This window comes from Schistocerca gregaria, chromosome X (genome assembly GCF_023897955.1).
Source record: "Schistocerca gregaria isolate iqSchGreg1 chromosome X, iqSchGreg1.2, whole genome shotgun sequence".
NCBI lineage: Eukaryota > Metazoa > Arthropoda > Insecta > Orthoptera > Acrididae > Schistocerca > Schistocerca gregaria.
The window spans coordinates 621052658-621506580 of NC_064931.1; the positions used below are offsets into that span (position 1 = coordinate 621052658).

The 453923-nt window shown below is 39.8% G+C and overlaps 1 protein-coding gene across 4 annotated transcripts; it reads right to left on the reverse strand.

The window, feature by feature from the left end:
• Positions 1-161830: 161830 nt before the first annotated feature.
• LOC126299079 (endoribonuclease Dcr-1-like) lies at positions 161831-424311 on the reverse strand. Of its 4 annotated transcripts, none has more exons than XR_007552718.1 (27): positions 424101-424258; positions 400607-400678; positions 373060-373175; positions 366971-367133; positions 361189-361314; positions 356693-356862; positions 352377-352612; positions 329209-329335; positions 284111-285173; positions 269648-269778; positions 269220-269451; positions 253872-254023; positions 234460-234601; positions 234102-234341; positions 229637-229816; positions 218197-218410; positions 214456-214631; positions 211573-211751; positions 205175-205428; positions 203546-204960; positions 197162-197755; positions 196619-196850; positions 171954-172174; positions 171699-171864; positions 168568-168643; positions 168200-168484; positions 161831-163357 (listed from the first exon to the last, which is right to left on the reverse strand). XR_007552718.1 is itself a non-coding variant. In XM_049990749.1 (27 exons), the coding sequence occupies exons 2-26, from the start codon at positions 400664-400666 to the stop codon at positions 168316-168318; spliced, it is 6834 nt and encodes a 2277-aa protein (XP_049846706.1). In that variant the 5' UTR covers positions 400667-400678; positions 424101-424311; the 3' UTR covers positions 161831-163357; position 168315. The 4 variants fall into 4 exon arrangements, 3 of the variants coding, with proteins under 3 accessions (XP_049846706.1, XP_049846707.1, XP_049846708.1); XM_049990749.1 differs by having other exon boundaries at positions 168315-168484; positions 424101-424311; XM_049990750.1 differs by lacking the exon at positions 424101-424258 and adding an exon at positions 423705-423725 and having other exon boundaries at positions 168315-168484.
• Between the last annotated feature and the right edge of the window lie 29612 nt (positions 424312-453923).

Below are 453923 nucleotides of genomic sequence, written 5' to 3' on the forward strand. Positions count from 1 at the left end.
GTTGTCTCCAGATACACAGTCTACAGACGACTGAACAGTCATGGTTTATTCGCCCGGAGACCTGCGAGGTGCATTCGACTGTGCCCTGGTCACAGGATAGCCCGTAAATCCTGGTGTCAAGAACACAGTACATGGTCATTGGAACAGTGGTCCTAGATTATGTTTACGGGCGAGTCCAGGTATAGTCTGAACAGTGATTCTCGTCTGGTTTTCATCTGGCGTGAACCAGGAACCAGATACCAACCCCTTAATGTCCTTGACAGGGACCTGTATGGAGGTCGTGGCTGGATGGTGTGGGGTGGGATTATGATTGGTGCACAGACTCTCCTGCATGTATTTGACAGGGGGACTGTTACAGGTCAGGTGTCTCGGGACGTCATTTTGTAAAAAGCAAGTCCGCCTTTTCAGGGTTGCAGTGGGTCCCACCTTCCTCCTGACGGATAATAACGCACTGCTTCACCGAGCTGTCATCGTGGATGAGTACCTTGAAACAGAAGACATCAGGCGAATGGAGTGGCCTGCCTGTTCTCCAGATCTAAACCCCATCGAGCACGTCTTGGATGCTCTCGGTCGACGTATCGCTGCACGTCTTCAAACCCCTACGACACTTCAAGAGCTCCGACAGGCACTGGTGCAAGAATGGGAAGCTATACCCCAGCAGCTGCTAGACCACCTGATTCAGGATATGCCAACCCGTTGTGTGGCCTGTGTACGTATCCATGGTATTGATGTCGGGGTACATGCACAGGAAAAAAGTGGCGTTTTGTAGCACATGTGTTTCGGGACGGTTTTCTCAACTTGTCACCAATACTGTGGACTTACAGATCTGTGTCGTGAGTGTTCCCTATGTGCCTATGCTATTAGCGCCAGTTTTGTATAGTGCCACGTTGTGTGGCACCACATCTGCAATTATCCTTAATTTATTAGCATGCGTGTACGTTTCTTGCTACACCACGTGGTCGTGTTCGGAAACGTCGTCAACCAGCCGAACTGCTGTTCGAAATATGCACCGTGCCACGGACGTAGGCCAGAGGGTGTAGTGTTATGATGCCAGTCTCCAAAAATATTTTAAATTCAATAAGGGAGGTAAAAACCCATTAATAACAGACTTATGACAATTTCTCTTAAATGCTCAAATAAAGCATACACTTTAAGTAATGCCCATATGCCAGTCAATAGGGATTACTGTAATAAAATGAAGAAGTTAATGAATGTTGTGAAATGATAAAGCGTCATCTCGAAAATTTCCTCAAACCATGTTACTTCGTAGGCTTTACCGGCTTATTAAGTCTTGGAAGTCTCTTCGGGTTTGCTGCCGGATCCCAAAATCAACTCGATTCGATATTTCGGCGATCCAGCTGTTGGGCATATTCAGGAAATGCTGCTTCTGCTGACGGGTCCCGCTGAGAACACATCGGCAAAAGCAGCATTTCCCGAAGATGGCGAACAGTTGGATCGCCGAAATATCGAATGGAGTTGATTTTGTGATCCAGCAGCAAACCCAAAGAGACTTTCAATTCCCTCAAACCATGTTAAAATTTTAATGGGGCGATTTTAATGCTCGATTAGATAAAGAGAAAAAAATACAAGGAAACGGTGGGTGGATTTACTGCGCATAAATGAGCAAACCACAATGGCCAAAGGCTTGTTGAAAACCGCAAAAATTTTAACCTTAAAATCAGGTCAACACATTGTAAACAGAACCCCTCTAAACAAAAAACTTGTCGGTCAACCAATACATTTATTGGGGAATTTCAAATCGATCATTAATCTATTTCATATCTTAACTACATAGAAATTTTAAATGTCCAAGTTAGGAGAGGGGCTAATATTGATTATGACCAATATTTAACGTGAACAAAAGTAACATTTCAACCTCAAAAACTATTCAAAACATAGAATGTTATCCCAAAATTTGATATTGCTAAAATAGCCATAACTCTAACAGGCGAACTTTACAAAAAAACAATCCAAAAATTGGCAAAGCCTAAAAAAAAGTTCATCAAAAGAGCACAAAATTTAATTCCGCTTCGAGAGAAACAAAAACACCCTTGGTGAACGCGGATTGTGAAACAGCAGTTAATTCTTCTGTTGAGGCATTCAAAAATTAGATTAGCGACAAATCTGAAAATACTTACAACACCTTTCTAACTGTAAGAAAAGAAACATCTAAACTGATCCAGCAGAGTGAAAGAAACTCCGGAAATGCCTAACTTTTAGAAATCTAAAAATACTTCCAAAATAACAATACAAGAAACTTTCATAAAATATTCAAAACAAAACCAGACGGTTACCAACCTAAAAGTCTTTGCTTCAAAAATCAAAATGACAGTTTTGCTCTTAACAACAGGGAAAATTGTAAGATAGTTGCTAATTATGTAGAAAAACTATTAAACTGTTCAAGACCAGTGAATAAATTCCAACTAAGCAAACTAATAACACCAACCCTATCTCTAAAGAACGTGACGAAATCGAAATAACTAAGCAAATTAAGAGATTTAAAAACAATAAAGCATCCGTAAAGACGGTATAATTGCAGAACTATTAAAATCAGCTGTCCCTAACACTACAAAAGGGATCATTAGGCCAACAGGACATACCTGGCAAACTAAGAAAATACCTGAGGACTGGAAAACTGCCCTAATTCATCCATTTCGTAAAAAAGATGATAGAACCGATGTTAACAGCTACCGAGTAATCCCTCTTCTACCGTTCACATACAAAATTCTATCGCAATGTTTTCTTGAACGACCCCAAGGATAGTTAGACTTTAGACAAAACAGATCCTGTCCGGAACAAATTCTTAATTGGAAACAAATTCTTAGGCACCAAAGAATTTCTAGTAGCAATATTGTTTGTACATTTGTGGATTTTATAAAGGTCTGCGACTTAGTTGATTGTGAATCTCTTTTCATAATTTTAAAGGAACAAGGGCTGGATAATAAAACTCTAACACTGATTTTGGAAATGCTAACCGACACCAGATATAAAGTTAAATTCATGGGAGAAATTTCTGAACCATTTGATATAAAGACTGGTGTTAGACAGGGAGATGCACTCTCCCCATTACTGATTAACTATGTTTCGGAAAAGGTAATTACAGAATGGCAAGAGAAAAGGCGAGTCAAAATATAGATCAATCAATCAAATTAAGTAGAAGTAATTTAGAGTAGATTGCCTCCCATTTGCAAATGATCTGGCTATTTGAACTACGGATATTACCAAGCTCAAAACACTTTGAAATTCTTAAGGAATTGCGGAAAAAATAGGACTACAAATATCAAAATGGTTCTGAGCACTATGGGACTTAATATCTATGGCCATCAGTCCCCTAGAACTTAGAACTACTTAAACCTAACTAACCTAAGGACATCACACCACACCTAGTCATCACGAGGCAGAGAAAATCCCTGACCCCGCCGGGAATGGAACTCGGGAACCCGGGTGCCGAAAGCGAGAATGCTACCACACGACCACGAGCTGCAGACTACAAATATCATTCGAAAGAACTGAATATATGAATGTAACAAACAAGCACCAAAGTTTTTGAACACGAAACATGGAAAAATAAAAAGGCTTCCTTCATTTAAATACTTGGGGAAAATCATACAAGAAAACGGTCTTAAAAAACAGAAAACGAAGTTCGCTTTCAAGAAATTGCAACTGCATTCAGATTAATACAAAATATTTATAGTAAAAATCACTTTCTAACTTCAGTTAACTTACGAATTACAGCACTATAATCAAACCTGAATGTCATTACGGAGGAGAAACTTTAATTTTAAATAGAAAGAGGGATACTGAAGAAATTCAAAAGAAATGAAGAAAAATTATAGCGAAATATTAGGCCCCAAAATTACTGATGGAGAAACTTATAGGTTGAGAAGTAATAAGGAAATAGAAGAATACACAGACATACATGGTGACATGAGAAAACGAAAACTTAAATTTTATGGGCACATTAAAAGAATGGCACCCAACTAGGTTGTCAAAATGAGTAATAGAATCCTACGAAAACAGAAGTAAGGCCAAAACTGAGCCAGTTAAATGGATCGCTGCGATTAATGAATATCTTAAAGTAGCCGGTATAACTCAGGCAGACGGTACAGATAGAAAAATATTCAGACAAAAGATATTTGATTGGAAAGTTGGTCAGAGGGAAATTAGAAAACGGAATGGAACACCGTGGTCTGATGAAAATAAGAGACGTCATTCTAAAAGGATAAAACAAATGTGTACACAAAGGAAGGCCAACCATCAAAAGCGACATTGACTGATTTTATTCCTTTATTTGGCAGTGCTGCTCTCAAGCAACATCAAATTTACGTTGGCCTTATGGAACAACAAACACTCCCTAGTGCCTTTTACTGGCATTGTTGCCTCCAGGCAACGTTCCTTTACACACTGCGAATGCCAGTTGTTGTAATAGTTCAAGGTTTTCCAAACGAGATGGCAGTTTGTGCAGTGGTGTTACAGAGATTTCCTCACGTGAGCAACAGGGGTGTCTTATTTTGTCTCTGAAAGAGTGGATTTCAATAAATTGGCAGTAATTTTAGCAGATTTTCTTCAAGAAATACCGAGAGGTGAGTTTACAGCAGAAATATTTCAATCTAGTATTGTTTTGATTTGCGTAAATAGTATAAAACTTTTATGTTGTCTGTGAGCAACATTGCCCATAGTTGTGACATGTGCCGTTAGTATATTATGCTTACGGCGGATATTCAAAACAATAAAACCGTGACACTTGTAAGCGCATTTTGTGGTGTCCAACCACTCTCAACAGTAAAATGATGGGACAGCAATGAAAAAAGAAGAATTGATGTGCCCTGTCCCAGTGGATTGATCTTGCTGGTATGCTGATAGAGTGGTACATGTGATTGATTGGATTTGTGCTAAATCTGAGTGTTGTAAATGCCTGGCTGGTATTTCGAAGAGAAGCTCTGGACAAGAAGACATCACTGAAGTCATTCATGGCAGATATAGCCAATGGTTTGATGTTTTCAGTAAAAAGGAAAGTAGGGAGGCCCTCAATAGACATAACACCACCACAAAAGAAGAGGAGGAAGCCAACAGCTCAGACTTTTACACAAGATGTCTGATTTGATAATATGGAGCACTGGCCTGTATACAGTCCAAAAGGTCGTTGTCGTTACTGTCCATCTGCATTTTCTACAGTCATGTGTTCAAAATGCAATCTAGTATTGTGCTTTGTTCCAAAGAGGAATTGTTTCCAAAAATTCGATTGCAAGATGAACTAGAAGGGAAAATGAAACAGTTCTATTACACAGCAGGAATGCATAAATGTGTTTATAAATTAAATTATTCACGTACAAGAAACCTTTTGCTTGAGGTTATTGGCAAACACTTTTTTCTATAATGTGTATACATGTGGTCTACTGCTGGCAATGTTGCTTGCAAGCAACATTCAATAATTTTCATAATTTGTGTCAAAAATTTCTAAAACTGACTGAATTGTATTTCTTTAAGCATAATAAATAAATATAAGCACTGAATAATTTTTTGTTTTTATTTTCACCATTTGCCAAATAAAGGGTTATCGCGCGTGGTCCTATTGGGCCGATACGTGAATATTAATAATTCATAAGTCTGTTTTAACAATAGTTTCTATTATTTTTGAAAAAGAAGACAGTGGCGCAATAGGTCTGTAATGCTCTGTGTATTCTGTATTACCTTTTTGTGGATTAGAAGAATCTTTGTAGGTTTTAGCTAATTAGGGACGCAACCGAATCTGAAGGACTCATTCATAATGTCTACATCTACATCTACATCCATACTCCGCAAGCCACCTGACGGTGTGTGGCGGAGGGTACCCTGAGTACCTCTATCGGTTCTCCCTTCTATTCCAGTCTCGTATTGTACGTGGAAAGAAGGATTGTCGGTATGCTTGTGTGTGGGCTCTAATCTCTCTGATTTTATCCTCATGGTCTCTTCGCGAGATATACGTAAGGGGGAGCAATATACTGCTTCACTCTTCGGTGAAAGTATGTTCTCGAAACTTTAACAAAAGCCCGTACCGAGCTACTGAGCGTCTCTCCTGCAGAGTCTTCCACTGGAGTTTATCTATCATCTCCGTAACGCTTTCGCGATTACTAAATGATCCTGTAACGAAGCGCGCTGCTCTCCGTTGGATCTTCTCTATCTCTTCTATCAACCCTATCTGGTACGGATCCCACACTGCTGAGCAGTATTCAAGCAGTGGGCGAACAAGCGTACTGTAACCTACTTCCTTTGTTTTCGGATTGCATTTCCTTAGGATTCTTCCAATGAATCTCAGTCTGGCATCTGCTTTACCGACAATCAACTTTATATGATCATTCCATTTTAAATCACTCCTAACGCGTACTCCCAGATAATTTATGGAATTAACTGCTTCCAGTTGCTGACCAGCTATTTTGTAGTTAAATGATAATGAATCTATCTTTCTATGTAATCGCAGCACATTACACTTGTCTACATTAAGATTCCATTGCCATTCCCTGCACCATGCGTCAATTCGCTGCAGATCCTCATGCATTTCAGTACAATTTTCCATTGTTGCAACCTCTCGATACACCACAGCATCATCTGCAAAAAGCCTCAGTGAACTTCCGATGTCATCCACCAGGTCATTTATGTATATTGTGAATAGCAACGGTCCTATGACGCTCCCCTGCGGCACACCTGAAATCACTCTTACTTCGGAAGACTTCTCTCCATTGAGAATGACATGCTGCGTTCTGTTATCTAGGAACTCCTCAATCCAATCACACAATTGATCTGATAGTCCTTATGCTCTTACTTTGTTCATTAAACGACTGTGGGGAACTGTGTCAAACGCCTTACGGAAGTCAAGAAACACGGCATCTAACTGTGAACCCGTGTCTAAGGCCCCCTGAGTCTCGTGGACGAAGGAATGTCCCTTAGGAGTGCTTTTTTTCAGTCCTTCGGCGGATTCATTGGAATCTCGTCTAAACCTGTGGACATGTTACTCTTGAATATTCCCACTATCCCACTAATATACTCCTCAGTGGCGGATAGGAGCAGCATGTGCAAGGTACAATGTTCTTTGTAGCTGTATGGTGTATTTTGAAAACCTATAGTTGCGGTTTGGGTGGTATAACATAACTTTTCACAAAGTTTGCAAGGTCCTTAAGCCGTCGTCAAACGGACATGTTTCTTATCGGTAATCACGCCAGATGTGGTATCCGTAGTGGTTGCTGCACGCTCGGAACGACCTGTGACATCTCACGGAACATGCTCCTCACCGTGATTTGGGACATCAGCCCTCTCCAACGGGAACTGAGAGCTGCATCTGGTGCACGCAATATACAGTTTGCTTACGAAAATGAACGAGCATGACAATAGCTGCGTTGACTGTTAGCGATCGTTGACAAAGGTCTCGGTGGCGACCTGAAAAGCAAGCATACAGCATGGAATTCACGAAAAACGAACTTGAACGGACAGGCTCTGTTCGCACTTGTGGATGATCTGAATATGGCGATCCTCGGCCAACATGCACCAACAAGGATACCGCACCTCACAATACAAGCACCGTATGTGCTATACATCGCCGTAATCAAGAATATTAAGCCTAATCTACAACTACATTGAACGATCTCTCCCCAGACCATACACCGGTCCTCAGCCTTAATGAACGGCTGAATATCCAGCCACCATCACCTAGCACAAGATTCTTGGATTGGCTGCAGTGCCAGACATATCTGAGAAACAACACTCGTCCCACACAAGATACGGCTACCATAGGGGCAGAGGACATAGCCATCGATACCCTAACGAAGAAGATCCAAAGGGCCAAACAACAGGCCTCCATATGTAAGTTTTTACCTGACACCAACTACGACGAGTTTCCGGGACTGTTTATGAAGACTCATCAAGGCCAGATGTCCACATCACCGACCCTCGATGAAGACGTCCCCTCCATCGGGAAGAAGAAGATATTCTGGAATATTCCATTCCACAACCACCCTCAACTGACAACTCAAGCATAAATTAGAAGAATCAGTGAAAATACGCCAGGTAAGGACCAAGTCAGTAACGTGAACTTCAAACAGCTGCCAAGGAAAGCGATTATACTCTTTACGAGGACTGTCAACAGCTTCCTGCTGTTAGGGTATTTATATCTACATCTACATCTACATGGATACTCAGCAAATCATTTTTAAGTGCCTGGCAGAGGGTTCAACGAACCACCTTCACAATTCTCTATTATTCCAATCTCGTATAGCGCACGGATAGAATGAACACCTAAATCTTTCCTTACGAGCTCTGATTTCCCTTATTTTATCTTGGTGTTCGTTCCTCCCTATGTAAGTCGGTGTCAACAAAATATTTTCGCATTCGGAGGAGAAAATTGGTGATTGTAATTTCGTGAGAAGATTCCGTCGCAACGAAAAACGCCTTTCTTTTAATGACGTCCATCCCAAATCCTGTATCATTTCTGTGACACTCTCTCACATATTTCGCGATAATACAAAACGTGCTGCCTTTTTTTGAACTTTTTCGATGTATCCGTCAGTCCTATCTGATAAGGATCCCACACCGCGCAACAGTATTCTAAAAGTGGACGGACAAGCGTCGTGTAGGCAGTCTCCTTAGTAGGTCCTGCCAATAAAACGCAGTCTTTGGTTAGCATTCCCCACAACATTTTCTATGTGTTCCTTCCAATTTAAGTTGTTCGTAATTGTAATACCTAGGTATTTAGTTGAATTTACGGCATTTAGATTAGACTGATTTATCGTGTAACCAAAGTTTAAAGGAGTTCCTTTTAGCACTGAAGTGGATGACCTCACACTTTACGTTATTTAAGGTCAACTGCCACTTTTAGCACCATTCCGATATTTCTTCTGAATCGTTTTGTTATTTGTTTTGATCTTCTGATGACTTTATTAGTCGATAAACGACAGCGTCATGCGCAAACAACCGAAGACGGCTGCTCAGATCTTCTCCCAAACCGTTAATATAGATAAGGAACAGCAAAGGGCCTATAACATTACCTTGGGGAACGCTGGAAATCACTTCTGGTTTACTCGATGACTTTCCGCCTGTTACTACGAACTGTGACCTCCTTGACAGGAAATCACAAATCCAGTCACATAACTGAGACGATATTCCATAAGCACGCAATTTCACTACGAGCTGCTTGTGTGGTACAGTGTCAAAAGCTTTCCGGAAATCCAGAAATACAGAATAGATCTGAAATACCTTGTCAATAGTACTCAGCACTTCATGTGAGTAAAGAGCTAGTTGTGTTTCACAAGAACGATGTTTTCTAAACCCATGTTGATTGTGTGTTAATAGACCATTTTCTTCGAGATAATACATTATGTTCGAACACAATATGTTCTAAAATCCTGCTGCATATCGACGTTAACGATATGGGCCTGTAATTTAGTGGATTACTCCTACTACCTTTCTTGAATATTGGTGTGAGCTGTGAAAGTTTCCAGTCTTTGGGTACGGATCTTTCGTCGAGCGGACGGTTGTACATAATTGTTATGTATGGAGCTAATGCATCAGCATACACCGAAAGGAACCTAATTGATATACAGTCTAGACCAGAAGACTTACTTTTAATAAGTGATTTAAGTTGCGTCACAACTCTGAGGATATTTACCTCTACGTTACTCATGTTGGCAGCTGTTCTCGATTCGAATTCTGGAATAATTCTTTCGTCTTCTTTTATGAAGGCATTTCGGAAGGCTGTGTTTAGTAACTCTGCTTTGGCAGCACTGTCTTCGATAGTATCTCTATTGCTATCGTGCAGAGATGGCACTGATTGTTTATTGTCGCTAACATACTTCACATACGACCAGAATCTCTTCGGATTTTCTGCCAAGTTTCGAGACAAATTTTCGCTGTGGAACTGTTATAGGCATCTCGCATTGAAGTCCGCGCTAAATTTCGAGCTTCTGTAAAAGACCCCTACTGCATGGAAAGTGGCCAGAATTGTTCCACTCTCTAACCCAGGAGAGAACCTATAACAGCCTGGAAACTACAGACCGATCAGTTTACTTCCAACGTTGGGAAATATACTGGAAACAGTGCTACTTCGACGACTACAGGATGTCCTCATCACTCATGATGTGTTACGTCCTGAGCGGTACGGGTTTCAAGAGAAACTTTCAGCAGAACTGCAACTACTGTGAACCACGGAAACTATTCAAGAAAACTTTAATAAGAAGAATCACACCATTAGCATCTTTGTTGACCTAGAAAAAGCTTACGACAAAGTCTGGAGACAGAACCTAATCGTTAAACATCATCGCAATACCTTGCTACCAGACTGCTATGCCAAGCTAATCAACAATTTCATATAAGAAAAAAGACTCTACGTGCGTATGGACGTCCAACAATCAGCAACGCGAACAGCTACTCCAGAAATCCCCCAAGGACTAGTCATCTCCTCCATACTGTTCAATATATGAAGGGCTTATTTCAATAGTGGTACAAGCCCATTACCCCACTTTTCTGTCTATAATGCTTCTGACATTAAAGGTCGAAACAAACAGAAAGAAAAGTTCGTCTCTAGCAAGAAGCCATATGCTTGAATATTTCTGGTATCTCAACTGCAGATTTTTCAGCACTCATTTAACTTTAGAACTCTGTATCTCTGAAGGAACAAAAGTGGACTTGTACCACTATTGAAATAAGCCCTTCATATATGTCAACAAGATCTCCATTGTCTCACATGTGTCTGTCAGTCTTTATGCAGACGGCACTGCTTTTCTGACCCCCTGCAAGAAGATGGATCGACTTGTAACAAGGATGCAGGAACAGTTAGATATCTTGGAACAGTGGCTCAATGATAAAAAAATTAGGATTAGCAAAGCCAAGACATCTGCTATTGTCTTTACGTAGAGGAAGTCAGTAATCAACGATCGGATATCGGAAATCCAATTCCATGAGCGCAACCTGTGAAATACCTGGATGTCCTGCTCGACAAGAAACCATTATACACATCACGCGTCTACGAGAAGAAAACAGCAAGCATGAGGACGATGAACGCTATGACTCCATTCTTTACAAGTAAAGACCTGAACCAACGGACGAAACTCCAGTTGCACCATGCCACGGGGGAACCGTCAATACTGCACGGATCTGCCTCCTGGTGCATAACGTGCAACAGCAATTACAAACACCTTCAGGTACTCCAGAACTGTTGCGTACAATGGACCACCCGAGCACCTTGGTGGGTGCGTAATCGAGATCTCCACGTCGTACTCAGAGAGAGACGTCTAACAAAACATTAAGGACACGGCCGCAAAGATTTTCACGAAATTAGACGCTCTTGGAGGCGTTATACGGCAACTTGGAACAATAGGTACAGTCAACCAGTCGCTGGCATAAGCAGAAGATCCCGAAATCCATAGTGTTTGACCCTCCTTAAACTTTTATCTTCTCCACGAGAAATGAACATTGACTGTCTAACGTTGCAGACCTTGTGAAGATACGACCCTAAGGATGGCAGATTAAAGGACCCGTTATGTGTGCCCCACCCCTGGCAAAAAATAACAATAAAATTAAGAGAAAATTTTGATCTTACCTCTCCCAACAGAAGTATAAATCAGCAAATTGGATCAGACTTCAGACACAAACAACACACTATAAAAAAAAAAAAACAGCGATCATCAAAGGAGGGCATCAGCCAGTGATGCAAGGATTCAGCCAGTGATGCAAATAGCAGTCTTGCACTTCCATCTTCCCCGGCACATTCACAAAATAGACCAAACTCTCTTATTTATAATGAATAGCTTAGAGTATTTCAGGTCATACTTTTAATAAATTAATAAGAAAGTCTCATAGAAAACATAAAGTAAAAAAAAGAAAAAAATCATTCACAGCACCCAGACGTAAACGTGCAACCTTTCCCTACAGAGTTCACAACTCTGCCAACTGCGCTACAATGCTACCCCATCAGTAGTGTCTAAGTTATTTGTTATACATTATGCCTAAAGGCTCCAAATATTTACGTCATTATTTGATATTTAAATATAAGAAATTGTTCAAAAACGACGCTCTTCTGATAAATCGTTAATGCTCCCTGCACTGTAAAGGTATATGTTCAAAACAAAAAAGCTATAACACGAAAAGCGTCAAATACGAGAATCGTTTAACTATCAATATGTAGTTTCTTGTCAATTTGTTATAAGAAAAACAATGCGTAAACGAGAAATCCTCATCGTGCCGGTGCTTTGAAACAGCCTATATTCAGAGCATGTAAGTTATAACATAACAACCGCCAAATGCTCTATATGAAATCGTTGCCGGACGGTGTGACCGAGCGGTTCTAGGCGCTTCAGACTGGAACCGCGCGACCGCTACGGTCGCAGGTTCGAATCCTGCCTCGGGCATGGATGTGTGTGATGTCCTTAGGTTAGTTAGGTTTAAGTAGTTCTATGTTCTAGGGGACTGATGACCTCAGATGTGCTCAGAGCCATTTGAACCATCTTAATCCAATGAGGCGTCTCCTAAAGTCTGCTCGTGAAGTAAACCGATGTTGCATCTCGCTGGTTACGTTCCTCTCCACGAGGCAAAAATCAGACTACGCAGATTCTTCCTTTCACGCCTCGCAATGCAGTGCGACGTAACTAAAGTCGGCCAGCTCTTCTAAAGATTTTTATATAAATCATCTCTCTACATCTACAAGGATACTCTGCAAAATCACATTTAAGTGCCTGGCATCGAAATTTTGCTTTAGCAAACTAAGAGAATTTTACTTAGCTTAAGGCGATAACGTTACCATCGTTGCCAGGAAATCGTATATCAGTACGCATGTTGTAAGGAATGTTACGTCTCTATAGACAGAGCTGAGGGAGCCGGAGGCAGAGATGGCTCTCCACGCCTGAGTGTGCCGCGCTCACCGGCCGGAACGGATCTGCCTGCTGGCGAGCCGTTCGAGCGGAACCACAGAACCGTGCGCTGCTCCCGCTGCTATTACGTCCTATGTTTTCTGAAAGTCTGTTACTTTAAACAGGCCTTAACGAGTTCAGAATCACTCCCGGAGACAGCGGAACAAACACGGAAGTGGTGGCAGGCTACATATGCTAGTAAGAGTTACTCAAGGGTTCTCACCATCTTTGTAAAGGTCAAACGTAAGTGATAAACAGAATTCATCCTAAGAGAGTCAGGTCTCTACTGACATACCGGTTTCCACCAGACTGCTCATAAAACCCTAATGGAGAACTTTATAATGAATTTCTTCATTCAGCCAAGTTAGTTTCTATCATGGATCTACATCTACATCTATATCTATACTCCGAAAGCCACCTGACGGTATATGGCGGAGGGTACCTTGAGTACCTCTACCGGTTCTCCCTTCTATTCCAGTCTTGTATTGTTCGTGGAAAGGAGGATTGTCGGTATGCTTCTGTGTGGGCTCTAATCTCTCTGATTTTATCCTCATGGTCTCTTCGCGAGATATAGCAGGAGGGAGCAATATACTGCTTGACTCTTCGGTGAAGGTATGTTCTCGAAACTTTAACAAAAGCCCGTACCGAGATACTGAGCGTCTCTTCTTCAGAGTCTTCCACTGGAGTTTATCTATCATCTCCGTAACACTTTCGCGATTACTAAATGATCCTGTAACGAAGCGCGCTGCTCTCCGTTGGATCTTCTCTATCTCTTCTATCAACCCTATCTGGTACGGATCCCACACTGCTGAGCAGTTTTCAAGCAGTGGGTGAATAAGCGTACTGTAATCTACTTCCTTTCTGGATGGAAGGAGAAAGATTTAAACAGAATTTCTTTACGACGGTGAAAGATGATATCCGCGGTAAAAGCTAAGCATATGTTTTTTCCACAATCAATGTAATCTAGAGCGAGAAAGAAGTGCTGTAAAATGCATTTCCGAGATATAAGGAAGGTTATAACGGATTGGTTAGAGGTGGAGTACGTACTTGGTTGGAATTGAACGGGATAAGAAAGTGATTATGGTCTGTTAAATGAATGAAACTGGTAGTAGCTTGAGGTGATTTTAAGAGAAGCGCGAACGTAAACCAAAATTGGAATGACTGAACGAGGATTTGAATCCGGCTCTTCTCCATACGAGTGACTTACCTTTACCGCTTTTCTCAGTAATAAGTGTCTGTATAGTGACGTAGGCAATGACACTATCTGCTATGCGATGCCTTTCATATAATCGGGATCAAAGAGCATCTCTTCTCCCTATTTGTTTCTCGGTTTGGAATGGTTTCTCATCTTGGGTTTCTACAGTCAGCCTTGCATTCACGCCAACGAGTTTGGAAAACACTTCAAAGGTCATATGTAGATTATTCTAACATTGTTAAGCCTTAGTAGAGTCGAAATGACTCGCTGCAGGTTATTCTTGATCTAGGAAAATTGTGATTTATATTACTGAGGTGTTGACTTGACATGTATCAATTAGATAACATCATAATTAACAACAAAGATCAGTTTTGTTAAACTTGTTTTGTCTTTAAGATCTTAAAATATTGCCCTTTCCACCTTTTCTGTGGTCTTCTTCCATTATATTTTCCTATGGGTTTGGTTCAAATGGTTCAAATGGCTCTGAGCACTATGGGACTTAACATCTGTGGTCATCAGTCCCCTAGAACTTAGAACTACTTAAACCTAACTAACCTAAGGACATCACACACATCCATGCCCGAGGCAGGATTCGAACCTGCGACCGTAGCGGTCACGCGGTTCCAGATTGAAGCGCCTAGAACCGCACGGCCACACCGGCCGGCTTTTCCTATGGCTTTATAACTATAGATTACTTCTGGATATCTGTTATCGGCCGTTCATTCGACATGATTTAGCGATTTTACTTCAGGTACTTCTATTTCTTTCGTTATAATATTCACTCGTAGTTTGAGTCTTATTTCTTCATTTCGGATGCGATCGTCTCTTGTTTATACTGAATTCGAGCGTAGGAACCTAAATCCTGCTGCCTGGGTTCTTCCTTTTTGTTTCATTGCCAGGTTCCAAACTCTGTTCTGTAATTGTCTAAAGGTAAGCTGTAACCATGGTATTAAAAACATTAACCTGTTCCCTAGGTTCTGTCATGTATCAAGATTGTTCTCTTCGCAACCATTTCCCTACGAATGCTTGTGCATCAGATTTCTATAAAGATATATTGATATTTTATGTTTTTGTTATTAGCTGACGCAGGATTTAAAACTGTCTTTTTTAATTTCGTGATACTTAAAAACAAACAAGTTAGCATATCACACCGTTGAGCAAAATCTGAAAGTGAATTAGTAATACGCTATTTATAACTGATAAGAAAAGTGCAATTATTTTTAAACATATCAGAGTCCGCAGGGGTACCGATATCGATTCTAACCAGTTTCAGTTACAAAGAATTAGTATTAAAACACAATGGTTAATGTAACTGTCGTATAGCATTGTTGGCTGAGATGGGATCATCCGCATGTTGGAAAGGGTATTCTCCCTATGTGCACATCGACCTCTTTCCTAGTAGAGATGTAAGAGTTGTATCGTATGTGTATTTGTACAGTTTAGGTGTGTGGAGGATGTATGTATAGTGCAGTGTTATGTTTGTAGGATGATGATGATGAGCGAAAGGAAAAGGTGAAACCCGTTACCAGCACATAGCTCCCTCCTCTCGAATAGTACCAAGGGGCTGCTGAACGTAACGCCGCTATCCGATGGACGGATCGCTATCAACAGTGTCACCATGCATCCCCTTCATGAGACACTGTGGAGATGTTTGGAATTTAATCCAGGTCATTGGCGCAAAGACGAGTGATCGGGAACTTTACGTCACCAATTACTGGGATCGAAAATTTCATCCATCACCAGAATTCGAATCGGCTTATCTCCAGCTCGAGCGCCACGGCAAAGGAGACCCAATGATGAAATAACAATCAAGGAAAATTAAGAAGGAACGTCACAGAAAAATCCATCCGTTAAAAGAGTACTCACTAAACAAGTATATCAATATATTTTAAATTCGTATGAGAGTCAGTTTAAAGAATCACAAGACATCAACCAAGAGTGGGAACACATGAAGATATTTCGTGTGTGGAGGAAAGGAAAACAAACTATAGATTCTGTAATGAAGAAATAGTTAACTTCTACAAAAATGTGAAAAAGACTTATAGGAAATTACTGGAAACGCGAAACGAATACAACAAAGTAGAATATAACATACTGTCAAGAAAAGCTAAAGTTAAAAACAGACAAAAATCAAGGAAGTCGGTATAGATTTACAACTAGATTAGAAGACAACTTACATGGGAGACAAGAGTTTGCATATGAAAATAATTAAACATCTGAATAATACAAAGAAACATTGCGGGAAAATGTTCATTACGAACAAAGAGGAATGATTAGGTTACTATCTAAAACAATAGACAAAAGACGTGAAAGTCAGTACGTTAGATCCGTTAGAAGAAAGTGAACATGCAATAATGGAATGATTATTGGGTTTGATACAGATATGAGAGCTACTGTGAACAGAGAAACAGATGAACGTAAATATTAAAGAAAATACTAGGAACAATCTAGGAAGGAACGCAGAGGAAAATCATGCATAGCCCTTAGCCAAATAATCGAAATACCGTTATTTATAATTTACGCTAAAATAAAATTAGTTGATAAGTTCTACGGATCATTCTGGAAAAAAGAATGGAAGCGTTTGCAGAAACTAAGAAACAGGCAGTGCCAAAAAGATGGATTTTAAGAAGTAAATACATGCAGTCGTACAATAAGAGTGTTACAGTTTTTAGTTTGAAAATAGATGACGTTTTACGGCAACGGATACAAACAATTAGTACTTACGCTGTCAACATATCTCGTGATAAGTACGTAATGTTTTATTCACTAGTGATAGCAGTCGTAAAAAAGAGCTGCCCATGAATTACACTATATTGGAAAATAACATAATCTTAGTATCATAGCTAGCAAGACTGCCACTTAATTAACTGTAAGATATTAATTGTAAAATATTCAATGGTAATAAGCCAATAGAAAGAGTTATATCGTTAAGTTTCTTGGGATGATACCTAATTTTTAAAGACGAAATGTAAATTGGGAATAAAACACGAAGATTATCTAGACATTACCCGAAAATTAAAAAATAAGAAGAGAAACTATGATACAATTCTATAAAACCATGTCTATCTCTGCTTTCATTTATGGCAGTGAAGTATGGGGTCAAACAAAAGGAAAACAAAGATTCTAGCCTGGAGAAATGAGGTTTTTAAGAAATATAGGTTACACAAGAAGGAACAGGAAACGAAATTCAGAAATAAGACTGGAGACGCAAGTACAAAGTATTTCCAAGACTATAGAACGAAATGTGCAAATAATAGTGATAGGGTGGACCATGATCGTACCCCAGAAGTGATACAAAAGGGCCAACCATGCTGCGAAGGACGGCCAACGATTGAACACACCACAAGCAAGTTCCATAGAAGTGAAGGTTCGGAAGATACTTCATCATCTAATGCGCGAAGAAATAAGAAGATAAGGAAGAGGAAAGTAGTTTTTATAGAAAGACCAACAACAATGCCTTTATCGCCACTAAATGAGTGTTCTAAGAAACAAGGAAGCACCTGGCATGGCATCGAGAATTCAGATTTATTCACGTTCGAGAAATTTTGAAAAACTGAAATACTTTGAAAGAATGAGGGTCGTAAAAGTCAATTAGGAAGACTGACAGTTCTGCAAAACGAGCCGATACGTGCGCCGTATCGCACGCATTGTGTGATGGTACAGCGAACACTGCCAGCGTGATGAAACGCAGCAAGGCTGTGACTTCCCCGGTAGACTACCTAAAGAGATCAACACGTCGCCGTTTGTCACGCACGTATGAGTTCCACACGCATTAATGGAATGCAGTCCTCTGCCAAACAGTACAGTACCACCTGCCGAACAGGATCTACCTTTTTGTCTTCTCCCATTTCACCTTCCATTAACACCACTTCAGCAACAGATTTGCTGGCGCTTTGGTTGCATGCAGCTGGCATGTCGACCTGAGGAATGTAAAGAGTAATTTTCATATCTAACCTTGGTTTCATGCGGACACGAGTGGCTCCAGAGTACTACTCGGTGAATGACCTCGGGAGCTTCGTGAGCTTGTTCATGGATTATAGTAAAAAAATACAAAATGTTAAGATCCATATCCATGTAATAATCAGTACTCCAGTTTACAAAAATAACATAATGTAGCTATAAGTAAACATATTTGGTATGCAAACAATTTATGGTTCCATGAAATGAGAGGTTAAAAAATGAAAAGAACGGAAATCACTACGGCATTCAATTCGATTTACTAGCATACTAACTTTCATGTCCATGCAAAAATCATGACTGCAATTTTAATACATAACATACTGTAACTGTATTAAAACACATGTATTAGGCAGTTGCAAAATAGTAAAATGAATGTAATAACCAAGCTAATTTTATTTATATTTAATTCAAATACAATAGTTTCCCAAACGATTAGCCTTAAAATGGAAGTTTCAAATAATCTAATTGGCTAAGTGGTTTGCACCTACATTTCATAGTAATAATGCTACTTACAATGTCTTTGTAGTTTAGATGTTTTAAAATGTCGTTTTCAAAACTGAGCGAACCAAAATTTCTCTCTAAATCGCTTTCGGTGGTAGCTTGTCCTTGATGTGACGTCACGAATTAGCAAGCTATCTGTATTGGCGGTGGTGTGTTACTATGGGACCAAACTGATGAGGTAATTGGTCGCTATGCCTACACACTACTTAATCTAACTGAAACTAAAGCCCAGCGAACCGTGGCAACGCGCCCAGGACCGCACGGCTATCCCGCGTGCCAGCCAGAAAGCGATCTTCCAAACGCTATATGTCTCAAGACAACTTTTGCCTTTCCCGTAATATTTATTTAACGAATAAAGCTATCTGAAAATGGTCTTCTCCAACTTCAATACATAAGAAGAAATAAAAACTTTTTCTGGGTCCTGGTTTGTAAAAAATAAGCTGTAGAAGAAATCAGGTTTCCACGAAATCGAATAAACTTATAATTTACAAAATCCCGTTAACCAATCTTTTAAAATTATTATCGGTTTTGGCAACTGAAGTGTCACGTGTTTAACCGGACGTAACAGAGAATATGATGTGAGTGAGTGCGAGGTTTGAGAACTGAACTGTGGTTTATTACATACTTGCTATGCACTGAAACATTCAGTAGAATAAGTCAATAACAGTAACTATACCTATGTCTTTTACGAATATAAGAAAACCCTCAACGCACAGCATTAAAATAAGGACTTCTTATCATTTTAAATTTTTGTGAAACGTGTCCCTTTTTGGTGCAGTCTGGACAGCATGCCCTTTCACGACGCATATTTTTAACTACATCGAGTGGAAATAAATCTGTTTATGAATGAGAGACTAGCAACTAAATAAACTATTTATGTTACATGCCTGTAGTATATCGTGTTGTTTAATTCCTTTATATAAAAGCTCATTCATACTTGAAATCATTTCCATTATCGTGTTATATCACCTGCCTCTAACGCTGATTTGGTGTAGACAAGTAAAACATGTTCGTACAGAGATGATACACAGGAAGGTAGCCCACTTGCAATGCGGACTAGCTGTGGGGTCCGCAGCTCGTGGTCGTGCAGTAGCGTTCTCGCTTCCGGGGTTCGATTCCCGGCGGGGTCAGGGATTTACTCTGCCTCGTGATGGCTGGGTGTTGTGTGATGTCCATAGGTTAGTTAGGATTAAGTAGTTCTAAGTTCTTGGGGACTGATGACCATAGATGTTAAGTCCCACAGTGCTCAGAGCCGTTTGAACCATTTGAACTAGACGTGGGCCTACGCTTTATTGACTTGCTTAATTTGTGAAGCTTTTCTCTGGTATAAATCATCCATTCTTTCTGAAATTGTAATCATTTGTTTGTCTGTACATACACATCACATTTGCTGGTTTCCGTTCCATTTAGATAATTCCTTGATGGTGCGGAACTTCTTTTTTACTTTTGTGGCTTAAAGTATATATCCACAACAGGTCAGTTGTCGGTGTATGCGCTGTATATCTTGTCTGGAAGTAAACTGGTTCTATTCAGTCACAGTACTTGCTGCTGACCCATTAATGGTTCAAATGGCTCTGAGCACTATGGGACTTAACTTGTGAGGACATCAGTCCCCTAGAACTTAGAATCACTTAAACCTAACTAACCTAAGGACATCACACACATCCATGCCCGAGGCAGGATTCGAACCTGCGACCGTAGCGGTCTTGCGGTTCCAGACTGTAGCGTCTATAACCGCTCGGCCACTCCCGTCGGCCACATTCGATATTTAATGTGCTTCATCGGAGAAGGGATAAAACCTGTGGGACAATTATCAGCGGTCAGTTTATAAATGTACATCAGACAATAATATTATCAGCTTCGAGTAAAACGAACTTAAGGTAGGCATCAGTTTCACACTGCCATCTTCTTACTTGCTACAGTTTCTTGTCATTTCTCGCTGGCTACTTAGTAACTTACGTCAACATATTGTGTTTGGCCACAGCCAGAAAACAACGAAGGACTTCGAAAGATGAATACATGATATTAAAATCATTGACGTACTGCCTTAAACGAGCTTCCTACAATTGATATCATTCAAATTAAATAGTGTGAAGTTTCCTCGTTACACATAGATTTTACTGAAGAGAACTTTTGTGCGTAGGAACAACGACTATTATTGAGATCGTATACGAATGGCGTTTCAATCTGCAACAATTACAAAACATACGCGTATAGAAGTTTTCGCCGAGCGGGTTTAGCCGAGCGGTCTAAGATGCTGCAGTCATGAACTGTGCGGCTGGTCCCAGCGGAGGTTCGAGTCCTCCCTCGGGCATGGGTGTGCGTGTTTGTCCTTAGGATAATTTAGGTTAAGTAGTGTGTAAGCTTAGGGATTGATGACCTTAGCAGTTAAGTCCCATAAGATTCACACACATTTGAATTTGAATACAAGTTTTCGCTTTCGTGAAAGCTTGACGTGTTGTCATTTAGAGAAACCTGCCAAACCTAGATTTTTATATTGTATTATATTACAGTCTACTGTAGCACTATTTCGATAATGATAACCGGTTTCGTTCAGTTATTCCGAACACCTTAGTGGCTTACAGATGCAGCTTACAGTACCTTAAACTGAGTGGCTGCTCTGCAGCTATTGTTGATCTGAATATATTCTGTAACTAAACTTAGACAGTTACCGCTGCTAAAAAAAGTGCTATGGTAGACGGTAATAAGCGGAATTTTATACCTTTTTCGCTTATCAGTTTCCAGACTGAACGCGACATAGCGTATTCTTGTAAAAGACTTCATTGCTGAACGTCGCCTCAGACTAATTCCTGGTAACCAAGAGCTCTCCAGACAGCAAAATAATATTACAGTCTGAAGGCCAGTACAGCACCATCAGCTTTCCATAATGTCCCTGACGCATTGTGTAACCAAGTGAAAGTTACACATTCCTGCGGTGAGGACGTGAAGAGACGTTCTCTTACTGAATGTGAATATCATTACTTTGCCTCTCCAAATATAAAATGAGAGTTGCTAACGTTTTAATGTTAGTTTCAATCCTGAGCTTCTAACACTCACACAAGGTGATAAGATATGAATCGACCACAAGTTGTCACTTACAGATCTCTGTTATTGTTAAAACCATATTCTTTGCTATCGGCAAGTGTTCCATTTCGATCCTTGTTTTAGGAATAACCGCATGAAACTGATACGGAAACCGAACTAACATCTAAGATAGAGCACTCGCCTGAATTATGAAATACCCCGTGAAAATGATCTTTCGATACACAATCAGCATAATTCAGAAAATACTGTTTTTGTAAATTACAAAGGACTCCTTATTCACACGAAGAAATTAGAGATATTGACAGTAAATCTCAAGTTGATTTCGTAGTTCTAGATTTCCAGAAGGCTTTTGATACCGCTCTTCATAGGCGGTTTCTAATCAAATTGCATGTCTATGTAGAACTGTCTGAACTTTCCAACTGGCTTTGTGATTTTCTGTCTGAAAGGTCACAGTTCATAGTAATTTACGGGAAGTCATCTACTAAAACCGTAGTTATATATGGGGTTCCCCAAGGAAGCGTCATATGCCCTCTTAATTTATACAAACGATTTAAGAGACACTCTGAAAAGCTTTCTTTGATTTTTTGCTTATGATGCCGCCGTTTACCGGCTAGGTAAAGTCATCAGAAGATCCAAATAAATTACAAAATACTTCAGACAAGATATCTACACGATGCTAAAAGTGGCAATTGACCTTGAAAAATAAGATGTGCTAAGTCCTGTGCATGAATACTGAAAAAATCCGTACAATTTCAGTTACATGATAAATCACATAAATGTAAAGATATCGATACAGCTAAATCGCAAGGCATTACAATAACATGGAAAATGTTGTAAGGGAAGTGAATCAAAAACTGAATTTTATTGGTAGAAAACTTAGAAGATGAAACAAATCAACTAAAGAGAAAAATGTTACGAGGAGCTGTGGGAATTGACGAGAAAATAAAGAACGAAGAAAACCTTATTTTACTTGGTGGCTGTAATGCAACAGTAGGAGAAGGAACTGAAGGAAATACGTTTAGTAAATACGAATTGGGACAAATAAATGAGAGAGGAGAGAGATTCATAAAGTTCTGCATACGACATATATTAGTCATAACGGATACTCTATTCGAGCATCGTCCAAAGAGGAGATATGTGTGGAAGCCCCAGGAGATATACGAAGGGCACAAATAGACTACATACAGGTAAGAGAAATTTAAAGAATCAGATGAAGGACAGCAGAAGCTAACCTGGAGCTGATCTCAACAGCGTCCATAATCTAGTTATAATGCGCTGTCAACTATGGGAGGTATCGAAGCTTAAAGATGAATCTACCCAAAACTAGAAAGTGGCACAAAAAAACAGTACCATTGAGGATATCAGAGAACATATGAGGGTAAAACACAAATGGAGTAAAGTAAAGAAATGTGTTTTAACCTCGGCAGAAGCGCTATTAAGGAAAACCAACAGTAGAATTAGAAAGAATGGATAATTCAGGAACTGATGAATATCATAAAGGAAAGAAAATCGTATAAACTCTAAGGATGAAGAATTAATGTAGAAATACAATAACGTAAGGAAGAAGATTAATAAGAGGGCAAAACAAAATAAAGAACAGCGTTTAAAAGACATTTGCGAACACGTAGCTAATTGCATGAAGGCACGTAATAAGGACGTCGCAATCACAGATGTAAAGAACTTCTACTAAGCAAGAAAAGAAAAAGCAGTGAGCATTAAGGACAAAGATGGAACGTTCATATATGATGAAGAAATTATAGTGAAACGATGGAAGGAATACATAAATTATACAGAGGAGAAAACAGCAATCTGACTATCGAAGAGGAAGAAGAAGTAGAGCTAGATGATGTAGGGGCTCCTATCATGAAAGAGTATGAGAAAACAGTACAGGATCTTAGAGAAAGAAAGGCTCTCGGAGCTGTCGGCATACAAGGAGAACCATATAAAAAGTTGGGTGAAAGAAGCTGTAAACGTGGGAGTACCATTTTATGGAGGTAAGGTAGATATGCTGAGATACGACGACGATATAGCACTAACTGCAGGAAGTGAAGGAGACCTACAAAAAATCCTAAACGCAATGGATAGAATAATAGAGGAGGAACTCCAGATGACTAGGGACATGAAAAATCGTTTTATTTTATGGCCACCTTCGAAGTTATTTTTTGCCAAATTCGTTTCTATTTTTTCAAATTACTTAACAGTGTTGACAAACTCGTTATTATTTGTTTGCAAATTCGGTGTATTTTTTGTCATATTCGATGTATTTTTTCGCCAAATTCTTTTTGTGACACATTTTATGATACATTTTAAGCCAACGTCGGTGCTGTTGGCAAATACCGTGTAATCTTTTTTTCAAACTGGATGTTATTTTTTGCCTAACTCTGTGTTATTCTTTCGCAGCTTCGGTATCATTGCCTGCTAGATTAAATGTTATTTTTCCAAATTTGACGTAATTTTTTTAAAAAATTTGGTACTTTTTTCAATTTCGGTGTCTTTTTTGCCAAAGTATGTGTCATATTTGCCATGTTCGGTGCTTTTTAACCAAATTTGTTGTTGTTGTTTTGCCAAATTCAACTTTTTTTGCTAAATTCAATATTTTTACGAAATTCGATCATGTTTATTTCGTCATATTCGGTGTTGTTTTCATTTTGCCAAATTTGAAGTATGTCAAAAATCGTTTTTTGTCAAATTGGAGGTTCTTTTTTGATGACTTTGGTGGGTATTTTGCCAAATTCAGTGTTATTTTTGCTAATTTTGGTGTTATTTTCGCCATGACATCTAAGCTCTTTTCGCGGGAAATGAACTGACAGTTTAAGATTATACATGAACCTCAGCCATAAGAGGATTAGTTGTCAAACTGCAGTTTTAACGTTCAGTATGTATCAGTTGTGAATAATAGTGAACCACTGTCCTCAAATTTATAATGTTTGTATATGGGAAGTTACAAATTTCGCGATATCTCGTAAAAAAATCGCCAATTTTGCGTTATTTTGCTCAAAATGGGTAATTTCACATTATTTTTCGCGTTATCGTTTTCGCGAAATTTTCCTGTCCACACATATGACAATAAACACACATAAAACAAAGTTCTAGTCTGCAGTAGAAACAAAGAACGCAAGACAGTGATAAGGTTGAAAAATGAAACAGCTGAGCTAGTGAACGAGTTTAATTACCTGCAAAGTAAAATCACGAGTGATGGAAGAATCTACAACGAGATAGTATGCAGAACTGCCCACGCCAAGAATGCGTTTAATAAGAAGAATAACATATTCACTACAAAGAATATAAGCCTTAACGTGAAGAAATAAATTTTGGAGACTTACGTGTAGCTCATTTCAACGTACGGGAACGAAGCTTGAACGACAGGAGCGAGAGAGGAGTAGAGTTTCGCTGCATTCGACACATTGTGCTACAGAAGAATGACGAAAATTATCTGGAGAGAAATGAAGAAATGATCGCGAATGAAAAGTTTTCATTAGAGTAGGAGAGAAAAAATGCTTCATGAAACGCCTGAAAAGAAGAAGGACTCAGCTGATAGGCCATATACTCCGACTTGATAGTCAATTGAGAAGAATAATTGAGGGAGCATAAGAAGGCAGAAACTACAGAGGAAGACTCAGACTTGAGTACATTAAACAAATACCAGCCTCACAGCTACTGACTAAAGAGAGAGATGATGGAAGACATCGAAACAATTCAAAGAAGGGAATCTCGCTTAGTGTTATCACGAAATAGGAAGGAGAGTGTTACGGATATGATAGGGTGACAATCATTAAAACTAAGACGTTTTTCATTGCGACAAAACTTGTCACTAAATTTCAATCACCAACATTCTCTTTCAAATGACTCCCACCTACATAGGAAGAAATGACCATTGGAATAAAATAAGACAACTCAGGGCTTGTACGGAAAGATTTACAAGTTAATTTTCGACACGTGATATTTACCAGTAGAGAAATAACCTGAATGTAGCTCTGTCCACCATCTGCCACTTAATTGTGAAGTGTAGAGTAATCTTATAAATGTACTGTAGATGTAGAAATTTTACTTCCGAAACTAAATGTTTCTCCAATAAAGTGACCCACCAAAACCTTTATTAATTCAGTATTTTGATGCAGATCCATTGTAGGTATAGCCGAATGTAAATTTCATTTTATGATGTGTACATAATGGACACATTTACTTAAGAAAGTTATTTCATGGATGTGAGAGAACCTTTGTACACAAATAAATTGAACTTTAACCACTATATTTGTTTGTGTTGTTCGTCTTCGTCTTACAACTAACACTTACGGTTGCCTCAGGGAAAGGGGACTTTAAGTGGGTCCCAGAAGAGGCACCGCCATCGAAAGAGCACCAATGATCAGGGTGGTGACAAGGAGACTGCTATAAGGTTCCATACACTGTAGCAGTACAACTATAGAGCCCTGTCATTCCAGTATGTAATTCGCTCTCGGATCACTCTACCCAAGATATACAACATGGCACTGTCTGTTCTAATTCACACGTAAATCTCCTACAATAATCCAGTTTACCTGGCTCCCCCTCTTACACCGTGTTCCCTTGCTAAACTCCTGGAAATAGAAAAAAGAACACATTGACACCGGTGTGTCAGACCCACCATACTTGCTCCGGACACTGCGAGAGGGCTGTACAAGCAATGATCACACGCACGGCACAGCGGACACACCAGGAACCGCGGTGTTGGCCGTCGAATGGCGCTAGCTGCGCAGCATTTGTGCATCGCCGCCGTCAGTGTCAGTCAGTTTGCCGTGGCATACGGAGCACCATCGCAGTCTTTAACACTGGTAGCATGCCGCGACAGCGTGGACGTGAACCGTATGTGCAGTTGACGGACTTTGAGCGAGGGCGTATAGTGGGCATGCGGGAGGCCGGGTGGACGTACCGCCGAATTGCTCAACACGTGGGGCGTGAGGTCTCCACAGTACATCGACGTTGTCGCCAGTGGTCGGCGGAAGGTGCACGTGCCCGTCGACCTGGGACCGGACCGCAGCGACGCACGGATGCACGCCAAGACCGTAGGATCCTACGCAGTGCCGTAGGGGACCGCACCGCCACTTCCCAGCAAATTAGGGACACTGTTGCTCCTGGGGTATCGGCGAGGACCATTCGCAACCGTCTCCATGAAGCTGGGCTACGGTCCCGCACACCGTTAGGCCGTCTTCCGCTCACGCCCCAACATCGTGCAGCCCGCCTTCAGTGGTCTCGCGACAAGCGTGAATGGAGGGACGAATGGAGACGTGTCGTCTTCAGCGATGAGAGTCGCTTCTGCCTTGGTGCCAATGATGGTCGTATGCGTGTTTGGCGCCGTGCAGGTGAGCGCCACAATCAGGACTGCATACGACCGAGGCACACAGGGCCAACACCCGGCATCATGGTATGGGGAGCGATCTCCTACACTGGTCGTACACCTCTGGTGATCGTCGAGGGGACACTGAATAGTGCACGGTACATCCAAACCGTCATCGAACCCATCGTTCTACCATTCCTAGACCGGCAAGGGAACTTGCTGTTACAACAGGACAATGCACGTCCGCATGTATCCAGTGCCACCCAACGTGCTCTAGAAGGTGTAAGTCAACTACCCTGGCCAGCAAGATCTCCGGATCTGTCCCCCATTTAGCATGTTTGGGACTGGATGAAGCGTCGTCTCACGTGGTCTGCACGTCCAGCACGAACGCTGGTCCAACTGAGGCGCCAGGTGGAAATGGCATGGCAAGCCGTTCCACAGGACTACATCCAGCATCTCTACGATCGTCTCCATGGGAAAATAGCAGCCTGCATTGCTGCGAAAGGTGGATATACACTGTACTAGTGCCGACATTGTGCATGCTCTGTTGCCTGTGTCTATGTGCCTGTGGTAATGTCAGTGTGATCATGTGATGTATCTGACCCCAGGAATGTGTCAATAAAGTTTCCCCTTCCTGGGACAATGAATTCACGGTGTTCTTATTTCAATTTCCAGGAGTGTATGTCTTGAACTGAGGACGGTCTGGGTGATCGTCGGTTGGTCGTCTTACCGGACGACGAGTATTTGCTCGCCGGTCGCTCATGGGTTGGCGGTGTGCGTCTCAACTCGTGGTTCGGCCGTGTTATTGCTCGGCCACTGTTTTTAGCATTGGTTGCCTTCTTCGTTCTAGTGTTTGCGAAATTGTGTGTAGCTTGTGATGTCGACTGCTCAGTTATTTTAGTACTGTCTCCGTACTGGTGTGCGGCAATCGGTCGGTTGGTGTGGATCAGCCAAGAAATCTCCGCGCGCCACAGTGGACCGGGCCCGCTGGCGGTCTCTACGCAGTGTCTGAGTGTGTGGAGCTGTTCCGATTTCTACGAGGTTCGTGGCTCACCCACCCAAAACATCAAAGTTCTGTGGTGATTTTAATTACCGAAGCCAGACTGTTCGCATTGTGCCATTGGTTTTCATGTTTGGCTGTTGGGGGTGTTCCCGTGAGCAACAGCGAGTGTTCGAGTTTGGCTATCATCCGGTGGAGTTTAACTGTATTTTGGTTATTTGAAGTCCAAGTGCACCTGCGGAATTTTCTGCCTTGTGGCCGTTAGCGTTCCTGTTACCTGCCCTGGCCGCTGATGTAAAATTCAGGCAGTGTCCTTTCCTCACCGTGTTGTCGCTGTCCAACACGTATGTGTAGTTTTGACAGCTTATGCATACTTGGGTGTAGGCGGCTACGCCTCTTCCGTTTTGGCTTTGGAGTTCCTTGGGCACTGGTCGGGTGGAAAGCAAGTAGTCTTGTAGGTGGGTCCGATGACTGTCTCTTCTTGGTTGGGTTGCCGGCGGATCGGATATAGTTGGGCCGACTACATGTCTGCCCTAAGCAAACGTTAGCATTTCAAGTGCAGACCGACCCCCAGAAACTTCTGAGCGCCGCTGGCTGTACTGCCTTTTCTTATTGGTGTTTGATTGTGTATTTTAATGGCTTATAGCCGATGGTTTGAACTTGTATGCTTTAAGTTGGGTTTTTAAAATGGGCCTTAAGCCGCTTCGAAATTGAAAGTTCCTTACTTGTCAAGCCTTGCTTTGTTTGGGCCTTCAGCCTCATTAAAAATATAATTGGATAAAGCTTTGGGCCTTCTGCCTTTTGTAAATTTATTGTAGTGTTTTTCAATAATGGGCCTTCAGCCGCTTTAAAATTTAAATTCCTTACTTGTTAAATCTTACATTGTTTGGGCCTTCAGTCTGTGTAAAATATTGTTTAAAGATAAAGCTTTGGGCCTTCTGCCTACTAAAAATTATTTTAGTTCTTTTAAGTCATCGGCTTCAGCCGTTTTTAAATTAATGTTCTTGTCTTTCAAGCATTAGACTGTGTGGGCCTTATTTGTTAAATCTTACAGCCTAACTGAAGATAAGGCCTTCGGCCTGGGGTTTTTTAAAAGTAATTTTACCGGTAGTCTTAAATCACTGGCCACCAGCCGTCTTTAAATTAACTTCTTTGCGTTTCAAGTGTTAGATTTGTTGGACCTTCAGCCATGTTATAGAACGTACTTACGTGAGGAATTCTGCCTTCTAAATATCCTGTTTTGAGTCTGAATTTTAAGTTAATGGCTTTCAGCCGTTTCTAAATTTAAATGGTGGTGCTCTTAAGGCGTAAGATAGTGTGGCCTATTCAGCCGATAACTAAGTTCAAAATTTTTTCTGTATTGTTTGGACAACTAAATAAAGTTATATGTGCTTGAATGTAACTGACAGCCCCCTTTTGGCCCCTTTCCACAATTCGAACTACCTGTTCTGTCCTGCGGACTTAAGCCGGGCGTTCCAATCACTCTGCCCCTTTTTCACTCACATTCATCTACCTAGGCATATACAGTCGTGAAGAAAATAAGATGTACACGAATGTCTGTGATAAAAGTTAAGGGAGAGAGATGTACCGGGAGGATAGTGTACCTAGGACCACTCGATGTTTCCTGGTCAGTGTTTCAATCTAGTGATTGATTTTAGAATCAGATGAAGGAACGCTCATGAGAGACCGCCATAAGCAGTTTCCGCTATTTTCTGCAGATTTGTTGTTGTGAGATGCGAGGTTGTGTTTTTGCAGCGTTTGAAATATTACAAGTTCTACGTATTTAAGTGCTGCATAATATATTAAAGTTGTATGGAGAATGTTGTTAATTCTTCAGTTACAGAGTTTTGTGGTGAGTAAAATTCGATATATTTTTAAAACTAGTTACATAACGTGTGGACAGTTAGGCCACAATTGGTCAGACGTGCACCATCTTGCACTTGTGTCCAAAACTAAAGCAACAAACAGAAATTTTGCAAAGTTGCGTCTATTTTGCAACAAAACAGTATAAATAGTTGATAGAGTAGAAACAATGTAAAATGCAGAACGTAAAGAACTGCAACATGCCTAACGGTAGACAAAAATGTTCTTCGTTTTTTCCAGCTTAACAGACTTACACATATATTCCGACAACCGGTTTACGCGCTCAGCATGGTGTGTGACCACCTCTGACAGCTATACAGGCCTGACAAACGACAGGGCATGCTGTGAATGATGTCATCAATCTCATGTTGAGGCAATAACGCCCATTCTTCCTGCAGAGCTGCTCGTAAGTCAAGAAGAGTGGTTGGTGGGTGCTAACGTGATTCAGCCAATGTCTCTAGTGCATCCCAGATTTGCTTTATGGGATTCAAATCGGGAGAGCGAGGAGGCCACGCCATGTATGCAAATTCTTCCGTTTCAAGGAAACATCAACCACCCGTGCTCCATGAGGTACAGTATTATAGTCCTTCAGTCGAAGTCTGGGCCCAGATCACCTCGCAACAATCCCACATGAGATCCCAAGATCTCGTGATGATACCTGACAGCAGTAAACCTTGCCGATACAACCATAAAAGTTAATGGAAGCGGTGTTTGAGTGGTCAACATAATCCCTGATCACACCATTAGCGACCCTCCTCAATATCAGTCTCTTTTCACAACGGTTGGATCCCGAAATCGTGTTCCACATTCTCTCCAGATGAGAATCCATCGAAAATCACTCTCCACACCAAATTTAGACTCATCTGTTGAAAGAACATTGGCTCACTATTCGTTCGTCCAGTTGACATGTTAACGACACCACCTAGACATTGCCTTCTGTGAAGACGCGTCAGAGTTACACATACTGCAGGTCTCCGGCAATAAAGGCCACTCTGCAGAAGCTTTCCGTTCAGTGGATGCTGCGAGTTGAGATGCCACTTGCATCATAGTAGTAAGGCGGTACTGTCGTGTCCTTACAGCCGAATAACGGTCCTCTCTTGCTGATGGTACACGTGATCGGCCGCGCTCTGATCTTCGGGGTACAGTTCCGGTCTCTATGAACTGTCGCTACATCCAAAATACAACAGAACGATTCATGTTAAACCATCAGGGCATTACCTTGCGACTGTCCTGCTTCCATTTTCCTATGTACCTCCACCGCAGAGAGTCTGGCAGGCGTCTCCACTGTGCCATACAGCACGGTCTATGACTGTGTACTCAGTAATTTTGATTTGGACTACCCAGCAAACAATACCCCGTTTGATAGGTGCCCAGACGTCATCGTTGGTGTGGTTGTTCATTGACCAGAATGCTATCTTGTGTGCAGAACACGATCGTTCGGACATACGTTGACAGTTTGTATGATTATATCATGAATTAGACACAGGACGGCGAAATAGCGGTTTGTTGCTTTAATTTTGGACACCAGTGTATACCTTGAAACGGAAGATCTTCTACCATGGATGTGTGTGCTGTCTTTAGGTTTGTTAGGTTTAAGTAGTTCTACGTCTAGGGCACTAATGACCTCAGATGTTAAGTCCCATAGTGCTTAGAATCATTTGAACATTTTTTTAAACTTGTAACTAGTTTTTGATAATCTTTCTTCTCAACTTGGTTTCACTTACTGCTTATGGGATCACAGTAGAGGAATAATGTAACACATAGACCATTAAATGCAATATGGGCAAGATTTTCTCGACTACAACACTTTTCCGGAGTAATTTTTATAATTTCAGAAAAGACTGTACCATACACAAATTGAATGCTATTATTTCAAAATGAAATAAAAATGTATATTAAGCTTCCATTGCATGGCTGGCTAGAGGTGAAAGTCTGAAAAGTGTTCCAAGATACAGCACTCTCCTTCAGTATGAGGACGTGCTGAAAAGTAATGCCTCCGAATTTTTTGTGCGAAAATTCTTGAAGATTTTTGAATAAAACAAATGTTATTAGTATTTTACATTTTTATTCTAGATCTCTAATTATTTATTTCTCGGCACAGTCATCCTGGCGACAAACGCTGTTTTCCCAACAAGAAACCAGTTTATAGATACCGTCACGAAAGAACGTTTGACTTACGTAGTTGACGGATCCACAACCTCACCTCAGCTTGCACCGCTTCGTCACTAATTGAAGTCCTCGAAGATGTCCTTCAAGGTCTGGAAACTTATGAGAACCTGTCAAAGACGTTGAATTTAGCACCACCGTTTCCTTCACTGGGCGCACAAAGAACCCAACGTCACACGTTACTGATGCCGATACCATCATTATCGTACATATCTTTAATTCTTGTGTAGATTTCAATTGGAGGCACATTTTCTGCGGTTAGAAACTCGATTATAGCACGCTGTTTCTCACTCACCGCCGGCCGCGGTGGACTCGCGGTTCTACGCGCTCATTCCGGAACCGCGCGACTGCTACGGTCGCAGGTTCGAATCCTGCCTCTGGCATGGATGTTTGTGATGTCCTTAGGTTAGTTAGGTTTAAGTAGTTCTAAGTTCTAGGGGACTGATGACCACAGATGTTAAGTCCCATAGTGCACAGAGCCATTTGAACCATTTTTTCTCACTCACCGACACGGTTACGTTACGCACCACTATGTTACACGCTACAATTTGGAGCCCTCTAGCTACAGAGGGTTGAAACCTGCGTTAGCGAAACGGGAAAGTCGACCGAGTAACCTGCACGACATGTAATACGTCAACCAGTACTGAGATCAAGATAAAACATTATTAGGCAATTCTTTGCAGCACGCGGTCGTAGCAGAATCCTAACTGAACTATAGGATTAAAAACTCAGGAAAATGTGGCTGGGTGATTAGTTAAAAAATAATGTGAGCCAGCAGTCCTGATAAGACATTAAAACTGTGGGGTCTTGCCCAGTCGTCGCTAATAGGGTGCCGAAGGGATGCAGCGTTCTCGGATTACTATACAACAATTCAAACAAATAACATTAGTAGATTTACTTCTAGAAAGCAAATTGGCAATACTTAACTTTAATTACAGCAAATGTCGCTAGCGAGAGGCGACAGTATAGTTCTTACTAAACACAAAGTTCAAGTAACTTCAAATGGCTGTGAGAACTATGGGACTTAACATCTGAGGTCATCAGTCCTCTAGAACTTAGAACTACTGAAACCTAACTAACCTAAGGACATCACACACAATCATGCCCGAGGCAGGATTCGAACCTGTGACCGTAGCGGTCGTGCGGTTCCAGGCTGAAGCGCCTAGAACCGCTCGGCCACATTGGCCGGCGATTGAAGTAACAACAAAGGAATTACGACAGATGCCGCTCAGTAAGTTATTACACTTATCAAACGTTTAGTGCTAAGCAGCTGTGTACTGAAGTCGACTCACAATCAGCTGAAGGGCAGATATACCAAACCAGCTTCAGGAATCTGTTTTGAAATTATCAAGATAGCTGAGTGTTAGTGTACGAACTCATTCGCACTCTAAGGGTCTACAGGTTGCACGCAGCTGTACGGTACGTAACACGCGCTCGCCAGCCGACCTATCTGGGATGCTGACAATTTGCTTGGTCAGTACACGTGGGTCTGGCTGCAGTGCGACGCAAGGAACAAGCGACTGGCCGCCGTCCGCAGCGCGCCGCTATAACTAGCGTGGCCTCGGGTGCGAATATGTCTCATTTCTTAGCTCTCCATGGAGCCTATCGATACGACCGTAATTAGGATGTCAGATACAGTGATGATGGGTGTGCATAGCGTGCGAGTTTTATAATCAGCCTTTGTTAATAAAACTGTTTAAATTTACTTCTCGGTGTTCGCGTATTGCCCTACCTCAAGGACCCACCGCTTACAAATCCTGACAAATATTTCGTCTCATTATCATCCGGGACAACAACACAAACAACCCCCTTGTAGCACATTATTTGTATAAATAATGTCAGACCCCTTAGTCAATACTTTCGCGAGAGGTCTGGGGAACACTATAGATATACAAAAGCCTCAATTGTAGCTATGGCATTGGAGAATGTCATTACTCCACCAACGACAAAATGAGAAGAGGATACAGCAGTCCACCATGGAGACTGGCACGCTATAAGCACTACTGTGTAAACTGTAAATGAAGAAGAAGAGCACATTGCATCACCCGTGAATGCCGACCCCTGAACCGCGTGATGACATTGCAAAGAGCAGGAAACTACGATCTAAAGTAGATGGCACGAAGTCATGAGATATAGACACTGGCACCTTCCTTGGAAACTGTCGGGTACCAGACAGGATGAGCGGTAATATGCAACGAATGCAACATTCGTGGACAAAACGAACACTGTGGGAAACCCTACCACGTACTTGTCAAAACTGCAATCGACACGACATACCGTCTGACAACGGAACGAAAATTCACTATATCCGACATGTTTGTCGCGAGAGAATTCAGCAAATATGCAAGCAACCAAAATTCATGGCCAGCATACAGGAAGTCGAAAATTGCTCGTCTTGTAAATGAAGCGCTGTGTGCACCCAGCTTGCTCATAACTGAACACAAGATAGGTTATCGCAGGGTTCATAATCTTCTCCATTTTTTTCAGAGAAAATGTTGTTGTGCGTCGGTAACTGATAATTTTACAGGAAAAGCTCTTCCACAGCCACATTTTCATTTCCTTATCCACAACTAGTTTCGAGACCGCAGCCTCAGTTTCAAGTGTTCAGAAACTAGATCCCTTGGTAATGAGGTTTCGGCCTGGAAATATAATAATTGTGAGCAGATAAATGGAGTGAATTCTGACTGCGGAAGAGTTATTTTCTGTCAGAGGATTATTTATTAACCAAGAACTAAGCAGTTTAGTCAGTAACAATTAATCTTCAAAATTACTGCTAAACGCCTGTGCATAAGCTAGTGCAGTCAAGCGGAATCCCTCGAGAATCCACGCAACGACCGACAAGAGAGACTGTAGTAGAAACAAAAGAACAACGCAACAGTGGATGTAAGGAGTACAGAATGTGCTACGGAAGTAAAGGCAGAAAGAGACAACAGACTGTGTGTAAAGCATGACTTCCGCTGCAGTTGGCTACTGTTAAGGATGTGCCGGCACAGGAGTTGCTTGATGGGATTTCTTTCCACTGAACAGAGTTATCATATAGCATGCTCACGGAGACATCTGGACTATATTCTATACATAACCGCTCAAACTAGGCTAGGACGCGGTTTCATAAAGTAGAGAAGACGCACAACAGAAAGAGCATGTATTAAGTTGAAGGAAGAAACATGTTAAGCTGTGCACAGGGAAGAGGGACCTGCGACAGAAAGTGTCACGACCAGTAAGTAATGCAGATCACGGTTAGGAAAATGGCACCGGGAAGCAAAACAGCAGTGAAAAACAGATGATTTTGCGAAGTCAAGAACATCACAAGCTAGAAATCCTAATCTGGATACAACGTCCCATCGATGAAGAGAACGTTAGGTAAGGAGAGCAAACTCACATCGGATAAGGACTGAGACCTTTTCAAGTCAGCCCGCATTCATTTAAGTGATATAGGAGAACCAAGGTAATATCTAAATTTGTACGATATGACAATTATTTCACTACCCCTGCTCCAAAACGCATTACATTTGTCTGTACTGTTATAGAACAAATCTTTTACGTATTTTAATAACTAATACAATTTTTGGTTGCCTTAGTGTTGTACAGTGACAGAACCTTGTTTGTTGACAATTGCAGGTTAAAATGTAAGGTAGATCAGAAGTGCATTGCGTGTTTTGCAGTGTTATAGAACAATTGTTTTTGTATTTTGCTAGATAGGATGGATTTTGATAGATAACTTTTATTTTGGTGCAAAGATAGAATTTTCGTTCACGATCAGAGATCTGTGTGAAAAGTTGTCCATCACTGTCTGTGACCTAGGAGTGTTTACGGTCCATCATTGTCTTTGACCAAGTTCTTATATATCGTATTTGGCTCATTACGATGTTATACTTGCGTATAACGAAAATACGCTGTTTAAGTCACACAACGTATTAAATATCTCGGCAAAACGCACCATTTGTAGTATGGTTTGTTGTGCTAAAGTGATAAAATGTGATTTCGATGAATAAACATGCTAGAGGAGCATAATCATAGGTAGATTCGAGATTGAAAGTAATAAAAAGAGCTGTGCCAGACAGCCAATAACGTTTATTATATTTTTCTTGGTGCATTATCTTCCTTCCCAATAAACAGTGCTTCGTCATGTGATAAAAGTTCGTTTTTGGAACATAGCATCATTTAGGCCTAAGAGGAACTGTCAACTTGTACTGCACTGTCTGCTTAGGCATCTATCTTAGACCTTCCAGTATCTCCAGGCTTATTCCATATATACAACCTTCTTTCATGATTCTTGAACCAAGTGTTAGCTATGATTAAGTTATGCTCAGTGCAAAATTCTACCAGGCGGTTTCCTCTTTCATTCCTTACCCCCATCCCATATTCACCTACTACGTTTCCTTCTCTTCCTTTTCCTACTATCGAGTTCCAGTCACCCATAACTACTAAATTTTCGTCTCCCTTCACTATCTGAATAATTTCTTTTATCTCGTCATACATTTCAACAATCTGTTCGTCATCTGCGGAGCCAGTTGGCATATAAACTTGTACTACTGTGGTAGGATTGGGCTTCGTATCTATCTTGGCCACAATAATGCGTTCAATATGCTGTTTGTAGTATCTTACCCGCATTCCTATTTTCCTATTCATTATTAAACCTACTCCCGCATTGCCCCTATTGGATTTTGTATTTATATCCCTGTATTCACCTGACCAGAAGTCTTGTTGCTCCTGCCACCGAACTTCACTAATTCCCACTATATCTAACTTTAACCAATCCACTTTCCTTTTTAAATTTTCTAACCTATCTGCCCGATTAAGGGATCTGACATTCCACGCTCCGATCCGTAGAACGCCAGTTTTCTTTCTCCTGATAACAACGTCCTCCTGAGTAGTCCCCTCCCGGAGATCTGAATGGGGGACTATTTTACCTCCGAAATATTTTATCCAAGAGGACGCCATCATCATTTAACCATTCAGTAAAGCTGCATGCCCTCGGGAAAAATTACGGCTATAGTTTCCCCTTGCTTTCAGCAGTTCGCAGTACCAGCACAGCAAGGCCGCTTTGGTTAATGTTACAAGGCCAGATCAGTGAATCATTCAGAATGTTGCCCCTGCAACAACTGAAAAGGCTGCTGCCCCTCTTCAGGAACCACACGTTTGTCTGGCCTCTCAACAGATACCGTTGCGGTAGCATCTACGGTACGGCTATCTGTATCGCTGAGGCACGCAAGCCTCCCCACCAACGGCAACGTCCATGGTTCATGGGGGAAGGACTATATAATATGCGTAGCACCATTAGGAAAGAATACTGCATGTGAATGTGTCAAATCGATCTACAGTTATGAGCCAAAGCATCTGCACTGAACGAGCATATTAAAAGGGAGATCAAAGTGTAGAGGCAGTAGATCGAGTCTCAAGTTCACAAGAAGACTAAAAGACAGGTACTCCAAGAACAAGATGATAATAATCTACAGAATCTCGCCCGTTTTATGACTTACTACTAAGTCTACGTTTGATAGCTTCGTATTTGCCTTAAATCCAGGACAGCAGTGTTTGCCATCATCTTAAAGATAATTTCAGTCTGCTAATACGTGGTTCGAAGTCCACGCTAAACTGTAGGTCCTCACGTAACTGTCTGGGCAGGTCTGAAAAAGGCAAGGTCATGGCACCTAAATTTGGACGAAGCCTAGTGAAGCACTTGCTCAGACCATCCTTCAGGCTGAATGTAGATTATGTGAGTTCATAGTATGCATCGAGTATGCGCTTATCTAAACTTTCCCGGTTTCCACAAGTTAAAGTTACAATATGTGTAGAGCAAGAGCAGTGTATAATAATTATTATTTACGGCAGCACTACATAAAGAATAAAATCTTAATAATGAACTGACTGGTTCGGAGCAGAGCGAGAAATAATGGGATACGGGTAGTAGATGAGCAGGAGGAAAGCGAACATAAATAGAATTTGATGAGAAAAGCATGGATAGCGCTGACAATGTGACAGTAACAGTGGTTCGCTGTTGGATGGAAAAACGAGATATGGAATACGCCGAGAGGGAGGCTACGCCGACGATAACAGGTTAAATGTTTAAACTTCTGTTGACTGCAGAGTGAACCACGTCACAGTAAAGCTTCGGCCAGACATGACTGGACTAGTTTTTGTTTTATTTTGGGTGGAAATATTTATCTAAATTTCTGGCTTTCATAGAAGCAAGACAAAGATTTCCTGTATACCGTGATAATTTGTTCTTCCCTGTTAAAAAGCCCATTTAAAATCATGACGAGATCGTGAACTTTTTTTTTTTTTTTTTTTGAGAAGGTAACTGGGTACTATCAAGCAGTATAGGCGGAATTGTTCCACGAAAACGTTCGCTTATCAACTTTCGGTTTGATATGAAGATGACATGTTATTTCTTAGGGAATAGTTTAAGACCTACCTTTTGTGCCCACCTTGGTGATACAGCAGCAGCCATTTTCTTAGCACTGTCGCTTAGATACAACTCGATGCCACCAGCATAAGCGGTAGTTACGAGAATGTGGTACAGATGTACAGTCATGTCCTGTAGGACAAAGTCTACATTGGTGACTCAGTAGTCTTGGCCCACAGGGCGAAGACGTATTCAGGTACATGACAGGAAAAATCATTCGAAGCAAAGAAGTATAGTAAAGATGGGCTCTAAAATGCGTAGTTTAGTAAAGATGGGCTCTAAAATACATACCTTAAGAGTTATGAATACTTTTTCATCTTCGATACTGTGAAACACATCTCTTCTACTGCAATCTCTTTACTTTCCATACTGCGAGAAGAGGTAATATGGACAAAAATAAGAAAAAAAATGTCCAGTAAACTTGGCCTCTAAAGTGCATATCTTAAAAGGTATGAACACTTGTTAATCTTCGCTGCTGTGAAACACATTTGTTCTACTGAACAAATGGTAGCCGGCTGTTGTGTCCGAGTGGTTCTAGGCGCTTCAGTCAGGAACCACGCTGCTGCTACGGTCGCAGGTTTGACTCCTGCCTCGGGCATGGATGTGTGTGATGTCCTTAGGTTAGTTAGGTTTAAGTAGTTCTGAGCCTAGGAGACTGATGACCTCAGATGTTAAGTCTCATACTGCTTGGATCCATTTGAGCAAATGCTCGTAGTTCTTAAGGTATGTATCTTAGAAGCCATGTTTACTTTTTTTCGTTTTTGTCTATGAAAAGCAAAGAGCTTTGCAATAGAAGAGATTCATTTCACATTATCGAAGATCAAGAAGTAGTCATAGCTCTTAAGGTATGCATTTTTCGTCCTATGTGACATGACTTCTGAGTCACACTACATAGCGAGAAAAATACTGGACCAAGGGTTGAACCATGTGTGACTCTTAAGAGCACATGTTTCCACCAGGACTTCTTCGACCCACAAACGACTCATTGATATCTGCTTTAAGACAGATGTCAAACACACTATCGCATTGTTCGAGAAACTGAGCTGTTTCATCAAATGTATCAAAATCCTTGATGAGATCTAATTACATTTCAGTAAGCTGAAGCTTTTAATTCAGAGACGACTCTATAGTTCAGGCCATCTTGGATAATCTCGTTGTTGACAGAAAATGAAATGCTGAGGAAAGAAATTATGATTCAGATACCTGAGAGCGTAAGTTTTGCAATGTAAAGTGCTGGTGACATTACCACAGGAGGATTCCTGCGCACCGCAGCCCGTAGCATACGGCACGCATACCTTTCTTCGCGACGTAAGGCCATGGTGACCTTGTGGAAGATGGCAAGCGCCGCACGCAAACCTGAAAAACGTTGCCGCGCACAGCGCTTCTACTATCACGAATGGAGCTTATGGTTTCCTCTCCGGGTTGTGGATACGATGCGTAATACAACGCAGCATATCTTATTACGACATAAGTTAAAGACACGAGTTAAATTCCGTGAAGCAAGCTTACAAGGTGAGTGCACTAAGTAGTTCATGCAGGACAGCTACAATCATTATGGCACGCAAATAAACTACAATAATTACAAAATTCGTTTGACGTCTGACGTGCCGAAATGACAGACACACCATATCTACGAAAATTATTGGTCATTTGAGGTCTTTGCCAAGCCGTTAGGCAGTGGTCCAGGAAGTTCGCACGTTGTTCTTGACGTTTCGCCTGGATCTGAGATCGAATCTTCAGAGATTTTGCGAATAATCAACACTTTATGCCTGCTTGTGATTATCCAGTTTTTACCCAGTCGCGATCGTCGGAAGGGCACCAAATTCGTGAGTAGGCTGACGTAGTTCTAGTTGAAATATCAGGGAACAAAGGAAGGGAGATAGATTACCATTTAATGACAACAAGGTTAAGACAGTAGGAACACTGGTTTGGGTAAGACAAGGTTGGTAAGGAATTCAGCCGTGTTCTTTTCAAAGGAACTATCTTGGCATAAAACATGAGGAATATGAAAAGCTGCTGGAGCACAATATGCCATCCTTGTAAGGCCGTTACTTATTATTGACGTTGGCCCTGGAAGCCCTTTCATATGTGTTTGACATCCCTAACATACTGTGTAGTCTAGCAGTAGGGCGGATCAAGATCTCATGGAATTAGGTGACAGCGGCAATTTACACGGAGGGAGGGAAACATTTGCGTGGATAGTATTAATATGTTCTGTTGTTGGTAACTCCAGTTATCTCATACTTATAAGTAACCCCAACTGAGCGTGTACCCTATGTACTCAGTTTTAAGTGACGTACATCTTAACCTTCAGTGTAATTCCCATTTGCCGTCTCAGATTAAAAGCTTGTTTCTTACCAGTATCCATTTCAATTTTTCTGTTGCCTGATTCTCACCCTTGTAACGTAAATGAGGTCACCGGCCAAAAAATTAGTCACCCCTAGAGAAATCATTACATGTATCATTTAAAACCGTGTAGTTCCATCCGTGAACTTGATAACCCCCTGGACTCGTTTAGGAAGTGAGTCCACAAGGTTATGTAGGTACGTAGCATCCAGTTTAAGCCACTTGCTGAGGAACTGATCGCGCAGTTCCACCAAATTTCTGGGGTGCTAATGTCAGTGTTTGACCCACTGCTCCATCATGTGCCACAGATTTTCTACGGGTTTCGAGTCAGCTGATTTCTCAGACCAATCGACATGTAATAGGGTGTGATGTGTTCAGAGAACAAGTCGCATATTCTTCCAGCCCAATGGACTTTGCTGTGGTCGTCTTTATGTGTCTGTGTGAGCAATCTTCTCGTGCCATGTGAGCGACCACAAAGGTTCATTGCATGCAGTTCCTGTCGCAATGTTCTCTCGTTAACAGGGAGTTTGTGAGACTTGCACAGAGTGACACTTGTGAGGAGATGGAATGTGTTGATATTTGCACGTAGCCCAGGACATTGTAGGTAGTGGACAGAGTGTTCCACAAGTAGAATACACCGGACTGTGCACCGCTACCTGCGACGTATTCTACACACAGTTCTCTGTGCCCACACCAGTTCGTAGTGTGCATGGCTTTCTCCCAAAGTTCAATACTGCAGTTGACCTCTGACTGACAAATTATGTTTTTAGTGCTGAGATAACTGAGTTCATTGAGACCACCAAAGGGAAGCTATACTGATCTACAACGCTCATTAGCATACAGTGAACTATACAATCAAACAAGGAGTGACGTAATGGCGTTGTGTAAACTTTAAAAAGAATGAGTGCGATGCAATACTATCCACAAAAACTAACTCAGTTTTAGGGGAAGGTGGCTACTTTTGTATTCCAGATGAAGCAGCAAATGGAGCGCGGGAACATTTTGTAAGCGCAAGGAAGCGGACAGAAGAAACAGACGTACAGTTTCATCTGTTTACTTTGAAGAATTAGGGTAGTTCTTCAGTCGAGGCTACGACTTAGTAACATCGTTACAATTACACATCGCCACATTGCATTAGGAGGAAATATATGGGAACTACACGACATTACATCGATTCTGGATGAATAGTCTTGCAAGAAAAGAATTTATTGGTGAATGACGGTAGTAATTTTTTATTTGCAAATGACAACAGGGTACCGAATGACAGAATACTCCTGATTGCAGCGAAAAGGGAAAAGTGTGTTTATCAAACTGCAAATCATTCTTTGTGGAGGAATGATCAAGAGTTTGAGCATGCAGTTTGGACAGTTGTTTACACTCCACGCCGACCTTAATATTTATGAACAGTTTTTAAAGCTATTGAAACTAGCGTGCCTGGATGGAACCCTGCATTTCTGACGATGGACTTAGAAATTGTCATCGTCCAAGCAGTTAACAATTTGTTTCCTGGAACAAAGATTACTGGTTGTAATTATCATTTTAATCAATGTTTGTTGATACAGGGTCAGTGTTGTGGCCTAGTTCCACCCTTAAGGAATACGAAGAAATATGCTGTCACATAGGCCGGCCGCGGTGGCCGAGCGGTTCTAGGCGCTTCAGTCCGGAACCGCGTGACTGCTACGGTTGCAGGTTCGAATCCTGCCTCGGGCATGGATGTGTGTGATGTCATTAGGTTAATTACGTTTAAGGAGTTCTAAGTTCTAGGGGAATGATGACCTCAGATATTAAGTTACATAGTGCTCAGAGCCATTTCAACCATTTTTGCTGTCACATAAGAATGTGTTCTGCTCTAGCACATTTTCCCTGCAAATGTTGGACAATGGTTGGCTTGTATTCAGGAGAGCACGAGTGAAAACCAAAATGTTCAGGGCTTTTGTGACCATTTTGACCAGTGGCTCGATAACGAACATATTCCAAGAGAGATGCGAAAGCCCAGTGCAGGGCGCCATCGCACTAATAACATCCCAGAAGGACGGAACCAAAGAGTAGATACATTAATATCAAAAGTTCACCCGAATGTTTAATCATTAGTCAAAATCTTCGAGTAGATGCAGCGTACCACGGCCACCAGTTTGACTCACTAATTTTAAACTTTGATGGGAAAAGAGAAAAAAAAGAGTCAGTAATGCAGATTGACGAAATGGTTGCAAAGGCTTTATAGAAACTCCAAATTGATGGAAAATTAAAATCCTTTCTGACTTTTGTGCCCTACGGACGGAAGTTACAATGACGAAGAAAACGTCAGATTAACTGAAAAATTTGTAAATTTTGTAAAGTAGTTTAATGTAATCATTGGCAGTATTGTAAATATTGTACAAAAATTTTACGTGGGTTTGAAAGGGTCTACCTCTTCGTGCTGTTCCCTGAAAACGATACCAAGTGGGCCAAATCTCTTTTTTTCGCTAATGAAGACTGACAAGTCTATCTCAATGGCCAAGCTCTTTCTATGGAATATTCACAACATTCGCCTTGAGAGATTCTTAGAATCAAAATCTGTATGGGCGGACTCCGAATACGAAATCTTTGCGACGGAAACACAACCAAATTGCATGCAATTAAATCCATAGTCTTTCCTTCCGCTAGAGTATGAACAAACGAGCATGAAACTGGTAAAGAGAAAATAAATTATCATAAAAATGTGACTGGTCGCGGTTTTGCAACCTTTCAGGAAATGTCGTAGACTGCAGCAGGCCTGGTGAGGATGCAACTAGGCGAGCAAGAGTCTGGGTTCTGAGCGCTCGCGTTGAAAAGGGACGGCGAGACGTTACGTGGCGCGCCACTGCCGACTAGCAGCGCACGGGAAGTGAAGACAATGTGCTGCCTTCAGACGAATGACCACAATTAGGTTCGACGTAGCCTTAGATACGAACATACTGTACACACGACGCAGTGTTTGAAGGGAGACTCCAGCCAAAAATTTAAATTTTGTTCTACTTTGCCGATCTTCTTCTTATTCTACTACGTGATCAGGCCCAGTGGACCGCACGCTGCTACAAGTTTCCTCCTCCATTGTATTCTGTTCATTGTTGCTATCCGCCATCCGCCCACATCTATTGATGCTTGGTTTAAGTCTTCATGGAGGCCATCCCTCCAGCGCTTCTTGTGTCTCCCTAGGGGTCTCCTTCCTGTGGGTGTGAAATACAGGAGCTTCTGAGGCCATCTGTAAACTTCCATCTGGGCCATATGGCCGGCCCACTGCATTCGTTTGGCTTTGACAGTTCCTGCTATGTTAGGCTACTGGTACAGTTTCTTTAGCTCTTCGTTGCCGATAGCATACTTTGCCGATAGCATCTAAATTTTAAAATCGTCTTTTGTGTAAAGAAGTAGCAATACCCAGGTTTTGAAGCCCATAACTTGATTGGTTTCCGAGTTTTATTTTTAATACTATGTTAATGGTATTCTTGAAAACCATCTTTAGGTACTCACACCACAATTTTCACATGCCAGATTTTGTAGGTACATTCACAAGATATAGCTCAATGGTTCTGTGTATTAATTTTAAGAGAAATATTAATAATTTGTTTCCGGTGTTTATTTAAAATTTCAGCTTTTAATTTTCTTTAATTATCGGTACATAAGTGTGATGATTAAATAAACAAGTTACATTTTCGATAATATTAATGCGTAGAAGTATGTAAACACATCAAGACTACTTCGTGCGAAAATTTCGTTCATACTGGATAATCACACATTTTCCTCTTTATCATAGTGTTCCGGGTTTATACATCCGAGGAGTTTTTATACGTTTCGTCGACAGTATAGGAATTCACTTCCGGTCTGATATATGTATGATTTACGTTTCATGCCATTAATAACAATGACCATGAGAAAAGCTTTGTAAATTTCTAATATCTATGACGTTCGTAACGGCACAGTGATACGTAAAACAACGCGCCTGTTGGCTTCTTGCGTTACAGGAATAGATCACTTTGCATATTATGTTCGTATATGTGGCCTACAGTTCAAAATAGTACGTCTAGAGATGACTAGGATTACACACACCTCGCTAAGTTGCTAGGAAAGAATCTGTTGACATTGGCGTCACAGCGCGCACAAGTGATAGTGGGGAGAGCGGCTTCTCGGGTGAGGTACTGTGAGGTCGTTGGCAGAGGGAAAAGAAAGCCGCTAAAAGTGTGGCATCCAGCGCGTGCTGCTAGCAGGTGCTTACTCGCCTCCCCTCCCCCTTCAATCCTCAGTAACAGTGGCACAGTCCTACTTATAGATGGGCTGCGTATTACAGCTGCAACAGGTTGACATCGTTGCTCGAAGTGCTTCTGTACAGCTACACTGACAACAGGCTTTACAGAGCATTCGGACAAACTTAAAGCCACGAATCTAGAATGTTCGTGGTATCAATGAATATTTGAATTATAGACCGCGTGTAAGTCACGTGCCACAATTAACCGAAAAAAATAAAATCTGATACTTCCTCTGTTTGGCTCCTTACCTACAACGAAATGATAAATGTTCATTCAGTTAATGATTATAACAATAATAACAAATCGTTCGGCCTTATGACAGATCCGAGGACATGGTTTGTGACTTTTTCTGTACTCCTCCCCATCTTCTGCTTCCTTTCTCATCATATTGTGCTGTTTCCTTTCTGTTCAGTCCTCCAGATAAAGAATTCATCGCCTCTCATGGCCTTAAGTGTCTTCCATTTCTCTCCAGCCACACGTCTTGAAACATTTCACGTATTTCTTCTACTTTTTAAGCTTTCATATACCAACAAATAAAAACAGATCACTTTGTTGTCAGCCCCTCTGTCCGTTTGTTGAGACCCCTTGTTCTCAGGAACGGTTATAGGTACCAAGTTGAAATTTAAGGCCTATGGACACTTGGCGGTGTAAAAAACCTAAGCTCCTAATTCAATGAAATCAAAAGAGACGGCGATTTATGTCACACATTTTGATGCTCACACTCGTCCAGTTTCTTTTTAAGAAAATAGATTTCTAAGTTATACAGTGCAAGACCCTAAAATGATGTCATATTTGTTTTTAGCTGATATTGTTTTTATTTTACTATTGCAGTTTCGACATTTTCAGGCATCTACAAACCATAATACAAAGTAATGAGAAGAATGTATTATGTATATACGTATATATTAGATTAGAGTAAATGCCTAAAATATTCCAGAAAATTTTTATTTCTGTGGTCTTTTTGCTCACTGAGTAGTATATTTTGACTCTTCTTTGAAATCTCAATTTTTTGTAGGGCTTCCATCAATCTGCCCGATTCTAGATTGTGTAGTACCTTTAACGATTCCTCGATGTTACTGGTGTTACAATTTTAGCCTCGTAGATGGGTACGAGATGATGATTTAGAGTTCTCGCTTATGGCTGTGTGCTCTCCGAATCTGGTGGAGACATATCTACCTGTTTGCCCTAAATACGTTATATTATGCTATGTAGATGCTTGAAAATCACACAAATGCCGAAATTGCAATAGGCAACTGAAAACACAACACCTCAAAGTAAAGCCCTTAGGGCAATTTACGGGTTGTATCCGTAAATCCAGACTAAGCTTGTTTGTCAAAAAATGCATCTTCTTTTGAATGCAGCCGTTTCAACGACAATCATAGGTCTAATTCAGTTGGAGTTACAGCCATCATTCGTTATGAGAGTCGTTAAGTGCTAGAAGAGTCAACACTTCCACGAACCTGTTTTATCATCAAGATTTAGTGTAATTTTTCACACTCATACGTTCTCACTGATTGTTTTCTTAAGTTTACTTGCACATCTTAAACCGGTGGAGGTGGTGCATTAACCGCTAATTTATCACTGGAATATTTCTACATTGGCTGAAATGTACTCAAATTAAGCCTCTGTATAGGAAATGAGGTGAATACCATCAAAATTACATACAGTTTCAATTTCGTCAGCATTCTGAAAAAATTCAGAAAGATATATGTATGCCGGCTCTTAACTGTCTGAATACAATTAAAATACCGTCAAAATCACGGTCTGGATTTGGTAATGGTTCCGAAAGAGAGAAAGCTAATTCCACATATAGTGAGAATGTACTTCCTTCGTTACACAATTCATTAGTGGCGCCGGCCGGAGTGGCCGAGCGGTTCTAGGCGCCACAGTCTGGAACCGTGCGACCGTTACGGTCGCAGGTTCGAATCCTGCCTCGGGTATGGATGTGTGTGATGTTCTTAGGTTAGTTAGGTTTAAGTAGTTCTAAGTTCTAGGGGACTGATGACCTCAGCAGTTAAGTCCCATAGTGCTCAGAGCCATTTTTGAACATTAGTGGCTGCTGGTATAACCCGCGATCTTTTAAGGTGTTTGACTGTGTAAATCACAACAACCTTTTAAGTAATTGTGAATATTCTGATGACACAGAAAATTCTGCAAAATTGTTCAAATCATATCTCTCTCAGAAGAATCAAAGACTGTCAGTAGGAAAGAGTTGTGTATTAAGCTACCAATTCTCATTCGACAGGGAAGTAGTTGTGTATGGTGTCCTGCAAGGCTCCATTTAAGAGTTGCACTTTTTGTTGTGCACATTAATGACCTTTCAACAGTAACATTAGCAGATGCTAACTTTGTTTTGCATTTACATGACGGTAACATTGTGGTAAATAGCAAATGCAGTATAGTGTAAACAGAGTAGTTAATGAAATTTTTGTGGGAATTCATAAAGTGTTTATTACTAATTACTGTATTGGAAAAACCTAACTATACGCAGTTCAGAATCTGCACAAAGCTTCCATCTAACCTATACTAATAGATTTAGACGTGTAGACAGAAAAGGTTGCAATGTTAGAGTCTTACTAATACAGCTTGATAATAAATTCATCCGAGGGAACCAAATACTGGGACGTCCAAACAAACTTTTATTTGTGATGAAACCGTTGTCAGTAATAGGTACTATAAACATAAGATGGATCCATTCTTTGGATATTTTATTTTCAGAATGTCATACAGTGTCACATCTTGTGGGAGCCGTCAAGCCAAAATAAACTTTTCCAGTCCACATGCGTGTAATACGAATTATTAGTGATGTGAATTAAAAAACTTCTTGTAGAAGCCTCCTCACAGGACTGCTTCTCATAATGAAATTTATCATAAATAATATGTCTCTCTTTAAAGCTGACAGCTCAGTTCGTGAAATCTGTGCTAGGAATAAGAAAAACGTACACGAAGACTTAAAATAATATAACTTGGTCCAGAAAAAATATCCGTTATCCAGGATCACACATTTTCAGTAACCTGATGGCAACAATAAATCTCTTAACTACTCATAAAGTAGAGTTTAAGATGAGTCTACATGGTTTCTTAGATGTCAGCGCCTTCCTGTGACTTGTTTGTTAGTAGAACCAACACTACTACTTAACGTAAGTTTTATGAAATACATAACGTCTGCACTTTTTCAGCGCTATAACGCGAAATCTCCAAGTACAGCCTACAAATAATTTTATGCTTCTTAGTGTACACATTTACATTTTATTATAAGCCTTGCATTAATCTGTAAATGAAAAAGTTCAGTATTTTTTACTTTGTCTACTCTTCTCAGGAACATTACACTTATGGCATGTGGAGGAGCATTAGCAGATCAAGTCATCAATTATTTTTAAAATAGCCGGTGATTATAATTAAACTTTCTCTATTTGACACGTTATAACACGGAAACAAATTACAGTACGATTACCAAACGTGGTAGCATTAATGTCCACAATACGGAGTGCATGATTTCCACGCGTCACAGCCCTATAGTCCGGATACGGCTATGGCCACCAGGTGCCGTGATTAGTCATCGTGATTCATAGTCTCACACACATGACCAGTCGCAGCGCACTTGTTGACGTGTCAACATGGGCTTGGACTAAATGAGCAGGGCATTATTGGTAATGGAAATGAGCGTTTGGCGTCATTGGCCGGGAGGCCCATTACAGGGCAGGTCCGGCCGCCTTGGTGCAGGTCTTATTACATTCAACGCCACACGAATGAAGTGATGATGAAGACAACACAACATCCAGTCCCTAAGCGGAGAAATTCCCCGACCCAGCCGGGAATCGAACCCAGGCCCCTTAGAACGGCAGTCCGTCGCGCTGACCATTCAGCTATCGGGGCGGACAGGGCATTATTGGTGACACTCTATTATCAAAATGCACTTCGAGAATATCGCCGGCTGAAAGGATTACGGAAGGGTCCTCTTTCTCCACCTGCTGTGAGGAAAATGATGAAGAAGTTCGAATCTACTGGAGAACTGGGCGTCTCTCCGGGAGGTGGCCGACGACTGGTTGCACTACACGCGGTTGATGAGATCGCTGTTGATATGGCAGACAACGCTGCGCGCAATTCCCGATCATCAGGCAGTGCGCGTGCTGTGTCACGACAGTTGAACATTCTGTGGTCCACTGTATGGAAGGTGCTTAGAACCATTCTCGAATGGTATCCGTACAAGATCCGTATCGTACAGCAGCTTGCACCACAGGACGCAAAACGACATGTTGACTTCGCTCTCCACTTTCTCTGGAGGACTGAAGTTGACGAGGGCTGGCCCTGGACCATCCAATGGACAGACGAGGCTCATTTTCCTCTGACGGGTAAGGTGAACATTCAGAATTGCCGAGTGTGAGGATCTTCACCTCCAGTCACTGTGCATGAAATTCCTCTGTATTCATCATTGGCCCATTCTTTTTTTGAACAGGTTGGCGCTCAAAAACCAAAGACGTGCAGTGTGACTTGCCAGTGTTACTGCGATATGCTTCGCCAGCATGTCATACCCGTCCTACAAGAGAGAGAGACGCATTGAACTCAACAATTTTCATGCAAAATGAGGCCCCACCGCATATCGCTCGTGATGTCCGTCTGCTCCTCCGAAACACATTTGGAAATGATCGAATTATCAGCCGATCGTTTCCAAATGCTTGGCCGGCACGATCACCTATTTTCATTCCCTATGATTTCTGGTAGTGGGGGTATCTTAAGGACTAGATTTATCAGGAGAACATTCACACATGTGGTGATCTGAACCGCCACATATCGAGAGAGGAAGCCAGCGTACCTACAGACATGCTTCGTCCTGCTGTGTAGAAAGAAATTCTGCCCTTTCAGAATCTTCTGGACAATGATGGGCGCCATATTGAGACTCCTCTGTAGCAGTAATGGTACCCGTATGTAATGGTATGATGTACCGCAGCAGTACATTAAAATTGTTTCAATTGGCTTTATTCGCTTTGTTTCTCATCCCCATGTCCTTTACAATAATTCAACCAAGTTTGGTACTTTTACGGTAATTAGTTTACGTGTTATAACGTGTTAAATAGGGAAAGTTTAATTATAACCACCCGTTATGTGTGATGTATTTTTGTTTTTCTGAGGTATCAATTCCTCTATAGTCTGTCCACTACGTGTCCATAGAATGAAAAATACATCTAATTTAATCCACTTACGAATGTTGACTCTTACGCTGGAGGAGAAGAGGTGAGGTGGAGGGAGGTTCAGATCCTTACTCGATTATCTGTGGTTTACCTAAATCATTTTAGTCTAGTACCTAAGTGGTTGCTTTGAACAGGTCACAACAGAATTTCTTCCCTTTCTGTGTCGGATAAGCATGATTATCTACACTATCTGATCTAATGTATCCATACACATATTAGTGGACGTTTATATAAAGAGTTTCCACCTTTCGCTTTTATGACGGTTTCAGCTCTGCTACAGACACTTTCGATGAGGTGCCTGAATGACTATGGAGGAATGGAAGCTCATTCTTTGTAAAGAGAAGGTAGTGATGTTGGACGATGGAGTCGAGCGAAGTCGATGTTCTAACTCATCGCAAAGGCATTCTATTGGGTTCAGGTTGGGACTCTAGGCTAGCCGATCCATTTCATAAATGTTATTGTCCACAAACCATTGCCTCACAAATGGTGCTTTATGACAGGGTACATTGTCATGCTGATAGAAACAATCATCATCTCCGGAATGTTCTACTAAGTACACTACTCAATGCTGTAAAATGTGTGCATATCCTTCCGCATTTAGCGTTTTCTTAAGCGCAATAACTACTTCACTGTTGACACTACGTATGATGACAGGTACCTTTATCCATGCATTCGCCAAACCCAAACCCCTCCATCGGATCGCCACAGGGCACAACACTCCAAATCACTTGTTTTCAGTCATCTACTGACCAATGGTGTCGCTCTTTACACCGCCTCAAGTGTCGCTTAACACTGACTTCAGAAATGTTTGACTTATGAGGAGTTGCTGAACTCATTGCACCCAGTCATTTTGCTAGCTGGGCTGCTCGTAGCACTTTGAAACTCGCGAGTGATTCCTTCCGCTGACTTCACTTTTTTCAGCCATCTTCCGCAAAACGCAACGGTTCCTGGTCTTGGTTTTGCTGTGGTTACTCCTTCGCAGTTCCACTTTACAATCACATCACCAACAGCCGACTTGGGTAGCTCTAGATGGGTTGGAATGTCCTTGACAGATTTGTTACTCAGGTGACATCCAGCTGGTGGTGCCAGCTGTCGTGACATCTAGTGATCAGTTCCACATTACATAGGAATCCTTTTGATCTGAGCAGCGTGTCTCTTATGACCTCTTCATCAAATCCATCTTTCTTTTTATGTGCAAGCTCTCAGTCTTGCCATAGGCCACGCGCATCTCCACTTCTTCTGCAGTATGAAGATACCGTCCCTCCAGTCAATGACAGTTTCTTTTAAAATTCCGTTTAAATTCTTTTAGGCGACCCTGTCCAGTCCACCGTGTCAGTCAATAAAGTATTATAAGACTTCGAAAACGGTTCTCATCTGTTCAGTCCCTCATATCGTTCCACTTCCTTTCTCTAACCCAAATTTATTGCCTTCTAGAACATACTCAGTTTCACTTACTGTCTATTCGCTAAGTACATGAGCCAGTACATTACCTACGCGACAAATTATAGCTTTACGACCCGTGATCGCTAAATTGTATGGCAGCACGCTTCTCCTTTAGGGCAATCATGGTTAAAATAGTTTGGTAATTTGCCAGTTTTTATATCCATTTGGACAGATGGGACGTTTTTCTCGGTCTATTTTCTCTCATTCCCTTAAATTGACCCAGTGGTATGTCGCCATCTGTAATGCCGCTCTTCCACTTCATGTCCTTTGGTTCCAATGGCTCTAGGCACTATGGGACTTAACATCTGAGGCCATCAGTCCCTTAGACTTAGAACTACTTAAACCTAAATAACCTAAGGACATCACACACATCCATGCCCGAGGCAAAATTCGAACCTGCGACCGTAGCAGCAGCGTGGTTCCGGACGGAAGCGCCTAGAACCGCTCGGTCACTGCGGCCGGCTCATGCCCTTTCTCGCCCTTCATAACAATATCTTCTGCTTTCACCTCCAAATTGCGTGGTTTTTTTCGCAGTTGTAATGTTTATCAAAATTATAGTACTGAAACATCGTCAGAGTCTAACGTTTAAGAAAGCTGTTAAAGGTAACAGTTCCTCTGAAGTAAACCAGACGCAGGCTGTATATTACCTTAAATTTATTTTTTTAATTTCTTTTTGCTATTACTGCACGAGTAACGTTTTCTGAATCATGGGGACATGTGCGAATAAAGATCCATGTAATAAAATTAAATTTATGTGCGATCTTCTTTTTCTCAAATCTAGTTAGTTGGCGCAGAATCCTCCTGTACACAGCATAAATTATGAAGCAAGATAAATCACAGTATTTTCATACAGACGTGAATGCTGATTCTGGATAAAATCCTTAGACGTCACACTTGTTCGAATCTACTAATAACGTTTAACATAAACAGCAATAACAATAGCAATTTTCAGCATTTTTCTGTCTCTGCAACGATCTCCATGAGACATTTGTATAGAGTGATTTATTATTTTCTTAAATTGTGTTTTGTCGTCTCTGTGACACATGCGTGAAGTCTGGTTGCTGTAGTTCATTTTGCCACAAGACGGCGGCAATGACAAAAAAAGCTGGGCCTATTAAATTCCATGTTGGTCCCAGAACCAACCGTAGTCGACAGACATTTTTAAATGTGACTATTCATATCTTACAGTATCGTTTCAAATTGGAATATATAAATGCTCCAAGTGGAAAGATATAATTTTTGGTGTCTGACGTTTATTATGTTTAAGGCTTCGCTCTTAGCTCGCTCTTCTGAAGGATTCAGTAATTTCAAGAAACTTAAGCCCTAATCATAGATTCCAAGGTGGTGGCAGATCGAAAAACTTTACCTCTGTAGCCATGTATTAGATCGTGCAGCAGATAAAGAATGCCGACTCTCGTTCAGTAAAAACCGTATTGAACCCCTAGTCTCCATAAACCATTCCTGACGAACACCGAAAGCGTTACTTTAATAACGCCGTAAGCGAGACCTCCATCTCATCCTTCACCGTTTCCCCTATCAAACGCAACAAAGTTAAAAGAACGTTGCACGTTGAGGGATACGAACACGTAAGAAGAATAGGAAAATAGAACATGGCTATAGATAATTGTGTGGCTGATTCCAAGCCTGCGACAATTGCTTTCATCTGTCACATCATCTACATGAAAATCTGTACGACGCAAGCCACGTTACGATGTGTGGCACGCGCTACTTCCGACGCCGCTATTTTTCCTCTCTTCCCTGTACAATTCGCGAATGACTTGCTGGTAGAACGACTGTCGATAAACCTCCATATCTCTTCCTACATCTACATCTGCATGACTACACTGCAATTCACAATAAAGTGTCTAGCAGACCGTTCTTCGAACCACCTTCAAGCTATTTCTCTTCCTTTACACCATCCAACAGCGAGCGGGAAAAACGAACACTTAAACCTTTCCGTGAGAAGTCTGATTTCTCTTATTTTATTACAATTATCACTTCTTCCTATGTAGCTGGGTGCCAAAAAATATTTTCACATTTGCAGGAGAAAGTTCGTGATTGAAATTTCGTCAAGATTCTGCCGCAACGAAGAACACCTTTGTCTTAATTATTGCCACCACAATTCGCGTATAATATCCGTGACTCTCTTTCCCCTATTTCGCAAAAATACAAAAAGCGCTGCCTACCTTTGAACTCTTTCGATGCCGTCCATCATTCCAGTTTGATGCGGATCCAATACAGCGTAGCATAATTGCAGAAAATAACGGACAAGTGTAGCGTAGGCAATCTCTTTAGTAGACCTGTTGCGTCTTCTAAGTGTTCTGCCAATAAAACGCCGTCTTTAGTTCGCTTTACCCATAATATAACCCATGTTATCGTTCCAAGTTAAGATATTCGTGATTGTAATCCCTAAGCATTTAGTTGAATTGATGCCCTTTAGACTTGTGTGATTTATGTAACGGTTTCCTTTTAGTACTGATGTGGATGACTTGACATTTTTCATTATTTAAAGTCAGTTGCCAGTTTTTGCATTTTATCTAAAGCATTATGCAATTGGTTTTGATCTTCTGATTATGTTACGAGGCGGTACATGACAGTAACACCAGCAAACAATCTAAGAGGGCTGATCAGATTGTCTCCTAAATCGTTTATCTAGATTAGGAACAGCGGAGGGCCTACAAAATTCCGTTATGGAACGCTAGACATCATTTCTGTTTTACTCGATGACGTCCCGTCAGTTACTAAGAACTGTGATATTTCTGACAGATCCCCAATCTAGTCGCACAACTGAAACCATGCTCTGTAGGCACGTAATTTCATTAGAAGTCGCTTGTGAGGAACGGTATCAAAAGCCTGCTGCAAATCCAGAAATGCAAAATCACTTTGAGATCCCCTGTCTATACCACTCATTAATCCATGTAATAGAAAACTAGTTGTGTTTCAAAATAACAATATTTTATGAATCCGTGCTGACTGTTTGCCAACAGATTGTTTTCTTCAAGGTAATTCATAATGCTCGAACACAGTATATGTTCCAAACTCGTACTGGAAAGCGTCGTCAGTGATATGGGTGTGTAATTCAGTGGATTACTCCTATTTCCTATCCTGAGTGTTTCTGTCACCTGTACAACTTTCCATTATTTAGGTACAGATCTTTCGTCGAGCGGGCAGTTGTGTATGATCGGTAAGCATGGAGCTAACGTAACTGGTATACAATCTGGACTGGAGGACTTGTGTTTATTATGTGACTTAAGCTGCTTTGCTACACCGACTTCTAAGCTGCTCATGTTACATCTGTTCTTGATTGCAATTCTGGAACATTTATTTCGTCTTCTTTGATGAAGGAATTTCAGAAAACCGTGTTCAGTAACTCTGCTTTTGTGTGTGCTGCCATCAGTAACATTTCCATTGCGCAGTGCAAGTATTGATTGTATCTTGCAGCTGGTGATCTTTACATGTGTCCAGAATCTCTTTGCATTCTCCGCCAGATTTCGAGACAGAGTTTCGTTGTGGGAACTATTAAAAGCATCTCGCACATTGAAATCCGCGTTAAATTTCGAGATTCATTAAAACATCGCCAATCTTGGAGGTTTTGTGTTTTTTCAGATTTGGCATGCTTTTTTCGTTGCTTTTGCAACAGTGTTCTAACCTTTTCTGAGTACCATGTGATATCAGCGCCATCTTTTATTAATTTATATGGTATGTTGCTCTCAATTGCCGTCGATACTATTTCTTTGAATTTAAGCTCCCTCTGCTCTACGCTTACGCAATCAATTTGAAAGGAGTGGAGACTGTCTCTTAGGAAGGTGGCGAGCAAATTTTTATCTGCTAGTTTAAATATGGTCTCTGATTTCTCTGATTTTCTAATGGAAGGTACTAACATGGTGATCGACTCATTTTGGGGCTTAAGCTTTCGGAAATTCGACAGTTAAACCTCTTTGTGAATCATAACGATTTCATTATAGCATCTGTCACTGGAGCTTCTTAAGCGTCTCCGCAGAGTTCTTGCGCTTACCAAATGATTCCGTGACGAAACGCTCCGCTCTTCTTTGGAGTCTCTCTATATCTTCTTTTAATACAACATGGGAAGCGTCCCATACTAATGAGAGGCGCCCAAGTGTTTTGTAAGCTACGTCTTTTGAGATGAATCAGATTTCCTTAAGATTCCTCCAGTTAATATCAGCCTGAGGGTTGTCCCTACAATTAGTTTTCTGCTATCTAGATCTACTGTGAAATTTATGGCACAAAGTGCATCCAATTTTAGCTTTATGTGGACATTCGACTTCACGCCGCTTCACTTTCACTGTTGTTGCAGTTTCCAGTGATTTATCGACGATAGTTTAGTTGGGCAGTAATGGATCTTTTCACATACTAATGTGCAATAACTACATTAATTTATGTTCAGGATCAGCTGTTAGTCTCTCCACCAATCATCGAACGTCTGCAAGTCGTCCTGTATTTCGCTACTGTCTTCGGGGTTACAATATTTCTAGAGACAAGAGTATCACTCGCAAACAGCCTCACGGAACTCGGACGTTATCCGTTAAATCATCATCACAAGTCGTTGTACTCATAGGTCAGTGCCGTGACCCCACGATCCAAGCGTCTCCATCCCAGTCGGTTATCAGCTTCTCTTAGAGCCTGTTGAAGAGGCACACTGGAGATCATCTTGATTTGGTCGATTCACCTGTTCGCTGTTCTCTCCTTCGATCTCGTGCTCTCAATCTTCCCTTCCATCCTTATTTTTCCTATATTTTTTCAATACATTTTCACAGTATGCTCAAAGAACTAGAGACTTTTTTTGGTTGACACGAGAAGAATGGCGCCTGGAGATACTGAGCTGCTCAGTAAAGGACACATTAGTTTTTATTTCGTTCCACGCTGCATTTTAGTGAAAAAAGTACTAGCTTGTCGAGATTTGCAACATCATTCAATACTTCCTTGTAGCTAGTACTCAACACGTCGCTCTTAACGAAACAAAATCGGCAGATATAAAAACAATTTCTGGAGCACCCAGATGGAGCGTTACAGGACTGTGTATAAATGATATGTATATGAATGATCTATTATAAAGCGTTGGAAACGTTTTCAGGCTGTTCGCAGATAATGTGGTTGTCGATAAGAAAGTATCAATGCCAGGAGACAGCATCGATACGCTTAATGATCTGCAGAGGACTGATGAATGGTACAGGATGTGGCAGTTGACCCTGAACGTAAATAAATTTAAAGCCCTGCGCAAACATAGGGAAAAAAATCCACGACTGTACAACAACACCATCGATGACAGATTGCTAGAAACAGTATCTACTGTAAAATATGTAGGAGTAACTATCCAGAACGTTCGTAACTGAAATGACAACGCCGACCGCTGTGGGCAAGCGGTTCTTGGGGGGCCAAGCGGTTCTTGGGGCTTCAATCTGGAACCAAGCTGCTGCTACGGTCGCAGGTTCGAATCCTGCCTCGGGCATGAATGTGTGTGGTGTCCTTAGGTTAGTTAGGTTTACGTAGTTCCAAGTCTAGGGGACTGATGACCTCAGATGTTGTCTCATAGTGCTTAGAGTCATTTGAACCATTTTTGAAATGACATCATAAAACAAATAACAGGAAAAGTAGATGCCAGACAAATATGTGGGAAGAATCTTAAGGAAATGCAACTCATCAACGAAGGGAGTGGCTTACAAGGCGCTTGTTGGACCGATTCTTGAGTAGTATTAATCAATCTGGCAATCTGGGATCCTTATCAGTCAGGACTGGTGGAAGAGAGAGAGAGAGAGAGAGAGAGAGAGAGAGAGAGAGAGAGAGAGAGAGAGAAGCAGATCCAACGAAGAGCGGCGCGTTTCGTCAAAGGTTCATTTAGTCGACGCGATAACTATGTAGATTTTAAGTACAGCAAAAGTACAGCAACTAGGGCCATTAACAAAACTTAAATACGACAGTACGCCACTTCTCTCTGACCTTGTGGAACCATGTTACATAACCGCAAAGAGCGACAGAAAACACAAATGTTTCAACAAGTCGGATTTTTGTACTGTTCGTTACCACTTTGTATATATATGTCAACAGTAACGGCTCTACAACACCTTCCTAGGGTACTTTTCAGATTACCTTTACACCATCCGATTGTGCCCAGTTAAGAATCTCGTCTTAAATTCTGTCTACTGGTAAGTTCTGAATCCAGTTACAATTTTCGTCCTATACTCGGTAAACTAGTATTTTCTTCTCTAGTTGACAGTGCGGAACAGTACTGAATGCCTTCCGGAAGTCAAAGAACGTGACATTTACTTGGCGTCCTTGTCTACAGCACACTGAATCTCATGGACGAACAGAGTGAAGAGTGTTTCACAAGATCTCTGCTGGCAGATCTATGTTGATTTTTATAGAGATTTCAGTTCTCCAGAAATGTCATATGTAAGCGCAAAACGTGTTTCATAATTCCACAACAAATTGGCGTCAACGACAATGGGCTATAATTAAGTTTATCTGTCCGACGACGCATTTTGGAGAAAACTAGAGTGACATGCATTTATTTTCCAGTCGCTTAATACCCTTCGTTGTTCCAGAGACATATGATGTACTGTTGCTGGAAGGGCAGCAAGTTGTTCTGCGTAATTTGTGCAGGATTTCATTCCTACCTCCTCTAGTCCATATGCGTTTCCACTGTCGTGCAACCTTAATTGACTTTTTTTGTTTTGCAGTAACTTATTTCAATATCCGTCATGTTAGCGTTCGTGTAGTGATTGAAAAGATGAACCATAGAACGCTCGACGTCGATGCGTGTTCAATGGTGCTTCCGTTTTGACAAAAGGGTGTCTCTTGTAAACGACCAAAAATCACTCGATAAACGTTCGTGTTAACGAAAAGGTCAATAAGAACGCCTCTTGTCACAAAAAGATTTCTTATCACAAGATGATAACAATTTGCATGCTTAGAAGAGTTTGAAAAGAGTCACCTGGTTGCATTCAGGAGGCGCTTACTGCTACACGACTACAGCACCTTTCTACGAATTTGTTTTTGCACAGCCATCAAGCAGATCGAGTTAATCTTTGAAACGAAGATGTCGTCGCATTGTTCTTTAAATACGATCGAATCGAAGTGATCACTGTCTAACAACCAAAGATCTATCACGCTACTGCTGCACTTTTTATCCTCGTCCATTATAACACCATGATGTCAGATGGAGTGTGAACTGTCTCTTAGGAACCTTTTTTACCTCCTATTAGAAGCTCAAGAGGGATGACGGCGGTGGTACTTTTATTCTGTGTATTTGGTATTGTCATTCAGGAAACAGCATTGAAAAGTTTTCAGTGATACATATACACTGACCGAAAAAGAAAATCGCAGCACCAAGAAGGAGTTTTGTGAGATAAACGAAAGGCGCATAAGAGTGGCGCTAGTAGTGCCACTATGAGGATGCAAGCCAGGTTTGCTTTAAATACAAGCTGTAACGGTCGTGGAAGTTCGTTACCCATGAGACTGGATGTTAGGCAAGAATGCCTTTAAGGCGACAAAGACGACATATCAACACATAACTGACTTTGAACGAGCTGGCGTAATATGGATACGAGAAGCTGGATGCTCCTTCTGCGATAGTGCAGAAATACTTGGCTGGAACGTAGCCACTGTACATGATTGCTGGCAGCGGTAGTCACGAGAATATACTGACGAAAGACAGGAAGAGAAACAAAGACATCAGGGAACAGACTAAAGTGGAACGTAGCCACTGTACATGATTGCTGGCAGCGGTAGTCACGAGAATATACTGACGAAAGACAGGAAGAGAAACAAAGACATCAGGGAACAGACTAAAGTGGAATACGTACGGAAGTAAGATGAAAGACACGGAAGATACACTACTGGCCATTACAATTGCTACAGATGCGAAATTTAACCGACAGGAAGAAGATGCTGTGATATGCAAATAATTAGCTTTTCAGAGCATTCACACTGTTGGCGCCGGTGGCGACACCTACAACGTGCTGACATGAGGAAAGTTTCCAACCGATTTCTCATACACAAACAGCAGTTGACAGGCGTTATCTGGTGAAATGTTGTTGTGATGCCTCATGTAAGGAGGAGAAATGCGTACCATCACGTTTCCAACTTTGATAAAGGTCGGATTGTAGCCTATCGCGATTGCGGTTTATCGTATCGCGACATTGCTGTTCGCGCTGGTCGAGATCCAGTGACTGTTAGAAGAATATGGAATCGGTGGGTTCAGGATTCCAACGGCCTCGTATCACTAACAGTCGAGATGACAGGCATCTCATCCGCATGGCTGTAACGGATCGTGCAGCCACATCTCGATCCCTGAATCGAGAGATTGGGGACGTCTGCAAGACAATTACCATATGCACGAACAGTTCAACGACGTTTGCAGCAGCTTGGATTATCAGTTCGGAGACCATGGCTGCGGTTACCCTTGACGCTGCATCACAGACAGGAGCACCTGCGATGGTGTACTCAACGACGAACATGGGTGCACGAATGGCAAAACGTCATTTTTTCGGATGAATCCAGGTTCTGTTTACAGCATCATGATGTTCGCATCCGTGTTTGGCGACGCACATTCGAAGCATGTATTCGTCATCGCCATACTGGCGTATCGCCCGGCGTGATAGTATAGGATGCCACTGGTTACACGTCTCGGTCACCTCTTGTTCGCATTGATCGCACTTTGAACAGTGGACGTTACATTTCAGATGTGTTACGACCCGTGGCTGTACCCTTCATTCGATCCCTGCTGAAACCCTACATTTCAGCAGGATAATGCACGATCGCATGTTGCAGCTCCTGTACGGGCCTTTCTAGATATAGAAAATGTTCGACCTCTGCCCTGGCCAGCACATTCTCCAGATCTCTCACCAATTGAAAACGTCTGGTTAATGGTGGCCGAGCAACTGGCTCGTCACAATACGCCAGTCACTACTCTTGATGAACTGTGGTATCGTGTTGAAGCTGAATGGGCAGCTGTACCTGTGCACGCCATGCAAGCTCTGTTTGACTCAATGCCCAGGCGTATCAAGGTCGTTATTACGGCCAGATGTGGTTGTTCTGGATACTGATTTCTCAGTATATGTGCACCCAAATCGCGTGAAAATGTAATTACATGTCAGTTCTAGTATAATATATTTGTCCAATGAATACCCGTTTATCATCTGCATTTCTTCTTGGTGTAGCAATATTAATGGCCAGTAGTATAGATGGACCTCAGAACTTCTTTGCTGGGTTCTAAGATATAAGAAAAAATCTAGAGGTAAGTATGTTGGAAGGCGCGTACATGTCAGGAAACAGGCAGCAGCAGTATGGTTTGTATGGCTGCATTTCTCTGAAGGTATTAATGGACGATTAACTCTAGACGAGACTTTTACGAAGGAGTGGATGTCATATTGCTTGTTATCATTATCTGTATATAAGAGAACGTGTTTCACTTTGTGAACATACACATAAAACGATTTCACTTTTTAAACGGAGTGGAGTGCATAGGTAGGTATCATTATAATAGGATAACGACGTTGTGAAGGGAGCTTAGAGAAAGCATGTAGTTTCATCTGCAACGGATCTTCCATGAGCGCACCGGACGAAAGTAACGACAACGGTCCAGACGCTCAAAAAAGGTTACGTCTGCGAGCAAAAGGTTAAGCGTAAATGTCAGAGCCACGTCGTAGCTCAGCCTCCTCACTACAGGTCGAGCTGGGGAGTAGGGCGTCGCCCAGGTGGAGCCCTGTTCTGTCTGGCCAGGCGTCACAAATGTAATATGATTAATACTCATCTGGTCCGGCTCTTAACACAATCGCAAACTCTTCGCGTTGCAAAGCTAACAGATCCCTCGGATTTCGTACGTACAAAGTTATAGTAACTTTTACTGAGCGCATCATGTCTGCAAAGCCTACGGTAAACTATAATTGTGGTGCTCTGAGACTCGAAGCAGTATCTCTGGAAAGAGAGCTGTTGAACATGTAATCAGAAAAGGCTAGGTTTAGATTAGATTAGATTAGATTAATACTTGTTCCATAGATCATGAATACGACACTTCGTAATGATGTGGACGGGGTTTTGAGTCCAGCGACGCGTCGACATCGAGATGGAGCGCTGTCTCAATTAGACACAGGTATGGGAAGGAAACATCCTGTTCTTGTTGAGGAATCATTCAAGAATGATTATAACGCCATTTAGAAAAAAATGTACGAAGTCCAAATATTCAGACAGATATTTGAATCATACCTCTCCATAAAACTAGTCAGGTGTCTTAATCACTATGCCATCTCGTCTGGAGAGGAGATAAAGGAACATTTCTATGGAAACTGTCTTACAAGCTGTAATATCTGTTCGTCAAACATGTAGATGGAAAACTGATAATCTAAGGGTCCAGTTTTCACACCGTGAACAATCTGGTTCAAAATGAAGCACTCCATTCAGAATCATATATATTGACACGAAACAAAAAATTTTTGTGTTGGTAAGGCTGACCCGCCAATGAATAGGGTTATATTCAGGTCGTTTGACAGAAGCATTATGATTATTCAATGAATCTGCATCTGCTTTCATTGATCTTTGACATGCACGGACATAACACAGTGGTATAGCGCTTATACGAAAGGTATTGTCGATATATGATTGTAAAAAATTCCAAAATGATCTAGCGAAAATTTCTATTTGTTGTAAGCAGCGGTAGTTCATTAAAGGCGTAGACAAAGTGAAGACAGTTTGCAATGGTCGGTGAAACCATCCGACAGCTTTTGAATACATCACAAATGTACTCTGTACACACGAACACTGTTAAAGTTTGCCATGTTACGCGGTGCGTGGGCTTTTTAGCACTGTAATTTACACTTGTCAAAACTGGTGTTAAACATATACGTGACTGTACAGGCTTCCAGGTAGGACTTATTTACAACAGACTGTGGAAAGAGTCTTCGACTAAAGCTGGATCATAATATGTTGACCTTCACCATGCATGCCAGGCTGATGGCAGGAGCCTCTCATGATGGTGGTGTTTGATACACAAGAAGAAGACACACAACGAAGGAATTATCCCTATGGGTCGGAATACAGTAGCTGTGATATAAATTTGCTGGCAAATAAATGATTACAACTTCAAATGAAGTGGATGACATTCAAGAGAAAGAGCTTCACAAATTGAGAATGGTAATAATGCGTTCACCCACCTCTGGCCCTTGTACAAGCAGTTATTCAGCTTGAAATTGATTGAGAAAGTTGTTGGATGTGATCCTAAGGGATATCATTGCCAAATTCTGCCCAAGTGGGGCGTCAGATCACCAAAATCCCAAGCTGGTTGGAGAGCCCTTCACATAATGCTCCAAACGTTCTCAAATGGGGAGAGATCCAGCGACATTTCCAGCCATTGTTTGGTTTTGCAAGCACGAAGACAAGCAGTAGAATCTTTCGTCGTGTGTGGGAGGGCGTTATCTCGCTGAAATGTAAGCCCACGATGAAGGGGTACAAAACTGGGTGTACAATATGTCGATGAACCTCTGTGCTGTAAGAGTGCCGCTAATGACAACCAAACGTTGGTCAGTTGGTTTAATGATTGAAGGGGCCAAACTATGAGATCATCAGTCCCTCCTACCTGGAACAGGCAGTCAACGAAACTACTCACCAAAGAAGGTCCTAGCACGGAAAACACTAGGAAAGAAAACCTCAAAGTCTACCAAAGGTCAATAAAGCCTAGAGAAAGAAAGAAGGAAAAGGGAAAAGGAAGAAGGGTGGGTGAGGTGCCTACTTCAGGGAGCAGCCAGAGGCCCCCAAAGGCAGATAGTGCAATAGGTATATACCCTCCCCACCATTTACCAGAGGCATCCTCCAAACAATAGCCAGAAAAGACAGTGACATGGAGAGGGCGAGAGAGGCACAGGAAAACAAAAGAAAAATACCAGTCAAACAGACCATGCAAGAAGGGGGAAGAATAGCATGGGCTGGGGCGGATCACAAAACCGCAAACAGACACGGCCTGTTCAGGGCAGAGGAGGCTACAGGGTGTCCTGCCAACCCCTCAATGTGCCGACAAGGCTGAGCGCCCTCCCTAAGAGAGAGTGATAAAAACCCTCTTCTCGAATAAACTGTAAAACCAGGTCAACCGCTGAGGCATAGTCCGCTAACACCAGCGGTATTGAGTCATGAAGATTAAGAGTCCGCCACAGCATGGCTACTTTAGGAGATCCTAGCAAAATGTGGACCACCGTCAAATGACACCATCACAATGACAGTGGAATGGCTTCTTGTGATGGAGGATATGACTGTGACTCAGCCAAGTATGGCCGATCTGGAGCCAGCAAAGGATGATGAAGCCCTCGTGAGAGCCCCCACATGAAGGACCTCCACAAATTCTTGGTCTCCTTTATCACGTGAAGTTTGTTTGGCAAAAAAAATTTCAGGCGACTATAAAAAAATCGATGTACTTAAATATTTTCTACTGTGAAGATGATCAGTCATCTAAACCAGTTGTAAATAAATGTATTGTAAGCCAGCACAATGTTTACCATGCATTTCTCAACGTTGTTCAGCAGAGTCAGAGTATGGAATTCCATATTCCATATCCTTAGAACTTGATAGCATAATACCAATCGAAGGTCCGGTTCTGGAATGCCTATCTCAGAGTGGCTTTCCAGTAGCTAATTTGGCCAACCTGTCAACGAGTTCATTCCCTGGGATCTCAATGTGACCCAGGGTCCAAATAAAGACCACCAAGTGTCCACATTGTTCAAGGGTAAAGGGGAATCCTGGATAGTTAGTACCACTCAAAGAGTCACTACATATGAGGAAGGACTCAGCGGCGTAGGAAAGGATATAAACAAGAGCACGATAGATCCACAGCCAAAACACTGCAACCATCCGGCAAGGAGTGAAGTTCGTTACATCCCACATGAACGTAAGAAAAGCCAGTGTGACCATCCAACCATCAGTACAGACTACTTCTGAACCCCAAAACGCATTGAGAATGGAAAAGATTGGCAGCAGATGACCCCAAGGTGAGCCTTTCGGACCTTGGAATAGATCAAGACAGGGCTGTGGGTGCTCCATGGAGGTGTATGTGATAAGTCCCAGAGAAAAAGCGGTAGAGGGGAAAGTTATAGTTCTGAAGAAAGGGGGAGGATGTGAATGTCGATCATAATACCAGATCTTGGCCACTGTTGCGGAATGTGGATCTCCTTATCTGGAAAGAGGAGACTGTAGTTCACGTGCTCTGGGATGTAGTGGATGGAATTACATCTGTAAAAAACACACAACATGTCATAAAGAAAGCGTGTAAACCGTCTGAGGATGAATCACAACGATTCGAAACCGGTAACGGTGCCCTTTGAATAAAGGAACTGAAAGTAAATTTGTGGCTGGTTGCTGTCTTAACACCATCAACATTGTCTTTACATTTATTTTTGTTCATCTATGGTGGGTGTTGCTGATTGCAGACTTCAGAGAGCAATACACTCAGAGCAATCTTGGGCTCTTCCAGTTTTCACCTGCCAAGACGTGTATTATGCATTTCTGTCATTGCTGAATGGTACAACCCATTTGAATTTGTACATTGATGGACGGTCCCTCCATGTGGTGGACGCTCATTTTTTTGTGACTGGTCTTTCATGCCCAGTTGACATTAAAATCTCCAAGGAGAAGGAAAGGAGAAGGGAGCTCTTGAAGGAGGAAAAGAAGAGCAGGAAGCATACAAGGACTTTCTGGGGGTAGATAAAGAGTGCATGTCATTACTGCAGAGGATAAATGGATTCGAACAACCACTGCTTCCAGTGCAGTATGAAGAGGAACCCAGGAATCAACTATGTCCCTGACGACAAATGTACAGACACAACTGGAGGCTCGCAAAGGGCTGATCCAGTTCTAGCAGAAGGCTTGGAAACCACAAAGAATCGGCGAATGAGTATCCACATAACGAGATTCTTGCAATAAGTTACAGAGAAAAGAGAAAGAAAAGACTGCAATTCCAAAAGGTGAAGATAGCAACCATTACAGTTCCATTGGTGGAAAGTAGTACAAGAGTCCATTTGGACATAGAATGGGCCAGAATCGATCATTGTGCTCAGTCAGTGTCCATGATGGGTAAGGATGGAGTTACATCTATGAATTTAAAATTGGGACCCTGACTGGGGGGGAGGGGGGGAGAAAGCAACACACCTTGGGACCTTGGGGGAGGGGCGGGGCTCATCTCAAGACTTGCACATCTTCTTCTTTTCCTTTAGAGGGCAAGAGAAAATGTGATTGGGAAGAGAGCAATTTGCAGCAGTATAAGGCTGCGAAAGCGAATGAGTGGCCTTGAGGTCCACAGAGAAGAGGGTTTTTCTCTGGTCGAGGGTAAGGAGTTTAGCACATTTCATGTACAGAGCGCCTGCTCTTGTACCACCCACCTCATTCAGGGGCTCACCCTGTGAACGCCACCAAACTGTGGTTAGGGCTGGTACGGCAGTCGTTGCTGGGAGTTCCAGTACCCCAATAAGACAAGCAACCACTCCTAGGCATACATGAGTTGGTGACAGATCAGGTACCAGGACTGTGATCCCTGTGTTTTCAGGGGGCTCTGCCAGATGGGTATGTAACAGCCCCACCACATGGGCTGGCTACTGTGTTGGTGACTTAGTGGGGGAGGAGGCAATGATGAGGAACTAAGGGGGAAGTAGAGGGGAGAGGAACCCACGCCGGAGATGCTACGGAGGGAGTTCTTTCCCAAAAGGCTCACACTGCAAAAAAAAATTAGAAAGGGTGGTCAAATTCCAATGGGGACCAGAGAAAGGGAGAATGTAAACACGAGACAAAATATCAAAAAAGAATAGCGGAACTGAGGGAATAGCTGGGCCATAATAAAGCGAAACACTGAGGTAGAAAGAGGGAGGCAAGAGTGGGAGGAGATAAGATGGGAAGGAGTGGATATGGGAAAGGGAATGCAGCCCAAGAGAGAAGAAAGGCTGAAATACCTCAGGGCCCTATGAGTGCCCTATACATAGAAATAAAAGTGTTGTGAGCCCCCTGGGGAACACGACCAAAGGGGTCGTGCAATGAAAAGAAATAGGGATCCAGAACATCACTCCTGGTTGTCAGGTCATATGGTCAGGTTGATGACCCACATCTGTCTGGGGCGTCTCCAGACAAACCTTTGTTGGTCATCAGAACTCATTTGAAGAGAAACTCATTACTGAGGACAGTTATACTCCAGCCAATGAGATTCCTGGCCGAAGACGTGTCTGGAGACGCCTCAGACAGTGGTGGGAACCAACCTGACTGTAGCCTGCCATACGGCCGGATTATCAGGAGTTATGGTCTGGGAGGGGGGATGCATTTCTTTTCGTAGCAGGACCTTTTTGCTTGTCATCCGCGGTACCTTTACAGCACAACGGTACGTTGGCGATATTATACACCCCGTTTTGTTGCCCTCCGTGGCAAGCCACAGTAGTGTTACAGTTCAGCGAGATAATGCCCGTCTGCTCATTGCGCGAGTTTTACTAAAGTTTGTCAAACCCTACCTTGTACAACAAAGTCGCCGGGTAACTGTCTAATTGAAGACGTTTAGAGCATTATCTCGCGATTTTGACGATCGACTGTATTTGGAGCGATAGCCTCAGAAGGACAGCCAACAACTCTATAAATCAATGCCAAGCCGAATAACTGGTTCGGTTCTGAGCACTATGGGACTTAACAACTGTGGTCATCAGTCCCCTAGAACTTAGAACTATGTAAACCTAACTAACCTAAGGACATCACACAACACCCAGTCATCACGAGGCAGAGAAAATCCCTGACACCGCCGGGATCGAAGCCGGGAACCCGGGCGCGGGAAGCGAGAACGCTACCGCACGACCACGAGCTGCGGACTGGCCGAATAACTGCTTGCGTAAGAACCAGAGGTACACCACCGCCTTCCTGACTTGCTCAATTTACGAAGCTCTTTATCTTGGATATAACATCCAGTTTTTTCTGAAATTTTAGTGCATGTACACCACATCTCCCGATTTTCGTCCCATCCTGGTAATTCATACATGGTCCATCTTTCCATTTCTTTTATTTTCTCTTAGAATGTATTATGACTCCTGGGCCAAGGTTCAGTCCACAGGCTACTAAAAATTACTATAAAGTCAAAACCAGTATGCCCCTAAATAAAGTTTTTCTTGCAATAAATTTTATTGCGCAGGAATTGATCAGATGTCTAAGGATAGTCAAGAAAAGCATATATGAGTGTCGATTGTGGGGGTCCACCCACAAAGGTCGGCAATTTTCTCTATATGCGTGTCATTATAGACCTTTTGTTTTCGGAGCGTAAGTGTTGTATCTTAAGTACACTTGATTCATGAAGGTTACTGTGATAAGTGCGTATAGAGTAGCAAGTTTTTGTTGATGTGGTAGAAACTTGGTGACCACCAATTTCAAAAATTTAGGCTACCCTGCTAGATTTGTAAGAATGTTACGCAGGGTCTCGATGTTCGAACGCTGGACACTGGAAGGTAGAATAAATATACTGTCAAAATTTCTGAATTGCGATAAACTCCAAGAAGATTGCGTCCCCTCGAACACACGTTCCGCGTAAATATCATAAGAACGTCATATGGAAAATTACAACCCGTACGCCAACATTAAGTCACACTTCTTCTTTCACCGTTGACGAATCGCCTGTGAAAACGGGGAACAAATTATAGTAACGACCTTCCGCTATACACTTAACATTGGTTTGCTCAGAATGTGTGAATACAAACATTTTCATTAAAAATCACTGATATTACATCCCCTAGCAAAACGAGGAGGTGCCGTGATTAAAACTGTGCAATCGTTTTTCTTAAAGACTCTCCTTTGCAGCCAACCGTTCCCGGTACTACTTTAGTATTGACACATCATGTGTTGCTATCATTTCATCGCTCGTTTAGATTACAGCGAAATACCAATACCGACTGCCTCGTCTAGCCTACACATCTCCAAAGTGTAAGCATTCTGTGCACTTTTACAAACGTTGCTAGTCATTTTTATTTTTTGGATCTTTCAGCAGAAATTATAATGAATGAAAATGGAAAAACTCCGTCGTATCAGGTTCCAAGCATGCTTGCGCAATTACAAACACAGGTGACACCTTGTAACCAGACCATAACTAATCTCCTATGGATGATGATATCCAGAAATATCTCCATCTAGAGTTACAAACGAAGAAGACGGTGGATGAAGATGACTGTCTCAACGACGGAGAACGTGAATGAGTTGTCTCACTTTTTATGTTGAGCTTAAATCCAGATACGCCGGGAACAAGGCATTTTCTCTGTTTCAACAAACTAAAATTCCAAATAATTATCCGTTACGGAAATTTTTAAACGGTGACCTACTCCGATGATAACAATAAAGAAAACTCCACACTGCCATTCCCAGCAAGGTTGCGCCTAATACAGACGAGAGCCCAAAACACCAAGCGGACAAGAGGTGAAACATTTTGAAAACCCTAGAATGAAAACCAAAACGATAATTTTTCATATCCCTGTAAAGGAATTTCATTCTATACGTCGACAAATTAAAGTAGTTAAACCATGTTTTAATAAAAGAGATCCTAGCTACACAAAAATCAAGATATACGGCCAAAAGTACAGGTACATTAGAGGGGTGACTGGCAAGGACACTTTGAGAACCGTATCTCATATCTGAACTGCTGTCTTCTTAAAGAGAAAAATGTTGTAATCTATCGCCAAATTTCATTTCCATCTAGGAGACTCTCACTTTTAGTATACAAACAAATCGAACACTTCAGTCAACTGATTCCCCCCCCCCCCTCCACTTCTCCCCCCCCCCACCTTCAAAGAAATTTTGGTGGTAAATTCTTAATCTAACTTAAAATAAGTTACGCTAAGGACAACACACACACACCCATGCCCGAGAGCGGACTCGAACCTCCGACGGGTTGGGGAGAGGCGGGGGAGGGGGGGGGAGGAGCCGCGCGAATCGTGACAAGGCGCCCTAAACCGCACGACTACCACCAATAAAATATCAAAATACGGCTTGGAAACCTCAAACGAAGTAGGAGATTAACAGGAGAGCATCCTGCACAGAAAAGGACCACTGAAAATGGCATAACACTTTCAGACCTTTGTAACTCCAACAATCTAAAATTAACGTCTGTTACCTACACAAAAAATTGCAGGAATAAAACAGTCAAGAGTTCTTCAAACCCAGCACTTCGAGAATTACCAATTAGTCAAATAGTAACATCTGCACAGAATCGTAAGAAACAGTAACATGTAAACTCCAAAAATCACAAAAAAAACCGCCTTTGAATTGCTTCGATGTCTTCCTTTAATCCAACTCTGTACCCATAACAAACATGCGAGCAGTACTCAGGAATAGGTAGCACTAGCGTTCTGTATGCGGTCTCCTATACAGATGAACCACACTTTCCTAGAATTCTCCCAATAAACCGTAGTCAACCATTCGCCTTCCATACCACAAACCTCAAAATCATGCTCATTCCATATCATGTCGCTTTGCACATTACGCCCAGATACTTATCGATGCGGCCGTGTCCACCAAAACAATACTAATACTGTATTCGGACATTACGGGTTTGTTTTTCCTACTCATACGCAGCATCTTACATCCTTTTTTTTTTAAATTTAAAGCTAGCTGCAATTCATGACACCCACCAGAAATTTTGTCTAAGTAGTCTTGTATCTTCCTACAGTCACTCCAACTTCGACACCTTACAGTACACCTCAGCATCATCAGCAAACAACTGCAGATTACTGACCACCCTGTCTGCCAGAGGATACCCTTTTCTCTGATGAACACTAGCCATCGAGGACAACATACTCGGTTCTATTATTTAAGTCTTCGAGCCACTCATATATCTGGGAAACAATTCCATTTGCTCGTACCCTAGTTAACAGTCTACAGAGAGAACCGTGTCAAATCGTTTCCTGAAATCTAGAAATATGGAACCAGCGTGTTGTCCTTCACCCATAGTTCGCAGTATATAATGTGAGACAGAGGCAAGCTGAGCTTGGCGCGAGCGATGCTTTCTATAACGGTGCTGATTATCTGTCTCAAGAAAATTTGTTATATTCAAACTGAGAGTATGTTCAAGGATCTGCAGCAAACAGATGTTGTGGATATTGGCCTGTCAATTTTGTGGGTCCATTCTTTTACCTTTCTTATAAGTAGCAATCACCTGCGCCTTTTTTTTCAGTCTCTACGACAGGGATGCTTATTACACACATCAAAAAAAAGTTTTGCATCACCCCGGTTCCCAGAACTCCTGAAGACAGACGTTGACTGTGGATATTGTATCACAGACACACTCACTTTGACTGTTCAGAGATGTCACTGAACGCGCCCAAAGATGTAAACAACCATGCATGAGAAGCGCCTATTAGACGGAGGGGGCCCGACAGCTGATCAGTTCCAGTCATTCCACCAGGAAGGAGGTACACGGCTCGCGTTGTCTGTAGTTCAATCATGCCTAGACGGTCAATACCGCGGTTCGATAGCGTCCGCATTGTTACTCTGTGCCAGGAAGGGCTCTCAACGAGGGAAGTATCCAGGCGTCTCGGAGTGGACCAAGGCGAGGTTGTTTGGACATGGAAGACATACAGAGAGACAGAAACTGTCGATGACATGCCTCGCTCAGGCAGCCCAAGGGCTACTACTGTAGTGGATGACCACTACATACGGATTGTGGCTCGGGGGAGCCCTGACAGCAACGCCAGCATGTTGAATAATACTTTTCGTGCAGCTACAGGACGTCGTGTTACGACTCAAACTGTGCGCAATACGCTGCATGATGCGCAACTTCACTCCCAACGCCGGCCAGAGTGGCCGAGCGGTTCTAGGCGCTACAGTCTGGAACCGCGCGGCCGCTACGGTCGCAGGTTCGAATCCTATCTCGGGAATGGATGTGTGTGATGTCCTTAGGTTAGTTAGGTTTAAATAGTTCTAAGTTCTAGGGGACTGATGTCCTCAGAAGTTAAGTCCCATAGTGCTCAGAGCCATTTGAACCATTTTTATTTCGGTGATTAGAAACTGAGTCAAATTTACAAAGGGCTTGGCATGACCAGCCGATTTATCAGTATGATGTTGCACCTCCCAGCCTAGATGCATGCACTGATTCGGTTGGGAAGAATGTGATAAGCCGATATATCGCCTCCTGGTTTAAACTGGCCCACAATTGTTGTAATTGGTTCTTCGTATTCAGGGTTTTTAGGAATGATTACTGAAGTCGATGACCAAGCTTGTCCCACCCCGCAGGACTATCTCAGTATCACACCAGGAGTTCATAGAGACACGTGCCATTTGTGGACGTGCTTTGTCCTGATGAAGAACGATACCACAAAACTATAGCATGAGATGTAACACATGAGGCCGCAAGATGTCCAGATTTTCGCCCCCATCGTGAACATCTCGTGAATGACTTCCTTCAGGATAACGAAATCGCTCGAGTTGAGTGGCCAGCACGTTCTCCAAACATGAACTCTATCTAAAACGCCTGGGATAAATTGAAAAGGGCTGTTTATGGAGGACGTGACCCACCAACCACTCCGAGGGATCTACGCCGAATCGCCGTTGAGGAGTGGGACAATCTAGACCAACAGTGCCTTGATGAACTTGTAGATAGTATACCACGACGAATACAGGCATGCATCAATGCAAGAGGGCCTTCTACTGGGTATTAGAGGTACCAATGTGTACAGCAATCTGGACTACCATTTCTGAAGGTCTCGCTTTATGGTGGTACAACATGCAATGTGTGGTTTTCATGAGCAATAAAAAGGGCGGAAATGATGTTTATCTTGATCTCTATTGCGATTTTCTGTACACGTTCCTGAACTCTCTGGACTGAGATGAAACAAAACTTTTTTTGATGTGTGTACTATGTCGTCCATACGAGAGTCTGTCCGTTGGTCAAACGACGACCTGCGTGAACAATTTCTTAAACAAGAAATTTAAAGCTTTGGCTTTCGTTTTGCTGTCTTAAACTGTCACACCAAACTGGTCAATGAGTGATTGGATGAAAGCCAGCTATGGTGACACAAAATCTCATAAATATTTGCGTGCTAGAAACATTTTTCTCGTGACACATCGTAAGCTGTTGACTGCTCTTTTCCATGCAACAAACGATGTTCCAGATTGTTCAGCACAGAATCTGCAACGTTGGTCACTACTTCTTTCACATTACCAGTATGAAATTCTCTATGGCCCTGTGGCACAGAATGCAAACGCAAATACTTTGTCTCTCTTACCTATAGGAAATAATTCGACGTATCAGATGTTACTTGTCTTCAGATTGATCACTCTGATTTGCAGGCACTGCAAGCTTTCCCCATTGATCGTCGGCAGACAGTACAAGCTACTGAACATGATCAGTTACTAAGATTGCTCCTGCATTACATTCGATGGGATGGCCTCATAAACAGAAATTAATTTCAGATACAGTTGCACGGTAATACTATGTTCAATGCAAGAGGCTTTCTCTTCAGAGTGGCATAATCTTATTGCATATCCTAATGAACAACTTCGAGTCATAGTTCCCCCATCGCTACAGCAATAAGTTTTGAAAATATTACGTGGAGGACATGGGGGAACCGTTAGAACTAAGCTGCTCTTGCTTTTCATGGACATTTATTTCAGACAATCGTCCGCAGTTTTCTTCGGTTAAATTCAAATAATATTGATTTTGTCAACAAATTGGGATTGATCATATCCGAATGGTAGCATTCTCTCCAAAGTCGAACGGCTAAGCCGAACATTTCGACCACACTTTCAAGGCTCAGATGTCCAGACGTAATGCTTCGAATTCGAGCGAAAATGCTTTGCTGTTGTTTCTCAGCATCTATCACATTTCGCCTTGTCAGGACGCTTCACGAGTAAAATTATTACACGGTCATAATCAGCGCACTCTGTTGTATCTACTTCACCCTCGACAGGCTGTTTCAGACAACTTCGCAAAGACCTTCCGCATGAAGTACAAATTTTTCTATCGTGTCTTTAACAAGCCTCACAACAATCCGGCGTCGTCACTCAGACTGCTGGCAGAGTTCATTACACTGACCGTTGCAAAACAGGCATCCACAGATGACACCGAAATCAACTATTTTTTCGTGATCATTGTGATCCTATCGTAGTTTTTGATGTTTCAGAAATGTTGCCTGCAACCTAAACTGCTGCCCACGAGAAGCCCTTGCCGCTGCTGACGTTCGGACGCATGGGTCTGCCATGGAGGTCAACCCCCACCCACCTACGCAGGCGCTGTCGCCTCCGCAGACACTGCCGCGCCCGCAGCATACGTCGCCGCTCACAGCGACATCAGTCACGGACACCGGGTCTGCACCCACCGGAAAACCTTCGACATCCCCAGCAGCGCCAATGCTGCACCTACCTGTGCCATCGGATGGATGGTCACATCGCAGCCAATTCCATCAGCAGCGCCAAAGCACAGACCTACCCAACGTCGTTTCCTCCATCCGCACTACGTGATAACGTTGCGAATTTTTGGGGGAAAAAATGGGCTGGTGACGGTGTCTTCGACAACCGCACACAGCGTGTCACGTGCCACCCACATCTCCGCAGAAGACATTTGAACCGGCGCCTGTGAGCCGCTGCTATAGAAAGCTCACTATACGCAGTCAGGTGGCGGTACACACGCCACCAGAGGACGCTGAATTCCCATCATCTCACCGCCTGCAATTGTGTTTGGCCCATGAGGTTTTTTAAGTGGGAACGACAGTGTGACAGGCGAAAATATTGCTTAAATTCAGGATTTTTTTGTCTTTACTGGAATGTAGTAAACAAATGAGGTTTGGGGCAATGAATAAAGCATACCTTGGAGTTTTCCTTGCTATTTTTTACTGAAAAATGTTAATATGTCCACCTTGTAAATGGAATTTTCCTGAGACGACTCTGAAAGGAGGTAGATCGTCAGTTGTCGCTCTAACTCCGGTTGTGGCTATCTGAAACATGAAGTTAACATATTGCCCTGATCCTTAGAAATGGAATTTTAGTTCATCGTAGGGATTCACAAAAAAAGGTGAAATAATAGAAATTTGAAAAATGGCCGGTTTTGGACCCCTCTTTTTCTTGCCGAAAAAATACTAAATATCAGCATTAAAAAAATTTGCTACGACGAACTGAAGGCAACTCCATTTGCTTCAAGGGATACCAAAAATCATTAAAATCCAATGAAAATTGTAGCATGGGCGACGAAAACCGTGCCGATAAACATGGTTTTGAGGAAAAGGCGTTTAAAGTTTGACAAGTATTTACCATGTAAAAACATGTGACAAAGCTTGAAACGTACGGGTCCAAAATAATTCTCGCTCCGGCTGGTGGATGGCCGCTTTCTGGTACTTTGACCTGTTGAACCCTCGTTTTCGTCCTCAGTGGCCTTTTCATCGCTGAGGGCATCGCCGGCGGCGTCTCTCGCTTTCATACAATTGCGAATTTCAACGCCGACTTTGGTTTAAAGTGCATTTGCCACGTGCATTAATTCAGTATGGCCTACAATGAATAGACATACGGCCAAATTTGTAGCAATGTTAACAATTTCAATTCGTCTGGATGTTATTTTTGGAACGTATCTCCAAATGAGAATATTGAAGCTTTCGTTCACATTTTGAGTAAAATAGCCCAAACAACACTCCAGCAAATCAGGTTTACTCAAATCGGTATAAATAGGGGTGATGACATCGATAACGACTTGAGGCAATGGCGTTTTGTGTTGTGGACGCTCGGCTTCAAATTCTCACAGAATCGTTACGCTTTCAAGTTCACGCATAGCGTTTGGAAATAATTCTTCAATGTATGTACATTCTAATTGCGTGATAAAAAATTCCGAGTTTTTTCGATCGTCACCCTGTGGTTCCCCCTTAAGGCGCCGTAGTCAAATTTCAGCCCCAGATTATCCTCAGATCACGCTGAGTTCAAGGGGAGGATGAAACGCTACGAACATAGCACGACGATATTGCTATTCCGGCTGCTATTGAATAATGGAATACTAGTGGAAAAGACACAGACTGCAGAGAGACTCGAGGATACAAAGTTATGCATGCTTAATAGTGTATACAAGGTGGTGTATTGATCGTGACCGGGCCAAATATCTCACGAAATAAGCGTCAAACTAAAAAACTACAAAGAACGAAATTTGTCTAGCTTGAAGGGGCAAACCAGATGGCGCTATGGCTGGCCCGCTAGATGGCGCTGCCACAGGTCAAACGGATATCAACTCCTTTTTTAAAAAATAGGAACCCACATTTTTTTATTACATATTCGTGTAGTACGTAAAGAAATATGAATGTTTTAGTTGGACTACTCTTTTCGCTTTGTGATAGATGGCGATGTAATAGTCACATATGGCTCACAATTTTAGACGAACAGTTGGTAACAGGTAAGTTTTTAAACTAAAATACATGACGTAGGTACGTCTGAACGTTTAATTTCAATTGTTCCAATGTGATACATGTACCTTTGTGAACTTAACATTTCTGAGAACTCATGCTGTTACAGCGTGATTACCTGTAAATACCACATTAATGCAATAAATGCTCAAAATGATGTCCGTCATCCTCAATGCATTTGGCAATACGTGTAACGACATTCCTCTCAATAACGAGTAATTCGCCTTCCGTAATGTTCGCACATCCATTGACAATGCGCTGACGCATGTTGTCAGGCGTTGTCAGTGGATCACGACAGCAAATATCCTTCAACTTTCCCCACATAAAGAAATCCGGGGACGTCAGATCCGGTGAACTTGCGGGCCATGGTATGGTGCTTCGACGACCAATCCACCTGTCTGAAATATGCTATTCAATACCGCTTCAACCGCATGCGAGCTATGTGCCGGACATCCATCATGTTGGAAGTACATCGCCATTCTGTCATGCAGTGAAACATCTTGTAGTAACATCGGTAGAACATTACGTAGGAAATCAGCATACATTGCACCATTTAGATTGCCATTGATGAAATGGGGGCCAATTATCCTTCCTCTCATAGTGCCGCACCATACATTAATTAACCTGCCAAGGTCGCTGATGTTCCACTTTCGCAGCCATCGTGGATTATCCGATGCCCAATAATGCATATTATGCTGGTTTACGTTACCACTGTTGGTGAATGACGCTTCGTCGCTAAATAGAACGCGTGCAAAAAATTCTGCAATCGTCCCGTAATTTCTCTTGTACCCAGTGGCAGAACCGTACACGACGTTCAAAGTCGTCGCCATGCAATTCCTGGTGCATATAAATATTTTACGGGTGCAATCGATGTTGTAGCATTCTCAACACCGACGTTTTTGATATTCCCGATTCTCGCTCAATTTATTTGCTACTGATGTGCGGATTAGCCGCGACAGCAGCTGAAACACCTACTTGGGCATCATCATTTGTTGCACGTCGTGGTTCACGTTTCACATGAGGCTGAACGCTTCCTGTTTCCTTAAATAACGTAACTATCCGGCGAACGGTTCGGACACTTGGATGATGTCGTACAGGATGACGAGCAGCATACATAGCACACACCCGTTGGGCATTTTGATCACAATAGCCATACATCAACGCGATATCGACCTTTTCCGCAATTGGTAAACGGTCCATTCTAACACTGGTAATGTATCACGAAGTAAATACCGTCCGCACTGGCGGAATGTTACGTGATACCACGTACTTATACGTTTGTGACTATTACAGCGCTATCTGTCACAAAGCGAAAAAAGTGGTCCAACTAAAACATTAATATTTCTTTACGTACTACACGAATAGGTAATAAAAAATGGGGGTTCCTATTTTAAAAAAAAAAAACGCAGTTGATATCCGTTTGACCTATGGCAGCGCCATCTAGCGGGCCAACCATAGCGCCACCTGGTTTCCCCCTTCAAGCTAAACGAGTTTCTATCTTTGTACGTAGTTTTTTCGTTTGATGCTTATTTCGTGAGATATTTGGCCCGGTCACTAGCAATGGACCACCCTGTATATTTTAAATAAGCACATTTATGTTTTGATCATTATATAGCGTTTGGTATGTTCTAGAATATTCACCCACCTCGTTACACAGACGCACACAACACTTAAAATGGCATATCAGAGCTTCGTGACACGTACAATAAGAAACAAAAATAAGTAAGTGCAAGGATAGATGTTGTTTTATTTATAAAGCCTTGGCATTCCATGCAGCTGAATGCATCGCAACCCTCAAGGTAGGGGAAAAATCTTTCAAATACTCTTAGGACTAAAAAGGATGGCAATGGCGACTGCCGATTAGGAAGGAATAAAGAGCTTTTCAGGAATATCCTAAAATCTTCAGACTCAGTCCGGAAGGGACACGCTATCTTTGTTTTCAAACATGAACAGAACGGGAGACGACAAATTAACCAAACCATTTCTTCAGTATTTCAAAACCAAAAAGAGCAAATTATACTGGATCATGACGCTAAAAAAATGTTAACAGGAAATACCAGTATCTGACGAAGATACAGACTGTGTCCCAGCCATAATGGTCAATATTCAGGGATATGACAGAGATGATCATTCGAAGCAAAAGGATTTCGTAAGCAAGGGCCTAAAACGTATACCTCAAAAGTTATGAGCACTTGTTCAGATTCGCTATATTGCTTTTGCCAAAAAAGTCCTCGAAGCTGTTAGGATCTACATTTTAGAACCGATGTTTACTGGATATTTTTTTCTTGTTTTGGTCCATACTGCCTCCTCCCAAAATATTGAAAGCAGTGGGCTTGCAGTAAAAGAGATTAGTTTCAAAGTATCGGAGATGAAGTGCTCTTAACCGTTAAATACATTTTAGAGTCCATGTTTGCAACATATTTTGCTTCGCGTGATCGTTCCTGTCATATCCCTGAATACTGAGCATTCCTTCTGGGACACCCTGCATAAATAGAGAATCTTCAGAATAAAAATCTAAACCTTTCATGCATTTCAAGAAAAAGAAAAAAGAAAATGCAGTACAACTTTCACTGAGGATCGGTGAAAAACAAAAAGAAAACAAAACAGAGCGAAGGAATGAAAAAGTACTAGGAAGAAAAGAATAAGAGTACCAACTGCACTATAAAATCATGAGTAGTTGTTTTTCGTGACAGAGAGTCAACCCGATTCAAATCATTAAAAAGGAAACAGAAGTTTCTGCTTTGAAACTTATCCTAGCTGCTCACTACTGATCGAACTCAGGACCTCTATGTGGGTTTCCACAAACGGTAAACAGTGGGCAAAGCAGGTTGTCCCATAACGTTATCAATGTCATACACAATATTGCAGATCCCAACATACATTCTGAAATAACGTCGGAGGTAAAGATCAACAATACAGAAAATTTTCTCAATTATGGAAACAACAGCCAAATGCAGGAATTGACACCTAACATTTATACTGCGCAACACAATTAAGAATGACTTTTTCGAAACCACATAATTGTTCCCCATTTCGACGCAGACGTTTTAAATTTGGCTCAAAGCTGCCTACAACACTCCTCTGTAATGACGGAGAAGCGTGGCGCCCTGTGACATCATTCTCAGGTTTGGCGACGCTTCACAGCAAGGTGTCGACACATGCGAAAATAAAGGTCAGATCTCAGAAGTTCGTGTGACGTGTAAAGTGAGTTAATGATGGTACATTGGCAGCAAATTTCACCACAACTCTGGCCAAGACCACCATGTAATTGTCATACAACGGGAAAGTCGTCGCAACCCCTCTTACCAATACTTCTCCCCTTCTTTCGACGCTACTATGCTGCAGATCAGAACCACGACGCCCAGCGTTGAAATCACGAGGATTTATTACGTGTGGCTGAGGAAAACATTCCAGCCACACAGCCGCGGAAAGAACTCGGGGTGGCATAAAGAGCATCCACGTTCCCCATACATTTCGCGGTCGAAAGCCACAGTTCGTAGTGCGATGAGGAACACGAGGACGTTCTTGACAACCTTTGACACTGCTGACACTTTCTGGACGCTTCAACACTTCTCAAGGACATCACGAGCTAGCAACCCCACTGAGCGTGATCGCACCCCTTTGGAGTGTTGTCCAACCGCCATTTTTGCTCTGGTATACAAAGCGGAACCACTAGGGACCGTTCAATACCATATTACGAAATATGAACGTCACACTGCACTCAACAGGGATGCGATCATGTTCTCAGGGTTGCTGGCCAACGGCGTCCTTAGAGAAGGAGTTAACCTCCCGGGTTGGAGGGGGTCGCAGCAGTGTCGAAGCTTGTCAAAAGTCGTCTTGTTGCTCATAGCACTACGAACTGTCGTCCGCGAAATGCGCGGGAATCGACGCCAAAAGGGAAGGGGGTGGTTTCACTGACGCCCTTTATGCCAACCCCTGGCGCCTTTTCCTGTCAATTCCGAGCGGCGGTATGTCCGAAATATTTCCTTGATGACCCATAAGAAAACCGCGTGATTTCAAAGCTGGGCGTTGCGGTTCTGATCTCTATGGCGGATGCGCCAAAATAGGGGTGAAGTGTGGATTGCGACGACGTTCCCTACCATCGTGACACGTCCACAGGGTGCTGGGCAGAACTGAGGTGAAATTTGGTGCCAATTTGACATCATTAACACGCTTTACAACTCACACGAACTTCTGAGCTTTGGCCTTTTTTTTCGGATGTTTCGACACCTTAGTTTGATGCGTCGCCGAGCTCAGCATTCCGCCTGTTTGATCCACTACAGAAGAAGGTTGTAGGAAACTTTGAGACAGATTTCAATCGTCTACTTTGCAATGGGAGACAATTATACGGTTTCGGAAAAGTGATCCTTTGTATTTGCGTAGTAACCAGGGCTTAATTTCGGTCGGGACTAACTGTAACGGCGTTACGGCACCTTCGAGGAATTTTTTTTTTAACCCACTGAAAGAAATCGGCACGGAACATTTAATATAGTACACGTGTATGAAATCGCAACGTAACTATAATTTGCCGCTGCACCGACACCAGTAAACGTGAAAATGCGTGACCAACGTGATGCGATGTGCAGAGATGTGGGGCGAGGTGGGTGTGTGTGTGTGTGTGTGTGTGTGTGTGTGTGTGTGAACCCAAAATAAGCTGAGCTCCGTTCTGAAGTTGTGATCGGTACATATCGCCTTTTGTTCACAATTGCTAGCAAACCTGAGGGATCTAATAGCATGACGACGTCTCGTGTTATCTGTGTCAATTAGAAATAAATGACGGAAAGGGTGCTGGAGCACGAATGTCTACATAATGTTCTTTCACGAAATCTTATTTCGTCCACGTCGTAATTTATGCCACAGTGGCTGATCAACTACACGCACTGCACACGCTTGACTAAAAGTTGGCAGCCTTTAGACCCGATATGTAAACATTCTTCTTCTTACGTCCGTTTGCACTTGGGAGAACACATGACTTCAGCTTTCTGACGTGTTGCTTATTTGTAATAATAAATATGAAATTAAATCAATATAGTTGCAATATAACTATATAAGCAGAAGACATCACCTAAAGCGTTTGCTAAACATCTAACTCCGTGTCTTATGTCATATCCTGTTCTGTTTCTCCTATCTCTTCGGGAAGTCGGAAAATGCTGCTGTTTGATCATTGCACCAGGAAGCAGTTCAAAACACGACGCCGAAGACAACTGACTTAGGTCAATATGTATCGAGAAGACATATGGAGCAAAGTGACACAGCAAAAATGATTTCACATTGTATGTTTTATCACAAGTTTTGAATATTCGAAACTTGTGGTTTTTACGCTTGGGATGGGGGGAGGGGAGTTTGTAACGGTTCAAGAGGTCCGTTCCGCCATCTAAAATTCTGAAAATTAAGCAGCACTGGTAAAGAGAAAGTTTGGGCGCAAGCACATTTGTTCACTAGGAATGGTTAAACAAATCCTAGATGGTGAGTTATGTTCTTTGTATCATTCTTAACGTAAGCAGTGATTTGGCAAGCGAAAGAATTCTAGAGGCGGGCAAATCAAATAGATCGCAGAAGTTGTGTGGCATTGATTAAGATCAGGTAACTTCGACGAAACCTTGTCTGCATACTACTCAGCAATTAATCGGAGTTTTATCTTCTTGCACTTGGAGATAGAGCTGGCTACCCAAAAGCCTACATATTCTTTCCTAGAGACCTGAACTTGTGGCGTCATTGTGGGACCTACAGAACAACGTAATGTGGCTGCCCTGGTCATGACGCATCTTCCTCCATGCTTGGCATGACAAAATCCGTGTTGCAAGCTCACGAAATTGTACCCTGTTGATGGCTATAGTACGCAGAACGATTCTTCGAACTACATGGCAGTACTCTATTTTTCGGCAACCCAGTGCTGCTCCAATCTCTTCTCTTCTGGTCAATGAAACAGTTCACGAGTGCTATCCGTAGCCTCTAAATATTTCGTTTACGAATCTGAAGAAACTGCAAAAAGGTGGGAATTTAAGGAGATGGGACCTGGATAAACTAACTAAACCAGAGGTTGTACAGAGTTTCAGGGAGAGCATAAGGGAACAATTGACAGGAATGGGGGAGAGAAATACAGCAGAATAAGAATCGGTAGCTTTCAGGGATGAAATAGTGAAGGCACCAGAGGATAAAGAAGGTAAAAAATCGATGGCTAGTAGAAATCCTGGGGTAACAGAAGAAATATTGAATTTAATTGATGAAAGGAGAAAATATAAAAATGCAGTAAATGAAGCACGCAAAAAGGAATACAAACGTCTCAAAAATGAGATCGACAGGAAGTGCAAAATGGCTAAGCAGGGATGGCTAGAGGACAAATGTAACGATGTAGAGGATTATCTCACAAGGGGTAAGATAGATACTGCCTACAGGAAAATTAAAGAGACCTTTTGAGAAAAGAGAACCTCTTTTATAAATATCAAGAGATTAGATGGAAACCCAGTTCTAAGCAAAGAAGGGAAAGCAGGAAGGTGGAAGGAGATTATAGAGGGTCTATACAAAGGCGATGTACTTGAGAACAATATTATGGAAATGGAAGAGGATGTAGATGAAGATGAACATGGGAGATACGATACTGCGTGAAAAGTTTGACAGAGCACTGAAAGATCTGAGTGGAAACAAAGCTCCGGGAGTAGACAACATTCCATTAGAACTACTGACGGCCTTGGGAGAGCCAGTCCTGACAAAACTCTACCATCTCGTGAGCAACATGTATGAGACAGGCGAAATACCATAGAATTCAAGAAGAATATAATAGTTCAAATCCCAAAGAAAGCAGGCGTTGACAGATGTCAAAATTACTGAACTATTAGTTTAATAGGTCACAGCTGAAAAATACTAACGAGAATTCTTTACATACGAATGGAAAAACTGGTAGAAGCCGACCTCGGGGAAGATCAGTTTTGATTCTGTAGAAATATTGGAACACGTGAGGCAATACTGACCCTACGACTTATATTAGAAGAAAGACTAAGGAAAGGCAAACCTACATTTCTAGCATTCTGTAGGCTTTGAGAAAGCTTTTAACAATGTTGACTGGAATGCTCTCTTTCAGAATCTAAAGTTGGCAGGTGTAAAATACAGGGAGTGAAAGGCTATTTACAATTTGTACAGAAACCAGATTGCAGTTATAAGATTAGAGGGGCACGAAAGGGAAGCAGTGGTTGGGAAAGGAGTGAGACAGGGTTGTAGCCTTTCCCCGATGTTATTCAATCTGTATATTGAGCAAGCAGTAAAAGAAACAAAAGAAAAATTCGGAGTAGGTATTAAAATCCATGGAGAAGAAATAAAAACTTTGAGGTTCGCCGATGACATTGTAATTCTGTCAGAGACAGCAAAAGGACTTGGAAGAGCAGTTGAATGGAATGGATAGCGTCTTGAAAGGAGGATATAAGATTAACATCAACAAAAGCAAAACGAGGATAATGGAATGTAGTCAAGTTAACTCGGGTGATGTAGAGGGAATTAGATTAGGAAATGAGACACTTAAAGTAGTAAAGGAGTTTTGCTATTTGGGGAGCAAAATAACTGATGATGGTCGAAGTAGAGAGGATATCAAATGTAGACTGGCAATGGCAAGGAAATCGTTTCTGAAGAAGAGAAATTTGTTAACATCGAGTATAGATTTAAGTGTCAGGAAGTCGTTTCTGAAAGTGTTTGTATGGAGTGTAGTCATGAATGGAAGTGAAACATTGACGATAAATAGTTTGGACAAGAAGGGAATAGAAGCTTTCGAAATGTGGTGCTACAGAAGAATGCTGAAGCTTAGAGGGGTAGATCACATAACTAATGAGGAAGTATTGAAAAGAATTGGGGAGAAGAGGTGTTTGTGGCATAACTTGACAAGAAGAAGGGATCGGTTGGTAGGACATGTTCTGAGGCATCAAGGGATCACCAATTTAGTATTGGAGGGCAGCGTGGAGGGTAAAAATCGTAGAGGGAGACCAAGAGATGAATACACTAAGCAGATTCAGAAGGATGTAGGTTGTAGTAGTTACTCAGAGATGAAGAAGCTTGCACAGGATGGAGTAGCATGGAGAGCTGCATCGAACCAGTCTCAGGACTGAAGACCACAACGACATCTTACCATACGGTTTTCGAAAAGCTTTTGATTTTTATTCAGAATCCGTTATCTTCTCCTGTTTAACTCTTGGCCTGTAATTTCGAACTCGTTCAACTTCTATGTGGTGGTATCCCGTATTGGTAAATATCATAAATTCTTGGAGAAAGTATCGCACGACACTTGTAAAATATTTAGCCCTTCAGTAATAAACGCACCAGTTACGTAGGTGTCAACAACTTGCCTACTTTTATCGAGATATCATATAGTTTTGAAGCAGAAAAGGCACTGGCGTGCGTTAGTTAATCCAAAGTTCAGGTGGTACATACACTGATAATCCAAAGTTTTATCACCAGCTGCTGTCGTGCTGCCTTCGGTTACTACCACTGGCTCAGGTGAATGTCCCCCACAGCATAAAACGGCCCCAACCAGCTTGCGTCCGTAGAGCGGTGGATGTTCAATATGCCGTTGGCCTAGATGTTGGTGTAGCCGAACACAATTATCGATATGGTGTAACAAGAAACGCTACTCATCCGATCCATGATCCAATCTCGATGATCCCATCCCCACTGCAGTGGTAACTGACGATGTCGTTGGTTCAACATTGGAATACGGACGAGCCATCTGCTATGGAGCAACTTGTTCAATTACGTGCGCTGGACCGTGTGCTCCGAAAAAACTTGTTTCTGCACCAGCCTTGTACTTTGTCATCAGATTTGCTGAGGCGTGGAGCACAACACCTTGTCGCCTCCTCGATGTTTCACCGTTCTGCAATCACTTTTCAGAAACGTAAACGGCAGTAGCTCTCAAACAGATGTCCAGATTCACCGTTCCCGAGATGCTCGTTCTCATGCGCTAGGCCATAACAGTCTGCCTTTTAATTAAAAATGATCTCTTCAACTGCAATTATGTTTCAGCATCAGCTGTAGAAGATTTCAGAGCAAATGAAAATTTATGCCGAACAGAGACTCGAACCTGGACCTCCTGCTTATTGCATGTTGTCGCCTTAACAACTTCGGCTATCCGAGAACGCGTCCTAGACCGACCCAAATGTCTTTTTTTATTCGTGTCTAAGCATTTCCTCGTACTTCTTAACTGAATGTGGCTGTTAATCCTCAATGCAATGTCTGATCCATTGGATATCCACTTCGAACTACATACACAGCACACACGCTGCACTATAGTAAATCTGCCGTTTGACATCTACATCTACATGGATACTCTGTAAATCACACTTAAGTGCTTGGCAGAGGGTTCATCGAATCACCTACTATTCCGCTCTCTAACAGCTCGCGGAAGAAACGAACAACTGTATTTCTCCGTGCGAGCTGTAATTTCCCTTATTTTAATATGATGATCGTTTTTTCCTATGTAGGTCGGCATCAACAAAATATTTGCGCATTCGGAGGAGAAAGTTGGTGATTGGAATTTCGTGAGAAGATTCCGCCGCTACGAAAACCGCCTTTCTTTCAATGGTGTCCACCCAAATCCTGTATCATGTCCGTGACACTCCTCGATAATACAGAATTATCGCAATAATACACTACTGGCCATTAAAATTGCTACACCAAGAAGAAATGCAGATGATAAACGGGTATTGATTGGACAAATATATTATACTAGAACTGACATGTGATTACATTTTCACGCAATTTGGGTACATAGATTCCGAGAAATCAGTACCCAGAACAACCACCTCTGGCCGTAATAACGGGCTTGATACGCCTGGGCATTGAATCAAACAGAGCTTGGATGGCGTGTACAGGTACAGCTGCCCATGCAGCTTCAACACGATACCGCAGTTCGTCAAGAGTAGTGACTGGCGTATTGTGACGAGCCAGTTGCTTGGCCACCATTGGCCGGACGTTTCCAATTGGTGAGAGATCTGGAGAGCCCACACAGAAGCATACCGACAATCCTTCTTTCCACGAACAATACGAGACTGGAGTAGAAGGGAGAACCGATAGAGGTACTCAGGGTACTCTCCGCCACACACCGTCAGGTGGCTTGCGGAGTATGGATGTAGATGTAGATATAGATGTAGAATGTGCTGGCCAGGGCAGCAGTTGAACATTTTCTGTATCCAGAAAGGCCCGTACAGGACCTGCAACATGCGGTCGTGCATTGTCCTGCTGAAATGTAGGGTTTCGCAGGATTCGAATGAACGGTAGAGCCACGGTTCATACCGCATCTGAAATGTAACATCCACTGTTCAAAGTGCCGTCAATGCGAACAAGACGTGACCGAGACGTGTTACCAATGGCACCCCATACCATCACGCCGGGTGATACGCCAGTATGGCGATGACGAATACACGCTTCCAATGTGCGTTCACCGTGATGTCGCGAAACACGGATGCGACCATCATGATGCTGTAAACAGAACCTGGATTCGTCCGAAAAAATGACGTTTTGCCATTCGTGCACCCAGGTTCGTCGTGGAGTACACCATCGCAAGCGCTCCTGTCTGTGACGCAGCGTCAAGGGTAACCGCAGCCATGGTCCCCGAGCTGATAGTCCCTGCTGCTGCAAACGTCGCCGAACTATTCGTGCAGATGGCTGTTGTCTTGCAAACGTCCCCATCTGTTGACACAGGGGTCGAGACGTGGCTGCACGATCCGTTACAGACATGCGGATAAGATGCCTGTCATCTCGACTGGTAGTGATACGAGGCCGTTGGGATCCAGCACGGCTTCCGTGTTACCCCCCTGAACCCACTGATCCAATATTCTGCTAACAGTCATTGGATCTCGACCAATGCGAGCAGCAATGTTGCGATACGATAAACCGCAATCGCGACCTTTATCAAAGTCGGACACGTGATGGTACGCATTTCTTCTCCTTACACGAGGCATCACATCAACGTTTCACCAGGCAAAGCCGGGCAACTGGTGTTTGTGTATGAGAAATCGTTTGGAAACTTTCCTCGTGTCAGCACGTTGTAGGTGTTGCCACCGGCGCCAAACTTGTGTGAATGCTCTGAAAAGCTAATCATTTGCATATCACAGCATCTTCTTCCTGTCGGTTAAATTTCGCGCCTGTAGCACGCCATCTTCGTGGTGTAGCAGTTTTAATGGCCAGTAGTGTACAAAATATGCTACTCTTCTTTAAACTTTCTCGACCTACTCCGTTAATCCTACCTGGTAAGAATCCCAGACTGCGCAGCAGTACTCCAAAAGAGGATGTACAAGCGTTGTGTAGGCAGTCTATTTAGTAGATCTATTAATTTTCCAAGTGTTCAGCCAACAAAACGCAGTCTTTCGTTTGCCTTTCCCACGACGTTTTATATGTGTTCTTTCCAATTTCAATTGTTCGCAGTTGTAACTCCTAGACATTTAGATAAATTTACAGCATTTAGATTACACTAGTTTATGGTGTAAGCGAAGTTAACGGATTCCTTTGAGCACTCATATGGATGACCTCACACTTTTCATTACTTAGGGTCAACTGCCTATTTTCGCACCATTCAGATATCTTTTCTAAATCGTTTTGCAAATTGTTTTGACCTTCTAATGAGTTTACTAGACGATAACAACCTAAGACGGCTGCTCAGATTGTTTCCTAAATCGTTTACATAGATGACCTTGGGGATAGTCGAAATCACTTCTGTTTTACGCGATGACTTTTCGTCAGCTACTACGAACTGTGACCTCTCTGATACGAAATCACGAATCCATTCATGTAACTGAGACGATGTTCCACAAGCACGCACTTTCACTACAAACCGCTTGTGTGGTACAGTGTCAAAAGCCTTTTGGAAATCTTGAAATACGAAATCAATTTGAAATCCCTTGTCAATAGCACTCAACACTTCATGTGTGTAAAGAGTTAGTTGTGTTCCACAAGAGCGATATTGTCTAAATCCGTGTTTACTGTATGTCAATAGATGTTCTCCGCGAGGTAATTCATAATGTTCGAACACCATATAAGTTCCAAAATCCAGTTGCATATCGACGGTAATGATATGGGCCTGTAATTCAGTGGATTTCTCCTACTACCTTTCTTGAATATTGGTGTGACCTGTGCAACTTTCCAGTCTTTGGGTACGGATCGTTCGTTGAGCGAGCGGTTATATCTGATTGTTAAGTTAGGAGCTATTGCATCAGCATACTATGAAAGGAACGTGATTGGCATTCAGTCTGGACCTGGCGACTTGCTTTTATTAAGTGATTTAAGTTGCTTCACTACTCTGAGGATATCTATTTCTAAGTTACTCATGTTGGCAGCTGTTCTTGATTCGAATTCTGAAATATTTACTTCGTTTTCTTTGGTGAAGGAATTTCGAAAGGCTGTGTTTAGTAACTGTGCTTTTGCAGCTCTGTCAACGATAGTACTTCCGTTGCTATCGCGCAAAGAAGGCATTGACTGTGTCTTGCTGCTAGCATACTTTACATACGACCAGGATCTCTTTTAATTTTCTGGCAGGTTTCGAGATACCAGTAAGTTTCGCTGTGAAAATTATTATAAGCAAGATCGCCAATCTTGGAGGTTTTGTGTTCGTTTAAATTTGGCATGTTTTTTTCGTTGTTTCTGCAACAGTGTTCTGCCCCTTTTGTGTACCCTGGGGGATCAACTCCGTTGTTTATACATTTAATTGGTATAAATCTCTTAGTTGTTGTCGATACTATTTCTTTGAATTCGAGCCACATCTTATTTGGGGGTTGCAATATTCAGTCTCACTACGACAACCCTGTGTTGAATAATCCCTGTATCCGTTATGATGATCGTTATTAGCTCAGAACTATTTGTTGCTAAGAGGTCAAGTCTGTCTTCACAACCGCTTACTATTGGTTTGGACTCAGGAACTAACTGCTCGAAATAATTTTCAGAGAATGCGTTTATCACGAAGTTGTTTGCAGTGGATCTCCCCTTTTTTGGCCCAAATCGTCGCTAGTATGATTCCTAACTCATCTCCGCTCTGCTTATATACTTTATTACCGCGTTAAGTGCTCCAACGTCACCAGACGCCGTTCAGTCTCGCTGTGGGCCGTGCTCATAATGTTACTGCTCAACAGAGTGTTTCTCATATGGATTCGTCAAGTAGAACATTGTACCACAAAGGACTACTGGATATTATTTTTCAGTAACACACTTTTCTGGTTAGTAGTAGTACCGTTCATGTGTATGTCGATTACTCGCGACATGAATGCAGTCCACCAATCTTCTTGCACTGTTCAGTTGACGGTGATGAATGGCTGCTTGGAGACCATTTTCAACACTCCCTTCATTTCAAGTGCTGTAAACAGGACGGTGATCCAGGTAGATAATATTCTATTTGAAAGCAAAAGAAATATCTGTCCACGATTTGGTCAACATTCCAAAGAATTTTGAACCGTCGCCTGGCCACGACTGTCAGAAATGTGATTTCAGGTGTGTATTTAAGACGACACGACTCTACACACAAGTACCAGAAACGTCATCTCCCCTGAGCCCGATGGAAGTTAACAAGCGTTGTAAGCACCAAACTAAGTCTGGACCTCGGGCTTTTCCACTGGTGGTCAGTCGGTAGGCCACTTGTGACTGATTTTCACATAAGATGGCCACCTCAGAGTTTCCACAGCCGTGAGAGAATTTAGATTACCACAGCAGAGAAGAACAAAGTTTTTTTCTCTTTCTAAATGGGTGACTGCAAAGAACCAGCCTTCACCACCTGCAACAAATAATGAAAAGTGTGGTGGCCTTTTCCCGCTATTAATTCGTCAATGAAATATCAATTATGGGCTAAGGGAAAGATGGAGGGCAAAGTGTCTCAGAATAAATTTGGAGAAAGGGTAAGAGCGAAGTAGGCGCAAGAGCCATTTGTGAAGGTGGGTAACCCGTGACATGGCTTTGGAGTGAAATATGAGTAAGTGGCATCCAGAGGAGAAGCCATTGTAGTCTTGCATAAGATGGTGACGGGTAGCGGAGTTAGGCAGAATTCGTATTAGATTTTATACTGAATACACTGCAGAGTTCATCCCATTCCTAGCTCATATCTGCCGACACAGTCTCCCACAGTGAACAGTTTCGATTTACTGGAAAAGAACACAGCTCATTACTGCTAACAAAAAGGGCAAAAGACGGTTGCACAGGATTACAGATCAGTATCGGTAAAGTTTGTCTGTGTTTGTTACCAGAGCACATTCTACGCTGAACGGCAGCGATTGCTCGCTGATGATGTTGTTGCCTACAGGAAATCCACGTCGTTGGATCATCCTAAGAAAATGCGGAAAGACTTTGACAATATTTCCACTTGCTGTAACGGATGATACCTCTCTTCAAATGTGGGTAAATGCGAGATAAAAGCCATAACAAAAGAAAAGAACATGATAGTACGCGATTACAAGATTAGTGGTAAAAAAATCTAGAGCATGTCACACAGTAATATTTGTGGGTAATATAATAAGAAGTGATATTAAATAGGACGAACATGTAAAGTCAGTTGCGTGGAAAGTGAATGGAGGACTTAAATTTGTCAGAAAGGTTCTGGGGAAATATGATTCGTCTGTATAGGAAAGTGCATGCAAGACGCTACTGCGACCAATTCTAGATTTCTCACCATCGTTTGGATCCTTATCAGGTGAGAATTGTTAGAGATCCCAACATGTCGTTATAGCTCATACGAATGTGTAACAGAGATGATCGGAGAAATTAAATCGGAAATCTGTGAAAGAAACGCGGCGCTATTCTCTTGAAACCCTGTTGGGTAAATTTAGGGAACCAGGTTTGGAAGAAAACTGTGCAGCTTTTCTGCTGCGACGAATACTTCTTTCCGTAATTCTGAGCTACCCCAGTATATGGCATAATAAATTATTAGTGGATTAAAATAGGAAAAGTAAGTGACGCTTTTGACATTTTCGTCTCCAAAATCTGATATCCACAGCGTAAAAATTGCGGAGCTTAAGCGTTCAATAACATCAGTGACATTTGATTCTGTTTTACATTCCTATCAATGTAAATACCTCCGAATTTGTTGATTGTAAAAAATAGTCTCGATCCCGTTTATTTATTTTTTTCATTTAAGAATTTAGAATATTCTGTTTCATTTGTTGATCTTTCCTCAGTCATTATTTGTGATGGTGTGTTCAGGCCTTGTGCAGTACAGATCCGCATGTACTGTCTTTTATCTTAATGCAGTGACAGTTCATTCGTGGAGAAATAGTCATAAGTTTTCAAGAAAAGTTCATTCACATTTTCATTTGTATAAGTTTCTTCATTAGGCTTGATTCTTATATTTGAATCTTCAGTGAAGACAACTAGTTCTGCTTCTTGGCTATGTAATGATAGTTCATTTATACATCATGAAAAAAAGAGTGTATTCAACATCCACCCTCGTGGTACAGCGGTAGTGACTACTTCGCACATTCCTGGATAAACATTTTAGCAGATTTACCTTGCGTAATCCGTCAGTACGATGTACAAAGACATAGCATGATTGAGGTAGATGATTTTTCTGGAATTCGCTCTAGACAGATTAATATTCTGAACTCGGTGTTGAAACGACAGTTATCGCCCTCCAAGATTATTCTGCAGACATGGAATTACAGAAGTGTGCCAATTAAGCGTATGGCCAGCGAAACGGCAAGCCACATAGCCTACCTACAGCTGCAGGGTATGGGGAGCGATTCACAAGGCGTGGCTCAGTGTTTACATAAAGGGTTAGAAGTTATTAAATAAGTTAAGCTGTCTCATGACGCAACTGGAGAAGCATTCCTGTATTTTGCCAGACGCTTATGATACACGACAACTCGAGAAACTATTATAGGTTCTGTCTGTGAGTCAGAACGGTGTACCGACACTCCATCTAGTAACATGCTGCAATGGGTAACTCTCTGGACTCGTATTCGAGGAGAACGGCGTTCAGCTCTCCTTCTAGTTATATGTTTCCCCAAATCACCAAACGAAAACACCGATGTGGTCATCTGTAAAAGTTACGGCTGATTTTCTTCCTCCAGTCTGAGATTGTGTCTGTAATGACCCCGCCGTCGACGAGACGTTAAACCCTAATATTCATTTTTTCTCACGACAGCGAATCCATGTCCACGGAATCAGTTCCAGAATAAAGCTGTCTTTCTTAAGTACATCAGTCTGTTACTATAACCACGAAATGTATTCGCAGTTGCGAGTATGGACAGCCATGAGCTATATAATGGAATGATAACAATTAAAAATTTTGCCCGATGGAGACTCGAACCCGGATTTCCCACTTATAGCGGGCGGTCGCTTTACCACTTCTTTTTTTTTAATCTTTGTGTTTGGTTGTTGCCGACGTCGCAAGACATCCTGTTCAAGTTCGGTGGTTGATCCTTCCACTCAGTTTTTTATTACAGAGGAAAATGATGATGATTAGGACAACACAACACCCAGTCCCTGAGCGGAGAAAATCTCCGACCCAGCCGGGAATCGAACCCGGGCTCTTAGGATGTGTATGTTTGGAGGAACGTTCCATCGCACTTCTGAACAACACAGGCACTTTAGTATCGTATTATTATACCCCGTTGCTTACACCAGGGAATAATTTGACAAAGCACTGCAAGACCTAAGTCAAAACAAGGTTACCTGCGTAGACGACATTCAAAAATGGTTCAAATGGCTCTGAGCACTATGGGACTTAACATCTGTGGTCATCAGTCCCCTAGAACTTAGAACTACTTAAACCTAACTAACCTAAGGACATCACACACATCCATGCCCGAGGCAGGATTCGAACCTACTACCGTAGCGGTCGCGCGGTTCCAGACTGAAACGCCTAGAACCGCTCGGCCACCAGCGGCCGACAGACGACATTCCCTGAGAATTACTGAGTTCCTTGGGAGAGCCAAACATGACAAGATCATTCCAACTGCTGTCAAGATATATGAGACAGATGATATAATTCCAATTCCAAATAGGTAGATGCTGAGAGGTGTGATTATTGCCGAACTATCAGTTTAATAAACCATGGTTGCACAGTAATGACACAAATTATTTACAAAAGAATGGAAAATCTGGTAGAGCCCAACCTTGTGGAATATTAGTTTTGGTTTCGAGAAATGTAGGAAGACGCATGGCAATACTAATCTTACGAGAGACCGAAAGGTCATTTACGTCCAAGGACGTGAGATGGAAGCATCGGTTGAGAAGGAAATGAGACAGGGTCGTAGCCTATCCCCAATGTTATTCAGTTTGTATATTGAGTAATCTGTGAAAGAAACGAAGTGCAAACTAGGAAAGGGAACTGTAGTTAAGGGAAAAGAAATAAAACATTTGAGATTTGCTGATGACACAGTCTGTCAGAGGCGGTAAAAAACTTAGATCAGTTGAATGGAATACTAGTGTTTTGGGAATACGTATAAGATGAACATCAACAGAAGTGAAATTTGGGTAATGGAGTGAAGTCTAATTAAATCTGGCAATGCTAATGGAGTTAAATTAGGAAATGAGGCACTAAAAGTTGTAGGTGAATTTTACTGTTTTGGCAGCAAAATAAATGGTGACCAAAGTAGGGAGGATGTAAAATACAGACTGACAAAAGAAAGAAAATCAGTTTAGAAAAAGAGATATTTGTTAACACTGAGTATCAGTTTGAAGGGTAATTGTCAGGACTATTCTCTTGTACTGAAGCTTTTGAAATGTGGAGCTACAGAAAAATACTGAAGATGAAATGGGTAGATCTAATAATTAATGAGGCACTGAACCGAATTATGAAAACAGAAATTTATACCAGACTCTCACTAATAGAAGGAATCAGGTGATGAAACTTATCCTAAGACACAAGGGATCGTCAGTTTGGGAATGGATGAAAGTATAGGGGAACAGGGAATAGAAATTGTAGAAGAGGACCAAAGCTCAAATACTGTAAGCAAGTTCAAATCCATTTAGTCTGCGGTAGTTATGCCTACGCAGGATACACTAGCGTGGAAAGCTGCATCAAACCAGTATTCGAACTGCCGACAACGACGACGACGACGACGACGAATTAGCATCCGACCATTGTGTTGTTGTTCTTCTCTCCCGCGGCCGTTATCGGAAACACGCGGAGACGCTACAGTCAACACTTGTAGTGGTGACTAGGGAAAGCGCATCGCATTGTGGACCATTTAAAGACAACTGTCCATTTCCAATGATAAGCCAAAACACTATGACCATCTGCTTAATAGCTTGTTTGTCCGTCTTTGGAACAAAGTACATCACTGGTTCTGCGTATCAGGGATATGACAGTATGTTGGCAGGTTTATGGAGGGTCTGAGCATATGGGACTTAACTTCTTAGGTCATCAGTCCCGTAGAACTTAGAACTACTTAAACCTAGCTAACATAAGGACATCACACACATTCATGCCCGAGGCAGGATTCGAACCTGCGACCTTAGCGGTCGCGCGGTTCCAGACTGTAGCGTCTAGAACCGCTCGGCCATCCCGGCCGGCAGGTTTATGGAGCTGTGGGCCATTAGTTGTATATGCACAGGTGGTGCAATTCGCCTAAATAACAGGCCGCTGATTTGCGTACGCGGTAATGACGTCCGATAGCGACTCAAATGGGTTCCATAGGATTTACATCAAGCAAATTTGGTCGCCGAGACATCAACGTGAGTTCACTATAATTCTCCTCAAACCACTGTAGCACGGTTCTGGCTCCGAGACATGGACAATTATAGTGCCTTCGGGGAATACATCAAGCATGGAGAGATGTAGTTGATTCGCAGCTGTCAGCGTGTGTTCGATTACCACCACAGGTCCCATGCAAGCGCAGGAGAGTGTCTCCCATAGCATAATACTGTTCCCATCAGCCTGCGTCCGTGGCGCGCTGCACATTCCGAGCTGCAGTTCACTTCGCTGACGACGCTTGTGGAGACGACCATCGAACTAGTCTACCAAAAATTTGTTTCACCCAAAGAGCTGACACATTTCCATTGATCGACGATCGAATCTCGGTGGTACCGTGCCCACTGCAATCGTAATTGACGATGTCGTTGGGTCAACATGTGAACATGTATCGGACCTGAACGGTGTGCTCCGAAACACTTGTGCGTGTACCAGCATTGTGCTCTTTCGACAGAGAGGCCACAGATCACCATCTATCCTACTTTACAGAGGAGACAAGCCTCCGAACCCCACGTTCTGTGAAGAGTCGTGGACGTCCAACCATTTAGTGGCTAGTAGTAGTTTCACTGTGCTGCCACCTCTTTCCGTAGATGTTCACGACAGTAGAAAGTGAACATTCGACCAGATTCGCCGTTTTCAAGATACCCGTTCACAGGATTTGCGTAGTAATAATCTGCCCTTTGGCAAGGGAGCTTGTCTCAATTTATTTCCCTAATTGCAGCCCATATCTTCGGTAGGGTGATCCCCCTTTCGTGTCTTCTCCGCTTACATACTTTTGTTACCTCGTCACGTGCCCGAGACGTCAACAAGCGGCATCCAACCGCGCTGTGGGCAGTGGTCTAAATAATTTGGGTTATCAGTGTACACTGAGGTGATTAAAGACATGGGATAGCAATATGCACATACACAAATCGCAGTACACAATGTATAAAAGGGCAGTTCATTGGAGGACCAGTCATTTGTGCTCAGGTGATTCATGTGAAAAGGGGTCCGACGTGATTATTGATCGCACACCGGGAATTAACAGACTTTGAACGAGGAATGGTAGTTGGAGTTAGACGCATGGGTCATTTCATTTCGGAAATCGTTAGGGAATTCAATACTCCGAGGTCCACAGTTTCACTGTGCTGACAATACCACATTTCAGGCATTACCTCTTACCACAGACAACGAAACAGTCGAAGGCTTTCACTTAATGGTCGAGAGCAGCGCCGTTTGCTTAGAGCTGTCATTGCCAACAGACAAGTAACACTGCGAGAAATAGCCGCAGAATAAATGTAGAACAACGACGAACGCATCCATTGGACAGTGCGGAATTTTGAATTAATAGGCTATGGCAGCAGACGACCGATGCGAGTGCCTTTGCTAATAGCACCACATCGCCTGAAGCGCCTCTCCTGATCTCAGAACCGTATCGGTTGAACCCTAGACGAGTGAAAAACCGTGGCCTGCTCAGATGAGTCGCAATTTCAGTTGATATGTGCTTATGGTAGGGTTGAAATGTGACTCCACAAAGCCGTACGCTGTGGCCGAGCGATTCTAGGCTCTTCAGTCCGGAACCGCGCTGCTGCTACGGTCACAGGTTCGAATCCTGCCTCGGGCATGGATGTGTGTGATGTCCTTAGGTTAGTTAGGTCTAAGTAGTTCTAAGTCTAGGGGACTGATGACCTCAGATGTTAAGTCCCATAGTGCTTAGGGCCATTTGAATTTGACTCCACAAAGCCATGGACCTAAGTTTTCAACAAGGCACTGTGCAAGCTTGTGGTGGCTCCATGATGTGGGCGGTGTCTACATGGAATGGACTGAGTCTTATGGTCCAACTGAACCGATCATTGACTGGAAACGGTTATGTTCGGCTACTTGGAGACCATTTGCAGCCATTCATTCACTCTATGTTCCCAAACAACTATGCATTTTTTTATGGATGACTGTGCACCATGTCCGAGCCACAAGTGTTCACGAGAGGTGTGAAGAACATTCTGGACAATTCGAGCGACTGATCTGGCCACCCAGATCGCCCGACATGGGACATAATCTTAAGTCAGTTCATGCAGAAAATCCTGCACCAGCAACGCTTCCGCAGTTCTGGACGGATATACAGAGAGCGTGGCACAATATTTCTTCAAGAAACTCCGAACGAATTGTTGAGTCGATGCCAAATCGAGTTGCTGCATCACGCAGAGCAAAAGAAGGTCCGACATGATATTAGGATGTATCCCATGACTATTGTCACCACAGTATATTATCAAGTGGTCCAACCTGTTTTCGTTAGATATCATGGTAAAAACTCACGATAAGCCGACCGAAGCGCCCTCATTCCAAGATGCTATAATACTGAGGTCCGCTAATAGCTCAGTTTCTTTCCTTCTAGCACAAGCAATGTCATCAGTTCACCGTGAACGCTTCTGCAGAGTGTACATGACACTCGCATCACTGACGGAAGGCTAGATGTATGTGATAGTATAGGCACCACCACCTAAAGAAGTTGGTGGCAATACAAGGCATTGCAGGAAATCCGCACCTACTCATGCGCTGCCAATCACCAAGTTTTACACTGCGCCTGTGTGCCATGAACGCGTGCGGTTAAAATGAACACAGACAGCAGTTAAGTGCGTCCAGCAGTTAAGTGCCGCCGTATGCCCCGCCGCTGCAAGTCTACGGATTGTCTTCCGATGTCATGGAAACCGTTTTGTTGGAAATAAAAACGAGGAAATTGTCCCTCTCAACGTTTGAAAATTTTAACGGTACCCGGAATCATAACTTATTATGAATTAGAAATATAAACAGAAAATAATTTTATAAATTTGAACTACAGGGGTGTACCGTACAACGTTCTCCAGTTCAAATATTTAGAGGTTTGGTTCCAGGACTAAATGTTCTGGACGCAAACGAAACAACGTTAAACCTACTGAAAAAATTGTTTTAACATGGAAAGCAGTTCAGAAATTTCACAATTTTGAAGGCATCCTTTAAGTAAAGGAAAGTGTGGTGTTAAACTTCACCCTGCACTTTTAGGACGGACGATGTACACCTATATGTTCCAGAGCAAATTTTGGATATAGAGGAAATATTTAGTTCCTTTGACCAATGGCGGTTTATTTCTTTGTCATGTCTATTCAATTACAGTATATAAACAGCCAACTTTACAGTGTCGCATTTGAAAACTCGGTTGAAAATCGTAAGGGTACCTTTGATTTTGTCTGCCGAAATAATGAACTTGCTAAATTTGGTTAATTTGAGGAACTCATTGAGAGCTTCATATATCAGCTAGTGCCGGCCGGTGTGGCCGTGCGGTTAAAGGCGCTTCAGTCTGGAACCGCGTGACCGCTACGGCCGCAGGTTCGTATCCTGCCTCGGGCATGGATGTGTTTGATGTCCTTAGGTTAGTTAGGTTTAAGTAGTTCTAAGTTCTAGGGGACTTATGACCACAGAAGTGGAATCCCATAGTGCTCAGAGCCATTTGAACCATTTTATATCAGCTAGTGTGTACATTAAAGAAAAAAATTAAGTCTAGTGTTACATTAAGTTTACATGTTGGCACTACCAACTGTAAAACATGCAGGAAAAAATTAAGGATCAACATTTAACCATGTGGTCACCTTTAAGTCTAGCCTGCTTACAATCTGCCAATAGTCCTCTATCGCAGTTTTTCCGGCAAATGACAACTACACACCATTCGATGTGTTGGCTCTTCCAAGCCTCTTCTCTCTAGCGCACTAATGGCGATGTAACTCTGAAATAGTTATCTGCTACGGAAGTATGTAGGAATCACACTGTTGATAGTCTTTGCGATGACGATATTGCTGTATGTTGTTCAGAATCACTGTCCTATAAATGACTTTTGGCTAATTTATCGAATCAGCTTGTTTAGTAACAACTGAGCATGAGTTTACAAATGTACACTATCTGATCAAAAGTATCTAACAGTCCTTTGTAATGCGAAATTGACCGCTAGATGTCACAAGAGGCGGACCCGCCAATATAAAATTAGGTTGCAAGTATTGTGGTGTCAGTGAAGAGACAGTTAACAGCAAAATGCGTCAGTCATAACAGCTCAGTGAATTCGAACGTGGACTACTAATTGGATGTCACATGAGTAAAAAACTCCATCATTCACCTTTCAACCCCTGTAAAGCTGCCAAAGGCGACTGTTGGTGATGTGATTGTGAAGTGGAAACACGAAGGGACAACCACAACTGAACCATGACCAGGTAGACCTCCTGTACTGACGGATAGCGACAGTCAGCACTATGGAGGGTGATGGTAAACCATCACAATAAATCAGTAGAAATAATCACTTACGAGTTCCGAAGTGCTATCACAAGTCCATCTGGCATAATGACTGTGCATAGGGAGTTAAAAAAACTGGGGTACAATGGTCAAACAACTCCTCGTAAATCACACAGTCCTGCTCCAGGTGATGTACAGAACGATGCCAACTGACAATGGGTGATTAGAAACTTGTGATTTGGAGTGATGAATCATTTTATACCCACCAGGAATCGTGTGGAAGGGTTCGGGTTTGGCGGGTGCCTGGAGAATGTTACCTACCACCATGTGTAGTACTAACAACGAACTACAGAGAAGGTGGTATTACGGTTTGGCGGTGTTTTCCGCCATTACAGTGTAATCCTCTTACTGTGGTTAAGAAAACGCTAAATACGCAAGGATATGAAGACATTTTACGGCATTGTGTTCTGCCTAGAGTAGAGGAACAGTTCGGAGATGATGATTGTATCAGCATGAAAATCCATCCTGTCATAAAGCAGCATCTTTGAGTCAATGATTTTGGACAATAGCATTCCTCAAATGGAGTAGCCTGCCTGAGCCTCGACATGAACCCAATGGAGCATCTTTGGGTTGAGTTATAGCCACGACTCCCTTCCAGACCCCAGCGTCCACCATCACTAATTTCTCGGATTCGGCTCTTGATGAAGAATGAGCTGCCATTCCTCTGCAATCATTCAGTTACTTAACTGGAAGTAGAGTCTTAGTCGTCATAAAGGCGAAGGGGTGGACATACACCAAATTAATGTCCATTAATAGGTGTCTGGATATTTTTGATACATTAGTGTATATGGGAGGCTTTTCAATCCTCTGATGTTTCCTGCGAGGTGCATTATGTACAGTGCAAATTTAGATCCAAGCAAGCATTAAGGTAGATGAGGTCCTCTGTGGCCATAGACCCAGCAATGTCAATAGTTCTACCCTGAAGACAACGTACGGCGCTGTTTGGACGAAGATTAAAATAAAACCTCGTGCTAAAGGATAAACTAGACTCTGTTACCACTTGGTTAACAAAAAAACTTCATCAGTCAAACAAGGGAAAACTGAAATGAAATTTGAGATTCATACACTCATGGAATAGGAAGAAAGTGAATAAATTAATCCAAAACAATATTTTTGATGATGTCCAAAGGGCTAATGTGCGTCTAATAAAATATATATTTGGACTTTGACTGAAAGCCGGGCGTAGTAGCCGCGTGGTGTAGGCGCCTTGCCACGGTTCGCGCGGCTCCCCCTCCGCTCGGCTACTCCCGTCGGAGGTTCGAGTCCTCCCTCGGGCATGTATGTGTGTGTGTGTGTGTGTGTGTGTTATCCTTAGTGTAAGTCAGTCTAAATAGTGTGTAAGCCTAGGGACCGATGACCTCAGCAGTTTGGTCCCATAGGCTCTTACCACAAATTACAATTTTCAAATTTCAGCTGAAATACACGAATAACAGTAACCATTCACTTTTATTCATTTCAATAAAATCCTACCAACGTGTCAGTAATGAGCCTAGTGAAGGCTGCCTAGAGTAACAGCGGAAACGCTCGTACTTTGCATGACTACATACAACGTGGACACACACTAAAAAGGATTTTATTGGAATGGACTGAGGCCGCGGAAACCTATACCCTTACACTTTTCGCGGGACAACCGGTGACACTGTCTTTGCGGAATCGTATTTAGAATTCACATACTTTCTATAAAAGTGAAAGCAGAGAAAAAGTAAATCTGGATACCCTGACAGGGTTTAAACCCTGGTCCTCCCGAACGCGAGTCAATTGCCTTACCACCTTTCAAAAAAGTAAAATAAAATAGAATAAAATGCATACGATCCTTGCGCAAGGGCCATGCTAATATTCTCGCAACAGTTCCAGTTCTAGTACGGATATATTTAGCGCCAAAGCGACTAAAAATTGCACCATCTCATCCCATTCGTTATCGAAAGTGGGCTACTGCTGTTTGACCACGGCTAGACTTCATTTGTAAGGTGCGTTTGCAGCTTTAAAGTATGGATGGTTGTAAAAATTTCCGACACAAGACTCGGATAACATGTAACCACATCTGGAAGAACTTAGTGCGTAGAGAACGGAGCTATCGTCTGAGGGAAGTTTGTATACAGTCTTGTTAAAGAAACATCCTACTTTTGTTGTTAGAGAGATCACGTTCACGCACACACTGTGATTCTCTGCAACATAGTGGGCCTTGCCACACGATTGCAATGTTCCTCAGACGCTATGGAACATCTGTATGACCACGTGAATCGTTTATTCACAGTATGCACTATTCAGTAGCTGTGCGGTTCGCCGAAACAGCATGGTTCAGATATTCATGGTGAGCTATAAACATATGATGAAGTCATTTCCAGCTGGCCCGACTGCTGTCTGCCAAGAACGGTGGTTACTCTGGATACCAGTAGCTATTCGGAATAATGTGACTCCACAGCGTGTGGATATTTATAGGCCTTATACTTTAAAAGGAAACAGAATCTAATATCGATTAAAATGACTTAACTTCTTGTAAATCAGTATGCTGTTTTGATTAATTTTGAATTCATATTTTACCATTATTCTTACATTTTTGATACCACCAGTGCTTGGTTAAATCAATGAAGTTTGTAGACGTAGCATCAGCCACTGATTTCCAACAATGTAGTAGGCTAAGTTGAAGAGTCTACCTGTAGTTTTGCCGTTAACTGCAGCGGTCAGCCCGCTGTGCTGGAGGTTAGCCGGTTGAGCCTGACATTTGCTGCCCGCCAAGGCCGCGTACATTCCTAACGGTCTCCCGTGGCCTTCGTCTTTTTTGTTCGGAAAGAGTCGATTCGACTGTACAATGAAATTTCTTCATCACCCGATTATCTTCCTTACCCTCACTTAGTTAACCTGTCAGCGAAAGTTAATCATTGCTAGCAGACAGGTTGATCAGTCCCTTGCACAAAACAAGAATTCTGTTGGTGGGGACGGGTGATCATCCGGTTAGTTTTCCAGCTTCGGCGGGCTCCTCACTTTTCTCGGAGTTGCCTGGCGATGGGTGACATACTGATACAGTAAGCTGAAAAGTGAGTGTGTAATTCATTGACCCAGAGATGGCCCTTAGAGCTTCCTCTCCCTCACCGTACGCAAAGAAAAAATCATAGGACACATACTGCAGTTTCTGCTTACCGTGATTACAGCAGGCGTCAAGGAAGAAAACAAGAAATATCGGGTATGGGCGAGACAACTGATAGGGACGTTTACTTGAAGACATACAGCTAGAAAACATTTGATACGGTTTAGCTTTTTGAATGAAAATGTTGCATACCGTTATGTCGTTCCAAAAATCAATGTCTCAAACAGGAAATTGATTACTCATCCACACCCCTTATAGACACGACTTAGTCAAGTGGTTCTTACCTTTTCGCTGGTAAGTACAAGGGGTTTCAGAATAGTTACATTTGCTCAGTTACGTGTCTGCAGTCTTGGAACACACCGAAATCCTCGCGCCATCAGTGCACATCACCCTGCTGTTGGGCCCAAAACTAAATGACTCAGCCCATTCTCCACTTTATCTATAGGTTGCGCCTTTTTTCTATTTCTTTTTATCGGCGTGCTGCAGAACTGTAGCGTGGGTATTTCAGAGTGTAGCAGAACTGCAGATGTGTACCTGCAGAAAATAATTTAATTACATAACTTTATTTCTTTCGTGGTAATAGTTACAACTTCATGATTACCCATCGTACTTTCATTTGACGGGGAAGAGCGGAGACCTATAAAATTTCTGATTCCCTCGAAATAATTAGCTAAAATATTATCTGAATCGTAATTACATATACCATATACCGGTACATAGGTTCGTAGCGTTTTCGTTTTTCGCATGTATTCCGGTTACTGTGAGTTTATTTATCGATTGTCGTTTTTTGTGTAGTTCACTGTTAATGTTTGAGTTTAAATATTGCCATTTTGTCTTTTCTATATAGTGATACTGATAGCTTTGGGAGAGCCAGCCCTGACAAAACTCTACCATCTCGTGAGCAAGATATATGAGACAGGCGAAATACCCTCAGACATCAAGAAGAAAATAATAATTCCAATCCCAAAGAAAGCAGGCGTTGACAGATGTGAAAATTACCGAAGTATCAGTTTAATAAGCGACGGTTGCAAAATACTAACACGAATTCTTTACAGACGAATGGAAAAACTGCTAGAAGCCAACCTCGCGGAAGATCAGTTTGGATTCCGTAGAAATGCTGGAACACGGGAGGCAATACTGACCCTACGACTTATCTTAGAAAATAGATTAATAAAAGGCAAACCTACGTTTCTAGCATTTGTAGACGTAGAGAAAGCTTTTGATAATGTTGACTGGAATACTCTCTTCCAAATTCTGAAGGTGGCAGGGGTAAAATACAGGGAGCGAAAGGCTATGTACAATATGTTCAGAAACCAGATTGCAGTTATAAGAATCGTGGGGCATGAAAGGGAAGCAGTGGTTGGGAAGGGAGTGAGACAGGGTTGAAGCCGATCCCCGATGTCATTCAATTTGTATTTTAAGCAAGCAGTAAAGGAAACAAAAGAAAAATTCGGAGTAGATATTAAAATCCATGGAGAAGAAATAAAAACTTTGAGGTTCGCCGATGACATTGTAATTCTGTCAGAGACAACATAGGACCTGCAAGAGCAGCTGAACGGAATGCAGCTGGGACGGAGGATATAAGATGAACATCAACAAAAGCAAAACGAGGATAATGGAATGTAGTCGAATTAAGTCGAGTGATGCTGAGGGAATTAGATTAGAAAATGAGACACTTAAAGTAGTAAATGAGTTTTGCTATTTGGGGAGCAAAATAACTGATGATGGTCGAAGTAGAGAGGATATAAAATCTAGATTGGTAATGGCAAGGAAAGCGTTTCTGAAGAAGAGAAATTTGTTAACATAGAGTATAGATTTAAGTGTCATGAAGTCGTTTCTGAAGGTGTTTGTGTGGAGTGTAGCCATGTATGGAAGTGAAACATGGACGATACATATTTTGGACAAGAAGAGAATAGAAGTTTCGAAATGTGGTGCTACAGAAGAGTGCTGAAGATTAGATGGGTAGATCACATAACTAATAAGGAGGTTTTAAATAGAATTGGGGAGAAGAGAAATTTATGGCACAACTTGACCAGAAGAAGGGATCGGTTACTCGGACATATTCTGAGGCATCAAGGGATCACCAATTTAGTATTGGAGGGCAGCGTGGAAGGTAAAAGTCATAGAGGGAGACCAAGAGAGATTAGATTAGATTAGATTAGTTTTTCGTTCCATAGATCCGTTTTGAGGAGATCCTCGTGGATCACCTTTTTTTATTTATATTTTTTAAGCTGAAATAACAATACTAATAGTATAAATATATACAACACATCATTTGTTTCTATTAAAAAATTCGTCAATGGAGTAGAAGGAGTTGGCCACTAGTAAGTGTTTCAGGCTCCTTTTAAACTGATCTCTATTTGTAACTAAATTTTTTATGTTTGCTGGCAAATTATTGAAGATGAGTGTTCCTGAGTAGTGGACCCCTTTTTGAACTAAAGTAAGTGCTTTTCAGTCCTCGTGCAGATCATTTTTGTTCCTGGTATTGTATGTATGAACTGAGCTCTTTGTTGGAAAAAGAGATATATTATTTAGGACAAATTTCATTAAGGAGAAAATATACGGAGAGGCAGTTCTTTGAAGAGGTTTCTACAAGACGTCCGTGAGTTTACTCCACAAATAATACGTATTACACGCTTTTGGAATCTGAAAACTTTTGTTTGACTTGAAGAGTTACCCCAAAATATTATATCATATGACATTATGGAATGAAAGTAGGCAAAGTATGCAAGCTTTTTCACTTTTATGTCACCTATGTCTGCTAACACTCGAATTGCAAATACAGATTTGTTAAGGCGTTTCTGCAGATTCTGAAGGATGTAGGTTGCAGTAGGTATTGGGAGATGAAGAAGCTTGCACAGGATAGAGTCGCATGGAGAGCAGCATCAAACCAGTCTCTGGACTGAAGACCACAACCACAACAACAATAATATAGTGAATGGAGCTGTTGACGCTAGAAAATGGCAGATGCGATGAACTGCGATCATTCCTCCATCGTGCGACATTTGCATGCAATGTGGATGGTTCAAAAGTCGGGTGTATGGGTACTGCATGCTCTAAGCGACAATCACAAAAATCGGCGGGTAGCTAATGTACACCTCTGCTTACTCGTCATTTATTGGCTCGTGAACAACAACGACCGTCCTATACTGTATCGTTAATGGTGATGAAAAATGGTGTATTTATGCTAACATTAGGAAAAGAAAGGAATGGTTATGCCCAAACAAATCAGAAACTCTCCGTACAAAGACCTGTGCGCATCAACAAAAGATACTGTTACCGGTATGCATCTGGTGGAAGAGTGACAATGTAGTGTACTAAAAATTGCTTCCTTGAGGTGTAACCATCACCGATAACTTAGAACGTTTATTATTAACAAATGAGACGTCTTGCAGACACAATCCAGGAACAACGACCAGGTGATGTGATGGTACTCCACGATAATTTCCGCATTCTGTTAGACCGACAAGAAACACTGTAAATGAATAGGGCTGGAAGGTCATTCCGCACCACCTTATTCAATTGATCTTGCGCCCTCAGATTTTCCGCTCTCTGTCGAATAACCTTCAAGGAATATCCTTTCCAGATGAAAATGCGCTCCGAACATGGCTCGACGAGTTCTTTGCATAAAACCGTGTGATTTCTACAGTCGCGAAATCGAGAAGTTATCACAGTGCTGGCATACTGTTGTAAATAATGAAGGAGAGTATGTTATTGACTACTAAAGTCTCTGGCAAACTTACGGAGAAATGCTAAGAACTTATGCAGCAACCCTAGTTCATGTAACAAAACCACATCCGAGTCTTTCTCCCAACCTTGTTTGGCTAAACTGCTCAAAAAGCACTTCAGAACATCTGCGTATCAAAGAATGTGAGTGGGCTTATATTGACATCCATGAAATCAAAATCTGCTGCTGGATCACATTCAACACCATGTTGCTCAACACTAGGCATTGTTGCATCATCCTTGGATCCTCCTTGGCATGCTGTGTACATTATGCTGAAGACAGTACCGCTGAAGCCTGTCCCACTCTTCAGTGATGGCTCTCCATGCAGAGAGTTCATAAGACGATGCACTACTGGTTTCAGCTTGTCCCAAGCATGGAAAATGTGGTTCATCTCATCAGACCCATGCACCATCCAATTTGGTTGATTGTCTAGTGGAAGGTTCCACAAGACAGGCATGGTGTGTTTACAAATTATAGTCATGAAAGAAGAAGCCATCACTGAAATTTTGACTACATGGCACAACAATAGGTTAGAGGATACTGTCCCAATACTGAACAGCCTTCAATTAGCCACCACAGTAATGAGTGGCATGCAAGATGTATATAGGAAACTATGTCTGACCAATCTCCCAATTTAACCTGTGGAACTGCTGCTTCCATACTCTTCTAGGACAATCATCAGGTGTCAGGAAAATCTTGACTTCTTTACAGGAAAGAATCCAACACCATTGATCAAAGATCCATTCTTGGTGTTACCTTGCCTGTCATGTTCATGGACTACAGTGCCAGGTGATTTGTCTTGTTGTTTGTAATGGAGGCCTAGAAGCCAAATTCATTGTGTGGAGATGGTTGTGTACAGCTCTCGCAGTTGCTGTCAAAAAAGCAGTGTCTAATTCTGTTTCATTCTCCTTAGGATGCCCACGAAACATAATCTGTTAGCAGCAGTGATCAGCTGGTGGTTTTGATGGCAGGTGACCACTACAGCTCAGATCTTCAATGTGGGGAGAGTCTGACGAGGAGAATGAGTACACAAGGGTACTCTTTTATTGGAATGTTGAACTGATGAGAGCTGCATGTAGAGAGGCATTATTAGTTAGTGAATGTCCGTTGTAAATGTCTGCACTGAATATGAAATGTCATCGGGTACTGCACCTCGGCTCCTGACAAGTCACAGGAACTTCAATTTTGTAGACACACAGTGTGTCTTTCTGCTAACCAGATCATCTGGCCACCTCTTCTGAAGCAAAATATTAACAGCATGAGACCGCTCGTGTTCCAAACACTCTAAAGCGGAATTGACCTCCTAGTTACCATATATGCCCCAGCAAAAAATGTGAAGCACCCAGAAACGAAATGAAACTCTACAGGATGAGAGAGTGAATGCCGTTATTTCAGTAATTACATTATCGAGTGGAATTTGGAAAGTACTTGGCAGTATGATTCCGCTTATCATTATGATGTTGCACCTCCTCTTGCCTGGATGCATCCACTGATTTGGTTGAGAAGGGGATTATAATGCTTTTGTATCCTCTCTGCAACAAGCTGATCCAGAACAGTGGAATGGGTCCTCTCCACAGGTTGCTGCCATACTCACTGTTGATGGTCATCTGGGGTAGTGCAGAATAGAGAATCATCACTGAACACAATGCACCGCTGTTTGTTTGCAGTCCATGCCTCCCAGTCATGGCACCACTCCAAATGCAGCCATTTATGTTGCGGTGGTAACTGCAGCCTACACAGGGAATGATAATTCCATAGTCCAGCTAGTGCTAGTCTTCCAACAATGGTGAGGATGCAGCAGAAACTTGCAGAGAGGCCTTTACTTGTTCTTGGATGTCTGGCATAGATGTGAAGGGGTTAGGATGTGCTTAGTGCACAGTATGGCGATCCTCCCTTGTGGTGATTAGATGTCGTCAGCTGGAACTTTGAACATGAGCATTCTACATCTACATAGATACTCTGCAATCCACTGTATGACACATGACCGAGGATAACCCGTACCACTACTAGTCATTCCTGCACTTACATTCCCATGCAGTCAAACATCGGACCACTCTTACATTCGAATGCCCTACAGATCTCAATACTTTGAAATTCTGCCAGCCAGCCAAATGGAGTCAAACAATGAGGCCCATTTAAAACTCTGTGAGGTTCTCGTAACACTGTCTCATATGAGTGTGTGGCATCTCCGTAGCCTCCACAGTGATCATACAACATCTCATGCTGTTACACCCCTTATATACCCTAACAGGCCTGGTATCAATGATAAATATGAACAACACAAATGCACAGGGATGAAAACTCTAAAAATGGCTAGGAATTCTAGAAAGTTACAAGGTATGTTTAACACAGCACATTTTTCAGCTGCTCCCCTGAGTGCTAATGTAAAGCAGTACATGGGTGTGACTGTGGCCTGAGAAGCTGCAGAGAAAATTTCATGTGATTCAAGGGCAGTCTATACATGCTATAAACAACAATTCATACACTGTTCATGAGTTGACAGGTAGAACTAACAAGCCAAAAGAAGTTTTGTGAGGCAGTACAGAAAGGGAAAGTCCTGCCACTAGGGAAAAAATAACAGCAAGACTAACTATCCTGAATGTAGGCAGAAATGAGCAGCCTTCCTCTCATTTACACATTTGCACAGGCATAGTCTGCAGTGTTGTGTTTGCAAATGTAGTTCTAAGTGAAAATTCATGTAAACTGTTGTTCTTGAAAGCTGTACTAAAGTGACATACTAAGCATTAAAATAAACAAACTGTTATTATTATTATTGTCATTATATTAGAACACTTAATGTATTATTAAATTGTACACAACTATGTGGTATATCAAAAGTAGGGGTGGCATCAAATTGTATTTGGCAGAGTGTGGGTGAGGGGGAGATAAAGAAGAGTGTCAGAAAATGTGATACCCCCAGAACCCTACCCTGGATATGTGCCTGATTTCTTGAAACTGATACTAAATTGATATGTCTGTGTAGAGAGCATGTTATGCTCTTGTTACTGATAAAACAGTAAATTGAAATCCACTGCAGACCCAGAGAAATATTGTGAACATTTAAGATTTCCTGTTGCTACAAACTTTAAGACATCAAAAATAATGTCTTTATGATCATGTGAATAAAAGACAGCTGTATCAGTAAAAATGTAATCACCTCAGATAATAGGATAGTTTGAAACGGCATGTAACGAGATGTCGAGGGAGGCATTATACTGGAATCTACAGTGATAGACGCACTCACTGCTGGGCCCAAACACTTGGAGGACTTCATTTCTGAAAAATTAATACTGGGTGAAGGGGATCTGAACTCATTTTGGAAGGAGTGTCATTGGGATTGCTGCAATCCAAATTTAAGCCTCCTGTAGTTCATGTGAATCACAGAGAGAGACTGATAGATAGATTGCTACTCACCACATAGAGGAAATGTCAAGAGTCAGACAGGCACATTAAAAAAAGACTGCTAGATGATCTTAGTTACTGGACTAAGTTTGTAATCAGCCATAGAAAAAACAAAACACAAACACGTCCTACAAGTCAATGCTGTTTCTCGTTGTCACTGTTCTCTATCACATTACATTACTCAATGTGTGTCCTTTTCTTTTTCTATTTTCTTATACTTAGTCTGATATCTAATAATATCTAGCAGTCTTTTTTCAATGTGGCTATCTGCCACACATCATGTCCTCTACATTGTCAGTAGCAATCTCTCCTTTTCGTATTGTTGTTATTCCTTCCAAGATTTTCCATTGGTTGAGAGTAAATAATGGCTTAATTTTTTTCCATATTCAATTTGTATTCCTTCTTCATTGGCCTCATTGTCAATGGGGTGTTAATCTCTCATCTTCTATTCTTCATTCTTTCGATAACTTATTCACTTATTACCACAAGAAAGTTCTTACAAGTGCCACTTCATTCACATAATCACACTTTCAGTTTACATACTATTGATAAGGAGAGTTTCTACCATCGAGATTAGGTTTCAGTGATGTATATGCGGACCATAGTGCAGCCTATAGAACTTTCCATTCCAATGTGAGACAACAATAATGTGTATTGTTCTAGACAAGCATAATGTATAAACTTCCACACCAGATAAACCCAAATCATCACTATATCAACAGTGTATGCATAGCCCACCATACAACTGATCACCTGCACACATGAGCACATAAGCATTTACACCAGCCACATTGGCTTCCCACTGCTGCAGTATCACAAATGTGGGACTCATTACAGCATCTTATTTAACTGTTCATTTTAGATGTAAAAAAATACCTTTGCAGTTGTTCTCAGTGATAAATCATACAAAGACTCATCAGGTGAATACACTACCAGTCAATCGTTTTTGATCACCCATGGCAAAAACTATATACTTTATTCACTACCAGTCAAAAGTTTTTGATCGCCCATGGCAAAAACTATATACTTTATTCCAATGTTGAAACACATTGCACAAACTTAACAGACAACAACATAAGTATTTTCTCATTCTGTCATTAAGTACAATTCAATATGGTTTAGATTTTGCCCTTGGAACAGCTGCACAAACTCTTGACAATCTGAAGATAAGGTTTTCAAGTGTTTTTGTAGATATTGCAAACCAACACATCTGTGAACTATTCCATTAGATGACCTCAGTTTTTTGACCTCTCTGTCAGGTTCACCCCAAAGAGTTCAATGGGATTTATGACAAGTGACTGACTTGGCCACATCATATACTTCAGTTCCTACATTTTCTCCTTTTTGTTGATATACCCTCTGCGCAATTTAAAAGCATGTTTTACATCATTGGCCTGCTACAGAACAAACTCATGATCAGTACATATACATCTACAACTAGATGGTTAACCTGGAAATCACACTTAAGTGCCTGGCAGATGGCACTACATTTTTGATCAGTACGCTGTGATATCCTTCCTTCTTCCATGTTCCATTAATTATAACTAGATCACTAACTCTATCACCTGTAAAACATGCCCACACCATGTCTGACCCTCCAACATGCTTCACCACACAGGGACTCATCTTACTTTCTCCATGAAGTCGATGAACAAACATTTGACAGTGGCTTCCAAATATTTCACACTTAGATTCATCTGTGAATAACACCTTAGACAATTTCTGCACACTCCAGTTTTCTGTTGTTGTGTCCACTGCAATCTTTTCATCTTATTTTGTCTGCATAATAAAGGTTTTTTTGGTCGCTAAGCTCTGCTTTATACCTTGTTCATGAAGATTCTGTTGCACTGTTGAGACAGAGATTAGAGCTGTTCACACACTATTTACTTCCTCGCAATTTTCAGATGCAGTATGAGTCCTCTAACATTTACTGTGCTCATATGAATTTGAACTTACGTGTATGATGTTACTTGGGGTCTTTCGGATTGCAGAATACTTGCATTCACTTCAGTTTGCTTGAAATGGTGAAGTGTATACAATCCTCTAGATAGGGCTACACCAACTCTTGTTGCTATTCTACATCTATGTCTACTAGATACACCGCAAGCCACTGTAAGGTGCATGGCGGAGGGTACCCTCTACCACTACTTGACATTTCCCCTTCTGTTCCACTGGCAAACAGAGTGAGGGAAAAATGACTGTCTGTATGCCTCGGTATGAGCCTTAATTTCTCATATCTTATCTCCATGGTCCTTACGTGTGATGTGAGTTGGCAGGAGCAGAACCATTCAGAGTCAGCAGCAATTGCCAGTTCTCTAAATTTTCTCAATAGTGTTTCCCAAAAGGAATGCCACCTTCCCTCCAGTAGGACTACTGCCTTTTAGATGTAGAACTACAATAACAACACATTTTTTAGTTCCAATACCATACTTACATCCCATTAGGAGGTAATATGTTATGAGCCTGATCTGGTATACAAACACACTGATAGATACTCAATGTGTACTGTAAACTAATGTGAAATAACTGCTTCACAGACAACTGAGGAAATGAGACCTATTGCAACGGAACTGTCTTAGGTGAAGGCACATCAGTGTTGTTCTTGATACTCACCAGCACCCCTCCATGCCAGCAACCACTCAAACTCACAACAGAGGCACTTAGTCCTTACATGTTTATACATTTTTATAATGATAATGGGGATATGCACAATATTCAAAATGAAATTCTTGTTTAGGCCTACCCACAAATCCACGGTTATGGTAGGTAATCAAAAACTTTTGACCTGTTGTGTACGCATATCATTTTTTCCAGCTTTATCACTTAGATGGAGATGCATACATTTAACAGAATGACTTTACACACACGCAAGAATATCCAGTTATCGCAGCCTTTTTCTACAACACTCCATTTACAAAATCAGTTCAGAGAGTATTATAGCACATAAGTAATTGTACTGTTATCATTTGATGTCCTGTCAATAATAAACTTATTGAAGACAGAGTATGAGGTAAGAATGGGAGAAGGAATCATTTGGAGTAATTCAGGCTAATAACACAACCTAAATTAACAGCAATAAATTGAAGCTTGAATATGACACTCCTTGTTTTACCATAGCAATATATTATTTTCCAAGACAAGAATGGTGACAAGGTAAGTATAAATAAAACTCTGCAGCAGCTGGCAAGAAACCCTGAATTGATATGTTAGTCTGTTTGGTGGGCCAAAGTGAGAGATTGATTTGAGTGACTTTCTTCTAGGAGAAGTGCTTTGCAAAGGGAGGAGGTAGGGGGGAGGGGCAGCTGTCACTTTCCAGCTGCCCTCCTCTATCCTTCACTAGTTAGTTTGGGTTTGATGATTCAGTTCTGTGTCAAAATTTAGTGTATAGATCTATGATGGATACAATATATTTTCAGTATCTATGATATTTAAAGGTTTATTATATTTCATGTGTATGTTGCAAAAATTTGATAGTGGTGTTGAAACTTTCATGTGACTGGCATAGCCCATGAAAGATGTAATGAGTATGATACATGTGGATCCACCCACTGCTTGTTCAATTTATTTCATCTGTCTAGCAAGAAGTGAAAACTGCATTTACAATTCTGTTGATAGTGTTGCCATTAAAGAGAGAAGAATTCTTGGGCAACAATAGGGCTGCTATTTCTATATGTTCACTGTAACAGTTTGTTACAAAATGGTGTGATAATTTGGTGACAAAAATGTGGAATGTGTATTTTGCTTTGAAATAGCTAAAGAAGCATTTCACAAATATTGATGTAATTAGTAGTAGGTGCTTACTTAACTTTGTCTCCTTTTTGTGGTCAGTGCAACTGCTAAAATTTTTGCTTCATTGAAGTTTAAATTAATTTGGTTCTTCAGGCATGTATGATGTCTGGATTGCACTCTAATTAAAAAAAAAAGATATGGTGATTTTTTTTTATCCATCTTGCTATGTATTTTAAGTCCTCACAGGATAAATCAATTTTAATAACCTTGTTCATACTACATATTAGTACACAATGCTTCCGAAGTGAGACTGAAACTGAGATGTAATGAGATTTCAAAGGCCCCATGGGCTTTTGCACCCTGCTATTTATCACAGATGACAATGAAACTTTTATACAGTGTTAGTGAGGCAAATGCCGGGATGGTTCCTTTGAAAGGGCATGGCCGATTTCCTTCCCAATCCTTCCCTAACCCGAGCTTCTGCTCCGTCTCTAATGACATCGTTGTCGACGGGACGTTAAACACTAACCACCACCACCACAGTGTTAGTGACATAACTGAGTAAATGTGTTAAAAGTTGACATTTATAACTCTGTAAGAATTTGGTTGCATAACTTCATTCACAAAAAATTGTAGATGTTTCTCATGTAAATTACTTCAAACACATATTTTAAACAATATTTACTAAGCTAACTGTTTGAAACAATCAACTTAAAGTTCTGAGTTCTGTTTTAATTACAATACGATTTTTAATGCTACTATTTTCATAGAGTCTTGTTTCATATATTGACATTATGTAACTATACTTTCTGAAATAAATGGCTTGGAAATGTGATTTAAGGAACTGATTTCAAACTGGTTTTCTCGAATTTTGTTATTTATGTATTTATTTGTCCATCCATAGACAAAATGAACTGTGCAGATATTGTCAACACATAATATTACATAAGTACAAACACATAAATACACTGGTGTCCAAAATTAAATCAACAAATGGAAAGTTTGTAAGGTTGCTTTTATTGTGCCACAAAACAGTATGAACAGATGATACTAAAATAGAAACAATGTAAAGAATACAGACCATAAACATGCATAACAGTAGATAAAAACATTCTTCATTTTTGTCCCAACTAAACACATTTGCACACATGTTCCAACAGCTAGTTAATGTGCTCAGTATGTGGTGTGATCACCACTGGCACCAGTACCGGCCTGACTATGATGAGGCATGCTGTGAATGATGTCATCAGTCTCCTGTTGACACAATAATGCCCATTCTTCCTGCAGAGCTGCCCACAGTCATGGAGAATGGTTGTTGGATGCTGACATGATGCAAGCCACCCTCCCTAGAGTATCCCAGACTTGCTCCATGGGACTCAAATTGGAAGAGTGAGCAGGCCACACCATGCGTGCAATGTCATCCATTTCAAAGAAAAAATCAGTCACTTGTGCTATATGAGGTCGAGCATTATCATCCATCAGTACAACGTCTGGTCCCATAGCACCTCACAACAACTGCAAATGAGGTCCCAAGATATCGACAGCAGTTAAACCTTGCCGATTCATCCATACAACTTCATGAATAGGGGTTCAAGTGGTAAACATAATCCTTGCCCACACCATTAGGGGTCCATCTCAACATCGGTCTCTTTCCACAATGTTTTGGTCCCAAAATCATGTTCCAAATTTCCTCCAGTTGTGAATACATCAAGATTCACTCTCCAGACTAAATCAGGACTCGTCTGTGAAAACAACACTGGCCCACTGTTCGACATTCCATGTGGTATATTGATGACACCACTCTAGATGTTCCATTCTGTGAAGATGCATCAGGGGTAGACATACACCAGGTCTCCAACAATAAAGGACACTCTGCCAAAGCCTACTGTACACCATTTGTCTTGATACAACACATCCAGTGGATGCTACGAGGTCAGATGCCACTTGCCGTTCAGTACTGGTGCTGTAGTGCCCTTAAAGCTAAATAATGGTCCTATCTTCTGAACACATGGTTGGCCCTATCCTGGTCTTCAGGATACAGTCTCGGTCTCTATGAACTATCACCACACCCGAGAAACAGCAGAATGATTCACATTAAGCCATTGGGCCACATCAGTGTGCAACTGTTCTGCTTCCTCCTCTTCAATGGCCTTCCATTGCAGAGTCTGACAGGCATCTTTTTTGTGTCATACAGCACCATCTGTGACTGTGGATGTGGGGCTACCCAGCAAACAGTACCTCATTGTATAGGTGCTTTGACTTCATTGCTGGCATGGTTGTCCATTGAGTGGGCTGCACTCTTTCGTGCAGTACACAATCGCATGAACATCTGGCTGACAGTTTGTATGATTGTACCATGAATTAGACACAGGATGGGGAAATAGCGTATTTTTGTTTTAATTTTGGATGCCAGTGTAGATAAGTACATTATTTGCTTTACTATATGACATGTTTGCATACCATATTTCACTACTCTGCAGAACATATTGTAAAAGTCTCTTAATCATTGGCATAATTGTCAACATAATTTACATATCATTTCAGGTAACCCTTGACAGTATAAAATCACTTTTCTAGCACATAGTGTTTTAGAAGAAATGTCCACAAGGAAGGAACTGAAAATAATTGTGATAAGATTTATCAGGGCAAAATAGGAGGGATAATTTTTTAGTGTGTTCCTGATGCCATACATTTCACTTTTGTCTTTTATCACTTGTGTTAGTTTGTTGTATAATTTAATTCCATTAAATAGCCAACTATTCTAAGTTTTAACTTTGTTTTTCCTAATGAGATGTAAGTGGAGGCTGGATTTGGTTTCATGTTCATGATGGGATCTGTTTGTTGGATACAGGTTGATGTTTTTCTTTATGTGGATAAATGCTTACAAAAAATATTCAGACGGGACATCAAGATTCCCTTAGATATAAAAAGACTCAGTGTAGTGAGTCCTCTTGTGCCTCACTAGAAATTTTGTTCTTGATACAAATTGTATGAGCTCATCTTTCACTTTAGAGAATCACTGTTGAGTTTTCTGTATATGTGAAAGTTAATACTTTATTTTTATTTTACATTTATGGTTAATTCATTGTTTTACATCCACCCGCATACATGCATGAATGTTCCTTCAGCTTTTTTGTCTAGCAAAAGTGACAAAAAGCAGATTACAGAGTACCTGACGGCTCAACACAAAAGTTTTGTCTCAAGTGCAGATAGTGTTGAGGATCAGTGGACAAAGTTCAAAACCATGGTACAATATGCGTTAGATGAGTATGTGCCAAGCAAGATCGTAAGAGATGGAAAAGAGCCACCGTGGTACAACAACCGAGTTAGAAAACTGCTGCGGAAGCAAAGGGAACTTCACAGCAAACATAAACATAGCCAAAGCCTTGCAGACAAACAAAAATTACGCGAAGCGAAATGTAGTGTGAGGAGGGCTATGCGAGAGGCTTTCAATGAATTCGAAAGTAACGTTCTATGTACTGACTTGGCAGAAAATCCTAAGAAATTTTGGTCCTATGTCAAAGCGGTAGGTGGATCAAAACAAAATGTCCAGACACTCTGTGACCAAAATGGTACTGAAACAGAGGATGACAGACTAAAGGCCGAATTACTAAATGTCTTCTTCCAAAGCTGTTTCACAGAGGAAGACTGCACTGTGCTTCCTTCTCTAGATTGTCGCACAGTTGACAAAATGGTAGATATCGAAGTAGACGACAGAGGGATAGAGAAACAATTAAAATCGCTCAAAAGAGGAAAGGCCGCTGGTCCTGATGGGATACCAGTTCGATTTTACACAGAGTACGTGAAGGAACTTGCCCCCCTTCTTGCAGCGGTGTACCGTAGGTCTCTAGAAGAGCGAAGCGTTCCAAAGGATTGGAAAAGGGCACAGGTCATCCCCGTTCTCAAGAAGGGACGTCGAACAGATGTGCAGAACTATAGACCTATATCTCTAACGTCGATCAGTTGTAGAATTTTGGAACACGTATTATGTTCGAGTATAATGTCTTTTCTGGAGACTAGAAATCTACTCTGTAGGAATCAGCATGGGTTTCGAAAAAGACGATCGTGTGAAACCCAGCTCGCGCTATTCGTCCACGAGACTCAGAGGGCCTTAGACACGGGTTCACAGGTAGATGCCGTGTTTCTTGACTTCCGCAAGGCGTTTGACACAGTTCCCCATAGTCGTTTAATGAACAAAGTAAGAGCATACGGACTATCAGATCAATTGTGTGATTGGATTGAGGAGTTCCTAGATAACAGAACGCAGCACGTCATTCTCAATGGAGAGAAGTCTTCCGAAGTAAGAGTGATTTCAGGTGTGCCGCAGGGGAGTGTCATAGGACCGTTGCTATTCACAATATACATAAATGACCTGGTGGATGACATCGGAAGTTCACTGAGGCTTTTTGCAGATGATGCTGTGGTGTATCGAGAGGTTGCAACAATGGAAAATTGTACTGAAATGCAGGAGGATCTGCAGCGAATTGACGCATGGTGCACGGAATGGCAATTGAATCTCAATGTAGCGAAGTGTAATGTGATGCGAATACATAGAAAGATAGGTCCCTTATCATTTAGCTACAAAATAGCAGGTCAGCAACAGGAAGCAGTTAATTCCATAAATTATCTGGGAGTACGCATTAGGAGTGATTTAAAATGGAATGATCATATAAAGTTGATCGTCGGTAAAGCAGATGCCAGACTGAGATTCATTGGAAGAATCCTAAGGAAATGCAATCCGACAACAAAGGAAGTAGGTTACAGTACGCTTGTTCGCCCAATGCTTGAATACTGCTCAGCAGTGTGGGATCCGCACCAGGTAGGGTTGATAGAAGAGATAGAGAAGATCCAACGGAGAGCAGCGCGCTTCGTTACAGGATCATTTAGTAATTGCGAAAGCGTTACGGAGATGATAGATAAACTCCAGTGGAAGACTCTGCAGGAGAGACGCTCAGTAGCTCGGTACGGGCTTTTGTTGAAGTTTCGAGAACATACCTTCACCGAAGAGTCAAGCAGTATATTGCTCCCTCCTACGTATATCTCGCGAAGAGACCATGAGGATAAAATCAGAGAGATTAGAGCCCACACAGAAGCATACCGACAATCCTTCTTTCCACGTACAATACGAGACTGGAATAGAAGGGAGAACCGATAGAGGTACTCAGGGTACCCTCCGCCACACACCGTCAGGTGGCTTGCGGAGTACGGATGTAGATGTAGATGTAGTGCAGTTTGTGACTCATCACTAATTAGAATGTTACTATTATCAGCAAACAGTACTGTTTTGTTTTGTTTAACATTCTGGGAAACATTGCTAGTATACAAGGTGGAGCATGAATTGTTAACGCATTTCAACATTGAATAAAAATTGCACCTCCATTTATATTTATTTTGAATTTTGTTCCAGTGTGTTTTGTTTCATGAAAATGTCATTAGAGGTCTTATTTCTGTAATATTGTCAGTCCCTTGTTTTGCAGTTAGCATTTCACTATGGCTGAACATGAATGTCAGCAGCGTCAATGTTAAAAAATATTTTTTAACATTGACATTCACAACCACGACCTCTCATCCAGTATGGATAAAATCAAATATCAGCAGCATTTTAAGCCAGTTCTATTTTATACTGAATTGAAAAGAGTCACAGCCCCACAAAAAAAGGGCAAAATTCCACATGCATTGGGCTCCAGCAAGGTACACAATGCTCTGATTAAAGAGAAAATTTTAAAAAGGCAATTTGCTGCTCCATAAAACATCACCGTTCACTGAAGACGACACAAGCAACAAGCAGCAAGGGAGATGGAGTGAGATGGAGTATCTCGTCATTCTGCACAAAGAATTTTGCAGGGTGATCCCAAGCGCTTCCCTTGCAAAATGACAGTTTTACAGAAGCTGACAGAGCAGAATAGACAGAAAAGACTGGAATAGAAATTATGGGCAAAAGGGAAAGGTGAAGTAATGTTAAACACATTATTTGTACATGTAGCTTATTTCCATCTCAATGGAACAGCAAACAAACAAAATGTTTGATTTTGGGATAGAGAAAACCACAAAATGTTCATGTTCATAAAAAAATGACACGTGGAGAAAAAGTGGCAGTGTGGGTAGCTCTCTCCAGTGATGGTCTAATCAGACCAGTGTTTTTCAAAGAAACTGCCAGTGCTGACTGATACAAGGCAACATTGGAGAAAGGCTTTGTTCCATGTCTTATTGTTGCAAATCTTCCAGTGAACACATAGTGGTTTATGGAACACCTCACATGGCTAATGCTGTTCCTGGATTTTCTACAGGAAATATTCATCAGTTGTGTGATGTCCAACATTACTCACAGCAAGGGGAATTCTTTTGACCTCCATCAAGTGCAGATTTAAATCCATGTGATTTTAATTGTTTGAATATTTGAGAGAGAAACTGTTCACTTTCACATCATGGAACAGTATGGAAATGTACACCCAGATAGTGCAGTTGTGCAACAAGATAAATGAAAAGTTATACCACAAAGCTGTAAGGAATATGTGCACTTGCCTTCATGTAGTTGTCTGCTCCAAGGGAGCATGTACGGAACACATGAAGTGAAATGGATTTTCATGGATCATACTGTAAGTGTGTAAAATTTTAAATCTTTCATTTCAGAAATATAAGTGATGTGGCAATATTAAATGCCTCAACTACTCATGCACTATCTCTTATACCAGAAAGAGTACTGGATCCAGCACATGTCCATGAGGGACTCCAGTATTAATGTATACTGTGTTAGAAAGGTGTTTTATGGTATGACTGAAACTATCTTGGGTTTTTTGGCCCTAAAACAAAACTGTTCTTTACAGAGAAGACTGTACATTGATAAGTACTCATGAGTCCATTTTTCATTATGACTTTTATTAATTTTGAAAATGATGAGAGGGAGGAGATAAACCTATAATTTTTTATGTCTTCTTGGTCACCTTTCTCACACAGAGATACAATTTTTGCAGGCTTTAGTGTGTCTGGGAAGCAACTTGTGCTGATGGATTCATTTATGATGTGCAGTAAAGGCATTTCATTTATACCCACTTAGGTTTTATTTTTTAAAATTACTTAAATTCGCCTCTCTTTAAAATTGAGTGTCTCCACTCTTTAAACAATTTAAACTATCTTTGAAATGTGCTGTAGAGAAGAACTGACTCCATACAGGCCACGTGTGACATTGCAAAGGCCTCAGTTGAAGATTTGTTGAGACAAACGCAGAATTTTAGAGCTGCATATTGTTCATCACATGTCACATCTATTTGCTGCTGCAGGCAATACTGAACATGTCTCAGCTTGCCTGCCTGTCACAGACAGGGATTAGGAGTGCCAACAGTAAAACTAGTGTAGCATGTTTGTTATATGTTAAGCCAACAGAATATCATAATATTAAATTCTAGTGTGAAAAATTATGACAGTAAGAAAATTATGACAAATCTTTATTAAACAGTTAGGAGGTTTGAGAGGGAGGGGTGGGGGAGCAGAAAAGGAGAGAAGTAGAGTGGGGAAAAAGACTAGTGGGTGAACTGGAGGAATAGAAAGGTATGTAGTGCTTGAGTGGGAGAAGGGAAGGAGATAGGTGGGTGAAGGATAGGTACTAGAAAAGGTTGAGGCCAGAGGGGTTACGGGAATGTAAGATATATTGCAGTGTGAGTTCTCACCTGAGCAATTCAGAAAAGCTGGTGTTGACAGGAAGGATCCAGCTGGCACAGGCTGTGAATCAGTCATTGAAGTGAAGCATGTTGTGCTGGGAAGCATGATCAGTAACTGGGTGTTCCATCTGCTTCTTTGCCACAGTTTGTTGATGGCCATATATGCAAACAGACAACTTGTTGTTTGTCATGCCATGTAGAAAGCAGCACAGTGATTGCAGGTTGTAGATCATATAACTGCTTGTACATTCAGGATGTGGAGTAGTAGAGATGGACAAGGACATGCATATGTTCAGTAGGTGGTGGAATACCTCAGTGGAAGGGATGGTAAGTATAGTGGGTAGCGTATTCCTCATCTGAGGGCACCAAGGGTGATCATTGAAACCCAGGTGGAGAATGAGTTACTGCATGGTACTGAGTCACAAGAGGAGTGCCCCCTTTTCGCTGGATGGTGGGAATGTTGAAGGTAGTAGGGGACTGAAGAGACCAGTCATAGGAGATCCATTTTGTACAAGTTTTGGCATGTGATTTTGGTCTGTGAAGGCCTCAGTGAGACCCTTGGGATACTTGGTGAGAGACTGCTCATTACTACAGATGTGACAGCCACCGAAGGGACTTCTTCATATGGAATAGGTGACAGCTGATGAAGTGGAAATATTGCTGGTAGCTGTTAGGTTTGATATGGATGGAGTACTGACGGAGCTATCTTCGAGGTGGAAGTCTACATTGAGAAAGGTGACTTGTTATGTTGAGGAGCACAAAGTAAAGTGAATGGAGGGAAGGTGCTGGTGTTCTGCAGGAATGCAGATACGGTGTCCACACCCTCAGTCCAGAATGATTCCCCTAGATGGCTCATGAACAGGATGGCATAGGAATGATTCCCCTAGATGGCTCATGAACAGGATGGCATAGGATTGTGCCATGCAGGTGCCTATTGCTATATGGCATATTTTTTTGGATATGGTGCCTTCAAAACTGAAGTAATTATGGGTGTATTATTGATGTGTAACAGTTATACATCATTGATGATGTGTAACAGTTATACATATCTAATCATGCAGCACATACCTTGTATCTATCTGTACATAATAAATTTTTATGTATTACAGACCTGAAGGTGGCATCTAATCAGTGAAATTGGTGATATTCACTTATACCTGCTCATAACTGTGACTGAAATAAAAACAAGTTATAAAATAGTTTTATAATGTTTATTGATCTGCCAAAAAAATAAAACTAGCTAGCACATACAACAAAGTCTTATCACAATGGTAGGTCAGGTATTTGCACAACTGGCCATTAAAACTGCAACACCATGAAGATGGTATGCAACAGATATTGAACTGGCATGTAGTATACAGCATGTTTGCATGTGCAAACTATAACCATTTGAGTACAACTACAAAAAGTAGATAAGAATAACACCAACCACATTTTGCATTAAGGAAACATTACACAGCAGATATATCATTTAGAAATTGCATTTGAATATTGTTTGGTTGTGAGAAAATAATGTTATGCCTCATGTAAGAAGGAGAAATATCGAGCAGTGTGCAGTGGAGTTATACAGGGACAGGACTGTGTCTTATTGAGACTATAGTTTATTAATACCCACTACTGCTACTAGCATTGGTCAAGATCTGTGGTGTCATGAAAATATGGAATCAGTGGGTTAGGGAGGACCATACTCAACACCATGCAGAATCTCAGTGGCCCCAAGCAACTAGCAATCAAGAGGACAGGCATAATTCAATTGACCAAGCAGGATCATATGGCCACATCATTTCATGCATCATGAATAATGATATGGGGCCATTTGCATCAAGAAAAGCATTCATAGACAGTGCAAAGAGATCTTGAGCATCATAGACTGCCAGCACCACAACCATTATTGTGGCTTCCCTTGGCATGTCAGTAGAAAGAGGCGGAAGAATGTTGCTAGATTGCATTTGTCATCACCGTATGGGCCCTCATCCAGTATACATTGTGTTGGTATGGGGTGCTATACACTATGATCACCTGTAGCTCACATAGTCAGCAATGTGAGAGCAGGTATCCCATTTTTAAAATGTTAATACCAGTGGCTTCAAGGAATCCATGACACTATCTTTCAGCAAGATAATGCAAGACCACATGTTTAGTGCTCTCCTGATCTATCTTGATGCGGAGGGTATTCAACTGTTGTTCTGGCCAGCATGGTTTCTCATTGAAACCATTTGGTCTCAGGTTCCTGAGAGACTGGCATTGCCAGCCTCTATAACTGACGAACTCTGACGTAGAGTTGAAGCAGCATATATGTAATTCGAGTTCAATTTTACTTGATGTCCAACCAGATTAGTCCCACTGTTGGTGCCAGAGATGGCAGCTCTGTGTACTAAATTTCACATCCTGTGTGCCTCAAAATCATCTACAAATTTAAATAATTAAATATACAAATGGATGATTACAGCTTGCCCTGCAAGAGACATGTACATCAACTGAAACAAATTCACAGAAATGAAATTAATGTAACCAACCATGCTGAAATCTATAGCATAAAACCATAGTAGCAAAATCTTAAAATTTTTGAACCTAGAAACTAGTGAATACAGTGTTTAATGGCACAAAGCAGAAAAGAACATCACTTGTCATACTAAGCTGTCACAGTACGGCACAGAACCAGACAAGGCAGTGCATCTCACCTGTTGGTCAGTGACCAGTGAGTTACCAAAACCTGGGATGCTTCAGCATGTGGCATATGTGACATTTGCAGTGGCCATAAGACAACAAACCCACTTTAATGCATATAAATAATGGATATCCAGCCATGCTGGACACCAAATTGGCAAATCATCAAGTCAGTGCTTGCTGTAGTATGAGTTTCCTCCAAGGAGCTGCCTGCCAGGGGGTCCAGCTGCAGCATTGGAGGGCCTAGGGTCAAACTGAGGGTAAAGAGAAGGGAACAGTCATTTTCTAACTTATCCCTACCTGTCCTACATACCAGTACTGCCTAATTAGTTAGACAAGAAGATATTTTGACTTTTATAGACAATTTGCTTACAACTGCAAAATTGGTGGGGAGGAGGGGGGAAGCAGTGAAATGATTGGGCATATGTAATGAGATTAGTCTTTTCATGATCTAGAAGAAGGATTGGTGGAAGAGTACAGGAGAAAAAATACCTCTATGTTTTATCACAAGAAGGTTAATAGTATAGCACAAAGACAGTGGGAGTCTGCAGAAAGATTTATTGGCTGGATTAGAAAGTCAAACATTAAAACTTATGAGTTAATGGATGACAACAAGGCCATTTTACAGGAGGCAGAACAGAGGGTGCAGGATGCATTCTTACAGAAGTTGCTCGTTAAAATTTCCACAATGTGTGGGTAGACTTCCTAAAATCCATAAACAAAGCTGTTGTGACATTGATAGCTTTAGCAGAGATAAATGTGCTGACTAGGACTTTAGAAATTAAGGCAATATTTAATGAAGAAATCATGTGCTAGTGATGTGGTGAAGCTAGTGACATTCAGTGAAATTGTGGGAAACCTCAGTGTGGAAAGTGTAAGTGAATTGGATACTCAGAATGACAATGTCTATCTAGGCTTTCACAGGCAAAGGGAAGGTGGTCTCAGGTTAGATCTCACACCGCAAGTAGAGGGTAATGCAGCCACAGTGCACAATTCCCAATAAATCTGAACTTGCTCTGTCTGTGGCAGACTACTATTTAGCCAGTTATGTAAGAGGAAGAGTGTGTAAATTTTTGCTGGATATGAGATCACAGGTATCCATAGTAAGTCAGGGTATACTTGTTGTAAGGACTTTGAAACCAGCTCATTGTACACAGTTCAGGCATGGATGAACTTCTGAGTGGGAGAGAAAGATTTCAGACTAAGTGGAAGCACTTGTCTGAGTTTGCAATACTTGGGATAGACTTTCTGAGTAAATATAATGCCGAAGTCAATCTGGAACAGTGCACAATACACAATAGAGCTGGATGGGATATCATTCTTGTTTAGGCTTTACTGCCAGAAAAACTTTAATGTCACAAGGCATGCCCCAGACATTAGCAAGCCATCTAAACTGTGCACATGGTCCCTTAGACTTGACTCACATGGTAAAATACAGAAAATTACAGGGAAGCTAGTTTGGGTAGTCATAGAGTCAGATTTTCCAGCTAATACATTGTGTATAATTGAAGTCTTTCATTATGTATAGTTGAATCCTTGGCAGAAAACGGAAATGGACAAGGAATAGTGCTTTCCATATCACAGTGTGTCATACATGCAAGAGACTGACGAAAGTCAGGTAGAGTATATCAACATGCATGATTTTGGATCAGTAGAAGTGGAGCTCTAATAGCCAACCTGGAAGTGTTGGAGGAAGATCAACTGGATAGATAGTTTGGAATAAAATGTTCTAAGGTGGAACAGTTCCTCAATTCAGCCACACTAGGGGAAAAACCTCCCAGACTACTGCCAGCTACATCAATAAGTCAGCATAGAATTCACATTTAGAATGAATCACTAGTATACAGGAAACCATTCCAAGTTCCACATCACTCCCAATCACTGATGGAGGAATTTATAAACCAAGAACTCCATGATGAATTTATAGAAGAGAGAAGCAGCACACGGAGGGGGGGGGGGGGGGGGGGGGGGAAGGGGGGGGGCACAAGTAGTTATTATTCCAAAGATGACCTCAGATGGCTCTGGGGTCTATAGATTCTGTTGTGACTATCAACATCTGAATCAGTGTATGGTCACAGATGCCTACTCAATGCCAAACATCATGGAAACTTTGGTAAACTGGGGCAATGCCATTTTACAACCATGGATTTGCAAAGTGGGTAAGGAAATTGGAAGTAGTGCCATAGGGCAGACCCAAGACTTCATTTATAGCTCCACCTGGTCATTATCAGTACTGGTAAATGCCATTCTGGTTGAAAAATGCATTGGTAACTTTCCAACATCTATTTGATGGGTTATTATGAGGCCTGAAAATGAAACCATGTATTGCGTACTTAGACAATATTATTCTATTTCCTAAGAAAAGCAAAGAACATGTGGTATGTTTATGGGATGCCTTTTATCAATTGCAATAGGCGCAACACACACTTCATTTGTAAAAGTGTCATTTGTAGTGAACGAAGTTCACAATTTGGGCCATGTTATGAGGGCTGTCGCAGAAATACCCAATCTGATGTATAGGTTTCAAATAAGTGACTATGATAGAAAGTATCAACCTAATCGAGCTTGATTTTGAAGTTTGATGATGCTAAGTCATTTAGTATTTGTTTCGCAGCCATTAATAACGAATTCTCTCAGCAAATTTGTAAACATGGATAAAACTGGTTATTGTTACATGATACAATACATTCATTTGGAAGGTTGTAGTCCAGCTAACATTAAAGCAGAGCTAGATTCTGTTTTGGGGGGAGCCTGATCCTTTGTCTACAACAGTGAAAAATTGAGTGGCAGAGTTTCAGTGAGACCAACAAACTGGCAAGATGAACAGTGCAATGGTCAACCAAATGAAATGATCACACCAGAAGTTGGGAAGAAAATCTACAAAATGGTACTGGATGACTATCATCAGTGCAGAGTCTTGTTCCAAGAAGAAGCAGGGAAGAGGATGTTGTTAAGGGTGGCCAGTATCCTCTTTCAACGACACAAATGCACACATGGATTAATATGGTTCTTTATTTATATTAACTGGAAAACTTTACTTAACATGAATAGAGTCCATGTGTTGTGGCGCAGGTTCACCAGTAATAGTCCTCTTGCAGACTGACGGTAAGCTTGCTATTACACCGCCAGTAATTTACAATTCTGGTTGAGGTAAACTAGTCCTGCTATTGTCACTAATCTGGTCACTATGTACTGTCATAGCCTGTGCTGAACTCATCCTGCTGTGCAAGTAACTGACAGATGCCAAACTGGGTGATTGAGTGAGTGATTGAGGCCCTCTGGTCAGCAGCAGCAGCCTAAGTACATGCTGTCAAGAGGGCATTAGTGGCATGTTGCTTGTGGGTGTGTTTTTGGCCTCTCTCGTGATAGGTGCTTGATTCAGTACCTACCAATCGATCTTCACACTTCATCTTTGCTGACCAGTGTGCTGGTCACAGCGTATGCCAGGTCAGCTCGACATAGAGATGAGCCAGGAGCCATGACTAGAGGATGGCATCCTCCTGCCACACCCCGCCATATGGATTGTGAGGCAACAGGAACACGCTCTAGAAAACGTCTGCTGGGGCACACATCCAGGCCTGAGGGCATGTCCAGGGACGATTATGATAATGGTGACAATGGGTCCACATTCATCAGGTTGGCGATCAGGGACGGCGGGTGCAAGGGCACATCATCCATCCACTCCTCCTGGGGTCCCTGGTGGCACCAGCAGGTCGCTGCAGAGAACGTGTGGTTCCATGAGGCCATGAATCTGGGGGAAGAAAAGCAGCTGAATCACAGGGCAAATGACATGCATGAAATCGGTTCTGGTGGCAGTGCTGCAAACCAACAGGGCACGCAATCAAGCACATAATAGAGCCAACGCATTCCTGGATCACACATCTTTCCCAGAGCCCATTTTGCCATAAATCTTGAAAAGAACAAGATTGCATGGCGCAAAGCAATACTTGTGGACCATTAGCAGCACCAAATGCTCCAGTGGTGGTAGCAAGTGTGGCAGCATCTAATGGCAGTGGCCATGCAGAAGTTCTGCCAGTTATGGTCCATGTTGTGGGTAGGAGCGATAGGAGATGAGAAAGAGTTGCAGTGTCTGTTCCCATGTGTGAATGGTGCCATCTGTTGTATAAAAGTGCACACAAAGGGTTCTGCTTCTCTGTTGGACTGGGGGTGAAACCAAGATAAATAATGAATGCCATTTCATTCTCAAAACTGTTCAAAATCATGTGAAGACAATTTTGGCCCATTGTCTAATACAAGTACTTGTTGCAATACTCCTATGTAAAATATGGAGGACAACACTTGAATAGTGCCACGTAATGTGGTAGAAGGTATAGGTACCGCAAATGGGAACTTGCTAAAAGAATCTACCACTATGAGCCTAGAAGTGTTCCAAAATGGTCCTGAAAAGTCTACGTGCACTGCTTGCCATGAAGATTGAGGTTTAGGCCAAACAGAGAATGTCTGTGGTGGAGCAGATTGGTTTTCCATGCGTGCACAACACTGTGACGTCATCTGTTCAATGTGAGCATCCATGCCCTGCCATCATGCTAACTGTTTAGTGTGAACAATTCCCCAGTGCTCTTAATGGAGCAATTACAACACATCCATCCTTCTGTAACACTTTGGGAATAAGCAGACGTGATTGTTCACTGTCATTTTGAACTAGAATCACACCCTGTTGAACTGAAAGGTTATGCAGACGTAGAAAATATTGGCACACAACTGAGTTCTGGATACTGTTCAATGAACAAGGCCAAGACATGCAAATGTAATGCAACAAAAGCTTGAGATTTGGGTCTGCTTCTGTGGTGAGTGTAATTTTTCTGTAATGTAAGGGAAAAGATCCCAGCAATTCAGAGCCCTGCACATCAACCTGGCAACAAGATGTGGCAGATGCATCAAAATCAGAGTCTGGGCCAGTCAGAAGGTGATATAGGGTGTCTGCATTGTCATGCTTTGCTGTAGGTCTGTACACAATTTCATACTGATACTGCAAAAGAAACAAAGCCCAATGTTGCAATTTTTGAAAAGTGTGTGTAGGAATCAGCTTTGACAGATGAAACATGGACTGCAAAGGCTTGTGATCTGTCACTAAAAAGAACTTGTGACCATGCAGATAGTGATGGGAATTGGTCACCCCATACACAATAGTGAGGGACTCTTTTTCTATTTGAGACTAATTGCATTGAATTTGAGTGGGCAACCTTGAGGCAAAAGCAATAGGTCTGTCTTGTGCACCAATTCTGTGCAAAAGCACAGCACTGATTCTGTAGGAAGAAGCGTCGACTTGCAAAACTACGGGCTTGGCAGGGTAAAAATTCCTTAAATATCTGTCGTCAAGCAAAGCATTTTTGAGTTCCTGAAATGTGTCTTCACAGTCTTTAGTCCAAACAATACATTTCTGCTATGCAAGCAAGCCATGATCTGAGCAGCATTCAGTATGAACCGAATGTAGTACGTCATCTTGTCTAGAACTGACTGCAGTTCAGACACATTGTGAGGAACAGGCAGGTCATGGATTGCAAGCAAATGGCATTGGAAAGGGTGCACACACTGACTGTTAATCACATAACCTAAGTACTGTAGTTCACTTTGAAAAAAGTCATACTTTTTAAGATGACACTTAAGTTCTGCTTCTGACAATACTCAAAACAGAGTATGCAAACTGTCAATGTGTTCCTCTAGCATACAACCTGAGATTACAATATCGTCAAGGTAGTTTGAACAAAATGTTACTTTTGCAGTCAGCTGATACAAGTAATGTTGAAAAATGGTGGGTGCAGATGCACTACCAAAGGGCAAATGCAAATACTTGAACAGTCCTAAGTGTGTATTTACGACAACCACTTTCTGTGATTCTTCATCCAATGGAATTTGCAAGTAGGGTCATGCAAATCTACCTTAGAAAAGTAAACATCCTGCACCAAGCCTGTTGATGAGTTCCTCAGGGTGAGGAAACAGATAAGTGTCAACTACTGTCTGTGGGTTGACTGTAGACTTGAAGTCAACATAAATGTGAAAAAAACCAGAAGGCTTAGGCAACAAAACGAGAGGACTTTTCCATTGACTAGCTTTAATGGGAGCAATTACACCATTATCTTGCAATTCTTTCAGTTCACTGGCTATTTTGCCTCTTAAACCAACTGAAATGGGGCAGGCCCAGAAAAACTTGGACTGTGCATGGTCTTTCAATGTAACATGTGCTATAAGGTTATTAGCTTTTCACATTCCTTCTGAAAATAGTTCATGAAATTCTTTAAGCAAGCTAGCTACACTGTCTTTTGGTTCAAAAGCAGACAACGAAAGTACATTGTCTTGGATGCATCTAAGCTAAATATGTTCTCACTGTCTCTTGATTTCAGCACAGTAAAATTCATTGTCCTAGTGTGCTATTTGTAAGTGACAGGCAATTTACACTGTCCAAGCACTGGAATTTCCTGTCCATTGTAAGCACTTAGGTGCTTGCTAGATTTAGAAAGGCATGGTTAACCTAACTGTTTGTACATGGCACAATTAAACAAAGTTACTGAGGCACCTGTGTCTAACTGAAATTTCACATGATGGACAGCAATTTGTAATAAGACAAACAGTTTGTTAGAACATTGTTGCACAGCACTAGGGTGAGAAGGAGTAACAACCTTAATTTTACTTTTGTCAGAACCTGTTGCAGGTTTCGAAAACACGGTGTTCACTGCATGTGCTCGAGCCTGTTTCTTCTGGGAGCAAGCAACATTTGCGTTTTTGTGCTGCTGCAAACAAACTGCTTGGATGTAGCCTTTTTTTCCATACTTGTAACACATTGAGTTACATGATGGGCAATCCTGTCTTTTATAGTGGGCAGAACATCTAGGCCAAGACTTCACTAAACTCACAGCCCTGTTTAGATATGTACTTGGCTGTCCATGTGGCTGCGTATGCGCTTGTTGTTGTGGCAGCTTGGGGTGGTTGCAAACAAGGGGCGACTTGACCTGACAAATTGGGGCTGGTCAAACTTATTGGCCACTATGGCACCCGAATCATATTGCTCTCAGATTTGCAATCCTTGGGGTAGTGATGGATGAGAGTACTTTAAGATCTGTTCCCATATTCTGCTATCTGGTACATTGAATGTTATTGCATCATGTATCACTAAATCACAGTAAACGTTGCCACAACTACACATAAATTCACACTTCCTAGTCGTGCGGATTAATTCTGTGTACCATTGTCGGTAGGTCTGTTCCAGCTTTTTCCGCAAGCAAAAGAACTGATATCCAGCTGCAACTAACTGGACTTGCAGGTCACAGTACTGAGTCAATGCAGCGAGTTCATCAGAAGACATGGTTGGGAATAATTTTGTATTAACCTGGGGAGCCCACAATTGGATGGAAATATTGTAACTTCACAGTAACTTGAACACAATGACCTTGGCAATGTACTTGGAACTGAGTCAGGTATTCAGTCCATTCCCCCTGTTTCCTCAGATTGCCAGAATGTTGGTATGCTGGTTGGTGGTACTTGTTGGACTGGTTGGATGGATGGTTGGTTGGTTGGCTGTGGTTGTGTGACTGATGCAGCTTGGTCAGCTGGTAGTAGTTGTACTGTCATCATCAAGGTAGCGATTTCTTGGTTCTGAAACTGAAAAACTTGTGTTAGCTCCAGCACATTAGCCATCTGTGGCTGAGGCACAAGGGCAGGTGATGGAGGGGTCAGGGAATTCAGGGTTTATACAAATATGTTATATAAAAAAGCAAGTAAAGCCTCTAAAAAGAGAAATTTGATTAGTTCTGCGGCTCCCCTCGTGGAATACATGCATGGACACAACAACATATTAGAAAATAGAAATACTTGAACACAATCACCCCTACAAGAGAAAACACAAGAGAAGCATGCAAAATCTTCAGCCAAGATGATTATCTTATCTTATCTTATCGCCAATGAATTATCCTCATTTGGCACCGTAGTCTTGTACCATGAGGAAGCAAGGGAGATGATATTGTTACGGGTGGCCTGTATCCTCTTTCTATAAATCAAATGCACACATGGATTAATATGGTTCTTTATTTACATTAACTGGAAAACTTTACTTAACTTGAATAAAGTCCATGTGTTATGGTACAAGTTCATCAGTAATAGTCCTCTTGCAGACTGATGGTAAGCTTGCTATTACATGCTTTAGTTTCACACTGCTAGTAATGTACAATTCTGGTTGAGGTAAACTAGTCCTGCTATTGTCACTACTCTGGTTACTATGTACAGTCACAGCCTGTGATGAACTAAACCTGCTGTGCAAGTAACTGACAGACACGAAACTGGATGATTGAGTCAGTGATTGAGGCCCTCTGGTCAGCAGTCTCAGTCTAAATACATGCTGTCGAAAAGGCATCAACTGCGTGTTGCTTGCAAGTGTGTCCCTAGCCTGTCTTGTGATACATGCGCTTGATCCAGTGTCTACTAATCAATCTTTGCGCTTCATCTTTGCTGACTAGTGTGATGGCCACAGCTTATGCCATCACAGACTGAAGCAGGCATGGTAGGCATTTAAGAGGTGCCATACATTGCATATTGACTGAAAGTTGGGACACGAGAAAGCTGTGCACAAGATGAATGCTGCATTTACTCACATGGGAACAAAAACAGTGTCATGAAAATTTTTCATTCCAGTGTTTGGTGATGTTGTGCAGCAGTGGAGCCAAGTTTTTGCATTCATTCATAACAATGGACGACACATGAGTCCATCTCTTATCACCTGAGATGAAGGGTCAGTCAAAACAGTGGCAGAAAGGGGGGAATCTTGTCCAAAGAAGGTGAAAACAGCTACATCTGTAGGCAAGGTCATAGCATCAGTTTTTTGTGCATGGGATAATTTTAATTGATTATCTTCAAAAAGATGAGTATTATGACACTATACTGATGTGTCTGAGTGATGAAACCAAGCAAAAACAGCTCCATTTAGCAAAAAATTAAGTTTATTTCATCACAAACATGCATTGATTCTCATGTTTATTATCATCATGACCAAAATAAAAGAGTTGAAGTTCAAATTGCTTCCTCATGTACCCTACTTGCCAGATTTAGTCCACTGTGATTATTATCTGTATTAAGTCTTGAATAAATTGCCTGGTGGTACAAGATTTGCCAAAAATGAAAAGGTGGAGTCTACAGTTGATGGATATTTTGTGGAGCATGATAGTTCTTACTATACACAGGGTATCAAAACTGTTGAACACTGCCGGGAAAAGTGTATCAAACTGAAACGATACTATTAAGTTTTTCACAAGACTTCTGTGTTCTCTTTGTTAGCTCAGATACTTCTGGGCCTTCTTGTATCTGCCAGAATGTTGTTGTATAAACAGACCCCTGCCTCATGCAAGCCATGCAGGAATTTCTCACTCCTGCTACAGAAAATGAGCATCAGCCTTTTGTAGGTTTGGCTAATTATTACAAGAAGCTTGTACCAAAGCTTATGGAAGTAAAAAGACCTCTTTCATATCTGTTAAAAAAGGGAATAAAGCTCCAATGGACTGCACACTGTGAGCAAGTCTTTGTGTAATTAAAGGACCTACTGACCTCTAGTCCTTCCCCTCACTTTTGCACGTTATCAAGAGCAATTCATGTTATCTAGTGATGCCAGCAATCGTACCTTAGGGTGTGTGTTAAGCCAGTTAACCCCAAGTGCAAATAACATTGTATTGTACCATTCCATTGTTGCTTTATAATTTCAAGTCCATGTGTATTGCTTCAGCTAACACAGTGAAACATTATGTTGTCATACATCCAAGTGAGTAGTAGCAATACAAAACATACAGCGAGCTAGCTGAGAAAAAATTTACGATTTGTGAAAGAAAATGACTCACACGGCAACAGTGTGATATAATGAAAGCTTATTTTATTATTGTTAAATTAAACCATTTTTAGCTCATATAGCCTATGTTTACTTTATCATTGTTTAACTAAACTAAAATAAAACTGTGATTTTGCGTATACATGTTTACCTTGTTAACATAAAGACAGCTATTATTTACAGGTGTACAAAATATGCCACGTGCCTGCTTCAGTTATGGAAAAATGGCATGCCCACTTGAGAGTTAATAGATAGGAAAGAGTGCCTGACACCCTCTGCGTCTATACAACTAAATAAGATAGAAAAAATTACTCAACTACAGAGAAGGAGATTTATGGCGTCACATGTTTCAATTGGTACTCATTGGTAGGTGCTTCAAATGGTGCAGTGTTGAAGTGGCTAATGCACCTTAAAGATTTAACTACTAACACCTTGATGTTATGGACTTCACAACTTGGTGAGTTTCATTTTGAAATAGTACACTGCCCTGGGAAAATGCATGTCAATGTTGATGGATTGAGGTTCACAAGCATGCAGCTCAAGCCCATTTCTGTGCTGTCAATGGAGTATTGTACAAACAAAGTGTGGATGATGTATGTTTGTGTTGGCAAGTGTACACTATGAAGTGTTGATGCATGCCTATGACTATGTAAGTAGAGCATGAAGGTTGATGAACTACTAATTGATGCATTGGAGAAAATTACATTAAGTGCTAGTGTGTGTAAGAAGGGGGGATTCACTACAAGGTTAAGGATTCTTTATAATTCTGGAAAATTGGTTGTTTGAGAAGTCAATTTATTCATTTAAGATGAAGGGGCTCTGAAGAAATCCTTAGGATTGAAGTTGTGTGACATACTACTGGTTACATCTGACAGGAAGCCCCACACATTACTCTCCACTTCAGAGATGCTAAGTGTCAGGCTGAGTGAGTCACAGTATGTCCTACAAGGCTGATACATATGGTCCCAGGAATCATCGGAGCTTAACCAACTCTGTGCAGTGAAAGCCACATATGAGTGCCCTCACAGACAAATACTTAGAATGGGTAAGCTCACATTGGCTCTCTTTGGTGGCAGACCCATTAATTGTTGTCTGCACATGCTACAACCAAGGACAGTTAAGTAACATACTATGATTCACACTACAGGACAAGGTCTAAAAGTTAATGGAAGACATTATGATGTATCTGGTACCAATTTCCAGCTACCCACCATAATTACCAGAACTACATTCTTAAATATCATGTATTCACTACTCCATCTACTAAATTTCTTCCAAAATACTCCCTAGAGAAAATACTCCCTAGAGAAAATCTGAGCTACCTGAGTGCCACTCTGTGCTCACCACCTTGGATCAAATAATCTGCACAATCTGGTTGATAGTTGTCACATCAAGATAAAGGTGATGCATGGGAAAGGTGGCCTATTTGTAAAATTTACACAATAAAAATTTCTTATGTTCAGAGGCCCCCCCCCCCCCCCATGAACCATGGACCTTGCCGTTGGTGGGGAGGTTTGCATGCCACAGCGATACAGATGGCCGTACCGTAGGTGCAACCACAATGGAGGGGTATCTGTTGAGAGGCCAGACAAACGTGTGGTTCCTGAAAAGGAGCAGCAGCCTTTTCAGTAGTTGCAGGGGCAACAGTCTGGATGATTGACTGATCTGGCCTTGTAACATTAACCAAAACGGCCTTGCTGTGCTGGTACTGCAAACAGCTGAAAGCAAGGGGAAACTACAGCCGTAATTTTTCCCAAGGGCATGCAGCTTTACTGTATGATTAAATGATGATGGCGTCCTCTTGGGTAAAATATTCCGGAGGTAAAATAGTCCCCCATTCGGATCTCCGGGCGGGGACTACTCAAGAGGAGGTAAAATAGTCCCCTATTCGGATCTCCGGGCAGGGACTACTCAAGAGGATGGCGTTATCAGGAGAAAGAAAACGAGTTCTACGAATCGGAGTGTGGAATGTCAGATCCCTTAATCGGGCAGGTAGGTTAGAAAATTTAAAAAGGGAAATGGATAGATCACAGTTAGATATAGTGGGAATTAGTGAAGTACGGTGGCAGGAGGAACAAGACATCTGGTCAGGTGACTACAGGGTTATAAACACAAAATCAAATAGGGGTAATGCAGGAGTAGGTTTAATAATGAATAGGAAAATTGGAATGCGGGTAAGCTACTACAAACAGCATAGTGAACGCATTATTGTGGCCAAGATAGATACGAAGCCCACACCTACTACAGTAGTACAAGTTTATATGCCAACTAGTTCTGCAGATGATGAAGAAATTGATGAAATGTATGATGAGATAAAATAAATTATTCAGGTAGTGAAGGGAGACGAAAATTTAATAGTCATGGGTGACTGGAATTCGTCAGTAGGAAAAGGGAGAGAAGGAAACATAGTAGGTGAATATGGACTGGGGGGAGGAAATGAAAGAGGAAGCCGTCTGGTAGAATTTTGCACAGAGCATAACTTAATCATAGCTAGGTTCAATAATCATAAAAGAAGGTTGTATACATGGAAGAATCCTGGAGATACTAAAAGGTATCAGATAGATTACATAATGGTAAGACAGAGATTTAGGAATCAAGTTTTAAATTGTAAGACATTTCCAGGGGCAGATGTGGACTCTGACCACAATCTATTGGTTATGAACTGTAGATTAAAACTGAAGAAACTACAAAAAGGTGCTAAATTAAGGAGATGGGACCTGGATAGACTGAAAGAACCAGAGGTTGTAGAGTGTTTCAGGGAGAGCGTAACGGAACAATTGACAGGAATGGGGGAAAGAAATACAGTAGAAGGAGAATGGGTAGCTCTGAGGGATGAAGTAGTGAAGGCAGCAGAGGATCAAGTAGGTAAAAAGACGAGGGCTAATAGAAATCCTTGGGTAACAGAAGAAATATTGAATTTAACTGATGAAAGGAGAAAATATAAAAATGCAGTAAATGAAGCACGAAAAAAGGAATACAAACATCTCAAAAATGACATCGACAGAAGTGCAAAATGGCTAAGCAGGGATGGCTAGAGGACAAATGTAAGGATGTAGAGGCTTATCTCACTAGGGGTAAGATAGATACTGCCTACAGGAAAATTAAAGAGACCTTTGGAGAAAAGAGGACCACTTGTATGAATATTAAGAGCTCAGATGGAAACCCAGTTCTAACCAAGGAAGGGAAAGCAGAAAGGTGGAAGGAGTATATAGAGGGTCTATACAAGGGCGATGTACTTAAGGAAATGGAAGAGGATGTAGATGAAGATGAAATGGGAGATACGATACTGCTTGAAGTGTTTGACAGAGCACTAAAAGACCTGAGTCGAAACAAGGCCCCTGGAGTAGACAACATTCCATTGGAACTACTGACAGCCTTGGGAGAGCCAGTCGTGACAAAACTCTACCATCTGGTGAGTAAGATGTATGAGACAGGCAAAATACCCTCAGACTTCAGGAAGAATACAATAATTCCAATCCCAAAGAAAGCAGGTGTCGACAGATGTGAAAATTACCGAACTATCAGTTTAATAAGTCACAGCTGCAAAATACTAACGCGAATTCTTTACAGACGAATGGAAAAACTGGTAGAAGCACACCTGGGGGAAGATCAGTTTGGATTCTGTAGAAATGTTGGAACACGTGAGGCAATACTAACCTTACAACTTATCTTAGAAGAAAGATTAAGAAAAGGCAAACCTACGTTTCTAGCATTTGTAGACTTACAGAAAGCTTTTGACAATGTTAACTAGAATACTCTCTTTCAAATTCTGAGGGTGGCAGGGGTAAAATACAGGGAGCGTAAGGCTATTTACAATTTGTACAGAAAGCAGATGGCAGTTATAAGAGTTGAGGGGCATGAAAGGGAAGCAGTGGTTGGGAAGGGAGTGAGACAGGGTTGTAGCCTCTCCCTGATGTCATTCAATCTGTATGTTGAAAAAGCAGTAAAGGAAACAAAAGAAAAATTCGGAGTAGGTATTAAAATTCATGGAGAAGAAATAAAAACTTTGAGGTTTGCCAATGACATTGTAATTCTGTCAGAGACAGCAAAGGACTTGGAAGAGCAGTTGAACGGAATGGACAGTGTCTTGAAAGGAGGATATAAGATGAACATCAACAAAAGCAAAACGAGGATAATGGAATGCGGTCAAATTAAATCGGGTGATGCTGAGGGAATTAGATTAGGAAATGAGTAGTAAAGGAGTTTTGCTACTTAGTGAGTAAAATAATTGATGATGGTCGAAGTAGAGAGGATATAAAATGTAGACTGGCAATGGCAAGGAAATCGTTTCTGAAGAAGAGAAATTTGTTAAGATCGAGTATAGATTTAAGTGTCAGGAAGTCGTTTCTGAAAGTATTTGTGTGGAGTGTAGCTTTGTATGGAAGTGAAACATGGGCGATAACTAGTTTGGACAAGAAGAGAATAGAAGCTTTCGAAATGTGGTGCTTCAGAAGAATGCTGAAGATTAGATGGGTAGATCACATAACTAATGAGGAGGTACTGAATAGAATTGGGGAGAAGAGGAGTTTGTGGCACAACTTGACAAAAAGAAGGGACCCGTTGGTAGGACATGTTTTGAGGCATCAAGCGATCACAAATTTAGCATTGGAGGGCAGCGTGGAGGGTAAAAATCGTAGAGGGAGACCAAGAGATGAATACACTAAGCAGATTCAGAAGGATGTAGGTTGCAGTAAGTACTGGGAGATGAAGAAGCTTGCACAGGATAGAGTAGCATGGAGAGCTGCATCAAACCAGTCTCAGGACTGAAGACCACAACAACAACATGTTCAGAGGCAAAGCACAGCAAAAATGGCTGAGCCAAGTCACAGCAAATTGCATTAGAGAGATTTCTAGGAGCCAACATACTATTCCAGATGATTGATGTGGACATTCTCAGTCCTTTTGCAAAGTCGCTGGTGGTTACATATTCCAAAGATAATTGAACAATTATTTTATCAAAATGATGTGGATTGAGTCAGTTTAAAGGGTATGTATATGTAGTTCATAGTTAGTGTTCACATTAATTAACACATCATTATTTTTAGTCCTAATCACACAACTAATTTTTTAACTCGGTACAAGTTTTTAAGCAGAAATTTGTCAGTGGAATTGAGACGTTGGCCAGGAGAAATGCTTTTAACTTAGATTTTGAACTTGCTTCACTACCTGTTGGACATTTTAAAATGTTGGGCATATTATTAAAATTCTTTGTTCTGCATATTAAACTCTTTTCTCAGTCACTGACAGCTTTAAAAATTGGTAATAAAGATCATTTTTTGCTCTAGTCTTTTTGATATGGACATCGGACATCACTGTTCTTGATGGCATGGTTAAAATGCATAGCTCCTTGAAGAGGTGCCAACATGACACCTGTGGGTAAACACCACATATGACCTGTCTTGTGCAATCAGTAATTTCATTTTAAGTGATGAATTACCCAAAAATTATTCCATAAGATATTACTGGGTGGACATATGTCAGGAGGCTGATATGTTTGTACCCAAGATTAGCAATTATATGAAGAGCAAAAGAAGCTGAACTTAATAGTTTGAGAAGCTCATTAATACACATCTTCCACTTCAAGTTTTCATCAATATGTACACCCAAAAACTCTATTCACTGACTCCTGTTCAAGTGCTACTTCAATTGCTCATATGACTTTGTTGTGTAGAGCTAAATGTAGTCCATTTTTTTTTCAAAATTTAGGGAGAGGCCATTTTCAGGGAACCATTTAATAATTCTCTGTAAAATATCATCTACCAACTCTTCTGCTGATTCCTCTTTAATGAGGTTTATTATAATACTAGTACTGTCTGAAAAAAGTACCTGTTTTGCTATAATCAGTCACTTTCCAGGTTATTTGTCTATGACTACTGTGCTGAATCAGCAAGCAGAGATGGTAGCTCAGGCAACTGAGACCAATGAATTGTAAATTTTGTGACTGTGAAGACCACTATAAATTATCACGGTACTAGTTTCATGTCTGAGCTAATCAAACAGTTATGTAGGCTTTTATGGATTATGGAGTTGCAGATGAATGCATTACATTCATAAGCAAATGGGAGGACAGAATGGAGGTATAGAACAACAAAAAAAAAAAGTTTTTAGCCACTGTAGTGACTGAGATGCTCTAGTATCACATGTAGTAGCAGTCTGTAGCTCAAAAGTGAATCAAAGTGTCAGGTTATCACAGTATGAGGTTAATTATGGACAAAGGATGTCCTCCCTTTTCAAGATGTGTAAACCACCTGCTCAGAAGGACCTATCAGCAGTTTTTACTATGAGATTGAGGGGCAGGTAGTGTCAAGTTAAAAAAGCAATTACAAATGCCCTAGATGGGCAGGAAGGTGTGCAAAAAAGAAAAAGCTGAGTTGCTCAAGCACTGTGTCAGTCAGTGGGTAATATTGACCAAGCCCTATGTTCCAAAAGGAAAGACAAAGAAATTCATTGCACAATACTAGGTGCCTTACGAGGTAATTGAAATGATATCTCTGGTCAATGTAAAGTTACATGTTCTGATTCTTACCAGAATGGTGGATGTGGGACAAGTCTGTCTATTTAAGGATGCCCTGGATGTGCTCCCTCAATTACCAATGACTCCCTTGAATGGGGGAGGGGGGGGGGGGGGGGGGTACTTCATTATAGTATGTAGAGTGGTGATACTAGAAACTTAGCAAGTTTAATTTCGTCTGGTAGTGAAAATTGATATTATGTAGATATGTTGACTATTTTGTGAAGTGTAGCAACAGTGGCTTGTGTAAAAGTAGTTTTCTCTCTAGTCCAAACTTGTTTCACATTGAGTGCAAGTGTGTGTAAGAAGGGGGGATTCAGCTTCAAGGTTAAGGATTCTTTTTAATTCTGGAAAATTTGTTGTTTGAGAAGTAAATTTATTCATTTAAGATGAAGGGGCTCTGAAGAAATCCTTAGGATTGAAGCTGTGTGACATACTACTGGTTACATCTGACAGGAAGCCCTACACATTACTCTCCACTTCAGAGACGCTAAGTGTCAGGCTGAGTGTCACAGTATGTCCTACAAGGCTGATACATATGGTCCCAGGAATCATTGGAGCTCAACGAACTCTGTGCAGAGAAAGCCACATATGAGTGTCCTCACAGACAAATACTTAGAATGGGTAAGCTCACATTGGCTCTCTTTGGTGGCAGACCCATTAATTGTTGTCTGCACATGCTACAACCAAGGACAGTTAAGTAACATACTATGATTAACACTACATGACAAGGTATAATAGTTAATGGAACCCATTATGATGTATCTGGTACCAATTTCCAGCTACCCACCATAATTACCAGAACTACATTCTTAAATATCATGTATTCACTACTCTATCTACTAAATTTCTTCCAAAATATTCCCTAGAGAAAATCTGAGCTACCTGAGTGCCACTCTGTGCTCACCACCTTGGATCAAATGCTAGCTGACCAGAGCAATCAGGTTTTGATGGAGCAACTATTTGGACATACAAATAAGCATATAACAATCATCAGCACAAAATTATCAGATGGGGATCCTCCACATCAGTCAAATTCAAAATTTTGGTAATGCTAGGAACTTTCCATTGCTATCTCAAATATAGAGTCATACGGATTGTGCCTGTACCAATCTTCCACCTGCAGTATTATACCAAGTGTTTTAAAATGAATATTAGGTTTTTAAGCTTTGTAATGTTTACAACATTCACTTACAATTATAAATAATACATCAAATAAAAAAGCAACTCAGACAGTTTTGTTTGCATACCCATGTACATGTATATACACTGTTCCCTGTGTCTTCTGTTAGAAAGTGCTAGCAGAGATACATGGTGACTAGGGAACAGAAAGCTTTTTGTGTTTTACAGTTTGCAAGAATTGTATCTGTAGTTATAGCGCAATGTGTGTTTCATATTAAGTTCCATTGTAATCCTCCAAGTGTTAATACTATCCATGAAGGATATTATCAATTTGAATACACCACCTGTCTTTGCGAAGGGAAGAGAACAGGATGACCAAGGGTGACTGAAGAAGTGTTGAATGAGTGAGAATATTTCAAACTTAGCCACAAGAAATCAATTCAGAAGGCTAGTCATGAATTAGCAATTTCAGTGACGTCTGTGTGGAGATTTAAAGGAGACACTTACAATCCTATCCTTATTGTTTGCATCTGTTACAAGCTCTACAGATTACAGATTACAGTTTACATGTCAACTTTGCAAATGAAATGTTGCTCCATGATGAAGATTTTCTGGATCATATTGTCTTCAGTGATGAATCAACATTCCATCTAAGTGAAATTGTGAATACACATAATGTGCACATCTGGAGGTCAGAAAATCTCCATGAGATGGTACAGTTGCAATGAGATTCCCCTAAACCTCACTGGCATAGCTCAATAGATGATAGGTTAAATTACATTGTACCTGACTGCTGGATTGGCCATAAGGGGCTGGGTGACTGAGCTTGTTTCATATGGCCTCTACATTCACCCAATCAGACACTATGATATTTTTAATTCTATCAAGTTCTGGGAAGAACTCACCTATCAACTTCATGTGTGTCAGGTGACAAATGGTGCACAAACTGAACTAAAAAAAAAAAAAAAAAAAAAAAAAAAAAAAAAAAAAAAAAAAAAAAAAAAAACTTAACTCCTCCCAAACAGGCCATGAAGGCCCAACAGTACCGATGGTACTGACCGGCCACCATGCCATTCTCAACCCATAGGCGTCACTGGATGTGGATATTGAGGGGCATGTGGTCAGCACACCGCTCTCCCGGCCATATGTCGCTCAAACTGAACACTTGTAAGAAAATCTGTTTGAGTAGCTCTTTCATTTGATGTATTATTTATAATCATAATTTGAATGTCTTAACTACTACAAAGCCTCAAATTCACAATATTCATTTTGAGACAGCTGGAGCTAATAGTGTCAGCACCCATGAGGAAGAAACTTAGCTGCTGAATAGTCACAAATGGACTTCTATAGCTGCTGTGAGTCAAACACTAAACGAGTGTATCTGAAATGAACTCTGAAAAGTTAACCAGTTCCAACTACAATGACACAGAATACGGAGGTTTGAATTCTCCCAAGAGGATAGGAGTAAAACAGCACTAGCCTAAAGTACGAGGGCTTGTTGTTATAAGAGAGCCACTTGCCATAATATGCTGGTGCACCATTATGACACAGCATCCATCTAGGTGCTACAGCCCACCTGTCATTTGGTGGCCAGTGAGTTACCAAAACTGGGGATGCTACAACATGTGGCACACATGATACTTGTGGTGGTCAAAATGCAACAAACCCACTGTGGTGCATACAAATACTGGACATCTGGCCACACTGGTCTCCAAATCAATGAGTCATCAGGTTGGCATCTGTTGTGTGTGGGCTTCCACCAAGAAGCCATCACTGCTCAGCTGTCATACTGACAGGAACACCCACCAGAGGGTCCAGCTGCAGCATTGATGAGCTGAGTGTTGATATGAGGTGCTCCAGTCACTGATCCACGAAGTGTTCACCAGCACCACATGCTGCCAGCGAGACACATGTCCGTGGTCTGTACCTGGATGTCTCTGTTCCCTAATACAGGCCAGCCACCGGTCAGCCTCATCTAGGGTCAAGCCTGACAATGCCACCTCAAGTGGCAGCTGATCCAGCACTGACAGCCACCTGAGTATGCACATTTTGAAAGATCTCCTTGCCACCATGTTGAGCTAGAAGTAGCCACAGTGAGCTGCTCTGCCTTTACATATGATGATCGTGTGGTATTGTTGGTTGGGATGTCCCATTCGGGTTCGACCACCAAGTGCAAGTCTTATTTCTTTCAGCCTCACATTGGGCGACTTGCAGCTGATGGTGAGGATGAAATGATGATGAGGAGAACACAACACCCAGTCCACAACGGGAGAAAATCTCCGACCCGGCCGGGAATCGAACCTGGGACCACTGCATGGGAGGCAAGCATGATACCAACCAGCTAAGCAGGCAGACTGCCTTTACATATCAAGCATCATGGTCTATGAGTATGATGCCCACACACCTGATGTGGGTGCGAATTACCAATATACATTTTTGGGAAGTTAATAAAGGTTTCTGGTGTCTACGAGCTGCTTTTGACTCACTCTGATCCACCAGTCTCCACCAGAGAACACCCACACCACTTAAAGTTGAAACCATTGCATGCCTGACCAGAATTCAAACATAGATCTTTGTCTTATTTCAAGTATTTATCTAATGAGCTTGGCCATTCAAGCCAAAACAAAGTTGACAGGGGACACAAAACCTCCAGTTGGTTCTAAACCTTCTAGCACATTAAAACTGTAAGCCAAACTGGGTCCTGAACCTTTAAACTTTGCCTTTCTGACATCCAATTGATATTTTGATAAAAACTGTCATTCTTTGCTGTTCAGTACTTTTGTATGCATACAGAGTGCATTCCATAAGTAATGCGACCAGTTTTTTTCTGACGCATCGGTACACCACAGCGTGTTGTGACTGGCTGGGCTAAGTGGAGGAGGGTGTTAGCTTCAAAACACTCTTTGTCTCATTCAGCTGAGAGCTGCTGGAGAGTCAGGACCTGCGTTTCTGTCAACACCATTTTGAGTTTATGTAACACAGCACAATGGATCATTCTGTAGAGCAATGGTACGCTATCAAATTTTGTGTTTAACTTGGGAAGTCCGCAACTGAACCGTTTCCATTACTTCAGCATGCCTTTGGGAATGGTTGCGTGTCCAAATCACAAGTTTTCTGATGGCACAAGTTGTTTGTGGAGGGCCAAGAGGAGATCACGAACCTCACAGTAGACGGCCATCAACTGTACAAGTAGATGAAAATTTGACGCGTGTGCACGATTGTTTGAACTCTGACAGTCGGGTGAGCCTTCAATTGATAGCACGAACTCTAGACATGTCAAAAACAACTGTTTTCCGCGACGTGACTGAATATTTGAACACGAGAAAGGTGTGTGCCAAACTCATCCCAAAAGTATTGACTGACAAACACAAGCACATGTGAGTGCTTTGGTGCCGAGAAATGTTGGAAATGTGTGAAAATGATCCTCATTTTTTAAACTCAGTTATCACTGGTGATGAGTCATGGATTTTTGAGTACGGCCCTGAGAGAAAAACACAGAGTTCAGAGTGGCAAACGCCATTGTCACCCCGTCCCAAGAAGGCACGCATGAGCAAGTCCCGTGTCAAAACCATGCTCATTGTCTTCTTTGACATCAGAGACATTGTCCACCATGAATTCCTACCTACTGGAACTACAGAGAACTCAGCTTTCTACATGGAAGTGCTCAAAAGACTGAAAAGGGGGGGTCTCGCATTGCCGAAGTGACATCAAGGATACCTGGAAAGTTTGCCACGACAATGCGCTGAGTCACAGCGCCTTCATTGTCAATGTCTTCCTGGCCAGGACCAAGACCCCATTGGTTCCCCAGCCTCCCTACAGTGCTGAACTGGCCCCTACTGACTTTTTTTTTTCCTCGGTTAAAAGGAGTCATGGAAGGAAAACATTGGGTCACGATTGAAAGCATCCAGGTGTATGTTACATCAGCTCTAAAGGACATTCTGGAAAAGGTATTCCATGATGCCTTCCAGGCATGGAAACACCACCTCCAGAAATGTATTGATGCAAGAAGGTGCTATTTTGAAAATTTTTGATTATTTGTACAAATATATTCAATAAATGATTTTTTATGGATTTGGTCACATTACTTATGGAACACACCTTGTACAATATGACTACACATGTAGTTTCATCAGAATAAATCAATCCCTCAAATGGGCATGTCTGTGAGACAAAAATAATCTCCAACACTGAACTTTTAAGATGTTCAAATAATTATTTGAACACATTAATAATGCACTAATTGAACACAGAAAAACTAGGTCAGTTAAGAAAGCTAGTATAAAACAATGAAAAATGAAACTACATTGGGGGCAGGGGGTGATGAAATAGCTAATAAGACAAAGGAATCTCTGGCAATGAGTTAATGAAGCAAAACAAGGAAGAATGTACATAAGGGATGAGTGGTATGGCAATATTGGGTACTGAGAATTATGAATTAATGTATTTATTTCTTACTGAGAAGTATAACTTATACAATTTATTGTTTTTCTTATAATACATAACAGTGTAGGGATGAAAATTATAGTACTATGTAATAAATACACTGTCCAGTCACATTAATCTGACCACTTGTCAGAAAACTGTATAACCACCTTTTGCATCTCAGACTTCTGTGAGATGTGCAGGAAGAGAGTCAATGAGATTCTCCAAGGTACCAACAGAGATGTGGAGCCATTGAAACTCCAGTACTATGGCCAGCTGCCCTAGATTTCTAGGTTGAGGATCCACGGCATGAACAGCCTGATCGAGGTGGTCCCACAAATTCTTGATTGAGTTTATGTCCAGGGAGTTTGGTGGTCAGGAGAGAGTGGTAGGCTCATATTGGTGCTCTCTGACCCATGCACATACACTATGAACTGTTGGAGAAGTTGTATTGTCCTGATAATAGATGCCATCATGCCAAGAAAAAAAAACTGCATGTAGGGATGCACATGGTACCTGTTGTGTATAGGAATCCTGTATACTCACTTCACTAGACAAACAATCAAACAACTCATATTAATGAGTTTTATAACAAAAAGACATTTACAATACTTAACTTTGATAGATGTGTTGCAAGCAGAGGGCAACATACAAAATAATCGGCCTTTTTTTTTTTTTTTTTTTTTTTTGAATAGGCAAACACATACATGTTTGTGCTACATAGAGATTTGCTAATGATAGAAGGTACGATGTGTCATTAATCAAGTGGCTAATGTTGAAGCTGCTCTCAAAGTGGACTGTGACAAGTCAGGTGTGGCACTTATATGTCTTCTTCACATAGGGGCCACTGCTGTCATGTTGTCGTCCTGGAGGGAGGTCGGTCAGCATCCAATTGGCTGACCTCTTCTCACAGTCTTCTATTTTCTTTCATTCCAGAATGGCATGCCATTCAGTTCCCAAGGATAGATGAATTCATATGATGATCTATTGTGCCTTCCAGAATGTTGAGATTGCCCGGGGAACACCATGAAAACATTCCCCAGACCATAAAGGTACCTCCTCTGGTCTGGACCCTTCTGACAGTCCAACAGCCATCTGTCCAATGGAGCATAAAGTTTGATTCATCTGAAAAGGCCATTTGTTGCCACTCAGTGGATGTCCAGTTTTGGTAATGGTGTGCAAATTCCAGCATTCATTGCTGAACAGCAGTCAGTGTGGGTACAAGAACCAGGTGGTTGCTGTAGGGGCCCATACACAGCAACTTTTGCTGCATAGTCATTGACAAGACACTGTCGGTAGCCTCCTGGTTCAAATTGCTGTCAGTTGCTCAACAGTTGTACATACACATCTCTGCAGCCATTGTTCACCCCTGTCATCTACGGCCCATGGTGCACCACAGTTACCTGTCCCAGATTTGGATAGCACCATTTTGCCATGCACAGTGTACTTTAATTTAACCATGGCAGCACATGAACAGTATACAAACTTAGCCAGTTAAGAAATGCTTCCACCTTTGACACAAAAGCAAATGATCATGCCCTTTTGGACACTGCATAAATCTATTTCCACATTACGACAATGACTGCACTGCTTTCTGTTTCCTCCCGTTGCTAGTGCTGCCACCTGACACCTGTGAGTAGTTATGGCACATTGATGTCAAATATAGGCAGTGTTCACATTAATGTGACTGAATGTCATATCTTTTGCCAATTCAGAAACAGCAATGAATACTTAATGTTTATATTGGCAAAGCTGTACTGCATGCAGAGTCGAGCAGCAGTTACAGTCACTAGCTGGTGTACTGTAGGTCACGGGTTCAAATCTGATCACCAGAAAATTACATTTGAAATATCTGTATATTCTGGAATATTCAATGTTTGTATAAATAGCAAACCTCTCCTTGCACCAGACAGTTCTGTTCTGTCTGTATGTTAGTGTTCATAATAGAGGTGCTTCCAGTGCTAAGTGTAGTACTTCACTGACAAGCTTGAATTTGGTTTGTACTTAATGATTATTACGAAGTGACATTTTCTGGTGAAGATGCCAGGAACTTTAAAACAACTACATTGCCATAGCACCAATTAAGTAGCACAAAAGCCTTTGCCTGCATGGACAGGAACTGGAACAAAATCAGTATATTATTCCCAAGGTCTACATACTCAGGAGGCCCAATGGATTACAACAAGCACAAATAACAAAGATTGATCTGTGCAGTCATTTGCCATTGAAGATGTTGTAATCTGGCTGTCATCAGTGAGGTTAGTTCCAGTCATCAATCTAAATTCTCAGTTGAACTGTGAAGCTTCTGTTGATAGCAATAAGCAACCCAAGCTCACAAAAGAGATTTACATATTAGCAGTGATTATAAGCACTGCAGGTGGTCAAGAAAAACTTTGAATCATTAAACTGTCATGAGCAGCCAGGCCTCATCTCTGAAGATACATGTCTAGGAACAGTTGAACCAGTCCAAGATGGGCAACTCAGTGCCATCAGCAAAGAAGTGTGCTCCACTTTCACTACAGACAACAGTGTGGAGAACTACCATCTGACTGCCTGTAGGGTTTAGCATGACTAAGGAACAACATCGGTAAGTGTTAGGCATTCTGCATTAATTTTTGGATATAGAGATGAGACACACAAAGGTGCCACTGGTAAAACACAGCATCAACAAGGGCCTCATCCACTAATTAGTCAGCACCCATATAGAGTATCACCAGCTAAATGAAGGATAATCTGGAAGGCAATGAAGAAGACGCTACAGAATGACTATACTGAATTTTCAGAGTGTCCTTGGTCCTCTCCTGTCATTTTTGGGAAAAAAAGACAATGACATATGGTGTTTCTCTATCAACTACCAATGAATAACAAAATCACAAAACAGATATCTACCCATTGCCATGCATTTATGGCACTCTAGACTATCTGAAAGGAATGAAGTATTTCTCAGCTATGACCATGTATGCAGGATAATTGCAAATGGAGATTGATGAGGTTGAGCAGGAAAAGACTGCCTTCATAACAACTGATTGTTTCTATTAATCCAAAATAATTCCATTTGGACTATGTAATGCTCCTATCACTTTCGATCAACAATATGCTTTAAGACCTTAAACAGACAATGTGTCTTTGTCACGTGGATGACATTGTCATTTTTTAAGACATCTGAAGAACATCTGAGTCACCTAATAACAACATTGAAGTGTGTTCAGACCACAGACCTATGCCTGAATCAGAAAAGGTAAAGAGCAGTACAGATTGAGACACAAATTTTGAACACTCTATAAAGAATTCAAAATTTACAGCTGAAGGTGTACTGCTCTTTACTTCAAGTTGACCAGCTGATGAAAATTTACAGCTGAAGGTGTACTGCTCTTTACTTCAAGTTGACCAGCTGATGTCCACACCATTATTTCCTACAATGATGTACATACAAATATTTGAATCAGAAGCAGTGCCTTTTCATCACCCAAGAAATAAAAATCGTAGGGTACCAAGTTAATCATGATGGAGTCCATCCCATTACATTGAAAATAAGAGCAGTCACAGATTTTCCAACCACTTGGCACATTTTTTATGTAGTACGTTTTCTCAGAATGTGCTCACATTGTTGGTGATTCATAAATAACTTATGTACCAAGGCACATCCCTTGTAAGAACTACTGCATGGAGACACCAAAATTTCCTGGAACAGAAGGATCTTTACTTGTCATTAAGGAGCCACTAACATCTACTCCAGTCCTGGCATTGTACAATGAGTATGCCAAGACAGAATTTCACACAGATGCCAGCAGTTATGGCATAGGTGCCATTATAGTGCATCTTCCAGAAGGTGCTGAATTGCTGAATAGATGATAGCTTATGCTTCCTGAGTACTTTCCAACTCTGATATGAACTACTGTACAACTAAGAAAGAGTACTTTCCAACTGCTTTGATCAACAACAAGTTTGACTATTTATTTTACAAACCATTCACCATTGTTAGGGATCACCATTTCCTAAGCTGGCTGACTAGCCTGAAGAATCCATGGGATCAAGTGGTGAGATGACCACTGATGCTTTAGGATATGACCTCATTGTGGTATTCAAAAGTGTACACAAACACAATAAACCTGACTGCCTTTAACAGAATCCTTTGGTGGAACACAGCAGAGAGGATGAAATCATAGGCATTACTGAATTAAATGACACTGCTGCTGAACAAATGGAAGATCCAGCATTCCCAAAACCATAGAAGCCCTGAAGGAGAAGGTACTGACCAAAGGAGAATCCAAATTAATAAACATAACAATGTATAAGAGGAACTTTAAGCCAATGTAGTAGAAATGGTTGCTTATCATCCCAGAGAATACTGACAGCTATCCTGAAGTACACTCCTGGAAATTGAAATAAGAACACCGTGAATTCATTGTCCCAGGAAGGGGAAACTTTATTGACACATTCCTGGGGTCAGATACATCACATGATCACACTGACAGAACCACAGGCACATAGACACAGGCAACAGAGCATGCACAATGTCGGCACTAGTACAGTGTATATCCACCTTTCGCAGCAATGCACGCTGCTATTCTCCCATGGAGACGATCGTAGAGATGCTGGATGTAGTCCTGTGGAACAGCTTGCCATGCCATTTCCACCTGGCGCCTCAGTTGGACCAGCGTTCGTGCTGGACGTGCAGACCGTGTGAGACGACGCTTCATCCAGTCCCAAACATGCTCAATGGGGGACAGATCCGGAGATCTTGCTGGCCAGGGTAGTTGACTTACACCTTCTAGAGCACATTGGGTGGCACGGGATACATGCGGACGTGCATTGTCCTGTTGGAATAGCAAGTTCCCTTGCCGTTCTAGGAATGGTAGAACGATGGGTTCAATGACGGTTTGGATGTACCGTGCACTATTCAGTGTCCCCTCGACGATCACCAGAGGTGTACGGCCAGTGTAGGAGATCGCTCCCCACACCATGATGCCGGGTGTTGGCCCTGTGTGCCTCGGTCGTATGCAGTCCTGATTGTGGCGCTCACCTGCACGGCGCCAAACACGCATACGACCATCATTGGCACCAAGGCAGAAGCGACTCTCATCGCTGAAGACGACACGTCTCCATTTGTCCCTCCATTCACGCCTGTCGCAACACCACTGGAGGCGGGCTGCACGATGTTGGGGCGTGAGCGGAAGACGGCCTAACGGTGTGCGGGACCGTAGCCCAGCTTCATGGAGACGGTTGCGAATGGTCCTCGCCAATACCCCAGGAGCAACAGTGTCCCTAATTTGCTGGGAAGTGGCAGTGCGGTCCCCTACGGCACTGCGTAGGATCCTACGGTCTTGGCGTGCATCCGTGCGTCGCTGCGGTCCGGTCCCAGGTCGACGGGCACGACACCTTCCGCCGACCACTGGAGACAACATCAATGTACTGTGGAGACCTCACACCCCACGTGTTGAGCAATTCGGCGGTACGTCCACCCGGCCTCCCGCATGCCCACTATACGCCATCGCTCAAAGTCCGTCAACTGCACATACGGTTCACGTCTACGCTGTCGCGGCATGCTACCAGTGTTAAAGACTGCGATGAAGCTCCGTATGCCATGGCAAACTGGCTGACACTGACGGCGGCGGTGCACAAATGCTGCGCAGCTAGCGCCATTCGACGGCCAACACCGCGGTTTCCTGGTGTGTCCGCTGTGCCGTGCGTGTGATCATTGCTTGTACAGCCCTCTCGCAGTGTCCGGAGCAAGTATGGTGGGTCTGACACACCGGTGTCAATGTGTTCTTTTTTCCATTTTCAGGAGTGTATTTCCGTGGTGTTCTAACATCTGTTCACCTCAGATTCATGAAGACTAGACAAAATCAGCTGCAGGTATCAGTTGCCAAGTCTCTCTATTCATTAGATACTAAGTGAGCTACTGTTAGGAATGCTAGCAATTTAAGCAGGAGGCACAGTTACCATTATGGCTTCCAATACCAATTGTACCATGCTATGCTCTCTGCTCCACAGTCGCAAGACTGGAATGGCAATGGATACAAGTCTTCAGTTTTTCACTGAACAATACTCGGAATGACTACCTGAAACACCTCATCATCAGGACCAAAGAAGCAAGACAGCTGGTTGGCATATGGTCCCCAAAAAAGCAGGAGGACTGAGAGTGCTATGACACCAAGCACTGGACAGTGAGAATCAGTTTCTGAGATACAGCCTGGGAGAATTTGCATAAACTTTTTCGCATGAGTGGAAAGTGAGATCATCAGAAACATTACTTTAGACCATACCATATCCTTTGTCACTTCTCGGACATCACATACATAGTCAAGGATTATGATATTTTACCACAAAGACAAAAGCACAGCGAAGACCATGTCCTCCGTATGAAGCCCTACATACAGTCCTGAGGTGCAGATCAATGAAGTGTGTTTGGTATTCAAGGAAACCAATGGCTTGCTCATTGACTGCATTGCTTTGGCAGGAGAGTCTACCTTCGATGTTCATCATAGTGAAAAGGATGTGACAAGACAACTCAAATGCAAGTATCCTTCAGTGCTGCCACACTGAGGATTAGTATCAGGATGTTGATCTGAGTTCCTGTAGTTGGTCCCAATTAGAACTTCTGAAACAAAGGGTTGCTGTTTCTCCAGGAGAGGGATGTAATGACCAAGTCATGAAAGGCTGCCAGAAAAAAAAAAAAAAAATCGTCCACAAATGAGAACTAGCTGCAAGCCTTGTAACTTAGGTAGAGGTGCACAGTGCAAGCCACTTTCATCAGTCCAATAAGACGTCACTCACTTTAAGAAACTGCTGATTTCACACTCACTGATCACGAAACTTGAGGCAAAAAGCAATGCAGTCAGATATCATCCGTAAGCAAACAGTCTCAATGCCAAATACAGGGTGTTTGGAGAGGAAAGGTCAATATTTTAAATAGTGATAGTATAAGTAATTCTGAACAAAAAATGTTACATAAACATAGGTCTGCAAATGCTTCATTAGGGAGGTAAGGGTATTGAAAGGAACTTTAATTCTGCAAAACTGATGTGCACATCGTGAATGTATACACAATACAACTGGACTGTAACGTGATTGTCTTGCGAACAATGCATTGGTACATGCCATGTTTACGCTATGCAACCTACCATGTATTATGGTCATGTGACATATTTAGTATGTAGTACAATCATCCGTTGTTTTTGCATTTGTGCCATGGAAGTCGCATTGTGTAGTGTACCAGTGACAGATCGGTTAGCTGTGTAGCGTATGGTGCTAACTGTGGTTGTACAAACACTGCTAACAATGCCACACATCTACAGTAATGAGAAATATGCAGATATGGTGTATGTTTATGGCTTCTGTGATGGTAGTGCTACTGCTGCCAGAGAAGAATACCACAGGCACTTTCTGACTCAACGATTACCTGATCACAGGGTGTTTACCAAAGTGTTTATCACTTTGTGTGCAACAGGCTCTCCTCCAAGTAGACATTTATTGCCCGAGCGTGCATGTCAACAAACTTTGCAAGAACAGCAAGAAATTATTGCAAGTGTAGTACGAAGTCCCGGTATGAGCATACAAAGAATGTCCCAGCGTATGAATGTCCCACAGACATGTGCATGGGAAACATTACATGAGGAAAACCTGTATCCATTTCACATACAGCATGTCCAAACTATCCACATTGGCAACAATGCCCAACAACTTCAATTCTGTCACTGGGTAACTGAGAATAGTCATTTGCTTCCATACACAGTATTCACAAATGAAGCCGAGTTTTTACGACATGGAATAAACACCACACACAATAATCATCAATGGTCACAGGAAAATACACACACTTCAGTGAACAGCAATTTCCAAGTTCGTTTTGTCATAAATGTTTGGAGTGGCATGATCAGTAACCTTTTGATAGGTCCATTTATTATCAATCAGCAATTGATGGACAAGAGGTACCTGCATTCTTTGGAAAATTCATTTGTGGAACTATTGGAAGACATTCCTTTAGCCAAGTGAACTGAAATGTACTTTCAACATGACGGTGCCCTTCCACATGTTACCTTACATGTGAGGGACCATCTCAACCGCACCTACCCTAATCGCCAGATTGGCCATGCTGGTGCTATTAACTGGCCTCCAAGATCACCTAACCTTACACCTTTAGATTTCTGTTTATGGGGTTGAATGAAATCAGAGGTGCACAAAGTGGAGGTAAATGCACGAGATGAACTGCTTCATCGTATCATGGACGCTGGTGAATTGATTACAAAGCAATCACAGCCAACTGAACAAGCAACAAAACATGTTATTGCTAGAGCACAAAAGTGCATTGACGTTCATGGGTGGGATATTCGAACCTGTTCTGTGAACTGTATGACATCTGTACAATAAGTGTTAAAGTCATTTGTAAAAGCCGTGGTTCGTCTTTTTCAACTGAATATATGTAACATGCATCTTGTAATGCATTATGTACTAAATGCTACATTATGTAAAAATGTGTTAACATACCTGTACTTCTCTGTAACATTGTTTTCAAGAAAATCACATTACGGTTCAGTTGTATTGCGTATACATTCATGTTGTGCACATCAATTTCGCAGGATTAAAGCTCCTTTCAATAACCATACCTCCTTAATGAAGCATTTGCAGACCTATGTTCATATAACATTTTTTGTTCAGAATTACTTATACTATCACTGTGTAAAATATTGACCTTTCCTCCCCAAACACCCTGTATAAAGGCACTCAAACACTGAAAAATGTATAGTTTGGCAGATTTCAAGAGTTCCTGCAAACAGAAGAGAACCAGTGACAGCTGCCTTGGATGGATGGGCCTACGCCAGATGTTATGTAAGAGAGCAGTTAGACTTAATTAACTTTTTCCACTAAACGGGACTTTCAAGGCCTGCCTGAAAGTACTTTTGGGCTGGGGTTATTGATTTCCATCACACATTTGTCTACACGTACCTATGTCTACATGTTGCTTGATCTGTGATAAATACTTCAACCCAAGGGCTCGAATAGAGCAATAGAATTTGACCCTCAATGGCTCATGGGCTGTAGTACCATACGTTACTGTTTATACCCAACTCTTAACAAAGTTATAGGCTGGGGTGGACATTTGTTCTAGTAACCGAGTGAAGAATTTAGTACGCATCATCTAAGTTTTATAAATCATTGTCTGTGCTCCTCTGCATGTTCCTTAGTAACGCATGAAGAAGCAATATAAAGCAGAGCAGTAAGCCAAGCCAGAGTCTCATTTCCTCTATCACCAACATGATTACATCCTTAACCTAACATTCAAGTCTTTATGTACTGTCTTCAACCACAGAGATCTTAACCCTATCACCATTTCATTCCGACACCCATTACCTGGCTTACCAAGAAACAGATGACCTCGAAACCTCACATCACCTCTAATCTGAGGGTGAGCTTATAAAGTAAATATGTCATGACCTAGGTCAGGTTATGACATATAAAACTGGTGCCAGATGTGGGGGGTCTAGGCTCCAATCGTTGGCTGGGTATCTTTACTAACAAGTAACACTACCCGAGTGCCACTTGTCAATTTTGATACACTTCAGATATGTTGTAGTATAGGTCAAAATATGAGACACATATTTTTTAATAGTGTCCATATGGCTGTCGAAGTGGTGAAAACCGCCCTGAGGAAAATAGAGTTGTTATCTTTCTGAGCACATACTGTCAAAACAGTAGGAGATATAAGAAAAATGTCAAAACATAATTTCTATTGTTGCTACTATACTTTACAACTGTGCAATCATATGTTTAAACATTTTGATATAGTTCAAAGTCCTCCCCTCACGTCACAGTTTTTGAAATAGCAAAAAGTATGTGTGTAACAAATCTAATAGTATATTTAACAACAAATTCGATCAGATATAATAAAGTTAAATCCTGTAGTCCCAGTAGTCAGATATAAGTTGGAAGTACCCTATATACTTATATACAGGTGCTTTGTCATACATGGCAAATTTTTTGTTTGCCGTTTCACAGTGCAAACATGAAAGATGGGCTCCTGAAGGATTTAATTGACAAAATAAGGTCTTGCTCTCTGTCAAATGTGGGAATAACCAGCGTGGAGATGGCAAAAGGCTATTTCCCTTTTGTTTTTTCATGGTCTTTGTTTTATTTGTTTTGTTTTGTTTCTTTTGTGTTTTGGTTTTGGATATTATATTTGACATCTACCTCATTATTTTACAGTATTTTGGTTGTGCTGCACTATCTTTGACAGTCAGTGCAGTAATGGGAGGACATTGTATTATCCATTGCAAAGAAGTGCTCTATACACATAGAAATTGACCATCATGCACATCTGATTCCTGCAATATTCAGAATGAGATTTTCACTCTGCAGCAGAGTGTGCGCTGATGTGAAACTTCCTGGCAGATTAAAATTGTGTGCTGGACCAAGACTCGAACTCAGGACCTTTGCTTTCGCGGGCAACAGAGCTACCCAAGCTAGACTCACGCCCCATCCTCACAGCTTTACTTCTGCCAGTACCTCGTCTCCTACCTTCCAAACTTTACAGAAGCTCTCCTGTGAACCTTGCAGAACTAGTACTCCTGAAAGAAAGGATACTGCGGAGACATGGCTTAGCCACAGCTTGGGGGATGTTTTCAGAATGAGATTTTCACTCTGCAGCGGAGTATGCGCTGATATGAAACTTCCTGGCAGATTAAAACTGTGTGCCGGACCGAGAGCACTTGCCCGCGAAAGGCAAAGGTTCCAAGTTTGAGTCTCGGTCTGGCACACAGTTTTAATCTGCCAGGAAGTTACTGCAATATTATTGCACAATTTACAGCATGTATCACAATTTTTAAAATAATAAATAACAGGAGGTTCACATTTATCAGGTTTTTCTATGTTGTATCTGCTCTTAAACCATGTGTACCTCAACATGTTCACAAATTGAGGGGACAAAAACTGTTATGAATGAAATGTTAAATTATCAGGATATTATTCCTCAGGTGGAAATTTGCATCATAGGCATATAGTAGTAATACATCATGGAATTGTTTTAGAAAATTTTTCCACAGTCTGGATTATACAGGTTGTTCCAGCAGGGATCATCATAACTTTTATGTCATTACCTTTGTGTAAGTTGTTAAAATTCCTTTTTGTTTGCCCTGTCCAGGAATCCAAACACATAATAGATCACTCACAAACAGTAGGTAAGTAAGCATCTGCGAACCATTAAATAGCGAGACCTGATGTTAATTTATCAGATGTTGAAGCAAATACAACAATACTATTGGCTTTGTACACAGTTTTCTGAACAATAGGTCCAAAGTGACCACCTGTTTCCTGCAAGGCTATGAGCATAGGGGACTGCAAAAAACCACTTGCAGATAGAATTGGCTGTATCGTGTAGCTATGGGTATTGAATTCAATGATTGAGCAAGACGTTCAACTTTTAATGTTCCTTTAAAGTATAGGGAACAACCTGACCTGCACGACTCTCCAAATTAAACCCAGATTGGTCTGAGTTGTAAACACTGTCATCTCCTAATGATGCAATATTCGATTTTATGTTCGCCAAAAATGCAACAGCTTGTTCTACTAATCATTCTTTATTGGTTAACTGTTTCTGAGTAACAAATTTATTAATTATTCTGGAAATAACTCTATGCCTCACTTTAAATTGGTGAAACCATTTTGTAGATGCCATGAATAGGTTGCATGACAAATTAATTCATCTCTTGCTCTAAAAGCCATTTGTTTCAGCTCCAAGTCATGAATAGGTAATGATTTATCAAATGCATTCTGGAATTGTTCCAGTACATATTTGGAAATCTGTAATAATTTGTCTCTTCGTGTCCCACTTTCAGTGACTTGTGTTTTCCTCCTATATATAGTGATTTTGTATCCTTAAACTTTATGAAATTATGTTGGACTGTTTTTAAGCTCTTATTCCTCTTCTTTCTACACCAAAATGCAACTGCCTTTATTTTAATATTCCAAATTTATTACAATTTTACTATTGTTACTGTCTTCCACAACATCCTCATAATCCTCTTCAAAAACCTGTTCCACAGCAACAGCCTAAGGAAATACAGTTTCGTCATCATAGCTCATAATACTATAACTGTCTACAAATACGTCAGTGATGATGGACTCTTTAATCAAATTCACTAAACGTAATGCGAACAATGTTTGCAATGATAGAGTCAATATTGTATTGCAGACGATTGAAGCTTTTGTGTAACAGGTGTAATACATTCTTTGGATTCATCATGCTGCATTCAGAATAAATGGGTGTACACTCAATCTGTTACTCTCTTTATATGCTATTTGGTTTCACTCCAACTTTCAGTTTGCAAGTTCCAGCTGCCTGTGAATAGGAGTGATGATTACTGAATGACAGCACCTGTATGCATGCAGCTGAAATGCATGCATACATTAATGCGTGCCTGTCCTACTGTCTGGCCATTCCACACTTTCTCATCATCGTGTTTCTGCCAAGCGATTCAATGTCTATATCTGCCCTGCTGCATACATGTATTAGTATAAACAAGCCGCAGTCTTGTGTGCGTATGTGGAGGTCCTGGGTAGACTGAGGTGGTCACGCTCTTGTCGCTGTCCTCCCCCTTGGAGTACATGGTCACAGTATAGATCGTAATACACACTTGGCCGGAATAAGTCCATGTTAATGCTTCCTACATGGTCATACTTAAAACAGCCTTTGTAATAATTTATAGTGTAGATTGATCTTTCCTGCAATACCCTCTTCTGGCAATCTATCACAAATGTATGGAATAAGGAAATGAGGACATACAATGTATGACGATTCCTGTTGGAACAACCAGCATAATCCAGCCACTTGATGTTTACACATTCAGACTGTGGAAGAATTTTATAAAACATTTCTCTTATGTAATTCTACTATGTGGCTATGAAGTAAATTTGCAGCTGAGGAATAATATCCTGAAAATTCAATCTTCCATTCATAATAGTTTTGTGAACATGTTTAGGTATGCATCGTTCAAGAGCAGATACAGCAGAGAAAAACCTGATAAATGTGCACCTCCAGTTAACCATTGTTTTAAGTATTGTGATACATGCTGTAAATTGTGCAACAATATTGCAATAATCAGATGTGTACAATGTGTATGCATATGCAGCACTTCTTTGCAATGGATAATACAATGTCCCCTCATTCTTGCACTGACTATCAAAGATAATGTATCACAACCAAAACATTGTAAAGTAAGAAAGCAGATGTCAAATGTAATATCCAAAAATAAAAAACCAAAGAAACAAAACAAAACTAACAAATAAAAAGGACCATGAAAAAGCAGAAGAGGTATAGCCTTGTGCCACCTCCATGTTGGTTATTCTTGGACTCGACAGATAGTGAGTCAGTACTGTTCAGTTAAATCCTTCAGGAGCCCATCTTTAGTGGTTCCACTGTGAAATTGCAACAACACTATCACCATGTATGACAAGAACCACATGGTGGACAGAGCGTGCATATAGTGGTATGTAGGGGAACGTCCAACTTATATGTAACTGCTGCAGCTTTGGGATGTAACTTTATCATATAAGGGTGAATTTGTTGTTAAATATACTATTAGATTTACTGCACATAAACTTTTTACCATTTCAAAAATTGTGAGGTAAGGAGAGAATTTTGAAATTTTTAAAGATGTGATTGCACAGCTGCAAAGTACAGTGGCAACCATAGAAGTCATGTTTCAACAGTTTTGTACACCACCTTCAGGGGGGGTTTTCAACACTTCAGCTACCTTATGGGCACATATTAAAAAAATGAGTGTCTCATATTTTGACCTAGACTACAACATATTGAAAGTGTATTGGAATAGGTAAAAGGCACTTGGATAGTGTTACTTTTAAGAAGTAAGGTGCCTTAGAGTATGGAATATAGGATTTTCTCTTATGACAAAGTCTCGTCTTAGAAAAAACTGGTTTGAGCTTTCAAGGTAGATCAGGTGCTGTGTCCAGGCAGAGCCATCATTTTTAGTGTACGGCCAGAACAAGACAAGAAGAAGAAATTGAGAAGAAATCACCATCCAGTGTTGAAGAATTATGAGACCACAGCAAGCAACACAGTACCACCGCCTCACCAAGAAACACAGTGAGTGGATCACAATATAGTATGGAAACCATGTCTACAGCTGCAAAAAGAACTCAAAAACATCTAATATGAATCTGGAAGGTAGTGAGGTCCCCACTGAGCATATAGTCTTGTCTCGGGCTTTTAAATTAATCCTAATGGCATTTGATGTAAATAAAGATGAACTTAGAGAACTAGTAGACAATTGTGACCTATCATTCGAACTAACACCAAATCGTAGTCATAGTGTACTATTAAAATTTGTTAAAAATAGGGCTGTAGGTGCAGCTTGGAGTAAACTACTTGTATGTGATTTTACAGCAACTTGAGCAGATGTGAAAGGAATCTTATTGGAGAACTCTGTGTCAAAAACGCCTTTAGATTACCATGTGTGTTTATTATTCTCTAGTAGATGGAAAAGGGCCAAAAGTGTGGCCTAATGGGCAAGCTGCATTGACACATTGCAAGAAAAATTTTGAGAAACCATCTACAGAGTGATGAGGGCATCAGATGCTCAGGGTACCCATGGTTTAATTGGGAAGCTAGTTTAGTATTCATCCAGGTAATCGAAAATGAGACTATTAAAACTGTCATAAAGCACAAGGAGAGTATTTAACATTAGCACAAGTAGCAAATCTAGCACTAACAGAAGAAGTGTCCATTGTCTCTTATAAAGAAATGTTCGGTGAATCCAGTAGTCTGAGAAATTACTGTTTTAGCTGTGAGTGAGAAGGCCATCATATGAGTAACTAAGCTATGGAGAAACACATTAGGAAATTAGAAACTGTGAAGCAGAGTTGTAGGAAACAGAGAAAAGGGTACCCTATCCTTCACCATGGCTGAGAAGAAAGAGGAAACACTACATACAGGTCATAATCACAGGGAAATTGGGAGCAAGGAACCACTGGTTTGTTGTCAATTCAGTCTTCAGGGGCATCTATGACCATGGGACAAGGTGAGACCGATTACATGTCATGTTTGTAAGGAATCAGGACACTTAGCCCGACATTGTAATGCCAATGTTAGGGTAGTGAACTGAAGACTGAGAAATTGGAAAACGAAAGAGTGGCACGATTAGCCAGTTAACTTGTGCCATAAAGTTGTACTCAGTAAACTACAAAGGCAGGAATTATTTTGTAATGGTTAGCTGCATGCAGGGACGTGTGAGAACCATGAGTTTCATTGCAGATAGTGCTGCTCAGGTAAGCGTAATTAAGGAATCAGCATTGAAGATTATGGTAGGCAGTAACACGGATGAAAGAATAAAACTTAAAGGGATCATTAAAGAATTAATAGACACACATGGAGCCATGATGTTAATGCTGAGGCTAGATATGGTGGTGGTGGTGGTAGTGGTGGTGGTGTGTGTGTGTGTGGGGGGGGGGGGGGGGGGGGGGGAGGAGAACACATGTTTCAGATAGTAGAGGATGAGTTTGATGTCCCATATGAAGAATTAGGCAGAGACTTCTGTGAGAGAATGAAGACACTCTGGGTCAAAGGGAGACCATTACAGTTACGGATAGAACTGGAACCAAACTGGCATACTGAGACAGAGCTGTGCAGAGGGAATGGACATTAGGCAGCCAAGAGAAACTTGTAACTTACATATAGGTGCACAGTGCAAGCCACTTTAGTCAGTCAATCAAGAGGTCACACACATTGAGAAACTGCTGATTTCATGCTCATTGGCGGAGAATTGGAAGTAAAAAGTGACACAGTCACATATCATCTATAAGCAAACAGCATCAATCGCTTATACAGAAGCCCTAAAACACCAAGCAATGCAGAGTTTGGTAGACTTTGAGAGTTCCAGTAAACAGAAGAACTCCAGTGACAGCCACCTTGGATGAATGAGCCTACAACAGAACCTATGAGAGTGAGACATCAGACCAAATTAACTTTGTGCACTAAGAAGGGTTTGCGAAGTTTACCTGTAAGTACCTCTGGGCTAGATTTACCGGTTTCCATCTTAAATCTGCCTACATGTACCTATGTACATATGCTGCTTACACTGGTTTTTGGTCTGTAGTACGATGTATTACTGTGTATACACTAATCTTGACAGTTATAGTCCACAGTGGCCACTTGTTAGCTTAACATCCAAGTCTGTCTGTACTGTCTCCAACCACAGAGGCTTGAAAAATCTGTTTGGTCCACTGCCATTTCATTCCTGTACACAGCCACACACATACCAAGAAATGAATGACCTCAAAACCCTGTGTCACCTCTGACCTGAAGGTGAGCATTTAAATAAAGTATGTAGTGACCCACATTGGGTTACAACAGAGAGCACTGCTGTGAGCTGTGTTGCATGCAATGTGGAGCAGCATTTAGCGTCAGTGGCTGGCATGCTGCAGGTTGTCAGTCCAAATCCAATCAGTACCAAATATTTGTTGTTTAGCATTTACCATTTCTAGAAAATTGTCAAAGTTTTTTACATTTGTAATATTTGCATATTCTGGAAGATTCAATGCCTGTATAACTAGCAGCACTCTCTATCCAAGAGGCAGTTCTGTTCTCTCTGTCTGGGGGTATCTGCAACAAACATACTTTCAATGCCAAGTGTTTTATATGATTGATGACCCTGCTTTTCAATTTGGGACTTACAATGTTAAGTGTTGTATTTGACTGATGACCCTGCTTTTTAATATGGACTTTATGTGATTTTGATGTGACATATATAATAGTTTTCTGAATTGCAATGTTGCTGCTGAACTTTTGGGATGGCAGGTGGAACAAGCTATACTAAACAAAAATTTTATGGTAAAAATATTTATTTATCTCCAGTGGCACTGATTATTTTCATACTAATTTTTCCATGTATTAAATTTTTGAAACAGAAAAGGAAATGAGAGATGTTATTTCACAGAACAGTAAACTGACTGCGCCATCTATCTTCAATGATACTTGTCTGAATTCTAGACTAGTTATACATTGAACAAATTGTTAAAGCAAAACATGGTCAGTTCATTCACACTGTAAAACTTTTTACATTAACTTCAATATTTCAACAAAAAATTGTATAATTTACCAGAAAAATTCTTCTGTACAGTTTAAAGAACAAAGAGAGAACCAAAAAATGTGTTCTAATTGACACTATAACATTTAGTTTGACATCCAGTATTACCAATACCATCTGACAATAACATTAATCTTTTCAATGCAGATAATGTTTTTACCTGAAAAGTGAAATTACAAATGTCAAATACAATGCACAACTTCTACATGGTGATCACTTTTACATTTCCATAATATTTGGAGCTTATGGAGCAACTACACATGTTCATACTACGTATGATAAATTGACACACCACAATTTCAGATTTTCACAATTACTTTAATTTGTTATTCAGCACCTTCTGATGAGGCTACACTCCGTACTTTTTTCGTATCGCATTAAAACCTCTCTGACTTGTGCATTAAACTATTTTTTAAAGGTAATTATTCCTTATTTCAGTATTTTCCTAACAGGAAAATACTTCTCACTGAGCACATCATTATAAAAAAAAATCTCTCAGTGCTTAAAATAAAAGAGACACTAGAGTCAACAACTAAATCTGAAAGGTTGAAAGGATTCAATTCATCTGGTTAGCAAATGAGGCAGTGTAAACAGGGCACACAACAAAATGAACAATAAGTCTTTATGTATATTTGGATGGTCTCACAAAAGGAGAAGTATACAGGAGAGATATATCACACTGCTCAGATGGTACTTTGAGAAGAAAGACATCAGACAAAAGACAGTCACCCATCTGTATGTATTTCATTCACTCTTTATTCATTTACCCATCTGAAATCCTAAAAAGTTTTATTAACAGCTGAGAATATCAGTATTTATTTAATAACAAAAAATTAGGGTTACTAAAGTCAAATGACTGTGTTTCAGTTGTTCGCTACAGTGAATAAACTAAATTTTATTGTGTTATTTTAGTATGGCCATTTCACTCATTTGTCAAATTATAAAAATACTGTACTGAATATTTAATACAAGCAGGTCCATCTTACAAGGAAAAAAGGAATGAATGTTAAGAGTTAATGTCTCATCAATAATAAGATTGTGAGTCACTGAATCAGTTTGACAAGGGTGACAGAACAACTCATTATGGCTTACTAAAGAAAGTATACCAGCCTTTTTAAATTATGTAGGAAAACCACTCAATGCCAGTTTTATTTCTTGAGACAGTCTGATATGATGAACCTTCTTAGATCATGCCTGGAAAGCAATTCGGATCCAATATTCAGATCTGTTTCACCATGAATACCCATATTCAAATCAGACATATCTGCAAAATAGGCAAAAAAATTATATATCAGGGTGGCTATTGATACCTTCCTCACATTTTGGCAGGGTATTGTTTCAGTGAAATGTGACTTCAATTGAAAAGTTGTTCATAATTATATAAAATTCCATCTTTTGTAAGTGTGGAATGAATATTGAAATCCATGTGTTAATATGTACTTTTCATTTTTGAACACTATATGCGAAGAATTTTTAACAGTCATCAAATGTTGAATAGTGGGGATAAACTAAAGATAGCACTCAGTATTAACATAAATTTTAATTTAAATTCTGAAACAGTTATGTCTCCAAAGAATCAAAACAGAATCTCAACTCATGTTGGACAACAGCATTAACAGTGCATTTATTTGGTTCTCTTAATGAAACAATATAAAATTTCTAAATTTTGTTTTCATTAGTCCGTTTTATTCTACTATAGGCGATATTTTACCTACCACATATGCTACCAAAAGAACTGAACAATTCCCAACATACAAAAGAAAGAAAGCATTGTTTCACCAAATGTATCTTAAAAATTACAGTCAACAATAACAAGCTGCAGTACTTAATTAAATTAAAATCACATCTCTTTTCTAATTATACAGCATTTCTGTGCAATTAATTATCTATTGTCATAGCTGCAATGGGCAACTATTGTCTAAGTAGAAGTGTATTAGCTGCAACTGGCAACTATTGTCTAAGTAGAAGGCTGTTATTGTGCAGTTCACAATATACGCACGTGCACGTGCGTGTGGGGAGAGGGGAGTGGGGCAAAGGGAATATAGGGATGAGGATGCTATTCAGGGTAGTGGTGAGAAGGGAGGGACAAGAACATTTGTACAGAAAGCAACATTTCATTAGTATACATTGCTCTTCTTAACTCCTTGCACCTTTACATTGCTTCTTTCTTTTCTTGTTGGGGAAGACAGAGCCTTTTGCTAAGAATAAACTACGATCAGCAACGACAAGTTTGAACGTCAATAACAATGGCAGCAGCAGTAACAAATGCATCAACATTAAGATTAAGATTGTCACAATCACCATTACTACCATTATGAGAGATAACAATAAGGATCATGAAAATAGTTAAAATGATAAATAATAATAATAATAATAATAATAATAATAATAATAACAGTAACAAATTGTTCTATGAGACAGGAATGGTAAACTTTTCAATGATCTGATATTTGGTGGACAGTGATGCAGGTACTAAAATTTAACTCTAGTATCTGTCATGACAACAAAATAGTTGCTACAAAATAAGTGGAGTCCAATAAACAATCATTCATTTGCTCTTAGTGTGGTGTATGAATTAGCTTACAAAACTTTTACATATCAACAATAATAAATATGCTTACAACTATAGAATAGGTAATAAAAAAGGGAGTCATGTAAGAAACATGCAAAACATAATCAAACAAGAGTCAAACTATTTCCTTTCGTATGTGCATACGTACATACACAATTTAAGTCTTACTGCTGTCAAATGCATAAAATAAATTGCTCTACATAGCAGTTTCTGTTGACAGTAATCAAATAATTGTATCAGGATTGAAAGAATTTACACTTAAATATACATAAACCATCATTTAATCAATATTGTTCTTTGTCATAACTGACTGAAGTGCACAAACAATGCTGCCAAGAAGTATGGCAACTATTCACAGCAAAAATATACGAAGACCTTTTGTTTAAACATTATATTAATTTGTAAGTACACAATAAAAGACAACATAACAAATAAAACTATAATACAGCCCACTGTATGCATATCATATGTACATTTAAAATATGGCTTGTAACTTCAGTGTACTAAGTTACTTGGAAATGGTGCTACTAATTTAATTTACACAGGTGCAACAAACATTAATCCACGTGGTAGTAGTGTGTGTTATTTTCCTCAGCCAATATTGCAAGAAATAGCCCCACACTACTGCTAATACTAATTTAAGTATATCTCAATTGACTTTTACACACACAAAAATTGTAATTTCTTTATACAGTTGTAAATTTTTTGTGTTTGTAAAAAGAAAACACAGTAAGTCACATAGAAATCACAGCTTAACATGGCTGTTCATATAAGAAACACAGTAAATAATACTGGTTCTTTTTGGAATTGCATAATTTACTCATAATGTCATTTATACACAAGTAAAGCCAAAATTATTTAACAGTGACTGAAAGACAAATATCAAAACATTAAAGCCACTTTAAGGACTGTAACAGTTATTGTTTTGTATCACTAGCAATAATAAAAACAACTAGCATACAATCAAACCTGGATTTTACATTTTTAACATACAGAATGTAAATACAATAAAAACTAAAAATTAATTCAGAATTTTATACAGACGACAATATATCATCTGCAACTGCACAGCATGTCACGTAAATCAGCAAAGGTTCAGAAGAACACATGATTAAACCAGTAACACCCATCCGATAGTAGTACTACATATCTTTCACAAAGATGTGTCATATTATTCATTTTATGGCGAGAGTGGGGTGGGGAGAAGAAGGGAGGGTTGTAGTGGGGGATCAAATGATTTTTTTGTGCATGCGGGGAGGGGGGGGGGGGGGGCGTGGGGGCTCCTACACAGCATCAGCATCTCTTTTAATGCAAAGAGAAAAAAAGAGATGAATGTAATGCAGCAACAGAACAGTGAAATGAATGAGAGAGAAAGACTGTGTGGCTGTAGTTCTTGTAATTAGTTTCAAAGATCACCTGAATGATGATGCAGAATACAGACAAGAGTAATTTCTTTCGTCAACTTGTTTTCATTAAAAATGTTCAATAGACTTAATTACTGCACTTGAGTAGAAAGACTGGTATTTGAGTCAAAAATTAATATTAAATTAAAAGTACCTGTACAAAATTAGCAGTCAAAATATGTGAAAAAGAAAATCTGTAATAACTCATTTGTAACTATAATGGTAACAGAGCATGTGTAAGTCAATATGCACAGAAACACATGACATGCAGTCTCTTTCCAGACATTCCACCTGCAACTGGAACAGAACTTGCAACCTCAAGCCATTTAGCCATAACAAAGTGGCCTGTAAAAGCAAAATCTACATCTACATGACACAAACCACTTTTTTACAAGTTGAAGAGGACTGCTTTTTGTGTAGGATTTGCTACTTTTCTATTCAATTTGTGAATGATACACTGAAGAGAGAGAGTAAATAATGGATGTTTTTTAGTTTTCTAATGAGTCCAATATTAAATAGAAATGAAAGAAAAATAGACAGTTATTAAAGACTGGAATGAAAGTAAGTGCCTTGACTTTCATTTCCAGTTTTTCTACAGAAATTTCATAATTTTCTTGACTAATGACACCAAAGAATTTTTATCTTTCATGATTATATCTACACATCCATTTAAAACTACAGTAAATAATAGTCTTTACAGAAGTTTCATTCACAGCTGGTTTACTCATACAATAACAACAGGCACACTATATTGACCGTACATGTGTATTTTTTATTTACACTTGTAAAGTAATAATGCCAGATGGTTGCACTGAAAATGTTTGCCAGTTGATGGAAGAGAGGTGACAAATGTGGAAAAATCCTTTCATTAATGTTTGTGAAAAATATGTTTCATGTCAACATTAAAGAGGGTACAAGATGCCATGCAACACCATGTACTGGGGAATACAGTAGCTGGCTGACCAACTCGGAGGCACAAAACAATCGAAGAGCACGTGGTGCTACACAAACCATCTACTGATATTTTCTGCAGAATTAAGATCATCATATGAATGTATTAGAGTGAGTCTTTGCACTGTGTCCATTCGCAACTGACATACTCATTTACATGCACCAGGCCAGCCAGACACTGCCAGATATTGAATTTCACTTTCAAACAGTTGGAGATTACAAGGTACAATAATTGTATAAGTGTTCACAGAATAAATGTGAAGGATTAATTCCAGCAATTCACTGTCTTTCTTTTAAAAACTTAGTGGACTGGACTGACTCTGCAGTGACTTATTTTTCCATTTATTACAATACATTGCAATTACTTTTCATTTAAAGCTTGATGCATGTTTTGGAGAAAGATTATTATTCTTTGCTTGTGGTGGTTTACTTCTTGGAATTGGAATTCACCTGGAGTGATGGAGCTTTTGTTACCGTAGGAACTGCTTGTGTAGGCAGTTAAATGCAAAATTAGGGCTCCAGTAACAGTACATGTCATGGATCTGTTGCACTAATCAGTGATTTTTGTGTTTTTATGAATGGTTCACATGAGTAAGTATAATAGAAGTGACATCATTTAGGAAGTGAGCACTTGGGGACTGGTGATTGGGACAAGTGACTTTAAACGCAATCACGCAGGCCATAAATAAGAGAACCAACACATCTTGTACATTCTAAATTCTCCCAATGAAGTCTGTCCACTGCTTGTGTCCATAATGTTAGATTTATATTATGATTCCTTTCAAACTACTTCAAATGCTGGTTCAAAAGGCCTTTTTCCTGTTGTAGCACAGATTAGAGTAGTGCCTGCAACTGTTACCTTGTTTATTGGCTATGACAATTCTTTACATATGTTCGTAATTTCCAAATTATTTGGACAACACTGTTCTTTCCACACCACCCAAATTTAGTTTAATCAATAAAAATAATGTCAATCAAAAGGAGGAAATTCCAACATAAATCTGAGAATAGTGACAAAACTCACGTGGAAACATGCCATTTATGAATGTCTAAAGCAGATAGTGGAGGAAAATGCAGAACGCAAAATTGTAAACTCCAGGTTTTCATTGGAAAATAATAATAATAATAATAATAATAATAATAATAATAATAATAATAATAATAACTAAAGAAAACTTACAAACGGTACACTGCTTAAGAGTAAGTAAACTGTAACACTACAGAGACTCCTTCATTAATTTGCTGGAAGTCTCTTGGCTGAGAAAACAAATTAATAGAATGATGCTCGAACATACTTCATAACTTTTTAGAAAGTAATCCTTTCTTTTTAAGTTGCTTCAAGGCACATTTTGCTGCAGTACATTTGGCAATTCGGTAATTACGACCAATTCCTTTAAAAATTCCTTTTCCAAAAACTTCCACTGAGACACGCACACGGCGACCATCGGCCAGTTTCTCTGGTTTCCTTAAATAAGAAATTAGTTTCATTAATTTTTCCTCCTCAGTAAATTACTATCCTAGATAATGATTAGTTATGATGAAACTCACCCAAATTTTGCTGTTTCTGGCTCCAGTTCAAGAAGTTCTCTGATTGGTGATTTTGGTACATTAGTGCTGAATTGCTCTGTAAATAATATACATAAAATGCTACTAAAGTTGTAATGTCATCTGTAGCTTAGAATGTTATGAAATAGGACCCAATGACATGGAATTAAACTTAAACACACACAACTGGACTTGCAGAAATGAGTCCCAAATTAATGAATGACAATGAAAACTATGATATAAAGCTAAAGAATACCCTGTTTGTCATTATGTCCAATTATGTTATTGCAAACTTGGGAACATTGATGGGACACAGTAGTGAAATTTCACATATTTGTCAATGTAAGACATAATTAAATATGCACCAATGTTGATGACTATATGAACTACTGATGAAAATTTGGTCTGGGAACAAACATACACCAGCTGTATCTCTCAATCACTTACAATGGTATCACATGGAATGGTACTAATTTTTGTCATTAATCATCATCAAGGACAACACCTGCTGCTATGATTTATTCTTGGGAATAACAACAAATATAATCCAAAAATGAACCAAACTGATTGAAGAAAACTCATGATCATATTAGTTATTAAACTGCAAGGGTTTACTCTTTGGGAAATTTCTCAAGCATAGCCCACAATCAACATACAACACTATGAAATCAAAGTGCAGAAACTGATGAAAGCATAAGTGATGAATATTACTGAATGAGACTGTATGAGATTATTCATCTGCATGAAAATTATTGTCTACACATTTTGAAACTATTGGGGGATTTGGTTAAGAAAAAGTTCAACATCAGTTTCAATGCCAAACTCACTTTTATATTTTTGATGACTTGGAAATGATAGTAGGTCCTGTAACTAGGATGAAGGGTTTCTGCAAGGAGGAGGTCAATTGTGTTGTCTCTAAGAGGGATTTACATTTTAAAAGTAGTGAGCTGTGCATATATAGGGGTGTTGGGGAGTCCCCTGCAGTTGCTGCATAACGGACAAGGTAACGGTTGCAGCACATATGAGCAAAAATTCTGCACCATAAAATCCAAAACCTGTAAGTTTCCATGTCTCTTCAGTCATCATTTTATATCCAACACAGATGTACTCTTCTATGATACTAGAGCCTCCCTTCATATATCTTTATTATCTGTGAAGGATCATTTATTTTGTTAGTTCTATCTTCAGTTCTTCTTCTTCATTATAACCTCCGTAGCACTACGGGTAGCCCCTTCATTGATTTAATTTTCTTCTTTTCTCTCACTCTTCTTGAAAGATCTTCACTGTCCTCTTCTTTTGTCTGCTCCAGTGGTCTCATTCTATCCTTTTACTGTATACTTCCCTGTCTTTGATCTACAGCATGTTGGTTGGAGTGTACTTGCTTCTCCAATTTTGCTTCCCTTCTACCTTGAGCCCCAATTCTGGCCAATCCTTCCTGAGTTCAATAAACCACTTGATACCTGTCTTTCCTCTTGTTCTCCATTGTTTCGCACACTCTTTTTGTTATTTCATCCATACTCATACTGATCAGATGTCCCACAAACCCTGTCCCCTTCAGTCTGATTTGTCTTGATGATGCGCACATATTCCAGTACATTTCTTCCCTAGGTTTTTATATCCATGTCTCATCACCTCTTTCAGGGCCCAATACTTTCTCTAGTTGTCCTGCACCTTAACTTCCTAGTTTTACCGTCCCAGCTGCATATACTCCTGCATTCCTCACCATGGCTTTGTAGTGTCTCATATTCACATCTGTAGATATATTCTTTTTATTGCATATACATCTCTGGTCATGCAGAAAGGTGGCCTCATCTTTTTCATCCACTCTATCATTTGCTCATTGCTCCTGTTTCTCCCCATTTTGTATCCTCTAAGGTATTTCAATTTGTCCACATTTTGCACAATGCCTTCTGGAGTTTTTTCAATCCCCAGTGGTATTCAGTGTCTCTGTCTTGCTGTAGTAAATCTTTGCTTCCATTCCACTGGCTACATTGCTTAGATTGTCAAGCTGTTTCTTTGCACCTTCTTCTGTTTCACTACTGCTGTATCATATGCAAAGGCAAGGCAGTCCACTTGAACCCTATTGCCCTTTTTGTCCCCCACATGCATCTTTTATTCATTTCCTTTCATTGTTTGTTGTTCTCCAATGTCTGGTCACTTCAACCAGCACTACGTTGAACAAAATTGGTGACACTCCTTCTCCTTGTTTAACACTGGTCTTTATCCCAGACTCTTCTGACAGTGCTCATCTGAATCTTACTCTTACCTTTGTGTCTGAGAGAATTTCCATTATCAGTTTTCGTCTACCAGTATATTCCTCTGTTCTTTATGATCCTTCCAAGAGTCTCTGTGGCAGTGGAGTCATACACTTTCATGATGCCCACAACATTTACTAATGTAGTTTTATTCTTCAAGACCCTATGCTCTATCATTTGTTTTTAGGGTAATGTCTATTCCAAGTATTCTCTTCCCATCCTAAATCCAACTTGATAGACACCAGTTGTGCTTTCTGTATGTCCTTCTACTCTCTTCAGTAGTACATACTGCATAAAGTATAATACATGTTCCAGTTTGTTGTTTCCTTGGAGAATGGCTACTGTCTGCATTTAATCTTTCTGTTTTTATTATTGGTTGAGGCCCAGAAAGTTTTTCTATACTAACTCTGTCACATGTGCAGAATGTCAGAGTAGAACCACTAACTTAGTTTCTTCCATCTCATGTTGCTCTGCATAAAAGTCTTAATGCCAGGCACATATCACATTGCAAACAGTTATTGCCAGCTCATCATGGAGTAACATTTTGGGGTATCACTATGTTTCCCTCAGCACAACAGTCTTGTAGTTCCCACTATATGGTTTCTGCAGAAGTAATTATGAAACAAGAGTGTATGAGTAACAAAGTAACATGTTCAGAGGCTGAATATTTTGCCCAACACACACACACACACACACACACACACACACACACACACACACACACACACACACACACACACCAGTCTATCATCTTTTTACGCTAATTACCAAGAATGTATACCAAATCATATACAATTTCAGAGCACTATGAATCTTTGTCATTCCAATGAATCTAGTACCTGATATGCTAAGACATAAAATTATAGCTGTGTCAAATACCTATTTCTGATTTCATCATCCGATAGTACACTCTCCAAACAGCATCGAGAGACATGTTGCTATCCAGAAAGATCGCTCCAGCAACTGACTCAAAAACATCTCCCAGTGCTTTTGGGACTTCAACATCTTCAGCTTCTTCACATTCTTCTTCTTCAATTAAATAGTACTGAATTTAAAAAAAAAATAGGCATATAAATAGCTCACCAGAGTATCCAACAATTTAACATAGAATTATCAAAGCACAATTGTCACTACCTCTTCACTAATTGTATGTCCATTTTCCTCTTGAATACGAACAAATCTATCAACAACCTCATTTAATCCTGGTGATAAGTGACGGAAGTATTTGTGAAAGCCATAACGAACAGCAAGTGATGCAAATATTGTATTATTCACAAGAGCTGAGCGTAGGTCAGTCAAAGCACCCGGAGAATGTTGACGTGAATCTTCATACAGATGACGAGTGATAAGGTAATCTAGATTTAACAAAAGAAACACATGGCAAGAATATGAATAAAACATTAGCACTGCATATGGAAGCTTTAGAAAAAAATCAAAAACATATAGAAATTACTTAAAGTATTGCTGAATTGATATCACTATTTCTTTGATTGAACTACTGTGAAGAATGCTTGAGACTGGTACCACAAAAACAACAAAATGTCACATCCTGGCTGTAATAAACTAATATCCAGCCGGCATTGGTCAAGTTGCCTGGTGTGCTCACAGTAAACCACCATTCTCAGAATGCATATAATTTGAGGAATGTTGCTTGTATCTTACAGAACAACACTATGCATAAAATAAATTTAGTTCTTATAGGACTCTTTACAATTGCCACGTTACTTCAATTCAAAGGGAGGGAAGGAAGGAAGGAAGGAACCAAGGAAGATTAGAGTTTATGTGCCACTGATAATATCATTATAGACACAACACAGGTACACACTGGGAAGGATGGCTGAGGAAATTGACAATATCTTTTTGAAAGAAAGCATTTACCATAGTTGACTTAGGCAAAGCATGGGTAAATTAAATGCATATTTCCAGATGAGGATTTGAACCATTGTCATCTCAAATGTGAGTCCATTGTCTGATCCACTGTGCCAACCTGCTCTGTCACGAGCGTGGGATGTTACAGTGATGGTATTGTAGAAGAGTTCTGGAGAATTCCTTTATTTACCTCAGAGTTTAACAATCCATCAATGATTAATTTTTTGTGTTTAGGAGGATTTGTTAGTGTAACACTAGAGGAAGAAAGCACTGTCTAATATTTTATACATTAAAGAATTTGGTTGCGACATTAATTATGAAACTACTTGATTACAGCAGGGATTCATTCCAATGTACAACTAATGGTACACAACAGTAAATAAATAACAAATATGAACTAAAATGATGCTGTTGCTATATGGATAGCATGAGAAATGGGAAATTTTTGAACTGGATGTTACAAAACTGAAGCTGCAATAATTCTTTGGAACAAAAGTAACATAATTTAGTACTCATTGCCATACAGTTGGAATGAGTATTTGCTATGAATGCACTTGAAAAGAGTGGTGATTGTGTGGTCACCAATAAAACAAAGTTGCACCATTCTTACCAGCCAGTGTATCATGAGCTGGTTTCACTAATTTATTATTATAACAATTGTTCAGAGTTTTGAAGATATGGGTTCTGCCTTTTAACAGGATAAAGCCTGACTGTGGAAAATGTCAGTGTTGCAAAAGTCACAATCAACCAGAAAATCTATGTTCAGTTGTCAACTTGCATCAACAATGCAGATGGGTAACGACATATGCAAAGAATACTTCATAAGCAGAACTTTCATTCAAACAAATATAGATTGCGCAGGATTTTCACCATAAAGAAGGTATGTAGTATAAAGAGTGGCACAACCAGCTTTCAATTAAGGTTAAAAAGAACTCTAATTGCATTAAATTAAGTGGTTGTCATATTAAGATTATTTCTAGTTTCATAGATGCATGAATACACAGAATTTTAATTGACAATCACAGTACAGTGACTATGACCCTTACAAGTATCCCTTAAACTGCAAATACACTATGATGTTCAGTATGATACCAAAGAATAGTATGATTCCCCCCCTCCCCCCCTCCTCAATAGGATTTTTATAACTGCAGTGATAGCACTGTAGTGATTACATACAAAAATTCAACACAGTTAGCAGAAAAAATTCAATTAAACTCTCAGACACACCCACAACTGGTCATTAAAGAATAGAGTAACTTTAAATGTGGAAAAGACAAACTGCATAAACTCCTGACTAAATAAAAATCCCAATGATACTACACTGACAGTCAACAATGATGTACTAGATTGTGTAGCTGACACCAAAGTCTTGGGAATTAATGTCGACTGCCCATCGAAATGGACAGAACACTCGGGAATTTTGGCAAAGAGGTTATCCTCAGCACATTATGCCCTGGGTACTCTCGCACCGATGCACAATATTTCATGCCTTAAAATAGCCTACTTTGGAGAGACACATTCAATCCTCAGTTACAGGATAATGTTCTGAGGAATGTGCTGGGAACATACAGACTATTTTCAAGAAACAGAAAAGACCTGCATGAATAGTAGTAACAGGGCACACTGTAAAGGATTATTAAAAAATGTTAGAAGTTCTCACAGACCTATGTGAATACATCACACACAACATATATATGGAAAAAATATTTATCTGTACACCAGAAACAGCAAAATACACGACCATGGAACCGAATCCAGAGACTGTGTAATTAAACAGAAGAAACAGATCAAAAACTCAAAATAATGTATTATACCATGGAATAAAATTGTAAAAATTGTACAACAGACTGCCACAAGAAATAAAAGACATAAATTATTCCCACACCTCTAGCCAAAGGCTAAAAAAAGTAATTACTAAATAATAACTATTATATTGTAAATGAACATTTAAAATAACTATAGATAGTAACTTAATGTTCATGAACATTGTTCTATGCAACAATTTATGACATGATTAGAAAAATAGGACTAAGTATTGGAGCTATCAATACAGTAAGTGATGTGCGCCTATGGATTATTGCCTCAGTTGTGTGACTGGATTCATGATTTCTTGTCAGAAAAGTCACAGTTTGTAGTAATAGACAGAAAGTCATCGAGTAAAGCAGAAATAATATCCAGCATTCCCCGAGGAAGGGTTAAAGACCCTCTATTGTTACTGATCTATATTAACAACATAGGAGACAATCTCAGTAGCTGTCTCAGATTGTTTGCAGGTGACACTATCATTTACTGTCTTGTAAAGTCATCAGATGACCAAAACAAATTGCAAAATGATTTAGAAAGATATCTGTATGGTGCGTAAAAGTGGCAATTGACCCTGAATAAAGAAAAGTGTGAAGTTATTCACATGGGTACTAAAGGAATCTGCTAAATTTCGATTACGCGATAAGTCACACATCTGAAGGTTGTAAATTCAACTAAATACTTATGGATTACAATTACAAATACCCTAAATTGGAACAATCACATTGATAATGTTGTGGGTAGAGCCAACCAAAGACTGCGATTCATTGGCAGAACACTTAGAAGGTGCAACAGGTCTACTAAAGAGACTGCTGCACCATGCTTGTCCATCCTATTCTGGAGTATTGCTGTGCGGTGCTGGATCCGCATCAGATGGGACTGAAGGATGACATTGAAAAAATACAAAGAAGGGCACCTCATTTTGTATTATTGCCAAGTAGGGGAGATAGTGCCACAGACATGAATTGGAATACAAAGAAGGGCAGCTCATTTTGTATTATTGCCAAGTAGGGGAGATAGTGCCACAGACGTGAATTGGAGTGGCAATCATTAAAACAAAGGCATTTTTCATTGCGATTGGATCTTCTCATGAAATTTCAATCACCAGTTTTCTCCTCTGATTGCGAAAACATTTTGTTGGCACCCACCAACATAGGGAGAAATGATCATCACAATAAAATGAGAGAAATCAGGGCTCACACAGAAAAATTTAAGTGCTCGTTTTTCCCAGGTGTCGTTTGAGAGTGGAATGGTAGAGAGAGAGCTTGAAGGCGGTTCATTGAAGCGTCTGCCAGGTACTTTATTGTGAATAGCTGAGTAATGATGTAGATGTAGATGTAGAGAAGCTATGGGAGTCAGCCTAAATTAAGCAGGGTATAGATGTGGTATCTCATGTATGTGAAGGCTACAGCATGATTTTAGGGTTAGACAAGTCTTAACACCTCACTGATTTTGAGCATGACTACTCATGCCTGCACACACTCTTCCTCGCAAGCGATAAATTGCGTTATTTTCATGCGGAGAGAAATGCGCATGCACCACGTGCTCATGACAACATGGGAGAAGCACCAACTATTAAATAGGGGAGGGTCAGTTTTGACAGCAGTGTCATTTAAGAGCAGCAATGATGAGTTAGCACTGTGAAACACTGACAATGTTTTCGCTTTTCAGTTCACAGAGTGAGGAATATTATTTCTCTATACAAAAATATGGGTATACAAAATGTTTACTGTATTATAAGACACTGAATCTATTCACTAATTTCATTTTGCAAAGGTACTAAATATCTTACCATGTAAAAGAATTTGCAAATGGAAAATGTGAAGGGCCGTAGTGTGGACAAATAGTTTTAAAAAAGCTTAAAAAGAAGCTCTCTGAAGAGGTGGAGGAAGAAGAGAAAGAAAACTAAGGTGACTGTGCCTTTCAGATGAGGTACAAAACTATACTACTTTTAGCAAAGTCCTTACACTTTTTCACAAATGGTGAACTTACACTTTTTCAGAAATGGTGATTTACTAAAGAATACTTGATCTCAAAATTTATGTCCTGTTCAGGTGGAAGAGTTTCGTGTGGTGTCGTTACCAAACTCTTATGTCTCACACAAATTATGGCAGACATTCAGAGCCAGCTTCCAGAAATTTTTAAAGTGTTCATTACACATTCTACAGCACTTTATGAAAGCACAGATATCACAGGCACACAAATGGATGTGACATTCTTAGGGGCATTGAAAAAAGTGTAGAAAATATAGTCTGTCATGGGATTTACTAATCTATATATGTCTACAGAGGGAGCACCAGGTGTGTTGGAAAATAAACCAGGATTCTTAGTGCAACTGAATGGGAAAATGAAAAAACTTCCAGTACCCAATTCGTACTGATCGGCAGGTTGAAATGTGATCCGCAACGTGACAGGAGAAATTAAGACAGTGTAGATTCCTCAAAGCACTTCCCTCACATCTGATCTCCTCATTTACACAAACCTCTACACAACTCATCAACCTGTTCCTTGTGATTATGGTGGGGGAATAGTACTTGCTGCTCACAGGCCTGAGCTCACCATCTGCTCAGAGAAAAAACTGTCCGTGAAGCTCTGGGTTAGACTTTCTCCATCAACATCATGACCCACATGATTGTGTGTTGAGTGGCACCAAAAAGTCCCTGTGGCCCTGTGTGGAGCCTGACTTACCAATTGGTATGTTGCATTTAGTGGACCTGCTGAAACATAGTGATGTATTGTATGCAGTATATTGTCTAGCAAGATGAAGTGCTGTATATTTTCAAGAAAAGGATGGAGGCAAGGTAATACCCATCAATGGGGATAATTTTAGCACCAAGGAGGTCAAGCCACTGAAGTGAATGTTAGCGGTAATGTCAGAAATTCTGGAAAAGGAATATTGCTGCAGCAAAGACGTATGCCGTGAAAAGGCACAGGAAGCTACTAAGACTGCCGGATACAGATTGGGAGACTCAAACGTTCTTAACGGGTGGCAGGGACAAAGAATCCAGTGAAATATTTTTAAGTGCTTTATCTGAAAACTACCTTGAGCAGTTAAACAGAGAACCGAGTCATGGCGATAACATATTAGACCTTCTGGTGACAAACAGACCCAAAGTATTTGAAACAGCTAATGCAGAACAGGGAATCAGCAATCATAAAGTGGTTACGGCATCAATGATTTAAGCCGTAAATAGAAATATTAAAAAAGGTAGGAAGATTTTTCTGTTTAGCAAAAGTGACAAAAAGCAGATTACACAGTACCTGATGGCTCAACACAAAATTTTTGTCTCACGTACAGATAGTGTTGAGGATCAGTGGACAAAGTTCAAAACCATCGTACAATATGTGTTACATGAGTATGTGCCAAGCAAGATCATAAGAGACGGAAAAGAGCCACCTTGGTACAACAACCGAGTTAGAAAACTGCTGCGGAAGCAAAGGGAACATCACAGCAAACATAAACATAGCCAAAGCCTTGAAGAAAAACAAAAATTACGCGAACCGAAATGTAGTGTGAGGAGGGCTATGCGAGAGGCGTTCAATGAATTCGAAAGTAAAGTTCTATCTACTGACTTGGCAGAAAATCCTAAGAAATTTGGTCTTATGTCAAAGCGGTAGGTGGATCAAAACAAAATGTCCAGACACTCTGTGACCAAAATGGTACTGAAACAGAGGATGACAGACTAAAGGCCAAAATGCTAAATGTCTTTATCCAAAGCTGTTTCACAGAGGAAGACTGCACTGTAGTTCCTTCTCTAGACTGTCGCACAGATGACAAAATGGTAGATATCGAAACAGACGACAGAAAGATAGAGAAACAATTAAAATCACTCAAAAGAGGAAAGGCCACTGGATCGGATGGGATACCAGTTCGATTTTACACAGAGTATGCGAAGGAACTTGCCCCCCTTCTTGCAGCGGTGTACCGTAGGTCTCTAGAAGAGCGTAGCATTCCAAAGGATTGGAAAAGGGCACAGGTCATCCCTGTTTTCAAGAAGCGACGTCGAACAGATGTGCAGAACTATAGACCTATATCTTCCACAAGGCATTTGATACAGTTCCCCACAGTCGTTCAATGAACACAGTGAGAGCATATGGACTATCAGACCAATTGTGTGATTGGATGAGGAGTAACAGAATGCAGCATGTCATTCTCAATGGAGAAAAGTCTTCTGAAGTAAGAGTGATTTCAGGTGTGCCGCAGGGGAGTGTCATAGGACCGTTGCTATTCACAATATACATAAATGACCTGGTGGATGACATCGGAAGTTCACTGAGGCTTTTTGCAGATGATGCTGTGGTGTATCGAGAGGTTGCAACAATGGAAAATTGTACTGAAATGCAGGAGGATCTGCAGCGAATTGACGCATGGTGCACGGAATGGCAATTGAATCTCAATGTGTAATGTGATGCGAATACATAGAAAGATAGATCCCTTATCATTTAGCTACAAAATAGCAGGTCAGCAACTGGAAGCAGTAAATTCCATAAACTATCTGGGAGTACGCATTAGGAGTGATTTAAAATGGAATGATAATATAAAGATTATTGTCGGTAAAGCCGATGCCAGACTGAGATTCATTGGAAGAATCTTAAGGAAATGAATCCGAAAACAAAGGAAGTAGGTTACAGTACGCTGGTTCGCCCACTGCTTGAATACTGCTCAGCAGTGTGGGATCCGCACCAGATAGGGTTGATAGAAGAGATAGAGAAAATCCAACGGAGAGCAGCGAGCTTCGTTACAGGATCATTTAGTAATCGCGAAAGCGTTACGGAGATGATAGATAAACTCCAGTGGAAAACTCTGCAGGAGAGATGCTCAGTAGCTCAGTACGGGCTTTTGTTAAAGTTTCGAGAGCATACTTTCACCGAAGAGTCAAGCAGTATATTGCTCCCTCCTACGTACATCTCGCGAAGAGACCATGAGGATAAAATCAGAGAGATTAGAGCCCACAAAGAGGAATACCGACAATCCTCCTTTCCAAGAACAATATGAGACTGGAATAGAAGGGAGAACTGATAGAGGTACTCAGGGTACCCTCCGCCACACACCGTCAGGTGGCTTGCGGAGTATGGATGTAGATGTAGATGTAGACTGCATTGCATAAGAAGATTAAGCATTTGCAGGAAACAAAGAGAGCGCATACGGAAGAGTTTGAGTTTCAAAAGCTGTTCTTTCCACATGAGCCATTGCCTGCATTGCCTGTTGCGCAACACAGGAATCCTATGGGGAACGAGGTGCTGGCATACACAAAGCCATACAGAATAGTGCAGACCCTGCAGTTGATTTTAAAAGAATTTATGAATCAGCAGTTGGCCAATGGCATAACACAGGAGTGTAGTAGACCATGGGGGCGTGAACTGTAATCATACCAAAAGAGACTAGAGATGGTTCAAGGAAGTATTGATTCTGGTGCCACTACCACCTGTGACGAAGCAAGCTGGGATAATTTTAATTCCCTTATTGTTTTGCCATTTGTCTCCTTATATTCATTTTGTTACTTTTAACTAATTATCATTAACATAAGTGAATATAATCTGCATTTCCATAAAAGAGAAAGACTGGCCCTCACTTTTAAAGTAAATAGCACCAGATCTAATTTTGTGCTTAGTTTTATGTATGTAATTGATTTTCTAATTTATTTTGACTATTCCTAGTTGGTATCATTTGTTATAGGGTGAAATCAGTGATTGTTTTGTAACTTAAATTCTATTGTTGACATATAAACAAATATAACTTCTGTAATAATTGTAAACATTTGGAAGGCGAAATGCTGGCGATCTTGAAGTTTCTATTTAGCTTTATTCAAAAACATGCTAGCAAAACCAGGCCTTATTAATTCCAAAATAATTAACAGTTTTGTCAGAAGTATTGTTTGCATTACTATATTTGTTAATTTCATTATTTAAACAAATAATTCAGCCCAAACCTCGTAGTAGAAGAAACTGTTAAAAAGACGCAGTCTTTCAATATATTCATTTAAGTGGATGAGTTAAGTTTTAATTGTAATTTCTGCTAATTTAACTTCAAACAATGTGTAGTTTCAGTACCAATTATTGTGATGACATATAAGGGCCCAATTTTTGGTCATGAGACAGTCAGTCCACAGCTGAGTTTCTGACGAGTAACGTGTGCTGGTTCGAACAACAACAATGCTGCAAATTAACTGTAGTGTAAGTGTTAAACAATTAGGCCATGTGTAAAAACAGTGACAGTGTGTGCTCCATATGAACCTGATTATTCTTCAAGAACTGTGAACTTTGTAGTTAGATTTTACTGCTCGTAGACGTTCAACAGGAAACTATTGTAGCAGTATGTGGAAGTTTGGCTACAAACTATTAATGATGCTTATCAAAAGTTAAACAATAGTGCACTGGCTGTTAACTATGTATTATTGACGGGGTCATGAACATTGAAATTAAAGTACTGTGACACACAACTATGCACTTGTTGGCAACGTGATTTACAGTAGTGTGTGTCGGAATCCACAACACATTTTTGAGCCAGCGTAGCAACGCACTATGTCGACACCGAGGACAATCAACAACCGAAGAATTAAAAGCAGGTGGGAGTGCCACACACAATTTGAACAGTAAGACAACCACAGATACTTACCCATTCCAAACACCACAGTAACAACTGATAATCTTTGGCAGTGCTAATATTTCTTGATGATGGATGTGAGGAGTGGTTACCATCAGTTGGAGGCGATTGCAGAGGATAGAACAAAGATTGCTTTTTCAGTACTTTGTGGACATTATCAACATAGGAGGATGCTGCTTGGCTTGAAAAATGGAGCGCAACATTTCAGATGGAGTACTGAAGGGATTACAGCCCAATCAATATTTAGTGCATCTGGACAATGTAACTGTTTGCTCCACGAGAAAATTTAAAGTAGTGACTGATCATGTTGCTTTGAAGTGGTTACTAGGTTTGAAGGACCCATCTGCTAGACTTACAAGATGGGCATTAAAACTCAGTGAATTTGATTACAAAGTAAGCCACAAACTGGAGAAGAAACAAGGAAATGCAGACACACTAACCAGGAAGGTAGCAGCGATACAAGCACAGTATCACTAACTTGCTGAGTGGAAAGCAACACAGAGTACTGATGGAGAATGTAAGCAGCTCAGCATGTGTGAGGGATTGTTAAGTAAGGAGGCTTGACTGGGATCACAAGTGGTAGTACCAGCAAAGTTCAAGGAAGAGATGGTTATAGAGAGGCACGATCATGTTTTATCTAGCCATGGTGGGTGAAGAGCAATGAATCATAGGGTGGCAGAAAAGTCAATCAGTATGTTACTGTCACAGAGACCACTAGAAGCAACAAAACTATTTCAGTTTATTGGGCTGGATGTATTATGATGGTTTAACCAAACTCCAGCAGTTAACTGTTTCATGCTGACTGTAATGGAATGTTTCTCTCATTTTACAGAGATGGTGCCGATGCCAGACCATAAGCAGTCACAGTCACACAAGTGTTGGTGATTACATGGATGTTGAACTTTGGGATGTCAAGCACAATAATAATGGATAAAGGGACGAACTTCATGTTGGACCTGATAAAAGAATCACGTTAGTTGTCAAGGGTGAAAAAATTAAGAACTAGTCCGCTTGATTCCCAACAGACAGAAGGACAGAGTGGGTTCATTGAACAATCAGGAGGATTACATCAACTTCATCCATATGGACTGGGATACAAATTTATCTCTTTTGATGAGTGCGCATAATTTGGAAGTACCCACTAGCACAGGGTTGTTGCCATTTGAGGTGATGTATGGTAAAAAGGCATTGCCGTTGATTGATATAATTAAATTGAAGGGAACATGAATGGAGAATTAGTCCAAGAGTTTGCAGGAATGGAGAGAGAAGTTTGGAATAGAGTCTAAAAAGCAAACACCAAGGCATTGGAGAGGCAGAGGTGTTAGTGAAATGCATGTGAACTTTACCTCAACACAAGGGGGGCCATACAAGGTGCTCTAGTGGGTGATGTTGTCAAGTCCATATAGTCAGGAAGGAAAAACAAAAACGTTCATGACATGATATCACATCCTATACCACATAATTGAAACCACATCAGCTGTAAATGTGAGCTACAATTACCAACAAGGTCAACGACTGAACATGTCTGACATAAAAGTTCAAGGGAGCATCAGAACTGATCCCAAGAGGAATACCTGTAGACTAAAGGAAGAGAGAAAAAGAATAAGGAGCAGAAGAGTCAGCAACCGGAGGAGGAGGAGGAGGAGGAGGAGGAGGAGGAGGAGGAGGAGAACCATGCATCTTGTATCTCGTATTCTTTAAGGCCAAGGAGACAGTCAATGTGTCTTATGTTTTATCATGATTCTTGCAATTTGTTTTGTGTGGATTGTTAAAGTAGTGTTGTGTACAATCACAGGCATATGCTAGGATAAGGATTATCTTTAACTTTTGTGTGAGAGATGCTGACCAGAGACAGCAGGCTTCTGGAGGAGGGGAAATGATAATGCTCCCTGTCCTCAAGATCATCACCTGGACGGTTGAGTTTCGGTTTTGTCCAGTTGCAGATGGACACTAAAATTGGCATTTAACGTATGGGAACTACAGAATGAATAAGAATACTGGAAGAGGTATTCTCGGGTTAACAACAGCCAGTGCACAGTAATGGAGTACTTAGGAAGGTGTCAAGGGGATTACAAGAATTTGCTCATAGCATATGCATGGTCGACGGAACAAATTCAGGGAATAAAGGAAGCAGGAAGAAAAGAGCATGATTAGATGTTGTTGGAAGGATACTCAAGACAGTTTTTTGGAACAGTTGATGCAAATGACTTGAGTGAGCTAAACAGGACAGAGGAAGCCATGAGAGAGTTAGCAGAAGGGAATAGAGAGACTGTAGAGTGGCATTCCACACAGTTTGCGAGTTTGGAGAGTGGCGAGCTGAACAATGCACATGTGCTTTGACAACTAACTAGGGAAGTATTGGATTATGCCAGAGCATCTACTAGTATTCTAAACAGGGATTTACAGGGAATTCAAGCACAAATGAAAGCATTGGAGGATAATGCTAATAAGGTTTTGGCAATTACTAGAGGATAGTGTCTGGGACACAAGAGTGGAATTAATGAGCTTGTAGGAAGCCATTCATCAGTCACTGCATAGCCAATTGAGTCTGGTGGTACTGTCACGCAAACAATATCTGAAGGAATTTAGAAAGATGGAGAAAGAACTATTGCTGGAACTATAGTTCATACCAGACCCTAACAGTTAACACCTGCCTTAGTACTATCACGGGGAAACTATGAAAGTGATAATGGATAGTGCACAGTTGTGCATTTCAGTGACAGTATCAGTGGCAGACATAAACACATCATTTAGGTGTTACACAGTACACAATATCTGGCAAGGTTAGAAACAGTGGGGAAGTTTGAGCAGATAAAAGAGGGTGGTGTGTTGCTGATAACTGTAGATGGGAACTGGCATGTGGTAATGGCAGAGAGAGAACTACAACAATGCAAAATGGGGCAGTCACTGTATGTCCTACTCGTGAGATACAGCTGTATGTCCTGCTCATGAGATACAGAGGGAGGAAACGCATGTCATGCAATTGCTCAGGGGCAAGGCAGATGGTCAACCATGCCACAAACATGCAATGGAACTGAAGGCATACTTATAGTAAGTGCACCTATATGGGATACACTGGGTGTATAACGATATAGTAGCGATGGTGGCAACTTGTTATGAACAACGGTAGCTCATGGAGTGAAATGCATGGAACTAAGTGGCAGTGGTTTCTTAATTAATGGAAGCATATGTGATATTACAGGACCACCATTTTATTTATCAGCTACAATGATGGGAATTAATCACTTAAATATAACACAACTGCAGCTATATTGGACAGACAAACCTTTGGAGATGTTTCATAAATATAACCTTACATTAATAAATGACACCAAAAAACCAAGTCTAGTTCACTCTCTGAATCAGATGATAGCGGCACAGGATGGGCATATCACTGCTGAGCAACTAATGCTGCGCATTTAACAGTATCAGGATGGTAGATGATGGGTAACCCTGATATAGTGTGTTGCACATCCAAGTGCCAAGGTGACCCTGATTTTGTTTTGCATAGCTTTAACTTGAGATGAAGAGCCGTTCAACAACCCGATTCATGAGTAATCCAGGTTCCAGTACACTGGATCCCCCAAGTGCGAGATTTTTTTTTTTTAAATAAAGGAAAGAATTTGTTACCCTCAAGGAAAATTGGAAGCATACAGAAAGCCATGTAAAGGGCAAAGAAGTGCAGTGGGTACAGTTACATTAAGCAATGGACATGCTGAAAAAGTTCAAACAAGCAGCCACAGAGTCTAATGTAGTATAAGAAATGTATATTTAGCCAAGTATAATCTTGGGAGTGCATTTTATTTTGTAAATCGATGGTGGAAGTAATTTACAATGGAGAACCAATCTTGTGCAAGACCCGAGGATCTGGGTCTTCCCAGCAGAGGGGGCAATGTATCATTGCTACGTAGTCTTAAGTGAAACTTGTACGCATTTGTAAGAAACCCCTGTGGAAAGTTGCATTAGCTACTGCTTGGTGGTAAGAGCAATGTGGTGACGTGCACGTTATAGCAGTATGTACGCAAAAGGATTGTGAGATGGGCTAGCTGTGCCCTGCAAAACCTGCACCACACAGAGGTAATAGTTGGAGCGGGCAGAAAGGTGTCACCGCAGCAGGGCTAAATCCTTATTGTGAGCCACTAACTAGGTACTGGATAATATTGCAACGAATGCACCCTGAAGCAGTATAAATAACTGTGAATTTTGTGACAGTGGCTTTCAGAGCCTAGTAGTACTACCAAACTGCCATGACTGTCACTAGCTGCAGCCACATTGACGATGGAGGAATGTGTCACTGAAAGTAATAAAGTGTTTTTCTTGACCACCAGTCTATCGCTGGGTCCCATCACTCAGCCCACTCCCTCCCCCCCTGCCCCCACAGGCCACGTGGATAATGTCACCTTGAAAAACCAAAGATTGAAACTGCAGATTCAAATGCAAAGATGTTGCCACACAGTGGTGACTAGATGTTGCTCCTTAGGTGACACCACTGGCCCTCCCCTATTTTACAGTTGGCATTTCTCACATGTTGTTTCAAACCCAGTGTTTGCAAGCATCTCCCCCCCCCCCCCCCCCCCCCCCCTCATGCACTCCATAAGATCTCTGCTTGTGAGTTGTTAAGCACTGTTCGAAGTGTTCTGCCAGCAAAACATTTTCCCCGAAACATAATTCCAATCTAAGCTATTCATAATTGTATTTCGTAAGTATTTACTTGAATACTTAGGTCTGTGTGATTTATTGTGCAACCGAAATTTAACGGACTTCTTATTGTGTTCATGTGAATGACCTCACACTTTTCATTATTTAGAGCCAATTGCCACCTTTCACACCATACAGATACAGGTACGTTGTCCAAATTATTTTGCAGTTTGCACTGATCTTCTGGTGACGTTACTAGATAGTAAATGACAGCAACATTTGCAAACAATCTAAGAGGGCTGCTCAAATTGCCTCCTATATCATTTATACCCATTAGGAAGGGCAGGGGCCGGTAACATTTCCTTGTGGAATGCCAGATATCACTTCTATTATACATGACTCCCTATTTGGTCATGAATATTTGCTGCTAAGAGGTCAGTTATGTTTTCCCAATCACTCACATCTCAAGTGGGCTTTTGAACTAACTGTTCAAATTAATTTTCAGTGAAAGTATTCAGTATGATTTTGGATGATGTTTCATGACTACCCCACTTTGAACAAGTATTTTTGCCAACATGTCAAGGGTAAACTGAAGTCACCACTAATTAAAACGGTATGAGAGGGGTACCTACTTGAAATGGGACTCAAGTTTTCTTTCAGCTGTTCAGGAACTGTGTCATATAAGTAGAGGGGTTGGTAAAAGAAACCAATTATTAATTTATTTTGGTTTTCAGGTATAGCCTCTATCCACACTAAAAGGAACAATTCCCTTCAGTTTCACTACAAAGTGAACAACTTCTAACAGCAGTAAGCACTCCAGTTCCAACTGTATTTAATCTATCTTCTCCAAACACCATTATGTCCTTTGTAAAAATTTCAGTTAAACGTAACTCCGGCTTTAGCCAGCTTTTAGTACCTATAATGATTTGAGTTTCAGTGCTTTCTATTAACACTTGGAGTTCTGGTTCTTTCCCAACATGGCAATGACACTTTACAACTACAATACCAATTGTTCCCAAGACTACCCTCATCTTCGTTTGCCCTGCTCCCTTTGAGACTGAAGCTCTTTCAGTACTTTTGGAGACCCTCTAACCTAAAAAAAACTGTCCACTAACTTATTAAGCAGAACCTGAAACCGCACCCTCCTATGGTGCAAGTAGAGGAATCTGCAGCCTAAGCAGTCAGAGAACCATCAGAGGCTCTGATTCAGACCCTCCACTCACCTATGTACCAGAGGTCTACAGTCAGTCCTGTCAATGCAAAATTACTTTAGTACGGCAGAATAGTATACTTGGTGCAAGCAGAAAAACTTCAAAGATCTTCCCTGGCAATATAAGGTGAAGTGCAAAATGGGTCACTGGCCATGAGAAATTCCAGTGAGACTAGTGACAGAGCAGCAGCAAACATGGAAGTTATTGCAACACACTGAAATAGCTGGTTACCCAAGATGATGAAATCATTGCGACAGAGATATATAATCATAATGGTGAATGCACAAAGTGTTGCAAGAAGGTCTAAGTTGGATTCAATAAAAACTATTCAGCACACTGACTCTGCACAATACACCCACTACCACTCCTGAACGGCAGATTTTGGACATCTTTCAGCTGCTGACTGAACAAGAAAAGCAGGCCGGATGATGTGCACTAGCAGTGCACACAAGCCCCTCCCTCATAAATACTGCTTCAGTTCTGGTGGAGTTCTATTTAGTTTTGCAGCCATCCAGCTGGGAAGGGAGGCCTAAGCCAGTCAATCATCTACTCATCTAGTAGCCTTACATCTTCTACAGAGCAGCAGGTCCAGTCTGGAGGGACTTAAGATGCTGTGAGCTGCAGTGCTGGCTACAGGGTCAAGACTGATGAGGAGCTGTGGCTGTCACCATCCAGCAGGCCTCCTGGAGGCTTAAATAGCATATCATCATCTGCTATGTGGAGGTGTGATATTGCTGCCACCCACCCCTTGTTCCTGTGGCAGACATCAATGTTATCTGTTTCTCCCCTACACAGAGGCCACAGTACTTCTCTGCATGACTTTGCATAGTCAGAGCTGAGCTAGTAAGTGCCTTCCCTATATGTAGTCTACAACATGGTCATGGGAGCCCTGACCATCTTCTTCTGGAGGTATGTGCAGCCTCACTTGGCTTGGGCATGGCTGTATGCTATCACAAGCAAGGTTGCCAGCCTCATGTTGTCACTATAGCTGAGTTGGCACCACAGGTGGCAGTGAGGCTATGCTGACTAGTGCGTACCATGGTGATAGACTTCCTCCAACCCTGCTAGCACAGGCCTTGCAAACATCAGTATCTCAATTGTTGTATTTTGTGGACAATAAATGTAACAACAACAAACTTTACTACTTTAATAATGCCTACAGGCTTCAGACAAGCATTTCCATCAGAGATGGCATTATCAAGATTCTTGGGTGGTGCTCCACTGACCTCCTGACTTCAAACCACCACTCACTGTAGCATCCTACTCTGAGGGCACTTCATTAGGTGTCAGGAGTGTTGGTGTAGGACGGCATCTGACACTGGAGGATTAGCTGGCTGCAGTGTTCCAACTGTAGCCTCACCTATGAGTGCATCTTCCACTGTCGTTTTGTTTTGTGTGTTATGGCCATGTATGCTAGGCGAGACATTCACCGAAATACAGAAGTGACTTTTGTGAAGCTGCACGAGCCTGCTGACCTATCAAAATTTAAAGGCAACTATAGAGAGTGGCACTTTTAACATTCCAATAGGCATGCCTTCTGGTCTGACAAGGACGGTCACACGTATCTCGCAAATACCACTTGTTGTTAATAAACTTTATGTCTTTTTAAACACTAAATTTTTATCATAAAAGTAATATTAGGTATTATTCATAGGTTATACAAACAGAAGCAATATAAAAAAATTTATTTGAAAATAAAGTTATGTTTCAAAACACACATTTTCTTCCCATAGCTTCTCGAAGTACTGATACTTACTTTCCATGTATGAATGTCAAATTTATACAGGATTGTGTTTGAAATTTTGGTTTCTCAATATACTAAAGTTATTTAGACATTGAAATACAATCAATGCAAACATTTCTTGAATGATGTAAACAAAACATACTGTCTATATATCTCATATTTGAAACGTGTGGTTGTTTAGAAGTTGAAATAGAATCATTACGAAGATTTTTTGAATGCTGTAAACAAATAAACTGTCCACATATTTCACACTTGAAACAGGTGACTCTTGTTTTATTACTGACTAAACATGGCCTGCATCTTTTCTTCAGAGGGTCCTGACACTGATCTTCTTCTCCTCTTCTTTGTTGCTGTTGGTGCTCATCATCTGTGTGCAACACATTTAAAACTTTTGTACGGAGGTCTCCAGTTACTTTAGTACTTCTCCTTTTTACATGTTACTGCACAAGTCTGTTTGAAAGATATCTGAGATTTTACAAAATTGTTAACCCGAGACAGAAGCAAATAAGCAGTTTGTCATCTGAGATTTTCTTCTCTTGAGATTCATGCTGGTGTTTCCTTTCCAGATTATAAATTAATTTATGGCAGCAACGTTCATAAAAAACATCACCAGAGGCCATCGCTTTGTTTCTCGCAGCAGTGAAAGACCTACAAAGTTTGTTGACAGTGTCAACACCTCCTTTTTTGTGATTATAAAAAGTTATAATTTCTAGTTTCTTTTGATCCATCACTGTGAAGGCTGGATGCCAACAAAACATTCTTGTTCTTTTTTGGCACGTATGAAACAAGTGTTGCCTCTTTGCAAAAACCAAACAGATTTGAGCAGGGCTATTGCTTTCTAGTCACTGTGAATTATTGATGAATCTGAGGCTTATATTAACATAATGTGCCTTTTTTATGCCAATCCCTTTACCAAATCGTAATCTGTAAACCAATTGTTGGCCGTGATATTTCTCTCACTGTAGAAAATGGGTGCTGCTCACCTTTTCATAACATCAGAAGGTTTATTGCTTTCACTAAATGGACCTTCTGGTTGGATTCCTGAGTATATTTCCACATTATATGTATAAAATAGCTGAGAGTTGACTAAAGCATAAATTTTTATGCCATATTTGCTTCTTTTTTCTTTTTTTTTTTTTTGGGGGGGGGGGGGGGGGGCATATATTATATGAAACCGCGTCTCCCCCAGAAAAAGATTCAAGTTTTTCATCGATTGTGACATTTTCACCAAGTGAATAGCATTTTTGGCAGTTCCCAACAAATTCTTCAAATATGATTCTTATAGGAAGTCAATTTTTCTTCATTCTTCTCTTGTTTCCACATCATTAAAACAAATAGATCACATTAAGAACTAAAATCTTTTTATACTCATGTTGGTTAGCAAGTCATCCACCTGCCATAAGTTGTCGAGAGTCAGACGATTCACGTGGTACAACCCATTGAGACAAAGCAGCCCGAATAAGGCTTTCATTTCCACTGTGTCTGTCTGTTGAGCATCCCTTGAATGAGAATAGTTATTTTGTATTCCAAGAATAAATTTCGTGGTATTTTCTACAATATGTTGAATAATTGTGTCAGAGATGAGGTATTTCCATGAATCTAGAATATTAGTCACGTTTTTCACAGGTCCAATTACTCTGGGCAGGTGAAGAAAAATATTTTGTTTACCTCACCTATGCCTGTTCCTTGGCTTTTTTTGCCATGACCAAACCTTGATTAAATTTTTACTTTTCCTTTGAATAGTTTGAAATGTTAATTTGGTGCTCTCATCTTCATCGTCTTCTGAGCTGAACTGAGCACTCATTTCCATATCAGAATCTCCATCTCTTTCCGATATGTGCTCTTCTTCATCAATGTCACTGTCCTCTACAGAACTGTTGTCCTGATCATCCTCATCATCGGTATCACGCAGAATTACATTTATCACAGCTTCAACATCCAAAGTATTGTTTAAATTATACATTTCTCTGTCCCCAATAGTACCTAGGAAAGAAATATGAAACGAAACTGAATAAATAACATGACGCAAGCATTGAAGGTCACGCGTATCTGACACAGAGTTTAATTTCATTGTTGATTCGAGACACACACAAATTCACGATGTACACTACTTTAAATTAATAATAAGCATTAAAATCTTAACAATAAATAATGGAAAATGAAAAGTTAAAAACTCACATAGAGTGTTGCACGTATTCCTCAGATAAGAAACACGTGTTACTAGCTTGCTGTTTATCATAGCGTGCAGCGGTCAGGACTGACGTAGGGTAGGGTCAAATGAGGAGGCCAGAACGAAGGGGGGATTTCCCTCCTTACCGCTTTCCAAGAAAAGGTAACAAACATTGTTGCTGCATATCTGACACATACACGTGCCTATCAGAAGGTTAACCTATTAGATGTCAAGATTATAATTTACCTGAGCCAATGTTGCTATGAATGACGTAGTGCTAGTTACATGTGATACTTGTAGATGGTTGGCCATGATGTGCAGCAATGTTCTGAATCTTGTTGGGCCATGATAAGGCATGAAGGTTAATTTTCGAGTGTCTCTAGCTGTATACTTGCAGCAGTAATCCCTCACAATTTGTGTATAAGGGGCGTTCAAAAAGAAACAAGCCAAAGGAATAATTACAGAAACCAGTACCTGTAAGTTAGAAGTATTGACCCTGTCTGTTGAGACACTTGTCCCACTGTGACACAAGATGGTGAATGGCTGTAATTATGTCTCAACTTCGTACCTTCTTGAACGCCCCTTATATTTGTCAGATGGAGGTGACACAAAACCTGGAAATACACGTGGCAATAATGCATGAAGCAGTTGAGCTTCTGAAGGTGCAAGTAGATGCATTGTTAGAAAGTAATGTCATGTTAAAAAATCAGGTAGACACCTTACAAGCCAAGAGTGGTAAAGTACATCTGAGTCAGAAGAGGCAAAAACCCTTGTTGAATTCACCTATTTCTTCACTTCTCACAGAGGCTATTAGCTGATATATCTAAAATGGTCAGAATGGAAAAGCCATGTGATTTTGTTGCTGCTATTAGGATCCCCACAGAGGTAAAATGTTATGGCATGTGTATATGGGCCACATTCAAAAGCAATGCCAGCAACTTCAGTGTTACAAATGTGGGGAAGTAGGGCACCAGAAGCGTGACTGTCAAAGTAGGATACAGGATAGACAACACCGGGACAAGCATATATTACATAACAAAGGGAATGCCTCAACTGTTTTACAGCATTCCTAGTAAAATGAAATACTGCAAAAACATGCAAAGACAGAATGCTGCTTGTTGGGCATAGTAAGAGGAAAAGAACATTAATTTTTGATGGACACTGGGGCTCACGTATTAGTCATTAGTCTGAAACTATATAGACCTCATCCACGATATAGGTCATGTGGGGTAGCCAACAATGACACGACACCATTGGAGAGGCAACACTGCTCAATTTTAGCATTGGAACAAGAGGATTTCAGGAGAATGTGGAAGTGTTGCCACATGTCAGTAAGGAGTATTGTGCAACCCCAAGACTTTACTTTCTGGATAAGCATCATGCAGAAATTGACCTTTCACAGTATACAATCGAACTCACTGGAACATCGTTTCCACTGGGCATGTCTACTGCAAGTGCTACATCACTGCAAGGTTCACCAATCATGAAGGTGGTACCAAATAAACTGCAGATGCATGCACTGAAAATCAAGTCTCATGGGAAAGTGCCAAAAGGCGCAGGAAAGTTAGCCTGCCCAAGTGTGGATTCTGATTTACAAAGTGAAGTATTGAGTTGTATAGCTAATCGAATGCAATGATGAGCTAGATAAGTCACACTGTTTTGTGTGTAGAAGGTCAGTACATGTAAGAGAAAGAGAAAGAGATTGTGATTATATGGTTCTGGCAAGTATAGATAATTTTGGCATGGGCAAGGTAACTCTGTCAAATGGTGTACTCGCTGCCAAGTTAGATATCCTAGAGGAGGATGATTTGGATTGGTCTACTGGAGACCTTTGCCATGAGCAAACCATCAAGGCATCTCCATTATGTGACAATGTGAAACATTTAGAAGGAAGAGTTAGAACAGCGGTGGAAGCTTTGTTATTGTGATTTACGGAGCTGTTTACCCTGCTGGGATGTTGTTACCAGTAACACCAGCCACAGAACAGAAAATACCAACAGATAATGTTGATAATGATGCTCCAGAATACAGAAAACCATACAGAGGACCATCAGCAAGCAATAATGGAGGAATTTATTGACTAGCAGTTGACTGATAGCATTACTGAACATAGTGATAGCCCATTGGGTACAGTTCTTATCATTGTCATCAAAAAGTCATTGCATGGTACAAGAAAACATAGATTTTTTGTTGTTGTGACTACAGGTATCTGAATGCAAATACTAGCACCAATGCATATCCTACATCAACCATAATTGACATTCTCAACAAGTTGGATCAGTGTAATTTATGATGGATTTCAAAAGTGGTTCTCACCACTTGGAAGTAGTTACAGAAGATGGAACAAGACCATATTTATGGTCCCATTGGGTCATTACCAACATTGTAGAATGCTGTTTGGTCTCAAGAATGCGCAAGCCATTTTCCAAAGGTTGTTTGATGGAGTACTTAGAGGATTAAACCAAAACAGTGCACAATTTATCTTGAAGATATAATTGTGTTTTCTAAAATCATGGAGGAGCACATAAAATGATTGGATGAGGTGTTCAAGAAGCTATGTAAAGCAGATGTAGAGTGGAGTTTGAAGGAGCAGTAGACACTTTGCTGAAAGTGCCAGTGTCTTCACCAGTGCAGAAGAAAAATAAGAGATTAAAAGTCAATGATAAAGAAATACTAGACATGTTGTATATGTTTAGACCACATGGCAGAATGACTGAGTGACATAGATCTGTGAAGTGGTGTCATCAGCAATATGTGAGATACTTTATATTGTGTGTGTCACAGTTATGATACATTTGGGGTATGCCACATGTCTCGTTATTATGGTATGTTGTGTTTCTGGTTTCTTCTGCCTCGATAGTGTTATAATGATAACGACACAGGGTACCTGTCAAGCTGTATGTCTAAGACAATGACTGGAATATGCACACTTTTTTTGAAAGCAGGAAGGAAATGATGCAAACGCTATGGGTAAATTGGTACAAGTAAAGTCACAAGAAGTGTTACTGGTGCCACAACAAAAAGAAACCTATGCAATAATGTCAGGGCTGCCAAAGTAAGATTCTTACTGTCAGCTTGACTAGGACCTTTCAGACTAGTGTGCAGGCATGTGATGTATAACTGTTTAGTATATGACAAAAGTAGCCAAATGTGAGAGGGAAGTTTTATTGTCACAACCTTGTTTTCAGAAAGTAGGCGTGCATTGTGTGTACTTGATATTTTCTCCATAGGTGATAACAGTAAACTGATATGAGCCAGGGAAGCCTGCAGGCAAGACAAAGATAGAGTTATGAGATAGTAGGATGTTAGTCAATGGCACAACCTGTGTCATAGCAGGTGCAACATTCCTTCCCCCTGTCACTGTCACTGGAATGACTGTCACAAAACCAACATATTCTACTTTTTGTGTGGGATGGAAAAACTGATACATGTGTTAGGAGCCAAAACCTAACCTCCATAAATGAGACGTTCAAACCAGACCATTTACATTCTATAGATGAATTCATAGCATTGGAAAAGGGGCAATTCATTATGGAGCAAATATTTCAACACATACAACAGAATTGTGAGAAGCAATGGCTGAGCATACACTGTAAGTATCACACTTTTTAGCACTATGGTGGTTCTGATTATGTTTTATGTGGCCTACATCTATTGTAAGTGAAAAACTGTACCCCTTCCAGAACCCCCAGCATGTCAAATAGCAGTCAAGAGGTTTGCTAATAGAAGTAAGAATAATTAAGAAAGAATTAGGGTAATGAATTATGTTACGTGAGGAACAGTACATGAGATTGTGAATTATAGTGCGATTGTGAGTGATGTGTGAAAAATGATTCTATTCGTGTATAAACAGTAAATCAGAGGAGATGTGCCCGTGTAAGAATATGACTTCCCTGAACAGTGTATAATAAAATAAGGTTTTAGAATTAAGAGCATAATTCAGTAACCATGTGATTTGAACTAGACAGAATGAGAGGAACCACGACCATTGTATGTAATTGTATTCTGAGCATGTATGTTAAGACTATTTCAAAGGCACCTCAGGGAAATCTGAGTGGGATTTCTTAAAGGCTGGGGGATTGTAGTACAGCATAATAGTATGCTCGATGCAGCCAGAAGAAATTAAAAGACCTTCCCAGTTGACATAAGCATCAAGGCAAAATGTGTCAATGGCCAGGTGGAATCCCAGCATGAAAGGACTGCTGGTTGTGCAGCAGCAAATACGGAATGAGCTGAGCACCCTATCCAGCAATTTAACTGAATAGCATCAAGGCAACGGAGAGATAATGTCATAATGGTGACTGCACAAAGTGTCACAAGAAAGCTGAAGCAGGACACAATAACAACTATTCAGCACAATGACTGCATAATACACCCACTACATGAAAGGTGAAGTTGGGATACATTTCAGCTGCTGCCCGCACAAGAAAAGGGTCATGATGTCATTGCAGCCTCACAGCAGATGAACCCATGAGCCCATCCTTCACAAATACTACTTATGTTCTGGCACATTTCTATTCAGTTCTGCAGCTGTCCAGCCAGGACAGGAGGCCTACATCAGTGAATTCTCTGTTCATTTTGTTGCTTTACATCTTCTTTGGAGCAGCAAATCCTGTGAGCTGCAACACCAACCATAAGTCAAGACTGATTGGGAGCTATGGCTGTCACCACCCAACATGCCTTCTGGAAGCTTAACTAGCAAAGCCTGTTACCAGATTATGATTAATCACTGTGGAGGCATGTCACTGCTGCCTCTCACCTCTCATTACTGTGGCAGACTTTGATGCTGCTGGTCTCTCTCCTAGTGCATGGCCACAGCACTTCTCTGCATGACTTCTTGTACTCTGAGCACAGTTAGTATATGACTTCCTCATGTGTAGTACATGACAGGGTCACAGGAGCCCTGGCCATCACCTTCCAGAAGCTGTGTGTAGTCTCACTTGGTATGGGTGTGACTGTATGCTAACACAGGCAAGGTTGCCAGCTTCATGTTGTCATTGTAGCTGACTTGGCAGCAAACATATGCTGACTCAAGCATACTGTGGTGGTCGACTTCCTCCAGCCCAACCATCACTGGCCACCCAAATGTCAGTATCTCAACTGTCTTATTTTGTGGACAATAAATGTTTGTTGGGGCTTTAATGTTTTTGTTAGTAATACCTCCAGGATTCAGACACGCATCTAATCTCTGATTCAGCGTTATCCACATTCCTACATTTTGCTCTGTCAACCTCATGACCTCGAACCACCACCCACTAGTGTCCTACCCCCAGGGTGCTACATTATTGTTAAAAATCAAATGACGTACAGTTTGTGCAAGATTATAAATAGTAATTTGTACTGCTGTATTACTTCTGAATCTCTCAAAGGTAAGTGTGTTTCTGCTTCTTTATGTCATTAAAATCAACTAGTTGAGCATGTTCAGAGTTACAAAGCTGCATTGATTCAAATATTTTAACATTCAGCATGGCCACTGCTTGTATCTATTTTCTGACCTAAGAGAATAATTATTTCCTTATCCTATTTGACAGATAATTACAATCTACAGTTATGAGGAACACACACACACACACACACACACACACACACACACACACACACACACACACACACACACACAATTAATTATTGTGTGTTACATGAGATATGCAAGGAAATGGATGTTTTCTGATTCTCGTGTGATCACGCTGAAGAGAATAACTTGAGATTAATAACTAAATTAAAATTCCTTACACTTCAGATAAAGCCAAAATATATTACCCAGAACAGCATCTCCAAGGAATTCAAGCCTTTGGTAACAATCTGTAAGTCTGTTTGGTGAGTAGGAAGCATGTGTGAGTGACTGTAGCAAGTAACTCCTATCACGAAATTTATACTGAATTTTTTGTTCAAATACATCATATCCATCAAGTAAGGCTTCCAACTTCCGCTCTGGATTTGTGACATTCCTAAGAAGTGGTGATGGAGGTGACTGCAATGTGCCATATCTCACCTGTATGTAATAAACAAATTAATATGCTGTGAACAGTATAGTACTATATTGTATGAAACATTATTTTACAAACCCATACTACAAAGAAATTCAGAACTACATACTGGAAGTTACAGAATCTAATTTAATGGTGTATTATTAGATGTCAAAGCCTTTCATTAATACTGTAGTGTTCTCTTCAATTATTGCAAATACACTATTCTTTCTGTCAATGTTTATTGAAATCATTTACTTCATCTTGTTAATCAAATTACTCAGCTAAACAAGTATCTTAAAGTAAAGTGATAAATATGTAAAGTCTATAATAATACCTGCTTCCAGACAGCAGTCCCATCACTGTCTTCACATACAAATGCTGGTTTTAAACTACCAACTGGTCTCTCCTCAGGAATGAGGTTTGGACTACTGCTTTTCAAAATAATTTCTTCTCTTGGAAGAACACAAATTCCTAACCATGCCATGAAAAGCAGGGCACCTCTTGGCCCACATGCAATGAGATATGCTCCAATAAGCGCTTCCACACAGTCAGCTACACTCTTGTCTGGAATACTATGTTGTGTTATCAGGTTATAAGGAATGAAGCACGGCATTTTATCAACACTGTCATACTCTTCTGCACGTATGGACACTTCACCTTCATCACAATCTCTACAACGCTGAAACTGATTGCAGCGTTCTCTAACAAGCTCACATATCTCCTCACGTGACAACGGTAATAAATTAGGTATATCAGCACGGTTCCAGTGACTAGCAGGAATACCAGCTTCCACAAGAGCTTGTTCCAATTCACGAGGAACATAGTAACATGGTGGCAACCAGTTATCATGAGGCTCAAACTTTGTAGCAATCATACTTTCTCCAAACACTTTCCTCCGTCCAAGTCTGTATAAGTTAAGATTGCTCACCTGCAATGTAAATAAGAAGTGCTGTTATGGCAACTGTTACTGATCATAAAAAATTGGAAGAGACCAAAAATGATGAGAAATATAATGAAAATACTACTAACACTCTGTATCAAACAAGGAAAGATCTAAAATCTTGACGACTATGAAATTCCCCAACACAAATTTAGAAATGTAGAAAGGAGCAAACAAATAGTTCTAACATAATTGTTAATGGCAGTAAAATGTTACAGGAAGATTACCATGTTGAATCCTTTAGAAGATTTTCCTGTTTTCTGTTCTGAAGTTTACTCTTTTTATTTTCTTTAAAGTGGAATATAATCCGTAATCATTCACATCAACCAAAACTTAAATTCTGCATAAAATGAGACTGACAAGAAATCAAAATGCTGTATAGTCCCGCAGAAAGAATTCCAGACAAATGAGAATATTGCAACAGTCCTGGGATTCAACTAGTTCTATGAAGATAAAATCCAGAGTTTCTTAGAGCAACTTCAATGAAAAATTTATGTAACTACAATCTTTTTTGTGTCAAGGGAGTAATAATTATTTAATCCTTTAAAAAAAGAAGCACATTATTCAGCACACAGAGTATCTACTTATGAGCAACTTTTAGGTTCTGAAAGATGTGCATATTGAATAAGATGTAATCTTGATAGCCATATCATGAACAACAAATAGATAGACCTACAGTATGAAAAATGGTTAACAGCTGAGTTAAAAGCTGAGCTCACTGTTGCTAATACAGCAGAACAGTTTTGTACAAATTCTGCAATTGAATAGCTGCAGTGTCACTTCACTGTCACCCACAATTTAAAAGCATAGGAGACATTTGACAGATGAAAAGCTTCAAATATTAGCATTGCCTGTAAAGTGAACAATCTTAACGCAGTTTTTGCTATGATCAATTTTACAATGTTCACAATTCTGCATAATCCGATTTATCTTCATGAATAGTCATTTTATTGATAACGTCATCAGCACTTGTAAGTTCACCTGCTTTATTTCCTCGTTGATAGCACTGGGTGTCGATGTACTGCAGTGTTACACTGGCTGAAAATGGGGGGTGGAAGTTCAACATTGACTAATGTAAATGATGTAGCCGACAGTTGCGTTTCACAGTTCTTTACTTTCACAGTTCACAACCCCCCAATATTACACAGTTACATGGCCAGTTCATTATTGGTAAATGTGATAAGCCTCATTAATAGGCAAACATCAGCATATTGTTACAATAGTTTGCCACTGAACATCTATGAGCAGTAAAAACCTAATCACACAGTTCACAGTTCTTGTAGAATAATAAGGTACGTGTGACACTATTTCTCAAATAAATTGAACAGACACTGTCATTACTTGATCTAACACATGGCCTATTTGTGCTCCACTTATTCCACTGTTAAGTTGATGCATTTTTATCAATTTAACTAACATATAATACCCGTCTGAACATCAGCTGTGAACTGGCTATGTAGGGACCAAAACTTTGTCCTTTATATATCATCACAATAACAGGCACTGAAACTATACATTGTTTGATATTTAAGTTACAGAAATTACAATTAAAACATAACTCAGTCAATTAACTGAATATACTGAAAAAATCCTCCTTTTTTAATAGTTTCTTCTACTACAAAGGTTATGCCGAATTATTTGTTTAAATAATGAAATTAACAGATATAGTCATACAAGCAATACTTTTGGCAAACCTGGTAATCATTTTGGAGTTAATTAAGGGCTGGCTTTACTAAAATGTTTTTAAATGTTGTTGCTATAGTGGTCTTCAGTCGTGAGACTGGTTTGATGCAGCTCTCCATGCTACTCTATCCTGTGAAATCTTCTTCATCTCCCAGTACCTACTGCAACCTACATCCTTCTGAATCTGCTTACTGTATTCATCTCTTGGTCTTCTTCTACAATTTTTACCCTCCACGCTGCCCTCCAATACTAAATTGGTGATCCCTTTATGCCTCAGAACATGTCCTACTAACCGATCCCTTCTTCTAGTCAAGTTGTGCCACGAATTTCTCTTCTCCCCAATCCTATTCAATACTTCCTCATTAGTTATGTGATCTACCCATCCAATCTTCAGCATTATTCTGTAGCACCACATTTCGAAAGCTTCTATTCTCTTCTTGTATAAACTATTTATCATCCATGTTTCACTTCCATACATGGCTACACTCCATACAAATACTTTCAGAAATGACTTCCTGACATTTAAATCTATACTCAATGTTAACAAATTTCTCTTCTTCAGAAACCCTTTCCCTGCCATTGCCAGTCTACATTTTACATCCTCTCTACTTCGACCATCATCAGTTATTTTGCTCTCCAAATAGCAAAACTCCTTTACTACTTTAAGTGTCTCATTTCCTAATCTAATTCCCTCAGCATCACTCGACTTAATTCGACGACATTCCATTATTCTCGTTTTGCTTTTGTTGATGTTCATCTTATATCCTCCTTTCAAGACACTATCCATTCCATTCAACTGCTCTTCCAAATCCTTTGCTGTCTCTGACAGAATTACAATGTCATCGGCGAACCTCCAAGTTTTTATTTCTTCTCCATTGATTTTAATACCTACTCTGAATTTTTCTTTCGTTTCCTTCACTGCTTGCTCAATATACAGATTGAATAACATTGGAGAGAGGCTACAGTCCTGTCTCACTCCCTTCCCAACTACTGCTTCCCTTTCATGCCCCTCGACTCTTGTAACTGCCATCTGGTTTCCGTACAATTTGTAAATCGCGTTTCGCTCCCTGTTATTTACCCCTGCCACCTTCAGAATTTGAAAGAGAGTATTCCATTCAACATTGTCAAAAGCTTTCTCTAATTCTACAAATGCTAGAAACCTAGGTTTGCCTTTCCTTAATCTAGCTTCTAAGATAAGTCGTAGGATCAGTATTGCCTCACGTGTTCCAACATTTCTACGGAATCCAAACTGATCTTACCCGCAGTCGGCTTCTACTAGTTTTTCCATTTGTCTGTAAAGAATTCACGTTAGTATTTTGCAGCTGTGACTTATTAAACTGATTGTTTGGTAATTTTCACATCTGTCAACACCTGCTTTCTTTGGGATTGGAATTATTATATTCTTCTTGAAGTCTGAGAGTATTTTGCCTGTTTCATACATCTTGCTCATCAGATGGTAGAGTTTTGTCAGGACTGGCTCTCCCAAGGCCGTCAATAATTCCAATGGAATGTTGTCTACTCCGGGGGCCTTGTTTTGACTCAGGTGTTTCAGTGCTCTGTCAAACTCTTCACGCAGTATCGTATCTCCCATTTCATCATCATCTACATCCTCTTCCATTTCCATAATATTGTCCTCAAGTACATCGCCCTTGTATAGACCCTCTATATACTCCTTCCACCTTTCTGATTTGGGTTTCCATCTGAGCTCTTGATGTTCATGCAAGTGGTTCTCTTATCTCCAAAGGTCTTTTTAATTTTCCTGTAGGTAGTAACCCTCTTACCCCTAGCGAGATAAGCCTCTACATCGTTACATTTGTCCTCTAGCCATCCCTGCTTAGCCATTTTGCACTTCCTGTCGATCTCATTTTTAAGACGTTTGTATTCTTCTTGCCTGCTTCATTTACTGCATTTTTATATTTTCTCCTTTCATCAATTAAATTCAATATTTCTTCTGTTACCCAAGGATTTCTACTAGCCCTTGTCTTTTTACCTACTTGATCCTCTGCTGCCTTAATTACTTCATCCCTCAAAGCTACCCATTCTTCTTCTACTGTATTTCTTTCCCCCATTCCTGTCAATTGTTCCCTTATGCTCTCCCTGAAACTCTGTACAACCTCTGGTTTAGTCAGTGTATCCAGGTCCCATCTCCTTAAATTCCCACATTTTTGCAGTTTCTTCAGTTTTAATCTACAGTTCATAACCAATAGATAGTGGTCAGAGTCCACATCTGCCCCTGGAAATGTCTTACAATTTAAAACCTGGTTCCTAAATCTCTGTCTTACCATTATATAATCTATCTGAAATCTGTCAGTATCTCCAGGCTTCTTCCATGTATACAACCTTCTTTTATGATTCTTGAACCAAGTGTTAGCTATGATTAAGTTGTGCTCTGTGCAAAATTCTACCAGGTGGCTTCAATCTCCATTGATAACTCAGTCAATGATCAACCTTTTTTTTAAGAAAGTGTTACATCTGCCACGACATATTTAACGAACTGCCAGTAGAATGCATACAGCAAGTATGTATGTAAAGACTCATTGTACAAACACAACACAGCAGCTGATTCATGGCCTATGCAATGCTTACAAAAATCACATTTTGTTTATTCATTTTATAATATGTAACTATTTCTAACATGCTTAAAAAGTAGTATCATATGGTGAATATCACAAAACTAACATATGTAATGCACTACCTTGCAACGCAATACATCTTCCAAATTATAACAATGACTTGCCTTCAGATGTGGAAACAAGTAACAAATCAGATTATGCACCTAGGTACCAACAGATTACACTGAGCAGTGTGTAATGAAATCCCAGTGTGGGTGTGTACTGTGTAATGACCTCCACATATAGCAATGCTGTCCCTCATCTTAAGAGATTATGTGAAAATAAAAGATTACATGAAGACTGATTGTAATGTAATACTCAACAACCAGTGTTGTCCATCATTTCAAAATTCAATCAAAAGCAAAACTGAGACCATATGTAAATAAAACAGAATGAAAAATTTACTAGCTTTTAACTGGACAAATAGATTCAAAATAATTATGACCAAGCATTCAACAGAGCTAGCCAATAGCTAATGATTTAAATACCTGAAATACAACACAAGTGGCTGAGGTCTTATACTGATACTGCTAAGGCTGTATTGGTACTCTGAAACTTAGATGAAATGAAATATCATGCACACTGACAATAAATGCACATTGCTAGAGCTCACAAACCATTTGAATTTGGACACTTCATACAGCACACAGACTAGTGGCTCAAAGTGCAAAGTGACTAAAGGAAATAGCAGTGGACTGTTCATAATAGTTTGAATAGGCTCTCTCCACAGTGTGCAATCCTTTCTAATAGTTCAGTTTCCCCACTCACTTCACTGCAGACACATTTTAAGGTTTTTGGAAGAAATCTGCATTTCTCATTGCCACTGACATGTGTTGTTTTTTCATCTGGTGCTCAATTCATCCCTGTTTTCATCATTCCTTGAGCCAACTTCAGCAAAAATATCTACATAATACATAACTCCCCATCAGGTGGGAAACTCCAAAATAATGTTATCCACCTAGTTTAGCACAGGGTGTTCAAGTAATGGGATGATCCATTCCTTCAGTGTCCATTCAACACAGAGCACTTCTCCCATTGACAAATGGGAGAGTGACTTGGTGGGGAAAGCACTTCAATCACTTGCATAATACTGCGAGTCTTCTGGGAAACTTCTCTAGTTGTATTGACTATCTTTAACTCCTATAACTGATGACTATGTGCTTATGGTGTAAAAGATGATGATGATGATGATGATGATGATGATGATGATGATGATGATGATGATGGTGGTGATGATGATACTACTACTACTACTACTACTACTGCTGCTGCTGCTGCTACTACTACTACTACTACTACTACTACTACTACTACTACTACTACTACTACTATTACTACTAAAATCTAGTGAGACAATTTAACCACAACCATACGTGTGAAAAAAGCTTTTGAGAATGAATTTTAAAGAAAATTTGTAAACCACAAGAATATAAAAATGATATCACTGATTTTGAGGCAATAAATAAATGAATGAATTATTTACCTGTTTGGATCTCAAATGGCTTAGTTTTCCCTCATGGATATTGTCATACGTACAATATAAGTACGTTGTGATAGCATATTTCAAAAATGAGTCACCTATTGTTTCCAGTCTTTCCAAGTTAATTCCATCATTGGCATTTGACATTGTTAATGCTTGAAGTATTATACTTGGACTTGGGCCAGGATGCCCTTCAAGTTCTGGCTGTGCATCAAAACTAAATTTACTAATTATATCTTCCTCCTCATCACCATCAACATTCCATGACAATCTCCTGTCACACACTGTTACACTACCAGCTGTGTATAAAGCTTCTTTGGTATCTAAGTCATCATCGCCATTATCTAGTGAAAGTTTACCTACATTGAAGACTATTTTACAGCCAGCTACAAAATGTGAATGTGAGAAGCTGTTCTGCAGAAGACTGCTATTTACAGACCTTTGTATATGTATTTCAACAGGAATATTCTGAAACTGCCCTGTACAAGAGGACAGGGATCTCACAATCTCCAGAGGCTGATCTTTTCTTATTAGTATACCACTCTTTCTTATATAACATATGTTCTTCTTTGTTGCTTCATCAAAATGATTTGCATACATTTCTGTAATTTTGTCAGATTCAGCATCAGATTTACTGTCACTGTCAGAATGACTGAAATGATTAACAAGTGAATCTAATGCGACTGCCATGTCCCAATTCCATGGCACTTCACTGGCTGCAACACTCGTTGCCACAACTGCACTGCTGCTTTTTAAAGCTGGTTGCTTGGTCTGTGGTTCATCCTCTACAGCCTCTGCAACATTATCACTTTTGAATTCAATTCTAATTCCTGAATGTACTTGAAAAGCATTGCAGTCAAAACTGTCTGTTTCATGTACAAGCTCATTGTAAGATTCATCTGATTCATATCCTATACAGTCACCATCAAAATTAGTAAAATGGTCTGCTCTCATCCAGCTACTTGGTGACCCATATCGTACCTTTCCTTCAAACTGAGCTTCAATTCCTGTTCCCCAGTCACTGCTTCCTTCTCCATTATGTAAGTCTGTTAACTCTGAATCATTTCCAAGCAATGTTAAATTTGATGGTAGAGCAATATTTGGATCAAATTCATCAATATCACCTGATTCCATTGGATTTCTTTCTGCCATGTCATTTGACCATGTACCAATTTCCATCCATTCACCAGACAATTTATTCTCTTCTTCTGTCAAGATCTCATTTGCAGTCTTCTTCTTTTGCTCACAATAAATATCTTTTACTTCTGTTTCATTACTTGTCTTACTTAATTTAGATGTCACTGTTTCCTGCCCAAAAGTAACGACTTTGATTTCAGGTACTTTAGCAGCATTTTCTTTGGATCTTTTCAATACATCTGCTAGACTCCATCCAAAGTTCAATGGAGGCCACTCAAAATCTGCAAAGGAAATAAAAGAAAGTAGCAGTCTCATGATACATTAATATTCTCTGTCAGTCTAACATCAGTAATGAATATGTCTGACAAAAGCAGTAGTTTCACGTGATGCAGCATGAAAGAAATGTAATTTAAATAAAAAAAAAAAAAAACTCAACTAATTTCTTTGGATGTTTTTATATAGAAGAGGAAGAAAGCATATTGACAAGAACCAAACCTGCTGGAAGTTTCTCTTGGCCAAGTGCAATATTATTAGATACTTGACATCTAATTTGATCTGCAAGTAAGAGTGCGTTTATCCTATAAAGAATACATGGGAGGCAAACAGCTTTTCGCCATAAAGATGCTGGAAAAGGATGAACAGTACATAACTCTGGAACCAAAATCTGCTTCTGTTCCAGATTTTCACGTTTTGCCTTTTTTGTTTCTTCGCTGCTGGTAGGTAAAGCAACCCCTTTCCGGTTAACATACCTAAAAAAGAGCAAAAAGAGCTTCAATTACAATAAGGTTTCATGTATGCTATTATATCTCTCTGAACTGAGAAGCAGTTTACCCTGCCATTGTATAGAGTTTACAATAATTTTGTTACCAATACATAACATACATTTTATTCTCTTGCTCTTAAAATATCAACATGTGGGTATCAACAATAATGTCCTGTCTTTACTTTGGTCATGAAGAAGTCACCACATAATTCACAAAATTCTGATAAAATTTTAAAAATAGAATGAACTAAAATGACAGAAATTATCTGTAATGAAGCATTATAGCAAAAGACTCTAATCCACAGCAAGAAACTCTTGTATAGAATAAAGGGAGTGTGCCACCAAGTAAGCCTTTTCATTTAAATTTTCTGGGGCTTGTCACTTACTTTTTCAGTTCTGCTGGAAGCCCAGAATTAAATCTGTTTCTTGTTTGTCGACATTAGAGGACAACATGTTGCTTCCTGTTTGCCAAACGTAAACTTAACCTATGGTCAGCTTTTTCAATTCCACAATCCCCAAATTTAAGCTAAAGTATAAAATGGTCAAAATAAATGTTTTTGTTCAAACAAAGAAGGTACATACCACCCTGAAGTCACCACTGACCTCTGAAAGTGCATCACATAAAAAGAAATAAAAATGGTATTTTCTGTTAATGCTTATTTCATAAAGCTAAATTGAGGCCCTTATATATGAAATGAGATAAGCCAGCTAGTCATTTGTCTACTCATACAGATGAGTAAACTGCACACATCTATTGTGAAGATATCTATGCAAACCAGTTTGATAAAGTGGTTCCTTTAGTAAGCACAAACAGCTGGATGGCGTATAACATTCCATGTGTGGGTGTCTGAAGATGATGCCAACGAGGCACCAAAACTGGTAATAAAATTATTCCATAAATTTATGGCTATTGGATATATGTTTTCTGCTAGTCATTGACCAGTTGCAGTCCAATTCTTTCATTTATACAAGATAGAATTACAGAAACTGAATAGAGAATTGATTTGTATCGCACTGATATTCATAAGCCCACCTAATAATTAATAATACCCATGTTAGTCTTCAGTGATTCGATATTCAAAACTGATTCAATTTCCTCCTTGCTTGTTTCATGTAGGTGCATGTGACATAATTCTCTTGGGAGATTTGTTTCTAAACATTCTGCATTCTTATAATACTTAACAGTATTGTGTGTACTGACATTTTATAACTGGACCATGATTGCCGTTTATATTATGATATAGGTCCCATTTCCTCCTACCATCACAGTATGTAATATGTACTATTTGATGAAACTGTATCTACTTATTATTTTTCTTATGTTTTTATGTTAAGATTCTGTTCTTTTAGCTTAAGTATTTCAAGCTCAAACATTTGCTGCAATGAGTCTCCAAAGACTTCTTCAATTCACTTACTTCCTCCAGCAGTCATACAGGTATTAATCTCACTTCATCATTATTAATGGAAGTACATTTCATTATACAAATACTTTAGGGAGTAAAGGCAACAATTTGCCAAATAGGTGAAGTACTGAGTCTTTGGAAAGCACATACACTGATCAGCCAGAACATTTTGACAACCTACCTAATAGCCAGTATGTCCACCTTGACCAATGTAACAGCAGCAACACATTGTGGTGCAGAAGCAATGAGGTCTTGGTAGGTTGCTGGATGGACTTGGCACCACATCTGCACACACAATTCACCTAACTCCTGTAAATTTCAGGTAGGGTGGGAAATAAGCTCTGACACCACATTCAATCACATCCCAGATGTGTCAGGTCTGATTCAGATCTGGAAATTTGGTGAGCAAACACATCAATTGGAACTTGTCACTGTGATCCTCAAACCACTTCATCACTCTCCTGGTCTTGTTATTTGGGGCATTACCTTGTTTAAAAATACCACTGCTGTCGGGAAACAACATCATCATGAATAGATACACATCATCAGCAACCAGTATATGACACTCCTTGGTCATCATGGTGCCTTGCATGAGCTCCTCTGGACCCAGGGATGCCCACATGAATGTTCCCCAGAGCATAATCAAGCTGCCACCAGCTTATCTCCTCTCCACAGTACAGGTGTCAAGGAGCTGTTCCCCTGGAAGATGACAGATTTGCACCCTCCCAATGGCATGTTGAAGAAGGTATCAGGATTCATTACACCATGCAATGCCCTGCCACTGTGCCAACATCCAGTGCTGATGATCACGGACCCATTTCAGTTGTAGCTGCCAATGTTGTGGTGTTAATGTTGGCACATGCATGGGTTATTGTCTAAGGAGGCTCATTGCTTGGAATGTTCGGGGCATTTTGTATTCCGGCACACTTGTACCCTGCCTAGCATTAAAATCTGATATTAGTTCTGGTACAGTCTGTCACATGTCCTGTTTTACCGGTCTCCACAGCCTAAGATGTCCAACACCTGTAATGAGGGGTGTAAGAATGTACAAGGGTGGCCCCCCAACCCCATGACGTCTGGACCTTGTTTCACCACTTGTTGAACACAAACCACAGCACTCCATGAACACCTGACAAGTTGTGTAGTTTCTGAAATACTCGTGCCAAGCCTCTGGGTCACCATAATCTGCCCTCTGTCAAACTTAGATCATGCACCTTCCCCAATCCACACATAGACAGCACGCTCACTGATACTACTACATGCACGATGCATGTGTCTGACTAGCAGTCATTCCTTGCCAGGTGACATTGCTATTGCCTGGACAGGTTTGTAGGTTGGTGGTCATAATGTTCTACATTGTGTCAGCACTGCATATCTGCATGTGTGTGTGTGGGGGGGGGGGGGGGGGGAGGGGGGGTCTGGACATGCTTGTGGGCTTTATGCCAATGAAGAAGAATCTGTCTGAAAGCCAGTAACATTCTCGGTCTCTTTTAGTGCTTATCAACAACTCAACACTTCAATTATTCAGTAACCTGCTGAATTGTCACTTCTACTACTTAAATTATTTATATTCCACCAAGAACTGTCCATTGCCATATTTTCACTACATAACATAATCTGAAATGAAACATGTGCAACAAAGAAACATTATATTTTCAGGATATGGAAAAATTGTTATTTGGTGTGATGAGTGGCAGCTTGCTCTGAATGTAGAAAAATTTAAGTTAATGAAGATGAGTAGGCAAAATAATTGTGTAATATTTGAATATAGTATTAGTGGTGAGCTGCTTGACACAGTCACATTGATTAAATATCCTGGCATAACAATGCAAAGCGATATGAAATGGGGTGAGCGGTTAAGGATAGTAGTACAGAAGGCGAATGTTTGACTTTGGTGTATTGAGAGAATTCTAGGTAAGTGTTGTTCATCTATAAAGGAGATTGCATAAGAAACACTAGTGCCACCTATTTTGACTACTGCTCTAGTATTTGGGATCCTCAGCAGATCTAATTAAAGAGACACCAAAGCAATTCAGAGGTGTGATACTAAATTAGTTACTGGTAGGTTAGTTCAACATATAAGTATTATAGAGATGCTTCATTAACTCAAATGTGAATCTGTGGAGGAAAGGTGACATTCCTTCCCCAAAACACAACTGAAGAAATGTAGAGAACCGGCATTTGCAGCTTACTGCAGAACAATTCTAGTGTCACAACATATATTCCACATTAAGGCTGTAAATACATGTAAGAGAAGTTACGGCTCGTATGGAGGCATATAGACAATAATTTTTACCTTGCTCCATTTGTGAGTGGAACAGGAAAGGAAACAACTAGTACAAGGTACCCTCCACCACACACCATACAGTGGCTTGCGGAGTATGTACATATGCAGATTCTTGAAACAAACAGAATTATTAGATCTAACAAATTGAAAACTGAATCATACAGTAATCTTATATGGCCAAGGATAACCATCCAAAATGGAGCAAGGTTAACAGATGAATGTTTTTATTGTCTACCAGATTCAGATGAAAGGATGATATTTACTATAAGACAATTTAAGCTACATGCAGCAATGGTACCCGAACAATGGGATGACAACTGTGTTTAGGAAAACAGTATGAATGCATGTATAACTGTCCCAAACCCAATTGTGCTATGGACCATATGCAAATGGGATATCTCTCAGCTTCTGAAAACAAGCAGACTTGAGTCCACATGTGTTGTTAGAAATAGGACAGCAATTATGAATGACAGCCCTTTTATGGAAGTAATTACGGTTAGGAAATATATATCGAGGAGGCTATGATCAACTTCATATGTTAGAGATATTAAGAAATAATGTGGTCCAACTTAAAACTTAACCTCTATCACATTAAATTATTAATCCCCCCCCCCCTCTCTCTCTCTCTCTCTCTCTCTCTCTCTCTCTCTCTCTCTCTCTCTCTCTCTCTCTCTCTCTCTCTCTCTCGTGTAGGTTGTGCATGTGCTGCGTCGTCGTCGTATCAGAGAAGTCTTGCACCTGGGTCTTCTACAGGGATGTGACCCATGCGGTACGGAATTAGGAGTGGTTGTGGCATAAGGATGGGCCAGGATATTGTACAGATTGTGAGAGAGTGAATAAATAAAACTTTGGGAGGAATGGGAAGGATTGTGGGTGGGATGTTCCTCATTTCTGGCCATGATGATACCTGTATCTTCCACCAGGGCTTCAACTACCTACATGTGTGTATGTGTTCTCTAGTTCAAAAAACAATTTCACAGAAAACAGACAAAATTTTCAGTCTTGTTTATGTGCCTGTTGATAACTCAATGCATCTACTATTCTGTCAACTGTTACCTTTAAATAACCCATCACAATCTGGAAATAATAGTAATGTCCACAGCCATAACACTCAATGCAAAAAAGACCTTTATTACTTCTTACTAAAGCTCTCAGCAAATCAGAAAGGAGTTCTATGTGCGTCTTGATCATTTTCTCAATAAAATAAAATGTCTAATAAATAGTAATGCAAATTCTAAATCTAGCTTAGAATCATCTCTTCCAGACTACCCTTTCTGCTCCACATGTGAATTTTTAATTAAGAATTAGCAGCAGGTGTAGCTTTTATTTTAAAAAAAAATTAAGTGTATCACTTGTTATGGGAGTAATATTTAAGACTAAAATGTTCATTCTTATTAAATTTATGCCATTGCACTATTTTGAAACCCATAAATGAACAGCACATTGCCATACTCACAAACAATTCATGTATGTATAGCCTGTAAACTGACTTATTCCATATCATTTCGATAAAAATTATGCAAATGATCTATAGAACATGTAACTAATAACTAGTTAACAGGCATCCTCATTCTTAGCAGATGCATCACACCATTCTGATGTTTTCTTTGTCCTTTTGTATTCTGCAAGCAACTTTACACCACCTAATTTGTCTAATAGATTACAACTCGTTTTTGACTTTCATGATTAGAAATGAGAGACTAACTACACAAAGTAAACACTATAAAACCACAATCTCATGCCATGTACACTGTATTTTTATACCAAGTCACATTCTGTTTCTGACTATATACACTATAAAACCACAATCTCATGCCATGTACACTGTATTTTTATACCAAGTCACATTCTGTTTCTGACTATATACAAGTAGAAGGTCTGCATTACCTATTTTTATTCTATTAATTCTACTGTATTATCTAATATGATTCAATTGCTCTTAAAAATTATTTAGATATACGAACATGATGACATGCATCAGGCTCTGTTCAATATCTTATCATGATTAATAGGATTTCACTGGGCCCTAGTTTAAAAAAAATACACCTAACATTAAGAGCACCATCACTAAGCAGGAACGTTTGGGAAGGAAACTAGACTGTAACCCCCTAACATAAATTTCTAGAATGAAACAACATTATTGGATGACCCTGTGCTGTAATTCATATGTAAGTACATGTAGCACAAGAAATAACAGACTATGCAGGATTTTGTGAAGTGCTGTTATTACTCAAGAAACTGCATTTACTTGAAACTTTGGAGTTAAATATCTTATTTTCAGAAGATGTGAATTAGACACGAAGTATGCTTCACTTTTAGTTTCTTTTTCAACTTTTCAAACTGTACCCACCTGACAGGAAAATAGTATCAAAATTAATTAATAGTAGTCAAGGTTCATTAGCAGTTGATATATTTCAAGTGAAACATAACATCAACTAACCGTGGAGTCAGAAAATTAAGTCTTGCAGATGTGTGATCAACATCCAGAAGTGGTTGTGTATCATTTTGTATTTGGATATTGTACTTTTTGAAATAATATTCATCAAATGTTTTGTATTCAGATCCAGGAAACGTTGATTTGGGATTCAAATGAGAGCAAATTTCAGCAACATAGAAGTACTGTAATTAAAAAAATCAATATTAAAGCAGTAATACAGGTATAGAAACAAGAATATGAGTACATTAGGAGCATTTCAAGAGAAATATCCTGGATTTAACAATCAGTCACACACATATAAAAGTACAGTAGAAACACTTTGTTTTACTATGTTTGCTTGGAGCTTAATTTCCCATACTGAGCACATTTAATAGCAAATACTCTAAAAATTAAATTTTTGTTCACTTTAAATGAGTGCAAATTTTTAGTAATTATGACTGATTTTGATGTAATGATAAAGTGTACCAAATGTACATTGCATCTCCTGTCCAAGTACATTGCATCTCTCAATTTTCTGAAGATGCGTTCATTTACAGTAACATCCAAGAATGTTAAGCTTTTGAACCTGTGTAACACATCATCTGGTTTTGAAACTATAAGTAATACAGTACATCATCATGTGTAGTATCTACACTAACAAATTTGACAGGAGTCCATTATTAAGTAAAGTAACTATACAAGCATAAATACAAACGTTGAAAAAGAAAAACAGTGATATGTATACAGCACGAGAAAGACATAATGAATAGGCCACAAATACAGCAAGCTTTCATGAAGCTTTAATCGTCACCTTGGGGGGGGGGGGGGGGGGGGGGGGGGGAAGTTGTTAGTTTGCTTGTAGGTACATGTCTGCAGTCCAGGTGGACAATGAAATTCCATGGTACAATAGCACCCCACATGAGGAACAGAAACAAAACAACACAGCCCTTTATCACTTTATTAATGTGCTGCACAATTTTGCTCTGACTCCTCTAACAGTGTGCTAAGGTACTGTGGTGCAGAAATTTCAATGTGTACTTGGACACGAGATATGTATCCACAAATAAAAGAATAATTATATAACTTTATTTTTTCAAAGTTATAACTAAAACTTTATGACTACCTCTCACAGTGAAACATTTATCAGATTCAAGATATAAAATATAAGTTGCTGATGGTCATTTCTTAGGATCACTATTTATAATAAAGGGGCGAAGAAAATAATTTGAACACCTGTGCACAGAGACTAAATCTTTATCAGCAGGTTGGCCTTCCTTCTGAATGAATTACAGCTTAGGCAGAATTCAGAATGGCCATATACAAGTAATGTACAACAGTCACAGGGATATGTACACATCCCTCCTACAAAAGAATTGTTAATTTAGAAAGTGTCATTGGAAGAAGGAAGGTTAAGATTTAATGTCCTGCCAATGACTGGATCATTAGAAACAGAGCACAAGCTCAGACTGGGGAAAGATGGACACGGACATTAACTATTCTGGTTATTGCTTTAAGCAATTTAGGGAAGACCTATATCTGGATGGTCACCTGAGGATTTGAACCAATATTCTTTTGATGTGAGACACACAAATACAATTTGTGCACCCTAGTCAAAGGGATACACTGTAATCCTCCTACAAAAAGGTCACTTATTCAGAAAGTGTCATTGGAAACAGTAAGATTACATCCTAATCATCCTAGAAGAAGTGCAAATTGTGGGAGGATGGTGACACTTTTCAAAGTAACCATTCCAAAGATGAATCTAGTGTTTTAGGATTGTGCCACCTTGGCCAGATATCCATAATATCACATGAAGATTCAATTATATTCAAATGAGAGGGCTAAGGGGATGGGAGTGGGGAAAGAGGACAAGCACTTGAGATGCTGACTTCATCATTGCCCACTAAATCAGTACTGGATTACCCCCTAACTGAAAACTAGAGCTTTATCATCTTCATACAAGAGTTGTTGCCAGGAAACACAGTGTACAGTTTTGGTGAGAGACGGTCACTCACAATCGTGATATAATCTTGACTTATAACTTGGCCATGCAGGACTACAAATGAGCCAAGATCACGGTGTGGCAATACAACCCACATCTTCACGTAGGACTCAGACAGTCAACATGATACGTTACAATAAGTTACTATTGGTGATTTGTAAACAAATCCTTCAATTGTGACAAATTTGTCTAGCCAGGTGACATTCACCTGTTGTAGTTACGTTCAGTTTATATGCTCTCTACACTAGCTTCACTGTGCCAAGGCAGGGCACGATTTTGAAACAGCCTTTTACCGTTGATAGTTATACGCAGTTCCTATCGAATAGTTTTTGCTCATACATTATACTGCATGTGTGTCTTTGGCTCAGGAGTTTTCTAAAAAGCTGTTATTTCATGTTATCTGGCACAAAATCTTTCCGTCTCTATCAGTCACCTTCAAAATCTGATTAGTGCACAATGAACTGAAAATAAATGCTTGTTCATTGTGTGATAAGTGCTGTGGCCTGACCACTGTCTATGGCCTCTTCGCCTCTCCCCACTTTCTTTCCATAAATTTCACACAATTTGCAACCCTTCTGTTGGTTGTCACTTTTTTCCAGTTAATGAAATAATCCACTGCCTTGTCAAAAATAACAGTTACAAAATTTCCTTAGTGGCAACTAAAATGCAACTGTCTTTATAAACAAAATAGTGTCTGTTCTTGTGATGTATAAAACTTATTAGGAGCTTTCATATCCCAATACAATTATATTTCAAATGTGATTATCACAGTTGTCTTTCTTGAATCAAAATAAAAAAGGTTCCCTATTATTTAAAAAAAGAAAAAGTTTATAACATAGCACCTGTCAATACATCACAACATAAATGGTTTGGTGTGGTGTGCACACATAACATGTTTGCAATACCTGAGGCTGATCCTGATTACGATACCATGGCATTATTACAGCATCATGGTATTTGGAAGCATCAAATACGAACTGCGCTCTTTCTTCCTGAGGAATAGGTTGTGGACGAAGATCACAATCTTTATATATACGTTCTAGAAATTCCCAGTCAACTTCAGCCAGAGATTCTTTGGTTTCTGTAAGAAATGAAGTTTACAAATGAAATCATAAAGTATTGTGAACCATAACACTGATGATGTCTACTGTGATTTAGTTGTTCTTAAAATGTTTATTCACCAATAAAATCACATACTTATTACATTTTATTATTGCTTTGGTTGTCACAAACACCCAATTGGGAGAACCCACAGCAGTGGTGTGACTAAAACTTACATACTATTGTGATAACATTTTAGTTTTTAATCACTGCTTCTTCACAAGTGTGTGGTGCTGTATGATAAGACAGTCAATTAATAGAACATGTTATCTTCCAAAATTGTCTCACACACTTCATGTAATGAGAGTTTCTGCTATGACTGTTGCAGGAAAATGTTTCTCTGGCTATAAGACTGATTTTCACCTTGATAGAAACATTAATATTTATTTATTTATTCTTTCACAATTACAGCCTATTACATGGGTTATTAAAATACACAACATAAATCTGTACATTTGTAGATAACAATTTAAGAGCATAAAAGAGCACAATTCAATGTCAATGAACAGTCGTCAGCATGAGGGTATGAGCTAGGCATCTGCTTCGGAGGGCGATATGCACCAATATTTACTCAATGGTCATTGAGGATACACTGTTGATAGCCCTTCAGTTCATCTAGGTGGTCAGTTGTTCAACAGCTGCATGTCTATTCACCTGTGCACATCTCCGCAGCCATCATTCACCCCTGTCATCTATGGCCTGTGGTGCAGCATGCACACAGTTTGCATTTTTAGCCATTTTGGAAATGGTTCCACCCTTGGCCAGAAAGCCAATGATCATGCCCTTCTGGATGTTTGATAAACTGCTACATTTCCACAACATGACAATGACTGTACAGTTTTCCACATCCTCTGATACACTTTACATACCCTCCACTACAAGTGCCATCACCTGCTGTCTGTGATTAGTTATAACACTGACCTCTAACATAGACGGTGGTCACATTAATGTGACAGGACAGTGTATTATTACCATTACCATTACCATTACCACCACCACCACCACCACCACCACCACCACCACCACCACAACCATCATATAAAATTATTTTAAAATAATATTTTATTATAATTTTATATTTTATCTCTGTAAGCACAAGATGGGTATTCTCCAGACTACTGCTCTTGAAAACGTTGCGAAGCACACCCAACCAATGAAATCAAAGCTCCGTTATAAGTTTCTCAATGCTGAATAAGGTGGGGAATTTTTTGTGATGACTACCACTCTGATGGATCTCGTTAGGAACGGGCATTTCTTCAAATATTTTTTTGTCCAGAAATGGCTACCAATTTTGTATGATATTTTGATTGGCCACCACCTCATCAAAATGCTTCGGTTTACATCAAGCTTCAACCACAATTGCCACTCAATCCACTGCAACTTTTACTACTGCTTTTGTGCTAATCGGTCCAATATTATTTCTTGTTATCTTCCATAAAAAGAGTGTCCTCTACCATGGAAAGTTACTGTCACTGTCTCCAAAAGTTTTAGTTTACTCACAAGATCATTAAGATACTTTAGAGCAGAGTAATTCTTGTTCTGGTCTGAAGACGAATCAGAAAAAATTTCAAGATGTTTGACTTTCTCGTTCAGTAATTCTGTCACACAGTGATTTACAAAAGAAACAACATCATTGGCCCCTTTTCTTCCAATATCTTCAGTTAAAGTGTAGAACACAATAGTTGCATTTGAAAGATCATGAATATTGAAAGACTAAACAGACAACTGCCTCTTGTAATAGACAATGTTAGTACTTACAAGTTTGGCAAGCACTAATGTTTTTGGTAGTCCCTGAAGATTTCTTCTGTTTAATTAGAGTTTTGGCTGCTTAAAAAATCATTTCTCTTTCTTGAATAAAATGTTTCAGCTTTGGCTTTGTGTACCTTGCAGTTAATGGTGATCTTATTAACTTCTTTGATGACTTGTTTCTTCATGTTATTATCTAAATTTGCACACATTCTTGCATTCAGCACTTTCACCTGAGAGATGTACTTATCACAGGATGAACATGTAACACTACTTGGATACTAAAAAGCTTCATTGAATTTGGTGCTGAATACAGTCTCTATACATTTCACATGAAATGTCCAAATTTAGAAACTACAAGAGATGAAACTTCTCAGTCTTGTCATTGCTGTGATGACTTTATCTACCCTTAACTGAATCAATGTGATCTTTTACTGTCTTCCCTACTTCTTCCTTAATTTTCCATTGTCTATTTCCATCCTTAATTTTCCGTGGTCTATTTCCATGCTTACCCCTTCTATCTGAGAGAGACTCACCCAACTACATAAATCTCTGAATTTTCCTCAGTTGTCATGTAGTTATTCCATGTGCTGCCGAGAAGTCTTTTCTGCATATACTGATTTCATGTACAATATCACCACATTCCATTCTCACTCTATAGTTAAAATTACACTCTCAAAACTGAGCTCCATCTTCATTCTTCCTTGATCGCCTTCTGTGAACTGGAAGTACTGTAATGAGGCCTATCTTCCATATCGTTAAATTTTCTTATAATATTTGATCTTTCTTCACCACTTACTTCGTCAAACACTAACTTATAGTTGTAGTCTTCTCCTAGTTCATATGATTGAAACCTTAATTTCTTCATGACCATACTCATTTGCTCTCACAGTTGCCTTTTCTTGATACTGTTACAATCTGAAGGTCTCTGCATTTCATCCTCAGATGAAGTATTCATCATTCAACACAGCTAATACACTATTAAAAGTGAAATGAATTACTTACAACTACTGCATTAGCAAACAGAATGCCTCAAAATAAAGCAACAGTTTTCACTTGTACCAACAATGCACAATAAGGAAAATTCTCTGTTCTTGCTTTAACATTGTTTGCCAACTCACAAGAAATCTAAAACTTAATATACAGCATCAGACAAAGCACATTTTTTTCAGTACCAAGAGACATTAGCACAGTCATTCCCTGCATGACCAATCTGAAATGGATTATAGAAAATGGACTGTTCATATTATCAGACAGGTTGATTAACAATATTAAACACGGAATCCTACATGTCATAGAGATAACTAATGTTTGAAAAAAGTGGACAAAGCACATTCTTTTCCTGTACTCTTAATGTCTACAATAATTATTAATATTATCTCTGTGATGATACTAAAACAAAACAAAAACAAAAGAAAACACCAATTCCTGCTATGTAACTCATACCCATGCATTGGTACTACTGTTTCTATTGCTGCTACTGTCACCACACTTTTCCTCTGTTTAGTTTGCTAATTATGGCCACTGTTTCCTTGTAGAGTTCATATATTGGCATGCATACAAGTATTTGTGGCTGGAAAACCAACTGATACATGTCTCCTATGCTAATCCACACTTGTTAATACAGCTTGCTTTTTTAACGTTCTTGGAGTCTATGGAGCAAATGTAGAGGTTTTCAGTAAAGTGAACTACTTCTATTTTATTGTAGATCATTATTTTCACGTGTCCCAATTTACAACAGGTACTGTGTTTTCAACACCACTCAAATTTTATTTTAAAAAAATAATACAAGTACTCACTTTTTCTCGTAGGTACGATAAAATAAGAATTTTCTGATGCCTGTGGGTCAAACATCATAAGATACTTCTGCAGTCGCAGGACACTCGTGAAAGTGTAATTCAGGAATGTTACGATCATACCAATTTTCTCTTTTGTTAATACCACATTTGTGTCTGACAGTTCTAGGTTGACACTAACTTCACCAGAGCGTGTGAAGATAGGAAAGGGACAGATCTGGAAGAAAACACACATACAATATATGTGATACCAAATACAACAGAGTTTAAATATTTTCATAATATACAATATGGTAAATGGAACACACATTTTTATAATAGTAGTAACAGTATAGAGGCTCAAATCTATATAGTTTCCATCAATACAATTATTGCCATCTTATATTATTTAGCAGTAAACTTAACAACTCATGATGTAGGGGAGGCACTAAGTCATTGAAAGACACAAACAAGGCTGAAAACTTTGTTAGTTTTTAGACTTTTTTTTAAATCTAGCAAAGTTTTCAGGCATATTTTTGTGCCCTTAGATGACTCAGTGCCTCCACTAAACAGTGAATTGTTACCAGTACTCCTAATTATTTACATTCTAGCAGGACTTTCCATTGCCATAGTTACTCCACCTGTATTGCTTTGTACAGTCACTCAAAATACTTGACCAATTCTATAGGCTACTTATCACTGACACTAAAGTAAAACATTTCAGGTCTTTATACAAGGGCCAATCAAAAAGTTTCCTTTTGAGGATGTTTCTGCAGCATATATGTAACATAGCACGACTCTGATGTGGATATATATGGGAAATGTCCGCTCCCGGTAGCTGAGTGGTCAGCGCGGCTGACTGGCTATCCTAACGGCCCGGGTTCGATTCCTGGCTGGGTCGGAGATTTTCTACACTCTGTATAACTCTCCTTAGTTCAGAAAATTCTACAATAGTTTTATTCACATTTATCCACATTTTTCATATCCTATTCATTTACTTTTGTTTCTTCCACACAATTTTTATTTGTTTCACCAGGACACCAATGATGTGTGTAGTAGTTTCCAGAAGAATGTTACAGTATTGCTTCACCTATTTAATTAAAATATTTCTTCAGTGCAGAGCATTAAACAAGTTTTTCAATTTCATTTGACTCTTTCCCACATTTAAAGCCAATTCACACTGGCCATCACATCGTATCATGATCACCATCAGGTTAGGGTGTATTCATGCTGCCTGCAATGTCACGCCATGTCCCATCACATCACATCACATCAATTCACTCAGTCCAATAATGAACAGTTAGAGTGAGCTTATGAGTTACCATTCATGATACAAAGAGTCAGAGTATAGTACTGAAACTGAAGAACTAACACTGATAAAGTTTATTAATGGATGAAGCAAACTTAATGATGCATGTACTTGATCAATTTTGTGCAGTTAAGTGTTGAGGAGTGAAACAACATTTCAAAACATTGACATTTATTTGCTAGCAAAAACATAAACACACAAATACCTCCAACAATATATATAAAGAAATAAATAGAGCCTGTCTACCTTATCCATTATGTTTTTCTCCTTATGTAACTAACAACATCATAAACAACTGTATTTTCCTCCTTCATTAAAGTTGACTTTTTCACTTAAAATGTTATTCAATGAAAATTGTTTCATCAACTATGTTCTTATTTACATACAGTGTGGGCATCAATTCTCTTCAGTTATTGTAAAACCTAAATAAATAATTTGTTTTCAAATATCTGACCTTACTTGTGGAACAACACTCAATGGAAGAAATATCCAAGTCATCATGGAAATTTGCAATTAGCCACAAAAACAATGCACAATGACAAAACAAAGATTAAAAGAAACAAAAGCACGAACTCCACTACTATAACTCTAGGGAGAGTGGCAAAAATATGTTAACTTCTGATGTTAGCAAATGACGCCACCATCAAAACTTTCTTCCCAACAAACTGTGATGTGACGTCATTTGATGGCAAGCATGAATTGCCCTTTATTCTTCAATTTGTGAACAGACGGGCCCAAATTTCAGAATTTATTTAGCTTTGAGTCCAGATTTCCTCTCACCAATCTGTAGTCCCAAGGATTTCTGGGTATTATAATCAAACAGCTACAGATTTAATTATTTTTATGTGGTGGTCAAAACTATGGTTGGTATAGTGTTCTAATTTCTCATACATGATCCATCTGTGCTGATTTTCAAAGTTTTTATGCTCTTTAGTGAACAAATTTTGGTTTCTAATTAAATAGTTAATTGCAGAAGACTGTTAGTATTGTTCCTTTGAATGTGAATAACATTAACATGTAAAATGGCAGAAAACCAAGTATACATTTATAATATCTGTAGAAGTGGTCAATTAGTGTTGCTTATTGAAAAAGATCATTGTTACTGCACTGCGACATGTAAGAGTCAAATGCAGAACACTGAGATTATGGTATGCTTGTAACAAAAGAAATGCAGTGCGGTGATACTTACCTTTAACCATAGTGAAAGTTGGCTTTGACAAAATGTTTCGATGGGAATTTTGAATGTCTCATTGGTCCAAAGAATAGGTGCAACCAGATGGAAAAGGGTATATCTATAAGAATGGCACTACTATTCTTTTTCTTGTGTGATTTCATCACTGTAATGTTCCGGTATGTGTTGACTCTACACTGTTTCCAGGAGAGGGATTATATTTGAATTGTAAAATTGGCCAGGAAATGAGACAGCAAAATTACACGACTGCCAATCATGATCGTTTATACATATGGACTATGCTGTTGTTTTGTAACTGTTCTCTCTCTCTCTCTATCTCTCTCTCTCTCTCCCTCTCTCTATGTGTGTGTGTGTGTGTGTGTGTGTGTGTGTGTGTGTGTGTGTGAGAGAGAGAGAGAGAGAGAGAGAGAGAGAGAGAGAGAGAGAGAGAGAGAGAGAGGAGGAGGAGGGGGGGGGGGGAGATTCTGTTCCATTAGGCTGACTTTCCGCAGCATAGTTAGAATCTATGGTGTTGTATTGACTTGGTTGCTTAAATGAAGTTCATGATTTATTTCCCACAAAAAAAAAAAAAAAAAAAAAAAAAAAAAAAAAAAAAAAAAAAAAATTGTCCATCCTACACATTTTGGTATTATTTTTGTGGGAAATTAAATTTACATATATTGTGTCTTCATTGGGTTATATTGCTTGTGACTGTTAGTTGGTTAGACCTAACTGCAATCAGTCTAAGAGCCATCCATAAAAAATTTAGGCCTGTTAAGTGGTGTGATTTTCAGTACATTGTAATACTGTTATGCAGAAAAACGTTTGTTGAGATTTTCAATTATATTTTAATTATGTGGATAGTGTATGTATATCATATTTGACAAATAACCACCAGTATTTCAATTCTGGATACATTTTGGCCAAAAAAGACAAATTTCAATGCAAATTTGGCCCAACGAGTTCGAAAGTCCACCAGAATACATGGACTTAGGTGACAGCTGCTAGGTGTGAGGCATGCCCAACACGCCTGCCTATCACCACCCGCAGCTGCACTATAAACCTATCAGCACAGAGATCTGGACCGTAGTCATGTTCCGACTGCACTTATGTATCGTTCCTTGTATGCAGTGTTGCCTGGTTTCACATATTGCTACGTTTAGGCTCTTAATCTGGTTTACACCCAAAAATTGCCATTCCATCATGTTTTCTTACTGTTCATCCATCAACAATGTTGTCCTTGGGGTTTTCGCCAACTCACTGTCAATGCTCTCGGCCAGCATCTCCTGATTATTTCAGATTCTGGTTACTATACTAATATTCAAATCTTAAGGAATGAAATCTTCTATCTCAGAAGAATGTTTCTGTCTGGTAATTTACTGCCCTTCTTTCAATGTTGTGCCAGTGTTATACTTATTTAGAGTTTTATGAAATTTATTCGCAGTTGTGGAATATTTCTGACATTGGCTGCATTAGTTATCCAAACATGCTTCCAGGACTGACTCAAACTTCCACATGTCATACTGTCTATGACCCCATCACTTGCAACTTTACTTGGTTTCCTGCCACAGAGTTTCAAGAAGGCAAACATAGTCAATATTATTATTACAATTATCATTTTGGCAATCAAGGCTTGTAATATTTATTTTTAACATTGGCTACAATCTTGCAGCTGTATTAAATTTATCAAATTTATTTAAATTGTTAAATCTTTCCAACACAAGTCACCTATTGACAACAGCTGAAGAGTACTCAGTCAAAAGCTTGTGGGCTTTAAACTACTTGACACGGCATGATGACCATGTGAATTTTATCACTGTGAAACCTTGCATTCATATAACATAAGGCAATGGTTTTATAAGTTCGGGCACACACAAGTCGTGAGCCTACTAAAGCACAGTTCACTAACGGCTCAGAAGTAGATGAATTGAACCCAAAACGAAAACAGAGTATGAATGTTGGTCCCTAAGCCATAAAAAAAGAGGAAATAAGAAACCAGAAAATAGCAAAACATGAATATTTATGTTGAGTTGCAGCGTTAAAAATGAAGTAGTATTAGATAATGAGAATCAAAGGGAAGTCAAGCTGAAGAAGTAAACACCCCGAATAATGTTATGAATGCAGAACCTAGTAATGAAGGTAACAAAAAAACAAGAAAACATGCAAAAAGGTAAAGGATCCATTTGTTCCATCTGTATGAAAAATAAATGAAGCTAAAATTTGTAGAATAAAAGGTATGTAATACAAACATACTGTACATAAGGAAAAAGCAGAAAAACTTGAAATAACAAGAGAATCTAAGAATATGGATCCACAATGGTCACTGAAATGCTGCTGCAAGTCAAAGAACAAGAGAATGTGTTCTTCAATATCCAGGAAGAAGATTTTTTTATGTTGGGACCCTAATTCACAGAAAAGAAGTGAAACAAAAAACCAACGAAGCACATCAAAAAGAAAATGTAGTCTCCAGGACAGTTTAAAAGTACAAGATGATGTGTCATCCATGAGTAAAGAAATGTTCCTTTAAACTTTAGGTATTGGTGAATGGTCAGTCTGTGGTTGGGCTTAACAGAGTAAAGAGGCTAATTGTTCCAAAACAAGGAGGACTGCACTGAAAGAAAATGTACATAAATATTTAGATAAAATTTCCAAGTTGTCGTCCTATTATTGCCCTATTTTTCCATCATTTAGTAAATTGTAAAGAGCACAGGAAATGAGTGCAATAGCTTTAATATTGAACCAACTGCTGAAAGAGATTCATTTCTAAAAATTCTTTATTTCATCCAAAGGAAGATGAATGTGATTCTGTTCCTCTTACAAATTAGGGTACATAATATTTCAGAGAATCAGTACATTGTTTATCAGATAAAGAAAGAAAGGGAAGGCATGACAAGTCTAAAGATAAAAACACATCTGAAGCAGTAAAAACAGAAGCTAGCATGTCACAGTTTCACTGTTCATAACTTCAAGGATTGTTTAGAAATATGTTATATTTGGCATGAAGGAGGAGGCAGGCTCGACGCTAATGTGTTTGCAACTTTCATGACACATCTTTTAGATACACAAATAAAAAACTGTGGCAAAAATAAATATAAAATATTTTATAATGTTGGCTTTTGTGCTCAGAACCAAAATGTACTTCTCTAAAATGTCTTACAACATGACAGCATAGCAAACAGTTTGACAATCATTCAAAAATACTTACCTAAGGGATACATTCAAATGAAATGTGATAATGTGCATTCCAGAACTGAATGCAGAGTGAGAAACAAGGTGCTCTATTCTCTGGCTAATTACATTCAAGTGATAAAGGAAGCAAAGTATGACAAACAGGACCAGTATAGAGCAAAGTATGTATCTCATTATTTTTTTAGAGACTTCTCATTTTATCTGGGGAATCAAGTATGAGATTTGTGTGATACAGACATATTCGTTCTGAGGTAAATCCATCTGTAGGTATTGAATATAAACTGGATTTTGAAGAGAACAGGAAATTACTTCCCTTATGCCCCAAAACAGTCATCACGAATATAGAAAAATCTGTGCAAAGGAGCTGACCCATTTTGTGCACAAAAATATCATGATGTATGTCTGTAAGATCAGTTATTCCAAGACATTATCATCCTCTTTATGAGAATTTTCTTTGTATTTAATGTCAACAATTTGTGAGAAAAAAACAAATAACTTTTCCATAACTTTTATTTTTTGAGGACAGATTTTTAAATTCAAATCAGATTTGTTTTGTGTGTTTGTATGCTCAGTTCTGTTAATAACATAAGAAACTACACTGCTCTGCAAATTTAAGTTTGAGACGGATAAAGTAACACAACATATTAACTACAAGGTGGAAATAAAGGAAAGTTGGGCACTGCTCACAGTGTCATTGCACCTGCATAGGAAGCAGTCAAAACCATAGATACTGCTGCATGAAGAAGAGGAGGTGGTCAACCATGGTCATATACAGTAGCAGATAACCACTACATTGTGTAACACACAAGAAGCAACCCACATAAAACAAGGGTGTAATTTCAGTCATATTTAATAGGACTGCGAGGCATGCAATATCATGCTACACAGCAGCACGGTGACTGCAGGAGGGTCTCTTTGATCGATGAACAACACATTCTGTTCGGTTGACATCTCCACATCAGTGGCCCATTCTTGATGGTGCCAAGAGCATGGGACTGGAGCAAAAAGGAGTTGGTCTGTCCATTGCCCCCACTTAAATCTCAATGAGCAAGTGTGTGATATGTTGGGAAGATGTATTCTGGCGCATCCTCATGCAACAATGAGATCCAGCTGTTGTCAACCATGCTGGTTGAAGAATGGAATGCACTACCACAAGAAATCCTTACCAAGCTTGTGGCCAGTGTGGGAGCAGAATGCACAGTATGCGCTACTGTCAATGACTTCAGTGTAATTATTGCCTTAAAAAAAATGTCATTTCTGTGATCTTACTCTGTTTTTCTTTCAGTTAGCTTCCGTACTATACAGTAGCAGTTCTTTCTGTGTACGGTTCGAGTTTCACAGAGTTTTGTTACTTGGAAGAAACACATCATACGAAAGTTTTGCACACCAGTGTTTTTTCAGTGCAAAAATTTGAGTTTTGTTTCAAAACCTCATATTTTAATAAATAGCTTATGACTCAGCATCACTTTAAAGTAGTAGGACTTGCATCAATTAAAAATTGTGTGTGTCAGAAATTTTTTTTGTGTAATGATGACATATTCTCTCTCCATTTTTCCCTAAGTAATAATTGTGTTTTGTTTTTTCTTGAAGAATGCATTTAGGATAAATATTTTGTTTTTCCCAGTCATTTTGCCACAAAATATTTATTCCTCAACTTTATTCCCAATCTTACATTAAAAGTACCCATAATGACACAGTCATCTAAAAATGGATGATGCACGTGAACAGATACAATTCATAGTCCCTGATATCCAAAAGAAATTTGACAAAAGGAATTTGACAATGCACAACATTATCAACTGATACTCAACATATGAGGGTGATTTGAAAAGTTCTCTGGTTCACCATGAGAGGTCAGCACTAGCGCAACGATTTCTTCACATGATACTCATTGAACTGTTGCCTGTAAACATGTGCCACATCAGTGCTCTTGGAAGAGAGCTGTGGTGGAGATGTGGCTCTGTTGTTGTTCCTGTGTATTGATTTGCGAAGACGGGGGGGGGGGGGGGGGGGGGGGTCGAGATTCGAGCAGTGATTAAGTACTTCGTAAAGAAAGGTATGAAAGCAAAGGCCATTCACGCTTATATCCAGAATACGCTGGGAGACTCTGCTCCTTCGTATTCAACTGTTGCCAAGTGGAAAAATGAATTCAAATTTGGTCAGGAGACCTTAGATGATGATCCATGCAGTGGTCGGCCAAGACGTGTCACTGCTGCCGAAATCATTCCAAAAGTGCACAAAATGGTCATGGAGGATCACTGATTGAAAGTGTGTGAAATTGCTCAGACCTGCCAGATGTCATCTAAAAGGGTATATCACATTTTAACTGAAGAAACAGAAATGAAAAAATTATCTGCAAGATGGGTGTCATGGCTCATGACACTGGATCAAATCGCCTGCCATCACCATGGCAAAATTCCACAAAATAAGATATGAACTGTTGCCACACCTGCCTTGTTCACCTGATATGGCTCTGCCAGACTTCCATCTCTTCCCAAAACTGAAAAATTATTCTTGGTGGATGAAGGTTCACTTCACATGAAGAATTAATAGCCACAGTTGACAACTACACTCCTGGAAATTGAAATAAGAACACCATGAATTCATTGTCCCAGGAAGGGGAAACTTTATTGACACATTCCTGGGGTCAGATACATCACATGATCACACTGACAGAACCACAGGCACATAGACACAGGCAACAGAGCATGCACAATGTCGGCACTAGTACAGTGTATATCCACCTTTCGCAGCAATGCAGGCTGCTATTCTTCCATGTAGACGATCGTAGAGATGCTGGATGTAGTCCTGTGGAACGGCTTGCCATGCCATTTCCACCTGGCGCCTCAGTTGGACCAGCGTTCGTGCTGGACGTGCAGACCGCGTGAGACGACGCTTCATCCAGTCCCAAACATGCTAAATGGGGGACAGATCCGGAGATCTTGCTGGCCAGGGTAGTTGACTTACACCTTCTAGAGCACGTTGGGTGGCACGGGATACATGCGGACGTGCATTGTCCTGTTGGAACAGCAAGTTCCCTTGCCGGTCTAGGAATGGTAGAACGATGGGTTCGATGACGGTTTGGATGTACCGTGCACTATTCAGTGTCCCCTCGACGATCACCAGAGGTGTACGGCCAGTGTAGGAGATCGCTCCCCACACCATGATGCCGGGTGTTGGCCCTGTGTGCCTCGGTCGTATGCAGTCCTGATTGTGGCGCTCACCTGCACGGCGCCAAACACGCATACGACCACCATTGGCACCAAGGCAGAAGCGACTCTCGTTGCTGAAGACGACACGTCTCCATTCATCCCTCCATTCACGCCTGTCGTGACACCACTGGAGGCGGGCTGCACGATGCTGGGGCGTGAGCGGAAGACGGCCTAACGGTGTGCAGGACCGTAGCCCAGCTTCATGGAGACGGTTGCGAATGGTCCTCGCCGATACCCCAGGAGCAACAGTGTCCCTAAATTTGCTGGGAAGTGGCGGTGCGGTCCCCTATGGCACTGCGTAGGATCCTACGGTCTTGGCGTGCATCCGTGCGCCGCTGCGGTCCGGTCCCAGGTCGGCGGGCACGTGCACCTTCCGCCGACCACTGGCGACAACATCGATGTACTGTGGAGACCTCACGCCCCACGTGTTGAGCAATTTGGCAGTACGTCCACCCGGCCTCCCGCATGCCCACTATACGCCATCGCTCAAAGTCCGTCAACTGCACATACGGTTCACGTCCACGCTGTCGCGGCATGCTACCAGTGTTAAAGACTGCGATGGAGCTCCGTATGCCATGGCAAACTGGCTGACACTGACGGCGGCGGTGCACAAATGCTGCGCAGCTAGCGCCATTTGACGGCCAACACCGCGGTTCCTGGTGTATCCGCTGTGCCGTGCGTGTGATCATTGCTTGTACAGCCCTCTCGCAGTGTCCGGAGCAAGTATGGTGGGTCTGACACACCGGTGTCAATGTGTTCTTTTTTCCATTTCCAGGAGTGTATTTTGCAGCCCTGGAGTAAACTCATTTTTGAGATGGGATAAAGGCACTGGAACATCATTGGACCAAGTGCATTAATTTACGAGGAGACTACATTGAAAAACACAAAAAGTTTCAGTGCTGTAAGTACTTTTTTTTCTATTCTGTTCTGAGAACTTTTCAAACCAGCCTTGTATGACCATATGGAGTATTTCCAAAATATGATTGGCTTGAGAAATTTTTGACTAATAGATGCTATTACATTATATTAAACAGTGAACACACAATATAAGTGAAAGAAACACCATGTGTGGCACAGGGAAGTATTACTGTGCCACAAGTGTTGTCAACGTATATAAACCATTTATCAGATTGGGTCAGCATCACTTTCAGATTGTATGCTAATTATGCTCTTGCCTACAGTAAAAAAAATCACTGGATGATGATAAGGAAATGTAGAATGACTTGAAAAGTACTTCTACTTAGTGCACTAAAAAGCAAATCTCTTTACATGTATATTATTATGTGCATAACATTGAGAAAGAACCAGATAGTATCTCATTGCAAAATTAATGGTAAGCATCTGGAGCCTTTAATATAGTTTAAATATCTAGGGCTACTACTATGAAATGGGACAAACAAGCCCTATTTCAGTAATTGGAATCAGAAAGTAGGCTTGATGGCAAACACTGAGAGAATTTACAGCTAATGAATAAGACTCTGGGAAAAAGGCAACATTTTCCTCATGAAAATCTTTTAGGTAAACTTAGAATCACTGTTCAAGAGATACTGTACAAGAATTCTGAGGCATACACTCAGTCCTTTTCTTCTGCTTCCTCCATAGGATAATGGAATAGGATAGAGTCACTAATAATAGTATGAATTTCCCTCCACCTTTTACTGTACACAGGCTTGTGGAGTATATACACAGAAAGAGATGTCAAACTCAAGAATCGTTATCCTGAATTAAACTAATGAGCAATGTGTAAATTTAGTAATACATACTACAACCATTCAACTGTCATCATTATTCTACATCTTGTCAAGTGCACAGTAGAAAAATAAAGAAATTACTTGCTGGTGTTACTCGAATTATCACAGAATGTGATATTGCATGGCCAATGAACTGATACATAAAGAAACTGCAATTAAATGAATAAAACACCTATCCATTTAGCTCTTCTTAAGCAGAATTAGAAAATTTCCAAAGGCAATATTTCTGGATGTTTATGAGATAATCTTGATTTATGATAAATAGTCAAACAAAAGAAATACACAGGCAGACATTGCAAAAAGTTAAACAAGAAATATACAACGGTGATTCTTTCAACTAGATACTTCCAGTCTTACTTGGTTATTACACATACACTTTAAGAACCATGACACTGTTCAGCTACACTACCAGTTTGAAAGTGCCCTTGTATTTACGATATATTTTTCCCCTACTTGGCATAGCAAACATTGCACTCTGTATGAAAGTAGTCAGAGTGAACCAGAGAGACATAATTTAAAGATATACTACTGTCAAAGAAAAAAATCATCATCAACAACAACATCCAACAGCAATCTCATGTACCTCATGCTCTGTGACTACACAAACTGTTCAGCCCACTGTGGTCTTTCTAATTCTCCCCTCCCTTGGGAATGATACTGGAGCACTTCACATGGTAACTTATACTCTGACTATGGGCTACAAAATCACGCTGGTATCATTTAGATTGGCACAAAAGTTATATCACTGAAAATGAATGAATTCTTTATAAAAATAGCCACAAGCCTCTTATTAGATATAACCAACAAAGAGCAAAGACTTTGAGCGACATACCTTCGGTATAGTCTTTGATGTTACAATCCCAAAACCCTGCAGCGAGTCTTCTGGAGGATATATCTTCCTACCTCTTGTGTTCTGTTCCTCAGGCAAAGGACAAGTTAACACCATTGCCAAGTTATACAACAAAGATGGCTTGCCTGCAACTGGACGGCAATCTGTCAGAGCATCAGAGATCTGCATACACACACACAAAAAAAGACATCTTAAAAACAAAAAGGCATACAAAAGATGCGGTGATTTAGAAACAAACTACTATTTACAAATACAGACAGAAAATTAATGACAACACATTCAAACAGTAGACTGTTGGGTATACAAATTTGCAGTTGTGTGATTATAACTAGATCATTCTATAATTGAATGATATATTGAGTGATTCAGTTAAGTTGTTCATCTCAGATATTTCCTGAACTGTGTAGGTCATCGTGATTCTGTTCCCACCCAAATAATTGTGAGAAAGTCCTCACCAAATGACATACAACAGCTTTTCACCACTATTACTGAGATATCGGTATCAACTTCACTTTTTCCAATGGAACTATAGTAATTTCTGCTGCTAGTAATATAGTTTTAAAAGAGGCAAATTCAATGGTGTTTCACTTTTCAAAATCTAGTTAGAAGGTTCGGGGAAATTACTGTGTTTCTAACTTCAGATTTCTCTCTTTTGTTCATGAAACCTATTGCTGTCTTATGCCTAAGTTTGTGTTGTTGTATGAAACAGCCACATCAGAGTGATGAGGGCCTCCCAGATTTCCCTACTTCCATGCAATCTCCACATTACATACGAAAGTCATTGATACTTCAAAATAAATAAAATCAATAAAAGGGTGACTTCAGGCAGAAACCACTGGTACTCCAATGGTTAATTTATAACTGACTAGCAATGCTTTGATACATCTCAATCAAATAAAGCAGAGACAAAATCACGACTATGTATTATAAGAACTGACATAGGAGTGTGTTGACACTGAGATGTCAGATACCAGTCACAGATTTGCCTTGTATTTATTTTTAGGCAAGGTGGTTTGCAACAGTGTCCACTGTCTCTGTAGTGATAGAAGCAGAACACTGCCACTACAATTTACAGCTCCAGCAGTCAGCATCTCATCTTTAGGGAAGGGAGGAAAGAGAAAAGGGCGGCCTCATGTCTACAATGCAGCATCTTCCAGCAACACCAACTGCAGTGCTGTCAAAAGTCATGGCCATCAACATGATAGAGACAAGGTTTTAAAACCATAGTGCCACATGAAGAGCCTCTTCATTAACATTTGTCTCTCATGTTATCAATAACTCATCATATTTGCTTGACTTTGTACATACCTTTTACTATGTCTCCAGTCTTGATTTAGTGGTTAAATCTAAAAAAACCTGTATGCTGTGTTAGTGACTGTTTCAGCACCACATAGAACTCATATCCAATTTCAATGTGTAGCTTTCAAACAACTCCTACTACATGTCGATATATTCCTGCTCATGCACAGACTGTGGTACCAAATCCATTTTGTACTAATTTCTTTGCAGCTATTGTTAAATAATAGTTGTAGAAAGGCAGTAAATTCTTATAAAACCTGCTTAAAAGCCAACTTACCTAAGACACAGCAGTATTTGCTCTACGATTAACCCAACGGATGTCAAATCTGACATATAATGAAATAATAAGCAACCAGTTGCATATTAGAAATTTAATTTCTTGCCCTTCTTCAAAACATATTGCCTAATGCATTATTTGCTAGCATCAATAATAAAGTGCATGGTCCTAAAAATATGTGCAGGAGCAATAAATAATATAATACTGAGTCCATGAGGCTATTGTATTGTGTTACTTATTGCTCCTGCATATATTTTTTTAGGACCATGGCATTGTGCTGTATGTACTTTATTAATAATACTCACAAATAATGTGATAGGCATAACCTTCAGCAAAAGGGCACTAAGTGCTCAGAACAGGCCAAGAAATTAAATTTCTAACATACAATTGGTTGCTTATTATTTTCTTGTATAGTACTACAGTTACTAAATATGTACAAAATAACAGATCTAAGATATTAGCACATGGTTCTGAAATACATCAAATTTATTTTATTTTACATTACGATAAAATGTCACATCATTCAGTGAATCAATACCAATCGCTGACATTCAAAATCGTCACCACAGAAGACAGGCTGCTTAAGTGAGACAAATCCTATATCTCCTCTGCACATGAGCTGAAGAGGGTATTATATTCATCCAACAGCTAATAACATATGGATCAATAATTCATTACAGTATTCCTTGTTGCTGAAGTAGTTCATCTTGAAAGCCTCTCACAAAATACCCCGTGAAAAATGGAGCACCAAGAGATAAAGGAAGTGACTGAGTAAAGGCAAGATGAAATGCACATATGCAGCACTCTGAAGGCAAAGCACTGGTGGCCAGCGTCACATACTACAAAATGAAACCATCATTAAGCAAATGTGTTCCCTGTTCCTGAAGAACATTTGTCAACTAAACATGAGACACACAAATAAAAGTAAAAAACTTCCTCAGCTTTTAGTACCCATACAAGCATTTTGGCTATCTGTGCCTCAAGCAGGGATCTTACTTCTTGTGCAAGATGATAGGACACTAAAATTCTATGTATATAATGAAGTGGAATGAAATATAAATACAATTTTAAACATATGTTTTGAAAATTTGTACTAATATACCTGTGGCATAATTTAATCAACATGAGTACGCCTTTAAAAACATAGTTAGTGGTCCACCTCACAACCACACTACCGACACAACATTAAATTCCATCTCTTTCTTGTACTGCTGCTACTATTTCACATATATTCTTCACTTCTGAACATTGTCACTTTGCCACTCCAATAATTTCTCATTGGATTCTACAACAAAGGTTATCCCAATCTGGACATGCAGTATGCGAATTCTAACACGTGATACAAGAACATGACTACTCAAATACATTAACCAAAACAGTTATCTTATCAGATGGCTATGTTAAGCTTTTATTTCACTATAATATTATACACAGGAGAATATAGGTATTGTACTATATATTGATGTTGGTGGTTTATCATTTATGAGTATGTGTGTCAAGACACAAGAATTTTTGTGCCACTGGAATAGTTCATATGAATTTTGGGCCCTCCCACACAGCTACTACTTATTCACTCCTGCATGACTTGGAGTAATTTAGATCATTAATACATTCCAAGGCACCTTTTGCTACTTCTGAAAAAGAGCAATCTCTGGATTTTGAACGGTCATGTGAATACTGGTCCAAGCACATACCCCATATAATCGAAAGTATTTAAGGGCAAAGCAAGGAGCAAACCTGCCATGACATTCAATTGTTACACTCATTTGTAAAAAGCTGTCTATCAGTGGACTTCTATGGAGCAAGAAATGTCAGCCACAAAAAAGGAAACAATTGACAGTGTGACTAATGTAATACAGAATAGAATGTGAATGAACCATTGTGAATGATGTGGAGATACACTATCTTCTCTAATTTCTACCTACACTGTCATTCCACTACAATGACAATGAAATGTTTCATGTACTAAAGGAGGTGATTTTGCATTCCATGCCATCCCATAATGTACATACATCATTCATCAGGCTGCACATTAAAGTCTGGTTTGTTAGAGAACAAACATAACTCCATTCATTGGAAATACTTCAACCATCAATGTTCCTTGGCCCAATATACTTGGGCACTATGGTGTCATGTCAATAACAGCACGTGGCAAAAGCCCATACACATAGAGGACATGTTCTTGAAGTAGACTGCAAGTAGTTGAAGTTGATATTCTACACCCTGTAACTGTATGCAAGATCTGTTGAAGTTACGATGCATTTTGCCAACTTTTTCAATGAACAGTGAACAAAAGGTAATGATGGTGTTTGACAGTAGCTGATAGTGAATGACTTTGCTCCAGTTTTCAGATACATTTTGTTGCTCGAAAGTGAGGTGTCATTTGTGAAAAGCCACCCTGCGACACTCCAGTGCCATTTGCAGCCTCATACTGTGACTTTGCAGCTTCAATCCTGCCAATGACTCTCCATACAAAGATTTGAGTGAATCAAATTGCTAAGTCCTCCTTTCCTCATATCTAAGTGAATACCAGAACTAATCCCCAATGACTCATGGAACTCAATCATGAGCAATTCTCCTATGTCTATTTGGTCAAGCATTTTTGTTTTCTTGTTGTAATGTTGACCATCTGTACTCAAGTCTGTTGCAAATGAAGTCTGTTGCAAATGAAACAATCGCCCTGTGATGTATATACATATATAGAATATTCTCCTCACTGTTTTTATCAGCACATTTCTGTTTTAACTTTTTCCCCTATTTCCATCTAACTTCTTACTTTTCATTTGTTCTAAGTTTTTAAATACTGACACTGATGTGACATTTTTTTTAAATAGATTAATAGGAAAATCAATGATAAGAAGTGAGACATACACGCTTATAGTAATACTGCCGGCGTTTTGTTGTTCCTGGCTTTGGCTCCAATGAATCACGAGAAGCAACGTCCTCTGGGTCATCAGGGTCACCAACTTGGTCACCTTCCTCATGTATGTGAAAACGTTCCTTTCCAACTGGCATGAGGTTATCATCAAGTTCCCTTGCTTGATGAAGAATACGACATGTTTCTAATGCTGCAATGCGTCGTGCAAGAACCCTCGTAGGCATTGGGAGACCCTGTATATCATTTGCCATTATACCATTTTTAACAATACATGTTTGAACAAATGTTTCATATTTTGCACAACACCAATTTTTTTCAATATCAGTATAAAATATGAAATTTCACACTCACCACAATATTGTGTTTCACAGGAGAATTGATAGGAAGGCGCACAGTACAAATGTAGTGGGTCTTTCCGTCAATTTCTTCACTTTTCAGGGACCACAGCGGGGAAAGTCTTGTAAATGTATCACTAGGCAGTTTTGCACAATACCTGAAACACATATATCGCTCATGAAATTTTAAAACAAATTTTATAACTTGAATCTATTGTTGAAATATGCTTAAGATGGTGAGTGCATTTGAAGTGCAACTAATGTAAGGTATACATTAACACACTAGACTAGTTCCACCACCATCATAATCTCCAACATTACATCTTGCTGTGTACATTAGGCTCATGTCTGCCCTAAACTTGTGATAAAGTAAAAATGATTATGAAACTATGTAATTATCAATATAAACTTGTAGACTTCTGGAGGCAGTGTCACTTTCACCAAAATCAAACTGAACAGACTGTCTTGATATAATAAAATATATAGGGCTTTTCAAAAAGATTAGTTCCATTTCACAGGACTCTATCTTCCACATGAATGACAACAGAAACTTGGGAAGAATTATAACATACACACTGAAACCAAAAATTTAACTTAAAGCCACTTGTGAGTTACCAGCAGAGGTCTACCAGGTGCCACTAGCTCATTCATTATCAACTGTGTGATAACACAACAAAAAAATGCATTCTGTGTTCTCCATTTCAACACATGTAATTAAGTTACAACAATGAGGTGTGATTTTCACCAACATTATGGCACTGCACCTCCTGCAGCCCACAGCAGTCGATGATGGCACCAATAGTTTCAAGACATTGATTGTGAATGTATGCTTTCCCAGCGTATATATCTGGTGAAGAGTTCTCAGGCTTCCAGCCGGGTGGCAGTGTCTTCAAACTGCGACATTTCAATGACTGATATACTCATCATCTTCTGGCGAAGTGTTGAGACTTTGCAGGTGCTAGTCCCTTTATACCTGTGGCATGTCCCCCCACCACATGGCCGCGGGAGGCTGCGTCCAGGGCAGGCGACAGGCGGGCTGGAGGGGGAAGGGGGTGCACTGTTTGTGTCTCCGTCAGAGCATTCTGGTCACGTCTCGCAAGCTGGACGGTTCTTGGTGCGTTCACAGTGTATCGCAGTTAATGCTGGATTCCAGGCCATGCTAAGTTAATAACCTTCATCACTGTTTACAAGATTCTTGTGGACCCGTATTTCTATTGATTCTTTAATGACACTATCCCAATAGCTCCCAGCTCGGCACAGCACCCTGGTGTTCTCGAAATCAAAGATGTTGTTTTCTTTGATACTATGTTCAGCTATAGCAGATTTCTCTGTCTGTCCAAGTTGGACATGTCTGATGTGTTCCTCGCACATTAATGGCACATACTTGGGAGTGGGTTGACTGGAGTTCTCACACCGACAGTGAGGTGCAGAAACGGCATGCTGTCGCAAAACAGATTGGCAAATTCAACAAACTCTCTGGAGCTAAGCCAATCCAGAATGTCACAAATAGCACCAGAGCTATTGTAAATTTGACAGATAAGGTGCTGGATGCAGCCACAACTTCTGTCCTCACGAAAGGGTTGAACTTCACACCTGTACCAAGGACCATAACGAAACAGGACACTGTCAGCAGCGTAGAGGAAGCAAATCAGGGCCTACCCAAGGAGGAAGCTAAGCAGATCTGAAGAGAGACCTGCAGGATCATCAACAAGTCACGACTCCTGAAAGCCGGCATTACTGTGCTGGAACGAGAGGCTATCTGCGCCTTGACGTAGATGCTGACACCATGCTCCTCCCAGCAGACAAGGGAAATGCAGCGGTGCTGATTCGCACAGTCGACTAAAAACAGCAAATCTGCTCTCTGATGCTAGAGCCACCTTACAGGAAATTCAACAAGGATCCTACCTCGACGATGACCAGGAAAACCGTGGTTCAACTGAAGGACTCTGATCTACCAGAGGCATTGAACAAATGGCTGTATCCCAGAGTGCCAACAACACCACACCTGTATGGATTGCCCAAGATTCACAAAGACGTGGTACCTCTACGGCTGATCCTGGACACTATCAACCGTCACAGTTATGGGCTGGCCAAATACATGGCAACACTGTTAAAACCAGTGGTGGGGCACAGCATTTATCATGTGAAAAACTCCGTAGATTTTGTGAGAATACTGAAGGACATCCAAATACAGAGAGATGACCTACTCATGAGCTTCGATGTCACCTCCTTGTTCACGAAAGTACCTCTACAAGACGCCTTGGCACTCCTTAATCAGCACTTCGCACCTGAAACAGTGAAGCTCTTTGAATATATGCTTACAATCACTTACTTCAAGTGCAATGGGGAGCATTATGAACAAGTGGATGGAGTGGTCATGGGATCTTCCCTAGCTCCAGGGATCGCAAATCTTTATATGGAACACTTTGAGGAGGTGGCCCTACAAACTGCTCACCGTAAACTTAGGCACTTCTTCCGCTGTTAACGATACTTTCGTGATTTGGCAGCATGGCAAGCAAACACTGGGGGGCTTCATGGACCACCTAAACAGCATACGTGAGAATATCACCTTTACAATGAAGCAGAGGAGAATGGCTGTATTCCATTCACGGACATACTGATTAGGAAGAAGGCAGATGGCACACTGGGCCATTCCGTGTATAGAAAGAAGGCACACACAGAACAGTACCTCCATGCAACCAGCTGCCACCATCCAGCACAATGCCAGTCAGTACTGACCACCTCAGTACATAGGGTAGGCATCATCTGTGACAAAGAAAGCCTCTCAGACGAATTACACCACGTAAGAGAGGTATTTCAGAAAAATGGGTACAGTGAAACACAGATTGGTAGGGCCTTCAAGAGGAGACAGGCTGAAAAATTTTGGGAAGAGGGCGAAGAAGAAGATAACAAGAGACTCGCCTTTCTGCCATATTTGGGGCCCCTCTAAGCCCAAATTGGGAGGCTACTCAGAAAATCGAACACAAATACCGTCTTCCGACCACAATCGAAGATGAAAGAGCTGCTGAGCTCAGTTAAAGTACCACTGAAACTCAACACACCTGGCATATTTAGCATTGCCTGTGGAAGTGGTGCACAGTACATTGGACATACACAGTGCTGCATCTCAAAAAGGTGCAAGGAACACATCAGATGCGTCCAATTCGGAGAGACAGAGAAATCTGCTACAGCTGAACATAGTATCAAAGAAAACCACACCTTTGATTTCGAGAACACCAGGGTGCTGTGCCAAGCCTGGAGCTACTTGGACAGCCTCATTCAAGAATCAATAGAAATACGGGTCTACAAGAATCTTGTGAACAGGAACAAAGGTTATCAACTTAGTGCAGCCTGGAATCCAGCATAAGCTGTAATATGCTGTGAACACACCAAGAACCGTCCAGCTCACGAGATGCAACCGTAATGCTCTGATTGAGACATGAGCGACACATGCCATTCCCTCGCCCGCCGACTCCCCTGGACCCAGCCTCCCGTAACCAGGTGGCGGCGGGCTTGCTGCAGGTATAAAGGGACCGGCATCCGCAAAATCTCGACACTTCACCAGAAGATGACTGGACGAGTATATCACTTGTCAAAATGTCGCAGTTTGAAGACACCACCACCTGGCTGGAAGCCCGAGAACTCTTCACCAAGACACTGATTGTTGAAACCGTAGTCAGTCACTGTGTGCTCATTCATGTTGAAACCATGAAACCATAGTTAGTCCCTGTGTGCTCATTCAAAATGCTGCGCACATTCAGCAGCATTTGCCACACAGTCTACAGAAGCCTACTCATCTTGCCAGCCAAGTGTTAGTCATTTGTAGTGTGTGTGTGTGTGTGTGTGTGTGTGTGTGTGTGTGTGTGTGTGAGAGAGAGAGAGTTAGTTAGTTAGTTAGTTAGTTAGTTAGTTAGTTATATTACTTGTTCCAGTGTGTGTGTGACATGCTTTGCAGTGATGTTTGAATTTCAAACCATACAGGATTCAATAGGTACAGCCCTGTCATGACAGAGATATACAGCAATGTGTAGAGGTTTGTGAATTCAATCAATGGAAGATACCTATATCCTTTTGTGTTTAGGGCTCAGTGATGAGGGTACTTTCCAATTAACACAGTTTTGTATGTTTAGCATCATTTTCCAAGAAAAGATTTACAGTCCCTTCGTCTTTGGGGAAACAATGCAAACAGGAATCACATGTCTAGATATGTTAGAGATTTGGCTTTTTCCAAAATTGTGAGAACATGCCAAAAGTTTGATTTGTCAACAGAACCGCATACGCTGTACCCCCAGACATGCTTTCAAGAGTGTGGGACAAGTTTGATTATCATTTGGCTGTCTGTCATGCATCTGGTGGAAGGTACATAAAAAGTTTTATCTTAAACATAATTGTAAAAAAGTATACCCAATACTGAATGTGTATGCACATCAAAACTATACATACAACTACATCTATATTCTGCAAATCACTGTGAAGTGCATTGTACCAGTTGTTAGGGTTTCTTCCCATTCCATTCACATGTTAAGTGTGGGAAGAATTATCATTTAATTGTCTCTGTGTCTGCTGAAATTAATTTAATCTTGTTCTCATGATCCCTATGTGAGTGATAAGTAAGGGGTTGCAGTATATTCCTAGAATCATCATTTAAGGCTGTTCTTGAACCTTTGTAAGTAGGCTTTTTCAGGATAATTTTCATATATCTTCAAGTGTCAGCTAATACAGTTTCTTCAGCATCCCTGTGACACTGTCCAACAGATCGAACAACATTGTGACCATGCATGTTGCCCCTCTCTGTATACATTCAATACCTCATGTTAGTCCTATTTGGTATGAGTCCCACACATTTCAGCAATATTCAAGAATGTGTTGCACGAATGATTTGTAAACAATCTCCCCTGTGCTCTGATTGAATTTTACCAGTATTCTACCAATAAACTGAAGTCTACCACCTCTTTTCCCTACAACTGAGCCTATGTGATCATTCCATTTCACATTCCTGCAAAATGTTACACCAAAGTATATTGAACAATCCTCTGTGGTAAGTATCTTTAAGAAAGAAAGTTTTCAGTGTGCAAAAACTTGCTGTAAAAATAATTTGTGGTTCTCACCCATGATCATCTTGTACACATCTCGGTAAGGATTTGAGCATTCTGACTACTGCTTCACAATATATTTATTCCCTCCTGAAGTTTGTTGTAAATAATTAATTACTGTTTGAACGGAACAATGATGTACATAATTAAAATATCAGAAGGAAATATGACATTCATTTCTCCACATTAAGGTTGTATTTAGCACAAAAAGTGGTGCACAATGCGGCAACAAAAATGTTTGATCACTTACCCGGTGATATAAACTGTCTGACAGACAGCAGCGTAAAATTTGAAAACAAACTCGGAGAGTTTCTCCTTGACAACTCCTCCTATTCTGTAGAAGGATTTCTATTACTGTAATGTGTAAAATGTGGTGGGTAGGACTTACTAATCCACATCTGTATTTATTTTTTTCTTTTTGGAGAAAAAAAACTTAGGAATGTTTAGAACGTAACCATATTTACAAATTAATTTGTGATGTGACCATAAAATGACTCATTTCACATCACTACAATCTATCATGCAAAATTATCCATGGGACATGACACTAACTAACTAACTTTGTAGGAGTTCGCCAATTCCCATATACGATACTAAATTTTTTCATTTTGTGTAGTGCACAATTTTACATTTCTGAATATTTAAAGCAAGTTGTCAATCTTTGCACCACTTTGAAATCCTATCTGAATATTGCTGTCTTTCAGATAGTACTTCACTACGGATAACTCCATCATCTGCAAAACATCTGAGGTTACTATTAATATTGTCTAGAAGGTCATTAACGTACAGCATGACAGCAAGGGACCCAATGTACTTCCCTGAGGTACACCCAAAGTTACTTCTACATCTGACAATAGCTCTCCATCCAAGATAACACACTGCATCCTGCTTACCAAAAAACCCTCAATCCAGTCACAAATTTCGCCTGATCCCCATATGATTGTACTTTTGACAATAAGCACAGATGTGAAACACTTTTCAGAAATCAAGAAATACTGCATCTACCTGATTTCCTTTATCAAAAGCTTTCAGCGAGAGAAGTGAGATTTGAATTTCACATATCAATGGTTTTTGGAATCCATGCTGGTTGGCACAGAGGAAATGTCCAATTCTGAAGCAGGTTGGGTTTGCTTCATTTCACCTGAGTGATGGGCATGAGGTATACCACAGCCAGATAGTTGGCTTCACCAATCACAGTGTATTGTCCCTTGCTGCCAGCCACACCTCGCCACCCACAATTTCATGGATCTCTGATTCAACAATGAAATGACAGCCTGCACAGGAATGGCACAGGGGGTCTCAACACATTTTCTGCAGGCCACCTTCGTGGCTTGGTCTACTTGTTCATTTCCCCAAATTTATACATGCCCTGGTACCTAGTAGAATGTTATATGCTTCCATGCCAATGAAGGAAGTACAGTTGGTCATGTATTAGTTAGACTAGCTTCTCTGGTGGGTACATGTGCTCCAACTAAGAAAATCAGAGCAGATGAGAAATTAGTTTGCCCTGAAGACACTTCATCTACTACAGTACTTTCAAGATCACATGCAGCTCTGCAGAAAACACAGCCTATTCACGGGAAAGGTGAATCCCGAAGACACAGTTAGTGAAGACTACTGAACATTTGCGCGAGTCCCCATGTTTTAAGCCATCAGTGTACAGAACTTTAAACCATGATGCCTACCTAAAATGTTAAGAAAAAGAGATAGAGATAGAAATGTAAAATCTAGACTGAAATCTTATGTCAAGTACAAAATAATTATGGGCCTCAGTAGGAGCCAAGGTGGGGAACTGCTCCAATCTTGGTGTAAAACATTAAAACCAGCCACACCCATCACTAAAAGGCAATCCTTTGCGTGAATCCCACAGGGTCTCACCACTCACTGTCGATTTGGTCAAGGTATGGTATGTAAGTGTGTATGATATGGACAGTACATAGGCCTGTCGCACCATGTGGAATTGTCGCCGGATGTGAGCACCAGTTCACTAGCTTCAGCACGAAGGTTCATTATAGGGCTGGTTCCCAAGGTCCCAGTATCTAGCCAAACTCCTTCATGGGGCATAGCGTACAATATTTTTAAATAAGAGGATCTTATAGATGCGTACACCATGCACCCAAAATCAAGCCGAAATTCCCCACAGGCTTTGCAAAACTGGAGCAGACAAGGTCATTCTACTCCCCATACACCAGACTTTTCCAACAGTGCCCCAGGGAGGAGGAGCACTCCAGAGCACTCACTGTAGCGGCTTGGAGCCCACGTGGTGGGGAAAAGCTAACTCACTGTGCCCTGGCTGCATTAAGCCGCAACTGACACAATAATCTGTGTTCAGTGGCAGCTATGGTCAGTTGTGGAAGTCCTGTGCCTCAGTTGGAGGATTGACTTCTATTTATTGAGAGGGATGGACATCCGCACTGCCTTGTATGTCATGAAGTATTTAATTAAACTAAAAAGAATAACATACAGCATCATTACATATTTCATCTATTGTAATGCATTTATACTTTTCAGGTGAATGATAGTGAAGAAAATGGAACTGAAGCAGCAGTTCAAGCAAGCTACACAGTTGCTCACATTATAGCAATGAGTTGTAAGCCACTTTTTGTAGAACCTCTCATAAAATCGTGCATGGTAGAACTTGCAGAACATTTGTTTCTAAGGGAGCTGCTATCAACTGAAGGAGTTTGCCTTACAAATCAAACAATGTCTCATCAAATACTGGATGTTGGAGCAAATTTAGACTCACAACTCAGGAAAAAAGCTGAGAGCTTTGTTGTATTTTCATTAGCACTTGATGAAAGCACAGATATATGTGACTTTGTTCAACCTTCAATATTAGTGTGTGATGTCGATTTGGAGCTACAAGTAACTGAGGAACTTGTGAATGTGGTGCTGCTTGATTACACTGTGACAGAACTTGATATTTTTGAAGCTGTTTATGAATCAGTGGACAATATCAATTTGCCTTGGGATAAGATACAGTCTGTAGCTGCAGATAGTGTGTCACAAGTGATCAGGATTTCAGTTCTCATTTAAAAATTAAACTCAAGAATGAATTTGGGAAATGCATTTTGACTGATACACTATGAAGTGCTGTGTACTAAAACAGCTGGACTAGGTGATTTAATGAAAGTTGTGGTCAAGTGGGTGAATTTTATGCAGTGTCACAGTGTGAATCATCACCAGTTCAAAGGTTTCCTGAAAGATATGGAAGCGGAGTATGGGGGCACAGGAGTAATATCTTATCACAGTACAGTTTGTTGGCTAAGTTGGATACTCCAGTTGGAAGCTACTGACTTGCAAAATTCAACTTTTTCTGAAAGACAGACACAACAACACACTGAATTTGTCAGAGTGGTGTCATTCACTACAGCAAACAACATTTCTCGAGAAACACAAAAATGCTGAACAAATCATGTGCCTGTTTGGATCCACATACTCTTGTGAGTAGCTTTTTTCAGCAATGAAAAGAAGAAAAACCAAGGAATGATCTTCCCTTCAAGACAGGACAGTGAAGATCATCTCCCGTATTAACACTGCAAATATTTTCCACTCATTATGAAAAAGAAGTGTCTAATTTCAATGCACAATGAACATATGTAATTTCTTTTAAAACAGCTGCTTTTTTTATTTATTTCCTCAACTTTTTATTCTGCTGAAGTAGCATACCGCTCTATCATAGCTGCTAAGGGTATGATGTTGACGATCATGTAAAGGTGTGGCAAGCAGGTTGAAAGGCTTGCTACGCCATCTGCCATGCCATGTGCCATTGGCGCATTTGATTATACACAGCGAATGACAATTAGACTTTTAAAATAAATACTTCATGCTTTTAGAAACTTTCTTTTCAGGTCTCTAAGGTGTTGCAGATGTGTAACTTTAGACTGAAATGTGAGGCCCAAAAAACCTTACTGTGTGTAAAAAATTAAGAAGTGTCCCCCAACTGCAACTCAGTAAAGCTTAAAACAAAATGTGAATGGTTAAACAGACAGCACACAGACTTCTCAGGGAAGAAATTAAAGCTCTCTTCTCCACCCATCCCTTCAACAGTCAACTGGTCAGCTGCAACTGATGGGTTGTGGCATAGTTTGAGAGGAACAAAAGGCAGAGAAGTCATAAATAAAAAATAAAATAAAATATTATAAAATAAAATATGTTGGAAATGGAATTTATTAATAGCTTTGGTAAGGACAGTCACATTTAAAACACTATCTTGAGAGACACCATTCTCCTGCTCAAAGTGATCAGAGCAGATATCACCAACTCAATATCTAAAATAGTGTGGTGAGAGGAAGAACTGTATAAAGAAGGGAAGGCATCCTCAAAAACCACTTTCATGGAGCTGTCCAAGGATAATATGCTTTTAAATAGTATCACAGACCTCCTTCATGTCAAAAATATAGCCATTAAGTGAAGCTGACACAGAAAGCTTATTGTATAGCCCAGGGGTCGGCAAGTAATTTTAGATGGGGTCCGGATACTTTTGAAACTTTTCATCACGTTACAAAGATACCTCATATTCCTTATAGATGTTTATTTTAATTTTCACTCACAAAATATGAAATACTATAGGTAGGCATATTTGTAGTTAAAAATCAATCAGAGCAATTACATTTGCAGTATAAGTGGGAGAAATTACAGATTAAATTTGAATTCTTGAGCCAGTTTCTTAAAGTTAGCTTTATGTGGGGAGCAGCTTAGGCGAATGATGTCTTCAAGGTGGGTGGCTGTTAATATCGAGTGATACTTGTTCTTCAACAAATTAATTTCTGAAAATGAAATTTCACTAATATATGTGGGGCCAAGCATAGTAGCTAGGTGTAAGGCTGATTTTTTGCAATTTTCCTATTTAGCTGGGACTTGTTTACTCCAAAATTCTTCAGCAAATGCAGTTTTATACATTTGCAAGGAAATGTTTTCCTGCAAGTCTATTATCTCCATTTGGAATAAAGGCTTTGGAAGGCAAAACTACTTCGTTGCCACATCTGTCCATTATGCCACTGGAGAAACTTCAAAATGCACTTTTAAGAATAGTGATAGTTTCTCTCTCTCTGAAAAGACTACGACTCTTGCTGCAAATTCTTTCTTAAGACCTGACATAAAATTTGAGAATACTGACATTTCTACTTTAGAATTATTTTTGTATTCAAAAATTGTTGGAAGTGAAAAAATTCTTGACTTGAAAGTCTTTTTAAAGATATCCAGCTAGCAATGGAAAGAAGACATGTTTGTATCAGATCACATATTAATTTCACATTTCCTTGTAGCTCAGTATTGAGTGCACTTAAATGTTTCAAAATGTCTTGCAAGAAAACCACAGCTAGCTTACTGCATTCATTGGCTAGGAACTCCAAATGGTTTCTTGCTTCTTGTGAATCCATGTTTTCAGAGAAGGCTGCTACCTCATCTCTTATTTGTGAAAAACATTCAATCAATAATCTTTACTTAGCCAGAGAACACTGTTGTACTTCTGTAAGCCACAATGTGCCAGATAACACTCAAAAACAAACTCTTGGAACTGTCTGTGCTGAAGACCAGAACGAGACCTCACAAAATTAACCAACTTGATCAATCTCTCCATTACTTCTCTCAGAGTACACTAAGTTTTACACAAAGGGCTACCTGGTGAATTATGCACTGATTTTGTGATCATCGTGCTTCATTATTGGACTAACAGCACTGGCTTGCAGCTGCATTTGCAACTACAGGTCAATGTGCTCTACTCAGCTGTCAAAGACTGGGTGCCAACAATAGGCTTCTGTATGGGTTGTCTAAATGGTGAGGCAAACAACTTCACAGAAGGGGGTGGTTGTGAGTCCTCAGACACATTTTTCATGTCAGAGTATGAGATGTGTTTGGTGACTTTGATTGCCTGAAGGTTCTTCTCTTCTGCAAAAGACAGGACACACTTCTCTCCAAACTTGGTGGGCTTGGGATCAACTGACACACTTGGGTGGAGCACTACACAGAATATCAGGTTTGCGGGCAGTAAAGCCACATCTTTCACACACAGCCTGACCATCACAACCCATGGTGGCATGACCAAAGCACTGACACTTAAAGCAGCACTTCACATTAGGTACAAAGCAGTTAACTTTGAAGCCAATCAAGCCCACCATTATATAATCTGGCAACTTTGGCAGACTGAGTGTCAGGGTAAAAGATGCTTACTTCTAGAGCTCACCATCAACCCTTCTGATGAAATTCTGAACTTCAGTACACATTTGCTTTCCCACATTCCTGCTGGAGTTCTGTAGTATTTATTTCTATTGTGTCCTGGCACATCTCAAATGCTTTACAACAATTTAGTCTTGTGGTTTTTTGTGTGTTTTAGCTCACTGTCAAACACATATTCTCCACGTAATTTGGCATTTAACAAATTGCTTACTTGAGTTGCTTTCAGTGTCTCGATCAGGAGTGCACCACTGTGCAGCCCCTTGATAGATTTAATCTGTCCTGCAAGACCCTCTAGAGTTCATGGACGTAAAAAGGTGGCAATTCCTCAAACAAACCTTCTACATGTTTAACAACAATAAATACATTATTCACCATAGGATGTGGTCCATTACTACCAATGATTTCTCTGGCATTCACAAACATTTCAGGTGGACTAGCCACACAAGAACACTATGAAGTCTGGGTATTAATACGGCCCAATAGACCACCCAAACCACTGTGAATAGAAGACAGAGACTTTTGGTTTCATTGAAGTCCCATGAGCACCCAGAGATGTAAGTGTACACCCAGACCAAGTCCCAGTTGCCTCAGTAAGCACTACACAACTGAGTCTGGGAGGTTCCAAAAGGTTGCTAGCTACAGACTGAACCGCATCGACAGCCATGCATTTCACCAGCACACAGCACACCTTAAGACTGAGGTTTTCTTTCCCCCTTGAGGTTTTTATCATTCTCTTGATCAAGATTGTTAAGCCAAGATCCCTGTTTACTGTGACATACATCATTCCACCACCACACCGCACTGTGGTTGCTGATGCATGGCCAGAGCTTAATGTCACAGAGGACTGGCAGCCCTTACCCATCCCCAGCTCTGGAAACGCGTGATTGCTAAATCCATACCCAGTAAATAACGACTGATCTCCCTCAGGTGCCCACCAAAAAACATACCCAGTAAATAACGACTGATCTCCCTGAGGTGCCCACCATTTGGCATGACCCGGGAGGCATGTGTGATTTATCAAGTGCCATGGACCTATACTCCATTCACCGAAGCAAGAGACGTACTGTAAACACGGCAAGGCGCGTGACCACAGCGCTGCCGTCAAGGGGTGTACAAGACAAGGGCGTCATAAATTAAAAATTGAAAATCATGTTTTTTATAATTTGGTACCTGAACATGATAAAGTGATCCGAGAACTACCTTCCGACACCTTTTATTACATAACATTAAAATTTATTGTCACTGAAAAAGAGAAATATTTAAGCTTTCAGGAAAAGTTGTTTTATCGCATTACTCTATATTTATCACGCCGTATCTCCTAAACTGTGTGTTGCACAGCAAAATATAATTTTTTAATTGCCTTCAGTACTGTATTTTGGTGACTGCAAATTTTCTGCCCAATAGAGTCAGTAATAGTGAAGTACTAAATTAAAATCTCACGTCTGATGCAGAACTTTTACCAGATCATCATCCGAAGTATAGCAAGCGACAAACTGTTCCCCTCTAAATTTTTTTGTGGGGTTGTAAGAGGGGAAAGGTTCAGAAAGGTTTAAATTTAATTTTGTAGTTTGTTCGAATGCAATGGGTGCAACCGTTTGTCCTTTTTGAGTGATGCATTGTGCGGTTCGCAGGCGCGGCGCTCATTCAGCCGTCTCAGTTGCAGGTGTGAGCTCATTAGTGGGTGTTGTACAGCGGCGATTTCAGGATATGTTAAGTTCATCTGTAAAGATGCATGAAAGACTAGTTGTTGATTATTAGAGTAAGTATATGAGTTTGTAGTCACGCTGAGCATTCACTGTTTATGTGCGAATCCAAATAGGATCGCATGGTTTCTTATTTTATATATTCACTTATTTCATTAGCATCACATACGGCTGTTCTCATTATGTCATCCACGGATACAGCGAGCGAGGTCGACGTGTCAGTTCTGAGTCCACCAAAGAAGCGAGCAAAGAAGAAATCATTAAGTTCTTCTGAGAAGCACATGGTGCTTAATGCTTATAAAACGGAACTGTTACATCCAGAGCAGTCATTGAGTGACATTGTTTCAAAAACAGTTGCAGCTACAGGTGTTAGATGTTCTTCAGTGTATCAAATGGTTCAAATGGCTCTGAGCACTATGGGACTTAACATTTGTGGTCATCAGTCCCCTTAAACCTAACTAACCTAAGGACATCACACACATCCTTGCCCGAGGCAGGATTCGAACCTGCGACCATAGCGGTGACGTGGTTCCCGGCTGAAGCGCCTAAAACCGCACCGCCACACCGGCCGGCTTCAGTGTATCTTGCGATAAGTGAGTACAAGGCCACACATTCTTTGAAGTCTCCCAAAAAAGGAAAATTACGACAGAAACTTTCTGAAAGAGTTGATGACTTCCATAGAAATGCGATACAAAGGAAAGTACACGAATTCTTTTTTCGTAGTGAATTGCCAACAATTGACAAAGCGTTTACAGTCGTGAACGAAGATGCAGGTCTGGGCAATTTTCGGAGAACTACATTTTGTAAGTTATTGAGAGAAATGAATTTCAAAATGTCCGGCATTGGCGCGATAGCATGCTAATAGACAGGGATGACATCATTTTATGGAGGTGGCGTTATCTTCGAACCATTAAACGGTTGAGAGATGAAGGCAGACCCATTTACTATTTGGACGAGACGTGGATGAACGCAGGGCGTACCCGAAGTTACGTCTGGGTAGATGGCGCTATAAATTTCTCAAAACATGCGTTTCTGTCCGGATTATCCACCGGAAGCAAGGGCCCATCAGGTAAAGGGAAATGTCTGATTATCACACACATTGGCAGCAAAGCAGGGTTCGTTGAAGGATGTTTGTGGACTTTCAAATCCAAAAAAAGTGGAGATTATCATGAGGAGATGTACGCCAAAACCTTCGAGAAGTGGTTTCAAGATGTTCTTCCTCAGCTTCAGGAAAATGCAGTTATTGTTCTTGATAATGCGCCGTACCATTCTTGGAGAGAAGAAATAGTTCCCAATGCGAATTCCGATAAGCGCGAAATATCAGAGTGGCTAAAATCTAAAAACATTGATTTCGAAGACGGTATGTTGAAGAAAGAGCTTTAAGATATAGTTAAAAATCACAGAACAGTGCACAACGAATATGCAATAGATGAAATGGCGAAGCATGCAGATAAAACAGTTCTCAGAATTCCTCCGTACCACTGTGAATTAAACGCCATCGAGTTAGTGTGGGCCAGAATCAAAGGCTATGTTGCAGCGAAAAACAAAACATTCAAAATGCCGGAAGTTAAAGTACTGCTAGAAGAAGCAGTAAGAACAGTGACTGCAGAGGATTGGAATAAGTGCGTCCTCCTTGTCGTAGAAAAAGTGGAAACTCAAATGTGGATTTAGACTGCATTATAGAGGAGAGAGAGGAGCGGTTTGTTATAAACCTCAATAAAAACAGTTCAAGTTCGACAGAGTGTTTCATCCTTTATCATTATTATTACTGGTATTGTTATTAAAATTAACAATTAATTGTGTTTGAATGGAGCGTTCTGTTAGCAACCTGAATGAAAATACATCTGCTTCGACAGAATGAACTCAGTTTAACATTATTGGTAAATTTATTTCGTACATTGTTGCCCACGGTCCGCTGTGACAGCTCGGCAGCCAGCCAAATGCCGCCAGCTGCAAAGTGTGCGCCAAGGATTTTCCACACCCCTACGTATCATGTGAACACCGAATGCTTTCTCTGGAAACGAGCATAATCGCTCACGTGACACTGTTATTGTTTTGTCCCATCTCTCGGCGAATTGAACATTATCCCCTTTGCACAGAACCCACTAGTGGTCCATAATAGTACAATCACAGGCACCCAGGATGGAGGATTCTTAGAAGTGTTGACTACATTGACGTTGGACACTTCAAGATATCAGTTGCCTCACTTATTTTATTTATGGTGGTGCACCCACTGTTGATTCGGTAACATTCACACTTCCTTTACAAAAATATGCTACCCTCAGCTAGGAAGATATTCTGCAATTACTTATTTTATTGTGCAGCCACAAATGAACATAGAACTATGTTGATAATCAAGGGAGTTCTAGTTTCCCCTATGTAAGGAGCATTGCACTCACAATGTATCTCTCACACTTCTGCAGTGTTGAGAGCTAGCACAGTATCACTGGTGGACTCTTACAAATTCTGGATCCTGGGAAACTCATGAAAATTGAGTCTGTTGCCTCTATGCTGAAATACATTGCCTTCTTATCTAGTGGCGATCTTGAAACAAAGTCATTGCACCACTGGGAACTGCTCCGCTATTTTAATTTTTCTTTCTCCTGCAGGGTGTAGGCCTTCCTTTGTTATATCTAGAATCAGAAAAATTCGTATTTTGCAATAAATGGGAATTCTGCCCCAATATGCAAAAATGCAATTTCACTTAACAGGGAGAATTGTATCCAGATGAACTATTTTATCAGAGATAGTTTGAAATACCTTTATTTTCTGCATATAACTATCGAAAATGTAGCCAATTTTTAGTTACTGGGATTGTACATCATCTGGCGAATCCCAACTTGGGTAGATAATATGTGTAAGAATCTGTTTAAAAAATAAAAAGTGTATGAACACAACGACATATCAATGTGTTCAATGATCTGGTGCCATTACAACTTTGGCAGTTCAATGGTCTGTTTAAGATCACGCTGTGTATTGCAACATAGTACTCAGCCGCAGGGCCAAGCATTTTATAACAAAGAAACTCATAGTTAGCTAAGGTTCAAAAAATGGTATAACTGAAACACTTTTAATGTCAAAAATTAGGTAGCGGATGTTTTGAACTGGGTTTGCATCAGATAACACTAAAGGTCGGGTTGAACTCCGTTGTTAACAACTCTGCTAACTTCAATATGCAGTTGCCCTAGCCATCCCTGAATGCTTTGTCTTGTGCTTTGCTTCTTGTTTTCTTTTCTTATTTTGAAATATGTGCAGCAAGATCCATCATGGATTTCGATTACGACCCTTGCAAATACCAGAATAGGTCGCCGATCCCTGGGACAATGTGTCATTTCTATTGTAGGCTGCTGTTTTCCTCTGATGCTCAAACTAGTTTATTTTCTTGCTCATGGTCATCTGGCTCCATGCGTATAGTGCCCGCACTCTGCACTACAGCGATCGGGGAGGAGGAATATGTAACATTTTTTTATTGCACCGCAATTGTTTCCCTGTTAAAATAGAGTTATTGTACATTTCTAATTGCCATGTCAGTTCTATCTGAAGCATTGTCAAGCAAGGGTCCATGGCCATGAATGTCAACAGATGGTCGAAATTAATAGTCTGCAGATTTTGCTATCATTAATTTGTGCGGGAAAAGACAAGTAACATCCATAAATACCTTAACTCGGTGACACATCCAGTTCACTGGCGGGAAAATGATACTGCGTTTCAACAGAAGAATCATTTTTGAAAGCTTAATATGCAGCCAATTGAAGAAAACATAGGCCATTTCGGAAGATAAACATGTTGTTGTTTTCGTAACAGCAAATATTCGACTCAAAAAGTTTCCAATCAACACTTTTTCAGCAGTCGATTTCAAAGAACTAAGGCTTGTTTGTCTTCACTCATGTAGCCTAACAAGCTTTTAAATTTGTGCGTCTAATCATTCACCAACAAAAAAATAGATGCTAATTTTGACAAAAATATATGCTGCATTTTCCGATCCTTGGTTATATCCATTGGCTAGAAAGCTGTTATGTAGCTATCTTGATTTGCGCTTGATACTGCCTGCATCACAAATGGTGATGGCTGGTCTGAGGCACTGGAGGGACATTTATCCAAGGTAAATAATGCATGATTACAGATTGTATTGAAACTGCAAATACTTTGAAATTATCTGCTGCTGATTAAAAGTCATTGCTCTCTAAGAAACACACAGTAAGTTGGTAGTACACTTTTTCCCGATTGTGGAGCAACAGTCTCTATTCCATCAAGGGACAGGCTGTGTTGACATCAGGCCTTAGAAAAGGATACATCAGAAACACAGTGGATCACATCTTCAATGTAGTTCACTCACTGCAGGACACTATGTTGATGTTGGCTATGGATTATCCTACAGTAGTGCTGGAATGTGTCTTATCCCATAAATTCGGCAAATATTATCTTCTGCCATAAAATATTTTGTATTACTCAACATCTTGAGCAGGTGACAACAGAGCCTCATAATGGTAAGTATTTCAGGAGGTGGAAATGAATAAAGATGACTCAAAGCCTTGTGTCTGACACGCTCATTTGCTGGTAGATAATACAGATCACACCGTGTCTTTCCAGTAGGAATACATAATTATGACAACTAGTTTTAGTGGACTGGTTAGTGCCTGCAATGATTGATTGATTTCATATAAGCACCACCACTCAGCCCTTCCTCCCTGATGAGTCAACCCAGGTTGTTTACTTTTGGTATCTTTTTTTTTATATCTTTAAACAATAAAGACAAGTGTTCAGAGTTTTTGATTTTGACTGGTAGTGATTTTACATTCAGTTGAGCCTGATCTGATAGATGGCTGCACCTTGGGAAGTAATTGTAGCTGTGAACAAGGCAAGAGCTGGCATCTGACTAAGTTTCTGAAATTCTGTCCAGGCGACAGTGGCTAGAGATTCTTGCTTTTGCTTTTGCTTGCAGCCATGAGTAAATGGGATGCCTTATCTAGCACATGAGATTCGCAATGTAGGCTGAATGTTGATGTTGAAGGCTTGTTTAAGTGTTTGAGATTTTCTACTGACATCAGATAGTCTTAAAGGTAATATTAAGAGGCAAATAACATTGTGAGAAATCTTGGTTGAATACAGAATTTACAAGAGAAATTCTATTGGTGGAAGAAAGAGGCTGACCACTGAGAACACCCAGATTTCAGTCAAAACCCAGTCACTCCATTTAGCATCACTATGCTGGTTGGCTAAACATTTAAATAGTTTTGGGAATTGTTTGGAGCTTGCTAAATCCTAGAGTCATTCAAGCAACTGATCTGGGTGTACGAGATGAATTGTGTGCCCTCTGGAGCAGAGGTAATGTTCAAAGATATTAAATATTTATGAAATTGACAATTAGTCATCAACAAAGTTATTCCTCCAGTATTTACAAACTTCACAAATATATTCCTGTGAAGATGCATTAAGTTCTAATTAGCTTTTTCTTCATTTTTGTAGGCAAGTTAGTGCATGTGCAGATGATAGGTCAGCAGAGCTCTTGTATAGAGTTATTAGCTAGCAGCAGGAGGAGGTAGTGACTAAAAAGTAAATAAACACAATCCTTTGTATATACATAAAGTGTTTTGATTATGACATGAGTTTTAATCTACTTAGCTTTGAACTCTTGTACAACTTTTTCTTTATGGAGATTTGTGCAGATGTTTAAGAAACAAGTTACAGACAGTCCACTGATAGTAGGCGAAATATGTTTTCCAATCCAATAACCAGGCCTTCGAATCCTGAGAGCAATTAGATTGTTTACAACAATATGGGACAGCACAATATGCAGAAATCTACAGTTAAATACAGTTTTGGAAAAATTATTACCTCTTTCATTTAACGCAGGTTTTGTTATAAATGCACAATCATTTGACCTAATTCACATATTCTGGAACAGGATACGTTAATATTAACACCACTCAGAAACATCCAGAAGAGAGAGATATAAGGGACTCTGCACTCCTATCTGCTTCCCAAAATATTGAACTTATTTCTTCAAATGTTCACTGAAATTTTACACAATATTAGAGGACACTAGAAAGAGCGAGTGTCAATACTAACTGAAATAACAAATGTAAACAGAAACTGCACTAAGTTTTCCTCAGATGTCAGTTTTTAGAATATGTGGATCAAGATGGTGGGGCATCAATATTATCGATCACACAGGCATACAAAAAGGTTTGTGTGTTAATCTAGCTGCGTGGGATTGGCCAAGTGGTCTAAGGCACTGCAGTCATGGACTGTGCGGCTGGTCCTGGCAGAAGTTTGAGTTCTCCCTTGGCCATGGGTGTGTGTATTTGTCCTTAGGATAATTTAGGTTAAGTAGTGTGTAAGCTTATGGACTGATGACCTTAGCAGTGAAGTCCCATCAGATTTCACACACATTTGAAGTTTTTTTGTGTATGTTAATCTAAAAAGTATCACTAAATCCTGGAGGAAGTACATACCTGTTCACCAATGCTACAGCAGTTGACATGTTAACTGATGAATGGCTCGGGCTTGATGGTGGACTATATGCTTCTATCATGTCAGTCCATTTGTCTGCTTCCATTTCTTCTTCCTCTGAAGGTTCTTTATTGGCACATTTTCTAAGAAGCATCTGCAAAAATGTTCATACATGACAGCTGATACATACAACACAAATAATACTTAGTGCAGATATATAAACAACTATCATGCTGAAGTACCTGTTCATGAGAAACTAACATCTATTCTGTAACTGCACCACAAATGCCTGAAGCCAATGTTGTAATTTCACTATCTTTACAGTAGTGTGTCAGTCCTCCCATTACTTGAATAATTATATTGGAAGTTCATTTCTCACATTTAACAATGTATTGCATAATGGCTTCCTTGTTAAAAGACACACTCACTCACTCTCTCTCAAAAATTTTTTGTCTTGGAGAAGAAAGCATGACAGTAGATACTGAATACATTTATTTCTCTGTGCACAATGATGATAATCCCATCAGAATGGGGGCAAACATCACAGCAGTGCAAACAGATGACAAAATAGTTTCCTTCCTTCCTTCCTTCCTTCCTTCTTTCCTTCCTTCCTGAAGCTAGCCCATGGCAGAAACTGCCAATACAGTTGCAGATCTACACAGCTTTTATCACCCTAGTAAATTTGTTTGATCACAACAAAAGTGTGAACAATCCCATGTAGGCTTCTCAACTAAGGACATCATTATCTATGTTTCATAAGACAGTGACATCAGCTCTGCACTCACTGGTCCCTACTTAGAGAAAGTTTTAGTCAACATCCAGTCTTTGGGAGCTGAGCTAACTGGCACCAGCATTACAGTTCTGACAAACTCATGTAGATGTAGAAAACCTCTGCATTGACCAACAGCAGCCATCATGGCCCACTCATAGGTCAGTATAACTTAAGTTCAACCATGTGTGAAAGCTTTGATCCTCGTATGTTTCAGTACATCCTGTACTGTACATTATCAGCATTCCGCATCATCTATCATGTTTGACTCACTGGCAAGAGGCACTTGTTTCTAATGGCCCTGCTGTTCTAGTTCTAGTTCTCTCTCTCTCTCTCTCTCTCTCTCTCTCTCTCTCTCTCTCTCTCTCTCTCTCTGTCTTTACATGTACCACATGATGGTCCTCACTAGAGCAAGGACTGTATATATTGGCACAAGTGAGAACACCTTGTCACTAGCAATAGGGAAGCCAAATAAATTTATATTTTACCAACATACTAAATAATTATCAATGTGGTTTCAAGTGGACACAAGCACATCAGTCCCTCACATGAAATGGGTACTGAAAGTTCCTACAAAGAGTAGGAAAAATGAACTAAAAATTTTGACATGGCAAGCTTGCTAAGAAATTTTTATCCAAGGACTCTGCTGTGAGAGACTTCATGCCCATAACCTAATAATACGGTCAAAGTATGGTATGGGATGTCAAATTGAGCAAAATTTTCCAGATAACCATAGGTCGGAAATCCACTGTTGTGGAGCTAAAGTGACAAAAAGACAGCCAATCAGCACCAGGTGAAGAGTGTGCTTTTAAACTAACTTATCCTAATCAGTACCCTCTATGCAAAGGGGTGCAGTTACTAATTAAATTAGCTGATGATAATGATTTCAACTGAACAGTCAAAGCTAGGCACACTTTACATTCCTACCCATGGCTGGTTACATTACAGCTTAATTTTCTGTGGTGTTTACAGGGTACAGCTTGGCTATTAAATCAACTGTACAGTAATGATTTTAATTTGTGAAACTTACGAGTGTTACTGCAGGGAAACAGCAATTCAGTAAGATAGTCAACATGTTCAATGGTAGTATAAATGAGATCTAAAGTTGAGATGTTTTAAATTTCTCTAATGTTAGACATGTAGAGCAGATCATTAAGTGTCAACTAAGACAATGGTGAAAAAGAAAATAGAAATTAAATTTAAAAATGCTTTTTTCTTAGATCACACAAGAAAATGATTGAAATTAATGGCTCCAAAATCACTACAAAGTTGATATGTTTGAAGAAATTATTGATGTTGTTTCTCAATGATATGGTGACCATCTCTTCACCGATGATTGATGTCTGGTAGATGTGGTCTCTCATTAAATCCCCACACAAAAAAGTCAAGTGGCGTTAAATCAGGCAACCTGACAGGCCACTCATTTCCCACTGCACCTGACTGGCAATGGGAATGCTATGGAGCACCATACTACTGGAACAGTATCCTTTCATGTACATGGAGAGGAATGTCTTCCAAAAATGTATGCAATCTTACTTGTAAAAATGGTAAATAATTTTTTTGATTTAATTGAGGAGGGAGAATAAAAGATACAAACAAGTTGTCACTGACAGTTCTTGCCCACACATTCACCAAAAACCTTTCTTGGTGACCATGTTTAAGAATGTAATGAGTAGTTTCATATGGCCATTAGTGATCATTTTGTATGTTAATTACTGCTTCCCTAGTAAAAATACACCCATTCATAAATAAGATAAAGTAGAGAAAATTCACATTGTTGGGACATAAAGCACTACCTTAATTCCCAAACACAAAATTTGCTGACCTAGGATAATTTTCTACTTTTGTACGTGGTACAGATGTAAACCATCATCAACCATTACACTTCAAACAAGCTGATGAGTGACAATGAGTCTGAGAGCTGCTGTTCTGATGCTGGTTGAAGGCATTGTTTGAAACACTGAAATATTTCTTCATCAAATTCCAAATTCTTCACTGTCCCATTTTAGCCGTTTTGAGTGCAAACATGCCTGTTTCTCTCAAGTGATTCTCCACAGCCAAGATGTTGATTACTGGTAGCCTTCTGTTTAAGAAGTGTTCAGTAGTATGCAGTCTACTTGTACCTACAACGCTGTATCCCATTGCTCCATAAGCAATGTGAATGTTGGCTAATTCACTGATTGTGTAATTTTTCATTGTGATACCAGTGCAGTATAGCCCACGGCAACAAGTGCAGTGCAGCACAACAACAACAGCAGTGGGCAAAAGCAGACAGGTACACATACCTAAACAAGCTCACTTACAGGACAAATTTCCACATGCTTGTAGCTGACTGGATGTCATTTTATGGCCATAGCTACACAATTGGTGCAGCTCTGACCTATAGTTATTTGGAGAATTTTCCTTGATTCAATGTCCCCTACATCACTCTGATCTTATTATCAGGTTTTTGTTTTCTCTCCAGGCTGTATGTTCACCCACACTTGCACCATCACACTATAACTTGTTGAATCAAAGAGGTCAACATAAATCTTCAAGGAATAAATTTTGATGGACATTTCATGGACAAGGGTTCTGCATACTCTTAGTCACTACACATGAAATGCCTAAAAATTCTTTGATTTATGTGTAGTTAACAAATTTGGATTCTTAATCACTGTACAGTTTAGTATGATATCAGATGTAATAATATGAATGATCAGTGACATGAATTCACTGATTAAGGTTGGCAATCATTCAAAGCTCATATCAACAGTGCCATGTCTTTTCCATATCCAATACAAACTGTATATTGTCAAGGATGATGAGATGTGAAATTAGATCACAAAGCCCATATCCTCGAACAGGTGGACTTCTTTAGGGAGCCTCTTGGGGTCTTGCTGTAGTGTGGTGACATTATGACCAAGATCAATATACAGGTAATAATCAATACTCATTTCTTTCCTAAGTTTGACAGGCTAAGTTAAGTGAATATATTTATTTGTTCTTCTCTGAAATAGATGTAACAGATACACTTCTCCAGCTGCAACCAGCAAAGGAACTGAAAAGGTCACATCTTTTGGTCTTCATCAGCACCAACATCTGAAATTCTGTGTGGCCAACACACCTACCATGTTCCATTGTTTTCTTGAATACCTGGCACTGGTGTGCGTGAGCCACTAGGAAGGCATTAATGTCACAGGGGCAACCAGGATGAAATATATGCAAAATTTGGACACTGACTTCACAGAACCTTCTATTAAGTACCTCATTTTTATTCTGAGCAAGGAAGGCATACAACAAATCCAACAATATCTTGCTGCAGTAAGACATCTACCAAGACCTTTACATTCATCATCAAATGGTAAGATGGAGATGACGACAGGTGGTGCAAGGATCCACAAGTGTGTCCAGGTTTACACCATTTGTGAGTACATGAAGGACACCCGCCCGGCTAGTCGCATGGTCTAACGCGCTGCTTCCTGAGCGGGAAGGCATGCTGGTCCCTGGCATGAATCCGCCTGGTGAATTAGTGTCTAGGTCCGGTGTGCTGGCCAGCTTGTAGATGGTTTTTAAGATGGTTTTCCATCTGTCTCAACGAATGTGGGCTGGTTCCCCTTATTCCACCTCTGTTCTAGGCAGTTTCCGGAGAAGGCATTTAGTAAAGTTTCACATGATGTCTTATCATGCACACTACTAACAAAACTGTAATTTTCCTAATCAGTTATTGGATAATTAATGTCTCTACCAATGATTACAGTATTGTTGGGGAACTTACACACAAGTGAAAGAGATTTTCTCTGAAGTTTACAGTTAGGTCAGGAGATGAATCTGGTGGGCAACAGAAGGAACCTGTTTTCATTTTATGCCCACCCCTTATACTGAGTCTTGCCCAAACAATCTCACATGCATCTTCAATTTCTCTTCATCATCAAATGGTAAGATGGAGATGACGACAGGTGGTGCAAGGATCCACAAGTGTGTCCAGGTTTAGACCATTTGTGAGTACATGAAGGACACCCGCCCAGCTAGTCGCATGGTGTAACGCGCTGCTTCCCGAGCGGGAAGGCATGTTGGTCCCTGGCATGAATCCGCCTGGTGAATTAGTGAAAGGTCCGGTGTGCTGGCCAGCTTGTAGATGGTTTTTAAGATGGTTTTCCATCTGTCTCAACGAATGTGGGCTGGTTAACCTTATTCCACCTCAGTTACACAATGCTGACGATTACTGCACAAACACTGTCTCCACGTATGTGTACACCATAATTACTCTACCATGGAAACATTTCGGGTACACTTGTCTGGTATGAGACGTTCCTGGGGAGGAGGGGTGCAGGAGGGGGGGGGGGGGGGGGGGGGGGGTAGGACCAATGGGGGCCAAACTGCATAATAACCCTATGTTCAGCGTGTTCTACGAGCAATACGAGACTGAAATAGAAGGGAGAACCGATAGAGGTCATCACCCTTTGACTGTAGGAGACAGAGTCTCCTCATTGGAACCCAACACATGTGGACCCCATCTCTATGTGTGTTACATGTAATCACTCCCACACACCTCATAAGACTTGGCCCTGGCCATCTTCTGAACCATTCCCACATTTCTGACACTGTCCCTTCTGGATATTGGCAAGTGGATACAGACACACCTAGATTTGGTAGCAGCTGTGTGTTTGCTGTGGAGGGTTGAACCACCTTTCCCATTCCTGTAGAAGCCAGCACGAATATGGCACTTCTAATCACATGTGCCCTCTTTAGAGATGAAAAATGCATGCTAGTCTCACTCTGAGGATGAATCTCAAGACCGACTAGAGATGGGGTACACATGCCAATAAGGGGGACATCACCATCATCATGACTAGTGGGCTCCACACAGACAGCATACCAGAGCAGAGAGGTATCATATTAATAGATACTGTGACCACCATAGCAGGTTAAATTAGTGACACTGTGAACAGTGTTTCTCACTTGTAAATTTGCCATTATACTGTTTACGTACTGTACAGACTATAATGAGCTTCTGTTGTGTTTATAAATAAGATATGGAAAGTTCTGGCAGACTAAATAATAGAAGTGTGGGCGCGCACCTCCACGCATTCGCGCGCGCCCCCACACACACGAGTTGGCAAATGGAAAGGGAGTGTGGGTGCAAGCAGTGATGGTTGCAGGACGTCCATTCTCATAATCCTCCTGGCTATCTCTGCTAACCCCAAGCACCCACATTCTCTTCCCAAAAGTCTCACCTTCCTCAGTTTTGTCAACCCATTCCAATCTACTCCCTGATGTCACTGTCATGGTGTGGTGTACAAACTAACAGGCTTCGTTGTCCATGTGTCGCATTCCTATCCTGTGCACCAGCTCTCTCTCTCTCTCTCTCTCTCTCTCTCTCTCTCCCTTCCACAGCCATATCTCCCACACCTGCTGCCTCTGTCTGAGCCATCAGCCATCCCTTCCCCAAATATCCCTCTTGTTCCCTTGCTCTCTTTCTCTGTTCACCCAGTTTTCCCAACAAACACAGCCCCTCTTCCCAGTCTACCTGCCGAACTGCAGCCCCAGCATTGTGTTTTCAACTGGCACTGTGTGTGTGTGTGTGTGTGTGTGTGTGTGTGTGTGTGTGTGTGTGTGTGTTGTATCATTTCACAATGACACAATATACACAGACACATATTCATAATATGTGTCTGTGGTTGCATCTGGCAAACATCTTAGGTAAAGCTGTGCCCCAACATTAACTCTGTTCTCTTCTTTTAGCTTTATTTATCCATGACTTTGGTAAGACTTGTGGGTTTTTCTAGTTATCTCAGGGCAACATTAAGCCTCACTGAAAATATGGAAGAGTCGGCATCTGATCTGTTAGCCAAAAACATGGTTGTAAATCTTATGGTATCATACCCTTACTTTCCCTTGTCTGCCTGCTGCGAAGATGCATTTAACCTGGATGACAGATTTTGTATCCACTGTTCATTCTAATTTTGAGGATACTTGGAAGTTTATGGTTGGTTGGTTCATGGTAGGGCACCAGACGGTGAGGTTATCGGTCCCATCAGTTTAGGGAAGGATGGGGAAGGAAGTTGGCCATGCCCTTGCAATGGAACCATCCTGGTATATACCTGAAGTGATTTAGGGATGTCATGGAGAACCTAAATCAAGATCACTGGACGTGGGTTTGAACTGTCATCCTCCCGAATACGAGTACAGTGTGCTAACTACTGCACCACCTCACTTGCTGAAGTTTATGAAGTTGAAGAAGAGATATGCAGCTGTATATCTCCTCTGATGTCATCAATTATTGTCTTTTTTAAGAGGCAACATAGATCTTTGGAATAGTCTTTTAATACTTAGGGGGTCAAGACTGTAAAAATAGGATGCTACAAGGCCTTAAATACTTTCTTTGAGTTAGAATACAGTCTACATAGCACACTCTTGATTTCCTGAATCTTCATCTCCTCGACAGAAGCCATAATACATGTTCAGATTAAAACTAAGTATCTATATAGCGCAACAGATGTATTCTGGGGAAGAGGAGCACATCATATTGAACACATGCACAAATGAATTGCATATCCCACACAAAGCTTGACATTTATATACCATAGTGGTATGTTTCTCAGTGGCTCAGACGTCTGTTGCACATATAGATACTTAGTTTTAATCTGAACATGTATTATGGCTTCTACCGAGGAAATGAAGATTCAGGAAATCAAGAGTGTACTATGTAGACTGTATTCTGACTCAAAGAAAGAGTCAGTACTGCGGCCGGTCTTAGTATTTTTATCTGTCATTTTTCACTTTTTTCACATTTGACAATGTTTGTTAATGTGAAAAATGCCAAAATACAACATGGTTTGGAGCCACATTAAGCTGAAGGTGACTCTTAACTGGCTAGATAAGTCAGTTCAAAGGCTGGAGGAAAGCAACAGCTTCCCACCTGTAATAGGGACATGCTTTGTGGTGTTCAAATCAGCCTTCAGGTTGATGGCAGCTTTCCCTTTTAAGTGGTATGTTCAACCTACTGGCACGTGAATATTTTATGAGTTAGGCACATGTTGGATGACTCTCAAGCAAATGAACCAACTGCTGTATTTTCTGGTGACTAGTACATTGTGGGTGAATTTTAAGTCAGTTTTCATCTCAAGCTTATCATCCACTATTTTCATGAAATTCATAATTTTAGTTATATGACCACTTTCTGTTGCATTCTGTCTGGGTCAAAGTATACCTGTAGGTGAAAACCACTTAACTGTAATTAAATGGCAAGTTTAATTTTGTATTTACAGTATTGAAAAGTGACTTTGCAGTAATGAGCTTAACTACGTGCTCTTCTCTCACAGGTTCAACCAGTGATGCAAAAGTTACACGCTCCTTGGCCCACAGGTTGGTTTGAATACCATAGCATCTCACTAGATGTGGTCTCGTTGAATGCAATAAATTCTTGCCTTCCTCCAGCCTCTGAACAAACTAATCCAGCAAGTTCTAAGTGCACCTACAGTGTAATGTGGACTCTGAACAAGAGTGCAATTACACAAATCTGAAATCTCTATGTCAATTTTTGTGTTCCTGCAAGTACTTTTAATGTTTTACTGATGAATAAAAATGAGACTTATTCAAAATATTACCTTTTAATGATGAACAATAAAAAGAAGAAAATGTTTAGAAAGCTTTGAAATGTGGCTTTGGAGAAGAATGCTTGAGGTGAAGTGGACTAACAGACTTATGACTGAAGAAATAATGGAGAAAATAGGGGAGGAAAGAAATTTCTTTTATGTGATTGGATAGAGGAAAAAAATCTTGGATGGGACATACACAACATAGGAATTTCCTGCAACAAAGAACTGTAGATTGAAAGATGGAAAAGTGGAAGAAATGAGAGGAATAGGTAGAAAGAGGATGAACATACAAATATATGAAGGATGATGCTCAGAACAGGACATGGTGGACAGCCTCCATATGAAAACAGTAAAAAGACAGATACAATAAAGAAGAAACACACTGTGCACCACAAGATGTGGTCTGATAAATACTAGCCAGCCAAAGTATTTTTGTTTATTGGGAGTAAATACCACTGAATTAACTACCTGAATTCATTTTTCAAAAAGGTTCCATAGGAATCTCATCGACCTGTGGTTGCATATGCTTCTTGAACTTCTTGGTTCATACTAACAATAAACAGCAACCGATGTACACAAAGAACAACTTCAGGCAAATATATACTAAGCGCAGTAATTTTGTTTTCATAAGGAATGAAAGAAAAAGAAAACACGTGATCTCTGTTGACTATTCCTAATTTTGTGGTAAAGGAGGCTCTTGAGCAGGTACATGCATTTAGTATCAGTCACCATTATTGTTGTTTTGTATTGTCTTGAAATCACCCCCCCCCCCCTACCTTTTTCAGCCAGAAAGTGAGTAAGCATTAATTTTTCTATTGATAATTTCATGCAATTTGTTTGGACAGGTTTAATGATTTGTTATGGTTTGCACGTTTCATCTCCTAATGGCAATTCTCCCACGTAATCCACTACCTGAATTTGACACACATTACTCACAAGCATTGTCATTTAAATGTGTCAAGACTGCTTCCAACTCTAGTAGCACCTATATCATAGATACTTTATGGAGTTCAGCACACCAGAGACAACAATAACTCCTACATTTCAGGCTGTTTCATTTACTGTAACATGTCCTTTATTGCTGCAGTGTCATCCTGTAACATAAACTGGTTTGATTGAACTAGTCCATGCAGCAACTGTCACAGGCATGATGGTGTAAAAGCATCACTTCTTAATCCACCCATAACCTTGCAGTAGATGAGAAAATGAGTCATTAAACAGCATTTTTATTTTAAAGTGGATTTCAATGCCTTTTGGGTCATTGTCTCACCATCAATGATATAAGCCTTCCATAAAGTGTCTTTGCTTCGTTGTGTAGCATTCTGGCATTTGGCACTTGTCAAGTCTTCCTTCAGACTATGAGCACCATTGTGTAATCAACTTTCAAAATCTTCACAATATTTTTTTGACCTCCTCATACATTTATTTATTCATTTTAAATGCCCTTATACAGCCATAACACAACCTTGGAATTAGTGAAACTACAATAATATTGAATACATGATGCATTTTGAGCCTTGGGTGCTCGTCTTCAGGTGCTTTATCAGTCTACATCATGATTTGAAAATAGGTTACTACTGGTCCTGTTAAGAGTACACAGGTATACTACAAAGTGACACACTTTGTCTACAGTTTTTACAAAAGTAGGACAATAATTAAAAACTACTTACTGTTTCCAGTAGTGGGTTACATAATTTTGGGTACAGTATGTGTAGTCATCTTTATACACATATAAGCACTTTCCCTCTCACAATATATTCGTAAACAAAATTTAAACAAACCAAAGAATATCCAAATGTAGAGATGTTACATTTCCACATACACATGGATATAGGTAGTTTTAAGATGATACATAGATGTTACATTATTATTGATAAACTGGGGTCACTTCCAAAACAAATTATTTCTGCTTGTATCAGGTGTGACCTTACTTTGTAAAATGGTTGCAACTATTAAATTCTTACTTTTTTAGGAAAAAATAAACTTTTGAAGTAATTGAAAAAACTGTCTCTGTTGAACTCAGTATGTTCATGTAACATGTTTCCAGAAAATTTTGGTGTGCGTAACAGATCTTGTGAGCAAGTGACAGCCAAATTTGCTGTTTGTGGAGAAAGATATTTTTATACCGGTGTTTTTAAAACAGCAACCTCTGGTGCTGCTGCACCTGAATAGGGAACGTGCTTGAAGATTAGTGTTGTGTTAGTAGTTTCTTCTGTAGTGTTTCTATTGCTGATGTTGGCCTGTATTTTGTTGGACACTGCCAATTGATTTTACTATGTACCCATTATTCATTAATTTTTTTTAAATGGTATACACTTCTTCACAAGCATGCATTACCCTCTAAGGCATCACAGAAAATTTCTAACCTATCTAGAAACACGCGAACAAAAGTATCTTTCTCCACAAACAAAAAACTTATCCGTCACTTGCCTCACAAAGTATAACTACATCTGTATGATTACTCTGCAATTCGCAATTAAGTGCCTAGCAGTGGATGCACTTAACCATCTTCAAGCTATTTCTCTACTGTTTCAATCTCGAATGGCACACACAAGAAACGAGCACATAAATCTCTCTGTCTCTGTGACCTTTGATTTCTCTTATTTTATCATGATAATCAGTTCTACATGTAGGTGGGTAGCAACAGAATATTTTCGCAATCAAAGGACAAAGTTAGTGATTGAAATTTCATGAGAAGATCCTGAAAAACACCTTCATTTTAAGGATTGTCACCCCAATTTACATATCACGTCCATGGCACTCTCCCCAACTATTGATTATACAAAATGAGCTGCCCTTCTCTGAACTTTTTCGGTGTCCTCTCTCAATCCTATGCCGCACAGCCATACTCCAGAAGAGGGCAAACAAGTGTGGTGTAAGCAAATCCCTTAGTACTAAATATACTCTCGGATCTCTACTGTGAGTATCATTTGTATATCATTTACGTAAGCATCCTATCTCCATGTTTTTATTCTGTTAACTATTGTTCTGGCTATGTCTATTTTATTTTCATTTTTTAAACTATGTGACTGTTTTGTGTTATTCTTTTCTTTAAAAATATTTTTATTTATTTTATACTTTAAGTCCCCTTTCAGTATGTAATTTATTTAATTTTGTTCAAACTTTTAAAACTTTTATTGATAATATGCTCCCTTTACTGAGTTATGTCACATTCAGGGACATTTTCTAAAATATATGAATTATTTTTTGCAAGAAAACACTTATGCTGCATCATTTTAATAGATGTATATTTTGCTACCTAATTACTTTAGTTACCGTTAAAGCTTCTACTCCATATAACTATTCCTATTCGCACAAAATCAATAAAAAATATGCATATTAAAATAATCTAATTTACGGACATTTAGAGGTGTCTAACAGAAGTGGCTGTTCAACACCAGTGTCAGATGTCGAGGCTGGGGAGAGTGCTGAGCCTAAAAACACATATTTTCCAGCCAAAACTCACAAAAACAAACAATGCCAAAGATTGGTAAATTCATTAATGCTGATTGTGAGTCTGGAGCTGCTAGATGCAAAACCAGAGTGAGGAGTACAACAGGTAATGCAAAGAAGGCACTTCCAGTTTTCAGTGCCGTATGAGAATATGCTCACAAAATATGCAAAATACTGATAACATACTTTCACTATCAACTGTTTCTCATGTTCCATACCTCTTCTGTGCTATGATGTCCACATGAAATGTTTAATGTGCCATAAAATACTAAAGCTTAAAAAAGAAATTTGATTTACAGTAGCACTGTGTAGTAAATGTCAGAATATATCTGACAAATCAATGATAAATGCAAGGTACAATACTTGCACTGAAAGGTGGCTTGTCAAATGAAGTAAGTTACTTAATGAAACAAAGTGTTTGTAATAGAATACGTACAGGATGGAGGAACAAAAATCCGTTTTTGTTTCAGTTTCCATGGGAAAAGACTGCTTCAGCAATGTCTGGAAAAATTATGTTTGGAATTCTGACACACTGCATAATTCACCAGCAAAATCAGTGTTTACAAAATGTAAAAATGAATAATGTAATAACTTTAACTGTCTTACCAATGTCATATGAGGAAAAGGGCTTACTCACTGGCAGTTCAAGGCACTTTTGTCTCTGAATTAGGGGATACAACCTATCATTGGTTCAGCCAAGCCAAAGTGTTAGATTACCACACTTAACTGTACCAACAAATATCTTAGTTTGTGGAAATGATTAGAGATAGGTGCACTTGTTAAAGAAATTTATTCACTGACACATGCACAGAGTAATTTCACACTGTTACTGATTTTGACAATGCAACAGCAATCTTAATAATACAAAATGTCACAGCAGCATAAGTTGAATATGTCGCTGAAACATTTTATGCCCTGAAGATTATTCTTGCATGGCTGAAACTGCTAACAGTCTGATATTACTTAGTGATTGTATCCGTAAATAAACATTTATGAACATTTATTGAATACATTAGTCTCCATTACGATATTAAGTAACAATTTGAATGATGGATTTACATTTTAATGTTTTAAACTGATGTTAAAAGATATCTTCGTGAACTGAGTGAGTCACTTTAAGATAAGTGTGGTCTCAGGCTTGAAATGTTTCCTGAACTCTCAGCGCTAACCAAAACTAAATGTTGTAGGTTTTGAAACTTATGTAATGTACTACATCTGAAAGCAGATTTAGAAAGTCTGCCTTAGCAAACAACGTGAAAGCCGATTTTGCAAATCACACAATACAAGAGTAATCATAAAACTACAGTGTGATACTGAATTAATATACATGCGTTATACCTGACAAGAAAGACTACGTGACTTCAGAAACACCACAGAAAAGTTACCCAATCTTTATAGACATGAATCATGAATGCCTAATCTGTTTCAAGCCACATGTAATTGCGAGCAGTTCTTTGACCTTATCATACTGTGTAAAACATCCTCAAGCTCATCAATATCAGATAATAATCTGAAATGTGTTTTGGGACTAAGATGTGCTCAATCAATCATTCTAGACACCAAGTGTCTTACGCGAGGGAAAGCAAAGAAATCTGTAACATATTAGGAAACTGTATTGCACAAATGTTTATTTTCATTGTGCTTTGGTTTCTCAGTTTTGTGTTGCACTTTGTTAAGTAAAGTGATAACTGATAAACTGTTTAATTTATTGGTTTCTCCACATTTAGAGGGTGCCGATTCTACAAGTTGCATGTTCAACTGATGAAAAGCCCTCCCTCTAGTCTTCGCTCTCATAAATACAATGAAAAGACCCAGACTCAATATATGATCTGTTACAGCTGCCTACTGAACTTCTGAAACATTTCAAAGGAAGTGTTAGTTTGAGTATTTCTGTTCCCTTCCATGAGGTTTGACTGGATAGTAATGTCCCTATTAGCCACTGAAGAACTAAACAAAAAAATTAACATTTATGAGAAAAGGACACTGCAAGTATGATTAATCTTAATACAAGCTTGATGCTCCATAGCCCACAATCAGGTAATGCCACTTTATGTATCTCTATAAGTAATTTGATGTAATCTAAAAATGCCAAGGGTGTGAAAAATGAGGCAAAATAGCTTTGCTTCAGATGCATTAACACTTCTTATTGTATTTTTGCACCAGTTTTGCTAGTGTATTTAGGAGATTCCCCAGATGTTGTATTTCAAACTTTTTGGCTTGTGTACAGGTTAATGTTGTGACAACACAGTAACAAATTTGCCTCCTTGTAGGTAGTGTACTCCCCCCTCCTTGTAGGTAGTGTACTCCCCCCTCTTTGTAGCATTTTCATGAAGAACTTTTCTAAACATTTTATCTTACAAGTATGGGATGCACTTGATTGAGTATCATTTAAAGACTGTGGTTTCTCTTATGTACTGTGTTCAATGAGGATTCATCTTGAGCAAGATCCACAAGTACGGGACCTTGAATGTTTTGTTTTATTTAAATTTATGAGCCTTTTTCATGTGAATGATGGGGGCAGGAAATCCCTAAAGCAGTAAAGTGCAACTGTTACACAAAGGTCACATTCCGTGACTGTATTCTCATGCTGTAGAGTTGCTGACTATGATTATTTCAAAATATTGTGTACAATATTATGATTTATATGATTTTTTTTATTTTCTTGTCAACGAACAAATACTGTAAAGCAGTATTAGTATACATTTAGAAATGTGTCTGACTTCATTTAAACAAGAAGAGGAAAATAAAACACAGCCCCATAAGAGATTAGTTTGCATAATTTGCATGACTGTATTATAGTTACATAAAATTTCAAAATTTCTTATGTTTCATGACAATGTACAGCAGAGATCACCTGCTTTCATTATAAAGGAGGTCAAATTACAAAAGATAAGCAAATGAGATGTTCAATGCATATCAGCAGTCAATAACACAACCTTTTGATAAAGATAACCTAAAGAACAAAATGGAAAGAAAAAAATGCAACACAATAATGAACATTAATAAATAAAATGGAAACGAAGAAAGTAAATTAATCACATTTTTAAGTATCTACAATTTACAAGGACATTTGGAAAATTCTAAAACATGCATACAAAATGTATAGGAATGGTACAGCACTTTTTACAAAGAGAAATTATTGGGAACACACAGATTCACACAATATATAAGACCTAAAAGAAACAACAGTGATATCCCTGCTGTACTTTTGAATGTCTATTTTTTTCTTTTTTAGTGTAGGTAGCCCAGACAAGTAGGAATCAACTACAAAATTAGGATGTACAAACAGTAGAAGTATCACCAATTCCTAAGGCCCATGCACAGTTGGCAATAAGTATAAACATTACTATGTCAATATCACAAGAGCCCCACAAATGCAAATACAGCTCTCTCAGCAGTTTGCTTGAGTAGACGCTCAACAGATAATACAATTAGTCAAGTGTCATTATCTTCTGATATACAGTACCCTAAAACAGAGATCGTATTGTGAACAGCTTTTATCTTAAGCATATGGTAATTATATTTAAAAAAATGAAAAACAATATTACCTGTTCAATTTCAAAATACTGGGCCAAGTTTTCAACAAAGTCTTCAGTTCTACTCTCTTCAATCATTAATAAGTAGTAGGCATCCTGAGCACGAGCACGTCCTTTAGACTGAACATACGAGCGATACATCGAAGGAACGTCAAAACGAATAACCAGGTTACATTTGGGAATATCTATACCTTCCTCCAAAACTGATGTGCCAATGAGAAGATTACATTCTCGCATTCGAAACCTGTTATGTTTGTGCACACAAAAAAACAAAATTAATAATTAAAAAACAGGCATAACATAGACTGTTAATCTGTACAGTAGTTGTCACAGAGTTTAAATATCTGTAAGTTAAAAAAAAAAAAAAAAAGTTCAATATCTTATACTGTGAAAAAAAAGGGGGAAAAATTAAAAATGTATAAATGGAAAATACTGCTGACCTCTTTAAAACTTCTTCTTGCTTTCTGTGTTCAGTTTCTGCTTCCCGAGGCTCTGTCAAAGGATCAGCTTCTTTGTCAACTGTATACTGTGGTGCCACAAAACTATAATCTTCATCATTACGACGAATTTCCTACAAAAAATATAGAGCTAACAGTAAGGAAATAAATTACATCACAAATGAAATATAAATTTATGCTGAATCTCTAGTGTAGCTATACTTATCTAAATATGATGGGGAAATTATACTTGACCTCTTCAGAAACGAACACTCTCTCTTTCTGAGATATGGAATTTTATATAATACACAGGCCAATAGTTAATTTGTACCCCAGAAACCATCAGATGTGCTACACTCTAATCTCTTTATTTGAATCAACACAGGTAGAAACAGAGTTCAATTTTTAGTTCCGCCATCTGAAACTCAAAGTTAACCCTTGTTCTGGAGTTTTCATATTTTTGCTCTATGATTTTTGTGGTGAGAAACATGGATTTGTAGTTTGCACAAAAAAGTGAAACATAACAAAAATGGAAAGCAAAGGGAGCTATCATGTGTTTGGTTGGTTTTTGGCTCATAATTTGGAAAATATGCGCTTATCAGGAAGAACTACCCAGTAAATAAATGGATTAAATTTACTAAAAATTAATAACCTGTTACTTTTTTTGTTAGACAAATAGTTTAGGCACAGCGAGTGGACAAAGAATGCGTTAGATTTACTACTCTCTTTCTGCCTTGGGAAGACTTCACCCCATTCACTGCCATTCATTGCTGTTTAAAATCTAGACTCCCAAAATGCCTACCCCGCAACCTGCTTGGCCAGCAACAAGTGCAGTTCAGTTTCATTTTAGAGGCAGACAGTGTTTGTAATTTTTTCATTATGTCTGCAAATGTGTGCTTTAGCTGTCATGAAGTGATGCATGATGGAACGAACAAGGTGACCACAATGGGGTGAAAGGCTGGACAACTTTACTGAATAAAGCAAGAAGAGGAATGATGGTCAGTGCATCTTGAGTTAAAAAGATTGATTGAAGTGCATGAAAAATGTAGAAAACTGTACATAAATGAAAAAGTGATTGCTGCCTATCTCAAATGGGTTAAGCAAGGCTGATCACATTCAACAACACATTCTTGTGAAGTACCTTCCAGTTTCAAACTCACTGCCTTTTGTGTGGTTTTTGTGTAAGAATTGAGTTTGCACAGGAAAAAAACAAGAACAACACTGATCGCAACATTGTGTAACAGGTTAGAGTTATAAAATGAGCTGCAGAATGTGGTGATGACACTGAACAAGGCATAATAGAACATATTTCCCCAGTTAGTAACTTGGTGGCTGCTGATGAACAATATCACACTTTGTGTATGAGAAAATTGCACAATCATCAAAAAACGGAGATAGACACATCACACAGTTCACTCGCCAGTGAAATCGAAACAGCTATGCAAAATATTTACATTTTCATTGAAAACAATGAAGTCTCAGTTTTACCTGGATGAGTTAATGGACCAAAATAAAGACTATTTTCTTTGTGATAGTCAAATCTCAACTCAAGAAATACAGATGTGGTATAGTGACAACAGTTACTGCAAACAATAAAAAGCCTTATGTGTTTTCAAAATATAGGTGCTACTCTGAGATCAAGAGGTTGGCATAGAAAAGGAATTCATGGCAGACCGAATCAAACCAATCAGAAGACTGGCGTCTTAAAAAAATTGTGAAAAAATTATTTATTTATAATTAGTGTACGTTTTAGTAATTTTTTTTTTTTTCAGTGTCGAGTCATTGCACATGCTTTTAGCGATATTTGTTCATGCAAGTGTAAATTTTGAATGAATGTCCCCAAATATGTGATACTGTACTTGTAAATAAAGTGAAGAGGGCAAACAAGCTGCAATAGGGATGCGTATTCAAATACAGAGATATGTAAACAGCCAGAATACGGCGTTGCGGTTGGCAACGTCTACGTAAGACAACAAGTGAACACGCGATCTAGTGTGAGCAAACAGAACCACAAAAATGGAAAAGACTTTAATATGCAATCACAAAAATGTACAACACACCTGATTTCTTGTAAAAGCCTATGTACAAATGCACAAGGACTGTGCTGCACCTGTTGTCATAGCAGGAAGAGCTCAGTACAAGCATCATCATGCCATTCTTCCACTGCATTCAGTGAGATAATAAACAAAGTACATATTAGTCAACTCATCATCAGTAAACCTACCCATACTGCTATGTATCACTGTTAACATGCAACTGACACTGCCAGAAATACAAACACAAAGCGGAACAGTACAGTACTGAATGAAAGCTAGAGGGTGAAGAGTAAAGTGGACATTATTGTTGTCTACAGCAAGTCCCGCAAGTTTGTTTCCAAACAAGACACACAGCACATGTTGTTGATGTCTGCACTGTTCTGTACTATTTTCAATGCAATCAAACAAAATGCAATAACTCTGTAACAAGAAACAGGAGAACATGGATACCTTGTACCATAATACTTAGAAGGTATCCCTGAGGAACCGCTGAAAGATAGTAAGTGGAGTATTGGTTCACACTGTATAATTTGATGGCAGTTGAGATGAAAATCGTGTATTTTACCAGAGCAGTTTGGACTGGCAGCATTTCTGGACAAACAGTATGAGAACCCTGTTAGTGTCCATCTTTCACAGAAGTTTGAAAGTGTCAAGAATCATAAGTCATCTACTACCAGTAAACAAATTCTGTTTTTCTTAATGTTAATTTTAATGCTCAACCTACTGATGGGCACAATACTTTTCATGTAAAGGGTGGCATACTATGTATTAGCTCAAGAAGTGCAGTTGCTCCTGAGAAATTTATTCCCTTGACTAAAACTGCAATCTTTGACGGAAGATGTTGGGAGATTGGGAGCTGTCTATTTCAGTCATTTTCAGAAAGATCTTAGATCTTCATGAAAATACCCATCCACTGATACGGTAATCTCATCTGTACCTCATTTATTGTGGCTATATGGAAAAAAAAAAAAAAACAAAGAAATTCTGTGCATTTCTGGATGGTATAGACAAAAGCGATGGCCCATATGAAAAAACATTGGCTAATTGTCAGCCATTCATTAATGGATCTCCAAGTAATTATGATACACTGCACTGTTGATTGGAGAAGAGGTAACTAAATCATTATACTAAATTACCTGCACTTGAACATTTGATCAGCCACAGGACACGAGATATTCTTGCAAGACATCAGGATGACCATGAACTGTCCAATATTACCACGTAGTTTGGATTTTTCATTTCTTAATTATATTCATGGGAGCTACAAGTTAAATTATGCTTGGCAGTAGTTTAATTGGACTTTTCAATACTATTTACCCTGTCCAACTGAATTCACTCAATAACTTGTGGTACAAGCAATATTTATCATCCTCCTCCAAGACTAAATCCAATTCACTTCATTACCCCCTCCACTAAGGCAGCAGCATGGCAGCACTTCCTGAAGGTTGTTTATAAGGTTTAGCTGAGACCAGACTATTAGCATTAGCACACTTCTGAAGATTGGGAAACAAAAGAGGTTTTGTGCCAGTGACTACTTTCCATAACCTTGCACCAGATGCAATTTTAAAACAGAATTGATGCAGATGCAAGAAAGACCATTGCAGTAGTTGTGGGTTTAAGAAGGCAGACTTATATTGCTCACAAATTTGTTTCATCTACAAGAGAGTCCACAAAAATGCAGGAGAACCTTCTTTGACCAATGGCAATGATATTCTCAATTTCAGCTAAAACACTGACAACCATGATGAAGGACCAGCAAATGACCCACCACTGGATTTTTCACAAGATATGTCAATACTTAACTGTATTGTGTAATCAGTAATCAATACTCCAGATACAATTTCAGTCATACTGAACTAAGTTACCTCATGTTGTATATAATAGTTGTTTTGTTACCTCAGATTATTTTGCAGATAACAAAAGACAAACACAGGAAGACATCAAGTAGCCTGGACCATCCACAATAAAGGAACTGATGATGATGATGATGATGATGATGATGGCTGTATGCTCCTTCCTGTTTTATAAGTTATTAGCTTTTGACACTTGAATAAAATATCTCATCTTTTTCTGACCTGACCTGTTAACTTTCTGAAACAAGCAACACTTAATCACTTCCTATCATTTATTCTGATACTGCACTTGATGAAAATGGATTAAAACAAACAATGCACACAAATCTGCCTAAAGACGTTGAAATATTATGTATCAGGAATTGCAATAAATTAATGGCACCAAGAAATTCTTTCAACTACATAAGAACGTAATCAATGAGGACCGAGTCCACAAAACATTACACTGGAAGATGACAGTGACTCATGTACCAACTTTTCAGATTCCTACAACAGTAATGTAAAACAGTGTCACACTAACATAAAACATTAATGATGACAACAAGCACAAAAGCACTGTATTGGGGAAAATATTGTATTGAATATGACCATCCTTGCACAATGCTTGGTTCCAAGGAAGTTTGGTATGCATATTTTTTCATCTCCATCTCGCTAAATCAACTTTTTTTCCCTCTAAACATTGCCATGCCATGGAACAAGCTGCCCTGAACTTAGACCCATGGCTAATTATCGACCTGATATTGGTCACTGAAGAAGTATTTTCCATTGATCAATGCAAGCAACCCATCAGTACTGCTGCCACTATTGGCATGCATTGCACATAGGTGTTGCTTTTTGTGCAAATTCACATTACTTGCACTTAGTTATGAATTGAAAATAAATGGTGATGAACACAACTGAATTTCCTATCATATGTGGGTTCCACTTGACATTTAAATGCATGAAGTATGACAGCAGCAGGCTTTAAATATCACATCTGTGAGGTTTAAAAGCATATGATACTGAATGAATCAATGTTTCAGAGGTAGGAACAATGTCCACAATGATTCTGTGTGTTGCATTTTTTATAGCTTTTATTCAAAAAAATCTTTGTGTTACTTGTGATGTATAAGTACAAGTTACAAATAATATATAAAAATATTTGAATCCTATAGCATAAAATGATCTAACAGAAGCAATATATGAAACTATATTCACTTCCATTAAGAAAATTTTCATTATGTTTTGTGACTATGAATGGGAGCTTAAAGAGCTGGGCAGTAATTTCTTGTATACTAAGGCAAAACTTCAAAACAATACTGTAAATATAGTTCTAGAAATGAATAGTAATCACAAAGGATAAGTAACAAGCAAAAATTACACCATTATAACAGTCATGCTTATAATGTTTGAACACACCAAAATGTATCTCTATCACATTGAAACAAAATCCCTCTAACTTTGCTTTATGCATGAAATAATGTCTGCTGTTAACATGTGTAGCTTTTCATCGATAGTTTACATCATTTATGAGATTTCAGTGAATAGTTACAGGAAAAGAATGTTTCTAGTACAACAAAAGGCATATGAAAGAAGTTTTATATTTATTTGTACTTTTATAGTAAATCTGTGTATCAGAATGGGCTCACTTATGAAATTAAAATAAATTTTACCAGAATTACTTCTTATATGCTTTCTTACTAGATATAGAAAACTATAGTGAGTATTTATGGAGATAAAACTCAAAATGTACTGTATCACGCACAATTTATGCCTAGGTAAACAAAATCGAGTACCCCTCCTCTTCCTCCTCCCCCCCCCCCCCCCCCCAAAAATTGATAATTTTTTTTTAAATTCAGTATTCTCTCTAATGACAGTAACATCACCATCATTATCATTATTGGATTCAAAAAGTAAGCAATACTAAACTACAATGCGCAACACAATCATAGGATTACTTTTTCGCAACATCGTAATCCCCAACTATTGTGATGCTCAAGTTTGAAACCTGGCTCTAATGTGCCTATAACCTTCTTCTGTAATGGTGCAAAAGCGTGAACCCTGCGACGTCATCCTCAGGCTCAATAACACTTCAAACAACAAGGTGTCGACATGTGAAAAAAGGCTGAGGAAACCATTCTAGACACACCACCATTCAGAATCAGCATAAAAAGGCTGCAGGGGGTGGCAAAAAAGGGCATGAAGGAGCCACCCCTTTCCCTGGGGTGTTTTTGTTTCTGTTCACTGTTTCACTATGGCTAACAGCTCACTATCATGGAAAAGTAGTGAAATTTGAGATTTCTTCACCAGTTTACGTGATTGGGAAGTCAAACGCAACTTTTGCTCAAGATCTGTTTCATACAGAGGAGGAAATACATTTAAAATTGCTCATTATGTTCGTATGATGCATCAAACAGTGTCTCTGTCTGTCTGTCTGTCTCTCAGGAATTTAGTGCCTCCAGCTCCTGCACCTTTCAACATTTCTTCGAAAGATAACCCAGATGATGTGCAACCGACCTCAACAACTGCCAGAACCGAACAGCAGCCAGAGCCAGAGGATAACAGTGCCACTTCAACAGTAATAAGCTTATCTCAATATCAAGAAACATTGGCTATGTGCTTTGTGGAGCCTATGTCTAACAAAAGAAACCAGAAGATAGATGTTACGTTTCTAGAGATTGTGGTTAGGTTATCTGCTCTTTAGTGTAGCTGACAGCAGGTGTTTTCAAAAGATCATAGGTAAACCAAATAGCACTTACGGAAGACCATTTCCAACACACTTCCTCAGCAACAGTATGCCATGACAAAGGAAGTAACGAAAACAAAAATTAATACTGCAGAAGCAGTTGTGCTGACGATGGATGGGTGGACTTCAATCAGAAATCAGAGCATACTTTGTTAAAGACCTGGAGGTGGCATCTTCCTTCCTCAGGCGCTTTAAATATGATGAAAGGTACACTTTAGAGAACCTTTCCGAAGAACTGTGATGTGTTATCTTGGAACGGGACACTGAAGAAAATGTCATGTGTGTAGTTAGATATAATACTGCCAATATTGTGCCAGCTATAAGACTCACAGACTGGAAACATATTCCCTGTTTTGCACAACGCTGACATTAACTGTTCAAAATGGTATTCAGCACATTCATCTCATTCTAAACAAAGTTAAAAAATCTTTGATCTTTTAAAAGTAGTTAGCAGACCAGCATGAAACTCGAAATGATGCAGGAACAGTTGAAAAGACTGTCCTGGCACTAAAACATGATACCACAACAAGGTGGAATTCAACCTCTGATACACTGCAAATAATAGCTGATGTCAAGAATTATCTGATGTTACTCAAAACTATCAATTATCCACAGATTTCTACTCATCGGAAATATGGTGTTACAGAGTTGTCAGTAACACTGAAATTCGTGGTGATGTGCAGCAGATGACTGATGGAGTACCACCAATTTTCAGTATAGCAAAATATTCAACTTTCACAGAAGCAACTCATTGAATCCCTGGTTCAAATTAGACGAATTTTCTGATAAAAATTCTAGTGGGACAGTAAAATTAAACCTGATCAGGCATTATGAGAAATATGCAATGGATGCATCCACTGCTACTACAAAAACCCCAGTCCCAATCACCAATCTACTTCATATCTCTGGGTTGAATTTGATGAGGCATTTTCCAGGCAGCAGAGTAATTCATATCCAAGATCTGCTGCAATAATGGAAGTTGGCAAATATCTGCAAGAACCTCTGCTATAGAGAGAAGGCAGTCCAGTGGTGGTCTGAATGGTAGTCAGTATACCTGTCAATCTTTGAACTTGCAAAAATGCGACTCTGTATTGTTGCAAACCTACACACTGTGTGAAAGAGCGTTCTCAAACACAGGACACCTTATAGAAGACAGAAGAAATTGCCTGACAGGAAAAGAGTGGAACAAATCATGTTTCTAAATGGAAATCTCTAAACATTCACTTCAGAAATGATACCCATCTGTTTATTCTTATTCATTTAAATATCTTTTTAATTTAATTACACTAATCCTCAAAGTGTCATTTATGTTATTATTTAAGTTATGATATGACAAACATTTCTACAATGAGGATTATCTTTTGGCCATGGATTCTGTGCATGCTTCACTTCCTGACTCAGAACACAGGCATTTTACTTGCATAATGACTGTGCTAACACTGTTAGTGTCTCTGTTTATATCTTTAATGGTGTAAGATCACAGCTGGTAGAGAGGATGGATCTATGAAGAGAAGGTGGAACGAGTGACACAGCATTGATGTAAACGGACTGGGAAAGAGAGTGGGCAAGTGAGCCACAGCCAAATCAAATGAGTTGTGAATAGTAAGAAGTGTGAGAATTGTGAGGTACTGGAAATATCAATTTGTTGAACTGAATGGTTAGTTCACACTTTATACAAGCCGAGCATTCATTCTGAACAACTCATTCATGCAACACCCATTCCTACTTCCAACAAAGAAATCATAAGGTCTTTAATAATTATTTTATATTGTTAGATAATGGTGTGGAAATTTAATTACAAAGGCAAAGTCAACTTAGGTGATATGGTAAAAAAACAGGGCACTGTAGTTCTGTCAAAAATACAAATTCAACTCAAATTTTATGACCAGATCACTATCACCTTCTCTGTAGATAACTCGAGGAAATGAGTATACCACCAAAAGCTTGCAACTGTAACTACGAAATATCGGGAAATAAAACAAAACAACGGCCCCAAAAATAGTCAAGTGTGAGTAGGATTCATGGTCTGCAGGTTCTGCGCAAACTTAACTATGTATAAAGATGATAATATTGTGCTTTATTGCCAGACCACCAGGCCCAGCACTGACAATTCAGCTCTAGGTTTTGACAAGTGAGTCTGCGAGTATCAAAATATGTGGCATAAATGGCCGTATCTTTTCACTACACTGACTTACAAGCTGGATTTTTTTACACCAGCAAGGGACTGTAGACCTTAGTATCTGACACAAATTTCAACTTAATACATACACCATTTCCTTAGAAAAATGGGTCTCTCAAGATGGACAGGCAGATGGACAACAAAGTGATCTTATAAGGATTCCGTTTTTACCAGGTACGGTATGAAACCCTAAAAAATAAACTGCTCAAAAATATGTCAGAACAGTTCTTACAGCAAAAATTATATTTAAATTTTGTTGGATGCAAATAAATAAGAGACAGACATCAAGAATCACTATCTAGTCAAGATAACCTATTGGCATAACAGGAAGAAAACTAACAAAAACTGCTGTATGAAGATTAACATGGTACCCTGTGAGACAATAACACAACAAGTCTTTAAGGGCTACAATAGAGGTAAAATTATAGCTACAGAAATCAAATTCTGAAGAGTAGTTATAGGAGACTACACTGCATTCATACTAGTGTTCTCCTTTTACAGCTTTCCCACTCAAAGTTGAGACACCTGCAGTGAAAAATCAGTCCCTTTTCTAAAATGTTTGATGGCTCCACTCTCCTCACCTGGATGACACATGAATCTCTTGTGCCACATCCTTCCATGCTCTTAGTTCTTTACACATACTGGATAATCAACCATGAAAGTGGCAACCCCCCCCCCCCCCCCCACCACCACCACCACCACCACCACCACCACCCACCCCAATTCCTGACTCCCTTTTCCACAATGTGACCCTGACATCTACTCTACACCAAAATAAGACAAAGCCTTTCAAAATTCTGCCTAAAAGTAGTATTTTACTATGCACCCCAAGTACAAAATTTGTCTTTACAGCACTTGTGCTCCCAACTATTTGCTCATTTATCATACCCTTGTAAAAGATCCAGTTTCATATAAACTTCACAGCAACCACTATATACCTTTCTGTGTGTAGATGGTCACACACCAACTGCTCAGCTGTATCAAAGCCCATTGTGAGCTGTAACCAATGATAACTTAAGCTACACTGTTGTAGAGTATGCTTCTCAGCATGACGTGGTCAGTTTCAGTGGCTCCTTCACAATATTCCTGATATCTGGATGTATTCCTCAACCAAATACACTTTTCTGAATGTAGCAGGTGAGAACTGCACATTCAATAAATCCTTCAATTCTGCAGACCTCCAAGGTCTTTATCTTGTTAGCCCCTGTTCCTCACTTATTTCTTTCCCCTTCCTATTCCCATTCATGGTTCTTGTTGCCATTCATTTCCTTCTTATTCACCTCCCAACTAGATTCATACATCTTGCCTCTTACTTCAATATTGTCTTTATAGACTCCAAATAAACATCTCACTATCTTTCTCAGCTACCTCCTCTCATAATTGGTCCTGTACCTTCTTCCACCACTCATGGTGGTCACACTTTATCCTATGCCAAACTATATCCTTTCACTCCTATCATGTGGGCACAATGTTCTATAACTCTTACCTATACCTCTGAAGCCCTAACCATGTATTCAGAATGTTATACCTACTGTGGAGGCCCGAACAAATAACACAAGTTTGTAATTTTGTAATCTAAGATACAGTGTCTTGACACCTTGCCTATGTGGCCCATCCTCTGTCCAATGCTGCTTCTTTCCTCATTCCAGTGATTTGTAAGAACAGAAGATCTTTCTTAAATACATTAATTTGCATAACCATGTCTTCAGAAATGTGATCTGAGTCTGCCAAAACATGCTATAACATAAAGGTAATGCCTATGACACAACTCTGTCACCAGACACTCAGTCTGACTGCAGCCTGTGTGTATCCCACGTACTAGGATGGGATTTTACCTTTGAGAAAAATCCCCAATACTCATTTGGATGTCCTGGAGGCACTGGAAGGATGAAAATGCCCATCCCTATCCAGAATTGAACCTGGAAGCACCAGGGCCACAGTCTAGTGCTCTACCCTCTAGACAACCACGAGCATGCTATAGAATAAACTGGGGGGGGGGGGGGGGGGGGGGGGGAATGTTTGAGAAGCACAACAAATATGTAGAATGACAGACTATAAATAGTTGGTAGGTGTAACCCACGAGGAAGAAGGATTCCATGAGTATTTCTACTGCATTCTGCATGAGCAGCACTGAGCCATTACCATTTCCGTAGCACTTCCCTAAATTCATTCGATGTCTACTGTGATGCTTACTTGATATGAACTTCAAAGTCTGAAGCAGCACTTTACAATTTTGCTCATAGCATCTAGTATGAAAATTCCTCTATACTTTTCTATAACTCTCCAAATCAAATTGAGTCTTCAGTCCATTTTTCTTACTACCAGTTTCCTATTCCATATTGAATCTTAACATGATACAAGATATTTAAAGAATTGTAATATGATCCAAAGATATTTAAATGATGTGGAAGCCGCTCATCACCGGAAGATATTGTATTCTTTCACTCTGTTCTAGGCATGATCTTGCAAATGTCCATATTTAAAGAAGTCTGTCATTCAATACAATGTGTGGAAATGCTTTATTAATCATTCTGTACTTCCTTACAATACTTTTCTGTAGACAACAACATTGTCAATGAACAACCAGGAGTACTGCTGACTTTATCGGAGAAATTGTTTATGTATATTACACATCCTTGAGACACATGCAATATAAATTTCATTTCTGTTGAACACTGCCATGCACTATAATTTACTGGGCTATATCACGTTAAAATTCGTCGAATTAATCACATTTTTGTTAGGATATAAGCCTGTATCTCAGTTACCACTCAATAATGTGGTAGTGTCAAACACCTTCAAAAAACCAATGAAGAGTTTATCCATCTGTTCACCTGCATATACTGTTAACAAGATATATACATGATGATGTTGGTAAATGGAGAAAAACTGCAGCCCCCTGAGAGGAAGGGGTGCAAAAAAAAAATCTTAGGGGCATGTGGCCGAAAATGCATAGTGTCTATCATATTTATTAATTCATAATGCCTGTACAGTAAAGCATGGTACCTGACATGATGTAATGAGGCTACCGTTAGAGAAGGTGTTTGAAGCAGCCCCCTCATGCCTCTAAGCATGCATGAACACTATGCAGCAGTGATTGATGTGCATATTCAAAAGTGTCATCCTGCAATCGAATGGTGGCACAAGCATAATGAGTGCTTGTCATACAAATGATGAAACTCTGTTGTAAACAGTTTGTGGAGCAATTGCTGTCAGTAGGAATACTTGTCCTGATATAGTCCTGCTGCCATCTGCCATTCCACATATAAAGACCATCCTGGCCTGATTCCAGTTGGTATACCAGGCCGTCATCTCTCAGTGCTGCACTACACGACACATGGCCACGCCAGAGTGAGTCTGCTTCAGGGTGAAGTGGATGCCCCCCAGTACTGATGAGTGAGTGTGCTGCCATTGTGTACAACATTGCACCCTCTCCAGTGTGGGCTGTATGTCCATATGAGCTGTTTTCCTCTTTATTCTCTCAGTTATTGTTTTCTACAACTTGTGTTCATTTAACAAAATCACCCTGTAAGGAGAATAAAGCCAGTTGTGTTTTACACAAATTATGTATTGCTTCTTTGAGAGAAGGTCCTCATGCAATGTCATAAGGTTTAAGTTTACATTATGCAGTAGGATTCTGCAACAGACAGACATTAGGGAAACTGGCCTGTAGTTCTGTGTAACAATTACTTTATCTTTTCTTTTATTAACAAAAATGACTTGTGTTCTTTGCCAGTCATACAAGATTATTCACAGTGCACGAGATTCTTGAGAAACATTAGATCAGAGAGGGCTTAATTCTGCAGCACATTTGAGGTAAAAATCTAAAAGGAAAGGCAAAGAAAGGAAACGAATTCCATCGGGGCCAGGTTCCTAGATCTATTTGAATATTCATAATTGTTTCTCAAGACCAGGAGTACTTATTTCAGTATCATTCAGTGTTGAGTTTGTAAACCATTAAAAAAGTGATACAGCAACAGAATCATAATATTTGAATATATTTTCATAGGTAGAATTTAATATTTTGTGTTTCTGTCAATTATCTTTGCTCTTAACATCAGACTTATCCACTGTACGGTAGCTTTTGATCTGTTCACTGAATTGTACCATTCAACCAAAGTGAGTTTTTGCAATCTTTTATTACCATTAGAAATGGACATCAAGATCAGATAGGAGAATCTGAGGAAGTCTGTGTCATGTTTCGAAGGTATCATCCTGGTGTTTGTTTTAAGTGGTTTAGGAAGACAACAGAAAACATAAATCTGAATGACCAGATGGAGAACTGAATTCATGTTCTCTGAACGTTTGTTACCTTTTGTCTAAATGTTCCCATTTCAGATATGTGGGGCTTGTTGCATGTAATCTTTCAAGGAGTAAATACATGAAACTTAAGTTTACCCATATTGCAATGGGAAAGATATAGGTCTGTGACTATCTTAATAAAATTTACGAACCATTATACTTTTTTCTGCTTCCATTACTTTTCAACACAGAATAATTTGACAGTTTGCATTTCAACATCATGTTTTTGAAATTCACCATGGATAAACTAATTATGGTAACAAAAGTGACTAAAAAAAGTTAAGTTTTGTAAATGAAATGAAGTGATATTCCAAGCCAGACTTGTTGAAATTTCCATTCCGTATGTCAGAGATGGCAAAAGCAATGTACAATAAAAACTAGGCTTGGGAATGGAATCCACCACTCTGCAGTGAAACGTGTAATGAAATGAACCAGTTGATAAGACTGCTGACAAAAAATGTTAGGACTTCGATTCTGGACCACATCCTGCACACATCTTCAACCCACGTAATGTGAATTGGTAAATACATAATTACTGAATAACGTTTATGTGAAAATGGCAGTTCTGAAAGAAGTAGATTTACTGTGGATTGAGTAACACACTTATTAAGAGTCATTATAAGTACAAAAAGAAAAAAATTGCATGTACTTGATTAACATCACTTATGCATAATGACAGATCTTTAATTACCTGGTTACCAACTGCATGTTAAGCTATTACTTCCCTATCAGAATTAATTACATATTAGCCTTTATCCATTCAAAATTCTTTGTGCCAATGCCACACTTAGCACCATATTTCATATGAACATATAGAATAGTGTACAGTCCCAAATCCCTGTTGGAGATACATGAAAACAGAATTTATCTGTCATGTATGAAGAACGCAAGTTTTTTAGCACATACATGCAGGATGTATTTGATCCTGGGCAGCAACTTCTATAAGCCTCTCTGATTTGGGTTATATGTTCTAATGAAATACGTTATAAGAAATATAGTTATACATGATATAGGTAAGATATGAATTCACCAGGCTGTGATTCCAATAAACTATGCTGAGATCATGCAAGGTTGTTCAGGGAAGTAGAGCACAGAAAGACAACACATAACTACATGTTATAGGTAACTTAGGAACTATTTCTGCTGTATAACGCAAGAATCATTTCTGTGGCACTATGAAATTCATTAGAAACTGATTATCTACTAACCTTATCTCTGTAAACACAGAAAACTATACATTGCACTCAAAATATTTCTATTTCTTTCTAATGTTTCACTGCACATATGCAATTAGATGTGCAGGCAAAATCTTTCAATTTATACATAGTTTGAAACAACATAAAGAGGAAACATAATTTTGCAAAAACTAACATTTAAAAGGTGATACAGGATCTTAGCTGTGAATTTCCTCTCAACGAACACTATGCCACAAAGTGCATCTGCATCATCCTGCAAGGCACTTCGGAAATTTCTGCCTTGAACATCGAACTTTCCAGATCCAGGTCCAGCCTTTCGTAGTTGTTTCGATGAACGTCCTCTTCCAATCACTGCTCTGCAGGGAGTGGAAGGCTCACTCTTCTGATCATCATAGTTATCAAAATATGATTTTGTCACTGTATTATTTAAAGACACTTCACTACTCAAATTCTCACAGAAAGTGGATATGTCATTCTTTGACAACACACTAACAACACATTCATCCACATTATGTTCTTCACTATATCCCTCATGTAAGGAAACATAAGCATGGTATTTACAATGAATACAGTCACAATTATTGATATGCAAAGTTCTTAATAAGCTCACAGGAGACAGTTTATTTAGTTCAACATGACACAAACTTTCTGAACTGGAATGCAAGCTCCTCCTACACGAATTCCAAACATTTCGTAACACGTTGGCTATTGAAAATTGTTCACTAACAATCTTCAGAGTACTACCATTCATGTGGACATGCTTTCCGCGAATGTCTTCATCTCCACAGGTCCGTAGAGAACAGTTGTATATGCAAACAGGAAATGAACGATGCTTTATAAAACAGTTCATGCTGTTATTATCATATATGTGATTGGGCATTCTTTGGCATTCAGCTGTATCACATATACTGAAGGGTAAGTCTTTGCATTTCACTTGATTCTGAATTTTGATTGCATCAACACTTGGCGAAAAGTTTAGTGACAGGAGTAAAGATCTGTCATAACTTAATACAGAAATAGTTTCTTCTGGAAATTCTCTGTTTTTAATCACACCACAACATTCAGGAACAGTACATATTTTAGTGTCTTTTACAGACTGATTTTCTTCTCTAACACAAAGACATCGGACAGGTTTAAACTGCTTGATGATTTCTAAGAGACGAAGTACTTTTGGTGAAGAAAACTTTAGTATCTTTTCTTTTTCAGGGAGGCCCTTAAAGTAATCATCACATACAGCCCTGAAACAGAACAACAAAGCATTGCAATCACAAAATATTGACATCAGAAATTATAATGATTAATGTGACTGGTGTATTGTTTACATACTCATGTTGCATTTTTTGCAGATTTTGTTTGAAACGTTGTATAGCATACTACTTTTACATTCGAATGTTGTGACAATGAGCGCTATGAAAATCATACCGGCTACAAGCTTAATTTGTATGTCACTTTTAAATTTTAATTTATGCTTAGATGAAAAGAGCTTTGTAATCACCAAACAAATCCTAGGAAGGTTTCATTGCTTTTTCACCAACTGAATGCAAGGATCTTTTGTAATATGGATTGTGCCAATACTTTGTAAAAATCAATCAATCAATCAATCTCTCTCTCTCTCCCTCTCTCCCCCCCCTCCCTCCCTCTCTCCCCCCCTCCCTCCCTCTCTCCCCCCCCTCCCCCCCCTCCCTCCCTCTCTCCCCCCCTCCCTCCCTCTCTCCCCCCCTCCCTCCCTCTCTCCCCCCCTCCCTCCCTCCCCCCCCCCCTCTCTCTCTCTCTCTCTCTCTCTCCACTTTTCCTTGCTTATTTTGAGTTTCAACATGGTGTACTTTGGAATATAGGAGTTTCAAAAAGATTGCACACATTCTAGTTTCATACACTACAACACTCAAACTTTCCTAATGGAAAAAAAGGTAATAACTCTCCCATAAATTTATCATGAAAAAATAAATTTGGGTCATTTCTTAAGCAGGATAAAATCTGAGCACCATATTCTCCTGTCATAAAAATGCTGATACCTACTTACTACAATTTTTCAATTTGAAAATGTCTTTTGAGACCATGAGGTACCAGATGAAAATACTGGCCTTTTGTGCTGGCATCAGGTCTAAACTCTCTGTCCAGCTCATGCCTTTATCTGCATCTACTAAGGTATATGCATATCAAACATAAATACTAGTCACAGGCAAATTATGCAACAAAATGGGGTGTCCACACTGGCTCAAAATTCCAAGGGACAATGGTGAACAAACTTCAAGAATGAAAACATGAGAAGAGATTTCAAAACAAAGACATAAATCCTAACATTTGTGAACAATGATTTGCACACTCACAGACAAAGCTATCCAAGGACAATTGTGTTAACTAATGGAGCATGTCCCTCAATAAGCAAGACAACTGTATGAGTGAATTATTCAGCTGAAAAAATGAAATGCAAAGTTGAAGAAATAACTGGAAAGATCAATGGAGTTGTGTCAATGGCACCTGAGATCACAAATACACAAAAACCCAAACATAGTATTGACTAAACTGTGCAAAAGAAAGGATTAATTGCATTCAATGAAAAACAAATTAATTAAATTAAAAGAAAAATCTAAAAACTGACAAATATTTCTTAAAGTGGGGATCGAGAAAGGGAAGAAACCAAGTTACTTTAGTATGAATAACAAAGTTTTCATTGACAGAGGAAGTCACTTCTAATAAGGGCACCAAAGGAATCGTTTAAATTGTGAGCATTCTGAGAAAAAACACTTCATTAATAATATATGATTTTCTTGGCAACATATGAGTGGTATATGTAATTTAATAAAGAGTCCTTATTTTTGTAGTATGATACAATGGAAGAAATTGAGGAAAAGTAGCTATTACACTTCAATAGAGACCACAGACATATGAGGAAGTTGACCATCTTTTGAACTGGGTCTGAAAATGCGAACTATGTGAAGCTCGGAAAGAAATAACTGTATATTGAAATAACTCCACCTTCCAGTTACCTTAATCACAGGAGCATTTACAAGTAATTAAAATAAGAAAATGTTTGTGCACTTTACATGGCAGCCAAGATTACCCCATAAAATGAGTGAAGAATGCACTTAATATAAAATCCATTAAAACATGCCTAATGATGAACTGTGACTTGCCACGTAAAATCTGATTCAAAAGACTGACAATGGAAATTCATACTAAGCAGCAAATGGTAAAAAATATTTGACATTAAACAAGTAAGTGGCACACTTACACAAGGATATAGATAATGCTGCAAGACAGGCCAATGAGAAATTTTTAAGACAAACATGTTACCCGTTGATTCTACATATTTCTCATCAACTGAAGAGAAATTTTGGGATTTGTGAAAATTAAGGACTAAATACCACAGACCATTATGAAAATGACCATGGTTCATAACCTCACTAACTTCAACCATAAATGACTCGCAATGATAATAGGTTCATGCAACTAAACACCATGTGTAACTGGATTGTTGCATACTAGATGAGGAAACTGGTAAGGAAAAGTAGTACGATATTACCTGTCTACAGAAACCACATGCATTCCAAGGCAGGCTAACTAACTGGCCAGGTAGTTTGTAGACCATCACAGAAGAGAGCACCGAATGACTGCCATAACTGTTATCAAGAGAGACATGTGAACCCCATTTGTGTGAGCATTTGCTCATTAGGAAACAACTGAGCACTAATAAAGAAATTTGATCTGCAGTTTATATGTATTTTCAGTATGAGAACAGTATAAATTACACTTTCAACAAAATGGTTGGGATTGCATAAGCTTGGAATGGGAAATGAGCAATGAGCAAGAATATAAAATTGTGCATATGGCACAAGAACATTCCTAACAATAAAAACGAAGTTAACTGGTATAAAATAACAAACACACCACACCACAAACAATGGTTGGAAATTTATAAATTAAGCAAAATGGTACTGGTGCCAAAAACCAGACTGCAGTTCCCCTATCTAACAAAATGCTATTCACGCATTTCACTGTATTATAATACAAAATCTTGAGGAAGCAAACACAATGTACTTCAAGTTTCGAGGAATGTTTTGGAGAGACTGAGAAGAAATGCAAACCCATGTGGTAATATGTTTCTGCAATGTACAGTTCACATACATCAATGTTCATGAAAATTGCAACACCCAGAAGGATACATGTGACTGAAATGAATGTTGAACCACAGACTAGGAAAATGACAATACAGAAATTATTTGCATTACTAAAGTCTACAGTTCTCTGGCTGCGTACCCAAAATAGTTTGGAGTTCTTGCCTGTTACAACCAGGACCTCTAAATATGGTAGCATGGAAACATAGAGTGTCTGGATGCATAATTTTCCGCCATATGGCTTGTATGTAAGTCACTTAAGATTTAATGGTGGTTGCTGAATGATGATGTCCAACTACATCCCAGAAAAAATAAATTAGTAGTAAAGGAGACCACTCAGTGAGTAGTAGAAGCATTGAGTCAATAGCAGGGAAGCAAAACAGAGAATTGTGCAAGCTTTGAGGAGAAAGGCGACCACTCTCTAAATAACAGAAGTGTTGAGTCATCAACAGGCACACTCAAAAGAGAATAACAAATTCTATGAAGAGCTACGGTACAAATACAAGGTGTGTGTGTGTGTGTGTGTGTGTGTGTGTGTGTGTGTGTGTGTGTTTTGGGAAAGGCGTGTTAGCTCTTCACATGATTTTTTCCAAAAGCTGGCAAAGTTTTAATTCTCTTTTGAGCATGCCTGTTGGTGACTCAACACTTCTGTTATTTATCGAGTGGTCATCTTTACTCCAAAATTATTTACATTCTTCAAAAATTTCCCGTATTATAGATATATTCTAGGAAAGTCTGACACACAACACAGGCCAGGTAAACAGAGGCATTGATAGTCTTTGAAGAATGCTCTGCCCTGCTGAAAAACTGCATGTGGGAAACCCTAAAAAATGGATAGCACCCCAGACCCTACAATTTCCTTCATGTAGTGTTTTTTTTACTCAGATTGTCCTTAAATTCAAGAATCAAGACCCAACACTATATCTAACGGTGCCCTAAACTATCACACATAGTACGTCAAACCATAATTGCAGATAGACCTACACCAGTTGCAGTGCTGCAAAAATAGCTGTATGGTCCATTACTCAGATGAAGACAAGATGGTCATTGTGTTGTCACGACGAATGGTCCAGTATCCACATGTGGCTGCATACAGCCTTCCTCCTGTATCTTTTATCAGAAAGAGTAAATTTAAAAACTCTATTCTAAAAAACTCGCAGAATATTCAGATATAGGTGCACTCAATCATACCAACACTGACAATGTCATTTGAGAATACATTACAATCAGATCTAACTACTAACAGCAGTTAAAATATGAAATCATTAATGCCACTTATGAATTGAAGCTGATGATAAAATGACTATGTTCATTAAAAATAATTTTCACATAACATCTTTACACAAATTATCATTTATTGAAGAAAAAAAAGTGGAACAAAATACATCTACTGGAATGATCTTGTTATCCTCAGCAGGGTACAAAATGAAGTTTAATTTATGTGAACTTATAAATTATGTTAGTCACATATATTGTGCAGCAATTCTGTTAAGCCTTTACTGAAACTCATGAACCTGTACAGTGTTAATGATCAAATGTCTTCTCAATGCATACACATGTGAAATGTGTAGAATCCAAGCTTGCTTCGTTAGTGCAGGAGTGAAAGAGTGGCACCAAGTAGTGAGTACAGGTGTGCTGGGGCGCGTTCTACTACTACATGTCCCTACATCATGTATCCTCCACAAACAACCCTAACGTGTGTAGTAAGGGATGGTGTAGTTCATTCTTTATTGTTCAATTTATGTATGGTGTGTGGGAAAAATGGTTGTCAGCAATCCTCCAGATGGGTTCAAATTTCTCTGATTTTCCTGTCACAGTCATTTCAGAGCATGTATGAGGCAGGAAGTGATAAGTCAAATAACACTCTTTGAGAGACAGGCTACTGGCACTTTCTAGGTGTTAATTAGATTGGAGTTTTTGTTTCCAAAGTGCAGTGGCTTTTTCCTGTTTCTTACAATGGCTAACACAGGACATGTTCTAATACATGAAGAGATGAAAAAGTCTCACTGAAAATGTAAGTATGTATTTAAAAACACAAGCATCTGCACAGATGACTTTGTCAAATGATGCAAAACAGTGTAGCAGAGGCACTTGGCTCCTTGGACTTAGTCTGCGATACTGGGCAAAGACTGAAGTTACAGGAATAAAAACAGTATGAATTATTGTGCTGTTTTGTAGAAACAGTTTCAATGAAGAGCTATCACAAGATTGTTTTAAAAGAATAATAAATGTAATAGTTTTAAGCTTTCAATGCCTCTGCTAGTCATTACTCAAATGCAGCATTTAGTTCTGTGGTATTCTATAGATGGGTAAGAAGAAGCAAACATATGGATCAACAATTTTAAAACCTGCTGCAAATTCCACTCTAAGTAATGCCAACGTATCAACAATGTCTGAAAATTATATTTATCAGACTGGAAAAGTACGCCATTTGGAAGTGTACAGTACATATAAAAGACAGTGAGCTGAGTCACCTGGAAATTTTCAAAGGTGAAAAAGGCACAAATTGAGTGACTTGATAATTTGCAAATATTTAGGAGCAGCAAACAATTATTAAATAAATGTCATAAGTAATATTCTCTTATCTAATATTGTTCTCTGAGATCAAACAAAACCAATACAATGAGCCAAAATGTAACAATGTGTTTGACTACCTGTTGCTATCATACATTATCTTTTGCAAATTCCAATAACATGTATACCTACTTGCAGTCTTTTATTGTTTTCCACACACAATTTGAAACAGAATTTGTATAGCTGAAAGACCATAAAGCCTTCTTCACGTAAAACATCACTTTCCCTTTAGCTGGTTCTTTTTAAGCAGAAACACCATAACTTTTAGGATATAGTGATCAATTTATCACTTTGTCAGAGTAGCCACTCCTTCTAACAGTAATTCTTAAATGATTGAGTTCATCCTTTAAACACTGCGACTCACAGATTCTTTTACCACCATCCACCAACATTTTAATAACTCCTCTTTTCTGCTTGGATGGTGATCAGAATTTCTGTGGAGCTATCTGCCCATACGTGTGGGCTTTCAGTAGAGTTTGTGCTCTGGAGTTCCACTGCAAAAATGAAATTTGATCTCCTTTTTTTCCATTGTGAAATTTACATTAGAATTAATATTATTAACAAAATTTTGAAATTTACTGACTTTGGTTTCTCCATGAGGCCATGTATGGAAAGTTATCAATGTACCTAAGTCAACTAGTAGGTTCCTCCTTGGTAGTCCACGTAAAAATTTTCTACAACTGCACTGAGTGTGTTCCCTAAAGGCAACTCATATGTTTTCTCATAGAATTAGTTGGTTCATTAAAAATAAGTTGATGAGAGACACTGTTTAAAGAGATTTGCATTTGTGAAAATATATTCTAACTGTGCCACCACATCATTCAGAGGACCCATGGTAAACAGTGATATAACATAAAAACTGACCATAATACTGCCACCAGCTATGTGGAGTAGCCATTAGCATCTTTCGCTGGCATGACATGTGTCATCAGTTCAAACCTAACCACTAGCAAATATTTTTTTATTTAGTATTTATCACTTATAGAAGGTTCTTCAAATTTCTTATATTTGTAGAGTCTGCATATTCTTGAATATGCAATACTTGCATAAATAGCAGCACCCTCAGTAAAGGGGGCAGTTTTGTTCTGTCCGTACATTCCTGTCCTTAATAAACATGCTTTCTGAAATGGACTTGACTGTGGTTATAGCATGTCATCATTTGGTGGAGAGCAAGGAACATCAAAACATCTACATCAACAAGGCTCCATTTAAGTAATATCAAAGGAACTGGAATACAAGTAGCATGTTGTCCCCAATGTCCTAATTTTCAGGAGACCAGTAGATTCTTAGCAAATGTGCAGTTTTATATGGATGGACCAGTCTAGCAGTGGTCTGATAACAATGAAGGAAGATAAGCTTAATAGTTGGGACAAATTCCCAGCCAAACTGAAGAAAAACAATTGGTGATAATTAGCAGCATGCGTGTTTAGTGGTAGAACAATTGAAGAACACGGGCCAACATTATGAAGAAATGACACAGTCTTACAGACAGAATATTCTAGTGGTACACAACATTGTAAACCCAAATATAAAAGGTGCAGACAAAACATCACAACTGACATGAGTCACAGAAGATACATACCAAACTCTTCTGTAAAAATATGTCGCAACAGGGGTGTAAGCTAGCTCACATCCATAGTGGAAAACTACAAGTGCACCCTGGATAATGCTAAATGAGCGACTACATGTCAAATCAAACACCTTTCAGTTGTCTAAATCCCTAAACTGTTATTTTATTGGATTATCAGTTTTGGAGATACATTATATCACCTTCAGGCACCTGTGTACAGACAGCAACGGTAACAGTATCAAATAGATAACAAAGGGAGTGGTGCAAGTCATACATACAATTGTAATATGTAATAACATAACAATACAAAACTGTACAGGAAGTTAATCAAAGTTACTGATAAATTAGGAATAAAATACAAGAACAGATGCACACTGTATTAAGATAAACTAGGGAGCAAAATATCACAGTGCAATATTAATGCAATGCTCGTGAAACAACTGCAGTGAAATAATATAAGTCGTATACTGATAAGCACAGATTGAAGGTAAAACATTTGATTACATGTTGTCATACACTAGTAAAAATTAAACAAATTACTGGAGGTCAACCCCATAGCTATCTCTATCATCATGTTCCATATAAGTAATAACTAATAAAATTGGAATAAAAAAGTTACATCAGTGCATGAGGGTATTTTTCTTCTGTCATTGCAATTACAAAATGCACCATTTTTTTCACCAGACGCATTTTGATTTATTGAGGGAAAGCATCATCAGTGGTCTGTAAATAAGCTAGTTACATTTTGATTTGTTTTTAGATCAAAAAACAGTATGTTACGAATACGTTGATTTGTACTTATGGTGATTTTTTGGCTGATTTCTCACTTATATCGATAATGCCATTTGCTAGCACATCATTGTTTTTCTGTGTTAGACACTGATAATTTTGGTCTAATGTTTAGATTTTCTGCAGCACTCTGCATTTCTTGTGCTTTTCCAAACACACTTTGATGCAGACCACTGTATTCTGTTTGTTTTTGTACTTCAAGTATGTGTTGTTGTTTGTGTTTTGTAGTGTTGCCAACATAACCTTTTCACTACTTTGTCTTTGACCTACAACATTTTATTTAAAAAACTTAGCTTATTGTATGTGTGTAATTCTATTTAGTTATGTGTTTGTTTATTTATGTACTATTTTTTATTTTATTTTTTTTAGGAGAGGGGGAAACCATGATGAGTTGACATAAGTATATGGCAGTGTGATTTAGTGTGAGTTAGAGGAGAAGGTGAGGAGCGAAAAGTGAAAAGAAAACAGTGAGTGAGGGAGGGGCAGGGGGGCTGTGGGAGAGTGGGAGGGGATGAAGGATGGAAAAGGCTCTTCTTTTTCATGTCATTGCATCAGCAAATCAAAATGTAAAGAACTCAATTACAGACCCCTGATGATGCTTTACCTCAATGAAGCAAAATGCATCTGGTTACAAAACCATTTTTGTAATTGCAACGACAGAAGAAAAATACCCTCATGAATTGATGTAACTTTATATTCCCACTTTATTAGTTATTATTAGTATATGGAACATGATAATAAAGATTGTTATGGGGTTGACCTCCAGTAAGTGTTTATGTTTTGCTAGTATATGACAGCATGTAATCAAATGTTTTACCTTCAATCCGTGCTTATCAGTATATGACATATTATTTCATCCAGTTGTTTCACGGGCATTGCATTGGCATTACACCGTGATTACCTAGGCATAACATGCACCCCCCCCCCCCCCCCCCCCCCCATGAACCATGGACCTTGCCGTTGGTGGGGAGGCTTGCGTGTCTCAGCGATACAGATAGCCGTACAGTAGGTGGAACCACAACGGAGGGGTATCTGTTGAGAGGCCAGACAAACGTGTGGTTCCTGAAGAGGGGCAGCAGCCTTTTCAGTAGTTGCAGGGGCAACAGTCTGGATGATTGACTGATCTGGCCTTGTAACAATAACCAAAACAGCCTTGCTGTGCTGGTACTGCGAACGGCTGAAAGCAAGGGGAAACTACAGCCGTAATTTTTCCCGAGGGCATGCAGCTTTACTGTATGATTAAATGATGATGGCATCCTCTTGGGTAAAATATTCCGGAGGTAAAATAGTCCCCCATTCGGATCTCCGGGCGGGGACTACTCAAGAGGATGTCGTTGTCAGGAGAAAAAAAACTGGCGTTCTACGGGTCGGAGCATGAAATGTCAGATCCCTTAATCGGGCAGGTAGGTTAGAAAATTTAAAAAGGGAAATGGATAGGTTAAAGTTAGATATAGTGGGAATTAGTGAAGTTCGGTGGCAGGAGGAACAAGACTTCTGGTCAGGTGACTACAGGGTTATAAACACAAAATCAAATAGGGGTAATGCAGCAGTAGGTTTAATAATGAATAGGAAAATAGGATTGCGGGTAAGCTACTACAAACAACATAGTGAACGCATTATTGTGGCCAAGATAGATACGAAGCCCACACCTACTACAGTAGTACAAGTTTATATGCCAACTAGCTCTGCAGATGACGAAGAAATTGAAGAAATGTATGATCAAATAAAAGAAATTATTCAGATAGTGAAGGGTGATGAAAATTTAATAGTCATGGGTGACTGGAATTCGGTAGTAGGAAAAGTGAGAGAAGGAAACGTAGTAGGTGAATATGGACTGGGGCAAAGAAATGAAAGAGGAAGCCGCCTGGTAGAATTTTGCACAGAGCACAACTTAATCATAGGTAACACTTGGTTCAAGAATCATAAAAGAAGGCTGTAAACATGGAAGAATCCTGAAGATACTGACAGGTTTCAGATAGATTATATAATGGTACGACAGAGATTTAGGAACCAGGTTTTAAATTGTAAGACATTTCCAGGGGCAGATGTGGACTCTGACCACAATCTATTGGTTATGACCTGTAGATTAAAACTGAAGAAACTGCAAAAAGGTGGGAATTTAAGGAGATGGGACCTGGATAAACTAAAAGAACCAGAGGTTGTATGGAGTTTCAAGGAGAGCATAAGGGAGCAATTGACAGGAATAGGGGAAAGAAATACAATAGAAGAAGAATGGGTAGCTTTGAGGGATGAAGTAGTGAAGGCAGCAGAGGATCAAGTAGGTAAAAAGACGAGGGCTAGTAGAAATCCTTGGGTAACAGAAGAAATATTTAATTTAATTGATGAAAGGAGAAAATATAAAAATGCAGTAAATGAAGCAGGCAAAAAGGAATACAAACGTCTCAAAAATGACATCGACAGGAAGTGCAAAATGGCTAAGCAGGGATGTAAGGATGTAGAGGCTTATCTCACTAGGGGTAAGATAGATACTGCCTACAGGAAAATTAAAGAGACCTTTGGAGAAAAGAGGACCACTTGTATGAATATTAAGAGCTCAGATGGAAACCCAGTTCTAACCAAGGAAGGGAAAGCAGAAAGGTGGAAGGAGTATATAGAGGGTCTATACAAGGGCGATGTACTTAAGGAAATGGAAGAGGATGTAGATGAAGGTGAAATGGGAGATACGATACTGCTTGAAGAGTTTGACAGAGCACTGAAGGACCTGAGTCGAAACAAGGCCCCTGGAGTAGACAACATTCCATTGGAACTACTGACGGCCTTGGGAGAGCCAGTCCTGACAAAACTCTACCATCTGGTGAGCAAGATGTATGAGACAGGTGAAATACCCTCAGACTTCAAGAAGAATATAATAATTCCAATCCCAAAGAAAGCAGGTGTTGACAGATGTGAAAATTACCGAACTATCAGTTTAATAAGTCACAGCTGCAAAATACTAACGCTAATTCTTTACAGACGAATGGAAAAACTAGTAGAAGCCGACTGCGGGTAAGATCAGTTTGGATTCCGTAGAAATGTTGGAACACGTGAGGCAATGCTGACCCTACGACTTATCTTAGAAGCTAGATTAAGGAAGGGCAAACCTACGTGTCTAGCATTTGTAGAATTAGAGAAAGCTTTTGACAATGTTGACTGGAATACTCTCTTTCAAATTCTGAAGGTGGCAGGGGTAAAATACAGGGAGCGAAAGGCTATTTACAATTTGTACAGAAACCAGATGGCAGTTATAAGAGTCGAGGGACATGAAAGGGAAGCAGTGGTTGGGAAGGGAGTGAGACAGGGCTGTAGTCTATCCCCGATGTTATTCAATCTGTATACTGAGCAAGCAGTGAAGGAAACAAAAGAAAAATTCGGAGTAGGTATTAAAGTCCATGGAGAAGAAATAAAACTTTTGAGGTTCGCCGATGACATCGTAATTCTGTCAGAGACAGCAAAGGACTTGGAAGAGCAGTTGAATGGAATGGACAGTGTCTTGAGAGGAGTATATAAGATGAACATCAACAAAAGCAAAACGAGGATAATGGAATGTAGTCGAATTAAGTCGGGTGATGCTGAGGGAATTAGATTAGGAAGTGAGACACTTAAAGTAGTAAAGGTGTTTTGCTATTTGGGGAGCAAAATAACTGATGATGGTCGAAGTAGAGAGGATATAAAATGTAGACTGGCAATGGCAAGGAAAGAGTTTCTGAAGAAGAGAAGCTTGTTAACATTGAGTATAGATTTAAGTGTCAGGAAGTCATTTCTGAAAGTATTTGTATGGAGTGTAGCCATGTATGGAAGTGAATCATGGATGATAAATAGTTTGGACAAGAAGAGAATAGAAGCTTTCGAAATGTGGTGCTACAGAAGAATGCTGAAGATTAGATGGGTAGATCACATAACTAATGAGGAAGTTTTGAATCGAATTGGGGAGAAGAGAAGTTTGTGGCACAACTTGACCAGAAGAAGGGATCGGTTGGTAGGACATGTTCTGAGGCATCAAGGGATCACCAATTTAGTATTGGAGGGCAGTGTGGAGGGTAAAAATCGTAGAGGGAGACCAAGAGATGACTACACTAAGCAGATTCAGAAGGATGTAGGTTGCAGTAGGTACTGGGTGATGAAGAAGCTTGCACAGGATAGAGTAGCATGGAGAGCTGCATCAAACCAGTTTCAGGACTGAAGACCACAACAACAACAACAACAACAACATGCACTATTGATCTGTGTTTAGTAGATACTTTTTTACAATTATACGATATATATATCTGGCTCCCTAGTTTATATTAATACATTTTGCAATTGTTATTTTATTTCATTCCTTAATTTATCTGTAACTGTGCTGTAACTTCCTGTACAGTTTTAATATTATTATGGTATCACATGTTACCACTATACATATAACTTGCACCACCCCCTTTTGTATCTATTTCATATTTTTATCGTTGTTGTCTGTACACAGGGGCCTCAAGATGGTGAATTATATTGCCAAAATTGGCAGCCCAATAAAATAAGTCTGAAAATTAAGACAGCTGAAAGATGTTTTATTTACATTCTGTACTGAATAGCTGAGATGTCTGAAAAGATGGACATACAGAGATTAAATGATCTAGAACGAATCAGCAGCCAGACCAAATATTGAATTTGCTTGCTACAAACATGCACACAAATCAAAATCAAAAGACCTTAAAAAATGAATTTTTTCACAGGACCAAATGATTAACAGACTGGCCCTTCAGTCCAAGTACGCCATTTAAACACAGGAGGCATTAGCCGAGCTGCAAGTGAGCACCTATCTAAACTCGTTGTTGATAATGATACTGACACTGTTCTAATCCACAGAACACATTCTCCAACAATGGAAGACCTGCATAAAAGAAGTAGGATCCATGGCTACAATATTATGGGTGCTACAAATCACAGTGTGTACAGTGTTGAAACCTAGATAGGGAGCTATAACTAACGTTCTCACCTCATTTCGACAAATACTGAAAATGAAATCCATTATGTCTCAATACAAATGGAGGAGACCATTATAAATAATATTTACAAGCCACCAAACGTGCAGTGGGCACTGGATGTTCTGCCGATTATTCCCCCTCCACTGATAAGTCATCATGGTCACTGGAACTATGCATCTGACAATGAATGGCAGTATTACACTCAAAAACTGGGCAGAAAATGAAAATATATATCTTGTTTATGATGTCACAGGTTTGGGAACGTTCAGATCAGCCACTTGGCAAAGATATTACAACCCGGATCTCTGCTTTGTGTCCCAGCACTACAGAGAGTACCCATTGCCTACAACCAGAGAAGTCATACCTAATTCCCCACATATCCAACACAGGCCAGTTATCCTTGATATGGGGCTCTCCATCCTAGTAGCGAGATCTGTACCGCGGCAGACAGAATTTCAGCAGGGCTGACTGGAGGAGTTTTGCCAACCACCAAGTTAAATATATTTGTTTTAGTCCACCAGAACCTAAAACTACCCTTAATTTGTCATGGCCATTCTTACTGTTGCTAAAAGGTTTATCCTCGTGGATACAGAAAGGCATATATACCAGGTTATAATGAACACTGCAAACAATTTTATGAACAATATAGTGAAACTGGTGATAGCAATATTGGTGCGAGACAGTAGAAATTGTCAAACATTAAAGTAGAAAGGCATGGAGCCTTCTGCATAAGTTTGGCAGAGCCTCCAATAAGCCTGGTCACAATAGTAGTATTTCAGGTATCCAAATTGCTAACCATATAGCTGAAACATCTAAATCATCCCATGGCAAACACCATACTTCCAAAATAAAATATGAGAACTTGCCTCTCTAAAAGCTCACAGCCCAAACGAATTCAATTTCTCTTCACCATTTACACTGACTGAATTGGATGAGGCCATGAAACAAACTAAATAAGGTAAAGCACCTGGTCTGGATAATATACACCTGGAATTTCTGATAAACATGGGTAATGGTGGAAAAAAATGGCTGGTCTGCTTCTTCTGCAACATTCTAGATAATAGATCACTGCCCAATGAGCTAAAGAGAAGGAAAATAGTGGAAATTTTGAAACCAGGTAAACTAGCTGACCACTCTCAAAAGTTTCAGACCAATTTCCCTTTCGTGTTGTACTTATAAAGTCTCTGAGAAGAGACTCATTTATAACAGAATTAGCAGCTTCATTCTGGAACATATCCCAGCTGAAAAAGCAGGTTTCAGGCCACACAAAAGTTGCTGCTACAAGATATTTGCCCAAACAACTTTCATAGTTGTCACATTCGTAGTCGTAACAGCAGCATGTGACAAAGTCTGGAGAGAAGGGATGATACACAAATTACTGAAAACAATCTGATGCTGAAAAACTGTAACTCTCACCAACACCATGATAAACAACAGATATTTCTGTGTTTACTTGGGAGAAAATGTGAGCAAGGAGAGGAAATTAAGTAATGGTCCACCACAGGTCCCCATCTTAGCCCCTTTATTACTCAACCTATACAGGGTGTTACAAAAAAATACGGCCAAACTTTCAGGAAACATTCCTCACACACAAATAAAGAAAAGATGTTATGTGGACATGTGTCCGGAAATGCTTAATTTCCATGTTAGAGCTCATTTTAGTTTCGTCAGTATGTACTGTACTTCCTCGATTCACCGCCAGTTGGCCCAATTGAAGGAAGGTAATGTTGACTTCGGTGCTTGTGTTGACATGCGACTCATTGCTCTACAGTACTAGCACCAAGCACATCAGTACGTAGCATCAACAGGTTAGTGTTCATCACGAACGTGGTTTTGCAGTCAGTGCAATGTTTACAAATGCGGAGTTGGCAGATGCCCATTTGATGTATGGATTAGCACGGAGCAATATCCATGGCGCGGCATGTTTGTATCGAGACACATTTTCAGAACGAAGGTGTCCCAACAGGAAGACGTTCGAAGCAATTGATCGGCATCTTACGGAGCACGGAACATTCCAGCCTATGACTCGCGACTGGGAAAGACCTAGTACGACGAGGACACCTGCAATGGATGAGGCAATTTTTCGTGCATTTGACGATAACCCTAATGTCAGCGTCAGAGAAGTTGCTGCTGTATACGGTAACGTTGAGCACATCACTGTATGGAGAGTGCTATGGGAGAACCTGTTGCTTCCGTACCATGTACAGCGTGTGCAGGCACTATCAGCAGCTGATTGGCCTCCACGGGTACACTTCTGCGAATGATTCATCCAACAATGTGTCAATCCTCATTTCAGTGCAAATGTTCTCTTTACAGATGAGGCTTCATTCCAACATGATCAAATTGTAAATTTTCACAATCGACACGTGTGGGCTGATGAGAATCCACAGGCAATTGTACAATCATGTCATCAACACAGATTTTCTGTGAACTTTTGGGCAGGCATTTTTGGTGATGTCTTGATTGGGCCACCTATGCTCAATGGAGCATGTTATCATGATTTCATATGGGATACTCTACCTGTGCTGCTAGAACATGTGCCTTTACAAGTACGACACAACATGTGGTTCATGCACGATGGAGCTCCTGTACATTTCAGTTGAAGTGTTCGTACGCTTCTCAATAACAGATTCGGTGACCGATGGATTGGTAGAGGCGGACCTATTCCATGGCCTCCACGCTCTCCTGACCTCAACCCCCTTGACTTTCATTTATGGGGGCATTTGAAAGCCCCTGTACCAAATGTAGAGACTCTTCGTGCTCGTATTGCGGACGGCTGTGATACAATACGCCATTCTCCAGGGCTGCATCAGCGCATCAGGGATTCCATGCAACGGAGGGTGGATGCATGTATCCGTGCTAATGGAGAAATTTTGAACATTTCCTGTAACAAAGTGTTTGAAGTCACGCTGGTACATTCTGTTGCTATGTGTTTCCATTCCATGATTAATGTGATTTGAAGAGAAGTAATAAAATGAGCTCTAATATGGAAAGTAAGCGTTTCCGGACACATGCCCACATAACATATTTTCTTTCTTTGTGTGTGAGGATCACTCTTGCTTGTAGAACCGAAGATCTTGGAGAAGTGGAAACAGTTCTCACAGGAGATCTAGCTGTTATGAGCTCCTATTTTAGAAAGTGGTGACTTCAATTCAGTACAAGTAAAACTGAAGTATGTACATTAGATCTGAACAACAAACAAGGTAACAGAAACACTTTTTGCCATAACAAGTATTCCAAGTGCCTTGTGTTACCCTTGACAGCACCCTTTCATATAGAAAATATCTTGAAAATATCACTGCCAAAACAAAAACTCTTTACAATATTAATCAAAAAATGTGTGGAATGACATGGAGAGTTTCAGTAGATACCTTACGCACATCATCCATTGCACTGGTCTCCTCAGCTGCTGAGTATTGTGTCCAAGTGTGGCTAAACACCTGCCACACCAATTTGATTGACAGCCAGTTGAACCACGCTACATGGTTAATAACTGGGACAATCCGACCAACACTGATTTATTGGCTTCCTCTGCTGAGCAACAAATATCCACCCGCAATTGGTACAAGCGAGGCCTTGCTTGGAGACTACCACAAGTTACAAGAGAACCTGGCATTACCTATACAGGAAGACATATCAAGTCTACAACGAAACACACACCATTCATGAAACCCACCATTATGACAAGCAGAACATCTAGATGGCAGTAACATCAAGGTGAGAGACCTGTGGGATCAGAACTGTCACCTAATTGAAAATCCTGAAGAGCACGAGTGGATCCAAAAGTATAACTGTGATATTGCAGGCACAAAACTCGACAGGAAATTGTGGGTCAAATTGAACAGAGCTTCCATTGGATGTGGTTGATGTGCAGATTCACTTTATGAATGGGGTGCTACAGAGTTTCTGGTTAGTGACTGCGGGGCTCCAACATTCTTTTTAAATAGCATTCTAAAACTCTGGAAAAGACGAATACGATGATACAACAGTCTTTAATGTTGGCGTATCCAAGAAATCTGGTAACATTGAAAGGTAAGCAGGCCAGTATTAGCTACTGCAGTATATAAACGGCCAAGTGAGGCTTTCCAGCAATATACGCACCTCCGATTACTGTCGTTGTTGTGGTCATTAGTTCTGAGACTGGTTTGATGCCGCTCTCCATGCTACTCTATTACTATATAGTTAGAAATGGATGCACCTTGCATTCCTAACAGTGGAGATGGAACGACCTCATGAAAGCTGATGACGCAGCTGTTATATGGATTAGGAACCTGGAGTCTGACATCTAGTTACTTTTATATGTAGTTTTTTCTTTCTGTACTCTTGTTATATACATATACTAATACTATATTCCTGTGTGTTCGTAGACTTTCCCGGCGAATGAGATGCTTGAAGGTCTCTCGGGCATGCAGCCGGGTTGACTGGTCGTTGTTGAACAAATTTTCAACAGCGTTACGTGCCATCATCAGGTTACTCCTGTTGACTGACGTCCTAGGCCGGCGGGTGGTGTGGTATATATACCTGTCGCTTCTCCCCCCCATTGACTCCGTGTATGGACCGAGGGATGTGCAGGCCGCTGTGGTGGGGGTAGTTTGGGCTGACGAGATGACTGATGCGCGTCAGTACGGGTGCCGCCTTCGGCGGGTGCGGTGCCCCATTTCCACTGCTCCTGCAGAATTTTTATAGCTGGATTCCACGCTTGGCTGAGTTGAAATCCATTGTCCTTGTTAATAAGGTTCTCGTGCAGCCGGATTTCAATTGCTTTCTTGTATACACAGTCCCAAAAGCGGGATGTGTTGTGCACAACTTCTGTGTTCTCGTATTCCATACGGTGATTTGTCTTGAGGCAATGTTCTGCGATGGCAGATTTTGTAGGCTGTTGGAGATCGGTGTGCCGTTTGTGTTCAGAACACCTTTCCTCAATGGTGCAAATGGTTTGCCCCACATATGCTTTCCCACACTCGCACGGTATGAAATAAACTCCAGATTTCCGGAATCCTAAGTCGTCCTTCACTGTCCCTACAAGGGACTTGATCTTTGGCAGCGGGCGGTAGACGCATTTCATGTTATGACATCCTAGAATTATGCCTATTTTTCCAGATACGTGCCCACATATGGTATGTAAAAAAAAAAAAAAAAATCATCTGTATTCAAACTGTAGCGTCAGCCATTAACCGTACACGGGTACATCACGAACCGGGGCGCTCAAGGATGCAACAGTTTTGTTATGTGAACACTCTTATCGCTTGACCTTGTTGACCGCCCGCAGCCGCTGCTGGCTGACGCAATCGTGGCGGTGCGCCAGCAGATGTGCATACTCTAGAACACCCAGTATGCGCGTCCAGGATAACGTTCCGCTGGCACTGTGAAAATTTTCTAAGTCCAAGCTATCGCATGTACTATATAAGCGAGCGAGAGCCATACAGAGCCTCATTCGCACTGCTGCACAGGCAACTGCATTGAACCCCGCCACGATGTCTTACAGGAGAATTTGTCGCTGTTGTAAACAGACAGTTTATAAAACCATCAAGAACATCGAGTTTGCTATAACAGCTGGAGACAAGAAGAACTGCATACCAGTTAAGAGTGTTGCTGCTACTGCACTTGTTGACGGACCTTGTGTTTTCTCTGGTTGCAGACTTAATTTTGGTATAGACATTAACGATACTTTCGATCATGGAAGTGGTTGGCTCATTGTAGCCATTGCATGTGGACAGAGGGCTACCCATAGGTACGCCGTCTGTCTGTTCGTAGTAATGTCCACCTGTGGTGGCCAACATGTACATGGAAGAATCTGAGGAGAAAGCATTACAATCAGCACCACTAAAACTAACAGTCTTCTACAGATATGTTGACGAAACTTTCATCATTTGGCCTCACGGGGAAGAGATGCTCCAACTGTTCTTACAATATCTCAACTCTGTCCACCCCCAAATTCAGTTCACCATGGAGGTGGAAAAACACGGGCAGCTACCATACTTGGATGTTCTGGTACGGAAAAAGCCTGATGGAACACTAGGACACAGCGTCTACCGGAAGACAACCCACACGGATCTGTACCTTCACGCCTCCAACTGTCATCACCCGTCACAAAGAGAAGGAGTACTAAATACATTGGTTCACAGAGCCTGTGTGATCTCCGATGAAGAAAGCTTAAAACTGGAACTAGATCACCTCAAGGATGTGTTCCAGAAGAACGGCTATAGTGCCCGCCGAATTCGACACGCCTTCAAGCAGAAGACCACACCACAGCCGACACCTGATGATGATCCACCAAAAGCGACAGCCTACATACCATATGCGGGCAACGTATCTGGAAAAATAGGCACGATTCTAGGATGTCATAACATCAAATGTGTCTACCGCCCGCTGCCAAAGATCAAGTCCCTTGTAGGGACAGTGAAGGACGATTTAGGATTCCAGAAATCTGGAGTTTATTTCATACCGTGTGAGTGTGGGAAAGCGTATGTGGGGCAAACCATTTGCACCATCGAGGAAAGGTGTACTGAACACAAACGACACACCGATCTCCAACAGCCTACAAAATCTGCCATCGCAGAACATTGCCTCAAGACAAATCACCGTATGGAATACGAGAACACAGAAGTCCTGCACAACACATCCCACTTTTGGGACTGTGTATACAAGGAAGCAATTGAAATCCGGCTGCACGAGAAACTTATTAACAAGGACAACGGATTTCAACTCAGCCAAGCGTGGAATTCAGCAATAAAAATTCTGCAGGAGCAGCGGAAATGGTGCACCACACCCACCGAAGGCGGCACGCGTACTGACGCCCATCAGTCATCTCGTCAGTGCAAGCTACCCCCACCACAGCGGCCTGCACATCCCTCGATCCATACGCGGAGTCAGTGGAGGGGAGAGGCGACAGGTATATATACCACACCACCCGCCGGCCTAGGACGTCAGTCAACAGGAGTAACCTGATGATGATGGCACGTTACACTGTTGAAAATTCGTTCAACAACAACCAGTCAACCCGGCTGCATGCCCGAGAGACCTTCAAGCACTATATACCTGCATTTTTACACTGCATTTGAGCCATATAAACAAACAAATAAATAAAGTAACAAAAACAGAGGAATTCATCAAATCGTGTCACTGCATTGAGGAAATGCAACAGAAAAGAGTTGGACAAACGAGGTATGACCAATTCGCAAATACAATCCCTATGGCACTTATGGAAGACCACCGTGACCTCACCTAATCACGTAGTAAAAAAGATATAGCAGTTTATGACAGATAGAAATGTCATACTGATACACAAGAGAGAGCAGCCTCAATGTCAACCCCAAACATCAGGCAACAGCAATGTTGAAGAAGAGGTGTGTCGATCTTTAGCAACAATGTTCGCCACTAGTCTGTGAGGGTACAGTATCCATACATGTAATGAGAACAATGTAACTGTTGACGCGAACAGTGCTTCGTAGCATGCTCGACAAACAAAAAGGCAGTACATTGCAGACTTCGGTGAGTCACAATCAAATTATGATGCAAAGACCGTTTTGCAGCCATCAAACAACCCAGTATCCAACCAGCACAAGTACAACCAACTCCTCCTCCAAGTAGAATGCGCAGCAGAAGAAAAGATCCTTGGAGGACAGAGAACAACACAATGGCGAGTTTCCACTATGGATGGTGTATGCCACTGCAGAGAAAGGAGATGAGTGGTCAATAACTATTAGGCCACAAGAAGTAAACCATCATAACAGTGGTATTCACACCAGCTGACTTCAGATGTATGTAGTTGACCTGTGGGACAAAGCCCATGGCCAAACCCAGGATGCGGTCACTCCCAAACACACTGCGGCTCTCTTCATTGCTGTTCAGAGATACCAGCCACTGGCCTAGCTGCTGAATTCAGGAAAACTAAGCAAATCAACGTTGTATGGAGTTGAGCCCACCAATGGGAAATACATCCAGAAACATGTATGCTAAGAATAACTATCAATGACAGAACACAGCCCTTCAAATTTGTTTTCACATAATGTAGTCATTAATTTATTCTGAGATGAGACTTCTTGCAGGCATCACAAGCAGTGATAAAGACTGTGGAAGATCAGAGCTCCAGATTAGATTAGAGATTAGATTAGATTAATACTTGTTCCATAGATCATGAATACGACACTTCGTAATGATGTGGAACGTGTCAGGTTAATAAAAGATGTCTGTACAAGAAATTACATTACACAAAATATTGCATGACACTAATGATTAAGTTTTTTTTTTTTTTTTTTTTTTTTTTTTTTACTTACTTTATATCTAAAAATTCAGCCAATGAGTAGAAGAGTTGTCATCTAGAAATTCTTTTAATTTATTTTTAAATGTTAGTTGGCTATCTGTCAGGCTTTTGATGCTGTTTGGTAGGTGCCCAAAGACTTTTGTGGCAGCATAATTTACCCCTTTCTGTGCCAAAGTCAGATTTAACCCTGCATAGTGAAGATCATCCTTTCTCCTGGTGTTATAGGTATGCACACTGCTATTACTTTTGAATTGGGTTGGATTATTATCAACAAATTTCATAAGGGAATATATATACTGTGAGGTTACTGTGAGGATCCCTAGATCCTTAAATAGATGTCTGCAGGATGACCGTGGGTGGGCTCCAGCAATTATTCTGATTACACGTTTTTGTGCAATGAATACTTTTCTACTCAACGATGAATTACCCCAGAATATGATGCCATACGAAAGCAGTGAATGAAAGTAGGCATAGTAAGCTAATTTACTGAGATTCTTATCACCAAAATTTGCAATAACCCTAATAGCATACGTAGCTGAACTCAGACGTTTCAGCAGACCTTCAATGTGTTGCTTCCAGTTTAACCTCTCATCAATGGACACACCTAGAAATTTTGAAAATTCTACCTTAGCTACAGACTTCTGTTCAAATTCTATATTTATTACTGGAGTTGTGCCATTTACTGTACGGAACTGTATATACTGTGTTTTATCAAAATTTAAAGAGAGTCCGTTTGCTGAGAACCACTTAATAATTTTGTGAAAAACATCATTTACAATTACATCACTTAGTTCTTGGTTTTTGGATGTTATTACTATACTTGTATCATCAGCAAAAAGAACTAACTTTGCATCTTCATCAATGTGGAATGGTAAGTCATTAATGTATATCAAGAACAGTAAAGGACCTAAGACCGAACCCTGTGGGACCCCGTGCTTGATAGCACCCCAGTTTGAGGAATCAGCTGTTTTAACATTACACGAACCACTTATTTCAACTTTCTGCATTCTTCCAGTTAAGTATGAATTAAACCATTTGTGCACTGCCCCACTCAAACCATAATGATTTAGCTTATCTAAAAGAATTCCATGATTTACACAATCAAAGGCCTTTGAGAGATCACAAAAAATACCAATGGGTGATGTCCGGTTATTCAGAGCATTTAATATTTGATCAGTGAAAGCATATATAGCATTTTCTGTTGAAAAGCCTTTCTGAAAACCAAACTGACATTTTGTTAGTACTTTATTTTTACAAATATGGGAGGCTACTCTTGAATACATTACTTTCTCAAAAATTTTTGATAGAGCTGTCAGAAGAGAGATTGGACGGTAGTTGTTGACATCCGACATATCCCCCTTTTTATGCAATGGTTTTACAATGGCATATTTCAGTCTATCAGGGAAAACACCCTGCTCCAAAGAGCTATTACATACATGGCTGAGAATTCTACTTATCTGTGGGGAACAAGCTTTAAGTACTTTGCTGGAAATGCCATCAATTCCGTAAGAGCTTTTACTTTTCAGTGAGTTTATTATTTTACTGATTTCAGAGGGAGAGGTTGGTGGAATTACAGCTGTTTCAAACTGTGCAGGTATGGCCTCTTCTATTAATAGCCTTGCCTCTTCTAGTGAAGATCTAGATCCTATTTTCTCCACAACATTTAAAAAATGATTATTCAAAATATTTTCAATTTCTGATTGTTTGTTAGTGCACTTGTCATTCAATTTTATTGCACTAAAGTCTTCCTGTGCTCTTGGTTGCCCTGTTTCCCTTTCAATAATATTCCAAATTGCTTTAATTTTATTATCAGAGTTACTGATCTCAGACATGATACACATGCTTCTGGACTTTTTAATAACTTTTCTTAGTACCGCACAATAGTTTTTATAATATTGAACAATTTCGGGGTCAGTACTCCATCTTGCTGTTAGATACAGTTCTCTTTTGCGGTTGCAAGATATTCTTATTCCTTTAGTTAGCCAAGGTTTTTTATATGTTTTCTTGGAATTATGTTTAACTATTTTCTTGGGAAAACAATTTTCAAATACCCTTAAAAATGTATTGTGAAATAAGTTATATTTCAAGTTTGCATCGGGTTCCTTATACACTTCATCCCAGTCTAGCTGCTGTAGGCTTTCCCTAAAGTTTGCAATATTTATATTGTTAATTGAACGCACTGCTTTGAAAGTCTGATTTATTATACTGCATGGAGCTATGTCATGTACTGTAACAAGCTGTGCACTATGATCTGAAAGACCATTCTCAACAGGATAAGCATTTATGTCCTTAAACTTATCTTGGTCTATAAAAAAGTTATCTATCAATGTACTGCTGTTCTTTGTTATCCGAGTAGGAAAATCAATGACGGAGCTCAAATTGAAAGAACTGAGTAATACTAAAAGGTCATTCTTCCTATTACACTCTTTCAGGGAATCAACATTGAAATCCCCACAAATGATAATTTGCTTCCCCCTGTCTGACAGATAGCACAACAAAGCATCCAAGTTTTCCAGAAATAGCTGGAAATTCCCTGAGGGGGACCTATACACTGTTACAATTATGAAAGTGCCATCCTTTAGTTTAAGTTCAGTGGCACATGCTTCCATATGTTGCTCTACACAAAATTTTTTAGTTTCTAAATTTTTTGCACTGTGGAAGCTTTTGACATATATGGCAACTCCTCCTCTCATCATATTATCTCTACTTACATGTGCAGCTAATTTGTACCCATTGATGCTAACCTTTTGCATATCAGTGACAATGTGATGCTCAGACAGGCATAGTATATCTATTACATTCTTGGTTTCTATATCTTCTAAACAAAGCAGAAGCTCATCAATTTTATTCTTCAAGCCCCCAATATTTTGATGAAATATACTAACAGTATTTTTCACTTTACTTTTGTGAGTATCTTGAACTTTTTTAACATCTTTAGTACTTTTATTCTTCAATCCCCCAATATTTTGATGAAATATACTAACATTATTTTTCACTTTACTTTTGTGAGTATCTTGAACTTTTTTAACATCTTTAGTACTTGCCTGGCTGAGTTTCCCACTGGACACTGATCTTACACTAAAAAAGAGTTTCCACCATGAGATGTAGTTCCTCCCCCCTTTAAATTTCCTGCTATCAGCCCAGCCAGTTTACCCTTCCCTTTCCTGTTGAGGTGTAGGCCATGTCTAGTATAGTCCCACCTACAGAGTGAATCAACAGGAACCACACCAATGTGTGACCCTGCACCAGATCCAAGTAGCCGTTCCAACTCCAAATTAACTCTCCTGACAGAAGAGGTCAAATGAGGTCGGTCGTGGCGCTCCAGAACCGACACAAACCCAACACTGGTATGATTCGATGCCGATGCAATCTTTGCCAGGTCACACTTTATGCTGTACCCCGGATCTCTGTCAATACTGTTGCCCGGCCCACCCACAATAACCACGGTGTCTTCCTTAGTAAAACCTTTACATAGTGAACCTAAATCCTCTGTAACCTGCCCAAGTTCAGCACTAGGTTTGAAAAAACTTGTGACCTGGTAATCCAACCCTAATTCATCCTGCAGAAGTTGGCCCACACCCCTAGCATGCGAACTACCTAGCAACAAGACTTTCTTTCTCTTTGCAGACTTCCCTACATTCTTAATCAATTTGCTGCTGAAAGCTTGTTGAGCCCTGTGTACATCTACTTCTGTGAGAGGCTCATCAGTTTCTGACTGAGGCAACAGGTCAAACCTATTTTGTACATTAATAACAAAGCGGTCAGAAGAATTTCTTGGCCTGTTCCTCATGCCTGTTGCCACTTCCCACCCCTGTTTACCCTTCTCCCCCCTTAACCTGCCCAGTTCTCGCCTAGCCTCATCTAACCCAGTATCCAACCAGCACAAGTACAACCAACTCCTCCTCCAAGTAGAATGCGCAGCAGAAGAAAAGATCCTTGGAGGACAGAGAACAACACAATGGCGAGTTTCCACTATGGATGGTGTATGCCACTGCAGAGAAAGGAGATGAGTGGTCAATAACTATTAGGCCACAAGAAGTAAACCATCATAACAGTGGTATTCACACCAGCTGACTTCAGATGTATGTAGTTGACCTGTGGGACAAAGCCCATGGCCAAACCCAGGATGCGGTCACTCCCAAACACACTGCGGCTCTCTTCATTGCTGTTCAGAGATACCAGCCACTGGCCTAGCTGCTGAATTCAGGAAAACTAAGCAAATCAACGTTGTATGGAGTTGTATACCTTCACTGATTTCACAAACAACCTCAGAAAAATGTAGGTCTCTTGAAAGAAGTGTATAAGACAGAGAAGAGTTGTGTAAACTAATACTATAGGTGACCAGCAATAAAATGTTAGTTCTACTATGTTTGTTATTGTTGGGTATTACCCACTGTGTTATGTCTCATTTTACAGTTAATGCCTGCCCCCCCCTTTTTTTTTCCTCAAGAAATATGTGAGTACACTACTTCTTTTCGCCCATACTTTCTAATATATAAACTACTTCTGAAGTGCCAAAATGTACTAGAATAAATAAAATATCGATCAAAAAACCACACTGTATAATGTACTTGCAATGAGGCAGTCACAATTCCTGAAATCCATCGCCCATAGCCTGTGGCCTGCCGAGGAGCACCGGGGTCTAGGATCCATGGATAAACCACAAAAATCCGCCACATTAAATCACACACAAACACACCTGGTCTGTGGGCAGATCTGTGAGGCTAGACCTGATGGGCACGACCTGTACATTAGTGGGAAACGATGGACTTCAGGTCGGCAGGCCTGATCCGTTACAGATACCCACATAAATGGCCTGCGGTTTTGCCCTGTCATGGTAGTCTACTCATGTGGGCAGCTATTCACATGTCACAGACCCCATGCTGATGAAACGGGACTTGTTATGGGGGGAAAAGAGAAAAGATAGGTGGGAAGTGACAACAGGTTATAGAAGAAGTAGGAATAGGAATTTCTCAGAAACTTTTGTTGTGAATGTGGAAAACAGATTTGATCTGTTGTCACAGTTGGAAACTGATGAGCCACAAGCAGATGTAGGAGCAGACAGGATACAACAAACTTTCAAAAAGTTTTTGAAGAGTAACAACTCAGAAAAAGTTGTGAAGAAGAAGAAATTTTTGTTGTTAGGTAGTTCACATGGTAGAGGTGTTGGCCAACTGTTGCAGGATGAACTACAGCACAAGTTTTTTTTTAAACCTAGTGTAAGTCTGGATCAGGTGATAGAGGATGTAGGTTACTGTGTAAAGACTTCACAAAGGAAGACACCATGGTAATAGTGGGTGGGGCAGGCAACAACATAGACATGAACCCTAATTATTCAATTTAGAGTGACCTGGTAAAGATAGCTTCAGCAATCAGACATACTGGTGTGGGCCTGTGTCTGTTACGAGGCACTATGATCGGCCTCACTTAAACTCTTCTGTTGGGAGAGTTAGTTTATAGGTGGAAAGGCTGCATGGATAAGGTATTGGGTCTCATATCAGTGTGGTTCCTGTTGACTGTCAGTAGGTGGGGCTATACTAGGCATGGCCTTCACCTCAACAGGAATGGGAAGGGAAAACTGTCTGGGCTAACAGCAAATAACTTAAGGGGAGCACTATCACAAGTGGTAAAGTACCAGTTATTATCACAAGTGGTAAAGTACCAGTTGCTACAAGCAACAGAACAGGGAGGGCAGAAACAATAGATGCTCAGAGACACACTGAAAATGACATTCACATTGTTAAAACAGGCAGTAAGAAAGCAAATTTTAATGTACACAATTCATGCAGACAGCCTCTGATGGAAACTAGAGATACTCAAAAACTGACAGGACAACTACACTCATCCAGTTGTAATTCAGCCAGTGTACAAAATCAGTTATCGTTATTGCATCAGAATACCCGAGGACTAAGGGGTAAGCTTAATGAGTTGCTTATTTGTGTTGAAGAATTAGAGTTGAGCAAACCAACTGATATGATCTGCCCCTCTGATCATCATGTGACCACTGGTATAGATATGTTAAATGTTACAGGATTCAAGTTAGCTTCTAACTTATGTAGAGAGACTATGGAGAAAGGAGGAGTTGCCACATTTGTCAGAAGCTGTTTTCATTTCAAGAATACTAATATTAATAAATTTTGTTACCAGCAGCACAACCTCTTCATAAAGTATCTGGAAGCTCTGTTGTCCCATCTCACAGTAAAAAAACAAGGAAATAGTGGTTGCTGGTGATTTTTATGTTGATTAATTGAAAAGCTCTGTCAGTGAAAGAGTATTGCAATCTGTAATACTGTCATTCAATTTAGTGCCTACTGTGAACTTTGCAACAAGGATATGTAAATGTTCAAATGGTTCAAATGTCTCTGGGCACTATGGGACTCAACATCTTACGTCATAAGTCCCCTAGAACTTACAACTACTTAAACCTAACTAACCTAAGGACATCACACACACCCATGCCTGAGGCAGGATTCGAACCTGCGACCGTAGCAGCCCCGCGGTTCCGGACTGCAGCGCCAGAACCGCAAGGCCACCGCGGCCAGCTATATGTAAATGCTCTGAGATTGCTGCAACAAGGATATGTAAATGCGCTGATATTGCTTTTGATAATATTTTTGTAGACAAATCTAGGGAAAAAAGTCATATCACAAAACCAATAGTAAATGGGCTATCTGATCATGACATGCAGTAACTTGTGCTAAATGTTGAAACTTGCCAGGATAAAAAATCTATTAAATCTGAGTACAGGACGGCAATCAATTAGTCAAAAATTGAGAAATTCAGGAAATTGCTAAGACATTACATGCAGACATGTTTACAGTACTTCCGACTCAAAAGGAAAATACAAAGCATTCATTAAAAAAGTTACTTCTACTTTTGCAAACTGTTTTCCCCTAAAGGTAACTCAAATTTTGTATATGAATGTGCAAGAAAAAGTATGTTGGTAGATCACCTAAATTCATATGTTCTGATGCATACTGTGTTTTTTTTTTTTTTTTTTTTAACTAGTGTACCAGGGAAAAGTAGCAGAGCCATAGACAATATTTTTATTCATTCTTCATTACTAGATTGGCATTCTGTTGGTAAAAGGTTGAATGGCCTTTCAGACCATGACACACAAATTTTAACACTAAAAGGATTTTGTAGTCTAACAAATGTCACATATAATTACAAACTATTTAGGAAATTTAATCCAACAGCAATATAGAGTTTTTAAAACTTCGTCAAGGAACAAGAGTGGCAGGATGTTTATAGTGTCGATAACATAGATGACAAATATAATGCTTTCCTTAACACATTTCTGATGCTCTTTAAGAGTTGCTTTCCATTAGAGCGTTCTAAACGGGGTACTAGCAGTAAAAGGCAGCCCGAGTGTCTGACTAGTGGGATAAGGATATCATGTAGAACAAAGTAGGCATTATATCAAAATTTCAGAAGTAGTCACAATCAAGCAACAGTAGCCCATTACAAGCAGTACTGTAAGGTGCTTAAAAATGTTATTAGAAAGGCAAAGAGTATGTGGTATGCAAATAGAATAGCTTATTCACAGGATAAAATTAAAACCATATGGTCAGCTGTGAAGGAAGTGCCGAGTCAGCAGCACAAGGTCGCCGCTGTAAAGTCCGTTCGTAGTAAAAATACTTGTTACTGATAAATCAGATATATGTACAATGTTTAGCAATTATTTTCCGAGTATTGCTGATGAATTAAATACAAATTTAATTTCCACGGGGAATCATATAACTCTCTTGGCAAATGCCTTTCTGAGACTGATGTCTGCAATACTCCTCTGCGATACAGACAAGGGGGAGACCGAGTCAATAATTAAATCACCAAAACTCTCATAGATATAATGGAGTGCCTTGCAGAATAATAAAGTAATGTGCTGTACATGTTAGTCCTGTATTTAGCCATATTTGTAATTTTTCCTTTAGGAATGGTCAGTTTCTTGAACGATTAAAGTACTCAGCATTAAAGCCGCTTTATAAAAAGGGAGAAAGGGATAATGTAGAGAACTTTAGACCTATTTCTATGCCATCAGTGTTTGCTAAAGTTATTGGAAAGGTCGTGTATGAAAGGATAATTCATATTTTAGATCACATAATTTGCTATCAAGTGTACAGTTCATCTTTAGAAGTCATTTAACAACTGAAAATGCTATATTCTCTTTTCTCTGTGAGATACTGGATGGATTAAACAAAAGGTTTTGAATGCTAGGCACATTTTTTGATTTGACTAAGGCGTTTGATTGTGTTGATCACAAAATATCACTCCGGAAGTTGGACCATAACACAATACGGGGAGTAGCTCACAATTGGTTCACCTTTTTCTTACTTTAGCAACAGACAGCAAAAGGTCACTATTCACAATGTTCAGAATGGCTGTGGTATGGAGTCTGAGTGGGGTACAGTCAAGTGGGGGGGTGCCACAGGGATCAGTGTTGGGGACACTCCTGTTCCTTATTTATATAAATGATATGCCCTCTAGTGTTACAGGTAACGCTAAAATATTTCTGTTTGCTGATGACACTAGCTTGTTAGTAAAGATTGTTGTGTGCAACATTGGCTCGGTTTCAAATAGAGCAGTTCATGACCTAAGTTCATTGCTTGTAGAAAATAAACTAACCTGACTTTTAATTTCAGAGAATGGGCATATGATCAGTGAAATTGAACAGTTCAAATCTCTAGGTGTTCAGATACATAGTAAACTATTGTGGAAATCCCATGTTCAGGATCTTGTTCAAAGACTTAATGCTGCCATTTTTACTATTCGAACGGTATCTGAAGTAAGTGACCGTTCAACATGAAAATTAGTCTACTTTGCTTATTTTCATTTGCTTATGTCATATGGTATTAAATTTTGGGGTAACTCTTCCCATTCTAAAAGGATATTTTTGGCTCAGAAACGGGTGGTTCAGGCAATAAGTGGTGTAAGTTTACAAACCTCTTGTCGACCCCTGTTCATGAGTTTGGTTATTTTGACATTCATACACACACGCGCGTACGTACGTACGCACGCACGCACGCACGCACGCGCGCCCACACACACACACACACACACACACACACACACACACACACACTTTACTGTTATTTCTTTTTAACAATATTAGCTTATTCTCAACAATAAGCAGCTTTCACTCAGTTAATACTAAGCAGAAATCAAACCTGCATTTAGATCGGACTTCCTTAACTCTTGTGCAGAAAGGTGTGCAGTATACTGGTGCATCCATTTTCAATAAGTTTCCACAAGAATTCAAAAACCTTAGCAGTAATACACGCACTCGCAAATCCAAACTGAAGAGTTTCCTCATGGGTCACTACTCCTATTCTGTCGAGGAGTTTCTTGAAAAATTATGCTGATTCTTATATTTTTGATTGCATTTACTTACACTTATGGCTTGACTTGTTTCGTGTTTATAAATATTTTATTTTTATCTGTTATTACTTTTATGTTGTAATTTCATGTACTGACCTGTTCCACGACCTTGGAGATTTGCTCCTCAATTTGTTTCTACAGAAATTGACATGTAAATAAATAATATATACAGGAATAAGGATATCGTGGGACAATAAGGAGACTGTATCTACAATCCAGGAACAGCTCTGACATTAGCATTGTAACACATTACAAAGAATACTGCAAAATATTGAAGCAAGTAAACCAGAAATCGAAGAAGCTTCATTACGAGAAAAAGATAATAATCACATCAGGCAACAAAATAGAAAAAGACTGTATGGGATATAGAGAAGACAGAGCGAGGTGGAGCCAAATGGGAAGAGGGACAGATAGCTCTAAAATTAAGTGAGACATTGGTAATAAGTACACGCAATGTTTCAAACCACTTGAACAAGTACTTTATTTCTGTTACTGACAGCTTGAGGTTATCAGGTTCAGTGAACAGTGCAATGGAGTATCTGAGACCAGTCTTTAAATAGAACTTGAGTAAAATGGAAACAACACTCACGTCTTCCAAACAAGTAGCATCCATTATAAAATCCTTGAAATCTAAGTATTCCAGTGGGTATGATAACATATCAACGAAGTTAATCAGAGTGCTCATGCAAGTTGTCTATCTTAAGTTATTTGTGTAATCAATCTCTTGTCAGTGGAACATTTCCAGACTGACTAAAATATGCTGAAGTTAAGTGTCTTAAGTGTCTCTAGAAGAAGGGGGATAAAGAAATACCATCAAACTATTGACCAATTTCACTATTACCAGCGTTTTCAAAAACATTTGGAAAGGTTGTGTTCAATGTCTCCTTAAGCATATGAATGCAAATAATATATATCCCAAGTCACAGTTTTGGTTTCTTAAGGGTTCTGATATAGAGGAAGCTGTTTACACTTACACAGAAAATGTACGCAATTCATTAGATAATAAATTAAGAGACTACTAGCATTTTCTGTTGCCTGTCAAAAGCCTTTGACCGTGCGAACCACAGCATTCTCTGAAGTAAATTAGAATATTACGGTGTCACTGGCAATGCTGCGAAATGGTTAAGGTCTTATCTAACTAACAGGAAACCAAGGATGCGTGCAAGGGAGAAGTCCCTGGAGCTGTGCTATTCACCTGTGTCCTTGGTGGCTCAGTTGGATAGAGCATCTGCCATGTAAGCAAATTTCAGGTTCGAGTCCCGGTCAGGGCACACATTTTCAGCTGTCCCCATCAAGCTATATCAACAACACCTGTCGGCAGCTGAGGGTTTCAATTAATTATCGTTTACCAAGGATGTTCTTGTGAAATACCTGTGCAGTAAGCACTCACTTTTCACCTCTCTGGGAATTAATTTTGTGTGGTGTTCCTCAAAGTTCCACCTTAACTCTTTTGCTTTTTCTTGTGTACATCAATGACCTCTCGTCTGTCACATTGCCAGATGCTAAGTTTGTTTTGTTTGTAGATGATACGAACACTGAAGTAAGCAGCAAGTCAAGTACATATTTAGAAATAGCTGCTAATCAAATTTTCACTGCCGTTAAAAAATGATTTAAAACTAATTCACTGCCATTAAACTTTGAAAAGACCCACAATTACAACTCGATAATAAATTCATTTGGGAAGGGCATACCACAGAACTGCTGAAGTGCCTAAGAAAGTCCTTATTTGCAGTGAGAATTATCTCATATATTCCTCACACACAAAGAAAGAAAATATGCTATGTGGACATGTGTCCGGAAACGCTTACTTTCCATATTACAGCTCATTTTATTACTTCTCTTCAAATCACATTAATCATGGAATGGAAACAAATAGCAACAGAATGTACCAGCATGACTTCAAACACTTTGTTACAGGAAATGCTCAAAATTTCTCCATTAGCACGGATACATGCATCCACCCTCTGTCGCATGGAATCCCTGATGCGCTGATGCAGCCCTGGAGAATGGCGTATTGTATCACAGCCGTCCGCAATACGAGCACGAAGAGTCTCTACATTTGGTACAGAGGTTGCGTAGACAAGAGCTTTCAAATGCCTCCATAAATGAAAGTCAACGGGGTTGAGGTCAGCAGAGCGTGGAGGCCATGGAATAGGTCCACCTCTACCAATCCATCGGTCACCGAATCTGTTATTGAGAAGCGTACGAACACTCCGACTGAAATGTGCAGAAGCTCCATCGTGCATGAACCACATGTTGTGTCGTACTTGTAAAGAACATGTTCTAGCAGCACAGGTAGAGTATCCCGTATGAAATCATGATAACATGCTCCATGAGCGTAGGTGGAAGAACATACTGACTAAACTAAAATGAGCTCTAACATGGAAATTAAGCATTTGCGGAGACATGTCCACGTAACATCTTTTCTTTATTTGTGTGTGAGGGATGTTTCTTGAAAGTTTGGCCATACCTTTTTGTAACACCCTGTATATAAACTTGCCTAATTTGCTTATTTCCATTCTATTATGTCATACAGGATCATGTTCTGGGGTAACTAATTAAACTGAGCAAACGTTTTTAGTGTGCAGAAGCATGTAACAAGAATCATTTGTGGCGTAAATTCAAGAACATCATGTAGAAAGCTGTTCAACAAACTTTGTATTCTAACAACTGCTTTTCAGTATGTTTATTCCTTAATTCGATTTGTTGCAAGTAATATTCTTTATCTACATCCCCAACCAATAGTTCAATACATAGTACTGAAACCAGGAATAAGAACAATCTACATGAAGACTTAAAGTCACTTGCCTTGGTCCAAAAAGGGGTCCAATGTTCCGGAATACACGTTTACAATAAACTGCCAGCCACTATTAAAAACTCGGTTTCAAATAAAGCACAGTCTATACAGAGTTTGAAATATTTTTTGATAGGAAACTCCTTCTACTCTATAGATGAATATCGTAACAGGGACTGTTAGATCAGCTTAAGTAAAAATGTCTGTTAGATTTCAGTTTTGGCAGCACTTGGCCACAACAGTCAAGATTAAATATTTTGTGTATGATAAATTTATTAAAAGTGCATAACAATGTTTCATTACAAGTACTAATTCTGTAAATATTAGTAGCTCTAGTTTACAGTAATGTATTCACCAATTCTCACAATCTCCCGAACAAATGATCAGGGTAATAATTACTATATTTAAATGTTTTATGTATTTTATGTTATTCTTTATGACATGTTCCACACCCCAAAATGATCATTTTTGGGTCTATGGAACAAAAACTGACTCTAATCTATTCTGTGAGGATCAATCCATGCAACAGACAACTTGCACAAATACTCTTGAATCAACACTAATGAGGATCTTTAATCAACACTACTGAGGACAGACAGCAACTCATCCTAAAGCTGATTGCTGAGCCACAGACAGGCACATGGAAATGACAACCACACCCTCACAAATGAATTTTTGGCCATAGCCTTTGTCAGAAAATGAGAGAGCACACATTCACACAATCACTCAGACACTACTCACGCACAATGACCTCCGTCTCCAACTGCTGCGTCAACAGTGTGAGAATCAGATACAAACAAACGACTCTTCACACCTACCTGCCTCTCATAGGTTAGCGGCATGAAGTGGTGGCAGCACTGACTGTAGGCTGAGGGGAGTGGTAGAAAGGCAAGAACAAGTACGAATGAGGGAAGGGGGAAGCGACGCACATACTTAGCTGCACCTAGTCAGTGTGATGCACATCTCAGTAAACAAACGATTTCAGCTACTGAGACAAAAAACGAGATTTTTCCGGTGTGTGTGTGTGTGTGTGTGTGTGTGTGTGTGTGTGTGTGTGTGTGTGTGTGTGTTTTCCCCGACATTTTCCTATTTCATTGACATGTTTGAAATTCCCTGATTTAGAACTTGTGGCAACCCTGGAATCTATGGATAATAGTCTGCACCGACTACCTCACCCGCTATGCTGTCTTCAAACCTGTGCCAACTGCCAAAGTTCTGGAAATTCCATGGTTTCTTGCAGAAGATACCATTTTAAAGCATGGAATGCATTGTGTGATGTCCTCTAATTGTAGAAAAGTTATCCAGGTGAAACTATTATCAGAGGTAATTTCAATCTGCAGTATCACCTGCACGATGGCAATTGGCTACCACCCACAAATGAATGGTCTCACAGTACACTTTAATAAGACATTGGCAGATATTATCTCAATGTACATTGATCTCAAAAAGAGAGGTTGGGATATAATACTGCCAGTCATGACGTTCACATATAATGCAGCAAGGCAAGAGACAACAGGCTTCATAGCGTTCTTTCTGCTCCATGGTTGCAATGCCAAACATCAATGGATACTCTGTTTCCATTTCAACCAGATGATACTAATGAAACAACACCTCACCAGGACCAAAGTAGTAAGCAGCTGACTCAAACACAGTCCTTGGACACTGAGGAGAAGGACTGAGAGCACTATAACAGCAAGCACCAGCCAGTGAGACATGGCCTGGAAAAGTTGGTATAGATTTTTACATTTATGCGGAATGTGGGACTATCAGAAAAGCTATTAAAATGTTACTGTGGGCTGTATTGTATCCTTCATTGCTTGTTGGGCATCACTTTCAAAGTTGAGGAATACAATTGTTCATCAAGAATACAAAAGCACAGACATGCTGTCCATGAACTCTGCATGAAGCCATACTACAGACTCGAGATGCAAATGAATGAAGGGAGTTTCTCATTCAGAGAAACTGGTGGCCCACTCAATGATGTTGAAGCTTTGATGGGAGGGGCTACTCGATGTTCATCATAGTAAACAATGTGTGACGACATGATCTGAATGTAAGGACCCCCAGCATTGCCATAAAGAGGACCACTGACGAGATTTAAATACAGGATGCTGTAGTTGTCTCGAATGAGAACTTCTGAAACAGTAGATCACAGTGTTTCTCTAGGACAACTGGCAATGCCACGAGCTGTGCTGTAGGCAATGTTCAGTAGTGGTTGATGTCGCTGGCTGGCATGCTGTGGGTCAACAATTCAAATAAGATCACCAGTATATATCTGTTATTTAATATTTATCATCATTTCGAGAAGTTTCTTGAAATTTTTTTGTGTTTGTAATGTTTACATATTCAGGAATATTTAATGTCTGTATAAATAGCAGCACTCTTTATCCAGGTTTATTTCTGTTCTATATGTCCTCAATAAACATGGTTTCAATGCTAAGTCTTGTACTTCACTGATGACCCTGCTTTCAGATTTGGACTCTATTCTGGTATCAATGTGAGAATCTCTGTTTTTATTCAACATGGTGGATTTTAATGTTTTGATAAACTTAAAAGTATCTTTAACATAAGTGTCAGTTTTTTCTACGAATGACTGTAGGAGAGTGGCCAAGCATTTGACAATCACATAGGTTTGGCAACCAATAGTACTAACAAAGATTTGTGAATACACCCTTCATAGTAACACTTTTAGAATCTGTCTTGATCCCTCTGTATCTTCCATGGTAGCTTTTATTCCTCCTCACCATGTAGCATTGTTGTTACCCCTGTAAGATAAGAATGTCTTTATTTAAATTAAAATCTCTAAGAGCTATCTTCTCACATTTCATTAAATTACTGTTAGGTGGTTTGTTCCTAAGCAATACCCTGATATTAGCAATAATATTTTCTTTTGGTATACTACACAGTGCAATCATGCTGTTTCCTATTTTGCCTTATGGTTAAAATAAACACTCAAAATTTGGAAATTTTCTGAATTATGTTAATATCAAGTTCAGAACAGAAAAAGAGAAAGGATGTCAAATTTCAATTTTGGATGTGCAGGTACTCAGAAAAACTGATGGAACTTTGGAGCACAAAGCCTGGGGGGAAAAAAGCCCACTCATACTTGAAGATAACTTCACAGATATCCAATCACCATCCCAAGCAGAAAAGAAAAATAATTAAGACACTGGTGGACTGGGCTAAAAGAATCTGTGAGCCAGTGTTTCGAGGAAGATCTCAATCACTTCAGAATAACTTTTAGAAAAATAGGTACTCTAACAAGGAGATAAACAGGACAATACGATGTAGAAGAGCTGGAGCTTTTGGTGAAAAGGAAACAGCTCATTGAAAAGTTTTGTCTCGTACATAAAAATGTCACAGACTGCATCAGTAGAGTTGTAGGAAGAGACAGTATTGATACCATGTTTAAACCAAAAATTAACTAAGGACATTTTTGTGGCCTTTGAGGATGTTTCCAGCAGCAAGGGATGAAACTTTACACATAGAAACAAACCTTAGATCACAGCCTAATGCCATACAAAATCAATGTCATCAAGGATACAAAATACCAGCCACAAAAGCCTGCATTGGAGTATAAATGCTTAGTGCCTTCTTAGTTTCATGAAAATATGTTGTTATTCTATATTATAAAAGCAGAGATAAACAGTATTCCACCCTCGACAGCTGTTAATAGCATGTGCACTTGCACACTTCAAAATTACTTATGTTGAAATTAGTCAATAACAGTGAGCCACCCCCCCCCCCCCCCCTCCCAATTCTTTAAAGAATCAAACTCCAATGTATAAAATAGCTTCAAACTCCTGATTACTTTACAAATAATGTAATGTGTTAAATACAGTACTTTATGTTAATCATGTAAGAAAACTTTCAGAAAAGGTCTGAAATTATGTTTATAGTTTGTTGGAATTTTCTGAGTGCTCTCATTATCAAACAATGGAACAGTACAGTCTGGGTAATTGGTGCTCTGTTTTAAGCAAAAGCTACTTCTTTTCGCATCTTGATGTTTACAACTTGAAGATCCCTCACTCTGTCATACAATTACAAAATTTTGCAGGTACAGTCAGTGGTATATATGGATACTGTCTGTAACATGTATGGCAAATAGAGTTAGTAGTAAATAAATAATAAATTATAATGATGTTGGGAGAAAATATAAAAATGTAATAAATCATGAATCATGCTGCAATAAGCAGTAGACATTTCCCATTCAATCATTTTGTGGGGTTATCATTGAGAAAAAGTTTCATAAACATTTGAAATTGTATATAGAGTCACTAAGTGCTCTCATTCTCAAATACAGGATGAATGTAGTCTGGCTAATTTGCACACCACAAGTTGTTGCCTCACAACAGACTAACTGTTTCTAACTGTAACACTTGTCTTACTGCGTCAAACCTTTAAAACAGGGTTATATCTCTTGATGAGATTATGATGGCATTTCAAATTTTTATACTCAGTCAGTAATTATACGGAATACCAAATTTCAAATTTTTGATGCAATAGAAAGTCAGTAAATAGGCAACCAAAAGTGGACTGTGCGCTATGAACAAGGTTAGCTGTTTAGTAATATAGATAAAGTATCTGTGTAAATAATATAAAGGCATGGCAGAACCATGACTTATTTTAATCAATATTTTATGGCTGTGGACCTAAACATCAGAAAATTTTGGAGAAAGTAAAAAGTCAAAGACAGCACATTATTAAGATGTATGCCACCTTCAGCCGTGATCCTCCTACCCAGCATAACATTCCACAAACTCTCCAGATGGGAATCTGTCACCTTAGATAGCCTCCTGCCGCCATCCTGTACTTCATCTCCCTTAGCTTACATTGACTCTGCTGCTTCCCTATATAGGTGATTGATTGAAGTCTATTCCCTCCCTTTTTCTGCCGCCCTCCCTGCAAAGTAGTGCAAACACTGCCAACCGCCCTTCCTCCCCCCCCCCCCCCTCCCCCTCCAAAAAAAAAGACCTTCCATTTTTCTACATATTTCTATTTATTATTATTTATTTTCTTTCTCTCTTCTATTCCATATTTACTTCCCATTCTATTGATTCTTCTTGTCAGCTTTGAAATGAAGCTGACATAGTGCTTACAAATATACTACCAAATCGGACCGACTCATTTTTCTTCAGCCTTAGTCCCTTGCCTTCTTTGGACATGCACTTTTCATAACAAATTGATCCCACATAACCTGGGTTCTGAGTGAACTGCCCGCCAGTCAAATCTCTTTCCTCTCTGAACAAGTACTCTACTGTTCCAAAAGCTAGAACAGTTGCAATCTAATTTTTTAGTGTTTCTGTTGACAGTACTGGGAGGCGCACCTCTTGAAGTATTGAAGTACGGGGCAGCCTATCTGTCACTTTGTGATTTTAATAATTTTCTATAAATACCACCACAGGTCAAAGCTTTCTGCCAGATTAAAAACGTGACAGACTGAGACAGGAACTCTCACACTTGCTTTTCATAAACAATAATCTTACTGACTGAACTGTCATGTACAAATCTGTATTTCATTTAGAGCAAAAATGAATTTCCTTCATTTACAAATTTAACATCGCTAGATGTACCCGACAGAGAAGCTGTTGCTGATCTCATTATACAACTCAGTGCACAGTGCTATCTAAAGATTTTAACAGATGCACTATGCTAAGGGATTGCTGGATGAGCTGAGTCTCCTGAACAGGAGTGTGGTAGTACATCTTTCAGTACTGTGATAATGCTTAAATTGCTCAACTGGTAAGAGTACTGCCCATTACAGGCAATATTATGAGAACAAGTTAAGATTAGGCACACAGTTTTAATCTGTCAGGCAGATTAACAACAGTGTAAACTCCACTGTTAAGTTAAAATTTCATTCTTGGGATAAGTGCATGGCTTTTTCTGTATTGATAATTCAGTTCCATAACACGAGGCTACACCCCGTTAATGCTCTACTGCAGTGTGTGAGTAATTTACGTGTGGAGATTACCATACTTCTCAGTCTTATAAGCTGTAGGGAATGAAATTCAGAAGAGATAGACCTGAAGGTACTTGCTGATTCACTGAAGGAGATCATGATTAGATTGACAGACTTATTATTAACTTAGGTTTACGGTGTGTTTCAATTGGATTGTGTTGTTCCTGATTTCTGAAAATGGTTCAAATGGCTCTGAGCACTATGGGACTTAACATCTGTGGTCATCAGTCCCCTAGAACTTAGAACTACTTCAACCTAACTAACCTAAGGACATCACACACAACCATGCCCGAGGCAGGATTCGAACCTGCAAACATAGCACTCGCGTGGCTCCAGACTGAGCGCCTAGAACCACTCGGCCACCACGGCCGGCCCTGATTTCTGAATTTTGCATTGTTTCTTCCTGTAGGAACTCAAAGATGACATAAACAAGGGTGACTCATACATGGTATTTATTTTGTTGATGATGTTACTTTGCTTGCTGTTGGTTCTCTGCTTTCTGAAACTGGTGTTCATGTGACAGAAGACTCACTGAGTAGCATTTCAAGTGCACAAACATGAACAAATACTTCTACCTGCCAATGATTTCACTTTGAACTGATGCTTATTTTTTTGTATGTATTCTTTGAACATATTGGATGCCATTTCGCATGAAAAGGGTTGTGGGCAGTTTTATCCTTTTTGGACTTCAGTCCATATGTGCTTATTTCACTTCCAGTGATTGATAATTCCTACTCTCATTCCACCTTTCTCTTCTTTTAAGAAGACTACAACATTTTGTACATCATAATAGATGACCATCCAAATGATCAACAAAGACTTCAGATGAAGCACATTTAACTACAAATACGGTAAGGTGGGGTAAGTGCACAGGTAAATTCATAACGTTCTACTTCAACTGGCCATTCACCATTGGTGCTTACAGCTATATTTATTTCTTTTCCTGAACTGTGGTAATGTGATTGTCCTTTTTTAAGATATGCAAGGGTTTGAACTTTAATAGTGGCAACTATTTATTTACTGCTCGTACAGAATAGATATGTCTTTCAAAGTTTTACTGACCTTCAAAGTAGTCACCAGCATTGGGTACAATCTGTTATCAGCAATGTGGAAGTCGTAGGATACTCTTACAGTGCCAGTTGTGTTGATAGTTCGAGCACTGAGGTCTATTGCTCGACAAATTTGTAGCAGTTCTGAAGCGAATGCTGTGAAGTGTTTCCTTCTGTTTAGAAATCAAGTTGAACTTATGCTAAGCTGGTCGTAAATTGTGTTCCAAAAATGAACAGCACGGAGACAGAAGTGATGACACTTTCTGCAGCACCTAACCATCATTTTGCACGACAATGCTCACACACGTACAGTGCACGCTGTTACTGATTTGTTTGGCTGATGGGGCTGCTAAGTGCTATACCACCTACTGCACTCCCCTGAGTTAAGCCCTCTTGAGTTCAATTCGATTTCTAAACTGAAGGAAACACTTCATGGCATTCGCTTCAGAACTGCTACAAATTTGTTCAGCAATACACCGCGCCGCTCGAACTGTCAACACAATTGGCACTGCTAAGAGTATCCTATGACTTCCACATCGCTGGCAATGGGTTATACACAATGGTGGTGACTTCTTTGAAGGTCAGTAAAACTTTGAAACACATATCTATTTTGTACGAGCAGTAAATAAATAGTTTCCACTATTAAGGTTCCAACCCTTGTATTCCAAAAATATTTTTAAAATAGTTGTAGTCTTCTAAACTAAATAAATTATTTATCAATCAAAAGAGGAAAGTCTGTAGCTTTTTAAAATGCAAAAAAGTAAAAATTGAGTATTTGAAGATTTTGAATCTTTCCGGAGCCCCTTAATGTAGAGTAAGAACATTAATGGAAGCAGGCAGACAGCTAACAATTTAACCCAAAATATGTAATGTCTCCAACAGAATGTAATGATTGATACAATCAAATGCCTTAGATAAGTCAGTGCTCATAAATTACCAATAAAAAAATTTTGTGCTCATAATATGTATAAATATCTCAGTATAATGCCATTTTGAAATCCAAACATTTATGTTTAATGTCCAATAAATATGCAGATGGGTGACATCCTGAGAATAAATCATGGCTGTATTTTGAATCTTCAGTTATCAAATTTTGGGAATGCTATCTATGCAGTGGTCATATGTTGAGTAAAAATGCATTGACTGAAGGATAACACTATTGAATAATTAATGCATTTTGATACAAAATCAGTCAAACTGTTCATGTTAACCTAGCAGGCGACAAAGGATGTGTAGGTGAACAGATGTTGGAATTTTGTCGCAGATTTATAAAAAGTTAAGTTAATTTAACTAACACTAATTGCACTTAAAATTATTTTTAAAACTGCATTATTTGGTGTAAGATACACACTTTATAGTGTTTTACCTTACATTGCACAACACAGATTCACCTACAGAACAACCAGTCCTTTAATTATATTTATACTTCATAAATATTTAAACACATATTTTGAAATATTACAAGCAAAACACACACTAGTTGTACAGGCAAGAGGCTGACAAATTATTGCATGTAAGTGTAAAATGTAGTTAATGCATTATTGCAGGTCTGTTGGATATGTTATTGTAATGTGTGTAGATTTCTTTATTTTTCAATTTCTGTAGTTTTAAATAGGAGCATAATAATTATATTAGACCAATTCTAGTATATTTTTATTTTCAGATTAATAATCCAAACATGAGGGTTAAAATCATTAAAGAATTTGTGATGGAACATTTTCCTAATAAACCAATAACACACTATGCATTAGAAGTTAAAAAGATAACAACTTCAAAGAAACCAAATCTTACTCTTAACATTGATGGAATAATAGCCACTCCCTTGGTTGGTGGGGGTTTCACAAGGTGAGTCATGATTTTTCTTTTATGTCTTAAAATTGTTTATTACATAATTGGTACAACTAAATATTTTTTTTCAGAGCTATAATAATTATATTGTTTTACTTTTAGGAAGAAGCACAGGAATATATTGAAATGGGAACAATCAACAGTCTCTTTAAGCTGGGAAGAAGCGTTGGATTTATAGGTAAATATACTTCACATCAATAAGTGCTTTGAGAACTAATATTCAAGCAGAGGGTGACTTGGTGATTGTGAAAGTGGCTACAGAAATTAGTTATCCTGGTACAGAAATTGAAGGAGTTAAAAAATATAAGTTCACATATACATAAAGAAAGAACTAAATGTGAACAGATAATTGATTTTAAATAACACTGATGTTTAGGAAGATATTAAGTCTGTAGAGTGATAGTTTATTACAATGATATGTCAAAAAATCAAAATATTAGCCAAATACATAAATAATGATTTATGTGTAGGAAAGGATGTCTGAAGGTGAAAATAACAAAATTTATAGAACAATACAAAAGCAGTGTTATAGAAACAAGATACTCCCCAAGACAAGTGGGATAAAATTAAGCAAAATGACACAGTATTTAAGAGATGAAATTCATATACACCGACGAATTTCATCTCCTTTCTGGTTGAATAATCCTCAGGTAACCCCAAATTGTACTAGGCAAATGTTGATATGGATCCTTTAGGACTGTTAAGGCCAAGTTCTTTCCTAGCTCTTGTCCTATGCTGTTATTGTTGTCAGTGTGATACTAACACTAATGGAAGCCTGAGAGTCAGATAAAAATAGTATGACAGTAAATCCATGAATAAAATGAAGGCAAATAATCGTCATTTGACACAAATGAGAGAAGGGAGAAGAGTGGTGATAAATATTCATCAGAGATCCATTTGTTGAGGGCACTGGATTCATTGTGTTAACTATGGTCACTAGAAATATTTTGCCATGTTTTCACAAAAATATTTATTGTTATAGTTTATACATATCTACGTTTTCTGAAACTAATTGGGGGATTAGTAATCCCATGTCCCATCTGGAAATGTGATGCCCTTATCCTACACTCTTAGAAGTCTCTCTCCATGTGAAACTACTTCCCTCTTGTTTTTTCTGTGTATGTGGTTACAGCTGATTCTTGTTGTATTGTCGACTGCATTTACTTAAACTTATTGACTGACTTTTTCACATTCATAAACATTTTATTTTTATCTGATATTACTTTTATGTTGTACTTTCATGTACTGACACGTTCCATGACCCTCAGACATGACGGGCACAACCTATTTCTGCTTGAAGCTTTGGAGATTCTTGATCAGGAGGATTAGTATCCATAATTGCCATTGTTGACTGGCTGTTGTTGGTGCTCAACTTCCCACATAAAGTGTTGAAAATTTTTTGGGAACTGAGAGCTATGTTTGTCCCATGTGCAACTATGGAGCCACAATGTCCGTCTAGGTAAATTCTTAGAAGCATCATGTGTGAATGAGAAAAAAAAGGTGGATGGGGAAAGGGGGCAAAGAGGGGTCTTAGCATGGCACACATCACACTGCTCTACATTAATGGATTCATCTTTTCAACTTCGGACTGAGGTTTCTCTTTGTTAATAGAGCTACTATATAGTGTCAGTGATTTCATCAGCAACGTAACAGGTGTTCCAACCAACTAGTACATGTTTTAGCTTCATTTCCATTGCATTAGTTTTTCACAATTGTAAGAAATCACTCTTTCTTCACTCCACATTTACAACAATGTTATGCTTCCAAATAGCATACAATCAGCTTTTCCTGATGGCTCAAACTTCAATTTATCTTCTTATTTCATAAGGTAACTATCTTATTTCTCACAGCAATAGGAACTACAGGGCATCTTTCAAATATATGAGTTATAGAAGTTCAAATAGAAAAAAAAATAAAAAATAAAAGGCGAAGTACTGCTAATTTCATTTTATAAATAGTTGTGACAAACTTACCGAATTTTCACAAGTACAGTTGAAATCATACACAGCAAAAGAAAATGCCTCTCATATGGTGTCTTCACTTTTAGTTTTTCTACATGCAGCAGAAGTGAGAATGCTGCTCTGTCAGCACACCATGGGCCTAAAGCAAAATGGAAGCAGTGTTAAAATGACTTAAATAAGTAAAAAAATTAAACAAACTGTTGTCACACAGTCACTGATTTACCAATGTCAATGGAATGTCACAAACACATTAAATACAGAACATCACCAACAGGAGCTGTACAAATGCATGAAAGATATACATAGATAACATCCTGAAGATAAATTTTAGGTGAGGAATAAAGTACACTACATAGCACAAAAGAGTTATTTTTTTTAGAAAAAGAAAAAAAATCTTATCAAAAGTGTAAAAAATGGAAGTGTAAATACACACTAAGTACATTGCTTTTCCACGGAATGAACGAGTAAATATGCATAAAAGCCTGTTGGGACAAAGTTGGATGCATGAACAATAACTGCTATCTGAATGAGCATGAACAGTAACTGCTATGTGAATAATCATCACTTGGCCAAATCAATTCTGTTTGGTCATATGTTGTCTGTTAGTGATTAATAATGGCAACAAATTATTATTGTGCAGTTGCACTGTCCTAGGCAGCAAAGTAATAGTTCATAATATTGGAACAGATTTTTCTTGATCTTATTATTCATGTACGATTTTTAAGTTCCAATAGCACAAATAAAAAGAAACAATAAACACACATTGGTTGTAGTGGTTTACTAATACCAAATTTGAATGATGATTTCAATAAAAAGTTGTAACAATAAGCAGAAAAAACACTTCCTACTCCATCTGATTGATTATTATGCTTTGTTCATGTGTGTTGTATGCTGTGAAGAAGAAGAAGAAGAAGAAGAAGAAGAAGAATGAAAGTTTGTAAATTGTGCTACTGTGTTCAACTTTCTGTTTATGTGCCTATCCCCTGCTCGATGTCAGCAATATATTTTGAGTAGCTATACTTATTCACCCCATTGTCTGTATCCCAAGCAAAATATGGACAACAGAGCTGCCACATGTATAAATGTAGAACACACATTCAACAATACTAAAATGAACAGGTGGTGTACAGCAAGACTTAAGAGTAATGATATTCATACATTTCCTAATATAGCTTCATAAAGAAGCAGAACAGTACTGTTTTGTTCCAGGAACAGTTGATTTTCAAGCTGCTAATGCTGAAATAGTTTAGGAATAAGAAGTTTTGGATAACTGCTTTGATGAATGTTTTCCAATAATCTATGTCTTAAGAACAATTAAGCTCATCATTTCTAACGGCAAGTCCAAGAAGAGCGAGATAGCTTATTGACACATGAACTGCACAAAAAATTCCAGTAGAAGTCATTATTCTCACAATGAGAATGTACATCAAATATAGTAAAAGGAATCATAACCTCGGAACACATTCTAAGTGAAAAGATTTGGAAGAAACAGCTCAGCGACAATTATGCACTACACAAGTTTGGGACAATCACAGGTAGTAAAATGAGTACAAATATGCGGAAAACACAATTGTTATGCTTCATATCACTGTACCTTAATCTGCAGAACATGAGATAAACTTGTATTTCAACTGAACAAAAAGGTTTGTTGCTGGGGAATACAGCCTCGAACACAGCTGTTTTCAAATTCAAAGTAAAAATGTATTCTAGTGGCAGCACCCTTCTGAGGAATGAATTATAGGTGAGAAGATACATATTTGGTTCTCTTACTTCTTGCTACTACAAAAATTTTACAGTTGAGTCACAGAAAACCAAAGCCTATAAAAAAAAATGCCTGCGTAAAACACTGATGGGAAAAAAAGTCCACCCCTTTAGAGGTTTCCAATTCACTCAAGATTTATTGTTACATCAGTGCATATGGAGTACATGAAATGATTGCATTTATAGAACAATGGCACAAGCAGTTATGAGGTACCACGTATCAACCTGCGCTGAAACACCTGTATTATGTGGTGTAACCTCCACGGGCAGCAATACATGCTCTGACTCTGAATCCAGTCAATCATACAGATGGCAAATACCACCCTACGATGTGTTATACCGTGGCTCCTTGATCTGTTCACATAGTTCTGTACAAGTAGTTGGTTGGCAGTCGCAGGAGTCACTCCTGCAAAGATGATGTAGATTTTGATCCGATGATGCCACCTGTGGGATAGTGTATGTACTGATAATGGTTTCAATGTCGCCCCCCAAGAGATTGCATAGTGGCATAGCTACCAGAGCACCTCTGTGTCTACCCTTTAGTAGGGAATGCTCATAGCCAGAAGGCTCACAATAGTGCAAACATGTGAAGCAAGCAAGCAAGCAAGCAAGCAAGCAACCACACAAGGAGTTGCACACGTGTTCCCTACAGCCAAATGAATGAGTTTTAAAGGGATCAAACTGTGGCCTTCCGAGTGGTGGGATGGTCCTTTCGGAGAACTGCCACATAAGTTGGATGTGCTGTGTCAGCTGTGCAACACTGCTGGTATCAGTTGTCATGAGAACATTCTTGCTCCCATTGACCTTTCTGGACATCCACACAGCACAAACGCCTGCTAAGATCTTTATATTGTAAGGGCAGCAGATTGTACACCTACCACAGCACAGATAAGAGGGATTGTGAGCCCAGATGTGTCAACATGAACTGTTGTGAACTAGTTATTAGCAGTGGGACTACAGGCATGCACGTCTCTTGCCAGTCTTCCACTCATGCCACAGCACTGATGTGCACAGCTTGACTTTTGCTGTCAGATGATCACTGTGGTCTTCAGCAATAAAAGCAGATTCTGCCTGCATTCAAGTAATGGTCATTTGCGCATATAACATAGCAGGGTGAGCACTGTCTCGTAGTCAATTTGTCCAAGACACAATGGCCCCACACCAGGTCTTATGGCCAGGGGTGTGATAAGCTGCAACTCTTGTTCACCTTTAGTGCCTCTGGAGGGGATGCTAACCAGTGCTTGGTACATGCAGAATATTGTTAGACCTGTTCTCTTGCCATTCTTGTAATGGGAAGATGATGTGTTGTTCTAACAGGATATACTAACCCACATACTGCCCAATGAAACTCAACGTGCTCTGAAAGGCATGGAGCAACTTCCCTGGCAAGCACTATCTCTGGATTTGTCTCCAATTGGGCAAGTGTGGACTTCCATGACATCCAAACTAAGATCCAACATTTTCACTGTTAAGTAGTATCTCAACTGTACATTTAAAAGTTTAAGTAAGATTGTGCATCTCTTCAACAACTGATACTCTCATGATATGGTTTTATAAATGATTCTGAGTCATTTTTACTAGTGTCATCACATAAAAATACTTTGAACTCTCAGAAATATCAACTTGCAGTGTCACAAATCATTTTATAATTGTGCAAAGAGGATAATGGACATCAAAATGGGCAATAGATATCACTAGCCCTTCACAATGCCTACTGTTCTGGCATCAATAAAATTATTGAGAAGTCAGCCCAAGACTGCCCACAACAACAAAGTACATCTTTTGTATTCTACCCTTAGCTTTTCCCAATTGAGTTATGGTAGTGACATCAAGCCTCTACTAATATTTCAGGTGGCTAATAGTGATGGTCACTCCAAATTTCTTGCACTGCTGATTACTTCCATGCTGTCAAAAATATTCTGATTTGTGGTCTTTTCAATCTTCTGCTGAGACTTCTGAAACTTTCTCTGCCAAAAACTGGATTAAGTCTCTCCTGGTGCCCCTGTTTTATGATTACAAGGGAAGTGCTTGACCCCAAACACTCTGCACTGTATAAAAATGTGCTCAAATTATAAATCTCTAACACCAATTTCTATGCTAAACTGCATATCTTACCCAAGTATTAAAGGTCTAAGAGAGAAGCTTCAGTAACACAAAGAAACAAAACATCAACATAATAGGAGCAAAAGTATACATTTCCCTCTGCTTAAAATATGGTACTTACATAATCTGATCAGCAAAATTTTTTCTACTGGTCTGGTAGTGCTGGACAGCTATTCAGTCTTAAAAGTGTGGGTGTAGGATTTCAGTGAAATCGGATGTTAAAATCATAACCTTCCTTTTGCCATGCATATTTTAATGTAAGTTTGTACTTCAGTGCAAAAAGTATATTGTACAGCACAGAGTTAAGTCTGATGAAATGACAATCATATAACTTTACTAGTGTTTTCTCACACTGTAGTATTACCAAATCAATGATCCATCTCATTAGAGCTTATATTACCTAAAGTACTACATATCAAGAAGTCAGCAACATTTTATGGTCTTCAGGTGATCATGCAAATGTCTCCTACAGTAAGACACACAGTTTTGCATGAGAATGGCTCATAACACCAGTTGGTTGGATGATTAAAGGGACCAAACTACTAGGTCATTAGTCCCCTTTTCCTTGAACAGAAAGGTCTATAGAACTATACATTAGAGTTGGCCCCCACGCAAAACCCAGAGGCAGAAGACCGTAAGGTCTACTGAAGGTCAATGAAGGCTAGATAAGGGACAGAAAAGAAGACAGTGAGACATAGGTAGAAAGACAGGTGAGGTGCCCCATGTAGGGAGCAGCTGGAAGCCCCCAAAATCAGAGTGCAATGAGGGGACATACATCCCCCCCCCCCCCCCCCTCCTCTACCACTTACCAGAGGTACCCCACTCAGAAACTGCCTAGGAAAGACCAGAAACATGGCAAGGGGAAGAGAGATTAGAAGAGCAGCTAGGTTGAGGGCAGGGGTGGACCGTCAAGGCCACACAGTTGCAGCAGCCCAGTCTAGGCAGAGAAGGCAACAGTGTGTTCTGCTAGCCCCTCAGTGGGCTGATAAGGTTAAGTGGTCCTCCCTTAAAGAGAGTGGTGAAAGTCCTCTTCACGAATGAAATGTACAACTATGTCATCCACTGAGGCATCATTGCCTAACACCAGGGAGAGGTTAACAGTCCACCCCAGTGCAGCTAACCTGAGACAGTTCAGCAAAATGTGGACACTGTCAAAGGGAAACCAAAAGAATAGTGGGGAGGGTCATCGTGACAGAGGAGATGACCATTAGTCAGCATATGAGCAATGTGGAGCCGGCAAAGGATGGTAGAGTCCTTGTGTGAGGCCTGCATGGGGGACTTCCAAAGATTCATAGTCTCCTTTAGCACTCATAGTTTGTTTGGAGAAGTCAGAATCAGCCATTGCGTATTCTAGATCACTAAAACATGACAGCATAATACCGTTCGGAGATCGCCTTCAGAAACACCAACGACCTCAAGAGTCAGCTTACTGGTAGCCAGTTTGGATAGGCTATCAGTAAGTTCATTTCCCAAGATCCCAAAGTGGTCTGGGCTCCAGACGAAGGTCATTGAGTGTATGCATTGTTGAAGGGCATACAGGGAATCCTGGATAGCAATGACCAAGTGATGGCAAGGAAAACACTGGTTAAGATCTTGCAAACTGCTTGAGGAGTCACTGCAGATGAGGAAGGACTCACGGGTGCTGGAATGGGTATGTTCAGGAGCACAAGAGATGACTACAAACTCCGCAGTGAAAACACTACAGCCATCCGGCAAGGAGCACAGTTCATTATGTCCTGTGAGAGTATAAGCAAACTGTATCTGACCATCAACCATCAAGTCATCAGTATAGACTATTTCTGAACCCCAGGATGCACCAAGGATGGAGAAAAATTGGTGGTGGAAGGCTTCGGGACGAACCGAGTCTTCTGGACCTTGTGATAGGTCAAGATGAAGCTGTGGTCAGGGTTGCACCACTGAGGTGTAAGTGAGTGGGCCTGGGTTGGGTTGTTTGGGGGAAGAGACCAAAGGAACCATCCCAGCATTTGCCTTATGGTGCTAGAGCGAGTCTGGAGTAGTGTCCTTAGGAAGTAAATGAAGTCCAAGGTGAACATGGGCTGCAGCACGAAACCATAAGGATTCAGACCAATTGTTAAAGTGGCAGGTAGCACGAAGTTAAGCTGCCAGAGCAATAAATGAAAACAAACTCCATGAGGTAACAGAGAACGCAAGGCATAGTGGTGATCAAAGGAGTCATTGAAGCAGGAGATGTAAGATGGTTGGCCAGCATGGCAGACAAATGGCATTTGTGTCTGCTGCGGAGAAAATCACAGCATTATGACAGCAGTAGTTCAGCAGCTTCCGCATACAGGCTCTCAAGTGGGTTAGTGTTAAAGGTGCCTGTGGCCAAACGGATGCCACAATGGTGGATTGTGTTGAGACGGCATAAGATGGGCGGACATGCAGATGCATAAATGAAACACCCATAGTCTAGTTTTGAGCAGACAAGGGACCAGTACACACGGAGGAGGGTGGTCAGATCAGCCTGCCTATGATCTCTAATGGTCTCTGCAATTTCTGATGACCACCAAAGTACTGTCTTCCATCGGTGTGGTCCCGAGGAACAACGGATCACTAAATCAGCTGCTCTAAAAGAATGGCTATAGTTGTATTCTGCACTGACTCATTGATACCCATGTATCTCAATGAGTGGGCCATCCAGGAGATCTGGGTGAAGAAAAAAGTGCCTTACCCTGTTACTCACACTCACAAGTTGTTGGCTAGTCGGAAACCCTGCATTTTACCATAAGGCACCTACAGTACTGTTCTTGTTACATCTCGTTCCACAAAGGAAAAGGCCACGCATACATGAGACCTCAAATTCAGCACTGCAGTTGTAGCACTGCCCAGTGTCATGGTAGCATCCCCGTATCCTCCTCCTCAAGCTGTGCACACAGCCACCCATCATACGCCTCACGGGATGAAGTCACTTGCTACACAACCAGCAGGCTGGAAAGGACAGAAGAAATACTTCCCCAAAGACTTTTTACTGTCCCTCCAGCCCACAAACATCTGAATCATCATCTGCCAACCGCAAAACCTCCAAGAAATCAAACAAGGGCAAACAGTCTTCTCATTCGCTGACTCTAAGATCCTCTTCAACGGTCTCGCCACGTTATACCCTCACCCAGCCGACCTCCATGAGGACGGTGTGCACTGCCAACAGTTTTTCTGCCCAGGACCCCACAGTCCAACAGAGGGAGAATGTTCACACCTTTGTAGATCTTGTGGAGCATGATCCTCCAGCCTCTGTACCCCGTAGCGGTGAGTCTTCAAAGGCTGGCACCCGGCAACTCCCTCACCCCTTTCCATTTTACCGTGACTTTAATGCATACAATCCCCTTTGGGGTTCTCCCAGAACCTGTCCAAGAGGTGCAATCTTGGCTAATGTCAAGTCCACCAAGGGACTGGGACATTGTGCAGCAAAGATGAAGTTAAGTTCAAAGCATATTTTCACGCAATTCTGAGCATTTGAAGGCACACACTTCCCTGTTAATTAACAAGGGAGGCCAAATGATGTACAGTTAGAACATTTCAGGAGCATATGTGCAAATAGGTTGACTGAACACTCATGTAACAGTTTAATCACACTCGTTAGCACTTAAAAGTATATGTTAAATTATGAAAACAGCTCAGCAGAGAGGTTGCATAGGTGACAGCCCAGCACCTGAGTGCATATACTGCAACAGACACCCCACAAATGAGCAAGCGCTTATGGCTGGCAACCAAATTGCGTGTGCAAGCACTGCTGTACAGAGTTGACAGAGAGTGCTCTCTTGTTTCACCATCAAAATCAGGAACACCCTTGCAGATTCCAGTCAGTTGCCCTGTAACATACTTTGTCCTCGACCAACAATCACCGTAACAGCTCCCATGCAAAAACACCTACTGCAGCATGCCAGTACAGTCAGTTCTAGGAGCCAATGGACATCAACATCCAGTTGTTCCAGCCACACTACATGGATGAGAAATGGAAATCGAGTTGCTGTTGCATCCAGCACCAGGCTAGCCTCCTCCTCACAACAGCAGGCACAAATCTGGTGATTTCTGTCCTTACGAGCCTAGTTTCAAATAAAGAATGCTGTGTGCTTTGGATTCAGTGATCTGACACTGACCAGTGAAGCAATTAGTTACTAACCTAGTGGGTCAGACATTCTAGTCTGGCACAGCAATTGGTCACTTGAAAATCACAGCAGATTAACAAACCATACAATATCTGCTCCACCACGGCCATCCATCATGAATTCAGATTCTCTTTAAATGTCACTAACAGTTTCTATACTTCCTGTTGCACTCTGCAACCACTGATCCCTGCATATCACATGTGCTGCTCTTCTGGATTACTGTTTGAAATGGCTTGCAACTAGCTACTGACAACCCACTGTGAATTTCGAGTTGCATATTGGACAGTGTCAAGTTATGCTATGATATCAGGTGATTTACGTTAAATGTTGCTGTCCTAATGCAGAATCAATAAAATATAAGCTGTTCACATACAAAAATTATAGACAGACGTACACCAACATGAAACCTTGGGCAGTGCAGTATAGCATTGGGTAGGCAAAGTTACAAGGTACACCCATCAACTAAACTTCATATCGGTCTGTTTGTGTTGACATTGTGAAGTGATGGATCATTGTTGCCTGGCAACACAAGTTTGCTGAAATGTTAGTGAGTCAAAGAATAACAAACAAGTGACAGGTTTTACATTTCCTTGAGACAAAATAAAATCAAACTAATTTGCTGTAGCTCCTGCTCAATACCTTTTGATAAATCACCACATACAGCCATCTGTGTAATTGAGGTAAAACTAAACCTGCATCCACAATGCAGTTCAATAGAATGCACTGTATCTCCAATCATGAATGGAACAATGTGGGCTGCATACATTGTACAGTCTGTCACAATTCCTCAAAGGGTCAAATTTCAAGCTTAAACCACAAGCATATTGCCAACAAGAAATGTCAGTATTGGAAGCTGTCCACAGAATTGGTGTACGCCATAGCTGTGTCCTTTACAAACAACAGTCAAAACCCTCAGCACCATGCCACGTAATGAAGGTGGGCAAGAGAACTACTAGAACGGAATCTGAACCAATGGTGCCATGTCTTGGATCAGTATCACATATGGATGTTTTACATCTATCATGTGAGGTCTGTGCAGTGTCGGGACAGGGTGCTCCAGCTTATTGTCCATTCCTGCAGTCGACATTTTGGTGATGGATTTGTCTTTCAATACAGTAATGTACATGCATACTGCACCCCAATTCAACACCTTCCTCTAGGACAGAGGAATCAACTAAATGCTATGGTCCACAATATCTGCTGACATTAACACGACTATCACAAGAATCCCCTAAACACACTAGACGACCTCACAATGACCACCACTGAGTGGGAGAGGCTAGAGCAGCAATGCCTTTACCATTTTGTGGGGAGTCAAGGAGGATCCAAGCATGTTACAGTGCATGGTGTGGAGCAACAAGCAAAATATCCTAAACTGCTCATGAGAGAAATACCTACATTCCAAGTGGAGGCTAATCATTTGAAGTGCCTCTCTCTGCAACTAGTTTATGGTCATAGAAAGGGAAACTTTTACTGGAAACTCAAGATGCAAGTTAGTTATGATATGGATGCTGGAAATGAAGGCTACACCTTTCACAACATGTGGTTAAAAGTCTTCAAATTGCATTCTAATTTCCTGGTCACCTGAATGCTGCCAGTCTAAGGTCATTTAAAAAGAGTTACCCAACTGCTGCATGACTTGAACTGTGCCACAGGAAATATCAGGATAACTGGTATTAATTTCAGTAACATCTAAAAGTTAAAAAAAAAAAAATGCTGAAAGCTTTGGTGTTGATCAGGAGTTGGTAGAAGTCGAGCAACACAACTATAATATTAGTCTATGAACAATAAAGGTGATTAATAAATTGTGAGAAAGTACTTTACCAGCTGCTCTGAAAGATGTCATCTGGAAGCAATATTTTTCAAGAAAATCTTTTGTGATGCCAAATTGATTGTATGAAGATGCTTGCATACTATATGAGTGACAACAGCTCTCCAAGCAGCCTCCAAAAAGGCAATATGCAGGCCTTTTGCTTTTAGGAGGTTCAATTAATTATTTTAACACCGAAAGTTTTGTTTCCCATTGGCATAATACACACCAATAGCTTCACACTTCCATGTAAGTTTTCCATAGAATTTACAGGTTTATCTTACTCGTAATATACAATTAATGAATGTACATATTACTATTATACTCTGTGTTCTTGTAGTGTTGGTCACATATAAGCAGTTTTAAGATTTGCTCAGCTGTGTCACAGCACAAATACAGCACATTACCTACATACTTGTTCCATTACAGGATATATCAACGGCTCAACCCGGCTTTGCACAGGTAGCATCAAGTATCTACAGCCAGATGGTATGACTGGCGTAGCATGTTTTGTTTGGAGATCACAAATAAAATTCAGAGAACAATGTTAAGTAACTGAATATCATCACTTTCACATAACTTACTTGGGTAAGACGCACATGCCAGGAAAGTTGTCTAGAGGCACGTATGTTGTGTGTTCCATATTGAATTGGCATTTGGAGTGACATCTCATTGCAATGATGGGAGCATATTACGATGTAAGTAATATGTTTACAACCAATAAAAATATTTTATATGCATTATAGGTGTATGTATTGGTTGGTTGGTTTAAAGGTGGGAGAAGGGACCAAACTATGAAGTCATCGGACCCTTGTTCCTAATAAAACAATGCCACAGGTTTGAGAATAAAACGGACGAAACATATAACACAAAACGGAAAGAAAGGAAAGCCACAAGAACGAAGGGCAGGCAACGAACACTAAAAGGAACAAAAGAGGACAAAAAAACAACAGAGAGACACTAGAAACAGAAGAGAGTAAAACATGAAAACAGATTACAGTGGCTGGCCAACCACAAGAATAAAAAGGGAAACCCAGCCACTCTGCAATGCATTAAAACCTTCACCCTAAACACACTTGGGTAGAGGACACACAGGGACAAAGGACATGGGCTAAAACCCACATAGAAGTATAAAACCCACTCTTGCGGATAAAACATAAAACTAAAGCTGCTGTGGAGGCGTTGTCACCAACAATGAAAGGCAGAGTGCTGGGGAAGTTAAAAGTCTGCCACAGACCAGCTAAAAGTGAGTGGTCCAGCAAGAGGTGGACGGCTGTCATTTGGGAGCCACAGCAGCACTGAGGTGTGAGGTGGGTCCTCGCGACGGAGTAGGGAACTATGTGTTAGCCACGTATGGCCAATGCAGAACCGGCAGAGGACAACTGATTCCCTGCGAGAGGCCTGCATGGAAGACTTCCGCACATTCATAGTCTCCTTAATGACACGCAGTTTGTTATGCATGCTGTTATGCCATTCTGTCTCCCAAAGCCGGAAACCCCTGTGGTGTAACACAGAACGCAGGTCAGCTTCGGAGATGCCTATCTCTAGAAGCGGTATCTGTGTCGCCTGTTTGGCCAGCCTGTCAGCAAGTTCATTGCCGTGGATTCCAACGTGTCCTGGGGTCCACACAAACAACACTGAACGGCGGGACTGTTCCAAGGCATAGATGGACTCCTGAATGGACGCTACCAGAGGGGGGCTAGGGTAGCACTGGTCGATAACTTGTAGGCTGCTCAATGAGTCTGTACACAGGAGAAATGACTCGTCAGGGCATAAGCATATGTACTCAAGGGCACAAGATATGGCCGCCAGATCTGCAGAGAAAATACTGCAGCAAACTGGCAAGGAGTGCTGCTCAATACAGTCACCATGAACATATGCAAAGCCTACGTGACCATCAGCCATTGAATTGTCAGTGTAAACCACTTCAGAGTCCCGGAACATGTCAAGAATCGAGCGGCAGTGACAGTGGAGAACGGCGGGGTTAACGGAGTTCTTAGGGCCATGCAAAAGGTCCAGATGAAGCTGCGGCTGAGGTGTGCACCATGGCGGCGTACATGAACAGACTGCAAGTAGAGGTGGTAAAGGGAAAGACTCCAGTTCGGAGAGAAGGGACCGCACGCGAATCTCAATTGTTAGCCCCGATCTGGGCCACAGATGCGGGACATGGATTGCTGCGGGCAGGAAAAGGAGACAGTAATTTGGGTGCCCAGGGGAACTATGAAGTCTACATCTACATCTGACGGTGTGTGGTGGAGGGTACCCTGAATACCTCTATCGATTCTCCCTTCTATTCCAGTCTCGTATTGTACGTGGAAAGAAGGATTGTCGGTATGCTTCTGTGTGGGCTCTAATCTCTCTGATTTTATCCTCATGGTCTCTTCGCGAGATATACGTAGGAGGGAGCAATATACTGCTTGACTCTTCGGTGAAGGTATGTTCTCGAAACTTTAACTAAAGCCCGTACCGGGCTACTGAGCGTCTCTCCTGCAGAGTCTTCCACTGGAGTTTATCTATCATCTCCGTAACGCTTTCGCGATTACTAAATGATCCTGTAATGAAGCGCGATGCTCTCCGTTGGATCTTCTCTATCTCTTCTATCAACCCTATCTGGTGCGGATCCCACACTGCTGAGCACTATTCAAGCAGTGGGCGAACAAGCGTACTGTAACCTACTTCCTTTGTTGTCGGATTGCATTTTCTTAGGATTCTTCCAATGAATCTCAGTCTGGATCCTGCTTTACCGACGATCAACTTTATATGATCATTCCATTTTAAATCACTCCTAATGCGTACTCCCAGATAATTTATGGAATTAACTGCTTCCAGTTGCTGACCTGCTATTTTGTAGCTAAATGATAAGGGACCTATCTTTCTACGTATTCGCAGCACATTGCACTTGTCTACATTGAGATTCAATTGCCATTCCCTGCACCATGCGTCAATTCGCTACAGGTCCTCATGCACTTCAGTACAATTTTCCATTGTTACAACCTCTCGATACACCACAGCATCATCGGCAAAAAGCCTCAGTGAACTTCCGATGTCATCCACCAGGTCTCTTGTAGTCACATGAGAGATGTTTAACCATCTGGCTGTGGATGCGATCAGGCTCAGGAGATGTGTCGGGGCAATGTGCAATGGCTCTGAGGAGCTGCCACTCCGTAAATGGGGCATTATAGGATTCACTGCAGCGTGTAATGAATGAGCGGACATTCCCTTCCAGCAGCCATTAGAGTGTGCGAAAGGCTTGGGGGTAATTCTCCGACGCAGAGGCTTGAGCAAAGTGCTCGGCAATCGCATTTGAGTCAGTACATAACTAGCCATTTATGGTAACAGCGAGGACAACTGATGGGGCCTGGTAAGACATTTGATCTTTGCCCAGACTTGTGACTGTGATGTGTGGCGCCCAATGGTGGAGACATATCTCTGCCAACACTCCTCCTTCCATTGCTTGATAAGGTAGCAAACACGGGCACAGAGCTGTTTAAAGGCTATGAGGTGCTCCAGGGAATGGTGCCACTTAAGCCGCTCTAGAGCTCGCCGACGCTCCTTAATTGCTTCAGCGACTTCCAGCGACCAGCAAGGGAATGCCTTATGCCTTAGGCACCCTAAAGAATGAGGAATCACGTATATGGCCACAGAAACAATTGTGCTAGTCAGCTGCTCAACCATCATATTGATGTTACCGTGTGGGGGAGATTCAGCGGTGACAGCAGAGGTGAAATTTCCCCAGTCTAGCTTGTTGAAAGCCTGTCTGGGCAGTAGACCGTATGCCTGACGTTGGGGCAGTGACAGGAAGATGGGGACGTGGTCACTACCACACAGGTCGTCGCGAGCTCTCCAGTGGATAGATGGGAGAAGTCCTGGGCTGCAAATTGATAAATCAATGGCTGATTAACTACCATGAGCCACATTGAAATGTGTGACGGCCCCAGTATTTAAAGAGGCACGGCCAGTAAGCATGGTACCACTCCACAAGGGTTCAAATGGCTCTGATCACTATGGGACTTAAAATCTGAGATTATCAGTCCCCTAGAACTTAGACCTACTTAAACCTAACTAACCTAAGGACATCACACGCATCCATCCCTGAGACAGGATTCGAACCTGCGACCGTAGCAGTCGCGCGGATCCCGACTGAAGCGCCTATAACTGCTCAGTCACACTGGACGGCCCCACAAGGGGTTATGGGCATTAAAATCTCCCAGAAGTAGGAAATGTTTAGGGAGTTGATCAATCAGTGCAGCTAATTTATTCAGAGGTACTGCACCATCTGGAGGAAGATATACACTGCAGACAGTTATTTCCTATGTCATCCTTCTTCTGACAGCCACAGCTTCAAGAGGGGTTTGAAGGGGCACATGTTCACTACAGACCGAGTTTAGGACATAAACGCAAACTCCACCTGACACACTGTTATAGTCGCTACGGTTCATGTAATACCCTTTATAGCTGTGGAGGGCTAGGTTCCGCATTGCTGGGAACCAGGTTTCCTTGAGGGCAATGCAGATAGCATGTGTAAAACTTAACAGTTGCTGTAGCTCAGCCAGGCAGTGGAAAAAACCGCCGCAATTCCACTGCAGGATGACATTGTGAGACTGGGAAGGCATGGAACATTCAATGAGGCAGTTTACGCTTCAAAGTCACCTGCTGCCACTGATTTATTGCCTGAGCACTCTATATCCACTGTGTCTGAGGGGCTGGTGAGATCTAGGTCCTCAGGGGACGCCAAAATCTCCATCACACCCTCAGCCGCAGAACTTCTAGGTTTCCCAAGCTGGGAGGACTTCACTGTCTCAGTTTCCAAGACTGAGGATGAGCGTGAAGCCCTATGACCAGCTGCTTTTGGGCTCTTCAGCCACTGGCGGGTGTCATCTTTTTGACTAGAAGAAACCTGGGAAGGGAGTGACCCAAGGGACCCCTTCCTTGTGAGAGAAGCCGAAGAAGACTTCCACTTCTCCGGCTCAGAAGTGGGGACGGATGTCCCCGATGGTTGGGGGTGAGGGGGTTGCTCCTGAAGTAGGTGGTGCAGAATCAACAGGGAGGTAAATAGCCCCCACCATCAAGGGGGCAGGTGTAGTCTTCCGGCTCTGAGAGGTGACCTGGGTTGGCGGAGCTGATGGTGCCAGAACTGTTGTAGCGGCAGCGTAAGACGATGTCATACGCACAGGATGCAGGCATTCAGATTTTCTCTTAGTCTCAGTGTAGGTCAGTCGGTCCTGGGTCTTGTACTCCATGATTTTCCTTTCTTTCTGGAGAATACTACAGTCAGGCGAGCAATGCGAATGGTTGACACAGATGGAAGGCAGGGCACATGGAGTATTGGGATGTGATAGGCGTCCGCAATCTCAGCATGTGAGACTGGAAGCACAATGGGAAGACAAATAGCCGAACTTCCAGCACTTAAAGCACTGAATCGGGTGAGGGGTATAGGGCTTTACATTACACCAGCAGACCATCACCTTGATCTTCTCGGACAATTTATCACCCTCAAAGGCCAAGATGAAGGCACCGGTGGCAAACCTGATTATCCTTCAGACCCGGTGGACATGCAGGACGAAATACCTCGCCGCTCTAAATCGGCACGCAGCTCATCATCGGATTGAAAAAGAAGGAGATACCCTGGACAATATTTAAGCTCTTATTGGGCATGATGGTTACAGAAACATCCCCCAGCTTGTCACAAGCAAGTAACTCCTGTGACTGGGCGAAGGATGCTGTTTTGATCAAGAATGACCCAGATCCCATTTTGGACAAGCCCTCCACCTCCCCGAACTTGTCCTCTAAATGCTCAACAACAAACTGAGGCTTCATCGTCATGGATGTCTCTAGAGGAAAGGAGGCATTTTTTTCGTGAATCGCTACTGAGGAAATCTAGAGACCCAGCATTTGAGGCTGACTGCAGTACAATTTTTCTGCCGCCAACTTATATTTCACAGAAAGACCACAAAGATAAGATAAGATAAGAGAGATTAGGGCTCATACAGAGGCATATAGGCAGTCATTTTTCCCTCATTCTGCGGAGTATGTATGTAGATGTAGGGATGTAGATGAAAGATTCCCCATCAGCGCTCGGACATACAAGGTACCAGCACGAATAAGATCTGCTGCCATCCTTAGCCTGACGTTCCTCCCATGGTGTGGCCAAGGAGGGGAATGATTTGTGGTCGTACTTCTGTGCGTTGAATTGAGCTCGTGACCGCTTAGAGACTGCCGGTGTTTCACCACCGGCAAGAGATGATGGACTATGCTTCATCGCATGTCATCCACCCTGATGCCACCCACTCTAACCAGTGGCCCTCTCCACGGACACCACCCAGCCACAGCAAAGGCCACCTGGCACGACGGCCATTGCCGGGAATCCTGATTCCCCAAGGGGATGGGCATCTACCCCTTGCACACATTGGGAATTAACGGCGCAGGCATCAGCAGATCGATCCCTGTGCGGTCAGGGGGCTACAACCAACAGGATACATGGCGGCCCCACCACAACCGACTGGCTACCATGCAGGATATCAGGTGCAAAGGAGTCCACGGTCATTGTCGACACAGAAATAGTCATTGCATAGTGCATGGTGGAAAACGCATCCAGGAAAGTATCCTCATCCAAGAGATGGAGAATGGGTAGGACTGCAATGCGACGATGAGAAAGTGGACTGAAGATTTCAATGCACAATGGACACGATGCACATTGTAAGGCGCCCTTCCCCAATTGGCTCTCTCTTCGGGGAAAATTTTGAAGAATAGATGTCAAACCCTACAGGGGACCATCACATAAAGGCCAAAATGTGTGAAACTCTTTTTAGGCACCTCGTACGATAGGCAGGAATACCTTGGGCCTATTCTAACCCCCGGACCCACAGGGGGAGGTGTATGTGTGTGTGTGAGTGATTCAGTATGTATCAGAGTCTGGCTGAGGTAACACAAATAAAACAAAAAATAAGAAAAAAACATGCATAATGTGCATGTCAAGCTTGTGTTACAGCACTCCTCTTGTGAAGCTGAGTATTCACTGTGATGCATTTTTGAGACTTGTTGCCGCAATTCTTCATCGTGAATTGATTTTGGCCGACTTCTTTGCCACGTCACACAAGGAATTTTGTCCAAATCTAGGTTTGATTCAAGAAAAGCAGAACGCCGAAAGTTGAGTTATCTCTGTGCTTCTGCAAAACTTTCCTTTCATTATATAAACAAAATAAAGGTGCAGCCAATGCTGCATTTTACTTTATGCATAAATAAATACCACAGGTTTTGGATTCACATGTTTTTTCGTTGTGCACATGTTCCGAAACATCTACATTCAACTGAATGTCACTCAAGTGACTTGCATGTCCCTTATTGGTTATCCACCAGGAAAAGGGGAGATACAGTGTAACATGGAATCCAGGCTACATTTCATTTCTGGCGAATCTCCACAGGAATGAGAGGTGAATGCTAGATTATGAGACAGAGTGAAAAAAGTGACTTAGCCAGGATTCAATCCTACAATCTTTCAGCTGGTAGTCAAATGCTCAGCACTAGACAATCACACCAAATTAGGATTTAGCCAAGCTTTCCACTCTCTCAAGACACTGCTGCTCTCTCGAGTTATGGCGGCTGTTTTCTGTGTGGAAATTGTATCATTTTCACAACTTAACTTTAATACATCATAATTCAGTCAGTTTGTTTGAAATTTTATAAATTATAAACAAACACCTTGCTCATGAACCAGTGTATCTGTATCTATTACCCAAAACCAGATCAAAATCCCTATAGCAGTTCCTATACACTTTTATTACAGTGTGTTCACTCTGTTCTGTCAGTTTATAGTACAGCAGGTAACAAATGCAGAACTGTTCCCTTACAGGTACTGTTCAAATTGTCTACCACCACGATCACAGCAGAGTGTACAGTGACACACCATAGGCTGAATTACATCCTCAAGGATTCCATGAGTTTGGCATAATACTTCTTTGGCTGCAATGAACCTAGCAATCAGGTGTGTGCAAGAACCAACTGGCGTCTTGTGAACTAAGTCCTTCACATGCCTTCTGAAGTAGGGGTCATTCCACATCAAATCAAAAAGGTCATGTCGCCCATCATCACAGATTTCCATGAAATTTTGCACATTTGCTTATAGTTATAACGTAAGAACTTGTACAAAATCTCTTTGCTCTCAGACTAAAACTTTTTTTTCCTTTTTTATATCGAATTTTAAATGTAGTGATAATCAGCTAAATGGGTTCTGCACGAATTTCAATGCAAAATGGTACCTACCTACATAAATGCCCATAACTCAGGTGTTTATGAAGCTTTTGATTAGAATTTTTTTTAAGTTAAGAGACACACACACTTAACAGACATGTAATTATTTAAGCTGTAAAGTTACCAAAAACATACAAAAAATTCAGTGTGTGTCATTTTCCAATTTTCGGAAAAAGTACAGACACATTGAAAAATGCTTATATCGCATTTCTCCAACCTGGTGGCAGCTTACAACTGGTCTTAAATAATTTCCAAGACAGTAGACATTGTAATTAAAAAAAAAAAATAATGGGTTTTCTACGACTGGACACACACACAAATCTGAAATCACAGTACTTTGTGTTGCGATGAAAAAAATGATAATTCTAAATAAGACCATCCATCCCTGACACCCACTGCTTCAGATTTTCATGAAACTTTTTCTACTTGTTACTTTCTGCATGGCAATAGTCTATGCAAAATTTCTCCACATACTTCATGTTGTTTGAGGGGGAAAAAATGGAATTTTTTTTTTTTTTTTGAAAATGTAAATGCTGCAGCTGAAGTTTGTCATTTCGATTGCGTTACTTCAGACAATAACAACAGAAAGTATCTTATTTTCAACACATCACTATCATGTTGCCCCAGATGTCACAGAAGGAATGGATCTTTATTACGGGAATATAGAAAATCAACTTGAGCTGTTCTGTTTCAAACAGTGATTTTTAAATATGTAAAACTCTTTCTGACAGCTGATACAAGATTTATTTTTATCGAAACTTTTTTTAAGAAAAAATAATAAGAAGCACCTCCCGGAGTTTTGATAGGTATTGGATATTCATTTAACATACATCACATCATTGTTCAGAAGATCATTCAAATCACATTATGCAAACTGACAACCTATAGTAAGGCTGCCTCATGAAAGTACAGTGCAAAAAGTTATAAAGTTTAATTGAAACATTTTCATTACATGGATTAACTTTATTTGGGGTGTCAAATTAGCATCTTTAAAGAACAATTATTCTAGTGAGACTAATGTTAATTTAAAATGTAAATGTTCAGCAGTGAAGATCCCTGAAACTATCAATGAAACTTTTTAAGAGCATCTCTGTTTTTAATCCACTGTGACATATTACTTTCTGTTAAAGTCATATCTTTTTCACTAAAGTAACACATTCTGCCAATGATGTTTATTTAGGTACACCAACAGCACATAAAATGTTTTCTCAAAGGCACAAAACAAGAGTCTTCCTTCTCAGTCCAAAAGAATGACACTGCTGGTCCAGGTGGGTAGAGAAAAAGTAGTTCAATGTCTCTTTCTTCATCACAGACATTTCTGGTGAAGGCAAAGTAGCGCGTGTCATCATATACAGCTGTTACAAAAGAATTTTGTTGAGGACGAGTGCATGCCCAATGTGAGGCATTTTCATTGAAGGAAAAAAATCAGGAAGGCTATTCAGAAGACATTACTCTTCTAATCTCTAAAGGATCACGAGAAAGTGGTTTTAATGGTGAAAATTCCTGGTACCACATATTGTGCGGGTTGTTGAAAATCTCTTCTCAAGGTTCTTGTGTAGGAAATCTATATTGACTTTCTCTAAGAAGTGAAACAAAATTGTCAATATTAGCTTTGCAGAAATCATAAACCACCAGATGCATTTGTTATTTGTGCATCATCCACTAGTTGAAGACTAGCTTTTCTCAATATATGTTTTATAGTTCCACCCAAACCATCACACACAGATTTGCCATGGCTTATAGCTAAAAAGGAATGCTCAGCATCAATAGAAAAATAGTTTCTGTGTTCACACAAATTTTTAAAGCATTTTCTATTCTTATATTGAGCAACACATCCATTAGTGAAACAATGCACTTTCTTCACTAGTGGATAATGCTCTGCCAGCCAATCAACCATTTCTTTCTGGACAACATTTACAAATCCTACATCATGTTCCGTATCATCAATTATAAAGCAATGGTTCACTATAACCAATTTACTTTCTTCATTTACCACATAAACACACATGGGATGGACTGTACAGCTGCTTCTTGTCCAGTGGTAACTTTGAATTTCTCTGAATTACAAAACTGTAGTTTTCAGCAAAGTTTATTTAAAGAATAACTTTTTCTGTGGTTAGATTTTCTTTCAGTTTTTTCAATGCTTTTGACTGACACTTAGATATAAATGAGTGTGGTTTAAGTGCCTATAATTTTGTCACCAAGAAGTCTATGTATTCACCAATGGTCGCATACTGCTTTATCAGTTCTGCCCATGGATCTGTGTTTATCCATCGGATGAATTCAATTTCATCATCAGCATATTTGTAAGCTAATTTCTGTTTTAATAATTCTGACGGTTTGTCATCACTGGGGCAATTACCACAGTGAGTAAGTATGCAGTCGTAGTTTTCAGAGTCACATTCAAGAAATTTTATAAGTTCTTTGTATGTTTCTTCACTGTGTTCTGCAACCAAAAGTAGTTTCACATTTTGGTGAATACCATCCATGCGCGCACACACACACTGAATGAGTGATGGCAGCACCAGCTAGAATACACCACTTCGGTCTTAGTGAACAAAATTTAGAAAGACCAATGTTAATGTTTGGATTCTCCCATTTACAACAGGAGTACATTTCTCTTAAAGTTGCAAAGGATGTGTCTTTTTCCCATATACACATTCTTCTGAATGCTAACTTTGTCTTTTGCTCCTGCTAACATTCGAGTATATTCTCTACGGTCAGAATCTTCAATACTGCAATCTAATGTCCGGCACTCTTTTCTTTCCAAAAGATCCTTCACTTTTTCTAGATTCATTTTTCCATATGAAGCCTTGCTGTGATATGGAATGGAGTGCAGTTCTCAGGGAGAGCACCTAAAATCATGTTTAAGTTTTATTTGTATCCTCAATACTTTGACTTTTTAGTACTGATTTGTGAAATTTCACCTCCACCCATCACTTTCGTTTTTCTTACTGATGTCAGTTTTCTGTTCAAAAATCTTATGACATGTTGTGCACAGTTTTTGGCCTGGTTTTACATAAATTCTTTTAACACTTAATATAAATGACAAGCAAACTGACCTCAGATATTTTTTAACTGTTTGTCTGTTTTTTTTTTAAGGATCACAGTTGTAGTATAAGACCAGAAAGATATTGCAGAAATTCCTATGTTAGAAGTATATGCAAATATGCAAAGTTTTGTGAAAATCTAAAATACAGAGTTACAAATCCTTGAATTATTGCCTGTTTTGACATGTAATGACCCGTAGTTCATTGGTGTACTGTTTTGTGACTGAGCTGGATATAGAACAGGATCACTGCAATCAATCCATTGTCATCCAAACTGTATTTCAGTGTGGTTCGTAACATCAGTTGCCAAGTGCAGTGGAGCACCATTATGTTGAAACTACATAAGCTGATGGATTCTCAGTGGCACATCATATAGGAACTGTTGGAGGAGATTTTGAAGGGACATTTTATACATGTCTCTGTTCAACCTATCAGGAAGTAGGTAAAGACCAATCACAAAATTGTTGACAACATGAGCCCATACATTCACAGCAAGTGTCTGCCAAATAAGGATTGACACACCAGTGCGTGTGGATTTTTGTCATCCCATACATGGGTACTCCCACTTTTGTCCTCTCTTGAAGACATGGCCTAAGCTATAAGCAATATGAAGGCAGGAAAATTGGGGTTTTCTGCTGCAGGAACCAATATACAAATGTCCTAAAAATGGGTAGTCTTATGGCTGCAATGATTGCACCTTTTGTGGATAATACAGGTACAATTGCTGTTCATTTAAGACTCAAAACAGTAGATTGGTTGTGTTCATAGCTTGTGCAATGTGCCAACTGTATGTAACACATTTGCTCCATATCAGGTGTTCTGGCATGCCTTACACAGTCAGTATCTCAAGTTCTAACACAAAAGGATCCAGTTTCTCATAGACACCTATGTACAATTGCAAAAGTATAGTGATGTGGTTGCCATTGGAGTGGGAATAGCTCAGAAAAGTGTCTTTGTAAAGTCCTTCCAATGCATTCAGTGAATCCACACACAAAGTGCATATTGGTAACTCTTCATCAATAAACCTAACCATATTACTGCTGTCAATCTCTGTTAACGCACAACTAATGCTGTCGGAAAATACAACCCTAGGGAGAATCGAGCAGTACTGAATGCAAACTTGAGGGCGATGAAGTGACGAGGGCACCCTGTCATCAACAGCAAATACCGTGACCACACGGAAACAAGAGACACAACATATATCATCAATATTTGGACTGTTGTGTACTATCACAAGTGCAATACGGATTCAAAAGTAATTGGGATAAGGAACGAAATGAAATGCAATAACTCGGCAAAGAGCTGCCAGAGACTGTTGGTCCCCTGTATCAAAATACTCAGTAGGTACCCCTGAACAACCTCTGAAAGTCATGGTTCAGTTAATGTTTAAGGCTACATTTATTTCGAAAATCTGCAAATTAGGCATGTATTACAAAATGATAAACTGCCCCCATTTAATTATATCATACTGGTACACAGTGTTTCAACAACACATTCATTAGGTTGTGGCTTGTCAATACTAAGGTCTCCCAGGTCCCCTGACTTGAACTCACTGGCTTTTTGTGTGTGTGTGTGTGTGTGTGTGTGTGTGTGTGTGTGTGTGTGTGTGTGTGTGTGTTGAAAAGGGGGGGGGGGGGAATATTTAAAAGCTTTGCTGTACCCCAGCCCTGTAGATTGCAGACAGTGTTGATAAACTCCAGAAACGTATTTTGGATGTCTATCAGTGTATTTGGTACATGCCTGAGATTTTTGAATGTATATGGTTATCGTGCATATCTGCAGGCTGGAACCTTGTGGCTCTTGTTATAGGGTGTGCATGATCTCAGTCATAATAAGTTGCAATGGAAAAACCATTGGGTTCTGCACCAATGTTTATTAGGTTATTAGCTTTCTCACTGCTTTCTACTCACCTCTCATTTGTACATAAAAAAGTCAAACACAATGACATAACAGCAGCCTATCAGCAGTCATACCCCTTGACAAGTACTTGGTCTAAGCTCACTGCATACAAACGGAAGCTGAAGAACATATTATTGGATATTCTAAGATAAACATGCATTAAAAGACCTTGCATCAAATACTCACCTAGTGTGTGTAGCACATCTAAGAATTCGTTGAGGATTTTTAGTGGATCAGATTTCGGGTCAGGAATATCCTTCAGCTCCTCAAAAAATTCATCATCATACACTTCTAATGGATCGTATCGATGATCCTGAATAAAGTTTAACACATCAGTGACGATATCCTCTAAAGTGTTATCTAATTCACCTGGTTGATGAGGTGCACATTCCAGAACAAATTCTTTTGGTTTTGTGCTATACCTGCAGACAATTAATAAAAACATAAATGAAATAAATTAACCAAGATTAGGTAAACTGTTTGAGGTCTTCAACACACCAACTTACCAGCTCACTACTATAAACTTCTCAGACATTTGAAAAAGAAATAAAATCTTTAAAACAGGAACATTTATACATAAAATGTTCTAAAAAGAAATAAAATATCAGTCAAAGAAAGAAAGTGAAAGCTGCTACTTACCAAACAGAATTACATGTAATCACAATCATAAGATACTCAAATATTATGTTTTCAGACCAGAAGTTTCTTAATCTAACAAAAGAAAGGAAATGGCATGAGAAATAATATTATTATGTGGAAATCCAGCAATTATGTAGGAGAGTCACTCGAACATAAGAAATCATATTATGTTACGAAAATTAACAATGACATGTGAACAACATATGGAATCTCCATAGGAAAGGGAAGGGTAAACTGGCTGGGATGATAGCAAAATCTTTAGGGGGGAGGGGGCACTGAAACTCATGGGAGAACTTTTTTAGGCTAAGATCAGTATCCAATCATCCTACATTGATTGAAATTAAGCTTAATGAAAAGTTCAGACAGGCAGGTACTAATGATGTGAAAATATCACAAGATTGTCATAACAGTACAGTGAAAAATAATGTTAATATATTGCATCAAAATATCAGGGGATTGAAAAATAAAGTAGGTGAGCTTCTTGTTTGTATAGAAGATTTAGAAACTGAGTGTGGAATAGATGTACTAGGCCTGTCTGAACATCACACAGTCACAGGTATGGAAATGGTATATGTAGGTGGATATAAGCTTTCAGCACATATAAGTAGATACACTATGGAGAGAGGGGGAGTTGCCATATATGTTAAAATCAGTCATATTGTGAAAAATTTGGAAACTCAAAAATTTTGCATACAGCAACACACAGAAGGATGTGCATGTGAGCTTAAACAGAATAAAGGCACTTTTATAATTATAGCCATGTATAGTTCCCCATTGAGAAATTTTCAACTATTTTTGAAGAACTTTGAGTCTTTGTTATGCTACCTATCAGTCAAAGGAATTTGTGGGGATTTCAACATAGATTTTCTGAAGGGTCAGACAGAAACCTTGACCTTGAAGTATTACTTGGTTCTTTCAATTTGACATCAGTTATTGATTTTCCTACTCGAGTGGTACAGGAAAGCAGCACACTGTTAGATAACATTTTCATAGACCAAGACAAATTCAATCAAATAAAAACTTTTCCTGTTAAGGATGGTCTGTCCGATCACGATGCACAGCTAGTTACAGTACATGATATAGCTCCAAACAGTAATGCAAAACAGTCCTCCAAAATAGTGTGTTCCATTAACAATCTAACACTTCAAAATTTTAGAGAAATCTTGCAACAGTTAGACTGGATGAGGTGTACAGGGAACATGATGCTAATTTAAAATTTAACCTATTTCATGGTGCCTTTGTGAGTATATTTGAAAACAGTTTCCCTAAGAAAACAGTGAAATACAATTGCAAGAAACCATGTAAAAAGCCATGGCTCACTCAAGGTTGGGTTGGGTTATTTGGAGAAGGAGACCAAACAGCGAGGTCATCGGTCTCATCGGCTTAGGGAAGGATGGGGAAGGAAGTCGTCTGTGCCCTTTCAAGGGAACCATCCCAACATTTGCCTGGAGCGATTTGGGGAAATCATGGAAAACCTAAATCAGGATGGCCGGACACGGGATTGAACAGTCATTCTCTCAAATGCGAGTCCAGTGTCAAACCACTGCACCACCTCACTCGGTGGCTCACTAAAGGCATAAAAATATCTTGTAAACAGAAAAGGGAAATGTATCTCATAGCTAGGAGTAGTAATGATCCTGAAACAATGAAACATTATAAAAACTACTGCACTATATTAAGAAAAGTTATTACAAAGTCCAGAAGTATGTGCCTTATGTCTGAGATTAGCACATCTGATAATAAAATTAAAACAATTTGGAACATTGTGAAAAGGGAAACAGAGCAACTGAGAGCACAGGAAGACTGTATTTCTAACAAACACAATGAAAAGTTTGTTAACAAGAAGTCAGAAATAGAAAACATTTTTACTAATCATTTTTTGAAGTGTTGTAGAGAATGTAGGTTCCAGCTATTCATTATAAAATGCAAGGCAGTATATGGAAGGGGCAGTACCTACGCAATTTGAAAAAAATTGAAATTCAACCAACCTTTCCTACTGAAATTAGGAAAATGATAAATTCACTCAAAAGTAAAAGCTCACATGGAATTGATGGCATTTCCAACAGAGAACTAAAAGCTTGTTCCCCACAAATAAGTAGGATTCTCAGCCACATATGTAGTAGCTCACTGAAACAGGGAATTTTTCCAGATAAACTAAAATATGATATTGTTAAACCATTGCATAAAAAATGGGATAGATCTGTTGCTAACAAATTCTTGAAAAAGTAATGTATTCAAGAGTAGCATCACATATTTGTATAAATGAAGTACTAACATAATGTCAATTAGGTTTTCAGAAAGGCCTTTCACCATAAAATGCTATATATGCTCTCACTGATCAAATATTAAATGCAATGAATAACCGAACATCATCCTTTCTGATATTTTGTGATCTCTCAAAGGCTTTTGATTGAGTGAATCATGAAATTCTTCTAGATAAGCTTAAGTATTGTGGTATGAGTGTGACAGTGCACAAATGGTTTAATTCATACTGAACTGGAAGAATGCAGAAGGTTGAAATTAACAGTACAGATAGTCTACAAAAACCAGCAGAGTTCTCTAACTGGGGAGGTATCAAGAATGGTGTCCCATATTAATGACTTGCCACTCTATATTCATGAAGATGCAAATTTAGTTCTTTTTGCTGGTGATACAAGAATAGTGATCACACCCAAGAAGCAAGAATCACCTGAGGAAATTGTGAATAATGTCTTTCATAAAATTATTACGTGGTTCTCTGCAAATGGACTCTCACTAAATTTTGAGAGAACATAGTTTATAAAATTCTGCACAGTAAATGGCATAACACCACTGATAAATATAGACTATGAACGGAAGTCTGTCGTTAAGGTAGAATACTCAAAATTTCTGGGTGTGTGCATTGATGAGAAATTGAATTGGAAGAAACACATCAATGATCTACTGAAACGGTTAGGTTCAGCTACTTATGCTATTAGGGTTATTGCAAATTTTGGTGATAAACATATCAGTAAATTAGCCTACTATGCCTATTTTCATCCACTGCTTTCATATGGCATCATATTTTGGGGCAATTCGTCATTAGGAGAGAAAGTATTCATTGCACAAAAGTGTGTAATCAAAATAATAGCTGGAGCCCACCCAAGATCACCTTGCAAACATTTATTTAAGGAACTTGGGATTTTCACAATACCTTTGCAATACATGTATTCACTTGTGAAATTTGTCATTAATAACCAATCCCAATTCAAAAATAACAGCGAAGTGCTTAGCTACAACATTAAAAGAAAGGATGATCTTCATTATTCTGGATTAAATCTCATTTTGGCACAGAAAGGGGTGAATTATGCTGCCACAAAAATCTTTGGTCACTTGCCGAATAGTGTTAAAAGTCTGACAGATAGCAAACCAACATTTAAAACCAAATTAAAAGAATTTCTGAATGACAACTCCTTTTACTTATTAGATGAACTCTTAGATAATAAGTAGTAACTGTACAAAAAAATGTATAATTTATTATTTTGTGTAAAGAAAACTTATGTTAAAGTGACACATTCCACATCATTACGAAATGTCGTATTCATGATCTATGGAACAAGGATTTATGTATGTATGTATTACTCTTTATAACAAATGTCACTGAAACTCCAAAACTGTTTGTATGGAGGTTTTAACCTCACTCTTTCCAAATGATAATCATGTGCCTTGAATGCTGTGCCAAATTATTAGGATGCACAATTTGGATTTTCTTTCTACACCTTCATTTGTGGGAACAGCTGTACTTGAAATTAAAGACTAATTTTACTGAACATTCCTACATTGTCATTAGGTTGACATATCTTGGGGGAAACAAAATTGTTTTCATGAAGTAAACACTGCATTACCTTAGTACTGAAACAATGTCACTTGCTGTTTCTGCTGTGCTGAGAAGTGCAGCTTCTAATCTCTGCATTTCACCTTCCAAGCGACCAGGATCTGCTGTACTGTTGAAGATTGGTGCTGTAAGTCCCAGAATTCGAGGCCTTTTAGGAGACAGTGACACATACTGCATGACCTGAGGCAGAAAATATCAAATTAAATACATACTCAAGTAATCCACACAAAAAAGGGCTTGACAAAAACAAGAAGTAGGAAAGACATTGTGCAGGATGTGACAGGCCTAATATTCGATTAATAACAAATACTGGACAGATGGCATGAGTTTCTGCTATTATAAAAATATATAATACTATAAACTAGCAGGTATTTTAAAAGAGAGAAAACTAATTAGACTGCCTGTCAAAAAAGGTGAAGCATCCAAAAAAGAAGAGGAAAAAGATGTAAGTTTCCTGGTTAAAGGAGTACACAATGTTATTTCAGTGATAACAAAATTGAGTCAAATTTACAACACAAGAGGATGCAGGGTGTCTGTGGCATACTTTTGTGCCATCAGAATTCCCTCAATCACTACCAGCCAGGACCTGAAGTCATACCTGATGGTTTCCCACACACGACAGCAGGAGTAACATCGCAGTGCACCTCCGAACCGTCAGAAGACTGGGCTCCCTCGCCAGGTTTTTGTCATACTTGTGAACAATGGTCACCCAGGGTAGTGCATAACAGCAATTTACCGCTGAACACAATAAGACACCACACATCAGCAGTCAACGCTTTCTGGTCATGGCAGCACTCCAAATGCATGAATTAAGAGATGTGATGTTAATGGCAGCCTAGGTAGGCGATAGTAATTTGCTAGTATGGCTGCTTGTAGTCTCTGACCAATGGTGTGGGGAGAGAGAGAATGTTGCACAAAATTCATTACTTGTTCTCAGATGGAAGATATGAATGTAATGTACTTGGTGCATAATAATGATTCTTCCTTGTGAAGGTCAGACATGGTGGACTGGAAAATTAACGAGTATGTCTGCCCTCACATTCCCATTCAGTCCAACACAAGACCGAATATGTGTCATCTCTTCGCAATGATCAATATATATCTGATGCTGTTCACAGCCCTTATATACCCTACCAGGCCTGGTAGCAATAATAAATTCGAACAACACTAATGAAGTAATCATTCACATACTTTCCAGGCAGTGTACTTATTGAAATGCTTCTTGGAACAAATAAATAATTTACTGGTTTTCAGTAAGATAAACAAGGTCATAGCAACTGTCAGTTAACATACAGCACTAAAAGAATACTGGGATATCATCAACATTTATGACTGAGCTGCCTGGCCAGGTTCGCATATCAGCATGCCGCTTCTGAGATTCAGCTTATGCGTAGGCCTGGACAGGATCCGGCCACAGATTAACAATGATGGCCAGTGTGCTCGTCAGCCTAGATGTGGTTTATAGATGGTTCCCCACACCCAACTAGGTGAATATCAGGTTGGTACCCATGACCCACCTAAGTTACACAATTTGGGAACATAGTGAAAACCTTTTCACACTTCGACCGGAGTTAACACTAGGTGCAGACAGATGGGGTACACAAATTCCATCCTTGGAGGAGAAGAGGGAGACGTGACAACAACCAGCAAGGGCAGTCGGCCACCCTCTATCACTGACACTGCCAAAACCAGATTAACATGTGAACCCCCCTGAAAATACAGGATGAAGCCAGGACAGGAAAAAGAAAGTCAACATTAGCTACACTACATTACAATAATAAAAACAGATCACAAAAATATTCATGTACTTCACACCAGGTATATTATTCAACAGTTAAATTTGTCGGCTCACCATGAAAATAAAACAAACATGCCAACCACTTTTTAATGGTACAGGATATATACAGGGAAAAAAATAGACATACTTCACTGAACAAGCGACATTATTAAGCTGATGTAACATATAATTGAACAGTTTGCAAAGGATTACATTAACAGTGATTGTTCTTTCTTTTAGTGTTCAACCCTGAGGTTGGTTTGCAGCAGAGCGCCATTCCTCTCTTCTGTCTGCCTTCCTCTTCATTTCCACGTGTGTGTTACATCCAACGTCACTCATGATTTGTTGCATGTATGATATCCTTGGTCACCCCTGCCGATTCCTTCCCTCAATAGCTCCTTCTGCTATTGTTCCAATGATGTTGTTGTGTCAGAGGTTATGCCCTACAAGTTTGTCTCTTCTTGTTTTGGTGTGCCTCCACAGAGATCTGATTTCCTGCACTCTTCTAAGCACCTCTTCATTTGTAACTTTGTCTCTCCAGCTGATCATCATCCTTCTATAGCACCACATCTCCAGGGCCTCTAGTCGTCTTCTCTCTTCTCTTCCAATTGTTCAAGTTTCACATCCGTATAGGGCCACTCTCCAAACGAAACCTTTCATGATACGTTTCCTTATTTTCAGACTGATGTTGTTGCTGGTGAGTAAGTTCCGTCTCCGACTAAATGCAATTTTGGCCTTTTGTATTCTGGTCGTGATTTCTTTCCGGCTTCTACCATCTCTTGTGATTTTGCTTCCGAGGTAAGTAAATACCACTTCCAGTTCCTCTCTTCCAATTCTCATTCTCAGAGGTTCATATTCTGCTCCTGTACTGTATACCATCACTTTAGTCTTTTTCTTGTTTATTCTCATTCCATACTGATTGCACAGAATTTTTTCCATTGTTCTGAGGACTTCCTCCAGATTTTCTTTTGTCTCTGTCACTATAGCAATATCATCTGCATAACGTAGAATGTCTATCTTCTGCCCATTAATTTTGATCCCCACCTCAGTAGTTTGGTCTATAGCTTGCTGGCTGTAAGCATTGAATATATGAGGAGAGAGAGCACGTCCTTGCCTTACCCCTTTTCTAATATTAGCTTCTTGTTCATGGTGACAGTTCCTAATCACTGCCACCTCATTCTTATAGAAACTGAGTATCACACAGATGTCTTTGTACTTTATTCCACTTTTCCTCAGCACTCTGAACATCTCTTGCCAGATAACATTACCGAATGCATTTTCCATCTACAAAGGCAATTTAAGTTGGTTTATTTTTCTGTAATTGCTTTCCGATAACTAGTCTCAGTGACAGAATCGCCTCTCTTGTTCCCAATACCCTGCTGAAACCAAACTCATCTTCACTCACCATATCCTCCACCTTCTCTTCAATTCTCTTCAGAACTATTTTGATGAGAATTTTTGATGCATGTGATATTAGGCTTAGAGTTCAGTAATGATCACATTTTGTAGCTGCTGCCTTCTTTGGTATAGGAACAATGATACATTTCTGGAAGTCTGTCGGTATCTCTCTCGTGTTGCAGATGGACCTAATAAGTTTAAGTAGCATCATTTTCATGCTGTCACCAGCATTCTTTATTAGTTCTGCAGGGATGTCATCAATACCCGTTGCTTTGTTGTCCCGTAGTTCTTTTAGAGCTCTGTCAAATTCTTCTTGCAGAATGTCATCTCTCTTGTCATCTTCGTCTACTTGCTCTTCTCTTCCTATTACTTTCTCCGAAAAATGTGTTCTGGCACACAACTCCTGTATGTATTCTTTCAATCTTTTCACCATGTCCTCACCAAACAGCATTTTCCCTTCTTTATTTTCTATTGTGCCTGAGAGTGTTGTTTTAAGTTTGTTAAGAAATAGATTTGCTGTTCTGTAGGCTAAATCAGTTCTTCCGTTTTGCATATTTTCTGCCACTTCTCTGCACATTCCTTCAAGAAAATTTTATTTTGCTTTCCTAACTTCTCTATTAACTAAATTCCTTAGTCTTCTGTATTCAGCTTTTCCTTGTTCATCAGTTGCATTTTTGTATAATCTCCTGTTTTCTATAAGCTCAATAATATCTGCTGTAATCCATTTCCTCTTTTTTTTGGGTTGAGTTCCTCCAACTATCTTTTCTGCTGCTTTGTATATACCAGATTTAATTTGATCCCAATCTTCATTTACTGAACCATGTTGAAAATTCTTAGCTAGGTTGTCTGTTTCATGAGCATAGTGCTTTGCCAGTCCTTCAGTTTTCAGTTTTTCTAGTTCCCATTTAAGTTTTACTGGCTACTTCTTCAAACGTTTGAATCTCAATGAACTTTTCATCAGGACCAGGTTATGATCACTGCCTATGTCTGCACGTGGATAGCTCTTGCATTCTTTTATCTGGTTCCTGAAATGTGCTTTCACTAGAATGTAATCTATCTGTTGTCTCCTCAGTGATTGTTAGGAAAACTTTGTCAGCTTTTTTTTTTACTTTTCCTATAAGCCTTTCTTGATAAGTCTCAATTGAAATTATAAATATGTTACTATGGTACCCATTTTCCTGCCATACTGAAAATTTTGCACTGTGGATTAAAGTTGACAACTCACAAATTCTCTAACCACACCCCTCTGTCAAAAAATTGGCATTACTCTGAGTCCTCACTCTCATTTAGTGTATTAATAAATTTTGTTGTGAAACTTTAATAGATCTTACCCTTCTCATTGGATGGTTCTGTAAAACATTGTGACATTCATCAAGCACAAGCACATTTATGTCCTCAATCCTAAGAATGCCATTACTGACGACATCATTGCAAACGTCACTTGTCATTACAAGCACCTGAAAACAAAATAACAGCACTCTTATTAATTTGCAATAAAATACTGATGCACATGGACATGCAGCACAAATGTGCATGCCACCCCAGTGCGCCCCCCCCCCCCCCCCCAGTCCCAACACACACAAATTCTTTGTTTACGAAAATTCAACATAAAACCAATTCTTCCAAAGTTTATAACAATTTATGAGTAGGCTGTCCATTTTCAACAGTGAAAAGATGTGTATCTGAATTCAAATAGTCATATTTCCCTTAAAAATGATCCACATAAGGTCCTCAAACTTCAACTACTGGCAAAATTTTCACAAAAAGTGTGTAATATGGTGATGGATCATCTGCAATTAAAATTGTATGAAATAGTTGATGTAAATTGCATTTTATGTGAATGACTGACTATGGGAAATCATAGTGCACGATTGAAGCCACCTAATGTTTGATGCAGAGTCATTGTTTGGACAATTTTCAAAAGAATTTGTAACAGAGTTAAGCTAGAACTATCCCATTGTTCCTGGAACCACCCACTTGTTCTAATGCTATTCCCAACAGTAATAGCTGTTTCTCTTTAATTGATCACATTTTACAAAGAGCACATACAATGCAAGTACACAAGAGAGTTAATTTTATATCCAGGTCTAATTTCAGCAGAAATAATTGTTCAAGAGGTAGTTCACTAATCAATAACAATAATACTGAGTAAAAATACATGGAAATAGTTCACATAAAGAAATTTTCATCATCTAAGATGTTTCATGAACAGGCAGAGATAGAATTTGGGATGAGCTAGTAAATACAGTGGAATATCATTAGAATCTGCCTCATTACTGTGTTTTCTGGCATATTATGTCCACTTTAGGAAGTCCCAGTCACACTTGCATTAAATGCATGTTAAACGGGATCATTTCTGCATTCCCCCTCTCCACTTTGCATGTTCAAATTTGGCAGTATTGGTATTGATGCCCATTGTAACTTTTGCACCAAGAGTTGTGAGAGCAGTGGGAGTAGGGTGTTCACAGCCGTGTGTGCACAGAAATGTGCAAGGAGGCAGTGCTATTCAGTGACAGCAACTCTGCAAGTCATACAGGTCATTTGATATGGCAGAAATGACGTGCATAAATAGTCTGTACGTGTTGGCTTTAGTTCTGACGACTTCCGACTTCTGTAGTGAACAAAGGAACTGATTAGCATGTAATTCAATTGCTGGCCGCCTTTGTCTGTTTTCAGCATTTGATTGACACTCTCTCTCCATGATTTTTTTTGTGTTATTGGGTGTACCAATACATCATGGATAAAAAGACAGCCAGACATTTAACAAATGAAGAAAAGTTTAACATTATTCAGGAAGTGGACAAAATGTTACACATGAAGCATGTTGATATTGCACAAAAATTGAACATTCCTCCATCAGCATTAAATACAATAGTGAAGTAAAGAAAAATAGCACAAGCAGTAAGTTCAGAAGTAGGAAATGGTAAATAAAAACAAGTGTTTGTAGGTCAGTTACCAGAACTGGAAAATGTCCTACTAAAGTAGATACAACAAGTGTGTACTTCGAACATTCCAATTGATGGTACAGTGGCTCATACTAAAGCAATATATATGGTACAAAATTTGCAGATTGCTGATTTCAAAGCATCCAACTGTTGGATCAAAAGGTTCAAGAATAGGCATAATTTACTGTATAACTGTGTTCAAGTTGAGTCTGGAAGCATGAACATTGACACTGTTCAGTCATGGAAAAAATACTGTTTTGTCAAGTCCCACAAATGTTTTTAATGCAGATGAAATGGGCTTATTTTTTTACCTTCTATCTGACAAAACTCTCGAGTTCAGAGGAGAAAATGCCAAGGCAAAAAAATTGGTAAAGAGAGGCTAACTTCTTTTATTATGTTGATATGAAAGTTGAACACTGGAAAGGCGAAGAGTCCATGGTGATTCAAAAATGTGCTGATATTTCCATGTAAGTATGTGTGTAACGTGAATGCATGGGCAACAATAATTATATTTGAACAATTCTTCCACAACTGGAGTGCAAAGCTGACCAGTGTGCAGTGCTTCCACAAGATGTGTTGGATCTATCTAATATAAATGTGGTGTTTTTCCTCCCAACTGATAAAATGTTTGAAACAAAAATTCAGGAAAATTGTTTTTTTAGGAGAGGCTGGTTTGTCCTCATTCTACAATGTGAAAGGGTATGATCTTATATGCCATGCATTTTGCAAGAAGTGAGTGGGATTCTGTGCAAGAAAGCACAATCTCAAACTGCTTCAAGAATGCTGGCTTTCATCGCACACTCACAGAATACAACATGCCAGAAAACAAAGTAACTGCAGCTGAACAATGGCAGAAAATAATGAGGCAACAGTGATACACTGACTATCTTAGCTTCAGGGAATATGTTGAATGTGATGAAGACGTTGCCATCTGTCAGCCCATGATAAGTGATGAAGTGTTACAGGGACAGCTGGCACAGAATCACGAAGAAAGTGAAGACACGAATTAGCCAGAACTTTATCAATTCTTACAATAATAAAAAATATTGAAACACTAGATGCAGTTAAGCATTATGATTTGAGTTTTGAAGTTTGTGAAGTAGAGATGAACATATTAAGTGCAATAGCCAATACAGTATTAAAGCTAGGACAAAAGAAACAGTCAACTATTGATATGTTTTTCAAACCATTATGAAGACATGACTATGCACTGTATTTTATTGTGCTATAGTGTAGTTAGGCTAACAAGACGTGCAATGTACCAACAGTTTGTTGAAATGACAAGTCCTATTCAGCAATTCACTAATGGATAGAAGCTAAATTAATGATATTCATTTGTTTTGAGAAGTGTAATAAAAATTGTAATTTTAGCATAATTTTATTTTTCCTACATCACATGCCAGGTTCGCATTTTGGACGCTAGAGGTTACACTCTAACGTCACATGACTTTCCTGTATTTCAGTTGCTGGATGGCAGCCCTGTACACATCCCATACATTAGATTCTACCAATGTTGCTGTACCTAACACATTTTTGCTCTTCGGTATGATATTCCAAATGAGTAATATTTTATTGATATAACATGTCGAGAAATGTCGCATTATGAGATTGCATATTACCCCACATATGGCACCCTTAATTTCACACTTTTACCAGCAAAAAAATTGAATCATTACCAAATTAAGTATTTTTTGGTAGCACATTCTCCAGCTTATGATGCTCAAAATCTGTGTTGCTTTCAAAGACATGCTAAGGAGATTCCACTAAGTCTGACTGTAGCAATATAGTTCATCTGAAAGCTCTTAGGACTCTTACTGTCAATGAAGATCTTATTTTTCCTAAAAAGATCATATTTCAAAAGTTATTTGCAAATTGAAGTTTTCAACTTCTAGAATGTTCCATTTTTAACCAATGATTATTTCCAAAATTAAGATACCTAGTTTTGTAGCCCTAATTTTTCTTATTTCAAAAATGCCCACTTGCACTAGAGTAACATGTTAATTATCTGATCTAGAAAATTATGTATCTTAGACTTTTTGGCAATAACTGGGAACCTTCACAGGAGTATGCATGGTATACACCATATAGTCTATATAATTTTATCAATTTTTCCATAATACAGGGGTACTTTCTCGTTACAAAGTAAAAGATGATAGCTAATTTCAATAATATTCATATGCTACTCTGTAAGTAGAGCCTCTGGGCAATGATTCAGGCAGTTCTAGTTTACCCAGCAACACGCAAACATATCCATGTCAAACATTTTGGCTCCTCTTTGTGTAGTGAATAGCTAAATGTATATTCCTTTGTGATATGTAGAAATTACAAATGTATAGAGAAAGTGAACTAAAAACCTGGAGCTTCTGTCAAGTATTTTGTCGAAGAATGTGCATGCTCATTTGTGATGACTATACTGTATCTATTATCTTTGGCAAGCTGGTTATCATAACAACAAATATTTCAATAAACGTGAAAAGTGTCTAGTTAAATAAAGTAGTATTTTGTTTATCATTTCAAAACTTGTCACTAATCCATTATTACATCAAGATGGTAGACACCAGAAGTACAGCTACCAAGGGATAATGAAACCACAGGTGAGACACATCACAAATCCAACTAATTGTGTGCACCAATTTATTACTGTAGATAAGACATAGATCCATTACTTCATACCAGAAGTGAAACTACAATTACAGCAGTGGCTGCAAGCCAATGACTGTGCCCTAGATAAGACAAACTTCATTTCACCAACAATAAAAACATTAAAACAGCAGTGAACATTAAAAAGGTGTCATGAACCAACTGGATGAAATGATACATGAGAAGAGACATTGACTGTGAAAGCAAAAAGACCCATGTCTCCTGGGATTATGTGAGTGCTCATAAACATATCATAGCATTGGCAAAACATGATTTGGAACAGGTTCTCAGAACATGTGCCCTATTCAACAGACCTAGCACCCTCTGACTTCTGCTTACTCCCACAACTTCATAAATTTGTAACTAGAAGACATTTTTGATCCAAAAGGTGGTTGTGGTGCTTTTATTTTGCAGACCTTCCATAATCACACTACTGTGATAATTTATTCACTGGAAAACTAGTGAACACAGTTCACTGGTCTTAGAAAGGGCCACTTCAAAAAATATGTGCAGTTTTACCTAAATAACAGTCTTTCTTCATGTAGAAAAAGACAGAACAGAGAATAAATAAAAATAACTACCCACAGAAGCTTTCATTGACAAACAGAAAAATTTTCACCTTAAACTCAAACAATTTTCCAGGGACTTTTCTGCAACAACGAACTTCAAGTTTCAATATTTCACTTAAGGTGAAGAAAATAGACATTACTATTACCATCTAGGATCTTTGGTTTGCAGTTGGTGCGTCCTTATATTCAAACATCCATTTCCTGAAATGTAGTGAAATGCTAGGTCTTGACACTTTTACAATTCTACCTACATAGCAAGATGAGATGCTTGAATCTTTTGAGTATTTCTTTGCAAAAAGAGATGCATCACACTGTGTTACTCAGATGTTTGATAACTGAGGCATAAAGAGAGAATTTTTCCCCCTTAATATCCCTCAAATACTGCAAACAAATATTATTAGATGTGGAGCCTAAAAAATCCTGCTATAATTTTGAAAATATCAAGTGTTCTGCAGCTACGGCTCACGTGAATTAAAAACCCAACAAAAATCACAAAACTGCTAATTGTTCAGAAGGAGCTTTACATTCCATATTCGTAATCCATTCTTTCAGTCATTAAGGCCTTCTGCAGTTGAGGTGGTGGTGTGTATCTAGAAGTAAAGCAAGAGAGCAATAAAAAAGGCAGCAACAGGTAAACGTTGTCCCAAAGCACCACATCTAGCATAAAGCAGTCCTAGATTTCAACAACTGAACATCAAAAGTATCACATTACAAGAGCCATCATTCAAATGATGATGTACTGCTTTGTTATTCCTTTTATCTGTGCAACATAATGCTTACACACCACTATGACAAGTATCATTTACACTTACTGAGGAAACAAGTTTTACATCAGACAAAAACCATCATCATTAACATTACATAATTAATTGTGACTGTATTACTTATTTACATCTGTCAGTACAGTACAAGACAATTGATTTTTAATTAATTCACTTTAGTAGCTGTTAAGGCAGTACCTGCTTTTCCATTAATTCTTTCTCCCAATCGGTTACACTTGAGAATTCACTGTAATCACCAACAGTTAAATCTGTCAAGTTATTGATGTAGGTTGCTTGGTGTCCCACCAGTGCCACGCTGTCCACAAGATATACTGAACGTTTGCCTCCATTCTTAATTGGCCTGCAAAGAAATGTGTTAAATGCAAGACCTTGCCATTGTCTTGAAAGACATTTAATTTGTTTCATATTCAACAAAAGATTTTACGTTTTGACCTTGGCAAAGGTAATAATATTAATCAAAGATGAAACCTTTAGTGAAACAGAGAAATTGAACACTCAAAACATCAATAGGTTCCCAGTTTCACTACTTCCAAATTCAGATAAAATTAAATGAGATAACTGAAACTGTTTATGAAAGTCTGTCCATTGTTCAGTTTTTCAAGACACTTACCATTTAGGGCCCTTTTGGCCACAACTAAAGACTAACAAGTAATGTAAATAAATAGTTAGCTGCCAAATATTTAACAAGTTTTTAGAAATGTGCTTAGTGTAAAATATAAGAAAAGGGAACAGCAACTAATTCTGTTCAAAAATGTAAAATGGCAGCTTATACAATGATATGTCACAACAGCTTGTACAACTACACTTTAATTTTTTTTTTCCTTTCAGAATTATTATTACTCCATAAACAAATTATTCACCCTGGCAGAATGTAATCTGGTTTATGTAATTCCATTCTCTATTACTGTATGTACTTTTATCTCTTATTGGTTGACAAATTTCATGTTGCACCATATGCATGATATATCAAGCAAATCAACTTAGTAGCAGAAAGTACAGACATCCATGTAATTATAATAAAGTGATGTGTGTTAACGTGTTTTAAACAGTTTCTGCCTGTTTTGTAAAACTGTGTTACTCTACCCCATTCTGTTGTGGAATTATTCCAGAACAGATATCCACGAATTGAACATCTATCTATCACCCAGAGGAAGACGATAGAATGATGAGACACAGGACTGGCATCTGGGAGGAAGGTAATTCAAATCCCCATTCAGTAATCCACGTTTAGGTTTTTTATTATTTCCATAAATCACTTAAAGCAAATGCAGTGTTGGTTCTACAAAAAGGGGACAGCCAATTATTTCCTTCACCATCTTTTTCCAGTTTAAGCATGTACTCCACCCCCTAATGACCTTGTCTTCTACAGGATGTAGAACTCTAACCAACTTTCCTTCCCATCTGCGTACCAAGATGTTAATGTATCTCAAAAATGCAAAAATTAACAGTAACATTATCTATTTAAGAAGAGAAGGGTCTACTCTCACTGCAAAACAAGAACAACTGGAGCAGAGCTAATAATCAGGAAATGTCGCTTAGCAAGATGTACGCCTGGGCTTTTATAGTTTACTTCTCCACTTAGCCCTACTTGAATGGGTAGGATGTGTGCACACTGTGTGCAGATGCAGAAGGCGCTGGATGCAGTCCTCAACAAGTTTTGGCTATGGTCAGTGATCTTCAGGCAGCTGCCTTGGGAGCTAGCAGTGGTGGACTATCTGGCGTATCACACAGGACACCACAGGTGTCACTTGTTTCACCCATGGGCTTTATTGCTGTGGTACCTTCCAGTGTACCCAATGTGGTTGATCTGCCTCACCGCAATGTGAGTGGTGGGTGGTGTCATGTTAGTGTCACTTGAGATGGAGGGCTAATGTGGAAGTTGGCTGTTTGGTCTCGCCTGTTTGCCCTGTGAGTGGACAGATGGATGTCCCTTCAGCAGTGTCTGAGCAGGGGGCAGGAGTGTGCTAGTTATCAGGAGCACCAATGTTAAGTGTGTTATGAAGCCCATTAGTGAAATAGCATTCAGGGCCAGAAATAAAGTCAATGGGCACTCGGCATGCCTCCTGGGTTGGCCTCATCCAAGATGTGGTGGAGGCCTTGCCTGCGGCTGTCAAGCGTGTAGGGCACTGTTGTCTGCAAGTTGTGGCTCACGTTGGCACCAACGACGCCTGTTGTTTGGGTTCTAAGGCTATCCAGTTTGTAAAGGGAACTGGTAGTAATGGTGAAGGCTGCTGGCCTTATAAATGGAGTGCAAACTGAGCTCGCAATTTGCACTATTGTTCCTAGAGTTGATTGGGGTCCTTTGGTTTGGAGCTGAGTGGAGAGTCTCAGCCAAAGGCTTTGGCTTTCAAGGAGGGAGGGGGGCAGGGGGGGGGGGGGTGGGGCAGGGGAATTGCAGGGCTCCCTTTGATAGGGCAAGGGTGCAAAACACAAAGGAAGCAGCTACTCAGGAAGCAAAGCACTTGCAGAGAACACATGGGGATTTTTCAGACTAGGCAGCAGTTTGAGGTACTCCCCACATGACACACAGATAGTGAAATAAGACCACATTTAGAGTAAAGACACTTTGACTGTCAAATATTATCAGTAAATTGTAGAGGTATTCATAACAATGATCCTATATTTACTGGCATCCAGGAACTTTCTCAAGCTCAAATTTTTCGTGGGACCAAGAGCTAGCTGAAAATGTCATAGAAAGCACTGTGATATTTAGAGTGTCATGAAACATATATCAGAAAGAAAGGTTAGACAGTATAGGAGGGGGAGTGCTCCTTGCAGTTGACAAAAATACTGTCTTTTGAGGTCGAATTTGAGTGTGACAGTGAAGTCATCTAGTCGCATTTAACAGGTCTAGGTGAAATCAAGTTAATTGTTGGATGTTTTTACCAGCCATCCCATTCTGCTGTGACAGTTTTAGAGTCATTCAAAGAAAGTTTACAGTCAGGAGTGCAGAAATATCCAGACCACGCAATATCAGTTGGAGGCAACTTCAACTTACTGAGTATAGTCTGGGACATTTATGGATTTACAGTATGGAGTACAGACAGGCAGTTACGCAGAGTTATTTTGAACAAGTTTTCTGAAAACATGTCTTGAGCAGCTAGTGTGACAGCCCACGTGCAAAGGAAATATTTTAGAACTTATAGCCTACAAACAGGACTCACCTTATCAACAGCATCAGTATAGAGAGAGGGATTAGTTACCAAAATGTCAACATACCAACTATGGTTACTAAAACTAATAAATCAATCAAGAAGGCTAGAGAAGTATTTTTGATGAAAAGAGCACATAAGCAGTTGTTAACATCCCACTTAGAAAATGAATTAACATAATTTAGTTCCAGTATGGTGGACATAGGAGAATTATAGGCAAAGTTCAAATGGACTGTAAATTGTGCTTTGGAGAAGTATGTGTGAAGTAAGTGGCTGAAAGATGGAGAAGACCCATCATGGTTTAACAGTTAAATATGAAAAATGTCAAGAAAGCGAAGGCTGTTGCACTCTCGGTTCAAAAGTGTATGGGGTACAAATGTACAGAGTATGACAACAGGCTAAAGTTAGCAGAGATTTGTGCATATGTAAAAAAAAAAAAAAGATCGATGCACAAAGCATACAACAGGTTCCACCATCAGACAACTTTTTGAGAACCAAAGAAAATTCTGGTCCAACACAAAATCGCCAAGTGGGTCTAAGACTTCTATCTAGTCACTTGTTGACCAGTCTGGCAAGGCAGTAGAAGATAGCAAAAGGAAAGCCTGCTTTTTCTATTTTGCATTTAAGAAATTGTTTATGCAGGAGAATCATACAAACATGACATCACTTGATCACTGCACAGATTCCCAAACAGAGGAGATAATAATAGGCATCGCTGGCGTACACAAACAACTGAAAGAGTTGGAAACAAAAAAGTCGCCACGTGTGGATGGAATACCTATTCAGTTTTTCGAAGAGTGCTTTATGTCATTGGCAACTTACTTAGTTTGCATTTATCAGAAATCTCTTCCCCAGCACAAAGACCCAAGCAACTGGAAAAAAAAGTGCTGGTGACTCCTGTATATAAGAAGGGTAAGAGAATGACCCACAAAATAACGGACCAATATCTTTAACATCCATATGCTACAGAGTTCCTGAACATGTTCTCAGTTGGAATGTAATATATTTCCTTCCGATGGAAAAGCTTCTGTCCACAAATCTGCACGGTTTTAGAAAGCATTGCTCATGCTCCTTTCTAACATGATATCCTGTAAACTATGGATGAAGGGCAACAGGAAGATTCCATATTCCTAGATTTTCGAAAAGCATTTGACACTGCAAGTTCTCAAATGCCTGAGAATACAGAGTCAGTTCCCAGATATGTTAGTTGTTCAAAGGCTTCTCCAGTAACATAACCCAGTATGTTTGTCCTCAACAACAAGTGTTCATCACAGACAATTGTATTATCAGGAGTGCCCCATGGAAATTTGATAGAACAGTCATTATTTTCTATATGCGTAAATGATCTGGTGGACATGGTGAGCAGCAGTCTGCAGCTGTTTGCTGCTGATGCTGTAGTGTATAGGAAAGTGTTATCATTACATGACTGTAGGAGGATACAAGATGACTTGACAAAATTTCTAGTTAGTATGATGAATGGCAGCTGCCTGTAAATGTAGAAAAGTGTCAGTTAATGCAGATGAGTTGGCTAAACAAACCTGTAATCTTAGAATATAGCATTTATAATGTGTTGTTTGACATAGCCAAGTCAATTAAATATCTAGGGGTAACTTTGCACAGTGATGTGAAATGGAACGAGTACATAAGGATCGTAGTAGGGAAGGCGAATGGTCAACTGCTTTTTATTGGAAATTTGGTTCACTTGGAAAGGAGACAGTTGATAGGACACTAGTGTGACCCATTCTTGAGTACTGCTCGAGTGCTTGGGATCCACACCAGGTCAAATTAAGGAAGACAACGAACAAATTCAGAGGCGAGCTGCTACACTTGTTACTGGTAGGTTATACAACCAGCAAGTAATATGGAGATTCTTTATGAACTCAAATGGGAATTCCTGCAGGGAAGGTGATATTTTTTTCAAGGAATATGATTAAGAAAATTTAGAGAATCTGCATTTGAAACTGACTGCAGAACAATTCTACTGCCATCAGCGTACATTTTACTTAAGGACCACAGAGATAAGACAAGAGAAATTTGGGCTCATGTGAAGGTATTCAGCCATTCTTTATTCCCTCACTCTATTTGAGAGCTGAATAGGAAAATAAATGTCTAATAGGTGTATAGATCATCCCCTGCCATGCACTGTGCACTGGGTTCCGGAAAATGTGTGTACATCTTTATGCACGTCATTTAAATATCAAAGGGTAATTCTACAAAGCAAAGTAAATTGGACAACCACATATAATCATAGTAAGAAAAGTGAACTGATATATATATATATGGAAAATGTCTTACCAACTCTGTGGTAACTGGAGGAAAAGCTCAAGGTCCAGTGAGAAGACAAGGAAGGAATCGGTCCTGAGTTTGCAAATGAACCATCCTAAAATTGATTTGGGGAAAGAATAAAAAGACTTACAGGTATGTCTGAGAACAGGACAGAGATTTGAACACTGCTTGGTATTTTCACTTTTTATTTATTTATTTAATTTTTTTACACTAATCTCTCAGATATTAGGAAGAGAAATTAATAGTTATTGCACAGTGTGCCATTTCGGCACATAGCAATTTCATTGTTGTTCATAGTAAGTGGTTATCTTATTTGAAGAGTTCAAAATAATAATTTTGGTGCTTAAAAACTAATACTGAATGTAAACAAAAAAATATAATACTCCTTCCGAGCAGAAAAACTGATAAGTGCAAACACAGTGAATGCTCCTTGTAATGGGACTAAGAATTCGAAAATTTATGGCATTTGTGTATTTTTGGTTTATTAGGATTGAAAAATGATGAAAAATTTAAGCCTTTCATCACATATTTTACACACTTTTCCCGTCAAAATATCTAAAATCAGCAAGTGGATTTTAAATGCCACATACAGAAATTTAAATTTTTGCCACATGGCGCCAGAAAACAGAATGACACAAAAATAAAATGCTTTTGTGTGTGAATACAATTTGCAAACGATGTGAGGAGGGTGAGCCAGACCATTCTCAGTTTAATGAAATAACATGAATTCAATTAACAGTCACTCTTATGATGACGACTTTACTTCTATGAGATGCTCTGCTCTAAAATTACATCACACACATGTTGCAAGAGCTTTTACTTTATTACCTTCGTATTGCATTTGAAAATTCCTGGATTAACTTTGTTGCTATGAATACTCTCCCAGAGCTCGAGCAAAGACATACAATTATGTTTCGCTCTTTTGCAGCATCAAGAAGTTCAACCTGAGAAAATAAAATATCCTGTTACAAAGAATAAAAGTGGATAAACTGATATAAAGGACATGCAAATAAAAATACTCCCCACAAACAATTATCAGGTATTTTCACAAATTTATTGATTATAAATTCTAGGACTCAACAAATTTGCTACAACTATTTCACTCTGGTCTGGAAAATTTAACAATTTCAACATAATTATTCACAATTCATTACAATAAGGTGTTTATGAAACTAAATTTATGACAAATGATTTTTTGCACTTACAAAATCCATCTATGCACTAATTTTGGCTAAATAATGAAAGAAAAGAAAACTAATCACAATCAAGTAATCAGAACATTTCACTAACAACGTCATATCAAATCTAAATGATATCCTAAAAAGGTTTAGCAGATACATTCCACTACAAAACCTGAACAAACCAACAAAAATGTGACATTAATATAAAATAAACTTCCCCTAAGTGATGAATAATGGAAATTAACATGCAACTTCTATCTAACAAAACAATGACCTTCCTCTCGGTGACTCTTGTTCAACTAATGTCATCCAAAGACCTCTAAGATGTTGCTTCTTATGCTTATGAACAACACGTCACATCTGGCCAACACAAGTAGCTCAGTCAGTAAGAGTATGGCCGGCAAAAGTATGGAGCCTAGTTTGAGTGCCAGTCAAACGCAGTATTGGCCATGAAGTTTCCAATACAACAAATTTCTACAGTTGCTGCAGCATGTGCAAACCTATGAATTAAGGCCAAGTCCATTTTCATGAAGACCACCCACTTTTGAACATTTAAATTTGTTGCACACATGAAGCCTTCACAAGCACAGCTTGATTAAAAGAAGGAAATGGCTGGTACCACACGTTCTGAGGCATCAATGGCTCACAAACTTAGTATTGGAGGTTTGTTTGTGTGGGGAGTGGGGGCATGCACACACATGTGCACAAAACAGAGTAGTGTGGAGAACTGCATCAAACCAATCTTTGAAGTGAATACCACAACAATGACAAAGAAAAGATTACACCAATTACAGAACACACAGAAACATTTAAGCATTCATTCTTCCAGGGCTCCATATGCCAGTGGAACAGGAAGAAACCATAGCTTTTGGTACTGTGCAACTGGCTTCTGCCATACTCTTCACAGCGGGTTGCAGTGTATGTATGTAGATGCAGACAATTCACCCTGAACAGCTGAGTGCATCATTTAGCTAAAACACAGTGTTCAGTATGTTGTAACAAAGTTATATGAAATAGAACTATAAAATTCATGACATTATACAATGTTTTTCAAGAGACATAAGTTGAGATCAAAAGTCCTCATATCTGGAGTAGATGATGCTAACATGTCAGTATTGAATTTTGCTTTGTTCTCTGTGGCATTTGATATTACGACCAGCTGAAATAAAAGCAAATGAAATTCAGCAAATAACCAACTGCCATCACTCTTAGTGTTGCCAGACTGTAACCCAGCTACACTACAATGCCTGATATCATCTGTAACTGTAAACAGACTGATAAAGCATTAGAAAATTGACAACTTGAATCAGACACCTGAAAGTGCACAAATGGAGCAAACATGAAATGTATAATAAAAGGTATTTTATTTTCTCATGCCCATTAAGATTACTACAATGTACATATCTAACATTCCTTTCAAATTTAAAAGAAAGTAATGTGTTTTCATGACCAGAAAGAAATTATTGATGAAGAATTTTTTCAGAGGAATAAAACCTTCATGAGACTGGATGCCCAGTTTTCTTTTGCTGGGTTCAATGTGCCTCTGACAGCTGCCACTACAGGTCATTAAAGACACATCAATAACTCAGTTTTGAGAATATAGGCAAAGTCACTGCCACTGACTTGTGGAAAAAATTGGGCATTTTTTAGGGTGATCTGAGCAAGTAAGAAGAGAAAACATATCATGAAACCATTTGGAAGTGAACACATTAAATTTCCACTCAAAAAAGGGAGCACATTAGAGAAAAGAAACGGGTAGGTACTTGAGTAAGAAACATCACAACAAATTTACTTCAACACCTGCTTAACTCAACATTTAAAACAAAAAACACAAGTCAAGTAGTTGCTACATATTGACAGTGGCAACTATCGGGAGGTGGAACAACAATAGGCATGGTCAGCACCTCAGCAGAACTGGGAAAGAGAGGCTGGTGGAGATAACACACGTTGTCGGGGATGGGAGAACTAGGCCTTTTTTTAGGAGAAACCAAAACAGCAGGCTCCCGTTCTTTAAAAGTAATCCAATCAGTTTAGAGAGTTCTTGACCACGTATACAGATCATAGAAGGCAACACACCAGAGTGTACAATCACCACAGAAATTTACTCGTCATTATCCAATCTTCATAAAATGTGCAGTCCACTAAAAGTAAAGTACACCTACTGAAGTTTGAACAGTAAGGTGGTATGCATTAAAGAGCACTGGTGTACTTAAAATAAAATCAGTGTATGTTGCTACTGTCATATGAATGTTGAAGTTAATACTGTAGAACTACCTTAAAGGTTGGGGAATCATATTTGCATCAGAGGCTGACACATTTTAAAGATTAGAGAAGATCTGATCACAATTATTGTGGAGAAACATTTTCAATTGGTGGCCACTGAACTAACTCAGTAAGGTGGTAGTTTCCATATATGCAGCAGCATATTAGAGCACACCATTCCATTTGTATTAATTAGTTAATAAGTTTCATGTACCACGGATCATTCTGCACGATAAATCATAATGATGTGGAATGATACATTTTACATTCAGACTGCAAATTATTTTGTAAGTATGGCTACAGGCCGAACATTTGTAGATTTTTTTAACTTCATTTTTTAATATACAAGTGGTAGTTAGTAATTCCTACCTGCCACCTTTTACAAATTACAATAATATAAATTCTTCTATGGAATAGGAGCAGCTGTTGAAGAGAAACTTTTTCAGTTTTGATTTCAAATTTTACTTTGCTATCTATCGAACATTTTCTGTCACTGGATAAGTGATCAAAAATTTTTGTTGCAATATCGTGCACCCTTTTTTGTGCTAAAGACAACCTTAATGTGGAGTTATAACTGTCATTTTTCCTTCTGGTGTAATTATGCACACCATTCTTCCTTTTGAACAGTATTGGATTATTTACAATGAACTTCCAAAGGGAATAAATACACTGAGAAACAGCAGTCAAAATGGCCAACTCATTAAACATATGTCTAAAAGATGATCGTGGGTCAGCACAACATATTATTCTTACAGCAAATTTTTCCACAATGAAGACTTTCTTTCTTAAAGATGAGTTACGCCACAACATTATTCCATATGACATTACTGAATGAAAATATGCAAAATATGTCAACTTACTGATTTATTTCTCCCCAAGATTTGCAAAGAAAAAGTGCAAATGTGGATGAACTAAGTTGTTTTAGGAGTTCCAAAATGTGCTTTTTTCCAGTTTAAATTTTCATCAGCATGGACATGTAAGGATTTTGATGTTTCCACCCTATTTATTACTTCCTCTCCATGTGAAACACTTATCATTGGTATAGTACCCCATATATGAGTGTGTGCAGACCTTACTATCTTGTGTCTTTTTATGAGTGTGTGCAGACCTTACTATCTTGTGTCTTTTTAAAACTGAGGGCAAGATCATTCACAGAAAACCTACATGCAAAAAGAAGTAACAGTAGTACAGGAGAGGAAAGAGTATGAATCAGAGGCTCGAGACAGTTCTGCAACAATGTAGACTGCAGATTCCTCGACATGCACGACAAGGTTATGGGTCCACTAAACCCAAGACGCAGCTGCATATGTAGCGGGCACTGTATGGAGTAGACTGGCCGGTTTTTTTAGGTTAGAGGGTCTTGGGGAAGGTACCGAGAGGGCTTCATTCTCAAAGGGTGTAGAGCAAACAAAGGATGACGTGTGACCTAGCAATTATTGATATTGTAGTTGTAATCTGTTGTAGCTGTGTTGAGAAAGAACCAGAGTCCTAAGTGTTAATAGAAAGCACTGAGGCTCAAATCATTACAGGTACAGAAAGCTGGCTAAAGCAAGAGATATTTTCAGCTGAATTTTTTACAAAGGACCTTGTGATGTTGAAAATGATAGATTAAATACAGATGGTGGCTGAATATTTATTGCTGTTAGAAACTGAAGTAAGTAATCCCTGTGAGGGTAATATGCATAGAGGTTATACTTGACTACCAAAATAAATTAGTAATTGGTTCCTTTTACTGATTTCCAATCCCCCTCTCCCCCCAACTCAGATGATACAGTTGCTGAACAATTCAAAGAAAACGTGAGTCTCGTTTCAAATAGGTACAACATTCATACAATTATAGTTGGCTGTTACTTCAATGTCCTCTCAACAGTTTCACAAAAATGCATGTTTAAAGTCAGAGGCAGGCATGAAACAACATCCAAAATTGTGCTGAATGCTTTTTCCAAAAACTATTTTAAACCATTAGTTCAGGAGCTCACTCTAAGTGCAAATGGTTATGAAAATATAACTGATCTCTTCGTAACAAATAATCTTGAGCACATAGGGAGCAACATGATGGATACAGGGATTAGTGACCACAGTGTCATTGTAGAAAGACTAAATACTGTAAAATCCAAATTCATCAAAAATAAACGCAAAATAAGCCTAGTTAAAAACATAGATAAAAATTCACTTGACTGCTTACTAATAAGCAATCTCCACTCCTTCCAAATTATGTAAGCACAGATGTAGCTTAGTAAATAAGAGATGGTGCTAGTTCCCCAGGGTACACAGAAAACGTCAGAACACTGTTGCAGAGGCAATGAAGAATGTTCCTAATTTAAAAGATCACACAATCTCCAAGACTGACAATGTTTTACTGAAGCTCAAAATTTAGTGCCTATTTCAATGCGAGATGCATTTAATAGCTCCCACAATGAAAAACTGTCTCAAAATCTGGCAGAAAAAATAAGACATTCCAGTTTTATGTAAAGTACATCAGCGGTAAGATGCAGTCAGTACCTCGCTCTGTTTGTTACCAAGGGTAATAATATTGATGACAGTGAAACTAATGTGGCGTTTTAAACACAGTTTTCCTCAACTCAGTTCCAGAACTCGAACCCAGACCAGATGCTAACATGAGTAACTTAGCAGTAGGTATCCTCAGTGCAGCAAAGCAGTTTAAATCAATTAATAAAAGCAAGTCCTCTGATCCAGATTGTATACCTATTAAGTTCATTCCAGGATACACTGATACAATAGCTTCTATACTCAGCAATTTTATGTAACCACTTGCTTCACAAAAGATCTGTATCTGAAGACTGAAAACTTGCACAGGTTACAGCAATATTCAAGAAAATAAGTAGGAACAATCTGATGCATCACACACACCTGATGTCAATCTGCAGTAGGATTTTGGGTTACTGCATTCCAACATTACAAATTCCCTCAAAATCCTGTTGACAAACAGACTAGAGAGATTCAGAAAATATCTTTTTTGTAAAACACGAAAAGCTCTTCATTCACAAGAAGTAGTGAGCACTATTGACAGAGGACCTCAAGTTGGTTTCTTACGTTTAGATTTGTAGAATGCTTTTGCCACCATTCCTCACAAGCAACATCTAACCAAATAGCATGCCTATACAGTATAGTCTCAGTTGTGCAACTGGATTCATAATTTCCCATCAGAAAGGTTACAGTTAATAGTAACTGATGGGAAGTTATTGAGTAAAACAGAAATGGTAACTGGTATTCCCCAAGGAAGTGCTACAGACCCTCTGCTGTTCCTAATGTATATAAATGATTTAGGAGACTATCTGAACAGCCCTCTTAGACTGTTCACAAATGATGCTGTCATTTGTCATGTCATGATCAAAGCCAATTACAAAATGATTTAGACAAGACATTTGTATGGTGCAAAAATTCACAACTGATTCTAAATAATGAAGTGTGAAGCCACCCACATGAGTACTAAAACGAACCTGCTACATTTTTGTTACGCGATAAATCACACAAATCAAAATGCTGTATATTCAACTAAATACTTACAGATTGCAATTATGAATAATTTAAACTGGAGCAATGTTGTGGGGAAAACAAACCAAAGACTGTTTTATTGGCAGAAGGGCACCTTGTTTTGTGTTATTGTAAAATAGAGGAGACAGCATTTCGGATACGATAAGCAAAAATATATTGCTGGCACCCTCGTCCACAAGGAGAAATGATGATGATAATAAAATAAGAGAAATCAGAGTTAACACAGAAAGGTTCAAACATGTGTGTTTACTGTATGCAATTCGAGAGTGGAACAGAAGAGAAATAGCTTGAAGGTGGTTCAATGAACCTTCTGTCTGGCACTTAATTGTGAATTATAGAGTACACACATAGATGTAGAATCATTCTGTGTGTGTACTGCTCACCTAACAGTAATTTGGACAATTTCTTTAATAAATTAAGTGAAGTCCTGGAAAGAGTTTCAGCTCCCAAAACTAACATAACATTGTGTAGAGACATGTATGTAGACCAGTTTGGACGTAAAATTAGTAACATCTTACGAAACATGTTGAGTACTTTTTGTGTGGCACAAATGGTAAAACTGGTACTCACATATGAAAGAGTTTAGCATCAATATTAGTCCATGTACTTACTGATATTTTATATAAGATCTTGGCCTTTCTCATCATTACTGTCAGCTCAGAAAGCTAAAGACAAGTTTGGAAAACCTTCAAAACTACAGGCATACAAAACATAGTTCTCAGAATGTAAAATACATACATTTCTTGGGCATCAGCAAATCAAACCTGAAATCAAGAGTATATGGAAAATGACGGGGATACTAAAAATCTCTAAATTCTGCAGTTTCCATTAATTTTTGATGCATTTTCAAAAGTAGCCACTTCTGTAGCAGTGGCCAAGGAAAACAGATGGACAACTGTGGGTATTAGGAAGTCTTCATAGACACTAATAAAAATTTCTGATTTTTTTTACGCTAATCCACATTTCCTAGATTACTATCACAGATATAAAAAAATATCCAGGAGGGTACTCCTTGCTGTAAAAAAAAAATCATTCAATGACAAAATAATATATAATCGAGAAAATAATAGAAAAGTAGCACAGGGTGTAATAAAACATGAAACTAGGAAAGTCAGGCACAAATATAATAATATACAAATCAAAGATGGGGGAATAATTATAGAAAATTCTCAGGAACCGGCAAATTTTGTAAATGACCCTTTCTATAGTACTGCGGGGAAGCTGCAACAAAATCTTCCTAAAACACCCACAATGACTTACACAGCAAACAAAATGGTGATGCTCCCCAAGACAGAGCTTGAAGTCAGGAAGACAATACAGAAATTAAAAAATTAGAAATCAGCATAGGTGATGTTCTTGTCCCTGTTCTGAAGGTGTGCACATAGAGCACACAAGCCCCTTTAGCAAATGTTATAAATGTGTCCTTCCCATCTTACTGCCCTTACTAAAGAAAGGTATTGCAGAGTGCATAGGAAACTACAGGCCTGTTTCACTACTGTCTGCATTCTCAAAGATAACTGAATCAGTCATGAAGGATAGGCTAATAAGTTACACAAATAAATACAAAGTTTTTAATGAGGCATAGTTTTGTTTCCAAAGTGGGAGAAGTACAGTATCAGCCATTGCAGAGTTCACAAAAGTGGTACTTGAAGCTCTTGCCAGGGATGTCCATGTCACAGGCATGGTCTTAGGCTTGTCCAAGGCTTTTGACACCACTGAGCATAAAATACTACCAAACAAGCTAGAATCACTAAGTGTAAAATGACAAACAAGTGGGTTCAGTCTCAGCTGGAAAACAGGATGCAGAAGGTATAGAGTGTTCACACGTCTGCTGATGATAAATGTTTAGTAAAAGAATTGTCAGACAAGAAACATAGTTGTTCCTCAGGGAAGTGTATTGGGTCCACTTTTGTTCTTACCATATGTCAATGACATTCTAGAGGGTATAAGACATGGAGAAAAAGTTCTCTTTGCTGATGACAGCAACATCACAGTCACTGATAGAACAATAACTCATATTAGAGAAAGCCAATGAAACACTCATTGAACATAAAGAAAACTGACAATATGCACTTCAGCATAAAGAGGGAACAAATACTGTCACATTAAGCATAGGTGATAAATTTATAGATGTTGTAACAAGCATTAGGTTTTTAGGGATGAATACTGATTGACAATTAACAAAGAATGAATGCACAAATATGTTGGCAAAAAGAATGTCATCAGCACCTTTTGATATTAGATTTCTATCTTCTGTTTATCACAGCCAGTGTCTTGTAGTAACATACTGTTCTCGCATACACTAAAGTTCTTTGCTACAGGATTCTTTTCAGGGGATTGAAAGCTCAAAATATGGATACAATTTATAAACTTCAGAAAGAGAAATGACTAGAAGTGGTAGTCAGGCTCATTGTAAAGAACTGTTTAAAATTTTTGCCATCCTTATTGCACCAAGTGAATACATCTACCACTTCTTGTGCATATCAGGGAAAAATCACTAAGTATTTCCCTAATAGTTCCATGCATAATCAATGAACAAGAGCCAAGTTGGACTTACATTTACCAAGGAAAGGGGAAAAAAAACAACCTCAAAACAGCATTTTCTATCAGGGAATAAAATTGTATAATAAATTTCCACAGGAGATGACTATTACTTAAATATGTCTAAAATATTCTTTTTAGACATAAAATATTCTTTTTAAGAAATGCATACTAGACAGTCAAAGATTACTTAGAGTATTCAGAGCAGTGGTTAATTTTGGAAGGGGATAACCACATCACCGTGTTACATTACAGTATTGTAATGTTTTTGCAAGACTATAATGGGCCAAGCTCTGTAATGCATGACAGTAATGTCTTGTTGTTCTCCTGAGTTCAACACCTCACTCACATCATAGGGGGAGAGGGGGCGGGGGGTGTTGCTGACTCAGTTTTGCAGGTAGGCTGAGGAGGAGGACACAAAGAACGGCATGGGGAATAGTGGCATGTTTGATGGCCTGGGGTCAATTTTATAAATGGAATAGAGTCAGTAGAAGGGTATAGCAGCAAATTCATCATTCTGGAGTACTCAGCAGAGGTCGCTGATGAAGAGTAAAACTGTGTTTACATAAAGACTGTGTTTACTATAGAGACCAATCGAACGAGACAGTGCATTTGTTAAAATACTAACATCACATTGAGGAGGATGGAGCTTGCTACCTATGTGAATCCTGCTTTAGGCTTTCTTTGGTTTTCCTATGTCATTTCAGGCAAATGTCAGGTTGGTTCCTACATCAAGGTTGTGACTTACCATCTGTCCTATCCTCTTAAAGCGTGCATATACTTCTGTGTGGATGTCTATTTTTGAGCTGTTTATTTTCATTGTATTATGATGACAAATTGTGTATCATTGTAAGATGATCCATGGATGGATGGATGGATGGATGGATAAATAAATAAATAAAAGTAAAATAAAAGTATTGGGTCTTCAGAGCACAGATGACAAGCAGAGGTCATTCCAGACACAAAAACACCATGCTATCGTTGTACCACAAACAAGGAACTGAGCACGAACAAAATTTTGTCAACAGTCATAAGGTACATGATGCAGTATGGTTTCTAAATGGCTTCAAGCATGTGTCATGGTTGTAATCTGGCTCCACTGAAAAGTGGAATGAAATGTTGCAGATTTATTTTCAAAAGTGTCAAACAACAAGAATGTCTTTCGACAGACCTCTTCTGGTGAAAAACAGAAGGGAATTAAGCCTTTGGAACTGTTAAGTCATTCATTTGCCACTAATAATATCTTATCAGTCAATTTGCAACACTATTATTTTCATTCATGAGCAATCATTGAGGAAGAAAGTAAAAAATATAGAAATATTTCACAAAACACAAAGCATCTGTAATTATTCATTAGATTTATTGAACTACTATCAGACTTTCAATAATTTATTTGGCCTCTTACTGGACAGACAAAAGAGTCTTACTATAGGACCAAGAAAGTAGCTAACATACAATAATGACTAGGAAATGTTTCTGAAATGATGAAGTTAACAATGATAGCTCTTTGCTTTATAAGCTGACAGAGCATGTTTACAGCACATGTACTGGACAGCAATTGCCTATTTTTTATACATCCTCATTTTGAAAGCCATGGTATGGGATTTGATGGAGGCTATGCCATGTATTATTTCCATCTGCCTTGTCAAGAGCATTAATTTATTTAATTAATTAATTTCTTATTTAATTTTCCAGGAATTTTGTTCTATAGCTAACAATAAAAGCATTGGTAAAAAAATTTAAGTCAGCAAGAGGCAACATTCAATACCTATTGTGGAACCATTTCTTGACTTACGAACATGGCCAAAAAAATCACAATTGGGATGACAACTGTATCAAACTAATAGGTGCCTAGTTTAAATCCTGATGGTGGAAGAAATTTCCATTACCAGGTTCAGCCTGGTAAGAGAGGAGAGGTGGCATAATATGTTCCTGATCAGCAGACTGTAACTCAATGCAACCTGTTAACTCCTAAACACTTTTTGACATTACTGCAGGTTTTCCATCGACCAGAGAGAGAGAGAGAGAGAGAGAGAGAGAGAGAGAGAGAGAGAGAGAGAGAGAGAGAGAGAGTTCATTCCTTTAGGATATTCAGGAAGAGTAGTATATGTATCAGCAGTAGAGCTGAGAGCTGACCCCCCCCCCCCCCCCCCCCTCCGCCTTTCATTTCAGTCTCACCCATAAAAAGACCAAAACTACGTTGTACAAACATTCATCAGTGTCATAAATTTCAAATTATAACACTTCTCTGATGTACTAGATAAAAGCAGTCACAAACCATTCATATTTAGGAGCTTGATGATAACATCAACGTAGGGTTTGAACATGGTCAGCAATGATAATTATGCCATATTACATACAAAACACACTAAATCTTTTTGTCCATTTCAGCATCATCATTTTATTTATGATCTGCCCTTGGCAGTTCTTATTTCAAATTACAAGTGCGGTGGCGGTTTCAGCCTGCCCAGCCAGTGTTTCGCAGCCTGGTCACCTGGCCCGCCTGTCTGGCAAGCTGAGTGCAGACTGCTGTGCCAAAGCCAGCCAGCTGATGGGCCAGCCTGTCAGCTTATCACCCCATTGTGTTGGATGCTCCTCTCACAGTACTGCTGCAGCCCTCTGCCTATGATGCGGCGTGACTTGCATCTGTTTGCAAAGTCTTACGATATAAAGGGAGATAATGATTCATTCACATTTTGTGCTATGTGATTCCTATATAAGTCAATTCATTATTACAATAACTGATTATCAGGTATTCCTCTCTCTGAGAATGCAATGCTTTTAATCCCATCAATGTATGTTTGATTTGCTCCGTTTGAAAATTAAGACATAATTACAAGAATTTATATACAGCAAATATATTCTGTAATTGCCACAAGCACTCTAATAACATGTATACATACTGCAATACTCTGAAATTAAATAAAATCTGGGATTAGAAGGAAATATGTGATTCCCCATGGTTTTACATTTTTTTTATCATAGGTCCTAGCTATTTCTTTCACGATTTTCGCTCATAAAATGAATACATAAAATGCTGTAATCTAAGATGCCAGTCGATTAAATGGGAGACAAATCAAAATTCAATATTGGTATCCAATACTGTAATAAGAAATGGAAATGCAGAACTATATTTTAATGTTCAGTTAGTCAGATTCTTTCTCCTGAAACACAGGTTATGTTTTAGTGCATTTCTTTACACAAATAAATATACGACTTGATCACAATGTTACAAGACTCTCATTACCAGTTTTATCTTATGGCCATCATTATATCATTAAATCAGATACAAATATCATCATGGAATAATCTGTACACATTTATAATGAAAGTAATAAACACTGGTTTTACTTGGAAGAGTGAATGCTCAGTGAAATGAAACAGTTTCTGTTGAAAGAACAGAAACATGTTCCAAACAACAGAAAAACTACAGACTTGTTTCACTTGAAAAGAAGGAATTAATAATTCAGTCACTATTAGAAACTAAAGCAGACAGTGTCGCTGGTGTCATTGAATTGTTCCGACAGAAGAACAAATGATTTTATTCAACCTCTGAACCTAGAACTGAATGAGTCCATTGTTTTCCAACAACTGACAGAACTGATTTTGACTCTGTTATTCCCATTACTACAAGCATCACATTGCTTGTCACTCCACCTCCGTGGGTGTGCTGTCGAAGAGTGTAACATAGCAGAGTTATTAAGGGACAGGTTTCATCATGAGTAACCTCAATGTGCAGCCCTGCGGACTGGGGAAGCTGCAAGCTGCCGGGCCATATCAGCTCACTGGCTCTGGCCCGGCAGTCTGGGGACGGCTCACCAGACCACCAAGCCAGGCAGGCCGGCCCATTGGCTTTTTGGGCCAGGCTGTGAAACACAGGCTGGGCAGGCTGAAACCAGCACTGTGCATGACTACTCATGACACAGTACAAATTTCTTAAGTTTTCAAGTACAGTGATATTAAATTACCATCTTTGTTGATCATAAGATGCAGTGACTGCAAAACTTCATATAGACAACTAAAGCCTAGAATGGCGCACTCATGTTCATTCCTCCTGATGTTAGAGTAAATGCAAAAGATGACTGAAGAAGTAAATTAGCCAAAATTGCAAGTTACTGGTTTTGATATGTAAATGTTAAAATAGATACCATAAAAAAGCAGCAAAATGATTATCACATGATAACCTGTGTCAAAACACTGTTCTTAGAGAGTTGCTTTTCTCTTTTCCACCTTCTACACCATTACTTTTTAACAGTTTCTTTTAAGTTTGGAAAGATGATAGTAGTGCAGTGAAGGGCTCTAAACTGATACACAAAAGGCTTATTTGAAACATTTTGAGTACACTTTCACTGTAGCTGAAACCTAGTATTCACAAAATTAATGCTTATAAAATGAGCATATACGTGAAAATACACTGTGAATTTCAGAATAAATTCTCAGTCCGGCACGCAGTTTTAATCTGGAAGTAAGTTTCAAATCAGCACACACTCCACTGCAGAGTGACAATTTCATTCTGGAAACATCCCCCAGGCTGTGGCAAAGCCATGTGTCTGCAATATCCTTTCTTCCAGGAGTGCTAGTTCCGCAAGGTTTGCAGGAGAGCTTCTGTGAAGTTTGGAAGGTAGGAGGGGAGGTACTGGTGGAATTAAAACTGTGAAGATGGGTCGTGAGTCGTGCTTTGGTAGCTCAGTTGGTGGAGCACTTGCCTGTGAAAGGCAAAGGTCCCAAGTTGGAGTTTCTGTCCGGCACACAGTTTTAATCTGCCAGAAAGTTACATTGTGAATGGGCAGAATGCCCAAAAATGTGTATACCTACATACAGTGTCTTGCTCACAAAGAAACACAACAAGAGAATGAATGTTTACACAGATTTATCTTCATTACGGCCACTGTGCCCACTATTTTTATCTGAGAAGGATCACAGCAGTAACCATGATCATTATCATCCAAGCCACATTTTGAGTGCACTGAAACTTACCTCAGCTCCTTGTCAGATGGGAGTCCTGAAAGAGACTGACAAGAAGAGCTGCATGGTTCATGATATGTTTATCTGGTGCATGCAAGAATATAGCGTAACTGCAACATTTGAAATGAAAGTAAAGAAGACTTGTACGGACTGTATATTTCCAGATTTCTAACCAGGTTGGTGACTTTCGATGTCTGGCCCATTCATCTGCAGAATATGATGCAGAAAATGATGCAAAATACACAAACCGACTCAGTGTCAACCAGACAGGCATTGTTGGCAATGCATTGCTACTTACAAACTACGGCCCTTGTGGCACATTTCTTGTTTCCCATTATCCATCTCCTGGGTGTCTTCAACATGCCATACTTGATGAATGACCAGATTTTAATAAACTGAGACTCTGGCCCGAAGCTTTGCTCAAATCAAAACTTCCGTTACCATTTTAAGTTTTCTGGCAAACAAATTTTGATACAGTCCTGAATTACCCTGCAATACAACACGGACTTGTATTGTCATACAGGTGTTTTTATATGTCACTGCACAGCAGATTTACTTCATTTCTTCAGTCAAGTATGACATGCATGTTCTTTGTACTTGTCCTCCATTCTCAGAATAGTATGTCATACATACGACATGTCACATTGTCATGGAGTGCAGTAAATGCCTAGTTTTTGGGACTCTAGCAAGCCTTTAATGCTACAAAGCAGAGCATCTATATTTTCTGAGAGGCATAAAATATATATGGTGTTAAGGTTCTGTAGAAGTCTCCAGTATCTTTTTTTTTTTTTTTTTTTCCTCTCCAGTGATTCGGATAACATGAATCATGCAATGATCCTTGGTTTTTCTTTTTCTTTATATAGTTTGATCTCCATTCCTCTCATGGAAGTAGTAGTTTTTTTTTTTTCCGCAGCAAAATCTGCTCAGTTTGCTGATACGAGTACCTATTCCTTCAGAAATTATTCAAGCATGTTCATTTCTTCAGTGAGGCTCTCTTTGTCCATGAATGTTTGAGCTCTACTGATTACAGTTTTCAGCACTGCATTTATTTACTTATTTAATTTTTGTAATCTACATCTTCATCAATAAACGACTGTCTATATGCCTCCATATGAGCCCTAATTTCTCACATCTTATCTTCATAGTCCTTACGCGCAATGTATATTGGAAGCAACACGATCGATCTTCTGTTAGCTTCAAATGCCAGTTCACTAAATTTTCTCAACAATGTTCCTCAAAAATAATATCACCTTCCCTCCAGGGATTCCCATTTGAGTTCCCAAAACATCTCTGTAAAACTTGTGTGCTGTGCAAACCTACTGGTAACAAATCTAACAGCCCACCTCTAAATTGCTTCGATTTCTTCCTTTAATTTGATCTCGTATGGATCCCAAACATTCTAGCAATACTCAACAACAGTTCGCACTAGCATCCTATATGTGGTCTAACAACACTTTCCTGAAATTCACCCAATAAACCAAATTTGACCACTCACCTTTCCTACCACAATCCTTGTATGCTCGTTCCATTTCATATTGCTTTGTAACATTACTCCCAGATATTCAAATGATATAACTGTGTCAAGCAGGATACTACTAATGCTGTTCGAACATTACGGATCTGTTTTTCCTACTCATTCACACTAACTTACATTTTTCTATGTTTAGAGCTAGCTGCCATTCATCACACTAGCTAGAAATGTCCAAGTCATCTTGTATCATCTTATAGTCACTCAACTTTGACACCCTACCATACACCTCGGGATCATCAGCAAACAACTGCAGACTGCTGCTCACCCTATCTGCCAAATCATTTACATATATAAAGAATAACAGCAGTCCTATCACACTTCCCTGGCGCACTCCTGAAGATACCCTTGTCTCTGATGAATATGTACTGCTGACGACATCATACAGGGTTATGCTACTGAAGAAGTCTTCGAGGCACTAACATATTTGGGTACCTTTACCATATGCTTGTACCTTCTTTTAACAACCTGTAATGGGGCACCATGTCAAACGCTTTCCTGAAGTCTAGAAATATGGAATCTGCCTGTTGCCCTTCAGCCATAGTTTACAGTATTTCATGTGAGAAAAGGGCGTGCTGAGTTTTACACAAGCAATGCTTTATGAAACCATGCTGATTCACCGATATAAGTTTCTCAGTCTAAATAAAATTTGTTATATTCAAACAGAGAATATGTTCAAGGACTCTGCAGCAAACATGTTAAGGGTATTGGTCTGTAATTTTGCAGGTCTGTTCCTTTACCCTTCTTATACACGTGAGTCACCTGCACTTTTCCCCACAGTTGTTTGGTACTTTGCACTGGGCGACAGATTTGTGATAAATGCAAGCTAAGTAGGGGGCCAATGCCATACAGTAGTCTTTAAAAAACCAAATTGGGATTCCATCCAGAGATGGTGACTTATTTGTTTTCAATTCCTTCAGTTGTTTCTCTATGCCACGGATGCTTACTACTATGTCGTCCATACGAGACTCAGTATGTTTGTATAATTCTTCTGCATGAACGATTTCTTGAATGTGAAATTTAAAACTTTGGCTTTCATTTTTCTATCTTTAACTGCCATCCCACACTGGTCAACAAGTGACTGGATGGAAGCCTGAGACTCACTTAGCAATTCTACATAAGACCAGAATTTTCTTGTGTTCTCTGCCAGATCTTTTGCTAAGTTATGATGTTGGTAGCAGTTGTATACTCTGCACATAGATCCCTTCACAGACACATGAATCTCTACTAACTTTCGCTGGTCATCATTTGTGCATTCTCTTTTCATCCGAGTGTGCAACTGCTTCCTCAACATCTTCTGAATCTCATCATTAAACCATGGTGGGTCTTTTACAACTTTAATCCACTTACTAGGAACATGATTCTCCAGACAATGATTTACAATCTACTTAAACTTTGCCCATAATTCCTCTACAATCATCCTACTGGAACTTAGTGTTGTCAATTCACTTTTTAAGTGTGATGCTAACAATTGCTTATCTGCTCTTTCTAGCAGAAACACTCTCCTAGCTTTCTCAACTGAATTATTAATTTTCACAACCATAGTTGCTATAATGACATCATGATCACCAATCCCCACTTATATACTGACGTTGTCGATGGCATTCGGCCTATTTGTAGCTAAAAGGTCTAAGATATTTCCATTGTGTGTGGGCTGCCGAACTAGTTGCTCAAGGCAGTTTTCAGAAAATTTGTTCAAAAGTACTTTGCATGACTGTCTGAACCCCTGCAGTGAATCCATAGACATCCTGGTCTATACTCGGCAGGTTAAAGTTGCATCCAACTAATATAGCGTGATATGGTTATTTCCGCACTACTGACCGTAGACTTTCTGCCAATGACTCAAACTGTCACAGTTGAGTAAGGAGGCTGCAAAAACATCCAACAATTAACTTGATTTCACCTATAGCATGTTTAAAATTAGTTGTAACATTTTATGTTTGGCTGCCCGGAGGGGGACGTTACCCTGTTGCTCAGGTAACACCAATGATGAGCCAGCTTTCCCTACCATGCAGATTGACTGGTAATGCGCCCCTGTTGTCACACCATGAATAAACAGCACACATTAGATGCATCAGTGTTCGTCAGCTCTTGCTGTAATATCATATTTTCTGGTGTTAAAGTGTTCTGTAGTCATCAGGTATTGTGAACAAGTGTTCTGTGTTGGCGCTACAGTAATAACAACAGTGCAGTAGATCTGAATACTAAATTTTCAATAAAAGTGTCGCCTGGGAATACATTCATGTGCTGGGAAGACAATGTTCTGCTGCAAAACATTCCTCAGAGTTCAACAATAGTAATGAACGAAACTGATTACCACTCTGTTGTGATGCCGTGGGGGAAAAAATTATTTTGCGGGTACAAAGAAATGTTTCATGAGACAAAGGTGTATCTAGCATGTATAAGGCAAAGGTAATCAAACTTTTGGTGCTGTGCTACCCAAAACTTCATGCTACCGTTTCGACAAACTGGCTAATGGTAAAAGGAATAATTTAGTCATCTTTCCTCCATATCATGCTCATTTAAATCCACCAGAGTATATGAGCCTAGGTGAAAAATAATGTGGCAAAAAATAAGTAGTTCACGCTCAGTGAGGTTGAAATGCTGACGAAAGAAGCCACTGAAAATGCATGACAGGACTGGTCTTGATTTGTCAGCCATACCAAGAAGGCAGTTCATGAGACATTGACTCATGAAGGACTGTGATGAGTTTTTAACAAAGATGTAACTTCTCTTGGTATCATTTTAAAATATGCTTCTTTTATCAAAACACAACAGAGTTCAGAAACATTCATCTCACTAACATTCTAGTGCAGTTGAAATTATGACAGACTCCTGAAACAGTGTATTACGAAACTAACAACTGGGTGCTAGTCAGGTCAATAGTTTATGAATCAGCTCATTCTCAGTATAAAAACAAACTCTTAACTTCTTCACTTATACAGTCACAAAATCCACAGCAGTTCTCATTTCTCCAGCTATCAATGGCTCTCAACAATTCAATTATTTCACTGAAAAAATCTATAGTTGTTTGAATATCGCACTAACTATGGTAGTTTCATATATTAATCGTATGGCAAAACACTCTTGTCTTTACGTGCTATTATTTGCCAATATCTTGTCTGGATATCTCAAACCATTTATGAGATACAAGGAATTTATGAATATTTTATCCTAGTTTTTGCACTGATGCACGAGTTTGTCATGGAGTGCTTTACATACATTAAATCTTATTGGAATTGGAAACAAACATCGATATCCCTACAAGTTTAAAGAATATTTCAATATATCACCTACATTTAATACACAGCAACCTGTAACCTAGCACGCACCAAACACGAATTCATAGTTATACCTATTTTTCACTGTAAACTAGGAATTTCTTGCAGACGTTCACCTATTATCAAAATATCACAATAATAATTACCATTAATGAAATGAAGGTAAGGTAGGAGACGAGATACTGGCAGAAGTAAAGCTGTGAGTACCGGGCGTGAGTCGTGCTTCGGTAGCTCAGATGGTAGAGCACTTGCCCGCGAAAGGCAAAGGTCCCGAGTTCGAGTCTCGGTCGGGCACACAGTTTTAATCTGCCAGGAAGTTTCATATCAGCGCACACTCCACTGCAGAGTGAAAATCTCATTCTGGAATGAAATGATAGCTGGTCCAGCATGAATCTCACGAATTAATAAACTATAAGGTGTGCAAGAATTAGTTTATTACCGAATAGTTTCTTTAAAAGTGTTTGATAAAGATTGCAGATCAGTTGGTTTGGGCGGATTTCTGTTCACACAGACAAGTAAGCCTGACAGATTTTACACCTAGGAGGCCTGGCCTTATACTGTGGTCACCTACTGAAGCGCCAGCTCCAACCGGCGACTATGCTTCCCTCCACTCACTCCATACTGAACTGTCAAAAGTCAAAACTTATTTTAAAAGCACCATAGGCCAGTTATACATGAACATATAACTGCATTGTCACACTCAACTTCGATTTCAATACAGAAAATATTTTTGTCAACCACAATGAACACTCCCCCTCCTATGGCCCCTAATTGTCTTTCTCATATAACTTCCCTGAATCACTAAATATCTCAGAACATTCCACTTCAGGTTTCAGCCAGCTCTTGATCCTGTGAATAATATGAGAGTGAAAACTTTCCTGGAAGACAATAAATTCAGGAACTTTGTTACGAGCACTTTGACAATATACTGATAAAATTTTGACAGTCGACGTGTCTTTACTCTGAATGCAGGCTGACTGGTGAGTGTTCATAAGAGTAGTTCAAAACACTGTCTAGCCTAGTAAGGGATAGTGACATGTGAAATGCAAGAAGCTACTTGAAAATTTTAAAAATCTGTCTTCACATGGTGACTGAAGAACTATTTGCTCTGACCCTTCCTGCGTACCAACAGAAATACTGCAAAAATACACAAGGCCAAAGCAAATACAGAAGTACGAAGCTAATTCGGCATCCGTGAATTTAAAGAGGGCCAATGCTTTTATGTTCATTCAATACGAACTGACAGAGGTAAATATTACCAAACATGGACAGAGGGCAGGACATTATGATGATTATTACTGTTTTAAGGGACAACATTTTAGTCATTTGTCTCTCAATCCTCAAAACTGACCAGCTGCCGCTGGTGCGATACTGTAATCAGTTGACTTGCTGCAACACATCTAGTTCAATTCATCAAATGGATAAGACAATGAGATGTCTAAAAACTCAATACATTATTTAATATAAGGTGTGCCCAAATAAAAAGGAGACAGCAGTTACATGTAAAGGAATTTTAATAACCATGGTAAAATTAGTTCATGAGAAATAGTACAGCTATCTATAATTGCTACGGACATTGATACAACAATTCTGGCAGATAGGATGGGAATGGTTGGTTTCAGTATAGGAACTCATGGGTTGTTGATGGGTCCAGTTTTCAATAGTGTCCTGCACTTACTTGTCACAGGTGAACAACTGGCTTTTAAGGTATCGTTTTACAGGCCAAAAATATGCAATTTACTTGGGGAGATATTGGGATTGTAAGGAGAATGTTCCAGGGCCTCCTACTGAAATTTTTGAAGGCCTAAAGGGTCTTCTTAGCCATATGTGGCATAGCCTTGTCCTGTAGCAGCACTGCCCCAATCAAGAGCTTGACCCTGCACTTGTTCTTGATGGGCTGTTTGAGTCACACTACCATGTTTCAATGCTGCACAGTGTTAACTGTTGCACCCCGTGGTACCCAGCTGCCATGTAGAAGAAGAAACTGAGTATCTTTGGTTGGTAGGTTGGTTTAAAAGAGTGGGGGAGGGACCCAACTGCTAGGTCATCAGTCCCTCGTTCTGATTAAAATAATTCCACAAGGGTGGGTATAAAACAAACGAAAACACAAAACAAAGCTGGAAGAAAGGAAAAACCGCAAGAACGACAGTAGGGCAACAATCACTAAGATAGACAAAAGTGGACAAGAAACCCAGAGATAGTGCAAGAAACAGGTAGAAGGGATAAAGCCAAGAGAGCAGATGACCGTGGCTGGCCGACCATGAGAATAAAAAGGAAAAGCCAGCCACTCTGCAACACATTAAAACATCCAGCATAAAAGCACTAGGGTGGAGAACACAAAGGGACAAAGGACATGCGCTAAGACTTAGATCGAATCATAAAACCCACCCTCACGTATAAAACATAAAACTAAATTAGCTGATGAGGTGTTGTCAGCTAAAATTAATGGTAACGAGTCCAGTAACTGAAAAGTCAGTCACAATGGTAGCCAGAGGAGGACAGCTCAACAAGATATGTGCCACTGTCCGCCGGGCACCACATCGACACTGAGGTGGGTCATCGCGGTGCAGGAGCTAGCCATGTGTCACCCAAACGTGATCAATTCTAAAAGCTCCCCTCACTAGTCAAATACCACAGGGTGCACTGGGTTGAGTAAATGCAATGCTGAGGGTGCCACCAAACCATAAACCAGGTTCCCATAGTGAAGGCTGGATTGAACAAGGGCTCTGTAGAGCTGCAGCAGCATAGAGCGACCAAGCCCCACAGTTGGTGTCGCTCAGGCAGCAGAGGGCACTGAGGTGCTGCCATTACTTCTGCTTAAGCTGATGAAGGTGAGGAAGCCAAGCCAAGCCAACTGGACCAGCCCTAAGAATCGACATGTCTCCACTACAGTAAGTGGATCGTCATTAAGGTAAAGTTCTGGTTCCAGACGAATGGTATGATGCTGACAAAAGTGCATAATGCACGACTTTGCAGCTGAAACCTGGAAGTTGTAGGCTAGAGCCCATGACGGCACCTTGTGAATGGCTCCCTGTAGGTGCCGCTCAGCAACACCAGTACTGGAGAAGCAGTATGAAATGCAGACGTCATCTGTATACAGAGAAGGTGAGACAGATGACCCTAAAGTTGTTGCTAGACCATTAATGGCCACTAAAAATAAAGATACAATCAATACAGAGCCCTGCAGGACTCCATTCTCCTGGATATGGGGGGGGGGGGGGGGGAGAACTATGGGAGGCACCAACCTGGACACGGAAAGTATGGAGCAACAGGAAATTTTGGATAAAAATCGGGAGCGAGCCCCTGAGAACCCACTCATACAGTGTGGCACAGATATGATATCGCCAGATTCTGTCATAAGCTTTGCGTAAGAAAGAAAGAAAAAAAAAAAGAAAAGAAAAGAAAGAAAGAAAAAAAAAGGCAACAAAGTGTTGGCATCTGGAAAAGGCTGTTCGGATGGCAGACTTGAGGTACAGATTATTATCAGTGGTAGAGCGACCCTGGCGGAAACCGCTCTGACATGGAGCCAGTTGGCCATGTGACTCCAGGACTCAACCCAACTGCTGACACACCCTACATTCTATCAGCTTACAAAGAACGTTGTTGAGGCTGATGGGGCGATATGTATCCACATCAATTGGGTTTTTTCCGGGTTTGAGCACTGGTAGTATGGTGCTCCCCCTCCAATGCGATGGAAAGACACCATCGCACCAGATCCGGTTGAAGATGACGAGGAGATGTTGCTTGTAGTCAGATGAGAGCTGTTCAAGAATCTGACTGTGGATCCAATGTGGCCCAGGAGCTGTGTCGGGGCAATGTGCAAGGGCACTGAGAAGCTCCCATTCTGTAAGTGGGGCATTACAGGGTTCACTGTGGTGCATAGTGAACAAGAGGACTTGCCCTTCCATCCGCCATTTGAGAGTGCGAAAGGCTGGGGGGGGGGGGGGGGGGGGGGGTAATTCTCCAACACAGAGGCTCGCGCATATTGCTCAGCAAAAAGCTCGGCAATCACGTTGGTGTCAGTAGATAACATGCCATCGATGGTAACGCCAGGGACACCTGCTGGGGTCTGCTACCCATAAACACATCTTATCTTCATCCAGACTTCTTTAGGTGACATATGGCACCCAATGGTTGAGACATACCTATCCCAACACTCCTGTTTTCATCTTATGATAAGCTGGCGAATAGGGGCATGGAGCCGCTTACATCACTTAGGGCTCGCCGACATTCTTTAACTGCCTCAGCGACTTCCGGTGTCCACCAAGGTACTGACTTTCGCTGGGGGGGAGGGGGGGGGGGCGGGGGGGCACCATAAGTAACAAGGGATCACATTTTCCACCACAGAAATGATCGTTTTAGTGAATTGCTCAACCACAACATTGGTGGCACCATTTGGGGAATGGGGGGATTGGGGTGGTATTTAATGGTAACAGCAGAGGTGAAGGCTTCCCAGTCAGCCTTACTGCTGTATTGAAAGCCCATCTGGGTAGGCGTGAGTGGACATGATGCCGGGAGAGTGACAGGAAGATGGGGAAGTGGTCACTACCACACAGGTCATCATGTGCTCTCCAGTGGATAGATGAGAGAAAGCCAGAACTGCAAATCGAGAGATCAATCGCTGAATATGTGCCATGTGCCACACTGAAATGTGTGGGGGCCCCTGTGTTTAAGAGGCTGAGGTCGAGTTGTGACAGTAAAGTTTCGACATCTCTGCCTCGGCCAGTAAGCACAGTGCCACCCCACAAGGGGTTATGGGCATTAAAATCTCCCAAAAGTAGGAAAGGTTAAGGGAGTTGATCAGTCAGTGCAGCCAATACATTCAGGGGTACTACACCATCTGGAGGGAGACATATGTTGCAGACAGCTATTTCCTGTGTCATCCGTATCCTGATAACCACAGCTTCAAGAGGAGTTTGAAGGGGGCACATGTTCACTACAAACCGAGTTCAGGACACAGATGCAAACTCCACCCTACACTATTATAGTCGCTACAGTTCCTGTAATATTCCTTATAGCTGCGGAGGGCAGGGGTCCACATTGCTGGGAACCAGGTTTTCTGGAGGGCAAAGCAGATAGCAGGTGTAAAGCTTAACAACTGCCATAGCTCAGCCAAGCAGTGGAAAAAACCGCCGCAATTCCACTGAGGGCTAATGTGGTCATGAGGCTGGGAAGGCATGGAACATTCAATGAGGCAGTTTATGCCTCAGGGTCACCTGCTGCCACCGACTTATTGCCTGAGCAGTCTATATCTGTTGTGTCTGAGGGTCTGGCGAGATCTAGGTCCTCAGCGAACGCCAGAATCGCCACCTCATCCTCAGATGCAGAGCTTGTAGGTTGCGGTGGTGTGGGTGCCACCACAAGTCCCTTGGTCTTGGGGTCTTCTTTTTTAATTTTTCTCACTGCTCTTTGGGTTTCTCTGGCTGGGAGGGCTTCACTGATTCAGTCTCTGGGACTGAGGATTAGTGTGAAGCCCTATGACCAGCTGCTTTTGAGCACTTCAACCACTGGCGGGTGTCATCTTTTCCACTAGTAGAAACCTGGGAAGGGAGTGAATCAAGGGACCCCTTCCTAGCGAGAGAAGCCAAATGAGACTTACGTTTCTCTGGCTGAGATGTAGGGACTGACATCCCCGAAGGTTGAGGGGGAGCCCGAAGTAGGCGGTGCGTGAGCAACAGTGGGGGAAGTGTCCCCCACTATCATGGGGGTCAGGTCAGTGTAGTCTTACGGCTTTGAGAGATGACTGGAATTGGTGCAACAGATGGGGCTGGAACAGTAGTTATAGCGGCGGTGTAAGTTGCTGTCATACGCACAGGATGGAGCCTTTCAAATTTCCTCTTAGCCTCAATGTAGGTCAGTTGGTCCAGGGTCTTTTATTCCATTATTTTCCTTTCCTTCTGTAGAATCCTACAGTCCGGCAAGCAAGAGGAATGGGACTCTCCACAGTTGACACAGATGGGAGGCGAGGCACAGAGAGTATTGGGATGTCCACAATCTCAACATGTGACGTTGGAAGTACAGCAAGAAGACATATACTCGAACTTCCAGTACTTAAAGCACCACAATGGGGGAGGAATATAGCATGGGTGGCAACCTGATTATCCCTCGGACCCCGATGGACGCACTGGAAGAAATGGACACGTCGTTGCTCTAAAGTTGGCATGCAGCTCATCATCGGACTGTAAAAGAAGGTCCCTGTGGAATATAACACTGTGGACCATTTTTAAGCTCTTATGGGGTGTGATGGTGACAAACATCCCCCAACTTGTCACAAGCAAGTAATACCTGTGACTGGGCAGAGGATGCTGTTTTTATCAAGACTGACCCCAACTGCATTTTGGACAAGCCCTGCACCTCCACAAACATGTCCTCTAATTGCTCCACAAAAAACTGAGGCTTCACTGACAGGAAGGATTCCCCATCAACTCCCGTACATACGAGGTACTGGGGCGAATAAGCTTCGTTACCATCCTTAGCCTGGCATTCCTCCCATGGTACGGCCAGGGAGGGGAACGATTTTGGGTCGCATTTCTTAGCACTGAAGTTAGACCTTTACCGTTTAGAGACTGCTGGTGGTGGACCACCAGCAGATGACGTACTATGCTTCATGGCATTTCATCCATCCTGATGCAACCCACTCTGACCAGGGGTTCTCCCCATGGGCGCCACCTAGCTGCAGCAAAGCCCACCTGGCACAATGGCCATTGCCAGAAGTCCCAATGACCCAGGGTGACGGGATTTACTCCTTGGCATACGTGGGGAGTTAACGGAACAGACATCAGTAGAACAATCCCTGTGTGGTCAGGGAGCTACAGCCAACAAGGTACATGGCGGATCCAACATCACAGTGGACTAGCTAAAAGTCTGGATATCAGGTGTAAACGAGCTAAGAAGCATATTATCGTCGCGGCATAGAAAGCGATACAGCACAGTGGGCGGCGGAAAATGCACCCAGGAGGGTGACCTCGGCCAACAGCTGGAGAATGAGCTGAAGTGCAGATCCACGTTGACGAAGGATGCAAGAGGTCTCAGCGCACGATGGATATGATGCACCATGTAAGGTGCCCTTCCACAATTGGCTCGCTCTTCGGGAAAATTTAGAAGGATGGAGGTCAAACCCTACAGGGTACCATCACATAAAGGCCGAAATGCGTGAGACTCCTTTTAGTTGCCTCTTATGACAGGCAGGAATACCTCGGGCCTATTCTAACCCCCAGACCCACAGGGGGACTGAGAATCTTTTCTGACTTTGAGGCAGAGTGGGCTTGTTTTGGATGATGGGAGCCGGAATGCCACCATTCCAAGCGCATCCGTTTAGAAACAGGGTCAAAGTGGTGACACCACATTTAATTGCATGCCACATGTGATGTCACTCCATGTATCTCAACAGATGGGTTGTGCAAACACCCATCCTTGCCACCTTCTGATTCTCTGAAATATACTTGGGCACCCACTGTGCACAAACTTTGCCATAATGAATCTTCTTGAGGATTCTGTGATGCACAGTTTGTTTGTTTATCGACAGTTCAACAGCAGTGTCCCATGAAGTGATAAAACAATTCACCTGTATGTTCTCTTCCACAGCTGAAATGGTGTCAGCAGTCGTGACAACATGTGCCTGCGCAGGATGTTCACACATCTCACCTTAGGATGCTGACATCACAGGAATATTGTGCTCCATGTGACCCACTGCTCACTGCATACGGCCTTCACCTAGTGAGAGATTTGTGAAGCATGTTGCCCCCCTGCACAAAGATATTGGATAACTGCTCTTTGTGATGATCAGGGGAAATTCATCATCCAACAAACTGCGGAGACAATTCTCTAGGAAAGAGGAAATTGCAGCAAAGCTATTCACTCTGCTTGCACAACTGGGGATATCACCACACCATCTCTTGACAAACACATCCACCCACTGGGATTACACACAACACCACTACAGCGAAGTCTCCTTTTCAATTGGGTATACCTTATAAAAGTAAAGGATATGAGGAAACTGAACAAGACACAAGATACAACATCATAAACAACTAAAACAAAATTTGTCACCTTCCTCATAGAGCTCATTTAACCTTATACATCAAGAGGAATCATTGAATGGCTGTCTTGTCACCTGCAGGTACGAGGGCTACACGCTCCATCTCCACAATGATCAAACTCAATCGGGCTATGTGATATGGTAAGGAAGATATTGCACTCACGAAGAAGTGTGTTCCTACACAAAGCTACACCACCCCTTTTGGTGTGCTTGAAAGTAAGTCTGTCATGCAACAGATTCCTTAGATTGCCACAAGATCCTGTTTCGTAGCCTTGTTAACCATTCAATCATCAAAATTTGTTTTCCAAAATATTCATGTAACTTCAGTACCCTTGTGACTGTAATCCTAGAGTCCACATCATGGATCTCAGCCAGGAAACCACTAATGGATGAGATTGAGCACATTCCTGTGTAGCTCTGGTCACTTATGCACAGGCAGCTTATTGAGTCGAAACACAAAAGTAGGTGCTTATCTCATGAATCCTGACGTGTCGAAAAGGTCAAATGAGCAGAACAGGAGACTGCTATGTCTGTGTTTATTGAAATATCCTGGTTTTTATCTGGTGTGATTTTAAGAAACTGTGGAAAAGTTAAAACAATACAGTGAGGATTTAAGCCACAACTCCCCAGAATACCATTTCACTGCCTTCGCCACTGTACAATCTTACTTACATATGCATGAACTGGTTAGAAGTGTTAAATAATACTAGTGCCATGCACCCTCTATTATGCCTCAGAGGCCCAAACTGTTTCCTGTAAAGCATAATTAAGATCAGGATGAGATCTAGAAAGAGGAGTGTGGAAGAGAATCATCCAGTGTTGATCATTTAGATTTCTCCATAATTGAGAAAAAAATATTTTACATACAACATTTATGGTGCTTTCCTTCATCACAGCACTCAGTCATATGCTCAAGTCTTTTAGCCAAGTTTTCTCTTTTTCTTTTTAATTCCATTATCATGACAAATTAGTCTCTGAAGATGAGAGCCTGAAAATTCTGCACCAGGAAATATCCATCAACCCACAAAAATGAAAAAAAAAAAAACCAAAGATCAAAGCTTACCTGGTGTTCTCTTGGAGTTAGTGATTTAGTGTGTATGTTATCACTGAAGTAGTAGGCCATCAGCACCTATACCTGCAACCGACAAGCACTGCAATGAAATATGTGCACAACAACTACCACAAAAAAGTGATATATGTTTAAAAATATGGCAGCTTATTTGGCAACATACTGAAGCATTCTTATACGATCTGTATTTGAGTTGAGTGAGCCTTTTAGAGTAACACTATAAGCAAGAACTTTTTAATGTTCTAGGCTTTTCAGTCATCTGCTAGTTTTTGCCCACAGCTTCAATTAACTGCAATGCAATTTTTGTGTTAACTTCTTGTCTAAGAAAAGCGAAAACTAAATGATTCTTGAATTTCTTTCAACAAAGCTTTTTTCTATATAGTTTCAATGTACCATCAGTAGTGTGATCATTAAAGACCAAGCACAGGTTTAAATCCAGCAAGGATTCAGACAACAGACTGCTCATAGTTTTAGGCAAGTAAACATACCATGACTCTCTTTAAATGATTCAAGATGCCTGAGGGCCAGAGCAGGATTTTTATTACTGCCTCTTCAACTGTTAAACTGGAAAATTTCACAGGAAGTGAAAAATCATTTTAGAAAATATCAATTAAGAAGTCTTAATGGCACTGGGAGCTGGGAGGTTTAGTCACCTGACTGGAAATGTTTTCTTTCTTCACATATGACAACACACCACTTCACAAAGGGTGATAGTTGGGTCTTAAATGGACCTGTTGAGTGCTGAATGTGTGTAGGGTTTTTTCCTTCATCAGTTTATGTTGTTGATAAAAGGGAGGGGGAAGAGATGGGAAGGGGTAAAACCTGCATCCAGCACATTCTTTATTCCTGTTGAATAGCACCAAGGCAATCACCAAGCTTAATGGACCCATCTAACACATGGATTACTATTAACATTCCTCTTAATCATTGCACAGTTTGCAGTGGCTTGCCACCTTACTTCTCACACTTTCAAGGTTAGGTATCTCAGTTTTGACCACAAATCGGTGTCAGTTATTCTAAGACCTATAATGGGTGTTCAAAAAGAAACGAGGTGGGGACGTAATTACAGAAACCAGTACCTGTATGTTAGACGTTTTGACCCTGGCTGTTGAGACACTTGTCCCACTGTGACACAAGGTGGTGAATGGCTGTCTTGAAATTGCCAGGGCTGTGATGTTAACCGGTTCTGCACACACTGCTGGATGTTGTCATATGGGGTGAATCATTTGCCCCTCAGAGCCATTTTAAGGAAACCAAAAATGGCATAATCACAGGGAGACAGGTCCAGACTGTATGGAGGGTGGCCAAGAACCTCCCAATTGAATTTCCGCAGGAGTGCTGCGACTGTGTTGGCCATATGAGGCTTTGAATTGAGCAGAATGACCCCACAGGTGAGATTGCCTGGTCTTTTTGATTTGATCGCTTGGCAAAGGGTGGTCAAGTTTTGCGAGGAATGCTGGGCATTCACTGTTGTCCCATGCTGCAGGAAGTGAATCAGAAGTGGGTAATCTTGACCAAAGAAGAACATCAGCATAACCTTTCCTGCACTCGAGTGTATGACGACAACCAGCTGTATGTGTGGAACTGGTTAACATCGCAGCCCCGGGAATTTTATGAGACAGCCATTCATCGCCTTGTGTCACAGTGGGACAAGTGTCTCAACAGCCAGAGTCAATAATTCTAACATTCAGGTACTGGTTTCTGTGATTATGCCTCTGGCTCATTTCTTTTTGAACACCCCTTCTACTAAATCTCTTTTAGTACTTAGATGGTCGTTTGATCTGACAGCTCACTTAATGGGATGCCTAAGTGACTATGTGTCCTAAGGAACATCATGGTTGTGCCAGTGTTATTAAGATTTTCAGTGTTTAATATAAGTACATCACCAGCAGAAGAATGCTCCTACCAGAAGACAAAAAAGAATATGCTCCTCCTTAAAACGCTATGACTGAGAAGTGACATACCAGCTACATATTCTATCTTCCTCAGTACCTTTAAAAAAAATCTTCCCACCAGTTTTGGCTTGTGAGTGTATTGGGGCTCTTTTAAATGTGCAGTTCATCTCTCACTATCACAAGCTCCCTTAACTGTAATTCATTCACACCTCCTAGTCCACACAAAAGGTCGCTCATAACCATCCACTCTCATTTGCCCATTCTCATTCTCACTCATTCAACCCAACTCATTGTCATTATCTCTTTCTGTCTCTTTGTCACTGTATCCTGTCTCACAGCAACAGTCTCCTTCATTCTGTCCAACTACTACTACTGCTTCTGCTGCTGCCGCTGCTGGCCACTGTCACTGTCTCATTCATTCCTTCCCACTGCTGCTGTCTCTTCTCAATGTCACACTTCCACTTGTTCCTTCACTTTATTCCTCTTCCTTTTCCTAGCACTGTTCCATCACAGTCAGCTATACTCCACTGTCATTTTGTCATTCTCTTTCTCTCAAACATTGTTTCCTTCACTCTTTCCATAGCACAACTATTGTCTACTATCTTCCAATATTATCACTTTTCCATCTCTTTCTCAATGCCACTGTCTCCTAACTCAGCATAAAAAAGTGTGAATATGTTCACATACCCAAAATTTTTGGGGACATTTTTAAAGGTGCTGAGGAATGTGGAATGAAGTTGCTGGTACCTCACATTTCAGTCAGAGTCTTTTAAACAGGAACATATTCACATTTTTTATGCTCTGATAGGGACATTTTTTGACTGGTTCCCTTTTTTTCCCTGCTACACCAGGACACATCACACGCATGAAAAGAATGTGGTGAGTCAGCAAAATTTTGATAGTTTACTTGTGTGAAACTAAAATAAGGCAAAACTAATTTTACACCTCAGACCACATTTTATGTGCACAAAAATTTTGCATGTGCTTCAGAACAACATGGGGTTCCCAAAACTCTTATGATGATCTCAGACACACTTTGCAACACATTTCTCCATGCTAAATCATTTTATGAACTACGTTTTCACCTCATGTCAGACTTTATGTGCATATTTTACACATACAAGTAGGATAAATTTGAACCTATGTATCTTGGAAACTGATAAAGATATCAAGGCACAGTCCATATCAATTCAGGCAGGCTAGGAAAAACTCTTAACTTCATAGCCTTAGATGTTATTGAATTTAGCATATGTTAAAATGCAGGACCAAGTATGAACAGGTATTTTTTTTGTTTTCTCCAAAAAAATTTCTGCTCTGAGATACAGCCCTCCAATTTTGAAGATAAGACTTTTGGAAAAAATCTTAAAATGCTGTATCTCTGGAACAGTTCTACATATTCTGTTTCAAGGATTGCAAAGAAATCCTCCATTTGGTCTTACTGTCAAAGTTCTTTTAGTATAGCATTCTGAACTTTTTTTTATAATTTATGAATTCTTTGTTCAAGAATGCCCATCCATAAAATTTTGATTTTTTCTGCTGATTAGTACCATATAGTTCGACATTCCCTGAAAAGGAGAGCTTCCACTTTTAGGTTCAACTGGATTTACAAACAATTGATATTTTTACCATACATAAAACCTGCTTTATTACCACATTCTCACATGAAAGGCTCATAAAAATCAAAACCTAGCCTTATTTAACATAAAGATGAGTAAGAGACTCATTTTTTAAGCATTTTAAATGGTTCCAAAATGTACGTGAGAGGTCCAAAGACTTGAACATTTCAATTTATATAACTTCTGTGCACTCTGTTTTGTACTGAAATTAGCCAGTCAATGAACTGAAAATGTGTTCCACTGCTTCACTATCTTCCTTTGATATAGATTGATGCCTTCCTGTAGGACCAATAGGAACTGGAACACTTACAATCTTCAAAACATAGTAAAAAGTAAGTGAGCACTGATGGCGTTGTTGCTGACCTTCAGCTGGAAACCTATATCCAGCAGCTGGTCCATGTGGTAGCAAAAGTTCACTACAATTCTGCTTAACTCATAACTGGTGTCATACACACATTGCACAAACATCCTCCTTCTCCAGTTGTGAATCTGAATATTATCCTGCTGTTTCTGAGGTGTTGGCCAAACAAACTAAATTTCTTCTTTCTTGCTCCTTGAAGTGCATGCAATATGAGTTCGCCCATCACTTTGGGGGCAAAAATGTATCTTCTGAATTCCTTTCACAGGAGTAGTTTGCTTGGACCATTCTTATTTTTTCTGCTCATGGAATTCTTTGATTTCCTCTTTGGAGAAAAGAATGAGGGCTGTGGATGTGTAAGATTTCACGACTCTTGTAAAATCCTTAGCATTCTGAATCACAGCTGTATTTGGTCTGGAAAGATTATGTTTTGTAGCTTGGTGCTTCAGCAGGCCTCCTACACCATCACAAGGCCCCTTCCCGTGACCAATAGCACTTTATATCCAGTCAGTTGGCGCAAGCGACTTACTCAATTCAAACAGTTGGTGACGATTTTTAAAGTGACTAGGAGCATCATCAGAAATAATAATGATCTTCTCTAATCCTGTTTGTAGTTGAAGAATTTTGTGCATTGCTAGCAAAGCATGTGCTGAATCATTTCCTGTGTCATCACTTGTAACTCCAACACTTGTGGTCTTGTTTTGAAAATATGTCACTCCTGTAAAATTGAAACCTGGTCATTACTCTAATTATAACCTTGTACTTCTTGTGGGAGAATTACAGACCAGTTCACAGCAAAATCATAGCAAAGCGCTAAACATAGTTCTTCAGCCTGTACCTGTAAACACCTTTTCACTTCTGCAACATGTTGTTGGTGCAAATTCTTCAGATGCTGATGTGTTACTGCTTTCACTAATCATTTACCACGTTCATCAATGAAACTGTCAAAGGCAACAGTTTTCTTAATTAGTTTATTTTCCTCCCATGTCACATATGTAAGTTCTGCAGAGTTATCTGCTGCGTCTTCCAGGCCAAGTGTCTGTAAAGACAGTCCTCCCTTTCCAGGGCAGTCACCACATTCTTGAAACAAACAAGTATCTTGCTTTACGCCACAGACTATTAATGACTTCACAGACCCAACCAAGGTGTCATATGTCATGTGCTTCATAAAGTTATTCAAAGTTACCACACAAAGTTCAAAATTCGTGCAGTACACACATAAACAGACATCTCTTACATGGGTGTGGAAATACCCACATAGGTCGTAGTGCATAAAATTTTTATCTTCGAATGTATGGATTTGTATAGTTGCTCTTATAAATTGCAAAGGTTTCTTTAATACTGCAAGTCATGTATTTCTTCACTTTCACAACTTTTTGACCTTCAGCTGTTACATTTATAGTGGCTTTTTTGTTAACACTCTGGCAAGAACAGTCCCATTTATCTTCCAGATAAAATGACTGCACTATTTGAACTTGAGCTGCTTCTACAGGAAGACCATAACAGGGATCTGGTCTTCCAAAGACTCCTTTTACAGACCTCACATTTTTTGATTTGTCTACCATGTGCTCTGATACTGATGGAACATGGTTCAAAATTGTTTTCTTTGAAAATGTCTCTGGAATAATAGTTAAAACTTGCACCGTTTCACTGTAGGATGCACAATCATGCTTTGGTTCATTTTCTTCTGACGCTGAAATTTCTACTTTGAAGAGTGAGGTCAGTTTTGCTGTAGTGTATTCATTCATAGCTTTAGTAATTTCTCTGCACATTCTTGATGCACAGAGCTTAAGACTATACTTCACTGACCACAGTTTCTTAACAAGACTAACTACCTCTATAGTTGATTGATTCAGGGTATTTGATTCTTCCTCTATTGATGCCAAATCTGCACGATCTGCACCATGGGAGGCTTCATCTTGTTCAGATACTATCATTGTTGTTATTCTGTCAAAACATTTAGAACACAAAATGTCATCACTGGAAACATCTTCACTTTGAAATATAATCTTCAAATGAGAACACTTATTCCCAACCTGAACGAAGTCTGTTTTTTCTTTGTTTTATATATCACCTTTTTATGGATATGCAAATAGTCAGCATACTTCACTTCAATCTCCTGTGGCCCCAGTCAGAATACATTTCAAACAGGCCTTTTCACAAAACACACTGCAAATGTGCCAACTGGTAAATTCCTCACAAAAACACAGAACTCACAGGATGGTCTCAGATTTCCTAGAAGCCTCTTCAGTAAACAAATTAGCACTGAACAACTACAATACAGAAACCTGCAATGAACAACCACGACAAAGAAAATGACAAGAAACTACAACAAAGTGTAAGAAATATCTGCAACCATGAAAGTGAAAAGAAATAACTGCAACAAGGAAAGTGATAAATAATTGCAACAAAGACAATAGAAATAAACACTGAAGCAAAGCAATTAGTAAGTAACAACTTCAGTGAAGACATACGTAACCCTTCAAAGTTAATAAAATGATTTTTTAAAAATAAAACCTGTCCAACTTAAAAGAGGAAGCTCTCCTTTACAGAGAATGTAATACTACATGGTTCTAATCAACAGAAAAAAATTCAAAAGGCAACAGTAAAAGAACTTTGACATGTATGTCGAAACAGAGGATACCATTGTAATTATAAATCAATTGTCTTTCAAATAAAAAAAAACTCTACCAAAATATCTAGAACTGTTACAGAGATACAGCATTTAAAATTTTTTATCTCTAAATTCACATCTTCAAAATGGTGTTTGCAGTGTCATCTACGGAGGCCTGTATTTCGGAGGAGGAATTTTTTTGGAGGGCTGGAAAAAAAAACGTGTTTCTTACAACCCTTTAACTGCTCTGGACATGTTAACGCGCATGCCTTTGTACCTGTCCCTGTGTGCTCTTAACGTGTTTCCGTGTGCCACCAGTCCTCCTACATGGTACTTGAAACGTTTCTATGTATAGACACGTGCAGAGTACCAGGTAGAAGGACTGGTGGTGCATGTAAACACTTGCAGAGCACACAGGGACAAGTACAAAGGGACGTGCGTTAACATGTCCAGAGCAGTTTAAGGGTAACCATATGATAAATTCAATAACATCCGAGACTATGAAGTAAGCCCCCTGCCTGAATTGATACAGATTATGCATCAAGAAAATATTCAAGACTGTTTGAGATCAAAATCTTAGGAATATGTCATGAAAATATTCGCCATTTGCTGTCCATATCCATTTTGGAATTAGCAACTTGATTTTGGTACCCAAAAGCCACATTTTCTGGTTTTCTCAGAAACTGCCCCAGAAGTAAGTGATGAACTAAATGGTGTCTCCATTAACCCCTTAAATGCAGCAAAGATCACATGTAATACAAAAAGAACCCTCTGATTTTTTCAATTTGCCTAAGCTGGAGGAAGTGTGTGATAAACAACCTTTGAGTCCATACCATAGAATAGTTACCGTAAGACGATCCTTCTGTAGTGAATACAAATGGTCCCTAGCCAAAGGGCTGTAATAGCAGTTGACCTTACCTTTGTCACCAATAGAATCCAATGTATGAGTCCTAGACAAATTCTATACTTATGTGCGGTGTTTTGGAACACATTAGGCAGCGCATGCTGTCACATGCATACCTTTATGCATAGCACTGATCAAAAGCTTGTAATCAAGCATAATAGCAAATTCACTGTGTGTTCTGGTCTGTCACAAAGGCCAGGTGATACGTTTGAACTCAACAATGAATACACTGCATGCATTTGGTAGGACTGCTGTTCACCTCACCAGTAGACACAAAAACATGGCTGACACAGGCTACACTTCTAACCATCTGTATAGGAAGGATGATTGTGCAGTGTTCTCCATTTGTCTACAGAATGTGTAAAAAGACATATCTCAGGAAGAAATACAAGGAAGATAGAGATGATCCAACGGAGAGCAGCGCACTTCGTTACAGGGTCATTTAGTAATCGCGAAAGCGTTACGGAGATGATAGATAAACTCCAGTGGAAGACTCTGCAGGAGAGATGCTCGGTAGCTCGGTACGGGCTTTTGTTGAAGTTACCTTCACCGACGAGTCAAGCAGTATATTGCTCCCTCCTACGTATATCTCGCGAAGAGACCATGAGGATAAAATCAGAGAGATTAGAGCCCACACAGAGGCATACGGACAATCCTTCTTTCCATGAACAATACGAGACTGGAATAGAAGGGAGAACCGATAGAGGTACTCAAGGTACCCTCCATGCATGTAGATGTAGATGTAGAAGCCAGTGAGGTACATGAAGGGTTGTTCTGCATGTGTACCCTAGCAGAATAAGATGTATGTCATTTCTTAAAACTTACAGTTGCTCCCCAGCTGACCTACCAGCTCTAGAGGCACTTATAAAAAGCCTAATTTGCTATTTACAAAGAACTGGCAGGTATAATCAGTAAGCTATCTGATGGATCATTACTGTGTAGTTTAGAAGTAGTAAAACTGTTGACAGGGCTTCTGCAAAATGCCCCGCTCACCAGCTTCACACTACTGTGGTAAAAAGGAGCAGGCACACTACTACAGTGAACAGGAACAGGCAAGGGTCCACACAGACAGCACCACAAATTTGTATGCTAATAAAAATGTAGTATAACTGTGCAAGTAACTCCCCATGTGGTGCAATTAAGAAACTGGAGATCATTAAGTTTTAGAATACAATTGGTTTTCAGTTGATATAAGAGTTCAGCTGTATCAAGTACTTTCTGAATAAAAGATCCAAGATCCAGTTATGTTCAAACATTTCAAACGATCTGTTACCTAAGTAAAGTTCAGGGTGAGGATATAGATTCCTCATGCATCAGTGCCCAATTGTGAGCCTTCCAAATGACTCCTGGGAGATGGCTTTCAGCAATACCCATAATTGATGAATTATTGTAGTGTAGGAAGTATCAGTCTACATTCAGTGATGAGGTTGATGCCAGATCACTGTCTTTTCAAACAATGTGCACATGCTGCTTATTAGGCATAATGGTTTATACTTGTCCAGAAAACATACATCCTTTCCATGTTTTACTACAGGAATGTATATTTCATTTGCACTGCTATCGCATTTGAGCATTTAGTTACGAACTCTATCAGCAACTAAAGATATGTCTTGACACACTATTAGTAAGATGTGAAACTCCCATTCGCTGTATGAGACATTTCACAACTCCAAGTAATCCAAACAGGATGACAGACTTCACTGTGCATTTCAGTGACAGGGATGAAGAGTGGTATATGCTGGAAGGAATATTAAGGCTGAACATGGCATAGCCAATGAGCTCAGTACAGACAAAAGAAAACTTCAGACTGGGGAAGGAAATTGGCAGTACCTTTCTCAAGGGAACCATCCCTTCATTTGTCAAACTGACTTACTGAAAAACAATACTGTTCCTACCACTCCTTTCATCTTCCTCTTATCAATGTAGATCAATTTGCTAGATTTTAAATATAATCAGGTAGGCCATGGAGGGCTGATGCTTATGCCACAGAACAACCTACTGACATTTTTCGATATCAGCTGCTGTCACACTACCAAGGTAGGTTTTGCTGGTGTAAGGTGCAGGGAGGGGAGATTTGGGGAGGGGGGGGGGGGTGTGGAGAATCAGTTCTTCCGCAATGTGTATAATGGTTCCACTGACATTTTGTGCAATACTGACTTCAAGCAACTCTTTGTCAGTACCATGGTTGTCATGGTTTTCAGTCCGAAGTCTGATTTGATGCAGCTCTCCAAACTACCTAATACTGTGCAAACCTCTTCACCTTAAAATAACTACTGCAATCTACATCCATTTCCTTTCCTCTCATGTTCTTTAGCTCTTATTACTTTAGTCTGATTCCTGTATAAGTTGCAGATAGCTTTTCATTCCCTATATTTCATAAAAATGATATAAACATAGATTTGCCTTTCTTTGTCCAGTTTTCTAAGATAATTCATAAGGTTAGTATTGCCGCACATGCTCTTACACTGGAATTACTACAGTCTTCTTGAAGTATGAAGGTATTTCACTTGTCTCACTTTTCTTGCACACTGAGTGAAACAATTTTGTCATGGTATGTCCTCCCAAGTATATAAATAATTTCGAGGGAATGTTGTCTATTCCAGAGGCCTTGTTTTGACTTGGTTCTCTCAGAGGTCTGTCAGATTCTATTCATAATAGCATAGTTTCCCTTTACATAATACTGCCTTCAAGTTCAGTTCAATTGCACAGCCCTCATACTTATTCCTTTCATCTTTCTGACTTACATTCTTTGCTTAATAATGGCTTGCCATCCAAGCTCTTGATATGCAGCTGCTTCTCTTTTCTCTGAAAGTCTCTTTAATTTTCTATAATTTTACATGTATCATTCATTCCAGCTTAACCATTTTGCACTTTGTTAGTTTCATTGTTTAGACATCTATATTGCCTTTCATCTGTTTATTTAATGCATTTTTATATTTTCTTCTTTTGGCAATTAAACTCAATATCTCATGTGGTATCTAAGGATATTTACTAGGCCATAACTTTTTACCTATCTGATCCTTTGCTACCTTCATTATATCATCTGTCACAGCTGCCCATTCATCATCTGTTGTATTCCTTTCTCCTTTTCAGTCAATCATACTTAATGCTAACCATGAAACTCTCAATAACCTCTGGTTCTTTCAATTTATCCAGGTCCCATCTCCTTAATTTCATTTTTGGCAATGGTGTGAGCATAACAGTCATACCAATCTGAGAATGACCTCACTTTTTGTTCTTTGGTCTGGTGATGCTATGCAATTCATCATCTCTTACTCACTGACTATTTCGTGAGAGTCTTAGCAGAAGAAACTAACAGTTATGCACATCAGTACAGTTCTGCTTCAGAGCAGTAGTGACCAATAACAAGTGAAGAAATTTATGTTTTTCTGTCACTTGAAATGTTGCAAACTGTGCTGAATTCTACAAAACAGCACTTACACTGCTGTCACATAACAAAATAAATTCTAACCCCTTCTTCACAAAAAGAAAAGTAAATGAAATAAAAACAATAACCTGCAGTTTTCGAAAAACAAATTATGGTTGGAGTCCACACATTCCTCTAAGAGTGTCTTATCGCTTAAAATCTGGTTTCAAAATCTCTGTATTAACAGTATATAATCAGTCTGAATCCTCCCAGTGTCTCCAGGTCTCCTCTACATATATAACAATTTTACATGATTCTTAAACCAGATGCTGGTGATGAATAAATTATGCTCTGTTCAAAATTTTACACAGCAGATTCCTCTTTTATTCCTTTCCCACAGTTCATGTTCTCCAACCATTTTTCCTTTAATCCCTTTTAGCTCATCATATCATCACCCATTCTTTCAATATTTTCATCACCTGCAGAACTAGTAGGCATTTCAACTTGTACTACTGTGGTGGATGTTGGCTTTGTGTCTATCTTGGCTATGCTAATGAAGCTTACCCACATTCATGATTTCTTATTCATTATTAGACCTACTCCCGCATTCCCTACTTCATTTTGTGTTGTTTATCCTGTACTCAACTGACTAAAGTAGTCCTGCTCTTCCTGTCATCACACATCACTATAACATCAACCTATCCATTTTCCTTTTTAAATCCTCAAACTGTGTACCCAATTCAGTAATCTAACATTCCACACTGCAACCTGTAGAATGCTAGTTATGTTTTTCCTGGTGACATCATCCTCCCAAGTAGTCCTCACCCAGAAATTCAAACTGGGGACTATTTTACCTCCGAAATATTTCACCTAAGAGGACATAAATCATCACTCAACAATACAGTAGGTAGTACGGCATTGGGAAAAATAACATCTGTAGTTTCCCCCATTCACAGTACCAGCACAAGGCCATGTCAGTTAGCCAGCCGAACTGGCCGTGCGGTTCTAGGCGCTGCAGTCTGGAATCACAAGACCGTTACGGTCGCAGGATCGAATCCTGTCTCGGGCATGGATGTGTGTGTTGTCCTTAGGTTAGTTATGTTTAACTAGTTCTAAGTTCTAGGGGACTAATGACCTCAGAAGTTGAGTCCCATAGTGCTCAGAGCCATTTGAACCATGTTGGTCAACTCTCCAAACTGTTGCCCCTGCAAGTACTGAAGAGGCTGTTGTCCCTCTTTAGGAGCAATAGGTTAGTCTGGTCTCTCCACTGCAGGGTCATCTAAGGTATAGCTATGTGTATCACTGAGGCATGAAGCCTCCTCCCCCCCCACTGAGGTCCATGGTTTAACTTGTGAAATAATAGAGAGTTCTACATCATCATCAAATTTTGCAACCTTCCCAGAACACATTACAGTGTATATTACATATATACTTCTGATTTCACATAAGATAAAATACCTGATGCCAAATCACAATATTTTAGGGATATTGATTTGTACCCTGCCAAGACTGCCTTTACATATTTACTGAGATTTAGATAAATTTTAATAACTCTTTCAGGATAGTAATATTCCATATATTTCCTCTGCAGCTTACAAAGTAGGGCCCACATTTTATTCACTTTAGAACTGGGACAGTAATTTGGATCAAATGTTTTCTTCTTCTAAAACTGTAAGATACTTTTAGCTGCCTCGGTCTATCGAAGGGCATGGTTTTATTTCATTTACTTTTCTTTCTCTGAAGAAGGGGGTAACAATTTATTTTGTTATGTGATCAGCAGTATAACTGCTGTTCAGTAGACTTCACTACAGTTTGCAACATTGCAAGTGATAGAAAAACATGTATTTCTTCACTTGTTATTGGTCACTACTGCTCTGAACCAGGACTGTGCTGATGTGCATAACTGTTAGTTTCTTCTGCTAAGACACTCATTAATTTGTCAATAAGAGAGAGATGATAAATTGTGCAGCATCACCAGACCAGAGAACAAAAAGTGTGGTCATGCTCAGATCGGTATGAATATGTCAAACTCTCACCATGCCAAAAATGTGATAAATACAATGATTTTTTGGAGATGGAGCTGAAACCTTTGAAAGAAGACATGATTGAGTAACTCTGTGACTATGAAATGCACAAAATCACTATTACTATACTGTGTCTTCAGGAAATAACAGTGGAAGATCAGTTTACAAACTCATGTACTTGACTAGAGCTGGGCAGTCGATTTGGTTAACTGGTGAATGCTGCTCTTGGTTGTCACTGGTACTGCTGTAGGTTGTGACAACCAGCTCGGAGTCCAACAACAACAACAACAACAACAACAACAACAACAACAACAAACAAAAAATGGAGGGGGCAGTCATTTGACTAGAGCATAGGTAGTTAGCAGATTTTGAAGATCTGAAAGAAGTACAGTAGGATCAGTGTCATCATAGATCAGACTTACTGGAACATATGCTGAAGTACATATCATTTACGTTACTTGTAAATTTGTAAATACTTTTCACTCTACATTGATTCTTGGTAATGAAGTATTAGCTGACAATGTACTAACTTATGGAGAATGCATAAACAAAAGCAGAAGACATCCCACTATACTATACTAGAAGCAAATAATTATTGAAATAAAAATAAATTTTTAATGTAACACATTTTTAAATCTGACTAAAAATTATAAACTAACTAGAAAACCCCCTGGCTTTGCATAGATAGCCCTAAATATCTGCATCCAGACAACTTGTCTGGTATAGGGATAAATTTCTTTACAGGGCACTGTATAGAGTTAAGCATAAAATTCTGAGAACAATGTTAGGTAACTGAATATCATCAGTTTCATATAACTCAAAACGGTGTATGCCAGGAAACTTCTTAGGAGACATAAATATTATTCATTCCATAAGTATTTGGGGTTTGGAGTGACATCTCGTGGCAATGATAGGACGATGAATGATGTGATTAATATGTTTACAACTAATGTAAATAGTACTTGCTTCAGCAGTATATATACTAAAAACCAATGTAAATATTCTATGTGAATTGTGAGAATATGTGTGTGTGATTGCATATGTACTGAATTTGTAGCATATCGTGTATCAGAAGCTGGCTGAGTGCATTATTTCTGTTGGTCATAAATAAAAGAAAATACAACCGGACAAAACATGTTTGTTCTAAATGTGTAGCCCATGATGGCATCCCTCTTGAAAATCTTAGTACACATTGATTTGTTGTGCTGATTCATTGTTTCAGTTCTTTGCAATTGGCCTTTCCACACTGACATGCAAATAATTGTGACTGTATCCAGGTTTCATTCAACGGAAGCAGAAAGTTGGGTCACCAACTTCACTGCAGAAAAAAATATATGTAATGTTAACAAATCAAATGTGCTTCCCTTGGTGAAGTAGGTTTTTGAGAAATGTTTTAGGTCTTACGCAAAAAGCAAAAACCACTGATTTTGGATTCACATGATATTTTGCTATGTAATTTCTCTCAAACGATTGTGCACAAAACTTTAAAGTTAAGTAACTCACTGCCCTGTGTTCAAAGAATGTGCAGTCAATTATGTGTGTGAACTGTGATTGCAAATGTGAGGGAAGCAGAAACTGACAGTCTGAAATTATCGTCATCTTTTTAAATGCATCCCCAAACCATCTAGAGATGTATTTCGAAATTTTCTGTAGTCATCTGCTAGGAGTTTCTGAAAGCCATTCCATAGTCCCATTTTTAATGTTTCAAGAAGATCATGCCCATGTATGTTTCATTCTTTAAGCAGCTCACGAATCCACCAACATTTATGAACAGTGCTGCTACTTTTTGGCCGGTGCACTTTAGATTACACTGTGCCACAAGCGAAATGCAGATTAATTTCAAAATGTCCATACAAATAATGTCTGCATATGATACATCGTGTCTACACTGACCGCGCCACACCCATTGTGTTCCTCCTGTTGTTGATAAGTCAAAAGAAGATAGTGCATTTATGCACACACAGTTTGGTCACAGTTGCATTATACAGCACAGTGCTGTAGATCCAAGGAGTTCCACCATTCACTGCTAGTTGGTAATGGCATTGTCTGCACGATGGTGATTGGCAAATTCATCACTGTTCAGCCAATTTGCTGGAAATATTTACAAATTAAAGATACATGAACCTTCCTCGCAAATCAGTTTACCCATTAGCAACAACTGTATCGAAACCTCTACAATGGTTCATAAGATCAGCCCGAATATAGAGAAAGAAGTGAGCAGGGTATTTGAATTTGTATACAGAAGAAGAAGAAAAAGAAGAAGAAGAAGAAGAGGAGGAGGAGGAGGAGGAGGAGGAGGAGGGAGGAGATTTCTCCTAGCTCCTGAAACTTTGTGTTTGTGAATTTTTAAAAGCTATGGCAATACTTACTAGATTTATAATGAAAAACACGGGGCACGTACAATAGATATTAGTTAGGAAGTTAACTATTCATGCATTAATTGCGTATTGTATGTGTCCTACTTTCTCATTACATCAACTACTGTCGCAGCTACTAAAACTTTACATGCACAAATTTTCAGGATTATCTGGATGGGGTTATCAGAAATTATTTTATGCTTTTTAGCCCTATTTAAAAACTTGTTATATTAAAAATTTGTTTTTAAACGATTATTTTCTGCTTTTCAGTCTCATACGTGTGAAATTTCTTGATGGATTTTAAACATGTTGATGAAATATATTTCTTTACTTAAATAATTATTTATACCAATATAGACACACAATTATTTATACTGGCGAGCGCGTGCGTGCGCGCACACCCACACACGCACGCACGCATGCACGCACGCACACACACACACGCAGGTTGTCACATATATTGCACCCATCTCTTCCTCCCCATATCTCTGTCCATCTCTTCTTCCCTCTCTCACTGCACACCGATGCCCATCCGCTCACATACTGCCTGGAACTCCTGCCAATACTACCCGCATAACATGCTGGTTCTGCAGGACAGTCGAGATGCCAGATGTTGTCAAACTTTTTCACCCCCATCCCTACCAAACACACCAACATGAAAGTGAGTTAATATTGCATTGTCATCCAGTTCTGAGCTATGTTTGAAATTTCAAGTCTCTACCTCACCAGGAAGTTATGTTTCATATCTTATGCAAAATTTGCAACACACAGACAGACAGACATGAAAGTATCCTCATAGACATATGTTAAAAACAGCTGAGAACAACAAATTTGATACCTGCATCTTATTAAAGAGTTATAACAACACACTGTTCACTATTTTATGAGGCCACAGTGATTATTTGTCAAAGTGGTAACAGATTAAACAAATACTTTAGCATTTCAAAAAGGATCTAAAGTTAATTAGATTTGTGGGATTTGAGGAACTGATGATGCATTGAGTCAATGACGGCTAGCTGTTTGAAATTCCCTTCTCCCCTATTCAACTGGCACAACTACAAGGCTCCATTGACATGTCACATAGATTCTGACTCAGGAAAAAAAATTGCTCCATGACCAGAACTACATTTTACTCTTCCAATGCTGCAAAGTGCTGCATGAAATAAAAATACTGACAGTATTTTTGACTACAGGTGTAACATCAAGATATGTTACTCCAAAACAAATAAAATGATGATATAATGGAATACCTACTGTTGCCTAACATTATACACATACACTTTTAGGGCAAGGTAATTAATTTAGTTGACCATTTTCACAGGAAAAAAAATTAACACAAAACAGTTTAAGATAATAATTTGCTATCACTTGCACCAGCATGAGTTAACAGTAAACAAAAAAAAGATTCCTCATTATGTAACTTTATCCGTAACACATCTGACACAACACACCCCATAAAACAGCTAAAAACAAAGGCTGTCTGGTTGCAAGCTTGTAATTAAGGTTTTCTGGACCTCAAGTCAACCCTCAAACTGGCACCATGTTTAGCATCATATACACCTGAAATGATGTTAATTGCACTCATATATACTACGGATCCTGGCACTGACTTAACGGAAAGACAAGATGGTAACCAAGCAATCAGCATCCTATATCCTACATCAAGAGGATGGTCATCACTGAGCAAGAAAACTACTATCATATTTACAAGTATGTAGATCATGATGACAATTTACATGTTTAAAAATTTCTATATTTATTGGTTTGCTGCAAAGTTCAGTTTGGTCACCAACCACACACTCCTTATAGTGCTTTTTGGGCCCAAGGATATATTATCAGGAAGAAATGCTTAATGACTGGAGTTTGTTTGCAACAGGTTCAGGGGGTATGCTTGAATTCCCGTATTATGGATAAAGTGGCATAGCAGTGAATACTTTCTCATTTTATCCCATATTAACTAATTCTGGTGCAAGTGACAGCAAATTATTATGCTGAATTATTTCATGTTTGCAAATTATTTTCTGCAGCACAAGTGATCAAGCATGTGCCGGAGCATCCATCACTATAAAGTAGTGCAACAGCTGAAAATTCAACACACCAATGCACTTCCTAGGCTCCAAATAGGACCAGATCCAACTACTGACTCACCAGAAGGAGAGAGCCAAGTCAGTACAAGCTTTCAGTATAATGCAGTACGTTTCATTACGCACTCTTATAGGTGTGAATCAGCGTTTCCAGCATGGTTAGCTTGAACAGTTCACTGACCCACCTTATGCCATTACTGCTCCCAGGACCACTGTCTCACAAGTCATTTTATTACTGTGCACAAAGGGCAAAGAGCAGCAAATGGTGATTCCACTCCTGTCATGTTCTCACATGAATCATTGGGGGGAGTTTATCTACTTGTCTTACTAGTCAGCCACAACAGTGTGACATCGCATTGAAAGGCGACCTGCTCCTGCCAAGACTCGGCAAGGAAATGAGCCAAAATATTATGACCATCTGCTTAATAGCTTGTTGGTCCTTCTTTCGAATGAAATACATCACTGATTCTGCATACCAGGGATCCAACAGCTTATTGGTAGGTTTGAGGAGGTGCAGGGCATTAAATGTCTATGCACTGGTCATGTAATTCATGTAAATAATGGGCTGCTGCTTTGCATATGCAGTGATGACATATGGTGGAGACCCAGATGGGTTCAGTAAGATTTACATCAAGCGAATTCGGTCACCATGACATCAACATGAGCTCACTATAATGCTCCTAAAACCACTGTAGCACCATTCTGGCTCCAAGACATGGACAATTATATTGCCAAAAGATGACATCACCATCAGGGAAGACATCAAGCATGAAGAGATACATGTGGTTTGCAGCTATCAGTGTCTTCAATTACTACCAAAGGTCCCATGCAAGTGCAGGAGCATGGCTCCCATAGCATAATACTACTCGCACAAACCTGCACCCGCGGCGAGCTGCACATTTGAAGCCACTGTTCACCTTGATGACAGCCTTTGTGGAGACGACCATCAGCCTAGTGTAGCAAAAATGTGATTCACCCATAGAGCTGACTTGTTTCCAATGATCCACAACTGAATCCTGACTGTCCCATGCGCACTGCGATCTTAACTGATGACGTTGTTGGGTCAACATGTGAAAACGTTTGGGTGGTATGCTACAGAGCTCCATGTTCAACAATGTATGACACAGTATGCTGCGAAAGACTTGTATGTGCACCAACATTGTGCCCTTTCATCAGAGATGCCACAGATCACCCTCTATCTTACTTTACAGATCAAACAAGTCTCCTAACCTTAAGTTCTGTGAAGAGTTGTGGATATCCAACCATTCGGCACCTAGTGGTAGTTTCACTGTCCTTCTACCTCTTTCCATAGATGCTCACAATAGTAGCATGTGACCATTCGACCAGCGTCACCAGTTTCAAGATACTCATTCATAGGCTCTTAATAATAATAATAATAATAATAATAATAATAATAATAATAATAATCTGTCCTTTGTCAAAGTCATTTATCTCAACGGATTTCCCCACTAGCAACCCATATCTTCGCTAGGGTGATTCCCTGTCCATGTCTGCTCCACTTACATACTTTTGCTATCGCTTCATGTGCCCGCAATGCCACCAGACGGCATCCAATATCACAGTGGACAGTGGTCAAATTGTTTTGGCTTATCAGTGCATGTGTTGTACCCATGGCCCATTTCAACTGAACCTTGACAGGGCCACTTGCTCAATTCATGTGGCTAACAGACTTTAATGTGTTTCTTAGATTTCCTTTTGGGATGCTAATGAACAGCAACATCACTAAATCTGCAGTAATAACTCTGTCGAAAGCCTGGTTTCTGATAATTGTTTTCAATTTACAGCTCAAACTTCAGAAATTATCAATGCCCAAAATAGTATTATCCATTTTCTAACATTCCCATATCACTCAATTGTACAAAGCTAACACATACATTTAAGGGACATACATGAAAGAAATAAATCAAAGATCCACAGAAGAGGCTTTAACCATCTCCCTTTGCACCTACAGGTCTATTCCAATCGGCAGAAAGATACTAGCAAAGCTGGTGCATGGATGAAAGCCCCGCACCTTCCAGCACATACTGCAGCCATTATCACAAGCAGCAATGCAGAACTCATTTTGGAATCATTTTGCCCAAACTGGACACTTACAGCTAGTGACACGGTTGGCTGCAGGCCACAGACACAGGAATGCACAGGCACTGTCTAAAATCAGCTAGGCTATAGCAGCTCTCAGTTGACATGACCATTACTGTCATGCATGTTTTACCAAAGATTATTGGCCACAGCTACAACTTCCTGGCGACTGAATTCAGCAGCATGCCAGTCCTGGAATGGAGGTCGACATACCCTCCACCATCTACTCTGTGCAGAGGATAACCATAAAATGGAGTTGTAACTGCTTGGAGCACTCTACCAGGCTCCTACCCACATAAGCTATCACAAATTGGGCCATTTCAACCCATATGTGTCAGACATATCCAGTTTGGGGAGACAGGATGAATGCCATATTACCCAAATACAGTGCAGGCATGTTTATCAATGGTTATCACAATGGAGTCATTTCTCTTGCCTCCAGTTAGTCCAGATGTACACTTCCTATTCACCATTTGGACCACCTTGTTATGCGATGTTGACAATCCAACTTTGGACCTCAGAAAATTCTAGCTACATTTTTTCATTCTCTTTTATGTTACAAGAAACAGTGTTTATATAAACACAGTAAGGGGTACGTTGTTAACCTAAAACATCCTAAAAGATAATCATGTCTGTTAAACAGCAATTAGATTGACGATCTGCTACATCTCAGTGCAGTAACATTATTTCAATTCATATTTAGAACTAGAAATTTGTTTCCATATACCCTGTATCCAATCCAATTCCCTCATTATGCACAATAAACAGAAGCTTCAGATATGCCAGCATGGGGCAATAAATCATAAGACACAGAATTGCAGCTTAACATGACAGACATAAAGAACACGCCATTCTCTGTCTCCTCCTAACACTTATTTGTTTAGGAACCTGAGGATGTTGTGTGATATGAGGTTTCTTAAAATGATAGGCTCAGAACCTACACAGATTTTTAACACTTACATACCGGTAATGCAGTTAGGTATAATATATGAAGAGAATATTTAAAATCAGCATACAAAACTATATTTTCTCATACCCCCCCCCCCTTTCATTACTAGTTGCCACTAATGGCTTGCTGTGAGAAGACTGCAACAGAAGTAGAAAAATAAATTGTCATCCACAAAGAAGTAGTGGACTTTATATCATTTATTGCTGTAGCAAAGATATTTATACTTTAGAAAATAGAACTTACAAGGACATTACTACCATCTTCATACCAGCTGGACAGAATATTCTCAACTATAAATGTGATGATCTTTGAAGAGAAAGGGCCCAATCAATATCAGAGTGCCTCATTTGTACAGCTTAGAAAGCATACTCTGCTGTCAAGTAACATCACAAACTTCCAGATGATAAAAAGATATACTTGTTGGAGAGCCCACATAGGAAAGCCTACTGCAGGCACATTAGCAAACGAGATGTGATATCACCTGAAATCACACCCAATGCATGAAAAGAGCATCTTTAATCTAAAATATAGACCAGATAGCGGTTGACAATTCACTTTCTTGCTCACACGGCCAATGAGTTTGGAGTACGTGAGTGGTAACCATGGGATCCCACGCTGAGTGTGACACTGCTTCCCTTGTATCAGGTTCCAATACCCTATCCTACCACCCTTCCTTGGCCAACTCCCACTTTTTTAAAAAAATTTTTTTTAAACCAAGTGATATTAGGGTTCAAGGCTTGAGGGTGCTGATCAGCTTCTAGTCTTCTACACAATTTCATAACAACCAACAATCAGCTTTCTGCATAACATTATGAATTATAATTTGAGCATTTATCCTCATCCAAGAGCGACACCTTACAAAGCCAACCACTGAAGATCTTTTGAAGGTGAAGGCAGCCTTTCAACTTTGGTTGGCTGACATTCAGAAGATTATGGTGGATTGAATCGGATCAGTCACAGCCCTCATAATTGTTTCCAGAAACAATTTTCACATTGCAGCAAAGTGAGTGTTGCTTTGAAACTTCAGGGCAGATTAAAACTGTATGATGGACTGGGATTCAAACCTAGAATGAAAATTCATTCCGGATACATATACTATCTAGAGATGATAACTAGTGCATAAGTGGGGCAACCAAAATTGTCAAAGATTGACAGAATTCACAATATATTCTCAAAACCAACATGCTATAAAAGGAAACCCCACAAATTAAAAACCTGGAAACGTTCTGATTTCAGAAAGAGTGGATGTTAGCTGCACCACATATGCATAGATAAATCCCACCACTGGATTTCACATTTGAGCATTCTTTACAAAACTTTTAGCAGATATCTACAAAAATATGAACTCTCAAGATTAATGCTGAGAGATAAAGCAGGGAAGTTCATCAATAGTAATCAAGAAATAAAGAGGTTCTTACAGATGCATTCAACAAACTTTTAAACTGTTATGAACCTTTACTCCTACATTATTTATCCTTATATAACTGTATTCAAGAGAAATTAAAGTTCAGCTTAACTTTTTCATATGACTGAGAAATTACACTAGGCCTAAGAGAAAATACTTGGTGTAAAAAGTGAACAAGTTAGGGCTCACCTGACTGATAACAGCAAGAAGATCAAAATGAGGTAAGAGAGAAGTTGTAAAAGAAACTATGAGATGAGAGAAGACTGAGGAGCTGACCTCATGGAAACTGAGATAACACAAAGAAAACTTGCAAAAGCATGATAAGTATGTAGCTGAGGTCTGTAAAGCATGGAGAAGTCAAGAGAAGGTATTTAGCCAACAGGTCAAGTCAACTGCCTGATGATGATGATGAAGTGAATTAGTAACTGACTACAAGAAGTAATCTCAAGGTCAGAAGGCATAGTATTTTAAGGAGGACACTACAGCACATACAAACCATCTCTTGAATTACATTTTTGTGTAGGAAGATACATAAAAATAACCTAGAATGAAAGAAGTTGCTGTTTAATGCTACATTCATGGGATAGGCATAATACATACTTCTACATTTTAAATAATTAATCTACAACTTTAGTTCCAGTTAAAATAGAAGACAGAAATTTCAACCTCTGCCCAACAAAGGTTAAGTAAAGACCATGACAATTACTTTTGAATAATTCAATATGGCTAAAAAGCGCCCAGCTATAACTTTAAATGAGGAAGAAAGTATAATGAATACAAAGATAAACAGTGGGGACTTGTTTCAATTCACAGAATTTTGGTAGATGTTATCATATTTAACTGAATTTATGACTTGTAAATGTATTTAACCAATAATGTCAGCACACTTGTGATCTAAAAAAAACATCTCAGACCCAGAATACAAAATGATAAGCACACATACTTAACTTAAAATAAGTAAATAATAATCTAGTTTATGATGGACTGAAGAGTGAGCAGCATTTCTTTAAACATTAAATTAAGTGACAGGCAACTTCTTAAACAAGTCCCTATAAAGTGGATGGGGCTTTAGGAAATTAAAATTTGACCATATTAGATGATTACACTTAACATGAGATACTTCTTACACTGCATTTCCACAAAACCTGTCAATCAATTTATTTCTGTAACTATATCTTACAAATAGTATTGTACGGCAATTATGGCAATATTCAACTTTTAATTCAGTCATTTGAATTAAAGTATTCATATTCTATTAACATCGAATCATTCACATTTACTGTCTGAATGGATGTCGACCTCTACAACTTTTGGAACATCTCAGTTTTTGTCTAGTGTTAACGTTGCGGTAGAGGACACTAAAAAAATCACAAAGTTAATTTCTTTTACAAATTATAAGGTATGTTTGTTATGACATACGGCCCAACTCAATGGTGTGTCAACTGTTGTTGTTGCTGCTGCTGCTATTGTTCATGACAGTGTCCTTACTCTTACTTATAATAACGTTCCATATCTGCAAAAAACATTCGTGGTGACCGTCTTACACGCGCCGTAGATATTATTTTTGTATTTTGCCACAGCCAACGGTTTGCGTAACTACATACACTGGCAAGAGTTGTATGAGTCAACATTCACACGTTATGTACACGAAGTAAGCGCAGCTTACAGGATGGATAAGAATAGCTTCAAACAGAATGTACATCTCAGTTACATATGCAATACTACTTGTGTACTTTTTCATACAGAAATCTAAATTTCAGCGTTGAGAGAACGCCGTTTCCCGTAACCAACACCTTTGTTTGAGTGAAAACTTACCTTTATAAATTAAGAATTGGGGTGCATTTACATTTGAACAGAAGCCGCTACAGCCGAGTGCGTAAATCACAACGTTAATAAGATCATAGTTCACTTATAAACTAATTGCACAACAACCACAACCGATACGACTAGAAACAGCAGACGTAAACACTTAAAATTTGTACGCGCCATTAGTTTGACTAGCGCTTCTAGCGGGAAAGATAGAAACTTATACAAGGGCGCCGCTTTCGAATGAGTCGCAAGGTTTCCGCAAGATATTTCTTCCAGGTTTCTTTAAACGGTGTGTTTTAATCATTATCGTTCCATGTATGCAACGATTCGTATTTCTTCTATTTTTGTTACTCTGTCCTTGTTATTAAACTTCTACTTTCAGTGTTTACAAATGCGCAGTAGCATTTAAACCTGAAACCATGACAATCCGAAGCAAACAGCGACGATAGAGAATCAAAGCCATCAAATTTTATAATAAGCAGTGCATGGCTTTAACAGTTATCTAAAGGGCGAAGAGGAAAGATTAAACCCAAAGATGTCATTAAACGTATAGTGAGCACTAGTGGATAGTCAGTCGATGAAAAGAAAGCTTTGTTTGATTGTTTATTTTTATTGATAGAGAAAAGAAAAAGAAGAAAATTACAGCTTGTGTCTTCACATATCCCATTCCCGTCGCAAAATAATGAACAAGACTGTCCCAGTCGAGCCGTCAACAGCATTTTATGATTTCGTCCCATACGACGGGACGGAGAGATCTAACCGAGCGAGGTGGCGCAGTGGTTAGCACACTGGACTCGCATTCGGGAGGACGACGGTGCAATCCCGTCTCCAGACATCGAGATTTAGGTTTTCCGTGATTTCCCTAAATCGTTTCAGGCAAATGCCGGGATGGTTCCTTTGAAAGGGCACGGCCGATTTCCTTCCCTAACCCGAGCTTGCGCTCCGTCTCTAATGACCTCGTTGTCTACGGGACGTTGAACACTAACCACCACCACCAGATCTAATAAACAATTACCCCACTATAAATTCACAATTATTCTCTTTTTGCTATCACCATGTATCAGGGAACTACATTTCACATCGAGATCTACAGCACAACATCGGCGTAAGTGCCCCGCGTTTAACACATGTCTTTGTTAGATTGCTAGAGCGATTATTCCACCTGAATGACAAACTATAATTGTTTCTTCGCTTACAAGGTAGTAGCAAATTCTAACAAGTTTGTCAGAGATCTGTATAAATCTTTACCATTATTACAAAATAATAGTTGCAAAAGCAATGAAATAAGTTGACACACTCAATACATCTGATATATCCCACTGGCCTCAAATAGAAGGTAGTTTCCGGTATGCATCTGAGAGACCTACATATCTACAATATAAGTAATGTTTTATTTGTTATCTCGTTCTCTTAAGATGCACAAATTTTCTCAGCACTTGATAAAACTATAATATGTGCTGCTGTACGTCGTACTTACACGCGCACTCCAAGAAGACTCTCGGCTAGTTGACTGGTACTGAATATTTTAAGTTCGCAGCCTGTTTTAGCTGGCAGATAAAACAATTTGCAAAGCTTCTGACATATTAACAAATATGATGATTTGAAAGTCATTCATGGAACATTTCTGTGACCGTTAACTCCGAGTATTTTCGTGGACATAATCGCCCTAAACATAATGTTTTCTGTTGGATAACATTAGGAGCGTCCGCCCCCGGTAGCTGAGTGGTCTCTATGTTCGCTCACATTCATGTCTCCTGCGCCGTTCTCCTACAAGCCTCACGAGTTTGCTTCTGATGGCGCTACGACCTGCTTCGCCGAGAGCGCCGGTGGCGCTACAGGACATCCCAGCGCCCCTCTTTTATATAGGACGTTTCTATTTAGAACAAAGCTATTCCAGTGTAGCGCTCACGACACCACGAATGGCCACAACTCGGCGCCTATATCACGACATGCTGCAAGACCGCCCCCTAAATGTGGTCGAACTAAAATATCCTGATGTACGGTGGCGCGTGGTGTGGAAGACTGTACGCGATGCCATGCGTGATTCCGATGTTGTTTCCCAATGGTACGTAGTCGTTAACGGGTAGCTGGCGACGCAAGAACGTCTCTACAATATCCACATGGCAGAATCTCCCAATTGTATGGGTTGTAATACAGTAGATTCTGACGAGCACCGCCTCAGCTGTCGCGAGGTGGAGCCGGTTTGGCACCTATTGCGGCAGATGCTGGCTTATCTCTTGCGAGTTACACCGGAGCATATATCTGCACGCACGTTATTGTTTCCCGATGAGACAGCCCGCATCTCGTGGTCGTGCGGTAGCGTTCTCGCTTCCCACGCCCGGGTTCCCGGCTTCGATTCCCGGCGGGGTCAGGGATTTACTCTGCCTCGTGATGGCTGGGTGTTGTGTCATGTCCTTAGGTTAGTTAAGTTTAAGTAGTTCTAAGTTCTAGGGGACTGATGACCATAGATGTTAAGTCCCATAGTACTCAGAACCATTTGAACCGGATGAGACATTTTACCCCAAGACTCGGACCCTGAATACGTGGACATGCAGTCCATTACCTCTATCGTGACGGACACAAGAATTTACTTAACTTCTGGGTCTATTTGCAAGAAAGACATCATGCTATCACCGGGCATACCAGATATCGACGATGCTTCGCAAACTACCTATGGAGTGCCTTTCACAGCCCGCCGTGTAGTTGGAATGTTCCGGGCAGTGGTATATGAGGTCAGAACGAAGTGCAAACGATCATGCATTGAGCTATCTTTATCAGTGGGCGCAGTCGCTGGGAAGCCTGACTATGCAACAAGTCCACTAAAAAGACAGCTTACACTACACTCGTTCGTCCTCTGTTAGAATACTGCTGCGCGGTGTGGGATCCTTACCAGGTGGGATTGACGGAGGACATCGAAAGGGTGCAAAAAATGGCAGCTCGTTTTGTATTATCACGTAATAGGGGAGAGAGTGTGGCAGATATGATACGCGAATTGGGATGGAAGTCATTACAGCAAAGACGTTTTTCGTCGCGGCGAGATCTTTTTACGAAATTTCAGTCACCAACTTTCTCTTCCGAATGCGAAAATACTTTGTTGAGCCCAACCTACATAGGTAGGAATGATCATCAAAATAAAATACGAGAAATCAGAGCTCGAACAGAAAGGTTTAGGTGTTCGTTTTTCCCGAGCGCTGTTAGGGAGTGGAATGGTAGAGAGGTAGTATGATTGTGGTTCGATTAACCCTCTGCGAAGCACTTAAATGTGAATTGCAGAGTAGTCACGTAGATGTAGATGTAGATGAGGTGGTAGCTTTACTTTCATGTTATTTGTGTTTACTATCTTCTGTTTTAGTTTTCCAGGCTTGACTATCTGTGACTCTTCGCACATTGATATCTATACAACAACAACAACAAAAAAAAAAAAAACTTCCGCTCCCTACTAGAAATACTCTTCCCTTCATGGTGTTTTTGTGGGCTGGCGCACACACTTTAGTCCCTTTTAGTATAGTTTCTTCACATTTTAGATGGGGGATGGTTACGTATAGCTTAGTTAGGAAGGCAACGCCTGAAGAGGTAAGAGTTCATTTTTGTTTGGAAGGGACACAAGTAGTGGTGTCCTGTAGGGATGGCTATGATTTTCATTTATTTCTTTTTGTTAGGTACCCCACAAAAAAAGTCCTAGTTGTTGCACATTCATAAAAAAAGGACAGCGCGTTGGAATGTTACGCACGGGAGCGCGGGTTCGATTCCCGGCTGGGGTGGCAGGTTTTCTCCCCTCAGGGACTGGGTGTAAAAAAAAAAAAAAAAAGAGAGAGAGAGAACGAAAAAAAAGTGGTCAGCACGAGAGAATGTCAATTCTAAGGGCCCGCGTTCGATTCCCGACTGGGTCGGAGATTTTCCCCGTTCAGGGGCTGGGTGTTGTGTTCTCCTAATCATCATCATTTAATCCCCATCGACGCGCAAGTCGCCGAAGTGGCGTCAACTACAAAGACTTGCACTAGGCGAACGGTCTACCCGGCGGGAGGCCCTAGTTACACGACTTTTACATTTAACGTTGGGAGCGACCAAAAAGAACACAACACGAGTCGAAATCATTTGATTTCTATCGATTCAGCTTCTTAGATAAGCAATCTCAACGACAATCTTCCGTGTGCGTGTTTTAGTGCGCCCCAGTCATGGAAGATAATAGACAAATAGATAAGTCAGCATCGATGCAGTGTAAGCTAATGAAAAACATAAGAGGCACCAGCAATAATTATGTTACCAAACTCTGACTAAACAAACCTCATCCACAACATGCATCCGTCTGCGACGCATTCCTTCAAGTTGGAATGTGTTACGTTAGTGCTTTACTATTAAGTGCATCTATCTCAGACTAAAAATGTGTTACGGCAAGGTTCCAACTCCAGTAGGTCCTAAACTTTCTTATTTTTCAATCATCTAAAACGACTTGAACTCTATCAAGTCCTGTTGTTTGTGAAGTAGGCCACATTGTTCCGGGAATCGCATTCTGCATCAAGCTATACTTCTCTCAACATGATTCACGGAACTTCACGTCAAAATATTCAAGAATATGGCAGCAATCGTTCAAACTGCCGGCGGGACGGAGCAATATGAAACTTCAGCGTCTTGAGTGATGTGGGAAAAAGTTTACGTGATATTTTTCGTACCACTATTCTCTCAATAAAGATACAAACCGGGGATGAAACGCGTAAGCATAAACAAATAACAACGTAAATAGACGACCTATGAAGTTTTTCTTAAATGAAATTGGTTCATCTGTAAAACAGTCCGTTCCACCGAGAGAAAAAGTATATTACTTGGCTGTTGGAAAGATAAACGAGACACAATAACAAATTGGTTGTAGATATACAGGGCATCCCAGGAGAAATGGTCGAAATTGAGGGACATAACAGGAACGACCACTCCCAAGCGAACAAATTTGGGAAACATGGGCTCTAAAATGCGTACCTTAAGAGGTATGAGCATTTCTCCATATTCGATATTGTGAAACAAATCTCTTCTACTGTACGCTTCTTGCTATCCGTATTTTGGGAGGATGCAGTATGGACCACAAAAAGAAAATATTGTCTAGTAAACATGGGCCCTAAACTGCAAACCTTAAGAGGTACGACAACTTCAACACGTTCGCTGCTTCTACTGAACAAGTACTCATGGCTATCAAGGTATCCACTTTAGAACCTATGTTTACTGGTCATTTTTTTTCTTGTTTTCGTCCATACTACCGCCTCTCAAAATATGGAAAGCAAACAGTTTGCAGTAGAAGAGATTTGTTCCACAGTAGTGAAGATGCTGTGTTCATAGTTCTTAAGGTATGCATTTTAGAACCCGTGTTTACTAGACTTTTTTGCTTCAAATGATCGTTCTAGTCATATCCCTGAATGTTGACCATTTCTCCTAGGACACTCTGTATATTATCTTCTAAGTATTGCCATTCTGTCTATAGGAATACATCTTCCCGAGAAGTAACTCGGGTTTCAAATGTCTGTATGACGTTTATCCTAACCGTTCAGTTCCCGGTAGTGTGTAAAATTCACGGTATGCTCATTGTCAAAGTCATCCACTATGAATTTTACATATCTCATTAATAATTTAAGTTATCATTGCCACTCTCAATTTTTGTGTAACGAACAGATGCTAATAACGTTACACTAGTTCTGCACACACATGTGGTTTTTCAGTCGGAAAGGCGAGTAATCGCTGTCGCCAAAGTACATCCAGTGTGGAGCACAGTGGCGGGAAAAATGCAGAACATTCTTTTAATTTTATGGGAGATTAAGAATTAACATTATCGCTACACATACCAGTGCTTAATTCCCTGAGAAGTGACATATGTATACCATGTTGTGTTTGTCGATTGGTTGGAATGCTCTCCTACAATTCGGCTTACAAATGGGACAATTACAAATTACAGGACACTGCCATCGTTATGATTTTCGTCTGTTTTTGTTACCTATAATCGATAATAATTATTATTAATGTGTAAATCATTATTATTACCCATTCTGGACAGACTGCCACTATATTGTCTTGAATGTGCAGTATCCTCGAGAGGGTACATGCATTATTGACAATTTCAATTTTTTATAATGATTTTTGACGTATTTGTTGTGACGAATACGGAAAACACACTGAAAAAACTCCATCACCCTTTGTTTACCCACAATCACACACTGAATTTCTTCTTTTAAGCTGTTTTTTAACATAATTACAAACTTTAACCTTACAATAAAATCTAAATAATAACTTTAAAATTTAACATTTTTAGCCTATTAAGTTAACTTGCAAATGCAATCAGTCCAAATTTAGGTTGCCACCATGAGACGACCTTTCTTGTGTTAAAAAAACTACACAGTAGAACTGGTTCACACTAGATTTGCTGCCAGTATGCTGTCTGTGTCAGTACCCCTTCCATTATTCGTCCTTCCCCCTCCACATACTATCTGCTCTCCACTGCAGTGTCAACTTATTGTCAGTGTGGATGTAACCACTCTGCTGAGCACACTTCCATTTTTTCCTGGCGGAGTGTTTATAAAGGCTTCTAGAGGTAGTTCGAACTCTCCTGATTGTTTCTGCTTTCTTTGTGGACCTTATACTCATTAAAAGCAAAATAGAAACATTTCGGATTTTCTTAAAAAGATATACTTTGCCTAGTTTCGTTTGAAACTGGCCAATTAAGAGAAATCATGGGCTCCTCACAAAGTGTGTTCTGAGAGTGTAGAAGTGAGACAATGGATTCATGCTGAGAAGAAACTATTTCGTTTCGCAATACTAATGATTGGGAGAGAACAGAAAAATCACAGTGAAGGCAGTTATTTTTGCTCTTGCTGTTTGCAAGGTTTTAATTTGAAAAATAAAAAGGAAATATTGTATCCAAATATTCCTTCAGCTATGCGCCCTGTTCCTTATGGGCTTCATTTACCTGTACCTTGTCCTCCAGCTACAGCTGAAACCATTCTACATAATGTTGATCAGTTGTCTTAAGGCAATGTTGACGATGATAATGAAGGTAGTAATGAGCCCCTAAACAATGAGCCAAAAATCTTCACACAGTCGGAACTAAATTATTGTTGTCTCCTGGAACATACGGGAGTAGAGAAAATGAGTTTGTACCGTTTTTTTCTCTCAATGGGGTGACCTTACTTTTTGTGATAATGTTCCTGGGTTAATGTGGACATTCAGTATCAAATACGAACATAATGAATGGAGATTTTTCATTGATTCCTCCAAAAGAAGCCTGAAAGCTGTTCTTCTGCACAAATGGGAACCAATATGCATCTGTACCAGGAGTACATTCAGTTCATTTGGGAAAAAAAAATGTTATATGAACCTTGAATTGGTCATTAACAAGCCTAAGTACTCTGATCATAAGTGGACCATCACTGGCTACACAAAATTCCCCTGCTTCCTCTGTGAATGGGACAGCCATAACTATAACCACCATTATGTTAAAACAGAATGGCCAGTAAGAAAAATTTTGGTTTCTGGAGTCATGAACGTTGAGAATGAGAATTTAGTGGACTCTAAAAACATTTTACTTCCGCCACTTCACATCACGTTGGCACTAATGAAACAATTCGTCAAAACAATGCCTAAAGAAGGAGAGTGTTTTAGAGATCTTTGTAAGCAATTCCTTGGACTCTCTGAGTGGCCTTATATAAGAAAACTCATGAAGGATGAAAACTTGGAGTTGAGAATGGAAAACCAGGAAACCCTGGAAGGCTTTTAAATAAGTGGTAACCAGCTTTCTAGGAAATAAGAGACCCAAAGTACAAGAACATTGTTGCCGATCTGTTAACTAACAACAAATGATTGGGCTGCAACATGAGTGTTAAAGTTCATTTCCTTCATTCTCATCGGGACTATTTTCTGGAAAATCTTGGAGCTGTCCGTGAAGAACAAGGAGAACGATTACATCAAGTCATAAAAGAAACTGAATGAAGATATCAAGGATGTTCAGATGTGAACATGGTAGCTGACTAGTGTTGGATATTAAAAAGAGAAAATCCTCAACTCCACAGCAGGAAAAGTACAAAAAGAAGTTTGGAAGGAAAAAGGAAATTTTTCTATAAAGACTTCTAATAGTGTTGTAAAAAGGCATTATCAACTTTTTTTACTCTGTTTTTAAGATTAACCTATGTTTAATGTGGTTTAATAACTATGTATAATACTGATATAAAAAATTACCTTTTTAGGATTTTTTCTAAAATTTTTACCTCTTCTTATAGACAAACCTTACATGATAGAAAGAAAACAATATCATTTCTTAAATCATCACCAAAAACTACATAAAATCAGTTATCAAAACTAAAACAATTTTCAAACAAATTCTTTTGTAGACCTGTGTTATTAGTGGAAATTAATAAAGGATGCGTCCACCATTCCCTTTTATGATGGCTAGGATTTTACTGGGCACACTTTCAACATGGATAAATGTCTGTAGAGGAATGGACCACATTCTTCTTCAAGAGCCGAAACCAGAGACGGTTGTGATGTTGGATGCTGACGTCTGCAGCGAAATTGATTTTCTAGCTCATCCCATAGGTGTTCCATTGGGTTCAGATTAGGACCTTGTGCAGGCTAATACATTTCAGGAATGTTACTGTCCACAAACCATTGTCTCACAGACTCACAGACGCTGTTTTATGACAGGATGCATTACCATGATGATGCAAATAATTATAGTCCCCGAACTGTTCCTCTATGGTATGTAGTACACAAATCTGTAAAATGTGTCCATACCCATCTGCATTTAGGTTTTTATTATGCACAATAAGGGGACTACAACATAATCACAAAGTATACCCCATACCATAACCTCCTCCATACTTCACCGGTTGTACTTCACATGATGGCAAGTAACTTTCTCCAGGCATTCGCCAAGCCAAACCTTTCCAACAGATTGCCACGTTGTATACTGTGATTCATCACTCCAAATCACTAGCTTTCAGTCATCCTTTGTCGTGGCATCACTCTGAAAACCACCTCATGTTTTGCTTACCACTGACTACAGAAACTTCTTGCTTATGAGGAGCTGCTTGGCCACTGTAACCCATTCTTTTTAACTCACGATGTATATTCTTTGTGCTAGCTGGACTGCTACTACCACTTTGGAACTCACAAGTGATTCCTTCCGTTGATTTCATGCGATTTTTTACAACCGCTTTGTACAATTCTTGACAATGCCTGTCCATTAGTACATGATGTCTCTCTGGTGTTGGTTTAGCTTTGGTTGTTCCTACACACCTCTACTTCACAGTCACATCACCAACAGTAGATATGGGTAGCTTTAGAAGGGCTGAAATCTCCCTGATGTATTTATCACTTAGATGACATTCAGTGACTGGTCCATATACGAAGTCATTGAACTTTCCTGACCAACCCAATCTGTTGTTACTGCTAATCTACTGACAACACAATACTCCCAGCCTCCTTTTATACTGGCAGGTCGCCTCTCATGACATCTAGTGGCCAATTTTGCATTAGACAGGAGTGTTCATATGCAGGGTGTATCAAAAAGACTCATTAAATTTGGCACACCTGTATATTTCTGAAACTAATAAACATATACAATGAATTTTGTTTTTTGATGAATGAGAAACTCAAAAAGTTTTTTTATGTCTTTTCTAAGTTGTTCAATATGCCTCCCTTGAGATGCACCGCATATGTCAATGCAGTATTCAAATTGTTCCAACACTGCAGTGAGCATGTCTTGAGTCACAGCTTCCACAGCTGCTGTTATGCAGTGTCTGAGTTTATTCATTGTTGTTGGTGCTGGAGGCACATAAGCAGAGTCCTTCATAAACCCCCACATAAAATAATCAGATACAGTCAGATCCGGTGACCTTGAAGGCCAGTAATGTAAGTCTGAATCATTTGGTCCCTCTCATGTTGTACAATTTTATGTGTTTGTTCCGTACCCCATATTCTCACATTATGACGGTTCACTTTTCTACTTAAATGGAATTTTGCCTCGTCACTAAACACTAAACCAGGAAGAAAACTGTCATCCTCTATCTTGCGAAGAACGAAATTACAGAACTCCACACGTTGTTGTTTGTCACCTTCACGAAGAGCTCGCAGTAGCTGAATTTTGTGTGGCTTCATGTGTAAACGTCGAAGCAACACTCGCCAGACGGACATCGGGGGCATGTTGAGCTGCGGAGCTGCACGGCAAACGGATTTCTGTGGAGTCCTCGTGAAACTATGGCGGATGCGTTCGACGTCTGTGTCATTCAGGGACGGCCCGATGATTAACCTTTACACAAACAACTTGTTTCTCGGAATTGTTCATGCCATCGTCTACTGCTCTATGCTGTAGGAGGAACCACACAATACCTACTACGAAAGTCACGCTGAACAGTTATGACTGACCCGCACTGCACAAAAAGTAGAACACCAAATGCTTTCTGTTGTCACGACACCATTTTTACTTGAACTGAAGTGAACACACGCTGCTGTTACCTAACAGAAACCATACAAAACTCGATAGTTAGTACGTTGTTCATGTACATACGGTATCTCAAATAACAGAAGACTTACGATTTTTTAAAAATTGGATGATTTTTTTAATACACCTCGTGCTTTTGGTCAGATAATATATGACAAGTTTGAACACGAATTCTGTTAACTTCCTATTGTTTCCGAAATGTTTCGCAGGAAATTTCAAAAAATCCGTTTGCGACAGAAAGTTGTAATTTCCGAAATGTATTAAAAATATCACAGACCAGTTCTTACAACGGCAACTTAAATCAGCGGTTACCTTGACTGGAAGTATGATTATTAACAATACTAAAATTAAAATTACAACTTAAAAATATGCAAGGACCATCAGGAACAGATATAGAGGCAACTCCTTCCAGCTTATTCTTCGCGACGACTACGCCAGTGCCACTCTTCGCTTCTATATTCTGTATTTCGTTTCCAGTGCCACTCTTCGTTTCACTCCTCGTTTCTACTAATCACAGTAGCGCTGCGACACATACAACGACGCCCGTAGTGCGGCATGACTCAGTAGCTCCGTTCAATGCAGTTGCCTGTGCAGCAGCTCGGTCCGATCCAGACTGGCAGTGAGACAGTTTGTGAGCATTAGTGATAACTGTGCTCTTATTCTTTGTGATATAGAGATCCAGAAGACGAAAATACAGGCAAACCAACCTGTAGAACTCCGGAGTTGTGAACAAGTTACAGTGGTTTATAAAGGGTGGTTACGAGGTTTATCCTCACAAACCTCTATTTATCGCCTCCTGATCGATCGTTCGTACACTGACCAAGGTTCCTGAACATTAACGGGAACTTCTGTGGAGAATGTCTGAATACTGATTTACGCAGTATGCTGTGGAGATAGGTGACCGTAGCAGGTCCTTTTTTAGGCCTCCAAAAGTGACGATCAGATTAAATGTTTTGCCGACGTTGACGTTTCGGCTGAACATTGCCCACAAAGAGACTAGTCATGTATGAACTTTGTGAAACCTTTTTGGTGAAGGTGTAGTAGCCCGTACATACATACTCAGAAATACTTAAATTTTTTACTTGGACTAACTCCAACAGGAAACACGTTTATAAAATTGACGCATCCAGCGAAGTACATTCAGTTGGGCATCCGAAAAATTTCGCCATTTAGCTCAAAATACTGATTTCAAGTGCAGTGGCGGCTTGTGCAATTCCCACTTGGGAGGATGCACTGATAAATATGTATCTTTCCTACTTGTAGGTGGATTCCGCGTGGCAGTCCTTACGCAACATTTGGTTATCTTGTTCCCAATATGTGCTGGATGTTTATTTATTTAGTTTTTTTCTGGTATTGCTGCCACGCCATGACAAGTGCAGTTAACTGTCCTTCACCTACTGGATTTCGTTTTCGCTCTTTTTTTTCTGTAGAGATGCAGTGTTCAGATGCACTTGTTCTTAAAGAAGTATCAAGGAAAATTTCAGAATCTACAACGATGCAGAAAAAGTGAAAGCAAGGTTGTTTACTCGAAGATTCTGAAGTATATTTACAGTTACACCACGCTTTATGCATTCTTCTCACTAATACGCTATGGTATTTTGTTATCGAAGATTGAGAGCATCTTAACATACGTGTTTAGAAATCCTACGCAAAATATTCCGCAAAATTTATCAAAATTAAATCCTTGCAACACTTGAACTGGGAGCATAAGTTCACTTGAGTCCGAATTACATTACACATCTCTTTTACTGCTGCTACACTCGACTACATCGTTAAATTAGTCATTTTATTTCTGTCTTTGTAACGAACACCACCATACATCACTATTGTTCCACAAAACTGAAACAAACTATCCCAAATATCATAACGGTTACATTAAAATGTGATAAATTGTCCCACAGATTAACATGTTCAAGCAATATTGTAACGAATTGCCCTATACTGGCCGTCCGAAGTAGCCGAGCGGTTCTAGGCGCTACAGTCTGGAACCGCGAGACCGCTACGGTCGCAGTTTAGAATCCTGCCTCGGGCATGGATGTGTGTGATGTCCTTAGGTTTAAGTAGTTCTAGGGGACTGATGACCTCAGAAGTTAAGTCTCATAGTGCTCAGAGCCATTTTTGCCGTATACTTCCACAATTTTATTAGCCTTAGGTGTTTACGCTCGACAGTCTCGCTGGAAAAACGTCTGCTGCTGTGGGAGACGTTAGGTTCACCGCAGTGATACATCTTCATGACGTCACTATGACGTATCCCATGACCAGCGATAAATATAGGTCTGAACGCACATCTGTGTGATGTCAGCAACATGATCAACAAAGTAGGGAAACTTTTAGCATAGATCTTTTTGGAGGAGGAAGAGATTAGTGTTTAACGTCCCGTTGACGGATAGATCATTAGAGACGGAGCACACGTTCGGATTAGGGAAGGATGAAGAAGGAAAGCGGCGATGCCATTTCGAAGGAACCATCCAGGCATTTGACCGAATGCGAGTTCAATGGGCTAACCACTGCACTGCCTCGCTCGGTAAGATCTTTGATAAAAGTTAGAGCGAAAGCCGTTGTTTACGTGTCGCCTCGCTTGATTTAGTGCAATTAAGCTATAAAATGACGAAGTATATTTGGTGCGTCGCTACCACCACTGTGACCATTGCAAAGTATGAAGAATGCGAAGTTGTTCATAACACAAAGGTGATGGAAACTTACAATGAAATAGCCTCAGCAATCAGTTGCATTCGAAGTTGCTACACCGTAGATGATGTTAAGTTTACATATAAAAAGAAAAGATGGAGATGTGAAAAGCCAAGTGTGTTCAAAGTGTACGTAAGTGAAATAAATCTATTTTTTTTAAATCTAAATACCGTACTCATTCCTCCTTAGGTGGTGATGATTGTAATGCTAAGTAGATAGGTCAGACGGGAAGAAACTTCGTAACCCGCTTTAGAGAGCATGTCAATAATTCCAGTTCAAAGTCAGCACTAAGCGAGCATTTGCGCGCAACTGGTCACCTTAGCACTGACATCGAAAGAATATGTAGATAATACATTTCGAAAGCAAAGACAATAGCCTTAATATTTTAGAAGAAGTCAAGATTTACCGTGCTCTGAAAAGATTCCCTGATTCTACCTTGAACGCAAAGACAGATCTGAGACATAAAGATCTTTTAGCACCTTTTGACTGACTAAACAGATAACCCACTATATTATTGTCACAAGTCATTAGCTTCCCAGACTACCTTTTGTGTCTGTCCACTAATATGGTATTGTAATTGTGAAAGAGGGAATTTGTACTACCACTCCGGCTTTATTAGTATTTAAAATTTTAACTATCCAATTTCAGTATTTTTGTAAAAGGTAGTAAATCTTTTTACATATTTTTAAATAGTTTAGCACATACACAGCCGGTCCCCACACTTCACGCCCTCTATAGTGACCGTTTCGTTCCTGTCGCCTTTGACACCATATGTTAACATCTTCCCCATAGCAAAAAAAGAAAAAAGCCCAAGATTTATATTTTTTTGTTCACATTTTTCTGTAATAATACGTAAAATGGTACACTGAGGGATTCGAGTACTATATTCCAAGACAGAATAGCTTTAGCCTGTTGCTAAAAACTATGAGGGAATCTTTAGCAGAAATAGCATTCACGATTCAAGTATGAAACAGTGCACCATTTACCACGATTTTTGAGAAGATTTATTCTCATGATCAAGTAAAAATATTTACTTAGGCATGTTATGTGATATTTCAGAAAATCGGACAAAAGAAATCTGTCCGATTCCAGCAAAACATAAAAATACACCTGCAAGGCAAGAGAGCAGAATAATACACATACAAACACCAAGTAAAATACCTGAGTAAATATTTCCTCTTGATAATGAGAATAAATTCTCAAAACGCGTCATATTAAGCGTGAAAAACACATAACTAGATCTGTGTTTCATTATTTAAATCACCTGCACGCTGTCCAAACATACCGATTATGATGAGCGAAATTAAGAAATGGCATTTGCTAAATGAGTATCGTATATGCAAATATGAGAGTCGAATTTCATAAAGGCAAATTGGAATATTAGTTCACCCATTCTCAAAAAATTTTCGTTGTTCTTTATGGCTTGGCACTATAGCTCAAGAAACAAATTCTGGTGAACACTTCGAGCTTTTCCTTTCGCTATGCACGGTTTCACCCACAATCATTTCCATTTCTCTTTTTTTTTCTTTTCAAGCAATGCGCTCAACACCTTCACTTTCTTTTGTACAGGTGATTAGCTGTTTAACTTCCATTTCCAAACAACTATAGCGGAAAATTTTACAATCGTGTAATAACTCCAGTGAAGCAATTTGGTGAAAGGAGTTCGACGAAATCTTTGACAAAGATCTTTTACAGTGTAATGTGGGGCTCAGTCTCCTGTTGTTTTTGTGGGCTCGAAGTAACACTAGATTGGTGACGTCGCATATGCGTGCTTGAGGCCTGTATTTATCATGGGCCACGGACGTATCCGTGTTCAATTTCGACCGTTAGGGGGCCTATCGACTTTCGTGGCCGTATTGAGTCTGAGCGCTATGGGCCTCCCGTGGCATGAAGTTCATACCGCGTACAATTGTTGGCGTAACTTAATAATTCTTAGAAATAATGTGACTGGTTATTGTTTTCGAAACCTAATTATTTCCAAGCGTGAAAGTAATGTGTCGCTAACAGGTTCTATTGATTTCAGAAACGCTGTCTGAAAATGCACAATCGTTCTATGTGCCTCATTAATATTAATAAATGGAAACGTATTCATAGTTTGCACACCTGTGGAAAAGCCGCATCCTGCATCATCTTATTCGATTTAATTTGTTCGTGGACTTCGTTTTAACTGAGCTGTTAATTCATTTGTGAACCATATACACAACGGAATGTCGTCTAGTTATGTGTATAAAAGTACAGTATACGTGCTTAGCACAACAGACTAACAAATGTATTATTACCACAACACTCTTCTGAAACTATGAGACGATTGCAAATACGGAGTATCATTGTGACTGTTGTACCCACTCTTGCACACTAATTAAAGCAACACCCTATATTTTCAATTGGTATATTCATTGCAGCTTTGGAAACTATTGCTGTCCTTTCTTCCTTTGAATGCGAGAACCTGCCAACTTCATACTCGTTATTGTAAATGCAAATGTCGTGTGGCTGGGGTCTCCCGTCGGGTAGACAGTTCGCCGGGTACAGGTCTTTCGAGTTGACGCTAATTCGGCGACCTGCGCGTCGATGGGGATGAAATGATGATGATTAGGACAGCGCCCTGTGCCTGAGCGGAGAAAGTCTCAGACCCAGTCGGGGATGGAACCCGGGCCCTTCGGATTGACATTCTGTCGCGCTCGCCACTCTGCTACCGGGGGCGGACAGACTTGTTATTGACATATGTATTATGAAAAATACTTTACAGTAAGTTTCCCCATTGGTAAAAGTGTGCTGCTTGCGTGAAGTGTGTTCTAACTTGTGAAAAAAAAATGCAATTCACTGCGAGAAAAATAAACAGCAGCAGGAACATTCATGTAATAGTACCAGAATAAGGCAAATTTCGTCTGCATATGTACTTTAATTGAAGACGATTTTGAATATATACTGGCATTTCCTACCCCCCATGAACCATGAACCTTGCCGTTGGTGGGTAGGCTTGCGTGCCTCAGCGATACAGATGGCCGTACCGTAGGTGCAACCACAACGGAGGGGTATCTGTTGAGAGGCCAGACAAACGTGTGGTTCCTGATGAGGGGCAGCAGCCTTTTCAGTAGTTGCAGGGGCAACAGTCTGGATGATTGACTGATCTGGCCTTGCAACACTAACCAAAACGGCCTTGCTGTGCTGGTACTGCGAAGCGCTGATAGCAAGGGGAAACTACAGCCGTATTTTTTCCCGAGGGCATGCAGCTTTACTGTGTGGTTAAATGATGATGGCGTCCTCTTGGGTAAAATATTCCGGAGGTAAAATAGTCCCCCATTCGGATCTGCGGGCGGGGACTACTCAAGAGGATGTCGTTATCAGGAGAAAGATAACTGGCGTTCTACGGATCGGAGCGTGGAATGTCAGATCCCTTAATCGGGCAGGTAGGTTAGAAAATTTAAAAAGGGAAATGGATAGGTTGAAGTTAGATATAGTGGGAATTAGTGAAGTTCGGTGGCAGGAGGAACAAGACTTTTGGTCAGGTGAATACAGGGTTATAAATACAAAATCAAATAGGGGTAATGCAGGAGTAGGTTTAATAATGAATAAAAAAATAGGAGTGCGGGTAAGCTACTACAAACAGCATAGCGAGCGCATTATTGTGGCCAAGATAGACACGAAGCCCATGCCTACTACAGTAGTACAAGTTTATATGCCAACTAGCTCTGCAGGTGATGAAGAAATTGATGAAATGTATGATGAGATAAAAGAAATTATTCAGGTAGTCAAGGGAAACGAAAATTTAATAGTCATGGGTGACTGGAATTCGAGAGTACGAAGAGGAAGAGAAGGAAACATAGTGGGTGAATATGGATTGGGGGAGAGAAATGAAAGAGGAAGCCGTCTGGTAGAATTTTTCACAAAGCATAACTTAATTATAGCTAACACTTGGTTCAAGAATCATAAAAGAAGGTTGTATACGTGGAAGAATCCTGGAGATACTAGAAGGTATCAGATAGGTTATATAATGGTAAGACAGAGATTTAGGAACCAAGTTTTAAATTGTAAGACATTTCCAGGGGCAGATGTGGACTCTGACCACAATATATTGGTTACGAACTGTGGATTAAAACTGAAGAAACTGCAAAAAGGTGGGAATTTAAGGAGATGGGACCTTGATAAACTGAAAGAACTAGAGGTTGTACAGAGTTTCAAGGAGAGCATAAGGGAACAATTCACAGGAATGGGGGAAAGAAATGCAATAGAAGAAGAATTGGTAGCTTTGAGGGATGAAATAGTGAAGGCGGCAGAGGATAAAGTAGGTAAAAAGACGAGGACTGCTAGAAATCCTTGGGTAACAGAAGAAATATAGAACTTAATTGATGAAAGGAGAAAATATAAAAATGCAGTAAATGAAGCAGGTAAAAAGGAATACAAACGTCTCAAAAATGAGATCGACAGGAAGTGCAAAATGGCTAAGCAGGGATGACTAGTGGATAAATGTAAGGATGTAGAGGCTTCTCTCACTAGGGGTAGGATAGATACTGCCTACAGGAAAATTAAAGAGACCTTTGAAGAAAAGAGAGCAACTTGTATGAACATCAAGAGCTCAGATTGAAAACCCAGTTCTAAGCAAAGAAGGGAAAGCAGAAGGATGGAAGGAGTATATAGAGGGTCTATACAAGGGCGATGTACTTGAGGACAATATTATGGAAATGGAAGAGGATGTAGAAGAAGATGAAATGGGAGATACAATACTGCGTGAAGAGTTTGACAGAGCACTGAAAGACCTGAGTCAAAACAAGGCCCCGGGAGTAGACAACATTCCATTGGAACTACTGACGGCCTTGGGAGAGCCAGTCCTGACAAAACTCTACCATCTGGTGAGCAAGATGTATGAGACAGGCGAAATACCCTCAGACTTCAAGAAGAATATAATAATTCCAATCCGAAAGAAAGCAGGTGTTGAGAGGTGTGAAAATTACCGAACTATGAGTTTAATAAGTCACAGCTGCAAAATACTAACGCGAATTCTTTACAGACGAATGGAAAAACTGATAGAAGCCGACCTCGGGGAAGATCAGTTTCGATTCCGTAGAAATGTTAGAACACGTGAGGCAATACTGACCCTACGACTTATCTTAGAAGACAGATTAAGGAAAGGCAAACCTACGTTTCTAGCATTTGTAGACTTAGAGAAAGCTTTTGACAATGTTGACTGGAATACTCTCTTTCAAATTCTGAAGGTGGCAGGGGTAAAATACAGGGAGCGAAAGGCTATTTACAATTTGTACAGAAACCAGATGGCAGCTATAAGAGTCGAGGGGCATGAAAGGGAAGCAGCGGTTGCGAACGGAGTGAGACTGGGTTGTAGCCTGTCCCCGATGTTATTCAATCTGTATATTGAGCAAGCAGTAAAGGAAGCAAAAGAAAAATTCGGTGTGGGTATTATAGTCCAGGGAGAAGAAATAAATACTTAGAGGTTCGCCAATGACATTGTAATTCTGTCAGAGACAGCTAAGGACTTGGAAGAGCAATTGAACGGAATGGACAGTGTCTTGAAAGGAGGATATAAGATGAACATCAACAAAAGCAAAACGAGGATAATGGAATGTAGTCAAATTAAGTCAGGTGATGCTGAGGGAATTACATTAGGAAATGAGACGCTTAAAGTAGTAAAGGAGTTTTTCTATTTGGGAAGCAAAATAACTGATGCTGGTCGAAGTAGAGAGGATATAAAATGTAAACTGGCAATGTCAAGGAAAGCGTTTCTGAAGAAGAGAAATTTGTTAACATCGAGTATAGATTTAAGTGTCAGGAAGTCGTTTCTGAAAGCATTTGTATGGAGTGTAGCCATGTATGGAAGTGAAATATGGACGATAAATAGTTTGGACAAGAAGGGGATAGAAGCTTTTGAAATGTGGTGCTACAGAAGAATGCTGAAGATTAGATGGGTAGATCACATAACTAATGAGGAGGTATTGAATAGAATTGGGGAGAAGAGGAGTTTGTGGCACAACTTGACAAGAAGAAGGGACCGGTTGGTAGCACATGTTCTGAGGCATCAAGGGATCACAAATTTAGCATTGGAGGGCAGCGTGGAGGGTAAAATTCGTAGAGGGAGACCAATAGATGAATACACTAAGCAGATTCAGAAGGATGTAGGTTGCAGTAAGTACTGGGAGATGAAGAAGCTTGCACAGGATAGAGTAGCATGGAGAGCTGCATCAAACCGGCCTCAGGACTGAAGACAACAACAACAACAACAACAATTGGCATTTGTGTGGTTTGTGCTTAATTTGTAAATTATTGACAACTCACTTCTGGGAGAGTGCTCTGATGTGTACTCCGCATCAAATACTACAGAACACACTGTTATTACATTAATAAGAAGGTCTCAGAATATTTCAGAGAAACGAAGATAAAAAGAAAAAATATATATTTGAAGTAGCCCGACATCAGCTAAATTTCTCTTCATAGCCCGATATCCCTACTCAATGTGTCTTCGTGAACTGATACAGATCGTTTCTGTTTTGTACTTAAATGTCCTGAAGACATTAACCACCGATATTATTTACCTTACCTTACATTTGATTGTAACAAATTGTACCAATAACGACGCGTTTTCGGTAGATCGTCAACATTTGAATCAGAATATATTCATAGGACAAATGTTGTAATTTAAAATCTATCAAATACACATTTCAAGTAAAACGAAGAAATCCAGTATGCTTTTTGCCACTTCTCAGAATTCAGTATGACCATGAAAGCCGATAGACATCAAACCGGGCATGCACATGTCATAGTGATGTCACACAGAAGTATCACCCAAGGAGATTAGAATAAGGGGAGATGACCTTACGTCAATAAAATGAAGCCACCTTCGCCATATTGGTGTGTCCATAACATATGGTGTCATGTGAGGATTCATACCGCATTGCAGCGATATTTTATACTGCATGAAAATGCATACTAAGAAATGAATGTTCAAATGTGTGTGGAATCTTATGGGACTTAACTGCTAAGGTCATCAGTCCCTAAGCTTACACACTACTTAACCTAAAGTATCCTACGAACAAACACACACACACCCATGCCCGAGGGAGGACTCGAACCTCCAGCGTGACTACTGAGAAATGACTGCCTGTCAGACGTATCAGAGGTAAGAGGGCAAGTGTCATACGGTATTTAACCAAGAAACTCAGTTCCTGGGCACAGCAAGATGGTGCTCCTGGCTCCAATCAATGGCTGTGCTCGGCATAGGTAGTGCCATCTCCCCTCATTCTAACATTTTTGGTATCACCGTGGTGAGCCTAACGTCTCCCTGCTGCTGTGCAAAAAAACACCTTCATTTTCCTTTAAAACAATGGAAAATCCAGTTTGGAATATCATCAATATTAGGAAAAGGATAGATTGCCAATCACCGTAAATATGAGTAGCAGACAGGCACAATCACAAGACCCGGTCGCAGCTGGCGGTGGTAGTGGTTATGTATGCTTGAGGTGTGCTTGCTCGTGTGAATGGCTGTGAGTGTTTTCCTTACTGAAGGAAGCTTTGAGCGAAACCTATAATAGGTAACAGTCTTTTCGTTGTGCCTCTCTACAACTTAGATCAAATGGTTCAAATGGCTCTAAGCACTATGGGACTTAACATCTGATGTCATCAGTCCCCTAGACTTAGAACTATGTAAACCTAACTAACCTAAGGACACAACACACATCCATGCCAGAGGCAGGATTTGACCCTGCGACCCTAGCAGAGGCGCGGTTCCGGACTGAAGCGCCTATAACAGCGTTGCAACTCAATGTGTCATCTTTACAGTGAGGAGCAGTCTATCAATTTCCTAACATTGTTCATTTCTCTTTGGAAGAGTGTGTCCATAACATTTGGTGTCGAGTGAGGATGCACACCACACTGCAGCGGTATGTTATACTGTACGAAAATACACACTCAGAAATTACTGCTTATTAGACTATCAGAGCTCAACACAGGTATTTACGAAAATGTTCTATTCGTTGTCGCGCTTCCAGTACGTTGGTAATAGAACGAAATTAGACATTTTCTGAACTAACTTGATTGTCCTCCTGTTCACATAGAAAACACCAAGGTATCGTAGTTCGAGGCAAATCAGCTGGAATTGTTAGACTGTTCTAGACTGGGTGATTTTTTTTTTCCACTGTGTTCAAACTCTGGGGATTGATCGATGAGAGGATACGGAACAAAAAAGGTCTAATGAACTTACGTCCGGAAATGCATGTTTTCCATGCTAGAGACCATTTATTCAATCAAACATTGTTACAGAGACTGCTTTCTAAAACGCGCTGTACCATGCAGCTGCTGTTACAGTATGTGTTGAAAATGGTTTCCATGTGTCTCAACGCATGCGTGTACGCGCCGTATCGTGTTCTGTTTTAAACGTTCACATAGGCCAGCCTGCATCCGAACAGTATCAAAGGCAGCATGAATACGCTGCTCCAGTGTCTCCAAATCTGGGATAGGCTCTGTATACTCGATACTTTTGAGATGGATCCATATCCAGAAATCGCGCGGGTTGAGACCCGGTGAACGAGCAGGACAAGCAACTGGACCCCCTCGTTCGATCCTTTGACCAAGGAAGACACGATTGAGATGCGTCCGGACGTTAACGGTGAAGTGGGCTGGAGCACCAGCATGTAGCAGCCACATAACCCTTTCAATCATCAATGGCACTTCTTCCAGTAGGAGAGGCAAAGTCACACGCAAGAAACGCCTATAGTTTGGCCTCTTAGGCGACATGGAAGAAAATCGGTCCCAAAATACGGTCGCCAATTATCCCACCGGTGCTGATGATTCGCTGTCCCTTGCCATGGGGGTTCTGCATACTATCCCCTACATGACTGTTATGGAAGTTGAAGATACCACTCCACATAAAGGTGGCCTCATCTGTGAATGACAAAAATTCCGGAATTGTGGTTGCCTGATGAAGAAACCAGTGACAAAACTGCTCCTGATGTGGAAAGTCTGTCGCTAGTAAGTCTTGCAACGATATACGCAATAAGTGTAGTAACAATTGTCATGAAGAACGTTCCACTCGGTCTTCTGGCTTACCATGTACTGGCTGGCGGACTGCCTGGTACTGACACGGCGGTCGCCTTCCGTAATGTTAATCACAGCCGGCCGGAGGAGCCGACCGGTTGTAGGCGCTACAGTCTGGAACCGCGCGACTGCTACGGTCGCAGGTTCGAATCCTGCCTGGGGCATGGCTGTGTGTGATGCCCTTAGGTTAGTTAGGTTTAAGTAGTTCTAAGTTCTAGGGGACTAATGACCTCAGAAGTTAAGTTCCATACTTCTCAGAGCCATTTGAACCATTTGTTAATCACAATTTCCTCCTAGTCTAGTGTCCGAACAATTCGGGTACGCCGTTCATGATTTCCTCCTTCCTGAAACGACCTTGTCTCAACAAACGGCGAAACGCCGTTGCAAACATTGAATACTGTGGTTGTTGTAGTCGGCGATAAGTCTTCTGATACAACCTTACTGCTCTCCGCCCGTTGCCATTAGCCTTTCCAAAAGTAAACACCATGTCGGCAAGCTCTCGATTCGAATCCGGAACCTTTGTGTACAACGCTGTATCACATCCATTACAAGATAGTTAGCAAAAGTGAATCGAACACAACATTACCATTTTCTACGGCAGGAGAGGTCGCTAGGGTATGACGTATGAGGAAACAGTACCATCGTCTACGAGGAAACCATGCATACTGTAACTGAGGCTGAATGGTGCACCGCGTATTAGGCTGCAGTCTCTAACAAAGTATGATTGAATAAATGGTCTCTAGCATGGAAACCATGCATTTCCGGATATAAGTTCATTAGACCTTCTTTGTTCCGTATCCTCTCATCGATCAGTTCCTAGAGTTTGCACACGGTGGAAAAAATCACCTTGTATAAAGTACTAACTGGACCGTCGTTGAACTTCATTGGTGTGAAGTAGAGCGTCAGTTGCGTGTTTGGTAAGTTCACGCAAATGCCTGACCACACCTATTCACGACGCTTCCACTTTCAGTGTTTCAGCACTTCCTGGAAAGCCTTACTAGAAAACTAAATGCTGTAACACAAGTATGTCGTCCACGATGTTGATTAAGGCTGGTGTCTTAGGAACGAACAGTGGTAGCTTTCAAGAAATTTTTCTTCTGCAGCCACAGGCGTAAATAGTACTTCCCATATTTGTTCAAAAACGAGTTCAAATTGCTCTGAGCAACGAAGTGTTCCAAGCGAATGAGAAAAGGTGCAGGTCCTCCCTGTTTTCATTAAGGATCATCAGACACATTCACATAATTATGTGCCTATGTCGCTAACGCCAATCTGGACATCTTGAGACCTCATGTGTTACATCTCATGCTATAGTTTTGTGGTGTCGTTTTTCAGCAGAACAAAGCTACATCTACATCTACATGACTACTCTGCAATTCACATTTAAGTGCTTGGCAGAGGGTTCATCGAACCACAATCATACTATCTCTCTACTATTCCACTCCCGAACAGCGAGCGGGAAAAACGAACACCTAAACCTTTCTGTTCGAGCTCTGATTTCTCTTATTTTATTTTGATGATCATTCCTACCTATGTAGGTTGGGCTCAACAAAATATTTTCGCATTCGGAAGAGAAAGTTGGTGACTGAAATTTCGTAAAAAGGTCTCGCCGCGACGAAAAACGTCTATGCTGTAATGACTTCCATCCCAACTCGTGTATCATATCTGCCACACTCTCTCCCCTATAACGCGATAATACAAAACGAGCTGCCCTTCTTTGCACCCTCTCGATGTCCTCCGTCAATCCCACCTGGTAAGGATCCCACACCGCGCAGCAATATTCTAACAGAGGACGAACGAGTGTAGTGTAAGCTGTCTCTTTAGTGGACTTGTTGCATCTTCTAAGTGTCCTGCCAATGAAACGCAACCTTTGGCTCGCCTTCCCGACAATATTATCTATGTGGTCCTTCCAACTGAAGTTGTTTGTAATTTTAACACCCAGGTACTTAGTTGAATTGACAGCCTTGAGAATTGTACTATTTATCGAGTAATCGAATTCCAACGGATTTCTTTTGGAACTCATGTGGATCATCTCACACTTTTCGTTATTTAGCGTCAACTGCCACCTGACACACCATACAGCAATCTTTTCTAAATCGCTTTGCAGCTGATACTGGTCTTCGGATGACCTTACTAGACGGTAAATTACAGCATCATCTGCGAACAACCTAAGAGAACTGCTCAGATTGTCACCCAGGTCATTTATATAGATCAGGAACAGTAGAGGTCCCAGGACGCTTCCCTGGGGAACACCTGATATCACTTCAGTTTTACTCGATGATTTGCCGTCTATTACTACGAACTGCGACCTTCCTGACAGGAAATCACGAATCCAGTCGCACAACTGAGACGATACCCCATAGCTCCGCAGCTTGATTAGAAGTCGCTTGTGAGGAACGGTGTCAAAAGCTTTCCGGAAATCTAGAAATACGGAATCAACTTGAGATCCCCTGTCGATAGCGGCCATTACTTCGTGCGAATAAAGAGCTAGCTGCGTTGCACAAGAGCGATGTTTTCTGAAGCCATGCTGATTACGTGTCAATAGATCGTTCCCTTCGAGGTGATTCATAATGTTTGAATACAGTATATGCTCCAAAACCCTACTGCAAACCGACGTCAATGATATAGGTCTGTAGTTAAATGGATTACTCCTACTACCCTTCTTGAACACTGGTGCGACCTGCGCAATTTTCCAATCTGTAGGTACAGATCTATCGGTGAGCGAGCGGTTGTATATGAGTGCTAAGTAGGGAGCTATAGTATCAGCGCAATCTGAAAGGAACCTAATCGGTATACAATCTGGACCTGAAGACTTGCCCGTATCAAGCGATTTGAGTTGCTTCGCAACCCCTAAGGTATCTACTTCTAAGAAACTCATGCTAGCAGATGTTCGTGTTTCAAATTCTGGAATATTCCATTCGTCTTCCCTGGTGAAGGAATTTCGGAAAACTGCGTTCAATAACTCCGCTTTAGCGGCACAGTCGTCGATAACAGTACCATCGGCACTGCGCAGCGAAGGTATTGACTGCGTCTTGCCGCTTGTGTACTTTACATACGACCAGAATTTCTTCGGATTTTCTACCAAATTTCGAGACAATGTTTCGTTGTGGAACCTATTAAAGGCATCTCGCATCGAAGTACGTGCCAAATTTCGCGCGTCTGTAAATTTTAGCCCATCTTCAGGATTTCGCGTTCTTCTGAACTTCGCATGCTTTTTCCGTTGCCTCTGCAACAGCGTTCGGACCTTTTTTGTGTACCACGGGGGATCCGTTCCATCTCTTACCAATTTATGAGGTATGAATCTCTCAATTGCTGTTGCTACTATATCTTTGAATTTGAGCCACATCTCGTCTACATTCGCATAGTCAGTTCGGAAGGAATGGAAATTGTCTTTTAGGAAGGCTTCTAGTGGTACTTTATCCGCTTTTTTAAATAAAATTATTTTGCGTTTGTTTCTGATGGATTTGGAAGATATGGTATTGAGCCTAGCTACAATGACCTTGTGATCACTAATCCCTGTATCAGTCATGATGCTCTCTATCAGCTCTGGATTGTTTGTGGCCAAGAGGTCAAGTGTGTTTTCGCAACCATTTACAATTCGCTCGTCCACAAATGGCACGTATCTCTATAAACTTCTGGTGTGATACTGAGATAGCCCAGCTGCCAGGAAGATGGCCATCTCTATCCCCAACAGAGCATGAGTGGCACAAGCTCGATCGTCGACTTCAGTATCATTTCTAAAAACCCTGAATACGAAGAACCAATTACAAAAATTGTGGGCGAGTTTGCCTCAGGAGGCGATATAACGGCTTATCACATTCTTCCCAACCGAATCAGTGCATGCATCCAGGCTAGGAGGTGAAACATCATACCGATAAATCGGTTGGTCATGCCAAGCTCTTTGGAAATTTGACTCAGTTTCTAATCAACGAAATAAAAATGGTTCAGATGGCTCTGAGCACTATGAGACTTAACTTCTGAGGTCATCAGACGCTTAGAACTTAGAACTACTTAAACCTAACTAACCTAAGGACATCACACACATCCATGCCCGAGGCAGGATTCGAACCTGCGACCGTAGCGGTCGCGCGGTTCCAGACTCTAGCGCCTAGAACCGCTCGGCCACCTCGGCCGGCCAAAAACGAGTAATGGATTATTAGGCATTTGGCTACTGCCTCACAGTATATTTATTCCCTCATGTAGTTTGTTGTAAATAATCCTATGCAGTTCAAAAGGAACAATGATGCACATAGTTACAACACCGGAAGAAAATATGACAGTCTTTGCTCCACATTAAGGTCACCTTTACCACAAAAAGGAGTGCACAACGCTGCATCCAAAATTTTTGATAACTTGCAAAGAGAATCAAATGTTTGACATATAGCAAAGTAAAATTTGAGAACAAACTCAAACAGTTTATCCTTGATAATATCTTCAATACCGTAAAAGAATTTCTATTATTGTAATATGTACAAGCCTGTTATTAGGAACTTCTAAATCGCGTCTGTATATTTTAAAAATATTGTCAGCATGTATTTATATTTGCGAATTACTTTGTTATTTGAACGTAAAATGACTCGTTTCACATCGTTACAATTAATCGTGCAAACGACCCTTCGAACATGAGATTGTTTCGAAACTCTACGTTTCGACACCTCTGTTGGGATGCTCTTCAAGAATCACTGGTGTCCACAGGCGTCTGAATACTGTTGAAAATCAATGTTCACTTACAAAAGTGTGTTTACCCGGAATTTTTCGAAGAACCGTAGCTATTGGATAAATGATTTCGGGCTACCACTGATGGGGCATCTGCATTTGGTACGTACTGATAGAAGGTAGTGTGAAAATAGGGGGATAATGTTCTAAAAATATTATCGTTGTGCCGCCAAGCCGCCTGAGTATTTTATGTTCCTCCAAGGTCGAGGCTTCCTCGATGACGGGAAACCACGAACCCGGAAGCCTACAGCTGCCGTCTCTACTGAAATTACACTCTTTCTTAGAGATTCCGAATGCTCCCCGGAATTTACTTCTGTAAATATGACTTTCTTTGGGCAGTATTAGAGCGTTGTCAAATTCCATATGCTGGTCACACTATTTGTGGTTTTCCGCTACCACAGATTAAACTCTTTGTTTGTAACTAGTGTGGCGTTCGTGTTCCTAAACGTGTTCTTTTGTTGTTCTTCAGTTTCGCCCCTGCCACAACCACACGTCACTTCATACACTACTGGCCATTAAAATTGCTACACCAAGAAGAAATGCAAATGATAGACGGGTATTCATTAGACAAATATATTATACTAGAACTGACATGTGATTACATTTTCACGCAGTTTGGGTGCATAGATCCTGGGAAAACAGTACCCAGAACAACTACCTCTGGCCTTAATTACGGCCTTGATACGCCTGGGCATTGAGTCAAAAAGAGCCTTGATGGCACGTACAGGTACAGCTGACCATGCAGCTTCAACACGATACCACAGTTCATCAAGAGTAGTGACTGGCGTATTGTGACGAGCCAGTTGCTCGGCCACCATTGACCAGACGTTTTCAGTTGGAGAGAGATCTGGAGAATGTGCTGGTCAGGGCAGAAGTCGAACATTTTCTGTATCCAGAAAGGCCCATACAGGACCTGCAACATGCGGTCGTGCATTATCCTGCTGAAATGTAGGGTTTCGCAGGGATCGAATGAAGGATAGAGCCACGGGTCGTAACACATTTGAAATGTAACGTCCACTGTTCAAAGTGCCGTCAATGCGAACAAGAGGCGCCCGAGACGTGTAACCAATGGCACCAATACCATCACGCCGGATGATACGCCAATATGGCGATGACGAATTCACGCATCCAATGTGCGTTCACCGAGATGTCGCCAAACACGGATGCGACCTTCATGATGCTGTAAACAGAACCTGGATTCATCCGAAAAAATGACGTTTTGCCATTCGTGCACCCAGGTTCGTCGTTGAGTGCACCATCGCCGGCGCTCCTGTCTGTGATGCAACGTCAAGGGCAACCGCAGCCATGGTCTCCGAGCTGATAGTCCATGCTGCTGCGAACTGTTCGTGCAGATGGTTGTCTTGCAAACGTCCCCATCTGTTGACTCATGGATCGAGACGTGGCTGCACGATCCGTTACAGCCATGCGAATAAGATGCCTGTCATCTCGAGTGCTAGTGATACGAGTCCGTTGGGATCCAGCACGGCGTTCCGTATTAGCCTCCTAAACCCACCGATTCCATATTCTGCTAACAGTCATTGGTTCTCGACCAACGCGAGCAACAATGTTGCAATACGATAAACCGTAATCGCGATAGGCTGCAATCCGACCTTTATCAAAGTCGGAAACATGATGGTACGCATGTCACCTCCTTACACGAGGCATCACAACAACGCTTCACCATGAAACGCCGGTCAACCGCTGTTTGTGTATGAGAAATCTGTTGGAAACTTTCCTCTTGTCAGCACGTTGTAGGTCTCGCCACCGGCGCCAACCTTGTGTGAATGCTCTGAAAAGCTAATCATATGCATATCACAGCAACTTCTTCCTGTCGGTTAAATTTCGCGTCTGTGACACACCATCTTCGTGGTGTAGCAATTTTAATGGCCAGTAGTGTAAATTCCGCAGTATGAAGGCGACCAAGCAAGACCATTGCAGGCCGGAAATGGAAAAAGTCTTTTATATTATACTGAGCAAAAAATGTAGCACTTATACCATTCTTCCGAAGTATTTTACTTATGCGATCATACCTATAGTTGATCACTTGACTACTTTAAATTTGTTGATCACACATGACCTAAGACTCTTTGCTTACATTCTGGCTGCGGACGTTTGTATAGCCGTCATACGTATACCATCATCTTTTAAACCGACAGTCTAACAATCTGTGTTTTCTCGGGATTTTAGAAATGTTGCTTCCCAGGATTACAAAGGAAAGCGAGGAAAGAGACTTTGTGTTTCTGATATCCAGTCGATGTTGAGTTCATGATTTCCCCTAAAACACAGGGAGATTTTGAAAGCTTAGTTTATTCAGGCCAGTTTCTTCTTCTATATTTATTATCGTGCATCTTGCCTCTGTCTCTAACGCCTAGCTTCGTGAAGGGCCATTCGAGGAAGTGGGATGGATGTTTCCAAGTGCAAGTGTCCTGACGTGAGAGTCAATTCCGCTTAATAAAGTAAGAGTGCCGGATAACGACATTCAGTCGCAGGGTGTGGATTGAAGCTGTAATTTATCTTGTTATTCAATCGACAGGAAGGGAACAGCGACAATGCCCATGGCACCCATTATGCAATGGAGCCAATTGCCGTCAGATTGTCGCCGGTGCTCTTGACACCCGTCTCGTACATAGTACGTTCGTCACCCCGTCCACCACGGACACAGATGAACAGATTCGTTTAGTTACTATCAGAAACAGGATTTACAATAGATTTTTCCCTTTTATGCATGCCATTATTTTCAAACGGAACGCGAAAACGCACAGACAGCAGCGGGACTTATTTTGTGATTTGATGTCATCGGAGTAATTAGAATTGATAACTAAATGTCTAGTTTGTGCAGTGCGAGGTATCAACGTCAGTGCTTACACAGCAGCGTAGACATTTGTCTTTGCGAAAAATTTTTGTGTGTCGCTGTGATT

Coding starts and splice junctions, on each gene's coding strand:
- LOC126299079 (XM_049990749.1), bottom strand. CDS start 400,666: ATGGCCTACTACTTCAGTGATAACATACACACTAAATCACTAACTCCA. Junction 269,452..269,647: donor CAAGAAGAAGTTTTAAAGAG/GTCAGCAGTATT, acceptor CAAACATAACAG/GTTTCGAATGCGAGAATGTA. Junction 254,024..269,219: donor AGTATTTTGAAATTGAACAG/GTAATATTGTTT, acceptor ACATTTTTGCAG/ATGCTTCTTAGAAAATGTGC.